The 527,428-nt window shown below is 44.8% G+C and overlaps 4 protein-coding genes and 1 long non-coding RNA gene across 12 annotated transcripts; 3 read left to right on the forward strand and 2 right to left on the reverse strand.

Annotated features, from left to right (window-relative positions):
* Nucleotides 1-37,367: 37,367 nt before the first annotated feature.
* MYL10 (myosin light chain 10) lies at nt 37,368-61,131 on the reverse strand. The gene is made up of 7 exons (XM_081843672.1): nt 61,000-61,131; nt 52,786-52,875; nt 51,461-51,536; nt 50,350-50,454; nt 44,959-45,037; nt 38,977-39,025; nt 37,368-37,698 (listed from the first exon to the last, which is right to left on the reverse strand). The coding sequence occupies exons 1-7, from the start codon at nt 61,000-61,002 to the stop codon at nt 37,600-37,602; spliced, it is 501 nt and encodes a 166-aa protein (XP_081699798.1). The 5' UTR covers nt 61,003-61,131; the 3' UTR covers nt 37,368-37,599.
* A 95,540-nt stretch (nt 61,132-156,671) lies between these two features.
* On the reverse strand, nt 156,672-165,992 carry LOC309331447. Its single transcript, XR_014151847.1, has 3 exons — nt 165,507-165,992; nt 158,192-158,462; nt 156,672-156,951 (listed from the first exon to the last, which is right to left on the reverse strand). It is a non-coding gene; the product is annotated as an uncharacterized lncRNA (long non-coding RNA).
* Nucleotides 165,993-166,836: 844 nt separating this feature from the next.
* Nucleotides 166,837-431,808, forward strand: CUX1 (cut like homeobox 1). Of its 7 annotated transcripts, none has more exons than XM_081843440.1 (25): nt 166,837-167,086; nt 223,774-223,884; nt 280,637-280,684; nt 287,895-287,973; nt 301,187-301,324; nt 304,424-304,547; nt 305,868-305,944; nt 307,036-307,102; nt 323,722-323,770; nt 324,996-325,100; nt 326,140-326,328; nt 328,272-328,330; nt 330,137-330,185; nt 333,233-333,332; nt 334,531-335,202; nt 339,829-339,894; nt 345,555-345,656; nt 347,325-348,154; nt 349,116-349,281; nt 352,141-352,197; nt 383,894-384,196; nt 387,080-387,142; nt 393,765-393,953; nt 396,422-396,686; nt 397,826-413,598. In XM_081843440.1, exons 1-25 carry the CDS (start codon nt 167,009-167,011, stop codon nt 398,535-398,537), a joined length of 4,698 nt encoding a protein of 1,565 aa, XP_081699566.1. In that variant the 5' UTR covers nt 166,837-167,008; the 3' UTR covers nt 398,538-413,598. The 7 variants fall into 7 exon arrangements, with proteins under 7 accessions (XP_081699566.1, XP_081699569.1, XP_081699568.1 ...); XM_081843441.1 differs by having other exon boundaries at nt 166,838-167,061; XM_081843443.1 differs by lacking the exon at nt 387,080-387,142.
* Nucleotides 431,809-457,634: 25,826 nt separating this feature from the next.
* On the forward strand, nt 457,635-507,683 carry SH2B2 (SH2B adaptor protein 2). Of its 2 annotated transcripts, XM_081843521.1 has the most exons (11): nt 457,635-457,727; nt 457,966-458,076; nt 459,674-459,766; nt 489,007-489,891; nt 495,642-495,743; nt 499,698-499,789; nt 500,708-500,802; nt 501,657-501,842; nt 502,856-503,049; nt 505,148-505,319; nt 506,206-507,683. In XM_081843521.1, the coding sequence occupies exons 4-11, from the start codon at nt 489,034-489,036 to the stop codon at nt 506,520-506,522; spliced, it is 2,016 nt and encodes a 671-aa protein (XP_081699647.1). In that variant the 5' UTR covers nt 457,635-457,727; nt 457,966-458,076; nt 459,674-459,766; nt 489,007-489,033; the 3' UTR covers nt 506,523-507,683. The 2 variants fall into 2 exon arrangements, with proteins under 2 accessions (XP_081699647.1, XP_081699646.1); XM_081843520.1 differs by lacking the exons at nt 457,635-457,727; nt 457,966-458,076; nt 459,674-459,766 and adding an exon at nt 462,178-462,388.
* Nucleotides 507,684-516,521: 8,838 nt separating this feature from the next.
* PRKRIP1 (PRKR interacting protein 1) lies at nt 516,522-526,546 on the forward strand. The gene is made up of 6 exons (XM_081843667.1): nt 516,522-516,709; nt 520,980-521,058; nt 522,811-522,911; nt 523,304-523,389; nt 524,788-524,855; nt 525,882-526,546. Exons 1-6 carry the CDS (start codon nt 516,593-516,595, stop codon nt 525,983-525,985), a joined length of 555 nt encoding a protein of 184 aa, XP_081699793.1. The 5' UTR covers nt 516,522-516,592; the 3' UTR covers nt 525,986-526,546.
* The last annotated feature ends 882 nt before the right edge of the window (nt 526,547-527,428 follow it).

The raw sequence follows: 527,428 nt of genomic DNA on the forward strand, positions 1-527,428 counted from the left end.
TTTCTCATTTTTTCCCGTAAGCTTTTTGATGTTTGTTATTTAGTTTAATTTTATAAGATAATATCTCTAGTCGATTACTTCTCGTTTCAGGGATTTTCACGGTATTTCATTTGTTTGGTGTTTTTACATGAGCAGAATGTGTGCTTTTATTTAAAATGCATCTCTGGGTTATTTGTGGGGCATAGGAATTCGTTCATTATTATTTTTTTCAAAATATAGTCCGGCCCCCTACATAGTCTAAGGGACGGTGGACCGGTCCACGGCTGAAAAAGGTTGCTGACCCCTGGTCTAGAATGCCTGGCTCTCACGCCAATGGACATTTTTCAAAGGAAAGAAAAGCACAGACACTGGCAGATACCGTTGAAGCTCCCTGAACTTTGGGAATTTTCAGCTTTGTGCTGTCAGAAACCAAAAACCGGGAACCGCTAGATGGCACTAACAAGCCCACTTGAACTACAGCAGACTCCACAGCCCCTCAGCTTTTCATAAACCCAAATGGGTTGTGTTTGGCGTTCCGTTACAATTCTTGCACCAAGAACCACAGCTTTCTCTGTTGTGCACTGCTGGTACCTTCTGTTTGCTTCTCTTTTTGCAAATGCATTTTTTTGTTTTAGGTAAGTATGAGAAAAACAAATACAGAACCGGAGTACAATGGTTGTTAATTACTCAAAGCAAAGTGTGCAAATACATTACAACATTTGTATTCTGAAATTGCTGAGAGTAAATATTTGAAAGACATTTAGTTCACAACATCTTATTTATTTTATTGCCTTGCATTTCTATCCCACCTTTCTTCCCCCAAAAGCTCAAGATGGCGTATGCTGCTCCCCCCCCCCTCATTTAATCCGCACAACAACCTTGTGGGGTAGGGTAGGCTGAGAGACAGTGAATGGCCCAAGGTCGCTGTCAGGAGCCAGAGTCAGGTGTAGATCAGCAATAAGCAAACAGTGTTTGCCGAAGTTAACTCCTTATTCAAAGAAACCAAAACAGCACAGGCCTAGTGATCACAACAATTCTTCCCCGTAGGTCTTGCTCTAATGAGGCAGTTGTGGGGACTGAAAGTTCCTGCCTTCCCAGAGATGCCTAAGTTCTCTTCAGGGTTTCCCCCCCCAAGCAACCAGAGACTGCCATCTGCATGTAACCAATCTCTCCTCTGCTCTTTTCACTTCTCTGTGTGTTCTGGGGGACTAGAGGTGAGGGGAGCTGGCTTCCTCAGCAGCCTGCCTCTCCTCTGCCTCTTGGCCCTTCTCTACTGCTGCCGCTGAGTCTGGACTGCTCTCTGCCACAGACTCTTCTTGCTCCCTAAACCCTGTTGCCTCTTCAGCTTCAGACACCTCCTCCTCCCAGTCTTCTCCATCTTCTCCTTCTGACCGCTCATCATCATCCCATACCCCTGGTTCTGACCTTTCTTCCCCTGGGGGTTCCCTTTGGGGTTCCCCAGCTGGCGCCTCCCACCTCTCCTCTGCATCCAGCCAATCCATGACAGTTGTTCCCAGTGAGCTTCATGGCCAAGTGGGGATTTGAACCCTTGTCTCTCAGGTTCTAGTCTGACACCCTAACCATTGTACCAGACTGGCCTTCTTACGGAACCTCTCCGTAAGGGGTTGAGTGATTGGGGGTGGGAGGGATGATAGCATTGATATAAGATAGCAAAAAGGGACGTGGGTGGCGCTGTGGGTTAAACCACAGAGCCTAGGACTTGCTGATAAGAAGGTCAGCGGTTCGAATCCCTGCGACGGGGTGAGCTCCCGTTGCTCGGTCCTGGCTCCTGCCAACCTAGCAGTATGAAAGCAAGTCAAAGTGCAAGTAGATAAATGGGTACCGCTCCGGCGGGAAGGTAAACGGCATTTCCGTGTGCTGCTCTGGTTTGCCAGAAGCGGCTTAGTCATGCTGGCCACATGACCTGGAAGCTGTACGCTGGCTCCCTTGGCCAATAAAGCGAGATGAGCGCTGCAACCCCAGAGTTGGCCACGACCGGACCTAATGGTCAGGGGTCCCTTTACCTTTAAAAGAGCGAAGGGAACCACACAAAATTGAAGTTACCGTATTTTTCGCCCTATAGGACACACCGTCCCATAAGGCGCACCTAGTCTTTCTGGAGGGAAATAAAGGGGAAAAAATTATTTCCCCCCCCAGGCGTGGGGCGGGGGCGGGGGCGGGGGAAACCCGAGCTTCCCCTGACCCCAGCCCCCAGAACAGGCAACTCTCTGCAAGCCTTGGGAGCCCGGAGCCCACGCGGGCTCCCACGGCTTGTGGAGAGCTGCGCGAAGCCTGGAGAGCGAGAGGGGTCGGTGCGCACCGACCCCTCTCGCTCTCCAGGCTTCAGCGAAAGCCTGCATTCGCCCCATAGGATGCACACACATTTCCCCTTCATTTTTGGAGGGGAAAAAGTGCGTCCTATAGGGCGAAAAATACGGTATCTCTTTTCAATACCCTTTGGATTACTCTGCTGCATTATTATTATTATTAGCTAAAGCAAGTTCTCAAATTCCAGCTGTCTACCTCTCCGGAGAGTGGTTCTCTACAGTTTTCCATTGGGATTTCCATGCAATGTCAGCTTTATGAAAGGTATACAAATAATTGAAGAAAAAAACCACACTAGCTAAGCTAATCCTATCCAGGAAAGGGTGTAATTGTTGTACCAACCAAAGTTGGTACTGGGCACTCTGAGCCACAGAGGGGGTCACTTGGGCTTCATATGACAAACATAGTCCCAGGAACCCCTCCAGGTTACTTAATTGTTCCTTCAGGAATCATGAATTGTGCAGGCTGTTTATGTTAGCCAGATTTTATATGTTTCCCTCAATGATAGTGAGAGGAAGCTATTTAGCTCTCCCAGAATCAGAGCATCTCTGCAAATGTAGTAAGCAGGAACCTGATACTTTGGAGCATATTTTCTTTTCTTGTGATTTTGGCATTTATGCCAGAAGACAATTATTAGAGGCCTTACAACTCAATAGGCTGATTTCTATGATACCAACGGTTCAGGACCTGCTTTCGGACAGGAATGATCAAATCACTTTAATAGTGGCTGATTTTTTGAGTGCTGTCCATGTAGAAAGACTGGGCCATTATAAAGAGATTTAGTGGTTCTTAATTGATCGGTGATGTGGTAGTGTTGTATTGTACTATTTATGCAAATTGATTTTCTCTGGAGTTAAAGATCTGATTGGGACAAACCTTGTTATGCTGAGCTTGCATTTTGCACAATTTGTATACGGTGTCTGTTTGATAATGTGTGGTTTGCTATGCCTAATAAAGGATATTTGATATCAATTGTTCCTTCAGATTGAATGCAACCCTGTTCAGAACAGGCAATTGCAAACTACTCGCCTACAAGGTCTTGGCTTGAGAACTGCCCTCTCCTGGGAGAAATTGTGACAGTCTTATCAAAATTCATCTTCCTGCCCTCAAGCAGGAACCCACAAATTGCCTTTAGTGTGATTCAATATTTTTTTGTCCAAATTTGTACTGATTGCTGAAACAATAGGTATGTCTTCCTTTACAACACATTCCTGCAAGCAACCATTTTTCGGCATGTGTCGCACACTTTGAGAAGCAGGCGAACTGCACTGCAGCCGCTCATCCTACAATACCGAACTTGCCCACCTGCTAATTTCTTCAAGATGGGTGGTAACAGGAAGCATTAGATGTAATCTCCGGGAACAATGGATGTGCCTGGATTTAACAGGGCTGCTTTCTCCCCACCCAGGCAGGCTCCAACTCAATCCAAACGGCAACGCCTTCTAATTATATTGACTTTGCTCCTTTAACTGCAGCTACTGCCTAAAGGACGAAGGAAAGAAACAATTATTTCACACTCTGGTATTAAGCAGGGAACCTAAATCAGGAGTGGCTTCTGGTGTTTCTATAGTTAATCTTCTAAAGAGTGACACTCTTCTACGTTTTTCATGGTGGTTCTTGAAAATGACAATTAAAAACGACTGTAAAAGGAAAGGAAATGTTTTCTCAAGTTTTTCACATATTACTCAAGCAATTATTATCACTCAAGCAATAGCATGAAACACAAACCTGTATATAACACTGTTAGTAATTTGAAGTGGCAGCGATTCAGGGATGCTGGTCGATATATCAATATAACAACCAAAACCGGTTTGAAGTCCATTTCGTGATATCAGTGTAGTAGTTTTTGATTCGGCAGTATATCGTGAATCATGGTTTGTGTTGGGGCTGAGTGATATATCGTCCAAAGCCAGTTTCAAGTCCATATCATGATATTGGTTTCATAATTTTTGACCTGGCAATATATTGCAAATCATGATGTGTGTGTGTATGTGTGCTATGCAAAAATCACAATGTGGGAAAAACTGTGAAGCCAGCCAGTGCCTCTACATTGCTCCATCCTTAATTCAGACACTGTGATTTATCAGTATATTGCGATGTTTAGCTGATGATGTATCACAAAGTTGAAAACCAGATATTGCCCAGCCCTGATGGACACCTCCCAAATCATCTTGACTATGGATTATTCAGTATAAGAGGTGTCTTAGCAACAGGTTTCTGGGGGTCTGGGGCAGTGTAGTCCACCACATGGCCCTCAAGGCCATTTTGGCAGCCCTTGGTAACATTTGATGCCCTGCCCCCCTGCTGCCTTCCCAAAGCCAGGTAGGAGAGATGCTGGGCTTTGGCAAGGAGGCATGAGGGCTCTGACAGGGTCTGAGAGTCCTACATCCTCCACCCCAAAGCCTAGTTATCTCTTTCCCAGCTTTGGGAAGGAGATGGGAGGGCTCTAGGACCCTGCCAGAGACTCGTGGCTCCTTCCCAAAGCCCAATGCCCACTTTGGGAGGCAGCATGAGAGCTGGGGACTGGGGGGCAGCAAATTTTGGCCTGCAAGTTGCGTGTCAAAGTACTCTTGCAGCCCTTTCCACCCAAGAATCATAGAATCATAGAATCATAGAGTTGGAAGAGACCACAAGGGCCATCGAGTCCAACCCCCTGCCAAGCAGGAAACACCATCAGAGCACTCCTGACATATGGTTGTCAAGCCTCTGCTTAAAGACCTCCAAAGAAGGAGACTCCACCACACTCCTTGGCAGCAAATTCCACTGTCGAACAGCTCTTACTGTTAAGAAGTTCTTCCTAATGTTTAGGTGGAATCTTTTTTCTTGTAGTTTGGAACCATTGCTCCGTGTCCGCTTCTCTGGAGCAGCAGAAAACAACCTTTCTCCCTCCTCTATGTGACATCCTTTTATATATTTGAACATGGCTATCATATCACCCCTTAACCTCCTCTTCTCCAGGCTAAACATGCCCAGCTCCCTTAGCCGTTCTTCATAAGGCATCGTTTCCAGGCCTTTGACCATTTTGGTTGCCCTCCTCTGGACACGTTCCAGTTTGTCAGTGTCCTTCTTGAACTGTGGTGCCCAGAACTGGACACAGTACTCCAGGTGAGGTCTGACCAGAGGAGAATGCAGTGGCACTATGACTTCCCTTGATCTAGATGCAATACTCCTGCAATACTCCATAAGTCTTCCTGCTGGGGATACTGGACAGTGAAATTCCAAAGAAAGCTTTAACTGTATTTATGTGTGGAACCACAATGGCAAGGAATATTTATGCACAGAAGCGGAAGGAGGGAAGAATATCCTCAAAGCAAGAATGGGGTGGTGAAGATAACGGAATATGCAGAGATGGCAAAACTGATGGTGCTGATAAGAGACACAAATTTAGAAACTTTCAAGGAGGACTGGAAACCTTTTCGAATTTATTTAAGAAATCATTTCCTATGTGCAAAGTCCACAGCGGGGTTTGAAGTTCAAGAAAAAATAGCAGCACATCTCAAGAAACCCGTTAAAGAGGATGAAATTGGGTATGATGGGCTTTGAAGATGCGATTGTATGTAATTGTGATCATAAAAACATTGAGGATGGGTGACCAGGAAGTTGTTAGTATTGTAGAGTAAGGATGATAACTGTTGAGTGTTAAAATGTAACTTCGAATCTTAAAAGAAAAAGAAATCTGAAAAAAGTACTATTGCGGACAACTTGGTATGAGAAGTTGGACTATCCTGGACTGGGTTTTTTTGCACTTCTCTTCTGCCCAACTAGAAGACATAGGAAAGGGTCCCAGGTAAGTATTCACTGAAAAAGGATCCAAACTTATCCACCAGATTCCACAGGGGTAGGAGACTAGTGTTGAGTCACAAGGGGGCAGGAATATGCCCCGACCAATGCTTAGTACAATGGTACCTCGGGTTAAGTCTTAATTTGTTCCGGAGGTCCGTTCTTAACCTGAAACTGTTCTTAACCTGAAGCACCACTTTAGCTAATGGGGCCTCCCACTGCCGCCGCACTGCTGGAGCACGATTTCTGTTCTCATCCTAAAGCAAAGTTCTTAACCTGAGGTACTATTTCTGGGTTAGCGGAGTCTGTAACCTGAAGCGTATGTAACCTGAAGTGTATGTAACCCGAGGTACCACTGTACAGGCATAGGCAAACTCGGCCCTCCAGATGTTTTGGGACTACATCTCCCATCATCCCTAGCTAGCAGGACCAGTGGTCAGGGATGATGGGAGTTGTAGTCCCCAAAAACATCTGGAGGGCCGAGTTTGCCTATGCCTGGCTTAGTACAATGAAGTCAGGGTCCACAACTGCTAGCACCAAGGCCAAGGAGAGAAGAAATATGTTGATACAGAAGTAAACCTAACAACAACAACAACAACAACTTATAGCCCATGTTAATCAGTGACACATTATTATACATTTAGTTCTACCATATATTTGGAGATATCTATGACTCTGTAGACCACAGGCCACAAATCTGCCACTGGCTCTGGTTGCACGTATCTGCTCATCTAACTAGACCCCCCTGCTTCCTTTCTGCACCTGAATGAACACAATTGTATTTAATGCATTGTGACTTCAATTAAATTGCCATTAAGAAAAGAAACCCAAACACTTTTAACTACAAAATTGGCCGCTTTGTATCCTTGGGGTATCGTATCCAAAGTTAATAAAAGCGCAAATGTCTCCCCACCAAAAGTCATTAACCCGTCAAAGTATTTCTTACTAGACATGGGCTTGGTGAATAATACATCCCCACAATCATTCATTGGCACAACTTGCCTAAAATAAGCCATTACTAAAAACACCGGGGATTTAAAATGGCACCTTAATTATGAAAGGAGTTAAAAGCCTGAACATTTTGCCTTGCCACCCTCCTCGTGTTGTGGGTGCAAATGTGTTAGCGTGGAATATTTGCCTCGGGAATAGAAAGAATGGAAAGGTCTTGCATATAATGGCACACTTTAAATATTTGTGTGTCACTGCAAGTTAGTGAAAGATTCACTATAGAAACACCAGGTCACCGAGAAATGCCAGGGAAGATTTGGGCCACAGCTGCACCATACATTTTAAGCAGTGCTGTGCCACTTTAAACATTTTTAACTGCTTCCCCCAAAGAATCCTGGGATGTTTGAATTGAATTGAATTTTATTACTATGGTCACAGACCAGTTCTGGCTTACTTACAGTATCAGGAAAATCATAAAATACAACAGGAATACATTTCTTAAGGGTGCTGAGAATTCTTAAGATACCCCTATATCTCCCAATTGCAGAGCTACAATTGCCAGAGTTCTATGGGAAAGAGGGATTGGTTGTTGAACCTCTCTGGAATTGTAGCTCTGTGAGGGGAATGGATAAACCTTGCAAAAAAGAGCTTTTAAGCTCTCTGCCATACTTGGGAAGCAAAGCTCTCTCCATGCTCCAGAAGTCTCAGGTTGCTTGTGGAGGGGCAGTTCCAAGGGTTTGAATATACACATTTTTTAGTATATGTGGATCCCTTGGAACCGAACCACTGGGTAAGATGCGATTGTATTGTATTATTATTTTCTTAAAGTCTTCCTTCATCATTTTGGTGTGAATACACACGTTTTGATGAAATTTTGCCAGATGCAAAGCAATTTTTGCAAGGCAATTTCCCTTGATATAATGGCATTTAGCATGTTGTTTTCACCAATATTGCTGTGCTCACCTTACATCATTAGAGTGCGCATTACTCAGCTGTAGAACTGCATTGCAAAATTCAGGAAAGTCTGGCTTTCAAAAGTGGGCTCTGTTTCAATTCTATTGTTTAATGCTGCATTGTGTTTTTAATATTCGATTGGGAGCCGCCCAGAGTGGCTGGGGAAACCCAGCCAGATGGGCGGGGTATAAATAATAAATTGTTGTTGTTCTTGTTGTTGAAAGTGCAGGAGTTCACCACTGAAAGCAAAGTGAGCTGAATTTCTTCCCCATCTCTAACCACGTGCAGGTCTTCGTCCGTCTCTCTCTCTCTCTCTCTCTCTCTCTCTCTCTCTCTCTCTCTCTCTCTCTCTCCGCTGATTCATTTTGGAAGCTTTGGTGCGTAATTTATACTTAATCATTCTAAGCATATAGCGTGTTCATTGTGGTTGGGTTTTATTGTATGGCTGTCAATTTGTGCGGATGGCATTCACAGCTTAGTCATCAGCACAGCACTGCTCCCCGGAGGGCTTGTTTGCTTCGTGCTGTGATTTCGTGCTGCTATAATATCGTTGTGGGTCAGTCTGGATGCTGCACTGAGTTGCTTCTAACTCTTAGGGTCTGGTACCCAGTGAGGGCTAGAATCTAAGAAAGGAGGAGGTTGTTGAACAGGTCAGAGGACTTTCTTTGCACGGCGATGACCTGAGCTGGCCACTTAAGTGTCCTCATCAGCACCCCAAAAGAACGAGCCAGGTTGCAACAAAGTGAGGGTGCCCTCTGCACTCATGGGCGGGCCTTTCCTCCACCCTCACACCCAGCTGCTAGAAAGGAGAGCAATAGCCTGTGGTGTGTTAGCAAGCTAAGCTGGAAGCAGCCTGGGAGCCGGAGACACAGAGATCTGCTTGCTCTGTGCTGGATCCAAAACTGTGACTAATGGAGAAGCAAGATTAGGGAAGCTTTTAATGTTTGATGTATTTTAATATTTGGTTGGAAGCCACCTGGAGTGGCTGGGGAAGCCCAGTCAGATGGACGGGGTATAAATATTATTATTATTATATGCTGTGAGCCCCTCCATCCTATGCTCAGGTTGTAAAAGGTAAAGGTAAAGGGACCCCTGACCATTAGGTCCAGTCGTGGCCAACTCTGGGGTTGTGGCACTCATCTTGCTTTATTGGCCGAGGCAGCCAGCATACAGCTTCCGGGTCATGTGGCCAGCATGACTAAGCCGCTTCTGGCGAACCAGAGCAGCGCACGGAAACGCTGTTTACCTTCCTGCCAGAGTGGTACCTATTTATCTACTTGCACTATGATGTGCTTTCGAACTGCTAGGTTGGCAGGACCTGGGACTGAACAACAGGAGCTCACCCCGTCGCGAGGATTCGAACCGCCGACTTTCTGATCGGCAGGTCCTAGGCTCTGTGGTTTAACCCACAGCGCTACCTGCGTCCCTTATGCTCAGGTTGTAGATATGTGTAAATGAAGCCATATATCCTTCATATATCACAGTCTCCACTGCCCTTCATCCCAAGGAAACTAAACCCTGGGTAAGTGCCTGGAACTCCTGAAGCCTCCACTTGAAGATTGGGGATGTGTCTAACACTAGCAACAATTTGGGGTGCTGCCAGTGGCATTTTACTCCACTGCTGCCCCGCTTCTCCTGTTAACTCTCACATCATCATCAAAATCCATCCTCTGCCGCCATATTAGTCATAGCCAGTGCTTAGGAACTCACTAGGAAGTTGTCACAGTAAGTTGCCAGGCGACTCAGGGCAGCCCAGATTTCGGTTGGACAACAGCTGCATTCACCGCCTGCAGAGGGAAAACTATGGCAAGCTGCCTCCCTATCTGGTTTGGGGGTTGCCCCTGGTTCTGGTATAGGTCACATAAACGCACCTCTGCCTTCCTCGTTCTCTTAGATCCAGGCAGATGGCTAGGGCAGCTTGGAAGGGCCCTCGCACAAATGTTCGTGCGTGTAACAGTAGAGACCTGGTTGGAAAGCTTAAAGGCCTCCATCGCTATATGGGAGATGGATTGAAGAAAATGAGTATTGGCCCGACTCTGGAGCTTGAACAATCGTGGCTAGGAGCTAGGTGTAGACATAGATCTTTTTTTAAAAGTGTAGACTTGCACACGTTGGCCAGCTTCCATTTTGACTTGAAATGTTTGTTTTGGGGCTTCTCGAAAGTACGTAGAGGCACGAAGCGGGCAAGGCGAGTGCTGGCCCACAATGGCGCCCACCTGAGAGGAGCCAGAACTGTGCTACGGTACGCTCAAGCTGAAAGCACACACAATATTAGAAGAAATTCCGACGAAAGAAGAATGGCAGACGAAAATAATGGACTTTGCAGAACTGGACAAAACGACAGGAAGGATTCGAAACCTGCGGGACCAGAGATATACAGAAGATTGAAAGAAGTATATGAACGATTTGAAAAGCAATTGTAACCAACAAATTATGCTGGTAGGACTGCAATAAGTTTTGTAAGGAGGAATATATGAAGTGCTACAAAGTAGATAAAGAACAGAGATATTGGTTATGAGTATTAAATGTAACAGGGAAAATAAGAAATGTATGCTGAGAGATTAGATTGGAAAATTTTCAGACAGGACTGATGGAAGTCAAAAAAATTGAATAAGATGTGAAAATATGTTTAATTACTGTTGAAAATGGCATGTTAAAAAAACTAATAAAAATTTATATATATATATAAAAGAAAACACACACAATATTAGTCTTGCTCATAGTAGATCCCTGGAAATTGATGGACCTAACTGACATGGGCCCATTCATCTGAGGGGGTTTAAGAACATGAGAATTGCTTGTTGGATCGGGCCAGGTTGCAGCGTGTCGGATATGTGAAGGTAGCGCTCCAAGACAGAAGTGGGGATGCAATGTGGAAACTTTGGGGAAAAGCTCAGGTTTTCTAGAGGCACCGGACTGGTCACTAAGAACAGGATGCAGGCCTGATCCAGCAGTTCTTACGTTCTTATTCAGAATGTGATTCTTGTCTTACTTAATATGCTTTTGTAGTTTTTCTGGTGATGGGAGGAAGTGGGGCATGAGGACATAATCTGACTTTGAGTTAAACACTTCTTACTCCTCCCCCAACCAATTCCTAAAGTTTTTTTTTTTACTACTGCACCAAGGAACCTCTGATTTAATCCCCATTGACTCCTTGCCATTCCTGGCAGTTACGCCAAAGACCCCAGGCGTTAAGTACAGAGCATCAAAAGGAATATTAACATCTTCTATCAGCAATTACAGGAAATTATGTAGATATAAATCTTGTTTTATACCTTCTCCTCTGTGTTTTTGTCAATCTTTCCCCTTTGATTTCCCCCCTCTTCTCTTTCTGGAAAAATAAAAAAAAGCTTTTAAGAACCCTGCTGTAAAAAAACCAGTGCCATAATTAGTGAAATGTTACACCTGGCATTTTATTCAGCTGGAGAATAACAGTTTCTTTAGCTTTCTTCTTTTTCGTACACCCCAATATAAGCCCTCAAGGGCTCAGATAATCTTCTCTTTTTCTCTCTTATCTAACTTCTAATGGGGTGTGTCTGTGAGGAACAATAAATAAATATAATGCACAGGTTTAAAACTATCCCAATGCACACATACACACCCTTGGTCTCTGTGTGCTCCATCATTTAACTGATGGAAATAAAGACACTTAAAAAAAAATTATATAGTATAGCAGTTACAGAAAAAGTTTGGATAGAAGAATATAGTCCTATCAAGATTTGCACAGTTTCAAACCCTCCAAGACATCAACGGCAAAATCCAGGACATAATCTGGGACGCCATTTCCCCATGTCTCTTGAGCGAAATCATGACAGCCATTCTGGACACCATTATCTCATGCAATTCTCCCTCAAAAAAGCATTTTTTCATGTGGAAGATGGAGCAAGTTTGTTTTCTACTGCTCCAGAGTGTTGGGCCCAAATGACCAAGTGGGGAGATTCTGACTAAACTTTGGGAAGAACTATATGGCCGCAACAGCTGATTGACAGTGGAAAGGACTCTCATGGAAAGTGGTGGGCTCTCCATTGGAGGCTGGAAGCTGGAGACACTAATGGCTGGGGTCTTTCCTCTATCCCTCCCACCTGTAGCTATTAGGTGCAAAAACAATACTGAGCAACGGCACCAACCTGGAGAAAATATTGGGGGTGGGGGCAGACAAGGATAGTGATATGGCAGGGAGGGAGAAGGGATGGCAGAAAAGAAACTTGAAAGTACAGTGGAACCTTGGTTCTCAAACGGCTTAGTTGATGAACAAATCGACTCCCGAATGGCGAAAACCCGGAAGTACAGTGGTACCTCGGGTTAAGTACTTAATTCGTTCTGGAGGTCTGTTCTTAACTTGAAACTGTTCTTAACCTGAAGCACTTCAGCTAATGGGGCCTCCTGCTGCCGCCATGCCGCCCGAGCATGATTTCTGTTCTCATCCTGATGCAAAGTTCTTAACCTGAGGTACTATTTCTGGGTTAGCGGAGTCTGTAACCTGAAGCGTATGTAACCTGAGGTACCACTGTAAGTGTTCCAGTTTTCAAACATTTTTCAGAAGCTGAATGTCTGATGCTGCTGTCGGCTATTGTTTCTGGGGCACTTGCGCCAATTGGAAGCCACGCCTTGGTTTTCGAATGTTTTGGAAGTCGAACGGACTTCTGGAATGGATTACATTTGAGAACCAAGGTACCAATGTAAATGACAAAGCTCTGGGCAATGTCCCTCCCCTTCTCCCACTCCAATTACAGTGCACCTTCTGTAGTTGCAGTTGCTAGTCTGGAAGGGATTTTGTTTAGAGGCGCCTGCAGCTGGGACTGACAATGGGAGCTTCTCTTGCTGTTGGAAGTACGTGTGGCCAGTGGACTTTGCAACCAACACACACACACACACGTTGCAGAAGTAGCCAGAGAATGCAAATCTCAGTTTCCTCTTTTTGTTTGGAACATTGAGGTGCCAGGATTTCTTCTGCCCCTTTGCTGCTATCCCTGTGCACACTTCTTGTTGTTGTTGTTGCTGCTGCTGCTGCTTATTGAATTTATATACAATTTATATAGTTCCAATTGCAAGGGCAGTAAGAAATGATGCCAGAGGTTTTTGTCCAATCCCAGCAACCCTTTTACAAGTTCCTTTACAGGGCCTGCTGGGAAATGAAGTCCAAATGTGGAAAAGAAAGGAAGGCAGCAACACCCATCCATTTGGGGGGGAGCCCAGCCTCCTCAAAAAAATATATTGGGGCCCCCGAAGTGACCTGGGGCCCCTAGGAGTTCGCACCCTATGATAGTGTGTTTGTGAGAGAGTGAGAGGTGAGCTAGAAACGGGCTGGGAGCTGGAGACACAGAGACCTGTGACTAATGGAGAAGCAAGATCGGTTGGGATGCTGATGCTGTGAGCCCCTTCGTCTTATGCTCAGGTTCCATATATGTGTAAATCAAACCATACATACTAAAGACACCACAGTCTCCGCTGATCATCGTTCCAAGAAAAACAAACCTGGCTAAGCGCTTGGAACCCCTGAGGTCTCTCCCCACTAAGAGATTGGGGTGGTGTTTAATAACAGGAACTGTCCTTGGTAAAGAGGTGGAGTGTTTTATTCCTGCTGATCTGACCAATCCTAGCTGCTTCTGGGCCCAGGAACCCCCCCCCCCCTTTTCATTAAACGTCTTTCTCTTGGCCTCCATCACGAAGCTGTGCTTGTAGCCTAATTGTAGCACGATAACATCAAACAGTCGTCCTGGATTCAGTACCTTGGCAGGCAGCCATTCTTATCTCAGACAGATCTGACAGCTCTAATGATTGATCAGATAATTAGCTGGTAATATAGGTGTGTTGCTCAGCAAGTGCCAAAATACTTGACGTGGCTCCTGTTTCCTTGACTAGGACCTGGGTTTCAAGGAACTTTTTTAGGGTGGGGGGGGGGACACTGGCGGCAGGGAGGGAGGGAGAGGGAAGCATCTCGCATGGAAGCCAGCTTGAAGAGCTGTTGCTCCTAATTTCATTTGCTCCGTAGCACACAGCTAAACCATGGAACTTGCTCCCACAGGAGGCCACCAACTTAGACGACTTCAAAAGAGGATTAGACACATTCATGGAGGAGGAGAAGGCTTTTGATGGCTGCTAGCCATGATGGCTGCCTCCACAGTCGGAGGCGGCAACGGGTCTGAATACCAGTTGCTGGAAACTACAGAAGGGAAGAGATGCTCTTGTGCTTGGAGAGTTTCCTGCGGGAGCTGTGAGAATAGGATGCTGGACTAGACAGGCCGTAGGTTTTTCTTAGGTTCAGCTTAAAGCTTAATGCTACTTCTTGGTTATAGCAAAAAATTCCCCCTATGGGTCACCTAAGACCAAATTCCTCTGCTGAAAGGATCCTGAATCAGGGCGGCGGGGGGGGGGGGAGAATATGCCTTGGGTATTTTATTTAAGGCTACAAAGACGATCAAGGAACGCGGGTGGTGCTGTGGGTTAAACCACTGAGCCTAGGGTTTGCCGATCAGAAGGTCGGCGGTTCAAATCCCTGCAACGGGGTGAGCCTCAGTCCCTGCTCCTGCCAACCTAGCAGTTCGAAAGCACGTCAAAGTGCAAGTAGATAAATAGGTACCGCTCCGGCAGGAAGGTAAACAGCGTTTTCATGCGCTGCTCTGCTTCGCCAGAAGTGGCTTAGTCATGCTGGCCACATGACCCGGAAGCTGCACACTGGCTCCCTCAGCCAATAAAGCGAGAGGAGTGCCGCAAACCCAGAGTCAGCCACGACTGGACCTAATGGTCAGGGGTCCCTTTACCTTTACCTTACCAAGATGATCAACGGGTTGGCGTGACTCCCCTGCGAATGAAGCTTGCCGTCCGGGGTGGGGACTTTATAAGTTTAGAGTGAAAAGGCATGTAAGGATAGATGACAGGATAGAAATTTACAAAACTACATACGGCATGGGTAAAGTGGATAGAGAAATGTTGAACTTGCTCCCACAGGCAGCAGCGATGGTAACCAAATTGGAGAGCTTTAAAATGGGATCGGACACATTTGTGGAAGGTGGAAATCTGCCCTTAAGGACACGGTTACCTATCTGGTCTGAGGCTATAAACGTGTGAGTCATTTGACAGGCACAACACTGAGCAGACTTTAGAGCTCAAGGTTCCTGCCTCTCAGTCTTGCTCCTGGGGAGTAATAATAATCCAATATGGCCACTGGCCAGTAGGCCTCAAACCCTGATTGTGGGATGCTCTTTTAATCAGCCCCCACATCACTCCTGTGCGCTTCTAATTTGTTTGAATTATACCACCAATGCCAAATCACACAGGTTATAGAGCTTGCCGCAGATTACAAGATAAGGCAAATGGGAAGGGGAGATTGCCTTAGGACTGTGCATAGGCTGGCCAGGTAAACCCAGTGTCCACCTGAAATCTTTGCGCTCAAGCTGCATGCATGTAGGAGTCCTATATCCGACGGGCGTTACTTCCATTCTCGATAGACTTAACGCAATGGCAAAAGCTGGTGCCATTCAATCCCTTGGTGCAATTCAGTCTTCCACCACCAGGGGGAGGCAGCGGTTCATTCTTCGGAGCAGGGGAACTCTTCAAGCAACGTTGCTCAATTGCTTGCACCTGATGGGCTGGACATGGTGTTTGATCTAAGGTGCTAATTCGCCACTTCTGTTCTGCTCCGTGATCACCAGCTTAGGGCGCTATGCATGCGGAAACTAAACACTGGATCAATGGGCAGTTTCAAAGATGGCTGACACTTTTCAATAAACATGGCACATCTATTGGGTACCCAAGCTCTGAGTTGGGGGTGGGAAAAGGTCAATCCATGCGCTGGTAAATCTCCAGACTAGGCTGCTGCGATGTGCTCTGTATGGCGCTGCCTACAGAAACAGCCGTTCGTACAGATTATGGCAGCTGATCTACTAACCGGCATTATGATAATAAATTATTTTCTGGCCCAAATGGAAGATGTTAATCTTGACTTTTGGGGGCCCTGAACTACCTAGGCCCCAAAAATCCAAAACAATGCCTCCCCCCTCTTGCCAATCTGCTCGGGTTTTAAAATCTACATTTAAAGCACCATGGTTCCACTTTAAACTAGGGCTGCCACGTGTCTGCATTTTCGCTGACAGTGCTGGGATTTGCCTGTCGAAAATGACATCTGGGCGGAAGTTTCGGAAAGCGGCCAGAATGTCCAGGAAAACCCGGGCATATGGCAGCCCATATCAGAAGTGTTGTTTTTGAGGCGATTTCCCTAAAAAAATAGGTTAAAAATGGGAAAGAGATTTTGCAGAAAAAACTCAACAACTTTGTGTCTGGATTGTCACTTTTTGAAATATGTCAACCTTACTTTAAACAGTCATCCCCCCCCCCCCCGAATTCTCTCCAGGATTTACTCCCGGGCGAGTCACAAGACCCACATCTTGCCTTTGCCCTGAAAAAAGCTATTTTTTGGAGCAAGATCTTGTGCTGTGCCCCCCAAAACACACGTTTTGGGGGGCTGCACAAGACTGAGAGCACAGTTTAAGATTGCGGCACAGAAAATGGCTGCTGCAATCTCGCACCCGATGTCTTGTTTTCCCCAGGGGCACTTGGTAGATGTAACAGTGCAGCTAGGCCAGAAGGGTAGGGTTGCCAGACCTCCAAGTCTGACCTGAAGTAACAACACAACAACAACAATAATAATGATAATATAAAAATATTAAGAAGACTGTGCGTGCAGCTTGCAAGCTTCAGCCTCCCAGGAGCTGGCTGCAAATTATAGCATAGAAATTCTGGGTTGGAGTCTGCCCTCCTTCACCCCCTCTCCTAATTAACCTCCGTCTCCAGGCCCTGCCTCCATGAAATCTCCAGGGGCTGCCCCACGTCTTCAATTTGGGCCCTGAAGACTCTGGAGCTGGGATGCTGCTGGCCTGGCAACCCTAGTATGAGGATCCATCCGTTTTGCTTAAATTAAGGCGAGGTGCAAAAATGGCCTTCAGATAGCTGAAGGGATGTCACCCAGACAATGGAGCAGAGTTGCTCTCTGTGGCTTCAGAAGGCTCCAAGACTAGAGCCAGTGGGTGGAATTTGCATGGGAGAAGATTTCAGCGAAGCCTCGGGAGGAACTTCACAATGGGAAGAGATGTACGATAGCAAAAGAGGCTGCCTCAGGTGGTGTTGGACTCTGCTTTCGCTGGAGGAAGTGTCTTGAGTGGCCATGTGCCAAGGATGCTGTAGGTGAGGGATTTCTGCATTTAGTCAGCAGCCAGACTAGATTCCAACTTTTTAAAACAAACAAACAATCAAAATGTACTATTCTCCTGAGCACGGCACAAAAATCCTTTCCGGCACATGTGCACACAAGAACCTGGAAAAGGCAGGTCCTCTCAACAAGGTTACACCATCGTTGGTTTTACAGTTGCTGCTGTACATATTTTATGATGCTGCCATCACTTTCAACTTGCCGTGACGCTCCGGAGGCTTGGGAAGAACAAGGGGAGCTATTCAAGAATTGTGCCGTTCCTGCAGAGTCTTTTCCAGGCGTTACCCGCATGGAAAAACAGGGCAGCTGCCCAAGCAGAGCCTTGTAAAACCCTTTGATGAGTGGATGTTTGGATAAGCGCAAATCATTCTCAGCGACGTTTTGGTCCAATGCTCAGAGGGGGGTTGGTGGAGATGTTGGCAGACAGTGTGCGTAAATCGATAATGAATGCAATCCGTAAGGGGGTCAGGCGAACCCTGCTGGATCGAGTCAATGGCCCATCCACTCCAACATCCTGCTTCTCACAAGGCAAGGTTTCCCAAACTTGGGTCTGCAGCAGTTTTGGGACGGCAATTCCCACCTTCCCCGACCATTGGTCCTGCTAGCTAGGGATCATAGGTGCCAACTCCCTGGGGCCCTGGGTGCCCAAGTACCCACTAAATTCCCCATGAACGGGCCAGGCACTCACATATTTTGGTGCTAGGGCACCCACAGTTGTGGGGCCAAGTTGGCACTCCTGCTAGGGATGATGGTAGTTGTAGTCCAAAAACAGCTGGAGACCAAAGTTTGGGAAACCAAATAAACTTTTATTTATTTGTGAAACCCTGGACTGGGGCCTCATTCACACCGTACACTGAAAGCACTGTGGCCCAAATGGAAGATGTTAATCTTAAGCAGCCATGCCTTCCTGCAAAGAATTCTGGGAGCTGTGGTTCGTTATGGGTCCTGAGAGTTGTGTGAGGAGACCCCTGTTCCCCTCAGAGAGCTACAATTCCCAGAGTTCCCTGCGAAGAGGAATTGATTGTTAAACCACTCTGGCAACTGCAGCTCAGTCGCGGCTCCTGCCCGAATGCCTGGAGTTCTGTTGGCAATCAGCATAGACAACCTTGAGCTAGATAGATGCTTTGATTTGGAATAAAGCAGTGTCTCCTCTTCCTAGTGCCAGTTTGCGGGGTGCAATGATTGCATGTGAAGGCTGGGCCGGGGGGTGAGGGGAAGGCCGTACGAAAAGGAGGAGGGCCAGGAAGGGAATACAGCGAGGGGGTGGAGATGAGGAACTTGACAAGAAGCAAACAGGTTTTCCAGAGTTGTGGTTTGGTAGTTGGCTGATCTGCCTGGTGCTTAAAAATGATTAAAGCCTCACTTCCCTCAACGCCCATTCGCTAGCAGGCAGGTAACTCAAGGCCAAATGAGCTCCAACTTCTCTGTCTCCGACGGGAGCCAGACAGGTTTTTTCAGGTTCTCTGGCGTCACTGCAGACTATGCCACGAGATAAGGTGGCATTTATGTCTGCGGGGTTAGTGGGAGCGTGGGCGAAGGCAGGGGGCCAATAACTCTGCAGCCTTGGAGATACGATGGATATGAACGGTACATTTTGTCTAGGGTGGTTTCTCAATAGGCTACCAAGCACTAATCCGGAGTTAATTCATTATCACACGCTCACACTCAAACACAAGCATATATGAAGAATGCATGCATGCAGGTCTATCGATGACTTTGCTCTGTCTCCACAGCTGGAGGCAGCAGTGCATCTGAATACCAGTTGTTGGAAACCACAGGAGGGGAGAGGGCTCTTGTGCTTGGATCCGGCTTGCAAGGTTTCCCAAGGCATCTGTGAGATGAGGATGCTGGACTAGGTGGGCCATTGGCCTGATCCAGCAAACTCTTCTTCTGTTCTTATTCCTGCCTCAGGAGTCCTCAGAACCACAGGTGGTCTCTTGTTCCCAGAGACTTCCCCTCCGAGTGAAGACTTTACTCAAAATGTTTGGTTACCTTCTTTCATCACTGGACATCACATTTGTTTTGTTTTATTTCGTGGCTTTTCCCCAGAAGTAGTTTGTAAGTTACATTTTTTTAAAATAAAAGTTGGGTTTGTCTCCTCTTTTTTAGAGTCTGCTTTCGATAGCAAAAGACTGCTCACCTCCCTGAATCAGAATCTGAAAGTTCAGGTGCTGGTGCTTGCAAAGTCTAATAGGCAGCTCCCAACTTAAGGAGAATCCTGCAGGATCAGACCAAGGGTTTAGCCAGCCAAGCATCCTGTTCCCAATGGCTAGCCTGATATTTTCAGGAAGCCCATGAGCAAGACAGGAAGTCCTACCCATATTCCAACTATTGATATTCAAAGATATCAGGTGAAGTGGGTGAGTGTGGAGGTTACATCTTAACTACCACGGTCCCTTGAGAGATCCACGAAACCATGTCTATGCTTCTCAGAGACTGGCTGGACAAAGAGGAATGCTGGGAGGCACCAGCAGGGGAACCCCCGAGGGAACACCCCCCCCCAGAGGAGGAAGCCTCAGAGCCAAGGGATTGGTGGTGGGACACTGAGGAGAGATCAGAGGGAGAAGATTGGGAGGAGGGGCTGGATGCTGAAGGGGCAGCAGGGCTTAGCGAGCAGGATGAGCAGGAACAGACTCTGAGGCTGAAGCAGAGGGGAGGGTCCAAAGGCTGCTGAAGAACCCAGGGAATCTCTCTCTCCTGCTGAGACAAGCTCCTCTCCCCCCAGTCCCCAAGAACGCAGGGAATAATGAGGAGGGCAGAGGAGAAACCAGCGGTGTGCAGATGCAGTTTGAGACTGCTGGGAAACATCTGGAAGAGGAGGAGACTGAAAAAGTGTGGAAGGCAGTGACCTTCATTCCTGGGGCAAGACCTGATGGGAAGTGTTGCTGTGTTGTATTCCATTTCCTTGAACAGAGTTAACTTCACTGTCGACGGAGCCCTGCATCTTTCGCACTGACCTGCGTTGACTCCAGCCCTGAAGATGCTGCTGGTGGCTGTCTTTAGTGATAATGGCGTTCCCCTCAATGCATACCAAAAGAGCTATGCTTGGTGTTACCCCATCCATGGAAGAGCAACACAAGAGCACTTTCACCCTGCCTGGGACTCTGCATCAGGATTGCATCTCGGGTAATCTTAATTAAATATCAAAGGCGAGCAAAGAGAATTGGTTATAGCTTCTGAGAAGAGTTAACTGGAGGGGGAGATTTCATCTTTCGCTATTCACACCTTGTGTTTTGTGTAAGCCTCCGTTTAATTGCTGGTGCATAATTACAGAGACGTCGTTGGCATTTGCCCGATGGAAAAAATGATCACAGCTTGGCAGGATTTTGCAACTATCCTGGGACTGGTTGGTCTTCCACAGCCACCGAACAACAGCTTATTGCTCAAGGTGGATTTTATTCATTGGCTGATTTTCTATGCTTCATAACCTGCTTTTCGGCCAAGTTTGGATCCCAGAGCAGCTTCCAGTTCAAAGTCACAAAAAGTCGTAATTTGTGAAAGCGATGTTTGCATAGCGAAGTATTCTGGGCCCTGGCAATTGGTGAAACAGTCTAGGTTCCAGTATGTTGGCCATATGTCCTACATTACAGAGGGCAGCTCTTTATTTGAAGTGTCAAAGGAGAACTTCTATCTGAAGTTGGGTTGCCAGGTCAGGAGCATCACAGCCTCTGAGATTTCAGAGCCCAAACTTGAGACCCAGGGACGGTCTCTGGTGATTCTTCTTCTGCGCTCCCATCACTAAGACCCGGAGATGGAGGTTAATTGGGAGACAGGAGGAGAGAGCAGTTCTATGCAATAATATACAGCTAGCTCCTTCTGGGCTGAAGGCTGCAAGCTGCCTGCATAGCCTTCTTAATTTTTTAAAGGCAGTTTTGTCAAGGTGGAAATTCTGAGGTGAACCAGGCAATCCTAGAGCCTTCAGGTCAGCCCTGGAGGTCTGGCAACCCTAATCCAAAGGGCTGTCCAGTCCAAGTCAGGTTTCAAGATAAAGAACCATCAAAAGAGATATCAAGAGACACCTTGAAGCCCATCCACACTTAGCATGTGAACTGTAGGCTCACAGTCTTCCCTGCAGTGTGAAGGGGGAAAGGGCCATAGGTCAGTGGTAGAGCTTCTTGCACGCAGAAGGCCTCAGGTTCATTCCCCAATGGTATATCCGGGAGACATTCCCTGTCTGGAGCATTGCAGGGGGTTGGACTGGATGACCCTTGGGGTCCCTTCCGATTTTGTGAAGCCCAGGTGAGGGGCTCTCCCAGCCTCACCTGGAGATGATGTTGGGGGTTGGACTTGAGACCTTCTGCTTCCAAAGAAGACCTTCTGCCACTGAGCTACGACCGCCTCTAGATCTGTCACTGCATTAAAAGCAAAGAATTTCATCAAAACAACGAAGCAAAAACCCCTGGAAGGATAACATTAACACAGGAGGGAGAGGGATGCTTTAAAAAAAATAAAAATGCACTCATTCCTACACACCAGTTCAGAAGCGGCAGGCCCCACCTGCGTGGCGCAGGCTACCCTACAGCCACATTGGGGGTGTACCCCCCTGATTCTGCTTCTCGAAGGCCTCTTGGATGATTAGGGTCAGGAAAACCAGCCGGAGCAAAGTCCTTTCCCTGGGACTCCTCTGACAGCCCTTCCCTCCCTGAGGTTTGTCTCGCGCTGATCAAGTTTGCACAGGCTCAGTAATTCCCCCTAAATTTTTACAAGCTTATTCATGTTTGCTGTCAAATGCATTAGTTACTTTTCTCCGGGCGATTCCAAGAGACAAACTATTAATTACGGCACTAAACGTCTCTTCTTGAGAGACGTATTTCAAAACATTTTCGACAATTACACGGCAGTGTCGGTAAACCAGGGAGCAGCCACTCTCCAATCCAACAATTTTCAAATTGAAGAAGGAAAGGGGGGAAAGGAAAAAAAACAAACCAGCGAGCTATTTCCCCAAAGGCTGGAATTTCACCAGGGCGCCATTGGTTAAGTGGGGTTCACCCCTTTCCTCCCAAATACCGGAACACAAGAAGCTGCCTTTTACAGAGTCAGACCATTGGTCCACCTGGCCCAAGGTTGTCCACACTGACTGGCTGCAGCTCTCCAGGGTTTTAGGCATGGAATATTTCTCAGTCCTATCTGGAGGTGCTGGGAATTGAATCTGGCATCTTCTGCATGCAAAACAGATTCTCTTCCCCTGAGCTGCAGCCTGTCCCCTATAGCTACCAGGACTAATAACTTCATTTATTACACTGGGGTCACATGGAGAGAAACTCATTTAGAGGGAAACTGTTAAACCTGGCATCCTGCGCGTTCTCGGTCCCAGACGGACTTACAGCTAAAAGGTAAAGGTAAAGGGACCCCTGACCATTAGATCCAGTTGTGTCCGACTCTGCGGTTGCGGCGCTCATCTCGCTTTATTGGCCAAGGGAGCCAGCGTACAGCTTCCAGGTCATGTGGCCAGCAGGACTAAGCTGCTTCTGGCGAACGAACGCTGTTTACCTTCCCGCCAGAGCGGTACCTATTTATCTACTTGCACTTTGACGTGCTTTCGAACTGCTAGGTTAGCAGGAGGGACTTACAGCTGCTCTTCCAAAATTTTAAACTAGACCTAGTGATTGCAATGATGCAATTAACACAAAGCATTGCGGGGAGGGGACGACGACTAAATGAGCCTGGGGTCCCTTCCAGCTCTGCAGTTCTGTGATTCTATGTCTAGTTTGGATCTAAGATAGGCTTAAATAAAGTCCCTGCAGACAGACTTTCTGCACTAGCTGAAAATTCTAAACAGTCTTCAAGGGCAGTCTCACAAAAGATGCATTGCCGTAATCAAAGCAGGAGGTAACCGGACTACTGGAAGAGGATACTGATTGAGAACGCGAATGTGTGAACCAGCCCCCCCCCCCGGGGGTTCAGTAATCAGATGAATCAACATCATGGATTACTTAGCAGAGGCCCTGATGTCGGCAGCCTCGCTCTCTCTGAAAGCTCTTTCCTATGTGATTTCCATTACGGTGAACAAATTCTATGCCATCTATAATTTCCTGGCACCACACTCTTTTCCACCCCACATACATGCACCTCTTTGTTTGAGGTCATTAATAAATACATTACAAGTGAACTGTTCCCATGGTGGGCCCCTTGGGGGCGCTGTTGCAAGATGGACACTGGCACCTGGATGAATAAGTAAAGAGCGTTCACAGCAGAACACGAAGTTCCCATTTTGCAAAATCAATAATGCACATACCTTTAAAAGCTTCGGATCTGGGCTCTCTGTGGGACACATCCATTTAGGGGCACCTCACAGCTCCGGTCTCTGAGAGCTGGCGCTCTGTGTTCCTGCACATCCCCCCAACATTTTGCAGGGGAAAGCAGGGACACTTGCATACCTGAAACATCCCCAATCACACATCAACTGATCTGCGCTGATCCCTCCTGTGTTGCTAAAAAAAAAAAGGTTAAAGATTCTCCCCTTCTTGCGAGCTTCTACATTCACTTCCTTTGCAATAACCTGTCCCTACTGATTTAAAAATTGAGAGCAAGCTTGTTCTTTAGGTTAAAACATTTACTTCTTTTAAAAACACCCAAACTAATAATAATGCTCCTGTTTTTGCATCCTGAACAACAAGAGATTCCAAGAGTGCCTGTGCTTATATCAGGGCTTTGGTTTCCTTAGAATGAAGGTTGGTGGAGACCATGGTGCCCTTAGGATGGATGGTTTCACTGACACATATTTACAACTTGAGCATAGGATAGAAGGGGCTTGAATCATCACCATTCTGATAGATTTTGTGTTCCATTGTGTTCCAGGGAAGCTCCAGGCTCACAGCTCTTGGGTGTCAGGGACTGGGCAGAGGAGAAATGGTGGAGGCCGTCTCCCAAGCCTGACCATTCCAGAGAAGAGGAAGACAGTTCAGAATTACAACAGGTGTTGCTCAGAGGCAGATGAGGGGAAAGTTGGGAAATAATGGGAGAGGAGGAGGAGGAAGAGGAAGCAGCGGGGGGGGGGAGCCACAGCTGATGGACACAATGTCTTTCGAAAGCATTCCAGATCCCCCTCTCCCAGGACCTGGCAAGACTTGAAAGTAGGAGAGCAAAGAGCTCAAAGGCCAAGAGCACTTATCAGTGCATGTAGAGGAGGTGGTGAAGATGACGAATGAGGAAATGGGAGAGACAGGAGTGGAGATTCACTTGAGACAACACCACTACACAAGAGGCTGGGTTCTATAGCCCCTCTCTGTAAATACTGAATAAAAAGCGGACGGTATGAACATTCCTTGTCTTTGTACGTTCCTGGGCAACCGGCCGTGAGTGTTGCTGGCAGCAGCCTGACATTGGGTCTGGCACTGAGCAAGACCAGCCTCTGTTTCTGGTGTAGTGGTTAAGAGCGGTGGACTCGTAATCTGGTGAACCGGGTTCGCGTCCCCGCTCCTCCACCTGCAGCTGCAGCTGCTGGGTGACCTTGGGCCAGTCACACTTCTCTGAAGTCTCTCAGCCCCACTCACCTCACAGAGTGTTTATTGTGGGAGAGAAAGGGAAAGGAGAATGTTAGCCGCTTTGAGACTCCTTCGGGTAGTGATAAAGCGGGATATCAAATCCACACTCTTCTTCCAGCATCAGCCAAACCTCATGTACAGTGGTACCTCAGGTTACAGACGCTTCAGGTTACAGACTCTTCAGGTTACAGACTCCGCTAACCCAGAAATAGTACCTGGGTTAAAAACTTTGCTTCAGGATGAGAACAGAAATCGTGCGGCAGCAGTGGGAGGCCCCATTAGCTAAAGTGATACCTCAGGTTAAGAACAGTTTCAGGTTAAGAACGGACCTCCAAAACGAATTAAGTTCTTAACCTGAGGTACCACTGTACAGCACCATATTTTCTGTTTTTCTTCCTCCTAGATGAAGCGGCATGCAGCCAGGTGAAGCGGGAAGAGCGAAAAGACCCATCTCTTTGCTTCTGTGGCTAACAGAGCTCACTCGTTCTTTGGGAAACCTGCAAGCAAGACTCCAGAAACAAGAGCAAGAGCACTCTCGCCTCCTGAGGTTTCCAGCAACTGGTTCCCAGAGCATAGACATCATGGCTAGGAGACCAGCCATGGACTGCCTTTGGGTAGACCAGGTATGTGCCTCCTTTGGAAGAGACTTGGAGCCACGGGGGAGGGGGAGCGCTTGTCCCTCACTCCCACCTGCCCTGCCCTGCCACGACAGAGGAACACCAGCCAGAGCCCCTGATATTGATCTCAGCATTTGGACAGGTTCATCAGGGAGAAGCCCATTCTGAAAGCACCCAGTCCTTACGCACTGTGCGGTGCAATCCTGTGAACATCTACTGGGCAGGAAGTCTCACTGTGGTTCCATAGGGTGTGTTGGAGAACAACACTGCAAAAGGGTGCATCTCCGTCAGTTTACAGGAGGGACATTCCTAAAACACATTGCCAGGAACTTCCATTAGGCGAAATTGTGCTATTCCAACAAAGAAATAATAATAATAATAATAATAATAATAATAATAATAATAATAATAATAATTTATTTATACCCCGCCCTCCCCAGCCAAGACCAGGCTCAGGGCGGCTAACACCAGATATAAAACAATTGATTGAAATACAACTTAAAAAAGAAGATTAAAATACAACATTAAAATGCAGCCTCATTTCAGCAGAAACACAAAAACTTTTTTGGGGATGAAAACGTCAAGTCTTCACCAAGGCTAACTATCCAGCCTGGTCCTACGTGGGCCAGAAAAAAGCCAGGGAAGTCCCCAAGTAGTAGTTCCACCACAGAAGGAAAAAGGAAAAAAAGAAAGAGGGGGAGGGGATAAAGTTAATTTCAAGCCAAAAGCCAGGCTGAACAACTCTGTCTTACAGGCCCTGCGGAAAGAAATCAGATCCTGCAGGGCCCTGGTCTCATGAGGCAGAGCGTTCCACCAGTGTTGAAATGAACATGTGTATGAACAGGCCCAAACTGCCCCTGGTATCAGCTGGACAGCTCAGTTGGTTAGAGCGCAGTGCTGATAATGCCAAGGTTGCAGGTTCGATCCCCGTAAGAGACAGCTGCATATTCCTGCATTTCAGGGAGTTGGACTAGATGATCCTCAGGGTCCCTTCCCACTCTGTGATTCTATTCTATTTTATTCTGTAAGGACGTTTGGACTGTATGCTTGCACTAGCGACTAAAGAGATCAACAGAGGGTGCCAAATACATGCTCTTCTGGACCGAGGAGGTAGAGGGGTGTTTGTGTGTGCCCAGGCTAGTGGAAGTACAGTCAGAACCTATGGGACGCATGACCTCATTATGAACATGCCAACTAGCTCTTTCCTGAAAGGTCAAATGCCCCAGAGCCGCTGTCACCTAAAGGTCAGGGACTACTTGTCAAATCATCTAAAGAAATTAAATGGTCCGTGATGAAGATGACAGCGATATTCCAGCAGAAGATCATTATTGAATACAAAAACCCCTCCGGATGGGCAATTTAATGGGATTTGAGAGGGAGGCATTTCCAGTATGTACATCGCAGCTGGTTAATTTCAAGAGAGGAACTATTTAATCATTTCCTCTCTTCAGCATTCCAGATGCTCGACAGGAGACAACGGTTGTGTGGTCCTTATGCAAAGGACTGGGCAGACTTTACATATGGAGGAAGACCATCAAGTATGGTGTTCTTGTCCCTGGCGCAGAAGATATCATTGTGAGCTTGGTCAGGGTGTCAGTCTACATGATGTCTGTGTCCCTTCTAATTCCTGGGGTCCTGGACCCAGAAATGTCTGATGGAGGATTCAATTGTTGAACTAGTGAGGCAAGTTTCTCTGTGTCCAGTATAGCTGAAGGAGCGTCTCCACCCCCATCATTCTGCCCGGACGCTGAGGTCCAGCGCCGAGGGCCTTCTGGCAGTTCCCTCATTGCGAGAAGCAAAGCTACAGGGAACCAGGCAGAGGGCCTTCTCGGTAGTGGCGCCCGCCCTGTGGAACGCCCTCCCATCAGATGTCAAAGCGATAAACAACTACCTGACATTCAGAAGACATCTGAAGGCAGCCCTGTTCAGGGAAGTTTTTAACGTGTGATATTTTACTGTATTTTTGCTTTTTATGGAAGCCGCCCAGAGTGGCTGGGGAGGCCCAGCCAGATGGGCGGGGTATAAATAATAAATTATTATTATTATTATTATTATTATTATTATTATTATTATTAGTGATAATGGCCATAGTTGCCACCTAAGTACCATAATTAGTGTAGCAAAAGAAGTTGCCCTGTGCCAGAGGGCAAATGGGTGGGTATTATTATTATTATTATTATTATTATTATTATTACAGTCATGTCTCGGGTTACGGACACTTCAAGTTGCACGATTTCGGGTTGCGCACTGCACCGAACCTGGAAGTACCGGAACGAGTTACCTCCGGGTTTTGGCACTTGCGCAGAAGCGCCGAATTGCAACCTGCGCATGCGCAGACGTGTTTTTGGTGGGTTGTGAATGCTGTAGGTTGCGAACGTGCCTCCTGCACTGATCACATTCCCAACCCGAGCGTCCACTATATTATTATTATTTCATATACTTTGGCCACCTCATGAGAAGAGAAGACTCCCTGGAAAAGACCCTGATGTTGGGAAAGATTGAGGGCACAAGGAGAAGGGGACGACAGAGGACAAGATGGTAGGACAGTGTTCTCAAAGCTACCAGCATGAGTTTGACCAGGCTGTGGAAGGCGGTGGAGGACAGGAGTGCCTGGCGTGCTCTGGTCCATGAGGTCACGAAGAGTCGGACACGACTAAACGACTAAACAACAACAACAACCTATACCTCCAGGGCTCAGGGCGATTACAACATAAAATCACAATATAAAAACACAAAATACATCATAATATTTTTTTAAAAAAACACTCAATAACCCTACCCCCACCACATTTAAAAAGAGTATTGGATGCCAATCAGCCAAAGGCCTGGTTAAAGAGGAAAGGCGTATAATGAAGGCACTAGCCAAACCTCCCTGGGAAGAGCGTTCCACAAACAGACAGCCACTGCAGAAAAGGCCCGTTCTTGTGTTGTCGTCAACCGGACCTCTCATGGAGGAAGCAGATAAGGAAGAAGACCTCAGAAGATGATCTCAGGGTAGGTTCATATGGAAAGAGGCGTTCCTTGAGTTATTGTGGACCTGAGCCATTTAAGGCTTTATAGGTCAAAACCAGCACTTTGAATTGGGCCCAGAAACTGATTGGTAGCCAGTGGTCGGACCAGGTTCAGTGTAATATGCTCAAACTGTCTTGCCCTGGTGAACAACCTGGCTGCTGAATTCTGCACTAGCTGAAGTTTCTGAACTGTCTTCAGAGGCAGCAGGCAGAAGCTGGGAGAGAGACGTGCTTGATTTCCGCTAGAAACCAAGGCAGCAACCAGTGGAGAAGCGGGGCCTTCTGGGGTGTTGATGCTGTGAGCTCCTCCATCCTAGGCTCAGGTTGTATATATGTGTAAATAAAGCATATATCCCAAGAAACGGCAGTCTCTGCTGTGCCTCTTTCCAAGGAAACTGAACCCTGTGTAAACTCCAGGGACCCTGGAATATCTCACCGCTCAGATTTGGGGTAGTGTGTAACAATATCTAGCCCTAAATACCTTGAGCCAAGACATGATAAAGGGAAATATTTATCAAGGTCAAGACACAACCCGTTAAACTAGCTACTCTGCAAAGGATATGGTGAGGACAACAAATCTGGCCAATCTGATATCTCACCAGTGGTCCATCTTGCTGAGATTACGACTCTTGGCCCGTAAACATTACTGGAACCGGTTGAAACCAGAAATAGCTCTTGCAAAACCAATTCTGGCACAATTCAAGAGGAAATAATTTGAGGACCGGTGATTTATGCTGATGATTTAGAAATCAGAGCTTGCCGGAAGCTTTGCATCAAAAGCGACTGTTTCAGCTGAGAGGCCAATTTTAAAGATTTATCCAACAGTTTCCTGAAAGCCAAAGGTCTTGTGTAGTCGATGGGGTGGGGTAGGTTAACCCTAGCCCCACCCAAACACTAGGGAGCATAACTGGTTGTCAGGGAAAAGTTCAGCTCTTTTACCTAAGATTGCATCTACTATAATCATATTAATGTGAGGGCTGATAACAATTGTCCATTGTATGGTATTATTTTGTAGATTTCTTCCTTTTCTTTGCAAAGCTTTTGTTTTATAGTATTGTGTGTGTTGCATGGACTTCACTGTATTACTTGGAAAACTTCAATAAAACTTCTATTTTTTATTTTTAAAAAGAGTGAAGACTACAGTGGCACCTCAGGTTACAGACGCTTCAGGTTACAGACTCCGCTAACCCAGAAATAGTACCTCGGGTTAAGAACTTTGCTTCAGGATGAGAACAGAAATCGTGCGGCGGCAGCGCAGTGGCAGCAGGAGGCCCCATTAGCTGGGGTGGTGCTTCAGGTTAAGAACATTTTTAGGTTAAGAATGGACCTCCAGAACGAATTAAGTTCTTAACCCGAGGTACCACTGTACAGCTGTGGGACTCTAACAGGAAACTGAAGACACCAACCACAGAAGCTGTCTTTTTTCATGTCTGAGAAAGTTTTCCCAAAATCACATTCTTCCCACTGTCTCACTGACCCACCGTTAACCCACGTCCAAGCCTTATTTGCGTGGCACTCAGCCACGGCATTCTAGTCTAGCCATGCCAAAAGAAGATCAGCCACACCTACAGAAATGCCTTGGCTGTAAATCACACGGAGATGGCTTAAGCTGGAAACAGAGATCTTGCCAGTTTTCTGCAAAAACTCAAACTGTGTATCTTTAGATGTGTGTCACAGATTCTGGGCGCAATGGCTAGGTGCAAAGCTTAAACAGCTCGATTGAGAACATTCTGATGTACTCATTTAGGTTTGATGAGGCCCTAAGCTACTGAAGGTAATGGGGCCCTTTATGTGTCCTTTATATGTCCAGCTGTCCTTTGTCAACAACAAATTGTCACTTTTTTGTGTTGAATATATGCTATATGGTAATTTATGGACCTAATAGGTATCTAAAGCTATTTGCATATAACAAAATATGTATTTTATCTAAGTAATTGTTGAACTGAAATACAATTAAGAAGAAGTATATTAATAGTGAATTTTTTTTGGTGGGGGGGCCAAGAGAGTGGGGCCCTAAGCTATAGCTTGTTTAGCTTATATGTGAATCCAGCACTGCATGTACTTGACCTTTAAATTCTTACAAGAGGGATCACCAACAAAACATTGCAGTGTATCCTCACACCCTAATGGGAGAGTTCTTGCCAGCCATACCCTCCTCTAACATGCCATTCCATCGTTCCCCAGTTTTCTGCTCTCGTTTCCCAACAGACAAGTCCATGGATGCTGAGCATGCTCTGTTATTACTGCCCCATTTTGGGTGGTAATTTCCACCCTGCCTTCACAGTCATGGTGGTTGGGGGTTTGACAAGTGGGAAAGATGATGATTGTTATGTACTGAAGTTCTCACCCTGGGCCAGCAGGGGGATACTGTAGATAGTTATAATGAAGGATCGAAAGTGACGTTTAGTGATTGGATAGTTTTGTATGCAAATGAAGGATCGAAAAGTGACGTTCAGTGATTGGATAGTTTTAGAACATTGCAACAGTTACAATTGTTCTGTAGCTCTATATAAGCAGGCTGACTGAGCTCCTCAGTTCAGTTCTGTTCCAGCTTACAAAATAAAGAGCTGCTTTGGAGAAATCGCTGTGTCGTCTGCTATGTCAACCCACAACTTAACAATGATGGTGTAAGGAAGGTTTATTAAAAAGCTCATTAAAAGCGAGAAGAGTGTGGCTAAAGTTATCACGCTCGCACAGAAACCCATCTCCTGTTTGCATGCAATAGCTTGCAAGCAGCCTTCACTACCAATCTTTTGATATGTTTCCCACCCCAAACATCTCGCTGGCGTTCTCGTAACTCTGCTCAGCTAACTGCCTGTGTGCTGTGCCTTGCGTTGGTATTACACAGCAAACCTACAGAAGACCTTTTCTTCTTTCCTTGTTCCTCACCAAGGCTGTCAGCTATTGGGAGCTTGCACTGCCAACAGTTCCTCACCAGGGCTGTCAGCTATTGGGAGCTTGCACTGCCAACAGCAGAGAAGATAGGAAATAAGCATTTATTATGTGGAGAGAGCTATCCCTTCTTGCAGTTTCTAGCAATCGGTATTCAGAACCAATACTGCCTCCAAACTGTGCAAGTGAGCTCCATAGTTTAGCCATGTGCTGTGTATGAATAGGTACCTTTTTAAATAATTTTTTAAAATTAATTTTCCAATTTTTTGACAATATTATCAAATCGTATCACCTTTTACAAATTTTCAGCTGTGTGTGAATAAGTACTTTATTTTCTCTGTTCTGAATCTCCCAACACTCAGTTTCATTGGATGTTACGAGAGTGGGAGAAAAGTATGGCAGCTTTCTATGTTCCAACCTCTGTGTGTATGTTTTTGGGGCTGTTTGTTTTTTCAAGGTTAAGACATACTTGGAAGGGGGGACACATCTGAGTGAATAGATTGTTTTCCCATCCCCAGGTTCCAATTGTATAAGTCGACCATCCATTCCTCCATCCAATACACACAGAAAGAGAGAACAAAATCCAGGAGGCTGCAGTATATTTTATTTCATTATCTTAATGCAGGAAAGCTTTGAAATGTATACTCTCTCCATCTATTCAGCTGGTTTTAAGAAGAAAAAAGGTGGACCAAGCAAATGATACCAAACTTGAGAAGTTAATTAAATTATCCTATTAAACAGAGGCAGGATATGGGGCAACAGAGGCCAAAGAAAATAGGGGGTGAACAAGACCCTCTCAATTTCTGCACTGCAGCATACTTTCCATGTCAGCATTTTGTTAAGAAAACTGCTCTCTCTGCTCCCCTGCTCCCTAGAAATATTACTTCAGGTCACTTTGTTTCACACTGTCTTCACCCTGTCTTCACTCTGTCCAGGTCACTCTGTCTTCACTTTGTTTGACTCTGTCTTCATTTTGTTTCACTCTGTTTTCACTGTGTTCAGGTCAGTCTTTTTCAGCATTTCATTACTGCTCTCTCTGCTTCCGCCTCCCCAAAAATATCACTCCGGTACCCTCTGGAAGGCTCTAAAGCAGAGATGGAAGAACTGCATCCCTCCACATGTCATTGGACTTCCACCTCTGCTGGCTGTGGCTGATGGAAGGCACCACTTTGGCTTCCCTTGGGCTACACCCTAAATGGACAAAAAGTCATTACGGTGCTGTCTATTTTCTTCTCAATCTCTTGCCTAATAATTGCCTATGCATTTTCTGCTTGCATTGATTTCTTAGGGGGAGAGCTGAGCATATGGGAGGTGCCGTCTGGATGGGCTGTCTCCTACCTAAAGTAGTCTTGATGCCAAAAAAATCTTTGTAAGTACCGCAAGGACGTGATGAAAAGGAATGTGGAGTTGCGAAGGCAGGAGACAAAGTCCTTTTAGGCTAATGAGTCTGCTTGTGTTGAGGGTTCATGTCAGCCCCACCTCTGTCCTTAGTCTGCTCTCCTTGCCTGTCTGCTAATGTCTCCTTGCATTTATTAATAACATTTGCTTTGATGGTTTCTAAACACTTGACGATTGGTTCCAGATGTGCAATGCTTTGATTGCAAAAAGTGTTTCTCTCTGGAAACTTCCTCTTTCATTTTAATTGGAGCATTTGCCTTTTTGCTGCGCTTAAAAAAAATAAATCAAAATCTTTGTAAGACAATGTACCCTCTTCCGATTCAAGTTTTGTTTATTCTCCATGGAGCATTGTTCAACCTTTGGAATGAATTAGTCCGTTCATTCATCCATTGGTCCCCTTGCATTTGGTATCCTTTTGGATGATGCAGTTTATCCGCTGCAGAGGAGAGAGGGGCACTTAACACCTTGGCCTCAATTCAGTTAAAGTTGAATAGGACAAATTCAAGGGGGGTGCGAAGGATATCCACACCTTTAGTTTATATGAATATGTAGATCCTGTTGTTAAACTCTTGTTTTGTGACAACCCAATGAGTAGATACGGATAAATAAATCTGAACGTGTGGCGAATCATGAAGTATTCTTCCTTTGCAGGTAGAACAACCAGACATGGACTAAGGCAGGGCTTCCCAATGGGAGCAGTAGCGCCCCCTGGGGGTGGGATTAGCTAGAGGGGCAATAAGAGGTAAGGGGGCAATAGGGGGCTGTTGGAGATGTAAATAACTATCAGGCTTTGAAAAGCTGGCATCACAGGATCAAGTTTGTCAATTTTGTTGAATTAATTAAACTCAATACAGTGGTACCTCGGGTTAAGAACTTAATTTGTTCTGGAGGTCAGTTCTTAAACTGAAACTGTTCTTAACCTGAAGCACCACTTTAGCTAATGGGGCCTCCCGCTGCCACCGTGCGATTTCTGTTCTCATCCTGAAGCAAAGTTCTTAACCCGAGGTACTATTTCTGGGTTAGCGGAGTCTGTAACCTGAAGCGTCTGTAACCTGAAGCATATGTAACCCAAGGTACCACTGTAGTTTTAACAGGGTTTTGAATAAATGTGCAATAAACTGCTATTGTCTCGAATGTTGTTGTCCTCCTTAGTGGGTTGTACAAACCACTGTTCTGAATAAAGCTGTTTATAGGGTTGGGAAAGGGGGCGCTGGGGATGAGTTTATGGAACAAAGGGGGGGGGGCGTGTCCAAAAAAAGTTTGGGAACCACTGAAGCATCTGAAACAGCACAGAATTCAGAGTATTTAGGTGGACCAAGGTGACTGATTCTGAAGCCTGTCTGGTGAACCTTTGAGTTAGCCAATTAAACCTAGGTACCTTATAATGTTTCACGTTCCAAAGAAAGCACTTTGCAGGCTACAACTGAATGACAGCCCACCCCTGTTACGGTAAGGTCTGATGTCAGCATTTCCATTATTGGTACTTAATTATTTCCCACCACCATCCAGCCAGTGTTTATGATAGCGATGTAGCAGTGTTTATGCACGCCCACTCCTGCAAAAGACTGGCTCCCTGCAACCTTAAAGGCAGAGGGGTGTATGCGTGTATGTTTCAAAAATCACTGCCGAGCAATCTGAGGCCGGGGTGGTTGAGATGGTGGCCCCCAGATCTTATCGGACTTTAGGGCCACATTCATATTTAAAGCACTATGATTCCATTCAAAGCACTATGGTAGTGCTTTAAACAGACATGGCTAACCCCAAAGCATTATGGGAGCTGTAGTTTGTTAAGGATGCTGAGAGTTGTTAGGATGCCCTGATTCCTTGCACAGAACTACACTTCTCAGAGGGGGCTTCAGCAAGTGAACTTTGTCATTGCTGAAATTCTCTCTTCCATCCAGCTATTAAAGTTTCAGAAGCCCTTTCCTCTCTTTCCATCAGGCCACTCTGATAATGAGCACTTTCACCAGATTTACCACAGTTCCCAATATTATTTGGGGGAAGCCATAAAAAAATGGATACAGGATTGTACTGCCTGTGTTTTTTAACTGCTGTATGGAAAAACACATGGATCTGACCTTTGAAGTGTTTGTAAGTAAACCATTTTTAAGTTGCCAAATGTGGTGTCTCTTTCTATGCTAAGGGAAAAGGGGAACTTTGAAAGCAACTTGGAAGGGGTATATTGTAAAAGTCTAACAGCCTATATTTCCATGATTTACTTTTCTGAATATTTTGTGATTTTAAATCTCTGCTGGGGTTCTCTCACCAAAGAGTACTTGCCCTAAACCTGGATCTTAGGCATCTAGGGAATTCTCTTTTTTATTTACCTATTGTTCTTTTAAATGAAAGCCAAATTAACCTTGGCCAGTGGCCCATCTAGTCCTGTTCTCACAGTGGCCAACCAGATGCTTGTAGGAAACCCGCAAGCTGGACCTGAGCAGAGGAGCCTTCTCCCCTCTTGCAGCTTCCAGAACTGGGATTCAGAAGCACTGCTGCCTCTGACGATGGTGGCATCAAACCCAGTATTCTCTGGAACTGCATGTAAGCACATGGCGTATTTATTTCTAGCTTTCACCACCAATGAAATGTGAACTGATGGTTTAAAAATACTATAAATAACCAAGTCACTAAAAAGAGTTTTGGAACAATATTTAAGTTGGCCAAGGTGTTCTCGTCTGAAAATGCAGAAACCAGCAATTTATGAGTGATGGCTATATCTCCCTTTTCATGTTGTTGTTATTATTATTATTTAATTTATGTGGCCATCTGAAATTGATTCATCAGACCTACAGAATATACCAGTTGCCAGTTTGTTTCTGGGCCTAATTCAAGGTGCTCACGTTTGTGTTTAAAGCCATAATTGATAGGCTCCAAATACCTGAAGGACCACCTCCTTCCCTACAGATTTTATTGGGTGCTAAGATTGGCACTGTGGTCTAAACCACAGAGACGAGGGCTTGCCAATCAGAAGGTTGGTGGTTCGAATCCCCGCGACGGGGTGAGCTCCCGTTGCTCGGTCCCTGCTCCGGCCCACCTAGAAGTTTGAAAGCACATCAAAGTGCAAGTAGATAAATAGGTACCACTCCAGCGGGAAGGTAAACGGCGTTTCCGTGTGCTGCTCTGGTTCACCAGAAATGGCTTAGTCATGCTGGCCACATGACCTGGAAGCTGTCTGTGGACAAACGCCTGCTCCCTCGGCCTATAGAGTGAGATGAGCGCAGCAACCCCCGAGTCGTTCGTGACTGGACCTAATGGTCAGGGGTACCGTTACATTTAAGATTGGCAGAGGGAGCCCTCTTGGTAATTCCTCTTCCCACAGAGACTCGGGGGTGGCAGCCCAGGAAAGGGCCCTCTCCATGGCATTCCCTAAATTGTGGAACCCCCTCCCCACAGAACTATGTCTGGCGTCTTCATTATACAGCATCCCTTTGACCTTTTGACACTGGGTGTATATTTTTAGGACCCACTTTATTTTTGCGATTGTAAGTTGTTGTAAACGGTAGTTTGTTAAAGGTGCTGCAACTGGTAGCTTTATAATGGGGAACTACAGTTCCCAGGATTCTTTGGGGGAAGTCATGCCCTATAAACGTCCATGGAATATACTATAAATGTATTGTATACTTCGGCCCTAAAGCAAGCGATTGGTACTAGTATTCTCCAAGAATCTCGATGTCAGGGACTGGTCCGAAAAGGAGGAATGGTGGAGTCTGCCCTCGCCCCTCCTCCTACACTTCCTGGAGAAGAGGAGGACAGTATAGATTTAGAACAGTGGTTTGCAGAAGGTCATAGTTCAGAGGGTGCAGAGGGGAGAAGCTGGGAAATTTTGGGAGAGGAGCAGCAGGAAGAAGAAGATGCACCAGGGGAGAGACAGCTGACAGACTCAGTGCCTCTTGAAAGAATTCCTGACCCTCCCTCTCCCAGGACCCAGCGTGCATTGAGAGTAGGAGAACAGAAAGCTCAGAGTCAGAAAGCACAGATCAGCTGGCACAAGGGTGACGTAGAATAGGAGAGACTGAGGGGGTGGGACTTTACTTGGAACAACGCCATTATCTAAGAGAGACTGCTTTCCTTCTCCTACCTCTGTGAATATTGAATAAACTACAGGGATACCTCGGGTTACAAACACCTCGGGTTACAAACACCTCGGGTTACAAACACCTCGGGTTACAGACTCCGCTAACCCGGAAGTAGTACTTCGGGTTAAGAACTTTACCTCAGGATGAGAACAGAAATTGTGCACCGGCGGCACAGCAGCAGCAAGAGGCCCCATTAGCTAAAGTGGTACTTCAGGTTAAGAACAGTTTCAGGTTAAGAACGGACCTACGGAATGAATTAAGTTTGTAACCAGAAGTACCACTGTACCTGGTAAGAACTCTTCTTGTTTTTCTGCTTCTTTGCATCCCACCATGGGAGGGATAGGATTCCCTGAAGCCTTCACACTTTATGTGGCCATTTTGAGCAGGGAACCAAAGACACCTTTGTGTTATTCCAACAAGCAGGTTCCTCGGTTGGGTCTTCAGATTTAAAACAGGTTCCAGTACTCATCTCCTGCTCACATTAAGCCAGATTGGAGGGTTATAAAAAGAACCCATCCCTGTTTCACAAAGATTCCCTCCATCCCTTGTCTTTTTCACATATCTCCTGGTGTTTAATAAAGGGAAGGGGAAGAGGTGGAGCTACATTACACTTCCCAACATCGAGAACATCCCGTTTCTACATTGCTGATGACAACAAAAAACAAGAATACACAGAAAACCAAACAGGGAGATAGATACAAAATGGTATCTTCTGCTTTTATTTATAAAAATGCCCAAGATTATCTAGCACGGCCTTCAACAATCTGCTGCTCCCCAGTTGTTTTCTACGTCTGATGGCAGTTGTACTCCAAAGCATGAGGAGGGCCCCAGGTTGTTGAAGCCTGGTGAAATATAATGGTTTTCGTCTCACTCGGCTTCTTCTGAGGCAACAGTGAATAGCCTTCTCTCAATGGATCATCTCAGCATCTTCTAGTCCTTCTCTTCACCATGAGTGATAACGTAAACAAGGTTCTTGTAGTCCAGGTTGCCGGCAGGATCTGGAGGGAATGCGGTGAACGTCTGTTTCATCTGAGAAACAGAAGAAGGAAATAAATATTGGAAAGGACAGGATGGGAATTGCATCTCAACTGTCACAGGAGCATGCTAGTCGGCAATCACACAGTTCAAAGACTGATTGCCTACCCCTGCTCTACCCGTTAGTTGGTACCATTGAAGAGAACCACTGTAATCATGCTGGAGCCATATTTCTCAGAGAGCTGGCTGCAGCTCAAGGTTCCACAAATGGACCACACTCCACTCTATGCTGATGTGGAACCTTCCATAGGGAGCTGGTGTCAAACAACAACATTGAGAGCTAGTGTGGTGTAGGGTTAAGAGTGTGGCACTGGGAGACCAGGATTTGGCAATGAAGCTCATTGGCTGACCTAGTCACAGTCTCTCAGCTTAACTTACCTGTCAGGATAAAATGGAGAAGGAGCAGAACTATGCATGGGGGAGCACAAGAATTATTGAAAAGCATTGAAAGTACTCAATAAAGAATATTGGAAAACGTTTATTGAATATATGGGAAATAATTGTGTACAGCTGAAAACACTGGCAGCATTAAGATAAATTCAACAGTGTAAAGTTTTGTTGGATGCAATAATGGAATACTGAACGGTATAGTTTTTGTAAAATATGCAGGGATTTATGATATGTAAAATGAACCACGGAAAGAGAAGAAGGGAAGTCATTTATATGTTAAGGATGTAAAATGAGTGTCTTTAATTGTAAAACACAAAACTTAATTTAAATTATGTACAAAAAAGAAAGTACTCAATAAACTGAGGTTATGCCTCCCCTAGCATCAGCCTGCCCCCCAACCAAAGCCTGCTCCCCCAAAAGTCCTGCTCTTGGGGGTATTTTTACTTTTTACCTGTGACTTCCCCAACTTTTGGGGGCAATCTCCTAAAAAGAGCTCAACAACTTTGGTGGATTTCCCAAAAAAAGCTGAACAACTTTGTCTGCCCCCCACAAACAAAAATCCATGGCTCCGCGCATGGAACCATTTGTGCCACCTTGAACTCCTTGGAGGGGAAATGGGATATAAAGGAAATAAATAGAGAAACTGGGAAGGTTAGAAGTTCCCCCTCTAAAGGACCATCAATCTATCCATCCCAGACCAGCTCTTTCCCCCATTTATCTCAAGATAACCAGACTCCCAAGGACTACCCCTGGCAATCTCATGATGCCATCTCAACCATCAAATCTGGAACGAAACAAAAAAATTGGAAATTGTTCTTATCAAATAGAAAAATCTTCACATTTTCAGGGAATAAAGGGAGTGCAGCATGTAAGGAATCTTACCTCCTCTTCAGTAAACCGGTCTGCCTGTGTCATGAGCATTTCCTTCATGCTGTTTGAAATAAAGCAAATCTATTTAAGGGCCACGGAGGAGGCCACATTTGCAACCTGCACTGTGCTCAAACCTAACAGGAGTACGTAGCAGGACGAATGCAGTGCTGGCGCCATTATGGCTGAAGGGGTGGAATCATAGAACTGTAGAGTTGGAAGGGATCCCATTCCAGCCTTCTACAATGCAGGAATCACAGATCCACTGTGTCCCATTGTATCCGCCTCGTGCTAGAGAAGCAACTGCACGTGAATAGAGCCAGGTCAGTATGTCTAAGGGTGTAACTGGCGGTGCTTGGAACAGATGGATTAATTCGGAATTAATTCGGAAAGCTCTGAGTCACATCTGAAAGTAGTTTCTGCAATGTCCGGGTGAACCGAACAGGAATTAAGTTACTTTTGTGCTGATTTTTTGGAGGCCGCTTTTTAATTCACACACACACACACACACACACACACACACACACACACTTCATTACATTCATTGTGTTTCATTGCAGTCATCATTCCTCCCCCCCCCCCTTATCTGTAAAAGGGATGTTCCTGTTTAAGCTTAGGAAATAGACAAAACAACTGTTCCTGTTGTATTGCATGTGCCTTTCGATGTTGCCTTAGTGTTCTTAAGTACATTTTATCCTTCAGGTGAGCAGCTAGTGAAACTCTGAAGACTGAAAAAAATCGCCATGGGAATGAATTTTGAATTGAACTGTGAAAATTGAACTGGAGCAGAAGTTGTTCCATTTTGGAGGGGGTGAACTCGCACTGGAACTAATCCTGTTTTGGAAGGGGAGAACTGGAACTGGAACTGATCCTCTTTGAAGACAGACTTCCCAAGCACCAATAATCTGGTTTGCCACCAAGAGAAATTGGATGCTGGACAAAATGGGCCACTTTTGGTCTCCCTGTTTCCACTGTTTCCATTTTTCCTCCTCTGTGTCCACCTGTCTGTATCTGGCAACTGTCCTAAATCTGTTGACTCCAGTCCATGAAATCTTATGCCGCAAGACTCTTCTATTGATTTGGTTTCCAAAGAGGCTCAGTCCTCTCTCTCTCTCTCTCTCTCTCTCTCTCTCTCTCTCTCTCTCTCTTTCAGAAAGCAACCAATGTCACTTGGCATCTTCTGTTCACATGCATCCAGTGTTTTTGGAAAGAATGTGAGGCCAGATTGAGGGTGGCGGGGGTGGCTGAGGTGGTGGTGGCGAAGGAGGAGGATCAAATACAATTTCGAGCTTCAGAAGCACAGCACGGCAGCCTCTGGCACCATTACACATAAGAAGGACTGAGTAAAGAACCCCACAGTTTCCATTATTTATTTTATAGAGAAACAAAGACTCAGATTTTCCTAACTAAGAAGCCGTCAGCTTCCCTGCAGTTGTTGTTTTCCATATTACTTGTTTCTTTGCGGGGAGGGAGGAGACAACAACCCCCAAAATCAGACACATAGAAACAAACAGGGTTTATAAAAACAGCGCCTGCCCTGGGGTCCTGATGGTATCTGTCGCGGCCAGTTTCAGCTCGTTCCAATATTTTCAGTCCCAATATTTGGTTTCCTAGTAAGTCACAGAGAGCTGCGCTTTCTTTCTTTTTTTTCCCCAAAAAAGAAATGGCACGGAACAAGTTGTGCGTTAATTGAGATAATCTGGCACACATTGTAGCCTCAAGAAGAGGTCGGTGGGGCTGTGGGCAGCACCAGTGATGTCTGGATGAAGATCCAAGAAGGATTTGATCCTTCTGTGGCTCCATCAGACTGTCTCCTGCAGTCTTGGGGAAGAAACAATTGAGACTCACAACTGGATCTTCCTACTCTTTGCACTTAAACAAAAGGAAAGTGTAAGTTCCTTAGGCACCTAATTCTGATCTTTCTAATCTAGTGGACTCAACGGCGGAGGAAGCCGATTGGGCGGCTGGGGCGGTGGGCGTGTCTTGTGCCCAGGGGCGGGGCCAGCCAGGGCAGGACGCTCCGCAGAGCCTCCAGGGAGTTTTCCTGCCTCCTCCTCCTCAGCCACCCTACAGCTGAGGGGGAGGCGCTGGGCGGACCACTTGGGGCAGCGCAGAGAGAGACACGTGACTCAGGCGCTGTAGGCCCTGCGGTGAGTGCCACTCGGCATTTTGTCACCCCCTCAGTGGTGACACCCGGGGCATGCCGCCCCCACCACACACCCCTTCCTCCGCCCCTGAGTGGACTCTGTAATTATGGAGAACAACCCTCTTCATTTGAAAAAGGGAGGAACAGAAAATTCTCTCTTGGGACAAAGAGTATCTGAAGGCCACTGCAACACAGAATTGAACTGAAAACTGGCCTATTACACCCTTAAGTTCACATGCTAGAAACCTCCTTTGATTGTTGGTTGAGGATTGACAAGTAAGTCGAAAGAGGAGAGGCAACTGAACTCCCAATCCCATATCCTCCAACATTTCTCTGATGAAAATAAGGATGTCCTATTATGACAAACCTAGACAGCATCTTAAAAAGCAGAGACATCACCTTGCCAACAAAGGTCCGTATAGTTAAAGCTATGGTTTTCCCAGTAGTGATGTATGGAAGTGAGAGTTGGACCGTAAAGAAGGCTGATCGCCAAAGAATTGATGCTTTTGAATTATGGTGCTGGAGGAGACTCTTGAGAGTCCCATGGACTGCAAGAAGATCAAACCTCTCCATTCTTAAGGAAATCAGCCCTGAGTGCTCACTGGAAGGACAGATCATGAAGTTGAGACTCCAATACTTTGGCCACCTCACGAGAAGAGAAGACTCTCTGGAAAAGACCCTGATGTTGGGAAAGATGGAGGGCACAAGGAGAAGGGGATGACAGAGGACGAGATGGTTGGACAGTGTTCTTGAAGCTACCAGCATGTGTTTGACCAAACTGCGGGAGGCAGTGGAAGACAGGAGGGCCTGGCGTGCTCTGGTCCATGGGGTCACAAAGAGTCAGACACGACTAAACGACTAAACAACAACAAATGCCATACCCTCTAACACTTCTCTGATGAAAAAGGGATGTTCTAAAGAAAAGTGGACATTCTTGGATCAAATCAGAAACTGGGATGGCTTCTGTAAATCCAGGACTGTCCCTGGGAAACAGGGACACTTGCAGTCCTAGAAGGGCATGCAATTGGAAGTGCCTGCCTTCTATTCCAGTCTGTGAGCTCACTTGTGGATGTGAGGTTGGATCCACAATGACTTCCTGCATTGCTCAGGAAACAGAGCGTTGTTTCTGCAAACAGGATATGGAAGGAAGGAGAGGGCTCTGGCGTCATGTATGCGCAGGTCTCTCACATACGCACATTCCTCGCAAACAAGCGGGGAGGGAAATGGGATATTCTGGGCTTTGAAAATGTGGACTTTGGAGAAGGTGGTTGGCCACACTTTAAATACAGCTAATTTCCGTCATGGTCTAAGTTGGTGCAAATTTGTGGAGTGCTGTTTGGTATCAACAAGACTGTTATTGGACAGCTGTGGGAAGCATAATCGCAACGCTGTGCTTTCTTGCTTGTGAGTAAACCTCATAAACGTCAAGGGAACTTTGCAACCTGAATCGCCAAACTTTTCCAAACGCCATGCCAGTTTTTGTTTTGTTTGCCCACCTTGGAAGGAGGCTGTTGCCTGTTGTTGAGCTTCAACATCGCAAAGGACGGTGTGCCCAATCTCTTTCTCATCTCTCTATCCCTCTGTGTGGTAAGAGTACGGTGTTTAAGGCAATATAGATATCACATATCTTTGCCATCACATTCAAAATCAGTTCCAAAACTCCCAAATGAGTCACGATTTTCCAAGTGAGAGGTGAAAACACGCAGTGGAAAAAATGAAATGCCCCAAAAGGATGTTAATTAGATGAAGGTTCTTATTAAAAGGTCAGTCACCGCCAATGGAGTGGGGGCGGGGAGGATTCTGCTGTTGTCTTTCCTTCTTCACATGGAGAAATGCTATTAATGAATAGCAACCATCGCCTTGAAAGCGGAAAGACTTTCAAAGGGATGTGTGAGCCACGCTAAAAAAATTATTAGAGTCAAATGTCTAAATGCTGGAATTATGTGAAATGAGGCTGAGCATCAAATGCAGCCATGGGATTGATTTAATGGTTTGTTATGTAATGATTGACATTACCCTTGGGTCTAATAAGAAAACAGTAAGTTCTGTTGTGTGGTGATGAGCTAATGAAATTGTCTTGTGACTTTGGCTAGGTTGGGCAGGGACCATTTTTGGTGGGGTGTTATGGGTGTCCTTTTCCAGCAAGAAAAACCCTGCAGCTATGTATTACGCATTTACCGTATTTTTCGTCCCATAGGACGCACCTAGTTTTTTGGGGGGGAAATAAAGGGGGAAAAATTTCCTTTATTTTCCCCCCAAAAGCAGGTCGGGGAAACCGAACCAGGTCGAGGAACGGCACTGCGCCTCCCTGCTGTCCCCCGAGCTTATGGGGCTGGCCGATGTCTGCCTCAGGCGGCAGGCTGCTATCCGCAGCGTGGGGAGCCCTGCGGGGAACTCCTGCAGGGCTCCCCACACTGCGGATGTCTGCCCGGCGCATGGGGCGCTCTGCTTCAGGGCGCTCCGCGCGCCGGGCAGCAGGCTGCTATCTGCAGCGTGGGGAGCCCTGCAGGGAACTCCTGCAGGGCTCCCCACACTGCGGATGTCTGTCCGGTGCGCGGGGCGCTCTGCTTCAGGGCGCCCGGCGCTCCGGGAAGCAGGCTGCTATCCGCAGCCTAGACATCCCTGCGGGAACTCCCGCAGGGCTGCCTAAGCTGCGGATGTCTTCCTGAAGCCTGGAGAGCAAGAGGGGTCGGTGTGCATCGACCACTCTTGCTCTCCAAGCTTCAGCGAAAGCCTGCATTCGCCCCATAGGACGCACCCAGATTTCCCCTTCATTTTTGGAGGGGAAAAAGTGCGTCCTATAGGGCGAAAAATACGGTATATTCCACTTTGTATTATGAAATTGTGGGTGCCAATTGATCCTCCTCTCCCAGGATAAGACTAGAGGTGGCATTAACTGTGTGGGTGCAGGTAAAGTAGGAGGGGGAGCATTGGGTAGTGGCTAGAGCCGCTTCAGCCCCTTCAACACTTTCCCTGATGTGCTAGTTCTCTACATGCAGGGACAGTTTTTGTTTTTGTTTGTTTTTGTTGTTGTTTAGTCGTTTAGTCGTGTCCGACTCTTCGTGACCCCATGGACCAGAGCACGTCCAACCATCTCGTCCTCTGTCGTCCCCTTCTCCTTGTGCCCTCCATCTTTCTCAACATCAGGGTCTTTTCCAGGGAGTCTTCTCTTCTCATGAGGTGGCCAAAGTATTGGAGCCTCAGCTTCAGGATCTGTCCTTCCAGTGAGCACTCAGGGCTGATTTCCTTCAGAATGGAGAGGTTTGATCTTCTTGCAGTCCATGGGACTCTCAAGAGTCTCCTCCAGCACCATAATTCAAAAGCATCAATTCTTCGGCGATCAGCTTTCTTTATGGTCCAGCTCTCACAAAAAGAAGGCTGATCGCCGAAGAATTGATGCTTTTGAATTATGGTGCTGGAGGAGACTCTTGTTTACATGGGGATTAATTTGTGTCTGCAGCACAGAGTAGCGTGCATGGGAGCAAATAGAGGCTGAAGCTGGGTTAAAACTGGCCCAGACCTTTATTGGTAACAGCAAACGGTCTCCCTTGGGAGGTGATGAACACTCCCTCCCTGGAGGTTTTTAAGCAGAGGTTGGATGGCTATCTGTCATGAATGCTTTAGCTGGGATTTCTGCATTGAAGGGGGTTGGACTAGATGACCGTTGGGGTCACTTCCAACTCTACCATTCCATGATTTGATGTTTCGATGACTGCTCACAGAATCTGGCATTCCACAGGGCAGGGATCCAGCCATTGGGCAGTGCAATACAACAGACTGGCAATGAGTCACAAACTTGACAGAAGCGAAATTAACATGGAGAAGAGATTCAAAATGAAGTGAAAACTTACTAATCTGCTTTCACATGACCTTTTCCTTCTCTGTCGAAAACCCTGAAAGCATTCAGAATGATCTCTTCCGGATCTGTGCCTATAAGGGGAACAAGCAGAGATTTATATTTCCAATACTTCTGTGCACGCATGTATCTGCTGGTTCACACCACAAATGAACATAATCTGATTTCACTCCACTCAGTGAACATACTCCAGTACAGAGCACTGCATTGTTGGTAGCCCAGACAACTCATGCAAGCCCAGCAAGTCACATGCTAACAGTAAACAAATGATCTCCATTTTCCAATCATCTGTGTAACTAAAGAGCCAACTTTTACCACTTATCACATTAGGGCTTCCCACGAATATTGTCACATACATGCGTGCACACATACATACGCAATCTATCACCCTCATCATACCGCAACCTCCTGTGCTGCTTACAGAAGAAGAAAAGACCGTTAATTTCTGCATTATCCTAGAAAATGATCCCTATATCAACATTCACAGTCGCCTATGGAGAACGTGGGTGGTGCTGTGGTCTAAACCACTGAGCCTAGGGCTTGCTGATCAGAAGGTTGGCTGTTCGAATCCCTGCGACGGGGTGAGCTCCCGTTGTTCAGTCCCTGCTCCTGCCCACCTAGTAGTTCGAAAGCATGTCAAAGTGCAAGTAGATAAATAGGTACCGCTCCGGCGGGAAGGTAAACGGCATTTCTGTGTGCTGCTCTGGTTTCACCAGAAGCGGCTTAGTCATGCTGGCCACATGACCCAGAAGCTGTACGCCGGCTCCCTCGGCCTATAGAGCGAGATGAGCGCCACAACCCCAGAGTCGGCCACGACTGGACCTAACGGCCAGGGGTACCTTTACCTTTACAGAGAACAGAACTAACACTTAAGCCAGCAACAGTCCCATCTCAGTCCTACAAAGAAACTGGGCAACCAAGAGAACAATAGCAACACAGGAGATGTAGAATATGTAGAATTAGCAAATTTATCTAATAGAATAATAGATCAGGAAGATGGAGTATTTAAGGAAGAGTGGGAAATGTTTGGAGAATAGCTGAAGAATCAGGTTAATCTGGTTAAAACTTTAGCAGGGTTAGTGTAAAGTTAGCAGTGTAAAGTATTAAATATATAGCGGGAAGGGAGAAATATGAATATATGGGGAAATCACTATAAGCAGTCTGTTCCACTGCTGAACAGCTCCTACTGCCAGAACGTTCTTCCTGATGCTTAGTCAGAATCTCCTTTCTTGTAACTTAAACCATTGGTTTGGCTCCTACGCCCTGGAGCAGCAGAAAACAAGGTTGCTCCATCTTCCATGGGACAGCCCTTCAGGTATTTGAAGATGGCTATCAAGTCACTTCTCTGTCTTCTCTTCTCCAGGCTAAACATCCCCAACTCCCTCAACCATTCTTCATAAGGCTAGGTTTCCAGGCTGCCCTCCTTTGCACACCTTCCACTTTGTCAGGTGCAAAGGAGAACAAAGATGCTGTCATAGCTGTCAACGTTTCCCCTTTTTTAAGGGAAATTCCCTTATTCCAAATAGGATTCCTTGCAAGTAAAGGGAAAAGTTGACAGCTATGGATCCCGTGCTTTTAATAAGTGTGGAGTAGAAGGAATCTCTAGCTGGAATTAAGATTGCCGGAAGAAATATCAACAACCTCAGATACGCAGATGACACAACCTTGATGGCAGAAAGTGAGGAGGAATTAAAGAACCTTTTATTGAGGGTGAAAGAGGAGAGCGCAAAATATGGTCTGAAGCTCAACATCAAAATAAAAACGAAGATCATGGCTACTGGTCCCATCACCTCCTGGCAAATAGAAGGGGAAGAAATGGAGGCACTGAGAGATTTTACTTTCTTGGGCTCCATGATCACTGCAGATGGTGACAGCAGCCACGAAATTAAAAGACGCCTGCCTCTTGGGAGAAAAGCAATGACAAACCTAGAAAGCATCTTAAAAAGTAGAGACATCACCTTGCCAACAAAGGTCCGTATAGTAAAAGCTATGGTTTTCCCAGTAGTGATGTATGGAAGTGAGAGCTGGACCATAAAGAAGGCTGATCGCCAAAGAATTGATGCTTTTGAATTATGGTGCTGGAGGAGACTCTTGAGAGTCCCATGGACTGCAAGAAGAACAAGCCTATCCATTCTTGAGGAAATCAGCCCTGAGTGCTCACTGGAAGGACAGATCCTGAAGCAGAGACTCCAATACTTTGGCTACCTCATGAGAAGAGAAGACTCCCTGGAAAAGACCCTGATGTTGAGAAAGATGGAGGGCACAAACAGAAGGGGATGACAGAGGACGAGATGGTTGGACAGTGTTCTCGAAGCTACAAACATGAGCCTGACCAAAGTGCAGGAGGCAGTGGAAGACAGGAGTGCCTGGTGTGCTCTGGTCCAGGGGGTCACAAAGAGTCGGACACGACTAAACGACTAAACAACAACAAATTTGAAACCCCGCAAATTAATTGCTTGCAAGGCAGAGAGCTTGAAAACTCCTTTGAGCCGGGTTCTCCTGCTGCAGAAAGAGCTTGTTAAGTTCTCATACTTGCTTATCAGGCTCTGGGAGGCTCTTGTGAGATATTGTGGGGACTCAAACGGTCCTCCAAGAGCCTGCACAAGAGCCTACCAGAGCCCAGTAAGCAACTCTTAAAAGCTCTCTGCCTTGCTTGAAAGCTAAGGATGGCCATACGAGGGTGGTTTGGCTATGTACATTTTTTTCAAATTCCTGGAACATAAGCCCAGCACAAGTCACTTTAGAATCATAGAATTGTAGAGTTGGATGGGACCCCAAAGGTCATCCAGTCCAACCCCCTGCAATGCAGGAATCTTTTGCCCAGCATGAGGCTAGAACCCATGACCCTAAGATTAAGAGCCTCATGCTTTACCGACTGAGCTATCCCAGGTCTGTAGACACGATGACACCGTAGGGATTGTAAATGGCTTTCAACTGTTTTTAATATTGTGTTTTAACATTGTAATGCATCCAAGGACCTTTGAGGGAAGGGCAGGTAATTACTGATGATGATGACAATGATTTATACAATTAGCTGTGCTAGAAATCTGTTAAAGCCATCAAAGCATTGTCAGTGCAGGAGCAAGGGGAGAGAGAGCTGGAACTCTAGGAAGAAGCTGGAAACTTTGGTTAGTGATATATATCCCACTGCCAGATGAGCAGCAAACACACCCACCCTCCCGAAAGCATTCTGTGTTAATGTCAGCCACATGGGCCTCTGCTCCACAAAGAGTTGGAGGAAATGCAATTTGTATACCACGCAGAGATGCCGCGCTGTCCTCAAAGAGACCACTTTGTGCACCAGCTAATCAATAGGGAATGCTTGCCGCAAAATTCCACTTCAAAGCTCAAGAGTCCAGTAGGATTACAGACTACAAACTGCTTCTTTTATTTTTTTTCACCCAAAGACAGTATGGGAGGGAAGACACCGCCACAACTCTGATTATTTTTTAAACAAATTTGAGAGATACCAAACTGGCTAGGCAGAGCAAAACAGGAGCAGAGGAAGTGGACTTCTACTGAGTCATACCATTGGTCCATCCTGTTCAGTACAGTACAATTGCGTCTTGCATTGGGGTTACGTTCCAGGGACGGCGCTTATATGCAAAAGTGTGTGCTGTCCCAAGCGAGCCAGCCACCAGTACAAAGTAAGTGGACTTAACTTTTTATTAGAAAAAAAACAGGATCTGCACTGGAGGGTCAGGCCTAAGGAGCACAGCAACTCTTATTTCATAGGTCTTGCCCCCATGAAGCAGTTGCAGAGACTGAAGATCCTCACCTCCAGGGTTTTCCCCAAGCAATCTGAGACCAAGCCTGCATGCCTGTCTTTGCTCTTCTCATTTCATACCACTTCTTGTCCTGGGAGACCATGGGGGAGGGGAGCTGGTCGCGGAAGGAGAGGGAGACACCCGTGCCTCTTCACTAGCCAGACTCATCTCTCCCTCTTGGCCTCCCTCCTCTCCAGCCTCTGCTTCTGCCTCCGCTTCTGGTCTTCTCTCTGCCACAGATTCTCCCCGCTCACTAAGCCCTGTTACCTCTTCAGCTTCTGACACCACTTCTCCCCAGTCTTCTCCCATTTCTCCCTCTGACCGCTAATTGTCGTCCCACCACCAATTCCCCAGCTCTGAGCCTTCTTCCCTTGGGGGGCTGCCCAGCAGGGGCAGAGGAAGGGAGGCGGGGGGGCGAGTCGCCCTGGGTGTCACCACTGAGGGGTGTGTGGCAAAATGCCTTGAGCACTCACCACAGGGCCTGCAGTGTGCCCAAGCTACAGGTCTCTCCTGGGAGTGACGCAGTGGCTTGGGCACCTGCAGGCTCCTCGCTGCCCCAAATGGTCTGCCCACTGCCTCCCTCACAGTTGTAGGGTGGCTGAGTGGGAGGAGGCAGCCAGACTCCTCGGAGGCCCTCCGGAGAGTCCTGCCCCGGCTCACCCCACGGGTGGCTGGCCCTGCCCCTGGGTGCAAGGCATGCGCACCGCCACAGGCGCCCGAACAGCTTGCTCCGCCACTGCTCCCCAGCTGACTCCTCCCACCATTCCTCTGAATTCAACCAGTCCATGACATTGGCATGTATACCTGAACCATCGCTCCATGAACAAAAAAATGCAGGTTGCAAAACTACACTTCAAGCATACCTCGGATTCATACCAACACCAGCAGCTGCCTTCTCTAGGGTCAGACTTTTTGTCCATCTATCCTGGTGCTCATTACTCTGTTGGTTCAAACAAGTCATTTTTGTTAGAATTCCTGCTCCGTGATTGCAGTCATGGGATTGTTGTCTATCACATGACGACGGTGTATGTTTTGACTCCACAGAGTGGGAAGTGACATAGACAGGATGTTTCTATTACTGTGTTCCGTGAAGTGGGACTAATGTCCTTTGTTCTTTTTTTCCTTTTTCTTTTTTGCTGTGTGATGCTAGAGAGAGAGGGAGCCATGTTGCAGTGCTCCATGTGTGTTTATATGTAAATAAAGTAGATTAGCCAAAATGCTGAGTTGCTGAGGTCTGTCACGCGACCTGCAAAGACTCTGTGGATCCCTAAGTGTGCCGAGGTCTGTTGGCATGGGTCACTGTGATGTTTGGGCTGAAGAAAGCTTTTGAAGCTCTTGAACGAATGACCAGGAGGGAGAGAACATGCCAGTCAGGCATGTGACTCTACCAGAGTCTTACTTGAGCGTAGGACGAGCTCTTGACAATTTTTCCATGTCACCTGCTATCGGGTCCTTCTGACTGGAGGGCCAAGGAATGAACCTAGGACCTCTGCATATGCAACATGTGCTCTGCCATTGAGCCAGTTAAACTGCCATGGCTCTGCCCCATGCAAAGGATTCTGGGAACTGTTTGTAAACAGAGATTCGCGCACACCATTTGACCACTGGTTTCTGCTTACCTTTGAGCTTCTCACCAAACATAGTAAGGAAGACGGTGAAGTTAATGGCCCCTGGAGCTTCCTTGATCATTTCTTCTAACTCTTCATTCTTGACATTCATGCGACCTATGATAGAACAACGTTCTTGTCATGTGACAGTAAATGGAAATGGTGGCAATCAGCCATGAAGAATTATATAGTTGTAGGTGTGTGACATCATCCAGGGATCTGCACATGCACCTGAATGAATGATACGCAAACCACCGCTCCAAAATCTCTAACCTAATATTGTCTTTTCTTCATATTTGAATAGAGCTTGCAGCAAAGTGTAAAAACCTTAAGAGAACAAAATCACTGCTCATATTTTGAACCTGGGGACACTGTGGAAAACTCAAGAATTGTCAGGACAAGAAGAAGGCCACAGGCTATAGAATGACTCCAAATTACAAGAGTTATGGGTGAAGGGAAAATCAGTTTATTGGCAGATGTTATTGCCTTCTAACTAATGATCCCAGAAGTGGCAGCACCTGAGGTTTTGGCAGAAATTTATTGGTTTGGTGGAGTGGCAGGTGTAAAAATAAATAAGCTGGAATTAGAAACAATGTTAAACCATTGGTGCAAAATTGCAGACCCAGGTTGGCTGGGTTTACCATATGGTGAAATAAACTGAAGTACTTGGGAGTGTTTATTCAACACTTCATGCACAAATCGTGCCATCCCATTTTCTGTGTCGTCTCTGATTGGCTAGGATAAACCAACTAACACAAGAAGGTTCAGTCTTCCATCTTGATTCAAAATGGTATCCAATTTGATCAAAACATAGATGAAAACCTATCTCAGGAACCATCGTGAATAATAATAATAATAATAATAATAATAATAATAATAATAATAATTTTTATTTATATCCCACCTTCCCCAGGCAGAATCGGGTTCAGGGTGGCTAACATCAAAATATATAATACATTAAGACATAAAATTCAGCAATTGGCTGAAATACAGCTTAAAATCGGATTAAAATCAAAATAATGTGGTTACCAATATCCTAAGAGACGTCCAAACGCACAGCAAACAAACAACTTTCCAAAATACATATTAGATGCCAGTACACAAAAAAGTTTGTGCTTTTTACCCAATGCAGCAAAGGTGTCTCTCAAGTCAGCCTTGTCAATGAAGCCATCTCGGTTCTGATCCATGATTGTGAAGGCCTATTGCAAAATACAAAGAGTGAGAGATTGGCGGTGGGGGATATTGCTTACAACGAGGCGAAAAACCCTCTGTAGCCTCCAGCATTTCGTAAACGGCTAACTTGGGTCCATTAATTTCAACACGTCTGCAGTAAGTAAAACGTGAATGGATTCAACAATTTGGGTATGCTTTCAAAACTAAAATACACATTTCATATGCACTTCGTTACTTTTTTTGAGCCAAGAACAATATGACGAAATTTGGAGAAGTGTCTGAGGCGGTTGGAGGATGGATGGCAGCTAACAGATTGAGGTTGAATCCTGACAAGGCAGAAGTACTCTTTTTGGGGGACAGGAGGCGGGCAAGTGTGGAGGACTCCCTGGTCCTGAATGGGGTAACTGTGCCCCTGAAGGACCAGGTGGGAGTCATTCTGGACTTACAGCTGTCCATGGAGGCGCAGGTCAATTCTGTGTCCAGGGCAGCTGTTTATTAGCTCCATCTGGTACGCAGGCTGAGACCCTACCTGCCCGCGGACTGTCTCACCAGAGTGGTGCATGCTCTGGTCATCTCCCGCTTGGACTACTGCAATGCACTCTATGTGGGGCTACCTTTGAAGGGGACCCGGAAACCACAATTAATCCAGAATGCGGCAGCTAGACTGGTGACTGGGAGCGGCCGCCGAAATCACATAAGACCTACACTGGCTCCCGGTACATTTCTGAGCACAATTCAAAGTGTTGGTGCTGACCTTGAAAGCCCTAAACGACCTCGGTCCAGTATACCTGAAGGAGCGTCTCCACCTCCATCGTTCTGCCCAGACACTGAGGTCCCGCACCGAGGACCTTCTGGCGGTTCCCTCACTGCGAGAAGCCAAGTTACAGGGAACCAGGCAGAGGGCCTTCTCGGTAGTGGTGCCCGCCCTGTGGAATGCGCTCCCACCAGATGTCAAAGAGAAAAACAACTACCGGACTTTCAGAAGACATCTGAAGGCAGCCCTGTTTAGGGAAGCTTTTAATGTTTGACAGACCATTGTATTTTAATATTTTGTTGGAAGCCGCCCAGAGTGGCTGGGGAAGTCCAGCCAGATGGGTGGGGTATAAATTATTATTATTATTATTATTATTATTATTATTAAAGGCTAACTTCATTGTGGTCCATGTATTAGTTGAGCAAGTGCAAATCAGGTTGCTTTGCTTAAAAACACAGACCAAATGAAATCCTCACACATCCCAAGGTCAAGTGTTTTGCACAGCCTTAGGGAGAACTTACCTCTTTAAATTCTTGGATTTGGCTTTGATCAAACATAGAGAATACATTGGAGCCACCTCCTTCCTTCTTGTGTCTGGCCATTTTGGGTGCCTGCAAATTAAGAATGAGAATATTATTATTATTATTATTATTATTATTATTATTATTATTTATTTAATTTATATACTGCCCTATACCCAAGGGTCTCAGGATGGTTCACAGAATAAAGTCAAGTTATAAAACCACAAAATACCTAATAAAAATAAAATCAACAACCCAATAGCCCCCCACCAAAAAAAACCCCACCACATTTTAAAAGGCTATAGGATGTAAATCAGATCAAACAAAGGCCTGGTTAAAAAGGAACGTTATTGCCTGGCACTTAAAGGTGTATAATGAAGGCACCAGGTGAACTTCCCTGGGGAGAGCATTCCACAGACGGGGAGCCACTGCAGAGAAGGCCCCGTTCTCGTGTTGCCACCCTCCAGACCTCTCGAGGAGGAGGCACACAAAGGAGGGCCTCAGAAGATGATATCGGTCCAGGTAGGTTCATATGGAAAGAGGCAGTCCTTGAGGTATTGTGGTCCTGAGAATAATCCTGGGAGGGGGACTATACCCAGGCACCCAGGCAGAGCGTGACTCTGGTCCTGATGAGAATTCAGAATGAAATGAATTCAACTTTGGAGTCCAGCAGCATTACAGACTACAATCCACCCCAGTGATTTCCCTTTCCCTTGGGCCAGGCCCCCCAGCAAGGGTAGACCAGCAAAAAATATTGACACAGGAAAAAAAATGAATACATGATCTCATTTTTACTTTAATAATAGAAATGATAATATTTGTACTTGTTGAGATATTAAGACCTTAATGACAAATATCAATAAGGTAAGCACCCACACAATCATAGCTGGACTAAATGTACACATTAAACTTGTATATGTAACGCAACACAATTTGTATCATGCAACAACTTTGTTGCATTCACATGGCATTCACTTACGACAACATACGAAACCCACAAATGTTTCTGCACATAAGATCTCCCAGTTTGCTCTGAATGCAGAGAATTTGTATGCGACGAGGAAGTGCTCCTTAAAAGGAGAAGGAACTTTGTGTGGATAGCGTCATTATATAGTTTAGACACTAGGTGGCGAGAGACCTAATCGGGGTGCCAGTTTAAATGTAATATTGGGGGGCCCAGGTAAGTCCTGACTATTGATGATGAGACACGGCTCACGCGCACCATTTGAATAGCAATGCCCATCAAATTTGGGGACACCCAGCCCCCTCAAATATTTTTTGGGGGGGCAAAGGGACATCAGCCCCTAGGAGCCAACTCCATCTAATTATAACAGGTGGAGTCAGGAGTTTCTTGTTGCTGCTTTTGTTTTGAGAGAGACGACAAAGTTCTTATCTAAATCCTTTTTCTGTTTCCTTTCCTTGGTTATCTGTCAGGGTGTTCAGAGGAGTTGTACCTGGGACCACAGTAAAAAGGGGGGCAAGGCTGGAGCTAGAGTGGGATAGGACCCTTCTTCCCTGCTCTTTTTCTGCCACACTTTCACCCCCCCCCCAAAAAAAGTTACAAGTGTCATAATAACGGATCTGGATTTTTGAGGATTCTGCAATGCTGTCATTTTTAAATTTAAGAAAAACAAAGAGTTAAAAAAAAAAAACCCACACTTTAAAATAAATACTTGAAAATAAATGAAACAGTGTGCAAAGATAAAACCAGAGGCTGATGCGAAGATGCATTATCCTCGCTAAAGATTTTCTCTGCAATACAGTGGTACCTCAGGTTAAGTATTTAATTTGTTCCGGAGGTCCGTTCTTAAACTGAAACTGTTCTTAACCTGAAGCACCACTTTAGCTAATGGGGCCTCCCGCTGCTGCCGCGCCACCGCTGCACGATTTCTGTTCTCATCCTGAAGCAAAGTTCTTAACCTGAAGCACTATTTCTGGGTTAGCGGAGTGTGTAACCTGAAGTGTATGTAACCTGAAGCGTATGTAACCCAAGGTACCACTGTAATTCTTTACATTTCTCCTGGCTGCCGGGGTTAGGAAGTGAGGAGAGAAATGAGAGCAATGGACTGACGCAGTTGAGCAGACTGTGTCAATCACCCTTGCCATCCAGGGACTGAGACAGGACAGAGACTGTGTGTGTGTGTGTGTGTGTGTGTGTGTGTGTGTCAGCAGAGAGGGGGCTAAACTAAGACCAGAACCAGAGGCAGAGTGGAGCAGTGGTTAGAGCGCTGAACTGGGACCTAGGAAACCGGGGTTCAAATCTTCACTTGGCCATGAAGCTTACTAGTCCCTGCCCCTCGGTCTGACCTACCTCACAGGGTCGTTGTGGGAATTAAATGAGGAGGGGGAGACGCATGTACGCCACCTTGAACTTCTGGGAGGAAAAGGTGGGATATAAAGGAAATAAACAAACAAACTTGCAGGCAGCCAATGAAGCTGCATGTCGGAAGATTCGGGGCGAGGGGGGGAAATAAAGGACTTCTTCATGCAGTACATAGTTAAACTATGGAACTCCCTACCACAGGAGGCAGGGATGGCCACAAACTTGGATGGCTTTATAAAAAGAGGGGGGCTGGAGAAATTTGTGGAGGACATCGCTGTCAGTGGCAGCATGGTGGAAGGCAGCAAAGCTTCTGAACAGCAGTGGCTGGAAACCTCAGGAGGGGAGAGGGCTCTTGTGTTCGAATCCTGCCTCTGGGCTTCCAATGGGGGCATCTTGTTGGCCACTGTGAGAACAGGACGCTGGACTAGATGGGACCCTGGTCTCGTAGAAAGAGCTGGAAGTCCCCTGGAGAGTCCTGCTGTCATCTCTGTTTCCCTCCCCCGGGATTCCATTTGGATCCGGTGTGCTGCGATCTTTTGATCCTCTCCTTTTATGGACGGCATTCCATACCTCTGATCATTATTATTTTTTTTATTCCTCCTTTTCCAGTTCTAGCTATAATTAGATGATAAATCTAATCCAGGCTTATGCCTCGGTTCACGGTGTCACGGCAGAGATGCCGGCGAGGTGACGTTTAGGGGGATCCAAGAATGGAAAAGAGAGTTTTGTGTTCCGATTTAAAAAAGAAAGAAAATAAATTCATAGGGACAGTGGGAGGAAAGGGGGATTCTTTGCACGCAATTTCAATTTCAACTTCAATTTCAGGCAGCAGGCAACTGCCTGCCAGGATAGAAGCTCAGAAAGTGGTGGGGATTACTTAGCCGTGATTCCTGCACTGCGGGGGGTGGGGGTGGACTAGATGGCCCTTGGGGATCCCTTCCAACTCCACAATTCAATCATGCTATGGCATGTACATTTCGTGAAATAAACAAGGAAGTTCATTATCTCCCCTGGAGGAAAGCGGACCGCAAGAGCCCATGGCAACAACTCTCCCACATCAGACATACTCTTCCCCACGGTGGCCAAATGGATGCCCACAAACAAGGCTTAAATCTGATGGCATCCCCCAGTTTTCTGTCCCCAGCACCTGGTGTCCAGAGATAGACTTCCTCTGAACAAGGAAGTTCCATTTAGCCATCCTGTCCTATAGGCATGACTACTGTATTTTAATAAGACTACTGTATTTTAATACTTTGTTGGAAGCTGCCCAGAGTGGCTGGGGAAACCCAGCCAGATGGGCAGGGTATAAATATATTATTATTATTATTATTATTATTATTACTACTATTATTAACCCAACCTCCCGATCCTCTTTGAATAAGAACATCCCTGACTGATAGGTCGCACAAACATACCCGTCAAGTGTCCCTATTTTCCTGGGACAATCGGGGAATTACAGAAGCTATCCAGGCTTCTGGTTTCATCCAGAAGTGTCCCGTTTTCCCCCTTCCAGCACTGCCCCCGAGCACGGGAGGAGGAGGAGGAGAAGCCGGTGCTTGCGCTTATCGATGGAAACCTCCTGAAGCTGAACCCTTGCACATGGGGGAAACATTTCCCCTCCGGAGCAGAGGTGGTGGATGTGCGCTCTTGCTCACACTGAGAGCCAGTGTGGTGTAGTGGTTAAGAGCGGTGCACTCGTAATCTGGTGAACCGGGTTCGCGTCTCCGCTCCTCCACATGCAGCTGCTGGGTGACCTTGGGCCAGTCACACTTCTCTGAAGTCTCTCAGCCCCACTCACCTCACAGAGTGTTTGTTGTGGGGGAGGAAGGGAAAGGAGAATGTTAGCCGCTTTGAGACTCCTTCGGGTAGTGATAAAGCGGGATATCAAATCCAAACTCCTCCTCCTCCTCCTCCTTTTCTTCTTCTTCTTCCTGGCTTCTCTCTGCTGCCACCAAAGCTGCCACCACTGTCATGGTGGCGTGAGGTTTGGCGTAGGCAGAGGAAGCGAGCAAGGAGGAGAGGGAGTGAGCATCTGCCAGGGAGAAGTTGTGGCAGGGGAGGCAGTCAACTAACTCAGGGGCAGGGGAGGCAGTCAGCTGAATTACGTGGCAGCGCAGCACCAAAAGACACACACCGCAATTTCCAGCTGGAAAATGTTGCAGAGTTTTACAAAAGGTTTGCCTAGTCCTGCATTCAGGTCATTCGGGAAAGCAGGGTTGGAAGGCAGTAGCCTTCTCCCAGGGAATAGGGAAATAACTTCCCCTATGAGGAAGGGTTATAACATTTCCCCCACAGGATTGCCATATTTCAAAAATTGAAAATCCGGACACAAAAAATATTTTTTGGCAAAATTGTTGAGCTTTTCCTGAGGTGGGGGGGGGGGTTCTGTCCAGATAACATTTCTGACAAACAATCCCAGATATGTCTGGGAAATCCTGGATGTATGGCAGCCCAGTTATATTTTATTAAATTTTCAAAACAATCCCATACGTACTCCAATACATAATGATTTTTTCCTTTGGTTTTGTCAACTTCCCACCCCATTTTCCATGGTGTTTTTTTTATTTCTCCCCCTTGCTGCACCCTATCTTCTCTCACCACAACGACAATACAACGCTCTCTCATTCCTCCTGTTCCTCATGGTTCAAATCCAGCTCGTGAATCCATCATACTATAGTATTTCTTTAAATAATCTGAAAAAGACTTCCCTTCATGGAAGGGTTATAACATTAGAGGCTTTTTAGTATGGGGGGAAAGGCGAGGGGGGGGGGGATAACAGAAATCTATAAAATTATGCATGGAGGCGGGGGAGAGGAAATGAAGTTTTTTTCTCTCTCTCATAGCACCACAACCCAGTGGGGTCATCCAAGGATGTTGATTAGCAGGAGAGGGAGAAAAGGCAGAGGGAAGATTTGTAGGGTCTGAAGAGAAACTAGCGCATGAAAGTAGACAGGGAGGAAGTTTGTCTCCTCCTCACAAGACTTGAACTTGGAGATCCTCCAAGCAAAGTGGATGATTCAGGACAGAGAACAGGGAGGCAGCTCCCTCTGCAACGAACCCACTGAGGAACCGGCTACCAAAAGATGAACTCCATGTTCACCCATTTAAAGTACTACGATAACCGCTGTAAACCGCTGTAAAGCCCTAAAAGGCCTCGGTCCAGTATACCTGAAGGAGCGTCTCCACCCCCATCGTTCTGCCCGGACACCACAGCGCCGAGGGCCTTCTGGCAGTTCCCTCCCTGCGAGAAGCCAAGTTACAGGGAACCAGGCAGAGGGCCTTCTCGGTAGTGGCACCTGCCCTGTGGAACGCCCTGCCACCAGATGTCAAAGAGAAAAATAACTACCAAACTTTTAGAAGACATCTGAAGGCAGCCCTGTTTAGGGAAGCTTTTAATGTTTAACAGGCTATTGTATTTTAGTGTTTTGTTGGAAGCCGCCCAGAGTGGCTGGGGAAACCCAGCCAGATGGGCGGGGTATAAATAATAAATTATTATTATTATTATTATTATTATTATTATTATTATTATTATTAAACAGTCATGGCGGATCCTGGGAACCGCAGTTCATTGAGGGTGCTAGAGTTGTTAAGAGAGCCTTTTTTCCCTCACAGCTACAGCTTCCATGGGAAGAAGGATTGCTTTTTAACCACAATGGGAACTGTTTCTAAATTTGCACAAATTGCATACTTCAGAATGAAGTGGTAGACACCGTGTGGCGACATGTTGGGCTAGGGCCCGTTCAGCCATGAAGCTTACTGGTTGATCTTGGGGCCAGCCCTTATCTCCCAACCTAATCTACCTCACAGGGATGTTGTGAGGAGAAAGTGAGAAGAGGGGAAGGACTGAATAGCTGCTATTCTAGGATTCCCCTTCCCCAACCCTTGAGATTCAGGGCCGCCGCAGTTCCCCGCCTTGCAGTGATTATTGTCTTACTTCTGACAACAGAGATTTGTCTCCCAGTAATCGTTTGAAAGTAGCATTACAGAAAGAGCTGAAACTTTACGATGCTATAAAACCCCAGTAATATTTATAAATCCTTTTAAGACATCGTAAAGTGTGAGAGGTGGGGAGGGGGCAGCGGGGGGTGGGGTGGGGGTGGGGGCGGAAAGCCTCCCTGCAGAGCTCATTTGGCATAATTACATGTACATTTCTCTCTGATTAATAAAAAATGATCGTTTCCTTATGTATAGACGTCCTCGGGTTGCTTTCATTAAGAATATTACCATCATTACTTGTGATAGGAATGGATTCCCCCCTCTACCCTTTTTGCCATTTTGAACATGTTTGATGCTTCCTTGAGACTCTGTGTGCTTCAGAAAGTATTTTTTAAAGCACAATTTTTATTTATTTATTATTATTATTATTATTATTAATCCCATCCCTCTTTCCATTTTAAAAAATGAACGCAAAGCTGCTTACAATGCAAAATAACCACAATGATAAGAAGGGGAACAGGCCTTCACAGGACTTGGAGACATAGCTGTCAACTTTTCCCTTTTCTTGCGAGGAATCCTATTCAGAATAAGGGAATTTCCCTTAAAAAAAGGGAAACGTGACAGCTATGCTTGGAGAGAATCATAGAATTGTAGAGTTGGAAGGGACCCCAGGGGTCATCCAATCCACCCCTAATGCAGAAAATGCAGCTAAAGAACCCCAGGCAGATGGTCATCCATCCTCTGCTTAAAAGCATCCAGTGAAGGGTAGAAGGCTGGAATAGTGCTGTACCCAAAACTTCCACTTCTCAAAACATTTCTTCTCCTGTGAAAGAGCCTCCCATTTTTTTCTTCCTCCAGAATTTTGGTGGGTTAACCCTTGAAGGTATCTTATCATAGAGAGGTGAGCATCTTGCAAAGCATCCAGAAGGCTCCCCCAGTTTTCTATTAAACATTAATCCAGCACCCTGCAGCCTCCCTAGCTGCCTGCACTTATTTATCTTTGTTTACTGAAAAACAGTTGCAGACGGCTTAGCATTTTAGACTATCTGTAAGCCTGTTTTGTGTTAATCTCCCTGATCTGAAAAATCCCCATGGGAGTAGTTACTTCCTAATATCTTCCCCTGAGCATTATTTTCAGGGGAAAGGCTATGGGTCAGTGATAGAGCATTTCCCTTAGGTCCCAAGTACAATCCTTAGTATCTCCAGATAGGGCTGGAAGAGAACCCTGCCTAAAACCCTGGAGAGCAGCTACCATTCAGTGTAGACAATACTGGGCTACATGGACCAATGCTCTGACTCAATATAAGGCAGTTCCATATGTTCCTTATTGAAGCTGGGGTGGCTGCCTTCTGAGCACCTGAGACTGGCACCGTCATGGATTTCTTCTTAAGGGAAATCTTTCCTTATAGCTAAAAAAAACCCCACCCCTTTCAGAACTGATTTCTTTAAAACTGACTTTTAAAAAACCCACTTCACTTTAAAAAAAGAATGGTAAACGACTGTCAGGCACAGAGCAGCCAGCCTCCCCACCTTCCAATAGAAAACCCAGCTGAGGATATCCATGAGGTTTTCAGGAAACCTGGGCACCCAAGGAGGCTGCAGAGCGCAGGCTGCCAGAACGATGATTTGCGGCATGAAATAAAAGCCTCCCCTGGCCACCTGGAAAGCAATGAAACCCCTGCCCCCCCCCACCCCCAAGAACATCACTAAAATGTTCTTTTCCCTTTGATAATTTTGAAATGCAATTTTTTTGTTTCTTAGTAATTGAAGGAGAATGGTTTTTTTAAAAAAAAAAAACAAAAAAAAACAGGACAAATTTTTGGCCACAGCACCAAGGAGGAAATAAAGAAGGAAGGAACTGATTGCACAAAGAAGACATGGGTTGCGCAAGATTAAATATAAGGATGAATTTGCTTTGCCTCCTAGGGAAGGGAAGGAGGGAGGAAGGAACCTACCATATTGGAGTTCTTCACCGCTGCTATCAATCCACCAGCCAAACGACACAATGACTATTGTCCCTCTATATATAGCAGCATTTGGGAGTAAAAATATGCTCAGCCCAAGTTTAGACAATAGATGTGAGACTGGAGAAGGGCAGCAACCAGACCACACTGCCATTCCAGACATTTCGTCCCAACTGGTAGCCTTGCTTCCATAGAATTAACACCTGGCAGATAACTCTTTCCGGAGAGAAGTGACAAGAGCAGTTGCAAAAGTGAAATTCCACATGGGCAAGATCTTTGGGAGAGAAAAGGATGGGGAGGGGTGTTTTCGTGTACAACACTGATCCTCTAGTGGATCAGAACCTGGTTAAGAAACAGGAAGAAGGGAGTAGGAATAAATGGACCATTATCCCAATGGAGAAAGTGGAGTTCCCCCAAGGACTCTATTCCGAACTTAAAAACGGTAATGCTGGTGGTCAACAAAAGAGGTTTAAAGACTGTCTCAAGGCAAATCTAAAAAAATGTAGTATAAATACTGACAACTGGGAAACACTGGCCTGCGAGCACTTCAGTTGGAGAACAGCCTTTACCAAAGGTGTCATGGGCTTTGAAGACACTCGAACTCAGGACGCAAAGGAGAAACGTGCTAAGAGGAAGGCACGCTTGGCAAATCCACACCATGATCAGCTCCCGCCCGGGAACCAATGTCCCCACTGTGGAAGCACGTGTGGATCCAGAATTGGCCCCCACAGTCACTTATGGACTCATTGTTAAAACCGTCTTTATGGAAGACAATCTTACTCGGCTACGAGTGATCGCCAAAGAAGAAGAAGAAGGTGTTGGGACCTGTGCTTTTTAACTTGCTCGTAAGCAATCTTGAGTTAGGGATGAGTGATGAAGGGGCCATGTTTGCTGACGAGACGAAATCGTTCAGGGCGGTTAAAACACAAAAGGGGTTGTGAAAAAGCTCCAAAGGGATCTCTCCAAATTGAGTCAATGGGCTGTAAAATGGCAATGCAATTCAGCACAAACAAGTGTAAAGTGATGCATATTGGGGCAAAAAAATAAAATAAACCCTAATTTCACATATACGGTCATGGAGTCTGAACTGGTGCTGACTGATCAGGAGCAGCACTTTCAGGTCGTAGTGGATAGTTAGATAACGTGTGTGGCAGCTGTGGAAAAGGCAAATCCCATTTAGGAAAGGAACTGACAATAAAAATGCCAGTAATCCTACAAATCTATGGTGTGGCTTCACTTGGAGTGCTGTGTCACCTTATCTCAAAAAAGGATATTGTAGAGTCGGAAAAGGTTCAGAAAAGGGCAAGTCAGATAATCAAAAGGATGGAGCAATTCCCGGAAAGATGGGGGCATTTGGGACTTTTTAGCTTAGATAAAAAGGCGAATAAGAAGTTCATAAAAATATGTGTGGCATGGAGGAAGTGGGTAGAGGAAAGCTCTCTCTCTCTCACACACACACACACACACACACACCCCTCTCATGAGACTAGAACTTGTGAACATCCCATGGAGCTGAACGTCTGAAGAGTCAGGGCAGAGAACAGAAGGAAATTCTTAATGTGGCGCATGGTTACTCTGTGGAACAGACTCCTGCAGGAAGCAGTGATGGATGGTCACCAGCGGGAATGACTTTCAAAGTGGATAAGACAAATTAAGTTCTATTTTGTTATTTGGGTTATATGGGTAAGATTTAATAAAACTACTGTCAGGGGCTCAGGAGCAGAGGCACAGGGAAGATGGGAGATGGAGAGTGAGGGCGAGGAATCAGAGGGCAGTGTAGGAGGAGACAGTGGTCCGAGGGATTCCATAAGCCTCTCCAGCGAATCGGAAGATTCACAGAAGGGAGCGCCAGTGGCCAGGGGTAGGGGGGTCCCAAGGGGAACGCCCCAGGAGCAAGGGGGGAGCAGGGACTCCCAGAGTAGTAGTTGGAGATCAGGACCAGCTTCCCCACCAGAGCAGAGTGGGGGGGAAGGGTCCCAGGCATCGGGACCAGTACTTCCCCCACCAGGGAGAGAAGACGAGGCAGAGCTGACCACGCCTTCCTCGGAGAGTCGTACAACGGAGGGGAGGTCAGATCCGGCCAGTGTCACGGAAGAGGGAAGCAGTGATAGAAGCAGTGTAACGGTTAGGAGAAAGGTCACTGGGTTGGCGCGAGAAGCAAGTTCAAATGTACAGGAGCGCGAGACAGCAGAGAGTGAGGATTGGGAACCGGGTCCTAAAGCACGCCGGAGGCAAGGGGAGGAGCTAAGCGACTCAGCGTCGGAAGAGTCCAGGAAGGGCAATGCCCCAGAGGGCAGGAGGACCCAGAGGAGGAGAGAGCAGCGCAGGAGGTGGAGCAGGGCTAGGATCTTAAACTGGTGCGGAAGGGGAAGTGATTCAGATAGGACTTCGCCGATCTAGAGTCTAGACGTAGGGTTGCACGCTCTGGCTTTAAAATGGAAACTATACTTCAATAAAGACTTTTGTACATAATATCAGCCTGGCGTTGGTTCTCTGTGAGCTGGGACCTAGAGGCAGCCCTGACAACTACATTTAAAAAAAAGTAGACGAGTCAAATTCATGAAGGATATGATATGATAATCTTTATTGTCATTGTCCCATACAGAACAACGAAATTGAAAAAATCTACATCAGACATTCAAAAACCAACAAGCCTGCTATCCCAGCTATCCCAGCCTGGTTAACCCCCTAAAAACTCTGATACCCCATAATTAAATACAATATACTCCCACAGAGACTACCTTAGGTAAAGGTAAAGGTACCCCTGCCCATACGGGCCAGTCTTGACAGACTCTAGGGTTGTGCGCTCATCTCACTCTAGAGGCCGGGAGCCAGCGCTGTCCGCAGACACTTCCGGGTCACGTGGCCAGCGTGACAAGCTGCATCTGGTGAGCCAGCGCAGCACACGGAACACCGTTTACCTTCCCGCTAGTAAGCGGTCCCTATTTATCTACTTGCACTTGTGGGTGCTTTCGAACTGCTAGGTTGGCAGGCGCTGGGACCGAACGACGGGAGCGCACCCCGCCGCGGGGATTCGAACCGCCAACCTTTCGATCGGCAAATCCTAGGCGCTGAGGCTTTTACCCACAGCGCCACCCGCGTCCTTACACTGCGTTTAAAACCAAAATCACATTTGGATAGAAACTGTTTCTCAGGCGGCTAGTCCTAGTCTTTATAACCCTGTACCTTCTTCCAGAAGGCAGAAGCTGAAAGAAATCATTTCCGGGGTGCGTAATATCCTGCGCTATCTCTGCAGCTTTCTTATGACACCAATTATTCTCTCTGCAGTCTTGACAACCCTGGACAGCATTGTTTTTTCCCTGACTGTGCAGCTCCCAAACCACACACAGAGACCGTAAGTTAATACACTCTCAACAGTACAATGGTAAAATGCCATCAACAGGTCCTTTGAGAGATTATATTTCCAGAGGATTCTGAGAAAATATAACCTCTGCTGTGCTCTCTTCATCAAACAGTAAAGACCTGATGAAGAGAGCACAGTAGAGGTTATGGGGATAGCGATGGCTTCCAACCCCAATGGTTATGCTCTGCTTCTGAATACCAGCTGCTGGAGCCAGCAGGAGGGGAGAGGAGGACTCTTGGGCTCAAGTCCTGCTTGGGGGTTTCCTGTAGACATTTGGTTGGCTGCTGTGGGACCAGCTTGCTGGACCAGGTGGCCCACTGGCCAGATCCAGCAGAGGTCCACTTATGAAAGTGTGGCTTCAAGTGTTTATATCCGTTTGTGGCAAGTCCCGGATGCTCCCCCCCCCCCATAACTACCGTCGTGACTTTTGGGTCGTGACTTACAATGGCGCAACAGCCAAGCGCAGGCTTGTGGCTGTCTCTTCCGCTGAGCCTGTAGAGTCAGTATCTAATCTGACAAATATGGTGCTCCCTTTCATCCTCCAAGGTCACTTTCTGTTACTTACAGCTTGTCGCACTGCGTCAAGAGGGATAATCTGTCATGAATGAGAAGCAGACTAATCCAAACAAGCGTGGGGGGCAGGTGACATAATCTGATGTGGCTGTGGAGGAATGCCTTGTTATGTCCACGATGTGCATTTCCATTTGGTATCTATTTTTCTACAATAAGCACAGAGCGTTGGCTACGGGGTGTGTGTGTTAGAAACGTAGGAAGCAAGACCGTCCAGTGCTGAGTGAAATGGGAAGCTGTCCTCATCCCGACTCAGACCGGTGGTCCATCTAGTTCAGTATCGTCTACACTGATTGGCAGCAGCTCTCTATGGTTTCAGGCAGCAGACATTCCCCCAGCCCTACCAGGAGATGCCGGGAATTGAACTCCTGAGTGCAAAGCAGTTACAGTGATACCTCGGGTTACATACTCTTCGGGTTACATACTCTTCAGCTTACAGACTCCGCTAACCCAGAAATAGTGCTTCAGGTTAAGAACTTTGCTTCAGGATGAGAACAAAAATCGTGCTCCAGCAGTGTGGCAGCAGCAGGAGGCCCCATTAGCTAAAGTAGTACCTCAGGTTAAGAACAGTTTCAGGTTAAGAACGGACCTCCGGAACGAATTAAGTACTTAACCTGAGGTACCACTGTACTCTACCACTAGGTTACAGTTTGTTCCCCCGCCTACCTTCTTCTTTTTGTGTCCATTCATGGACACAATGGCTGCTGCAGAGCTACCTTTCAAAAATATCCTCCATGTATCAAAGTGCTCCTGGTTTGCTCCTCACTTACTTATTGTCGGGGGCTTGGTGGGTCAGTCTAGATGATGCCCTGAGTCCCCACCAGTTCTTGAGATCTTGTCTCTGTGAAGGTAAAATGTACAGTGGTACCTCGGGTTAAGAACTTAATTCGTTCCGGAGGTCTGTTCTTAACCTGAAACTGTTCTTAACCTGAGGTACCACTTTAGGTAATGGTGCCTCCCGCTGGCGCCACGCCACCAGAGCACAATTTTTGTTCTCATCCTGAAGCAAAGTTCTTAACCCGAGGTACTATTTCTGGGTTAGCGGAGTCTGTAACCTGAAGCATCTGTAACCCGAGGTACCACTGTATAACAGCTAGCTTGCCAAACCCAGCCCCTTTGTCTAGATAATAGTTTTGGGGAGACTAGTTAAGTAACACAATTACCATAACCAAAGGTGTTGCTCTGTGCCATAGAACAAATTGGTGGGCCACCTCCCACCCTGCAAACCTTGCTGCTAGCTAGGAGTACAAGAGAGAGAGAGAGAGAGAGAGAGAGAGAGAGAGAGAGAGAGAGAGAGAGAGAGAAAGCTGGGCTGGAAGCAGGCTGGAAGCTGGAGACACAGAGGTCTGCTTGCTCTGTGCTGGACTGAAAGCTGCAACCAATCAAGAAGCAGAATCTGTTGGGTTGTTCACAGACCCATGCAGAGCTTGTCTGAGGCCTGGAGCAGGACTCTAGTAAGAATAATGTTATAAACGCAAACAAAAAAAGCAGCCAGTCCCTGGCAGGGATCCCCGGACGCTTAATGGTCTGAGGCCTGGGGCAAGTGTACCTGGCACACCCACCTCTCTGCCTGGGCCTGGGTGCTGCGAGATCTTCCATCTTATGCCCAGGTTGCGTGTGTTGTTGTTTAGTTTTTTAGTTGTGCCCGACTTCGTGACCCCCTGGACCTGAGCACGCCAGGCACTCCTGTCTTCCCCTGCCTCCCGCAGTTTGGTCATACTCATGCTGGTAGCTTCAAGAACACTATCCAACCATCTCGTCCTCTGTCGTCCCCTTCTCCTTGTGCCCTCCATCTTTCCCAACATCAGGGTCTTTTCCAGGGAGTCTTCTCTTCTCATGAGGTGGCCAAAGTATTGGAGCCTCAGCTTCAGGATCTGTCCTTCCAGTGAGCACTCAGGGCTGATTTCCTTAAGAATGGATTGTTCTGATCTTCTTGCAGTCCATGGGACTCTCAAGAGTCTCCTCCAGCACCATAATTCAAAAGCATCAATTCTTTGGCGATCAGCCTTCTTTACGGTCCAGCTCTCACTTCCATACATCGCAACTGGGGAAACCATAGCTTTAACTATACGGACCTTTGTTGGCAAGGTGATGTCTCTGCTTTTTAAGATGCTGTCTAGGTTGTGTATATGTGTAAATAAAGCCTTGTATCATAAAGACCCCACAGTCTCTGCTGGCCTCCATTCAAAGGAAACTGAACCCTGGGTAAGTGCCTGGAGTATCTCACTGCTCAGAATTGGGGTATAACAATAGTTTGTGCCCATTTTAGGCTGGTGCCCCAGCTACATATGGATAGACCGGGGTAGGAGTTAGGAACACCATATCCGTCTGCAGAAGTAAAGGCACAAGTATCTCCTTCCTTTAGGAATGTCTCGTGGACGACTTGATGCTCACTCTATGTCTTTGCCATAATCTTGTTCTGGATAGGATTCATGTCTGCCATGCTAATTAAAGTCAAGGAGCATTAGCAGGGCCATAATTCTTTTCTTTCTAAGATGGGATACACACACACACACACATTGCTGCACATCAGTTGGTGACAGATGAGATGGAGGGAGAGTGTCCTCAAGGATGCCTGAAATGAACAATTATGGTCTAGTCCAAAGGACAGAAGAGTCGGGAGCAATGATGTCCACAAGAAGAGGAAGGTAGCTCTAGCTGAGGGGTAGGCAACCTACGGCCCATGGGCCGGATCCAGCCCAACTGCCTTCTAAATCTGGCCTGCGGACGGTCCGGGAATCAGCGTGTTTTTACATAAGTAGAATGTGTGCTTTTATTTAAAATGCATCTCTGGGTTATTTGTGGGGCATAGGAATTTGTTCATATTTTTTTCCAAAAGACAGTGGTACCTCAGGTTACATACGCTTCAGGTTACAGACTCCGCTAACCCAGAAATAGTGCTTCAGGTTAAGAACTTTGCTTCAGGATGAGAACAGAAATCGTGCTCCGGTGGTGCGGCAGCAGCAGCAGGAGGCCCCATTAGCTAAAATGGTGCTTCAGGTTAAGAACAGTTTCAGGTTAAGAACAGACCTCCAGAACGAATTAAGTACTTAACCCGAGGTACCACTGTATAGCCCGGCCCACCACATGGTTTGAGGGATGGTGGACCGGCCCACGGCTGGAAAAGGTTGCTGACCCCTGCTCTAGCTTCTAGAAGCAGAGAATCATAGAGTTCTACGATTCAGCATGACTGAACACATGTGAGACTGATGTGGCATGGAAGAGAAGCTGATCTTTCCATCCCTTTGCAAGACACCTCCAAGGGAGGTAAGGATTGCTCAGGTCTCCATATTGATCGCTCCGTATTGATTGTCCAGTGGCAATGGCAGAGTCCAAATTAGCAGCTCACTGCACACACACATTGAGTGCTAATTGGTTTCACCCAGTGGGATAACAATCTCAGATGCCTCTGTTTTTTAACACAGAAGATCAATCAGCCACTGAAGGGAGCTTAAAGCAGCACCATCGCTTGATGAAAGCCATCAAAGCCCGTGCGCTCCAAATTTACTTATTTGTTTATTTATTTTATTGTATGTATTTCAGAATTTACAAACGGCTGTACGAGAGGACGCGCTAGCGGTGCGTGGGAACAGAATATAAAACGTCGTGCAGACGATAAATAAAACATTTGAGAAGCAAGAATTAAAAACCGCGGAAATAAAGCAGGCTAATTTGGGAAGGCGAAATGAAAAGCTTTCAATTAAATGTCTGGCAATTTGCTATCCCTGAGAAAATAACCCATAACTTAAAAGTGATGAAAGGAAAAGAAAAAATGGACAACTTTTTATGTAATTGAATCAATCAATCAATCAATCAATCAACTTGAATTGTTACAATCACAAATCAGCCACTAAATTACAATCAAACAATTGATGGGTCCAGGCTGCTCTTCCCCATCTCATGATGTTCTTCCTAGGAAGCAGAGGATGCAGGCTACTGGTGAGGGAGTCTTTCCTCCTCTGCTCCCTCCACCCTTCTCCCAATTAACTTCCATCTCCAGGGCTCAATAGTGGCAGGGAAGGCAGAGGAAGACTCACCAGGGACCTCCTCTTGTGACATCACCCAGGGCCAGCCCTAGGTCTCAGGTTTGGACCCTGAAATCAAAGTTTCTTGGATGCTCCTGAGCCGGCTGATGGAGGGTCCAAAGTGTGCTCCCCTGGCATATAGAGCCAAGACTTCTTCTACTTTTGTTGGCAGGAAAGAGGGAAGCAAGCTCCCTGCAGCTGCTCCCAGGAGGGAGCCAGCCTGGTCTTCCCTTTGCTAAGAGGGAGAGGGGATTCCAACCCTCCAGCAATAGGGCTGGCATACTTCCAGCGCTGACCTGAATCCAGGTTTGCCTGGCCCCTTCCAGGTGGCAGGGGGAGGACTTGACTATTACCATTCTTATGGCTATGCATACAACTATGCATGCAGCCAGCTGCAAATTCTTGCATAGGCTACCGGTGGGGGAGCCTTCTCTCCTCTGCACCCTCCTCCCTTCTCCCAATTAACTTCCATCTCCAGGGCTCAATGGTGGCAGGGAGGGCAGAGGAAGACTCACCAGGGACCTCCTCTTGTGACATCACCCAGGGCCGACCCTAGGTCTCAGGTTTGGACCCTCAAATCAAAGCTTCTTGGATGCTCCTGAGCTGGCAACCCTATCCAGAAATATAATAATAATAATAATAATAATAATAATAATAATAATAATAATAGCCCACCCATCTAGCAAAAGCTTGAGCTTCCTTCTCCTCTCTTCTTCAGGTAACGGCAACCTGTTCTACTAGCTCTGGTGGGCATCAATCGCTGTCTGCATACGAAAAAGCAGAATGAACTATGAAAAATCTAACAGATGTGTGCTTAGTCTGCATATAATGTATGCAGACTTACAAGGGCCACCTCATTTGGCTTTGCTTCCTTCAGAAGGTAACTTGGTGTAGATCCCGGTTGACTTATCCCAAGGGCAGTGCATCAGAGCCCAATCCATGGGTTAAATTCTTTTGCAAAAGTCCTGTTTCAAAGAACGGGATGGCCGGGCTCTTCCACAAATCCCATTCTCGTGCTTCTTTGAGGCATATGATGTGGGCGTGTCCAATGAAGTCCTCTTTCTGGTCAGAAATTATTATTCATATTAACTTTGTTTTGGAAAAAGCCCTTAATACTGCAGATGTGCAGGCAGTCTTAGATTATAACCCTGTGGTGTGGGGAAGAACAGATGGACAACGAAAGTGGACCCAGCAAAGATTTGTGGTTGCAAAGAGAATGGGAGGCTGGAAAACTACTCAGCAGTTGGAAGATCTCACAGCCTTTCTGCATTTGGACACATGGGCTGCCTATATTAATTTATTGATTTAGGTCCGGATCACTGGAATACAGTCATACCTTGGATCTTGAACGCCATGGCTCTCAAACAAATCAGCTCCCGAACGATCGAAACCCAGAAGTGACTGTTCCAGTTTTTGAACAATTTTTGGAAGCCGAATGTCCAACGGGGCTTCGACAGCTTCCGATTGGCTGCAGGAGCTTCCTGCAGCCAATCAAGAGCCGTGCTTTGGTTTTTGAACATTTAGAAAGTCAAACGGGCTTCTGGAACGGATTCCGTTCGACTTCCAAGGTATGACTGTACTTTAACTGTTACTGTCCGATGACAATATTTCTTTCTGTTTTCCTGTTACGTTTGAAGTGATTTTTTTTTAAAGTACCCATTCTTACATACATATGGATTAAACTTTTAGATTTTAGATCAATTTTATCTCACAAAAATGTATACACTGCTTGATTGTAAAAACACTCAAAGTGGTTTACATAAGTCAACAGTGTGGTGCTGCAGCAAAACCAAAAAAAGGCTAATGCAATTCTAGGCTGCTTCAACAGAAGTGTAGTGTCCAGATCAAAGGAAGTCATAGGACCGCTCTATTCTGCTTTGACCAAACCACACCTGGAATACTGTGTCCAGTTCTGGGCACCACAGTTTAAGAAGGATGTGGACAAGCTGGAACTTGTGCTGCAGAGGTTGGCCAAGATGATCAAGGGTCTGGAAGCCAAGCTTCTTCACAGGGCTGTGCCTTGGATGGTGGAGCAAACTTGTTTTCTCCTGCTGAGGACAGTAGGACCTGAACCAATGGATTCAAGTTACAAGCAAGTGGTGTGAAGTTGTGGGTGAACATATCAGACGACACAGCCATTCTTCAAACAGCTCTTGTTTATTCACAGGCCAGAACAGAACTGAAGGGTTCAGCCAACCTGCTTATATAGAGCTCCACTACAATGCAACAACTTTCTGTAACTATCCAATCACTGAACGTCACTTTCAATTCCTTATTTGCATATGTGGACCTGAGTGAAAACTACCTACAGTATCTCCCTGCTGGCCCAGGGTGAGAACTTCAGTACGTAACAAGTAGATTCCGACTAGACAGTAGGAAGATCTTTCAGATGTTAAGAGCTGTTCAACAGTGAAATGGACTCTCTTGGGAGGTTGTAGACCCTCCTTCCTTGAAGGTTTTAAAGCAGAGGTTGGTTGGCCATCTGCCATGGATGCTTCAGTTGCGATTCCTGCATTGCAGGGGGTGAGATTGAATGACCCACAGGAGCCCTTCCAACTCTACAATTCTTTGATTCCATGATTCTAATAAAATTATTGATGAAAAGAACTATTCAAAACATTTTAAAAGGAAAAGGAAAAAAAGAAGATCAGCTATAAACCAAAAACAGATGAAAGCAAAAGTCAACATTCTACATATCTGGATAAGCTTTTGTCTAAACAAAAAATGTTTTTAGCAGGCACTGAAAAGAGGACAGTGAAGGCACACACTCCAAAAAGAAATCTTAGTGGTTTCTTTTACCAACTGTATTCTAAGATGGCACGCAGGCATGCTTTGGGAGGGGGCACAAACCCATCAAAGCCAGCATATTGCCTTCTCTTACACCCACTAATCTTTAGCACAGATGTTGTGTTCCTGCTTTGATCCCAAAAAATGTTCCCGGCAGCCACACGTAACAGGATGCCAGTATTTAATATGGCTGAAATAACTACCAGCCCCCTTTTAAAAGTGTAGGAGGAAACAATGAAATCAGATCCCATTTTTATTTTAGTTCCTTTTTTTATTTTTTGCCAGACCACCACCCGAGAGAGCAAAGCAACTATTTGACAGCTGCTTGGTCTCTATTGTTCTTTGCCGATATAAAGCCCTTAGTCTTGTTTGACCTTAGAGGCAGCTGCATCTTCTGAAGGGCACCTTAACATAACACCGAACATGGTCACAGGGCATGGAGGCCAGCTATATATCACTCACACTGATTTAACCCAACTGCAAACTGCTACACAAATCTCGGAGCAAGATAGGCCTGGGATAGGCTTTAGTACATGGGTAGGCAAACTAAGGCCCATGGGCCGGATCCGGCCCAATCACCTTCTAAATCCGGCCCCCGGACAGTCCTGGAACCAGTGTGTTTTTACATGAGTAGAATGTGTCCTTTTATTTAAAATGCATCTCTTGGTTATTTGTGGGGCATAGTAATTTGTCCATTCCCCCCCCCAAAAAAAATATAGTCCGGCCCCCACAAGGTCTGCAGGATAGTGGACTGGCCCCCCTGCTGAAAAAGTTTGCTGACCCCTGCTTTAGTAGAATCTGATCTAGAGACAGAATAAAGGGCCATAGATTTAACAAGGGTATCCCTTCCAGCAACTTGGCAGGGATAAACAAATCCATCTGTTTCAGATTCTTGCATTTCCCCCACAATTAAGTGCAGTTCACCCCATTTCTGCAACTTTTTTTTTTAAAGTCTGCATGAAAACTCAAAGATAATTTTGCATGTAATTTCCCCTGAAACTCATTTTTGCAAGCATTCCTGCCCCTCCTTGATTTATTTAGGGACATATCCGCGCTCTCATTTCACTTCCCATGACAAGCCTGAGAAGCAGGTTAAGGCAAGAGGTATTCCAATTGGCCCAAAATCACCCAGTGAGTTTCTTGGCTGGGTAGGGCTTGAACTTTGCTCTCCATGCACCTAGTCTGACACTTAAAACTGTCATGGGGGCAGGGCCTTCTGCATTGTGGCCCCTGGAAGCAGAGGCTTACCTAGGGTCCTTTCCTTTATATATATAATTTTTTATTAATTTCCAAATAAAAAATACATATCACATCACATTTCAACTTTAACAAATTTTTCACTTTTGGACTTCCTTCAGCCTCTCTGATAATCATCCAAATTTAATTTTTAAATACACATTTCTTAAATTCACTATTGCCTTTCAATATACCCTTTGAAACCTGTTTTTCTTTTTTGCAATATTTCTTTGACTTTTACGGAGCTTCTTTAAATGCCACTAATGTTATTTCTCTATCACTTATGCCTTCCCAATAGTCCACCAACTTTCCCCAGTCCTCGATAAACTTTTGGTCTCGTAGATATCTAATCTTTCCTGTCAGTTTGTCCAGTTCTGCATAGTCCATCAGCTTTATTCTCCACTCCTCTAATGTTGGTACTTGTTCTTGTTTCCAATTCTGGGCCAGTAATATTCTCGCCGCTGTTACTGCATATTGAAAAAGTTTACAATCCTTTCTATTTATTTCATTTCCTATAATTCCTAAAAGGAAAGCCTCTGGTTTCTTAACAAATGTATATTTCAACATTTTCTTCAGTTCATTATAAATCAATTCCCAGAAGCTCTTCACTTTTTTACATTCCCACCACATATGATAGAAAGTACCATCCTTTTCTTTACATTTCCAACATTTCTTACATGTCTTATACATTTTTGCAAGTTTTACCGGGGTAATGTACCATCTATACATCAGTTTCATAATATTTTCTTTTAACGCTGTACATGCAGTAAATTTCATATTTTCATTCCATAATTTAATCCAATCGTCCATTTGTATATTATATCCGAAATCCCTGGCCCATTTTATCATAACCGATTTAACTTCCTCATCTTTTGTATGCCATTCCAGCAAAATTTTATACATTTTGGATAATATTTTATATTCGTTGTTTATTATTTCTGTTTGAAATTTTGACTCTTTCTCTGCGTAACCATATTCTTTAAAGTCCTTCTTAAACATTTCATTTGTTTGTAAGTAATGCAACCAATCATATACATACTCTTTTACCTCTTCATAAGGTTTCATTTTCCACCTCCCCCCTTCCTTAACAATTAACTCTCCATATGTAATCCAATTTTTCCTCATATTAGTTTTTTTAACACTCATAACCTCTAATGGAGACAACCAGTGTGGGTTTTTTGGCTCGAGTAGGTTTTTATACCTATCCCAAACTTCTTTCAACGATCTTCGGAAAATGTGGTTCTCAAAGCCTAAATGACCTTTCTTCTTTCCAGACCATAAATATGCGTGCCACCCAAATCTATTATCAAATCCTTCTAAATCAAACAACTCCGTATTATCTAATTTTATCCATTCCTTTAACCTAGGGTCCTTTCCAGCCTTGGTAAGAAGCTGTCTCTGCCCCTCAAAAGCAAATCACTTTACCACAATACCCACGTGATTTGTCTAAAAATTACTGCTAAAATGAATTTATTTAGTTGTGAATGCTTTAATTTTTCATTGATTAAATGTTCCATTTGGACATGAAGGTTTGATCAGGGCTGGTGTGTCCCCGTATGAGTATGGGGGTCACCCAACAGTGTTCAGGCAGTAGGTCCTATGGCATGGCATGCTTACTACTAGATTTTCCTGCCTTGTGGCTATGCAACATGCAACTTTGTGTGTGTGTGTGTGTGTGTGTGTGTGTGTGTGTGTGTGTGTAGGCATCCCAAGAATCTCTGTAGTTTATTGATTTTTATTTCATAAAATTTATACACATGCTTGACTGTAATAAAAACAACAGCATTAAAGAATAAAACAACAAAGTGATCAGCAAAAAAAGTTAAAACGGTGATTGATTTTTTTAAAAAAATTAAATTCATCAATAAACTAACTACTGATTAAAATCCACATCAAGGTTCTTCATAGCATCTAAATAAAAAAGGTGGGGGTTTTTTTGCAGGTGCTGGAAAGAGTTCCAAAGTATAGTTGCTGCTACACTAAAAGTCTGAGTTCTTGCAAATGCAGAATGGGTTAATTATGTGGCACCTGCAACAATTCCAGTTCTGCTGATCAAAGTGGTCAAGTGGACATTTATGGGATAAGGCGATCTCGTAGGTAAACTGGTCCCAAGTTGTCAAGGGCTTTATATACTAATATACTCAGTGCTTTTTTTCCTAAAAAAAAATGTTTAAGCATACTCTCATTTTCCTACTCATATTGAAATACTGCCTCTCAAAGAGGCCAAACTTAGAATCACAAAATGTTATGGGTATGTGTACCTCTGCATTCCCCCCAGAAAAAAAAGCACTGAATATACCAGGCTTCCTCAACCTCGGCCCTCCAGATGTTTTGAGACTACAGTTCCCATCATCCCTGACCACTGGTCCTGCTAGCTAGGGATAATGGGAGTTGTAGGCCAAAAACAGCTGGAGGGCTGAGTTTGAGGAAGCCTGGAATATACTAACACCTTGAACTTGGCCTGGTAGCAAATCGGCAACCGGTGAAGGTCTCTGAGCACAGGTGCTCTATGCTGACAATGCCCCACTCCTGTCAGCAATCGTGCTGCAGCATCTTGCGCTAACGGCAGTTTCCAGATCAAGCACAAGGGAAGCCCCACATAGAGAGCATCGCAGTAATCCAGTCTTGAAATAACCAATGCATGAACTACTGTGACCAGGCACCACCCTTCAGCTGAAGATCACAGGCCAGTTCACAACTTAATTGTTGTTTTTCCCCTGCCGATGTTCTTATTGTGTAATTGTGCCGAGATATTTTATGGGAAGAGATTCACAAATGGAAATAAATGAATAAATCTGTTGAAGTCCTTTAGAAGGGGAGAACAGAGAGGCAATTGGATCCATCTTCCACTGGTATCCTGCTATACGGAGGTGAGCATTGTTTAATTGCAATCCAATTTTCCTTAACCACCAAATATGCAGAAAAACGCTGCTCAGCCTTCACGTGGTTTTAATGCTCTGGTGCAGAACTTGGAGACCTCTGCATGAGAATGTTATCTTTCCAATTTTCCACTGTTAAGATTTCTTCGGTCCGCTGCTAGGTTTTCTCTTGCCATCTGTTCAGGGTGTAATCCTCGAGTGGCCAAAGCCTTCGCCCTGTTTCCAGCAGGCTGCGAAAATAGCTGGTGTCTGTGTGTGTGTGTGTGTGTGTGTGTGTGTGTGTGTACAAAATCAGACCATCATGTCATACCCCCTAAGCCTACTGGCTAAGACAGAAGGTTGCAGCTGTCATGGGGAAAATTGATGAGGAGGCCCCTGGAAGATAAATTCGCCCCGGTGACAAATACAGATTGGGAGAAGAATCTTAATGCAAAGCAGTGATTGCCGGTCAAACGGCTGGCCTGCGCTTCAATTAAACATGGATCTATAATACATTGACCTTTCACAATCAGATCCCTCCCAGTGTCAAATGAAGGCAACTGATCCCTAGGACTTTGCGAGAAAGCCGCTTGACAGCTTCGTACTCACAGATCATGACTCAACCAACGCCATAGCTTTGGTGAGCCAGAGTTGCCTGGATATAACGGGACCTCTCTATTCTCTGGCTGCAGATGGAGAACAGGTGGTTGCTATTTTCGGTCTCAAGAGGAATATGAAAGAGGCAGAGTTATCCCTACAGTGGGCCAGCAGCTCTTACCTGACCTCCGGCTACCTGCATCGCTGCTGCATCCTAGGAGAGGGGGCTGCGAGGTCGGCATGGTATCTGGTGCTCCTGCCAAAGCCTTTGCACCCTGCTGACCTCGCCAATGCCTCCCCTTCCATATCTCTAGCGACAAAAGCCACTGTGGGTCAGGGGAATGTCACCCCACCACCCCACCGTCTGCTATGACCTGATTGAGAACTAATTTTTATTCTTTTTTATTATTATTAACAATTTCAACATAACAAAATATCAAAACAAAACATCTTCATTATTTTCCCCCTTTTCCCCCTCCCCCATCCCCAAAGAACCCTCCCTCCCCTCCAAGACTTCCCTCAGCTCCTCTCTCTAATTTCTCAACTCATGTTATTCTCTACATACTGTAAAATTGTATACAGTGGTACCTCGGGTTACATACGCTTCAGGTTACATACGCTTCAGGTTACAGACTCCGCTAACCCAGAAATAGTGCTTCAGGTTAAGAACTTTGCTTCAGGATGAGAACAGAAATCGTGCTCCGGCGGCGCAGCAGCAGCAGGAGACCCCATTAGCTAAAGTGGTGCTTCAGGTTAAGAACAGTTTCAGGTTAAGAACGGACCTCCGGAACGAATTAAGTACTTAACCCGAGGTACCACTGTATATCCTTTTATTATCTGTCTACTATATTAACCCTCAATAAATTTGTGTATGTTTATTCAAAACCTGCCACGGAGTCCAGTTCATTTTGTTGTCTTTTTAAATAATTTGTAAAAAGTTCCCATTCTTCTTTAAAGTCACAGTTGTCCTTATCTCGCAATTTGTATGTCAGTTTCGCCAGTTCTGCATAGTTCATCAGTTTCTCTTGCCACTGTTCTTTTGTCGGGGTTTCTTCATTCTTCCATCCTTGTGCTATCAAGACTCTTGCCGCTTTTGTAGCATACATAAATAAGTTCTTTATTTTCCTTGGCAGGTCTGAGAACTAATTTTAAAGGGGGCTACATGTTAAATTAAGCAGGAGCAGAAGGGCCAATGAACGGGTGTAAAGTTTTAATTTTTATTCTACTGGGGGGAGGGGAATAGACCAGAGCTTTCCAAACTTTGCATGTTGGTGACACACTTTTTAGACATGCACCATTTCATGACACAGGTTGACTAGCAAACCAGAGGTTAAACTAACCCCTTTCCAGCCTCAGGAGGAGCATAGGGAGCATTTGCACAACATACCTGCCCACTGCTGCCGACACACTGATGTGTCACTACACAGGGTTTGGAAGGCTCTGGGTTAGACTGTCAGACTTGGGCCTGGGAGACCTGAGGATTTGAATCCACATTCAGACAGGAAGCTCACTGGGCAATCGCTAGTAGGGTTACAAGAAGCTTTGTAGGTTAAATTTATCATTTATTGCTAAAAGGAAATTTATAGCTTTTTTTTAAGGCTAGGATTTAAAAGTAATATCATTAAGAATAAAATGCATATTTGAGATTTATTTGGAAAACCATTAGCCGAGGAGGAGGTAAGTCTCAGGCTGTAATAGCCAAATGGTTTTATATTTTGTATATAAGATGGATGTTTTGATGGAAAATATCTGGAAAAACCAATAAAAATTATTATTGAAAAAAGTAAGCTCACTGGGCCACTGTGGGCCAGTCACTGCCTCTCAGCCTAACCTACCTCACAGGGTTGTTGTGAAGATAACATGGGGTGGAGGAAAACTGTGTAAGTCACCTTGAACTCCTTGGAGGAAAGGTAGGATAGGAATGCAAGTATGACATCCTCTGGATGCAGAGGAGTGGGGGGGGGCACCAGCTGGGGAACCCCAAAGGGAAACCCCAAGGGAAGAAGGCTCAGAGCCAGGGGACTGGTGGTAGGACAACCATGAGGGGTCAGAGGGAGAAGAGGGAGCAGACTGGGAGGAATAAGCCTGCTGTCAGGTTTCAGGGAATCGTATCCACCCCACAGTGAGATGTCAAGAAGCAGGTAAACAAGAAGAATTCTTACCAATTATTTTATTCAATTTTCACAGAGAGAGAATGTAGAAATGCTGTCTATCTCAGATAATGGCTTTGCTCTGAGTAAGCCCCACCCCCCTCAGTCCCTCCTATTCTACGTCACCCTTGCGCCTCTGAGCTTTCTGTTCTCCTATTCTCAATGCCTGCCGGGTCCTGGGAAAAGGAGGGTCAGGAATGCTTTCAAGAGACACTGAGTTTGTCACCCGTCTCTCCCCTGGTGCATCTTCTTCTTCCTGCTGCTCCTCTCCCAGTATTTCCCAGCTTCTCCCCTCTGCAGCCTCTGAATTATGCCCTTCTGCAAACCACTGTTCTAAATCTATACTGTCCTCCACTCCTTGGAAAGATTCAGGAGGAGGAGGCGGCTGTCCTCACCGTTCCTCCTCAGTCCAGCCCCTGACACCTGCTGAAGAAGCCAGTGAGTCCCCCCCTCCTGCTGCAACCAGCTCCTCTCCCTCTGGTCTCTCAGAACACACAGAGGATTGAAGAGAGCAGAGCCATGAGGAAAGCTGGAACCATTTGAGAATCCTTAGTTTAGAGAAAGAAGCAACAGGATAGAAAAAAGTGGGCAGAGAAAGGTTCCCCACTTCTCTCATTGCACTAGAACTTGTGCACATCCAACGAAGCTGAATGACGGAAGATTTGGGAAAGAGGAAAAGAAAGGGCCTATGGAACTCACTCCCACAGGGGCCCGTGATGACTACAAATCTTGATGACTTTAAAGGAGGATGAGATTCAAACAGGATATGGCTATCAATGGCTATTAGCCAGGATGGCCAGAGGCAGCAATGCTTCTGAATACCCATTGCTGGAAATTGCAGGAGGGCACGGGTCCCGCTTGCGGGTTTCCCACAGGCATCTGGGTGGCCGCCGTGAGAACAGGACGCTGGACTAGACGGACCCTGGGCCTGATCCAGCCATCTCTTCTTATGTTCTGCAGAATGGATGCCTGGGGGGTCCTCTGGCATGGCCTGCCCTTGACTTCTTCTTAAACTTGTTGCCTTGATATGACTCTGTGGACATAACAGCTGAAGGCACCCTATGAAATTGGCGGTGATAACCGTGTAACGATCGCTTCATGCAAGATCCAAGAAGAAAGATTTTGCAGCCACGCTTCCTACAAGGCTTCTGGCAAGTCCCGGGACTCAACTCCAGCCCCCTTCCCCCACCTCAAGGGAAGGCTCTGAAGACATCGAGAGAAGGAGGGCTCCTTTCAGAAGTCCTCTCAAGAGGCGGCTCCTGGGGAAAAACCAAAAAAAACAAGAGCACATGAAGTTGGATGGTCACCTGTCAGGGATTCTTCAGTTGTGGGAAACCAGTGGCATTGTTCCACCAAGGCTTCCTCTGATAATAGCCAGGGTCAACACCTTCCCTGCAAGAGTGAGATGGGCTGTTTTTGCCCCTGCACATATAAAAAGTAGCATGTACTGTACTGTTTTTACACAAATCTGTGTTTTCTTTTGTCCACTTGATTTGGTGGTGATGCTGTTCCTTTCAGTGCCACATCAAGGGGCATCGAAGCCCACTTCCCTGCCTGCTTGGAAAAATTCTCTTTTAAACATGGATAAAAGGTTGAAGTCATATCTCATGTTACGTTTTTTCAGCTTCCCACGGTGTCCCACGGTGACCCAGAAGTACCAGAAAGGGTTACTTCTGGGTTTTGCCACTCGCGCATGTGCAGAAGCACCAAATCATGCAGCGCATCTGCGCAGATATGGCGCTTCAGGTTGCGGCCTTTTCATGTTGCGAATGGGCCTCCAGAATGGATCCCGTTCGCAACCAGAGGTACCACTGTATTTTAAAAGCCCATGGGGCACCTCGTAAGTATAAGTGCAGGTAAGGTAAAAGGCAAAGGACCCCTGGATGGTTAAGTCCAGTCAAAGGTGGCTATGGGGTTGCGGTGCTCATCTCGCTTTCAGGCCGAGGGAGCCGGTGTTTGTCCGCAGACAGCTTTCCAGGTCATGTGGGCAGCATGACTAAACCGCTTCTGGAGCACGGAGGACCGGAACGAGTGCCAGAGTGCACAGAAACGCCATTTACCTTCCCGCCGCAGCAGTTCCTATTTATCTACTTGCACTGGCGTGCTTTTGAACTGCTAGGATAGCAGGAACTGGGACAGAGCAACAGGAGCTTACTCAGTTGTGGGGATTTGAACAGCTGACCTTCTGATCGGCAAGCCCAAGAGGCTCAGTGGTTTAGACCACAGCGCCACCCCTGTCCCTACGTATAAGTGCATTCCCCCATCAGGACATCCACTACACCTTCCTGCAGGAGGGTTTTTGCCCATCCCTGAAACCTCCAGAATTGGCGTGCAGACCATTTTGCATAATAACATTTGTAAATATAAAATGGGAGTCTTCCTAGTGCATTCATCCCTATTCAGTGACAGGTTGTCACCTGCTCTTCTGCAGCAGCAGCGCCCGGAGAGCAATTTGGATTGCGGTCAAGGAGACTTTTGGAAACATTGATTAATGTTAAAGTACAGGCAGGATCCTAACCATTCCATGACTGTTGCATAAAGTTCCACCACATCCCCCTTCCAAATCTTGTGCTTTAACTGAATTGGGTGCAGAATAAATAATAAAATAAAATAATATCAGGAGAAAGGCAAGAGGCTGTAAAGGAAACCTGGACACGGTTGTGTCAAATGGCGGGCAGCTTTGTCACTCCACAGCCTGACACCATAAAACTGTCCCTGCTCACCTCCGTAAAGGAAAATGACAAACGACACCAGTCAAAAGCTCACAGCCGGCTTCTAGATCTTTTCTCCCTTCTCCCACCCACCCCACCGCCCCTTCCTTATTCTTCAGAATTAGTTTTAGGCTCTCCGTCAGATAAATCAAACAACACGCTTGTTCCAATTGGGGAAACAGAGTGCCCCAGTTATTTGCAAACAAAAGTGGGGGGAACACAGCGCAGAGAAGAGAAGAAGGATGGGGAAGGAGGGAGACAAACATTTGTAAAGCCAGCAAGCAATGCTGAATAATCAATAGCAAAGTTGCACTAAACAGCTTTGGAGAGATATAGATATTATTAGGGGCTGCATCCCCTGCTTATCAACCACCTGCCATTCCCCTCATTGTTGTTGTTTTGTCGTTTAGTCGTGTCCGACTCTTCGTGACCCCATGGACCAGAGCATGCCAGGCCCTCCTGTCTTCCACTGCCTCCCACAGTTTGGTCAAACTCATGCTGGTAGCTTCGAGAACACTGTCCAACCATCTCATCCTCTGTCGTCCCCTTCTCCTTGTGCCCTCCATCTTTCCCAACATCAGAGTCTTCTCCAGGGAGTCTTCTCTTCTCATGAAGTGGCCAAAGTCTTGGAGCCTCACAAACAAAACGATCTGTCCTTCCAGTGAGCACTCAGGGCTGATTTCCTTAAGAATTTGATCTTCTTGCAGTCCGTGGGACTCTCAAGAGTCTCCTCCAGCACCATAATTCGAAAGCATAAATTCTTCGGCAATCAGCCTTCTTTATGGTCCAGCTCTCACTTCCATACATCACTACTGGGAAAACCATGGCTTTAACTATACGGACCTTTGTTGGCAAGGTGATGTCTCTGCTTTTTAAGATGCTGTCTAGGTTTGTCATCGCCTTTCTCCCAAGGAGCAGGCGTCTTTTAATTTCATGACTGCTGTCACCATCTGATCTCCTTCCCACCCCGTGCAGCTACTAAGCTCACTGTTCTTAACCTGTTGGGTTTTCCTTCATGGAAATCCAGGATTCTTATGCGCCTACACATTTTCTAATGGGGTCTGCATGACGACAGCCTTTATGTATATGTGAAGATATAAACTTAGAGGTTTCTAGTGGGTTTTGAAAGGAATCAGGATTCAATTAAAACTCTAGAGGCAAGAACTATTGGGCCAGGTTCGCAAATGAGCTGTTGGTCCACCTCTCATGAGAAGCAGGGTTTTTAATCCCTGGCTTCCTACACCCATACTGTCTCTGCCTCTTTCCCCATTCCAAAAAAAGCTGGCAGAATCAGTAAATACAGAGAGGACCCGTGAGGCCGAAAGGACACCGGAATCAGAGCCATGACTGAGCGAGCCGGTTGCGCTAGACCAAATGGCCCCATCACAGCCAGCATCCTCAGAACATGAGCCAGAACCCTAGACCAGGGAACACCCCAGGCCGCAACACACACGTAGGCAGCCAGCGTACCTTGAGGACTATGAATGCAACCTCCCAGGCAGGACTGGAACTTAGAGGGGAGGGGTGTTATGTACTGAGTTGAATAGGATCCAAAATGCAGCAGTCTGATTGGTCCTAGAACAATAGGATCCAAAATGCTGCAGTCTGAATCCTATTGTTCTAGGACCAATCAGACTGCTGCATTTTAGATCCTATTCAACTCGGTAAATAACACCTGTCTTTACCCGCCCCCAAAGAGGATGGCCAGTCATGCATTGCCAAAAAAACCACAAAATCGAAAACAGAAGAAATTTGCATATGGCAATTTATATGTATGAGTGTAAATTTAGAAATGATTTTAATAGAAATAAAATGTGGCAGGGGTTCCCGAAAGAGTGTTCTGAGGGCTGATACATAGCACCGTTTTTGCTTTAGGCTCTGCTTCTCTGTGTCTGCACCTCTACGTACATATTCCTCCTTCACTTTGCAAACAAAACAAGAACATAATCAGTGGCAACATTGCTCCCAGGCACTGTGTGTATATTGTTCTTCTGCAGTTGCCAGCCTCTTGTTTCTCAGTTGTTCCAGTCTGAGTCCTGAGTGGTCAGTTTGAGTCCACTTGTGCTCAGTACTAGGGTGTGTGTGATAGAGATAGATAAACTGAGCACAGGCTTTGTTAGGCTGGTAGAATCAGCGTTTCCTGGGAAGGAGATTCTCCGCAGCTCTGAACTGTGTTAAAAGTCCATCTGCAGTGTAAGCTTGAGCTAAGTAGCAGATGACATTCTCTCCCTGCAGGGCAGTCCTGTTACTCCAGCTAGTGACTCATATTATTAATGGCCACTTAGTTATTACCACACAGGTGGCTAGAAATAAATTTCACACTGCCAAAACAGCCTGCAGTGCCATGCCTCTCTTACTTGTATTTGGTGGCAGCACCCACAAAGCAAAAGGGTGGCGCTGTGGGTTAAACCACAGAGGCTAGGACTTGCTGATCAGAAGGTCAGCAGTTCGAATCACCGCGACGGGGTGAGCTCCCGTTGCTCGGTCCCTGCTCCTGCCAACCTAGCAGTTTGAAAGCACGTCAAAGTGCAAGTAGATAAATAGGTAGTGCTCCAGCGGGAAGGTAAACGGCGTTTCGGTGTGCTGCTCTGGTTCACCAGAAGCAGCTTAGTCATGCTGGCCACATGACCCAGAAGCTGTACACTGGCTCCCTCGTCCAATAAAGCGAGATGAGCGCCGCAACCCCAGAGCTGACCACGACTGGACCTAATGGTCAGGGGTCCCTTTACCTTTACCTTTACCCACAAAGCAGCAGCAGCACCAACTTCTGGAGGGATAGTGCTGAAATATCAAGAGACCTTGTGAGATTTCAATGAGATCTCACCAGATCTCACCAGAAACTGGTCCCACTGCCAGCGCTGCTTCTCCAGTGACAGTGGAGGTGATGTGGGTGTTCCCTCTTGGGCTTTGCGGCTCAAGGCGGATGCCTCACCTTGCCTGATCAGTGGGCCGGGAGTTGCTGTGTGTATCTGGCACTTGTGGCATCAGGATGCTAAAATGCCTGGTTTAATTTATGCCTCTATTCAGCCTTGTGTGACTATTGGCTATTAACAACGGCCATGAATAAGTCTTGCTTGTTTAAGCTCATCGGCTATAATCAGCAATGAATTAAAAAAAAACAACTGAAAACAAAAACTCCAGCAGGCATAAAACTAAGAACCGCAAGAATGTATGTGGAATAAAAGCGTTTATAAGAAGTGTAAAAACTACACAAAATTTAAAGCTATCATAAGATCTGCAGAGGAAGGATACACAAAAGGACTCTGATATGTTATGATAAGCTGAGCATTTTTATTCCTTAGTGGATGATTCAAAGTAGACTCCGGTGGACAGAAAGGCATCCACTGACAATTCATACCTTGGCAAAATTCAAAGGACGGCTTTGTTTCAGCTCATATATTGTTTTGGGGAAAGCTCTGTTGCACCCAAAGTCACCCAATGAGCTACACGACTGAGTGGGGATTTGAACCCTGGTTTCCCAGGTCCAACACTCTAACCACTACACCACGCTGCCTCTCTTGATGCCAGCAGCGTTTCTATATCTCCCCAGGACAAACGTTTCTATATCTCCAGGACAAAGCCCTCATTTTTGCAATTGATGTTGTCTGGTAGCTGTCTACTTCATTTCACCATTCATAAAACGTCTGCTGAAAGTGAAATTGTGACCTCTTTTCTTTTTCTTTCTTAGTTTCTCATCTTCCCCAGTTCTTAATAACTTACATTCCACACCAGTACTCAAGTTCAACACTAGGTGGCACCTCCCTGACAAAGAAAGTGTTTTGGTTGGGAGCTCAAAGTCTCAACAACTGGCCTTGGAACAGCATGGGAATACATTGAGTAACTCAAAACACCTAGAGTTGACCAATAAAAACTGATACCTTCCCTGCATGCTGGCGTGGAACGTTTTTTACAGTAATCAAGGACACCTTGTACCACCAAGCATCACACAGCGTCTAGTGGGAACAGTTCCTGCTCCCTTTATCTTCTGAATTTCACCAGATGTCCTATTCTGTGCTGAGAGTGTTTCTTTCAATAATATTTTCCTCTCCCTCGTTTGCCTGCATCTGCAGCTGAGCCCAGGAGAAGGCTCGAAATACAGGAGACAAGAGTCTGGGTTCAAGCTTCGCCAAGCGAAAATAAACCCACACCTTCGATTATTCATTTCTGTATTTATTAAATTTGCATCCAGCCCAGGGCAGCAGACAGCAACATGTTAAAAATAAAATAAACAATATGAAATCAAATAAAAAATGCATTCATTTAAAACCACCTGGAACTTAAAATAAAAATGAGAACATCTGGATGTATGTGGAAATAACAGACCCTCACAGTGTTCAATTTTACTGTTGCCACAGCCGGTATCTCTCAGCCATCAAATGCGTGGGTAAATAGGAATGTCTTTACATTTCTTCTGAAGATCAGTAATGAGGGAGACCGTCACATCTCACTAGGAACAGTGTTCCACAAATGGGGAGCCGTCACCAAAAAGGCTCTGTCACAGACCAGTGCCAAGTGGGCAGCAGCCAGAGCACCTCCTATGCCAGCCGTAGGGTCCAAGATGGCTGATATTGGGGGGAGTCCATGTGTGTCCCCAGAAAGTTGGGAACATGGGGCAGGAATATATACAGGGACAGTTCCAGGGAACCAGCTTGGCATACAAACAATCCCTGGCAACTCAGGTTAGAAGGAACAGGTTGCAGGGGATGGGAAAGACCTGTCTCTGCCTGAGACCACCCTGGTCAGCTGCTGCCAGTCTGAGCAGACAACACTAGGCTAGATGGACAAACGGTCTAAACTGGCATAAGGTAGTTTGAATACCCCATGCTCAATATATTACACGACCAGTTTTTTAGTTGTTTTAAAAGGATCTCAGCAGAATTGGAAATGGACCTGTTCGTAAGAGAGCTGCTGCCAGTCAGAGTAGGATATACTGCACTGGAGGTAGATCAGTGGCCTGATTCCGTGTGATCCCAGCAGTTCTGACTGGTGTTGTCTGCAAATCGTCTATCATAATTCTCCATCCTATCTGTGGTTGGGGAAAGGAAGTGGGGCACCATGGGGAAAAATACTCAGACCAAATTCACACCACACATTTAAAAGCAATATGATGTCACTTTAAACAGTTGCGGTTTCCCCCCAAGAATCTTGGGAGCTGTAGTTTATTAAGGGTGCTGAGAGGTATTAGGAGGACTCCTCAGAACTCCCCTCACACAGCGACAATTCCCACAGTTTGCTGGGGAAAGGCACTGATTGTTAAACCATTCTGGGAACTGTAGTTCTGTGAAGGGAATTTGGGAGAGAGGGTCTCCTAACAACTTTTATGTAGATAAATTCATGGAGGATAATGGCTACTAAGCTTCTGCTCTGAAAAAACCCCTAAATCCTTTTCACATGTACAGTGGTACCTCAGGTTAAGTACTTCATTCGTTCCGGAGGTCCGTTCTTAACCTGAAACTGTTCTTAACCTGAAGCACCACTTTAGCTAATGGGGCCTCCAGCTGCCGCTGCGCAGAATTTCTGTTCTCATCCTGAAGCAAAGTTCTTAACCTGAGGTAATATTTCTGGGTTAGCGGAGTCTGTAACCTGAAGCGTATGTAACCCGAGGTACCACTGTACTACTGTCAAGCTAAGTGTCATCCATCCTATTTTTGTGCACCTGGTCTCCAATCTGTTAAGGTCATCTTGAATCTTGATTCTGTCTTCTGAGATATTAGTTACCCCTCCTGGTTTGATGTCATATGCAAATCTGTGGAACATCCCCTCTATTCCAAGTCACCAGGCCCAAGGCAAAGCCCAAGGACACCCTCCGGGGAGCTGAGACCTGGGACCAACTTACTCATCACCCTGTGCAACTTCGACGGTGACTTGTGAAGCGGTTGATCAAGAGACTGAGAAAGAAAAGCCATCTGAAGATTTCTCCTCGTACCATAGGCCTTCCTGCGATCCCTAATCACCCAGGGTTGCATCAACTTTAGCCTGGAACGAGGTCCAGATCTAAGAAGAAATGTGGCAATCTTAAAAGCACTGAGAGAAGTTGAGAAGAAAGGAACTCAACACCCCGGGGGAGAAAGTCATCATTGTATTATGTGAGTAATCTTTTTTGATTTTCTCTGATGTGAAGTAAGGTGAAATAGATGATGAGATTTCTCCCCCTTCCCTGTCCTCTGCCTGCCCAACCATCTCTTAATTTATTGGAGTTTTCTGCTGACTCTCTTTCCCTCTCTCTGTTTTGGCCTTAGCAAATGTCCCATGAGCTCCCTGGAACTAAACTGAGAGATTGTTGGGATTCTGCTTCTTCAATAATTGTTTAATAAACAAAGACAATGGTAGACTGTGCAGTTGTCATTGCGGATCATAGAGCATGTATACGGTAGAAGATATGGAGTAAGGATGGTTTGCTCATTCATCACTTGATGGTAGCAACCCCCAAGTTCCATGGATGCAGAAAGCATCATCCACATCACTCCACAGGCAACACTGAGAGCCTGTGTGGTGCAGGGGTTGGAATGTCCAAATATAAGGCAGCCTGGAACAATGTTGTTCAGGACTTTGTAAATTAAAGACCTTGGATCTGGCTTGGTAGTTGGTGGGCAGCCAGGGAAAATGTTTCAACATTGGTGACACATGTTCTCAGCCAGATGCCCCTATCAACAGTCTGGCCGCTGCATTTGGCACCAGGTAAAGCTTCCACCAGATAGAGCTTCTTGAATTATGGTGCTGGAGGAGATCTTGAGAGTCCCATGGACTGCAAGAAGATCAAACCTCTCCATTCTGAAGGAAATCAGCCCTGAGTGCTCACTGGAAGGACAGATCGTGAAGCTGAGGCTACAATACTTTGGCCACCTCATGAGAAGAAAAGACTCCCTGGAAAAGACCCTGATGTTGGGAAAGATGGAGGGCACAAGGAGAAGGGGACGACAGAGGACGAGATGGTTGGATAGTGTTCTCGAAGCTATTAGCATGAGTTTGACTGAACTGCGGGAGGCAGTGGAAGACAGGAGTGCCTGGCCTGCTCTGGTCCATGGGGTCACAAAGAGTTGGACACGACTAAACGACTAAACAACAACAACAACAACAGAGCTTCCTGACCAAGCCCAAAGGCAGCCCCATATAATGTGCATTGCTTAAATCAGCTGTTTTTGGACTACAACTGCCATCATCCCTACCTATCCAATGGTCAAGGATGATGGGAACTGTAGTCTGAAAAACAGCCAGAATCCCAAGTTTGGGAAACACTGGGAAATATCCTGTTTACCTTCCCTTTCTCCATCTTGAAAGACCAGCCTCGGATGCATACGTTAATATGGGAAAGGTTTCACAACCACTTCCTTATTCTAATGTGCCAGCAGCATTGAGATCCAGGAACCTTGTGGGTGGTACCAGTTGAGCAGCACCTGAGCCAAAAACGTGTTTGGTTCCAGAACGTACCCATGCATATTGAAAAGTCCTGCTCAGCAGCCTCCCATCAGATACATCAGCACTGAACATGGACAGATCTGATGCAATTTTCTTCTCACTAGGCTGAGCAGAGATAATTATTTAACATACGAAGACATGCAAATTGATCACTAGCCTGTAAGGGCTAGGTGTGCCCGAACCCAGATTGATCTATGGGCCTTATTGACCTTGCTGGGTTGCATCTCATTTGCTTCCAGTTGATTGACACGGATGGTATCTCTTACTTCTGTATGTGCATAATCATGTTTTTAATCTTGTAAAACAGCCCTTCCACACCCTGTTCCAAAAAGCCTTGGCAGAGAGGGGAATGAACACATTCTACTCTGCTGCAACTGTGGAGTCTATACCAGCATCTAGATTCCACCTGGAGTACCATGTCCAGTTCTGGGCACCACAGTTTAAGAAGGACATTGACAAGCTGGAATGTGTGCAGAGGAGGGTGACCAAGACGATCAAGGGTCTGCAAACCAAGCCTGATGAGGAATGGTTGAAGGAGCTGGGTATGTTTAGCCTGCAGAACATAAGGCTGAGAGGTGATATGAGAGCCATCTTCAAATACTTGGAGGGCTGTCACAGGGAGCAAACGTGTTCTTCTACATGAGGGCAGGACCCGAACCAATGGATTCAAATGACAAGAAATGACATTCTAACTAAACACTAGAAAGAACTTTCTGATGGTAAGAGCTGCTTGGCAGTGGAATGGACTTCCTTGGAAGGTGGTGGGCTCTCCTTCCTTGGAGGTTTCTAAGCAGAGGTTGGGTGGGCCAGTATGTTTCCGAGCACAGTTCAGAGTGTTGGTGCTGACCTTTAAAGCCCTAAACGGCCTCGGCCCAGTATACCTGAAGGAGCATCTCCACCCCCATCGTTCTGCCCAGACACTGAGGTCCAGCTCCGAGGGCCTTCTGGTGGTTCCCTCACTGCGAGAAGCAAAGCTACAGGGAACCAGGCAGAGGGCCTTCTCGGTAGTGGCGCCCGCCCTGTGGAACGCCCTCCCACCAGATGTTAAAGAGATAAACAATTACCTGACATTTAGAAGACATCTGAAGGCAGCCCTGTTCAGGGAAATTTTTAATGTGTGACATTTTAATGTATTTTTAATCTTGTTGGAAGCCGCCCAGAGTGGCTGGGGAAACCCAGCCAGATGGGCAGGGTACAAATAAATTATTATTATTATTATTATTATTATTATTATTATTATTATTATCTTCTGTCAGAGATACTTTAGCTGTATTGCAGGGGGTTGGACTCGATTGTCCTTGAGGTCCCTTCCAACTCTGCAATTCTATGCTCCTATGATGGGTTGGGAGCCCTGGTGAGGTTTCCGAAAAGCGGACCTCCCCTTCTCCAAAATAAGGAACACACCAAATAGGTCTTCTGGCACCTTAAAGACTAACCAATTTGTTGTGGCGAAGAGCACAAAAAACAGGGTCAAGGAAGGGTTCCCTGCTCTCAAGTTTGACAGAACCCTCAGAACTGGCACAGATATATCCAGGTTTTCATCATGGGCCTACTACTTTGATCGCGGCTCTTAAGTGCTGAGAGACGGAATAAATTTCTCTCCTATATTTTTTTATTTTTTAAGAAAGTTGGCTGGCATGTGGTTAACTAAGCTCACAACCCTCCCAGTTCTTATTCCGTCTGTCCCTCCCAAGATCTTACAGCCCCATTATCCTGGCTCCCTCCCTACGGCAGCTTCAGGCTCCTCTGTTTTCTCTCAGGTATTTAAATGGATCCACACCCAGCTTCGCCCTTTTGCTAATAGCTGCACACATATACAATTAATCAAACCCATCCGGAGCCTGTAAACCTCTTTTCTTCTTCTCTTCTTCTTCTTCTGAGAAATGCTACGTCATCCCAAAGGACAGAATGTCACCCAGCTTCTGGCAGCCAAAAAAGTTACCCTAGAAAGGAAGAATTTTTTATATCCCCCCAGATGTGGCATAATATAATGGGTGTGGTGAGTTGGTATCCCAGGAGGTCTGAGTCCCAGGCTATCTTGCTTCATTTCCTTCCTTTTTTTAAAAAAGAAAGAAAGAAAGAAAAACCTTTAAAACCATTACATTTTTTTACTTATTTGTTTTACTTCCCTTTGCTTACAGGGCAGCAATGGTAGAGCATGAGACTCTTAATCTCAGGGTTGTGGAATAGATGAACTCTACAATTCTATGAGCCTAAAGTGCAGGGTTGCCAAGTCTGAAGCATCCCAGACCCTGAGATTTTCACATCCCTGGTGATATCACAAGGAACGGGCCCTGGAGGGTCTTCTTCCACCAACCACTAATGAGCCCTGGAGACGGAGGTTCATTGGGGAGCAGAGGAGGACAGGCAATGACCATTCCCACCCCCCACTCAACACAGAGCCTTATGCAACAATTTGCAGCCGTCTGCAGCTACTCTGAAGCCTGTAGGCTGCACACATAATCTTCTTGATTTCTCCCCTCTTAAAATTAAAGGCACTCTTGCCCACCTAGAGATTAAAGACCTCCCACTGCCATTTGGAGGGGCCAGGCAAATGTGGAAACTTCGACTCAGCCCCAGAGGTCTGGCAACCCCAGCAAAGTACCGGGCCCCAGCCACCCGTCGACTTGTTCAGGGTAGAGATGGGGGGGGGGGGAGAATGGGTTTTGTTTGCATTCTAACCCATGCTTCCCAACCTAGTAGACAAACCAAAACACGGCTATCCTTTGCCATTCAAGCTTTCCCAAATTTTGAGATGCAGCCAACCAAAGTGTACTTTCGCATTATCTTATAAAGATATTTTTAAATGTTGTGAGCCACTTTGAATCCCAGCTTGGGAGAAAGGAGGGGAAGATAGATAGATGATAGATAGATAGATAGATAGATAGATAGATAGATAGATAGATAGATAGATAGATATAGATAGACAGATGATAGATAGATGATAGATAGATAGATAGATAGATAGATAGATAGATAGACAGATAGATGATAGATAGATGATTGATTGATTGATTGATTGATAGATAGATGATAAATAGATAGATAGATAGATAGATAGATAGATAGATAGATAGATGATAGATAGATAGATATAGATAGTAAGTAGATTGGGGTAATCAACATGGTACCCGCCAGCTGTTGCTGGACTACAACTTCCATCAGCCCCGGCCAGGGTGGCCAATTGTCAGGGATGATGGGAGATGTAGTTCAGTGATGTCTGGCCAGCACAACTTAGCCTCTGCGGAGAGGCCCAGAGTTTCTGCCTGGTCCCTGCTGTGCATTGAAGAGGGCTTCGCACACCCAGCCAACCCCATCTGCCTCAGCCTAAGCTGCAGGTTTCAGTTTTGGGGTTCCTGTACCCAGCCCAGAGCTCCCAGCACCCACTTGCTGAATCAGCCGTGTGCCTTTTAGCAGATGAGGCACCAGCTCTGTATCCTCTTGGCCCTTATCGGATAAATAAAGGCCACCTCTTGTCTTGTTAAACTTTGCTAATACCACATGCTGAATTTTTATTGCCGCACTAGACTTCTTTGTTTGCCGAAGCCCCACCCAAGTGCCTGCACACACCTGCATAAGTCTATAATTTTTATTTGTGAATCATCCAGGCCCTAAGATCACGCCCGGGAGCTTTTAAGGAACTGAGAAACCTATTTAATCTACGCCATTATTATTATTATTATTATTATTATTATTATTATTATTATTATTTTATTAATGCCCTGCTGCTGCTGCTGCTTATTATTATTATTATTGCTTCGTTATTATTATTATTGCCATTTCAGCCTCCAGTGCCAACCACAACCGAACCTTTTCCTAGCAACCCAGCCTGCTAGGCTTGCTGAAGTTCCAGCAGGTTTCAGGTCCCCTGAAAGCTGCAAATTGTGATTATGGCACTTGGACTAGAGTGCTGCGAGCCCCCAGGGCTGGCCTGAAGCCTCAAGGATTGCATGACCTCCCACAGGTGGGGGGGGGGGGGCAGGGAGGGCCTAAATCTCCTGGTGGGCAAGAATGTCATCAAATATATTGTTATGAGTTTGCAGGGATTGGGGGTACACCGAGACCCTTCTAACCCCTGAATCCAGCAAGTGTTAAAATATTAGCCAGACTGATGAGGTGATCGCCTGGGCGATGGGCCATTAAGGGGAAGTGGATGTGTGGGACAGCAAATGAGGTCTCAAATGGCTGGTAGTTAGAAAAAGACAAAGGCAAGAGTTGAGCTTTTCTGTGATATGAACTAGAAGCAAAGTAGCAACAAGGCAGAGCAAGAGCAATGTTTGATTTCTGCTCGAACCCAAGGCTGTGAGAAAAATCTGGGGTGGTGATGTTGATGTGATCCCCTCTATTATAAGCTCAGATTGCATATACGTGTAAATAAACCATATATCCTAAAGACACCACAGTCTCCCCTGTGCCTCATTCCAAAAGTAAACAAGAACCCTGCAATCGCACACCACTCAGAGACAGAGGGTGGCATGCAACACTGTGTGTGTGTGTGTGTGTGTGTGTGTGTGTACACACACACATATGCAGGTCCCGTTATCCACCCACTTGTTATATGGCAATTCACTTATGCACACACAAAGAATTATACACAAACTTTGTTGCACACACAGATGGTTCACAAACCCGAACGGCTGGAGTTTGCAAGCTTCCTTCCTTGTTTATGCTTCGTTGGTCAACAACAGCCATTTTCAGGCAGAAACCGTGGAGAGAGGGAGAGAGAGAGGACAAATCAGGGTGCAAGTCAGGGCATTTTTTCAGCCGGAACTCTCCGGAACTCAGATATGGCACCTTTCTCAGGTGGGCAGCCTTTCCATTATAGAAGAACAAGTGAGGCGTTCATGGTAAGTCCCAGCACCTATTTTTCTAGAAAAATAACACTGGAGCAGATTTACTCTAACCTCCTCTTAAGCTTTACGGAAACAGCTCAGAATGAATGCTGAATAAATAGGTTGCCTGGATGTGCTTTTACTTGCCCAGGCAATAAAACAATGGTCTTGACAGGCAGACAGTATTGTGGTCTTGTGAGATACTGAACTCTGCCAAGAGTTCCCACTTGTGATCCACCTTTGTCTACCAAGCCGCACCCATGACCATCTTTGGTCCACCTCCAACTCGCCATATTTCATCCTGGTTGTGCCCCCTGATCCTGTCTGGTGGCAGGAGGGTGGGATATTTTGGACAGCCCAAGTTAGTAACCCCAAGCACCCTGGTAAACCTAAATCTTCCTCCCTTCATTTTAGATACATTCCGTCTTTCGTCCTGCCCTTATGATAAATAGAGAGCTTTCCTCATGATTTGTCAGATAGGTAATATATGAGTTTCTCCGACAACCCAGGGCTTGCCGTTTGAGCAGAGCGACTTTCTCATTCCCCGAAACAAGTTCCATCATCCCTTCACTTGAAGAATGCAAAGAAAAGTCAGCTTCGGTGCACCCCATCAATTAAACCATGACAGACACACGTTCCTCTCCCAAACAAAGAGAAGGCAAATGTTTTAAACAGGCAGAGTCCAAGTTCTAATTTTTACATGTGGATGGGAGGGGGGCCCAGAAGAGAAAATCCATTTTCTTTCTTTTTCGACATTTTTTCCAGTTCCTGTGTTATATACATTGGTACCTTGGTTCTCAAACTTAATCCGTTCCAGAAGTCCATTCTTAAACCAAAACCATTCTTAAACCGAGGCGTGCTTTCCCTAATGAGGCCTCCTGCCGCCAGAGCCCTTCCACCGTTCAGATTCCGTTCTTAGACCGAGGTAAAGTTATCAAACCAAGACACTATTTCTGGTTTTGTGGAGTTTGTAAACCAAATCATTCTTAAACCGGACTATTCTTAAACCGAGGTACCACTGTAGTGGAAAATGGTGCTATGGTACCACTTTAAACAGTCATGGCTTCCCCCAAAGAATTCTGGGAGTTGTCATTTGTTGAGGGTGGCTGAGAGCTGTTCGGAGGCCCCTATTCCCCACACGGGGCTACAGTTCCCAGAGTGCTTTATCGATCAATGCCTTTCCCCCAAGGAACTCTGCGAACACCTATCTCTCAGACCCTTGCTAAACTACAGCTCCCAGAATTCTCTGGGGGAAGGACATGGCTCTTTAAAGTGGTATCAGAGTGCTTTCAATGCATGGTGTGGCCTTTGCTAGACATATTCCAGCCAGGCAAAAATTCTCAAAGAGGGTGATAAGCAGGGGAAATGAGGGACATGTAGCCTGGGGAGAGGCCCCTGATGACCTCCAGGCAGTAGCGCAGTCAGCGTGGCAGGTACGGTTCTCGTTCTCTGCGTCTTTCGCTCCTTCCTCTCAGGAGAACATTTGCCACATGCTCCTCTGGAATCTCCTTCTCTGGCAAAAAATATGAGCGGAGAGGCCTCACAGACGAGATGGTGCCTGTGAGATAACGGCGGCCGCAGGAAATGGAGATTTGAACCGGCCTCAGCAAAAGCAGCCCCTGCAAGACGTGGCTTAATCACTCATTCCTTCCGTGACATCCAGTCAGCTGTGATTCCTGCGGCAGAAGTGCATTTCTCCAGCGTTTCCTGCGCGTGATTGAAGCACAGAAGAATCCAGACATGAAAACTCATTACCTGGGAATGGGATGAAGAGGCTGTGGAGAAGAAGGAGAAGGAGAAGGAGAAGGAGAAGGAGAAGGAGAAGGAGAAGGAGAAGAAGAAGAAGAAGAAGAAGAAGAAGAAGAAGAAGAAGCAGAAGCAGAAGAAGAAGCTCTTTTCATCTGCTCTAAAACAAGCTAGAGAGCTGGTGTAATTTCCTGCATTGAAAGGGGTTGGACTAGATGGCCCTTTTGGATCACTCCTAAATCTACAATACTGTGCTTCTGTGCCGCAGTATGATGACTATTAAAGCCATAAGCAGAGAAGTCCCTGTTTCAACTCTTGCTTCGGCCACGAGGCTTTAGGCAAGCTGTTGCTCTTTCAGCCTCAGTCTCCCATCTGCAAAATGGGTGTAATAATACTGTTCAATAAGTACATATCACCAGTGATGTGTTACAGAGTGGAGGACAGAAACATGAACAACTTAAGAACAGCACAACATGCAACGTAAGGAATATCGTTAAAAGACAGAAGAACAAATAATTGGATACAACAAAGTTAGAAAGTTGTGGATGTAGCGCAAAAGACCGCAAAGTTTAAATGGAGATATGCAGGGCATGCGGCAAGGTGGGACTCAGGCCACATAAAACAGTGTTAGTATGGAGACCCTACAGTTGCAAAAGACTTGTTTGATGGGTAGACCATCTAAAACTAGATTTTTAAAGCATTATTATTATTATTATTATTATTATTATTATTATTATTATTATTAACTGTAGGAGACCCTACAGTTGCAAAAGACTTGTTTGATGGGTAGACCATCTAAAACTAGATTTTTTAAGCATTATTATTATTATTATTATTATTATTATTATTATTAACCGCTGCTCTTTGGCTGGAAAGATTCCCAGATCCTGACTGGCAGAATCCGAGACCTGGGAGAAGAAAAGATGGAGGAAGACTGGGAGAAATTCAAGATGTATCTACAAAAACATTGTAATTTGTTTGAATGTTAAGAAGGATGCTAGATTATAAAAAACTGGCCACCACTAAACTAGATTTAAATTTGATGATAAGTGAGACTAAAGAAAATATAAAAATTTTATTTGGAAAAAGTGTTAAATCATATTGGAATGTGTGGACATGAGATTGTAAACAAGTTGATAATTTGTTTGGAAAAATTTTTTTTTAATGATGTAAATGGGAGAGGGGGACGTGAGGGAGTCCAAAGAAGTGAAGAATTTATTGTTATAAAAGTAAGTTTGTTTTATGTGTGCATTTATATTTTAAAAAGAAAGATTCCCAGATCAGCTTCCTTATGATCAATAGTGCATAAAAAAACCCCTGTCTGCATGGTTACAAACTAGAAGACATAGCACAAGAAGAAAAACGGATGAGGAGGGAAGAAGAAAAAATAAGTAAACTCAAAACTCTGTTCCTCGTGTTACAGAAGGCATGGTCAGGCATTCACCTGAACATGTGAACCCTGTATCCATGGAAAGGAGGCCAGAGTGCTCCAGGTTATGCCTGTCCTGATCCCAAAGTCCCTGTGCTCATTGCCCCATGATGTTCGGGCAGCATATACTGGCATGCAAGTTCATGTGATTGGGGGCCTTGAGGGACGCGGGTGGCACTGTGGATTAAACCACAGAGCCTAGGACTTGCCGGTCAGAAGGTCGGCGGTTCGAATCCCCGCGACGGGGTGAGCTCCCATTGCTTGGTCCCTGCTCCTGCCAACCCAGCAGTTCGAAAGCACATCAAAGTGCAAGTAGATAAATAGGTACCGCTCCAGCGGCAAGGTAAACAGCGTTTCCGTGCGCTGTGCTGGTTCGCCAGAAGCGGCTTAGTCATGACCCGGAAGCTGTACGCTGGCTCCCTCAGCCAATAAAGCAAGATGAGCGCCGCAACCCCAGAGCCGTCCGCGACTGGACCTAATGGTCAGGGGTTCCTTTACCTTTACCTTATGCACGTTTGAGCAAAAGCTCATTACTTAGCAGAACCGATGGAACGGTCCTGCTTCCCATTTTCCTCTCTGCTGTATCATGATAGAATGGCTGCTTCCAGTTGACCATTGAGGGAGAGAGAAGTGCGACGGAGTTGTTCTCCCTGTGAAGCCAATGGAAAGGGCCAGACTTCCCTTCTCTCCCTCTGTGGCAGTTGGATGGAATAACTGGCTATGAAGTCAGCACAGTGCCTTCATGTGCTCAAGGTCACTCAGGTAGTCCTGAGTTCAAATCCTTGCCCGGTCACTAGTGAACTAAAGCAAATCACCATCTCTCAGATTACACGCTGCTCCATGGAGGCAGAAGTTTTGTTTTTATAAACGATATAGACCGTGAAACCAGGGGTTGTGAATGGATTGCGAATGGGATAATTCATATAGAGGCCAGAACTGGTAACAATGCAATGTTTCCCTGATCCAGGAAATAAAATGCATCTTCTGTCAGTTAAGCAGTTCTGGAACCTGAAAATCCAGTAAACGTCAGATTCTACCCAATCCAAGGATGGTGTCTTCCTGTGCTTCTGAGTCACAAGATTCTATCCAGGCACTGCCTTGAATAAAGGTCAATCCTGTTCCAGCTCTACGTCCCGCCCCCTCAGCCCCACTTGGACAGGGACAGCATTTCTGCATAGAATCATACAGTTGGAAGGGACCCCAAGGGTCGTCTAGTCCAGCCCCCTGCAATGCAGGAATCTCAGCTGAAGCTTCCATGACAGATGGCCGTCCAACCTCTGCTTGAATCCACCACTTCCCGAGGGTGACCATTCCACTGTCAAACAGCTCTTCCTGCCAGAAAGTTCTTCCTGGTATTTAATCAGAATCTCCTTTTTTGTGACTCGAAGCCATGGGTTCGAGTTCTACCCTCCTGCAATCTAGGATTCATCAGTACAGTGGTACCTCAGGTTACATACGCTTCAGGTTACATATGCTTCAGGTTACAGATTCCACTAACCCAGAAATAGTGCTTCAGGTTAAGAACTTTGCTTCAGGATGAGAACAGAAATTGTGCTCTGGCGGCGCGGCAGCAGCAGGAGGCCCCATTAGCTAAAGTGGTGCTTTAGGTTAAGAACAGTTTCAGGTTAAGTACGGACCTCCGGAATGAATTAAGTACTTAACCCGAGGGACCACTATACAGTGGACCCTCGGGTTACGTTACTTTCGGGTAACGTAATCCTCGGGTTGCGAATGCGGAACTCCCGAAAGTGTATACTTCTGGGTTTTGCCATGCACGCATGTGCAGAAGCGCTCTGCGCACTACACGCATACGCAGAAAGCACTCAATCATGCCTCCGGTTACGAAGTTTTCGGGATGCAGCCAGGCCTCCAGAATGGATTTGTAAACGGAGGTATCACTGTATTTCTTTTTAAGCCATGCTTTTCCAGGAGCAGATCCACACTTTAAAACTGTGCGTCCAAGAAATTTGTTTGTTTGGCTCTTCAGTTTCTCTGGGATTTTAGTGCTGAATTAGAGCAGAAACGGCAAATGACTTTTCTGCAGATTGTCATTTGTTCTCATTCAGCAGTGAAACATAGGTTTTCCCAGGGAAAGTGCTGGGACCAAAAAATAATTTAAAAAAAACCAATGCTCGGACATGGACCTGTAAAGCGTGGACCACAAAAGGAAATCTGGATGAACCCTAAAAGCGTTGCAGCCACGTTGTTGTTTATTACAGTTTTTCATTATCTTTTTTTTGTGTTATTATTCTTTATTGAGTTTTACATTAATTATATACATTTTCCATTCCTTCCTCAAAATATGTTAACTTATACACAAATGTAAACTAAAATAAATCAATACTTCTTCGCATGTGACTCCCTGCCACCTCATTGTGGCTCCTTACTTCTTCCTTATCTTTTTAACTGTGTCGTTTTTCCTTATTTCACTTCTCTTCCATAGTATATGTTACCTATCTGTTATTTACTTTGCAAAATTTGATCGAAACACATCAGAGATGTTGTCTGAGAACAATGTTTTTTCCAGGTACTCTTTAAAGCAGTCCCACTCCTTTTTAAACCTTTGGTTTGGTTGAAACGGGAACTTGAGGTTTGGGGGGGACGACGACGTGGGTTTTTATTTATTTATTTATTTAATTGTTCGGCTAAAGCCATAGTTAAAGCTATGGTTTTCCCAGTAGTGATGTACGGAAGTGAGAGCTGGACCATAAACAAGGCTGATCGCTGAAGAATTGATGCTTTTGAATTATGGTGCTGGAGGAGACTCTTGAGAGTCCCATGGACTGCAAGAAGATCAAACCGATCCATTCTGAAGGAAATCAGCCCTGAGTGCTCACTGGAAGGACAGATCATGAAGCTGAGGCTCCAATACTTTGGCCACCTCATGAGAAGAGAAGACTCCCTGGAAAAGGCCCTGATGTTGGGAAAGATAGAGGGCACTAGGAGAAGGGGACGACAGAGAATGAGATGGCTGGACAGTGTTCTTGAAGATACCAGCATGAGTTTCACCAAACTGTGGGAGATAGTGGAAGACAGGAGTGCCTGGCGTGCTCTGGTCTATGGGGTCACGAAGAGTCGGACACGACTAAACGATTAAACAACAACAAAGCCTTTTATGATTTAGGATCAGGGCACATGAAGTATTTTCCATCTCTATGTGAACTTCTTTGTGTTCCTTCAGCAGAACGCCCCCCGCTGCTCCCCCCGTCTGACGTGAGATGGGTGGCTCTCAGACAAGGGGTCATCTAGGCAGAAGAGCCCCAGTTGCAGGAAATTCTCCTTAGAGATGCATCCAGCTGGTGAGAGGAAACAGAAGAACATTCTGGAATCCATTCTGAAGTTTGAATTTTCATGAAAATTTTGTTGGCGGCTTGTTGACCCATTACTCCCCCAAAACCCGGCAATGCATTACACACATACATACACAATCCAAAAAGAGGACACGGTGCTGCACAAAATGTGCATGTTCTAATTGATGTGTGCCTTTAGAAAAAATTACAGTAATTAAATAGAAATGCAATCTATCTGACCACTCTGGGAAAGACTGTGACCGGGGGAGCTATAAGCCTTCTAGGTCTGCTGTGCAGGTGCTCATTGCTGAGGTACAACTTCAAGGCCCGTTCTAAGAGCTATTTATGTTAAAACTAGGCTTGGAATGAACAGTCCTTAAAACAGAGGACACCTTCAAATAGAGAGCCAGTGTGGTGTAGTGGTTAAGAGCGGTTGTCTCGTAATCTGGTGAACCGGGTTCGCTTCCCCACTCCTCCACATACATCTACTGGGTAACCTTGGGCTAGTCACACTTCTCTGAAGTCTCTCAGCCTCACTCACCTCAGTGTGTTTGTTGTGGGGAAGGAAGGGAAAGGAGAATGTTAGCCGCTTTGAGAATCCTTAGGGTAGTGATAAAGCGGGATATCAAATCCAAACTCTTTTTCATCTTCTTGTAAAGACATGTGGCCACCCTTGATAGAAGTTTCCGGCTGGAGTTCGCTAGAACTGGGGTAGCTGGCAGCCTTGGGGTTTGGGAGGTTGCATAAATCTCTCCCTCTCAGAATCGGAGGCAGGTTTTGCTACCTGTTTGTGAAGTATGTTTGCCTCCATTATTGTCAGGGACTGGACTGAGGAGGAATGGTGGGGACAGCCGCCGCCGCCTCCTGAAACTTTCCGAGAAGCGGAGGACAGTATAGACTTAGAACAGTGGTTTGCAGAAGGGCATAGTTCAGAGGCTGCAGGGGGGAGAAGCTGGGAAATATTGGGAGACGAGCAGCAAGAAGAAGAAGCACCATTGGGGAGAGACAGCTGACAGACTCAGTGTCTCTTGAAAGCATTCCTGACCCTCCTTCTCCCAGGACTCGGCAGGCATTGAGAGTAGGAGAACAGAAAGTGTAGAGGCAGAAAGCACAGATCAGTCGCCGCAAGGGTGACATCGAATAGGAGACACTGAGGGGGTGGGACTTCACTCAGAGCAACGCCATTATCTAAGAGACGGTATTTCTATGTTCTCTCTCAGTGAATGTTGAATAAAAGAATTGGTGAGAAGTCTTCTTGTTATCTTCTTCTTGGCTGCCACCGTGGGAAGGATCAGAATCCCTGAAGCCTGTCAATATCTTATTTATTTATTGCATTTAAAATCATAGAATCATAGAGTTGGAAGGGACCCTGATGATCATCTAGTCCAACCCTGCTGGAATATGCCGCTGTCCCATAAAGGAATCGAACCTGCAACCTTGGCATTATCATCATCACACTCTAACCAACTGAGCTATCCAGGCTGTCCCTGGGTGTTTATATCCTACCTTTTTCTCCAAGGAGCTCAAGGCCAGTGTACATGGTTCTCCCCATCCTCATTTAATCTAAGGTTACCAGGTGTCCCCATTTCCCAGAAACAGTCCCCAGATTTACAAATCAGTCCCCTCACAAAATCCTATCATTCTGACTCATTTCAGTGAAGTGTCCCCGGATTCATTGAAAAAAATCTGGTAACCTTAATTTAATCCCCACAACAACCCTGTGAGGTAGGAATGCTTGGATGCTCTGTCATCTAATGCAGGCATAGGCAAACTCAGCCCTCCAGGTGCTTTGAGACTACAATTCCCATCATCCCTGACTACTGGTCTGTTAGCTAGGGATGATGGGAGTTGTAGTCCAAAACATCTGGAGGGCCAAGTTTGCCTATGCCTGATCTAATGTCACTGCCCTTGGAATACTCACTGAGCCAAAGCAGGAAACATTTAACTATAGATATCCTTAAATGAAAATCCTTTTGAGGGTGGGTGCAATGTGGACTACATGGGGGTTTATTTGCATATCTTGGTTTTGTTAAGCCCGCTGTACCTGTTAGCATGCTGCCAACTTTCTAGCTGGTGCCTTGTGCACACACACACACACACACACACACACAGAGAGAGAGAGAGAGAGAGAGAGAGAGAGAGAGAGAGAGAGAGAGAGTGTCATCGGCTGTACTATTTCAAAAGCAGTGTAACCACAGCTCAGCTTACCACTGCAAAAAAAGGAGAAGAAACTCTGAGCAAAATGTGGCTGGCACAAATATGGAACTTAGCTCTGGTGGACAAATCAACTCATAAAATGTGGGAACATAAAACCAACGAAAAGGCAAGACACCTTTCAGAAGCGATGGTTTGATTTTATTTCATATGTTGCAACAACAGAACACGGGTTGAGGATTCCTGCAACACATTTATGTAATGCTTGATATGAGACCCAATGCTATTTTTATAGGATTGCCGTACAGCCAGAATTTCCAGGATATAGTCAGGATTAGGCTGTCGCAAACAGTATCCAAGTGGAATGCCAGGGAAAATCCGGACGGATGGCAACCCATGTCGGAAGTTGGCCAACAACTTTGGGGAAAACTTTAAAAAGCTCAACAACATGTGTTTTTACTATTTTTTGTTGGGAGCCTCCCAGAGTGGCTGGGGCAACCCAGTCAGATGGGCAGCCTATAAATAATAAAGTATTATTATTATATATTATTTCTTTTTGCTGTAGATTCTTTTATAACTGTTGGGCAGGGGGTCACTTCCTTTTCCCCCTTCTCTCATTCTGTACTACTGGTAAAAGATAAACAAGCAGTTAAAAAAAATTAATGCAGTGCAAATTACCCCTTACTCTGCAGAAAAAATCCATCCTCGCACTCCTGCAGCTGGCTTGCTTTAGCCAAAACAACATGAAAGGTGCTAGCAAGAGGCAATTGGAGCCTTTAATAATCTCAGTGGCTAATGAGGAGCTCAACAGAAGGGACTTGCAGAAGTAGACATTACCTTCTTCAGGGGCAAGTTCTAGAAACCAACGAGACCAAACTGGCAGGCCCAAGGAAGGGAGTCCTCGCGGATCCCTAGGCGGTTGAAGAGTGGAGACAGATTGTCTGTCCTTCAGCAATTAAGTTGTCTTCTGTGATAACCTGGGAAAATGCTATTATCGGGCACATTTGCCAACATTTGTAGATCCAAAGAAAATAGATTTTGGCTGCTCTCTCGCAACCCATCCTTCAAGCAAAGCCAGGTAGTTGAATAACAGCATCCATCAATTTTTAAAAGGGCATTTTATTCCAAGAAAAAAAACAACCCTACATTTTTTAAAAAAGCATTATTTTCCAACGCCCCCATCATTATTTTTCTTTTTGTGGATGCTTTATGTCTTTGTACTTTCCATATTGCCCTGGGTGCATCAGAAAGCTGGAAGGGGAATTTGCAAATGTTATGTGTAAATCAAATAATGGACTGATTCAGTACGTGGCATATTCCTTAGAAAGAAGGCATTGCTCTGCATGCAGAATGCCATCCTTGGCACCTCTGGGCACCTGCTTGAAATGCCCTGCCTAAGACCCTGGAGAGACAGTGCTAGTCAGTCCAGACAATGCTGAGCTCGATGGGCCGATGGTCTGACAGTAAAAAGCAGCTTTCTACATTCCTATTTAATTTAGCCTTTCTTCCAAACCCCCAGATGTTGGACTTCAGCTCCCATCAAGCCCCAACCACTATGGGCAGCGATAATGGGGTTTGCAGTCCAGCAACTTCTGAAGGAACAGATGCTCCCTAGCCCTGAAACAAATATTATTCCCATTCCCCCCCCCTAAAAAAAGTGTACTTGTTGCAGGGGGGAGAGAGGAAAACCCTATGACCTTATTTGTAAGACATAGAAGAGAAACTAAAAAATGTGGTCATCCCTTTTGTTTGCAAAGGTGGTGATTGGTTTTGCAAAGGCGGCAATTACGAGCATCAAGAATTTTGCAAAAAAATAATAAATTTAAAATAAAATAAATGCTCATATGCATTCAGCGCAGATCCCTTTAATTCCATATTTTCTTGGTTGGCTTTCTTTTAAGCAAGCAGGCAGGAATTAACCCAGGGACTGTGAATACTTGGGGCAAGAGAGAGGCCCTCCAGAAATTGCTGGACTCCCAGCTGCCATCGTCGCTGACCATTGGTCATGCTGTCTGAAGAGACGCAGCTTTCCCTATTCCTGTTTGGGAGCCCAGTTCTTCTTGTTAATAAAGGCATCCCCAGCTTTCCCAATAAGCATGCAGGAAAGTTAAACCGCCAATTGTTGCTGAAAGCCAGAGATCAAAATAATGGGAGATTTCAAAACATTTTCCCATCGCCTCCATTCAAGATAGCAGGGGCGGGGAGGGAGCAAGTGGGGGAGGGCGGCTCCAATATATCTTGCAGGGGAAAAGGAAAACTGGTTTTCCTACCTTCCAGGGATGTTGGGAGACAGTCTGGTTACAAAGTACATCATGATCTTGGGATGCCAGCTCTGTTGAAATGCAGATTGCTATTATTAAGTCGGGAGGAGCAAACCCATTTAGATAAAAGTAAGATTCTGATCATAATAAACAGCAATTAAAAGCAATAATTAATGTCTGCAGTGCTTTCACCATCTATTATCAGGTACGAAAAGAGCTGTGCATTTGCTACAAGGTGTGTGCATTTTTATTTTTTTTTAAGTTCAATGAAATTATTTCACACTATCTGGGAGCCAAATTGTTCAATCTGTGTGGGTCAGGGAGCACAGGAATCCATGCGATTTCATGTGGGTGGCAAGGAGGAAGAATGGGGGTGGCAGAGAGAGGGGGGTGATTGAAAGAAAATAGAAGTAGTCAGAGAAAAGAGGTGGCCACACCAACTTTGGGCTTTGCTTGCTTTAGGGCTCCTGCCCCACACAGTCTGAGTAAAGAACATAAGAAGAGCCTGCTGGATCAGGCCAAGGCCTCGTCTAGTTCAACATCCCGTTCTCACAGTGGCCAGATGCCTGCGGGAAACCAGCAAGCAGGATTCGAACGCAAGACCCCTCTCCCCTCCTGTGGCTTCAAGCAACTCAGATTCAGAAGCATTGCTGCCTCCAACTGGCTAGTAAGCCACCGAAAGCCTTGTCTTCCATGAATCTGCCCAATCCTCTTTAAAAAACGGTGGCTATCTCTGCCTCCTTTGGCAGTGAGTTCCATGGTTTATGCTGCATGAACAAGTCCCTTCTTCCCATACCTACGATTCCCCTCCCAGAGCTACAATCCCCACAGATCCTTGTGAAGAGGGGTTGACTGGTAAACTACTTCAGGAATTATAGTTCTGGGAGCAGGATGTTGTTGTTGTTTAGTCGTTTAGTCGTGTCCGACTCTTCGTGACCCCATGGACCAGAGCACGCCAGGCACTCCTGTCTTCCACTGCCTCCCGCAGTTTGGTCAAACTCCATGCTGGTAGCTTCAAGAACACTGTCCAACCATCTCGTCCTCTGTCGTCCCCTTCTCCTTTGCCCTTAATCTTTCCCAACATCAGGGTCTTTTCCAAGGAGTCTTCTCTTCTCATGAGGGGTCCAAAGTACTGGAGCCTCACCTCCTTCCAGTGAGCAGGATAGGGAGCTCCTAACAATTCTCAGCACCTTGACTACAGTCATAGCTCATGTTATATTTGCTTCATGTTACGTTCTTTCAGGTTATATCCCGCGGTGACCTGGAAGTACTGGAAAGAGTTACTTCCGGGTTTCGCTGCTCACGCATGTGCAGAAGCACTAAATCACACCACGCACCCATGCAGATACGGCGCTTCAGGCTGCGCTCTTTTCATGTTGCAAACAGGCCTCCAGAACGGATCCCATTTGCAACCAGAGGTACCACTGTACAGATCCCAGAATGAGATGGATTGTATCTGTGTAAAACTCAGCGCACACAAATCTGTGTTTTCTTTTGTCACGAGTGTTAAGTGGGCATCAAAATGTCTCCTGTGTCAAAGAGTTCCGTGGCTTAACTTTACACTGCACGAAGAAGTCTCTTCTTCGAGCTGTTCCAACATTCAGCTTCATTGGAAGAGAAGGCAGATGGAAAGAACAGAGAGAAAAGAAAATGGGAAGACCAATGAAAATGTGGGGGGTGCGTGCTGATGAAAACAAAGCCCAAAATGGGGAAGTAAGGGGAGGCACCACCATGCTCCTGGGAACCCCAAGGAGACCAATGAGGCCACCATCTCTCTGAAGTTCAACTGTTCTGTTTCCTGCATTGATGGGCCGCCATCTGAAGACCACACCTGTCCTGCATTAGGTTAGTGGCATGGCTTCCTCTGAGCCCTCTGGCACTGACCATAAGGCACCGTCCACTTGATGAAGCCCTCTGCCCCACTGTCCCCAGACACACCTGGACCTGATGAGGTGGGAGACCCAGGGGCTGCCATCTTCTCAGCCTTTGGAGGATGGTGGGGGTTCAGGGACTCAGCCTGGTGTGGCTGAAAGAGTTCAGACGCAATAGACAGTCTTTATAGAATTCCTTCAAACCATAACAAGTACAAAATGAATTCTTTAGCCTCAAAGTCTCTGAAAATCTTTAAATGAAGCGAGGTACCAGACTTTGTACGATGAAAGAAAAGCTGTGAAGCTTTGTGCATTCGGCAAATAGGATGTCCAACACTGAACAGTGATTCCGGATATCGACTACTGTTTCGTAGAATTCTTTGTCAGCGTGGTGGGAGGATATAGGATTGCTTCATAAACTGAAAATAAAATTTTACAGACGATGACCTGCATGCACATATCACTTTACAAAAATTATAGTACACGCTGATGAATGAATTCTATCAAGATTGTCTGTTGCGTATGTACCGGTACATGGTCATCGTGTTGCCTAGACATTGCTGACGTTCTCTTTGCAACACAGAGGTTTGTTTGGTTACTGAAAGAGTTCAGAGGCAGAGACACACCTAGGGATGTCTCCCAGGGAGAAGTAAGGAAGCGAGAGGGACCCAACCGTGGGCATCTTACAAAGTCACTATCCATCTCTAGCGTGCAGAAATGGAACCAGCCTTTCTGCTCCTGGAATATGGAATGGTGTTTGGGGAAAGAGCTACCGTATTTTTCGCTCTATAAGACGTACTTTTTCCCTCCTAAAAAGTAAGGGGAAATGTGTGTGCGTCTTATGGAGCGAATGCAGGCTGTGCAGCTATCTCAGAAGCCAGAACAGCAAGAGGGATCGCTGTGCAGTGCGACCTCTCGCTGTTCTAGCTTCTGGCTTAGCCGCATGAAGCCTCCTCAGGGCAGTGGGAGCCTTCATCCCGCTGCCCTGAAGAGGCTTCGTGTGGCTTTTGGGATAGCTGTGCAGTGGCTCTTGCTGGCTTTTCTGGGAGGTGGGGGAAAGGACAGAGGGCAGCCCCTCAGTCCCTTCCCCCACCTTCCGGAAAAGCCCCCAATAGCCACACTCCCTGTAAAGAGCCGCGCGGAGTGTGTGTGTGGCTCTAGGGGGCTTTTCCCTGAGCAGGGAGAAGGGCAGCCCATCAGTAACGGGCAGTAAAAGGGCAGCCAATCAGCAAAGCCTGCAAGCGCCACACATGCTCCATGCAGCTCGTGAAAGGGAGCGATGAGCAGAGCCTGGGATGCATACAGGCTCTGCTCAGCACTCCTTTAAAGAATATTTTCTTTCTTGCATTTCCCCCTCTAAAAACTAAGTGTGTCTTATGGAGCGAAAAATACGGTACCTGCTCAATTTTTGGAGGCCGTGTAAGGGCAGAGGACACCTGTCCCCCTGCAAAAGAGGGCAGCAAGACTTCACACACCTGCTGCCACAGACTGGCTCCCTGGTGCGTACAGCCTGTGGGTCTGTAATGTGCAGTTCAGCTGCTCCGAAGTAATCCTTCCCCCGGAGGCATCTCCCAGGAGTCTGTGTCAGCCATGACCCTGTCCTACCACACCCCTCTTTCTCCTCCTCCTCCTCTTCCTCCTAATTGTGGTGGTGAATCACTTTCTTCAACGTCGCTTCCTTTTCCCTTCTTCGAGTCAAGGCCTGGGTGGCAAAATCCTTTAACACAGCTGTCTGTTTATGCTAGTAAAACAGAATGCATTTTTTGTTTATGGAAAAGGTCTATTTTTGGGTCGGCTCTCCCTCCCTCCCTCCCTCTCCCCCCCCTCTCTCTCCCCCCCTGACCCCTTAACTGACACCAGTGGAGAATTGCTCTTTACATTAAAGACAGGGGGGCAGGGGAACACACCTAACAACATTTACAAGCGAAAGATGAAAAGCTTAGCGATGGAAAGGAATTCCCGTAATATTCACTCCGTTTGCAGAACACTGAGGATTCTGAAAGCCAGTTCACTCCCTGCAATGCAGGAATCTCAGCAAAAATATTCCGTGACAGAAGGCCATCCCACCTCTGCTTAAAATTTTGTTATATGTTTGTTGTTTACGAACATAAGAAAAACCTGGTGAATCAGGCCACCTGGGAGGGCAGGGCCTGGACTGACTCCAGCTACAAAATCTGAGGCTGCTGAGCAAGACTCTTGGGCAGGGGTATTGTTTAGGGGGTTATGTTGTTGCTGTTACTGATGTTCATTTTTTGTATCATGGTTTTGGGTCTCGTCATGGTTCACATGGAAACTGTTCAGTTTACGTTCAGTCCGTTTATGACTGCTTTTGTTATGTTTGTAATAATGTACCTTTTCCATGTTGCAAGTCGCCTTGAGCATGGTTTTGGCTATGGAAAGACGGCATGCAAATAAAATTATGTACATAGCTCAGTTGGTTAAGACTGTGGTGCTCATAATGCCAAGGTTGCAGGTTTGATCCCCGTATGTGGCAACTGGATATTCCTGCATTGCAGGGAATTGGACTAGATGATTCTCTGGGACCCTTAAAACTCTATGATTCTTGGAATTTTATGGATACAGTGGTACCTCGGGTTAAGTACTTAATTCGTTCTGGAGGTCTGTACTTAACTTGGAATTGTTCTTAACCTGAAGCACCACTTTAGCTAATGGGGCCTCCTGCTGCCGCCACACTGCCAGAGCACGATTTCTGTTCTCATCCTGAAGCAAAGTTCTTAATGCGAGGTAATATTTTTTGGGTTAGCGGAGTCTGTAACCTGAAGCGTATGTAACCTGAAGCATACGTAACCTGAGGTACCACTGTATATGTATGTATGTGCCAGTCCCAGTGATATAGTGGTCCCGGATCACAGGAGCGGGGGGAGATGGAAGATCCACTGCTACTGTATATCTCCACAGGGCCTCAGTCTCTAGCATCCTAGAATCATCCAATCAGCATGAAAGGGGAGCTTTCTAGACACTGAGAAGTCTTGCCATCCTTTGTGCTGATTGTAGCCAATCAGAATGAAAGGAGGGAAATCAGCCAATAAGGATTGGCTCCTAGGGCCACTCTGGAGAAAGGAACGCCGGAAGAACACCAAGCAGTTGTTTTGTTTGCTCCCAAGCTGAGCATTTAGGAACACCGAAAACATAAGGCGCTTCCGTTTCAGGAGAACGGTTTGTGATTCCTGTTCTACAGAAAGGAACTTCAGGGAAAACACAACTTAAGTCGCTCTGAATGAAGTACTCCAAATCATTTGCCCATGTAGGTGCACAGACAACAGTGGCGCTGGCAGAAAGGCACCACACGGAGATCTGCATCGATCGTTGCAAAATTTTATATAATTACAAGGTTATTGCATAAACTTGGAAAGTTTCATAACCTTAGAAGGGGTGTGGCTGTGAATGGGTGTGACTGTGACTATCATGAAAGGGCCCTGCACTTCTGAATTTTGCACTACACTATTGACCAGTGCCAATGGGCACCAGTCTCCACTGACCAGCTTCTGATCTGAACAGAGGCACTGTCCGAATTTTGCACCTCTCTGACTCGGGAGCAATCTTCTTGTTTCCTAACAACCAGAAGATCTCTCCTGAGTTAATATTGTCATAGATCTAGGGCACCAGAGTCCATTAGTGAATGGAAGAAATTAATAAACCATAGTATTTATATAATATTTCAGATATGAGGAGGAACTACAAGCTGCAGAACCATGCCAGACAAGAAATTCCTGGGTTAGCGCATGCAAACCAATCTGGTTCGGCTAACCAAACCATTAAGTTTGTTATCTTGATTTCTTATTCTTCCGGTAAGAAAGAATATTCCATATTCCATAAGTTTTTGTATCCATTCTTCCTTTGCTGGGACTTCTGCTTCTTTCCACTTTGGGGCAAGTAGCATTCTTGCTGCTGCTGTAGTAGCATGCATAAATAAATTTCTATACAATTTAGGTAGTTCTGTCCCTATACAGTGGTACCTCGTGTTACATAGACTTCAGGTTACAGACGCTTCAGGTTACAGACTCTGCTAACCCAGAAATAGTACCTTGGGTTAAGAACATTGCTTCAGGATGAGAACAGAAATCGCGCGCCAGTGGGAGGCCCCATTAGCTAAAGTGGTGCTTCAGGTTAAGAACAGTTTCAGGTTAAGAACAGACCTCCAGAACAAATTAAGTACGTAACCAGAGGTACCACTGTAATTCCCAAAAGAAAGGCTTCTGGGGGTTTTTTTAATAAAAGTTATTTTGAACATTATTTTGATATGCAGTGAATTGAAAAGGATGTTCTTGGGGCATAATGTTCTGCACCCCGTCCATTGAAGACACCAAGCGTAATAAACCACGTTTCTTAAAGGCACTCTCCTCCACTGTGCCTCGATTTTCCCAACGTAAACACAACCCTGGAACCCCCCGGGATCTTGCTTCCACTCGGCAGAGACTCGAGGTGCTGTGCAACCTTCATAACACTACAATCCTCTGCCTGCTCAGTTATTGTGTCTCCAAATTGCTGCCTGCCTGTGCGGGTCGAGGATCACAAATTAAGCAAGCGAGGTGGAGGGGAGGAAGGGAGATAAAGTCCTGATCTGTGTAATACTTGCTTAGGTAACAAAGCTTTGAACCTCCATTTTTCGCTCTGGTTGTTTATCCTGGTATCCCTGCCTTCTCCTTTTGCAAATAAAAGATTCTGCGCAGTGTGTCTCAGGCCTGACCAGCCTTGGTATACACAGCAAGGCTGTTGTAGGGAGTTCACAATCCGGTTCCACGCTAGGAAGGAAGCCCCAGGTCCCCTGAAAGAGAGGATTTTAATCACAGCTACAAGGTGAACAGGGTGTGTAGACCATTTTATTGCATTGCACCGGAGGCCCTTTTTTTTCTTTAATTTTTATTTTCATTCATTACACTAGAGGGAATTCTATTTCAATTTTTCTTTCTTCATTCCTATCATTTGCTATATCTTCAACCCCCCATCCATCGGAAGGTTGGCCACATCTGAATTTGGCCCTAAATAAAATTGCTTAGTTTGAAATAAATACAGGTAATAACAGATACAAAAAGGAAAAGATGATGACTTCTGGCAAATGCTTCATTAAGGGTGAAAAATATGCAGTGCTTTTTTTTTCCTAGGAAAAATAGGTGTCGATACTCACCATGAAATTATTATAGTAAGTGCCACACTTTTTAACAACAAAAAAAGAGGTGCCGGTCCTGCGTACCCTGAAAAAAAAAGCACTGATAATATGGAGACGCAAAGACTATGTGTTTATAGAACTATAAAAACAAGCTTATACAGTGGTACCTTGGGTTACAGATGCTTCAGGTTACAGACTCCGCTAACCCAGAAATATTACCTCGGGTTAAGAACTTTGCTTCAGGATGAGAACAGAAATCGCACGGCAGCAGCTGGAGGCCCCATTAGCTAAAGTGGTGCTTCAGGTTAAGAACAGACCTCCAGAACAAATAAAGTTCTTAACCTGAGGTACCACTGTACGTCTTTCTAGTTACCTGACTGTGGGATCCTGCTGGCCCCTTCAAATTATCAAACTGTCAACTGTCAACAGTCAGTTCTTGTTGGGGTTTTTATTGTGTAGTCCTGTGAGTTCGGGTTTTGTTTTCCTATGAGTGAGCCATTGCCACTGACAATGGTGAATAAACGTAGTTGAGGAACTTATTCTGCCTTGGGCTTCTGACTTTTTTCAAACATTTAACACTGGAGTTAAATCCCAGTTGTTGAGCACTTGCTTTGCTCCAGAAAGTCTCAGGTTCAATCCTGGCATCTCCAGGTATGGCTGAGAAAGTCTTGTGCCTGAAAGGGTCTGGAAATGAAGCCTGGTGAGGCATGATTAGGAAACTGAGAGGAGATACAATAGCCACCTTCAAATCTCTGAAGGGCTGTCGCATGGAAGATGGAGCAAGCTTGTTTCCTCCTGCCCTGGAGGGTAGGACCCAAACCAATGGGTTCAAGTCACCATAAAGGAGATTCCAACTGTTGTTGTTTAGTCGTGTCCGACTCTTCGTGACCCCCTGGACCAGAGCACGCCAGGCACTCCTGTCTTCCACTACCTCCTGCACTTTGGTCAGGCTCATGTTTGAGGCTTCAAGAACACTGTCCAACCATCTCTTTCTCTGTTGTCCCCTTCTCCTTGTGCCCTCCATCTTTCCCAACATCAGGGTCTTTTCCAGGGAGTCTTCTCTTCTCATGAGGTGGCCAAAGTATTGGAGCCTCAGCTTCAGGATCTGTCCTTCCAGTGAGCACTCAGGGCTGATTTCCTTAAGAATGGATCGGTTTGATCTTCTTGCAGTCCATGGGACTCTCAAGAGTCTCCTCCAGCACCATAATTCAAAAGCATCAATTCTTCGGCGATCAGCCTTCTTGATGGTCCAGCTCTCACTTCCGTACATCACTACTGGGGAAACTATAAGAGCTGTTTGGCAGTGGAACGATCTCCCTCTGAAGGTGGTGGACTCTCCTTCCTTGGAGGTTTTTAAGCAGAGGTTGGAGGGCCATCAGTCATGGATGCTTTAGCTGAGATTCCTGAACTGCAGGGGGTTCAACTACATGACCCCTGGGGTCTCTTCTAGCTCTACAATTCTGTGAAACAGTGGAGAGTCCCCGCCAGTCAGTGTTGGCAACACCAAGCTAAAGCACCCAATGGTCTGACCGAATTAGAAACTACTTTCTATGTTCCTAAACGTCCCTCTTTAACAAGCCCCCTTGGAGAACTAAGGCACATCGTGGAAGAGGACGCACGTAGGCAGCGTGGAAGCTTGCCGGTCACTGTGCCAAAGAAGTTGGCGTTAATCCCTTTGCTATGATCAAAATGCCTATTGTTCATAATGAGAAAATAAAGACTCTGTCCTGTTATTGAACTCTGGCTATCTAAAACGTGGGCTCCTGAAAGAATGTTAACATTGATTTATACGATACAATTGAGGGAGTGAAGACCTGGTCCGGGTGATTTGTGCAAGAGCTTAGGAGATGCCGTTGGAGAAATTGCTTTGAGGATGCCTAGACAGATTTATGACTAGTTTAAAAAAGAAGAAAAAATGGGAAAGAATTAAGTTTGTTGTATTTTGAAAATGCATGCTCTGCATTTATTTGCGTATACGCTTTTTTTTTTAAATTTGCATTCACCTTGACTTCAGAACTTGCATTATATATATATATATATATATATATATATATATATATATTGTTGTTGTTGTTGTTGTTTAGTCCTTTAGTCGTGTCCGACTCATATATATATATACACACACACACACACAGTATATATACCGGTATATACAGAATATATATTACATACATTAGAGACTGACGTTTAGGTGCTCACTCAACATTGGTGAGAAAAGAACACACAGATTTGTGTGTGCTGAGTTTTACATAAATACAATCCATCTCATCCTGGGATCTGTAGTCAAGGGTGCTGAAAGTTGTTAGGAACTCCCTATCTTGCTCCCAGAACTATAATTCCCGAAGTAGTTTAACAGTCAACCCCTCTTCACAAGGAACTGTGGGGATTGTAGCTCTGGGAGGGGAATCGTAGATAATGGACGATGGGACTTGTTCATGCAGCGTAAACCATGGAACTCACTACCACAGGAGGCAGAGATGGTCACCAACTTGGAAGTTTTAAAAAGAGGATTGGACAGATTCACGGAAGACAAGGCTATCGGTGGCTTACTAACCAGGATGGCTCTGCTCTGCCTCCGCAGTTGGAGGCAGCAATGCTTCTGAATCCCAGTTGCTTGAAGCCACAGGAGGGGAGAGGGGTCTTGTGTTCGAATCCTGCTTGCATCTGGTTTGCATCTGGTGGGAACAGGATGCTGGACAAGATGGGCCTGATCCAGGAGCTACTCTTAGGTTGTTACGAGACCACCATCAGTCTATAGTTGGAACATTCTGAGCCAGTGCCTGCGGCAGCATCAGTCTGGCCAGTTAGAAGAAGTTGTGATCAGTTAAAGAGTGGGCGAGGAAGAAGAGGAAGCAGGAACAATTCTCTCTCTCTCCCCCCCCCCCCCGTGTGTGTGTGTGTGTGTGTGTGTGTGTGTGTGTGTGTTGGACGGGGCTCTGTCTCTCCCAACTCTGAGCGAGCGCACATGCCGGGAGTGATAACATGTGGGACTTCCGTGATTTATGCCCTTTTTAAAATCAATAAGCGAGGCTTCCTTTTTCATGTGAGCCTTTCATCTAAGTAAAGGGAGAGATTGCATATCAAAGGCCCGAGCAACGGCCACTTTAGATTTATTAGTAAATCCATTGAAAAAACATTTCCAGGGAAATAAATCTCAGCCGCCTGACTTCCTCCTATTCTTTACTTATCTCCCATATTGATTTTTGTCTCCGAGATTTAAACCTCTCAATTTGTTTTATGAGACGCTCATTGGACAGATGACAGGCAAAAGGGCGGGGGGAGAAAGGAGAAGGCCTGGTTCCTCGTTTTGCTGCTTCAAAGACGGAATAAAAGAGCATGGCAGTTTGTTTATTTATTTTTAAAAAGGGAAAGTGAGTCTTGGGCTCACAACACAGGAAGAAGCGGGGGGGGGGGGATCTTTCTGACAAGGTTTTTGGATCGATGTGCCAAAAGCCTGACATGGCCTTCCCTTCAAGGATGTTGCTGCTCGCTCAGGCTGCTCATCGACAAATCCAACAGGTAAACAAGATGTTGCTAGTATTTATTCACCCCTAAGACGCCGGGTAGGAAGGATTATTAATGGTAACAGAGTCCAGGTGGCCCAGTCACTTCTAAAGTCAAGATAGTCATGGGTGGGACTGCTGAGACTTGCAATTTGACCTGAATTTCCAAACTTTTAACTTCCTTTTCAGGATCTCTGTGGGAAGGAGTTCAGCCTAATTGCCTATAATTCTCATAACGTGACAACTCAACTCGCGGACATCCAATGAAGCTGAATGTTGGGAAATCCGGGAAAGAGAAAAGAAAGCACTTATTCATGCAATGTACCGTTAAACTGCGGAACTCCCTGCCACAGGAGGCAGCGATGGCTGTCAAACGGGATGGCTTTAAAAGAGGATTGGACGAATTCGTGGAGGAGGAGAAGGCTATAAATAGCTACTAACCACGACGGTAGTGCTCTGCCTTCATGGTTGGAGGCAGTACAGTGGTACCTCGGGTTACAGATGCTTCAGGTTACAGACTCCACTAACCCAGAAATAGTGCCTCGGGTTAAGAACTTTGCTTCAGGATGAGAACAGAAAACATGCTCTGGCGGCGCAGTGACAGCAGGAGGCCCCATTAGCTAAAGTGGTAGCTCAGATTAAGAACAGTTTCAGGTTAAGAACGGACCTCCGGAATGAATTAAGTTCTTAACCTGAGGTACCACTGTAGTGCTTCTGAACCCCAGTTGCTGGCAACTGCAGGAGGGGAGAGGTCCTCAGGTCCTGCTTGCTAGTTTCTGGTCAGCCCTTGTGAGAACAGGATGGTGAACCAGACGGGCCATTGACCTGCTCCTTATGATCTTCTTACCTTAACCTCAAGATGAAGAGTGATTTTTTTTGTTGCTACAGTGGTACCTCAGTTTAAGTACTTAATTCGTTCCGGAGGTCCGTTCTTAACCTGAAACCTTTTCTTGACCTGAAGCACCACTTTATTTATTTTTTTATAGTAATTTTTATTAAAGTTTCAACAAATTTTATAATAACACAGAAAACAAAACAACACAACAACAAACAATAAACAATAAAAAACAAAGATCAAACAAAATTAAAAAGTTCAATTCTTAGTTTCATACAGCTTTCTTTCTGGACTTCCTCACATCTCCCTTTTCTGTATTCAAATTTCCAATTTAGTTTCAGCAGATTTTTCCTCTATTTTAACTAATTTAGTGTATCTTAATTTCTTTTAAGTTAACCATTCCTACTACTATCCACTCATCTTCTAATCTCCCATCCTTAGGTTAACTAAACTGTAATTCTTTTACTTGTTACTTATAAAACATCTTTGCACATTCCTTTCAGCTTTGTCACTAATGCCACATTGTCTCAATATCCTGCAACACATTAACATTCATATAATTTACAATGTTTTTGCAGATAATCTTTGAATTTCTTCCATTCTTCTTCTATTTGTTCTTCTCCCGTATCTCGGATTCTGCCAGTCATTTCTGCTAGGTCCATATAGTCTATCAATTGTGTCTGCCATTCTTCCAGGGTGGGCAAATCTTATGACTTCCAATACTTTGCGATGAGTATTCTTGCTGCTGTTGTTGCATACATAAAAAAAGTTCTATCCTTCTTTAGCACCTTCTGACCGACAATGCCCAGAAGGAAGGCCTCTGGTTTCTTAAGGAAGGTATACCTAAATACCTTTTTCAACTCATTATAGATCATTTCCCAGAACGCCTTTACCCTTGGGCACGTCCACCAGAGGTGAAAGAATGTTCCCTCAGTTTCCTTACATTTCCAACATTTATTATCAGGCAAATGATATATCTTTGCAAGCTTGACTGGTGTCATGTACCACCTGTAAATCATTTTCATAATATTTTCTTTCAAGGCATTGCATGCCGTAAATTTCATACCAGTGGTCCATAACCGTTCCCAGTCAGCAAACATAATGTTATAACCAATGTCTTGTGCCCACTTAATCATAGCTGATTTAACCATTTCATCCTGAGTGTTCCATTTTAACAGCAAGTTATACATTCTTGACAGTGTCTTAGTTTTAGGTTCTAACAATTCCGTTTCTAATTTCGATTTTTCCACCTGGAAACCTATTTTCTTGTCCATGTTAAAAACCTCTCTGATTTGATAATAATGTAACCAGTCTCGCACTCTGTCTTTTAGCTTCTCAAAGCTCTGCAATCTCCATGTGTCTCCATCCTGTTGTATTATCTCCCAATATTTCGGCCATCTGAAGCACCACTTTAGCTAATGGGGCCTCCTGCTGCCGCTGCACGATTTCTGTTCTCATCCCGAAGCAAAGTTCTTAACCTGAAGCAGTATTTCTGGGTTAGCAGAATCTGTAACCTGAAGCGTATGTAACCTGAAGCGTATGTAACCCGAGGTACCACTGTAATTTCATTTGTTCTTGCTATTACCAGCCCAACTTGTCCATCTCTAACCCTTTGGGCTCTTCCCGCAAATGTTCCAGGTGCTACAACGCCTTGCCCTGTGACACCAAGCTCCACCCCTTAACTCCAGGGCTCCGCCTCTGAATCTCAGGACCTGTCAAGGCTAGGACATGGGCAGATCACAGTCAGAGCACAGGAGCAGTGTGGTTTTTTGCTCAATTAGCTGGCAACCCCCCAGTCCCTTGCCTCCAGTGTTTCCCTTCCATCGTATGACTCTAGAATCTTCCCATTATCTAGGACCGGGAAGGGGAACATCTGTGGCCCTCCAGATGTTGCCAGCTCCATCTCCCACAACAAGGGGTGGAGGAATCTCTCCATTTCACTTCCTTTCAGATTCTCATTTTTCCACTCTTTTAAGCGTTGCTCCCTGGCATCAGTTTGGAAAAAAAAAAAACCCTTTGAAAAAGTCCTCGCAGAAATTGGTCAGCATCTTGGTGTGCACATTTTTAAATGCAAAAAATAATTACTGGCTAGGGTAGCTGGAGCATGGTACCGAGAACATCAAGGTTGCAGGTTCCATCCCTGTAAGGGACAGCTGCATATTCCTGCATATTCTATGATTCTATGTACTAATATACACATTTTCCCTAATATAACACATTTTTGGTTTGCTATTCTCACTAATATATACACCTTAGGGTTGGAGGACTGCCCCTCAGAATTTGGATAATTTTGAAGGAAAGCAGGGCCTCACTGCATGTATTGTTTTGAGAGATGTGAATTAGCTAGATTGGCATTAAAATGGGAAGCAAACCCAATTCTCCCCCCTAGCCCTGGCTCGGGTGACGCTCAGGGATGCTGCAAGTTGCAGTCTGGCAACATCTTTGGGGGCCACACCTGCCCTCACCCCTGCTCTAGAAACTCTGCACTTACCTGTCTTCTTTCCCCCAGACTCCCTGGGGCCTTCCCCTCTGCTAGAACCTTGGTTCTGCAAGAACTTTGCGGGTACCAAGTCTTGGAAAGTAATTGCCAGAGACTTGCAGGGCGGTGGGGGGGGAGGGAGAGGAGCGAAACTGTTGCTTTTCTCAAGCCGAGCCTTGCCTCACAAATTAACGCCACCCATGTGGCACAGCTGGGAAAACAAATGCATCCCTGAGAAAATAAGTGTGCCATTCACGAAAATACAGCCTTGAGAAATAATTGCCATTACTCAATTTTCGTGAGGGGCTTGCGTGGCTCATATCACAAATCGGAGGGTGCCTGGGACTTTTTAAAAGATGCATGGCCTGAGACACCTGTCTTTTTGCACAAGCAGTGGTACGTGCTACAGTTTTGTGTATTTGGGAGAATGATGGATTTAGCCATCCAGGAGAGGGTTCCCCAAACCACAATGAGATGACTGTCTACCAGCGGAAAGGGGGGGGCTTGGCTCTGGGTTGAGGGAAAACATTCCCTAAAACTGGTTGGCAGGGCTGATGCTCTCATTAGGCCAACTAGGCAGCTGCCTGGGGCACAGACCTCAGAGGGGTGCAGTACAGTTGTACCTTGTAAGTCAAATGGAATCCATTCCAGAAGTCTGTTTGACTTCCAAAGCATTCGAAAACCAAAGCGCAGCTTCTGATTGGCTGCAGAAAGCTCCTGCAGCCAATTGGAAGCCCCACTGGACGTTTGGCCTCCAAAAGAACGTTCGAAAACCGTAACAGTCACTTCCGGGTTTCGATCGTTCGGGAGCCAAAACGTTCAAAAACTAGGCTGTTCGAAAACCAAGGTATGACTGTATCTTTGAGGTGCACAGTTTTATACAGATTAGTCTTATGTTATATCTTCTACATTTCCAATAATATTTTACTTTTATTTTATATTTTGAAGGATTTTATCATTTTTGAAGTATTAGAGTTGTTTTTTATGTATATATGAAATATATGATATGATAGCCATATGGTATGATAGCCACCTTCAAATATCTCCTGTAGGGTAGAACTCAAAGCAATGGCTTCCAGTTACAAGAAAGGAGATTCAGGAAAAATCTTTCTGAGGGTAAGAGCTGTTCGACAGTGAATGGTCACCTTCAGGAGGTTGTGGACTCTCCTTCCTTGGAGGTTTTTAAGCAGAGGTTGGATGGCCAACTGTCATGGATGCTTTTGTTGAGATTCCTGCATTGCAGGGGGTTGGAACTAGATGACTCTTCAAGTCCCTTCCAACTCTCCAATTCTATGATTCTATGAAACAGATAGACCAACGGTCCAGTGGTCAAGAAGGTCAGTGGTCAAGTTTCTGTACGTGCTATAGAGGGAAGTGAGGGGCAGATGGGGCTCATCAACCTGGGAAGGTAGCCCGTCTAGGAGAAGAAAAACTCTGATCCTAAACCTCCACAACCTTCTGGGACATCTTCAAAGGAAACAAACATATTGATGCTGAAGATCTGTGCTGTGAACTTATAGCAACAGCTTGAAGAATTCCAAAGTCTATGCCTCCTCAAAGGAGTACTTTTCTTCATACTACAGTCAAACCTCGGATCCCAAACACCTCCATTTTCGAACATTTTGGCTCCCGGACTCCGAAAACCCAGAAGTAAGTGTTCCTGTTTTTGAACGTTATACGGAAGCCGAACGTCTAACATGGCTTCCGCTTGAGTGCAGGAAGCTCCTGCAACCAATCAGAAGCCGCGCCTCAGTTGTCTAATATTTCGGAAGCCAAATGGGCTTCCTGAACGGATTACGTTTGATAAAGTGCCTAATGTTTCTGTTCCTCTAAGGATCCTTCCCACACACTCGGTGTCAGTGGCAAGTGCTGAAATCAGTTTCTGAAAGCTCAACCTTATAAAAACTTGCATACGCTCAACCATGTTGTAAAGAGACTAGTTGGCTTGGCAACTATATCAATTGAACATGCCCAAGCGTAAGCACTTGACCTGAAGGAACTTAAGACAAAATCTGCTGAGGAAAAGGCATGCAAAATGAGATGTTGATGTGCTTGATAATGAAACTTTTAAGAGGCTTAAATTTTAACCTCACCATTTGCAAGGTTATTCAAAATGATTTGGGTGCTAAAATGTTTTCTATTGCATTTGAGAAATATAATGAAAGGTTTTTGTACTCAAGTTTTGTGCTTTTCTTTTTCTACAGCACATCTGTTTTGGAAAACTGAAGTTAGCAGTATTTTTTGTGGGTGCAAGTAGTTAGTAGGTAATATTGCACTTTTGGTAAGCAGCATGCAGCTTATGAATTTGGCTGGAGAGTAGACTAGCATCACTCATAGGGAGACATTTGTAGAATAAAGATCAATCTGTATATAAATTGCATGTGCTGAATTCTGTACATTCGGTACCAGTTAAATCTTTATCTGAACCTTTCTTCCAGCTGTTTAGCAAGAGGGTGTGCTGTGGGCCATGTTCAATTTGGAAGAGGGTCAGAAGCAGTCTTGTGCAAACTGTGCACTTCTAAATGAAGGTGGGAAGGGCATGTTTCTTGGAGACCCTGCATACTGACTGGGGAATGTGCATATTGTCTGGAGAATGTACAAAATGCAATCAAGATACCCAGGTTCCTCAAAGCCCATTGGGGATTATGCATAATGGCCGGATTATACACAAATTCAGTTGATACTTGCAAATTTCCCAAGGCCTATTGACTGGGAAATGTGCAAAATTCTCTTTTCATGGCTGGATTATGTGCACATTCCCCATGAGGCCCTGGTGAATGTGCGCAATGACTGCTTATTGTGCGCATTAATCACTCATCTTACATTCCTTTTAATGCGTGTGCGTATGCAAACTGACAGCTCTGCCTACTGAAATGAGCACACCCTGCTTCTTGAGAAATCAGGTGAACGATGAATTATTTCCTTCCTTCCTCATCATTTACAGATCTGCGTCTATCATTTTGCAACACAAAATATGCCATTTACACTGAGCGCCGTTGCATTTTGTTTTCGTGCAAACAACCAAACAAACTAAAAGCATTCGTTGCCTTGACCTCCAGGGAATTGGTAGTTGAAAAATAACATGGAGGGAGTGCAATTGTGTAGCATTAAAATTGCCTTAAAGAAAATAATGAAATAAAATAAGGTACTTGCTTCTTGGAAAAGATGGCGAAGTTTTAACATAACGCAGTGCAGAGGTATTCTAAAGCAAAATGGTGATTCGTTGTCTCCCCCATGTTCCAGTATGGGTGGACCTCCAGCAGGAGCACACAAGGGCAAAATGGACTGAAACAAACATCCCTGATGCCTGTTTGACTTCCGATGCTTTCTCTTTTTTCAATGTCCCCTGGCTTCTCTCCTCCAAAGGACATTTCAGAAATTCCTCTGGTCTTTCGAAGAACCATAGAATCTTAGAACCGTTGGAAGGGACCCCAAGGCTCTTCTAGTCCAAACCCCTTGCCATGCAAGAATCACAGCTAAAGAAGAAGAAGAAGAAGAGGAGGAGGAGGAGGAGGAGTTTGGATTTGATATCCCGCTTTATCACTACCCTAAGAAGTCTCAAAGCGGCTAACATTCTCCTTTCCCTTCCTCCCCCACAACAAACACTCTGTGAGGTGAGTGGGGCTGAGAGACTTCAAAGAAGTGTGACTGGCCCAAGGTCACCCAGCAGCTGCATGTGGAGGAGTGGGGAAGCGAACCCGGTTCCCCAGATTATGAGTCCACTGCTCTTAACCACTACGAATCCCTGGCCATCCAACTTCTGTTTAAAAACCTCCAGTGAAGGAGAGTCCACTGCCTTCCAAGAGAGCCTGTCCCAGAGCCAAACAGCTCTTACCCTCAGAAACTTCTTCCTGATGTTCAGTTGGCATATCCTTCCTTGTCATTTGAATCCATTGGTTCAGAGCCTCCCCTCTGGAGCAGCAGAAAACAAGCTTCTCAGCCTTGTCTTCTCTTTCCACTAATTGTAGAAGAGAGGCATGCCCTCCAACATTTCTCTGATGAAAACAGGGACATCCTATTCAATAAGGATAATAATTGTATTATTTATGCCCTGCCCATCTGACTGGGTTGCCCCAGCCACTCTGGGCGGCTTCCAACATTTATAAAAACATTATAGAACATTAAACGTTTAAAAACTTCCCTATACAGGTCTGCCTTCAGATGTATTCGAAAGGTTGTACGGTGGTACCTCTGGTTACAAACACCTCGGGTTACAAACACTTTGGGATTCAGACTACGCTAATCCAGAAGTAGTACCTCAGGTGAAGAACTTTACCTCAGGAAGAGAACAGAAATCGTGCAGCGGCAGCAGCAGGAGGCCCCATTAGCTAAAGCAGTGTTTCCCAACCTTTGGTCGCTAGCTGTTTTTGGACTACACTTCCCATCATCCCTAACCACTGGTCTTGCTCGCTAAGTATGATGGGAGTTGTAGTCCAAAAACAGCTGGAGACCCAAGGTTGGGAAACACTGAGCTAAAGTGGTACCTCAGGTTAAGAATGGTTTCAGGTTAAGAACGGACCTCCAGAACGAATTAAGATCATAACCAGAGGTACCACTGTATAGTTACTATCGCATGGGCTCAGGGTTCCCATAATACCATAGGCTCCAACATTTCTCCGATGAAAATAGGGACGTCCTAAGGGAAAGCAGGACATTCTGGGATCAAATCAGAAACCAGGATGGCTTTTGTAAATCTGGGACTGTCCCTGGAAAATAGGGGAAATTGGAGGGTCTGAAGAGAGACTGTCCACACTAAGGAAGTCCTGATATGGGTCTTTTGCATCTTCCTCCATCTACCTGAAAAGGGACGTGGGTGGCGCTGTGGGTTAAACCACAGAGCCTAGGACTTGCTGATCAGAAGGTTGGCAGTTTGAATCCCCGCGACGGGGTGAGCTCCCGTTGTTCGGTCCCTGCTCCTGCCAACCTAGCAGTTCGAAAGCACATCAAAGGGCAGGTAAATGGCATTTCCATGCGCTGCTCTGGTTCGCCAGAAGTGGCTTAGTCATGCTGGCCACATGACCCGGAAGCTGTATTGCTCCCTTGGGCAATAAAGCGAGATGAGCGCCACAACCCCAGAGTCGGCCACGACTGGACCTAATGGTCAGGGATCCCTTTACCTTTACCATCTACCTGGGCTAATTGCACATAATGCAAGTTCCCTTGTTTCACTGCCCCATCAACCCAAATGAGGAGGCCCTCAGCAAATTGTTAGAAAGAGGGGGAAGTGTTCAAGTGTGAAATGAATTCCTTGAACATTAATAATTATTCCTCGGGCCTTGGTTTTCATAATTCGACAGCTCCACAGTTAATAAATCAAGGCGAGAGAAAGGCGTGATAACAGCAGTGCCCAAGGAGAAGTGGATCTATGAGGTGTGGTGGAAACGCAAATGAAAGAAGCAGGCCGTTGACCCAGACTTTATGTGGGGGTGGCGGGCGCGGGGCTGTACATTCTCCCACTTGGCACTGGGACTCCCAGCGAAAAAGGTTGCAACTTGGATTTAGCAGTGGTTCTAATGGATGGTGCATTTTTTAAACAACGGTCGCAGCCTGTTTTGTCAGCCTGTTGTCAGTTGGTTCATTTCTCTCCAAAATAAAAGAGGTGCTGAAGCGAAGATGGAGATGAAAGAAGCAAACGAACAGCTTGGCTTCAATTTGTGCTTTTGTTTTAAAGAGGTTGGAGGCAGCAGGATAGAGGCGTCATTTCCTGCGACGTGACACTCGCTCCTTTTGTTCCAACGTCCTTTGTGGTCAAGAGGGTACTTCGAGCACTAGAGAAGCCTGTCCAATATATAGTCTAGCCTTGGGAGATGAGAAGAATACCGAACATACAGTGCAGGGATGGGGAACATGTGGCCCTCCAGATGTTTTGGGGGACCTCATCTCCATCAGCCCCAGTCAGAGCAGCCAATGGCCAGGGATGATGGGAATTGTAGTCCAGCAATATTAGGAGAAGCACTGGTTTTGAAGTCCTGATATAAATATCACTCCCCTGTTAATGTGTGCAGATCAAGATGATGTTTTAAAAACATAGGTGTTGGGAGGAGAAGACTCGCAACACCTTGTTTGTAAGACATAGAAGAGGAATTTAAAATGTGGTAATCCTTATGTTTGCAAAGATGGTGATTAATTTTGCAAAAATGCCAATTGAAAGCACCAAGAATATTGGGGGGGGCGGCAAAATGCTCCTATGCCTTCAGCAAAGAACCCCTGCATTTTCCCATTTAGCTTTCTTTGCTTTGGTTCTCCTTATTTTATTTATCACATCTATACCCCACATTTCTCCCAATAAGCACATTTTTGCATGCAGTTTTGACCAACGTAACACATTTTCCCAAGCCATTTCTCCTAACACAATGCACCTTTGTGTGGTATTCCCACTAATGTGTTAATTTCAACACACACTTTTAGACAATATATCCATTTTTGTTAACACTGTTTGGATGGGAAACCATTTCGCAAAATTCAGCTGGATGCGAATTTTAAAGGATGGCTGTGTTTCAGTTTGCCTAGTGCTTCAGAAAGTTCGAATTGGGTAGATTCAGCTTTTAAAAGCATACGGAATCAAACTTCTCCACCTCTAGTTGGAAGCATGTCCCTAGTTTCTTTAGTGAATTGCTGCAGGGCATGGGATTGGTTCCTGACCTTCGTTGTTGCTGTATAAACTTCCTCTTCCTGCCCACAGATTTTTTGTTTATGCAACAGTGTTCATGGATTGACGGAAACATTCCCTGGCACAGGGAAATTTCATTAGAAGGACACAGAAGGAGGAATCTCTGAGGGGAATAGAAACCTCCGAAGAACTCTCAGCATCCTCAGCAAACTACAGCTCCCAGAATTCTTTGGGGCAAACCATGACTGTTCCAAGAGGGATCACAGAGCTTTAAATGCACAGTGCAAATATGGCCTCTCTCTCTCTTTCACCATCCAGTTTAATGGCAGCCATCCAGGAATGGACAAGATGAGGCACTAATTCTATTTGTTTATTGAGTGACTGCATTTGCGTAACTCCCATACAACTCCACGCAGATTACAGATCCACTAAAAATACAAAATGCAGCCCAGGATCTCAAGAATAAAAGAAATTATATCAAAGCAGCCTATCATGCTATCCAAGGGAAGAACTGTGTGGCAGGAGATGCTCTGCCTTCCTGACCCTAGCATTGCCGCCAAGCTCAACACTTAGATCAAACTAAGATACATCATAAAAACAGTCATAAAGGCAAGGAGTGTAAAAATACAAGATAAAAAATAGAACTTAAAAAAAAAAACCATAATATATATTCCATGGTGGAATACAAGGTTCATATATATACATTTATGAATACCTGATGTAGTTCATCCTGCTAGAATAGCTCAGTCAGTAGATCATAAGACTCTTAATCTCAGGGTCGTGGGTTTGAGCCCCATGTTGGGCAAAAGATTCCTGCATTGCAGGGGGTTGGATTAGATAACACTTGGGGTCCCTTGCATGCTTACAATTCTATGATTCTGTTGTGCATTATTATCATGAATTTCCAGAAATAAAACAAGCAATGAAACAAGCTGAGTGTGAGGGGGTGGCAAGAACTCTAGTTTTCGGTGCTATTCTTTGAAACAACAACAATTGGGGGTCTCGGAGCAAATCCTTGGCGCCCCCAGCAAGCTGGAAAGAAACTCCTGTTTCTTTCCCTGGTGACATTCAACCCGTCCCTCTGCTTCTCTCCACGCCTCCACTTCCCACGCATGTGCATCGCCCGATAGCCACCAGCCATCAATGCTCATTTAAGCATAGGCATCTTCTAGCCGCTGGCTTCCTATTTAGAAGAAAGATCCATCGCTGAGAACTAACCAAAAGCCTGGAGGTGGGTTCTATCTGCGCTTGACACGACAGAATAACATTTTAGTTTCCTTCGAACGTTAGCAGGGAAATGTTTTACGTTCCTCAGTTTTAGTTCTTTTCTTGGTCCTTAATCATCCCCTTTAGACCGTTTTCTGTCCCTCGTCGAGAAGTTACAAATATTCTCATGAGAACTGTGGCTCCAGAATGAAGGGGGAGTTGTAGTGCGTGAACCATTTGAAAGGCTAATGGGGAGGGGGGAGAGGCATCCACTTGACATGTTATTTATCATTCCAAAGGGTCTCGTGGGGGCATCTCTCCCTCTCCTTCCACTGCCCCCTCCTTGTCACAACCTCTCTGCCAATCTGAGTCTAAATATTCTCTGGCAGGATTCATCCTCTCGCATTAAGATCAAAGAGGGGCTTACAGGTAGGTGTCATCCTGCCACAGAGAGAATGGCAATTGCCCAGCCTTCGGATTTCGTTCCTTGTCTCTCCCGGCCACCTTCGCCATCCATAATCATTCATGTCCATTTAGATTACCCAGGAATGGCAGCCCTGGCTTAAAATGCATCCTCTGGTGGATCAGAATGCAAACCAATTTCCTGCAAAAAAAATAAAATGATCGTTTGAAGCCAAACAAACAGAACTTCCATCAGTTCCATTAAGAAATGTTCCTGCTTCCATATTGTTGCAGACCCCTGAATCTCAAAGCAGCAAGTGATTCCAGGGGTTCCAAGTGCTTTATCCGGGGTTTAGTTTCCTTGGAATGAAGGTGAACAGAGACTGTGGTGCCTTTAGGGTATAGCATTTTATTTACACATACAGTGGTACCTTGGTTTGCAACCGCTTTGGATTACAACCACGTCAAACCTGGAAGTGTGTGTCCCTTTTTTTGGATTATAACCCGTTTTTTTATTACAACCATTTTTTGGGGGGAGGCCCCATTAGCGAAAGCGTGCCTTTGGTTACAACCTGTTTTGGTTTACAACCGGACCTCCAGAATGGATTATGGTTGTAAACCAAGGTACCACTGTATATACAGCCTGAACACAGGGTGGAGGGCTTCACAATTCCTCCTCTAGGAAACACAGTCCCACTACGGACACCAGTGTTACATGCACCCAAGTCTCCAAACAGCAAGAGACTTCAGGGGTTCCAGTGCTTACTCGGGGTTCAGTTTCCTTAGAATGAAGATCAAGTGAGACTGTAGTGTCTTTAGGCTATAAGGCTTTATTTAAATATATATGCGTAACCTGAGCGTAGGATGGAGGGGCTCACAGCATCAACACTTCAGCAGATCTTGCCTTTCCATTAGGTTCTGTAATGGGATAAGGGGTTGCTTGTGCGTAAGCGCTAAAACGCTCCCAGTTTTTGTGGTCAGTTTTAAACTCTCCCTAACCGGACAGCCATAAGGCTGCCTTAATCACTGGCAGAATCCGTCAGTGGGCGTTTCCTGAATTTCTTCCAACATAAAAGTTCTTTGACAGAAAGTCTCCGCCTTGATTCTCTGCGCGACAGCTTTCTGCGCAGAGTGGGCGTCCCAAGGGGAGGTCCCGAGCTCTCACCACTGGTCTCGCTTGAAGCGTCTCTGCGCCTCACCTCCAACACTGTCTCCTCCTTCCCTCCTTCTTCAGTGGAAACTCTCCCTCTCCCCCTGCTGGTTCCCTCCTCAGCATCCGAGGGTCTCCCAGCATCCGAGAGCCTCTCCACCACCCTGAGCTCCGATGGCAGTTCCCTGACAGGTTCTAAGGGAGATCCCCAAGTCATAGCCTGGGGTCCAGCACAAAACAAGACAAGCCTTCATGTCTCCAGCTTCCTGCGACAGGAATCTGCTAGCAGTGTTAGATGTTCTAAGGGATGGCAGGAAGATTCAGGGGGGGTGAAAAAGGACAGCATTTCCCCCCACCTCCATGAAACTTTATTCCACAGTGCTATCAACTGCTAAAGAGCTGAAATTCAGGACTGGTTGTCAGCACAAAAACTGATCCAGTAGCACAACAACAAGAACAACAACAAAGAGAAAATCCATCACCCAAGAAAGGATAAAAGAGGAAACAGATCTGCATAAAATATGCATATACTCACTGATACGTATAGATAGGGTTATCATATGTATGGAATTTCCTGGACATATCTGGAATACTGCATTTGGCAGCAGTGTCCGGGTGGAAATTGAAAAAGTCCGGGAAAATCCAGATGTATACGGCAACCCATATTAGCAGTGCCGTTTTGGGTGATTTTCCATAAAAACAGCTCAAAAGCAGCAATTTATTTTGTGATTTTGACCCAAAAAAAACAGAACAGAGCAGAATAAAAGCTCAACAACTTTTCTATCTGGATTTTCACTGTTTGAAATATGCATAGATGTAAATTCAGAAAGAACGTGAATGAGCTTCAAGGATGCTATCTGTGGTTGATCAGCCTCAGGGATGCTAACCATGGATGGTCAACTTGAAGACCCCTGATCTCCCTTCTTATACATCGTCCTCTTTTAACAAGTCTTGGCAGAAGCCAAGAGTCAGGGCCAAAGAGTAATTAGCATCAGAGGGCAAGTCAGGAATTGGAGACAAAGCACAAGTCCAAAAACATGAAATCCAGAGTTCAGTTAGATCTTGCAAGTGGAGCACCACTTGGCCACGAAGCCTCCTTTTACTCCTTACTGCCCAGGAGGAACCAATGGCTGGTGTGATGGGCAGAGCCTGTGTACATCTAGAAGGTTCTTCCCTGAGAAGCAGCATTTATGTGTATCCCCACACAAGGCAGGGTCAGCAATTTCTAAGAGTATTAGACCTGTGAAGGGTTGTCCTTCCGTGAGCGTGCAGCTGCAAAGGATATAGCCAGAGGCCACATCTGCCTCAGAGGATGTGTCCAGCAAATGTGATTGTACCCACTTGTTGAGCATTTATACAAGATGTGACCGGAAAGTTCAGTGAATGGTCACAGAAATTGGACAGCGAGAAATATTTGAACATACATACCTTACAGGCCTTCAAAGTAGGCCCCCTCTCATACAGTGTACCACTGACAACGTTTGTAGAACTGTTGGAAACTTTTGGAGAAGTCCTTTTTCGTACTGCTTTCAGTTCCCTTGTTACAGCTTGGACGTGTGGAATGTTGGAAAATCTGTGCCCTTTCAGTGTAGATTTCAGTTTTAGAAAAGGAAAGAAATCCGCTGGGGCCAGACTGGGAGAATATGGAGGGTGGGACAACTCAGTAATGATTTCACGTGGAATATGCAATTCTTCCGCCATCATTCGGACGGACAGAAACTCTTAAATCACTCATACACTGTATTTCAAATTACAGCTTCATCTCTGTACACAATTGTGAGCATTTCATGGGTTTCCAATGCCGATTGTATGTTTGAATATTTCTCGCTGTCCGATTTTTGTGACCATTCACTGAACTTTCCAGTCACACCTTGTATAACACATGATATGAACAAAACTGAGGGCATATACATGGAACTTCCATGATACCTAACCCTACTTTTTGTGATAGTATAGAAAAGAGATTTACATCTTTATGAAGAACACAATTCCTCCACTCCTCTTGTTTCAAGCGGACTTGATTTTTCTGCTCCCTCTACACTGCAAAGAGCCACATCAAAGATGTGGCAAAGTGACTAATATTCAAGTTAGAGAGAGCTAAGCCCTAAGACATCCAGCATCAACAATGCTACGGCAAAAATAAAGATGGGCCCATGAGATTGGATACGTCCTATCTGCCAACCCTGGCGAATCTGGGAACATTTCAAGTGACAAAAAAGAAATTGCTCTCCAAATTCAAATCCTTGGGAAAGATATTTTGACTTGTGTTTGTATTAAGAATCACAAAAAGCCCATGAGATGAGAAAAACCATATCAGCTAAGGAAATCACTGGAACCTAGGAAGAGAAGCCGTGGAGAAGTCAATTGGTAGGAAACCAAGAAAACTGCAGATGGAAATTTTTAACTGCATGTTGCTGTCGAGGAAATGAAGTCACTTCTCCAGGTGTGAATAGATTGCACTGCTCATTAATCAAAATTGCAGGCTCTCCTAAACCGAGAGATGACTCACCTGTTTTTCTCTGGTGCGGCAAGCCCAAAGGGGTGCCATTTGAACTATGGAATCTGTTCCCACAAATTTAGGGGTGGCCACCAACTCGGATGGCTTTGAGAGAGGATTAAGAGAAGCCCATGGAGGATGAAGCTACTAACGGCTTCTAGCCACCGATAGCTAAGTTCTAACTCTACTGTCAGAAGCAACAGTGTCTCTGAATACCAGTTGCTAGGAATCACAAGTGGGGGAAACTGCTGTTGTGTTGAGGTCCTGAGTGCTGACTCAGGCTGGTGGGAATTGTAGTCCAAAACATCTTGAGAGCACTCAGTTGGCAAAGGCAGCTGCAGACCCTCCAAGTGTCTCTATTTTCCAGGGACAGCCCCAGATTTACAGAAGCCAACCGGGTTTCTGGTTTGATCCCGGAATGTCCCACCTTTCCTTAGGATGTTCCTATTTCCATTGGAGAATCATTGGAGGGTACAGAGTTATGCGACCCCCCGAGCCAAGGAGATAAGTAACCATACAACCTTTAGAAGACACCTGAAGCCAGCCCTGTAAAGGGATGTTTTTAATGGCTCCTGTTTTATTATGTTTTTATATATTTTGGTAGCTGCCCAGAATGGCTGGGGCAACCCAGTTAGATGGGTAGGGTATGAAGAAGAAGAAGAAGAAGAAGAAGAAGAAGAAGAAGAAGAAGAAGACTTGGACATCCCTATTTTCATCAGAGAAATGTCAGAGGGTATGTGGCTGTAGTCACTGCAGTAATGTGGCTTTCAGTTTCAGTCCCTATTTTCCCCTTTGGTTAGATGCCTTGCTAAAATCTGTTAGCATGGCTCTACCAGGGTTCAGCTTCCCATAGTCTTTTGGCGGGAACCTCTGGACTCCAGCACACATGGATGCCTATGAATGCTCAGCCACTATGCATTGTGCATGGGCTTCTAGCTCATGTGCTACAGAGATTTGTAATATACAGCACAGGATAACTGCCCTCTCCCCCTCCCATTGCTACTTAAACCCAAAGCACAAATGTGATCTTGACTTTTAAATCGGCGGAGGATCAGTCATTGCAGAGTAACAGTGTAATCCTAACTATGCCAGCTCAGGAGTGAGTTCGACAGGATTTGGCGGGGCTTATTGCCAGGTAAATGGGGTTAGAATTGCAGAGAAAGCAACTACGGCTCACAGGAGGCAGAGTAAACCTTGCCACAATGCCTAACAGGCCACAGACAATGTTACTTGCTATGAGAATCATGGTGTTCCAAGTGTCCCTGTGTCCCTGTGGCGTTCGTCTCTGGAATGTTAACCGATACACACTGATTAATCAACCGAAGCTCTTGTTGATTATCTCTCCGCTAAAGTTTTCAGCCTCATAGTTATCAGTTAGCCTGATGTGTCCATAGCTGTCAACTTTTCCCTCTTCTTGTAAGGAATCCTATTCGGAATAAGGGAATTTCCCTTAAAAAGGGGGGGGGAACGTTGACAGCTATGTGTGTACCACAAGAGAATTCTGCAAACAAGCTGAGAGCCCTTCTGGGTGACAACTCAGCCCCAGTTCCAGCAACTCCGAGGGGATTTTGGAGGGTTCATGTGAAACTGTCCTCAGGTTCAAATCAATAACTTAACAGGTACACAGCAATGGGCCTTTTCTTGCCTTCTTTCCATGAGAAATGGCTAATCCCTGTGTTCATATTAAACCCTAGCACAAGTAATTGTGACTTATAAACGTTGGATCTTTCTCAATGCATTCCAAGCACTTTGATAATCATTGCCATATAAAACAGTTGGCAATGCCTGGAGCACGAAGGTCTTTAATCTTCAAAGTATTTTAAGAGCACAAGATGAAGCGATGCCATCCTCACGACATCTCACGGCACTGGGCAAAGGGTTGCCCTCCTTCTGGGAAATATAAGCTTAGGAATACATTTTCTGCCTAGTCCCTGGAACGGTGGGAAGAGAACCATAAACCTGTGTGGCTATGAGGAGATTAAAGTCATAACAGACAAAAACAGATGCCTATGTCAGGAACCCAAATCCTTTGGGCTAGTTGTTGTTGTTTTAAAAGGACAAGTTGCTAGTCCTAGTTGTTCAAGGGCGACTGAAAAAAAACCCTTGAGAACATTAGTCAAGGATACATTTAGATGACTGGAAATGAGCAGGCAAAAGATTCTGGTTTCTGAACAAGCCTTGCCTGCATTTGCACAAATTGGGACGCTCCCATGGAGGAGAAGGCTTATGATGACTGCTTACCATGATGGCTAATAATAATAATAATAATAATAATAATAATAATAATAATTTTATTATTTGTACCCCGTCCATCTGACTGGGTTGCCCCAGCCACTCTGGGCAGCTTCCAACAGATATAAGAACACAATAAAAAACATTTAAAACTTCCCTATACAGTGCCTCGGGTTACATACGCTTCAGGTTACATACGCTTCAGGTTACAGACTCCACTAACCCAGAAATAGTGCTTCAGGTTAAGAACTTTGCTTCAGGATAAGAACAGAAATTGTGCTCCGGCGGCGTGGCGGCAGCAGGAGGCCCCATTAGCTAAAGTGGTGCTTCAGGTTAAGAACAGTTTCAGGTTAAAAACGGACCTCTGGAACGAATTAAGTACTTAACCCAAGGTACCACTGTACAGGGCTGCCTTCAGATGAAAGGTCAAATAATTGTTTATCTCTTATTTGCCAGGAGGGCATTCCACAGGGTGGGCGCCACCACCGAGAAGGCCCTCTGCCTGGTTCGATTCTCTCAGTGAGTTATCCACCAGAAGGCCCTCAGAGCTGGTCCTCAGGGCTATGCTCTGGCCCCACAGTTGGAGGCAGTAATCATCCTGAATATCAGTTGCTGGCATCGTTAATTCTTCTGTCAGAGGGAGATGACCCACAGCCCAAAGCTATGCTCCTCTGCCTGAGGCCGGGAGTCAAGATCAAAACCCACAAGTGCCTGGCTCCCATGTTGAGGCTCCATAACCCTTGGCCACACCCATCATTATAAGATCGCTGTTGTCTTGATTTTTCCCTTTGAAATCAAAGCCATTTAAATGCACAGAGCTATTAGCCACCCTTAATGCTCATTGCCAACTTTGGTACAAAACATCAGATCACTGGCCCATCTGGCAGAGGCGTAGGAAGGTCAGGTGGTACCCGGTCGAGGCTCCCCTGCTATGGTGGGATAGATCCAACTAGATTCTACTCATAATAGACCCCTTGGGGTTTATGTGCCTAGGTTACTCATGTCCTCTAGTTTCAATAGGTCTACTCTAAGTATGACTAATATTGGATACAACCCTGTATTCCATTTTAAATTATAGTAATTATTTCTAAAGTACTATATACAATTTAGCACATGTAAGTCTGTGTCCTCTTTTCTCTTTTCTTTTTGGTGATGCGTAAGAGTTCACCCTAAATGAGACTTAATCCCTAGACAGTGTGTTTGGGGTTGCAACCTGGGATTTGTTTTGGTTTTGATTCGATATTCATATTCCGGTTTTCCAACAACAAACGTTGAGCTCCAAAAGGCCAGGGCTAGGCTGTGCCACCCTCCAGAGCCAGCCCGGAGGGAATGACGGTGATGTTTACTTGAACAAAATGAAAGACAGTGTGGTGTAGTGGTTAGAGTGTCGGACTAGGACCTGGGGAACCAGGGTTCGAATCCTCCACTCAGCCATGAAGCTCATTAGGTTACCTTGAGCAGGCACTCACTCTCAGCCTAACCTCCTTCACAAGGTGGCTGTGAGGAGAAAATGCAGAGGGAGAGAACCATAGAATCATATTGTTGTGGAGTTGGAAGGGACCCCAAGGGTCATCCAGACCAACCCTCTGCAATGCAAGAATCTCAGCTAAAGCATCCATGGCAAATGTAGCATCTAGGCATGTCATCATCATAATAATAATAATAATAATAATAATTTATACCCCGCCCATCTGGCTGGGCTTCCCCAACCACCCTGGGTGGCCCCCAACAAAATATTAAAATACAGTAATGCATCAAACATTAAAAGCTTCCCTAAATAGGGCTGCCTTCAGATGTCTTCTAAAAGTCTGGTAGTTGTTCTTCTCTTTGACATCTGAAGGGAGGGCGTTCCACAGGGAGGGGGCCACTACCAAGAAGGCCCTCTGCCTGGTTCCCTGTAACTGCCATATTGAATGATTGTTATTTTTAATGCATCTGTCTCAGGCTCTATACATTTCTTCCTCCCAAACTGGCATTTGTTATGTCCCTAATTAATGCTGCTCCTGCTCCATTCAGTCTACAGCAGTTCCATCATTTTTTCCTTTCCCGCTTTTGATTTATCTTTTCCTGCGTGTTGCCACCCTAACTTTATCTTTTGTTGGATTTTGCCCCTTTGTTATCTTGCCCCACTTTCCCGATTTATCAAGGCAACGCTGCATTTTAAATGAAGATGCTATCCCTTCCCTTCGTAACCTTCGGCGTTAAGCAAACAGTTCTGAAAATATAGACGATCTGCCTCAGCACAAAATTGCCGCCCCACCCTGTTAAGTACGGTGATTAAAGGTAATTTTAAATACCTCATCAAACCTTATTAATTAATCAAGAAAGAGAGAGCCTCCCCGTTTAGGTTCTGTGGGACTTCTCTCCCCCCCCCACACCAACACCACAACCTTCAAGCATCTATTCAACTTAAATGCGTGTAGCAGGTGCCCCCAAGTAATGTTAAGATTAAAACAAAAATTTTGCTACATTTAACGTTTTGGCAAATCTTCAAATGTTTGATGTCAGCACTGTTGTATGTTCCCCTCTCCTTTTGTGAAATCAGATGAAAGCCAGGCAGAAATGCTCCCTGGATTTAAGTTGTCAGTTTGTAAGGAAAGGACGCCGTGAGGACAGTTAGAAATGGAGAGAACAAATGCTGGGTCAGAGAACGCAATCAGCTGCCCATCCTGCAAAGGTGCCAGATCCCAGTGGCCAGATCCCTTTTTCAGGCATCTGTGTGGAGTGATGGGGTGATGCAACAAAGGGATTTAGGATCTGTTTAACTTCTTTTTTATATAAATTTACATTTATTTGGTTTTTCAGATTAAAATTTTACAGTCACAACATAAAAAACAGGATTCCAAGGAATCTCCTGGACTTCCTTCCTGCCCTTTGTGGGTCCTATTGTTAATCACTTCCTCCTGCATCTTTTACAATAATCCAAATCTTTTACATCTCCAAAACTGTATCCAAAAGTCACAATTAAGCTACAAGTGATATTCCAATCCTACTAACCATTTTAACTGTTTACAGTGGTTTTTAAGATAAGTTGTAAATTTTCCCCATTATTAAAATTTTGGTCTTCCTGATTTCTGACTCTTCCAGTCGTTTTAGCCATTTCAGCAGAATCCATCAACTTGATCTCACCACCCTGTTTAACTTCTCGTCCTTCCTTCTAACACAGGACAGCTTCATGTGCTTCTCCCTTTCCATCCCTCAATCTCTGTTGCTTGTTATGTATGGACATAAGAAGAGGCTGCTGGATCAGGCCAATGGCCCACTTGGTCCAGCCTCCTGCTATCACAGTGGCCAACCAGATGCTTCCTATTATGGGAGTCCACAAGCAAGACCCCAGGACAACAACTACTGTTCAGAAGTATTTTTTGCTTCTGACTGTATTTGGCTCCCACTTGCAGGTTTCTTGCGGGCATTTGGTTGGCCACTGCGAGAACAGGATACTGGATTAGATGGGCCATTGGCCTGATCCAGCAGGCTCTTCTTCTGTTCTTAATGACATGCAAAACTGTGACCCTGTTTAAGGCTTTGGTATTGAGCCACAGAGCCCTAAACAACTTGGGACCAGGTTATCCAAGGGAACACCTTTTATTCTGCAGACCTGTCCGGTCACCAAGGTCATCTGCAACCAGGAACAGGGCCTTTTCTGTTGTGGCTCCCAATTTTTGAAATACTCCCTCCCTGCTCCATGCATGTGGTGATGGTGATGTAACTTTGGCACGTGGTGAAAATTCCTGATTCCAGACAAGTTAGATTTTGTACTGATTGTTAATTCTGCTAGATTTATTTTGTTCTTAATTTTGTTAATGGATTTTATTGCAAACCACCTTGAGGGTTCCATAACAGGAGACATAATTTATTTATTTTTTAATAAATAGATTGTAACACAGTAGATTGGGTCAATATTTTTTTTCCAAAAATGAAGTGTAGATAAAATTCTAGTGAGGTGGAATCTTCCTTTTCACTTCAGGCTGTGTTCAGGAGTGATGCTAACGTCTTTTCTTCTTTCTTAGGGCTGATCCACACCACACATTTAAAGCGCATGAGTTTCCCCCCAAGAATCCTGGGAACTGTAGTTTAACCCTCACAGAACTACAATTCCCAGCACCCTTAACAAACAAACAAAAAGACATCAATTTCCCCAAAGGGTTGTATTCAACATGCATCATGCTCTGGGCAGACCTACTGAAACTAATGGACATGGCTAAAATAAGTTCATTAATTTCAGTGCATGTTAATTGGTATGTTCGAATGCAAGTTTATAAATGGTTACTGTAATTTAAAAAGAAACACAACACACACAAACAAACAAACACACACACACACACATTGCAGAGAAGACTCTGGTGGAGCAAGCTCAGTGCCTGCCTGCTGAGTCTGCTGTCCAGATGTTCACTGTTATTGGGCAACTTCAAGACCCCTCCTGCTCCCCCTTGAAGAACTGCAGAGCTAGAAGAGACCCCAAGGATCATCTAGTCAAACCCCCTGCAATGCAGGAATCTAAGCTAAAGAATCACTGACAGATGGCCAACCAACCTCTGTTCTTGGGGATCTGGAGTTGGACCAGACAGAAGACTCATCCAAGGAAGATCTATCCTCTGTAAAATAGGACACATGCCACCCTAAACTGGTAGTCTCTCCATGGAAAACCTACCCCCCCCCCGCCTTTGGCATGGCAGCACCCAGGGGACAGACCTAAGGAGCGTTCCTAAGCTAGAAAAGCATTATCAACCATCTCATCTCAGTAGAAATTAACTGCTTGTTTGCTTCTTGCTGAAACCTTGTTTACAGGAATTAGTATTTGACACACTTCCTCCCCCCACCCCAATCCTCCTCCCAGCCATCTCAGAAAGCTTCCTCATTATCTAGAGTAGCATTCAAGCAAATGCCCACCTGCCCCTCCAGGTAAAAAGCAAGGATATGACGGCCGCGACATAAATAATGTGCACTAAAGATCTGTTCTAAATATTTAGGTGATTACTCTGAATCAGTTTGAGCCTCTCCCGTGTCTGGCAGGCCTGTTTGCCTCCTGCACCCTTAACGCTACTGCCTCCCCGCACCCCTTTTTGCCAATAGCAAAACAACCCCTGCTTAAACCACTTTTGGGCTACCACAAAGCCACCCTTTCACTTTCCTACCAGAAGTAGTGTTGTTCAGCAACATTCCGTGACCGACCTTTTGCTGCTAGCAGTCAACATGCTCCTCCTGGAGCTGGCAGGACTTGAACCTTGGCTTGCTTTGGTTTAAATTATTGCACTATACGTATCTGGCAGCCAGGGCACAATATTAAGCAACTATAGATTTTGCACACGGTTTAAAAACAGCTAAAAGCAGGAAGAGCAACAGATGCAACGCCGTACAGTAGGTCATGTTTCCACTGGGCAAACACACAAACCCCACAAGCAAGAGGCATTAGGACAGTTCGACAGATTCCAGCCGGGCAAAAAGCACTCAAGTAGTGTGTGGAACAGAGCTAGGAAAGGGTGTGAAGGCACTTACCCTACGGCTGGCCCTGCTAATAGCCTGATTCTAACATTTCCTGGACATTCCATGACATCACAGCAACTGGCAAAACACGCACCACGAGATTTACATGCAGATAAAATTAGGGCCTCTTCAGTCCCAACACTGGAGCTCCTGAGCAGGATCCTGCCGTTCTAGCCTACCTACAGTGCAATCCTATACTCAATTGAGGCTCATTTCCATGATCCAGTTTCCTAGGAACATGGGAAGCCAAGTTTGACCATGTGGTTCATTTGCAGCACTGGGCGGCTGCCATGCTGGTCTGGGCTCAGAGCCAGTTCTAAATATTTTTACACCTAGAAGCACAGGGGGCTGACTTATAATGAGTCAGATTCAGTCTATCTAGCTCAGTATGCAGAAGGCAGAACACACCCATGAGGACTCGTGGACACTGATAGCCTTATCATCCAGGAATTTGTCCATTCCTCTTTTAAAGCCATCCAAGTCCATGGCCATCACTGCCTCCTGTGGGAGGGGACTCCATAGTTTAACTAGTTTACCTTTCTTTTACCTGCCCTGAATCTTCCAACATTCAGCTTCATAGGATGTCCCTAAATTGTAGTACAGTGGTACCTCGGGTTACATACGCTTCAGATTACAGACGCTTCAGGTTACAGACTCCACTAACCCAGAAATAGTACCTCATGTGAAGAGCTTTACCTCAGGATGAGAACAGAAATCGTGTGGCGGCAGCAGCAGGAGGCCCCATTAGCTAAAGTGGTACCTCAGGTTAAGAACAGTTTCAAGTTAAGAACAGGCCTCCGGAATGAATTAAGTACTTAACCCGAGGTTACTGTATTATGAGAGGGAGAAAAGGTTTTCACTGTCTGTTTCTCCACACCAGGCATAATTGTCTCTACCTTCTGTATCTTCTGTTACTCACCTTTCCTCTAAATTAAAAACCCTCAAATGCTGTAATCTTTTCTCATTGGGGAGTTGTTCCATCCCTTGATCTTTTTCGGTTGCCCTTTTTCTTTTCTTTTCTTTTTTTGAAACTTTTCCAACTTGTGTTCTTCTTGAAGTGTGGCGGCCAGAACTGTACACAATATTCCAAGTGAGGTCGCACCCATATATTTGTTTAATGGCATCATCAAACAAATATATCAGCTTTTTTAGATTCAGTATCTTTCCTAATTATCTCTTGCATGGACTTTGCCTTTTTCACAGCTGCTGTGGTGACACCAAGATCTCATTCCTGGTAAGACTCCATAAGCATAGATGTGAAATTTGAAAATATTTGGCCCAACATGCATCACTTTGCACTTGTTTACATTAAATTGCATTTGCCATTTTACTCACCCAGTTTAGAGAGATCCTTTCAGAACTCTTCACAATACCTTTTTGTTTTAACCAGCCTGAACAATTTGGTAACGTCAGCAAACTTGGCTACCTCACAGTTTACCTCTAACTCTAATTTAGGAACAAGTTAAGAAGCACAGGTCCCAATACCATTGCTTGTGGCACTTCAATTTCTACATTCCTCCATTGGGAAAACTGTCAGTTTATTCCTACATTCTGCTTCTTGCTCCTTAACTATGTTACTTATCCACAAGGGGATCCTCCCCTCTGTTTCCATAACCCTTAAAACTTACTTAGAAGTCTTTGGTGAGGTACTTTGTCAAAGCCTTTTTGAAACTCTAAGCACACAATGTCAGCACTATCATTATTGACAATGATGAAAATTTCTTCGACTTCTTACTGGCCATTTACACTAAGGTTTATATGCTTGTTGACACTCTCCAAGAACCCTTAATAGGTTAGACAGTCAGGAATTAACCTTGCAGAAGAAATGCTGGTTCTGCTTCAGAAAGACTCCTATATGCTTTGCAATTCTATTGTTAACAAGGCTTTCCACCGGTTTTCTTGGAGCAGACGTTAAGCTAACCAGCCTGTTGTTTCCAGGATGACACGTGACCAGGGGCATATAAAGTGGGGGGCGGAGGGGGCTGTCCATCCCGGGTGCCACTATGGGGTGTGTGTGACAAGATGGCCCCTGCCTCCCCACAGCTGTAGAGCTTCCAAGGGCATGCACAGTCAGTATGGGCACCACTCGCATGGCGTCTGTATGGGCTGCCGCTCTCATGCGGCGTCCATACAGGCGTCTGTACAGGCTGCATCTCGCATGGTGACCATGGGCTGCTGCGCATGTGCACTCCATACGGGATGCCACATATGTGCACTCTATACGAGATGCTGAGCATGCACAGTCCGTACGGACATTGCGCGTGTGCCACTGGGTGGTTCACCCCGCCCCTCGGCAGTCTGCCCCAGGTGCCAGAGAGGGTTCCTCTGCCGCTGCACATGAAGAAGAAGAGGAGGAGGATTTTGGATTTGATATCCTGCTTTATCACTACCCGAAGAAGTCTCAAAGCGGCTAATGTTCTCCTTCCCCTTCCTCCCCCACAACAAACACTCTGTGAGGTGAGTGGGGCTGAGAGACTTCAGAGAAGTGTGACTAGCCCAAGGTCAGCCAGCAGCTGCATGTGGAGGAGCGGAGACGCGAACCCAGTTCATCAGATTACGAGTCTACCACTCTTAACCACTACACCACATTGGCTCTCCTTTGCACCAGGCAGGCAATTCACCTTGCAGTCCATGCACCCATAACCCCCAGACCCCCATATCCCCACCCCACTCCTATCTGTGTTCCTAATGATTGAATCACCCACTACAAAAATTCCCCCACCTGTAGAGGTGCGCCGATATGATAACTGCTCATTTTCCAAGCAATGCGTTCCACTCCAAGGGATCATTTCCCTTTTCCTCCAAGCAATGCCCTCCCTCCTCAAAACCCTCCTTCTCTGTGACAGCAGGGTAGCTGTCGTTCTGGGAATGGGACACAGCTACATCATCCCCCAAGGCCTTGTCCACCAATCTCTCTGGCCCTCTCCACATCTCCAGATCTTGGCCTTAAGAGAATCAACTTGTTTCTCACAGCCAGGAGCAAATCGTACCAAGGACACACAGCCGTGACTTTTATCCAGCAGCCCGATAATACTCAGACATACAACAAACTGTGCAACACACTGGAAAGCTGCTACACTTTTGCAAGGCAGTCTACCTGCATATCTGTCCTATGTTTTGTTCTGAGTCAGCATGCTTAGGACCACACTCTTTAGTCTCTCTGTGACCTGGGATATCCTGACATTTCACATCCTACAGGCCAGTCATCTTTTTCTTAAAGAATCTTTCTTTTCAGAGAACTGACACATTTCTAGTCCTGTAGAAGCTTAGGCAAATTTGGCTGCACAACCAAAAAATCCTGAATGGAGATTAAGCTTGCCCAATATGAGGCTGCCTTGACTGGGAAGATCAGAGCTACATCAGAAAGAAGTATAATTACATTTTCTTTCTTTTTATTAGCCTATGATACAGGTTACGCCCTTCCTCACTGCCAGCTTGCCCAGTCTTTCACAGATGATACACAGAGAGAGGGATATCCTAGAGGAAATCAGATATTTGGGACACAAATCTCTTGTGCGCCCCTTCTCTCCTGAGAATATGTGCCCGTTCTCAAAGGAAGATTATTTATTTTCTAAGCCTCCAGAGAAAAGCTTGCATTTTCAGTGTTAAAAACAATGTGCATGGAAGTTGAGGAGAACAGATTCAAGCCTGCAGGATCTCACGTAGATAAAGCACACTATGGAAAAGTGGGTAGCTTAGCAGAAGGCCTTTTCAAAAATAGTGAGGTTTGGTCAAGGTATGACAAGGTGCCAGCACCAAAGCTGAGACAAACAGTAAAACTGTCACTGTCCTTCCTCTGAGGCCTTTACTAGAATCAGAGTTCTGCAAAGTTTGAGGTCTGGACATTTCCCAGTTTGATGTCCCAGTAAGCTCCAGAACCATGCTGCCCAATTTGGCCAGCCAAAAGGACCTTGTGCCTAGCAAATCACCCAGTTTTATTTTTTAGCTGCAGGCAGGCAGGAGAAGCAAGTGGTTTTTCAGATCCTTGATGGGCTACCATCCATGGCTGGCATGCTGCGTTCAGCTTGGTGGGTTAAAAGCCAGTCCAGCACAGCTCAGTCAAGGAACCCACAGCTGTGCCTGGACTCATCCCAGTCTTCTTCCTGACCATGTGTGACAGACCCAAAGTTAGCAGGCAGGGAAGCCGTCTTCCCCTCCCCCGACCCTGGGAACTGGAGCAGGATCCAAAAGAAATGTGGGAGCAGCCTTACACCAAGCCAGACCATCAGTCCACCTAGCTCAATAGTGTCTACACTGACTGGCAGTGGCTTTCCAGGGTTTCAGGTAAGAGCTTTCCCCAGCTTTCCTGGTATCTCCAGGTATGGCACATAGGACTTTCTGCTCGCAAAGTATATATTCCCCGTGGAGGCTGATCCCATTCGGGCCAATGCGGCAATGTCCCACCAACCTCATTCTGTCCTCAGCTAGAGTCCTGGGGGTGACCCTGCCAATCGGCTTCCTCCTTATCTCCATGTTGCCCCTTGCAGAACTCAGCAGGGAAGAGCAGACTAACAACAAAGCTTGAATAAGTTAGCTCCGCCTCTCATTGTCTCCAGCTCCTCCTACTGATGGGCTCCCTGCTTTCTGCCCTACCAGTCTCAATGGGCACCAGCCCCACTGCTGTATAAAGCAATACTGAGTTACAGCCCTTCCACAGGGAAGAGCGATTTGTTCCATTCATAGCTATTTAGTGTGTCCCTGTGTTATATTTTCCAGTTCTCTGTTGGAAGGGCTGCCTGGACCAAGTCCAGCTTAAATCTAAAGAACCCAGGAAAGGAAGTAGGAGAGACCTTGATGTTGCCCAGCAACTCAGCAGGCTTTCAGGCCACCTGGTGAAACAGGCTCCCCATTAGGGTGAGAGGGACTGTTATCTTATTTAATTAAAGCAATTGCTTTTCTAAGTCTGCATCTGAGGGGAAGAAGCAACTTCCCTGTGAGGAAAGCTTGGGGTATTGTTTGAGTATTTTTTAGTTGTGGGTTGTTGCTGTCGTCAATGTTAATTTTTCATATCTTCATTTTGGATCTTATGATTTCTGTGGAACTTTTTCAGTTTGGTTGTATACTTTTAAAAATGTTTTGTTTATTGTTCATGACTGCTTTTGTTGCGTTTGCAGTTGTGCGATTTTTTTAAAAAAATATGTTGTAAGCCACCTTGCGCATGGCGTGAACTTCGGAAAGGCAGCTTACAAATAAATGATTGATTGATTGAAGGTTGCAGTGTTTGGGACTTTTTAGTTTAGAGAAAAGAGGTGTCAACACAACAGTTTTTTTTAAAAAATCGCATGGAGAAAGTGCGTAGAGAAAAGCTGTTCCCCCTGTCTCCTAACACGAGAACTCGCCTGCGAATCCCATGAAGCGGAATGCTGGAATATTGAGGGCAGCTAAAAGAAAAGTCTTCTTCACTCAGAACCTAGTTAAACGATGGAACTCGTTCCCATAGTAGGTGGCGATGGCCTCCAAATTGGATGGCTTTAAAAGAGATTGAGAGATATCCATGGAAGAGAAAGCTATCCATGGCTGCTTAGCCATGATGGCAGTTCTCTGCCTCCATAATCAGAGGCAGTTATGCTTCTGTTACCAGTTTCTGGAAGTCACAGGGCTGTTGTGCTCACATCCTGCTTCTGAGTTTCCCAGAGGTATCTTGTTGGCCACTGTGAGAGGCAGATGCTTGACTACATGGGCGATCAACAGGCCCCTCATATGCTCTTAAACAGGGGTCAGCAAACTTTTTCAGCAGGGGGCCGGTCCACTGTCCCTCAGACCTTGTGGGGGGCCGGACTATATTTTTTGGGGGGGGAAATGAATGAATTCCTATGCCCCACAAATAACCCAGAGATGCATTTAAAATAAAAGGACACATTCTACTCAGGTAAAAACACGCTAATTCCCTGATCATCCACGGGCCAGATTGAGAAGGTGATTGGGCCGGATCCAGGCCCCGGGCCTTAGTTTGCCTACTCATGCTCTTAAACATATTAAATAGCACGTGCAAATCTGGGTCTTCTTTTGTCCACATTTTCAGTGATGCATAAGTGGCCCATGCTTCCAGGGGTTTGCTTTCCCAATCCTACCTGGGGATTGAAACTGGGACTTTATTCATAGCTACAGCCTTAAAAAAGAAAAACGAAGCATTTGCCTCTAAAGAGACTGACCAGCTTTGTACTAAATCCAAGAGCTGGTGGCTGGTGTGTGTGTCCGTCTGTCCGTCCGTCCGTCCCCCCCAAAATTTGGTGTTTGATCTCTTCTCTGGATGCAGGGTTTAGTTTTTATTTTTCTTCACACATAACACCCTTCCAAGAGGCAGATTCAGATTACACTCTTGACAGTAGCCAGGCAACGTTTAAGCCACTTTCCTCCTCACCCACTGTCAGGATCCTGGCCAACAGGTTCTAACCCAACTGGCTGTGGGCCTGCCAATTACAGTCATGTGGTGCCAGTGGAGATTCTTCTTGTAAATCAGCTGTAGGGGCGAGGCAGTTACTGGAGCATATTGGCTAGCACAGAGGTATAATAGCCAAGGAAGAAATCTGCTTCCAAAAGCTGGTATAACCAAGTGGGAGGACAGGAGACCATTCCCTCCAACATCTGTCAGATTAAAAAAAGGGATGGGATATTCCGTAATAATAATAATTTATTATTTATACCCCACCCATCTTGACTGGGTTGCCCCAGCATTAAACATTAAAAAAAAAAACCTCCCCTATGCAGGGCTGCCTTCAGGTGTCTTCTAAAGGTTGCATAGGTACTTATTTCCTTGGCTGTGTGGGGGGGGGGCACATAACTCCATACCTTCTGATGAAAATAGGGACAGCCTACCATGCCCCTCAACATTTCTCTGATGAAAATAGGGACATCTTAAGGGAAAATGGGACATTCTGGGATCAAATCAGAAACTGGGACAGCTTCTGTATATCTGGGACTGTCCCTTGAAAACAGGGACACTTGGAGGGTCCGAGAGACACCAGGAGTTGGACCTAGGACATTTTGTGCGGAAAGCAAATCTTCCGCCACTGAGCTACAAACACAGCTGATGCAAACAGGAAGCTGCCTTAGAGAAGAAGAGTTTGGCTTTGATATCCCGCTTTATCACTACCCTAAGGAGTCTCGAAGCGGCTCACAATCTCCTTTCCCTTCCTCCCCAACAACAAACACTCTGTGAGGTGAGTGGGGCTGAGAGACTTCAGAGAAGTGTGACTAGCCCAAGGTCACCCAGCAGCTGCATATGGAGGAGCGGAGATGCGAACCTGGTTCACCAGATTACAAATCTACTCCTCTTAACCACTACACCACACGGAGTCAGTCTATTGGTCCAGCCTACTCAGTATTGCCTACACAGCCAACTCCTAGCGGCCAAGAGGTCTTCGGGGGCCCCCAGCAAAATATTTGAGGCGGCTGCCGCCCCCAAAAGTTGATGGACATTCTCATTCAAAGGTGTGTGTGCACAGCATCATGTGATTGATTATGCAGGGTGGGGCTTACCTGGGCCTCCAAATATTTTATTCAAGTTGGCTCCCATGTTCCCAGACCTTCCCGGGAACGCTGCCAGGGACTGAACCTGCAACTTTCTGCATGCAAAGTAGATGCCCTGCCGCTTGAGCTCTGGTCCTTTCTCATGGAGGTATTAGGGAGGGGCTCAAAGGGAGAGATACGCAAGCGGCAAAGCAGGTTAGGAAGGACATGAACCACAGGCACTGGGTTGTCCCCAAGCTTTAAGGGGCACGTGTGACATCGCACTGGCAACATGTGATGTCACGCACATCTCCTGACACCATGCAGGCCGGAGAAGCCTTCTGCTAGCTGCAGGAAGACCTGATGGGGCTCGGCAGACCATGGAATATTGATGAGGCCCTTGAAAAAAATTGGGGGGGCCCCCTTGGCCTCCCCCAGTTGGCACCCCTGACATGAACCCACTGGGAACACTTTGCCCTCCAGACCTGGAACCAGCTCATGTTGCATGCATAGACTGTAAGCATTTACAGAACGCAAGTCTTTTATGTTTTTCTGCAGATCCACACCATGCATTTAAAGAATATTTAGTGCACATTTAAAGCACCCCACCCCATGCAAATCTTGGGAACTGTAGTTTGTGAAAGGTGCTGGCAATGGCAGCTCTGTGGGGTGGGGGTGGGGGGACTACAGTCCCTGGGATTCTTTGGAGGAAATAACTCCAAATGTTTCAAATGTGGGCTGAATCTGCTTTGAAAATCCAGTGTAGATCTGTCTTTTGTCTTACGTGTTGTGGGGGGAAGCAGTGTTCTCTTGCCAGTTCATAAACCTCTGCTGAGGAGCATGCCACCCTTTTTGACATCATTCCCAAGCGTTTTGTTGTGATATGCCAGAGAGGAACATTTGAGGTGGGGATGAAGTTTTAAAATCCTGGTTACACCTTTTCTCCGGGCGGTTTGCCTTGCTGTCATTTTACAACATCACAGGGAGTCCCAGACAGCTTGTCTCCACCGTCTTTGGCTGGTTTGGGGCCGAGCAGCTAAATGCTGAACCATTAATAACAATCAATAGACGTTTTCTCCCTCCGAGTGACAGGTGTCCCTGCTCACAGCTGCATTTTGGCTGCCTTGTAGTTTGCTTAAGAATCCACCGGCATGTTTGGAGAGAAAGCAAATGGAATGATAATAACCTCTGATTTCCATTACTGGAGGATCAGAGAACTGGGGGTGGGAGCGGTGTTTTGAGCGTGTTATATAAGGAGCCAGAGTGGAGTAGTGGTTAAAATGTCAGACTAGGGCCTGGGAGACTAGGGTTCAAATCCCCACTCGACCACAAAGCTCACTTTGTGTGACCCTGGGCCGGTCACTGCCTCTCTCAGCCTAACCTACCTCACAGGGCTGTTGTGGGAATTAAATCATAGAATCGTATCCCAGCTAAAGCATCCATGACATATGACCATCCAACCTCTGCTTTAAAACCAATTATTATTATTATTATTATTATTATTATTATTATTATTATTATTATTATTAAACCCCTGCATCTGGCTGGGTTTCCCCAGCCCCAGCCACTCTGGGCAGCTCCCAACATAAGAAGAAGAAGAAGAAGAAGAAGAAGAAGAAGAAGAAGAAGAAGAAGAAGAAGAAGAAGAAGAAGACTTGACATCTTTCCGCAGGGCCTGCAAGACAGAGCTGTTCTGCCAAGACACAGTCTGACCCCCTCTTTCCTTCTGTAATCCTCATAAAACTCTAACCCGATGGTTGCCATTAATTTGAGTCTGAACTGATTCTAGAATGTATTTTAATTAATTGATTGTGCAATTTTATGTACACTGTGGTATTTTTACCTGTTGTTAGCTCTGAGCGCGGCTTTGGCAGGGGAAGGCAGGTTACAAATAAAATATTAGTAGTAGTAGTAGTAGCAGTAGTAGTAGATAAAATATCAAACATTAAAAACTTCCCTAAACAGGGCTGCCTTCAGATGTCTTCTAAAGTCAGGTAGTGGTTTATTTCCTTGATATTTGATGGGAGGGCGTTCCACAGGGCGGGCACCACTACTGAGAAGGCCCTCTGCCTGATTCCCTGTAGCTTCAATTTTCACAGTGAGGGAACCGCCAGAAGGCCCTTGGAGCTGGACCTCAGTGTCTGGGTAGAATGATGGGAATGGAGATGCTCCTTCTGGGCCTCCAAGGAAGGAGAGTCCACAGTCTCCCAAGGGAGACTGTCCCACTTTCTAACACCTGTTACTGCCAGAAGGTTTTTCCATACGTTTAGTCGGAATCTCCTTTCTTGTAACTTGAAGTCAACGGTTCGAGTCCTACCCTCTGGAGTAGGGGAAAATAATAATAATAATAATAATAATAATAATAATAATAATAATAATAATTTATTATTTGTACCCCGCCCATCTGGCTGGGTTTCCCCAGCCACTCTGGGCGGCTTCCATAAAAACCAAAAATACACTAAAATATCACAGATTAAAAACTTCCCTGAACAGGGCTGCCTTAAGATGTCTTCTGAATGTCAGGTAGTTATTTATCGCTTTGACATCTGATGGGAGGGCATTCCACATGGCAGGCGCCACTACCGAGAAGGTCCTCTGCCTGGTTCCCTGTAGCTTTGCTTCTCGCAATGAGGGAACCGCCAGAAGGCCCTCGGCGCTAGACCTCAGCGTCCGGGCAGAACGATGGGGGTGGAGACGCTCCTTCAGGTATACTGGGCCGGGGCCGTTTAGGGCTTTAAAGGTCAACACCAGCACTTTGAATTGTGCTCGGAAACGTACTGGGAGCTAATGTAGGTCTTTCAAGACCAGTGTTATGTGGTCTCGGCGGCCGCTCCCAGTCACCAGTCCAGCTGCCGCATTCTGGATTAGTTGTAGTTTCCGAGTCACCTTCAAAGGTAGCCCCACGTAGAGCGCATTGCAGTAGTCCAAGCGGGAGATAACCAGAGCATGCACCACTCTGGCGAGACAGTCCGCAGGCAGATAGGGTCTCAGCCTACGTACCAGGTGGAGTTGGTAGACAGCTGCCCTGGATACAGAATTGACCTGCGCCTCCATGGACAGCTGTGAGTCCAAAATGACTCCCAGGCTGCGCACCTGGTCCTTCGGGGCACAGTTACCCTATTCAGGACCAGGGAGTCCTCCACACCAGCCCGCCCCCTGTCCCCCAAAAACAGTACTTCTGTCTTGTCAGGATTCAACCTCAATCCATTAGCCGCCATCCATCCTCCAACCGCCTCCAGGCACTCATTCCCCACCTGCTTTACCTTGCGGGATGATCCATCATCCCAGGATGGAGAACAAGAAGTCAAGGGGCTTCTGTGTTTGTTGTGTGAGAGAGTGTTTTATCTGATGCTAGCTAAGGCCAGAAGCTGGAGACTCTGAGGCTTGCCTTGCTCTGTGCTGGATCCAAGAGCTGTGGCTTGGAGCTTCCCTGGAAACCTAATGAGGAAGAAAGATCTGTTGGTGTGTTGATGCTGAGAGTCTCTCCGTCCTGTGCTCAAGTTGTATAGATTAGTTCAGTCAGTGGAGCTTGAGACTCTTAATCTCAGGACCGTGAGTTTGAGCCCCATGTTGGGCAAAAGGATTTCAGCATTGCAAGGGCTTGGACCAGATGACCTCGTGGTCCCTTCTGCCTCTACATTTCTATGATTCTATATGTGTAAATATGTGGGGCGTGGGTGGCACTGTGGGTTAAACCACAGAGCCTAGGACTTGCTGATCAGAAGGTCGGCGGTTTGAATCCCCACAACGGGGAGAGCTCCCATTGCTCGGTCCCTGCTCCTGCCAACCTAGCAGTTCAAAAGCACGTCAAAGTGCAAGTAGATAAATAGGTACCGCTCTGGTGGGAAGATAAACGGCGTTTCCGTGCACTACTCTGGTTCACCAGAAGTGGCTTAGTCATGCTGGCCACATGACCCGGAAGCTGTACACCGGCTCCCTCGGCCAATAAAGCGAGATGAGTGCCGCAACTCCAGAGTCGGCCACGACTGGACCTAATGGTCAGGGGTCCCTTTACCTTTACCTTTATATGTGTAAATAAAACCATATACCCTAAGGACATCACTATCTCCACTGGCTTTCATTCCAGGAAAGAGAAGAAAACCCCAGAGTCTCTTGCTGCTCAGAGATTGGAGAGCCTGCAACAATATTTCTATTTAAATTACAGCAATGATTTCTAAATTTACATCTATACATTTAAACTAACATGTGCAAATAATTGGTTTTTTGTTTTGTTTTTACTATATGGAAGCCACCGTTCTACTTCCACAGGAGCTCAGAAATTCAGCTTATGTGAGAATCTAATAACTTTAACAGGAGAGCCAAGCCTTTCAGCCCTATGGCTGCTGAGATCTCAGAGAGGGTACTGATAGGACTGATGGGACTCATCACCTAAAACATCTGGAGAACATCGGGTTGGCCATAACTGGTTTGCTCATGGCCTTTGAAGAGATGAAAGAAGCTCCGTAGAAGTTGGCCAACTCTGATCAATACTTGCATTGCGACTTCGCCTTTCCACTCAGACCTCAGCATGTCGAAAGAATTCAGCCCAGCCAGGACAGTGTGGCAGAATCCTATGATGCAATGTGGGGTGAAGCTGTAAATTGTGAGAATAGAACAGCGAAATCCCGGAATGAGAGATTTATGAGCAGGGTGCAGTTGCCGTTCTTTACTCAGAACTTGAAATTCATCATTGCTGGATGAATAATCAAGAGGGTGCCATCCTCTGATCAGTTCTTATCCAGCTCCTTCCCTTCAATTTAGTTAGATGGTCATGTTCCTTCACAATTTGGGATTGGTGTAAACCACCCATGGAAAATCTGTGGCCCTCGTGGGTCTCTCAAGTGGCCCTCAAATGTCCCCCGTGGCTGATGGTGCTGTTCCTTATGAGGAGCAGTTGAATAAGTTGGGCATGTTTAGCCTAGAGAAGACTAAAAGGTGACATGATAGCCATCTTAAAAGGGCTGCTACATGGAAGATGGAGCAAGCTTGTTTTCTGGTTCTCTAGAAGGAAGGACCTGAACAGATGGATTCAAATCACAAGAAAGGAGATCTGGAAGAACTTTCTGATGGTAGAAGCTGCTCGACAGTGGAATGGACTACCTTGGAAGATGGTGGACTCTCCTTCCCTAGAGGTTTTTCAACAGAGGTTGGAAGGCCGTCCTTCAGAGATTCTTTAGCTGTGATTCCTGCATGGCACAGACCTAGACTAGAGGGCCATTTGGTCCCTTCCAACTACAATTCTATGATTCTATGGATTTAGCCCCCTTCATTCCCTGCACAGAGCTATAATTGCTCTCACAGAGCCACAATTCTCAGACTTCCCTGTGAAGAGGGACTGACCACGCAGGGAATTGCAGCTCTGCAAGGGGAATGAGAATCTCCTAGCAATAATATAATAATAACAATAATAATTTATTATTTATACCCTGCCCATCTGGCTGGGTTTCCCCAGGCACTCTGGGCGGCTCCCAACAGAATATTAAAAACATAATAAAACATCAAACATTAAAAACTTCCCTAAACAGGGCTCCCTTCAGATGTCTTCTAAAAGTCAGATTGTTGTTTATTCCCTTGGCATCTGATGGGGGGCATTCCACAGGGTGGGTGCCACCACTGAGAAGGCCCTCTGCCTGGTTCCTTGCAACCTCACTTCTCGCAGTGAGGAAAGTGCCAGAAGGCCCTTGGAGCTGGACCTCACTGTCTGGGCAGAATGATGGGGGTGGAGACGCTCCTTCAGGTACACTGTGCCGAGGCCATTTAGGGCTTTAAAGATCAGCACCAACACTTCGAATTGTGCTTGGAAACGTACTGGGAGCCAATGAAGGTCTTTCACGACCGGTGTTATGTGGTCTCGGCGGCCGCTCCCAGTCACCAGTCTACCTGCTGCATTCTGGATTAATTGTAGTTTCTGTGTCACCTTCAAAGGTAGCCCCACGTAGAGCGTATTGCTGTAATCACAGAACCCTTAACAAACTACCAGGGTGCTTTGGGGGACACCATGACTGTTAAAGTGGCATAACAGCATTTTAAAGGTATGGTGCGGATGTGACTTCAGGTAAGTTTTATAGCATGGGTGTCATGGGTGGCTCCTTCTAATCCTGTGAAACGTATTCTGGGAACTGTCTGTTTGACGCTCCTAGCCTTGCCTCCAAGCATTATAATTCCCAGGAGTCCCTGGGAAGGAGTGATTATCAAATCAGTTTTACATATGTAGCATGGCTGTGGTCAAAAGGATAAATTCAAGAAGCCCAATGCAAGTTCTCGCACCGCCCAGTTCTGATCTATCTGTGGGTCAATTTTAAGTGCTGACCAAGCTGCTAACTGGGGCTAGGGAACCACCCACCCCCCACTCCTCTAGGTAGTGCCCCATATTAAAAAAAATTAAAAGAAAGAATGAAAAGAAGGGGGGAGAAAAGAGCAGAGCAGCACAAAAAGAAGCAGGAAGGCAAGGCTTTATGACAAGTGTTTTATAGAGCACCTATAAAAAGAAAATGCGTTTCACATATTTCATTAGAAAAAATTATGTGTGAATTTTATATGAACGCTTTCCTTGTTAAACATTTGTATGATCCCTGAGTTCGACTATATAAAACAGGGTGCAGGGCAACTATGAACAAGTTTATTTAACCCTCTTGAGCTTCTATTGACATCAGCAGACAAGCCATACCTGGTTTCCCTCAGTTGCCAGCACACCGTAGCTTTAAGGCACACACACACCCCAAGAAGCCTGGGAACTGTGGCCTTCCCCTCACAGAACTACAATTCCCAGCACCCCCCCCTAACAAACTAGAGCTCCTGGGATTCTTGTGGGGGGAGTGCTTTGAATGTGCTGTGTACGTCAGCAGGACCCTGGTGGTGGTTAGTGCCTTGACGGGACATTGTGGAGAGGATGGTTGAACCAGGACGAGGAGCTAGAGGAGTTCCCACTTGACAACCCTAGGGAGGGTTAGGGTTAGGGTCAGGAACGAGTCTGCCCCTGCGGCTTGATGGAGGTAGAAACTGTCTCTCATGCCTTGTTACGGCTGCTGCTTCTATGGGGATATACGCTCAGTATTTATTACTCCTGCTATGCAAAAATCTCCAAATGAATCCAAACTTCAGTGTCTAAAATCCCTGGTAGAGGATAAGGATCCTGAGATCATATTAAGAGTAGCCAAATTCTGTGCGATTGCCATAAAACTTAGGGAACAAGCTGTGCTATCATAATGATTAAGGTCTTAAATGATAATTTTAGGTTATATGTTAGTGACTAAGTTTTAATTTATATATTTTTTAACTGTTGCTATATCTGTATTGTCCCTGTTATACCTAACTGCAAATCCAAATGTATCCCTATCATGTTTTATGACTTCCTTGATCTTGTATGTGGGCTGGAACTGGTCTGTGACTGAAATAATAAAATTCAACCCTAGGGAGGGGCCCGGAGGATTGGGACGGCCTGGATCAGGGCCTCGAGAACCAGAGGAGTCACCCTGGGAGGAGCCAGGGAAGGTCCCAGCTGCATAGCTCCACCATACTCTACTCTGTCCCATCTTGCATCATCTAGGAGCTCTGTGCCCACTGCATCCCTGGCTCCCATGCCACCCGGTTGCAGCATCCACTCCGGCGCTGCCACCGCCCACTCCAGCCCATCCTCACAGGAGGAGATTGCCACTCGGTCTGGTTTTGAGCCACCTCTGTCACCTAGGTCACAGAGCTCCCAGTGCAGACGCCAACAGACAGCTCAGGTCCAGCCCTCCAGAAGGAGTTCCCGTTTGCTTGCCCAGTCGAAAGGGCAGGCCCACTTGTCATGCTGGAGTTGTGCCGTCCCCATTCCCACAAAACAGACTCCAAGGGGGCATGTGGCTTCTTGGATCAACATCTTACCTTGCCTAGCCACGCACAGCCCCTCTTGTGCATTTGAACCCAGCTGTGCACCATACTGGGACACGGGTGGCACTGTGGGTTAAACCACAGAGCCTAGGACTTGCCGATAAGAAGGTCGGCGGTTCGAATCCCCGCGACGGGGTGAGCTCCCGTTGCTCAGTCCCTGCTCCCGCCAACCTAGCAGTTCAAAAGCACGTCAAAGTGCAAGTAGATAAATAGGTACCACTCCAGTGGGAAGGTAAACAGCGTTTTTGTGCGCTGCTCTGGTTTGCCAGAAGCGGCTTAGTCATGCTGGCCACACGACCCAGAAGCTGTATGCCGGCTCCCTCGGCCAATAAAGCGAATGAGTGCCGCAACCCCAGAGTTGGCCACGACTGGACCTAATGGTCAGGGGTCCCTTTACCTTTACCTTGTGCACCGTACTGATTTGACGATTAAAGCTCTTGATTGGATTTATTGCATTCGCATCCCACCTTTCCTGCAAGAAGTTCAAGGTGGAGTATGTAGTTCGCCCCCCCCCCCCCGTGTGTTTTATCCTCACACAACCATCATGTGAGACAGGCTAGGTGGAGAGGCTGGCAATGGTCACAACTAGTGAGCTTCATGGCCAAGTGGGGATTCAAACTCTGTTCTCCCAGGTCTTATTCCAGCGCTATAACCAACCACTGCACCAAACTGGTATTCCAAGTCTGAGTTCTTCATCCTCCAGTGAGAGCCAGGGCAGTGTGCCTTTTGCTGCAGGCTCACTGGCCACATTTGCACATCGCAGTAAGCCGTAAATCGAGCACGGGGAGCCTCTGGCTAGGGATGGGGAGGGATTTATTTCAGTTCTCGTTTAATTATGAACCCTCCCAATTTGTACTTTCCAAAACAATGCAAGAACTGAAACACAGCCAGCCTGCAAAATCTGTGCTTTTCTGAATTTTGCAATGCAATTCTCCAGCATGTACAAAAGTGTATATACTGTACTAAATGCATATATTAGTGAAAATAGCATATATGAGGGGAATAGTGCTTTCCAAATTTGTGAATATTGGGGGAAATTGCATGGAAACGTTCATTTCCAGGATAAATTTATACTACAATTCTTGTGAATTGTCAGGAGAATTTCTTCTTTAAAAATTGCACAGATGTGGAAACGCTGGAAACTGAACATAAAATTGGGGAAATGAGATTCGTCCATTGCTGTCTCAAGCCCAGGAGACAATGTGGCCCTTTGAGACTCTCTACTTGGCCCTTCAGAATCTTCCCAGGCCACAGGCCTCACCAACCCTACTTTGCACCCTCCTTGAGTGTTTTTGCTGAGCTGGAATAGGTGCCCGATAATGCTCCTTGTTTGCTTGGATAGAGGCTAGAGAGGGTGAAAAAACTAGCCTGCTATGCAAATGTAAAATTTACATTTGTTGCTCCGCCCACTTTCGCCTCTGGCCCCGCCCACCATTGGGAAGTGGCCCCCTGGAAGGCTGCTCAGAATGAGGCCCTCAGGCTGAAGAAGCTTCCTCACCCTTGAGTTAGGGAACAGCAAGATACTAACCTACCTTTACAAATTGTAGAACAGATCTAGCGTGGAACCAACTATCACCTTTCAAGGTTTTATTTCTCTCCTGCATATTCCTCTATATGTCAGGGCTTTTCAACTTTTTAAACAAAATGTTTGATTCTATTTTATTGAAGGTACAAACCAGCTTTCATCTGAGGATCACAGAGTGGCCTGGGGGGAAGAGGAATGTTTTTGCCTGGAGCCTAAATATATGTTAATGAAGGCTGCCGGGCGAACCTGCCTGGGGAGAGCATTCCACAAATGGGGAGCCACTACAGAAAATACCCTGTTCTTGTGTTGCCACCCTCCATACCTCTCATGGAAAGGGCTTGTGAAGAAGGGTCTCAAATGATGGCTGCAGGGTCTAGGATGCTTCCTGTGGACAGCAGTGGCCTTTGAGGTACTGCGGTCTGGAGCCATTTAAGGCTTTATAGGTCCAAACCAGCACTTTGAATTGAGCCCAGAAACTACCGTATTTTTTGCACCATAACACTCACTTTTTTCCTCCTAAAAAGTAAGGGGAAATGTCTGTGCGTCTTATGGAGGGAATGCCTACGGGTGGCATGCCTACGGATTTTCCTCCTCTAAAAACTATGTGCGTGTTATGGTCGGGTGCGTGTTATAGAGCGAAAAATACGGTAATTGGCAGCCAGTGCAGTCGGGCCAGGATTGGCGTAATATGCTCAAACCATCTTGCCCCCGTGAGCAACCCGGCTGGAGAATTCTGCACAGCTGAAGTCTTCAGAGGCAGCCCCACATAAAATGCATTGCAGTAATCCAGCCTGGAGGTTACCAGAGCCCAGACAGAAGTTGGACTATCCCTGTCCAGATAGGGGTATAGCTGGGCCACCAGCCGAAGCTGATGGAAGGTACTCTGTGGCATGGAAGCGAACCTTAGATTCAAGAGATTTAGTATCAGTCACTTCAGTTCGGTTTATTTGCTTAAAAGCCATTGTAGTCACAAAGTAATACAATGGGCTGACCATTGTGAAATGTTTGTGCTTCTGAGTAATTATGCGAAGGATCGGTCTGTTCGTTCCTGTCGCTCCCTTTCTCCCCTGTCAGTCCTTGATGACTTAAAGCCAGCAGCCTTTAGGCTGCTGCAGACAGCAAAACTAAGACGTTCGTTTCCCATCCAAGGGAACGAAAGCCACAGAGGTGAAAGAGGAAGTGTTGGGGAAAAGCTGTTCCATACATGCTGCCGCCATGTATGATATGCTTTATTTTTTATTATTATTTTGCTTAGCTATTTTACTTAGCAGTCAAAATTCAAATACTGCTTTTACCCCCTTGGATCTCCACCCCTGACCCAAGTCCAGTTTCAGGATAAAGAACCAAGATGAGAAGATTGGAAAACATTTATTGTATATATGTTGGGGGGGGGATCGTGTACACTTGAAAACGTTGGCAGCATTAAGATAAATTCAACAGTGTGATTAAGTTTTGATGGATGGAATGATGGAATACTGAATGGTTTGGTTTTTGTAAAATATGCAGGGATTTGTGAGATGCAAAATGAGCCATGGAAAGAGAAGAAGGGAAGTCACTGATATTTTAAGGATGTTTACATGCATATTCTAAATTATATCTGTCTGTCTGTCTGTCTGTCTGTCTGTCTGTCTGTCTCTGAAGAACCTGAAGAAGCCCATGAGACTGCCTTACTTTACAGACTTCTTGTTGCAGGGCTGCATAGGAACAGGGCCGGCCCGCCCATGAGGCAAGGTGAGGCGGTCACCTCAGGTGGCATATATGGGCCTCAGGAGTGCGCCACCCACTGCCGCCACACCCCTGCCACCATCTCTGCTATGGGCATGTCCTGCCACTGCCGCGGGTGGTTCCTCCTGCCTCTCTGCTACGGGCACGCTCACAGAAAAGAAGATGCTCTACCCCTGAGTTCCCTTAGGACAATAGAGGACAATCCTCTGTTGGAAGGGCTGTCCAGTCCAAAGGTAGTTTAACGATGAAGATGAAAACTCTTAAGAACTGTTGAGTTGAGAAGGAACCGAAGTCCAAACCCGTGCAGTGCAGGAGTCACAGCTAAGGAAGAGTGAAGGAGTTAGCAACTGGACAGCCAGCTGAGCAGGCAACAGAGCTCACATGGTTATGATCATTCCTGCAATGGTGAAATGGATTGTGTTCATATTTTAGTTGCGAATTTCCACCTATATGTATAAATTGAAACATGCAGATTTTCTGTGACTTCTTTGCTCCTCATTTTTAAGTGCTAATTCTATCAGCACAAACCATTTCTTAGCAGTGAAAAGCCTGAGAGACTTGAAAGACGAAAAATAAATAAGTTAGGGTATGCAAACAAGAAGAAACAACAACAACAAAAAAGGACTACAGAAGAACATATTTTCCCTAGAAAATATATTGTCTGTTTGCTTCTATCTCTCAGCATGGAATGAAATGTATTCCTTCTGACAACACATATCTTTATGACCTTAGCAGATGGTTTTCGACCTTAAGGTCAGGCTCAAGCAAAAAACAAGATGAAGTATTGCTTGGTAATTAATGATCTTCAGTCAATAAACAATATTTGTTGATATATTAACTTTGGACAGCTAAGTAAGGGGGAGAGAGGCCACAGAAGATGGGGAAGTAATTATAAAATAAATTCCTCATTAAGACATTTGTGGGGAAAGGTTTTGTTTTTAAACTATTAAAAGATGCCCCAGCGTCGTGTTTCTGTGTAGAACCCTGGAGAGAAGAGAAGCTGTTGGAATAAAATTGCTGCTTAAGACTGTCTAGCAAATTAGCATTGCTTAGTACATAATATGGCTTTGCTATTAATTAATAAGCCCAACGGAGCCTCGCTATCTGAGGTCATATTATCAGTAACTAATAGCAATGAAGGCTGGAAGCTGTACAGTGCAATCGTATACAGTGGTACCTTGGGTTACAAACGTTTTGGGTTACAAACTCCGCTAACCTGGAAGTAGTTGCTCCAGGTTGCGAACTTTGACCCAGGATGAGAATGGAAATCGTGCGCTGGCAGCACACCGGCAGTAGGAAGCCCCATTAACGAAAGTGCACCTCAGGTTAAGAACGGTTTTGGGTTAAGAACGGACCTCCGGAACGAATTAAGTTCGTAACCCAAGGTACCACTGTACAGTGGTACCTCGGTTTAAGAACAGCCCTGTTTATGAACTATTCGGTTTACGAACTCCACAAAACCGGAAGTAGTGTCCCGGTTTGCGAACTTTACCTTGGTCTAAGAACAGAAGCCGGTTGGTGGAAGGGCACCGGCGGCAGGAGGCCTCATTAGGGAAAGTGCACCTCAGTTTAAGAACAGTTTCAGTTGAAGAACGGACTTCCGGAACGGATTAAGTTCATAAACCGAGGTACCACTGTATATGTTTGCTCAGAGGTAAGGTGCACTGAAAGTGCATAGGATTGCAGCCTTAATTGATTATATAAATCATTTTTTAAAAAAAGTATTAATGAACTAAAAGGGTTTCTCTCTTCAGGCTAGGTGAAAAGAGCACATGTGGCATTCCACTACCCCTCAGTATTGACCGCCTGAGCCAGTCTCCTCACTCTGCCTAACAATAGGGCCAGACTCGGGTGTCTGTAAGTTGGAGGTGCAAAACAGGGGCTCCATTTTCCTATCTCGGCTAATAGACATCAATAGAGCTATCCTCCAGGAATGCAACATTGCTCATCTTCTCCTCAGAATATATGATCCATCTTCCGTTTGAGATTAAATTGCCGAGTGCTCACCACAATGAGGCCCTTCCGTTTCCTTCCCACGCTGAAGGTAGCACTTGAGGCTGCTGTAACAGAGGCACATAAAAACCCCTTCTTTTATTCTGAACAGGCAACGACTTGACAAAGACATAGCTCTTTTGAACAAGATTACAATAAAGTTTTTAAAAATACAATAAAATGTAATTTATATCCTCGGCCCATTTGTTAGGCCATATGACAATCATTCCTTTCTCTTGACAGATCTAAACCTCTGCTTAACACATTGCAATCGTAAATATTACCAGCTACAACATAGCAATTTAATACTTACCAAATGTATTTCTAAAATATTACTGCAGATTTAAAACCTTGAATTTTAACCAGATGTGTTTCCAGCAAGTTGGCTCAGGCTAGACAGACATCTTCTTCTGGTTTTTTTTAAATTTTTTCCTCCTTGTTCTCTCGCTGTTAAAATTGGAACATTGCCACACAATGTATTAGGCTTAAGACTGCGTGATCCCATTCTTAACAACCCGGATCCAACAGGCCTAACAGGGCAGGGGGGATGTTGGGAGAGGAAATCTACATCAAGGGTGCTCCAGTGATTTGCAGGCTCTCCAGGGGTACCTACCCTATGTCTAGATTGGTGGTGTGTACCAAACTTATACAGTCATACCTTGGTTTCGAACAGCTTAGTTCTCAAACGTTTTGCCTCCCAAACGCCGCAAACCTGGAAGTGACTGTTCTGGTTTGCAAACTATTTTTGGAAGCCAAATGCCCGACGGGGCTTCCATGGCTACCGCGCTTTGGTTTCCGAACGTTTTGGAAGTTGAATGGACTTCCAGAATGGATTCTGTTTGACTTCTAAGGTATGACTTATCTTGTATTGGAGAAGGCCTGTCAATCTGTGAACTGCAAAGCCTTCCCCGATATTTCCATTGATATCTCTGGCTCACTAAAGAAGCATCCCTAAACACTTTCATGTACTTTGGATAAGGCTATGATTTATTGGAAGTTTAATCTTTGCATCCTAGGATACGGGCTCCACTTATGCAGTGCCCCCCCCACAGAGCCAAATACCCCTTACTATTTCTGCAGCAGGGACCCAACCTCTGGCACCCTCGAGCTGTGAGATCAGCTACATCCCCTTGATCATTTTGGTTGCCCATTCCTGGGCCTTTCCCAATGACCTCCTTTTGGAAACACAGAAACACAGAATTGTAAAGTTGGAAGGGATCTCGAAGGGTCATCAAGTCCAACCACTGGAATGCAGGAATCTCAACGAAAGCATCCATGACAGATGGCCATCCAGCCTCTGCTTAAAAACCTCCAAGGAGGGAGAGTCCACCACCTCCCGAGGGAGTCTGTTCCACTGTTCAACAGCTCCTACTGTCAGAAAGTTCTTCCTGATGTTTAGTCGGAATCGCCTTCCTTATAATTTGAATCCATTTTGTCTTACCCTTCAGAGCAGGAGAAAACAAGCTTGCTCCATATTCCATGTGGCAGCCCTTTAGGTATCCTATCTCCTCTCAGTCTCCTCTTTTCCAGGCTAAACATACCCAGCTCCCTCAACCGTTCCTCATAAGGCTTGGTTTCCGGACCCTTGAACATCTTGGAGCTCTTTGCAATCCTCTTTTCATTTAAGTGCCCTGAACAATTTAGTATCATCAACAAACCTATCACTGCATATATACACACACACACACACACACACACACACACACACACATACACACACCTATGGCTGTGGTCCAGGGGTGGCCTACCTGTTTCCCTCCAGATGTTGTTAGCATTTAATTCCATCATCTCAGACCATTGGCCATGCTGGCTGTGAGTGATGGGAGTTGGAGTCTAACCGCATGGGGAAGGCCACGGGTTCCCCATCCCTGCTCTGTTTACTTAGCAGATTTAGCATGAAGGAAGCCGGCGATGGAGGCTGAACACAGTGCCTTAGTAATGGAGTTTGATATACAGCTGCAGAAACCTTTGCCATGATTTTAAACGCACTGATTCGGCGGAAAGGTTGGTATTGATTTCACTAGCAATGTGTATGAATAATCTCTTTTTGAAAGTTGCCTAAATAAAAAGCAGAGGGCTTGAATTTGCTGGAGTGCCTATTTATACATTTTCTTTGAGGCAAGGCTTAGAGCAAAGACCGGATGGGGTGGGAATGGGGGTGGTCCATACATTAAATATATATAAATATATATGAGGCTACTGCTCAATCCTCACTTCCCTGGAGTTTCCTTTACACAAATAAGTACAGTGGTGCCTCGCAAGACGAAAAGAATCCGTTCCACGATTCTCTTTGTCTAGCGTTTTTTTCGTCTTGCGAAGCAAGCCCATTGACAGCTTAGCGGATTAGCGCTATTAGCGGTCTAGCGGCTTTTAGCGATCAGCTGTTAAGCGGCTTATCAGCGGAACAGCTGATAAGCGGCTTAGCGGCTTAGGAAAGGGGGGGGGAGCGAAAAAACCCCGCGGGAAATCGCAAGATTTTTTCGTCTTGCGAAGCAACCCCATAGAGAAATTCGTTTAGCGAAGCGCCTCCAAAACGGAAAACCCTTTCGTCCAGCGGGTTTTCCGTCTTGCGAGGCATTCGTCTTGCGGGGCACCACTGTACATAAATTCTTCAGCACACAACACACTTCAAAATATAATCCTACAGAGTTTGTCCTGTGGAAGTCAATGAACCATATTTATTTCTCTTATAGCCCACCCAGTCCCAGGACCTCACAACAAATACAGTGGTACCTCAGGTTAAGTACTTAATTCGTTCCGGAGGTCCGTACTTAACCTGAAACTGTTCTTAACCTGAAGCACCACTTTAGCTAATGGGGCTTCCTGCTGCTGCCGCGCCACTGGAGCATGATTCTGTTCTTATCCTGAAGCAAAGTTCTTAACCTGAAGCACTATTTCTAGGTTAGCGGAGTCTGTAACCTGAAGCGTATGTAATCTGAAGCATATGTAACCTGAGGTACCACTGTATTTATTTTATTTACAGAGTGCCATCTGTTTACATCCAGATGTTGCTGGATTGCATCTCTCATTGTCCCCAATTATTGACCATGCTGACTGGGGTTGATGGAGGAAGTTGGAGTCCAAAACATCTGCAGAGCCACATCATCCCCAGTATAAATCAGGGAGGATGCTTGAATGCATGTGTTAAATATGCACATGTGTGGGTGGGTGTTAAGTGGTGTTGGGATGCTTGGGTGCCTTATTGCGTGTTAAGATTGTGTGATTGTCTGCAGTCTGGTTCTGGCCACTTTGGGGTGGGGTTTAGATGCTCTATCCACTACACCACACAACCCACACTTACAAAACATACACATTTTTCAGAACTGCAAATCATCAAAATCCTGTAACTTTCTTGTTCTTAGGGAAGAGGAGGGCAACCAAGGTGATCAAGAGCCTGGAAACCAAGCATTAGGAACGGCTGAGGAAGCTGGGCATGTTTCGCCTGGAAAAGAGGAGACTGAGAGGAGATATGATAGCCACCTTCAAATATCTCAAGGATGCAAAATGGAAGATGGAGCAAGTTTGTTTTCTCCTGCTCCGGAGGGTAGGACCTGAACCAATGGCTTCAAGTTACACGAAAGGAGAGTCCAACTAAACATCAAGAAGAACTTTCTGGTGGAGCTGTTCAACAGTGGACCAGACTCCCACAAAAGCTGGTGGACTCTCCTTCCATGGAGGTTTTTAAGCAGAGGTTGGATGGCCATCTGCCATGGATGCCTCAGTTAAGATTCCTGCATTCCAGGGGGTTGGACTGGATGACACTCAGGATCCCTTCTAAATCACAGTGCAGGCCCACAAACACTCAGTATATGTATAAAAGACTTCTGACATCTGTACATATTACCTTATTATCATTGTCCTAGACTTCCAGAAAAAAATTACTTTCCTGGTTCTGGGAAATTGATCGTGGAGTTCTTGTGGGGCTTTTAAAACTACCCTTGTCGGATAGAACACTGCTGTGTGCTGCCTTCCTGTGTGCTGATATTTTATGTTGTTCAAGGATTTTGTTCAAAATTGTCAAGAATATATTATTAGATTGTTGTTGTTTTAAAAAAGCACCGTTAAATGCAAAGTAATACAATAATGGCTTTAAAATGTTAATTCATTTTCAAACTGATTCTGCGCACTGTGACCCACAAGCAAGCCCCGATAAATTCACATGGTATATTACTCCCAGGAAAATGTGCATAAGATCGTGTTGTTTAGCATAAAACGCTGCACTTTAACTTGTTCTCCCTGCTCCTAACCTGTCACCCTACTCTGTGTGTTGCAGTCTCTTGTACTTTTAAGTGTTTCTTGATCTAGACTGAAGGTCTATCAGTTAGAAAAGAATCCTCGCCCAAATCTCAGACCCAGTTGCCTCTTTATAAATGCAGAGATGATAGTGGGGTGTTGTTGTTGTTGTTTTCCCCCAGGTTGCAATCAGATAACAACATCCTACTTCTGTCTTTAACTGATTTCTCTTCATTCCTTAGGTTTCATGACTTTCAGGTCTGAATCACATTGAGAGATCTCACTGCTTGCAATTAGATAATTCCCAGAATTTAGGAATATTTGATAGATGATCATCCTGTCTCATCTTAAAAGCCTCCAGGAAAACAGATCCTGCAATTTTTCCTGGATATGTTCCATTGCTCAACATCCTTATACAGCCCCAAAGCATTTCCCAGTATTGGTCATGGATCTATGCTGTTGCTTAATAAGGTAGAAGAATCCTGGGGCATAGCCCTCCTTTAGCACTCCTGAAATCTGCTGAACACTTGCATTGTAGGAGGCTCCCCATGTCAAAAAGGGAGGTGAATATGAGCTTAGCTTTAAGGCAGGGGTAGGTAACCTAAGGCCCAGATGTGGCCCATGCACCTTCTCAATCCGGCCCGTGGATGGTCCGGGAATCAGCGTGTTTTTACATGAGTAGAATGTGTCCTTTTATTTAAAATGCATCTCTGGGTTATTTGTGGGGCCTGCTTAGTGCTTTTACATGAGTAGAATATGTGCTTTTATTAAAATGCATTATTTGTGGGGCATAGGAATTCTTTCATTTATTTTCCAAAATATAGTCCGGTGCACCATGTGGTCTGAGGGACGGTGGACCGCCCCATGGCTGAAAAAGGTTGCTGACCCCTGCTTTAGGGGCATAGGGACACAGGAAACTGCCTTATACCGAGTCAGACCACTGATCTATCTAGCTCAGCATCATTGAACCTGACTGGCAGCAGCGATCCAGGATACCAGACCAAGATCTCTCCCACCCCTTGCTGCAGATGCCCAGGACTGAACGTGGGAGCTTCTGCATAGAAGGAAATTCCTGCACTGAGGAGGAATTTGGATTGAGAGCTGTGGCTCTCCAGTTTTTGTTGAGCTCCAACTCTCATCAGCTTCAGCTAGCAACTGCAAGGGCTGGTGGTCAAGGATGATGGGAGTTGTATCCAACATCTAGAGGTCCCTGGACCAGAGATGGAGTGGTCTGGGGTTGTGGGGAGCTGAAGACCTACTGCTATTTCTGCAGCAGGATCCCAATCTTCAGAGCCACCCAATCAGCATGGAAGGGGAGCATTTTAGCCACAGGAGGTCTTCTCACCCTTTGTGCTGACTGAAGCCAATCGGAATGAAAGGAGGTGAGGAGACAGGCTCCCAGGGTCACTCTGGAGAAGGAGTGCAGGAAGAGCACCAAGGAGATGTTCTGTATGCTCTAAAACTAAGCATTTAGGAACACAGAAAGCACAAGGAGCTTCAGTTTCAAGAGAATGGGGTGCAAGCTTTGTGGCGTACAATGGAACTTAAGGGAAAACATAACCTCAAGTGACTCAGAAATAAGATATCAGAGCTCTCCGAAACACTTGCACATGAACATGCCCAGAAAATGGTAGGTAAAGGTAAAAGGACCTCTGACCATTAGGTCCAGTCGTGACCGACTCTGGGGTTGCTGTGCTCATCTCACTTTATTGGCCGAGGGAGCCGGCGTACAGCTTCAGGGTCATGTGGCCAGCATGACTAAGCCACTTCTGGCGAACCAGAGCAGCATACGGAAACACTGTTTACCTTCCCACCAGAGTGGTACCTATTTATCTATTTGCACTTTGACATGCTTTCGAACTGCTAGGTTGGCAGGAGCAGGGACCGAGCAACGGGAGCTCACCCCGTTGCGGGCATTCGAACCGCCGACCTTCTTATCGGCAAGTCCTAGGCTCTGTGGTTTAACCCACAGCGCCACCCGCGTCCCAGAAAATGGTAGATCCAGCTAAAAGGCAAACACATGGCGATCTGCACTGATCCTTGCAATGCATCCTCAAATGTTATTATTGCATAATTCTAAGACTGTTGTATAGAAGGTTGCATAATTTTAGAAGGGGGTGTGATTGTGAGGGCCTGTGTCTATCATGAAGGGATCCTGAATTTGCCACAACACTACTGCCCTGAACTAAAGGACTTCCAAGTTTCCATCCAATTATAAAATGCTGTGATGCCATGTGATTTCTTACACACATTCTGAAGTGGTCCAGACCCTATGTGACCCTAGTTCCCTTGCCCCTTGTTTAGTTTGCCTTGCCATAACTTAATGAAAATATACATTCCTGGCTCATCATGGTCATTATATTCTATAACTTTTTCTCCTACCCACCATTATCAGAATATCGCTGGGAGGACTACTTCAAGGTTGCGTGTTAAGAGTAATAATCCTATACCTGCTTATATAGAAGCAAATCCCATCAAACTCAACAAGACTTAAGCTGCAGGCACACCTTACATTCAAAGCCCACCCCTTGCAAAGATGATTGGGAACTGTAGTTTAACTCCACTTCCAGGCACCCTTAACCAAATGTGCTTCCCAATATTTTTTGGGGGTGTGTGCTTTAAATATATGGCACGTATGTAGCCTTATCTGCAGGTATTTGGGAACAGGATTGCACAACCACGACTAAGGTAACTATAGCTCTTATCCATTATCAGACATAAAACTGAAGGTAGTGAATGTGGTTCTCCCCCTCTCCTCATCTATTCCCCACAACAATCCTGTGAGGTAAGTTAGGCTGAGAGCTTCATGGCTTAGCGGGGATTTGAACCCTGGTCTCCCAGGACTGAGGCTGACATACTACATATGCACAAACATTTACCTGGAAGTTATTGTTGCCATCTGTCTGTCTCAAGAGACAATGGAGTATGCTATCAGCCAAACCTTTGAAGAGTTGCAGCATCTGCTGTGGCTGTAGAGACCAATACAGGAGAGACATGTTTTACTGCAGCTGTGGCAGACGAAGGCGTCTGGTCATTATGGATCTGAGGAGAGGAGACATGTCTAGGACTGCGCTGATAAAAACATTACCTATTATTTTTGACTATAACCTTTATCTGGGCTGGCTGATAAGCTTGATAGTTTGATCGACACAACATTATTACCCGCATGTCACAGGCATTTTTCTCTCTGCATATTACTTGTATATTATCCACATGTGTATCTCTTTTTTTGCGTAAGATGCAAATAACAGCATTTAAAAGTCTACAGAAGAAGAAAAAAAGCCCAGAAGAAACTTTACCGTACAGAGCATGTACAAATACAGAGCATGCTGCAGCAGCTCTTCTGCAAAGGAAAAAAAATGGAAAGAAACTAGCCTACAACAAAATGTAAAAATAATATAAGTAGAACAAACCCCTGTGAATTCTAATGTGTCACTGTTATAATACCATTATTATTAAAATCACATAAATATAATAAAAATAAAAATAAATTGGTGTGTGCCTTTGTGGGGGGGTACTTCAGTTAAGTTTTGTTTTTCTGTGGCTTTATTAATCAAATAAAAAATATTTTCTTATAGTCCTAGTGAATCCTAATTTGCACCATTATGCTTAAAATCATATATATGTGTGTCTTCTAAGTTATCTAAGTTTCATTTTCTCTGCACGGTTATTATTAAAATCAAATACAGAAATATATACATTATATATATATATATACACACACACACACACACACACACACACACACACTCTTCCAACTTGTAAGTTTCGTTTTGCGTGCGCCGTTATTATTAAAATTAAATTATATCTACATATATGTCTTCCAACTTGTAAGTTTCGTTTTCTCTGCATCGTTATTATTAAAATCAAATAATATATACATTTAAAAAAAACCCAATCTATATCGTCGTAAACGCTCTTTTGTCACCAAGTTTCGTTTTCTCTGTACCGTTACCATTACAATGAAACCATATATATATATGAGTGTGTGCCTATTTTATCCTCTTCCCTTATGCCAGCCGCCGGGTCGGCCATTCCGCGAGCCTCGAGTGGCCGCTGCCGCTCCTGTCCGGGTTTTCCGCCCGCCCTCGCCTCGTTCCGCTTTGCTGCCGGCCTCCCTCCCTCCTTTTTTTTTCTCTCTCTCTCTCTCTGTGTGTATCGCTCCCTCCCTCCCCTCTTCTCTCCCCCTGCCTGCCTGCCTGCCTGCCTGTCTCTCTCTCCGGCTCCCTCCTCCTCCTCCTCCTCGTGCGCTCTCCAGCCCCCTCTCCCTCCCTCCCTCCCTCCCTCCCTCTCTCCCTCCCTCGCCTCTCTCTCTCCTCTCTCTCTCCCTCGCTCGATCCGCCGCTCACTTCTGTCTCAATATGTCTCAAGATGGCGGCCAATGTGGGATCGATGTTTCAATATTGGAAGCGCTTTGATTTACAGCAGCTGCAGGTCAGGCTCCGGGGTCCGCTCGCGGGTGGGTCTCTCCCGTCCGGGCCCCCCACCCCACCCTCGCCCCCCTCCATATCTCTGCCCCCCATCCGCCCCTTCCCCCGCTTTCCCCTTGGGGTGCGTGTGGTGTGTTTGCGTGTCCCCCTTTTTCTTCTTCTTCCCTCAGACACCCTCCCCCCCCCATTTCCCCTTTTTCCTTTAGAAGAAAAGGAAACCTGCCTCCCCCCCCCCTTTTAAAAAAATTGAAACCTAAATGTCCCGGCAAGAAGCGGCGTCGGCTTCTCCGTCTCCCCTGGGCTCCCCTTCTTTCCCCGCCGCCCCCCTCAGAGGAAGGCTGGTTCCCGCCCGGCCGCCCCTGCCCGCTTCCCCGCCGCCCGCCGCCCGCCGCCCGCCGCCTGCCGCCTCCCTCCCATCGATAAGCCCGGCGCCGCCGCCGCCGCCGCGATCGGAAATTGATCCTCTTTGTTCAATTCATCGATCCCAACAAGATGGCGCCGCCGCCGCCGCCTCCTCCTCCTCGGGGGGCGGCTTGTCCCGGGATGGGGGAGCCCCGGTCTTGGGCCGCCGGACCCCCCACCCCTCGCCGTCGCAGCCCCCTTGCCCTGTGGCACACGGACCCCCAACCCCAAAGGCCCCCCTCCTCGGAACAGAGCCGCGCTCTTCCTCTTTAGGGTCCTCTTTCCCCCCGTCTCTCTCTCTCTCTCGCCCCAGTTTTATAAACAAGAGTACAAAAAATGAGGATGGTGGGTTTTTTATTATAATTTGAGGGGTGGGTGGGAAGGCTTAGGGTTGCTTTGGACGCCGAAGGGGCTAGTTGTTTTCTAACCCTCTCCTTTCTAAAAAAGAAAGAAAAAAGCCCACACTTTTTTTTTTTTATAGAAAAAAAGAAAAACATCCCCCACTTTGGGCCACCACCTCTTTTTGAACAGTTTTGGAAACTGTAAGGAGGGATAACTCTCTTGTTTCTTAATTCGTTTTGCAACCTCCCCCCCCCCGCCAAAGAAAAATACCCCCCTCTACTTCCTAACACTTTCCCCACTTCTGTTGCTACTAAGTCTCTCTGTGACAAGCCTTCTACTTTTAGGAGAATGAGGACTAAATAACAGTAACTTGTATGTGCTCCTTTATTGATCCTTAATGATTTTTGCGCGCACCCCGCTCCGCAACCATACACCTCCAGCGGAACCCCCCCTCCGTGCCTGCCATTAGTCTCTTTGAACAGTCTCTTAGTTTTAGAAAGAGGAAAGATCATCGTAATAGGCTGGTGTATGTATGCGTGCCATTCTCCCCGGTTCTTAATTGTTTTTGCAACCCCCCCTCCGCTAACAACACTCTTCTTTAATTCTTCCTCCCTCTCTATCTTTTTGAACAGTTTCGAAAAGGGGGGAGAAGTGTTAGCTGGTTTAAGTTTTGTGTGTGGGCTCTCTTGTTTTGTTTTTAATCTCTCCCCTTCTTCCATACCTGCTTAACTGTTTTATAAAGAGTAAAGGAGAGGGAAATATGTGCGTTTGTGCATATGGATGTCTGCTGTTTATCATTTTAAAATCTTGCTCCCCACAAAAACAAAAATCCATCCCACGTTCAGTAATGCTCCCCCTCTACCAGCTCCTTAGTTTTATACAGAGGGACTGAGACATGCAAGAAATCATCAAAATAAGTGTGCATGCATGGAAATGTATGTGTGTCCCCTCCTGAGGTTTTTTATGCTTTTGTGTACCCCTCCACCATAAAACTCAACCAGCACTAATAATAAACCCCAACCTTTTTTGAGAGTTCCCCAGTTCTTTAAGGAGGGATGTAAAAATAACCCCAAAAATGGTGTGGATTTCCCTTGTTCCTCTCTCTTTCTGCACCAACACCCCCTCCTCCTTTTCTACCCCCCAATTCCCCCTCCTCCCTAGCCAGTCACCCAGTTTCATGGAGCCAGGGAGAATGTTGCAGAAAAGGACCGTGTCTGCATGTGTGTCCTGTGCTGTGTGTTTCTCGCCCCCCCCCCCGCAAAATATTTCTGCTTCTGTTCTGAATCTTTTTTGCCCTCTCCCCCCCCCCCCCACTGCATGTGCGCACAAAATTTGAAGCTAGTGGGAAACTTTGCAGGACTTTTGATCCTGGCTTGGGAAAGGAGGAAAATGAGGGGTGGAGGAAAAGAGCTCCCCCCCCCATATCAGTAACTGGGGGCTGCAGTGGGTGGGGAACCCCATTTCTCATTTGCCTCTATGGTTGAGACTGACCAACAACGTCCCTCCCCCACATCATCATTTTCTGATTATATTTAGGCTAGTGCGTGTGACTGGAAAGGAGTGAGGTTTATCTAATGATAGATTTAGCTACTTCACTCAGTCAATTTCTCTCTTCTCCCCCCCCCCCCATTATCAAATTGGGCTCTAGGATTTCATGTTTCTCCCTCCCCCCAATTCTTCCAGATGGGAGGGTACTGAGGCTGTGAATTAATTGGCTTCCTTCTTGAAGAAACTAGGCCTGTCTCTTACAAATTATGTAGGTTTTTAAAAGGGGTATACATTGCTTAATGCTAATTACTGTGTTTGTGAGGCTCCCTTTTCAGTCTTATCCCCCAGTTTTGTTTTAAAAGGGGGTTCACAAGCCTCATAGGGATGTCTGCTCTCGTTATTTGTTCCCACCCACATAGTTGGGGGAAGCTTTTTTTAAAAAAAGATAGGGTGGGTGGTAAAATTCTTCCTCCCTTGTTCTCATGTGAGGGAATGGAGAGCATCCAAGGTCAGGGGAAGACTTGTTTAATCCTGTCAGCTTCCTTAGGGGGATCCTTTGCTTCTTCCCTCCATACTTGATGGATCTGAATGAGGGTAGGACGGAAGAACTCTTATCCCATCAAACTCATCTAACTGGATCCCACCACCACCATCCTGAAGGTGATGGAGTGGGGATCCTTTCAGTCTCTCTTGAAGGAACCACCTTCCTGCTGCTATGTAGGTTGTCTTTGAGGATGGGGTGGCACCCCTTTTCAACCCCATTTATTTGCTGAGGCCTGAAGGGTTGATCTGGAAACCCACCCCCCATGCTTTTCTGTCATCTAAGGTTTTGCAGGGAGAAGGAGATGCTTGTGTCATCATGAGAGCTTCTTAGTCCCATACACTTCCTGTTGAGTCCTCCCGTTTTTGGGCCGGTGGTGCGCTGTTCCCATTTGCTTTCCATTTCCCTCAAATGTAGGGGTTGTTGATGTTGTGTGTGTGTTCTTGTGAATTGCTTTCCTCACACACAGGCTCCCCTTTCCATTTCTAAAGGGACTTGTACTGTCTTGGTGTTCCCTTTTGTAGTTTGGAGAAAGGGATTCTGTGTCACTCACACCTGGTCAGGCATGGCCTTCTTTTTTTCTTTCTTCCCCTTCAGACATTTTACATCTGTAAGTGTGTGTGTGTGTGTGTGTGTGTGTGTGTTTGCCCATTTCCCCATTTCCCCAAACTCTTCCTCCCCTTCGTTTACATCCCACCCCTCTTTCCCCATTCTTGTGGATTTGAACCTGATGCTGGGCATCCAGGGAGGATAGGGGGAGGTGCTCCTTTAAGTCTTGGTTGAGATGGGTGAGAGACCTGCTTTTGGTGTCAGTGATGGCAGTGGTGGGTATGTCAGGAAGTCCTTTGTCTTCCAGAAGACCTGTCTGGCTTGGGGAAGGTGTTTATGCAAAGTTCCAGTCTCTCTCTAGTTCTGGCTTTGTGTTTGCTTGGGGATATGACTTACTTTTATTTTACATGGGGTAGAAGCTCCTGGCTACCTGTAGTGTATTTAGGCAACCCCACACCTGAATGTATGGTAGTTACTCCTTTGTTTGCTGTCATCCTGCATGGAATTTGGGCTCCATGCTGATTTGTTTTGGGGGCTGTAAATGCTGATGTTACCTCCTTATCTCTTTGTAGTCCTTAGTGGTGTTGACAAGGCCTGGCTGACTGGCCATGGGAAGGCCATTTCCACAACAATATCCATCCTCACCCTTTCACCTCAAGACTTTTCAGTGTGTTAACTCTTGTTCTGCCTTTTTTAAAAAACATGCTCAGGAGTAATATTAGGAGAAGGGTGAGGGAGAGAATGAACAAACATGCTAAACATTTCTTGCCTTGTTTGGGTGTGTGTTTCCCTGATGAGATTGCAGATGCACTGTTCCATAAAGCAGCTCAGGTGTGCGTGTAATATTTATATATTTATATAAATAAATACGAACGGCAAAGGAGGAAGAGCACCAAATTAATAGGCGCCTTCCCTGTCGATCAAAGTTCTCTTGCAGTATGGATTGGCTGATCTGTACCAGGGAAATTGTGTCCAGCCTCTTTAAGTGCCTGACGTGAAAATTAATTTGGCTAGAAAGCTGGTCTTTACCCTCCCTTTCTTCTATCCCCTGCTGGGTAGTCTGCTCAGCCTATGTCCCTGTTGAAGCTGAGAGCTGAAGGAGCCGGAAGTAATGCTTACAGAGATGTTTGGCATAGCTGAAGTAGAGTTAAAGGTGGTGTGTGTGTGTGTGTTTGTGTGAAGGGCAGGGTGCTGGATTGAGGTGTATATTGCACTGAGAAATGATAGAAAAACTTTGGGCAGCTGTGTGTGGGGGGGTGATGATTGTGTTGCTCTACAAGAACTGAAGTGCTTAACCCTTGAAAAGTACTCTGGGGGTGACAAATGTAATGTGCTGTTTAACTACTGTCCATTGTCTGATGGAAAATACTAGTGCTATTTGATTTCCAGAAGGATTAGGACATAGGGTAAAATATCTCCTTGCTTTGCTCTTTTTCTTCCAATGTATCTTTTGAAAAGTTTTGGATTAAGGTAGACTTGGCTGAACTTTCTCTACTTGAAAGGGTTTGTAAGAGTGACCCAGAATACCTACAGGAATTCAGGAAATGAGATCCAGATGCAGGATTGTATAAAATAAAATGGATTAGATTAAGATGTAGTTAAACATGGTCTGACAACTATAATTGTAGCTGAGCTCACTTTTGCCTGTGTGCGTCGTAATTGTTCTGAATGGAAAAGTTTGCAAATCCCATGAGAATTATCCCAAAATGTTTTGTTTGCTACTGCAGAGGTAGTTATAGAAATATGGTTTTCATGGAGGGGGAAATCATGACGCTTGAACTACTATTAAAAATTAAAATGATCATCTCAAAGTTTAAACATATGGAAATTTTAGCAAAGAATGCAGCCAAATGGCAGATTGATAAATTGTTTTTGTTCTTGCTTTGTAAAAAATAGCTCAACTTAATTCCTGTGCCTACTGTAAAACTCGGTTTGACACATTTGTGTAAACTTCAATCTTGTTTTTGTCAAACTAAATGTGACCCTGTTCTCAGTAGTGCTGGGTTTTTCTTGAAACCTTCTGGCAATACTGGCGGAGAGTTCTGTTTGATTATTAAATTTGTACACAAAATGGTTCGTATTTATCTGTCTTAGGTGTTGTGTATCCAGGCTTTTTTCCATAATTGGCTGTCTCACTGGAAGATGGGATGCTACTGTCCTACCTGTAGAAATGACAGACAACTAAGTTTCCAACTTTGTTTTACTTAGAGTATACACTGAAATTACTGAACCTGACGGTTAGGACCACAAATTTCGTTCGTTCTGCTCTGAATAAAACTTTGTTGATTACCTTGTATAGAAAACAATTGCCACCCTCTGTACAAGTCACAGTATTCTCAGAAGCCTCTATGACCTTCTATTGGCTATTGGTTCTGAGAACCTCTTATGGTCTATCTCCTGGCTAGCTGCCTTCATCTCCTCTCCTTGCCCTGTGAAGGAGAGAATGCTGTTGCCCCCTACACACCTTTCTGGCAACACCTGTCTTTCTTGAGCAACCGAAGCAGGAGAAGAAAATAAATGCTGCCAGGCACTTTTCTTTCCTTGTTCTTTGGCTTGGCTGCTTCACCCTGATCTACTTCTGTCACTCACAACTCTTACCCCTCAGCAATGGGGTATATGTCTGCCCACACAAGTGAGGTGGTAGGTCTCTCATTGTTTGAATACAGTGAAACAGGATGGCTGAAATGAAGGGGCTCTTGCAATTGTGGTTAGAATTGGTAGCCACGATAGGCGTACGGAAGACTTTGCACATGTGGTGCCTCGGTTACAGGCTGGTGTATGACACAAACCATAGTTTGCTATTCTTATGCTGAGATAGTTCCACTGAAGTAAAAATCCAGTCAGTTCAGTGGCTTGAGTTATCAAGTTGTCTGGATTGGCATTCAGATTTCCTTTTAAGGGCTTAAAGAACTAGAAGGGAAAAACAATATCTGGTTGGGATTTAGATATTGGAGGATCTGATTTCAAATTTGGATGATTTTAATAAAACCATAGTTCATGCAGGAGGGAATCTTGCATAGAGGGAATCATTAGCAAGTCATTGTCCACTCTCTGTCTTTCCCCACTCCCCTTCTCTATTCCATTTGCAGAAGTTTGTGAAGTTTATAAGTAGCTGACTGCAACTTGTGCTCTGTCAGGTAGAAATTTTCCTGAGACTCTAGCCGCAGTTTGAAACTAACTAGAAGACTATATTCGTTCTAAACCACCACTCCACCCTTTTTTATATCCTGGGAAAACCTATAAGGAATTAATCTGAAACTTTTCTGTTGAGAGACTAGAATGGGTATGCAGGCTGCCTACTGGAAACTGCTCCTCCAGATACCTGGCAGCGAGAGGAAGGTGTGCAGCTCTTCAGTCTCCTTCTACATCGTAATATACAGCTCCAGGCTCCTACACTCAAGATCGTATCAGCGTGAATTTTTAAAAAGCCAAGAGCATAGTGTGGGACTGACACATCCTTGTTTGCTCTCCGTTTCATGAGCTCACCGTTGTTATGGGAGAGTCAGCCTGGCCAGGGCTATAAAACGGCAAAGGCTTACTCATGAGACAGCTATTCCAGACAAGCAGTTCTCAAACATTTTAGGGTCTTATCAGATGCTTCTCTGTTAGATTGGGGTGTAAGCTCTGTTGGTGTAGTGGCAGAAGCCCCCGTCAGCATAAAAAGCTTTGGAAGCTGCATAACTTTCCTTGTTGCTCCATAGATCTCTTGGGCTCTACCAGCTCCCGATTCAGGATAGCCCGGCCTGTGTAAGTCATGTCCCACCCAGCCTGATAGGGCTCACTAGCCAGCCAGGTTCTTTCACATGCCTCTCTCATTCCTCTTTTTTGCTATTCCAGGTTGCCAAGAAAACCAGGAAATTTATTGAATCCCTGGTGAACAGATGGATGGGCCTGAATTAGCCTCAGGCATGGTTGTTTTATGGGTAACCTGCTGCCATAGACTTTGGACTGTCCTTTTATTATCTGTGCTCCCCTCTCTGCTTGTTTCCAGTTGTTACAGAATGGCATCCTGTATATGGACTCACACCTTGCACTTGGCAATATGAGTGCCTTAGTGATGGAATGGATTCCCAAATTTAGCTCAGGTGTCACCTTTGAGACCATACTTAAGGAGATTGCTTGTCTGGATTCCTTACCCTTCTTGCAGCTATGATGATCTATAGCAAAAGTGGGCAACCTATGACCCTCTGGATGTTGGTAGACTACAGCATTCATCATCCCTGACCAGTGGCCATGATGGCTAGGAATGATGGGAGTTGAAGTCCAGCAGCATCTGGAGGGCCACATGTTGCCCATTCCTCATATGAAATAGCTTCTAAAAGTATGATTTTGTACACAAGCGCCTCTTCCTTTTGTCACAAATTTCACCTCTGGATTTGTTTAGTGCCACCTCCAGGCAACCCCCGGTGTTGGAGAGACACTGCTTCATAGTATGTAATCTCCCTCTTAACCTCATGTAAGTACTTGTGTATGTTGCATTTTCATCTGGGGATCTGGATGCTACCAAGAATGTGAATCGTGTCCTTGGTTCAGGGAAGAATCATGGCTTCTGTGGGAACTTTGTGGTTAACAGAACAGTTATATCCTGTTCTACGCACATAAATAGCTTTACGGCTTCCGTGCCTTCCCACAGTCCCACAGTGCTATAGGCTGAGCTAGGCTGAGAAGTTTGGCTTACCTAAGGCCTGTCCGTTAAGCTTTGTGACTTGAGTGGGAATTTGAACCTGGGTCCAAATAATATGTGCTTTCTCCATCAACACAGGTGGTCTTTCCTGGAGTTAAGTTATCCAATCTGAACTAATTTGAAGCAGAACTTTGTCTGATTTTATTTCTATTCTCAGGATGGGAGCTGGTAAACATTTATGCTGAAGCAGTGGATTGGTTGTTGCTTGCTCAGTTATGTGGGCTGCAAATGGCCCTGTGGATGGTGAGGGCCTTCCCGTTTTGCCTGTCTGATGCTCTTCAGCTAATTCATACCATCTTGTTGGGCCTGACATATTCAATGTTCCTTTTACTTTTGATCAAACCTTTCTTTACATGAGGAAGGTACTTTCAGCATCATTCTGGGACAGGAGTGGGAAACCTTTTCTTTTGGGGATATGCTTGTTGAAATAAAGGCCTTCAACAAGCCTTTCTGTACAGGCATTTTCTGTGGGGTTGGAAAGGAAGACTGAAGGGCCAAGGATGAGAAACATATCCCTTCTCTTGGAAACCAGAACTGTTCAGTGAGCAATAGCCAACCAGCTCTGCTCTAGGACAATTGCACTTTCTAAATTGGGTATTGAACACTGCTGACATAGTAACTGGTTGCCAAATTGTGTTTAATAACGGCTGGAGGGGGTAGTCATTGGATTAATAATAAACCTGGTAGTGCAGGCAGAACCCTGGAGGCACTTGAATGCCATGGTGATGAGCTTGGCTTTTAAATACTTAAGTGGACAGTTAAAATGCTGGGCCATGGCACTCAAGGATGTCTCTAGTTCCTGATGTTGCTGCAGTTGGAAAGAAGTCTACAGATTCCAGTTCTTCTTTCAATATAACAGAACTATCTTCCCCAAGAAAAGTAGGGTGTTTCATATGCAGAGAAATGGGGAATGTTTTGATATTTTTCCCCCTGGGATTTTTTTAAAGCAGTTTGCCCAGAATTGGATACAATTAAGTCTTGAAATTTATATAGTCCTTTCCCAGAATGTTCAAAGTGCTTTGTGTAGATTGCCTCAGTAATCCTTATAGCAACCCAGTATTACATTGCTGATAGGAGGGGCAGGCTTAGGCTGAGAGAACAGTGCATTGCTTAAGGCCATCTATAGCAAGTTCCTACCTGAGATGAAACTGGAACCAAGGACATCCTACCTCTTAGGGTAACTCTACACATGAAGATGTGCTGCAGGAGACTGCAGTCAGTTTTTGTTTTGTTTTCTTGCTCACAGCGAACCCATAAAGTGAGGGCATTGTACATGCTTTTATATATCTGTCTGGGGATCCTCATTAGCTTAGGTATGTCAGAAACATGTGCATGGGTGTTTAAAGATGCATGTGCACAGATGCAGCAAATGAGTAACAAGAAGACACTGGTCTCGCACTGTTACCTGCAGCAGTTGTCATGAGTGGAGTTGCCTTTGGCCATTCCTTTACATCAGCTCTCATTTTGCATAGATATATTATCATCTGCTGCAGAGGTTCTTGTTCGCTTTTTGATACAGGTGCTGAAATAAGGCATTAGTTGTCAAGAGTTAGAAAATGGTGGTGTTTCTCCTCCCAGGGAATTTACTTTCTAAAACAGGTAATTCTCAGTTCCTTCCGGGTAGTCAGATATTAACTTCATGCGATCTGTGTTTTTTTGTTTCTTCCTCTGTGCTCCATTTTTAACAAATTAATACCTTTAGTGGCAAACTCTAATTAACAAGATTAATAAGAGAACTTTGTGGGAGTGACTGTCAAGGCTTCCATCCCAAATAGTACAACAGAATCTCTTTAATGTCCGAGAAAGTAAGGAAGCTGTATTCAAGGCTTCAGTAGTACAGGTCAAGCCACACATCGCCAAAGGCATGGCTACATAGTTCAAGAATAGCATCAGGGGTTTGAGGTAGGATGAAAGCTATGAAGACCTCTTTACAAATGGTCACACCCCTCCTGCCAGCTTTTAAAAGTGAGACATGGCATGCTCACAAACAATGCAACTTCTCCCTACAAGACTGGTGCATGTGGATATGTGCTCTTCTCTGACGGGTGTGGGTCTGCTGCCAATAGCGGAGGTGGGACCGATGGGGCAGGGGAAGGAGCCAGTGGGACTGCTCCCCCCCCCCTCTGGCAAAGGAGGCAAAGGAGCCTCCTTTCTCTCCTTTCTGGCAAAGGAGGCAAAGGAGCAGGGCCAAGACCCTCCTTTCTCATCTGACAGCAGCTGCCACCCCAACCCTGAGCCAGTAGGAATTGCAGGGGTCCTGGAACAGAAGAATGTTTGCCCTTGTTCACACAACCATTTCCACCTTAACTGCTCTAGTGTACTTCTCTCCGAGTATATCTCATTACTGGAAAATAAGGGGACTTAAAGATGGCTGTATCCAGCAAAAGCAAGCCAGTTGGAAAACAAATCCAAAGGGAAAGGTTCATGAGGAGATGAGGTGGGTGGGGAAGGGCTGGGATGTTGTAGGTTCAGAATACTGCCAAAACCTAAAAGTGAAATATTTGAAGTTGACAAGAAAGCAGAAAAGCAGGTTGACAACCTTACCTGTGCAGTGAAAAACATTGTAACTTATTAAAATGCAGAATGAATATTTATTAGGTGTAAAAGAGAATCTCTTCTCACTTGCCCAATTTATGCTGTTTGACTACTTCCATGAGCAAAACAATGAAAGCATATCTACACAGGGAACCAGGGCAACTGCAATTCTGTGAGTGACTTGATAAGGTACTAACAGAATTCTTAGTACCCTCACATCTGAATACAGTCCCCAGGATTATCAGAGGAGAGACATGCTTTATATTCAATGTAAAAAACTCAAATAGATTTATAGTGTTGATAATACACTATGTAATATTCGCTCTTGGGGGCCATTTCTGTGACCAATAATACTGAGTTTGTAACCAATTAATTGCACCTACATCTAGCAGAGGTTAAAAGGTTGGTGCACAACAATATTTTTCACTTACTTGTGAGCAGTCCTGACTCCTGATTTGTTTTTGGCCACTAGTGTGCTTCTGTTCCCCTCGTGGAATACAATGTACAAAGTCCATGAAGATAGTCACTGGCAACTTTTTGGTATAACATTTTTTCCCAAGCAGCTACTATCTCAGGGACTACTCCTGCTTCTATTAACCAGTTCACATGCTGTGATGCTTCATGTGTCTGTGTGCAAGAAAAAAGGGATGTGTGATCCAGCCTAAAGTGATAGAAGAATAAAGGTATACTTTTAGTTGATTTTCACAGGGAACTCATGAAATGTGGTATTTGTGTAGTTATTCCTACATAGTATTTTTTAACTACTTTGATAGCAGGAGAATGCGTGTGCAGTCTTAGCTGTTTCTCCATAGGTTTTATTCTCTGATTTCAAGGTTCTTTCTTATGTATCTTCACTTTCTGTTTGTGGGCTTCTCAGAACTGTCTGGTTGGCCACCATGGAAAAAAAGGAGATTGAGCAGTTAGATGAACCATTGGTCTGATGCTTCGTTTGCTCTTGTTTTGTATTTAATTGATGATGTTGTGTTTCACCCTTTTTCTAAGGCGCTCTAGGTGATCTACATGCAATCCTTTCAGTTTATCTTCACCAAAATAGGCTGGGTGTGTGACTGGCCTAAGGCATTTGAACCCTGGCCTATGTATGGTGCCTTCTCTCTCTCATTCTCTTTTGAGTTAAAACGGCTGCAATGTTTTGGGTTTTAAATGTGGTAGAAGAACCGCGGTGTTTTATTCAAAGTCTAAAACTGGTATAAGTCATATAGTACAATAAAACTTTAACACAAATGGTGTTTCATTGAATACTAGTTTCTTAAATGGGGCTGGGTTCTAAATCAAGAGTCAGATGTGGTTATATTGGGAATGATCTGATGTGCAGTCTCCATTATCTCAATATAGTTCTCAAAAGAACATTAAGTCTACAGTTTTACGCACACTTAGTGGGAAGTAGATCTGATTGAATTCTGTGGGGCTTAATTCTAACCAGGCATGCATAGGATTACACTGTGAGCTTTTTGCATTGGCCCACCAGAGGTTCAAGAGATGAATTTCTCCCATGTCACCTTAGCACTGGATTCCACAGCTGGCCTGGAGTGATGTTTGGCTACCTCTAGTGCTTCAGAGGAAGCGTGGGAAGGGAGAATACCTTGGAGGAGAAAAGGGTATCTTTGTAATTTCTGCCAATAGTTTCCATGTTGTTAACAAATGACTGTTAGAAGATGTTGCAAGCAACTTGTTATCAGTGTTGACACTGAAGCACTATGACTAAAAATCAGGTGATGGCAGAATTTGCTGTTTTAGAGGATAGTATGTGAAGCTTCCTTTCTTTTTTCTTTTGATTCCTCCCTACCCCACCCACGGCATTGTTATAAGATGCATGTACAACTGCTTAAGTCTGGAATACAGTAATACTTAAGGGCACAACATTTAATGCTGCAAGCAGATATTGTTTCTTACTATCAAAACTGCCAGGCATGTATAAAAAATGGTTAATGCTCATGTTGCAACTTCTGAGGGCTAAACCAGGGTCTGTGGACCACCAGTGGTCTGTGAGCTTTGTTCAGATGGTCCTTAGCGTGTCTGTAAAATACAGTTTTAAACTATGCAGCATCCAGCATAGCATATTATAAGTGCTATAACAGGCAGAGCAATTATTAAGTGGTCCACCAAGACCCTCAGTAATTTTCAAGTGAGAGAAAAAGGTAGGGAAACACTGGCCTTAACTAAATGTGATATGGGTGATCCAGAGTTAGAATCTCCATTAAATTTAAATAAAACTGCCACTCTCATTCGATTACGACTCTGGCACTGGGGGCAGGATTTTCCTGTGTATCATGACCCCCCTCACATTACACTATTTGCCCTGGGGAAAACCTTAACAGATGTTGCATGATTTTAAATGGAAAGGGCACAGGATTTACCTTCCATTCCTAGCACTGTAGTCATGATCCCAATTTGCCTGGGCGGACTGCTGCTGTTAATTTAAACAAAGAAACACAGAAGATCATAATCTGGGACCTTCTGTTTTGCATCTAGTTGTTCCCTGAGCTGAGAGTCCATCCGATAGTAGGTCAAGCGGAGAACAACTGCTCCTCCTTGGGATAACTTAAAACAATATCTAGATTTCCTATCCCAGAGAATATAGTTTTACAGTATATCTGGCAAAGTATTGTTTGACCTTTTCTGAATAACTATGAAGGGCTTAGACACATCTGAAATTGGGTGTGCAGGGTAGGCAATATACTTAGTGGGTGTTGAACTCTTGTTGTGGATGGTGTTTAAGATTAATAAATTTGAATGTGTTAGCAGCTCCCCCCCTTTTTTTGAGAAAATGAATAGGGACTTAGGATACTGCCTAATACAGAGTCAGACCATTGGCCCCTTTGGTTCAGTGTTGTTTGCATTGAATGACAGCAGCTCTCCGGGGTTTCAGGCAGGAATGTACATGGTGTATCACAGAACTGTATACGCCAGTCCTCTTCCCCTAGACATGTCCCTGCCCTGAGGAACTTACCACTGGTAGTTTCTGTCTGTCTTATTTGTCCATTTTAATGTTTAACCCACCTGTTCCACAAAGGCTTGAGGCACTGTGTGCTAAAAGCTTCAGAATCAAAGAATAGCTTCATTATGCATGTAGGTGTTATGCTAGGATTTTAGACGCTTGAGGTAATAAGCAAACCAGTGATTTTCCCAGCCCTGTTTCTACCATCTTGCTGTCTGAATTATTACCATTGAGTTTTTGTGGATGGGGCACAATTTTACTATAGCTAGGTGGTCAGCTATTGTTGTCTCTATAGTAGATGGAGTGGTTTGAAAATCTTAATAAATAACACTTGAGGCCGGGGGGGGGGGATTGCTTTGAACTAATAATGGAGGTGCTAATTCAGGAAGTTTATGAAGCTTCTGTGGTTGAAAGTTAAGAGTCAAGTATTGGTTTTGCAAATATTTTCATCTGCAGGAGTCAGATGTTCAATTTGCAGTTAATAGGAAGTTCTTTTGGGAGTTATAGTACATAGCATAAGATACACAAATGTGAGGTTGCAATAATAGTGTCTGTAACTTTTTTTGGAGAGAAGATGTATGCAGGGCAAAAATCTGAAAGAATTTTCATTGTCATTCATATTAAGTCACTGTTCCTTTTCTGTGTTTGTGCACTTCTTAGGAAGTACAACAGATTCTCTTGCAAGTATTCTTCCCCTTTCTTAAGGTGGAAAGGGCACTCTGTTGCTACAGAATATGGCTCAGAATCAACTCAAAAGTCAGACAACATATAAGCTTTCTGTTTTTCTGACAGTTGATGGTGCTCTGGTAACAAGAGTGTCTTTTAAAGCCACCTATTTACCATGCTTGATGTGTTTTCTCACTTGATGAGGTGTGCATTTTTTTACACAGGAAAATCTGATTGCTATCAGGAAAATCTTACTGGATTTAGTGAGCAAGCCCTTTAGTCCTTTATTGAAGACAGAATTGCACTGTTCCATGCTAATTTTTTCATGTCCGCACTTTTCGCAGAACGTAGAAGGCAATTTGACAGGCTGTGGGAAATTGAGCACCAGAGCTGGAAAGGAACATATAAAATGGACTACACTATGATCTTGTAAAAGTAGCACTCTGCACAAATTCTAGCGGGGTGGCTATGTTGGTCTTTTGTAGCAAAAAGAACTGTCTTAAGGATGAACAGACTTACTGTGGTATATAAGCTTTTATTTATTAGAGCTCTTTTCATCAGATGTGAGGGATGTGCTGTAGCCCACAAAATCTTATACCACAATGTCTGTTTGTCTTTAAGGTGTCACAGTACCTTGCTCTCCCCCCCCCCATCCCTCCCAAATCTATATGCAAATTTTATTGACAATGGAATATTTGATGTTTGTTTGTTAAGAAAGGCAAACAGTAGACTTGGCAATCGATTAGTATGCCAATCATTTGTGAGTTGTTTTCATGCTATTGTGAACTCTGCAGAGTCCCTTACAGTGTACATTATGCTCTGTTTTGATCCGGTGAATGGACTTTGGGGTTAGAACGCTACTATAAACATGTAACTCTTGGTTCTAGCAGAAGTACAGACCGTGCTTTAGTGAGTTCTGTAATTAGGAATAACTCTGACGTCAAGTTTCCATACTCCTGTTCCTTAATTGGCTTGAAATGAATCTGAGTCTGGTAACCTTTCTATAGAAGATCCGACCATTTTGTGTACACTTGCTGCACACAACTATTTTTAAGCTGATGGGTTTTCTGCTGCTGTATTTAGATCGAACAAGGGCAGAAATTGAGGCAGTATATTGTGTATGCAATTGAAGGATTAGAATTGCACAGCATTCTACATTTGGTCAGCAAGTATCCAGGCAGTGACTTGTTATCTTGCTCTCCGTTAAAAGAAATTCTGGAATACTTTTGGAAGTTTAGTTCTGCCCAAATGTCAGGATAGAGAACCTTCTTCAGTTCGAGGGAACCCTTCCCTTATGGGCCCCCTTTCAGGTACCACATACTAGTGGTGGGTGAGGTGAGAGGCAAAAATGTGACACTTACCTTTGTAAAGTTGGTTACACCCCAGCCCATCTCTTCATCCAGGCGATTGAGGAACTATCTCAGTTCAGGGACACATTCCAGCTATCCAAAAGCACTTGCTGAGAACACAGAGCAAGCCTGGAAAGGGCTATAGCCTGGCAATAGGGAGTGTGGCCCAGGAAGAGATCCAGAAAGAGATAACCTGCTGTGTCCTTTAGCATGCTAACTAAAGCTTCATTAAGGTTTCTGGCCTCTTTTTTCCCTTCTTCTTGATGAAAACAAGAGGTGATGTTTTTGGTTTAATTCCCTCTAGTTAGCACAGTGTTAGTAGGGTGAACATATAATCCGTCACCAAGCTTGGGAAGTAGGGCAGTTAAGTACAGTGGTACCTCGGGTTACAGATGCTTCAGGTTACATATGCTTCAGGTTACAGACTCCGCTAACCCAGAAATAGTACCTCGGGTTAAGAACTTTGCTTCAGGATGAGAACAGAAATTGCGTGGTGGCAGCGGGAGGCCCCATTAGCTAAAGTGGTACCTCAGGTTAAGAATAGTTTCAGGTTAAGAACGGACCTCCGGAACGAATTAAGGTCTTAACCAGAGGTACCACAACACCTTCTGAATGCACTTGGTATGCATGCCACAAACACATGACCAAATCTGGGCAGTTACTTGCTTCCTTGTTTGCGCTGGAAAAAAATGTCCAAGGAAGAGTTTGGGGTCAATTGGGTAACCTTTGAGGGGTTGAGCACACATTTAGAGCTGATGTAGCACAGTGCCTCAGAGTTTGCTATCAGGCGGAGATCTCTGGAGTCAAATCTCAATTTAGCCATGAACTCACTAGATGGCCTTAGGCAAGCCATTCTCTCTCTCTTGGCCTCAGATCCTGCCTGCAATATATGGATAGTCATACTGGTAGTTAGCTCAGTAGTTAAGAGTGGATGGCTAGTCCTATAGTGTGGGGAGTTCTGGTTCTTCAGCTTTTGACAGGGAAAGGGTCATAATTCAGTGGTAGTGTACATGTTTTCCATGCTTTGGGCATCTCTGGGAGAGACCCCTGCCTAAAACCCAGGAGAGCCACCATGAGTTAGGGTGTAGACGATAACTGAGCTAGGTTCTGCCACACTATTAGGCAGCTTTCCGTGAACCTTGCAGAGCTGTTGCAAGCAGTATTGGGGGAATGTATGTGTAGCACTTTGGACCCTCTAAAATGCTGTAGGAACACCAAATCCTTCCTGACCTTCCCCACCCCTGGCTCCCTTCTAGAGTCGTTAGTGATAGTTCTTCATCTAATGGGATCTGTTGGAGTGAGAAATATCACTAGAGGCTCTCGGAGTATATGTCTTTTTGGGCTGTGATCATAAGCAACTTTTTATTATGCTCATTTTTCATTGCATATGTGAGCAGTGCTTATTTTATGACTATATTAAACTGAAGCTGGTGAGATAGCGAGCATATCTCAAAAGAAAATTGCTTCTGTTGTGTTAGAGCATTTACTCATAGCATATATTCATGCATGGATATTTTTTGTGTGTGTGGCAAAACCGACCTGTTCCTTAGTGTATTTGGCAATACCTAGGTAGGTTACTTATAGTGCCTAGTAAGCTTTGATGTGCAATAGTTTTTGCCCCTATTTGTCAGTACCAGGTGACTTGCTCCCTGTTCCACTTCGCCTTCTCTTCTCCACCCCCAGCTGCATCTCTCCACCTTTATAGAGCTATTGCAGGTACATCTGAAATAGAGAGCTTGCAGCTTTCAGGCTTGGATTGGAGAGCCTCTTGCACTCTTGCCAGGGCAGTTTTATGGAAACTGTGACTTGTGCATACAGTTCTGTCTGCAATCTTTGCATATTAAAGGTTTGAAAAATAGGTTTTTGTTGTGGACACATACAGGCCTTTTTCAAAAGTCACTGGGAGCAATAATTCTCTGATCATTTGAGCTTGGTATGGAGCCTTGGGACATTCACAAGGAACCAAGCCTTGAATATGGTGGGCCCTACTCTGTTGAACTCCCTACTAGTACAAAGAGTTCCCCCCATTCTTTTAGAAATCTTTTGCAAACTATTGTTTAGACAGGTGTTTACAATATAAACTTACTTTTTAAATCTTTCAGTATTTATAGATGTTTTAAATTATGTTTTCATGGTTATTTTCTTGATTTTATTCTTTTCTGTTGTATTCCACCTTGTTATATTTTGATGAAAGTATGGAGCATTTCTTTCTTTCTTTGGCAGTGGTAGCCCATGAGGGCTCTGGGTGGAGGGTTGATGTAAACTATGGTCTGCCAGTGAATTGGAAGTAATAAGTGGAATCAGAATGCATAAGGAAGGAGAAAGGATGTGTGGAAGTACAGGCTCATCCACATAATGCCAAACCATATCACTGTTGATTCAGAATGTCAGCTATCACCAGCTATGGCCAGTTGATCAGGCGCCATTACGTGTGTGCCAAGACTGAGATCAGATTTGAACTGGGCACTTTCCTGCTCAGCTATTTTTTCTGAATACAACATTGCTATAATTCACCATTGCTCTCAGCAGGTGGTTCCTGCTGACTTCCATCTGTCTATTAACCAAATGTGGAGACAGATGAAAAACTAATTTTTATTTTAGAGGAAAATCCTGATTCTTTTTTTAACGTGTCTTGAGTTTTCTTAGAACCGTAGGCACCACAGGCCCCTTCATCAGGAACAAGTCATTGTAGTTTCATGCAAGAAAGATCAAAGTTGGCTCTGGTCTCCACTGCACAAGTCACCCTAGCAGGTTCTTATGTTTCAAGCACCTTCCTTTTTTGTACAGCCCTCAGGATGTAGAATGATTATATCATCCTGGCGGACAGCCAAGCCTAAGGCAAAGGCTTTCTGACCAAGGATTGCTCCTGTGATTAAAAATATTTGAACTGAGATGGTTTGCCTTTGTGTGCGGCGGCGGAGAAGCAAACCATTTGGGTTCTTCTGGATCAGGCATGGTTGCTTGATCTTCTTTGCGGTGCTTCATTGCTCTGTAGTGGAATGGCTGTGTATGGCTGTGTAGTGGAATGACTATGTAATCATGCCTGGCTGGGAGCCAAAGAAATCGACCTAGGAAGCTTTGAGAAATTCTTATCAGGAGCTGAGCATTATCACAAGCCTGTTCAGCTCTAATTAGTCAATACAGCCTGCAGCGGACAATAGGGCAGCTTTTAGTAGGGTGTTCTAAACGGGTGTTGGGGGTGGCAGTTTGTTTGCAAATGGAGCTCAGGGGTGTCTTTATCACAAGCAGTAGTAGTGCCCTTTGCTATATGTACTGTGTGTGCTTTAGTAGCGGAGATCCTTGGGGTCGATAGCCATGGGCACTTGCCTTTTATAAGAGTGGGTTAAAAGAGTGTAATAGCATTAGAGGTCTCTTGCGTAGTTCTGTTTTGATTTTAGGGGGTGTTGCGGAGGAAGAAATCTGCTGGTCTTTGACAATTTTGTGGAGTGCTCTGATACAGATTGTTGTGGCTAGGATGTCCAACATAGCAGGACTAATCTGTTAGCAGTTTTTCTTTCAGTAGAGGGGACTGGATCACTTTTCTATTCCTTCTTGCCCTATGCAGGCACAACTTTGTACTGAAGTCTTCAGCTTATTAGGCTTAGCACTGGTTGAAGACCTAGGAAACAGGCTCTGATGACTTTCAGAGTTATTGAAGGCCTGTGGCAGAGCTGGGAAACTTAAAATCTGTGAAATTTGGGCAAGAATTCAAGCTGTGTTCAGACATAGCAATAAGCCAAGAACCATGGGTGAAGAATCAGGCATGCAGCTTAATCACTCCCACATCGTTCCTCTTGTCGTGCAAGTGGCTAAAAAAGCCAGGAAGGTGTTGTCTGAACTGGAATCATGGTTAGTTTCTCCCTAACAAGCTAGGAATCGTAATCCAACAACAAACCATGGTTTAAGGTTGGCTAGCTGTTGCGATTTGTTAGGGAAAAATAAGTAACAATTCTAGGTTCAGGCGAAAGGCTAAGCTCTCCTCTTCCTAGTTTGTTTACCCACCTCATAGCTGGTGCTTGCATAGTATTGGCTGGTGCATGCATAATATTGTTTATTTAATCAATGTTCCTGGTTTATCATTATGTGCAAACACAGGCTGTGTCTTAGTCTCAGCTCCCCATTTCTAGTATGGGAATAAGGGCTATTCTTCTCCATTAACCTGCCCAGGTGTTAAATCCTGCTTGATGCCTTTCTGTTCGTTCCTCCACCACTTGAACTATGACAAGTGGTGATTGGAGAAACTGTATTCTTTTTTATCACGTCTATAGAATGCTCTCCCCAGGAAGGCCTGCCTGGTGTTGGCTTTGTGACATGAAGAGCTTTTTGCTTATCCAGACAGTGTAATGCTAGTATTAGTCTCATATTAGCCCAACTCTTGTTTGCAAATGCACCTAGAATTCCGGGACAAAAAGTAATCTATGTGTGTGTTTTAATTGTAAGCCACTCAGAAAGTTTTGTTTGTTTTCTTTTTCCTTCGGCTTGGGATTGATTTTGCTTGCTGGTATTTTATTTTATTAAGTTGCTTTGAGACTTTTTTGAATGTGACAAACAAATGTAATGTGCTATGTACTGTTGTGTATTTAATATCTGTGAACGTCCTTGATTTTTTGAAAGGCCAGTGATAAATTTTAATATAAAGAAAAACTGACCCGATTTAGACATGGACACCTTGGATTCACAAGCCTTGGGTCTGTATGTTCTGTCCTTTTGCCACTCCTTCCCCTCCCACTGTGATTAACTCAGAAAGTCTTCAATTAATTGTAGTTTCCAGGATTTTGAAACAATGGTTTGAGGATGGAGTACACAACTACAAGACTCAAGCATATCTGTGCCTATTAACCAGTGATGTGGAGTGGAAAATTTTGCAGACAATTTTTCCACTGCTTTATTTTTCCACAGAAAATGTTCTGTTTCATAAACTCATTGGTAAAAATGAATGGATCACAATTGCAATTACAGTGTTAGGCAAGCTTGGCAGTTTAATTCTTTTTAAATACACCAGTAAACAGTATTGGGGGGGGGAATTAGATGACTTGCTAGGGCGTCAACAAATTTTTGAATGCAAACTTAGAATTTTCTGATTGAAACGATACTATGCATTTATTGTTGTCAGGATTACTTGGAAGATTCAGATATAGTTCTCTGAAATGGGACTTTCACCTTGTTCAAGAAATCTTAAGTCAGTTAGGCATGTGTTTTAGCCGGTTCAATATTTTTCTCCTTCTGTGTTGATGCCAATGATTCTTTAGTTACATTATTGGCTTTTTATGTGCCACTCTTAAGAATATCAGAGAATTTTTGAGACTGTATAAGGCTGAGTAGTTTCTGTATTCTGCTAGTATGCTTTCCTCCCACTTAATTACATTTTCGTTTATATTCTGTCTTTTTATTGACTTAAGTCAATCAATCTAACCTATTATGATCTACCAACCATTAAAGATGTACAAAATATATAAAAAAAATACAAAATCACAGCCTCAGAAAAATGAATGACTAGGAACTAACAATAATAGCAGGACTGAGAGATATTACAACATCCAGATATATTGCTACCTGTTTATTAATTAATAGAAACCTCCTTGAAGATACTCAGAATTAAGGACTGAACAGGACACTGCCTCATAAGAAAATAAATCATGTGTTCTCAAACTCCTACAGTTGAAAAACAAAAGGTGACAGTATCAAGCTCTAAATGACTGCAAGGACAGCATTGATCCTTGAAAGCAAGTTCAGCAAGTCTGCCATCTAGGATATTGAAGGCTAAAATGTTAAAACATGCCAACACAGCTGCTGTTCTGCACTTAGGTATTGTTAGAAAATATAGCTATGGTGAACAAGTCATGCCTAGTGAACATGGCCCATTAACTGATGCATGTACCTCTTGCACATCCATATCCTTTATTACCTGTTTAACCATAGATTTGACTTGCACTGAGTTTGAGGCTGGCAGATATAAAGGGGGACAAAATAGCAACACAAATATTTCCCATTAACTCTCATTTACACAGAGACAAAAAAGAACTGGGAATTGGGATATGCTGGAGACTGGGAGAGGCAGTGGAGCAGATTAGGAGCCAATAATGGCATATATCCATGATAAATGAACTAGGTTCAACTTCAAGATTAAAAGCAGTGCTAACAACATGTTTAGGTCTGCTCTGTATCAGTCTCACAGAGAAAATTTAAGCCCAGGGAACCAGATTGAAACTTTATATAAAATCTGATTCATAACTTTTGTAGTGTATGCTTGTATGGCTCCCGGAACATAAATTACTACATTTTGTGAAGAGAAATTAAGTACTGTAATGCTAAGTCCTAACCAGGTTTGTGAGATTAAGATGACATCCTCTGCATATAAGAAGATGTAAACTTGAGTGGTGCTTGGTTTAGGAGGATGGGGAGATACTGGGCTCAGATTTGTAGGTTAAATATAGTATAGGTTAAATAAGATTGGAGCCAAGTCTCCTTTAGCATTTCCAATTCTTATAAATGATCTGAATGCTTGGACTGGCAATTGAGCCCAAAACAGCCCTGAGTGTTATTCCAGGCTGAAGGCAGTATACTGTAGAGGAACTGGCTGGGTATTGTCGACAATCTAAAGATACTCATACTGTAATTTCACTGGGAAATGTGTGCTGAAATTTGCTAATCAAAATGGACCGTATATTTTAAATGTTTCGTGGATGGGGGATAAATGGCATGAGTTTATTTCTGTGAATGCGTTCAGACATACTCAAATTTCCAGTGACTTGAGCATTCTTGTCTTAAATTTTGAGATAGGAAAGCAAACTGACTGCGACCACCTCACCCTCAAGCTGACTCTGGTCTTGCCAAAGAAATCAAGATTAAATTCGTGCATTTACCATCTAAAATGTTTAGTGTCAGAGGGGATAATAAAATACTTAGGTGGTCTAATGCAACAGAGGATACCTTTCTCAAATTCACTGATTCTCCCCGGTCAATGGAATTGTATAGCCAAATAGTAGCTGAATATGGCATACTAAAGTTATGAATCAAACGTGTCAAAAACGTTTATATTTACAATCCTAAACATATCTGAAATGGTAATTTTCTAAAAGGTTTGCTGATTTTATATTATTAATATTGATCATGCTAGTCATAACCACCCTGGGATCTTGAGATGAAGGGCAGTATACAAATTTAATAAATAATAATAATGTTGTGAAACCTTAACTTGAAAGGTAGGATATGATGATGTTGATGATAATTTTATGTCCCACCTTCCTGCTAAGGAATCTGGGGCGGCAGCAGAAAAGTGATAACACGGTACAATTAAAAATAAAATCAAAACACACTTAAAAATAATCATCCTCACATCGAATTAGGATCAACGTTGGCAGGAACAGTATCTTTCAGCCATCAAATCACTAGGTAAACAGGAATGTTTCTGAAAGTTAATAATGATGGAGACAGACATACTTTGACAGTGAAGGCATTCCTCAAATGGAGAGCTGCCACTGAGAAGGCCCCGTCTCTGGGCAGCACCCAGCATTGGCACTGCCAACAGGTTATCTGCTGATTATAGGTTACAGTGATATAAATTCTTCAGATATTTTAAAAACAAGTCTACAATCTGTTCACTAGACTGCCTGTACGTGGATACAGTGGTACCTCGGTTTAAGAACAGTCTTGTTCGAAGAATGATTCGGTTTACAAACTCCTCAAAACCGGAAATAGTGTCTTGGTTTTAGAACTTTACCTCGGTCTAAGAACGGAAGCCAAACGGTGGAAGAGTACCGGTGGTGGGAGGCCTCATCAGGGAAAGTGCGCCTCAGTTTAAGAACAGTTTTGGTTTAAGAACGGACTTCCGGAACGGATTAAGTTCGTAAACCGAGATACCACTGTATCTCTGTTGATAATTTGTCACCTAAATGTAACAAATTTTGTGATGCTTCCCACTCTGGTTTTCAGGAGGCAATTCTTTATCAACACTGGTGATATGGCATGAGGCTGTGCAGCTTCCCTGTGTAGAAAGCATCAATATGAACCTCTAGCTAGTCTGATGCAGAAAGGCTGTGATTTAACAGAACAGAGAATCTAAAGTGAGGCAAAGCAAAGGGGAAATCTGTTGCGAAGAAGACAGATTTAAAGAGCTCTGGTCAGGCAGAGTTCTGTCTCATGTATGCATTTTGTTTCACAAGCTTTGCCAATTGCCGGACTGGATTAGGTCATTCATGTTCTAGTTAAATATATAATTAGAGACCTGTGTAAACTGAGCAAAGCTGACACAGGTGTTACAGACTGGTCATAACCATTTAAAAAAAAAAATAACCAGAAAAAACTTTGTGGTAATATAACAAAATTACCTCTTCCTTACAGATAAACTGGCAGCAAGTTAAACAAAAATAGGGCAATATTCAAAACATAGCTGAGCAGCTAATGATGAGATGTGGAGAATGCTTAAAATAACAATAGCCATCTAAATTGATGCTCCTTCCCCTGCTGCACTAGAACCCAAACCGAATATGACATTTTTCACTAGCTTACAGTTTAGGGCATTGTCAAAAATGGATTCACTTGTGCATTATTGGGAAAGTACTGCCAGCCAGATTTGGAGATCCTTCTGCATTTGGCTGGCAGTGTTTTTTATTTGCTTGTTTTACATAAAACAACTTTAATATACAGTGGGAGTGCACAGAGGTCGTGGGGCAACCAGCTTTCAGGGAGGGGGTGAGAAAATCACATGCAGGGAGCCCCCAGCCCAGAGGATGAACAAATGAGAAAGGGTGCATGGAATAAATCATTTTACACCAAGCAGAAGGAGCTGAAGTTGGTGGCAGGGAGAGAAAAAGAGGAATAAATACATATTTGCCGGAACGGGGAAAGGAAACATACAGTACTAACACTCTCCAGAGGCAGGGAGCGTCCAGAAAGTTGCATGCATTGTCTGGGATTTAACCCTAACACAGCCATAAACTGGAACATTTAAAAGGGAAAAGTATATGACTTTTCCGGCTTCCCCCAGTATGGAAAAGGAACTGCACAACAGCAAGAATGGAAGGATGGAGTGTATTGTTCAACTGAGAGACATCAACACAATAAGCAGCAATGAAAAAGCCACTTTTGTGATGCTGCCAAGGGGTGGGTGGAGGATCCAGCCCCGTACCTACATGCACACGGTCCCCTTGGATGGCAAGAGTGAGCCAAACCAAGAAAAAGTTATCTGAAATGTTCAAAGGGGGAGCTTGGACAGCTGCTCATGGTGGGCAGTGCTCTGAGAAGCTGCATTGGAGGAGAGTAGGCCGATTTAGGTTCTAAGGCAGCCAATGCAGCCGTTGCTAACCTGGTGCCCTGCAGCTGTTTTGGACTACAACTTCCATCAGCCCCACCCATCACAACTGGTCTAGAAAACATCTGACGGGCACCAAATTGGCAAAGGCTGTTCTGAGAAATGTGAAGGTTTGGCTCGGTGTTGGCAAAAGGTGGATAGAAGGGAAAGAGCAGAGACATCTCACAGGCAGAAAAAAAATTATTCAGGAGACAGTTGGATAAAAGAACACAAGGCAGGAGACAGTAAAAGGTGAGACGGGGTGGGGGGGATGTGGTAAGAAGAGAACATGTACGTTGAGGTTACTACATGTTCATGCTATTCTGGTTTCTTGTTTCCCTGGCTGAGCTCCCGTAGCTCCAAGGCCTTTGTCTGAGAGATTACGAAGGATACTTTTGGGGTTGTGTGTTGGAGGAGCAGGCAGTTGTATTTCTGGTTACTGTTGCCTGTTGGCATATAATGATGATAAGAGGCAAGTATTTTGAAACATTACGTGCTGTACTGGCAGGCACACTTCCCCCCTAATTGTAACCTCTGATTACTTAGAGCCAAAGAGCCTTACGGGAATTGGGCCCTGGTGTGCCTAACACCCTCCCCCCCAACTCCTGTTTTGATCAGTAGAAAATTCATGCATAATCTGGGATGCAGAATTGGGCCACATAATTGGTACGAGGAACTGCCTTGATTTACCTACTTTCCTAGCATAGTTTCAAATTTCGAATGGTGTATTTTATTCTTAATTGGGGATGCACTTAGCTCTTTTCATTATAGGAACATAGATACTGTTTCTGCCGCACCACAAAATCCTAGAGCATGTCTATTCAGAAGTAAGTCACACTGAGTTCATTAGCACTTACTATGGAGTCATCTGCATAGGATAGCAATCCTGTACTAATGAGCCTGTTTATTTAGACAGAGGGGATTTTATTTTACTTCTTAAAAGGTGAAGGAGCATACATTAAACACATCTGGCTCCTTATGGAAGAAGGGCAAGAGAAGAATAGGTTGCTGGATCAGGCCAATTGCCCTTCAAGTCCAGCATCCTGTTCTCACAGTGGCCCAGTTCCCTGTGGGAAAGCAGAGAGCAGAATATGAGCACAAGAGCACTTTCCCCTCCCATGGTTTTCAACAACTGGTTTTCAGAAGCATTACTGCCTCTAAATTGATTTGATTGATTGGTTAAATTGATTCAAAACAACAACAATAATAATAAGGATGAGAATATGAAAATGTAATTCCTATAAAATTTTTACCTGTGTGTTTAAAATGCTCCGCATTCTTTTATAATGTTTACAGTGACCTTGTAAAGTAGACCAGTATTATTATCCCTGTATTACCAAAGAGGGGCTGAGAGATAATAACTTGACTATGTCTGTACAGCATGTTCTGTACATGGTATTTCAGCCCAGACACGACTTGCTGCTTGAAGCACATGAAAATGCACTCCTTTCTTATGGAAACAAAAAACAGGTAGCCTGACCTGTCATATGATAGACATATGACTGATATATCATGGCGATGGTATGGGTAATCTGTCTGCTGCATTGCTCCACAAACAAATGAATAACGTTAATAAGAGGTATGGTGTTAACAGACATTTGTGTGCAGATGGAAAAATAATATTTTGTGCCAAACCTTGTCATCTGGATTTTGTTTCTCTGGAAGACTTGGTAATGAAAAACACCTAAGAGTTTAGGGAATTAATGTTTCCTTTCTTTACCTATGCTGATATAATCTGCGATTGAAGGTGGGGATTTATATATATCTGGCATGCCCCTTACATCTGAAATATGTGCTTGTCAGCTTTTGAACATGTCAGACTATACTGAGTTAGACCTTTGAACCCTCCAGCCCAGTATCACCCTCCCATGTCAACTCAGACACACAAACTACATTTGGATTTTACAGTAAAGCATGATTTATCACGAGAGGAAGAAGTCTAGCTTCCCCACAGTCTTGCACACTCCTCCTTCTCTGCCACGGCCATGAGGAGGAATTTGAAAGTTTTCACTTCAATTCTCAGTTTACTGCAGCTTATGTTGTTCAAACCCGACAAACTGTGGTTAATATTAACTATGGCTTATTTGCAATAAGGCAGTTTCAAACTGTGGCTTTTAAAATAGGCTTGCTTAAATAAACCACGGTTTAGGCTATGCTGGGAGAGTGTGTTGTGGTTTCTGAACACAATCACTGTCTAACTAGTAAGTTAACACCCGTACTTAAACGTGTATGGTTTTAGAATAATGGTGCCTAGCTGTGTCCTGCAGATTCCTGGAGAAAGCCACCAACCACCTTTTAGTGTGTATGTGGGAGAGAAAAGAAGGAAAAGGCATGGAGGGGAAATGATAGAGAGAGTAGCAGAGAGAGCAGATGAAGTAAAGGATATGGAGTAATATGTAATAAATAGCAAGACCGTTGTTGCAGTTTGGGATCAAGGCTCTGAATCTCAAAAGGCTGAAGACTGTTGACTTAGAATATCCCCAGACTTCTCCCAGACCAAATATTCTGTTGAGGTTACTGATACTGAAATCCCAGAACAGAGTTAATCATGTTGAATTCCTGCCGAAAGCAACAGGACTTAACTGCACTGGATTGCACCCGCAGGCTGGAACTGTAATGACCACTGCAGCTGTCAGTAATAGAACCCTGTTTGAAATAGCTTTCTTTCTCTTCATAAAGGATCTAGTGACTACCTTACTTTGAGGGGTGAGGAACGGCTTGGCTTGAGGCCAAGGTACCTTGTGCAGCATTCATCACAGCCTGTTGATTTGTTGCCAGCAGAAATTAATAGGTGGTGGATTTGTTTCTCCTGTTGCATCCAAGCAGTGGTATCAGTTGCTTGTTAGCAGTCCAGGGAGCAAATGTGAAATGGTCTGCATTCTGCATATCTAGTTCAGAATTTAACTTCCACTGAGTTCTAGCTTGCATATGTGCTCAAAACAGTCAAATCAGGTTTCAAGCTGCCCAATTCTGTTGGCGGTGGGGGAGTGTGGGTAGCATCTGTAGAAGGTTCAGAAAAGATAAGGTTCCCTGGGCAGTTTCTCCAATAATTGAGAATAGCACTTTAGCTTCGTAGATTTCTGGTTATCTTCTTTCTCTTATGTAGAGCCTTTTGGGATTCTTCTGCCATGCTGTACTGTGGTACCTTGGGGATTACAACTGTTTTGGATTACAACCACATCAAACCCTGAAGTGCGTGTCCCTTTTTTTGGACTACAATCCCCTTTTTTATTATTACAACCCTTTTTTGGGGGGGGGGAGGCCCCATTGGCGAAAGCGCGCCTTGGGTTACAACCTGTTTTGGTTTACAGCCGGACCTCTGGAACAGATTATGGTTGTAAACCAAGGTATCACTGTACTTTCATTTCTGAGATGAAGAGCAATATGTAGCAAGTGAAAGTTGGTGCCAAGACCTCATAATTTTGCAGCAATATTTTCCCTCCCGTGAATTGCAAGGTTACTAAATCATTTGCCCAGAGGTCGGCATCCATCACCTTAAACCTGGTTGCATCTAGTCCAGCATTCTGTTCCCACAGTTGCCAACCAGATGCCTGTGGGAAACCTGCAGGCAGGAACCTAGCACAAGAGCACTACACCCCCTGCCCCACCACTGTGGTTTCTAGCAAATGGTATTCAGAAGCATTACTGCCTCCAACCTCTATATGTACTTTTTAGCCCCCACTAAATATATATATCTAGGGACGTGGGTGGCGCTGTGGGTTAAACCACAGAGCCTAGGACTTACCGATCAGAAAGTCGGCGGTTCGAATCCCCATGATGAGGTGAGCTCCCATTGCTCAGTCCATGCTCCTGTCAACCTAGCAGTTCGAAAGCACGTCAAAGTGGAAGTAGATCAATAGGTACCGCTCCGGCGTTTCCGTGCGCTGCTCTGGTTCGCCAGAAGCGGCGTAGTCATGCTGGCCACATGACCCGGAAGCTGTATGCTGGCTCCCTCGGCCAATAAAGCGAGATGAGCGCTGCAACCCCAGAGTCGGCCACGACTGGACCTTACTAAATATATATATTCTTGAAGCTGGGGGTGTATTTGCACATGCCCTGCCCCTGTTACCAACGAGATTCTCTTTCCCAACAACTCATCAATGTATGCAATGTTGTCAACAGCTAGTTCTTAAGAATTTTGTGCTGCTAGCAATGTGTTTGTAAATCTCCTTTCTAGGGAATCTTAGTGCATTCACACTGAGCTTGGTTTGGTTTTAGCGCTGTACTTAGGTCAGAAATGTTTGTACATATCTGGGTTTACACAATTACTGATGGCTGAGTTAACGTTCGACAAAATCACGTAGTTGGAGGGTCTTTTTATGGATTGAAGCACGTCAAGCACTTGAATTACAGGTGCGGGCAGTGGATTACGCTTGTGGATGTTCCTCCCTGTAATCTTAACAGGTTGAGCTGGCCCCTAATTTTATCCCATCAGTCTTTCCCTATGTACTATCTTTTGTACAGCCAGGGAAGATTTGTATGTGGAGGAGCTTTTAAACATTGGCTTCCTCATTCTGCAGTACTTAAGTAATGCAGTCCACGAATGACTGTACCATGAGATTCTGTTGAAAAACATACCCTGCTTTTTAGTTCTTTCTTCCTCCATGGTGCTCAAGGATATGTTCATGGGGTTATCCCACTTTATCATCACAACAGCCCTATTGTGCAGTTTAGGATGAGAGAAAGCAAATGTGAGGGCTTAATTTGCACAAAGCAGCATTGATATTATTATTATTATTATTATTATTATTAATATCCCACCTTTGTCTCCAGGGAGCTCAAGGTGGCATACATGGTTCTCCCCGTTCCTCATATAATCTTCACAACAACCCTGTGAGGTGGGATTATGCTGAGAGGCGTTGACTGACCCAAAGTTAGCCAGTGAGCTTCATAGCCAAGTGGGGATTTGAACCCTGGTTTTTCAGGGTTTAAAATGCCACCAGAACTGACTTATGAAAGCTTGCTTTTCTTTGCAAAAGCAGGAACTGTAGGTAACACCATTAACACCTTATTGATCGCTACATAGCACAGCCATTCATGTGCTTGTATTAAGGGTTAATATTAGGTCAAGTCACAGTGGGCATTGCCCACCAATACCTGTGGGTGACCTTTTGCTTCTGTTTTATGCTTAATAAATACTTGTTCTCTGCAGCTGGCTGTCAGTATTATAAGTGAAAATATTTATAGCTCTGTCTACTAAAGAACATGTATTTGTCCAATAACTACTCCAGCCCTTGCTTATTGTTGAGTTTATTTTTGGCGGGGAGTGCAGAGTGCTGTTCTCATGATGTATGTGTGATATGTGAGATTATCATGAACATTATGTAGTGTATTATATAACATTTTTCTAAAATGGAAAACTACTAAGTTGAATATTTAAGAAATATAGTGTATCCCTTCGAGGTTTTATGAAAGCTTTATTCGGTTTTCAAGGAATGTATTCTTATAGCAAACATTTCTCTTTAAGGAAGTATTCAAATTTTTTGAAAGTACATGTGGCATGTAAATTTGCCCTTTTTTGGCAATGAATATAATAATTTAAAGCACTTTTTTATACAGGCTTGATTTTAAGTCAGTCCACCCTGGCATAATAAATACTTGTTGAAGAACTGTACCTGTGGATTTAATGAAACGAAAGGGATTTCACAATACAGTGCAATTAACGTAGCAGCAGAGCAGGATTTTGTCTGTTGCATTTTAAATGCCAGTTCAGATTGTACATTTTCGCATAGCTACAGGAAACTTGGCTGGACACCCAGAGGGAAAAAATAAAATGAAACCCTCACATAAACATAGTCATGTTCATATTTCTTGATATACCGTCTATTAATTGCGGAGCTTTTCTAGAGGTTCAGTCATATAATTGACAACAACCCAGCTCAGGGGATGTGTTTATACCTTTGATTATTTTGCTACAGGTGTGTTACTATATGCCTGTTGCCCCAAAGGCACTTTTGTGTTGGTCATGGGGTCTTTGCTAAAATCTTGAATGCCCCCATTTCTATTCTTTATTTAAAAAGTTAAACAAAGTTTGTAGTCAAGAAGGTTCTAGATAAACCTTTTGGAAAATTAAGTACAAAAAAAACCCTAGGATGCAAGAACAAAGTAGCAGTTATAAATCCATATGTAGCAGCTATAAATCCATATGTAGCAGTTATAAATCCACATGTTAAAAAAATTTAGAAGTTTATATTTGTAATACACACACACACACACACACACACACACACACACACACACATGAATGAAGTGCTCAGAAGAGAATATTGCATGAGTTTTCAGTGCACTGTGCCCTCTGTAGTTTGGTGTGTCCCACATTATTGGGAACAATAGGCAAATCATGTTAATTGCGTACTTGTAAGTATGCCAAGAGACAAGGGTGAGGTTTCTCTTGCAAGTGGCTGGACTAATGAAAGATGCATCCATCCCTGGTTTTTGGCAGGACCCTGGCCCACAACGCATTGCACAATTGCAGCATGAGCTGTGAGTGGAGTGACAGCAGTGTCTCCTTGCTACAACTGCTGGACACCATTTTATTTCCTTTTTGATAATATTGTTTTTCTTGATTTTTTAAAAAAACATAATGATAATTAACAGCCGCTTGGGTACAATAGCCCTTAAAGGGAGCTTCAGTATTTTGCCATCAGCAAAACTTTAAAATTATGAGACAACTTTAAAAGAAAAAGCCAGTTTCCACCCATTCAGGGTGCAAAGGGAAGGTGACCAATATTTGGTGCAATCCCAGATGGGATTCCCAGGGAGGACATAATTTTTGTGCCTTGTGTGGCTCCTTGCTCCCTTGCAGATGCAGACTGGTGTGACTTAAGCAGTGCTTAAGAAACCAAAGAAACCATAGTTTTAGCTTTCTAATTTGTTGATTCAGACTATATATTTTTTGCTAATGTGTAAAAGGATGGTTCTGAAGCAAAATCACACTTTTTTGTTCTTAGAATTGGAAGTTTTTCCTGTGCATAAGAAAATGGGGAATGCTTATTTTAAGATGGGGCCTGTCATTGGCAGCATTATAAGAACTAAGCAGCTAATTTGCCCACTTAATCGGGGGTACCTTTTAGTTGCTCTGTTGTTTTTTAAATCAGCCACTCTAACCAATCAATTGATTAGATGTTGCAGTCCTAAAAACAAGGAAACATAGGTGAATATATTTTATTTTTACAGGTTACAGAGTTAAGACTCTCCTGGGTCCAGAATTGTTATGTGCCTCAGCTCTGTATTGTTGCATCTTTGCAGGTTGAAGAATTTTTAGATTTTAAGCCCCCCTGATTAATTTGTCTTTGCATGAGGAGACAGAAGAGCCAAAAATGACATAAAAGGAAAATAATAATAATCTGTACTGAAGATCTGTTCTTCTGTAATTAATTATTCCCCCTATTCAGCCAGGCTGGTGTGCTTCTATAAAACAAGCACACAGCCTTAGGGTTAGGGTGGAGGACATATTCAAATTAAAGACATTATTCATAGTTCTGGAAAATGTGTGAATCCTTCCCTCACCCCACTCTTAACAACAAACAGAGGCATAAAAGTCAATTATCTGTAATCAGCACATTAATGTCAACTGTAGTCTTGTAAATACAAGTATAGAACACAGACATGTACTATAGGTAGTGATAAAATATATAGATACTATGGCTGCATTTTCACATTGGAGTTGTAGGAACCTGTTAAGTGTAGCCACTTTGCAAGATCTCTCATGCTTACTAAGAAATAGAACTCAGGATAGAGTTATGTGCATTGGAGTAGCCCCCACTGTTTCAATTCTGGTTTGGAGGGCTCGCTCAAATGATGGTTTGCTGATTCAGATGCAATGGTTTGCTGAAATTGGGAAGGAAATTTTTAAGTTGAGTGTGAGAGAAAAGGAGGGCGTGCATGGGGCTTGGAATGCAGCTGTTCTCTATGAAATTACATTTATTGCTTCGTGGTCAGAGAGCATACTTAGTAAAGGGGGCATTTGTAATTGGAATTTGTGACTTATGCTGCCTAGCACAAAGTTTTGAGAAGCTTAAAGAACAGGCCAGATTGAAAGACATCTCTAGGTCCAAAAACACTTTATAGTTCTGAAACGCTATATAACTTTCTGACGGTAAGAAATGTTCAACAGTGAAAAGGACTCTCTTGGGAGATTGTGGACTCCCCTTCATTGGAGGTTTTTAATCAGAGGTTGGATGGCCATCTGCCATGGATGCTTTAGTATAGATACCTGCATTGAAGAAGGTTGGACCAGATGACCATCGTGGTCCCTTCCAACTCTGCAGTTCTATGATCCTATGACTTGCCAGGGGTAGAGGACCTTCTATGGCCTAGGGGCTGTATTTCCACCTTCCTGGGTTGCTATGCAGAGATTCTCCCCTCCCCTTGCATGCAATATTAGTGCAATTTCCAGTTTTGAATACTGTGTTCAGCTGCTTTGTGATGTTGGCAAACTTTCTGCTCCGGTTTTGCACAATCCCAGCTTCCTGTCCTCCTGATTGCATGCTGTTACTTCAAAACTATGACCTGGAGCAATGTCCAGAATGGCGAGAAGGAACACATTTGGCAATCTAGCATACTGGAGGGCCTCTTTTTGAAATTGCAGCACCCATTTGCTATTACAAACATTAAAGGCTGGAAACAACAGACATGTATTAAGAGCTGCTTGCTGCCCCTGTTGGAGATGTCTAAGGGAAGCGTATGAACACCATGTCTAAGCAAAGCGTATGAACACCAGGTGAATCAGGTGGTAGACAGTTCTTCAAAAAGCTTCTCTGAATAAATAGGTATTCTGTTGGCAACAAAGTGTTAAAGAGCTCACTTCTATCTGCTGCCATGTGGAATTCTTGCTGTGGCAGTGCTTGATTGGGAATGCCCTCCCCTCTGTGGTGTGTTTGGCTTCGCCATTGTATACAGTTTGATGACTGATCAAGATGCATCTTTTTGTACAGATCTTTGTGAGTGGAGGACATTACATGGTTTAATTGTATTGACCTGTATGCACCGGGACTGCATGGTGAAGGGCAGGCTATAAATGTCCAACAATGCTTGCTTGCGTGCGTGCGTGCATACTGTGCCTTTGTGTGCTTGTGGCTGGATCCTTCAGTTGTCCTAGTGTCTAGTTGTCTATGTGATGTCTTGCCTGAGTCACTACTCTGCCAGCCTCCTCCTGCTCTGGAGGGTACATGCAGAACTCATGTAGACGTCCAGGAGTTGTGCTGCTCTGTATGTGGATAGTTTTTCTTTTTTACACAGTTGAGTGGAAATACAACTCTGCTATCAGACGTTTATGGTGATTGATTGTGGTGCATAAGTACCCTCCCACAAAATTCTGTTTTAGTTCCTAATCTGTTATAGTTCGTGTTACCCATGGGATGGGGAACCTGCGGGCCTTTCAGATGTTGTCAAACTTCAACTTTCATTATCCCTTATCATTGGATGTGCTGGCTGGGACTGATGGTGGTTGAAGTCCAACAATATCTAGACGGCCACAGGTCCCCCATCTTACTGCTTTTAGAAGAGGTTTTAGTTTTATGTTGTCTATTTGTAATACGGTGTGTTTAACCCATGTCTCAAAACACATTACAGTGGTACCTCTGGTTACATACGCTTCAGGTTACAGACTCCGCTAACCCAGAAATATTACCTCGGCTTACGAACTTTGCTTCAGGATGAGAACAGAAATCGCACGGCAGCAGTGGGAGGCCCCATTAGCTAAAGTGGTGCTTCAGGTTAAGAACAGTTTCAGGTTAAGAATGGACCTCCGGAATGAATTAAGTACGTAACCAGAGGTACCACTGTAGATTCCTTAGTAGACCAGTAGTATAAAATTAAGTAACTGCAAAACCTTCCTTGTTTGTTCACCTGGAAACAATTTTTACTTCTCACAAGTGACTAGGTGAAAGGCTTTTTTTCTTTTCTTTTTAAAAGCATTGTGCACATTGCTTCCCTATTGCACAGGGCAAGCACCATCTATGGTGCAGCTCTGAATGGCAGAGTTGTCTCCTGGATTCAGTTGGAAGAATATTTCAGGCTTTCAGACCTGCTTTCCTGCCTTGCTGTGAAAAAAAGTATTTCTGATCAGATGCCTGAGATTTTTTTTTTGGCCCTTCCTAAACTTTTCCTACATCTTCTCTGATCACACTCCCTTCTACAAGCTTCGGCAACCTAACCTCCCTTTATGGTAAAGGGGAGATTACAGCATATTTGTCACAAAACGTGGGTGGAAAGGTGGTGTGGGTAGAGATCCTGAGGTTGGAAAATCCACAAACAGGCCTGCAGAAAAGCCAGCAGCCCTCTTCTGCCTCCTGCAGGAAGCCACTTCAAGGGCAGCTGAGTGCAATTTTGTAGTTCTGGAGGCTAGTTTTTCTGCAGGCAGAACTTGATTACAAGGCAGTTGCTGTAGGCTTTTCCTTTAATGTTACAAATGAACTGTTAGCGCCTTTGTAGTTATGTTCTAGGTCTAATGGGGCCATTCTTAAACTTTGCTGTTTCAGCGAGGAAGCATGCTTGGAAAGTGGATACTGGCTGCTGTGCCAACACAGTACAGATGCTGGCATTATGAGAACATCCTGTCTCTCTTGCAGGCAGTACAAGTGCTGCATATATGTAAGATTGCAGGGTAAGGGAAACGTCTTGCGGCCATTTTCTTTAGCTAATTTAATTGATCTCCTCCCTAAGTTCTTCTGGTACAGACTATCACCGGAGTGCCCACAGTTCCTTATCCTGTGATTAGTTCCCTTGAAATCATAGCAATTTTTGCAGAATTCCTCATGCAGTTAAACCCCAAGCAATGCTAACTTTTTTTGTATTTATGTAAATTGTGGCTTAAATCTATAATCTGTAACAATGGGCTGAGCAATTGAGTTTTGTAGTATCAGGTGATAAGGAAACGTGTATCTGGTTCTAACAATAGCTTGCAATGACTAGAGTACGATGCCATGGTCAATGGAATCGGAAGCTGTGCTCTTTGCTTCTGGATGCTTGAGGAAGTGGATTCTTCCCAATTCCTTCCCATCTATGTCCATCATAGAGATGATGGTCTCCTTCCTCCCATGCACATTGACTTCCTTTAGCAGTTGCTTACACTGCATGGGAGCCATTAGATCATCCAAACTTTGCAAACAATAAAGGCTGGAGACACAAGAATGGAGAACTGTGGGGTGCCCACATGTGATTTTTGAAGAACATGACTTGCCTTTTGTTTGTTTAACAGAATGTTAAACTTGTGGTGGGGGTGGGGAGAGAAGCAAGACAGAGGCAGAGGTGGTCTCATGCTGCAGAGTTTAAAAACCGCTTTTATAGAAAGCAGTGATGATCACTGAAAACACCTGTTTTAGTCTGTTGGTTTTTAAGAGATGGGTTTCTCTGCAGTTCCTTCTTCTGTCCCCTCTGTGTGTGGTGTTGCATAGACAGATTCCCCACTGCATGTTCCACAGAACTCCAGTTCAGGAGGTGCTGCAGGCTCGGAGCATGATGGGTTGCAGGTCATATACTTAAAGCATGTGCAAGTATCCATTTACCCCTAAACTGACACTCCCCTTCCATTTGTATTCATGTGTACACAGTCAGAGGGAGCAATTCAGTGACTGTCGATTTAGCTTTGTGCAAGTTGTATTGAATTCATTTTCAATGCACTACAGCAGTGTGAAAAGTGAGTGAATCACCTATGGCAGAAGTGGCTGCTGGAAAAGCTTGCCTCTCTGTTGTATTTGGTGAATCACTGCCCATGGTCATCAGGGGAAAGCCAGTTCCCACATTCATAAACATTTCCTGGTTTTACCCTCATTGAACTGGGTTATGATGCAGAGACACGGCTGACAGGCAAATGCTTTGTCTCCATTTCCCTGTTAAACATCTTAAATTTCAGTGACACTTGGATGGGAAAAGTCTTTGAGGTTTTTTCTGCTAGATACATTCCAAGACTTATGACAAATTCCCATGAGTGTATTTTAGTCTTAATCATGTGGGCAGGCATGGAGGCAGCAGGAGAGGGTTGTATCCCACGAAGTTCTCCTTGGAGTAGACTTGCTGAAATTAATGGGCTTAAGTTATTCATGTCCATTAATTTCAGTAGGTCTGCTCTATATATGACTTATGGTGGATATAACCCAGAGCATGCATAAATGTGAATTCTGTCTGAATAGATGTGCTTGTTAAGATTTTCCTGGTCGTCCCCCCGGTAATGCTTTGAAATTCATAAGCCTTTCGGAGGAATATTTTGGGATTGCAACATACCTGTGTAAACCTTAGCCAGAAATGTTTTCTGATCTTTCATGTAGTAAAAAGTAACATCTCCTTATCATTAATGCTCTCTTCCTGACCACCTTGCTGGCCCTATAAAGGAAATGCTCTCAAGTGATATTAGCCCCTACTCTTAGGTATAAAGTGGGTACAGAGACTTTGGGGAGCATAGCCATTTGGGTGGGAGGACATTTGGTAAGGGAGAGAAGAGGAAAACAAACATTTGGAAGTCATAAACCAAGCTTTTAGGGACACATTCCTATTATCTTTGCATTAGACTTTAAATCTCATTTATTTAGAAATTCCAGCCAGGTCCAAGCATTCTGTGTTCCTCACAGTTCCCCTCAGAAGTGGAATGATTTAATCATACACTGTTTCAAACTCTCCTTGTTGGGAATAATTCTGAACAAGTAGAAGAAAAAGGATTTTCTGGCTAGATAAGACCAATAGTCTATCCTAGGGTGCTTTCCACATGTTGTTGGATTACACTTCCCCTATTCCTGACTATTTGCCATGCTGTGTAGGGCTGACAGATGTTGCTGTCTGGCAGTGTAGTTCCAATCAGATGTCTCTGAGAAGCCAGAGCGTGAAGGCAACTGCCCTCTTCTACTGTTATTTAGTCCATACAGCCTCTGAACATTGAATTTCCTGAGTGAACTATCAGAAACAATGGGTTATTGATTATAATCTTCTCCAAGAATTTGTCTAATTCTTTCAGAAAGCAAGGTAGGTCAGCAACCCTGCATATTTTGTGGCCGTGAGTTCCACAAGTTAAAAGCAAGAGGCAATTGGTCCCTGGACCTTTGCAGGCTGTAAGCACAGAAAAGAGAGCCCTGCAAATAGGGCACCTTGAGTGCTGCTTGATAAGATCCTTTGCAGCATTTGAAATACCTTCTGTGCTTCTGAGGGGCTTGGCTTTATCAGTTTTGTTTACACAAGAGTTGAAGGAGTTTTCCTTCACTGTCATTATTCCAGCAGGGTTGCATAAAGAGATTGGGGTAAGATTTAAGACAGGAGCCTAAGATTGGGGAGGGGAAAATGCTGGTAAGGTACATGTATCTGCTTGTGGAAATAACAACAGTAACAAACAACAACAAAAAACCAGGAGAGAATTGGGAGCTCTCATTGAAAAGGAAGTGTAAAGTTGAGTTGCCCAAGCTCTCATTCACTCTCTGTTTAGCTAACCATAATTAAAGAATGCCTGGATGATCTTAATAACACATGATTCAACTGACGAGCACTAATTGCTCTTTATCAGGCCAAGAGAAGATGAATGTTGTCAAGAAAACCACAAGTCAGACAAGCTGATTCTCTTTTAGTCTGACACCATGTTCCCATGTACAAACCAGTTTTTACTGGAGCCTTTCCAGCATCAAAAGCAAATCGTTGGCTTCCAATCTAATTTCTCCCTCCTTTTTTTCATTTGCTGGCAGGTTCTTGATCACAGTGAATCGTTTTCCTTACTACTGCTGGCCTGCTAATGTGCATGCTTTTGTAAAAACAAACATAGCAGCAGGTTTGATTTTCTCTGGGTTGTTTTTTTTTTTTAAAAAAAAAAAGATTCTCCATAAATGGGAAGGAGGAATAAGTGTAGGCATGCAAAAGGACTGTGAGTTCAGGTACAAGTTCTTGTCACTCAATAAACTTGAATAGTGGTGGCTTTGAGCACATTGAGTCGCTTAGGGCATCCTGAAAGCGGTCATTCCTGTTACAGACTCTTAATGCAGAGAAGGGAGCTTTGCCACTTATATAACATCCAGAAGCCAAGTTAAGCAATGAGGGATATGTGCTTACAGTTTTGGATCCATTTTATCACCTCCTGCAGGAGTGCATTCACGATGATTTGAAGAGCAGTTTCAAAAACCTGCAGAAGCCAACAGGCCTCCTGTAGAGGCCTCCGAATCCCATTCATAGGATAATTTGAATCACTCTTATTTCTCAGGCACACAAGGGAATTTTTGAATTGCATATGAAGATTTTGGTCTTGGCTTGCAAAGCACAACTTGTGGGTGCAGGCAAAAGGACTGTTTCCCACTAACAGAAGTCAATTCGGGTTTTCTGCAGGATGCCTTTTGCTCCAATTCATTGGTAAAGAGTGGGTTTTAGCACGGAACACCTGGGGTAATAATAATAATAATAATAATAATAATAATAATGGTGCTTGGACAGGGAGCTGTAAAGCCCGGATTGTGCCTAGAAATGCAGAGCAAAGGTAACTGTAGATGAGCCCTAAGTCTGGGTGGTGATACACTCCTTTCTCCCCACAGCCCTCTCCCCACCCTCTCACTTAAGAAGTGCAGATTGCCAGCAAGTTTGGAAGACCGCTTGCTTAGCAGTTTGAGTGAGGTTCAGCTACATAGCCTCACAGGATTTTGGTGCCTGCCTGGTATGACACAAAGGAAGAACTAGGTTGGGGGCAGGAAATTCTGCCAGGGTACTAGGATTGAGTGTGATTTTTATTTTGAGAATATTTTTGTAAACTGCATTAAGAACTTCTCCGGGCTATAAAGCAGGATATAAATGCTCTAGGGCAGAGGTTTCCAACCTTTTCAAGTGCACGGCTCTCTTGACCAACTATATTCTTTCTGTGACACCCTGTGGGGTTCAGGAGACCAGTTATGTCACCCTTTGCCTGCAGAGCTGGCAGCCTCTCACCCTTTTTCAAACACCCTTCCTTGTGGAGGGTTCCCTCAGCCTCCTCTCCTCTCCCCTCTCCTTGGGAGTCCTCTGGGCAGCTGCTTCTTCTGCCCCTGGTCTCTGAGCTGCCTCCTCACACTGCCCCACAGGGGCCTTGGAAGAAGATGCCCCCAGTCCTAGTGGCCTAACTGGCCAAAGATGAACATGAGGCTGGCACCTCACCTTGTGAGGCTGCAGTGGCAGCAGCGGGTGCTGCTGGGCCTGCATGGCGTAAAGGCTCCCCTTCAGCACTGGGCACTCAGCTTCCAGGCAAGCCCTGCACACAGCAAGCACAAGAAAGGCCAGCACAGCGCCCGCCTGCCTGCCTGCCCGGTCTCCCACTTATCTGTCCATTCCCAACAGCAAAGGCTGGTGGACTGGCTGGCTGGGCTTCCTCACCCATTTTTTTCTTTCTCTGAGGCCACCTCAGCATCTGGCAAGCAGCACCCCCTGGCCAGCCCCAGAGGCACCATTTGCCTGGAGGGCTTGTAGCCAGGGCTACTGCAACAAACAGCTGCACAAAACCTTTGGGAGGCAGAGACGCGAGAGGGCATCAGAGGAGGCAGGAAAAGAGAGACAGAGGCTGGTGTAGCCCACGGCACCCTTGGCCATTATTCAAGGCACCCCAGGGTGCCATGGCACATTGGTTGAAAACCACAGCTCTAGGTGAATTTGCTGCAGGAGGGAAAGGCAGTAGTGGTGAAGGATGTTTTTCCAAGGCTGACTCCTTCCTTTTCTAACCAGTTTTCAGGGAGCAAATGTGAAAGTCACATGGAAATGACTTCTGGTTGAAAGATGTCTCTGGAAAGGGTTATTCCAAGCAGCTTAAAGGCAGTGCTGGAGCCGAATGAGAGAGGAAGACGCAGACAGTTTTCTTATCTCTTTTGAAATAAACAAGCAGGGACATGGAGGATGTACTTATAATTTGATGGGCTTCCAATTCCTACAGGTAAAAAAACATGAGACACTGAAGCTTAATTACATTTACAAATGGAGGATGATTAAACAGACAAAATGCAATGATGTTGATCTGTAGTGCCACCTAGGGTAAAAGTTGTACTTCTTGGTGCTCTACGAATGCAAACACCAGCTAACCATTCCAACCAAAACCAACAGCCATCTACAATCACCGTAAGATTCTTAAACTGAAAACTTCCCATTTATCCATGAAAGACCAAGCGCTAAAGCGGAGGCTGCACTGTGGCAAAATGTGGTTCTCTGCCCCTGGAGTCCCTGCAGTGCGGGGTAGAGATTGCAGCCCGAAATGGGCAGGGCAGGTCTTGGCATCAAACTCTGCTTGCGTTGCAGAAATCTGATCATGCCGCATGGCCTCTGGTTTAGTCACCCATAGAATTCATTGCTTGCCTACTTGTCGTAACGCCTGGTGCACATTGCTTCCTGCTATAAGGCCAGGGCAGAGGAAGCATATGTGGAGTCTCTGCTGCCATAGATACATATGCTTGGTACCTTGGTTGCACCACGTGCGTGACATTGGGTTGCTTTATAAAGTTGGCTAATTAGCGTGCATTTGTGCCCTTGTGGAATGTTTTGAGAGTGCTTTGCTTGCACCACTCCAATTGGAGGGTGATGGTGTGTATAGAGTTGTTGGTTGTGATGGGGATGTGTGAGTGAATTGGACTACAGTGCTAGTAACCCGATTTATGATGGGCCAGATCATATTGTGTTCCTGGCTTGAGTCAAGCTCATCTGGGGCGGCATCCTTAAATCCTGCTTAGTGCATATGAGCAGTCTTAGGGTGGCTGTTTCCCCCCTTTTGTGAGTTGCTTTGAACGGGTGGGAAAGCTACATTTAAAGGCTTAAAATGACAGAATGCCATTTGGCTGTCTGGCAAACTGCTGAGTTGGAAGCATTCATTTTGCAAACTGTTGATTCATAGAAATGCATTGCACAGAGATGCATGGCTGGGCTTTTCTGACTGAAGAGTTTAATATTTTGCTAGAGATCTGTTTTGAGAAACAGCACTATTGTATCTCGGGGAATTGTGAGGCTTGTTGTAATACTTGGCAACAAAAACGCTCAGCACATGTTTCTTTTCATCCCCCTTTGATTCACCTCACATTCAGCAGATTCTCACTTGGTGAGTTAGATGAGGTCATCTTTGTCAGGCCATGATGCCCTGGAGCAGCTAGAATTACTTTTTTATTATTATTATTGAGAAGCCACAATTCCACGTTCCTCCCACTGCCCCCTACACCTTTTAAGTATCTTCAACTGAGTAAAATATTTTCCATGTGGGGAAATGCATAGGGAACATGCAAATACAAAAATGTGGTACCCATGAATTAAAGGGGGGGCGGGTTGTGATAGAATTTGACAGTTAATAGAGCTAGTTTATATAATCTGCAGAATCAAGTAGAAAAGCTCCCTGTCTGGTTTGTAAGCCTGTAGGAAGAAGGGGTTGTGTGTTTTAATGTTTGCTCACAATCTGCCCCTGCTCAAAAGGCCACCCCCCTGTATATCAAGAGGAAGGGTCCTAGCTTGGCTTTCTGCCTGATGTGCAGAAGATGCTTTCTTCAGTGGCAGAGAAGCATTTATTGATGCAGCTGCCACTATCCATGTACTAACTAGGAAAGTGATGAGAGACAAATGTTGTGTAATGGTTAGTGTTGGACTAGGACCCACTCAGCTATAAAGCTCACTGGGTTCTTATGAGGATAAAATTGGGGGGGGGGAATTATGTATGTCACCTTGCACTCCTTGGAGGAAAAGCGGGATATAAATGTATATTAATAATAAAAATGATCTCACTTTTTCTAGTTTGATTATTTCTGAGATACAATTTGAAATTATCACTGCTTCTGTAACACTTATTTTAGCAGCATCATGATGTTCAGAATATAGAAGCAACTTTATCTAGTCCTAGACAAAAGAGCATGGTCCTTCTACATTAACTTCTAACAGGGTTACAGTGATGATAAGGTAGACTAGCCATTCTCTTCCTTTGACTTATATCCCACCTTTGAAGAATGAAATTTCATCAGGGATAAAGCGGAATCGAGCAAAAAACACATCAAACTGAAATATATGAACAGTAAAAAGGTAAAGGGACCCTGGACCGATACGACTCTGGAGTTGCGGCGCTCATCTCGCTTTATTGGCAGAGGGAGCTGGCATACAGCTTCCGGGTCATGTGGCCAGCATGACTAAGCTGCTTCTGGCAAACCAGAGCAGTGTATGGAAATGCCGTTTACCTTCCCGCCGGAGTGGTACCTATTTATCTACTTGCACTTAGACACGCTTTCGAACTGCTAGGTTGGCAGAAGCTGGGACCAAGGAATGGGAGCTCACCTCATCGCGGGGATTCAAACTGCCAACCTTCCGATTGGCAAGCCCAAGAGGCTAAGTGGTTTAGACCACAGCTGCACCCACAATATGAGCAGTAGCATAACTTTACTCATAAAAAAGGTCTTCAGAACTCTTCTAAAGATGAGAAAGAAAGAGGACTTGTTGGGAAGAGAATTCTGCAACTGTGGAGCCTCCCTACCAGATCTTTGCTAAAGACAAGCCAGAGGGTGGAGCTTCTGGTGCTGATCATGGGACTTCATACGTGCCTTTCTTTGAGCTCCATTGGGAAAAGGTGGGATATAAGGAGAATAATTGGTGCAAGGGCATGTTACATTAGGTTAGGGTTATGCATTGATGACAACTGTGGCTTTTCTTATGCACCTTTCTTCTGTGACGCCTGTTCATCCCTTCCAGTAACACAGGAGCCTGTCCTCTGTTTTTAGGATGCCTTGGGGCAGATCTGCCTGACAGGCTTAAACTGGTTTAATGGCTTTTCCCTTTTCCACAGCATTCTGGGATCTCTAAAGGGAGCAGGTGGGGAGCAGGGAGCTAAGGATATATTGAGAATGCTTCATGCCTTCACCAAACTACCATTTTCAGGATTCGTTGGGGGAAGAAATGACAGTTCAACTATTATGGAAGTGACATGTTTTTGAATGTAGTTTTGGCTTTGAGCATTGTGGCTCTGCTTTGAGAGCGAAGCTGCTTCCCAGTCATTGTTCATTCTCTCAACATGGGTAATGCACATATCTACATAGATTTTAATCAGTCTTAAGTAGCACTTACTTCCTCTCCATCTCAGTCTCATTAAAACATTTCTTGGCACTGTGATAATTTATACTCTTAATGTTTGAGTAATTAATGCCCATAATAATAGTTTCTGAGGACTGAGTGATGACTATGGTAGGTATTTCAATGTGGAAGGAAGATAATCTGCCCGAAAATGGCAATGCTACTTGCAGCAAGCAGTTACCAAGCTTTTAAATACTGATATTTATAAACTGCAATCATAGTTTCATATTGACATAGTTCATGTATTTAGCTGCTTCCTTAGATGCTGGGAAGAAGGTGCTTATTTATACAAAATAGCTGTATAACTTGTTCTGTTTTATATTGCTCTCGATCCTGCTCTCCTATTTCGGCTGCTCAGTTTTGTTAGAAGAATGCGTTCCCTTCAGCTTGCACACACACTCCTTTTCCTGATTCACATGACGGGACAGAGAAACGTCTGCTTCTGGGCAGTGGCAAACCATAATTTGCCATTTGATCTGGATGAGGCTAACTATAGTTCATGCACATTATGACTTGTGCTTGTGCCAGGATTAAGTTGTGGTTTGGAAGACTTGTTTGAGGGAATACTCTGGTTTGTATAAATCATGGTTTGCCACATTTGGACAAAACAGAAGACTATGGTTTGCCACTAACTAGAAGCAGCATCTCCTTCCACTGTGTGCATGGAGAAAGGGGCAGAGTGAGAGTGTGAGCCAAGGGTTTGAGATATCAGTCATCTGAATGTGACCATTGTCTTCTGAGTCAGAGGTCAGCCTCCACTTTCCTTATGTTAGAAATCAAGTATTTTGTGGTAGGCTCTAGGGAAGTGTCCCCAGAGGGGATGTTTTCTGCCCCAGCAGTGGGTGCTATTAGGGTGCTAATATATGCCATCTTCTGTCTAAGGGGTTATCACCTAGTGCAGAAAAACAAATCGGTGCTTCATTATCCAGAGAAAATATTTTATTAACTTAAAATGAAGAGTTTTGTGGGAAACAATCTTATGGCATAAAATAAGAAGTGTGTGTTTGGAACTAGCGTGATTTGTAAATGACACAGTTACCTATTTCCTCTTTTGTACTAGCAAAAGTTTAAAAAGTGTTGAACTTCTGAAATGGATAACGCTCTACCGGTGGTGAAAAAGACAGCAAGCTCCCATTGGAGAGAGGAGCCCAATTTAGCCAGAGTGTTGATGTCTTTGGCTTTCAGTTTGGATTGGATCTGGCAGTTGCAAAGATTGGTAGCATTATGGAAATGAGATATAGGTACTAAAAAGTGCATCTTGGACAGATAATTTCTATGCAGATAATTTGCCATAAAAATTTATATCACAGTTCTTAAAAACGTCAGAGGTTTACTCTGTCTGGGGAAAAGTGATTTATGTGGTATTAAAACACTTTTTACGTTCCAGTCCTTTAGATTTAATGTTTATTGCCTATAAAAATGAAATCTTCCCATGGATATTCAAAAGTTTTGGTGCTTGTGTGAGTTATATTCTCAACTTAGGAGCTTGAATTGCTGTGGAGAACACAGCAAATAAATGGCAGAATGTTGTTACCTTGGATTCTCCTGCCTAGAAAATCTTGACTTGAAATGTTAAAACTGTTTGGCAGATAGACTATGGCTGACCTTGGGAGTGGGTGACGCAAAGTTAAAATGATCAGCTTTTTCAGGAGATTGTGACATACATACACATCACTTGTAAAGATAATTATTTCTAAGTATAATGCTAGTTGTCATGATGGTTGGTGATGGCAGTGCCATGAGAAGTATACCGCATAAGTTTTTTTTGGGGGGGTGAGGGGGTTATATACATATCTATTTGCTCTGTATACATACTCTATCCCCACCAAGACCTTGACGATTTCCCCTCACAACAGTACAGCTAGAACTGCAAAATAAGATTTTGTCCTTGCTACAAGAGCACTGTTTTGTTTTCCTCCCATAGGATTGAATGGCGACTTTTCCTTGAGTGGAGGAAATTCAAGTAGTACTTGGGGGCACTACTATAATGGAGCTAAATCTGCTTTCTGCCCTTGGTGTGATGGCAGTATTTCGAGTGAGGAGCATTGCAAGCCCTAAATAAGTGCTGTAAACTATCTTGATAGTGTCCCAGAGGGTAGGTTATTTTTTTGAATTTAACAGGGCCCTTTAATGATCACACTCATGCTAGTCTGCATAGTCTCATCCTGAGGTATATCTTAGAAACTGATGCGTGCATATGCCTAATGGTGCTTATAACTTTACTTTCATCATTTTTATTTCACAGACTGGCAGATGCAGACGATGATGTGGGTTGTCTTTCTGTACATATGCCCATTCCCCTTTATACTTAGACTGGATAGGTGGTCTGCAGGAAACCTGACATGCTGCATTCAGAGTTGCCAAACCTTCCCTCTCCTATACAGACTTTTTAATCAGTGTTTGAAATTAGCCAGGCGCCAGGCACATTTTGTGACTGGTTCGGGTCCAGCTGCAACCATGTGGAGATCTCTGGATGCTAGATTGGCGACTGTGGAAAGCACAATATCACTTAGAGAAGGATCTGAAATATTTTCCTTGAAGCTTGAATTAGTTTTATTATGGATTGTTTTGTTTGATGCTGTTGATTTGACTTCGTTAATTTTGTTGAAGCTTTCCCACTTTTTTTTTCCTGGGGAGAAGGTGAGCAATCTTGCTGCAAACATTGCTATGAAAACTTGATGGCATGGCTGCTTCCTGGGAGACCCGAAAGATGATGTGCAATATAAACTGATGTGTAAAGGAGGAGCTGGGAAATGAGAGCAGTTTTCAGTCTCTAAGAGACTGTGTACATGTGTGAGCGAAAACCAAGCATGAAAAGAATAGAAACAATTTGATTCTTCCTTTTAGCCTGGACCCAGAACAAAAGAAAAGCTTGGCAGAGTTCAGTGCAGATGGTTTGAAGGAGCAAGGCAAATGTGAACTTGAATGAGCTTGATTTTGTGTTCTCTTTTGCATTCAACAGAACTAGCGTGGAGCATAACTTGATGTGATGTTTTAAAATGTGTCGCCTTGATTCATGAAGAATATTTTACATTTAGGTGTTCTTCTTTGGCAAGACAAGGATCTCTTTAGTATGGGACTTATTCACACCTTTACTATAAATACTGCCCATGCCTCTTCAGATGATGTTCAGCTGGATTAAGAAATTGACATGTAGCTGTTATATTGGACAGGTTCAAAATCAATGAGAGATGGTATTTCCCCTTTTTTCTAATCAGTCAAGTGATAGACAGTATGTGTGTTTGGGGAAATGTGAAGAATGCTGAAATAAGCATTACTTGTGATGCCCACATGCACTTTCACACATCAGTCTTCCTTTGCTTCTGGTGGTACTCCTTATCTATTCTGCATCTTTCTTTTTCAAAAGGCTCTGACTTTGTCAGACAAGCCTGACTCCTCCCAATTAATTTTTGAGTTATAATTGTCAGCAGTGCAACTTGAAGTAAGCACATACACCCATACATTCTAGCCAGAAACATGTACTCAGAATTGACAAGAGTTTGGTTACTCCATTAAATATGTATTTATTGCCATATTTCATTTTGGGAGATACACCCTGCCATTCATTTCTAAACCCAATTCAAGCTTTAAATGTTCTGATTTTCAACTTGTTTTCCTCTCTTTGGCTCTGTGGTAGCCAGCTCCCAGTCACCCTGGGTCTGATGCCCTTCGAGGGGAGGGTGTTCCTGGTTAACAGAGTGTTTCCCCCTGCTCAGCCATACCCTTCTCCCTTAATTTGCCACCACTGGATATAATTTCTCTGCAAGGCTGCTTCTTTATCAGTCAGCATAATAACCTTCCTAAAGTCTCCTGAAGGCTCCCAAGGTAGCATAGGTTTTGACTTCCAGGCTTGAGGATGTTGAAATAAGTTTTTGAAACAAGTTCTAAAATTTACAAAGAGAAACATATGCATAAGTTACAGAAAACCAGTATATTCTCCTTTGGAGCAGAATGACAAAACAAAGTAAATTAAAATGCAATCCACTATCCCTGGGCTTCTACAATCCCTAACTCACCAGGTTCTCAGAAGAATCATCTCTTGAGTAGCAACCTTTGCTTATCATGCTGAGCCCTACCCTGAACTGCTCACCTCCCGGCTGCCCATCTGTCTATATAACTTCCCTTTGTCCATCATATATTCTTCCCATAGGCTCCAAGATCAAGGAGGTTGGGAGCTTTTAATTTTCTTGCCCCCAGACAAGAGATGTGTCATTCCTAACATCCAGAATGAAGGGCCTTGATATTTGAGCCTCAGGGCAATTGCTAGCTTTCTCAGTTAACCTTGTAATCCCCAATGAACAAACAGGTGTTTTTTTTTTATTTACACACACACACACACACACACACACACACACACACACACACTATACATCTCATCATATGCAGCAATCCATACAAGTATCCCAGGGAGATAAAGTCCAATTTCTTTACAGGCCTACCAGTATTTTTCCTCATGGATCCTTTACTTGCATGGTTTTAATGTTAAAGTACATTTTTTTTTTAAATGAAACTAATTGTGTTTTATTAATGCTGAAGACAGCTTTGAAGATTCCAGGAAAAAAAAGGTGGACATGAGTCTAACAAATAATATATAAAGATTTCAGGAAAGCACATATTTAAAGTTGCAAAGTGTGCCCTAGTACGGCTGCGATGAGCATCTGCAGATTGGGGAACAGGCTCCCCATGCACACTCAGCAGACAAACTGCACTCTGAGGCTTAATGCTTGCCTTGAAGCCAGCAAGGGGTGCTCAGAAAGCTAGCTTGATGTGTGTGCTTTGGAAGAGGAAAATTCCCTCCCCTGTTTGGTTAGCGCCCCTAGTCAAGAATTCACAAACTGTACCAGGGTATGCTGATGTGATGTGAAAGAAGTATGTGTCACAAGAAATAAAAATTTAAATAGGGTCTTGTGGAACCAAAGTACCCACCCACAGAGGAGGCTACCTTTCACATCTCTACACTAATCAAGGCTTGGACCAAATATCCTTCCAGTCAGGTGATATTCCCTAGACAGTGTCTCACACACAGAAACATTGAGGATGAGCTCTTCTGTATGCAAGGATATTTTCCTTTTATACACCGCAAACAAATCCATTTGGGGAGGTCCTGTCCTAGCGAAGTGTTCTTCTGTTGAACAAGGCCTATTTGAAGCCACAGATCTGATGCTAGGAGCTAAATCTGATGCAAAAACCTATTAAAATAAAGATGTTGCTTAGCTCTGGCTGTGCAGAGTTGTTCACACAACCTTTAACCCAGAACCTAGAAGCATGTGTGAGTTTTTCGTGGCAAACTGACCCTTGGGAGTTGCAGCATTTTCTGAGAACATGACCCCACGGTGCCCTGAGGAGCTGCAGGGAAAAAGAGCCCTTTGTGGAAAGACGGCTTGCCCCTACTCCTCCTGCCACAGTCCAGCCCTCTGCATATGGTAGGTGACTGCATCTGGTAGGAAGAATTATTCCGCCAGGGAGGGGGAGGGATGAAGTCATCTGTTCCATCAGCTTGTAAAACCGAACTAATTAACAGACAATCAGCATTGATTGAGACAGCTGCATGCTCTGGGGAGCAATTGGAAACACACACACACCCCAGCTTTGCAAAGCCGTTGTTTTGCTGCTCTTAAGACAAGGCACTGAATTTATGTCTTTGGGGTTGCTAGAGCTGGAACAAGAACTGGAAATTATTCCTGTCCTGAGAGTTCACACACTAAATGAAAGATAGAAGCAATGTAAACAGGTGCTGGAATGCCCCCCAGAGTGATAAGACGTCAGTGTGGGTTGTCCTTTAATGTTGGTAATGTAGTTGGTCCCATATGAATAAATTACTGGATTTGTCAATGGACATATCAATAATGTTTTAGGTAGCAATTTCAGTATGTAAAAGTGTCCCGTTTCTTGGCAATTTCCTCCACAGGTTGTTGTTATAACCTCTTGTTTTCAGATGAGGAATTCATTTTGAGAGACTTTTGACAAAAGCATCAAGTTGAATTAAACTGATTTGGGCCATTGGGCCATTTACTTCAGTGTTGCCTACTGTACTGTGCATCAGTCTTTGGGGCAGAGAGAAAGGCCTTTCTCAGTTCTGCTAATTGAGATCATGGCTACCCAATATGCTAATATGATGTAAAGCTCATTGGACTGGCGGGGATCCTGATTCAAACTCTCTTGGCCATGCAGCTCGCTAGGTGGTTTTGAGCCAGTTTCTCTTTCAACCTAGTTTGTCTTACAGGGTTGTTTTAAGGAGAAAATGAGGAGTGGAATTGCATACACTGCCTTGAGCTCCTTGGGGGAAAGCTGAGATATAAATGTGATTTAGGCATATAACCCATCAAGAGCCATGCAAATATTTTGGCAAAAATAATGTTGCAGGGGAGGGACAGGCCCTGACAGCTTCAGGTTGGACTGAGAAACACCCTTGTCTTGAAACACTGTTTGTCAGTGCAGCCCAACACAGGAAAATCAACATGGTGACCACCAGATGCTTTAGGAATACCACTTCCATCTGTCTCTTCCAGCATGACCAGTGATCAGGAATGATGGGAGCTGTAGTCCAAAACATCTGGAGGGCACCAGGTTGGTAAATGCTGGTATGTTTTTCTGCCTCTGGTGGAAGAGTGGACTAAAATGCAACAAGCTGTAAAAGGATAGCCCCTGATTCTTGTGTTTGTGCACAAGCGGAGCCGTAGCAAGTTCTCTCCTTGCCCCCGTTTGCCATCAGAGCCAACCCTTCCAAAGTTAAAAATAAAAACTCGATGTGTGGATATGACAACCTCCAGGATGACAGACAGGGTAAGGTAGCTGGGGGGGGGGGGGTTTCTTGCCTTTTGTAATGGCAAATGAAATCTTAAAAAGCATAAAAGATTTAAGTCTAATTTTAGTATGATTCCAGTAGAAATAGATATGTCTCATTAATCATATTTATGTTTTTGCTCGGTATTAATGCTCCTGCTGCAAACATTAAATTAACCTTATGTAGTTGTTTGGTGCACTGTTTGAAAAGATGAAACTAATGAAATCTGTACTTGTAGAAGTCTTGGGAGCAGCTGCTTGGCAGCTGTGCGCTTTAGTAGTATCTCTCTGAAGCTCCTGCTTCTGGATCTTTTAAAAATTTCTTCCATTTTGTCGTGGCAGCGGCATTAGATCTAGACAGAATGTGACCATCGTCTCAGATAAGTACAAAAAAAGTATTGACCAGGAAAGAAGTCTGCAGCTTAGTAGTAGTAGTAGTAGGCAGTCCCCAATATCCTGTATACATAAATATCCTGCCTTTTTATAATCATGAAACTCAACAGTTACCTGACAGGTACTGTGTAGAGGTTGTGGTTTCAGGTGCCTTTAAACCAAGGGTGAGGAACCTGTGGCCCTCCAGATGTTGCTGGGCTAAGCCCCCATAAGCTCTGACATTTAGTAGTAGTAGTAGTAGTAGTAGTAGTAGTAGTAGTAGTCGTCCATCTGACTGGGTTGCCCCAGCCACTTTGGTCAGCTTCCAACAGATTATAAAACACAATAGAACATAAAACATTAAAAACTTCCCTATATGGGGCTGCCTTATATTTTTAGGGGAGAAAAAAGTCTCAAGGGAGGGAGGTGAACCTCAAGTGATTTGAGGTTTGTGTATTCAGGTAGACTTCAGATGATCTTACAGTGATCATAACATTTGGGCAGGTTTGCGTGGGAGAATGTGATTCTTTGAATGCCTGGGTCCAAGCCAAAGTCAGGGTAATTGAGGAGCAAAAGTCTTACCTTCATCTCCTCAGAGTCTTGGCAGACAAACTCATTTGGGGAGATACTTCTATGCAAGCCCCACTGCAGTGATTCTAAACCATGCAGAATTGTGCTTAAATGCCCTTTCTGTTGAACATTTCCCCAAATGCCACAAGTGCAGGAAAATCTTAGTGGCTATAGCTTAGTTTCAGCCAAGAAACTAGATCCTTTCTTCACTTTGATGTTAATGCTTGATAGACATGAATAATCAGATACTTTGATTTGCTGATCTGTCTGTCTCCACCTTTACTGTCCCGAAAAGCCACTGTCTAGGCAAGCTGCTTGATCTTGCCTCATATAGATCACCTCTGACTGTTGCTCATGTTTCTGATTTCCTGTGTGAGTCTTGATGTTAGCGGTGGATATTTTCAACAACTGGCTCAAGGTATCTTGGGCAGCTAACAGGAATCAGGGTTGTGCCTGCCCCCCTTCTAGACCCACTTGATAGAAATGTGCTGTTCTCAAATGTTTCATAGGTCCCACGTACGTAACATACCCTTTAGAAATTTGCAGTTTGTCTTGTTTTATTTCAGTGTGTTTGTTATCTCTTTCTGCCTTTTTGTTTGAAAATAATTATTGCCTTGCACATATACTAGTTTTCTTCCTGATTAGCCCTCCTTTGGGGGGGGTATATTTTGAGCTCTTGCTTTTTAAACAGATTGCTAATATTCTTTTAAAGGCCTTCTGCTTAGCTGTTAGACACATTGGTTTCTGTTATGTGTACACACACACACACACACACTTTTTGGGCTCTTTACTCTGAAATGCATCCAAGGCTGGTTTGTCCAACTGTTAAGGATTTCCTTCTTTTTTATAGTGTTTCCCCATATGTTACAGAATTTCATCAAAGTCTGTTGACATTCTGCCTTACTTCCCCCTATATTCAGCACTGCGAACCAGGAAGCCAACCACACTGAGCCTAATAGGGTTTACTCTCAAGTAACTGTATACAGAAATGGAGCCTTAGGCTGTCAAAATAAAATGAATTTAAAAGGTGGGCACATCTTCTTTTATGGTGAGAGGAATATTTTAAATTTGAATCTCTGTAATCCTGGGACGGAAAGTATGTTATCCCCTGAGGCACCTTGTTATACAGCTGGCAGGGTTTTGATAGCTTCCAGGGCCTCTCTTTCTTTCTTTTTTCCCATTGCTCCAGCACTCATGTGGTGATAAAAAAAAGCTAAATATTGGAAAAACTAGAAAACGTATGAAATATATCAATTGCATTGCATTATTGGGAGGATTTGAATCAAGTTGTTCTAATCAGGAATGAGATTACAGAACACAAGATAAACATCCACTGACCTTTGATTGGCATCTGTGTGGTTCATAAATTGATAAATCATGCTAATTACATGTAGCTAAAGTAGGATACTGTCACTTGGAGTATGTCTTACATGTGCCCCCTTGTTTCTGGATGAGCAGCCCATGTGTGCTAGTTTCCCTTGAGTGGGTTTGAATCAGATCAAGGGAAGTAATAGCATCACTCTATTCTGTGTCCAGTTTGGGTGTCACAATTTAAGAAGGGTGTTGATAAGCTGGAACATGTGCAGAGGAGGGCGATCAAGATGCTTAAGGGTCTGGAAACCAAGACTTCTTAGGAGCAGTTGAAGGAGCTGGGTATGTTTAGCTTGGAAAAGAGGAGACTGAGAGGAGATATGATAGCCGTCTTCAAACATCTCTAGGGCTGTCACATGGAAGAGGGAGCAAGCTTGTTTTCTCCTGCTCTAGAGCGTAGGACTTGAACCAATGGATTTAAGTTACAAGGAAGGAGATTTTATTAAATGTCAAGAACTTTCTGACAGTAAGAGCTGTTTGGCAGTGGAACAGACTCCCTCGGATGGTGGCAGACCCTCCTTTACCAGAGGTTTTTAAGTAGATGTTAGATGGCCATCTGAGGGCAAGAGCTGTTCAACAGTGAAATGGACTCTCTTGGGAGATTGTGGACTCCCCTTCATTGGAGGTTTTCAATCAGAGGTTGGATGGTCATCTGTCATGGGTGCTTTAGTTGAGATTCCTGCATTGCAGTGGTTGGACTCATGACCCTTGGGGCTCCCTTCCAACTCTGTGATTCTATGAATGTCTGGGAACCATATGATTCCCATGTTGTAAACATTTATCTTGTGCACACATAGCTGTGTCAGGAGGCAGTTAGGTGTAGGTTCTGACCACATAGCTAAGCTCAACATTATGACATCACCACTTCTCTTGGTTTCCAAGAGGATTCAGAGGGGCGAGAAGATTGTTAAAACCACAAGAATCCTGATTGACTAAGTGTTTGATGGAGCCAGTGGCATTGATATTTTTTCCCCTGTAACCCTCCAAAAGTTAAGAATGCCATTCATATGTCAGTTTCTCTTAGAACAACTATATCCATTGAATTGGAACCAGATACAAGTGCTCCAAGTGTCCAGAAAATGTTATGTTGGTCTGTCTCTGCTATTTTAAACACTCAACCCCCCACCCTCACCGATTGTTTTTTCTTCCAAGTGATAGAGATGTTGTTTGTTGAGTTATTACGTAACCAAAATCTGTGCAGTAGGCATGGGGGCAACCTAATAATAATAATAATAATAATAATAATAATAATAATAATAATTGTTTGTTTGTTTGTTTGTTTATACCCCGCCCATCTGGCTGGGTTTCCCCAGCTACTCTGGGTGGCTTCCAACAAAATATTAAAACACAATAGTCTATTAAACATTAAAAGCTTCCCTAAACAGGGCTGCCTTCAGATGCACCCAAGATTTGCAAAAGTACAGAAACCCTTTAGGAACAAGCCCAAAATGACTCCAAAAATATATTATCAATCTGGTCACAGAATGCTAAATGATACTTGCATCATTTTCATTTCAGAAAATTGTAGCAATGTGGACAATGTATGTGTAACTGAGAGACAAATTTCTAAGCAGCATTTAAGAGACTGGCAGTGGGATGTGGGCTCATATGTGCCTTCTCTGGAGCAACACCCCCCCCCAAAAAAAAACTTGAATGTGGTTAATGGGCACATCAGCTATGGCTACAGACAACCAGGTTCCTTGCGTAACCAGGTCTATTAATAAGGTTTTGAAGTTGGTTCAGGATGCTGGGCATTCATAATGTTATTGCAGATGTATCCCACAGCTACTTAATGACTGCAGGGGGTTGGGGTGCAGATTTGCTCCGAGAAAGGGAAGAAAGTACACAATCCCATATAAATTATGTCTGCTTCAGCCAGCAGGTGAAGAGGAGGAGGGATTGCCAAAGAGTGTCTGAACTTGTTGGTTAAGGTCAGCTGTCAGAGACATGCCTTCTCCTTCTCAGGCATTCCCACTCTCTTTGACTGAAAAGGGGAAAGCTTTGAAGGCGCCACTCCGCCGCACACAAACAACATTTTGTTGCGAGGGAAGGGGCTCTCTTTTGTTCTGACTCACTAGTGAGCTGTTTTTCTCACTTCTCATGAACATCAGATTTGGAATGAAAGGAAATCGATTAAAGGTAAAGACAAATCTAGAGGCAAATCCTCCCACAAGGTACATAACACAACTTCTATTGACTTCATGGGAATGTGGTGCATATACTTGAATTTAGTGCTTAAATAAAATGGACAGAGATATGGGGGAAACATGGTAGTGCGACGCAGCAATGGATCTCAGCACAGCTGGGGCATTTCTGCCAATACACATCCCCTGCTATTTAGAGTGTGCAAAAAGTAAGGGAATCTCTTGGGTAGAGGTGGAAGATACGGTGAGGTGACTAGTGCATAGCAACATTGCAGAGTGACACAGTTCCTGGACTCGTTTTTGTCGTGCATGAAACCAGCAAACATGGAACAAGACAGTGGATGAATTAATCAGAGAATTTGATCAGCTGCCATCCATTGATCTTACGGCCAAACACTTTTAAACTAAGCAAGTTGCAGAATCGTCTTTTCCTTGGCAAGCTGCTGTCTGGTTTTGTGATCTGGAGTTCATGGGCTGGCTTGGTGGTGGTGCTTTCAAGAATCTCAAGTCTTTGCTAGTCCTACTTGCTGGGAGAGCCGTCACAAGGCAGAATACATAGTGCTGGGCTAGATACAACCAACTTTGTATTCAGCATGTATTCATGGGATGTATGAAGTATTCTAAAAAGAAAGGTGCTGGGGCTGAAACTCCCAAGAAACTGGAGTCTATGGCTCAAAATCTTTCTCCGCCCTCCACCCCTCAGTCATGGATCCTCAGACATCACTTCCTTGTTAACAAGCTTTACTGGTGATATAAAAACCATAGCAGTTAAATTTTGATATGTGATGTTTGGCCAGCTGTGGCTTTGAGAAGGAGCTAGCTTTTCAGATGAAGCACTGAAATTGGTTTTGTTGTGAAAAGCTGTATAGATGTAGCTACTTAAGAGGACAGGACGTAGGTACTTAAGAGGACAGGACGTTGTTGTTGTTGTTGTTGTTGTTGTTGTTGTTGTTACAGGGTGTGTCCAGCTTGTTTTCTACACTCTTGTAGTGGAGATATTATAAGGACCAGAAGATAGGCCTTCTCTACCCCATTGTACACCAGCCTGTTGCTCTCTTGATGTTTTGGAATACAACTCCCATCAGCTTTAGGATATCAGGCTGGCAAAGGCTGGGCCTAGTGGAATTGCCCCTGTTGTGGGTTTGGTTAAATTAGTTCATAAGAAAGGGAAAGCAACTCTGTGTCTTCTTGATTAGCTAAAAGGGAAGAAGTTGGCCAAAAGGGTCAAGTTCAGCAGAACAAGTTCCTATACAAATAAAATCCACATCTATTGTGTCTTGTCTCTAGAACCTGAAAACCCTGAAAGGTCAAAGAATGTATTAGTTGTGATATTCAGTAGTTATTCACAATGTCAAAAGTCATGCCAAAAAGGTAGATCTAATGCAATACTAGTGGAGGCATGCAGCCTTAAATTATCTTGCCTTACCCAAGGAAATAGGGGAATGTCATTTATGCAAGTTTGTATTGACCTGTGACTTCATGGAGAAGCTTGTAATAACTTTGCATGAGAGGTGGCAAGGAAAGAATGGTTCAGTTAAGGGATTTAAAACAATGAGGTCTATTTACTTTCACCACCTGAGTTTTCAAATTTCATCTTTTTTTGGGGGGGGGGAGGGGGTGAGAGAATCCAGGCATGGTTAAAATTATGGTCCCTCTTTCTTTTTCATTGATAGAGGGAGCTTGATGCCACAGCGACAGTGTTGGCAAACCGCCAAGATGAAAGTGAACAATCAAGAAAGAAGCTTATTGAACAAAGCCGTGAGTTCAAGAAAAACACTCCAGAGGTAAGCTGTGATGTTAATTCCTCAAATCTATACTTCCCAGAATATTAACAGACCCACAATTTTTTCCCCATTGAAACAAAGTTGTGTGTCTTGTACTTTCAGATTATTCATTGGAACTCATATTTTAAGCTTGGGGTATATATAACTCTGTGTGTGTGTGTGTGTGTGTGTGTGTGTGTGTGTTTCTGACTTGACTAGCAGCAGTCTAAACTATAACACTGCCTTTATTCACATTGTGGAATCAGCATGCATATGAGAGAGAAAAAAATTCTACTGCTTTTATGTTCCTGTAGAAAACATCCATAAAATTAATTAATAATATAATGTCACTCAAACTGAGCAGATTCAAAATTGTAATGACTTTTTTGTTGTACCTAGGAAAATAATAATATATTAATAGACAGCTCTTTGGGCATGTTAAAAGTAGCTTTTCTGTTATATGCATAATATTTAATGTTAGGGACATGTTTGCTATAGAGTTGTTGTATCTAAAAGCATATATTTATTAAAGCTTTGACTTGGTTTGAAAGTATAATTTAAAGTACAATAAGTGTGCTTTATTGACACACACCCCTCACCGCAACATAATTTCAGTTGACATGCCTTTGGCTATTGGAAAAAGCTCTGATATATTTATACAGCATATAAAATTAACATGGCATTTTAAAAGTTGCACTTACTAAATAATAGGTTAAATAAACATGCTAAAACAGATCTCAATCAATTTAGAATGTCAGAAAAATTCAAATAAAATTTGTCCAGAAAATTCACACCAATGAAATCACACAAGAGTTGGCAGGGGGCATTGCCCCACTCCACCCCCTTTTGGCCATATTTACCTTGCTTTCTGCATCCATTTGAAGTTAACTATTTCATCATTGGCTGCTGTTAAGAATCCATTAAGGCAGTGCTTAATGCTCTGGGGATGTTTTCACTCCGTTAATGTAAGTAATGATTATGTGCTATGTAGGTTAACAAACCATAGTGAATTCATCCATCAGCTGCAGCATTTCATAAAGTGATTTTTACTAAGGCCCTGTGACCTATTGAAAATGTGGAATATCTATGGCATGGTAAAAGTAACTCCTCTTGTTAGCTTTATTGCATCAGGTAAGATTACAATCTTTTCTGTATGGGCAGAAGGCACATTTGAAAGGTTCTTCCATGTAGTGGTGTTGAGATTGCAAAGATCAGCAAGTATAGAATGGGAAGTGTTTTGCTATCTTGGTTGAGTAAATGTGTTGTGCAAGCATGAGCATAGCCCACCGTTTTTCATTTTGGTACCTTTCAGAAAGTAGCTGAGCTGCAGCTCAGTGGAAGAGCATGTATTTTGCACATTGAAGGTCCTTGGTTCACTTTCCTGCATTTGCACTTCAACAAAACTTGCGTGGCGGGCTAGAGATATCCCTGTCTTGAATCCCTGGATAGCTGCTGCTAGTGAGGGTTGCTAATGCCGGACTAGACAGACCAGTGTCAGAATTCATGTGTTCCAAAGTCTGTTTGCCTAGCAAAGTGCTTGATTTTCAAGATGTAAATTCTGAAATTCCTTGACTTTAAAAATATTACTTTCTGGCTGCTGTTCTGAGTTGTGAGATGGACCACTTGATTTAACTGAGAGAATTGTAGAAGACAGCTTTGGTGACGAGGAGAAGAGTAAGGCACTTTAGTACTGGGAGTGGGGGGAATACTAAAATAAAAGAGTCTCTAACAGTGGCTAATTTGTGGCTTTCAAGGTATTGTCAGACTACAGCTTCTATTATCTCTGACCTTTGGCTGTACTGATTGTGACTGATGAGAGTTAGAGACCCAACAGCACTCAAAGGGCCACAGTCCCACCCCCTACCCCCCACTGCCCTAACACAATAGCAAAAACCAAACCAACTGTTTTGATACCATAATTCACAGCTAGTGAATTTGCGGTGAACTTTCACAATGATGACAGAGACAATGTCATCTAGACAAAGTTGGATGCAATGAGATAGAAGAAAGTATTTATATTTATCCTATACTTTTTGAGTGTTTGTGTTACACAGATCTGTTGTTTGGCACATGGAACAAATATTGATTTGTGTAGCTGAAGCTATTACAAAAACACAAACTATGTAAAGAGATTGCATGTAATGTGCCCACATGAGATTAAACAAAAAAACCTTTGTATATTACAGCTTCTGTCTGTTGTTCCTTAAATGAGCCTGCTGCGTGTTAGGATTCAGAAGGCCCAAAATAATAAAGTTGCACACATTTTGTGTTGTTGTTTTGGTGTGGAGTTGTTTGCAAATAATGTAATGGAGAACCTATTTGCTCTCTCTGCAAAGGGGTTTCACCCTTTTGACTTAACGAGTTTTGTTATTAATCTATATACCATATTATACACACTTCTTTTAAGAGCTAAACATTGAAGTGGGGCCAATTAAAGAATCAGAAGAGACCTGTCTCAGCTGCAGCATGCTTGATAATGTAGTTACTTCATGCAAAGACTGAGGACGCAACTCAGGCAGCAAGAACCGACAGGGCCATCTTGTGCTCCCTCAGGTGATTACAGGCACCAGTGGGTAGCAGCTCTCATTGCCACAGCCAGGGAAGGTATCAGAAGAACTGCTTAGGCCAACAGAAGCATTCACAAGGCCTGACACTTTGCTGTTGCCGAAACGGATGGCACTGCGAACTTTGGGTGTTCCAAACTAAATGTGAGTTCCTTGTCAAACTGAACTCGTGAACCACTGAGATGAATTATATTTCTAAGATTTTTATCCTGTTCCTTTATGGAACCAATTTAAACATAGTTAATGCATTTACAACATAATTCTGTGCATGTTTTCTCAGAAGAAAGCCTACTGTGTTCAATGGAGTTTCCTCCTTTGTAAGAAACGTTACCAGTGAGTTATGCCTCTTCCTCAAAGTAGATTATCTTAACTGCTGTATATAATGTTTCGATGAAAGTGAACCATTCCCTAAAAAGAATTTCTCTTTGCCTTTTACTCTAGCACACGAGAGTCAGCATATACTAGTAGGGCTTTAAAGCATGTATCTAAAGTGAAATAAAGGAAAATAGTGACATTAATTTTTTAAAATAGGCAGACTATGTGTAGGTTCTAGGGATGCGGGTGACGCTGTGGTCTAAACCACTGAGCCTAGGGCCTGCCAATCAGAAGGTCGCCGGTTCGAATCCCCGCGACGTGGTGAGCTCCCATTGCTTAGTCCCAGTTCCTGCCAACCTAGCAGTTCGAAAGCAAGTCAAAGTGCAAGTAGATAAATAGGTACCGCTCCGGCAGGAAGGTAAACGGTGTTTCCATGCGCTGCTCTGGTTTCTCCAGAAGCAGCTTAGTCATTCTGGCCACATGACCCGGAAAAACTGTCTGCAGACAAACGTCGGCTCCCTCGGCTAGTAAAGTGAGATGAGCACTGCAACCCGAGAGTCGTTTGCGACCGGACTTAACTGTCAGGGGTCCTTTACCTTTTTATGTGTAGGTTCTACTCTTGTTTCCAACAAGCAGGATGGAGTCCTAGCCATTTGACCATTTGTTTGTTTGTTTACTTAAATATTTATAGATCATACCTTTCTTTTAAAAAAAAAACCCAGAAAAGCAGTATACAGAATACATTAACTTTAATAGAACAAGTAAAAACTGGTTGGAAGAAACTGAGTTAATGAAAACTTGCATTCCTGTTTGCATATGCTTGAAGTTACAGTATATGCAGACTGGGAGGAGCTTTGCTATACTGCTAGATTTGCACCAGGGGAAATTATTTCCCAGTTTTGGCACTACTGTGAAGGTTAGTATCAATTCCTTGAATTGTCGGGGGTGGCGGATAGTAAACTTAAGTGAAATAGGACCCAAGCCCTATGGCCCAGTCAGCGGGCCCCATTCAGAAGCCTGGTGGGCCACATGTTGGAATTATAAATTAAATTACAGCGTGGTACACATGCACGAATGGAGGTAGGTTGCTGGTCTACCAGTCAGTAAAACTCCTCATTTCAAAATGTTTATTGATGTAAATGGTGTTGGCAACAAACATGGCCTTCAAGACAGTCCATTGGGCTATTTTATAGAGCCTACAAAGCTGTAGCCAAGTCTCTTTAATATCCTGGTTTATCCTGCTTGAATCTTGATGGCACACAATGGGTGGGGAGAGAGGAAAGGCGTTTCAGACAAGGTCATGACAGAGCTTTAATTTTTTTCAGCTGCCTTGTTGATTTCTATGCAGCAGACAGACAGTGACAGTCAGTGTTGGAGTATCTGGGTGAACTCCTTAGGATTGTTTCCCTCTCACATTTTTCCATGTCTTGTCACAGGTTTAGTAGTTTAAGCATCTCTCAGCTTTTAGCTTTCCACATACTGCTGTCCAGGATGCTCAAAGAACTTTCTCAGACTCCGTTGCAAATAAACTGGTATTTAGAAGAACCCTAGAGCAGAGCCTCACTCTTCTGAACTGTCAGTGGCAGTTACAACTCTGCAGTGTCTGCAGACTGGGCTCTTAGGATGTTCCAGAGATCAGAGAGACTCGATTAAGTATGTTCTTTTTGTAGCTCTTTTAGCAAAATCAAATCTTTTCTTCTGGGCTGCATGCTTTCCAACTGCAGAGAGATCAGGTGCCCTCAGGAACAGAATCTGCCTTACCAGCCACCTTCTGAGACTTTGCATGGGACCAGCTGCCATAGCAGCAGGAATGCAACATCTCCTAAGACTAAGCCCCTTCTGCAGAAATATTGCATATTTTTTACACCAGTGATTTGTTTCTGTGCTTCGGCTTATTTTTACTACAGTATTTTGGAGATGGATGCATTGTAATATGTGAAGCGGGTGCAGGTATTACTACCACTGAAGTTAGGAAAAAAGTTTTCTAAATCTTTAAATTCAAAGATTTATTCAGCCGATCCTCCCCTCCCTCTGGGTCTTATTACATTATCTTGGAAAACATCTGGTGCCATATGTCTGTGTTCCGGCTAATGTAGCATAGTTTGGGAGCAACAGCCAGAGGCTACATCCCTCAACAACTTGACGCAGAAGTTTGATACTGATTGCTACCAAAATGTATGTCTTGGTTGAAAAGACCCTGTGAAAGGAACTTCCAGTGACTTGGCCCCAGTTTTCTTCGAACTTCTTTTTGGCAGGTTTGTGTGAGGAATGCTTCAGGTTACTTCATTATGCATTCAGAATATTTAAGTTCATGTGTTGTGAAATGGCTTGTATATGAATTGCTTCAGCTGACAGGAATCTTGTTTCACTTCCAAATTGGTAATGTGAATTATATGGATATCTTGTGCCATCTCAATATGTCTCTAGGGAGCATGCAAAAATGCCCCAGTCACTTCTAGAATAACCAGCCCACTACCAGTTTAACTAGTCAGTAACTAAAGCACAACTGAACACTTTGATCAGTATTCCTTTGTGCGCCCCACTAAAATGAATGGGAGTTAGTCAATAATACGAGCAGATTATAATGTTGAAAGCACATGTAATGGAACAAACATGCTCAGTCTCCACTTGTGCTGGGAAACCCCCTCCCACAATACCACTGCTTTTTACCCTGTTTTAGATTAATTTTGCTTGGCCTTATTCCTAGTTAACCCAAATTTAGGGGGTGCTCCAAAACTGAGTTTTGGAACCCAAGCCCTGAACTTCATGTGAGCTTTTGTTAACATAAGCTATATCAAATGTGTGGGATTTGTTCACAAGAGGGAAAGGTCTGGATGGGGAGGGAGTGTGCTGTCCCATGACCCATCCCTGATTCTTTAACCCTTATTAAAGAGGGTCAGCTATTGCTGCATTTGTGCTGGGAGAATACTAGCTCCCTGTGAAACTGGCTGCAAAACTGAAGCGACTCCCTCCTTCATGTGCTCCCTTTTATATATCTGTTGAGAAAAAGCAGCTAGATTTTGAGCAAGCTCGGGAGAGAGCTTTGTTGCATTGTTAAAGCAATGGGCCCTCTGGGGAGTTAGTCTCTCATTGTAAATAAGCAGTGAATGCTCGGAGGTAAAATTTATGAGTTAACCTTGCTGTGAGAGTTTGAGTACAACTGACAAAAGGTGATATTTCTGGACAAGGCCTCAGTAGGACTGTACATTAGGTTCTGTTACATAATGGTGATATCATGCATTTGAATTTTCTGCAGTTAGTCACTTTAATAAAATAGTTAATTATAGGGTGTTCTGGCCATTTTAGGATTAAGACTGTCTGAAACATATACTGTGTTAAAATCAGGAGGTGGGGGGAAGAGGCTTTAATTAAAAACAGCCATTTTGTTTTGCCAGCTGTGCAGCTTCTTACAGGTCCTGCAGCTCATCATCTAAGCATCCCTTATTAATGTTTGAGAACGTGGTTGATCTTGATAATTTAGAATCTCCTCAAGTCACTCAGGAGCTCGAATTGACCACATAATTGCTAGTAGAAATATTTATTTTATAAATGGCTTTTAGCGGCTTTGTTCTGCATGCCCAGGAACTCATCAGAAGTGAGAGTTTGGAGGGTTAATGTGGATCAAAAAGCTAAAGGCATTTTTTATTTGTTCAAGCCTAGAACTGGGAGTATCGAAGGGAGAAACTGAGTTGGCTCCCGCTCAGTTTTGCAGTGCAATTCCACTGTAGCCACAAATAGTGTCTGAAGATGTTGGCTTCAAAAAATTAGCCATTTGCAGCTGCACCTGTTTAAAAGTCTGATTGGATGCAAGATTTAGGCCCTCTCTACACTATATTGCATTTAAAGCAGTATCATGCTACTTAAACTGTCATGGCCTCCCCCAAAGAATCCTAGTTTGTTAACATTGCTGAGAAGTGTTAAAACCTGGGCAGTATGTATGGAGGTACCCAGATGACAAGACCCCCCCCCCCTCGGTCTCGCTGATGTGGTCCTAAGCAAAGCAGCAAAGCAACTCTGTCTGACACTTTTCAGCACCCTTAACAAACTGACTCACCTGAAACCATGGAAGGGAGGGGGAGTTTTTCTGAGGGCGTGTAATGGTTGCTATTTGAAACTCCGAAGCTTTTTAGCCATTGGAGTGAAAGATGTCCCCATTCTGAAAACAAGGGGGCTCAGCTTCAAGAGGTTTTGTGAACTTAACACTAGTATGTCCAAATCCCCATTAGCCATGGAATGTGCTGACCTGCAGCTCTTGGCAATGGTCAGATGATTGTGCTAAAATGGATTGGGGAATATGTCCTTATAATTGTGAGTGGGGTCCGTGTGTCATGGTATTAGATGTTAGGGGTTTAACATCACTTCAGAAGCCTGGGTGATCCCCCTATCTGCCATTGCTGCTAATGATGTCTGAACGGACTCTGCCTGAAGTGACCTCTGCTCCCTTTCTGACTATTTTCCTTTGGGCAAAAGTGGACCTTGGAAGTTTGATTGCCGGCCTCATGGCCATTTCCTCTATCCGGCCTGCATATGTGCTCAGTGGTGAGGCATGGAAGTGAGAGAGTGGGCTTTTACTGCCCATCGGACATCTGTTTTCTAGACTCTGATGGTCAAATCCAGTTGGAATCTGAAATCGCACAGCAGAGCCTTTGAGCATAACCAGCAGTAGGTGTGCTCTGAGCATAAACAGCTTCTAACTGGCCTGGAAAAAGAGAATCTTGCACGCTGACAGAAAACTGAATAAATGAACTCTCAAACAGAGCACCTTAACACTTACAGAGTTGTGATGGCCCCCTGCTGACCCCCAAACTCTCTCCTAAGTAAATGGAAATTTTGAACCATGGGGAAGTTTTCTCCCGAAAAGCATATGATCTCACTCCCAGGGTCCTAGAACTGCCTAAGAGGCATCTGGTTAATTACACCATGGACTCTCTTTTTTTGGCTTTCCGAGTTTGCCCTAAAATATTTTGTGTGAGGTGGCAGTGATTTATTTCAATTGCTGTTTATTTCATTAGACTCTTCCCCCCACCCCGTGTTGTATGATAGCCAAATCAGATATTTTCTTCTGAAGCAATATACAGTGTTTTAAATATATTGCAAAACATGAACAAAGTGTCTATGATTGCCTTTTCTCTATGATATGGAGATAGACTTAGGTTTAAGGATTGGAATTAATTTTATGTGGTTTTATTTTTTAAAACACACACACAGAGAGAGATCAACTGCATTTTAATAGAATTGGGAGTGCTCTATCCCACCCTTGTAAAAAAACCAGACAGGACCTGGGTTGTCTGTCTAGTGTTTCGAATAATTCAGTGCCAGCATCTAACCTTTAGGTGACACCTATAAAAGACGACACAAACATGTATCAAATTCCTAGGCACTAGCTTCAATTCTTTTGTACTTTTGGGCCTGTGTTTGTTACAACTCTGGGCATATCCCAGCTAACACTAATCACAAAGTGCCTATACACATAGGAAGACTTCTTTTTTGTCCCATAGTTTTGCATTACAAACCATGCAGTTTAAAGTCCATATTCAACCATGTAATTTCATGGTTCCTGGGATTTTTTGTAAGCAGGGGTTATGTTCAGACATCTCTTTGCGCCCTTGTGTGTGTGGCAAGACTGGAAAGGAGCATAGAGTTCAGGCTTTTCTCACCTGCCCTTCCTTCCTTTTGAAACAGGTCGAGGGATATCACAAGTAACCACAGGATGTCCTGTGTCATGCTCTTGCTTTTCTGTGAGAGAGGAGCAGCCCCCAAGTATAAATTTGTAGGTTGATATCATGAGGTATGAAACTTCACATAGACTGCATTTTCCCCCCAACCACAGAGCTTACTGTGAGTGCAAATGAGCAATTTTTCAGTATTATGTGAATACTGACAACTCTGCATTTTTTTATCTACCTAAAATAACTGAATGTTTGATTTATAAGAGATCGAGTTGTACCATATATTCATGTGTAGAGGGAAATCGTTTGAACATCAGTTTTAAATATTAGGGTCTTGAACAGATTATATTTTAAATGGATTTCTAAAGAAGTAAGCAGGAATAAAGAGGAATAAATTCCCATAGAAAATAAAAATACATTATCAACTCTTGGGATTCTAATTTGGCAGTGATTTTGGGGACAAGGAATGGCAATCTAATTAGGAGTGCCCATGATTTTATTTGAAGGGGATTTTAGACCATTTTTAGAAAGAATGTGTTAGTTTTCTGACATTGTGATGGATAGCCTTGACTTGAAATAATTTGATCCCAGTGTAGTTCCAGATGATGGACTCAAGCTCCCACCAAACCAAGCCAGCATGACCCAGCGTTCAGGGATGATGGGAATTGTAGTCAATCAGCACCTGCAGGGTTCCCCCAACAGAGACTATGAGGGGACTGTGAATGAATATAGAGATCAGATGCAAATAACATTTTAAAGCGAGATCTATCTGATTTCTTTCTTTGAATGAGAACACTTTAGCACTTTCCAGCAAGTGCTAAAATGACTAATTGGGTCATGTAGTACGTTGCGAAAATTATTGCAATTATTGCACCCTGATCAGAGGAAGTCTCTGGCTCCTGTTGTTATTCTCCTTCTTAACTCCTCATTGGGAGGAGTTTTCAGTATTCTGTAGAATATTGTTAATGGCTGGTATATGTATACCCACCAGTCACTTGCATTTGAGAATTGCTGCTAAAAATGTGTCCCTATGGAAGGATCTGGGCTTGGAATAAATGGTACCTTTTTCTTTTCTGCCAGCCAATGGTGTTCCTCCCTTTTTTGTGGTTGGTAGGTAACTGGTTGACAGGAAAGCCTCCCCTGCAATTTCTCGCAAGTATCATGAGTGTGTTCTAAGTGTTTATGCAAGGTTAAGCGGTTACTCTTGAAACTACAATGTAGCGGAGCAATAATGTGTATACAGTGGTGCCCCGCAAGACGAACGCCTCGCAAGACGGAAAACCCGCTAGACGAAAGGGTTTTCTGTTTTGGAGGCGCTTCGCAAAACGTATTTCCCTATGGGCTTGCTTCGCAAGACGAAAATGTCTTGCGAGTTCCTGCGGGGTTCCCCCCCCCCCCTTTTCCTAAGCCCTAAGCCGCTTATCAGCTGATCCGCTAAAAGCCTCTAAACCGCTAATAGCGCTAATCCGCTAAGCTGTCAATGGGCTTGCTTCGCAAGACGAAAAAACCGCTATACGAAGAGCCTCACGGAACGGATTAATTTCGTCTTGCGAGGCACCACTGTATTTTACATTTTGTCTACATATTCTAAAACTCGATTGTTTGATTGGTTTACTGGCTGGGCAGAAGGTTTGCTTGCTTTAATAAAGAAGATTGATTTATAAATAGAAGTTTAAAAGTGGTTCAGTTTGAAGCTAACTGTAATCAGTAATTGCCAAGTTGAATGAGCAAATAGCTGGTGATGCAAAATCTAAATTGTTGTAAATTGTAACACATCTGTAATCTTCAAACTGGGAGAACAGAAAAGTTATATTAGCATGCTTTGCTAATAGGTCTCAACACCTATTAGGGCTTCTTTCTGACAATGGTATTTGAAAGAGGGAGAGGATTTGAGCTTTTATTATTTATTAAGGATTTTTTATTCTGTCTTTCAAATTTCCAGTATGTACTGCAATAACAAAGCTCAACAAGAATAACCACACCATTAAAAACTCTTAAAACAACAGAAACTAAGAAACTCCAATTCAAGCAGCAAATAAGGCAGATAATAATGCCTGAATGTTGCAGAACCAATTTATTGTGGCAAGACTTTTGTAGACAGGTGCTTGCTCCATGTTGAAGATGGAGGTGAAGAACATCTCCCCCCTTCAGTAATCCAGTCCCTGGACTGGTACTGTGACTCCCCTGTGATGATTGCTACTTCTTTTTGTATCTTGAATCATTGGCAATAGTCGTATCTGGAAATAAATTAAGAGAAAAATTATATTTGCTAAAAAAAGATTTCAGAAGACTTGAAGGAAGTAGAAGACCATCAAACCCAACCCAGCCACCCCAAGGAGGGAGCCTCCACCCCTAAGCCCCCTCTCCCCTGTTTGTGTCTAACAGGAAACTCACCCCTTGAGAGTTACTTATAAGCAAATTAAGAGACACGTGAAGTAAAGAAATGAATAGAGATTTTTTTTTTTAAAAAAAAATAACAACTGTTGGATTCTTTTTCAATTAATGCATTTTCAGTGTTGATGAATATATGGAAAAATGAAATTACACTGCTATCCTGCCGTGTCTCCAGTGTGACGATAAATCAATTTTTTTCCCTTTTAAAATGTCTGGCCCTGTAATTTATGTTTGCTTAAGCCATTACTAAATTCGTAGTAGGTGTTTTAGTTGGCAAGCGTCAGTCCAGGGACTTTGTGGACGTTTACTTTTTTATTTTTATAAATACTGTGCTTTTGTTCTTGGCCAAAATGAAGTGTGGAAAAACATATGTGTTTTTGTTAATTGCAAAAATTGACTTGTTTCTGTCTTCTTCTAAAGCAGTGGTTCTCAAACTTTTTTCTTTGGGCCACACTTTCAGAATAAAAATTTGCTCGTGCCACACCAACGTTTTTTATTGATAAGAAATACATTGCAACACAAAAAGAAATAACAACCAACAGTGCTTGATTTTGAACAGATATCTATCCATATTAAGCTGCAAATAAAATTATTTTGATACTATACTTTACCATGTTACTCTGAATTGTTTAGATGTTTATTTTATTGTCCTTGAATCTTCCTGCCACACTTGCCGTCCTCTCCTGCCACTGCAGGGTGTTATGCCACACCCTGATTGATTGATTGATTGTTGAATGTATATACCCAGAGGTATCGGGGTGGTTTACAGAACAAAAATTGAGAGCCACTGTTCTAAATGAATGTTTGCACTCAGGCCATTTTAAATCATTGTGGCTTGGATGCTGTAGAACCTTGATTGTGCTGTTTGTTAACTGACAAAACCTTTAAATGGGATGGACATCTGGTGTTTCTTCCCCAAACATGCTACTGATTTGTGCTGTATACTTCTGGAATGGGTTGGGATGCCTGAGCAATGAGAGGAAATTGGCCTGGAGCAAATTTTCAAGTCATTGTTGGAAGCAATTGCCATAAATTGTGTGCTGTTTGCATTAATGTTGCAAATGTCAAGCTATTATTAATAGATACGTTGAAGAGACTCCATCCCAGGTGAGGGCATGAAGAATTGGAAACACCTCCTGCTCTTGGCGATAAGCAACAGGAGCAGTCCTCTTTCCTCTGAGATGGTGGAAGGTTCCAAGTGGTCACATGACTTGACTGATGCCAACTTACCACTGATCTTCCCTTGCAATGTGCAGTTACAGGATTGGGTTGGGCATCTTGTATGATGCCGTCTCATGCTTCTGAGGGGCAATGACAGAACTTCAGAGGCCTAATGGTGGCTCAGGTAGAGAGAGTGCATGGTGATTCAGAAGAATCAGCAACACACATGGGGTCCCTGGCAAGCTAATCTAAAGTGAGGAAGGTTTGCATGATGGGAGAGCATTCAAAAGTAGCTGCTGTATCCAGAATGTTCTTATTCTAAAGCTGTTGGGCCCAAGGAAGATGAAATTATTTTATAACCAACCAGGAGTGTGCGCTCCTTCCTTGTACCTCATATTGTCTAGAATGCAAATTCCCTCTGCTATTTCTCTACAAGCCTTAAACTGTGGCTAACTGTGATGTTAATAGCAATTTTAACAGTGGATTAGGCTGGCCAAGGCTCCCACCTGGGCAGGATTTGAACTCATCTTGGTTACATGGTTTAAAACCTTGGTTAAGCAAGAGCTGGTTTTGATTGTGGCTAATGTCATTGCCAACATAGTGCTTAGATAGCTTTAAAAGAGGATCACAAACGTTCATGGAGGATAAAGCTATCAAAGGCTACTAATGATGGCAGGGTGTTATCTCCAGGATCAGTGGCAGGGTACCTCTGAATACCTGTTGCTTATGTCCTCCTTGTGAGCTTCTCAAAAGGCCATGGGTGTAGTCCACCAGCGCTCTACTTATGTTGTGGCCTTATGGTCTTGTGGAGAAGTAGAAATGTGTATGCTAGGATGGAGGCTGGGCAGGGCAGCCATTCATAGTTAAATATTTGTTTTTCTGTCTTTGGGAAATCTTTATTGAAAGATAAGGCTTAAAAATTCACATGGATTGAGAGAGGCTTTAGAAAACCTCATTTGCCATCAGTTCGTCATTTTCTCAGAGACGGGGGTTCAAAAAAAAGGATTTGTTTCTCAGGAGGCTGGAGGCTGCCCTGCCACTTGTGCTGCCGTAGTCTCTTATGCTCCAAGGGCTGATGAATATGCAGTCGCTGCATCTGAGGCATAGCTAGCACATCTCTCTCTCTCTCTCTCTCTCTCTCTCTCTCTCTCTGTGTGTGTGTGTGTGTGTGTGTTGCTTCTCCTAGAGTGGTGCATAATGATAGACTTTAAGCATTTCCCTTCCATCCTCTCCATGCTTCAACCTCCAAGCTATTTATGCCCTTTTAACCAAAATGAGTTTTCCCTAAACCAGGAATTACTCATTGCTGCTTCCACCTCCTTGTTAAAAAGAAGTAAAATTTAAATAGTACCTTACACCCCCCCTCCCAATATTCTTATCCCGTTTTAAGAATTCTCCTACTTCCCAGCTCTCTTCCACCTCCATGCCTAAGATAGCCTTTTAAAAACAAACAAAAATCCCAACTAACGATCATTGTGCCACGTCCTCCCAGGAAAACAACCTCTGACAAGAACCACTGTGGTATAGGGCCAGGCTAGAGACTGTTGCATCGGACTGAACAACCTAAATTCCCCCGCTGCTGAGGTTTGCCCAGGAAAGATCAGTAGCATTGGCTAAACTGTCCTTCAGGGAGGCTAGCCTGCCACTGCCGATCTTTTTATTGAATAACTTTTGATATGCTTTGAGGGGTTCCTTCAAAGCTGTTTTGAACACCCCTGTCAGAGCTGTGTTGTGGATGAACATTCTGCATGGAACACCAGGTTGGCTAGCGAAGAAGCACATCGTTGTTGGGTGCTGTGCAGTTTTTCCCCCCTGTGGGTGTGTTCGGAATATTTAGTGTTCCTGCCGAGAAAATAATCATGCTTTTTAAAAAAAAAAAAAATCTTAAGGCTTTATTTAGTTGATTTTGAAACCAATTAAAGGAAGATTGGCTGTGCTTCCTCTTGTAAACACTCATTTAGATTGCTTAAAATAGAAGGAACTTACTCAGCTGAGTGGAAGGATGCTGTCTGCTTTCCCCTGGCTGTGTACTAAGGTGGTTTAACAACATTTGCAGAAGTTCACAGCCAGGCTTGGGGGTGCAGTGTGGGTAAGAAAACTCAAATGCCTAAGTGCCAGCATCACATTTTTTAAAAGCCTGTGGGACCAGGCTCTTGTGACTTTCTTCTAGTCCTGCAAACTGAATAGTTACCTCATTTTTAATTGGGCAGGTTAACTGTATTAAAATGTATTTGGCCAGTATTCCAGAACAGCCAAACTCAGATACAGTCGTACCTTTGCTGACGAATGACTCACGAGTCGAACGTTTTGGCTCCCGGACGCCGCAAACCCAGAAGTGAGTCTTCCGGTTTGTGAACGTTCTTTAGAACCCAAACGTCCGGCGTGGCTTCCGATTGGTTTTGGAAATCGAACAGACTTTCGGAACGGATTTCGTTCAACTTCCGAGGTACGACTGTACTTTTTTTGTGGATAGAAGAAAGAGTACCTTGAATCCATGTCATCTTATAGCTTGAAACCATGTCATCTTGCTTCAGCGATGGAATCTTTCACAGTTGCTGTCTCTTCAGGTGTTCCTTAAGTGACACAAGAAGACCGTTTCTGTGTAAGCCCCCAACTTCCTCCAAACTTCCTGCTGTGGGAGATTCTTCTGGCTCCTTCACTGCATTTAGAAGGGCAGCAGAGATTTTTCTTTTTGAGCCCCCCTAGTTTGGCGGCTGCGGATTTGTTTGCTGTTTCTTGTTTTTGTTGCTTTACTCATTTTCGTGCACACTGCTCTGATCTCCTTGGGGAAGAAGAACAGGATATAAATTATTTTCAATAATAAATGCCACAGCCTTTCATTGACCTCAGAAGGCTGTAGGAAGCCAGGGTGGGGGTGGTGATGGAAGCAAACATTTAAACGGCATGTTGTTAAAGGTTTGTACCTCTTTGCACGTGTCATCTCACTAAGTCCTCTTACCACCCAATTTCACATGAGCACTGAGGCTGGGATATTTGGGTGGCCTCTTCCCTTTGGAATGCCTTTCCCAGGGAGGCCTGACGTTGCTGTCCTTTGAGTTCCAGGTGCAAGCATTTCTGTTTCCCTGGGATTTTAAGAATGACAAATGCTATCATTTTAAATTCAGAGCAGTTTTGATTTTTTCTGTTTGTTTGGAATGGACTACTTCTGCTTTATTGTACACCTTATCATTTATGGTACTTCTTTTGTTTCTTACTACTTGGTTTGCTACTCTTGTGATTGGGATATTAAGAAAGAAAGAAAGAAAGAAAGAAAGAAAGATCTCAACTGAAATGCTGAAGTTCACTAGAAGATAAAGACAGCAGAGACAAGGGGAGGATGCTCAAGACCAGGTGTGACAGGAAGTCCTCCTGGCTGGAGCAACATTCCCCTGTGAGTCCACTCTGGGCAAACAGGAAATGTAGTACAGGGTTACAGAGACACTTCAGGTTACAGACTCCGCTAACCCAGAAATAGTACCTCGGGTTAAGAACTTTGCTTCAGGATGAGAACAGAAATCGTGCTCCGGCGGTGCGGCGGCAGCAGGAAGCCCCATTAGCTAAAGTGGTGTTTCAGGTTAAGAACAGTTTCAGGTTAAGAACGGACCTCCGGAACAAATTAAGTACTTAACCCGAGGTACCACTGTATATTGTATTTATCAATGTAAAGAAATGGACTCACTAGTAGGGTTTGACTAAACACTTAGAATCAACAACACTAATATAGAAGTGATAGAGATGAGGTTGAAGTGATAAGAATACAACAACATCTGATGTAAAGAACATAATTTTGAAGTATAGTATTGCAAGGAGGACAAATTCATATGTAAGAAAACCCAGAGGGAGAAGTTGAGGGAAGGTGCGTGGGACGGACGGGCGTGGAATTATTTTTTATTATTATCTGTTTGATATGTTTGTAATCAAAATGTAAAACTCAATAAGAATTATTTAAAAAGAAAGAAAGAAAGGAATATAAATCTCAGTATAAGCCAGGCACCACACCTATTCAGTGATTTCATCCTTAAGAATGCAACATCGAAGAAGCTTGGGACAAAGTGAGCTGACAATTAATAAAGGCTTTAAAATATACAATTTTAGTTCAGCAAGCTGATTTTGGGAGTCTTGATGGAGGAGCATTCCACACCACAGTATTCAACAAACAAAAACCTGCCTGCCCCGTCTGTTAACATCAGGGTGTGCTTGTGTGTGTTGGGGTGGGGTAGGGTAGGGGGAGTGAGCAAGGGGGGTTAAAACATGATGAATTAGTGACTATATCAGGTATGTGAAAATATGACCTATTTGACAGGCAGAGGCACACGTTGGTACACCACAGCCCTCAAGCGAATCCCTTTCTGAATGCAATAAACATCTAACATTTCCCACCCTATTGTAAACAGGATAGAGGTGCCTGGAGCACCCTGGATTTATCAGTGCTATTAAAAGAAAAGAACACAGTGCTGCAAATGTAAGGACACGTGCTTAAGCGATCTTCTCTTGACTAGTAGCATTAAACAACGCCGCACTCCCATGTAGTGGGCTTATGAATTCAATGCATTTTTATTGCATGTTTGGACAGCAATGCCATATTAAGCAAAAGAGGAAATTCATGTAAAACGCTGGGCTCGACTGAAGGGGTAGGGAAATTTAGGCTCAGGTCATGGAAGTGGCTCCCTCCCCAGGCCACTCTTTCTGCCCCCAAATAAAGTCATGTGTGGCACATCACACGAAGGGTACCTAACTGCTTCCTTGGGTTATTTTTTGCTTGAAAACCCACCCAGGACATTTTTTGTATGCTGATATGTTAACATTGACTGGGGGGGGGGGGAGTCCCCAAAGGCAAAAGTCAGTAGAAATTGTGTGATGTTTGTAGTCCCAGGTGCTTTTCGCTGCAATTTGGGCATATTGAGTACTGGCAATGACCGCTTTGCACAGGGGTTGCATTCCTGACCCCCATGCATATCAGTGGAGCGCATGTAAGCCTGCTCTGCCTCCTTTGGCCTCCACTCCATGCTGCCCCTGTTTCCAGAGACACTTCCAGGGGTGGTGCGATGCACACATGCGCAGTTGCACATCACTTGGATGTGGTTAAATGGTCATTGCCTCTACTACCAAGAAGGAGGCAATCAGTGGGAATGATTATGTGTCAAATGCCTACCTCTGTGTAAATTCTGCGGTAGAAAAGTACATGCGAGGCAGATTTAATCCCTGTTTTTCTTCAAAATGAGTGTGACTTTAAATGGTATTCCAGCTACTGCAGTATGAAGTTTTTCTTTTTGTAAAACAAAATGTCAGAGAGCTCACTAATGTTTTGGTTACTTTTCACGAACGTGCTGCTTTCCTCCTAGCTTGCTGAAGATGAAAATAGTCAAAATATTATTCGGATAATCCAATCTTCAAGGTAGATTTTGCTTAATTCGCTGATTGTTCAAAGTGAGGTATTTATGTACCGTAATGTGTCTGTCTTTGATATTTCTGAACCTGGTCTTTTTAATTTCATGCCAAGGATCAGGGTTTTAACAACGTAATACATTAAAACCCAGAAGACTTCAAAGGCTAGATCTATTGACTCATTATGAAGTGATAACGTTGGGACTTTGTTATCTTAACAAGTCAACAAACTTAGCCTTTTAAAATATTCTGGTTCTTGATTCACACATTTTAATCATTGAATTCAGTTTAGTATAAAATGCCAGCAGATTGCGCATGTTCTTATATTTCCAGTGACAAATCCCATAACTTGAAAGGCAAACTTTAGAAACCTGATTGGCTATGGTAGCACTTGCTCAGCAAGGATTGAAATATATTTAAAAATGTTGTCATGGTTTGCATGTCACGGTTAGCCAAACTGTGGTTTATCGGGACCACCCAAATGTCCCAGCTCCCAGAGAGGAGCTTGCATCTAATTTGCTTCTTCCCAGCCCTTTTAGCTCAGTGCAGCTAGCAACTAAACCAAGTTTTGGCTTAAAATGTCATCCAAACCTGGGCTTATGGTTAAGCTCTTTCATCCTCAACCATGAGCTGTGTTCAGTATTTGTTATTGGGAGGAGCAAAGTGCCTTTTATCTGTTCCCCAAAAGCCCATGTGTTCACACTAAACCCTGGTTTACTTTGTTACACGTGAATGCAGCTGTTGCATACCTTATTATTACCAAGGGCCAGGTCGTGCCAACTAAATTCTGGCTTCTACGCTGAATTTTTGCTATCAGAACTTCCATTTATTCTACTTTTAAATTGTTTGTGAAAAGATAAAATAATTTCTGGATTTAGCTGAAAGGAGATTTGAGCATTTTTGTTGTTGTTAAACATTTCAATATTATGAATATAGTTTTGGTCTTGGAATTGCCTCCACGTAATCTTATTGGGAAGGAAAATTCTTATCAGTATGGGAAGCAGAAGAGAAAGATGTTCAGAATGTAAAAACAGGATGATATCTTCTTCAAAAGCAAGGTCTGGTAGGCCTTGATCTTTGGCTGGAGTTTATCCAAGTTCATTATGACAAAAAAAGGAATAAAAAACCCAGACTGGTACCATCAAATTCCCAGAAATGCAAGCTGCTTTCCCTTCAACTGAATTTCCTGGCATCTGTGATAACTCACTATCAAGATTTTTTAAAATAGAAAAAGCATATCTGTATTTTAAATAATCATCCCAAAGTATGTTTTTAAGACTGGCTCTGGGAGTAGGAATGTGCTTAGACAACACTGAGAGTAAGGCGAATGGGGGATATTTCACAGTTCAGTTCTGGCTTTTCATCGTGGTTGGCACCTTCTCCCTGGTAGGAGCATCTGACAGCCCTTAGCTTTCAGGTAGGAAGAGTAGTGAAGTGTGCACATATTTTATAGATTGCTATCCTGTAGGGCTTAGCGTCAAGAAACGGCACAGAAAACACACCCACCCCATTATTGTCACATTCCACATAGTTGGGTAGAAAAAAATCCAACTTGTTGCATCCTGACATTACTCCCAGCTGCCAAAAGTCAGTCCAAACATGTAGGTGGCACAGGCCACCTAGGATAATGTTCAGCAAAAAAATTTTTACTGCTTCTGTCCCATCAGTTAGAGATGGGAACACAAAAGTTAATTTTGTCCCAAAATATTCCAAATAAGACAGCTTTGTTTTGCAATAATTGAGAAGCTAGCTGTATCTGAATATATATTTTCCTCTTTTGAATGCTCTTGCAAGGCTTGGACGTGTTTTGAAATGTGCTTGAGCTTCTTACTTGTATAGTGCTTGTGTAACTTTTAGGTGCTTAATAAAAGCAGCCATTGTTCTCTGACTTGAGGTCTTGGAGGTTTAAACCAAAAAGTCTGTAAGTAGGCCATAAATAGTTTAAAAGAGTCTCAGTAACGTGCTTCTTATATTAGTTGCCGTATTGTTTAACTCTTGTACTCTGCCTGCTCAGCATTTAAACACTTGCATATTACATATTTCATCGTACAGTTCACTCTTTTTCTCTCATAAGAAAAATGTGACTCCCACCTACCTGCGAGTAAGTTCAGCTGAACTTTCTTTTGAGTAGACAGGATTAACCAATTGTGATCAACAAAATGAGCTGCATTCAACTCTCATCTGTGGTTGCAAGAAGCTGCCAGCGACAGCTGCCACACTCCAGGAACGGCTTTGACGGACTGGCTAAACCAGGGTAGCCTGTGGATTTCAAGCCCCTTGTGAGTTAGGGACTTCCCCAGCATGTGAAGACAGGCTCTGGCAGACTAAGAGGACGAGACCTATCGTGGGTCCTACGGTCAAGAAGGCGGTTTCTGCACGAGTTGTAGAGGGAAATGAGGGACAGATAGGACTTGTAAACCTGGGAAGATAGCCCATCGAGGAGATGGGAAATTCTGATTCTAAACCTTGCAGCTTTACTCATTCATGAGAAAGGCTTTGGGAGTAAACCCCCAAGGAACAATCTGTACCCACTGCTTTGTGGGATACCTTCTGGAGAAGAAAAGGCCAAGAAGTAAAAACCCTATACAACTCCACAGTGGAGTCCCTAAGATGGTTGGATGGCGTGTTGTATGCCTCCTTCCGGCAACTTCTTCAGCCAAGCTGGTGCCAAACATATTGCTCTGCTTTCCTTTGGACCACATCAGCAAGGCGTCTGGGCAGCCCAGGACCTCCATACACACTGCCCAGGCTTGCGCCTCAGAGAGGTCACTTGGGTGCTGCAAATGCAGCAAAAAATCTCCCTCAACTCTTCATGTTACACGCTTTCATCCATTCATTCTTTTTTTTAAGTGACCGTAGTATGTGCCCTTAAATATTATCCAAAGCTGGGTTATAGTTTGCAAATGTAGGTGGTAAAATACGTAGCTCAGTGCAAAGCGCAACAATCTTTGGTTCATTCCAAAATAGTGTCAAGTATTTTATTCCAGCCAGCTGAATCTAAAGGATGCTAATGGCAACTCCAATTGAATCAATGTGTTCTTGCTTTTATAGCTTTGTTTTTGTTGAATATGTGAACCAATGGTCAAGAAAACAGACACTTGTAGCACTGGCAAAATCTATCAGCTATGCAGGTCTGCCTTGTGAAATCTTCTGAACAAATTGTGTGTGCGCACACGCATATGCATGCTCTTCCTCGTCACTAACCATGACACACCAAGGTTGTTTTGTTAGAGTTCTTCGCTGCTCAATTATGTCTCTATAAAGTGTCCCCGCTCTGTTACGAGAGCTATAATTAACTCGCCAAGGCGCTAGTCAGCCAGATTTGGCCAGGCGCCATGAAATCAACCCCAATTACTATATTCGCATTGTCAGTAATGCCCACTTCACAGTTCCTGCTAATTTGAAATGGCAAGTCCCAACATCCCGTAAGTAAAATTACCATTTGTGTCCTATTCTATTTGTGATATTTGCTCCCATTATTTTGGCTACATGAAATTGGTTGATGAGAATTTTCTGAAAATGGTTGGTAATTGTAATGATTCTGAGGGAAGCGCAAGAGACCCCAAGGTTATGCTGTTTGTTCTTCCTCTCTAATTTTGCAATTGACACAAATGCTGCGCTCTCTCATTATTGCTTCTGCTGCTGCCGTAGCTGAAAGAATATTTAGAGTTAGGTCAACAGTGTTACTATTGTGTTATTATATTCATATAGGGCTGTCCCTATTCATGGCAGGAGACTTTGCAGAATAACAGAAAAAAACAAACAAACGGGCTACTGCTACAAGGAGATTAAAATCAAAATTTTGACGGTGGGAAAGATGACATGGAAAGAGGAGGAAAGAGAGACGCAATAGAATTAATGAGGGAGGGGGCAAGTGTCACTGCTGGTTTCCTTTGGGGGATAAAGACTAAGGGACTAAGCTATAGAGTTTATGGGGAACATGTTTCTTTTGGGGGGGATTTGAATGGAAAAAGAGAAGTGGAATTGCATTCATTCTCTGGGAGGACATCCCATGTTTAGGAGGAAGCAGGGGGGGGGGAGTATGGACTCATTTAAGAGTGCAGGAGACTTTAGCATGGCTGCTGCTGCTGGAGTTGGCACAGTGAAAGTAATAGGGAAGTTTATAATTGGGGAAAAGAGGGTGCGGCAAGACATTGGATAGCTTTGATTGGATGGACTAAGGAGCTTGTGCTTGGCATAGAAGGGATGATTCTCACTTCTGCGTTCTTAATTTCCATGCTTTAGGGTTTGCTTGTGAACCCCAGTTTGCCCAAAGTTCCTTATCCAGTTTTAAACACGAGCACTGTCCTGGCTTCCAAACGTGGTTAGAAAATTCTCCTACATGTCTGGGAGATTAATTAGGCAAGTAGCCTGCCAAGGTAGTTACTTGGGTTGTCAAGGTCCTTTAAGATCCTGCCAAGCTGGTCATGATTAACTTTTGCCCTTCACTATTCAAGAAGCAGCACAACAACATCAGCTTAGATTTTCTTCATTTCTGTATACCGAGTCCCTAATTGTCTTGCCTAATGATAATGTATCCCGGCTAGTTTTAAGTATGCTGTATTAACACAGTTAAAATTCAGCGTTCCGTCGCACTCCTCTTTTTGACTTAAATCAGCTTGCTGAATCGCTTGGACGAGAAGTATTATAGCTCAGCATTTACCACACAATAGTAGACCTGGCTCATTAGCAACCATTATGTTCTCTGCTAAGAGTCCCATTTTCACATTCAAGCTAGATCATGCGAAGCAAGTGCACAATAGGCGCTCCTCCAATATTCAAGTTTTTGAATCATTTGGCACTCACACAGGGGCCTTTCCCAGCTCTGTTTGGAGATGCTGGGGGTTGTCCCGGGGACCTTCAGTGTACACGGCAAGTGCTTTGCCACTGAGCTGCTGCTACAGTCCTGCCTCTGCCATGTCTAGGTTGGCATTTTGGATGTGGTTCATGAAACTGCCTGCAGAGCAGGCAGTACCAGATGATGTGAATGAGTCAAGTTCCACTGCCAAAGAAGGTGTGCTGACATTCTCTCCATCCAGTAACCAGTTTGACTTGGAAGTTCTGTATGGATAGGGAGACTGCCTAGTTATTTTTTTCTGAATCAGAGTATATAAAGGTGGCGCCTAGTGCTGTTGATTTCTTTGTTTTCCTTTTCCCCCATGTGAGTTGCCCTTCCTTTGTTGCAGCTCCTATTTCTGTTATTTATTTAATGGGCGGGGAAGAAATTGTCATATTTGGCATTTCATCACATACAAATTTGACATTCCAACAAGGTGTAACTTGTGGGCCATTTTTAGTATAACTACAGCCACGACTATTTATAGGGCAATAACCCGATTAGCAAATAATTTGGCACTAATTCCTTGAAGTGCCCATGACATGACATGTTTTCCTCCCTCACAACGCAAGTTCTGCAGATTTTCCTCAGAATAAATGCTGTTTTATAAACCAGAGGCAAAATGTAGTGGGCTGTAACTTAATTCTTTGGTCAGACTGGTTTTGGTACATTATAGCAATGTAGTCAGTGGATGGGCAGTCAACCCACAAGATTGCCTTCATGTGACTCTCACAATGGAGAAAATTTTGGTTAATAATATGTAGTTGAAGGACCAGGCCTAAGGTCTCTGGGAGCTGTTTCCTTAAGATGCATCTTTAAAATATTTCTTTTTGTATGCAAGTAATAAACATTTTCTCCCTGTTTTCTGTGATACTTGCACACAATCTATTTTAATACATTGTGGATTTTTTACAGTCCGTTTTTAGCTGCCCTGGGGCTCAGATTGGACAAAAAGTGTGAAAGTCATAGTGTCAGAAACTCTTGCACTGACTTAGGTACACAATCCTGTAGTCTGCTTATTTGTGTCCACCCTCACAGCAGCCCCTCCAAATTCATTCTGTCTGATTTTATAGTCTGATCTTATAGATAGGAAACAATGAGGAGAGTTATTAGTTCTCTTTTTTGTATCACTCACTACTGCATTCCTGAATTTCCTATCACTTACCTTCATTGGATGGCCCTGAGTTCTACATGACAGGAAGACGCACACACAACCCCCCCCCCCACACACACACCTCTAGCCACTTCTTCCATAATATGTGTAATTAGATGTGCCTTTATCATGCCTCAAAAGTCCCAAATCTCTTCTCAGAGTACAGTTTCTCCAATCCCTTGACCATTTTGGCTGTCCCCTTTAAACTTTTTCCAGCACTGCAATATCCTTTTTGAGGTGAGATGCCCAGAACTGTACACAGTATTTCCAGATTTGACTATACCATACATATGTATAAAGGTATAAATTTCCTCAATTACCACTGCATCTTGCATCCCTTTTAAAAGATTGGCTTCTATTAGCGGCTTTTCAGATCTCTATCTATTACAGAGATTGATCTAAGGGACAAGTTACGTGTTTTTGTTTAGAAGATAAGCATTTTCACATTTGAGATCTTGAAGAACTGTTGGGTGGATACCATCAGAGCACAGTGATTTGTTCATTTTCAGCTTGTCAACAAGGCCTCTGTAATTCGCTGTACGATTGCATGAGCCAGTGATTACGTCCATTTGGACTTAGTTTTTTCAGAAAGCCTGTTCTCTGTGGGCATCCTGAATTATTCATTCACCATGCACAAGAATTAAAATGTAGCTCTAGTGGGGTTTAAACAAACATGGTACTTGGCTCTCCCAAGTTGAAATCTGCCGCATTTGAGGTCAAGCAGCATGTCAGAGACACAAAAACAGAAAGGCGGACTTTAAATAAACAGACATGCTGCCCATCTTGTCCCCTGAGACACATATTGCACTCTGCAAAAGGAAAGATCTAGAACAGAGGAGACAGAATAACTGGGTTTAGTTAGAAAACGTACTTGCGGTTAAGAATCTGTTAAGGGATTCTCCAGCCTCTCCAATGCTGAATTCACAACCTACAAGAGATAATAACTTAACTATATGTTTATTTAAAATATTTATATACTTATTCTCATTAAAATATTAAGAGCATAAGAAGAGCCCTCCTGGATCAGACCAAAGACCCACACAGTCCCACATCCTGTTCTCACAGTGACCAACCAGCTGCCTATAGAAAGCCCCAAAGCCAGACTTGAGTACAATAGTACTCTCCCCACTTTTGATTCTCCGCAAACAAGCTGAACCTCCCAAATGCTGCTCTTGTGAGCTTTGAGATGAAAAGGAGCTGCAAGTTTTTGACAGTGTTGGACCTGGGTGCCTCTGATGAAAAGCTGAACAAATAGGTTGATACCAACTCATTTGTTCCATTTCTCACCAGAAAGCTGATGGGTGGTAAGGGTTGCGCAAGGCCGACTTTTGGCAACTGATTCTTTTGTGATAGCTGTTGTGTTGGCTTTGTATACCTTGACTACTATCACATAGTTCTTGGCCAATGGCAAGCTGTTTTTAATACCATTATTCATCTCCCCTGTGCCTGTAGCAAAAGGTGCAGACAGAAGAACGTGTGATAAGGAACCAGATTGGCAGCGTTCAAAGAGATTATAAAGCAGTTACCGGTAGCAGGATCCCAGTTTTCCCACAGAATACAGATTTAATTTTCTTCCCAGCTTTCAGGGGAATGCTCTCTAACCCATAATCTGTTTGCTTGGAATGATGGTATCAAAACCATGGTAGCTTCTTCAGGAACAGCAGCAGGCCTCAGTGAGTACTAGAAAAAGGAGCCAGATTGACACTTAAGAAGTTTCTTCATTCCTGCCCCCCACCATGCCTGTATGTTATATGGCAGAGGATCTTGTTGTCTTCCCTAATTCATGTCCATACATTTCTGAAACACTCCAGTCAGGTGAGTTTTTGGTTCCTGTGAATCAATCTTTTATTTATTTTTTTAGCTGACAAGTTTCTAGCTTCTGAGGTTTCAGAATTGCATCTTTAAAATGGCGGGTAGTCTTGCCCCAAGATTGGGGGAGCTATGGCACAAATGCAGGTTCATTTATCATGTTCCAGTATGCTGCAAACTCGGTTGCAGTTGGTTTGAGCATCTCCAGTTGCATGATTTGTTTTGAGTATAATTTTTGGGTTGCTGTGATTCTATGTTGGCTCTGTGCTGTGGTTCTAGTGTTGACCCCAATTGGGAATTGTTCTAGAAAGATAAGAAGAGCAGCTCCATGTTCGAGGAGGAGGAGTTTGTTGCTTGACTGTGGGGACAGGAGAGGTTGAGGAAAGATGTGCAGAGAATAGGGCCTTTTGTGTCTGTTGCACAGCTGATCGCATTTGAGAGAGCCTTGAGAGTGATAAACTAGATTGTATAGATTGTGGTGGTTCATTTCACCCAATAATAATAATAATAATAATAATAATAATAATAATAATAATTCCAAACTGATTTAGTTAGAGATGGTAGCAAGATGGAGCACTTCCACTACTGAACTTGATGGCTCTCTCATGTCACCTTCAGGACTCCCTATGGCTTTTGTCCGTGTTCAGCCAATCTCCAGAAGGCCAAGTGGTTTTCAGCCTCATTGGACCAGTGCTGGTGGGAGATCACAACAGGAATAGAGCTGGTTTTCCCTCTGCGGTAGAGTTCCTACCTGTGGACACAATTCCTTGAGAGTGATAAATCAAAGCAGCTCTTGTGGGGGCAGGAGAGTTAGTGAAGACACCTCCCTAAAACAATTAGAGCAGAAGCCTGCATCTTGCCCACACCTCAAAGCACCCAAGACTCCCTGAGGTGCTGGAATGTGTGGGAAGAAAGAACCACCGAAGCCTTTGAATGTTACTTTTGTAAAGTGCATTATTACATGAATAGAGGTTGAATTTGTCAGATGTTCCGATAATTCCCCTGCTCCTTTTTGATCATCCTTTGTAGAAAGTTCGTAATATTTCAGGACTCATCCCTTTTCGGACCCTGATCTAGATTCAGGTTTTTATGGGAGTTGATGCAAATTTGGTTCAACTAGTGAATAAATGAGGTCACTGCATGTCTAAAGGTTCACTTTCAATAAGTTGGGCAACATGGCTATAGCTGTAGTGCATGAGGCGTGCTGCCTTTCTCATGCCCCATGCACTCTGTCCATTATCTTTTCCTTAAGAATATTTTCTCTTCCTTTTGAAATGTTCCAGCATGGGGTCTTTAAGAGCGCTGTTATGGGTGGAAGGAAGTGCATTCATAATCAAAACAATGATTACTGATGCATTAATTGAAATGTGGAAAGCCGCTTGGAATGTGTGCTCCAACCCCGGGGGTGGGGTGGCGGGTGGGGGAGAGGAGATGTATAAATTCTTCCGTAATTCTAGCATTAGAAGTTATGGTTTCTTAATCTCCACAGGGGAAGATTAATTTCTCACTTTTCCTTTGTAATAATTTAAATTCACTTCTGTTTCTGTGATTAAAGGGATATGATGGAAATTTGAGGCGAGGGGGGCTTCATAGTGATGATCTTAAAAGACCTCATGCTGGTAAATGTAAAGGCAGCCAAATGATACAGGATTCCCCCCCCCCCCCGAAAAGGAGTGTATTATCTGCAAGACTAGGAGTAGCTCGGTTAGTCTATAGCAGCAAAATACGAAGGGAGGTAGTGTTTTAATCTATTAAGAAACATGCGTGAGCTTGTGAGTCCTGTTTATGAGCCTAGCCACTGACTCCCCCCCCCCACATCTGTTTGAGATGTGGTGAATGGCTTGGTGAGACTGTGCCTTTTTAGTGGTAACACCTAACTTGTGGATTTCTCTTACTTGGGAGACTCAGCCGTCTCGCTCATGAGTTAGGTTCTGATGGCAGGTTTTGAGTCAAGGACCCCAGAAAATGCTCTGTACCATGTGCCCCCTTAATTATATATTTGTATCACGTTCAGAAAGCCAGGATACCAAGTGCTCCCTTCTCCGTTGTGGACCTCCCCCCACGCCACCCTCATCAGAGCTTCTCACAATCCTTCATGTTGAGATGTGCTTTACCACCTTCAAATCTTGCTTCCATCAAGAATAACATTGATCTCTAGTTTATTTGAGGCCTGGGGGGTGGGCTTTGTATTGAGATAGCGGTCGTGATGATTTGAAAATCCTCCAAACGCTCTGTACATTCTTGTTACTCTTTATTTATTCACCTACTCCATTTCAGGACGAAGATTGTCTTATACCTGTAGGGCAGTATGGATGGCCTTTATTCTGAATTTCCCCGTTAGCTGCATTGAGGCATAGAGCAAAGGGTGAGGCTGTGCCCATTGTTGCTCTGTCCCCTGAATAGGAAGGTACATATATGTTAGTTGGCATCAATCTACCAGCAGCCTTATGCTGTTTCTATTAACTCTCCTCACCCCAAACCTTTGGGACAACCTTTTGATGGGACAAACCCCAACTGCATAAATACAGTCATACCTCGGGTTGAATGTGCTTCAGGTTGAGCGCTTTCGGGTTGCGCTCCGCGGCAATCCGGAAGTAACAGTGTGTGTTACTTTCAAGTTGAGCACTTTCGGGTTGTGCTCTGCGGCAATCCAGAAGTAACAGAGTGTGTTACTTCCAGGTTTTGCTGCTCATGCATGCGCAGACACTCAAAATGACGGCATGCGCGGAAGCGGCAAAACGTGACACGCGCAGATGTGCCGTCACATCTTACGTTCCATTCAGGATGTGAACGGGGCTCTGGAACGGATCCCGTTCGCATCCCGAGGTACCACTGTACCCTGTAAAGGCTGGGTTAAATATAGGCAGCTTTTTTTTACTCATGTGTTTGAAAGGAAGACTCCACCACTGGGTCCTCTCATCTTCCACCCCTCCAGCTGTGTTGCAGGAGAATCTCTGAAAAGAAAGGAGGAGGCTGAGTGACCACTCCTTTCTCTGTGACCAGCAGGTACATGAGCTGGCTGGAAGCCCCCAAGACGGCAGGTCAGGCCGATTGCTCAGTTTACAAGAACTACCCCCATTTAGCACCAGTTAAGTAAGCAGAGATCTGTGTTCTTGCATGTTATAAATGATGTATTATGACACTGGTGTTCATCGGCTGATGGAAGACTTTGACATAAAGTGTGCTGGATTTTGTTCTTATTTTTAAAATACATTTACTCAGCACCAAGCGTGGTAAAATGTTGAGTTGTTGAGGTACAATGAAATTGCAAATATGTTATAAATATTTAAAGTGCTTTTAGCCCGAGCATTATTTTTCCTTCCCTTCCCCCCTGCAGTAGTTTTGTAAAGAAAATAATGGATTTTAGTTATATGAAAGTTGCGGGGTGGGGGGGAGTCTTGAGAAATTGCAGCGTTGGTTGGGGTGGCTGTCAGTACACAGGGTAATGCTATTTATTAGGGTCCTGCTTTTATTTAATAGCCAGATGAATGGAACAGTTAATAAAAGAAATATTGCTTTATTCCCTGACATTTATGTCCTTGGTTTCCAATAAAGAATTGAAATTATGAATAGTTGATGGTTTAAATTGATGTTTTATGTTGAATGCTGGCTATAATTTGCCCTCTGAGGATTGTAATACCGAGAAACAGATGGTTTTTCACAGTAACAAATTGCCGTGTGTGTACAGTCTGCCTAAGAGCTGGCTTTCAGAGCTTTTCCCCTTCCATGCAGAGCAGTCTTGAATCAAGCCACAGCGAAAGGCAGGGAAGAGTAAAGGAAGTGTCTTTGCTTGTGGGGAGCAGGGAGGGGGCCTGAGTTGCCAGAAGATAAATCAGTGCGGAAGCACAGTCTTGCTTTCTAAAAAACCCCAAACATTTTAGTTTAAGGTACGGCAAAGGCACCACGGCTGCATTGAGCTAAAACATTCTACTGAAACTTAAGAACAGTGCATTGTGTTTAGAACATATGGCTGGGAGGAAAAGATCTCCAACAGGCATCCACATGGGTGTGCTTAGACTTAGCAGACCTTTGCCTCCCCCCCCCCAAAAAGCAGCCCACCATCTTACACACACACACACACACACACACACACACACACACACACACACACTGTTTCATTTCAGATTGCTTTTCCAAGCCTTCAGAAATGGTTCACCAATTTGACTGGAAGATGCAGAGACAATGCAGCACAAGGAGTGTCAGAAGCCTCCTTGTATTTTCTGGTCCTGGGGAGGGAGGTTTTCAAATGGAGCCCAACCCATGTTCAGGGGTTCTGAGGTCTTAAAGTCCTGCAACAAGAAGCTTCCCATCTTACCGCTTGCTTAATTTATTCCACTGAAATGCGTTGAAGGCAAACCATTGTACTGGCCGCCATGACTCTGGAGGAAAGCCAAAGCCCTTATGAGCCCTATACCACACAGCCCTGCAAATTCAGTTTCAGTTTGCATAACTTAGGCATTCTCGGGTAGGTTACTGCTAGCATTGCCCTTGGTGTTCTTCCTGGGATTTTGTTTCTCAACAGCTTGGGAAAGAAAGCTTTAACTGACAGAATAGAATAGATGCATAAAGTGCTGGCGCATGGGTGTCTATTTTGCATTCCTTTAGAAATTTATCCGCTGTCGTTTTCTGCATTGTGTTTAACAGTTTCTAAGCTATTTTTTTTATTGCATTTTGCACATCACCTTGAGATGTGTCTGGAGGGCAAGAAATAAATAAATAATAATAAAAGTGGAAGATCAAGAATTGGGAACCTCTTGTGGGGAGAGAGTGTGACTTTGGAATAAAGCAGACTCCTTTATTGGAATGCGCCAACCTAGACCACTTCCAGTTCCTAAACATTTAGCACACATGAACCACTTATTTCCAGGGCTTTCTGGAAATGTTCTTTTAAAACAAAGGTTGTTTTAAAAAAACAAATCTGAAGCATTTACTGCAATTATGTGTTTGGGACAGTATTTCACATTTCATGACTCCCCATATGCATTCTTATCTGGTGTGTGCTGGTGCTGCTTTAGATCTATGCTTTTGTGCCGGGGGGGGGGCATTGAAAAGTGCTGGGGCTCTTAATTTTTACAGTGCAGTCCATGAACAGAGATGTGATCTGTGCCTACCAATACCACAAGCACCAGGTGGTCATGCCAAGTAAATGGCAAATGGCCAACTGACTTCAGTGCCCGCCCCCACCCACCCCAATAACAAGTCCTACCTCCGAAGGGAGGAGTTAAAGGCAGAGGAGTCTGGCATCCAATCAGAACTGAATGGGTGAAAGCAGATATGTTCGGACTATGAGATGTCCATAAAAGATAGGTAGGGATGGGTCATTTTCGCGGGTAATTCTGCAGACCTTGTGCAGGCACCATAGAAAGCATCGGTGGATGCCCTGGTGTCTGTGGTTGCTGTGTTGGACACTCACACACCAAGTTAAATAAATGCCTAAATCCATGTTCTAAAAGTTTTGCAATGGAACCATGAAAGCTGTTGGTCTTTGTAAATCTTCACATCTATTCATGTTACTTAACTTGGCTCATGTTTTTTGATTCAGGTGGCTCCACCTTGGCTACTTTCATGTTTTAATGAGTTTGATCGTTGTTCCATATAAGTGTGGCATAAGCGGGAGGCAACAACTTTGAATTGTGCTTTGAACATACATACACTAAGTGAATTTGATGGAATATCTCTTTAAAGTGAGGTCCATTTATAATTCTGCTTCTCAGCCCTTCACCAAACAGTTTACATTGAAAGTGTGCTAGGCTGTGAAAAGTTAAAACAGGACCCCAAATTACCTTGTGGATGGATCCTATTTTAGAACTGTTTATTCAAATTCTTGCCATAATTTGTGCAATAGAAGAACAAATATAAGATCAGCTTGGTTTCTTTTCTTTTTTAAAGACTTTCTAATAATTTAACAGGATTTTACTACCTTCGCAGTTATATTCAGAATAACAAAAAAGTAAAAATTGTTCTAAGTTCAATACAATGGTACCTTGGATTATGAACTTAATTCGTTCCAGAGGTCCATTCTTAACCTGAGGTGCGCTTTCGCTAATGGTGCCTCCCACTGCCGCCGCGTGATTTCCGTTCTCATCCTGGAGCATAGTTCTCAACCTGAGGTACTACATCCGGGTTAGTGGAGTTTGTAACCCAAAGTGTTTGTAACCCATAGCGTTTGTAACCTGAGGTACCACTGTACCATGAAAAGCATATAGAAAAAACTATCCTGCAATAAAAGTGCTGAACAATCAACTTTTAAAATCCAACACGTTTGAAAATAAGCTCTACAAATACAAACTATATAAGTGATCCAACAATTTCATTGCACTTTTTTCAGATTTTTTAAAAAAGAATATATATATATGCACACATTTTTTACTCGCTCTGTGGCACATTTTACATAAACCACACACTTTCTCCCTGCTTTCCAGTGCATATGTAAAATATGCTTTTCTCACGTTTTTTTTTTTTAACGTAAAACGTTACTTTGATATGTACCCTTTCTGCCTTAAACTGCGTTGCAAAATCCAAATAAGTGCACAATTTGACTGGAAGTTTCAAGCAAGTATAGGAGTGTTGGAACATGTTGGTCTGCTGCAAAAAAAATGGACTGAAATAATTCCTCTTCCACCTCTAGTCCAGACTACAGTAGAAGCATGGATGCGTGGAAATTATCTCACTGAGCTGGGAAGGGATGTGTTGGAGAAGGTGATCTGTATGGATAGGCATGGAAGCCTCTACCCATTGCAGAATTCAGTCACTGTTTCAACAAGTTGGATGATCCTGGACCTATTCTTGCAACATATGATAGTGCAATAAATTTTTTTTTTTACCCCATCCTTTCCCCTTAAACATAGGCTGGGCTATAATTGATATTATTTGTAGCCTTGTTTGTCAGTTGCACCACCCATGATGAGCCCTTTTGTGGAAGAATGAAATGAACTAGAAAAAAGGAGACATATTGAGGGAAAGGGGTGACTTGTTCATATGATTTCTTGATCAGCATTCTGCAATAAAATATTTATTAATCCAAAAAGCATCCAGCTATTCCGAGCAAACAAAAAAGGCTTAGGGGTGGGTGGGAAGTTGGGCAAGAGGACCCCCCCCCCCGACTTTTTCAGGGCCTTCCCATCTCTAAAAAGAGCCCAGGACACTACAGGAGTTTGGGAAATGCTTGAGAAAAAGGCTCAAAAGAGTAGGCATTTTGGTTTGGGCTATGGCACCACTTCATTGCATATTTGCACATCCACCAATTGTCCTGACTGGACCGGGACATCACTGATTGACAGTAGCTCCCCTGGTTTCTTATGTCAATCTGTGATTTCCTCCTTCCTCCTCAGCTGCTTCTGCAAGGGCTCCATGGGGGTCTGTGCTGACGTGCTCCAGGAAGCTGAGTTGCAATTCCAGCAGTACACTTCTGGTGCAGTGTCGGCTTCCGTAACTATGTTAGCAGCCTTGGTGGGCCTGGTGGCGGCACTAGTCTCATAGTGTCAGTGGCAGCCTCATTGCGGCAGAGGAGGTGGAGAAAGAGAGCAGCCGGAGGAGGTCGGGGGGGGGGCTGAACGGGGGGGGGCAACATGGTGGGGGGATTTTGGTTAGAAGCAGTTGGAGGGTATGTGTTTGATATTAACTCTTAGTAGATGGCTGTAGGTGTCCTTGCGGGGTTTCCTACAGGGGGCTGCAGCTAAGTGATAGAGCAAAGGCTTTGGATATGAAAGACCCCAGCTTTAGTCCTTGCAGGATACCCCCCCCCAAAAAAACACCCTGGAGACCCTGGAGGGCTGCTGCCAGTCTGAATAGACAGTACTGGAGTGGAGAATACCTAGAGATCTCATTGCACACATGCCCAGCAAAACTATAGGTTAGGGCCTTGGATTAAGCTGCTTTGAGTTCTGGTCTGGGGGAAGGGTGGGAAACAACAACAACATTTAAAATCAGTAAATTTCAAGTTTTACATAATTAGTTTAAAAATAATACTTCAATGCACATCTTTCTGGTAGCATTATGGGGCCCTCTTAAAACTGAAATAGTTTAGGGTATCATCATATCTTAATCCAGCCCTGCAGGCTACTATAATACTGCCTTATGATTTTATGCGCTGTTTTCGTCAGCCATTTTCTGCCTATTAGGATAAGAAAAGAGGGGTGTCAACTGAGGACTGAAAGTGCAACATCTGTTGCACTCTGGGCAGCGCAGCTCCAGCACTCCTACAGTTGGAAATGGTTCTCAGCCAGCGGCAGCCCCTCTCCCTCTCCTTCTCCTTTGAGCCTCAGCTGATAATAGTCTCTTGCTGAATTGGTTTTTGCAATTACTTAACTCTGTGTCCCAAATAATGAACTCTGCCTGTTTCTTGTGTCTATAAAGGCACTTTTTCGCACAAGCAGATCTTTGCCTGTAGAGCGTTTATCCGGTTGCCTTGATGAGAACAGGAAATTGAGTCTTCAGTTCAGACTTCCAGAGTGCCAAAGACATATTCTTCAAAAAGATAATGCACAGAGTCAGTTTTGTTTTGAGTCAGGTCCAGTTCGTTTCTGGTCTTGCAAAATTCTCTTCACTCAGCAAATTAGTGAATTTTTTTAAGGTTTGTTTTTTGTTTTTAGCTCTCTTCCATTTCCAAATCAATAAATAAAAAGAATCTGTATCTTGCACTGGAGTCCTGACAACTTAGTGGCTTTATTTATTTAGTCTTGCATAGAGACAAATTCCTAAAGAGTAGCCACATTAGTCTGCAGTAACAACAAAAAAGACAAAATCCACAGTTCTCATTCCTTGTCTCTCTTTTAAATTGGCACTTCTTCAGAAAGGCACAGATAAAGTGGAAGGAATAGGACAAAGAACAAACAACTGGGGGAGGGGGGGCAGGAGAAATTCAGATTTTCATTAGCTCCAAAAGAGCAATTTCAGAGGTGACAAACTTTGCCTTTCTGATCTCATTTTACCTTTCCAACTCTCAACAAGATATGTCAGTTAAAAGAACAGAAGAAGATTCCATCCAGTCCAGCATCCTGTTCTCATAGTGGCCAACCAGATGCTCTGATGGGAAGTCTGCAAGCAGGAGAGTACTCCTCCCACTTGGGTCCCTGTCCGTCACTGGTAAAGAGTTTTCCCAAAATGCAACATGTCAAAACAAAGCTAGGACATTATCTTCTATTTCTGCAGCTGGGAAAGTGAAGGTGTGTGGTATCGTTGCAGGCTGTGCAGTTAATCAAGAGGTGGGACTTGAACCCATGCCTTCCAGATCATGCCCAACTTTCTAACATAGTAAAATACTGGCAGAATGGATAGTACAGAGACCCCTCCATGGGCATTTAAACTGACTGAACTTGCTAATTCTAATTCAAATCTTAATTGCTGGATGCCATTAGCATTCTGCTATGTTTACTTCAGATCTGCCTTTGTCATCAAGGTCTCTTGAATTTAGCTGTTCACCTCCTAGCCTCCAAAGCGGAACCAGTGCAGATCTGCTACTTTCCAAGCTGTTCATTCCTACACAAAAGAGCCAACTTTGCTGCTGGTTGCTTGCCATCTGATAAAATAACCCAGCATGCCCAAAATTCATAAGTCTGGTGTGTAGGAAGTTTGCTAGCAGCTGTCTAACTTCATTAGGCTTCCTTCCCCCACCTCCCTCCTTTCTCCCTGGTATGTTCAAAGTGCTTGCTGGTATTTCACAGGGCACTGGAAGAGGACATTGAATTGTCTCTCATCATGTGGTCATTTTGCAAAATTGTTGATGAAACGATCAGAGGGAGAAGGTGGTTTTTACTGGCAAAAAAATCAAAACCTTTCCTGGGTGTACCATGAGGTAGGAAACCCAGATTCTGCTTTTGGTTTTCAAATGTCTTGTCTTGGTCTTGGTGTTTCACTGCTCTGCCGTTTGGAGCTATGCAGGATTTGAAGCCCCCAAACTCCCAATACACTGCATAATAACAGGAAAATAACAGGAATAACAGGAAAAGAGGAAACTACAGTTGAACGGGTGACAAGGAGTCCATTCTGCAGGGGTGGCAATGTCAGAACAGTCTATGACTTCACAAAAATTACTAGCTCATCTTCCCAGACCTCATTTAGATATTTGTCACATACATTGATGGTCTTGTGGGAGTGTCATTCACTTCCACTTTACCAGGGCTTCCCTGCATAGTCAGCTGCAAGTTATTCTGTTTATGCTACATATGACCAGAGGGTCAGCTCTTTACAAGCCACTAGATGGAGAAGCAGGGGGAATAATTCATTGGGCTGTAACAGTAGCAAAGCACATGCTATCTGTGTGATCTATCCAGGTTCAGCCTCCTGTGAAGGGTAGGTGACAGGTTTGGAAAAGCCTTTTTTCTGCTTGAGTCCTTGGAGAGCTGAGGCCAAGCAGAGCAGACAACCCCTGGGCTAGATAGGATGGTGATCTCATAGAACTTGAAGCAGCTTCATTGTCAGAATGGATGCTTTGGATGTGGAATGTCTGATGTTCATCTCTTGGCATCTCCAGTTGAAAACATTTCAGATTGCTGAGTTGGGGAAGCTCTCTCTTTGTCCTTGGACCTTGAAGAGCTGTTGCCAGTCAAAACGGACAGTACTGGGCTTGATGAAGGGATGGTCTGACATATCTTGAGGCTGTCTCATATATCTATAACCACTGCTACCAAAATGGCACGCGCCTGGTTATAATCCAAACTTTGGTGAAAGCAGAAGTTCAGAGAGATTAGGTTTGAAAGCATAGTTGGTAGAGCATGAGACTCTTAATCCCAGGGTTGTGGGTTTGATGTCAGTTGATGGGTGGGAGGACTGGGTTTAATCTTGCCATGGTTGTGTACTCTGTTCCCCTCAGGGATAGGGTTGCCCAGCCAAGGAAGCAATATTTAATCCCTGCTCATCAACTGACAAGACCTTTGCAAAAGTGCCTTTTGAAGTGACTTGCACTTTTCCATTTAACCAGCAAGCTGGTGGCAGCAGTGTAAGGGAGAGGAGTCTTCCCCCACCCTGCTGCCACTGCCTGTCTGCTCACTTAAAGGAAAATAGTAAGCTGTTTCAAACAGCACTTTGGCAAATGCTTTAAGGCAGCCTCCCAAGCTAAAATGAGACCGTGATTCTGCTTGGTCTGGATGCTCGGGCACACTCTGCAGGGCGTTTTCTTGTACACCCAAATCCAGTGCTAAGCAGGATTCCCCCTTCCCTGTATCGGCTGAAGTGATGGGAAGGCAATCCTGCTTGATCCAGGTGTGCAAGAGAGCTCTCTGTAAAGAGCCCCTGCTCTGTCTGCAACCTGACTTCTCATTGAGATGCAGCCTTGCAGCCTTGCTTCCTGCCTCTGTGTACAGTCACAACATTGCCTCTGGCAGCTTGACTCATCCTTGTCCAAAGCACTTGTGAACTTTATTGACTCTTTGTTACAAAAGATTACTTATAATCCAAATACTCTGGGAGCGAGTAGACTTCGTAATGGAGCAGGTTTCTCCTTTTGATTTATGTGTGTGATATCCAGAAAACAGGACTTTGTGCAGCCACCATTCACAGACCTGTATGGAACAGGAGGCTCCGTCTGCATCATCATTGGGTGACAAATGGTGCTCAGAGAGTGGGTGACAGTTTATGATGTATTCATCTGGAACAAGAGTTCCAGTTGCTGCAGTTGCTTAAAAAATCTTCTCCAAAGACAAAGCTATTTTCAGTTTGTTTTGGTGTTCCTGTGTGCAGATTTCTGGGGTATTTTTGGCCACATCTTAAGTGGGTTCAGTGGAATAACTTACTGTCTAATGTCATTTTGTCACCTTTTGAAATAGGAGTTTTTGTTTGTGTGTCAACAGTACTAGGCTGGAATTGGAAACAAGCGGCTTCAGAGTAAGCAGCAAGATTTGGAGATGCTGATGAAAGTCTTGTGAAAGTGATGAAAGTGCTAATGAGTAAACTTAACCTAGAAGCCTCTAGAGCACCTTGAGTATATCCTCACCTGCTCAGGATTGCAGATGCTGTTGGCTTCCTTGCTGATGTGACTGTCTCCTTGCAGGTCCTGCTGTTGGCTAGAGCTGTGGTGCTGGTACATGACAAGTCTTAGGTTTAACAGTTTGAGAGGCACCGTGAGCTCAATTCCTTGATAGCTTCCTCCTAAGACAGGGAAACAAGAGCATTTGAAACCCTAGAGAGCTTGCAAAGGTTTGCCTTTCTGGCTAAGACGATTCTGAGACTCAGCAGTCCTAAGAATTCTCCATGGTAGGCATGTTATCAAAATCACATACAGGTCATGACAGTCATGGCTGCCCATTAAAATGTGGACTGGTAGCCAACATTAGTTGTAATCCGACAACATCTGGAGGGCATCATGTTAGCTATCTCTTTTGTAGCCGGACCCAAGTTCACAATTTGGCTATTTCTGTTCCATCTTGGTGGTGGTACTTGACACCTAAGTAGATGGCTTGATGGGCTTTTCATCCATCTTTGTCTCAGTGAAATACCACAGTGCTCACATCGTGATTAATCTCAGTGCTTACAGTTGCCATTCAAATTGCTTTAAAAAGGCAACTACAGTAGTGCCCCGCAAGACAAATGCCTCGCAAGACGGAAAACCCGCTAGACGAAAGGGTTTTCCGTTTTGGAGGTGCTTCGCAAAACGAATTTCCTATGGGCTTGCTTCGCAAGACGAAAACGTCTTGCGAGTTCCTGCGGGTTTTTTCCCCTTCCCCCCCTTTTTCTAAGCCGATAAGCCGCTAAAAGCCGCTAATAGCGCTAAGCCGTCAATGGGCTTGCTTTGCAAGACGAAAAAAACGCTAGACGAAGAGAATCGCGGAACGGATTCTTTTCGTCTTGCGAGGCACCACTGTATCGTGAGTTCATAAAGCACCTAAAATTTACCAACCGCTGCACAATGACAGTCCCTGTGTGTGCAGTTTTTTCAGTTTGTTAGACATAATGCAAGAGGGAAGAGGACAACAGGCAAACTCAGGCACCAGTTCAGCCTTACAGAACAGTTCTTTCAGTATACAGCCTGAAAAGAAACATGGCATTTGGCCTTTCTGTTACAGCCAGATGGAATGACCACTAATAGCTGACAGGAGAAGGAGCCGTTCAGTTTCAGCTGAGAAGAGTCCTGCTGGATCTGACCAAAGGACTATCAACTAACCTAGCGTCATTTTTCCTTTGCCCATGAGCCAAATGTTTTAGGGAAGCCCACAGGTAGGTCAGAAAGGCACCAGCCCCCTCCCACTGTTACCCTACCCCCGAGCAACCAGTATACAGGAATATCCTGCATCTGAGAATGGAAGTTCTATGAACTGGTCATGGCTATCATATCTTCTTGTGTTTGAAGGAACTTGACAAGAGGCATTGGTGTTTTTCAGAGCCAATGACATGGAAATGGGCTATTGATAATTCATAGATCTTTTTAAAAATTAACATTTGATCTAGATTGCAACTAAAAATGTGAAATATTCTTAGTGTTCCAAGTGCATTAGGTGCAAAATAAGTGCCTGTCCCTTTTCTCTCTTGAGAAACATGAAGTACTTTAGAAGTAAAATGTCACATGTCTAGAAATCCTGGCCCTGTTTTAAGGGCTTATGTGGATACCTGTATTCAGACGCACATAAAACGTGCAAAGATTCAGGGTACTAATGAGCAGATCTATCAACCTTCATTTGCTTCCAGTTGTCCTGAAATGCCTTGAACATAGATACTCCAAACATCTCACCTCACTGTTAAAGTTTCCATGTACATGTCAAGTTCTAGAAACATACAATTCCATCTTACAAAGGTGTAAGACACCATTGTTGTATACCAAACAATTCTGACTCAGATATTTCACCAAGAGCTATTTAATAGCGATTGTATATCACACTCAGCATCAACATCCTGAGTGTGCATTTACACAAGCTACGCTATAATGATGGTCCTTGCTGTTTGTCATATGTGCATTCCTCACTGTGAAATGGCCGGCCCCATAGAGCACACATACCTCTGTGCTCTTCCCTGTGAATATATGGCCATGCTCCTCACTGTTCTGTTAGCCAGACCAGGTTGAAGGAACAAAGGAGCTGCATTAGCCAACGGTTGCAGTGGGAGCATTGTGCCCTTCTTCTCTGGTGTAGTGATGCTCAACTGGGGTGTAGGACAAAGTGAGGTTTAGGTTGGACGCAAGGCAAGGCAGGGGTCAGGCTGAACGCAGGGTTTAGATGCAAGGCAGAATCCAGGTGATAAAGTTGGAGAGGCTCAGGTCTTCCAGGGTTTTCTGCAGTAGAGTCTGCAGAGTCAGAGGACAGGACCGCAGTCCAGCATTGTTGGGCAGAGGAATGGCCCCACAGGTTCGTCAGGTAGCAGTGTCTCTGAGGTGTGCTCTGCATGCCCGTCCCCTTCAGGTTCAGAATCTTTATCTCATCACCCGAGAAAGAGGAATCCAACTCTTCGTCCCTGACACATGTTATCAATGCTGTGGTGTAGGCTCCTTGAAATCAGTAAACTTCAGTTAGCCACTACTAGCCAGAGTCCATTGATTTCAGTTGGTTTACTACTATGACTTAGTCAGATACCACCCATTGTTGTTTGTACAATAAGTTTCGTTGATACTGTAATATGCAATACAGTGTTTTATGTTACTCTTCACTGTGTATCACAATTCTCATTAAGGTACTTTGAACTTTTTTTTTTAAAGGGGGAAAATCTCTGAAACTTCAGTAGACAATATTCAAGGATCTTACTTAGCTAAGTGTGATAGTTGGGCATACAATAACTCTTGACACTTTCATTGTGCTTTTGTGTGTACGGGATGGTTCATTTCTAGCAATAGAGAAGAGTCTTCTGTGAGCACCTGCCAAAACTGCATTGGCATGGGATTAAAAAACTGAATAATTATTGATTTGGTTGAAAGGGGGGGAGTATTAAAATAGTTTGCACACAAGACACACATAATCTTAAGATTTAATACTTTGGTGGAATGCATTTATTAATTAAAGAGATACACACTGTCAGATGCTATTGGAATAGCATTTTTTTATAATTTTATAATTCTTATTTTTGTAATGTATTTTTCCTTTTTTTGCAAGGGGAAAAATTAAAAGGGAAAAGGACTGTGGTTTTGTCCATGGCTTCCCAAGCACAAATCAATATACAGTGCACATGATGTTTTAATATCTTTAGCACTCCTTTCCTCTATCAGTTACATGTGAGAATCTGTATAGGTTTAGCAATTATTTTAAGGGTGGTGGTGTTTGGTAGATTCTTCTTGTGTTCTTCTGTAAAGTTTAAGGAAAATTTGTTTCCCTTTGGCTATTGTAAACCAAATTATTCCTTTCTATAATGTTAGTGTCTAATCTGAAAAAAAAAAAAGGATGAAGCAGTTGATTTCTTTCTGTGTACTTACCTCTCCCTTCCCTTAAGCATGTGGTCAGCTTTGTAAGTTCTCCAGGCTTATTGAGAAGTATGTTGGCTGTAACTTAATTTATTACATTTTCTCCATTCCAATTGTGTTTGGCACTTGTTTATGAAGCATCTCTGAATCATATTTTCCATTTAACTTTATGCATGCATGTAAGCATTTCAAGGTAAACAGTTTCAGATTTGGCTTCTGAAATAGTTAGAACGACATCTTAAACAGCATTGTCTGCCTTGATCGCTCCACTAGGCCGTTAAATCTTGTGGATCTTAAGGTCTCTTCCTTGCAGGCAGAAGGTGGTGCTTTCATCCAACTAGAAAGTTTCAGTTTATGGAGTTGAATACCCAAAAGATCCTCTAATAACATTTTCCTCTGTAAAGGAGGATTAGCATAATGCAAATGCTCCAACTGTTCACATTTACCCAGAACATCTTTTTGCTGCTCCCCATTCCTGTTTTGACCTTATATTTTTGCCCTACAGAGATGCCTTCATAAAACATTATTGATGTGACCCAAGAGAGTTCAGGATTCAGCCCATTCCCTAGAATTTTAGAAATGCCAGAGGAGTGGATACCTTTTGTCTCTGGCACCCGTAATTATGAATCCATGTGCATGTGCTGCACAGTTTGCTATTTTGCATGCTACAGCTGCTAAGGTTGCTAACAAAATATTGCAGGACAGTTACATGTTTATATTCAGTCTTTAATCCAATGTCTTGGCCTTGAGTGGACTAAAACCTAAAGTAGGCCTGGCAAGCCAATCCATTGACCAGTAAAATATTGCCAAATGTTCCATGAATCCCAGAATACTGCCATGTAGAATGGCAGGTTACCTTTCTATTTTATTTTGGTGTCATTTGTTAGCAAGGGCAGGAGTTTGCCCCCTAACCTTGCAATAGTCATGGGTAATCCTAGCAGCAAAGTGAAGTTTCTCTTACTGTTCACCTGATGACACCAAACGAGGGCAAGAGAGGAACAGAAGTTGTTGCCAGTGACGAAGGTCCCTGCCTAAGATCAACCATGACCATCTTGTTTGCTGAAGGAATCAGGGGGTGCACCATCTGTATAATCTGGCTGTACTTACAAAGTTTCTACTTCATATTATTTCTGTTCTTAAATCTGCACTTTCATTTTTAAAGCTGAAGAGAAGAACCATTCAAACCTCTTAATATTTTAAAAAGGCTTTATTGTATACAGATATTTGACCAGTATTAAGTTTGGTCAGATGAGGATATGATTCTTGAGTGGTCAGTCCCAGCAGGCAGAGAAGAACATCTAGTGACAATTAAAGAGGGCAAGAGTTTGGTCAGTGATCCTTTGTTTCACAATTGGGGTATTGCATGTAAGCTCCTATTTTCTTAAATTGAAGGGGATTGTAATGTGTCCCTCAGTCATAAGGGTTTTGAGTGTATGTACAAATGCATTTAGGTCATATGTCAACAAGCAAATGATGATTCCAGGTGTATAGAGCTAGCTGTGTGTTCCATAACTGGGGTGCCACTATAGAGAAGACCCATTCTCTGTTTCCATCCATAGCATCCAATCAGGTGGCAGCCCATGCAAGCAATGTGGTAAGTGGGCAGATTCGTTTGGGAACCACTGGCCCTCTATTACTCTATAGTTCCAAGTTATATAGGACTTTAAAAACCATAAGCATAATTTTTTCCAGATTTCTAAACTCTCTGCCATGGGTAGAACGTGGATTGCAGTTCAGCTTCCTTTGCTGAGTGCCTTTGAAGTTTGTGGTGTTTTTGCTAACAGTGACAAACCTGCAGCCAAGCTGGCTTGTGTGATTTACAAATAAAATTGATTTTTTTGCATTCTGATGATGATGATGATGATGATAAGAACTAGCACCAGCCCCTTGAATTGTGCTCTGAAACACAGGCAAATCAGTGGCCTGAAGAGAGCATTCAAAAGGCTTGCACATGTGCAGCAAAACATATACATGATAATATAGTTCTTCTTGCAGGGTTTGGGATAGTAACTTTTGAGCACCTAAGAAGGAACTGCACCTGGTATCAACAGAGTGTAGAAAATGGGGCTGATCAGCAGCTTCTTTAGCTGAGAAGCATAGTGTATTCAAGATTGCTGATATTGGTATCTCTGCTCTCCGTATATGGTTGCCTTAGGAATGTCTGTCCAAGTTGGCTAGACATTTATGGACTTTGCTGATTCATCCGCTTGAGCCAAGAGCCGTGGCCAAGACAGAGTGTTTGTTTGACTGTGTTAAGTTTCTGAATTGCTGCAGAGCCAAGAAGAAGGGAGGTTTTTTGCTATTATTGTGGTCGCAGAAAATAGCTCATTGAAACTTGAAAACTGAGCAAGCTGCTAAAGGCTTTGGATATATGGATGCCATTACAAGTGAAAGCTCTGTGCTCCATCCTGATAGGCACTGATGACTGTTGGGAACAGAATGTTCTTTAGTGACAATAAACCCAGTTTGCAGCAAAAATCAAAATGATATGCAGTTTTTCAGTTTTAAGCCACTAAAGATAAGTTTAATGCATTCTGTTGGCATAGGCAAGCACAACCTCTGTTTTAAATTTGCACTGGAAAGTGGTGTGATTGATTGTTGAGCAAGTATGCCTTGAAGTGACAGGAGGAGAAAATGGAGCTCAAGACTTGAGAGTTTCCTTTTTTGGTCTTTCTTCTGCAGTGTACTTGGATTACTTGTGAATTCAGAATTGTGTGTTAATGTGACTTGAGTTCCAGATTCCTTCTTATTGTTTTATCTCTTTGAAGCCCACTTATTCCCTATAGAGCACACTAGTTAGGGAGAGTATTTTTCGGTAAGCACTACTTGGAACTGCAGAACAACACTCTTCTAATCACAGTATGCACAGGACTCATTCGCACATTACAGAATGTCAAACCCAGATGCATTTTTGAGTGGGAGACCAAAGGTCGTTATGGCTTTCTTATAGGTATACATAACACATGTGTCTGGAAAAATAAGTTAGTCCCCACATATGTTACACTTGGAAATGTGCTGGTCATATCTGTAGAGCAGCAGTAGGAACCTGCAGCTCTCCAGATCTTGTTGAATTCCCAACTCGCACCAGCTCCAGCCAACTTGGCCGTTGGTCAAAGCTGATGGGAGTTTGAAGTCCAGGAGTGTGTGGAAGGCCACAGTTTCCCCACTCCACCTGTAGAGAAACACTACTTATTCTAAAAAAAAATTACACACATGCACACACATCATAAGCCCTCAACGTGATAATTGAAGGGCACATGCAGGTACCAACTAGCTTTCTTATGTGAAAGTAAGAAATACTTTGTGAGACTAGGACATTCCTTCTTTTTGCAGATCACATTTTGGACTTCTAAAGTGCCTGTTTGAACAGCCAGTTGCAGAATTCAGTTGCTGTTTTCAGTGCCAACCTGTGTCTTTAGAGCAGCTGGGTGGAGGGAAACTCTGTACAGTGGTACCTCGGGTCACAGACGCTTCAGGTTGCAGACTCTGCTAACCCAGAAATAGTACCTCGGGTTAAGAACTTTACTTCAGAATGAGAACAGAAATCGTGTGGCAGCGGTGCGGCGGCAGTGGGAGACCCCATTAGCTAAAGCGGTACCTCAGGTTAACAACAGTTTCAGGTTAAGAACGGACCTCTAGAACGAATTAAGTTCTTAACCCAAGGTACCACTATATGATGCATTAAGTTGGATTATTAGGGTTCTTGAAAGGCAACAATTGGCAGAAAGTAAACTGTCTTGGAAACCATTCCTGAGATGGATTTCTTCATCCCAAGAGCTGTATGTTTAAATCACTTTCTACCTTCAGTTGAGGTTATAAGGATCCTGGCAGCAAATTAACCGTTATTTGCTTAAAAAGGATACGCCTGTAGCTGGCTAAATCTTTTGTGACCTAGAGCTTGCATCTTGAGAGGCATAGATATTATAGAAAGGGGTTGGGATGGTGGGGGTGAGTGCAAACAGTGTGGCTCACCGTCAGCCTGTGCCATTAGGCTCTTTGTCTCATTTGGTGAGCCAGCTCTTCTAAATCTTCCCAGTAAGCCCCAGTAATGGCCATATTCTCTGGTGCTTGTGTGTACGTTTTAAGACCAAAACACTGCTTGTGTGAACGAATGTGGTGGTGGGTGCCCGAGGGTCCTTCCATAGTGTCATTCAAAACCAAGTTCTGTAGTTCAACAGGTATGTACTTTGCTCCGCACTGGGGAAGTCTCCAGTTAAATTAGTGTGTTCAACCCAGCACCATGAGAGGGCAGGTGGCTATACAGGTTAGTTTGTCCCAGAGTCTCCAGGCACATATCAGAGCAAGAAGAGTGCCAAGGGGAGGATAATCTTGACCTTTCCTACCCACTTGGGCTCTCTGGAGTTCTGTCGTGTTATTCAGGGTCGAAGTTTTGTAGAGGGCAGCCCTTGCAGGGCAGGAGTTTTAATTAAAGCAAACCTCATAGAGGAAACTATTGGGAGGTAGTTATGGCCGCTGAACTCCAGGGTAGGTCTGTCACTCAACACATTCTCTGACTACTCCACATTGACATGCTTCCAGCAGCTCCAAATGGGCACTCTCCAAATGGACAGTGGACAAAGAGAAGGAATATAGAACCCAAGTGTTTCAAAATTCATAGGAGTTTTTAGTAGGTTGTAGGAGACTATCTCTTGAAGTCTATTTCTGTGTTATTCTGTGAGTCACTAAGAAGCATTGTATGTAGGTAAAGGACCCCTGGACGGTTAAGTCCAATCAAAGGCGAATATGGGGTGTGGTGCTCATCTTGGTTTTCAGGCCGAGGGAGCTGGCGTTTATCTGCAGACCAGCATGACTAAACTGATTCTGGTGCAACGTGGCAAGTGCCAGAGTGCACAGAAACGCCGTCTACCTTCCTGCCACAGTGGTACCTGTTTATCTACTTGCATTGGTGTGCTTTCGAACTGCTAGGTTGGCAGAAGCTGGGACAGAGCAACAGAAGCTCACCCCATCACGCGGATTCGAACTTGCAGCCTTCTGATCAGCAAGCCCAAGTGGCTCAGTGGCTTAGACCACAGCACCACCTGTTCCCTTATATTGTTTGTTTGTTTGTTTGTTTGTTTGTTTGTTTGTTTGTTTGTATGTATTTTATTGGTAGACTGGGTTGTGGTGCTGATGGCCACTCTGAGTGCTGCTGAGGCCAGTGGTGGTAGGAAGGAGAGAGAAATTGCCAGGGGCTGATCTGAACATAGATAAGCTAGGAAAAGGCTGGTGCTTCAAATTCACTGATGAATCTGCTTAGGAGAGTGTCTTAAGAGCATGAGCTGTATGGTTGAAATGATGCCTTCTCTGTGGACTAATTTGGTAATACTATGAAAACCATTGTGTCTGTTCTCTCCCACTTGGGTCTGCAATATAGGAACACCCTGCAGGCTGTTGCAAGAATGTGAAGTCCTTTGAACATGTGTGATGCTCTACATAAATGTTGCTTGTGGTCTCTGTGTAGGTACAAAACACATTTTTCTCTTTTGCATTTTGTCTCTCACTCACTCTCTCTTCCTAATTTTGCATGGTTCTTTGTCTCAGTCACCCTTCTTCAGCTATGCGCCTTAGGAGGTTGCAGACTTCTTTGGGAAAGTGCAGGGGATTTGGAAGGGAGTTGCTGACTCCAGATGGCCATGATCGCTGTTTGTTCTGCTTGGGGGAAGAGCACATCCTGGACCCTTGTACTCATCGCCAACCGTTTTTTTAAAAGTTAAGAAAAAGAAAAATTTAGCACACAAACAAATTTATTTTGCAATATTTTTTGTTTGTTTGTTTTTGGGGTGCTTATATACAGTCGTACCATGGATCTCGAACGTCTTGGTACTCAACGACGCAAACCTAGAAGTGAGTGTTCCGGTTTGTGAATGTTCTTTGGAATCCAAACACCCATGGCTTTTGATTGGCTGCAGGAGTTTCCTGCAGCCAATCAGAAGCCGCTTTGGTTTCCGAATGTTTTGGAAGTCGAACGGACTTCTGGAACGGATTCCGTTCCACTTCCAAGGTACGACTGTACAGTGGTAACTCGGGTTAAGTACTTAATTCGTTCCGGAGGTCCGTTCTTAAGCTGAAACTGTTCTTAACCTGAAGCACCACTTTAGCTAATGGGGCCTCCTCCTGCCGCCGTGCCGTCAGAGCATGATTTCTGTTCTCATCATGAAGCAAAGTTCTTAACCTGAAGCACTATTACTGGGTTATCGGAGTCTGTAACCTGAAGCGTATGTAACACGAGGTACCACTGTACTATTTTTTCAGGTGGACCTTGCAAAGTTGTTTACATAAAATTTACAATAATAAGCATAATTTAAAACTTTAGAGTAGAACAGAAGAAACACTTGTTTGGAAGAATCTGTTTCTGTTTTCTTATCGGATCCCCTCAGGGCTCGTGGATTTTTCAGGATCCTTGTGGTGGCCGCTGTGAGAGGGAGAGGCCACTTTTGGGACTGGGAATAGTGGCAACTCCCAGCGGCTGGTGTTTCTTCTTCACATTCCTTAGAGCAGGAACGGGGAAGCGGTGTAACCACTTTACCCTCCCTTGAGCTGCTTTGCAAGAGTGTGCCCTCACCATGTCCAAATCTATAACTGATGCACTCCATGCTTCATTTTCTGTGACCAGCACCAAAACATCACCTGCCCTGTCACTTCCAGCTTTGCTGAACCCTATAAGTTCTGCTTCCTTAACACTGGCTACAGTATCTAATATGTCCACCAGCACAGAGGTAAAAAATATAGCCCCCAGGAAAAGGATTATGCGTCCCGTTCCTCCTCTTCCACTTTTCTTCCTTATAGCCTCCCAAGGCTGCTTTTCTTTGGAAAAAGAATAAACTAGTTGGGTCTTCATTACACTCATTTGCATATGTCTAATTTACTCCTCTGCAAGATAAAAATAGGTATAAAGAAAGTATGGTCGTGTCAGAATGGAATAATTCTATGACTTACTCGATAGAAGAAAGTGTGTTTATTGATCAGGTTTGAGTAGTCTCTCTTAAAAGCAATCTGTCCCCTGACATTTTCCATAAGTGATTGAGGGGGGAAATAGTTTCCCATTCTGTCATTTCTGGACAGCGCTAACTTACTGTTTCATAACTGATGGCACAATATTAGTGTGTTCTGAAATATGTGCAGTTTGAGAGATTGACTCATAAAGCTGTGTGAAAAGAATTGATTCTGACGTCTGTGGATTCAACAGCCTTTTCCAAGTGCAGCTTGCCCTGTAAACAATAGTGAAGGCAGCCCATCAGCATTCGCACACAGGAGCGGTGGTGGTTTCGTTTTTGTTTCAAGTCTGCCATAGTGAGCAGTAAGGCTTAAGAAAAGACCCGGGTACCTTAGGGGAAGTTAGTATATTGTGTCATCTTGCTACTGGAAGGAAACGTAGACTTAAAAGCATTAAAGGGGAGGAGATCTTTGCAAGTGTTGGAGGGGGGGGGGAGCACTCTCACCCTGTGAAAAGGATCTGTGATCACAGGCCAGAGAGCTTGCTAAGCCGGCTTGCGGGTTCTTTTCTGCCAGTATTTGGGCACTGTTGCATTTGGGTGGCCCTTGGACTGTAGTACGAAGGGAGGCACCTTCTGGTGCCATTCAGAGGGCCACCCTTACCCTGTGCCACCCAGGAAGAGCATCATTGCAAGGGGAGGACTTTCCCATCCCCACTCCTTGCCTGGAGAAGGAGCAGCTGTAGGAACACTTTGCTCCAAGTGCTGCTGTGGCCGTTGCAGTAATATCCTGTGCAGGAAGGCCATCGACATGGCCCCACCTGCCAGCAAACAACTCAATACTTTTGTTTTTTTTCATTGCCAAAATTGATATTATTTATTTATTTAATGATTTTCAGTGTTATGCATTTCAATAATTTTACAATCATTTAAACATTTCAAAACTCCACTTCCTTCCCCCTCTTTCTGTGGTTCCTTAAATTTATTTTTTATATTTTCTGCAAGTTCCAAATTAACTCAATTTACTCATTTATTCCTCTATTTTAAATATATACAGTCACACCTCTGGTTGTGAACGTGATCCGTGCGGGAGGCATGTTCGCAATCCGCAGCATTCGCAGCCTGAAGCGCCGCGTCTGCACACATGCATGACGCGATTCGGCGCTTCTGCACATGTGCGTGATGTCATTTTTGTGCTTCTGCGTGAGCGCCGAAACCCGGAAGTAACCCGTTCCAGTACTTCTGGGTTTGGCGCAGTCTGCAACCGAAAAACGCGCAACCCGCAGCGTTCGTGACCTGAGGTATGACTGTACTCTTTAAAACTGCAGGTTTATTACAATAATCCTGCTAATGTTCTTATCTGTTTGCAGCTTATTTGTAAATATTCAATGAACCATTTCCATTCTTTTATATAAAAAAAAGTTTGTTGTCTTGATTTCTTACTTTACCAGTAAGTTTCGCCATTTCTGCATATCCCGTAAGTTTTTGTATCCATTCTTCTTTCGCTGGGACTTCTTCATTCCATTGCCAAAATTTATATGTATCCTCTGCCTTTCCCCCTACCCTTCTGTGTCTTACACTTTTAGTTTATAAGCCTGAAGATGGGGCACGTGTATTATTATAATAATTATTATTACCGCTCCTACTAATGTGAGCTGCTTTAAGAGACAATATTTGTCTGAAAAGTATGGTAGTATGGCTGTATTATTTTTGGTAACATAAAATCATTCAATAAAAATTATTTATAAAAAAAAGAAAGAAAAAGAAAAGCAGGACAAAAAACATTTTTGAAGCAATTCTCTTACTTCAACGCATGCTCTTTGTGTCCCTCTCCCTCTCAAGCCCCTTTGCAAATCTATTTACATGCACTACAACCTGCATTTGTCCTTTTTTGACTCAGACTACAAGTCCCCCTGGACCAGAGCTTAGGTTACTTTTGTACATCCTTAGTACTGTGTTGGCACTGGGGGAACATGTAGTGACAGTAGCAACAGCAATCCTGGTGCCAGATAAGCACCTGAAACTCAGACCCACCCACCCCGTTATGTGTGTGTGAGTGTTTGGTGGGCAGCCAAGATGGTTACTTTTTAATTTTTAAAAATACATGAAAGTAAACAATAAATCTACCCATTCTTCCAAGTATCTGCATAGTGAAATCAACAACCTGCATTAAATTTCAAATCATATCTAAGCCATGTTCATTCTGAGTTGTGTAGGTCTCACTCAATTTCAGCATGACATAAAAGGGTCCAGTTCTGCCTAAATATATCTCCTGCATGAACTTTCCATCCACAAGCATGTTTGTTCATCAACATAATGTTCCAAAATTATAACCTTCAATAAATAAAATTGCCATCGAATTATATTTGAAACTCCTGGCAAATGCTGTTGGAGGTACTATCAGGATCTCATATACCTTGGGTTACAGCCGCTTCAGGTTGCGTTTTTTCAGGTTACGGACTGCCGAAACCCGGAAGTACCAGAATGGGTTACTTCCAGGTTTCGGCTTTCGCGCATGCGCAGAAGCGCCAAATCGCAACCCACGCTTGCACAGACGCGGGTTGCGAACACTGCGGGTTGCAAACGTGCATCCCGCACGGATCACGTTCACAACCCGAGCGTCCACTGTACTACAGTTTTGTTGATTTTTGCAAAACATCATTCAAATAGTTCTTTAACTACATTCACTCCGTATGTGGGCAAATGTACCCCGGTAGTTTCTCCACAGAGAACTGAAACATTCTGACTTGGAACACTCAAAACTTGGAGATTTTGGAGGAAGCACAAAGGAGGGAGTGCCCAGATGTGTCTGAGCAAACTTGACAATGCAGTTTTGATGTCAAAATACAAGGTTGGAACACTAACACCATACAGCTGTTCCAGAAGCAAGTGTATAGCATCTTGACACATGTTTCTTGTTTGATTCATACTTATAAAACCAGACTTGCTCAACCTCAGTAAGTTATTTGCAAATGCCATTCTCTTTGATTTCCTTGCTGGGCGGGCCTGTGCGCCAGAAAAAAATAGGTCAGGAACAGTAATCTAAATCTTCTTCTGATAAATAATTAAAGCTAATGGAATTTTCACAAGATCTGTGGCCTAAAATTCTTAAAGCACCAGTGTGCTCTTTTTCTGCTAATGTAAAAGTTAAGTTTGGGGTTTTTTAAGCCAGAAGAAGTAGCTAGCGACAGAGATGTAATTGAAAAATAGTGTAATTTTATTTTGCTGTAGCATGGAATAGATTTCTGGGGAGGGCAGTGTATATACTCATTGTTAGAAATAAGTATTTCAGTAAATGAATTGATCGTTGACTGGTTGGGCACATAATGAACGGCCCAGTGGTTCATTCTGCCTTGGGGGTAGTGCCGCCTGCTGCTTTTTCTTACTCTTCCCTTTCTTCTTGACCTGTAAATATGCAAATAGATGTTCTGGAAGATCCTATAGTTCTCCCAAGACGCACTCTTCACAAAGGCCTGCCCCATTTATGGGCAGCAAAACAATGTGTATTTATTGAGCAGCCAGGTTGTTTTAGCATGTGGTTTAATATTAATGGGAGCTTGTTGCCATTAAATACTTGGTGGTGAGTGCTGGGATTTCACTTAGTTGGCTATATAAAAGGGAAATATTCATGGGGGGAGGGAGGCCAGGATGACTGCCCTTCTGTCTGCTCCATGTATTCATTTATGTTTAAATTCTATCCCTTATTTTCACTACATTGGGCTGGCAAGGCAACTAACACCCTCCCTCTCTGGTTCTTTGGGACAGCCAGTCAGCTGCTGTCTCTATGGGTGGTTTTTTGGTTTTTTTTTAAGGTGCAATACGTGGAGGCTGTTTGCTCTATTCTTGTTATGAATTTATATGCAGGAAATGCTTCTCTGTTCTTCAACAACCTATGGCACTAATAAGCAAACTGTGTGTTCCATAGTAGGATGACAAGCACATCACAAGAATAAACAAACTTTGAAATATTCCTGAAAGTCCAAAATACCCATCCACGCAGAGGCTGCCCACTGTATCTCTCGGTGACTACCGTAGCTGCTCTGACCTCAGCTCCATAAATTCGGCCTCCTTTGATTCAATTGCTCTTGATGCAAAGACCCAGCAGAATCATGTGCTCTGAGAAGGAGTACCCGTCACCTCTCTGCTTGAGTTGTTTTCTGCCTCTGCCAAAAGAGTGACTCGTGCAGAGACCCACAAGGACAACTCTGTGGGTGAACATTTACTTCTCCATCCAGGCTTTAAATGCCTTGGGGAACATGTGCTTCTATGTCAAGCTATTAGAATTATGGGGAACTCTGGCTCACACCCTTTGTAAGCATTTTGTCTCCAAGAAATGGTGTGTTCCTGCCGTCCGTCCATCCCCCTCCGTTTTAAAGAGGTAGTGTATGCTCAGTACATGCTGGTTCTTCTCTTCATGTGGCCTGAGCGAGCAAAATACCTCCCCTCCTCGATAAGTTGCTCTCAAGTTCTTGTCAGAAAGCATCTGGAATCATAATGTTCAGCCTTGGCCAATTTTCAGTGTAGGGTCACTTGCTAGTTCCTTATTAAATGTCTCCTAACAAGGGAGGAAATGCAAAAGGGGTAGACAGTCAGAAAACTGGAGCGTCTCCTGCGTGATGAACCAGCTCCACAATTGGATGCGACAGCTGAACTAATGATGTCACTGACGCTGATGTGACCGGGCTGCTTCTCTCCACCCCCCTCCTCATCAGTACTCCAACTCTCTCCAGCCAGTGTGCAGGACGTTTGCAGAGAGAGAGAGAAATGAACCACGGCAGAGTCAGGGAATCCAGGAGCCTCTTCCTTCCAAATTCATTTTGCTTACAGATACAATACTTTACGGATGAGAACCCTGTCTAGGTCGTAGGATCCCCGGAGGGTCATTTTGTCAAATGAGGGCTGCAAATAGCTGGAGAATTCTGGAAGACAAACTAACTCTCTCTCTCTCTCTCTCTCTCTCTCTCTCTCTCTCTCTCTCTCTGTGTGTGTGTGTGTGTGTGTGTGTGTACACATACTGGGGAGGGGGACAACCATAGCAGGCAAGACCATTTAGGGATCAAAAGGTTTTCCACAGCTGTCGACAGAAAGCAAAAAGGTGAAGTTGTCCACCTGACCCATCATAGTGAAATTGAAACAGAAGGTGCAAAATCTGTATTTTTAGGTGGCTCTTGAATAATTTGCAACAGAATCAGCTGTATGGAATCAAGGCACCGTATCATTTTGTCAGTCCCTCTCTTCCAAACAGGAGGTCTTGTATCTACAGTGCCCCTAATATATGCATACAGTGGTACCTCTGGTTAAGAATTTAATTTGTTCCGGAGGCCCATTCTTAACCTGAAACTGTTCTTTACCTGAGGTACTACTTTAGCTAATGGGGCCTCCCACCGCCGCGCCGTCACACAATTTCTGTTCTCATCCTGAAGTAATGTTCTTAACCTGAGGTATTACTTCCGAGTTAGCGGAGTCTGTAACCTGAAGCGTTTGTAACCCTAGGTACCACTGTACTGACCTCTACAGCTAGAATGAATGAGCAGGCTATTCACCTCTTGGCAGGCTAGTAAAAAGTGTGCCTTCTACCAAGTGGGCTGGCTGAGAAATGACCGAGCCATTTGCTCCTCCTCCACTGGCCCGCTTGCTTGGTCATCAGCATGGAATTCCTGGTCACCTGTGGAAGCTAGGTGAATGGTTAAGCCAGGCTTCCCCAACTTCGGCCCTCCAGAAGTTTTGAGACTACAATTCTCATCATCCCTGACCACTCGTCCTGCTAGCTAGGGACCATCTGACTTGTAGGCCAAAAACATCTGGAGGGCCAAGGTTGAGGAAGCCTGGGTTAGGCAGAGTGGTACTGACTGATGAGTTTGGGAGGTGGAGGAGACTGGTTTCTTACATTTATTCCTTATAGCTTCCCCATCGTCTTCGATACCTCTCAGCTACTTACATTGAACATTTGCCTGCCTGCAGTCACAAGTTCAGTTTGGCAGCAGAGGCTGGCCTGTAACAACGTAAAACTTAAAAGACACACCTTTTGATGTCAACCTTGAGCGCCCCAGATTCAGTCCATAGCATCTCCATCTTAAAAGATTATGGTAGCAGGCTGGGAAAGCTTTCGAAGGACATATGCAAGTTAGAGTGCACAGCACTGGCTCAGATGGACTAACAATCCGACTAGGTAGAAAACTGCTTCCCATGTTTGGATGACTGGTTTTCAATCGGGATGATTGGATTCCCTCTGTTAATACTTTTTAAAAATTGGTTATTCTGATATCCCTTGACTTCCACTCAGTTTGGATTTCAGCAGGATTTCCTGATTTTTAAATGCTAGTAATGGATTGCACATGTATTATCTCAGTAGTGGAGGGTGTGTGTGTATTTGTGTGTGTGTGTGTGTGTGTGTGTGTGTTATTTACAGACTTGTGCAATTCTGTGGTGGGGAATTAAGTGCTTCTGTGAACTGAAAGGATGGCTGTTGGGAATGTCGAGATCACAGCAGTGGGGAAAAGTTAAACTCCTCCTCTCTCCCTGCCATAGTCTCAATTTCTAAAAACTGTGTGTTGTCACATTTCCTTTGACCAAGAAACTGAGATGGGAAGCCTGTGGTCCTTAAGATGGACTCCAGCTGCCGTCATCGGTGACCATTGAGCATGCTGGCTGGGACTGATGAGAGTCGGAGTAAAACAGCATGTTGAGGGCCACAGATTCTTCATCCGTGCCGTCAAACATCTCCATATATTATAATTTCCTTTTTGGGTGGAGAAGGGAGTGTGTGTGTGTGTGTGTGTGTGTGTGTGTGTGAACATTTGCTTTGTTAAAGAGAGAGACACAGAGAGAAACAGAGAGAGAGAGAGACTGACTTCAACCCACTGTAAAAAGCAAGCCTTCTTTTTTTTAGACCATGATGGTTCATTGATTTCTTGTGGCAAGCAGCAAGAGATATTTTTGAGGAACGATGTTACCAGTTTAATTTGCGAAGAAGTGCTTGGAACGTTTCAGTCGTTTGTGTTAACAAATACTTGTTTGTTCAAGTGTTCAGTGCCACATAGAGTTTCAGAGCTCTAATGTGTGATTAGTGACTTGCTACAGAAGGCTGGCCTTGGCTTCTCCTCCTCCTCCAGTTTTTGATTGCGACCCAAATCATCAGACAGCCTTCATTGTTCTCCCAACATTACAGATTTCTCATGCATCACGCCTTGCGGCTTCCTTCCTTTTTGGTTTGTCCAGTTTAGCCGAAAGAAAGGGGAAATTGCAGCTGACAGTGGTATAAAATTGAGGGATATGGTTGGATAAAGAATTTTCAAAAACAGCCAGCAATAAATCTAGAAGAATATTTCAGGTCAGCAGCAGAGAGAACCAACAATTATGTGCATGAGGGGTTTTCCCCACCTGTTCTCTCTTCTGCACCCCTTTCCCCTCCCCTACAACTTCCCACTACCAGCGAAGCCCCCAGCAGTGCATCATTTCCACAGTGGGAAGTGTTGAAGCCGCCCATTTGCTCCTGGGAGGCAAAGGGACATGGGGACGGAGGTAAAAGCAGTATGTTTTCAGTGAGAGTTAGGGCTCCGTCTTGCCCAAAATTTCTTGCAAGGGGACACAAGAAGACACACGCCCCAAACCAAACTAAGAGCCCATTTACGCCAGCCAACCAGTTATCTCCTCTGGGAAGCCCATAAGCAGAACTTAAAGGCATTGGCCTTCTCAACAGTAGCCAGGTAGACTCTTGGAGAAGCCCTCAAGTGAGGCATGAAGACAATAGCCCTTTTGTGCTATCCACATGTGCCCCTGTTGGTCATTGATAGGAGGAGAAGGGAGAGGTCGTCTCTTCCAGGATAAAATGGGAGTCTTTGCCTGGTCACCCAAAGGTAATTCTTCCTAGGCACAAGTGACCTGGAAAATGGCTACATGGATGCTGAATAATGTGGGCAGCCTGTTCCCCTGTCCCTTTAAGGGGACATGGGTCTATCCGTATAATTAAACTTATATCGTTGTTTTATTATTGCATTTTTAATTATTGTTGCAAGCTGCCTTGGGGCACAAAGTCAAGCTGAATGTATTTCAATAACTGAATAATATAATTTGACCAGGCCTGGTGTCTATGGGATGAAACCTCCAGCCTGTCTCGGCTCCTCACACCAACCTCCAGTAGGGGGCAGGCTTAGTCAGGAACTTCACATGCTCAGCCCCAGCGCTCCATGGGTAAATATCTCATTGAGCTCCAGTTTAAAGAACCTACTGATGGTTCCAGCATTGGTTGGGCTGCTGGCAACTGTGGTTGGGGCATTCTTTGTGTTGCTCTCCAGATAATGGAACCAGCTGCCCAGTGAGATCAGCTAAATTATTCAGGATCTGGACCCTTGAAACACTGGCCCGGTGCATGTTCTGATGTTCCTTTTTTATTTTAATGTTCTTCATCTCTGTAATTTACACCCCTGGCTTCTGCGCACAATGCATTCAAGGTGTCAGAGTTTAAGGCACCTAATCATTTTTATTATTATTATTAGCAGCAATTTGATCTCTTTGCCCACCATTCCTTTTGTGATTTTATTTGTGTTTTGCTTTGTTTCTTTGTTCTCTGCCTTGAGGATTTTCTATCGTAGATTCTCTTAATTACAATTATGAAGAGTGTCAACTTTGGGGGCTGGGCATTAAAAGGCCTTGCGCAAAGCTCAATGAAGGCCTGTCTCCTCTTGGAGGTGGGGATTTTGGAGAGAGGCAATTGGTTGCTAATGATGTGTGCTCCCTCTCCTTAAGCAGGGCTGTGTAAATCCCATGGAGCAGGCAAGGCTGTAAATCTAAATAAATGATGCCCAATTCCTGGCTCGTCAGGAGGAGGCTGTGCTTCAAACGGGGGTCTAGCTTGATCCCTTTCCATGTGGCTACACATGTTTTACATCCCATTAGTCATTCATTGCACTGTTTCAGTTGAGTTGTTAGACTGAAGGAGTTCACTGATTATCCAACATTACTACAGGCTTTTGTTAACTAATTCTCCTCCCTTGGGACAACCGTAATTGTGTATCAGGCTGGAATCATAAGCCAGTTAAAAATGGATTTCTGCTGAACTCCTTGCTCGTAGCAGTGTTTCGATTAAAAATGTAATCAGCCTTCAGCTAATATGATAAAATTGGTAGAAGTGCTGCAAGACTAACTGATGGAATTACATCAAATGCATTCAAACAGTTGCATTTTTTGCTGCTTTTTTAGTGATCTGTTTCTTAATGGGTGTGTTTTTGCTTTTATCTTCCAGGACCTGCGCAAACAGGTAGCTCCACTACTGAAAAGTTTCCAGGGCGAGGTAAGTGTTTGTGCTTTTTATTCTCATGTCCTTTATTTCAAGGTGGTGTGTGTTGCCTTTAAGGACTGGGATTCCCTCTTATGAGAGCATAATTTAATTTGTATTACATTAATGAGGATTACCTTTGAGCACAATCGTATTTTTTTCTTTGTATCTCTAAAGAAGTGATTGAAACACACAATCAGAAGTGGGCAACCTTTTTTCTCATTGGAAGGCCACAATGGGGTGGGAGTAGTTTGTCCCAGAGCCCGGATGTTGCTGGTGGGAGGAATCAGAGCTGTTGATTCCTAACTCATTAATTTGCTTCTATTTCAAGACTGCTTTTCAAGTTTATATTTCACAAACTGGCATATTGCTAGTAGTAGTAGTAGTAGTAGTAGTAGTAGTAGTAGTAGTAATAATAATAATAATAATAATAATAATAATAATAATAATAGGACAACTCCCCCACCAACTCATTAAACCAAATCAGCAATAAGAGTGAAATACATCAAAACCAGGAGGAGATGGTAAAACATTTTCCGTAAAAAAAATCTTCATAAACAGCTTAGCCTATTTTATTTTTATTTTTGAAATTGTACTGCTAAAAGAGCCAGAGTTGCAGATTTGATTAGTTTCCCTTTGAAGGGGGTGGTAGCTACACCCAGGATGGTCCACACTGTTCCCTGACATAGTGATCCCAACTTCCCCTAGCAGTGGATACCAAGAGCCAGCCCCATAGTGTATAATTTGACATTAGGGGCTGCTGTTCATAGGAAGTGGGTAAGGGGTCCAAAAATCACATAGGTGTGCCCTGTAAATAAGCAGCATCTGCTCTCATGCAGCACAATATTTGGTGTATTCTGCTCTCTTTAAGTTTAGAGTTAAGACAGGGAGACAAGCATCACACGTTTTCATTGAGGAGACATTTGGAAAATTGTGGAACTCTTTACAGATATGGCACACCTACCACCCGTTTCCCTTGAAGAAGAGCTCGATTGAAACACCCTGACTGCATGTTATTGTTGTCGTCTATTTATTGGTTGGTTGGTTGGTTGGTTGGTTTGCTTGCATGCTTTAAGTAATCCTACTGTTCCTCCAAGGAGCGCAGGGCATCATGTTCCCCACCCCCATGTTATCCTCACAACAGCCCTGTAAGGTAGGTTAGCCTTGGAACAATTCCCACAAGTTGTATTGACTATATGCTACCAATCACTGGGTGGCAAGGGCAGGAGGGGGCTATTACACTCATGTCCTGCACGTGGTCTTCCCAGTGGCATCGGATTGGCAAGTGAGGGAGTGAGAAATCTGGACCGACTGGGCCTAAGGTCTGATTTGAACCCAGCTCTTCTTATATTCACCTAGTGAACTTCATAGCTGTGTAGCGGTTTGAATTCATGACATCCTAGTCGCGCACTCTAACCACACCACCTTGGCTAGAGGGCTATCGTTGAATTTTATCCCTGCACTGTTCAATACGGTTAGCCTCTTTTTAATATCAAGATCTATACTTCCGCCAATTTCTGAAAACAAATAAGAGGGAAGCTCAACTCTCCATGCATACGATTGAATTTCACAGTTCAAAAGGAACGCAGTCGGAACACAATTCAGAAAGGTTTCCGGTGGGATTGGCCCTTTATATAAGCTGATGACTGCTGCTTTTTGAAGCTTCCTGGGCTAGACTGACTGTTCTGAGACAGAGAAAGAAATGTGAATATTAGAAAAGGGGGCATCTAAACCTGATTCTGTGATGTCACTAAGCAGCTATTTTTAAGACTGGGTAAGGATTTCCTGAGGTCATCCGTATTCTTTTCATGTGGCATAGCAGGGCTGTCCAAGAGCAACAGAGGAGTTCCTAATCCGGAGCCTGCTGGAGGGCAGATATTCTGAAATAACGTGGCCAGCTGTGCATTTTCTGTGCCGGCCGTTCTTGAGTTCTCATTTGATAAGGCAAGGGGATTTTAAAGGTAAACCCATTCAGTCATTTTTAATGTGGAGGCACAAAGTGAAAATGTTAGGACATGAATGGGTGGCACCCACTAATTAACTTAGTTTCTCTGAGTGGGTTCCATGGTGCCAAATCAGCCAGTAAGGCACACCAAAACAATAGGTGCTCATGGATGCAGCTGTGTATACTAAATTTTATATTTATATTTTATATATTTAGCCATTGTTAAATTGGGCTGGGGGCCAGGCAGAGAGGGAGCAGCCTCTGTTGTTTCAAAATATTTCAGCAGCAGATGGTGTAACAGTGTGTGCTCTTGCCTTCCTCTCTCCAGCCCTCCTTACAGGTTCTGAAAGTCCACAGTCTCGCATAATCCCAGTTACCAAGCATTAATGAGCACAGCCCTTTGTTTAAGTCCATTTCCTGCTTGTTACAGATCACACAGTTTACCCATTTAGAACCAGACTATGCTGGATTACCTGGTGAATGTCATTATTTATAGGGCATGAATGCTCTATCAAAAACCTACTTCTGGAAAAGAGTTCTGTGCAACCCAAAAGCTTGTTGAATGTCAAATACTCCAGCGAAAGCATCACCTCCCTTGCTTTCTTTCATAGCATTACCTGCTTTATTTAGTGCCCCCATCCCGCTGCCAAGATCCCTTGCGCTGAACTTTGCAAACCTAATTAATCCAATTTCTTTACTTTAGACTTGCTCCATGATGGCTCAATTAGAGCAGCATCTGAACTGTGGTTCAATATCCAGGCCAGCTTTTGTAATTGGAACCACATTTTCCTTCTGAGGAGCTGCAGCTGGTTTGGTTCTGCTCATGCAGAAAAAGGATATAACCTTGCATAACATAGGAAATGAACGGTTGAGAGAGAAGCCAAATTCAATTTCAGTCAGATATTTTGAGGATAAGTCCATGATCTATGGAAGCAGGGGAATGAAAAGTGTGTGTTCTGTGGAAAGCAGTGTCTTCAGCAGTCTATTAATCATGGCCAGTCTGGGCGCTTCTTGTTCTGTTGCATTAGCACCGATTTTCGAGGAGAGAGGCTGGCGAGCAGCCAGGTGCTCCAGAAGTTAACCTCTTCAAGACCCAAAGCTGCTTTGCTGTCGAATAAATGCAGTGTTGCGGTCAGAAACAATGTAATGGGGGGGGGGGACACACCAGATCGCTCCCAGAAGCGATCGTTGAGCAAAGCTATTACAAATTGCTCCAGATCGTGGAAGTCATGTGTCGAAATCTACAGCTTTTTGTTTCATTGATTGAGGCTCCGAAAGTTGCAGCCTTTTGATTAAAAGGTTTTACTCAGCCATTGTGATAAAACCCAAACAATCTGGAGCAAATCTAATATGTCCTCCAGGATAATTGATACCCTTTAATTTCCTCCCTGCGGCAGCAGCAACTTGTGTGTTGTGGATGGCCAGGGAAGGAGCCTCCCTCTTGTCTCTGGCATTGGATCAGCTGTAGGTTGTAAGGACTCTGCTCCAAGGAGGGAGGCAAAGTGAACAGGGGGATAAGGGGGCATGAGAAAAGCAAAGTGCCTTGATGAGATGGGAGGGGGAGGGTGGCAGTGGCAGTGATGGGCTTGGGCTACAGAAGATTTGATGGGTGCAACTTGGATTTTAGGGGTAGGAAAGGAGTACAGAGTGATTATTCTGGTTTTTCTGGTTTTTGGGGGGTCAGGCATTGATGTATAAAGAGTTCACATGATTTCATTTGGGTGAAAGGGTTGAAAAAAGCCAGTATTTTCCCTCATCCCCCCCCATCCCTTTTAAAAGAGACTTAAAGTCAAATTGCAGGTTACTGTGTCCTGAAAAGAACTTGTTTTCTTTGTGATTTTTCAAGCACACTGACTGGCAGTTTTGATGCATTTGGGGCATGTCAGAAGACTGCTGCCTAATCTGTTTCCCCAATCAGTTTGCGGGCGACACCTTCCACTCCAAAAACCTCTCTGTGAATTGACTGTTGGCTTCACAGAGAGGTCTCGGAAATACCCAGCTGACCTGGAGTTCTTCCTCTCGAAAGTATCTGACTGGTGCTGTGTGCAAAGGGTGGATAGCGTGCCCCTCTGCACCTTCTCTGCAGAATTGGTCTGCCCAGAGTGGACAGAGCCAAGGAGCTGCTTCACTCAAGCCAGCGGCGGCTGTGAGCCAGTGACATGGGTACCTCGTGCCATGCCAACCAAATCATTGTGGGCCATGTGATTCCCCTTTGAAGGCGGTGAGCAACTCTGAGGTGAAACTGACAGGAGTTACTCATATCCTGAAAGGAGGGCGAAGCTGGGCAGTGGCGGTAGAGTCAGCAAGTGTGAAAACCTTGAAGTTTGGTGGTGGAGTGCCAAAGAGGCTTGGCTGTCCTAGAGGTGGAAGAATGGCACGTTTCTCCTTTCCGTACCAGAGAGGAGGCATCCTGCCTCAGCCAACTGGCTCCCCTCTGAAACATAGCATTTGCAAAATGGTGTAGACCCGTGGTAGGTTGTTCTGGCAACAGTAGGCATGTGCCTACCTTGTAGACCCTAGGTACTGAATTTGGGGGGCGGGGGCTTCCAGAATGTTGCGAAGTGGCAGTGATGACAGCAAAAAGCAAATCCTTAAAATGAAAAAAGAAAAGAAAAGAATAACATGGATCTCCTTTAAAACTCCTTCTTTAAGCTTGCAAATGGTTAAGTGTTTGAGAAGACTGGAACTCTTTAGTCAGGTGCCTTGCAGATAGACAAATTGAAAGATTTGGCTAGTGCCAAGTACTGAGTTTTGATTGGGCTCAGGTTGGGGACCACATGGCTCCATTTTTATGCCAGTTTCACTGGACTCTGTTGTATTTCCAAACCCTAAATGGTTTAGGATCAGAATACCTAAATGACCCTCCCAGCCTACCCTTTTCTGTAATTAGGGGAGGACCTGCTCAGTTTCCAGTGCCATCTGTGGTTCATTTGGTGGGTATGCAGGATATGACCTTCTCTGTAGTGGTAGCCAACTTATAGCTTGCATCCCCCGTTTTTTAAAACTGCCTGGAAATTAGCTATAGTCTTTTGTGTGTTAATTTTCAATCCAGAGAAGACGATTTGGTAGAAAGTTGCTGTCTTTTTCCTTTTTGCTGAGATAAATAAAGCAAACGCTGCAGCCTATTAGTTCATGATGTAGGTTTCGCTGTTGGCATTAAAAGCAAAAAGGTGCATTTATTGATCTTGGCGCAGCCGATATTGTACCTGTCCAGTAAGTGCTACATAATGGTTTAGAGCATGCATTGTTTATCATGGGGCTGTTAGGATGTATCGCTTCCTAAGCTGACATGTTAATGGCTTGGTTGAGAGGCAGGCCTGGTTCTGAAGCAACAACTGTGTCACTGCTCTCTATTAATCTTGCTTCTTGGGCCACAGCTCCCGCATTGCTTGCTGGGTTTGCTTGCTCGATTGTGCAGGGTGGTGCAGGTTGAAAAAGATGGGCAAAGTGACCGCTTGGAGCTTCATGGGGTGCTACAGGGCAGTTTCACAACTGCTTGCAATTGCTGCTTTTATCAGTCAATCAATCAGTTGCCCACCCTTCACCCTAAGGTCCCAGTTTGCCGGGAAGGCACCTGTGTCATTTTGTCTGCCAGACCCAGAATAGGCAATGTGTGCTGTGAGGGCAATGTTAAGACATGGATATGCACAAAACACATCAGTCTCTAAAGGTCTTCTGGTCCACAGAGCACAAGAAGTTGAACCTGAGAAAGGATGAAGGGGCCAGGGACATGGGGAGGGTTTGAGTTGACTTGAGATAAGGCCTAAAGCTAGGAGACCAATCTGGGTTGGATGAGATTGAGAAGATGGTCAGCAGAGAGGCCTAGGAAGCAATTAGGTCTGTGGGATATTTTGGACTAGGGTGCTCTGCTTTTTCCTACATACTGATCCACCAGTCTCATGTGCAAAGCAATTTTTGAGAGGAATTACCCAACCTGGATAGTATATTGCAAATAGCCTTATTTCCTGTCAAGCCACTGCAAGTCATGATAAATGAGACTGTAAACAGAATAAAAATGACGTCTCTTAGAATTCTAGAGCAGAGTGAAATAAACCCTTAAACTGGTACATTGCATGGATTCTGTGCTTGCTGACACCTTTTAACCAGATGTGCTTTCTCTGTTAATGAGAGAATGAATGTTGAAATTACAAAAATGCTTCCGTGCCAACCACTTTGCTGTGGCTTCTTTGGAAAAAGCAGGAGGCATCAAGGTAGCCCATCTCCCCAAATATAGAAGGAAACAATGATTATGATAGCAATGGTGCTGATACTATTGACACCAATAGAATTATTATTAATAAATAATTCTTAGCATTGTATAGCATCTTCATGTGTTGAAAGCTCTTCACATTCATTATCATGCTGTGGTGTGAACTAAAGTCCTGTAAGCGAGGTCAGTATTATACCCATATTACATATGGGAGAGTTGAGATTGAGAAAGAGAGAGAGAGAGTAGCTTGCTTAAGACTACCTAGTAGTTTATGCCAGAGGGGAGATTCATTAGCAACAACAAAATTCGCACATAGGATAGCTATAGCAACGGATGTGTGCGCACGCAGAATAGTTATTTGTTCTATTGTTACTTGATGCATGGCATTCCTCAACCTCTGCCATAACTGTTGCTGGCTTAAAAATGACAAACATATGTACTACTGAAGATATTTTTTATTCTGTACCTAGATATTATTCTTGAAAATGAATAAAAAATATGCCCAAAAAAGGAATAGCCACAATAACGACGGTTTACCTGCACCTCTAAATCTAAGAAGTGCATTCAGCCTGCAAATGTCAGGACTTTCATCCCCAGTGGGTCTAGGACTGGTGACACAATGTTTGAGATGTCAGTGCATTGCTCTGGCCAAGGAGGAGGAACTGTAGGAGGAGCAGCCAAGCAAGTCACAGCAGCCACAGGCCACTCTGCAGGGTGTCTATGAGTCAGGCTTGCTGGACAGTCTGAGATACTAGGAATGCCTATTCCTTGCTGCCTCTTCTTGCTGCCTCCTCACTCTACCCTCCTCTTTGCAGGAACCAGATCTGGCTGTAAAAGGCTGGTAGTAAAAAATAAAAATCTGATGCCCACACTAAGGAACTGGAAATGTTTTTTCCAATCCTGCTGTTCTCATGTGGAGCTCTGACCTTCTAGCTTTAAAGGAGACATGAACTGGCATCCCCAGAAATGTTTATGAAGTCATAAATTTACCCTTGCTTGTGTAAGTGGTAGTATTTTCTTCCTCTATAACTGATCTGAAGATGCTTTCTTCTCCCCCTTTTATTTTCCAGATTGATGCTTTGGGCAAAAGAAGCAAAGAAGCCGAGGCAGCATTCTTGAATGTCTACAAGAGATTAATTGATGTTCCAGGTATGCAGACTTATTGTCCTGTTATGAAAAGCAAATGATGTCTGGAGTTTCATGTCCTGGCGGGCATTTTCTCCTTTGCCTGTCAGTTGGCTGTGTATTTGAGAAGTATTTCACCAATCAATACGCTGCAATACTTTCTAATGGGAAGAAATCGTAAGTGAGGTTTACTGGCTAGCATTTCAGGGAATGATCTGGGATTAACTGTTTATTTGTTTAGAGCACTTGTCTTCAGCTGCTGGATCAGGACAACCTAGTGTGTTGCAGCCTGATCCAAGGTGGGTCGCAACAAGACCCCTATGACCATACAAATAAATGGGTTAAAAAAAATAAGAAATGGGTCCCCAATGGCATGTTTTGGTTAAAAGTGGGTCCTTGGTGTGAAAATATTGAAGATAACCTGATTCAGAGAATTTATAGCCCACTCTTGATTACAAAATAACCCCAGGGCGGGTTACAATACAAAAAATAGATACACAATAAAGCTAGTTACATAAAACTCAAATTCATCGTTGCATAAAGTTGTTTGACAAGCCAGAAAGGGGAGACTGCTCAACTCCACAGCCAGTTCAGCCAAAGGCCTGGGTGAATAAATGGGTTCTTAAATGGTCCTAAAAACACATCACGTTTGGTGGCAGTAGAATCTGTGATAGCAATACATTCCACAGGTGGTTGCAGGTACTGAGTATGTTCTCACATGTTGCCAAATAGCACACACATGGCAAATTTCTAAGTCATTGTGTACATGGGAGCAGGCAGGCAGCCCCTCACATCTCAAAATTCTGGGTCTTGTATGGGAGGTGCTGCATTGGACACAGCAACTAGATACAGCTGTGTCCAAGGTGCTACAGAGCTGAGTGACTTTATCATCCAAGTGCCATTCAAACAGTGTGCAGCATGTTACCCGGTGCGCCAAGGCCCACTTCGGGTATGATTAGCTTCTGAACCACCTGGAATACACCCCCCCCATGGCTCATTGAAGATGCAATGTGGGTGCCAAAGTGCTGCTCCTTCATCATCTACAACTCCTTGGTAAACTAAAGGGCACTATGGACCGTGCAGCATTGGAGAGGACCCTTAGGAACAACTGTGTCTTCATCTTGCCATCCCATGGTGAGACCAGGACTGTTTCAATACCAGGCTGTTTCTGAAAGCTATGTTGGATGTGGATGGTCTGCTTGCATGGCCATGTTGCCTCTTATTTGTTTCATTTATTTTTATATACAGCAAAATATTTCAAAAACTTCTAAGTGGTGTACTGTCTTAAAAAAAACAACCCAAATGATATGTGATTAAAATAAAAACACAACCTAAAACAAATGGGACAGCAGTATAAAAAAAACCAGAAAAGCATCTAAAAGAGGAATAAATCATATTCAAACACATAAACATGGTCCAGTTTTATGGGTCAGGAAAAGCCTGGGCAAATATAAGGCAGACTGGAAACTTTGTCGGAAACGATGCACACCAAATGTATGCTGCAACCATCAGCCATGTGCTTCCTCTGAGCTTGCTCTCCAAGCTCAAAAATTGATATGATTGGGAAATGTATTGTGAGTAATGAGGACTGATTCTATTACATGGTTGTCTATAATTATAAAGCAAGATTTTCCCTCTCTGTGTGTGTGTTTGGCTTTTATTCCTAGCATTCTGATTTCCAGGCTCTCCTATTTTTTTTCTTTTTCTCTTTTCATTATCATACCCATAGTTTATAAAAGGCTTTTTAGGCCACTCTGTTTATTCTTGTAAATTCTGCTTATATCTATAGCTAAAATTAGTAGCGTAGCAATGTAAAAGAGCTGGTTCTTGGTATTCAGCAATCTACACTCCATGGTTTCAAAGCTTTGATTTGAATGCTGGGAGAATTCCTTAACCAGGAAGCAGTGGTTAGGGGCTTTTGCCTGGATGATGCTGAAGGGCATTCCTAAAATATGGGGCAGCACCTTCCTCTGGTTGGATTAGTCAGCTTCCTGCCAGTCTTTTGCCTCCTCACCAGCAGGAGGAGGCAAACTCGCTTTCTAGACTGACTGGTAGAGCAAGGACAGCTCCTCTATCCCATAATAAGGCTCAGGAAACAGCTGCAGCTAGAATATGCCCTACGTGAAAACTGATTGCAGTCTTGACAAACTGGGTTAACAGAGAAAACGCATCCAATGTACACAATCATAAACCAAAGAATTATATGTAATGAGCCTAAGCCCAGACTTTGGAGTGATTCTGGGCCTACACAGATTGAATTGTACACATGTGCACCTTTAGGAATGTTAGAACATGGAAGTCCGTCTCATGCCAAATCAGACTCATCTGGCCCGGTATTGTCTATTCTGACTGGCAGCAGCTCTCCAGGGTTTCAGAAAGTAACCCTTCCATATTTGGGGGATTATACCTAAAATTCATTGCATGCAAAACATGTGGTTTGCCACTGAGCTGTGGCTGCACTCGTGCACGGACACCCTATAGGGGTCAGGTCAAGGTGGAAGCTCTTATATGATCTGGCCTAGATGGTTTAGTAACTTAACTTTGAGCCCTTATTTACACTGATGAAAATGTACAGGACTTTTGTGTGAATCTTTACCTTCCATATTCTTATTGAAATAGGTGGCAGGAGTTCTTAATGGATTGAGCCTGTAATTCTTTGTTTAGTGTTAAAGGTCACTTTGTGCACAATGGACTTCCTTTTGTAGAGCAAGCCCTAGGAGTTTTGCTTTGTGTGACATTATTATTATTACTATCGGACAAGAAAGCTTAACATCTAACGTGATGATGCTGGGTAGTAATATATAGTCTACCTCTGTTCTTTTAAAAACCTAACTTCTTTCCTATATCTATTGTATCGTGCAGGGCCAGTTCTTTTCTGAAATTTATGGTATCCTTCAACAAAGATGCCGGTTGAATCATTTCAGCCTGTTCCCATAATTTTTGCAGTGTGTCTGTTTCTGAGGGAATTTGCTATTCTGAATTTTCACATATAACATTGTTGTGGTACTTTGATCGTATGCAGAGCCAGTATTTGTATCGTCACCGCCCCTCCCCCAAGGCTCTAAAGACAGCTCCAGTAAGCTGTTTATCGAAAACCATGTTTCTAGCTAAATTCTAGGGGATGGTCCAGAAGTGCTGAACCCTGGGACTTGTGTGCAGGGCTCTGGATCTCTTATCCCATTCCCTCCCCTCGATGTTTTTAAAGAATATTTAAATAAAAAAACAAAAATTGCAGAGTGCTCAGCTGCCTGTAAGCAAAGAACAGTGGCAGGGGAGACCCCAGCCACCCACTGTCTCAAATTAGCCCAAAGGAATGTATGCATATAAATTAGCATGTGCATTTTTATCTTTGCAGATTTGTGCCCTCGGTGGTTTAAAGTACCTACCAATACCCTGGATGAGTGACTTACTAGTTTAAAGAGTAGCCGCACCCCCACTTTTGAAAACACTTGCTGTTTAGCCAGCAGCTCTTGGCTTGTCATTATTTCCAGAAAACAAATCTTCGTTTGGATTCATTTATAACATTCACTAACTCTAGCAGTTCTGGCTGCCCTTGCAGCCCAAACTCTGTTACTCCAGATCTGTAAGAATGCTAACTTGTGGATCACGTAATAAAAAAACATGTTTTGTAGATAATATACTGTTATAAATTGTGGTGTATGTATGGGAATACAGGTTTTCATAATGTCTTTGCCGGGGGGAGGTGCCTCTGGGGAAATAAAACAAATAATGGGGGAGCTTGGGTTTTTTTAACTGGGAAAATGGTGCAAGGATAAAAATACTGAACCCCTGTCTTCATGCACCATGATCCCAGCCCAGAACAACCCTCCCTGTTAGCAAGAGAGAGGACGGACTATTTTGCAAACATTTAGTCTCTAGGGTGAGTCTCATTTTACAATAAAAATCAGCATATTAAAGGAAGCTTGGGTTGATTTAGAGGAGAGCCTGGTGCAGCCAGCGTTTGAAAGCATGCTCTCTATTGCGCTTCCTAAGAATTCCTGGGGGAGCTTGGGCCTTAGGGCCATCACTCTTCTGTCACCGGGCTGGCTGCGTCAGGAGGCGGGGTACAGCTTCCTTGCGAGAAAGCCCTAGGTGATGTGGGTTTATTAATTTTTCTGGGGAATAATTAATGAATTAATTATACCGGAAGGCATTTGAATATTCAGAAGCCACAGTGTAATTATTCTTATTTGGTCTGAGATGCAATTTCATTTGTGGATGGATATGCAAGGACTTGCTATGACAATTTGTTCTTGCTTCCTTTTGGCGTGCAAGTTGCTTCATTGTTCTTCTCGTTCTCTCCTCCCAATGAATCCTGCAAGGTTGGGTGAAGCCAAGGAATTGTAACTGCTCTGATGGCAGCTGGGTGTCTTCGGGTCCAAGGCTAGCATTCTGCCCTCTGCTCTGCACTGGCCTTGAGAAAAAGGTGCTGCTTTGATCCACACCAGTTGAGGCATTGCTCTGCTCTGGCATAAACGAGAGAGAGGGAGGGTGGCGAGTGTGTTCTTGAGGCCTCTCTGTGCTGTGAACATTGCTCAGAACGTCCTGGGGGCAAAATAAAGGGACACTTAAGAACTCCCTTTTGCTTTGTGGCACTGCTGATGGTGTGCAGTGGCCTTTAAAACCAAACAGTGCATTTTCAAAGGACTTGCCGGAGGACACTCGCTTTTCTATCTCCTCCTCTCTCTCCTCCACCCCCCACCCACCGACCGAACCGTTGTTCTCTGTGGGCGTTTTCTCGAAAGAAAACCCATCACTGAGCGCTTTTGCGTGGAGACCTGGTTTTGGAAGAGCAGATACAGCCGCTCCAAAAAGGAGTTGAAGCGTCAGGAATGAATTATTTTTAGAGCCAAACCTTCGGAAGCGCATTACCAGCTGTATAAAAAATTAATTGCCTCCGTGGTTCTGCTCGTGTTTCATAACTGGCTGTCTGGCTGTTGTCAGTGTTACCGGCCTGTAATGAAGTCCTTTTGTTTTAGTATTCTGGTTCTCTTCCCCCATCCCACCCCCCAACCCATTGTCGCAATCCCCTTCCACCACCAGGAGACGAATGAGTTACTGCGTGGCAAATGGGAATTTAATAGGATAAATAAAGATAGCCAGTCTCGTTGCATTGAAGTTGTGCCCATAGAGGGCATGCTTCAGTTCTGTGCAGATATTACACTGCTGATTATGGGGTTGCTAGCAGCTGCAAAGCTCTGGTTCAGAGACCTCTGTTTTAGTGCAGATGAACATTTTACACGTCATGTCTTTTTTTTTTTTAAGAAAAAACAGATTAGCTATGCTTTAATGCAAAATCTCTTCAAAGAGAGGCTTAGATGTGCCTCCTGATCCTGTTGAACAAATTCTGCTCCTGCGTTTCCACTGTGTTGCTCTCTCTTTCAGCAAAAGAGGAGGCAGTCCCTTTGGTGGAGTCCAGGGAGCCCTTTCTAACTCCTGGTGTGGTTTGGAGTTCACGTTTTCCAGAATGCCTTTCCGCCACTGCAAAACCTCCTCCATGTAGAGAAACCCTGCCTTTGCCAACGGTGGCACAGTGGTCTTCCAGGAGAGGACCATGGATGCTATGCTCTGTGTGCATGCAGACATTGTTCCAAAATCAGATGTACGCTCTTTGCAGGAAAGCTCCTATGTTGTGCAGAGCTCTGAAAGACAGACTAGAGCAGTCTTGCAGTTAGCCGCACACCTACTCAGATTTCAGAGAACTCTGGGTGAAATGCTCATTCACTTGCCCTTCCTCAAATCTGCACCACCTCCAAGAGGAAGAGGGCACAGTAAGCAGGAGTTTTCACCCACTCAGAGAGGACAGGTGAACAGGCAGCCGGGTTGAGGCCAGCTGTGGGTCTTGACTTTATTTTGTGTGTGCCTGTATACTTGCTTTCTGTAAAGAAATAAAGTGGCTTCATTGCAGTTTGCATTCAAACAAAAGAAGGAATCTTGAAAAGAAAGGAAAAACCAAGAATACTGTTAAAAAACACCCATTAAAGTAATAAAAATCAGTGTAAGACACAGAAGGAGTAGAAACTTTAAAAAGTAAAAATGAAATTAAACAAGATCTAAAAACTTTGGGGAGAGCAAGTAATTTTTCACTCTGCAGCAGAAAAACACCACTATCAAGCCCATCCACCCCTTCACAGGGAGAGAGGTCCACGGCTAGGCAGGTGTTTGAGGATGTTCTGCTGGCCTATGGAGAGGAAATGCCCCCAGTTCTCCACCATTGCCAAAAGAGACCCACATTTTTCTCTGCTCTCTCTCTCTCTCCTCCCTCCCCAGCTTTATATCGCTATGTGCAGCTCACCGGCCTTCTTCATATTGAGCTTCACTGACCCTTGCCACACTTCTCTAAAAACTGACCTCCACCAACCTCTTTGTCAGTCAGTTTGGTTCTGCCTTCTCGATCCAACCCTGCTAGGATGACACAGAGCCTTTCTGGCTCATGACACTCACCCCTTGCGTTCCTCTACCTTTCTCTGCTGGTGATTATAGGGCATTCTGTTGTGTGTGCACCCTCACCCTTCCTTTTTAAGCACGGTTGGCATTCTGCAAAACCTGCACTGGAGGTCTGGATCCAGATCTGGTCTTTCTTTTGCTCCCAGTCCTGTTCAGCCATGATGGGTTTTACTTTCTTTTTGGAAATGGCATGGGTGGTCCCCACACACTCCCCATCTAGAGGGATTTTCATCATTTTTGCTCATCAGCATGCTAATTGCTGTATGACTAATTATGCCCTGAATTCCAGTTGATTTTTTTAATGAGACAGCTGGGTTAATTATGTAATCATATGATTACATTAGCCTAGAGTGCCCCAGCGCAAAGTAATCCACGTGGGCACATGATGTCATTGTGGAAGCAAGGCTCACAAGGGGTGCATTGAGCCCTTCACCTAATAGTGAAGGGAAGAGGAGAAGGGCAGGGTCAGCCTCAATGTTCCCTTTGTAAACAGTTACATTGGAGAATAAAGGGTGTGTCCCTGGGTGGAGAGCATTTTTCTAAAATGCATCTGCCTTTCTATTAGTCCACTACCCTCTCTCTTTCTCAGGAACAAGGCTTGAGTTCAGAATAAAACAGGATTTTCCAGGTTAATGTTAGTGGCATATGCTAGTCTTAAAGGACAAAGAAAAATACATGCATGTTTATTTTTTAAAAATAAAATAAAATTGAAGCCTGTGCTTCCTCATATATTGTTTGGACAACTTACAAGAATAATAAAATACAATAAAAAGTAATACACAAAAAGAACAAACAATAAAAGCCATCAGTAAAGTGATTCAAAAACAGCTGCAGAAAGAATGAGTTGCAGTCCATTGAGAAGTTCGGTTCTGTTAATGTGGGTCTGGCGTGAGATGGTGACTTTCTATCCTACTGCCTGTGTTAGTTAGCTCAGCATTGGCAAGTTGTTTGTTTTAATAATTGTTATTAATTCCCCCCAAAAAAGGTTATATAGGATTCTGCAAAATACATTGTTATCAAATGGGATCTGATGGCAATATACATAGACCATATACAATTATAGATCATTGCCAAACAAATACAGACATAAAATAAAACCAAAATAAATAAACCACAAGTGTGTGAATGTGTGGAAGGTAGTGGCTAGAACCATTTATAGCGTAAACCTAATGGTTCAACAAGAAAAAGTTACAAAACATGGACCCTTTCTATTGCCTGTCACTGCTTGTTGTGAAGGGTCACTTGTTTGTATACAGTTCGGCCCTCAATGAATTGTCACAGTCTGTCCATGTTGCATTCCCTTCCCTTCTGACTTCAGAACTTTTAATTCCATCCCAAACTCCATGCCTGCATATATCTACATATATCTACAACTGTCGGTTATGCTTCAGGCAGAGGGCCTTCTCGGTAGTGGCACCCGCCGTGTAGAATGCCTTCCTATCAGATGTCAAGGAAATAAACAACTATCTGACCTTTAGAAGACACCTGTAGGCATCCCTGTTTAGGGAAGTTTTTAATGTTTGATGTTTTGTTGTATTTTCAATATTTTGTTGGAAGCCGCCCAGAGTGGCTGGGGAAACCCAGCCAGATGGAAATAATAATAATAATAATAATAATAATAATAATAATAATAATAATAATAATAATAAAATATTCATGTCTGCGAAAGCTTATGCCATAACTAGTTTCTTAGTCAGTCTTTAAGGTTCTTCAGGATTCTTTAACATGAATAACATGGCTACCCCTCTGGAAACGGGAAGAACATCATAGAACATAATTTTCAGAAACGGAGTGAAAACAGCAGCAGAGCAGCTCCCAGAACTCCTTGTACTGGCAGGTTGCCCAGTTAATGCTGCATCCCTGTTACCCACTCACATAGGGCTTAGGAATGGAATTCTGCTTTCTGGGCAGTGTTGATTCTTTGGGGACTCTTCCCAGTGAATTGGAGAAGACCAGGTCATCCTCACTCACAGTAGTGGGGCAACTACATATGCAGCACTCAGAAAGAGAACAAATTTGTGCTTGCAGCTTTTAATGTACAGATTTATATCTACAAATATGCAAATAATGCGAATCAAAATAAAATTGATATCACTGTCTTGGGGAAGACTGGGACCAGGTGGCTTGAGTGCCTACTCTGTCTGCTGCCCAGGTGATAAGTGTTAATGGGCCACCTTGCCAGTTCCCCTTCTTGATGGATCCTTAGGTTTAAACTGGACTTGGACCAGGCAGCACTTCAAATACAGATATGGTGGCTTGTTTCCAGGGTTTCCAGGGCTCACCTGTCTACTTTGCTACCGAGTTTAGGAACAGGTGGCGCTGTGGTCTAAACCACTGAGCCTCTTGGGCTTGCTGATCGGAAGGTCGGCGGTTCAAATCCCCGCGACGGGGTGAGCTCCCAGTGCTCTGTCCCAGCTCCTGCCAACCTAGCAGTTCGAAAGCACGCCAGTGCAAGTAGATAAATAGGTACCACTGTGGCAGGAAGGTGAACGGCATTTCCATGTGCTCTGGTTTCCGTCACGGTGTTCCATTGCACCAGAAGCGGTCTAGTCATGCTGGCCACATGTCCCAGAAAGCTATCTGTGGGCAAACACTAGCTCCCTTGGCCTGAAAGCAAGATGAGCACCGCAACCTCATAGTTGCCTTTGACTGGACTTAACCGTCCAAGGGTCCTTTATCTTTACCTTTCACTGCTCTAAAACTTTATTTGAGGAACCTGAGTATTCAGGCACAGAAATTCTTACCGCTAACCAGGGTCTTTCTGTTTACCGTTAAAGGCAAAATCTTTCAACATGTGTGATGATTGTCCCAGTGATGCAGCTGCAGATTTACATTCAGCCATGTTCTGTGGAACACAATAATTTCTTAGTAACATTTCCAGTGTTCACGGTCTTGTTCAGCAATTATAAAGTTGCCAACAGCCTTGTGAGGTAGACTTCTTGACATTCCGGCCATGTTAGAGGAGAAAGAAAAAGAGTACATTCACATCTCTGAATAGAGATTCGAACCCAGGTATCAACACAGGGAGCAATTGTTTCTCTTCTCAGTCCCCCAAATAATTTTACATGATTACACCCTCACATCTGGTTGGGATATTCTGCTCCCCACTGCTCCCCAGCAACTTGGAATATTTTTGTTCCCAGTTGAGAGATATTAAGTGCAAATTTCTGGCACTGAGTGGAATATGGGGGGGGGGGGGTTAAGTTATCTTCACAGCTATTTTCAAACATCGTGTCTCATTCTTCTTGTAAGAGAGTTAATAACCAAAGTGTAGTTTTTTAGTAGGTTTTCATTTTTATATGCTCTAGTGAAATCATTTTTGTTTTTTAAAATCATTTTTCCTTAACAGATACCACTGCAAGGTTTGTACGTACAATAATACTTAAAATGGCCCTCCTTGGGAATTTTTCTGAGTTCCCAAATACATACCTTTTGAAGCTTGTTACTTGTTTTAGGTTTGAAGCGTAGCAGTCGCTGGGCTGGCATGTAGCAGAATCATGGCCGAGTTTTTATAGCAGTGATTATTAAATTAGTTTTCTTTAATAGAAGCCATACGATTTAAAGTGGAGAAGTCTGTTCTGTGTGGCCTCTTTAGCATATCCCAAAACAATATTCAAAAGCTGCTGACATTTTAATCATTCACCTTGGCTTAAGCAAATTTTGGAGTTTAATGCAAGGAGATAGGCTTAACATTATGCTCATACTTTATTCCGCAACTGTTTTGCTTCTTTGACATTAACCTTTAATAAAGCTAAATTAAATATACATATCCTAATGAATAATTATGAGTGCCAACATTTTCATTTACGATATAATGTTTTCCAGGGATTTGGGAATTTATTGACTAAAGGTTTAGTCATTATTCATTTTATAATGTAGATGTTGGTGGGGTGGGTGAGTAATAGTTCATACAAGATGCCTGGCAGATTTTAGTCCAGAAAAGCCTTGTTAATTTGCAAGTCTTGGGGCCCTAAAAATTGTCATGGGCCTTGTGACTTAAGCCAGATAGGACTGGTAGGATCTGCTAGAGGAGGACCCTGAGGTAGAGGGTTGGCACAGTTCAGGGTTAGGGTTAGTTCAGGGGGTGATGGAGAAGAGTGTCTCGTGGCACGGCTGCCAGGTGCCTCTTTAAGAGATGGGGTGTTAATAGGCTTCACCTCTTGGGAACAAAATTCTCACTTGAGCAGAAACTGGCTGATGTCAGTGGAGCTGGTTGAGTTGGAGGCTGAGGGAAAGTGTGAAGTTTTGGATTCTGATCCCATTGCTAAGGATGTGCTCCTGCAAACTAATAATAATAATAATAATAATAATAATAATAATAATAATAATAATAGAAGAAGGGGAAGAAGAAGAAATACAAGAGATGGGCAAAATTTTGAGAGAATACAGTCATATCTTGGTTTTCGAACAGAATGCGTTCTGGAAGTCCATTCGACTTCCAAAATGTTCAGAAACCAAGGCGCGGCTTCCGATTGGCTGCAGGAGCATCCTGCAATATACTCCGAAATATGCTGTTTCTATTTCAGACAGTACTTGTAGTTAAAGATGTGGGTACACGTAGAAATACAGTTTGAATGGGTCCAACATGAATTCCTTGTCAGAGTGCTCTACTCCCACCCAGTACATGCAGACAGAGGCGCTTGCTTGGAAATATGAAAGCGATACTTATTCAGGCAGCCTCAGCAGCAGACCCAGTGCTCAGAAGTTAGGGAGCAGGGCAAGAAGTTTGTAACGGCGTAGAAGTGATGAAGATGCCCCAACAGGTTTTCCCGCCCTTCCCACCAAGCTTTCAAAGATGGGGCAGGATGTGCTTGTTCACAAGACTCATTTGTCTTGTGGGAATAGTGTGAACGCTAGTGCACACTCTGAACCCCTCTGTTCAGCCTCCCCTCTTAGCCAATCAAAGCCCTCTCCAGCCTCTACCGATGCTTCCAGCTCCATCGGAAGGTCAGAGGGGAGAGCTGGCATCCTCGCTGCCTCTTCCAAAGTGACTGAATTTGCAGTACAGATAGGATACTCCCCCCTCCCTCCAACCCAGGATTCCCCCAGTTCATCCCCCTTATTTCTCCCACCACCAGAGCCTGCCAGCTGAATCTCAACAGCACTGTGGAGGTCATGGCAAAGAGTCAGCATTGACCCTTCTGGTTACATCTCCCCTTAGGGGTGCTCCTCTACTCAGACGGCTGGAGTGAAAGCCTTGACTTGGCCTTGTTGGTTCAACGCCGGTCAAAGCTCTTCTCCTGCTTGGAGTGCGCAGATTCCTCCCATCGCTGCCTCTTCGAGCACCAGTGTTTCCAGTTCGCCACCCATGGAAGCTGGACCTGCTACACTCCAGGCTCTAGCTCCAGCCCACGAGGCCCGGGCGAAGCCTCTGGCTGATGCGAGACAGCAGGAGCACTAGTTGTTTCAAGTGCTTCCACCCTTCAGCCCAGCCCAGCCCCAGCAGAGGGCAGGAAATTGTGGCAGCAATTTGTGCACTACTTAATTGGACAGTCCTGTTGGGGCTTTACCTCCCCGAGCTGCCACTGAACTTAAATTTTATAATTGCTCTCAAATCCTCCCTGTGTTAAATAACTTTTTAAAAAAAGACCTAATGTGAGATGAATATTTTAACAGTGCTAATAATGAAGAAGAGAAAACAACCACCCTGGCCTAAAAACCACAAATGAGAAAGTGATGTAGTTATAAAGTATGCATGTGCTGTGAGGGCAAGTGATAAGCAGCCTCAGTTTTTCCCCTTGCATTATGGAGGTGGCAAGGCAGGAAGCCCTCTCTGAGCAGAGTTAACACAATGCAGCACACCCTGCCTCTCTTTCCTCAACATAACCCAGTGCTGTTCTTTTATAAACTCTGGTGCTGGACTGACACGTTGCAAAGTGCCCAGGCTTGCACTTAATGCGTTAAGAGAGGTACAATGGGCTTATTATGTGTTTCCAGCAACTGAGGGTGGTCTGTAAAATTAATGATTGTGGCGGCTGCAAATTAAGCGAGCTCCCTAATATGTACTGTTGTTGATCCTCCGAGATTGGTGTGTTTAACATTCCTCAGCGGGAGACTAAATCTTTGTAGCCATTTCACAAGTGATGCTGGCGCCCACCGCAGAAATGTATGCAGCGCTATTTTATGAGACCCTTTTTGGATTCCAGGATTCTTCTGCTCTGGCTGGCAAAGCTCCACGACCAGCCCAGCAGTCTCTGTGAAACGTGCTTGTCCAGCCATACGTGGCAGGTGTATTGTGGTGCCTTTCTAGGGATGCTTTGAACATTATTAGGCTGCCTGGATGTGCTAGCTAACTAGGGCTGGAGCGTCTCGCCCACTTGATCAGACCCTTTTGCCTGAGTCTTCTGGCAAAATGCTTGGTGGGGGAATCCTGGTGTGGTTTTTCAGTGTTTGTTTTGAATGTTTGAGCAACCTACTTCTTCCCTATCTTCACACACCATGCCAGTTCTCCTGTTTCCTCAAGGAAGGAAAGATCTAGATCTGAGAAATTATAAGCTTCCCCAAAGCTTAGAAATCTAGAACCCGCCCCCCAAAGAAATGTGAAATCAGCTGGGAAATCTAGGATTTCCTGAAGAAATGTGACCAAGATAACTTGACTTGTTGGAAAGGATTTGACCTGACGCCAAATACATAAATTGTGTGTTTTCGCATGTGCGTGTATATTTGCTTGCACGCATACAGACATGTTTGCCAAGCGATTGCAATGGAGCTTTTAATTGTATTGCTTTGAATTATAAACTTGCTTGTCTGGAAATGGAAATCAATCTGTCTTCATCTTTGTATTGTTCAGATCCTGTACCAGCTCTGGATCTGGGGCAGCAGCTCCAGCTGAAAGTCCAGCGCATGCACGATATTGAAACAGAGAACCAGAAACTTAGAGAAACGCTTGAGGAGTACAACAAAGAATTTGCAGAAGTGAAAAATCAAGGTAAACTGGGAAGGGTGAGGAATGCTCTTCCTACTTATGTGTGAACATAAATGTTTGGGGGATGATTTAGATAAGGAAATAATAATGATATTTAGAGAAGTAATGCCATCTGTAAAAGCCAGTTCTCCATAACCTTTTGCACTGTAGCATGACCAAGAAACAGAACTCTAGATGGGGCTTTGTAGATGAGCGGGTAAAGTAGATAGCAGCAGGCTTTATTCTCAGCCCCTGTGGTCACCAGGATTTCCAGGGGCAGGTTAAGATTCTCTTGTCCCTAGGCCTGCCTTTTTTGTGTTGGATCATGATCTCAGCTAGAATCTTCTTGATAAGCATCAAACATGCACAGCATCTCTGCCTCAATTAAATCTGTTGTTCTCATTTGCCTTTCAGGATTTAGCTGACCTGTTTTTAACTTCTTGCTGTTGCCATTTTTCAGTGTTTGAATATTAAGGCCCAGCTTAAATGTATTAATTTATATGTGAATCTTTTCCAGCCACTGCCTGTATGCTTCGTACACATTTACAGGGAATGCTTAGCACTGTGCCGTTTTCTGTCAGTTTAATATGTGATTCTACGTGGGTATTTGCTGCCTTCACTTTACTTTGTTTATCCCTAGGGTAGAGTGCTGATATTGAAGCAATGTAGGTTAGTTATTTAAGTGGACGGGCCAACTGTTAATGGTGTCCCTTGTAGATAGAAACACTGTAATTACAAGCAGCGAGTGCTCACCTCTTCAAATGCTTCAGGTTGTGTGTGCTCCCATTTGGACTTTGCAGCAAACATCGTCCTGAAATGGGAATGAGAAGTTGTTCTCTCTAAAACTGTTTTCCTTTTACACAACACCTGTGATTAAAATTGTAGAATCATAGAAGGGACCATGAGGGTGCTAGAGTCCAACCCCCTGCAATGCAGGAATCTTTTGCCCAACATGGGACTCGAACCCACGACCCTGAGATTAAGAGTCTCATGCTCTACTGACTGAGGATACTATGGCAGTGCCTAATTCTGGGCATTATGGCTTTGAGAGTTATGAGTTGTGAAGGTGGCCGCCATTTTTTATTCTTTATAAGGTAAAGGTAAAGGTACCCCTGCCCGTACGGGCCAGTCAGGTCCAACTCTAGGGTTGTGCGCCCATCTCACTTAAGAGACCGGGGGCCAGCGCTGTTCGAAGACACTTCTGGGTCATGTGGCCAGCGTGACAAGCTGCATCTGGCGAGCCAGCACAGCACACGGAAACGCCGTTTACCTTCCCGCTAGTAAGCGGTCCCTATTTATCTACTTGCACCCGGGGGTGCTTTCGAACTGCTAGGTTGGCAGGCGCTGGGACCGAGCAACGGGAGCGCACCCCGCCGCGGGGATTCGAACCGCCGACCTGACGATCAGCAAGTCCTAGGCGCTGAGGTTTTACCCACAGTGCCACCCGCGTCCCCTTATTCTTTTTACCTGCATCCTAATATTGAAGAGTGGATAATATGTTTTGTAGCTTTTCTGTACAGTATTGCTATATTGTTTTGCTCATAGGAAAGACTCACTGAAACTTTCTGCAATGTATGTGTTTGTATGTCTGTATAAAACAGGAAATTAGCAACATTTAGCTGAAAAGATATGCATGGGTCAAACGGTTTTTGTGCACTAATTGCTGCCTGACTGAACTTCCGCTGGTGATGAAGATGAGGGGTGGGGAGGATTATATCCCTTCTGTGGAGTTTCACATAATGGGGGGCTAGTACCAAAGAGACCCTGCCATTTATTCTGGCAGATGTCTCCATGAAAATAGAGAACGTAGAGAAAGCCTTCATTAGTTGTTCTTAATACTTAGAATGGTAAATAATTCTTTCTTTTTAAGGAGAAGGTGCTCTCTCAGGTTGCTATCGATGTTTATTGTGAGCCATAGCACATGCACACAATTGCCCAGCCCGCAGTTTCCCTGGTCAAAAGAATAAGAAAAATAACAACAAAAGTACCCTGAAATATAATGCAGGTACAAGCGTTGTTGGTTTACAATACCTGTGTTAGTCCCCAGCTTTGGAGTCAATCACACTAGCAGGAAAGACTGCTTGCTTCAGGGTGGCAGAAGAAATACACTTCGCATTTTATCCAATTAAGTTGTATGCAGAGTACAATGCCTGAAATTAATAGACCCAATTTATTCATGCCCTTTGTTTTCTACTCTGAGTTGGATCAGCCTTAGATGCAATCCTCTGGATATAGACTACATGGTCACCCCTTGTATCTCCTCCAAAACGAAGAAGCCTGCTGGTAGTCCATAGCATCCTAGGGAATCCCACATCACGTTTTGCTGCTACTTCTTGTGCTCCTTGCTGCCACGGCACAGTTCACACATATCTGCAGCCTGGCTTCCCCCTGCTCCCTGTGCCTCTCGCCCACTTCAGCCCTCTTGTATCAGCAGATACATCTTACACTTGGGCAGGGCAACATTCAGGGCTGCTGAGAAAAGCTTGCCAGCTTCTAATTCTGTATATTTTAAGCACTCTAGGGAGGAGGCTCTGTTTGAGTGGCCTTGGGCACATCTCGCCGTGAGCTGTTCAGGGACTCTCGTCCAATAGTTAAGCACATTCTTTGCATGGGGAAGGTTTCATGTTTTTGTCCCCAGAATTTCCAGCTAGGGTTGGGGGGGGGGATTCCTCTCTGAAATCCTAGAGATCCCTGTGGACAGGCCATGGTGTGACTGTTTCAGACAATTTCCTGATCCTCATCTCTGATCACCCTAGAGCTTAATGTAGGGCGATGAGGTGTCTTGCCGGCGATTCCGCCCTGCAGTCAGGTTAGAGAAACCTTCACTCCGCTTCCTGGCAGCGTCCATTGATCCTGCTTAACCTTAAACATTTAAAGTTCAATTTACCATTTAGGGAGTAAAAGGTATCCAAAGGGACTTGTGGCCATTGATTTTGTGTCAGGGCTGGAGAGCGAAAATTTAAGCCCTGCTGCTGCTGCTGCTGCTGCTGCTGCTGCTGCTGCTGCTGCACCACCTCCAAGATAGCCGCACTCTGCCACTGCGTGGTATCATTATTTACCTTGGCTCATTTTCTCCCCTCGCTTTCTTTCTTTCTTTCTTTCTCCCCTCCCCACTCAAAACAGAGGTGACAATAAAAGCACTTAAAGAGAAAATCCGGGAATATGAGCAGACCCTGAAGAACCAAGCGGAGAACATTGCTCTTGAGAAGGAACAAAAGTTGCAGAATGACTTTGCTGAGAAAGAAAGGTAAGTTAATGTGTGCGGGTGGGGCATTTCTGTATTCCCCGCCCCCCAGTCTTTCCCTTTTGAAAGAAGAGCATATTGGGTCTGGTTTCTAACCCCTCAAGCACCAAGGAATGGGCAGGATGGTGGTGAATGCAGTGGTGGTGCTTGTTTTAATATTGTATTTATCATTATAGACCATCCTTCATGTAAAAGGTAAAGCAACACAGCTAAAACTACAAATACAAATAACACACAGTACTGTAGTTAAGAAGACCATTGAGATCATGGGCAGCATAAAAACAGCCAGCAAATTTTTAAAAATCCTTTTTAAAAGCCCAGGAAAATAGAAGGACTGCTCTAATCATGTATGTGAAGCGCTTGAAAGTTCTTAAATGTGCTCCAGAAATAATAATAATAATAATAATAATAATAATAATAATTTATTATTTGTACCCCGCCCATCTGGCTGGGTTTCCCCAGCCACTCTGGGCGGCTTCCATAGAAACCAAAAATACATTAAAATATCACTCATTAAAAACTTCCCTCCAGAAATGTGAAGCATGCATATTATCTACATTAATAAGGCTGTCTAGTGATTAGGGGTTTTGATACCGACCCTGTACTGCTCACCCTTTGGTCCAAAGGTAGCACACTAGAGAGCATGCACATGAAAACAACCGTCCATGGTTGGGGAAGTGTTATTGTTTGGAAAGGAGCCATTTTTTTCATCTTTTGGGGCACAAACCTGTTCTGTGTTCGAGATCAGTCAGGTGCATGTATTTAAACCAAGGGTGGGGAACCTATGTCCCATAGGCCAATCTTGATCATTAAATGATTCATTGAATGCATTTATAATTGCTGATTTGCTCATAAGCTCCCAAATAAGTCTCTTCTGAAAAAGAAAGGGACTACCAAATGCCAAATGTGCAAGAATTTTTAAACTGTCTGGCACTTTTTCCACATTGACTTGTCTGCATTGGGTCTATGATGTCCATCACTGAACATCAGATTGATCCATTGATGAGTGGGGAGGGTTGATAATCCTTTCTGCAGCGATCAGCTGAATGGCTCACAGGGGGGAGGGTCTCACTTTTGGTCTCACCCATTGCTGGTATGCAGATCCCAGAGTATGCTGGCCAACAAGCCCTCAAACCAAAAAAGGTTAGCTATCCTTGTTTTAGAGAATGCACTCAGAGGAGCTTGCTTCTGTTGAAATTAGACCGTGGAAGAACTCATCAGTTCCAACCCTGTGTAAGATGCATTTTTATGTTTCTATTTTATGTTACATGGAGATGAATATATTTTAAGTTGCCTTTTGTTTCCTTGGCTTTCTCCTTACAGAATGTTGCAAGAGACGCAGGTTTCGACAGCCTCAAAGCTGGAGGAGGCTGAACACAAAGTGCAAGCGTTGCAAACAGGTTTGCTATTTGACTGATTCAAACGGAGAAGGGGGAGGTGCTTTGGGTTCATCAAAACATTGGCCACCTTCTCTCTTTGTACCGGAGCAGATGCAAGGCTACCAGTTTCCGAATCATAGTTAGGAGACCTCAAGCCTGCCATACATGAGCTCACTCCCACTCACCTCCACTACGTACATGGATTTCTGATGAGGATGAACTTTGGTTCACCATAGCATCCACACTGGTACTATGGGAATGGCTTAGAACCAAGCTTAGAACACAAGATGAGCCCAAAGGGGGGCACATCTATCCCAGCATCCAGTCCTCACAGTGGCCAATGATTTGCTCATGGGAAGCCATTCTCAGGCAGGATTTTCCCCTCCTACCAGACCAACTCTGCCTGTGGCCAGTTAAAGGTTGGGTCCTCAGCCCTCGACAAGCACCCTGGGATCTTTGTGGCCACCAATGGCCTTTGTCTTATACCCCCAGACCTGGGACCAGATCAGTCTGTTGCCTATGACTCAGCTGCATCTTGATTTCTGTGCCTGATGTTCTCAGAAAGATTTAGACATGGGAGTTACTTTCCTTCCTTTGGCCCCCACACTGAAGTTCAGTCACTTGAAGTTGTCCCTTCCTACCCTCTGTCTCTCCTTCCCCCTCTGCCAGTAGCTTGTTCTTGACTTACCTGCTCTTGCTTCCCTGCCTGAGCTTCAGCCTGCCTGGCTTCTTTCCCATCTGAAGCCAGAGCAGGTCCCCGTTTTAACTGGCACAAATGGTTTGTGTCACAGAAGCAGATCTATAAACGGAATATAATGTGCTTAGCTAGATTCAGCAGGACAGAATCTGGAAACTTTCACTGTTCCTGAAAGAGAGAGAGAGTGTATGTGTGTGTGTTTTCTAAAGGAAAGAATTTTGAAAAGCTTTTAAGCCTTGTTTTTCTGCAATGTGATTTTGTTTGGTCAGGGAGAAAGCTTAATGCAAGATGACTTTTCAGACAGAGAACAGTTTATAGTTCAATAGTAATTGAGTAGCCCTTTTTTATCATTACGTCGCTCTTAACATGTCAGTAATGCCTTGGCATGTTGCTTTCCCCCCTCTATCCCCTTCAGCCTTGGAAAAGACACGGACGGAGTTATTTGACCTGAAGACAAAATATGATGAGGAAACAACGGCAAAGTAAGACTTCTTGGCTCCTCTTTAGATATGCCGCGTGTTTTTAGTGCTCTGCCATCTTCATCTCATTGGGAAAAGCAAAATAGAAATTTTTAAAAACTGGGCCTGGTTCTTAGACCCGTGTACATGATGACTTCATCTACATATTTTTTTTTCTAATATAAATGGAAGTGCCTCTGCAGGGTGCAGCAGAAACACAATAATTCTATGGTTCTATATGCTTGGATTAGCATAGGAACAATAAAATTGGGGGGGGGGAGGCGCAGGTGCCCATGTAGTGGGTTTTAACATTTCAAGAGCACCATGGTTGTTCCCTATGGCCCCAAATCCACACAGGCATGAAAATAGCCAAGATGATCTTGATGCCAGCATATGAAGATGCTTTAAAGCAAGTCTGGCACTCTGACACTGAGAGGTTGCCACTGCCCAAGATTTAACCCATCTTCTTGATGGAACTAATGTTACACACTCACACCCCACTTTCCAACAAGATAGGTTTCTCTAAAATGAAAACCTTGTAGTGGTGGTGGTGATTTCTCCATCCAACACCATAGATTTATGGGCCCAGCAACACTAGATGCCCGTTGCTAACACAGCAAACAACTAACGGCATTCCTACAGATAACCTCAGTGAGAAAAGGGCTCAGGTTGCTCCCAAGGAGTTGGATTTGTGTATACCATTTGTCCAATGAGGAAGTATGCTCCCAAATATTCTTTATTGCCTTTCTCTGGGGCAGTGAAGGTGTTAATGACTAGAACAAAAATGGCTTTGCAGCACGTCAACTGGGATACTAGAATCTGAAATCGACAAGATGCCATCAGTAAAGTTTTCCATGTGTAGGCTTGAAATAAAATGCAATTAGGCCTTTATGTGCAGAACAAGGATCCATTGATGACTACAGCTGGTCTTTGTTTTCATCTGTCACTGAGTGTGGGAGGTAAAAAGTGCTCCTCTTCATGTTTATTAATGCAGGATTCCTGAGACAAATGGCAAGCACAGTTTAATGTTTGTTGGGACATGGTGGGGCTTGCCAAAACAGTTGTGTAAGAGGATTTCAAGGTTTTCAGATTGCGGCTCTTCCTAGGTTAAATAAATGGATGGCAGGCCTGCCTGTTTCTCTTCAAGAGGCAAGCCAAGCAGGAGAGGCCTGAGAGAAGCAGCAGCAATAAATGGGGAGCACTTGGAGGAACTGGGCAAGAGGAGACAAGACTTGGCAGTGAATGAAGGGTGAAGGAGGAGACAGGACAAGGAGAGACATGGTTGTTCTGCCAGGATGGTCGAAGGGAGGAACCCCAGCTCAGTGAGAGAGCCCCTGCTTTTGCATGTAGAAGATCCCAGGTCCAGTCCCCAGCACCTCTAGTTTTAAAAAGGGTCAGGGTGCTGGGAAAAGACCTGTTAACTCTGTCCAAGACCCTGGAAAGATGCTATCGAAGTAGACAGTATTGGAGTAGATAGGCAAATAGTCTGGCTTGATAGACAGCAGCTCCCTTTGTTCCTTTGAGGGCTGGTTCAGACCTGCATGTTGGAGACATGGCCCTGTATGTGCAAGTCCAAGGCTTGAGAAGATGCCATTCAGCCCTGCATTGTGTATGAGCCATATTGCAGTTTTCTGGAAGTCTGCATTTGTGTTTAACCACCAGGATGAATGTTTTACCCAGCCTCAGTGGAAGAATGAGACGCAATGGGTCTAGGTTGTATTGAAGCATGTTAGGTGCGATTTTGGGAAACTTCCTGTGCATTAGAAATGGTGGTTCAAGTTTCTTAGGGACTCTGACTCACTGTTCATGCAGTTTTTTTTAAAGGAGCTGCTTGGGCAGCACTGTCATCTATATGTGCATATTTTAAATTTCCGGTGGGATTTATGCAATAGCCACTTTACCTCACGAATTTGCACATGTCTCTTGAAATATAGGTGTTGTGGGACAGGGACTTAAAGGAAGTAGATAGATTGGGGTGGGGAACTTCTTCTATCCTCTGGGTGAGATCAGAATATTCTTATTTGAATGTGAACCAAATTTTATAAGTGGACAAAGTTGCACATCTGTCAGTCAACTGACACCACACTTTGAAGTCCCAATTGTTGGGACTTCAAAGTCAGTACAATGTTTGAACGCCCTTTTGCTGTTTGTGTAGAAGAGGGTGCTGAGAGTCATCCCCGTCCCCCGGACTGGTGAGTCATCCAAATCCAGCCCTGGAACCCTGATCATGACATGCTTTGTCTGTACAGTTGATATTGTAGGTGACTGTTTAGCTGCACTAGCTCAGGTTAGGCATCACAGCCATAGCATCATTTGACTATTGTTTGTGGACTTCAGGCTTGTGCAGTCCAGAATGTGAAACTGCAGTTTAAACTAGGTTTCCCAGACTGATCTGGAGGCAAGCTAGTTTGCACTAGACATGGCTTTCCCAATCTGCGCATCTTGGCAAACTCTAGTTGTTGCAGACTTGAAAGCGAGAAATGGAATTGGAGCGCATTAAGGGAAGAAAGAGCTTGGAAGCCCATCTGTGATAAGAAACCATTGCTTGGTGATGAGTCTGAAATGGGCACTGTGATTAAAATTAGGTAGGACAACATAGGGACAGATACTTTGGCTCTGTGGGATAAAGCAGGGTTCTCTACCATCTTTTTTGCTGCTTTTGTCTCACAGTCTTCACCAACAGCATGGCTATTGGCCAGGGATGATGCAGTCCAAAACATCTGGAGAGTACCAGGTTGGGGAAGGATGCTATACTGTAGTGGCTCTGTCTATAGCTGTGTTGTTAATGATGTAATCACACACCTGTTGTAAAGTTGACTGAGAGCCGGTGTTGGACTAGGACTTGGGAGACCAGGGTTCAAATCCCCACTAAGCCATGAAGCTCCTTGGGTGACTCATGGGCCGGTCACTGCCTCTCAGCCTGACCCACCTCCCAGTATTGCTATGAGGATAAAACGGGGGGGGGGGGACCCATGTATACCACCTTGAGCTCCTTGGAGGAAAGGTGGGATATAAATCTAATTAATTTTGTCATTCTTATAGTCCACCTTTCTAGCTGAATGGCCTGACAAGGTGGCTTTTTTTAAAAGCAGCATTGCACCTAAAATTTCATCAATAGTTTAAAAACCAATTTAGGTTCTTAAAAACCTAATATATAAGCATAATTAGGAGTAAAGCGCTCTGAGATAAAATGCAAGTCTGCAGAAGGAAATGCCCACCGTGATGCTCTGCCTATTTCTGACAGGCTGCCTTGCCCCCTGTGAATGTGATCCAAGCAGCATATGGCACCAAATGGGGCCTAGGTTTCTCCTAATAGAGGAGAGGCTGAAACCTCTAGCCAGAAGCTGATTAGCTTTAAGCACCTTCAGTCACATAACGTAACCTCTGTCTCTTTCTTCCCCTCACCTTACCAGTGCAGCCTTCAGCCCTTAATAAGGTGGCAATTCAAATTTATGATCAGCACAGCTGTGATGTCCTGGAAATGTACTTGCTGGCAGGGGAGCAGATGCCTTCTCGGAAATGAGGGAGTATAACAGGAGACTCTATGGGTGCTTTTCTTCCCTCTGCGCCCCTCTCTCCCCAGGCAAAAATATTAAAAGGTGGATTTTAGTAGAAGGTTCTTTCTAAGCTACGGGGTGTACGGCTTAGTTGGGTTGGGGATTTCTTTTATTTTCCCTGGTGGTGTTTTTGATTTCTTGGGAAGGAGTATGTTAGTGCTTTCTCATTAAATATTCATACTATTTCCCCCTGGGATTTGTTTCTTGTAATTAGTGAAATTGGAAGGGGCCTGGCATTGTTGGAGTGCATGTGAGAAGCTTGGGTGGAGTTTAGGAATGTAACTGGCCTCCCATGTTATCCCTCCTGCTCCCTAAAATCTGAGGGGAAGGCTCTTTTCTGTGTCCCGATGTGGCTGGGTTCCAAGTTGGCCTGGAGACACGAGAGGGCCCTTTTCTGTCGCCTCTCCCCAGTTGCAGAGCTTGATCCCATGGGAGGTTTATTTGGCCCTCTGCTTTTAGCTTCTCCTTCCAGTTGCACTTTTTGATCTTTTAATTCCTGTGTCAGAGACTTCTATACCCCAGTGTAGGGTTTTGTGGCTCCTAAAGGATGCCTTGCAAACAAACCCTCCCTACTTTGACCATCTTCCCAGTTGATTGGCAGTTGTGGCATGGAGAGCTCTATCTGGATGTCTGGAGCCACACAGCACGGTGGGTTTCAGGGAGACTTCCCCAGAATTCAGCCAGAGAGGGAATTTCAGTTTGCGGCCCTGTTTGAGAGAAGGCTTCGCGTTTCTCTTTTTTATCTGGCAGATTGTACTCAAATTGTCTCCTCTGTAACATTTCTAATCCCCACCCCACTGTGCATAATCAGGTGTGCCTTCCCTTGATATGAATATCTGAAATACTGTGGTAATGTTTCTATATTTAAGATCTTCAGAATCTTAAAACTCAGATTTTTAAGGACCAGTGTTGGATAGTGCGTGAATTTTTGTGCTGCCACCGTGTTTTACTTTGAGGCCCGTAATACTAAAACAAGTTTTTTCCTAAAGCGTAAATGCTGCATTAGCTACGCCTGAGCTCCCAGGTCCACAATGTTTTATGTGTCATGTTATGCGTATTAACTGTACCCCCACCCAGCCTTGTGATCAGTGTTTCTCTCTTCCCAAATAGGCCTACTATTGCTTTGTTGCTCCCATAGAAATGTAGACAAGTCGATCTGTGGCTCCAATAGCAAGCAAACATTTCACCAACAGCAGTATCATCTTACCTGCTTTGTTTCTCTCTAGATGCTGCTCACTGTGCAGTTTGACTGCTGCATTTGCAGGATGATGGTCTCGCTAAGGTTACATTTTGGTCCTTATCTGAGAGTAAATGTGGAGCAGGGGGGCAGCGGAAATGATATAATGGGAGTACAATTTGCTCCACAAAAGGGTTCCCACCTCTGCTCTGCTCTCCCCCTTCTCTCCAGCGTGGAAATCTCTCCTGTACCCTCCCATAAAGCAAATTTAATATGGCACCAAACAGCTGGCTGGCTTGGAAACTGAAAAGTTTCCTTTCCAAGAGAAAGGGAGGGAGATAATTGAACGCTTTGATTTGTTTCATGGTTTGTTTGCCCTTTCATTCCTTTCCCGAGGTGCTGTTTGTTGAGGAATGTCTCCAATTGCCAGGGAGATGGTGGGGTGTCTAATACTTTCCCGCCAGCACTCCTTTCAGCCAGAGCCGAGGACCATGGCAAGCCTGCGACATGCATTTTTAATGCAGAACTCTATACCCCGGCCCTTGCAGCACGGCGGCGCGGCCCTCTCTGGAGCTTTCAGATTTAACGCTCCGCTGAACAAAGCACAGGCTCAGGGCAGTCGGCATCAGCTGGCATTAACCCCTGCGCGGACCAGTTAATTTCCCCACGGAGCCAGCCAGGGAGACGGCGAAAGGCTTTTGTTCCGTTTATTTGATTATTTCCAACATTGCAACGTTGCCTTCAGATACAGATTTATTGTTGGTCTCGTTTGCTGATCCCGATTGCTGCAATCTATCAGCATGTAGGACCCTTCCTTACTTGTGGCTAACTCTTCGCAACAGCCTGCATAGATCCCTTTCCTCTCCTCTTGAAGAAGCATGGGGATTATGTGGAGTTGAACACATGTAGCTTCCTTGTACCAAATCAGAGCATTCGCCCACCTAAACTCAGGCTGTCCGCTTGTACTGGCAGCAACCTGCCATGGTCTCAGTTCTTTTGCAGCCATATTGCGTGATGATTCCTGGGTTCAGACCTGGGGACGGTTCTCCAATGAGTTATATGTAGCCTCTTCTGTGGTGCCATGTAGGCTGGCATGGAACTGATATTCTTATAGTCTCGTGACCTTCTTCTGACTGTACGGGAAAGTTTTCTGATGGATCAATAAATGATAAGAAATGGTTGAATAACATCTGCTTAGGGTTTCTCCCCCACTCCCGCTTCCTGTCTTTGCTGCTGTTCATGCATCAGTCTGTTTGGCAATGTTCAAGAACATCTAGATCAGGGTTTCTCAAACTTGGGTCTCCAGCTGTTTTTGGACTACAACTACTATTATCCCTAGGAATGGAAGGTATTCCAAGTCAGGTGTGATTCCCAAGGAGACTTCAGCACCTCTTAGTTTGAGAAATCAACCCCTGGTGTTCAGAACCCACCATCTCTCTCCCTTCTCCCACCCGGTCCCATTACACATTGCAGATAGATTCATGCCGTTGAAAACTTTCCTAGCCACAAACTTCACTCTGGGAGACACTCCCGTTTTTTAAAATATTTATATTTTATTAAGGTGATTTCAGTTAAAAGAAATAAAGTGATCCGGGGGGGAGGGAGGGAGAGGGAGAAAAACCTCAAAGATACATATAAAAGCAAAAATATGCAAAGAAAAGAAGAAGCAATATACAATATTCCCATACATTCTTGTATAAATTGGTATAGTGTTATTGTCCTGGTGCTTATGTAAATGTTAATCGCCTACTACACTTTGTATAAACTCATTCCAAATGCTATCATATTTATCCATACAGCGTCTGTGCCTGTAAGCAGTCCGTTCATAAATTGCCAGTGATGTCATATTGTCAGTCCATTGATTGAAGGGTATCATATTTTTATTTTTCCAATTAATAATAATAATAATACCTTTATTGTCATTGTACAACCTGTGTACAATGAAATTAAACGAGCATCCCCCCTCCCACAAACACTCAATCTCTTACCAAACAACACACCACCTCGCAAGTCAATTTCACTATGTTATTTTTCGTTCAACAGCCTAACAACCCATGGATAGAAGCTATTTTTTAGCCTGTTGGTACGGCTGAGTATACTTCTATATCTCCTACAGAAGGGTAGAAGATTAAAGAGGCGATGGCTGGGGTGTGAGTCATCCCTGAGAATTTTTCTTGCTCTCCTAAGGCAACGATCCCTTGCGATGTCATCTAACGGACTCAAGGGACAGCCCATGATATTATTCTAATTCCTCAATATCATCTTGGCCACCATTAGGGTGCAGAAAATCCATTTCCATTGTTCCGTTGATAATTCCCATACTGCAGATACATAGTTCAATAAAATATTCTAGGCTGAAAGCTTTAACTTTTTCTGCACAGTCATAGTTACAGAGTCCAGCACTTTCTCCCAAAACTTGTTAAGAACACTGTACAATCATGTGTTTCAGAGAGACGTTGTCCTTGCCACATCTCCAACACTGAGCTATCTCAACTAATCCTTTTTTATACAACTGTAACTCCAGACTCTGCCATGTGCACCTATCAGCATAGGTCATGAAGGCTCCACGAATACTGCAAGTTTTCTCCAGAAATAAGCCTGAGTGTTGCCTCTGATGACACTCATAACATTAACGTGTTAACAATTGCATTAGAGGAGAGAACTCTACGCCTACCATCCATAATGGGAGAAAGAGTCTTGCATGTTTAAAATGTGATAGAGGGAGATGTTAGCTGCAGAGAGTCAGACTGGATACAAAACAGGCAGAGGTGTTAATGGCACTCAGCAAAGGATTTACACTCAAGCAGTGTTTAAAGTGTTTGCCTTGAGCCCTTTTGAATTGCATGCACAACTTGACTTTAAAGTGATACCACAGAAATACATTTACACTTTTTAACAATAGTGGACGGGCTCGCGTTCTTCAGCCAAAAAGTTTGCCCGTTTTCCCTGTGGTATTGGAGAGGAAATATCAGCAGGGCAGAGAAATCTGAACAAAAGGCAAAAGGTTTATCGGGAGGAGAAAGATTTCCCAAAGCTCAACTGAGCCCCGTTGGGGTGAGGGACATTTTCTGTAAAGAGAGTTGGCAGGAACTGAGTCCTGCTTCCTGTCCCTGGGAGCAGCTGCTTCCCATTTGGGTCATGGGTTTCTTCCTGACCCAATGAGAACGGGAATCCATAGTAAGAAAACCCCTTCTTTTTTACTAAATAAAGCCAGTGTCAAGCAGACACTCTTCCATTGAGGGTCAGAACAGATGTGACACAGCAGAACTGTGATCAGCTCTCCCTGTGTTTTTCTAAAACTTTTTTTTTTAGCTGCTGGTGAGGACAGAGAGGTGGTCTGATTTTGATTGGAGCAATGACATGGTGGGGGTGAGGGGTACTTAATCTTTTTCTGCTACTCAGTTTCTCCAGCTGAGATCACACACAGCTGTTACTTGCCTCACAGGGTGGGGAGAGATTTGGTATATTTTGTCTTCTCCACTGAAGCCAACTGCAGCATTGAAAGTGGGGGTGCAATTTCAAGTAGGGACAAGGGAAGCATTAAAGCACCCAAACCTTTGATCTGATCAGAGTCTGAACTGGGGGATGGATCATACATTGGGACTAGATAATAGGAAGCTTGAATTTTATAGGTCTCTACAGTTAGTGTTCTCTCTCTCTCTCTCTCTCTCTCTCTCTCACACACACACACACACACACACACACAGTGTCTGACTTTGCCCCACTGCATGCTGGTTTGGCAGCATCCTTTACCTTAGCCTCACCACATATTCTAATACAGAAATGAAAATCAAAGCCGCCTGAGCAGAGCCGAGTGGGATAATGTGTACACCTGTGAAGGGCTAGAATGTCTGGCCCCTGCTTCATAACACTTCACAAGTGACAAGAGATGGCTCACCTGGACAGTTTGTGACTAAGCCCCATAATAGGAGGTCGTTGACATGGAGGTTAATACAGCACCTGGCATCTCAATGCTTACTCTTTCAGACTTGCCTCTTATGGCAAAAGCAGAAGGAAACTGCAGTTGCACTGTAAACTGTGTCTGCATGCTGGTACATCCGTGCCTAAGTACTGCATCAATAGAATCACATTGTTCTCTGGGGCGAAGTAAGTGCTCTTTTTTATTGCTGGAATGGAGCTTGGAGATAACAGAGACTTCGTGTTATGGCATCACAATTTGGCCCAATTACATTTGAGCATTAAAGGTGCTATTATTAAGGGTTTCCTTTAGCACATGCTTGCAGAGCCCTGGAGATGGATATAAGGGAGACCTTTTCTGGCTCTAGAAGCGACTTAGGGGTCCCAATCCTGCCATCAAATTAGCACAAGGGTATCCTTGCTCCTTACAAGTGAGCCATATAATAGTAAACGGTGCTTGGAGGACACACCTGGCTGACCTCCCTTGATTTCTTTGCAAATAGAAGGCTCTATTTTGGTGGTGCTTCTTAGATTCTTTGCAGCCTAGTGGAATACTTTAGTTTTCAGGAAGCACATATCTGGAAAAATGAGGGCCCTTCTAGATCAGATCAAAGGTCCATCTAGCCCAACTTCTTCCTTCCATCAGTGACCACCAAGTGTCATCAATTCAGATCAAACAGACTGTGTTTACACGCAACACCTAAGCTTAGCTCTCTAAGTGACATTTTGCAAGCCATTGGCAGCATACTTTCAAATCTTAAATTGCAACCTTATAGGCAGTGTTTATTACTGGGGTTCTCCCCCCCCCCTCGGAGGGTACAAAAGCCATCCATTACATTGTGACTGCGCAGGATTTACTCCCCTGCCGAGTGCTGAAGTGTCCAGCAGGTGCAGCAGAGTTTGACTTAAGCAGTGTCGCAGTCCCTAACCAGAATATTCTATAGAACATCTCGCTGCAACATTCAGCCAAGGGCAGCCTCACTGTTGGTACCAAATGCTCGTTCAACTTACAGGTGTCTCTGTTTTCTGCAAATGCTAGCAAGGAAGCAAATCTCTGTTTTCCTCTTTTAGTGGGATGCAGCCTTTTCCTTTACAGAGCTCTGTGCGCTGCAGGTGAATCATGGGCGAGGCTTAAGGAAGGGCTTCCAAAGAGTGACCAGTTCGCAGGTTAACAGGCATTAGATCAGCAGCTTTTAAATTTTGCATGAAAGGTCTCTGCTTATTACAAGAACGAGGTATGTTATTTCAGCAGGTTTATGGCGAATCATAAAAATAGTAAAGATTCCTCTGGCAGGCCTGATGCTGCTAGGGGCTGGAGCAGACATAATGGAGCTGCAGTTAAAAGAGCAGGGGCCGGAGACCATATTTCATGCCTTCTCCCCACACCCCCTCCCTGGCTCCAGTTGCCTACTGAGGAGTCTCCCTTCATATGAGCTGCCAAAAAGTCAGTTCCCCATGGTTCTCCTTTAAAGACCCATGAATTGATTGCAGCAGCATCTTTTGCGACTAGAACCCACTTCGTTGCATGAAGGTAACACTCACTGCATCTGAAGAAGAGGCCTCCAGTCCAAGTAAGCTTATGTCATGTCAGTCTCCTTGAAATGAATGCAGTCCATATATGGTCAGAAGGAATCTCCCTGGATATAACAGTTTTCACACACAGGGCAGACTAAAAATAATAGTTTGAGTTCCTCACTTGAAGCTTTATAAATTTATATATTGTACCATGACGAATGGAAATCATTAATTATGTAGCTGTTGACTAGGGGATTATTATTGCAACTGAAATGTAACTGACATTACTTAAGATTATGGAACACAGTGATATAAGATCGGAAATGCACCCAAACCATCATGCAGGGAGCCACTTTAACTAAAATGTATTAATTGAAAGATGATTGGCACTATGATAATTGTATAATTTGGGAATTAATCGATATTGTTATAATTTGGCTATTATTGGGAGTATATTGGAATAGAGAGAGAGAGAAAAGAATGCAGTTTTCATTGCCTGATTCAGGGGACTTCGTAGATTCAAAAATCCTTTCATTCCATCAGCAATAGTACTGCAATGTTTAATCAGTTAGGGAATAGTCTTCTTTTTAAAACATTGAACAACTAAAAAATATTACCTTGAATAACTGGGTAATAGACTTTTAAAAAGCAAATATTATTTGTAATTCAAGTATTTACAAAAATTATAGGTGGTAAGCACCATCTGTAAAGAGAGCTTACCCCCTTCTCTCTCACACACAAATGAAGGTATCTCTTCTAAAACAGTGTCTGCTAAATCTCATACCTAAAAACAAGGTAAATAAGAGTTTTGTTTCAGAACTATTGTTTGCTCATAGGAAACTAAAACTCATCCTATTAATTTACTCTTTAATTGAGTGGTCACCCTAGTTAGCATAATATCACCTAGGTCCTTTGGCCTAAACCTGCCTGAGTTTAACTGAGAAGTCCATCAAGGCAACACATAGGTACATTCCAATGTAACTCATTTTAAGCTGAATTTTGGACTGCCCTCTATATGAGAAGAACTCCTGAATCTTCTTACTTGGTTTAGAATTGCTTCATTTGTTACATGATCAAAGGCTTCTGACATGTATATGGCAGGCACCAAATGAATTGCGAAACACAGGGCTTAATTCTCTGAGCCATAATTTGGAGGTGATTGTTGTTGGTTATTGTGATTCTTTCCCTGCTGAAAATGAGAGCCTTGAACAACAGCTTTTGATCATTCTTTAGATCACATTCTTGAATATCACCTGTATTTTTTGCTGCTGTCTACATGCTGTTTTATTGAACATGGAAAATTAACACACTGCTGGGCTGCCCAAGGCCAAACTGAGGGTCATTCTCTCTATATATTTTTCCTGACTCACTCTGTGTTGAAAGTAAGGAGAAGGGGATTTGCTGTTTGTGGACCAGCAGTATTAAAACAGCAGTGTCAGGAGTGGAGAAGAGAACCTACTGAAAATGAAGTTGTAGATTTTGGTGAAAATCAGCTCTCATTTTTGTTGCCTTGTTGCATTCTAAAATATAATGGGGGCCTGAGAGGAGGAATACTGGATCACAGCTTTCCAGTTTGTTTTTCATCTTGGCAGGAATGGTTTTCAATTTATTTGCTTTTGTCACCCCATGAGAATTGAGTGTACCCAACTGTACACTTCAGTAGTGGTGGACAAGATAATTTTTAGTGAAACCTGTCCATGTCCTTCCTTCTCTGGGATATTTTGACAGCCAATTCTGTAGAGCAAGGTTGGCCAGCATTTGTTCTCAAGGGCCATTCAGTTCTCCAGATAGTGATCCAAAGGTCAGAAGTGTGGTTTGGTTGTTGCACGATCAGGCTTTGCATTAAATCTGGTGCCACCTGGCAGTGAGGGCTTCACGATTATGGAACACTGTGTGCTGGAGCAAAAGAGGGTATATTGCATACAAAATTCCAAGGTAGTGTAACATGGAAGTCCTCTGGGGGTTTGCATTATTCCTCTGGACTGTCAGTTGGTTCCCCTTTTCTGCTGGAGTGTATAAAGCCATTCAAGGGATGGATGGTTAGATAGATAGATAGATAGATAGATAGATAGATAGATAGATAGATAGATAGATAGATTTTCTACTATTTTATGTAAGGTTAACCCTGTCTCAAAGGGCGTTGCACATAGGTTACCTACAGTAATTGTTTTCACCTGTTACCACCTTGTCCAAGTTGACAACATTTTATGACAATGAGTTTTCAGAATGCAAATGAATGAAAGTGAACTGCAAGTGCCTAGCAAAATATATAAACATGTTCATTCCCATTTTTACACACTGGATTTGTTTGAAGAATGTGTACAGTGGTACCTTGGGTTACAAACGCTTCAGGTTACAAACTCTGCTAACCCAGAAATAGTACCTCGGGTTAAGAACTTTGTTTCAGGATGAGAACAGAAATTGCGCAGCGGCGGCAGCAGGAGGCCCCATTAGCTAAAGTGGTAACTCAGGTTAAGAACAGTTTCAGGTTAAGAACAGACCTCCAGAACGAATTAAGTTTTTAACCCAAGGTACCACTGTATTCTTTTCAGGTATCTTTAAAAACATGATTGACTTGGTTTTCCCTTTGCAACGGTGTCAAGATGCAAAATGTTTACATGTTGGATAGTGTTCATCCATTTTGTTGTCTTAATATTCCTGGGAAGAAAGAACTTGACTTAGTGTGGGACTTTATCATTACGATTTCTTGAACAGTAGCTTCTTAAGCCACACTTGACCATAATCCTAATGCACCGCTCCTGTAAAGTCTCTCAAACACCAAAAATTGTAGTTCTCCGATTCCTTCATTCTAAAGAAACGCCACCCCTGCTAAACACACACAAAAATATACTCATTCTCTCTTTCCCCCTCTCTGCACACACACACACTTCACAGAGTGAACAAGAGAATATCCCCACCCCCTTTGTTAAGGTCCTAAGTTTATGGTTTACTTTGTAACGTAGCTGGCTCTTGAAGGACACAGTTGCACAGAATTTTTGGAGCAGCCTAATAGCTTCCTGTCTGTTCCTTAATTATTTAAGGTTTATTGAAGGTTTTCCATAAAAGTCCAGCAGATAAATCTGTACCAGTTGGACATAAAAAGTTTCTCTTTCTAGTTTAACTCTTCCACCAGCCCCCATTAATAGCAAAGGAGAGAAAGTCAAATTGAAACACGAGAAATGAACTCTCCTTCACCTAAAAGATCTGCTATGGATATCAACTTTGCTTAACAATTTTGAGAACCTATGCAGTTGGACATCAGAGATGCTCATGTGAACCTTAATTTGTTCACCAGAGCTCATAATAATCTTAAAAAATGATTGGGTGTAAATTATTGTTATTATTAATATTAACAAAACAACACCCCCCCCCAAGATTTGCTCAAGCAGAAAAATGTTTTAACATTATCAACATAACAAAACAGATTGTTTCATTAGCATACCTGCTATTACTGGAATTAACTTTAAAAAGCGTAGTATTATTACTTTTAGCAAGGTTAGGTAAAATGCAAAGCATTCATAGAACTCGCTGTAGTCTCTGGCTTTTATCCCGGAATGGCAGGGTCAACCTCCATGTACTTTTTTATTTATTGGATGTAAACCAGAAACAAAGCAAAGTAACAGTAGCTATTAAAATGTGAGACTTTTTAGAAGGAGTTTTGCAAAATGGCTCATACTCTGATCATCACCATCCTTGTGATTCATTGAATATTTAAGCTGGATCATATAATTGATTGTCTTACGTGCCAGCCCTTCATTTAAGAGCTTGCTTGTGCCCTCTGGAATTTTCTCCCTCCCTCCTTTTGTATTCTTTAGACTCCTCTATGGCACGGTATCAGAAACTGCCTCCGAACCTCCCCTCTGTTGCAAAATCAGCTTACTGCGCAGCTGGCAGGGCTGGCCTGCCCATGAGGTGGCAGGCTCCAGACAGTGGGCAGGTGTGGCAGATCTGCTTCCTGCACTTGTAAGCCACTTCCTCCTCTGCTGTGAGCCCCACCCACCCTGTTCTTGGGCAGCAGTGGGCAAGCAGTGACAGGCAGGCATGCGGGGGGGGGGGCATTTTCCGCAAAATCTCCTGGGCGGCCCTAGCTGCGCCGGTCTGAGAAAGGAACATCTTGAGCCTCCTTGGGAGACCGGAACTAGCTATTGCACCCCAATCTTCTCTATCCCTTCCACTATTTTCTTTGCCATTGTTAAGTCAGGGATGCAATGCCGTTCTTTTATTTAAGTGAATTGTACAGTTCCCCAATATCAATGGGGGAACTGTAGGGGTTTTTTATTATTTGCAAGAGGTTGTAATAAAAAATTTAGCAGCGCATTTTAACGAGCCCTTGTGGCTTCATATTAACAGTTACTCAGTGCAATAAAAAGAAGAAAACAGCAACGGGGAAAATTTTACTTTTTTCCCCTTGCCAAAAAACGTTACCCTGTCCAGCTAATAAAACAGAAACGTTTGCCTCCCCAGTAAATTTCAAATATATATTCTCTGTGGGTTTTTGGTCCTCCCGCATGTGAAAAAGGAAGGTACAACAAGCCTTTCACGCCTAGGAAGTGCCACAAGCAGAACTGGCAGGTGACCAACATGTTGCATATGTTAAGTGAACTCTTTGTATGTAGGCTGGCAGTAAGTTCTGGACAGAGAAGATTCTGCCTAATAGAACTCCCTGGCTCAAGGTGTGTGATGTTTGGTACTTTAGATTATGTTAGAATAGGATTAAGAAGATCTCTGCAGATTGGACCAAAATTCTATCTAGTCCAGCATCTTCTTTCCACCAGCACCTAAGCTTATGCCTTCAAGATGCCCATAAGCTGAAGGCAATAGCCCACTGCTGCTATTGTTCCCTAGAAAATGGTACCCCGACTCATGTTGTTGTTGTTGATGATGATGGCCTCTAAACATGGAGAGACCATTTCACCATCATGACTAATAGCTATTGATAGACCTATATTCTTCCCCGTGTATTTATCACTAAATTGTCTTGTGTAGCATCTCAGCCCATGACCATTACTACATCACAATGAATTCTGCATTACACACATTCGTAACTGGCAGTCAATGGTTACAAGACAAGATCCCTAAATGGAACATCCGTGTTCAGAGCCAGCGTACCTCAATACTTGGCTGCTGGGAGCAAATAGTAATGGATGGCAATTACCTTTATTCACTTTTGTGGAATTGGGAATTCTGGGCTAGTTCTGTCTGGGTAGTCTTTTGTAAAGTTCTTCTGGAAGTGCGTGTTAGCAGAAGACTTCAGTAGTGCTTTTGCTTTGTTCAGTACTGGAAATGAAACAAGGTCCAGAGATGGTTCAGATGGTTGCTTTTCTGTAGGCTCAGCGGTTCAGCACCGTTTGAAAAGCTGTTACCATGCACCAATAAATTAGAGGTTTGTTGTTGGTTTAAATGCTTTAATTAAAATATTTATCACCTGCCTGAGTTCTTGAGATAGAAGCTGCAAGCCCAACAGAAAGTTTATAGCGTGAAAAGTCATTCCTCCCCTCAATTCCTCATCGAATTTCTGAGCAACTTTAAATAGGATTACGATGTCTTTGCAGTGCAGTTTACTCTAGGACCTACCATTTCAAAAGTGCTGTAGAATTAGCAGAGATATACATTTCCATGAACTATGTAGCCACAGAGAAACCCTTCCCACCACCATGAAGAAATGTGAAATTTTGAATGCGTGTGTGTACACACAACCTGTACAACCATTTATATATTTGATTGACTATGGCTGTCTATACCAAATTTGGGAATATTAAGTCAGTCACATAGAAGAGATGGAATCAAGAAGATATTTATGCTGTTACGGACACCAGACATTTATGGAGTCACATTAAGAGTATATTAAGGGTGTTGCACATAATTGGCTTTGTCTTTTTGATATAGCCTCCTTGCCCACTTTTGGGGGCAGGGGGATAACATAACCAGCCATGCCACAGTATATAAATTAGCACATAATCAAGAGTCACTCTTGCAGTTTTGAAGAGGCGACAAGAATACATTCTCCCCCATAGACTCACATTTGAAAGAGTAGTTTCTGAATGGGAGTTCCCAGTGTACTGTTTTATGTTCAAGTCTGTTTGGCCCATCTGATCACATGCTAGCAACTTGAAAACCCTTCCTTACCATTCATGGTGTTACCATGCTACAAGGAACCATCATGTCAAAATTCATGTTCTACATTGAGACGGGGTTTATTAAGGGTCTGAAACTGGAGAAAGTCTTATCTGTTAATATTCCATTGAAAACTGTGATGAGTTAGGATGATCAGGGGTATGGAGTGACTACCCTAAAAATCAGTTTGAAATCAGTGTGTTTGTACTTAACCCTGCTGTGTTACAAATATATTGCAGAGATGTAGCATACTGGGGGGGGGGGAGAGAAAAATCAAACACTGGAGTGCAAAGCTACCCACAGCTGACCATTAATTTGACTTGATCATTGATTAATGTATCCTATTTCTTGTTTTCTTCCAGGTCTGATGAAATTGAGATTATCATGACAGACCTTGAAAGGGCAAATCAGGTAAGGTTTTTTTTTAAGCCAGTATTGTCGGCTGGATTGTAAAGACAGCCTTGAAGTGTCATGATGCTTATCAGAGTTGTAGCACTGTAACTCCCATCAGCCTCAGCCTGCATGACCAAGGGCTAGGGATGATGGGAATTGTAGTCCTACCCATTCCACTTTACTATTTTGTCTGATTCAAAGCCTAGCAAGCAGAGTTTCACTTGCCTTGCACACATTCTGGTGAACATTCTGTTGTCTTAGCCAAACCTATGACACAACACTAATGTGAGGATGAAATGTGCCGCTGTGGTTTCCTTGGAGGAAAAGGAGAAATGTATTTGGCAGTAGTTCCTTAGGAGGAGGGGCAGGATAAAAATATAACATGGGATTTAATTTTGTATGTGTGTGTTTGTTCTTAATAACTATTGTTTCATTGTTCGTATTGTATTTTAATTGTAGCATCTGTTTTATGAGCTGCCTATTGTACATTTGTTATGGGGCACCTATATAACTACAGTTATGCTGGATGATCAATGTTTTCATTGACTAAAACAGGAATAGCCCTCCAAATCGTGTGCTACTTCTCATGTCATCCTGGCTGGGGCTGGTGCAGCTTGGACTCCAAATATCTCTAGAGCAGTGCATTGGCTTCCCCTGAATTAAACATCTTTCCCTAGCTTGCAAGCTTCACCCTGTCTGTGTGGGCAGGAGAGAGAAATAGCGATGGAGAAAAGAGGCTTGTCAAAAAAACATTGTGCTTGTTTCAGGCAAAGCAGGCCGAGGATCTCTTAATTCAGCATTTACTCGTGAGAATTATTCCCATGAGGAATCTTGCAGCACAGCCTGCTTTGGCTGGGAGTATAGAAGGCAATTGAATCAAAGGGTTCCATTTCCACTTGCATTCATCCAGCCTGGGAAATTCAGTGGGCCGCAGCATTTGTGTCAGCAGGGGATTCCTTGCTCCTAGCGTTAAATTGCTGTCATAATCGCTCAATTATTTCTTCCTTGTACTGTTTAAAATAAAAATCCATCACATTCTGAGGCTCTCCCTCCCCCCATCGTTTATTAGGTTGAGTGTTTAGGAAAATCAATTATACTCAGTCGGGCATGAATTGATGAATGTTCGTGCAATAATTGCCAGTTGTTAAATCAAATGTACATTCTCTTCTCCCCTACACCCTGTGGCCCCCCTCCCCCCAAAATATTTTTTACAAAAAATATTTACCCTTTTCATTTCTTTCAGAGAGCAGAGGTAGCTCAAAGAGAAGCCGAATCCCTGAGGGAGCAGCTCTCATCCGCTAACAAATCTCTCCAGCTAGCTACCCAGATCCAGAAAGCACCCGATGTGGTAAGAGGCAGTATATGTACACTGGGTTTTGCCCTTTTCTCAAACACCTCCAGCTCAGCTTCTTGCACTTTGCTGCCAGGCAGAGGTGAGGTTTTCAGCAGCCGCCAGAATTGTGTTTCTTGGGAATCACCTTTCTCTTGCGATGCCTTCAAGTACAGCTGCTTGTTGTGCCGGGTTTGGAGCAGGGACGTTGATGGGAGGATGGGGGGGCTTAGCAACCTTGCCTTTTTCATAGGGGAGCTGTAAGGTAGGGATTGCTCATTTGGAGCTTTGCTTTGTCTAGCCTGTAGATTTCAAAGCGGGAATAAACCAGGGACTGTGCCTGAACCAGGGACTGAAGACACTGAAGTTCTTTTAGTGCAACGTCTATCAGAATTATTTGCATTGTCGCAATGTGCTAGATGGTGTGCAAAGACGCAGCATGTTGCTTTTCTAGTCAGCTCTTCACTTTCTGTAGTTGTGAAAATTCATGCAAAAGCTGAATCTGCATGGTTGTATTTATTTATTTTTGAAAATTAAGTTCCTAGACCACGCCAACCTTAAACTTTGGGCAGATTCATACAGGTGAAGATGGTTCTTAAGGTATCTTGGTCCCATGATGTTTGGAGCTTTAAAAATCATTGCCAGCTCTTAAATCAAGCCCGGAAACAAATAGATAGCTGACAGAAATGGAAATATATTTCATTTTCCCAAGTTCTGGTCAGTGATTTTAGATCAGTAGAAGTTTTCAGACTTGTTTCAAGGGCAGCCCCATGTAGAGAACATTACAGTAATCTGACCTATTAAGTTGAAAATATTTTTGTCACCCCTTTCAACAGACATGTTTTCATACCTTTCAGAAGCAACCAAAGTTAAACCGGGGGGGGGGGGTGGATAGACTTTTCTGAGTTGCCTGTCTCTGATACCTGCCCTTTAATCTCTTGCCTCTGCCATCATTTCTGGATGAACTACAGGTGTTTTTAGGCCTGCTGTTTTGCCAGGGTGTGATTTCTCTCTATCTCTCTACCCCTTTCTCACTTCAACCCCCCTTGTCTTTTAGGAGCAGGCCATCGAGGTGCTGACAAGATCCAGCTTGGAAGTAGAACTGGCTGCAAAAGAGCGTGAAATTGCTCAGCTGGTAGAAGATGTGCAGAGACTCCAAGGCAGCCTCACCAAGCTCCGGGAAAACTCCACCAGCCAGATCTCTCAGCTGGAGCAGCAGCTGACCGCCAAGAACAGCACACTCAAAGTAAGGTCCCCCAGGGCTCTCTGCTCCATCTTTCTTTTGGGGTGGGACCAGAGGCACAGACAAGTTGCATCAGTCTAAGAGCCCTGGTGGATCAGCCCAAAGGCCTATCTCCTATTTCCCAAGGTGGCCAATCAGATGCCTGTGGGAAGACAGTAGCCATCTCCTACTTCTGGTTCACAGAGACATGGCACCTCTGATCCCATAGGTAGTATGTGGGCATCATGACTAGTGGTCAATGTATGCCTGTGGTGCTGTTGTAAGGGGCATTCTTTTCCCCTGGTGCTGTGTTACCAAGCTCCTTCCGGCCCTGCAATGTGTTTGTTTTTAACTTTTAACATCCTCCAACACAAATGACAATTTCTCAGTGGACTTGCCACAGTGATTCCTACTTACTCATGTCTGGCTGAAGCAAGAGAAAACAACATTTGGCATAAGAAGGAGCAAGCCTTTATTTCTATTACGTTTATATTCCTCCTCTCCTCCAGTGAGCTCAAGGCAGCACACACAGTTCTTGGTTCTCCCTCTTCCCATTATATCCTCACAACAACCCCATTGACATAGGATAGGTTGAGAGATAACAAGTGGCCAAAGTCACCCAGGAGGCTTCATGGCTTAGTAGGGATTTGAATCTTGGTGTCCCCCAGTCCTTGTCCACAACTGTTAAGCACTTCACCGCACCAGTTCATATGGATTCCATTCTCTCCCCTGTCCAGGAATTTGGGTGCTGCCCACAGGTTCGTATTCTGAGCATCACTGCTTTGCTCAGCAAACAAGTGTTGCCAGCTCTCAGGGTGCTCACTCTGGCCTCCTTGTCTCACCATCGCTGATTGGGAAGCAAAGCAAAAGTTATGGGTGGTGGTGTGCATTACGAAGCCCGTCTTTATGATTTGAAACTGGCCCTGTTATGATAATTGTGGTTGTTGCTTCTGAAAATGTCTGCAAACACAACACATGCTGCACCCCTGAGCTCTGGGTCCTGCCAGAGAGAACTGCCTTACAATAATCAAACCACTGATCTTTCTCACCCAGTGTTGTCAACCCTGTCTGGTAGTGGCACAGGATGGCAGAGGAGGGAGGGAGAAACTGAGCCTTTCCTGTCTGTGTATCTTTGGTTGTGCACTGTTAACGTGGCTGTCCTGGTTCAGTAGCAAGAATCAAAACCGGTACATTTATCTTGGGGGAAAGGGTTAAGAAGAAAGGGATGCAGCTTTCTGTTTTGAATGCAGGCCATCTGAAAATATTATATAATCATTTAATAAAGGCCTTAAGGGTAGGACCTGGAAGAGGAACCGTTTTTGCTTCTTGGCTGCTTTTTCTTGTTCATTCTTTGTACCCAGTGAGTAGGTTAATAAACTTAGATTGGCTTCTTGATAAGATGCCTTTTCCTGAGCTACTGCATGGGAGTCTCCCCCCCCCCCACCAACTCCACTCCTGTTAGTGCATCATTTTGCAAGCTCCCAGAGGGTGTATTTTTAGACCTTGCGTGACATTAGAAACATGCCTTTTATTTTGTCTGAAAATGAACCAAGTCGATAGTTGGAGCCAGATATTAGTTCCTCCAGATTGTCTCACAGCTTGAACCTTTTGTTCTGCTTTGCATTTTGCTGGGTTCTTCCAGACAATTGCTATGCTAATTTCTTCCCACAACTGTTGCAATGAGATGGGGGGCACTTGGCGCCTAAATGGCCTGATCACATCAGACTGTAGGTATCTCCTCTTTCTGCCTTGGTGGGCATCATTTTTGCTGGCTCATTCCTCTCATAGGGATAACACATCCCACAGGTGATGACAGGCAGGGTCCCAGACAGTCTTCTGCCTCCTCTCCAGAGAATGGGGCCATCCCACCCACCAATCTGATCCTGTCTGTCGTTTTTGTTGGGTCTGACTTGTCAGGTTGAAGAATTTTAATCTAATCAAAATAATGCTGCACTTTTTCTTTTAAGCAACTGGAAGAAAAATTGAAGGTGCAAGCTGACTATGACGAGGTTAAGAAAGAATTGAAGTAAGTATATATATAGTTGAAATCAGCAATACGTTTTTTTCTGGGTGGAAAAAATACAATGATTTCAAACTAAGAACCAACTCGCTAAAACTGAGAGAAGAATACATCTCATGCATGTTGGTTGTGGACATGTTTGTGGCTTCAAACATGTTGCTTCACTACCACCCAAAAAATCTAGGAGCTGTGAGTGCCCTGAACTTTGTCCAAGGTCTTTAATTCCTTTGTGGATTAATGGTTTTCATAAGATAAATCCTATTGAATCAGACCAAAGATATAGTTAGTTCAGCATCCTGTTTACTGCAATTCATGCACAGAAATTTAAATAAATGCAGCTTTCCCCACACCTTTATCTCTTTTCCGGAAATCATTTACCTCCTCAAAAACTTGTAAGTCAAGTGAGCCTCCTTGATGCTTATCCACCAACCCAAGAACATGTCCCAAGGCTAGGGATGAACAGATCAGTCTCTTTCCAGTCCAGTCCACTGTCCCATTTCCTCATCATTCTGTGATTGTTTTTTAAAGGCTTACAGATATTCACATTTTAAAAGTATTTTTGGTCACAAAATATGCATATTACTGTCTTTCTTGAAATGACTCTGGAGCACTTAAAGTGCCAAAACCAAAGAATAACTACCTTCCAATTGTGTGTTAGTTTGGGAAGTTTGCTTACGCACTGCAGAGACTACCACGTGTCCCAGAGGGGTGTCTAGTTTGTACTGGAAACGTCTAGTGTTACCGCTCCAGCCCTCTGGAATTAGTAACCAGCTGAAATTAAGCAGGTGCCCAGTGCCTTCTGAAGGCATTTTTGTGTAAGAACTCTTTCCCTGGGGTGTGACCCATTCATTTACAGATTGTTATTTATAGCTGTAGAAATTGTTTTGTTGTTTTTAGGGTTTGTAAGAATGCTTTTATTGTTTGTCGGACTTATATTTTATCTCATTTTTGCCTTCTTGTACAACGTTTCAAAGGCTTCGGGCAGTGAATCAGTTCATAAATTTGTAAAATAATAATAATGATAAATATGCAAACTAAATGGAGAGTTTTTTTCTGCAGTGGGCAGTTTTGAAAACCATTGGCCTAACTGCACAGTTTTGACTTTCCCAGCAGCCTTGACAGGCCAACACACCAGGCTGGCCAATTGAATGGTTTGCTTTTGTTGAGTCACTTATTGAGGACTTGGAGAGTAAAATACAAAGGGAATGTCTTTGTGATTTCCAGGCGCTTCATAGAGCTTAAGAAATACCAAGCAATTCTTGGGTTCTATCACTGTGGAATGCTTGATTATTAAAATGCAAAACAGAGTCTCCTCTGTTTTTTAAGCCTGTGTTGGGTCATGCAAATAATTTGTGCTCGTTTTCCTTGATATGTGAGCTGATAAATTTTGCATGTTTTCATTTTTCGCATTTCATGGGCATTATTATGACCATGATGACGATTCCCTGTTTTTGCTGCTTTGTTATAAGCCTCCCCCCATTTCCCTTCAAGCGTCACACACACATTTATATTGTTTCTGACAGTTTAAAATGTTATATCCTTATTAACCTTTAAATTTATGCTTGAAACGGGCCTGGTGGGACTGCGTTGTGCAGTGATTTAGAGGGCATTTGAGAAAATGTTCTTCTCTGATAACTAGTGTGAATAGTTATTCTATATTCATTATCAGATTATATTACTCCCAAGAAAAGTTGTTAAAGTTATCACTTAGGGTGTTCCTGGAGAGCTGAAAATTACAATGTTAATGCTTATTAGAGGAGCTGTTATGAAAGGACAGAAGAGAAAATAACTCTTTATTCTACCACTTTGCAGCATCTTGAAGTCCATGGAGTTTGCACCCTCTGATGGCTCCAGCACACAGGTAACAGGACTGCTTTTGGATTTCTGGGCAAGCAGAGCTGAGGGTGGGGAGGTCACTTCTGAATGCCAACGTGGTTTGAGAAACGTTGTGTCTGACACACTAAGAGTCCATGGGGCTTTTTTGGGTAAAGAACTTTGACGTGGAAGATCTGGGTTCAAACCTTGCTTAGTCAGGGAATTAACTGTGTGTGGTCTTGAGCATGCCTGCCAGTTTGCATTTCCAGCACTTAAACCCTCTAACTTTCAAGTTGATGGTGAGAAAAAATGAAATAACAGAACGAGCTAAAGAGAGCCAGCATTGCAAGCATGTGACACCAGCTCTTTTGTCTTTCAGAGGACAAGTTATACCTTTTTATCTTAGACCAGGGGTTTTAATGAGTGGTTCATGGCTGCTGTTCTTGTTTCACTTGTTCTTTTAACTGCCTCCTCTGTTTTATTAATCTGCTGTGCTTGTTATGGTGGCTGCTTTAATTATTCCATTGCTTGCTTTTTAAAATTATTTTTATTTCTATTGTAAACCACTTTTGATGTGATGATAGAGGTGATGAGCCGCTGCCTTATGAAGGAATTATAGTAATTCCTGAGTAAAAGGTCTGTGCGTATTGCTATATTTTAAAGTGAGCTGCAGATAGTGACAGATGATGAAGGTGTTCAATAATACAAACATTTAATAGTTCAGAAGGGAGAAAATGAACAGATATGATTTTATTCAGGGTGGAAAATGGGGACCATGACGTAGAGTTGAAAAATCTGGAAGCAAAGTGTCAATAGTCAGTTGTCAGGAAACTGCCATCAGAGCCAGAGGTGGAGGGAAGGCTCCAGAGCGATGCCGGAGAGGGTCCCAGCAGGGAGAGAGGCAGCCCAGCTGCTGGGGAAGGAAATCAACGTAACACCAGGAGAGAAGGGGGGCAGATGGGGGAATCGGAGAAAAGGCTCCAGGACTCTTCAACGGAGACTAGTGGGGAGAGCACGGGTCCTCCGCTGCCCACTCCCTCCCTGCGCAGAAGACTTCCGCGCAGGGAGAGTAGGAGGAGACTTGGCATCAAAGAACTTTTTTGCTGGAAGAAGTTTAAGAAACGCCCACTGACAGATTCTGCCAGCGACTGAGACAGCCACGAAGTGAAGGGCTGCCCAGACAGAAAGGGTTCAACCAGGCAACCAAGCCAAGAGTGGCGGCAACTTACGCATGAGCAACCCCCTAGAACCATTACATCAGTCAACAAAATCTACCAGGGCTGCAAGATGCACACATGCAATTCTCTTCTGTCTCCACAAGTGTGTGAAAATGCAGCTATCATATCCACTATGTGGGGATATAAACCCAGATCTGCCTGGTCTATGGCCAACACATTCCTCACTACACCATACTGATTCTTGAAGTGCCTATTGAAGTGGTAACTCAAATCCTAAATTTGCCAGATCCAAATGGAATACATACATTGCTCTTATGTGATATTGAAGCCTTTTCTTCCCTTCCCAGCAGAAGGAAGGAGAGCTGTCTGAGTAGGAGTGGGTAGCCCAGTCTTGCTCTAAATTATTTGCTGTTGAGTTTTTTTCCAGCAATTTTGGCTAAATCCCAAGGGGGTTCCAAAATGGCTGCTTGAGGAACTGCCTGTTCAAGTCCAAGCCTCTCCATCACTGGCTGCGGGGGCTAAGCAGCCTTTTCCTGTGTCTTCTGACAAGCCTTTCACTGCCTCTTTCCCATATGCCCTTGATGCAGTTTGGAAGGCTGAATGGGCCCACAATAATTAACCCAGAAATGTTCCCGCTTTGGCACAAAAGCCTTATGTCCTTGCAAAACCCATTATGGGTCAACTGCATTTACCTGCAGTGGATCCACTTGTGACTCCCAGAAGCTGATGACTGACCACCGTTGGGGGGGGGGTTACTGTGGCCCTGCCAGCGAGAAAAACAAAGCCAGACAAACCATCAAATCCACTCAAAATGGTGCTCCTGCTTGATCACGGTTCTTTGCAGGATGCGCCGAAGCGCCTCAAAAATACCCTCCCACACAGGAAGAGAGGACCCCAAATTCACTGACCCTCCTTCGATGCCAACCCCAACTGCCCCAAAAGGGAACCACACTGGGAATCACAGAAGGAGGGGGGTGCAGTGGGCAGGGGAAAGACCAAACATGTGCCCACAGCTCAGCTAATAAGCAACGGAACAAGAGAGGAGACAAAGAACAAGCCAATGTCACACAGCAGGAGCACAAGGAACGGGGGGGACGGGGGACAGAAGAGGCTTAAAGGAAGCAAGCCTGAGAGCTCAGCTTTCGCTGTCTACAGGCATAGTTGGTTTGGATCCTTCCCCCTGGACAGGAGGCATTGGCCTGGAAGGGGCCCCACCTGAACCTCCAGTTAGGAGGTGTCATCACATAGGAAGAATGTTTTCCATCTGGATCTTCAAAGAGAAATTCACAATAAGACAATTTTCCCGTTTTCAGACCTCCTTGAAATGCGCAATTGAACTACATTGAACAAAGAAACCTTTGGGTAGTGGGGGGTGGGGGTGGGAGGGAAGCATCCAAAGCCTGTGGTGTCGTCACATATTAATCTTGTAGGATCAAAGGTTACAAATTGGATTCTGGCATCTTTAGTGCAAAGTTGAAGCCGCTTCCCTGTGTGCCAGGCGTTTTATTATTTCCAGTGGGTTTCGATGATTGAGAGTTGCGTGTGGGGAAAGGGGAAGGGTCGGTGTTTGTGACTGATTTAATTTGTCCATTTTCTCCATAGCGCCGAGACGCAGTGTTTCAGGGAAGATACGCCGCGATAGTGCTGCGTCTGAAGGCAAACAGGTGTAAAAAAAAAAGAAAGGAAAATGATTAATGGAGCACTTAAAAATACATCTCTGGAGCTGATAAGCAGCCTGCACCAGAACACCAAGCAGTTTCGCGACCATAGACTAGGGAGTCATAGCAGATGTGCCAAAATGCAGATGACTAATTCTAGGTTGCTGGCCGAGCCACATCAGCGCCCTCGTGAACTCCACCCTGAGGTGCAATTCTCAGGCTCTCTGGCGCCTAACCCTTCTTCCGTCTCTCCATAGGATGCTGCATCCAAACCGCTGGAAGTCCTGCTGCTGGAAAAGAACCGCCTGCTACAATCGGAGAACGCCACGCTCCGTATCACAAACAGTGACCTGAGCGGTAAGTGGATTGGCGGGGGCGGAGGGTGGTGGTGGGGAAACAAATGTGTTTCTCAGGCTGCGAGTCTTTGTTTGCTGATTCGAGGGTGAGGATGGGGAAGGAGGCCTGAGCCCAAGCCTTGTGCTGCATGACAGAAAGAGTAATGGAGAGCAAGAACTTTGAATTGTGTTTCATCTCCCCGCCGCCGCCTCCCTGCACCCTTTATACTGTAGATAATAGAATAAGACTTCGAGACCTCAGAGACGGTCCAAAGGGTTAGGAAGGAGAAATGTTTCCGAATGTTGTGAGGAGCAGCGTCGGAGTCTGTCTTCCATTTCGGTCACAAACCTGACATTGGTGCTAATTTCCCCCACCCTTCCCCAAACATAAATCAAAGTGGATTCCAAAAGTGAGCCTGTCTCATATACTTAGCTAGCATGTCAGTTTGAATCCCTGTTCTTTTATTTCCAGAGGTGGTGCATTTCCTTTTCTTGTTTGCTTTTCTCAGAGGCAGGGGATGTTGTGCATGCCTATATATATATATATATATATATATATATATATATATATATATGGGTGGGCTCAGTGGACTTGTGGAATTTCCAGGTGCTTCTTTAGTTTGGGTTTTCGCAGCTGGCGACAACTGTATAAATTGGGCACCCAGGTGGTTGTTGCATTTTCCCAGTAGCGTCTCAACTATTCTTTGGCATTATTCGAGCAATGATTTCTCCAATCCGAGTTTCATCTGGCATTTATAAATGTTTGCTGCATTTGGGTTCAACAAAGGTCTGTTTTGGGGACAAGACAACTTGAATAGGAGAGGGCATACTAAGGGGAATATATTTTTTTTCCTGTGTCAATGAAATTACTATTATTTTTTAAAAAATTGTATAACTGCACTTCATGTCATTGTTCAAATGTTAATGTGTGAAAGGGGGATTCTCCAGGCTGCAACATACAAGAAAGGTGCAAACATGAAATGCATGTTGTTTGTCTTGGGGGCCTTGTTTGGCTTATTAAAATTTAAAGAAACAAAAAACAAACAAAAAACAAAAACCCAAACCACCTTCTTCATTGGCCCTTATTTAAAAAAAAATTAAAAAGCAAAACACAACCTGCACTTTTTTCCCTTTTGTGGGGCAAACTCTGCATTTTGGTCTTGGTTTTTCCCCCTCCTTTTTGATCCCCCATAATGCATTATGTTTGACCTTCCTTGTAGGGTCAGCCAGGAGAAAAGGGAAAGACCAGCCTGAGAGTCAGCGTCCTGCAACCTTGCCGGCCTCCCCTCCTCCTCAGTTGCCCCGCAATGCAGGGGAGCAGGCTTCCAATACTAATGGTACACATCAGTTCTCACCAACGGGTTTAAGTCAAGACTTTTTCAGCTCATCCTTGGCAAGCTCCGGCTTACCCCTGGCTTCTACAGGAAAATTTGCACTAAACTCTCTCCTCCAGCGCCAGCTTATGCAGTCCTTCTACTCCAAGGCAATGCAGGAAGCAGGAAGCACAAGCATGATTTTTTCAGCAGGTCCCTACAGCACAAACTCCATATCTTCCCAAAGCCCCTTGCAACAAAGCCCGGATGTCAACGGCATGGCCCCGTCCCCCAGCCAGTCCGAAAGCACTGGCAGCGCCTCGGAAGGCGAGGAGATTGACACGGCCGAAATTGCACGTCAGGTCAAAGAGCAGTTGATCAAGCACAATATTGGACAGCGGATCTTTGGACACTATGTCTTGGGGCTCTCGCAAGGCTCCGTCAGCGAGATCCTGGCTCGGCCCAAGCCTTGGAACAAGCTCACGGTGAGAGGCAAGGAACCATTCCACAAGATGAAGCAGTTCCTGTCAGACGAGCAGAACATCTTGGCGTTGCGCAGCATCCAGGGAAGGCAAAGAGGTGAGTGAGGCATTGGCCACTGGCTTTCCTTTCCATGTCTGTTCTTGGTAGATGGGAGGCCCTGTCAACAGGACTTCCTTCATCTGGTGGTTGAAGAGGTCCATTCAGCTTTCACCTCTTAAGCCAATTATTCTTTGAATGAACAGTGTCAGAGAAGTGGCAGAGTGGAAGTTGGGACAGTATGATCCAGTGGTTATGTTTGCCTGTGCTGGCCCCATACAATAAATGGTTCCCATTGCCATCTGTTTCCATGGGCCAACGCAGGAGAGCATCCCCATGAATTGCGCCCTGTGTTTATTAGTGTGTGGGATGGTCCATTTTGATGTTTTAACTCAGGCGCCCCAACCTTTGGGCCCACTCTGATTCATTGGGTATCAATGAAATAGGTTTTTGTTTCTTTAAGTATCTTAAGTGTGCAGAACTTGGAAAACATGGTGTTCCCGGCATAGCAGAAACAGCTATCTTTTGCTGTACCATCCTTGAGTGTGTATTTATCAAAGTGGTTCATTTTCATTGTAGTGATTCCATGACTCCGCACTCATTCGATAAAACCTGAATGAATGCGAGTGAGAAGTTTTGCCGCTTTCAAAACTCTGAATTCTCGGCAGAATTTATGGTCAAGGGAAATCTGGTCCAGCCCTCTCTGCAGGTTCCCCAAGTCAGACCCACAAGTATCCACCCCACTCTCAATACAGGCCTAATTGTGCCACAGTAAACTCTTGCCCTCTGCTTCCGGACCAAGCAGATTCATAGAATGTAAAATAATTAGAATTGTGTAACACATTTTAAGATGCCAAAGCACAAAGCAAAACTGTTGGGGATGGGGAAAGGATGGCTATTGATCTTCATTAACAGAAGGGTTGATGCAAAACTCTTCAGGAGCCCAAACAATACTGAGACAGTTATTGTCATCCTGTCTCCCTCAGCTACCAGGTTCTCTGTAAACTCCACTGAAATAACGCACCTTTGCTAAATGTTCTCTTTGTGCCGCTTCTCTGCAAATGGTTGCATTTGTTGAGAGAGAGATGCCACTATTTCACGTTTCTCTTGCTCACCCTCACCCCCTTCTTTTCCTGGTAATGGCTCCCGTACTCACAGTATGTGACACAAGGTGATGACATTGGGCTGAGCATTTCCCCACCCCTCCCATCTCCGGCTGTCAACAGGAGACGTGGGGGAAATGTACCGTGTGACATCATCACTATGTGGAGAGGGGCCAGATCCTATGGTAGATCACAGGCTGCGCATGCATGAAGTCCCAGGTTCAAAATGCACCTAGCTAAAAAGACTGAGCCGCTGGGCAGCCACTGCCCACCAAAGTAGAGCTAGATGGGGCAATTGCCTGGCTCACTCAAAGGCATTGATAAGGCATTAGATCTTTTAGCTAAAGGGATCTTTGGCAGCAGGGCTGGGAAAGATCCCAGAAAGCTAGTTGCGGGGTTGGGGGGGGGCTACTTTTCTCCAACCTTTTCAGGCTTGTGACTGTCAGCCCAAATCACGTCTATTCAAATGTGTGGGGGTGGAGCTAAGGTTTGTCAGAGGGAAAGGCCCAGGTAGTATGTGTGAGAAATCAAACAAATTATCTAAAATTCACAAACTCTGTTCCAATGGAAGATAAAATCTTCAAATTCATGACATCTTTTCTTCGAATGAACACATTTATTTCCTGGCTTTAGCTGCAACCAAGTTATGAATTATGTCATTCCTCCAAGGTGGGTCAAGGGGGTGCACATACATGGGTTTTCCTCCCCCCCCCCATCCAAAAAAAGAGAGGAAACGACCACTTCTCTAAAAGAAAGAGAAGGCTAAGAGAGAATGACTGGCCCAAGGACTCCCCCAATGAGCTCAACTGGGAAATTGGGGGGCTAAAAAAAGATAAGTGCCTAAAGCTATGCACTTGTTTATTTGATTTGATTTGATTTATAAGCCCTCCCTCGATTCTGAATGATCCCAGAGTGGATTATGGCATAAAACGAACATAAAGCAAATCACGCTATCCAGGTCAGACACACCAGTTACTATAAAAACAGTTTTAAAAGTCAAATGCAAATTGCAAACTCAGACATAATAATATAACAGACAGCAAACTCGGACAGCGAATAGTGCTGTTCCTCAAACTTCCCAAAAAGCTTGGGCAAAGAAGTGATGATGTGGCTCCACCATGACAAAGACCCTTTCCTGCTTCACTGTATCACATAGTTCACCTGCCAATGGGGCAAGATGAAGAACCTAACCTGATCTCCCTAACACACATGGTTAATTCAGCTGGCCCCCAAGGTGCATTATGGAACCCACTTCCTGATTTTTTATTCTATTTTTTAAAACACAAATCTAGACTTTAAGAAGCATTTCCTGATGCCAAAGCTTGGAAAAACTACAAGGGCATCAATGCTGGAAGCGAAATGACAGGAACATAGGACGCTGCCTTATCCCAAGTGAGACCATTGGTCCTTCTAGCTCAATATTGTGCACACTGATCTCCAGGTTTTCAAACAGAGATCCTTCCTGGCCCCAGCTGGAGATGCAAGAGGTTAAACTGGGACCTTCTGCAAGCAAAGCATGTGCTTTATTACTGAGGCAAATCTAATCTAAGGGTGTTGATCTGTACACTAGCCTGTACAAATAACAACTGTGGTTATAAGAATGACAAGCATCCTGTTACTGGGTGCAAGCTAAAATTTGATGGGAAGGGAAGGAGTGAAGAGCTGCCCTGCCCCAAAACAGGCTCTTGTTTTCAGGAAAAAGGAGTGTTGGAAGGAGAAGGGTCCACCTGTCAGTGGTGTTAGGGAATGGGGGGGAGGTCCCCCCCCCTTGCAGTGCCATCCCAACTGCAGGGCTTTGCTTTCCCCTGCAGGAATGAGACCTTTAAAAAAGCGCTTACCTGTGCAAGCTTTGTGCACATGCCCCGTCAGTTGCATTTAAGGATATGAGTGAAATCAGTCAACTCACAAAATTCCTGGTCCAGTGCAGTAAGTGTAGCTGAGTCAGCTTTATATGCACACCCAGTCATACTGTGGATTGGTATTCTAAGGCAAGCTCTCTCTCTGTTCCTGGAAGGGATATTGCCATCATGACTATTAGCCCTTGATAGCCTTATCTTGCATAAAACATGTAAATTGGCCAGTTCATGTGAAGGTGCATGTGCAGAAAATTTACGTGAGTAAGGGCCTTCCTTGTGTCTTGTCCTTGAAAATCAGACTTAAACCAGAGTCCTTTTTGTTGGGAATAACCCAGACAGAAATTCCCAGGTGCCAGACAAGTTTACTTATATATGCAACAACAGTGGCCCGCGTTCTCTTGGCCCCAAAACGGAAAGTGAGTGAGGTCCCTTGTAAAGAGGATTGGAGATGTTAGAATATGCAGAACTTGCAGGTGTGACACACAGATTAAGAGAGCAAGAAAAGCATATATTTAAAGAAGTGTGGAGGATATTTATTGAATATATAGAAAATAATTGTACACAGCTGAAAACAGTGGCAGCATTAAGATAAATTCATCAGAGTAAACAATATTTGGTTGATGTGAAAGTGGAAAATTGATTTGAATGGTTATAGTAAAATATGCAGGAAAGTATGGTATGTCATATGAACCATGGAAGGAGAAGAATGGAACTCAATAGATATTTTAAAGCAGGTACCCCCAACCTGTGGCCCTCCAGATGTTTTGGCCTACAACTCCCATGATCCCTAGCTAACAGGACCAGTGGTCAGGGATGATAGGAATTGTAGTCCAAAACATCTGGAGGGGCGAAGGTTGGGGATGCCTGTTAAAGTTTGGAATTCCAGTAGCTAAAGTGAGAAGTCAGGTTTCCTCCTTCTGAGCTCCCTCTCATGGCACATCCCAATTGTGATTTTGAATTTTTTTCATTTTTAGAGAAAATAAAGAGTATCAAAAAGCTGGCTGCTGGGAATGACTAGCTGTAAACCCAGGATAAAGATGAGGATGTTCTTCCACTCCTCTGCCAGCGCCTGTATTTCATTTGTTGCTTATGGTGCATCTGGTTTCCCCCTACTTAACATCATGTGCCAATCTGAAAACCCACCCACCCTTCAAGAGTATTTTGGGCAGAGGACCTCACTGGTGCTGCTACACAACAGTACAGTATTGCAAAATGAGCTTTCCCGCCCTTCCTAAAATGAAGCTGCATTCATTTCTGATTGGCGTGATTTCATTTGACAGAGGTTTTTGAGAAAAGGAGAGCGGAATGACAGCAAGTTGCAAAAGATCACTCAGAGCTTCCCTTTGTTGCCAGGGAGTGGTGTGGCACCTCGTACTGTGTTCTCCTCCTTTGGGCTCTTCCAAGGATTACTGACCCGTCTTCATCTTTTTGTACCTTTTTAGATGTTTATTTATATCTTTCTAATCTCCTTTCTGAGTGTAGCGGTAATCTTCATTAACCAACCAGCCTGCCTTGCTTCCTTTCCAAAGTAGCCAGCTGCTCTGAACAGACCTGGGGTTTTTGTTTTTTGTTTGAACTGCTTGATTTCACTTCTGCCCCCACTCCCCATCTCCTTCCTCCCGAGCCCCTGGTTAGCACAAGGCAGTTCTTGTTGCATCTCACAGCCACGATTGTCGGAACCACCCTCCCCTGATTGTTTTGTTCTTACCCAACTTGTTTTTCAACAGAGAATCCAGGCCAGAACCTGAACAGGCTATTTCAGGAAGTACCGAAACGAAGAAATGGGTCGGAAGGTACGTCACAGGCAGGTGTTTCTCTTCGCGGTCAATCTCTGGGAAGTGAAGTGTGCTTAGCTGTGTCTCGTCTTTGTTGTTGTTGCTCAAAATGCAAAGGGTGCAGTTTGATTCTGGCCTGGAATCTGAAAGAAAAACAGACGGTGGACCCATGCAGACACAACACTGGCTCCCTGGAAACCATGGTTTGCAGATTCAGGGCCAGCCTTCAAAATGCTACTTCCTCTCTCTGGAACAGTGCTCCCCACTTCCTTTTCCAGGATTAACATGATTTTGTGTTGCGTGTGGACCAAACCATGATGGAGCTTAATTATAATAAATACTCTCACAATCAGATCTTGATAGCATCGTTTGGAATGGATCTGCAAGTCCTCATTATAGGGACAAACCTGGTTAGCATCGTATCAGTGTACATGAAACATGGTATCATGTTAACATGGAAGAAAGGAATTCCTAACCTAAATTTAGGTGGGGGGAAAGAGAGTGAGAGAGAGAAATGTGCATTTCTGAGGTTGACTCCTGATTTGTGAACCATGGTTTTCAGGTAGCCAGTGTTTCATCTGCATTGGGGCAGTAAGTATAAAACAAACCATGGGTTAGCATCAAGAGCACTTGCTTCTCCCCCGCTCCCTTCTAATTCTACTGCTGTACTAATTTGTCTCCTTCAAATAGAACTCCTACCTCACAACAGAGCTAAACCTTATTATCATTTATGTTGATCTTATTGGTATTGGTATCTTGTCCTTTCTCCAAGGTTGGCAGCCATGGGAATTCCATTTTATCCCCACAAGGCTGGGAGTGAGTGACTGGGCCAAGGTTGCCCAATGAATTTCATGGCTGAGCAGGGATTTAAACCCTGATTTAATCCCGGTATACCACTCTAGCTTTTATAGCCACTAAAGTGATTGATTACTTTGGGGTTACTGGACACCCAGTTGTCAGTCATAAGCAATACTGGTGTGAAAGGTGTGGGTGTGGGTGTGTGGGTGTGTGGGTGTAAACTGATCCTTCTAGGGAGCATGTGTGATCCAAGCCATGTTCCCTTCTGCTCTGGTCTTGAACAGATGACAAGGGTGCTGCATGCTGTCGTCAAATGTGTAGATCTGCAGAGTGTGTCACAAAGCTGGAAAAAAATGAGAGTTTGGTAGAGGACAAGGGATTCCTATACCAGCTATGGGGGGGATTCAGAGGTTGTGAAGCCTTGTCTTCTGCGTCAAGCTGAGTCATCAATAGGAAATGCAGTGCTCAGGTGCTGCCAAAAATAATGGGCATGGGACGCTGCGAGCCGCTTTTAGTAAGACACAGAAACGGCACCATGCAGCTCTGAGCCATACCCACTTCCTTGTCACTTCCTTGTTCTCCAAGTCAAGAACTAGCAAAAGGTTAATATGGAAGATTGGTGTGGGGGTGAGCTTGGGCCCAGGAAGTTCTGAATTCAAATCACCCCTCAGCTGCAAACTCCCTCATGTTGCCTTAAGCAAGTTGTTAATGATAATAATAATAATAATAATAATAATAATAATAATAATAATAATAATAATAATAATAATTCCAATGCTAAAGGTGTCTTCCAAAGCAGTGTCAAATGCCAAACACTGCTAGATTAATACATTTCTTTTCTGGGTATCTGTTTTTAAAGAAACTGAATTGAGACATCTATCGTAAGCACACTCACATCATGAGTCCAATGGTCCTTACTTCTGAGCAAGCCTGTATAAGATTGAGGTGTAAAGCCTGTTTTAGAGAGTGGCAGATAGAGCTGGAACCAAATAAAAGCCAGCATTGTTGGTCAAAAGGCAACTCAAAGGATACTAACTTTGATGGGCTGCCTCCTGAGTCTTGGGCTTTTTCCAGTGTGCCCCCTAACCACTTTCTCTCACCCAGAGCTCTCTGAAATAAGGGCCTCTGTATCTCTCAGCCTCCCCTGTAGAAAACACCTTCTCCCATAGGACCCTGAGTATTAAGATCAGCTGCAGAGGACCTACTCTCTGCCCCGTCTTTGCTGTAATGTAGATGAGCAAATGTGATCGGCTGAAGTTGTTGTGGATTTTGTATTTGACCTGTTCTATTATGGCTTAATTTTATCAGTTGCCTTGGAAGGGCTAAAAAGGAATTGGTATACAATAGCTAAATAGAGAGTATAAATAGGCATTGCCTTTTTAGCAGTGGCACCATGACTGTAGGCTGCCCTCCCTGGAGAGATTTGATGCGCCCCTTACCTTTCTGTTTGCAGATGAGAAATTAAACCTTTTTAATGTTTTAATGATCATCTACTTTTAAGCTTTCCCTTTAAGCAGCATGGTACTTTTCATGCTGCTATATGTACCGTTTTTGTATTCTCACTGTTCTGACTTTTCTGGCGTTAGTTTTCCACTTTACCGCTGAATACCTTATTTTTAAAGGAAACAACAAAGAGTCTTGTGGCATCTTACATATTAACATACTTATTTTTATTTGTGTGCCACCTTTCCACATTTCAAGCCATGCTCAAGGCGGCTTACGAGATGAAAAGAATACGTAACTACAACATAACAAAAGTAGTTGTAAACAACAAATAAAACATTAAAAATACAGTTTCTGCCTAAATCAGAACATGATCTAAAATATAGATACAAAAACCCAACAGCAACTACCCCTACCCCCCAAAATCCCAAACAGAACCCTAACCCCAAAAAAACCTGTTCAGCAGTTCAATTTTTGTAGCTGGAGTCAGTCCGGGTCCTGCCCTGCCAGGCCAGGTGGAAAAGGCTTGCAAGGCAGGGAGCAGGTCCTGCAGGACTCACAGCCAAGAGGCTAATGAATTTATTACAGCACAAGCTTTTGTGGATGTTGTGGCGTGTCATGGATCTGGTGAAGCCCGTGAAAGTTTATTCCGTAATAAATTTGTTGTCCTAGGCTCTTTGCTGTTTGTGTTGCAAAAGATGACTCCTTTGGAAGTTATTTTTATAAGCTACTTCAGGTGTATTTTACAGAAAAAGTGGACTGGAAAAATAACATTTATTAGGAGAATAATACTGCTGTGACCAGCTTTAGAGGGTAGTACATCTAAGGATTATTGAGATGAAGTATATGATGCCCTTTGAACAGTAAAGAAAATATACACATATACATGCACACACATATATCTCAGTAATAGTAGTCTGAGGCATCTAGACATTTTATGCTTGTTGATTTTTCTCTTGGGAGGGTGGGAAGTCAGCTTTTAAATTTTTATTGAATTTGGTGACATTTTGTTAAAAAATATGGAAAATCAATAAAAATAATGGGCAAAAAAGTTGATTTTTCTCCACAGGCTTACACTTTAAAGTTTATTTATTTCATAGATTTCATGATTTGTTTCATAGATTTCTATACCGCCTTTCTCCAAAGTTGGGATTCAAGGTGGCTTACAGCATTTTAAAGCATCATTATAAAATACAAGGGATTATTCTGTGATTCTGAGCCCTTGAATAGGGCTTCTGTGTATTTCACAAAGCAGAGAACGTGCGCAGTGCTTAAAGGAGCCTGTGGAGCATCTCACTAAATATTATTTACGTAAGCCAAGCCATCAGTGGTGGCTGGTGCTCATTGGGACTGAGAGGGCAGAAGGCAGGAAGCCCACCAGTAGGTGGCGCCAGAGCCAATGACAGGCCGAGCCAACTACAGTGGAACCTCGGATTGCGGACGTAATCCATGACGGAGGCATGTCCACAACCCTCAGCGTTGCATCTGCGCACATGTGTGACGTGATTTGGTGCTTCTGCGCATGCACAAGCGGCGAAACCCAGAAGTAACCCTTTCCGGTACTTCCAGGTTTCCCGCAGTCCGCAACCTGAAAACTCGTAACCCGAAGTGTTTGTAACCCGAGGTAGCACTGTAATTCTAGTTTTGTCCCCATCTGCCTCCTCCCTCCCTGCTGAATTCTACAAGGGCAACACAGGAGGAAGCTGACAGGCAGGGTCACCCCTTGGACTGGTTGTAAGTCAGAAGATAGTGAGGGGCTAGCTAAGGACAGGCTGAGTGCCACACTTACCCTAATGAGCCACTCCCCACTGCAAGCCATGCCACGCATTTGTTCCCGATCCTAGATTCTGTGACCCTGAGAAGACCCCATTCATAGAGTCCTCCTAGGCTAGAGGAACTCTTCCCGTTTCAGCTCACATTATTACTCTTGCACTGCTCACCTATGAGTATATAAGACTGGTGTACAAAATAGAAAACGGATTGTAGCACAACAGAGAATAAAAACTGAATTGGTGTGAATCAACTACTGGGTTGCAAGCAGAGGCGTCTCTTCCATGAGGCAACAGATGGGCAACTGATGGGTGCCGTCAAGAGCAGCAGAAAAAAAAGACCGCACAGAACTGGTCCTGATGGGATTCACTTGCAGCTCCCATTCATTTTAATAAGGCTTTTGTGGGATAACTTTATTGTTTATGGGGGGGGGGGAGATGAATGCCAGTTGGATTTTTCCACCACGGATGCCAAAATACCTTGGGGTAACATAAGTTGCTGCCACTTACCACCCAAACTCTAGTAACAGTCCCTACTGCCCTCGAGACATAAGGGACAGGAGCCTAAAGTATTCTGCCTTAGGCACCCTCCTCATATCCACGTACAGCTTAAGTGCAGGAAGCATGATCCTGTAGCACCGAAAAGGAATACCATGGTACATTTTTTAATCAAGGGTGATGGCACAAAACAGCTTTCAAAATTTTAGGATTTTTCTGCCTCTAGTTTTCTAAAAAGAGAGAATTCATGCTTAAGGAAAAATTAGAATGATATTTTGTCATAATGCCAACTTGGAGAGTGACCAAGATATTTCAAGTGTTCCCTCCCCCTCCTTATGTCCGTTTCCTATTCCAGCCTGCAATACTGTGCTATATTCAGAATAATATTTTGCTTTTGAAATCTAGCAGATTTTTCTTTTTCTTTTTTTCAAGAAATGTGAGAAAGAACATGCCAATTTGTGCTTTTTAATAACTCTTTGCATTGCTGGTGGGTTGAAAGGAACCACATGTTTTTAAATAGGTCACAGAAATATTGTTATAAATCCTTGTTGCAAGATTACAGCGCTAGAAAACTTTGCCAAATTATCTCGAGATTCAGAGGAGTTTGAGAGGGCGAAGCACAATGGTGAGACACATGCTTCACGTGCAGAAAGTTTCAGATTTCATTCCTTGGCACCATAAGTTAAGACGATCTCACATGGGAGGTGATAGGGAAGCCTTTCCCCCACCGGAGACCTTGGAGAGCCTCTCCCAAATGTAGGAGACAGTGCTTGGCTAGATAGCATGGATCAGTATATTTCTTAGATGTGCACCCTACCTCTTGACCACAGTCCCTAAAGCAGCTCACATCACATCCATACATTACATTGTACCATTTTTAAAAAACCCAGATTGCGCAGGAAATATAGGATTCAAGGAAAGAGTGCAGACAGTATTAAAAAGCAGAACTGTAAAATTCTCAACTGGGGGTGGAGGGCGGCAGTTTGAACCTGCAAAGAAAATACTGCATTTTGCATATGCATAGGAGTACCAGATGTGACTGCAGCTCCTTGTTTTATTTATTATGTTCCTCTAGTTCTCTCAAAGTGCTTCGCTGACAACAGATTTTGAATGGAAATGCTGATCCCCAGAAAGCTGCTTAACAGCTGATCATTTCCCCCTTTCTTCCAGGTAACATCACCACAAGAATCCGAGCCACAGAGGCAGGCTCTGATGAAGCTATCAAATCCATCCTAGAGCAAGCAAAAAGGGAGCTGCAGGTACAGAAAACAGGTAGGAGCTTCCGGTTGGAGTGACCTCAGGATGCCCTGGAAACTATTGGCAAGAGACTTAAGAGTGTGCGAAAAACTTTAACCTGCCTGCTGTGTGCCACTAAAGGGTTAAGAAAACCCATTGCAGCATCAGGGACTTTTTAGTTTAGAGCAAAGGTGAGTAAGGGATGACTTGATGGAAGTGTCTAAAACTGAATGGCATGCAAAAAGTGGGTAGAGAAAAGTTTTTCTCCCTCTCTCATAATGAAGTGGAATGTTGGAAGTTTCAGGAAACTTCAACAGTTAAACTGGTGTGTATGCAGGTTTAGTTATGTACAGAAAGTTAATTAAAATATGACAATGAAATATATTTTTCATATTCCCACAATCTTCAGTGGGTTTTATTTTGCATTCAGTTTGGTCACAGAGAAAATGTGGGGGGGGGGGTTTACTACATCTCATGGAAAGCAGAATGCAGAGATGAGTGTTTGAAGAAGCCTAGGAACACAGTGGTTTCATTCAAACATCACACAAGGACTTAGTGCAAATGTGCAGACTCCCAGAGATGAGTTGGTGCCTGCTTTGCTCTTCCCCAGTCATTCTGTTGCACTGATCTAAAGCATAATGTCATCCAAACCTGGTCTAATGGTTTAGTTCACTGTAGACTTCCCACGAGCTGTAACCAAGGTTTGTCCCATGGTTTATGGCTTGTGGCTTGTCTAGAAGAGTTAAACCATGAGCCCAAGTTCAGATAAAATGCATAAGCCAAACACAGCTTGGCTCAGTGCAACAAAGCAGTAGAACAATTAGGGAGGAGTGAAGCAAACTCCTTTCTGCGAGTCCACACTCGTGGCGAAGCCGTAATTTTGCTTGGTGTGACATGCAAACTAGGCCAATGAAGTGAAGCAGGACAGAAAATATCCAAGACATGGGTGCAGTGGGTAGGAGAGATGCAGAGGAAAAAGCAAACTGCAACTCCATTGCAGGGGCAGGTTGCTGAGTGCTCTGTCTTCTTGGTCACAAATTATCACAGCTTTGCTTTCTTCATGGTCCCTTCAAGTGTGTGCCGCACTATATGAGCGGCCCAGTAGTTCAGAATGAGAACCGTTTCCTTCTATTCTTTTGATATTGCTTGTGATGTTGGTGACATCACAATCAGTGTCCAGGCGCAAGTCTGATGTCTGTATGTCAATAGCAATAGCAAATTGTTTGAAAGTCAAGGAATGCGTTGCTCTTTATTCTCTAATATAGAGAACTGGAATGATTAAAACATTGATAAGTAAGGTGATGTTCATGTAATCATAGACAACAGAGTGCTGAAAAGTCAAGGACTATTGACCATTCACCAGTAATTCTTGGTATTTTGTGGGGCATGAGAAAGTTAACGAAAATCTCACACTTACTGGTAGACCTCAGGGTTCCAGTCAAGTAATTTTGGGAAAGAGCCATCTCTCTCCTTTATCTCCATCAGTTTCTAGTAAAGGATTTCCACAGAGGTTGGCTTGCAAATTTCAGAAACAACCTTCTGAGACAAACATTGGAGATTAACCAGTAAATGACATTTTCTCTGGGCCTGCCTCTCTGGTTTGCACCATGGGGTTGGGCAGCAAGACTTTGATTCCAATGTGTTGGCAAAATCAGATACATGGGCCACAACATCTCACCATCCCTTCTTTGTTTATCCCCATAGCTGAGCCGGCTCAGCCACCTTCCACCTCGAGCACTGGTGGATCTGATGATGCCATCCGGTCCATTCTGCAGCAAGCCCGGCGAGAGATGGAAGCACAGCAGGCCGCCCTCGAACCTGCCTTAAAAGCAACCCCTCTGTCCCAAGCTGAGATCTCCATCTTGTCCCCAAAACTTGTCCCCACGCCCGCCATTTCTTCGGTCGCCAGTTATTCCCCCCTGGCCATGTCCTTGAAGAAGCACTCGGCATCTGTGGATTCCAGCATCTCCTCCCTGCAGACTCTCTCTGGTCTGAAGAAGGAGGCCCAAGAGGCCCCCATCCTGGACCTCCACGGGATGTCTGATTCAACACAAGGGGTGCTGAGGCACGTTAAAAATGAACTGGGGCGCAGCGGGGTGTGGAAGGACCACTGGTGGAACACTGTGCAGCCTGACAGAAGGAATGCCACCCCTCCAGATGACCCCAAAGTGGAGGAAACCACCAGCGGGAAGGAGAAGGCCAGCAGCCAATCTCGGTCGGACCGTAACCAGCAGCTTCAAGGGCCTTCCTCTTCGGACTACTGGAAAGAGTGGCCCAACGCGGAGTCACCCTATTCCCAGAGCTCTGAACTGAGTGTGACAGGAGCTAGCCGCAGTGAGACGCCGCAGAACAGCCCCCTCCCTTCCTCCCCCATTGTTTCTTTAGCAAAGCCATCTAAACCTTCCGTTCCTCCATTGACCCCCGAGCAGTATGAGATTTATATGTACCAGGAAGTGGATACAATAGAGCTAACCCGTCAGGTCAAAGAGAAGCTAGCGAAGAATGGCATCTGCCAAAGGATATTTGGGGAAAAGGTAAGCGCTTAGCTGGAGCTAGTTTGTTGGTTTGTGTGCATTGTGATGGTGGCCTTATGACCGTCTGGAACATTATCTGCAGAAGGGGAGAATGGCAAATTTATCTGATTTATTAATTTGCATATTTCATTCATCCTCTTGCAAGAACCTCTATTTGTCAAAGAATTGGGCTTTGAAGGAAAACCAGAAAGAGGGAGACTCTCCACCAACAGGCTTATTGGGAGTAAGAGCCACAGAATGGTGGAGGTGGAGGTGGTAGAGGAATGATGCCAAACATCTATCCCCTGCTTGCTGAGTGGCAGAAAACTGCTCAGTGTCTTCCAGCACAAGGGTGTTGTGTGAGTCTCCCGGGTCTTCTTCTTTGGCGATCACTCGTAGCCGAGTAAGATTGTCTTCCATAAACACGGTATTGACAATGAGTCCGTAAGTGACTGTGGAGGCCAATTCTGGATCCACACGTCCTTCCACAGTGGGGACATTGGTTTCAGGGCAGGAGTTGATCATGGTGTGGATTTGCCAAGCATGCCTTCCTCTTAGCACGTTTCTCCCTTTTGTCCTGACTTTGAGTGTCTTCAAAGCCCATGACACCTTTGTATCTGTTGGATAGCACATGGAACATGGACAGTAAACGCCCAGCTGCTTTTTCCACTTGTCTTCCTTCCATGTAGTCCCTTTGCTTCAATTCTCCCCCCTTGCCAGCTCGGAAGGGCAAACAACAGATAACCAGAGATTCAGCTGAAGGCATTCATAACAATAAGAATGGTTAAAAGTGCTGTTGTGGCACCCAGCACTCTTCCTGCCAGCAGGTTGAAGAAGGCAGAGTGTGGCACCACCTCTCCTCTAGCAGGTGTCTCTCTTGAGGAATAAGAGCTGCATGTGGCCTGCAGGCCACCCTCTGATCTTCCCAGTTCCAATCCAGGTCACTGTTAATCCCGTGTCCTCTGTGGTTGCTTCCCTCCAGGTGCTGGGCCTCTCCCAGGGCAGTGTCAGTGACATGCTGTCCCGGCCAAAGCCATGGAGCAAGTTGACGCAGAAAGGCCGCGAGCCATTCATCCGCATGCAGCTCTGGCTAAACGGTGAACTGGGGCAGGGAGTCTTGCCATCCCAAGGGCAGCCCCAAGGCCAGGGTAAGTAGACAGTTGGACTCTTTTGGTGTGCTTTTTTAATGCCATACAAAGGCTCGGCTTTCACAGTGTTTCCTTTGGTTTTGCACCCTTCCATTTAGACTGTAGTGCTAAATCTTTTTCAGCTGGTGGGCTGCCTTCCTTTCTAGAGAATGTTTCAAGGTGGGAGGGGGCAAGCACGTGCAGGTTGGGACCAAAGTCGCAAACACACCCCATTCACACTCAAACATCTCTTTCTCTCTCTCATACACACACAACACATGCATAAAGCATCAGTGGTTGTTGTCTTTATCCTTCATAGAATAGGTAACTGGGTGCCTCCAGAGCTGCCACTCACTGGTGTTGAGAAGGCAGCTGCTGTTTTGGTGTGTTTTCCGGCTCCTGGGCAGTGTCAGAAAGGGGAAATGCCCTGCAGTAGGGGGGGAAACGCAGCCTGATGTGTGTGTAACACTGGCCATGACCACAAACGCCCTTTCAGCAGAATCACCCCCTCCCTTACTGGTTTTGCATAAGATGACAGAGTGGACTGCAGCTGCCATCTTTCCCTTATCTTTGGGCCCGATAAGCTCCCCAGTGGGTGAGTGGTTGCCCTACTTTTGGAAACCACATTAAGGCAGGAGGCATTCCCACCCAAACCCCAAAAAACCCATAAGTTGGGCTTCCCTAAGGAAGAATTGAGCAATTCCAGGAAAAGGTGAAGCTGCACTCTCTTTCAATGCACTCATGCCTGCAACCTGTATGCCTCCGTAAATGTGCTGGATGGAGAGTACCTGCATCCTTTGGTGGTGTTTCTCAATGCTGGGGCTTCAGGAACTCAAGTTGCACCTGTTTTTCTGCCTCCTTTTCCTTTAGCATTCTTGCCTCAAGACGGAGGGCGCAAGTTAGCCTTGCAAAGTGGTCCACTTCACTGTGGAATTATGCAGGAGGCTTGAGTTATTCCTTTCTTTGCTTAGAGTCCTTTCTTTTACAGTTAAAGGGCATCGGGGACTAGAAGTGAGTTGGTCCACCCATCCTCCACCATCCTATTCAGAATGATTCCACATGAATCCGATTAACTTGGAGGACATTTGCCAAGTGTTGGAAAGTAATTTGAATTTAATTTGGATCCATTCTGAATCAGCAAAGCCACTAATCCTCCTTCTGACCCCCTGACCCCAGACATCTCTAAGAGTCTGATGGGGCTATCATACAGCCTGCACTTTCCCTACCCTTGACTTGCAAAAATTGGGGTGGGGGCTAGAAGTAGCTGCTTTATTAGGGCCAGGAATATTTGCAGCAACACATGGAAGCATGGAAACTGCATGCTGTGTGGTCCTGAGGCTTATCACAGTGCTTCCCAGGAGCTCTCCCAGTCATCCCACCAGCCTTGGGAAGTTTGCAGATAAAAACATCTACTTCAGATCAGCCCAAACTCTGGAGGGCTCTTGGATCCTATTTCAAATGGATCTAGAATGCAGATGCAAGAAATCCAGTACCTAGCGCCTCAATTTTAGGATTCCACCCCATCACCAAGCAGACTCAGTGCCTAAACTAATTAAGGTAATATTCAGGCTTTGCTTCTATGCAGAGAGAATGTTAAATGCCTTTCAAGGCGGAAATTTTAACAAATAGCAGATCAAAACTGGTGCATTTGGGCAGGATTTCATTGGATAGTTTTTATTTATGGTTGAAAGCACCAAGTGGGTGTGGAAGAAAGGCACAATTTCATTAGGATGAGACTTTAAAGGTCTTGGCAATGGCCTGCTAGAGAGGGCATTCCTCAATTATCTGAAAGAAACTTAAATATGATGCAGAGACTGTTGACCATCACAAGGGAAGGTCCCGTGCTTTCTGGCATTTGCATATTGGGTGAACAGCTGAAATCATGGAGGATGCTGACAAAGAGCTACTTGATAACTGTCCAGTTGATCTCTGGATTTTTCACACTTACTAGATTTTACAGAATTGTCCACTTCCTCTTGTGATTGTCAACACTGCATTTGGACACTTCTTGTAATATAAATGTTGACCCACACAAGCAGAAGTAAAACTGGCTGCTTATGAGGCACTTAACTGTGTGGAACCAACCTCAGTTGAGCAGCAGGAATCCCTTATTTGCCTCTTCTGTATGCATGGTAGGGGTGAGCGAGAGAGCCCTTCTTGTTCCATCAACCAGGCTTGCCTTGCGCACCCTGGAGCATCCATGCACGGGTATCACATTTTAATAGGGTGCATACCTAAATCACACAGTCTATTCCCCAGTCAGTCAGGGGTGGGGAAATGAATCAATCACACCATTTGGGCCTATAGGCATTGGATTTTACATATGTTGTGCCCTTTGCAAATGCAGTATTTGGGAGTGTTGCTCCATAGGCAAGTTCTTGCTCCTCTACCATATGTAGAGAGCAGATAACTGTGGGTATCCTCTATACCTGCCCTAGAGTCTCCTCCAAACCATCCCCTGGATCAGAGATGGGGAGCCTGTGGCTCTCTAGATACTGCTTACTACAAAATCTCAACATCCCAGACTGCTGGTTATGTTGGCTGGGGCTGAGGGGAGTGCAACAACATCTGGAGAGTTGCAGGTTCTCCACATCTGATCTAGGTTTAAAGTAGGGGTGTCTTAACTCCAGGCCCTCCAGAAGTTCCTGGAGTCCAGCTTCAGCCCCAGGCAGCATGGCCAGTGATCAGGAATGATGGGAGTTGTAGTTCAGCAGCAGGTTCCACTTTCCTGGTATAAAGGAATGGGAATTGAGCTGGTTTGATATTGTGCTGCTTTTCTCTGTTAGTCCTGGGCCATTTAATGACCCTCATTTTGCTGGCAAGTTGTAGGCTATGTTCCTCTCCTATCTCTTCCTGATAGTCCTCCTTTTCTTTCTCCAGTTCTTCACTCTGTGTCATCACTGCAAGATTCCCTTCAGCAGGGATGTGCAAGCTCAGGTAATCAGCTGCTTTCTTACAAAGTCTTTTGCTTGGTTGCGTTGTGTTTTGGCTTCTACATGGGGCGTGGGGGAGCAACCTTTGTTCCATTCTCTTCTGCTGTGTTGGAGTTGCACCTTCCATTTCCTGGTTTTTTTCCCCTTCAAAAAGTTAAAAGGTTTAATTCCTCATTTTCCCCCAGTCTATGTCTTTGGTTTTTGTTTTGTTTTGTTTTTACTTGTTAAAGTGCATAGCCTGCCTTATGATTCAGGAATTGCATTATGTTTAAAACCCACAGTGCAGCAACTAAAATCTAACTAATTGAGCAGCATCAGACAAATGACAAACATAGCTTCACACACACACACACACACACACACACACACACACCACTTTTAGTGAGATGCCTAGAGGTCAAAAAGGAGGGAGACAAACCTTTCTAAGAAGGGAGTTTCAAAGCTTGGGTGCCACCATCGAGAATGCCTCGTCCCAAGTAATACGCTACTGAGTTTCTGGAATTAATAGCTCCATGTGTGGGTCCTTTGGGTAGCAGAGGTGTTCAGTGGATTGTGTTCATTCGGCTTGGGGTGGAGTGGGGGAATTCCTTGCTTTTGTACTAGATGACAATTCAAATTAGAAAGATAGTCCTATGATTCACATTAAGTGCTACAGGATCATAGCAGTTGAGGGTGATGGATAAGCCAAGACGTCTCTTGTTCAGATTTTGCCTCTGCGATGAACTTCATAGGTAGGCTTTGTCAAACTACTCTCTCTCCCATTGGCTGTCTCTGTCCTTCCTCTATGTGAAGTATAGGGGTAGCTTGCCTTAATGGTCACTAGGGTGGTATTTCCCTGCCACTTCTGGTAGCCTCTGACCAGGGCAGAGGAAGGGGGATGTGGTTGGCACGGGCCACCCTGGGTGTCACCACTGGGGGGGGTGACAAAATGCCAGACGGCACTCACCATAGGGCCTGCAGCGCACCCGAGCCACACGTCTCTCCTGGGAGTGACGCAGTGGCTTGAGTGCCTGCAGACTCCGTGCTGCCCCAAACGGTCCGCCCACTGCCTCCCCCCAGCTGTAGGGCAGCTGAGTGGGAGGAGGCATGCAGACTCCTCAGAGGCCCCACGAAGCATCCTGCCTTGGCATGCCCCGCGCCATGGGCGGCTGGCCCCGCCCCTGGGCTCAGGGCACGCACACTGCCCCAGGCGCCCAATTGGCTTGCTCCGCCGCTGCCTGTGACACCCCAGTGTCAACCACCATGTTTTATTAGGAGACTGTGCACTTGTGAATTCTGTTTTAAGGCAACTTCACAGTACAGACTCTTCCCTGGAGTGGATCCACAGAAAGGTGTGCTAGAAGTGACTGGCTAGTCAGTTTGAACGGTGCTGCTTTATAAGAGAGTTTTTGTACAGCTCATTCACAAGGCATCTTCTTTTCCCATATACTGGTTCTAACTTTATAAAGACTTGAAGACACAAGCAGGGAAGCAGAACTGAACTCAGTGTGCTCATCTTCATGGCGTGTGTATCACCTTGGGTCTGCCCGTCTCCATTCTAAAATGGAACTCTTAATTTGCTGATACAGTCCAGGGTAATCCTGGGGGACTTTCAGATTTCTCGTTTTATTTGTCTTTCTTTTTGAGTCCCATTCATCATTCCAGGCTTCATGCTGCTCAGGGAATTGTGGTTGTTATGGAATGCAGTAAGAGGTGGGGGTTTTTCTAAAGTGAAAATCCTGAGATAATTTGTATTGTGACATGCACAAATCCATTTTGGTGAAACTTCTGGCAATGATACTTCTTTCTAACATAACAGGGAGGTGTGGTAGGCAAAAGAGCCGCTGGCTACCAGTGGCTGGGCTGTTCAAACCCTGGAAAGGGGAAAGGCAGGGTAAAAAGATGTAGGAACATGAGAAAGCTTGGTACCTTGTTGGACTCCAATTCCATCGGCCCCAGCCAGCGTGGTCAGGGATGATGGGAGTTGTAATCCACAGGTTTCCCTGCCTCTGCAGTATGCCAAGGAAGACGTGGAGATTAGGGAAGTATGTTGGGGCTTAGAAGAGGGAGTGATACAGCAGGAAGGGGCAGCAGAATCAAGAGGGGAAGGGAAGCTGGGTGAAGCTCTGGGCAGAGAGAAGAAGAGGTACATGGCCAGGATCTCAAAAGATGAAAAACCTCATAATTGATTTGAAGTAACAGGTCAAATTATCGACTGCAAGCCTGTAGCTGCTTATATGGCACTTTAAAGCTGCAAATCTTATAAAGAGACACTCTTCTTCCAAAGAAAACATTTCCTTGGGAAACTCTGGTTCTGCATCTGCAAAATGTGAATTGTGGCATCCTATTCTCACCGCCATGCTCTTTGGGGAACAAATGAAGCTGATTAAAACAAAAAAAAAACAAAAAAACCCATTGCATGTGAAAAGTGCAATCTGGAGGATAATTTGAATTGGCATTTGCTCTAAGGCTCCTTAGGAAGGAAGTAAATGTTGAAGCAGAGTTCCTACTTGAAGGCAGCATTTTGGAGAGGGTTTTGTGCAACTTGAGTTAAATGAATTATATGTGTGAGGACACTGAACTAGGTTCTACTTACAGTTTTCCATTAATAATTGGGCTGCCTTGAAACCTAACCTGGCAATTCTAAGATGGGAATATAAGTTCTGGGGACTGGTATAAGGGGTCTGCAAGATTAAATTTTATACCATTCTGCGAGGGGACAGGTTGATTTTGTTACCCATCCCAAAGCATAGATGTGTGGCTGTTTCTAATGATTTATTGCAAAGGTGGGCAGACTTCTCCCTTGTAGGATCTACACTTGGTTTTTACTAGAACTCTGAGATCTACCAACCAGAGCCGGATGTAAAAGACATCTAGTTAGAGAGCAGAGTGCCTCTGAACACATTTAGAACCTTAGGTGTTGGTTTACAGTAGCAGAACTCAACTGAGTTCACAGTCCTTTTGCACAGAAGTCTGCTTCTTTTTAGCTTTCTTCATTTCAGCAATGTACCTGAGGTGGAAAAAAGTAAGAGGAGGAGGGTGTTGTTGCTGCTGTTAAACTCTTGCCAATCTGCCGCCAATGACCCAGAGAATATCCTGTTGGTCCTAACCTAACTTCTGCATGCCCCTGTCTTATAGGCACAGTACTCAGAAATCTAGCTACTTTGCTTCCTGCCCCCTTTACCTTGGGCCTGTCCTTAAAGGTTCTTCCATCTGTTGTCTTTCAGGGCTTAATAGTTTTTGGATGGTCAGCATACAGGGTGGCCCAAAAGTAGGAATACTTTTAATTAATAAATAAAAGGATTGTTTTTCTTTACTGATGTAGTGAATGATGAGATCTTGAGTCAAGGACAAAGAAAGTGGATTCTAAAGCAGTATGCCTACTTTAATCTGAAACTGTTCTTAACCTGAAGCACCACTTTAGCTAATGGGGCCTCCTGCTGCTGCTGCGCCGCCAGAGCACGATTTCTGTTCTCATCCTGAAGCAAAGTTCTTAACCTGAAGCACTATTTCTGGGTTAGCGGAGTCTGTAACCTGAAGCATATGTAACCTGAAGCGTATGTAACCCCAGGTACCACTGTACTAAGTTCCTTTTCCACCCACAGCTCCCTTGCCTTCCTCTGCATCTTCTGCCCCTCACCTTCTCCTCCTTCAGCCTCTCTGGGATCTTTCCTATCAGCTCTTTCAAGCTAATGACTTTGGAGTTTCTGAAGAGTACAGAGCTTTGCTATGCAGGAGGGCTTGACATCTGCCCTCTGCTTGCTGGAAGAGCTGCTAGTTTACCATCACACAGCAAGAGGGTCACAGTTGGGGGGACAGCACCAGGCGCTCTGCACTTCCTTGGCAGCTGGTGGAAGCAGTTGGCAATGGCTCCTGACAGCCAGGTGGCATTTCCCGTTGGGTGCCACTGCAACTGGCAGGGGGTCGCCTTAGCACTGGGCCGCCTGAGGGAGCCTGCCTTCCTGAAGGAGCTGGAGAGGAAATGGCATTGAGGGCGTGTGAGGTGAAGGGTGCATGTCTGAGCATGAACTCCGGCACTTCCTTGGATGGGGTCCCAGAGCAAAGCATAAACAAACCTAGGTTTAGATCCCTGAAACAAAGAAAATTGTTTCCTTGCTAGGAAAGTGAGTGCCTTGCATCTTTTAGTGGTTTAGTGGTTTTAGTGTTCAGAACAGAACCTTTAAAATAAAATTTGAAAATAGCCTAGACAAACCATTGGTCTGTCTAGCCCCAGGCAATCTACTGTGGCTCGTCTTTCAGACATGCAATCTGAGCTATTTCCTGGGGATTGGCTGTGAGTTCTTCTGCTTGCAAAGCGTGTGCTGTGAGTCCTCCTCTGAAGCTCCCATCAGTCCACCTAGCCTGACACCAGCTGTATAAGGCCTCAGGTAGTGACTGTTCCTTAGACCTCCTAGAACCTGAGATCCTTTAGCTGGAGAAGTCAGGGGTGGAATTTGGAAGCTTTTGCATGCAGATCAGTTAGTCTAATACGAAGCACTCGGTCGCTTGGTCCATCTAGCCCAGCTTTGCCCCTGGATTGGCAGTGACTCTTCATAATCTCAGGCCGAGGCCTGCTGCCTAGCATCCTTTAAAAACAGCCTTTCCCCACCTCATTCCCTCCAGATTTTTTGAGCTACAACTCCCATAATACCAGCCAGCACAGCCTGGGATTGAACCCAGAGATCTTCTTTTCAAATAACAGTGTATTTAGAACCACTTCAGAGCTTTTGTAAGGGCTCATGGGATTTCTTGCTTCTCCATACAAGTTCCATCCATATAGAGAGCAGCTCTGCAAAAAAGAAGGGTCCGTCTCCTTGACACACTTGTTCTCTGCAAGGAATGCCCAGTCACATGGTCTGAAGTGGTGCAGTGAAGATGCATGTTAAGAATGACATTCTGACACACCAAAATTCCATCATTCCTCAGAATAACAAATTATTTCCATTACTAGAATTTTGTCACATAGTCTTGCACTGAAAGCAGGTAGCAGACGTCATCTCTGCTTTCCCTCTGTCCCCCTCCATATCTTCTCATACTATCCATTTATTTATTTATTACTTTTGTTGCATTTTTGATTATTTTCTCCCCTCCTTTTCCCCACCCCCAACTTCCCATTTAGGAACTCAGATCCTAAAATAGTGCCAATTTCAACTGGCAGATGTTTTGTGTGCCCTTTTGCAAAAGGGACTGAAATTAGCCTGTCAGTTGGTACCTAAATAAAGCAGCTTGAAACTGCCTTTTGTCCAAAAACTTCACAATTGCTACCCTCAGAGGTTGCAGTGTTTTGTTTTATCTGATGGGGGGGGGCAGAAAGAACATATTATGCAAGCAATAGCCTGGAAGCGTAGGCAGGAGAAGGAATAGCTGCAAATAAACGTCCCAGGCACGATCCAGCAGCAGCAAGCCCTATCAGGACCTTTGAATCTAGCTGTGATCTAGTCCCAGTGAAAGAAGATTGGCTTATGAAGATGACAGAACATGCTGAGTTGGGTAGATTAACTGTGAGAATTAAAGAACAGAATGCAGAAAAAAAATCTTAAAAAATGGAAATATTTTGTGGATTATTTGGGGGAAAAAACCCTATGGTTATGTTAAAACATATGCAGGATTTGAAGTATAGCAGCGGATGAGAATTGCAGTTTAATAATTTATAATCAGTGTTTATAATGGGTAAAATATAAGTAATATAGCAGCTTTATAAGGTAAGAAAATAACACCATGGGAAATCAACGGATCTGAGAGATTTATTCTTTGAAAAATTTGAAAAGTTAATTTAAAAAATGTTATTAAAAAAAAATCTACCTGTGATCTGGACATTGAGGAGGAGGTTGCAAGGGCCAGGTCAGGGTCAGGCTCAGAGCTAATTCCTGAAGATAGGAAGGCCATTATACCTGAGGCTGTTAGGCAGGAGGCCCCAGACAAACATCCCAGAACCTGTAGGGCCAAAGCCTTACAGGCTTTGAAGAACAAGATTCCTCCCAACACATATCACGAGTCCAGTAACACAAGGAGGCGTGTCAGGAGGGAGCCTATGGAACGGTGCCCATATTCAGGCCAGAGAGTTGACCCTTTCAGGCTCCAATGTTCTCCCCAGGGGGGTTAGGCTTGGAGGAGGCAATCTGGAGACAGAGGCTGAAAGGGCCCCAGTCTTATCCCAACCTTTGTCAAAGCAAGTTGCTCACTTAGAGCTGTCCGTGTTCACACAACCTGTTTCCAAACCTTGCTGCAGTCTCCATGGTATGCAGCATCGGACCAAAACATGACAAGTGCTCTCTTGCATAAGCCCCTTCCGTTTCAGTGAAGCTTGCACAGGATAAAATCTTGTTTGACTGGGCCCCAACCGCTGGGAAGGAGCCAGCATTACAATGCCTTAATATAAATCTTGCAGTGCAGCGATGTCTGAAATACTGTGTAAAGTCCCAGTCAGTTCTACTCAAAAATGGCACCGCAGAGCAGGAAAACAGGCCAGTCAGGTGGCTGGAGCGTTCTCTCTACCAGCAAAGGCTAAATCATTTGAGGTTTCTCCGTTCAGGAAAAAGACAACTAAGTGGGGCACAATCATGGGTTATAGACACAATGTGGAGAAAGTGGATAGAGATTTCCCCCCCCCCATACAATAACTTGAAATTCATTGGTCATGAGGATTCAGAAATGACACATCGTCGCAAAACAGGGTTTTCTCCCTCCTTCACGATACTGGAACCAACAAAGATGGAAGGCCTTCTTCACACCGTGCACAGAATTTGCTGCCATAAGATTTAGCGATGGCTGCCAACTTGAATGACTTTTAAAAGGGATTTGGTGAATTTAGGGTGGTCTGCCCATCCAATGGTGCCTGTGTGCTGCTCTCTCCAGGATCAGAGGCAGCATGGGGGACAGAAACAGCAGGAGAAGCCTATAGTCTTCATGTCCAGCTTACGGGTTTCCCAGAGGCATCTTGGTTGGCCACTGTGAGAAACAGGGTGCTGGGCTATAGACGTGAGTTTTCATCTGATCAGCCTGGGTCTGCTCTTACATTCTTAATATGTGATTAATTTATGGAATTTAGTGCTACAAGATGCGATGGTGGTTGCCAGCTTGCCGTAAGAGGAGACATTTTGTCAATTGCTGTTAGCGTGGTGGCCAACTGGGGCCTCCATATTCAGAGGCAGCATGGTTCTGAATGCCAATTGCCTTCATGCCGTGCTTCCAGCTGACCACCATAAGTAGCAGCCTTTAAGCTCTGCTGGGGAGCTTCCTGGAGGCATCTCTTTGGTCACTGTGGAAAATAAGAAGCTGGACTAGAGTACCTTCGTCCTCATCCCTTTAATGTTCTTTATGGTTGCCGTTTTCCTTTTCTTTCATGTTTATAATTAGACACAATTAAACACATGTAAGGCTGTGACAGACAGGGACTGCTTGTTTGTTTTTCGGCTTTGTGAAGCACGTACAAAAACGTAGGCGCTTTATAAATAACAGGAGGAGCAGCAACTCCTGGAGAAGTTCTCCTACGTAAGCCTCCTGTTTGTTTCAGCGAGGTTTGCCCAGGCCAGGAGAACTTCCCAGTGATCTTCTCTCTATATTTTTATCTTCTGTTCCGGCAGAATTGATTTCCTGCCACCTCTTCAACCTATGATTATTTAAAATGAGAAAAGTAACTTGAAAATGCACTAATTGCGACGGGGAGGGGAGGGAGCAGAAGAGAAGGGGAAACACTGAGCAAGGGGAGAGGGAGGGAAGGAGAGAGAGAGAGAGAGAGAGAGAGAGATATTTAGGCCCAGGGCTGGGTTAGCATTGGGACTCCCCAGGGGCAACAGAAAGATGTTATAATCAATTACCACATCATAACACTGATGTATGATAATTACTGAGTCTTCCTCCTGAGAGAGTACAGCATTTGGCTGGGATGCGGCTCGTTCATGGTCCACTGCCTGATTAATATGCAAATAATAGGCTGATTGCATGATGAATGCGGAAAATGAGTTGGCTGATAGCGCATCCACCGAAGCGGGAAGATGATAAATTACTTTTTACTGACTGTCCTACATTTAAGTACCCTCTCTCAACAATTTTTTTTAATCACAAATTAAGGAAAGCAGGATGGCGCAAATGTGAGGATGTGTAAAATAATGTACCTTAATAGCTTTTATTATAACTTCGGGGCGGTTTGCAGGAGCATTGTTCGCTCTTGGAAGCAGGGAGGCAAATATTCACAGAGTGAAAAAGGACCAGCCTAGTTGGCGGCAGTCAAGGGTTTGTGGTAAAGAATAACCTCCCAAAATAGAGGGAGGGGGTCTGAATGGGGGTGGGACTCCTTGTCCGCAGAAGTCCTCTAGTCCTCAGCATATCTAGTTGAAGGATCTTGGGATTCTGAGCTGGGGAAGGCCCCTGCTTGTGCCTGAGACCTTGGAAAGCTCCTGCCAGCTAGAGAAGACCCCACTTGGCTAGATGGATTTGTAGTGTGACCATGTAGAAGACAACAGTGGCCTTTGCTGGAGGAAAGTGGTCCATTCCTCTGAAGTACCATGGTTAAGTTCCAGGTGCCACATTGTAAAAAGTATCTAAGCAAATTGCTGTGGGTTGGGTGGATGGCAGTGAAAAGGGCCAGTGGTAAGGAAAATTGGTTCTGTGGGGAAAGGTTGAAGGAACCAGGTGTGTTATTTAGCATGGAGAAGGTTTTGTGGGGGGTTCTTAAAATACCCAAAGAGCAAAGACTTGGCTCTCTGTGCAGCTACCTCAGAGAGCAGGACTTCAATGTAATAGACTGAAGTTACAGGAGGGTATACTTCAATTAAGCATTGGAAGAAACTTTCTGACAGTAAGGAAGTTCAGGAATGGAACCAAAGACTGAGAGGTGTGGCGGGCTCCCTCTTTCTCAAGGCCTTCAAGCAGAAGCTGGAAAGCCGTCTGCTGGGGGATGCTGTGATTCTGGATTTCCTGCACTGAACAAAGGGTTGGACTTGATGGCCAAAATACCCTTTGAACTCTGATGCCTCAGTTCACCCATCGACCTGCCTAAAGAGCCTCAGCTCTGTTTTAGTATAGGGTGTGACGAGATCTGTGCATGGGTATGCTGTGATAATTACTTTAAGTTTAAAAATGGGAAGGAATAATGTTAGAACTCAGAATCACCCAATTAAACTGATGGGCATTTGAAAGTACCTTTATCTACTCCCTGGAGTGCAGTGTACATGGATCTCCTCCCAGTCTATCCTCACAACAATCCTGCGAGGTGGGTTAGGCTAAGAAGAGTCACCCAATGAACTTTAACAAGTTCAGCATTCAATCTATTACATCACAACGGCTGTCACAACTTATCAAAGTATGTAACATTTGGGGGAAGGGGCAGAATCTGTCACAAAGCATATCTAAAGTTCAAATAAAGCAAAAACAATTCAATAAACATAAGATGAATTCAATATTACAATGAAATAATATAAACTTAATATATAACAAGGAAAAAACCTTACTTACATAATAATATTATCCATAAAAAACTAATCCAGAATACTAGTTCAAGTCTTACTGCACTTCATGGGACCACAGCAGCTTGACTTAAGAGAGAAAGTGAAGTCCTCACAGTTTGCTAGATGGTTCATTGTGCCAAGGCGCATTACAAAGACCTCTGAGTTTAGATTACGTAAAAAGAGGATTAGACAAAATCATGGAGGAGGATTGATCTAACTTCTGTGTCACAAAACAGTGTACATCTGGAAACAGACAAGATGAGAACTACCTTCGTGCTCTGATTGAGGGCTTTCCAAAGGCATCAGGTTGTCCTCTATTTAAAAAAATTGGATGCTAGACTAGATTGCCTTTCAGTTTATTCAACAGGGCTGTTTTTACATCCTTAGGGAAAGTATCTCTTGGAAAGGATAAAAAGCAGTGGGTTTACGTTACCACAGAGCAGAATTAGGGTATCAAAAGCAAATCATTGACTCTTGTTTCATTACACACTACAGTGTTATGGAATCTGTTGCTCATTCATTCCATTTTTATTTTGTCCCCCTGTTATCCTTTGGGTTGGGTCAGGTCAATAATAAAACAGAACACCTTTATGGAAGAATGCCCATATTGTGAAAACCATTAGGGAAGGGAGGCATAGCTGCCAGTGCTTGGCCACAGTTGTTTTATAGCACCTTGTGTTAAGTGACACCTAAGACATAGAGCAGCAAAAGATGTACCCAAACAAATATACCTTAGCGTATCACATGGGAAAGTTACTGGTTGTGCTGGCCTCTGCACTTGGGTGAGTAGATTTGGGGATGGTCTGCCTGTGAATCCCGACTTAACAAGGGAAGGCAATATCCCTGACTGGATGTTGCTATTGTGTCTAGCAGTCTGACTCATCCTGATGACATCAAGAGTGCCATCACTGGCCCCTTTGAGCAGCTCGTGTCCCTCTTGTTCAGTTTTCAAGCTCAGTTGTGGGGGCTATGGATGTTCTTCAGTGAAAAGATCAATAGTGGCAGAGAAACTTCATTGAACAACACTTTGCCCTCAACTTCTGATCTTCCCCAACATTCTTTGTTCACACAGGGTGGCAGTGGGCCTAACCTGTGGCATGAGTGTGTGACTTAAAGTGTGTCCCCAAAATCCATGGCAGCCATGCAGGGGTCCCTTGATAGCCCAGCCTATATGGAAAAGGTTTTCTCAAGAGAAACTTGGAAAACCACTGCTGTGGCAATCCTCAGATTTCTCCCCCACCCCCTAAAGGTGTATCAAAAGGTAAAGAGAGGCCCTGAACTGCCCTTGGTAGACGTTCCACAGCCATGTGTTTCCGATTTCTTTTTGAAGCCATGGCCAGAGCAGGGAACCCTTCCCAGCAGAAGTTCACAGCAGCTTCCTGCCCTCTCTGGTTGGTCCTTTCCCGCCCCCCGGTATTAATTTATACATAACTTTTGGATTTGACTAGTTTGGCATGAACCTGAAGCCCAGGCCCTGGACTTAATGAGAAGTGGTACATCAGACCCAACCGCCAGGAAAATAATGTCTGGGTTTTGCTGGAATGTCACGGCATGGCCTGTCATTTTGCTTCAGCGGCTTGTCCTTCCAACTGCGCAGTCCGCCTTATGGCACGCCAGCAGTAAAAATGTCACTCCCGATAATTACTTTTTGGTGGAAATGCTTGCTGACTTCCTACCTTCAAGCTGTTTTTTACACAGTGGGGAGATAATAAGAAATGACTTTATCCTGACTGCTCAAATGAACACTAAATGGAATTTGGGTTATTATTACTGGAGATCGAGGGCCATGCACTGGAATTTAAATAGTGGATCAGATCAATGGTAGACATTTCTTGGCAGATCATAGTGAATCTGCTTTTCAGTCCACTCCAGTTTCCGATTGAACATGGCCTTTGTCTGCTTGCTATCTGGAGAGTGTAGTATTTATTTCTCATTTTCTTCCTTAGTAATTCCCCGCAGTTGTATGCTTATGGGTGGATTTTGCCTTTGCTGTTGTTTTCTGTCTTTCTTCCTTGGTCTCTTGTGCATGGGGTCTGCACTTGTTCCTACATGGTTATATACATGGGTTTAATACCTTGTCTCTGGCTGGCAGGCAAGGATGAGTTTTTAGACTCCTTCTGCTGCTTCTTGAGAAAAGCTGCCCCATACCAGAGTGAGACAGGCATTTCAGGTGGCCATGCCAGACCCTGAACTGAAAGCGGTGCCTTCCCCAGTTTAGGGACCCTTAAGGTTGTGGCACTGTGGTCTAAACCACAGAGCCTAGGTGTCAGGGTTTTAGGGAGAGAGGAGACAGAGAGCGAGGGCGAGGAGGAAGAGGACGACAACGAGCCGAGGTTGTCCCAAAGTCCGTCTAGCGAATCAGAGGATTCCCAGAAGGGAGCCCCCCTGGTCAGGCCAAGGGGCAATAGAGAGGGAAGCAGTCAGAAAGAGGGGAACGAAGAGGGAATCCCCAGTGGGAGTGGCAAAGCGGGACCAGCTCCCCCGTCGGAAAGGAGTGGAGGGGGGGGAGTTGCCAGTGTGTCAGAAAGAGCAGGACAGGAAGGAGGAAGGGGGAGGAGTTCGGAGCAAGACGTCCTGCCTGAAAGGGAGGAGTGTAGTACCGAGAGCAGCGTAACTGTAGAAAGGAAGGTCAGAGGCAACGTACGCGCGCCAAGTTCAAATATAGAGGCGCGCGGAAATGAGGAGAGCTCTGAGGAGGAGCCTGGTGCCAAAGCACGAAGGAGGGGGGAGCAGGCGGGAGAAGACTCAGCCTCTGGGGAGTCCCGGAAAGAGGGAAGACAGGGGGGCAGGAAGACCCTGCGGAAAAGGAAAGAGAGGAAAAGGTGGAGCAGTACAAGCCTCTTAAATTGGTGCAGGGGAGGGACGGACTCAGAGGGGACTTCTAACATCTAAGGGTAACAGATGCGGAGCCACGGAGTTTGGATGTAATGACGACAATGATCTTCAATAAAACCTTTTGTATATAGCTTGGACTGGACTTTGGTCTCTTGTGAGCTGGGACCCAGGGTGGCTCTGACAGAAAGTCCCCTCCAAAGAACGCAAAATTTTTTTTTTGCAAAGCTCACGAACGGTGACAGCCATGAGTGCGGAGGAGCAGTTGACAGCGCTGCGAACTACAGTTTCCGAACTCACTGCTGCAGTCCTTGCGTCTCAGAAGAAGCATGACGAAATGGAGAAGCGCTGCCAGGACCTGCAAACAAGGTGGGAACGTGCAAGCAGGGAAGGGTTCCCAGGGTCCAGATCAGAGGGGATTGGACTTGGACGGAGGGGGGGCAGCCTAGTCACCCACTTCGATGGGAACCTGAAGCACTACCCCAGTTTCAGAGCAGACGTTTTGTATGCATTGCACTTGCTTCGTCATGACTTTAAAGATGAGGAGGAGAAAGTGGGGTTTATTGTTTCTCACTTGCATGGGCCGGCCAGAGACTGGTTGCGCAATTTGTGGCGTGAAGATGGCCCTGCCCGCCGCGATGCAGATGAATTCATTAAAGCGATGGATGCCTGCTTCCAGTCAACTGTAGATGTGGATCTTGCACGCAGGGAAATTTTTGGATTGCGGCAAGGCAAAGCCACTGTGCGTCAGTACCATTCTAGATTTTTTGCTTTACTGACTGCGCTAAGCTGGGAGAAGGATTGTGCACCTGTGAGGGATTTGTTCTGGGAGGGGCTCAGCGGTCCCATTAAGGATGAACTTGCCAGGGGAGACAGACCCCAGACCCTGGAGGAGCTTGTGCAGAGGGCTTTGGCGATTGGGATACGGCACGAGGGACGTCCTTGGCACACTGAGGAAGAACGTCAGGTGCGTCCACCAGCGAGGACGTCTTCTTTCATCCCCAGGGAGTTCAGTCAGTCACATCCTTCGCCACTGGGAAGGCAGGGGGAGGAGCCCATGGAACTTGGTGGTGCTAAGGCTCAAGCAACAGCCAGAGCCCCAGCTTCCGGTGCAGTGAAGGCAAAGCCTCCTAGAGGGACCAGGAAGTGTTACATTTGCGACAGTGCACAGCACATGGCGAAAGAGTGTCCCCAGAGGCTGCAGAAACACACTGCAGCTTTAGCAACTGTTGCAGCAGAAATGATGCAAGCAGAGCAACCTCAGGGAAACGACAGTGCCTGGCTGGAAGCAGAGCTGCTGGGGCTCAGCCAGGCGAATCTGTAGAGCAGTCCCCAGCGCTTTTGCAACGCACAGACCCTTTACCACCCAAGCCAGCGGTGCAGCTCACTGCAACACTTCAGTTGCCGAATGGAACCACCCTGGAAGTCCCCATCACGATTGATTCTGGGAGCAACGCAGATTTTGTGGGGACGCACTTTGTCAAGCAGCATCGCATAGCGCTTCTGCCAGCGACAACACCTCTGAACGTAGTCACGGTGGATGGCAGGAAATTGCTAGGAGGACAAGTTGTGCAACAGACGCCTCCCATGGTGATGAGGATTGGAAATCATCGAGAAGTCATCAGCTTCAATGTCACCCGCCTTTCAGACACGCCTATAGTATTAGGCATGAGTTGGCTGGAGAGACACAGTCCTGCTGTAGCGTGGTACCAACGGCAGATCACCTTTTGCTCATCGTACTGTGCTCAACATTGCATCCAGTCCGGCCAGGAGGAGGGAGCTGAGCAGCAGTTGCAACTTGGCATGGTGCAGGCAGTACCCCGCAAGTACGAGGGGTTCCTGGAGGTTTTCTGCGAGAAGGAAGCTGACCAGTTGCCGCCCCACAGGCCTTATGATTGTGCCATCGACCTGGTGCCAGGGGCGCAGTTGCCGACTGCAAAGCTGTATTCCATGTCTGAGGACGAGATGCAAGAACTCAGGGAGTTCATAGAGCACAATTTGAAGCGCGGATTCATCCGAGAATCGAAAGCGGTGGGGGGCAGTCCTGTTTTCTTTGTAAAGAAAAAGGACACGCCCCAAAAAAGACTCATTGTGGACTATCGATTCATAAACAGTAAGACCAAACCCAAGGCCTTCCCCATGCCCAAGATAGATGATCTCCTGGCAACCGTAAGGAAGGGGAAGATCTTCACCAAATTGGATCTGCGTGGAGCGTATAACCTCATACGCATCCGGGAGGGCGATGAGTGGAAGACGGCCATGTTCACGCCTCTGGGCACGTACGAATACAGAGTTATGCCATTTGGTCTCCAAAATGGATCTCACGTCTTCCAAGCATTTATGCATCACGTGCTAGCGGGACTTCTCTACAAGAAATGCGTGTGTTTCCTCGACGACATCCTGATCTTTTCGGAAACGGAGGAGGCCCATGAGAAGGACGTAAAGGAAGTCCTGCAGAGACTACGGGAGAACAAGCTCTACGCCAAGTTAGAGAAGTGCCAGTTTGATGTGACGGACGTGGATTTCCTAGGCTACAAGCTGTCCGACAAGGGGCTGGCCATGGACAGCGCCAAGGTCCGCGCGGTGTTGGACTGGAAGAGCCCTCGCAATCGGAAGGAAGTCCAAAGATTCATCGGCTTCGCCAACTTCTACCGCAAATTCATCAGAGGTTTTGCAAAGGAGACGGCAGCGATCACGGACACTCTCAGTTCCAAGAAAAAGAGGTTCGTGTGGACGGAACAGGCGGAGCGCTCTTTTCAGAAGCTTAAAAGCCTTTTCGCCTCCGAGGAGCAGCTGCTGCACGTGAATCCAGGCAAGCCCATACGACTAGAGACCGACGCGTCAGACAGAGCGGTTGGAGCCGTACTCCTGCAAGAAGATCCACATGGAAACTGGAGACCCTGTGCCTTTTACTCCAGAAAGCTCAGCAAAGCGGAGCAAAACTACACCATATGGGACAGGGAGCTGTTAGCCATTCACGCAGCTTTCAAAGCGTGGCGACACTTCCTCATAGGAGCCAAGCACACAGTACAGGTCCGCACGGATCACAAGAACCTAGAGTATTGGCGCACGGCGAAGCTCCAAAGCCAGAGGCACATGCGCTGGGCGGAATTCTTCGCGGATTTCGACTTTCGGATAGAGTACGTCCCAGGAGATTCCAACGTTATAGCCGATGCGCTATCCAGGAAACCGCAATATCTCGATGAAGCGGCGCCTGTAGCAGCCAAGCACATTTTCGCACCGCAGGCGTGGTCGTGCGCTGCCGCCACAGTAGATCTGGACGCGGTGCGACGCGCGTTGCAAGTGGATCAGTTCGCACAGTCCAAGATGGAGGAATTGCGCAGAGGTGTGCAGAGTGGCGAAGAGTTCCAACTACGCGACGGGCTGCTAACTCGCAAAGGTGCCCTCTACGTGCCAAGCGACGAGCTTCGCGCAAAGGTTCTGCAGCAGTTGCACGACGCCCCCAGTGCGGGCCACTTCGGTAAGGAGAAGACAATAGAACTGGTGGCAAGAGACTTTTGGTGGCCCCGGATGCGTGGAGAGGTAGCGGATTACGTCGCCAGGTGTGACACTTGTCAGAGGTTCAAGCCAGTACACCAGAAGCCAGCGGGGCTGTTGGAACCGCTGGAAACGCCACAGCAACCGTGGGAGAGGGTAGCTCTGGACTTCGTTACTGACCTGCCCAGCTCCAGGGGGAAGACGGCGGTACTGGTGGTTGTGGACCTGTTCACCAAGATGGCGCACTTCATTCCATGCGCAAAGGTGGCGACGGCGGAACAAACTGCCAAACTCTTCATCGATCACGTGTTCAAGGTGCATGGGCTGCCGCAGTCCATCCTGTCCAACAGGGGGCGCCAGTTTGTTTCCAATTTTTGGCAGAAGCTTTTAGGTATCCTGAACGTCAAGATCAACCTCACGTCGGCGAGACACCCACAAACCAACGGCCAAGCTGAGAGGGTCAACGCGATCATGCAGCAGTACCTGAGATGTTACGCCAACCAGCGACCAGCAGGTTGGGTGGACTACCTGCCGATGGCAGAGTTTGCCTATAACAACACGAAGCACGCGTCCACGGGGGTGACGCCGTTTTTCGCGAACAATGGTCGTCATCCCAGAACCTTCCCGGGGTTCGTGGCACCGGGAGAGGGGGTGCCGCAAGGAGCCGACCAGTTTGCAGCGGAGCTGCAGGAGGTGCACGAAGAGTTGCGGAGACATTTAGAGCTGGCCAAGCAAGCATATAAGGTGCAGGCTGACAAAAACAGGAGAGAGGGAGAGGAGATCCAGGTGGGGGACTGGGTGTGGTTAGCGGCCCAAGCGATGCCAGCCAAGTCGTTGGCCAAGAAGAAGCTGGGGCACAGGCAGTTAGGGCCGTACTAGGTGGAGGCTAAAATCAACCCTGTAGCCTTTCGACTAGCCCTCCCCGAAGGTTCCAGAGTGCACCCGGTCTTTCATAGATCGGTGCTCACTCCCTACAAGGCACCGCACAGGTTTCAGGAGTCTGACACAGTCACGCAACAACACACTAAGTCACAGGAGAGGGAGAGGGCGCCTAGGGCCGAACCACTCAACGAGGTCACAGAGATCCTGGACTCGAGATGGGGGCAAGAGGGAGTAGAATATTTTCTAGTCAGAGAGGGTGCCCCAGTCAGTACCAATGGTTGGGTGCCGGGCTACGCCTTAGACGAACCTCTTTTAAAAGACGAGTTCCATGCCCTTTTCCCTCATAGACCCATGCCAGCCGAGTACTTTGATGACTGGCTCTTTACGCCCACATGTTCAGGCAGCACTTTCCACGGCTTTTCTTCAGCCGAAGAAAGGTCGCCGGACTCCAACTCGCCCAGGGGATCGTGTTCGGGGGTGGACACAGAACCCTCTTATTGGTGGGACGAGCAACCAGAGGAGGACTGGCGCAGGAAATGGCTGACGGGACCTTGGCAGGCAGCACCGGACCAGGTACCAATGGAGGAGGGAGAAGAGAACACCTTGGGTCAAGAACCCGAATTCGAACACTCGTACAACGAACTGCAAACAGAGGAGATGGAGGTGCAGAATCCGTATCCTGCGTCCGCCTCCGAAGAGCGGCAGCTTCCACAACCTGCACCCGATGAGCGGAAGGGGGGAAGGGGGGGCTTCGAGGGGGGGATGGATGTCAGGGTTTTAGGGAGAGAGGAGACAGAGAGCGAGGGCGAGGAGGAAGAGGACGACAACGAGCCGAGGTTGTCCCAAAGTCCGTCTAGCGAATCAGAGGATTCCCAGAAGGGAGCCCCCCTGGTCAGGCCAAGGGGCAATAGAGAGGGAAGCAGTCAGAAAGAGGGGAACGAAGAGGGAATCCCCAGTGGGAGTGGCAAAGCGGGACCAGCTCCCCCGTCGGAAAGGAGTGGAGGGGGGGGAGTTGCCAGTGTGTCAGAAAGAGCAGGACAGGAAGGAGGAAGGGGGAGGAGTTCGGAGCAAGACGTCCTGCCTGAAAGGGAGGAGTGTAGTACCGAGAGCAGCGTAACTGTAGAAAGGAAGGTCAGAGGCAACGTACGCGCGCCAAGTTCAAATATAGAGGCGCGCGGAAATGAGGAGAGCTCTGAGGAGGAGCCTGGTGCCAAAGCACGAAGGAGGGGGGAGCAGGCGGGAGAAGACTCAGCCTCTGGGGAGTCCCGGAAAGAGGGAAGACAGGGGGGCAGGAAGACCCTGCGGAAAAGGAAAGAGAGGAAAAGGTGGAGCAGTACAAGCCTCTTAAATTGGTGCAGGGGAGGGACGGACTCAGAGGGGACTTCTAACATCTAAGGGTAACAGATGCGGAGCCACGGAGTTTGGATGTAATGACGACAATGATCTTCAATAAAACCTTTTGTATATAGCTTGGACTGGACTTTGGTCTCTTGTGAGCTGGGACCCAGGGTGGCTCTGACACTAGGTCTTACCAATCAGAAGGTCGGTGGTTTGAATCCCCATGACAGGGTGAATTCCCATTGCTCGGTACCAGCACCTGCCAACCTAGCAGTTTGAGAGCGCGTCAAAGTGCAAGTAGATAAATAGGTACCACTCCGGCGGGAAGGTAAACGGCATTTCTGTGTGCTGCTCTAGTTTGCCAGAAGCGGCTTAGTCATGCTGGCCGCATGACCCGGAAGCTGTACGCCAGCTCCCTCGGCCAGTAAAGCAAGATGAGCGCTGCAACCCTCGAGTCAGCCATGACTGGACCTAACGGTCAGGGGTCCCTTTACCTTTAAGGTTAAGGCACCTGATCTGCAAGTGGGATCCTGAGGTGCAGCAGGTCCATTGACCAGACAAAGGTAGACAGCGAAGCTCTAAATGCTTATGCTAGGCCTGGCCAATGGCCTCGTGCTACCTGCCAATCCTCAGGAGCTGATGGCACAGACCTCTGCTCTCTTCTGAGGCCTGGGCGCACACCATCCACAGTAGTTCCCTTTTTAAGTACAGTGGTACCTCGGGTTACATACGCTTCAGGTTAAGAACTTTGCTTCAGGATGAGAACAGAAATCGTGCTCCGGTCGCACGGCAGCAGGAGCTAAAGTGGTGCTTCAGGTTAAGAACAGTTTCAGGTTAAGTATGGACCTCCAGAACGAATTAAGTACTTAACCTGAGGTACCACTGTACAGTGGTTATGAACCACTCTAGTTATGAACTTAAACCCGAAACTGTTCTTAACTAAAGGCATGCTTTCGCTAATGGGGCCTCTTGCTGCCGCTGCGCCGCCAGCACACGATTTCCATTCTCATCCTGGGTCAAAGTTCTCAACTCAAGGTAACTCTTCCAGGTTGGCGGAGTTTGTAACCTGAAGCATTTGTAAACTGAGGCGTTTGTAACTCAAGGTACCACTGTATTGGTTGGTTTAGAGCTGAAATGGAGAACCAGTAGCCCTCCAGGTATGGCTATTGGAACTCTGACTCCCTCCATTGTTTTTCATGCAGCCTCATTCTAAGGAATGCTCTACTGTGGTGCTAGTCTGCTTGGAAGTCTGCTTCCTCACTACTTCTAAACACAAACCTGCTTGGAACCCCTGTTTAGCGTAGGCAGGAAAAATGTCGCTTTAAGCTATGTTGCCTTCTTGCTAAAGGCTTGGATCAGGGAAGCTGCATTTGCACAAAGGAGCCCTCCATCGGACCTTCTCTGCTGCTGTTCTTTTTCAGCCACACCCCCCCCCCCTGGATTTGCCTCTTTGTCCTGTCAGAGAGCTGAGTGATACAGGTGCTGAGCAAATGTATCATGTAAAGCCTCTGTCATGCTTGCGCACTGCGGAATCAATCCTCCACACGCTGTTGAAAATGTCTTCTATTTGTTCACAAATATCATAGAATTTTCAGTGTCACTTTTCAAATTTTTGAACCTGGTGGTGTTGGATTTTTGAGGAAAGATGTGTGTTTCTGTGATTTGAGAAGCAGCGAGAGAATGAACGTGTCCACATGTGTTCCACTTCCTTTTCATCTTGTGCATTGTTCTACGCTCCCCGTTCCCCACATGGTGGGAAATCCAGGGTCACTTTTTATAGGACCAGTTCCTTTCGGAAGAAAGGCTCCTGGAAACTCCTGCTTTCCTTGCAGTGTTTTGTGTACAATATATTGGCTGGTCCCTTATCACAGGGATGCATAGTAAGTGTGCAGACAGTACTAGCCATTGGAATTTCAGCAGTCTTCCAAATCCAAAGCAGTTTCTGAGCCCTGTGAAATCCAAACCGCTAATAAAAATCTGAATGACTTCCATTAGGCCAGCTAAACTGGTTTTAGCCTACTACTTGCAGGTGGGTGCGACTTCCAGGTACATTCCAGGAGAGGAATCCAAAATGATCTCTTAGATCATTTTACGGTCATTTGTTTTAACCAGAGGTGGAACCAACCCCTGTTATGAAATTCAATAAAAGTTGTTTGAGAAATAGCTGTGAAAGGGATTCCTCAATTTACACCAAGGACATTCTATAAGCAAAGAAAGTTTTGCCTTTCTAGCTTGTCTAGAAAGAGGCCTTGTTAATAAGATCTCTTCTTTAATACAATGATTGGCTAATTTGCTGCATAGCCCCCGAGTCATCGTCTGACATCATAGAACATAGATGAGCCCCAGTCATTGAATGTTGGGATAGCTCACACAGTAGAGCATGAGATTCTTAATCTCAGAGTTGTGGGTTCAAGCGCCACGTTGGGCAAAAGATTCCTGCATTGCAGGGAGTTGGACTAGATGACCCCCATTGTCCCTTCCAACTCTACAATTGAAGCTCCTAGCATAATTTTGGATAGAATGGGGAAAGGTTGGGGTGTGCTTAGAAGAAAAGTAATTCAGCTGGGAACAGAGAACAAAGAAGCTTATACAGACTCCTTGGGAAGGAGAGCTTGCTTCAGCCGACTTGGGAGGCTATGTATCCATGAACCAGGGAGTCAAGATGTAGAAAAACATCTCACAGAACCCAGTAAACAGGTGCACTCCTGTGAGACAGAGGACAGAGTTGCAGTGGGGACAGAATTCATAGAGTGCATCAAATTAGCCAGTCAAATCTTTGATTCACGGGTTTGTGTGTACATGTTGGGATTTGTCATTTTGTCTGATTTACAGTTTGTCATTTTGTGTACCGCCTTCTTTGTTACAACCTTTAACCTAAACAAATAAATACTGATTATTCATGCTGCAAAGCAGCTTTATTTATGAGCCCGCTAAGAGGGCAGGCTGGCTGGTTCAGGTTTGCCCCTTCAGAGCAACAGATTTCTCTTTAGCAGTCAAACCCAAAGAAAGCCCGGCAGAGTGGAGTTCAGCAAGCAGCTCCACAAAAGTTAAGTTCAGACAAGCTCGTTTTTGAAAATGGTAGGCCAAAATGCCCTCCGCACCATTTGTGGATTGCGGATTGGGGGAGACGGATTTCAACTTTTGGAGAGCAAAATCATTCAACTCACTTTTTTAAAAGGGGGTGGGGGGAAAGGGGTAGTTAAGGACTGGAAGGTCTGCAGCATAATTCCATGCAGGCTGAGGCATTATGGGAAATGAATGGCCACCGCAGACACCAAACAGTCACACAAAGACCTCTTGCCCCCACAGTGAGTGTGTTTAAAAGGTGCAAAGCACAGAGAGACTTTGCTGCCCTAGCTACCCATAAATCCACAGCCTAAAAAACGAGGCAAAGCATTTCACTACCCCAAATAGCACCTCCTCCCAACACAGGCAAAAATAGTTACATTTGCCACCATGTTATTGTTTGTGTTCACTCTTGATGGGACTGTCTATTTATCTTTTTTATGCCCATAGATATATGTATATATATATACATATCTTTATGCCCCATCAAGAGGCCAAGGCAGGAGTTCAAGGCAGTTAGACTACCTGCAGGACCTTAGAGAGCTCCCAGGGTCCTTCAGAGACAACTGTTGTCTCTACAAGCTGGCTGGTTGTTAAAGGGCCCTAAACTTACTCTGCACCTTTTGGCTCCTGCAGGACAAGGGAGAAGGGGTACCATGGGAAAATCCTCTGAATCAAGAGGAAAGCAGCAGTTTGAAGATTTTTATTCTGGCAGGTATTTGGCCTGCTTGGAGTGTCTGGCCATCTTACTTTTGGTGCTTTTTATCTGCTGCTCTGGACTGTTTTTAACGTGTATTTTTGGGGTTGGGCTTTTTATTTTATTTTATTTAAAACTATTGTTTTAATTATTCAAATGAGCCACCTTGGGCTCATATTATAAATGGAAAGAGGGTTGAGCAACCCTTAACTGCTAGATAACACCATCCCTAGTGAGGAGCCTGACCATCTTTGAACAGCTTGGGGGTTTTGGAAGGGGGCAAAATAATACTTCCAGTCCTTTCTCTTACACCCTTCTCCCTTAATTTCCCTAGTCTGCTGTCCAGAACACATAGTGACCACTACAAATACAGGCTGTAGAAATCACATATTGAATATATGATATATTTTTTCTTGCGGTGGGGTGGAGAGACCTCATATCCCTTTGTGTGTTTCTGATTCATGAAAAACACAAAGCAAATGCAAGTGATATAACATTTCACCAGTAATCAAATGGTCAGGCTGACAGCAGATTTGGGTGCATGCAGGTCGGGAAAAGGTAGCTGTTAAGTGCAATACTTCCATTTAGTCCTGACTCGACTTTCTCCTCCTCCCCAAATTATTCTCCGTCATTTCTCCTTTTATTTCCATCCAACACCGGTATTATTTCTGTGTGGGGTTTGCATTGTGTGGTCCGAGATTTGCATGGAAAATTCACAGCTGCTGTAGTTTGCGATTTCTTTAAGCTGGCACCAGGGACAAAATTAGAGAGTGGGGGCTTGAACCAGCACCATGCAGTTTTATTAACCAGGCAGCCGTCATTTTGACCTTGCTGTGGGTTAAAGGACACAGATCTGAGGAGAAATCTGTTTATCATGTACGGAATTCATGCCATCCCTGACAGTGTACAGTGAACAAGATGGATGATCTGCCAAATTGGTCCCTCGCATGGGTGAATCAGGGCAAATTTACACTGCCATTCGTTCACTGCTTCAAATACAAAAATAACATTTGTTGGGCTTTGGATGCAGCTGCACAGCGACCTGAGGCTAGGCACAGAAAAGAAATTAGATCTCTAGCATTCTTATTGCCTTAAACATTACATATGGACTGCGGTGGCTTAAAGGAAAAGAGGGGTTTCTCCTTTGCATCTTTCATAAGCTGTTTTAAAAAAGAAGAAGTAAGAAATCCAATTACTTGAGTTGAAGAGGACCTTTATGGGAATGCCAAGGCACCTTTTTCTAAATACAATTTAATACTTTTTAAAAAAGCGATTCAGTAATTTTTATTAAATAGCTTTGATTTATTACAGTGCTACTCACTTTATCTAACTCAGTGTCATAATGTTTGGAAAGGGCTTTGCACCTCTTAGGAACAAGATGATCAGGGAAGGTTGCCCTGAAGAAAGTGCACGGGGTTTCCTTGGCAGACAAATCTTAGGCAGAAAGAGTTTAACTTCACAAGCGTGAGCTTCTTCAATAAGGAGGCCAGGGACAACCTTATAACACCCTGTGTCCTTTTTTATATTTGTTCTTATTTAACATCAAAAGCTTTGGTGTGCCTGTCTGTAAAATACCCAAGGTAGTATATTAGTTGCACACATCCCATTCTCTAAGGATCATTTCACACATTGGCATGGACATGTGTATTTAAATTCCTTCCTTCTTTCCTTCCTGAAGGTTGGGGAAGGGAGCAGATACCCTTCCCTTTTACTTATTTATTTCATTACAGTTTTTACCTTGCTCTTCTTCTACACCAAAGGTGTCTAGCAATCATTTTTTTAAAAAAGAAGTTCAGATATTCAGAAAAAAATTCCTTTAAAAACACAATGGATTAGTAATAATTGCATGTATCAGCCTTAATAGGCATTAAAGCTTTCGTATGCGGGGGGGAGAGAGACTCTTCCCAAAGCACAAAACAAATCAAACACAATGGCCCTCGCAGTCCTAGTGCTGGCCTCCTCAATTTCAACCACTGCAGCCATCATCCCAAGCTGCTGGCTATGTTAGCCGGTACTGATGGGTGTTGAGAGGCCAACAACATATGGAAGGCCACAGATTCCCATCCCAGATTACTGCTACTCCTTCCAAGAACAGGGCTCCTTTCTCCCGGCAAAGTGTCTTGCAGCACAGGAAAAAGCAGGCTGATTCAGCCATCTGCCTCTAGTGGTTGCTAGGAAAATCAGTCGGCTGTCTTCTCCATTGTAATGAAACAGAGAGCGTCTCAGACAGACCCTTCTTTGGGAGAGTGACATGTGAAACCACTGCAAGGGCCGCAGTATGTCATCAATTCTAAATATACTAATTTCACGAATTGTCCCTGCAGCTGAGGCAACAAGCCAAGCCCTATGAACGGGGGGAGTGGAAGGTGCCACGCACAGGTCAGTGGCTCCAAAGTGGACACACGTGGTTCCATTTTGGGGTCACATACCCACAGACCTTGCAAAAGGAACATGGAACTTGTACTTTTCCTTTCTAATGCCAGCATTTAGGTAAAGGAAAAGGGACCCCTGACCATTAGATCCAGTCGTGGCCGACTCTGGGGTTGCGGTGCTCATCTCTTTACTGGCCGAGGGAGCCGGCGTACAGCTTCTGGGTCATGTGCCAGCATGACTGAGCCGCTTCTGGTGAACCAGAGCAGTGCACGGAAACGCCGTTTACCTTCCTGCCGGAGCGGTACCTATTTATCTGCTTGCACTTTGACGTGCTTTCGAACTGCTAGGTTGGCAGGAGCAGGGACTGAGCAACGGGAGCTCACCCCGTCGCAGGGATTCGAACCGCCGACCTTCTGATCAGCAAGCCCTAGGCTCTGTGGTTTAACCCACAGCGCCACCCGCGTCCCTATAACTCCAGCATTTAGTGCGAAGCAAACAACGTCAGGGCATAGTTGCCAGTGCTGCAGTTGGCATGTGTACCAATTTCCTGATGTGTGCGTCCGGAGCTTCTCTGACATTCTTGTTTCTTTTCCCCAAAGCAAATAGTACTACTCGTGTTGGAAAAAGAAGGAAGCCAAGTGTAGTATTGGAAGAAGTTCTTATTTGAGCAAATATTTGGCTGAGGACAAGCAGAGGCTATTTTAGACATTTGTTTTGGAGTTTTGTATATTTTGTTACTTGCCCAGACCATGCAGCTGGGAATAAGCAGGCGTAGCAATACCTCTGCCTAGAGATCTCATTCATTTGAATCCAGAGGATGGACAAAGCAAAAGGAAACATGAGATTTAGGAGGGAGGCCACAGTCCTGCTTCTCATCCTGTTCCTCACTTTAAAATCTCTCTTAAACATCAACCCCAAACATCAATCGGAATGGAGTTTTGCTGGTCCTCAGGATTGTTACTACAAGTAGTCAGGCCAATGATTGCAAAGGGAATGGGCGGGCCCTTGTATCTCCTTGTCCAGTGAAGACTCAGCCAGAACTGGACTTGGAATAATTTGTGTCCTTTTCCTAACGCAGCCCTTCTCTCTCCGGTGCCAGCTTAGTGGTTCCTAAACCATTTTAAGCACCCCGGCAAGACAGAGCATAGCAGCGGTCACAATCAACAATTTTGGGGGAAACTAAAAATAAAAGCTCAACACCTTTGCCAAAAAACAGTTGCTCAACAACTTTTCTGTCTGGATTTTTTAAATATTGTACACAAAAGGAGGTGCTGTACGTTCTAACATAGAAATTCAGTTTCTTTGAATTCTGAGGCAAGCTCACCTAATCCACACCTCCCACAACTGTGTGTACTGGAGAATAATTGCCCTTAGAGTCTCACACGTCTTCAAATTTTGCAATACCGCTCTCTTCTCAAAACATGACCAAAATGTCTTTCTAAAATGCATAATTCACAGTGTATTTTTTAAAAAAGAATGTGCATTAAGATAATATGAATCTTGGTACTGTATATATATATATATATATATGCTTTCGTAGATTTTCACGGGTACAGGAATGCAGGTTTTGGTGTCCTCGGGTGTCTTCCCGTGTAAAAGTTGGGGTGTCTAGGCGACGTTTCTACGCCAACACCAATCAACCACACCAGACCCAAACCCAGACCCTCTCCACAGATGAATTACAGACACCATCCAGTAGCCAATCCATGGTGGCACCTCCGGATGCTGCACCCCCCTGCAATCCCTACACAGATCTGGCTGACACAAGCCACAAAACCACAGCTCGCCCCTATACACGAAGCCAAGCCAGAGCACAACTAAGTACAGTACAGCCATCTTCTCAGGAAAACTCTTCACAAAGTTCAAGAGGTCAAGACACAAAGACTTTAACAACTAATCCACACCTAATGACCCACCTAAGTGGTACTCAGGATATCACTCAAGAAATCACTCAAGATATCTCTCAAGTAATTAAGGAACAAAAGAAGAAAAGGCACACTAGCCTGGGAACTTCCTCTCTGCCCAGAACATTGGAGGCTATACACCACACCCCCTCTACAGTATTTATAGGAACTCAAACACTGAGATCCTGCTCTGTTCCAGTAACAAGAAGCCGAAAGCACCAGCCTGAAGATGACGAGTGAGACCTCGTCGAAACGTCGCCTAGACACCCCAACTTTTACACGGGAAGACACCCGAGGACACCAAAACCTGCATATATATATATATATATATATATATATGCTGAAATGGAACAGAACAGATGCAAGAATGAGCATTTTGTGAAACCGGCACAGATTAGAAATAATTATCTCCTCTGCCCCTACTCCAACAGCCCACGCTTTCTTGTACCTATCCCAGGTACAATATTCTCTATCTCCTATCCCTATTTTGTCTTTTCAGAAGATGTTGGAAATGTTTTTTAAACTTCTGCTAGTACACACAAAAGTAGCATTCATTTGATAGCTCTAAGTGCGGGGGGTGGGGGTGCATGCAGGCCAACTCTATATCAAGGAAGTTGGAAGTTGATGGAACATTTTTGTGAATTTGTGATGTATTGTTCTATTGTTGTTTTTGTAAGAGATGTATTGTGCTTTTTTTGTTTCTTTTTCTTTTTTTCTTTTTTCAAGCTTTTGTTGTGTTGATTTTAAACCAATAAAGATTAATTTTTTAAAAAAGAAAAGAATGCAGGCCGAGTCTAGTGCACGTGCATGTCAGTGCACACACGATCACAAAATGTCTGTGGGCAGCTTCCCTTCTGCCACCAGGACATTCAGCCAGACTCGTAGTGAAATTTAAATACTTAAAGAAAAACAAAAAACAGTAGTGGTCCATTTTAAAAGAAATGTAAATGGAGTTTGCAGTAATTTGGAATGAAGTGAAGCATTGATCATTTTGCTCTGAGAATAGGGTGGTTACAGGGACACACCATTTCTGCCCATGAAATATTGGAGAATGTGCAGCGTGCAGATTTATTAGGAGTACACTTCTGGAAGAGTACAGTTCTTGTGAAGCTCTTCACAAGAATGAGACAGACAGTATGTCCTGGCAGCTCTGTGTTCTTGAAAGAAATGTTAATACTCACTGTTGTTTTTTTTTTGTTTGCCATACAGGGACAAAAACAAAACCCAAAACAAAACCAAGACTGTTTGTCTGTACTACTTAATGAGACATTCCTTTGGCAATTACTTTCCCAACTCCTACGCCACTTTTCTTGCTACGCTGTCAGAAGTTAATATATCGACACCTCTTTTTGTTTATTGACGAAAGATCGTTCATTAAGAAGCAATGTAGAGTTTCATTTTAGCCCTGACCTTGATCTAAGGTCAAAAACTGGGCAGCAATAATAACAGAAATAAGAATAAAAATATAGAGTCATACCAGCGGATGGGGGCGGCGGAGCAGGGGACAGAAGCAAAGAATTCTGGGAGTTATTTCATCTTAGTTTTGGTAATACAGCACATGTGAGCAACCTGCAGGCTGTATGCAGCACTTAGGGGACTTCCATGTAGCCCCCATGGGTGTCTGAGCCCCTCCCTGCCCCAATGCCAAATTTCTCTGATTTCCTGCACTGAGCAAAAGCACTGTTCTGATGAAGAGGGAGGGAGACATGGGGAGAGAGTTATTTCCATATTCCTTCCTCCCCATATATATTGCTCTCACCAAGCACCCCTCCTCCCAGCATTGCTGATGGTGGCAAATAAATTATTAGCATTGTGGCAGCAGAGCCACAAATGGAGGTGTGCAGGATAACTACCATATTTTTCGCTCTATAAGACGCACCAGACCACAAGACGCACCTAGTTTTTGGAGGAGGAAAACAAGAAAAAATATATTCTGAATCTCAGAAGCCAGAACAGCAAGAGGGATTGCTGCGCAGCGAAAGCAGTGATCCCTCTTGCTGTTCTGGCTTCTGTGATAGCTGCGCAGCCTGCATTCGCTCCATAAGATGCACACACATTTCCCCTTACTTTTTAGGAGGGAAAAAGTGAGTCTTGTAGAGCAAAAAATACGGTAATTTTGCAACTTACAACTCCGTCTTTTCTGTATTATTTTTTATTCATCTTTCACATTTCTGTACTTCTGTTCCTGCCGAAGGAGCCCTGGGCAATAAACACTAAAGTGGCAAAACAATCCAATTAAAAATAAAAACCTGTTTAAAAGCAAATCTAAAACATTTTAAAAACATACATAACATGTTTAAAACAATCACAGATCCTTGCAGCTAACAATTTCAAGGTTGCCAGGAATGGTATATTTCGGCCATCAATGTCTGGGTAAGCAGGAATGTGTTCAAGTTCCTGCTCAAAGTTAATAGTAATAAAGGTTTATATTTGCCCCACCAACCCCTCCTGGTCATCCACAGCTTCCTCATATAGATCTGAGCAGAGAGGAGCATAATTAGTATCTTTGAGCCTCAGAAATAAAAGGCAAAACCATGTACAGAGTGCACCTTGCTTACCAGTGACGAACCTCTATTATTACTGAATAAGCTGGTTCCACAATACAACAGTAACTTATTTTAAGCCAGCTACATGGTGCATAGGATCGCTGCTGCTGCCAGGGCAGAAATAAATCCCATTAAAAAAAACCAGGCAGTTCCTTTACCAACAGGTTCAGATAATAATATTCCTTCAAGCATCACAGTATCGAGGGTACAATCCACTTCTTTACTTAGTATGCCAACATAAAAATGTGCAACAGCTATCACTGTACTTATCACATGTCAAATCAAATCAAGTCATAAGTAGCACATGCGCACACACACACACACACCAATTTTCAGAAAATGCAGGGCATCATAGAGGAAATGCAGAGATATGCATGGTTTGTCAAACAGCAAGGGCTCTCAGACGAAAAGCAGCATCAGAACTAAGCAGGCAAAATTGGGGCAAGCAACCAAGGGGGAGAGTTGCCAGGTCATATTAAACCATAATTAGCAACACACACACACATGCAGCCCTGCTTCCCCCTCCCTTATCCAGAACAACCTTTATCTTCTTAAGTTACGCTGGCCGGTCGGCCATTTTCTCCGGCCCCGCCCCCTGTTCCTCTTGAGCTGGTCAGGTAAGCAGGCAAAGCTATCACGAGGCCCATCAATTTCAGCCTGATGATTGCAGGGGGTTGCGGGGGGGGGGGGGGAGATAAGCCGGAGGGTTTTTTTAAAGGCTACTTTAATGTACTGCTGGTAGCAACAGCCATGTTGTTGTCGTTTAGTCGTTTAGTCGTGTCTGAATCTTTGTGACCCCATGGACCAGAGCACGCCAGGCACTTCTGTCCTCCACTGCCTCCCGCAGTTTGATCAAACTCATGCTGGTAGCTTCAAGAACACCATCCAACCATCTCATCCTCTGTCGTCCCCTTCTCCTTGTGCCCTCCATCTTTCCCAACATCAGGGTCTTTTCCAGGGAGTCTTCTCTTCTCATGAGGTGGCCAAAGTATTGGAGCCTCAGCTTCAGGATCTGTCCTTCCAGTGAGCACTCAGGGCTGATTTCCTTAAGAATGGAGAGGTTTCATCTTCTTGTAGTCCATGGGACTCTCAAGAGTCTCCTCCAGCACCATAATTCAAAAGCATCAATTCTTTGGCGATCAGCCTTCTTTATGGTCCAGCTCTCACTTCCATACATAATAATAATAATAATAATAATAATAATAATAATAATAATAATAATAATTTTTTATTTATACCCCGCCCTCCCTAGCCAAGGCCGGGCTCAGAGCGGCTTACAAACAATAATAAAAACAAGATGAATGATTACAACTTAAAAACAAAAATAAAATACAACATTAAAATAATGGAACATTAAAATATTAAAATGTAGCCTCATCGCAGGAGGAGAAGGAAAAGAAAAAAAAAGAAAGAGAGAGGGAGGGAGGGAATCAAATTGGCTCCAAGCTAAAGGCCAGGCGAAACAACTCTGTCTTACAGGCCCTGCGGAAAGAAATCAGATCCTGCAGGGCCCTGGTCTCATGAGGCAGAGCGTTCACTACTGGGAAAACCATAGCTTTTACTATACGGACCTTTGTTGGCAAGGTGATGTCTCTACTTTTTAAGATGCTGTCTAGGTTTGTCATTGCTTTTCTCCCAAGAAGCAGGCGTCTTTCAATTTCGTGACTGCTGTCACCATCTGAGCAACAGCCATAAGATCTGTGAAAAAGATAGAAATGGAGGGAATGATGCACAGGGAGCTTTTAAAAACCAGCTTGTGTTGCTTCTTGAGTCCTGTTCATTCCCCTTAGCTGGAACACCAACAATTAAGCCCATCACCTGCGGAGGTGGGAAGAGGTTTTTTAAAAAATAAAATAAAAATCTCCTTCCTTTGTGTGTTGCTTCTCGAGTCGCTTGCTCCTTAGTTGTAGCAAGCATAAGTTCTGTTGGCACGAAGAAGGTTGGAAGAAGCAGAAAAATCTCAAAACCTGCTGCTTTCCAGGCATTTCACAAGGTGGCAGCACCCGCATGATCTCCCTTTGCTTTAAAGTAAAAAGCCCACCCTCCCTTCTCCCCACCCACCCTGGTCTCCTTCATGCCCTAGGCATTCTCCTTCCTAAGACAGGGGTTTTCAACCTTTTTGGGGTCATAGACCCCTCTGAGAATCTGATGAAAGCCATGGAACCCCCTCCTCAGCAAAATGCACATAAATACATGCACACTAAGGGCAGCTGGTCTTCCGCCCTAGCCAGCTGAAGCCCCAGAAGTGAAGGTTCCTTCCATTTGCAAAGCCCAGCTGAACAGCAAAAAATAAGAGGTGCCATTTCTGGCTCAGTTTTGGCTAGTTTCATCACGAAAAGAAACACAAAAAACCCTCCTCTTTAACTAAGGCTAACTTGGGAAATGGCAGAAATGCCAGAGACAAATGGAATATATACACTTGAGGAGGAGTAAGGGAAATGTGGCATTGTTTTGGGGTTCCCCTGCATCCTTACATCAACTTTATGAAGACCGAAATGCCACGTTCTTGCACTGGTGCAAGCTTTTCGTTTGTATTGTTGGTTGTGTTTAGAATTTCGTAGAAAATGAAAGTCTGACTGTTCCACTCTTCCGACCCAGGTGTTAGTGTTCAGATAATACGGAAGCTAATAAGGGTTCTAGTAATATGGAGCGCCAGGCTCCTGGTATATTATGTAGGGCTGCTGACTTACATGGTGGGGACATACTTTGCATGCAAAAGGTCCCAGGTTCAGTCTCTGCTGGTAACTTTGGAAAGCTGCAGCCAGGCAGAGTTGGGGGGGGGGGTGAGTCCGTGGTTTGCCTTAGAATAAGATAGGCTTTGCATGTTAATTGCTACGTGTGTCTTTTTATAGCATTGAAATGTAGGTTTGATTACTTTTTGCATTGATGTACATGCAAGGATGGCTTCTCCAAATTGGTATTTAAATCATGGCACCGTAGACTGTGGGGTTGCAGGTTGCATGCAAGCAAGCCTAGGAATTTCTGAAAGTGGGAAATGAAGGGGTTACGGGTGAACTTAGAGAACATGAGGTCGTTGACTTTTCTTATAAGCAATAAGAAGTCTGGAAGGAAGACCTTGATGAAGTAGTCTTTTGCCTAACCCTGGTTTTCCCTATTTGTTTCCCCTGCTGATTTGCAGAAAGCACCCCAAAGACATCTGCCAGTTGCAGTCCTGCTCCCGAGTCCCCCATGAGCTCCAGCGAATCTGTGAAGAGCCTAACGGAACTGGTCCAGCAGCCGTGTCCTGCCATAGAGACAAGTAAGGAGGGCAAGCTGCAGGAGTCGAGTGAGGCGTCTGCTTCAGAGTCCCAGTCCACAACGCCATTGCCCCTCTCTGGCCATTCATCACTCAGCATTCAAGAATTGGTCGCTATGTCACCGGAACTGGATACCTACGGCATCACAAAGCGGGTCAAAGAGGTGCTCACAGACAACAACCTGGGTAAATATCTTTTTACTGCTTCTGATTGTTCAAAGAGAACAGTTCTTTTTTTAAAAAAAAATCTTTGTTTTTTATAAGTAATGTTGGAAACAGGAACCTTTTTAAAGCCAGCTCAGGTAACTGGGTCAGGAGCAAGTCAATTGGAAACTATTCCATGAACTAAATGAAGTTAATACGGTTCCTGCAAAATTTGCTTGTTACTTTATGTCATTATCCAAATGCCACATATCTCAGCATTCTTTATATGATGAGTGGCTTTGTTGCTGTGGACACTAAATCCAAGATTTGGGAAAAGCAAATCAAAAGCACCCAAGTATACAGAATCATTCTTTAAAATTTAAAAATAAAAAATGCTTCGGATCATTGCTCTTCAGTGGCTTGTGTGACCAAAACTGAGTCATGCTCCAGCTTCCTATGAGTTGCACCACTAGCACCATTGCCACTTCTTGTTCTTTTTTAAAAAAAGAAAGTAGGAGAAACAGGCAAAAAGTTTGGCATACAGAGTAAACATTTAAAATGGGCCCATTGCTGTAGTCAGTGAAAAGTGAGTTCCAGGTCTGAAACGGCTGAACTGACCAGATAGCTATTTTAGTTGTTGGAAGAAGGGAATTTCCTGGAGGTGGAAATCAAGAAGGTATGTATTTCCACCCATATGGCAAAGAACTCTATGTGAGGTGATTATGACATGTGAGCATGGAGCATGTTGCGTTCTATGTTGCTTCTAGCAAGGCCTCTCTTAGATACCCATCGATTAGGTGGCGGCGTTTGCATTATCAGAGGTAGTTCCTATTGTGGCACAGTAATAGAGGGTTTATTCATGGCTTGTGGTTCAGGGCAGATTTCCAGGAAGGATGTGGTTGGTGTCCTTCTCACAAATATCTTTCCTTTTAGTTGTGGCTACATCTCAACCACTACATTAAATGGCATGATTGTGATTTCCCTGGGACAGGATCCCATCATACTTAGATGACTGAATTTAGAGGGTTAGCCAGGATCACATAGGTACTGACCACTCCAGCCTCAGCTGGATTGTTTGCCTGCGACACTAGCATGGCAGTACCCACCTGATCCTAGCAATCCCAGCTGATTCCGTGATCCGCACATTACTGGAACAGCATGAGATCAAGCCGTTGGGCAGAAACAGGAAGCGACTGGCATGGATTCCTAACACTTTAGATCAGCCGTTCCCCACTGGTGGTCTGCGGACCTAACCCACCCAGGGGTTCTGTGGCACCATTCACATAACAAAAACTACCATAAAGCTATCAAAAGTAGGGGGTCCATGACTTGGTTTGAAAAACAGGAGTTCCCAGTACTTAGCTAATTGGGAAACACTGCTCTCAATTTCCCCAACCCAGAGGGGGGACCCGCTCTACAATTAGTTGGGTTGCAGGCTGGCAGCCGTCACCATCACAGTTCACACTGCTTTGCGGGATAAGACAAAAGAGCCAATACTCCATGACAAACATTCCTTACAATGAGATCTCATATTTGTAGGCATCCCTCTGTACTGGTTATGTCACGGTGAAGGGGGAAAACTGGTAACTTTGTAAAATTAAGATGTCAGGGAATTTTATTCATGTAGAGTGGGGCAGAGGCAGATTATCTTTGATCAGTTTCTTATTACTCCCAAGACTGGGGGAGTACAGAAACTAATTTGATATTACTAGCTATGGATATGCTGAAAAAATACATTTTTCTAAAACTGCAGAAATTGTGTATAATGTTTATCTACCCATATTTACACAACCAAGCTGTATTGGTTACAGAAATTCTGATAACGTAGCATAGTTGCTCTGATGGTACCAAAACCAGGTGTAAATTGGGTCCATTGAGTACATGTCATCAGAAAATGTACAGTTCTTGATGTAGAAATGCGGCTACCCTTTAGGTATCCTTTCTCTCTCTTAGATAATATGACCCTTTCAGAAGCTTAGCTTCTACTGTTTCCAAATGGCAGCCTTCCGTAATACTGGCTTCCCAGTTCTTAGCCAATTGCAGAATAACTTGACTGCCATCTTAGATTAAAATGTGCTATCTACTCAATGCTATTAAAATTTGTGGGACTGTACTCCAGTCATGCCAGGACCTGTAGCTTAAACTGCTCAAACTTAACATGATGGGTTTCCCATTCTGTTGGGGTGAAGTCACATCCTGCCAGTCTGAAAGGGTGATGCAGACGAGGGCCTGTAGGGTTTTGGATGCATTGTCGTTGCATGCTATATATGCAGGGACGCTGGTTTACTGTAAGTCATTCTGCAACCAGAAAAGCCAAAAGCAGCAGGTTTACTATGAGCAGAATCAATTGTGCAGGTAGAAACAATTGACTGTGGGTGCACAGATTATGGATGCAAACTCAGCAAAATCTAAGGTGGGTCCTTAGCAATTTAAGGCACTGCCACCTGCTCTAGAAGATGTACTCCAAATTGCAAACTAGTACAGCGACAAAGTCTGTAAAGGGGAAGGAGGTGCTTGGGTACTCTGGGTGAATTGGTGGGCTGCAGTTAGGATCAGGGAGCTGTAAAATCATCCCTTCCCCCCTTCCACCCACCCAGACCCCTTCTAGTTTCAGGAACTTTAACAGATTAATACATTTTTTTCAGTTTTTTTCCCCCTATCATTGAGAGCTAGAAGCTTGCTCACTTTTAAAAATAAAATTAAAATTAAACTGGGGCTTCTCCAGAGTAGGTTGGCTCCTCTGGATTCTACACCGGAAGCCAAATTCTCAGCGTGTTTCAGAGTGTGCAGAAAACCAGGGTCCCTGATTCTGTGTCCTCTTGTGCTGCAGGAGGAACATTTTTAAAAGTGCTTTTATTAACTATTGTTCTGATGTCACTTTACATAAATCTTTTTTCCCCCTCCATGATTTTTGTTTTTCTACAGCGTGGCTGACAAGCCTAAAACGCAGCAGAAGAGGCAAGAAATGTACCCCAAACCTTGCATTAGGTGTGGAACAATATTTCAATGTTTCCTTTTTGCCCTCTGTTTGCCTAAATCTCTAGATTAGCTAAGGGCGGAAGCACCTCTGTTTTGGGGCCCCTGGTTGTCTGTATCTGTCTCAGCCAAGGTCGCTAGCGGCTCTCCTTTGTTTTCTTTTTCTAGTTTAAGACCACTGTGATCACCTGGCTTAGTAAGCAAGGCTGTGATTAGGAGGAGGTGGGGTGGGGGGAAAACTGGCTTCTTCTAATCCCGCGGCAGACACATGTCCTCTAGATCCAACCCATTCTGTCTACATTTCTAAAACTCCACACAAACACTCGCACCTTAACAACATTGTGGAAATTATATGCAACGATAAAAAAGATCAAACCACATAATTGTACAGTTGAACAGAACAGCACATCACAGTATATCATAGCAGTAGCAAGGCAGAATCCGACTTTCCAAATTTTTAAAACGTTTCCTGAAAGACAGCACGGAGGAGGCTGCATGGCAGGGGTGGCTAACCTGCAGCCCTCCCAGTTGTCAGGCTGGCTGAGCTGATGGGAGTTTGTAGGCCAGCAGCATCTGAAAGGCTACAGGTTTAGCCAACTCCTATTGGAAGGGAATTCCAGGGCATCAGGGCTTTTAGAGCCAAGCGGTATATCAGTGTTGTGAAATAAAATAAAAATTACTTTTCATGGAATCAGAGTATTGTAAAGCTGGAAGGAAGCCCCAGGGTAATCCGCTCCGACCCCCTGCAATGCAGGAATATCAATTAAGCATCAATGACGGATGGCCTCTGCTTAAAAACCTCCTAGGAAGAAGAGTCCGCAACTTCCAGAGGGAGTCCGTTCCACTTTTAGAGGGTGTTTTTTTTTTTTTTCAGTTGCTGTACACTGCCCTGATGTTCTGTGAGATGGCAGCAAATAAATACACTTATTTATTTTAAAAATCTTAAGTATTAGGAGGGCCTCTTCCTGGTGAAGTTAGCTTCCCCGTAAGTTGGATTTTGGAGCAGGCTCTCATTGGAAGACCTTAAGTACAGGGCTGACAGGGACAGAGTGTCAGCTTTATAGTCACGGGAAGCCAAGAGCCCAGGAGCAGGATCTCACCAGTGAGCTTTGTACAAAAAAAGGCAATCCCTAAGCCCACTTAGAGGGTTTCATACAATCGAGTAGTATGTACATTTTTATAAAGTAAAATAAGATACTCCCTACCAGTAGACCTGGGAATGACCTTTAGCCCAAACGTATTAATTTTTAAACTAAAATTGCAATATGGGATCCACTGTTTACCATATGTGGTACTAGTCAAGCAGCAATGTGGCCAAGGGATCTGTTCCTACAGGCAGAAGACCTCTGCTCTAGACCAGACCATTTAAGTCAGGGGTGGGGAGCTCTCCAGATTTGGTTGAACTCAAACTCCCAACAGCCCCAACTAGGGGCTTACAGGAGTTGTATTCCAGCAACATCTGGAGAGTCCCAAGTTCCCCACCCATGGTTTTGAGCTCTTTTCTGGGCACAGAATCACATTGTATTGTAGCTGGAAGCTAACCGGATGCCAGCAATGACATAGTTAGCAGGTACTGTGTGAATCTGCACTAGCAGGATTTCCTATATTTAAGTAAGGTGTCCTTTCAGATGTCTCACAGGCATGATTTATAATTAGTTATGTTTATGTTAACATGCTCCTGTTGCTGAGGTCTGCTCCATAAAAGCATGAATAGATAGATAGATAGATAGATAGATAGATAGATAGATAGACAGACAGACAGACAGACAGACAGACAGACAGACAGACAGACAGAGTACAGCAAGGGTGTAAGAGCAAAAATATGTAGAAAGCAACAACAACAAAAGATACACTGAGTGAAAACATCAGTATCTTTTTAGAAGTACCTGTGGGGTGCAGAGCTTATTTGAAGGGACACAGCAGGGGTGGGGAACCTGAGTGGCCCTCCAGAAATGGTTGGCCTCTGGTGTCAGGGATGGATGGGAGTTGTACTCCTGCAACTTCTGGAGGGCAACATCCTCCCCACTCCTGGGATAGAGGGAGGAATATAAAAAAAATATTTGGAAGGAGCAGCAAACTCCTGGTCAGCTGCTACTTTAAAGTATGGTGGCAGGATTCACAGCGCCTCCAGAACCATTATCTGAAATGTAGGAGATCCCTAATTTTAGATTCTTACAGTAGTAGCCCTGTCTTAACTTCAGTCGTTCAACTGCCTGGCAAGGGACTGGAGGCGGACAGCGCAGAGCAGGTGTTGTGTGGTCATTCTTGCCTTGTATCGTTAAGCAGCCACAAGGTCACATTCTGATTACCGGTAACTACTGCATAGGGGCTGAGTTTGCTCTGTTTCCTGGGTTGAGTTACCAAACTCTGCATCGAGAAAAGCCAAGTGATCAGCCTGTCTAAATTACACAAATTGAACACATTTTGCCCAATTTCACTTAAATTTTGTGTAATTTATTCTGCACTATTCTCACTTAGCTACTCATTGAAAGGGGCACTCCAGCCACAAAGTTCTTATATCCACCATCAGCTTCTGAGTTTTCACCAGGTTTTGCCCACACACACTTAACTATATATTTGTAGACTCCTTTTTAATGAGAGCTTAAGATATTCAAGAAGATGATGTTACTTTCAGCAGTTCCGCAGAATTATAACATATACATGTAGCCACATCTCTAAGCAATGGAGATGTGCTGGTAAATACCAATATAGACTGCATTTGCACCATAAACTATGGCTTATTGTGACGTGCAAAAGCTGCAGCCAGCCTCAGGGTCCTTTGCTTCTTCCTCTCCCATGGTTGAGATAGACTTCAGAAGCTTTTCCTTTCAGTTTTTGTGAACCACAGCTACCTCCTTCATTGAGACTGTAGATCATACATTGCACTTGCTATGACTAATTTAAAGAAGCAAGTCCCATGCTTTGAAGTCAGTTTTTTTTCTTCTTCTTTCTTCTTTGGTGATCATTCGTAGCCGAGTAAAACTGTCTTCCATAAACACGATTTTAACAGTGAGTCCATAAGTGACTGTGGAGGCCAATTCTGGATCCACACATCCTTCCACAGTGGGGACATAGGTTTCCGGGTGGGAGTTGATCACGGTGAGGGTTTGCTAAGCATGCCTTCCTCTTAGCACGTTTCTCCCTTTTGTCCTGAGTTTGAGAGTCTTCAAAGCCCACCTTTGGTCAAGGCTGTTCTCCAGTGTGTCCCAGTTGTCGGTGTTTATACTACACCAATTTGTTTTTAAGCTGAAACTGGCCATAGTTAGGGTTGAACCATTATCCCCCAGTTCAAATGAAATGGAAATGGAAAGCCCTGGTCTAGTAAACTTAGAGCTTCCAAAGTTGTCATCCTGGCAGCATGTGAGGGGATAGGAGAGTGTGGTCTTATGACCATTGTGGCTTATGCACATCATAATAGGTTTATCTTTGTATGTGAATGTGGTCTCAAGAATAGACACTGGAGATCACTTGATGAAATTGCTTGGCAGGAGATCCAGGACAGTCTAAAGTTCTTCACACAGCACATAATGATATTTTGAATGTCGCTGGTGCAGCGATGATGTCTGACTCAGATAACTTTGAAAGGGGCTTGTTTGTTTAGGACATTTTATAATCAGCTTCATGGGGGAAAAGTTGTGTGTAGATTATACCAACTCATGGATGGATAAGGGAAAAGACCATCCATACAGAAACATCTCCAGGTAGAGCCAGGGAAGACTCCTGTCTGAAACAGCTGCTGTCAATCAGTGCAGGGGATGATGAGAGGTGGACCAATGGTCTAGCAGTATATGCCAACTTCCTATTAGGCCAATTTACAGCAGTTGACTATGATGGTTAAATTTCAGAGGGAGAGCACCACTGAATATTGGTTGCCGCAGAACAGTAGCAGGAGAAGACTATTGCCTTTGTGCCCTGCTTATGGGCTTCTCCAAGGTCACTGTAGGAAACAGGGTGACAGGCTGGATAGGCCTTTGGTCTGATTCAGCTAAAGGGCTATTTGTAGTTACTATTGGGTTTGAAAAGCAAGCCTTGTGATCAATAAGGCATAGGTTGCTGAAACAGCCAGCCTGGGGTACATATTCCAAGTGGAAATATCACTGTTTTTTCCCCATGTAAAAAAGATTGCTGCACAAATTACATCTATGGGATGGGATGGGCAATTGAAGAGGAGGTGCTTCTATCTCTGCTGTGCCTTGTAATCTCTGTCCGCTTTCGAGACTCTTGCCTGGGATCACCAACAAGGGTAGATGGAAGCATCCCAGTAATTATGAAATGAAGAGCCTGTATAATTAGCATGTTGCCAAAAGGGCAGAGGTGGTTGCCATTGTTCCCAGGCATTGGAGCTAAGCCTTGAGCTTAAAGCAGGGTTATAAGGGAGAACTGTTCACTAGGAATCTTTCCTAAAGGAAGATGCATACTAAATTCCACATGGCCAGTAGCAGAAGTCCACCTGCACTAAGAGTTTAAAAACACTTGCAAGAGAAATTATTAGCAGATTCTTTGGAAGGCTCCAAGGTGAGCATCACTAGGGTCATTGATTGAATGGTTTCGATTAGCTTAATGGAATGGAGCTGTTATGGAGTCCAGCTGCAGTACAGTTTGAGCATCTGCTGTTCTCTGAGTGGCAGGAGCCAGTGATGGAAACACGGGGCGGAAATCGTTTCAATCTGCTTCTGCTCCCTGTTTCCATTATCTCCATTGTAGGGTCCTCACCTTAAACAGTGGGAAGTGTTCCCAGCCAGGGGAATCAATCCTTTAATTTTCCCAGCTGAAAACCGAAACCCGGTAGCTTTGAAGGGGAAGCCAAGACCACCCAGATTAATTAGAAACTCGTGAAAATTTGGTTGTTCTTTTACATCCGCTTGTGGCCTTGGAAGTTTTGTTTGGATGTAGCTCTTTTGAATAACATTTTATTCAGATACCCTGGAGTTTGAAGCAGGAAGCTCATGCCTGTGAGGCTGTGTCTTAGCTATTTAGAGTTTATGGGGACTGCCACAGCTCAGGCCTCAGAGTTCAGGTGTAGAAAGAAATAAGATCAACCCCTCCAATTGGCAGGCAGTATTAAACCTCTCACTTGCCCAGGCAAGGTCTAAATATTTGGAGCCTGGCCATTCAGTGGATTTCTATACTACTTTTTGATAGGAGTCCTCAGAGCTGCTCACAATACTCTAAGTTTTAAGCACCCCAGATATGGATTTTGGTACCCTTTGTCCTGACCCCGACACACTTTCGCATATGCAATCATGGAGATGCGTGAGCAGAAAAAAGAAATGTCATTATCAGACTTCCATAGCCATGTAGGGATGCAGATGGGGAAAGCATGGGGAGAAGACATGCATTCATGTAACTAAGGTTGATTAAAAAGCACCATGTACATAGAATCATAGAATTGTAGATCTGGAGGTACCACAAGTGTCATCTAGTCCAACCCCTTGCAATACAGGAATCTTCTGCCCAACATGGGACTCGAACCCACGACCCCAAGATTAAGAGTTTCATGCTGTACCAACTGAGCTACCCTGAAGAGCACTATATAAGTGATAAATAATAATAATACCAAAAATAACATTGTCTTGGTTCATACAAAACACTAGACCAAACTGTCTTAGTTCTCCTGTTGCTGCACTGCCATGGTTTGGCCTGGCATTGTATGTGAACTCAGGCCTATGGTCTGCCTTCCCCAAACAAGCCACTAGCAATAAACCAAGGACACACCTTGTTTGCAGCCCATAGCTGTTCAGATCAAGGCAAACCATGAACTTGCGTTCACACACACTGAACTCTTAGCCAAACTACAGCTTAGCTCTCCGTAGAGTAACTACATGCTTGCTCGATCTCACTAAGCTATAGTTTGGCTTAGCATTAAGTAAAAATTAGGCCTGTACATGTTATCTGTATGCCAGCCCATTATTCTCAGGAGTGTCAGGTGTTCAATCAGTGGGCAGAAGTTCAAATGCACCCAGACTGAGAATCCTAAGGGCAGAAAGGATTTGAGGCATGCTCGCTTCGGCAGCACATCTACCAAAATTGGAACAATACGGAGAAGATTATCAGAAAGGATTTCAGGCATCACCAAGTTTGGTGGTGAAGTCATTGGATCCTCTGGCTTTTATTTTATGTGTTCAAGAACCGAATCAATCTGAAATGAGTCAAAAGCAGAGGCTCTGACAAAAACAAATTATTCTTTCTGTATCATGACATGGGAGTCAGAAAGAACACTCCCTTAATGTAGAAAACAAGCACACCAGGGCAAGACATTTATTGCAGGCTACACCCTGATGTGCTGGCTCAGTAAATTCCAGGAATTCTACGTGGAATATAAAATGTGGCCAGCTCCCACCTTCAATGTGACATGGTTCAGTTGGGATTTTTTAAAATTGTAGAACAGCTTTCGGTGGGTTGAAGGAGTTGCGGATTCCCCCTACAAACTGCCTGCACCTCCCTAAAGGTGGTCCTGTGCCACTTCTCTTTTTAGGAGAAGCCCAAACGGCTTAACTGGCATGGTGTTCTGTTCCTTAATGACATTGGGCCCCTTTTGCTTTCATGTATGTGTGTGTCTGTGTTTGCCTTCTCCTATCGCATTGTCTTCTCTCTCCATGGCACAAATACAACTTGATGTTTGGCTTCTTTGCAGGTCAGCGTCTGTTTGGGGAGACAATCCTGGGGCTAACACAAGGTTCAGTCTCAGATCTGCTGGCACGTCCCAAGCCCTGGCACAAGCTGAGCTTGAAGGGCCGGGAGCCGTTTGTTCGCATGCAGCTATGGCTCAACGACCCCAACAACGTGGAGAAGTTGATGGACATGAAACGCATGGAAAAAAAAGGTAATTTCCATCACACCTGCAGCTATGCCCATCTTTCTTACCTTACATGCTCTTGGGGTCTGAACTTGCAATGACGGATGAGGCACAATTATCACCACCAGTACAGACTCCATGACTATATTTGTGAAATTATTGCCCTGACATGCATCAATTATTTTAATACTTGTTTACATTGAATTGCACTTTCCATTTTACCATCCATTCACAAAGTTTGGAGAGGTCCTTTTGGAACTCTTACAAAATCTATTTTTTAAAATGACCCTGAACAATCTAGTATCATCAGCAGACTTGGCCACCTGAACACTTAAATCCTAACTCTAGATCATTTATGAACAAGTTAAAATACCAATCCTGGGGGGCGGGGTCTGCTTCTACATAATACAGTGGTACCTTGGGTTAAGTATTTAATTCATTCTGGAGGTCCGTTCTTAACCTGAAACTGTTCTTAACCTGAAGCACCACTTTAGCTAATGGGGCCTCCTGCTGCCGCCACGCCACCACCACGCGATTTCTGTTCTCATCCTGAAGCAAAGTTCTTAACCTGAGGTACTATTTCTGGGTTAGCGGAGTCTGTAGCCTGAAGCATATGTAACCCAAGGTACCACTGTATTCAAGAGAACTGTCCATTTATTCCTACTTTTTGCTTCCTGCAACTTAAATGAGCCCCTGATCCACAAGAGAACCTCTCTTCTTACTCCTTAACTTCTAAGCTTCCTTAGGAGTCTTTGGTGAGGCACATTGCCAAAAGCTTTTCAAGTGTTTTTGGCACTTCTGTTTCGACCTGCAGTGCTTTGGCCTCTCTGCTATTCTGTGCCCAGGCACACTCACAGTACCTAATTCCCCGCCACCCCTATTTAAATTTTCATTCAGTGGGGGAGATTCATTCTGAACCAGGCCCTCCTCAGCTCCTGTCTGCTCCCCCCCCCAAAAAAAAACTAAATCATTAGTTGGGAATGCTTATCCTGACTTACCAAAAGATTAGCATACAATTTATTTACCCCACTGGCTTAGAGATTGGACACAAAGCCCCTGGTTCATGTCTTACCTTTGCCGTAAACACCGGGACTTGAAAATAAGCCTGGGGTAGACAGTGTGGTCCACAGCATCTGAAGGGTACCGCATTAGCTACCCTTGGAATAACCTACAGTACAGGTTATTGAGCAGGTGGGAGACTCAACACGGACAGGCTGCATTGCCAACTGTACCCATCTGTAAAATGGCTATAATGAGTTACCTTACACCACATTAGGACCATTGCTCCATCTAGCTGTCAACCCTTACTGACACCAGATCTACGGAGCTCTGGGGCAAGTCTGCAACCTGACATCCCTTAAGCATAAATTGAAAACTGGTGTAGCAAAGGATCTATGAATCCTAAGGTATAAGGTGCAAAATTGTACCTCTGCCAAGAACTCACCAGGTGACCTGGGGGCAAAACCTCAACACACCTACCTCCAAAGTAGAGATATCAATACTTGCTGCATTTCTGTAAAGATTATGAGAAAATATACGTGAAGCACTGCACATGTTGTTGTTACTTAAAGGTAAACGGACCCCTGACCATTAGGTCCAGTCGTAACCGACTCTGGAGTTGCGGTGCTCATCTCACTTTATTGGCCGAGGGAGCTGACGTAAAGCTTCCGGGTCATGTGGCCAGCATGACTAAGCCGCTTCTGGCGAACCAAAGCAGCGCACGGAAACGCTGTTTACCTTCCCACCAGAGCGGTACCTATTTATCTACTTGCACTTTGACGTGCTTTCGAACTGCTAGGTTGGCAGGAGCAGGGACCGAGCAACGGGAGCTCACCCCATCGCAGGGATTCAAACCGCCAACCTTCTGATCGGCAAGTCCTAGGCTCTGTGGTTTAACCCACAGCGCCACCCGCGTCCCACTGTTGTTACTTAGTAATTTAATAAATATAGCTGTGATTTCTGTTGCCTCCTCCCTTTCTCTCTTCATTCCCTGGCTGGCAGACAGGCAGTCGAGGGCAATGTTGCCAATTGGCACATGCTACAAAGCAAAGGGCAGTGCCACCCAGAGGCCCCAAGTGCCCACCATTTTAATCTCAAAAATGGGTAGAGCCAGGGCAAGAGTGGCCATGAGCTCTGCCAATCTGATCCTGGCTTTGGTTTATGATGGTTAATAATACATTTATATCCCACTTTTCCTCCAAGGAGCTCAAAGTGTCATACATGGTTCTCTGCCCCAACCCCACTCCAGTTTCAGTCCATTTCAACCCAGTGAGGTATGTTAGGCTGAAAGACGGTGGCTGGCCCAAGGTCGCCCAGTGTGCGCTATGGCTGAGTGGAGATTTGAACCCTGGCTCCCCAGGTCCTAGCCTAGCACTCTAACCACTGCACCCACACTGCCATATGCTTACCAGTCCATCCTTTCATACATGCCAGCTCTCCCAGTTCCATGGCTTTGTGCCTGAAATGATCCCTGTGGTTTCCTTTTTGTCTTTCAGCGTACATGAAGCGAAGGCACAGCTCGGTCAGCGACAGCCAGCCTTCAGAGTCTTCTTCGGCGGGCATCGATTACAGCCAGGGGGCCAGTCCACAGCCGCAGCATCAGCTAAAGAAGCCGCGAGTCGTGTTGGCCCCAGAAGAGAAAGAAGCTCTGAAGCGAGCCTATCAGCAAAAGCCATACCCATCACCAAAAACCATTGAGGAGCTTGCCACACAGCTCAACTTGAAGACCAGCACCGTCATTAATTGGTTCCACAATTACAGGTAAAGTGATAGTTGATTGTTCTGTCACTGAGTGAAGCTTGGGGGTCTGTGACTGCACCAGAGGGTCTTCTCAGAAATGGCATCCCAATTATGAAATGTGCCCCACAGTGGCAGAGCTTCATGCTCCGGCACCAGAGGGCAGGGAGCAGGTGGGGGCGTGGCTGGCACACGTTCCGGGGGTGTGGCTCACGTCCTCCTGTTTGCAAGAGTGCTTGTGCTTGGCTTCTGCTTGGGGGGTTCCCTTGGGGGCATCAGGTTGGCCACTGTGAGAACAGGATGCTGGACTAGATGGGCCATTGGCCTGATCCACCAGGCTCTTCTTGAATTCTTAGTTGCTTGAGGAGTGGGAAATGTTATAAAGATAATTAGTGTTGTATCAAGACCTACATTGGCTCCCAGTACATTTCTGAGCACAATTCAAAGTGTTGGTGCTGACCTTTTAAAGGCCTAAGTGGTCTCAGCCCTGTATTCATGAAGGAGCGTCTCCACCCCCATCGTTCTGTCCAGACACTGAGGTCCAGCGCCGAGGGCCTTCTGGTGGTTCCCTCCCTGCGAGAAGTGAGGTTACAGGGAACCACGCAGAGGGCCTTCTCGGTAGTGGCTCCCATCAGATGTCAAGGAAATAAACCACTACCTGACTTTTAGAAGGCATCTGAAGGCAGCCCTGTTCAGGGAAGTTTTTAATATTTGATGTTTTGTTATATTTTTAATATTCTGTTGGGAGCTGCCCAGAGTGGCTGGGGAAGCCCAGTCAGATGGGCGGGGTATGAATAATAAATTATTATTACAGTGGTACCTCGGGTTACAGACGCTTCAGGTTACAGACCAGAAATAGTACCTCAGGTTAAGAACTTTGCTTCAGGATGAGAACAGAAATCGTGCAGCGGCAGCGAGTGGCCCCATTAGCTAAAGTGGTGCTTCAGGTTAAGAACAGTTTCATGTTAAGAACAGATCTCCAGAACGAATTAAGTTCTTAACCTGAGGTACCACTGTAGTAGTAGTAGTAGTAGTAGTAGCAGTAGTAGTAGTATTATCATCATTATCATTATCATTATCACCTGAACTTACATTACTGACATATCAGTGACTGTCTTACACCGTCTTCCCCTCTCGCCTACACTTTCTCTCTCCCCGCCCAGGTCTCGCATTCGCCGAGAGCTCTTTATCGAAGAGATCCAAGCGGGAGGCCAGAGCCAGGCTGGGTCCAGCGACTCTCCTTCGGCCAGAAGCAGCCGGGCAGTTCACAGCTCCGAAGGAGACAGTTGTGATGGGGTGGACACGGAGGGCCCGCCCGACGGGAAGCCGGGAAGCCGCCTGGAAGCCGACGAGTACAGCAGCAACACAACCACAAAGTCTCAGGGAGGGCGAGCAGCGTCAGCTTTCGATGCAGGGGAAGAGGCACTGCGAGACGCCGGATCTTTGGAGAAAACGGAGACATTCCACTTGGGGGCGGAGAGCCTGGACGACACTGACGACGAGGGGAGGCTCCGAGCGCCGCGTCCGAGTTCTCCGCCGGGCTCCCTACATTCAGGAGAAACTCTGGAGACGACGCCAAACTCTGCTCCAGAAGAGGATGCCTCTACCTCAGCTGCCTCCACCTCGCTCCTTACAGGGGAGAGCTCCTGCAAGGCCGCAGGGGAACGTGTGGAGAAAATTCCCATTGTGCCAAGTACCAGCTCCACGCCAGCCACCAACTCCCTCCAGACCCTGTTCGGCTTCTCCGAGGCGGTTTGCTCGAAGAACACGCGGGACAACACCTTGAGGAAAAAGAAGGCAGCGAATTTGAACAGCATAATCCACCGCCTAGAGAAGGCCGCAAGTCGAGAGGAGCCCGTGGAGTGGGAGTTTTGAGATTAAGCTCACCCAACTCTGAGGAGCTGGGGAAGTGAAACACAAAAAACACACACACAAAAAAAAAACACTTGGACCTCTTCTGGTTTTAATTGTGTCCCGCACTTACAGCCCTGCAGGCCACGGGGCAAAAATGCCATAGGCCAAGGTGCATATAGAAAACGAAAGGAGCGTTTCAGCCCAGTTTTATGTTTGTGTTTTCAAGGACGAAAACTGAAAATGTGTAGTCGAGCTTTTTGTACCCCGAAGTGTTTCTATTAATTGCCCTAAAGTGATTTTCCACAGTTTCTGGGGAAGAAAAAAAAACTCATACAGCTTTTGCCTTCTGCCCTCCTCTTTGGTGTGGGCTTTAAAACTAAAAAAAAAAAAATTATATACAAACAAGAAGAAGAAAAAAAATTAAACCCACATATTTAAAAGGGGGGCTTTTTATCCGCCATCTAATGGCTAAACAGAGCGATAACAATACACTATTATCTTCTTTAAGCAGGAAAACCGAAAAAAGATGGAAGGGGAGATTTTTTGAGAAAAAGAAAAAAAAGGTTTTTTGTAGCTGTTCAGTTGCCACTAAGAGATTGCACAGTCAACCCGACTCTAAACACACTAGTTTGAATTCCTAAATATTTTCAAGAAAAGAATATTGTTTAAAACTTGGGATTTAAAAAAAAATACACATTTACTCCTCGTATTTTTTAAACAAAAGAGAAAAGTCACATCAGGAAAATATCTTAATTTGTGGTAGCTGACTTCAGTGTTTTTCTTGTAAAGTGGAATAGAAAATTGACTTGTAGTGCACATCGTTTCATAGCTTTAACCAATTCTGGTCTCTTTATGGGCTGGGATTTGTTTAATACACTCCATTTTAGGCCAAATCAGGACAGAAAAAGGAAGAAATCTGGAAAAAAAAATCTGAAATCTAGGTATTTTATAATCTGCTTTTTAACCTCTAACCACAGAGCACGCAGATCAGACCTCATTTCTAGGAGGTGTGGGAGACAGCTTGGAATGGGTACTTGATCGGATCAGTTTGAATTGCGTCATGCCAGCCTTGCAAATCAGTTACAAGTCTTCAGCCTGCCTAGTCACACATGCCTACATTAGTCATTTGTGCCCTATGGGAAAAGAACCACCAGCTTTTGAAAGAAATTAGCTCACTTGGTTGCAGACAGGTGGGTGTCATAATGAGCCTACGTTATACGTAGGACATGGCAGGGTGGTGGTGTTGACTAGAAGGATGGAAGCGTTTGGCTGATACCACTTTGGGAAGAGTGGAGGTGCATCTTGCAGTGAGAAGCACTTAGAACATGAGTGGGGAGCCTGTGGCCCCTGAGTTGATGTTTGACTACAACTCCCACCAACCTTGTCCATTGACCATGCCAGCTGGGGCTGATGGGAGTCGGAGTCCAGCAACATCTGAAGGGCGATGGGTTCCCCACTCCTGACTGACAGTGAGCTGTCTTGATGGCAGGCAGTGAGATCAGTCACTGGGCACTTTCTTGTTCTCACATCCCACTAAGATAGAAAAGGACCTTTCAGCACCCTTAACTAATTGGTTAATCACTGGCTGTGGTCCCACAGCAAGCACTGATTTCTCTCTTAAGTTTCAGTTGTGGGATTATCATTATTATTATTATCACCATCCTTTTATGGCGGGGGGTGTCCTCATTAACAAAAAGAGGAAAGGCTTGCAGGAGGAGCCCGTGGCATTCGGTAATCGCAACATAAACCACGGAACACCTAACCAAAACATGCGCAGAAGCATGGCGCCCATCGCAATTGTCAGCTCTTCCACTTTGTTTTGCAAAAGCTGCAAGGCTGATCAAAGTACAAAATCAAATTTCCAAATTGTCTCTGACGCCTCCTGTTGTCTATGTGTATATGCGTGAGCATAGAGCCGTGTGGAAAGCCGAGTGTGTGCGTGAGTGTGTGTGCAATTTTATACGTCTGTATTTTCTTACGTACTTCTTGCACGCATAGAGTGCATTACTGCCACCTTTTTTCAATAAGCTGTTTTATCAGTTACGGCTTCTACAAGTTTGCTGATTTAGACTCCTTTATTGCCATATCTTTAAAACTAACGATAGAACGATTTCGGTATATATATATTATTTTTGCTTATTTATAGGTGCTGTATTTTATTATCTGATTGTTAGGGATGAAAGGGGGCAAATATTCTTTAGAGGGATAGACTGCCGGCAGTATTGGGTATAATTTACAAGATGTAGTTGTCATACTGTATATTATTGACAGACTTTTTCTTTTCTTTTCTTTCATTTTTTGGGGTCCGTATTGTGTATCATGGAAAACTTTGTCTTAGGTCAACATCTTTTGATGACACTTTAATGGTGCATTCATTGCTTCTTAAGTTCTAATTGATATTTTTTTCTTTGTGATATGGGGAGGGGGGCAGGGGGAAAGGTATTCTGAGTTTTAAAAATGTGTTCCCAACATTACACCTCAACATGCTTGAAGTTCATTAGTAATTGATATGGGGGGAGGGGCTACAAGACGTGAAACCACCTTCCTTGCATGTGTTTTTTTTTTTTTTTTTAAAGGCAATTGTGTATTTTGCAGTCTCTTTACAAGGATTGACAGCAGCACTTAGTTCAGATCTTCACAAATTTAAATGTTTGGTAGCTTTAAAAGAAAAAAATGCCTTTTCATGGCCCAGGACGAAGGCTCTAGGAGGCTGCAAGGCAGGCTTGCTTTGACCACTTCTTGCTGTTAATTTTATAATTTCATAACTGTTTTGAGGGTCTGAATGTTGGAGCTTGAGGTCCACCGACAGCTCTTGGTTTGTTCCATGATGATCTGAGGAGACGTATTTGCAAAAATTGTGGCTGATACGAGAATCTGGGCAGCAGAGAAAGCCCAGCTGTTCCAGAAGAAAATCTGGAGAAGTAAATAAGCGCTGGTGATTCTTGACGTAGGCATAATCACCCTTTCCTAGCAGATAAACCTTCTGCTCTTGGCACATACATGAAGGCCGTGGTACAGCAGCTCTTAACATATGCATGGAATTTTGCGTGAGCATATCAGAGTGGGACTCGTGACTAAGGGGTTGCTCAGTATCTGCCATGAGAATTCTCCACTTGCTTCTCCAAACAGGATCTGCCTCTCTTTTTCAAATCTTCCTGTCAGCTTACCCATCTTCACTTTTATCAGGGCCAAGCGTCTGAGTCGATGAAGGAATCAGTTCTTGCCTTCAGATGTTTGTATCTTTTCTTACAGCAATAGATCTCTCGTTCTGATGTTTCCTCCCCTCCCAGATAGATATGAGGATGCTTGCCGCCGTCAGGGCCCCATGATTTGATGTCTCCCCATGTAAACCTGCATCCCATAACGTTGTTACTTGTGTGGTTTAGAGCATGCCCTAGCCGAGCAGTCAGAGTTCTGCCACCCATCCTGATAAGCAATATTGAAGTGCCTTGAAATAACAGAATTCTGGTTGTCTTTCATGTGCTGTGCTTCTCCTCCCCTCCCCACCCTGGTGCCTGTGGAGCATATCGTAAATATTGTGTAACCTTCTCTTTCCTTTTTTCCTCCCTAGGCCCAAGCAGATCTGTCTCGTGTAAAATCTAGAAGCAAAGCTTGCTTTAGGGCAGGTGGTTCATTGCAGGGACCCTTATTCACAGAACTGAAGCACTCTTAGGCCAAATCAAAGAAGATGTTGCCGCTCTGCCAGTAGCTGCAAATTTGAAGCAGGAAAGCGCTTGAGATTTCAGTATATATTTGGCACTGTATTGTCATTTTGGTTCCTTCCATCATTTCTGTTTTGGCTTTGAAGGGAAAGGCTGGCATGGACTCACAGAATCATCTGTGCAAGGCCTTCTCCATCCAAAATCTGATTCTTGTGTCATTGGGAAGAAGGTTTTGGCTGGCTTTTCCAATTAGTTCTCAACTAGGCTTGGTTGGATTTGGATCCTGGCGAGGTGTGCCATTTGCAATCCGGTTTTCAGTCTTGGGAAATCTAGCATAACGGCCCCGCTCCTGGCTGGCAAGTTCATTGCAACGCAAAGGATTACAAACCAGCAGTTGTTAGTTACGGTGGTGAAAAACTACATTAAGAGGTCACATTTCAGCAAGTGTAGTTCTGTATTGTACAGCACCTCATGCATAGGCGCTTTCCCCAATACTTTCTTTTACAGCAAACTCCTGGCAATGTTTTTTTATGGCTGAAGCCTCCTACCATGCAGTAGTACCCTGCCAGCCCCCCCCCCCCAAAAAAAAAAACCATGGGAAAATATTCTAGAGAATTTTAACAGAAGGGCCATAGCTCAGTGAGGAAGCACATTTCCAACCTGTGCTACAGAAAACCCTGCCCTTGGGGGAATCTACGTTGAGAATACCAATTATAGCAGGCAAGTTTCCTTGAAAAGGCAGCACTATTCATGCAAGTCTGCAGCCTTGGCTAATGCCCCACATGAACTAAGGCCATGCCCAGAGCCCATCCAGAATCGTTGACACGATTCGTCTGGCATTGCATGGATTATTGTGCAATGCCCCAAAGGTGAAGACAGCAGCTCATGCTACTTAGTAAGCCACACTCGCACTACTGAGAATAATTCCAGTTTGCCAACAAGGCATTGTACAGTCCTAGAAGGCGTCCAGCAGGGAGAATGAAGACCCACCACTGCCTTCATGGCCCTTTATTTCCAAGTGGGTGAAATTCACCTAAAAGGAAGGCTTTTTCAGGTGCTGTTTTTCTGAAAAAATGTATTTTTTTCTCACCCCTGTAGGGGGGGAAAGGCCAAATGAAGCCCTCTTTGCAAATGCTTTTTGGAGAAATAGAGCTGTCTATAACTGGCCTCATGAAATTCTTCACAGCTCTACTTCTGCAAAAAGCATTGGCTTCCAAATTCTCTGTTCATTCCCACAAGCGACTCCCCTGTGTGCCTAGACAACTTTTAATAACATGCATGTGGTGGAGCACTTAGCAGTCCCGGTGAGAGAGGGCAGAGCAGCTTTAGGTTCTGAGTTTGTGGAAATGAGCTGATCCTATGAATGCTTTATCAAAAGTAAGTGCTGCTGACATCAGTGTGACTTGGCCCAGAGCCGGCCCTACCATTAGACAGAGTGTGGCAACTACCTTGGGCAGCGGAAGCTGGGAGATGGAGAGCAGCAGCAGCAAGTTTTGTCTACCATGCAACCTGACCTGTGTCTCCAAAGCTGCCTCCTTCCAACTCTATGATTCTATGAGAGGGTGCCGCCCCATTGCCAGTGTTGAAGAAAGATGCAGCTGACTGGGCAAAACTTCTGTGCTTGGAAAGGTTGGGAGGTGCACCACCTTGTCCTTCCCACACCACACAATGTATTGAGCCGGGCCTGGACTTGCTCCCAAGGAAGTGTGCATTGGACTGTAGCTTTAATCACAGCACCAAAGGGGGACGGATTCCGCACCCAGAGCCCTTTACACTATTTGTCAACTGTCGTATTGACCCACGTTTCCAAAGCATGCTGACACTGACTTGCAAGTAAATTTATCTCAGAGGAGGAGCACTAACCTGCAGACCTGAAAGATCAAGCTAACTTGCAGGTAGGCAGGTAGCACACTCCCAAGGTAGTTTTCCGGGCTTCTTCAGTGGTCTAATCTCAAAGTCTTGATACGTATATTGATATTCAATTTCATAGAGAATCAGTCTCTATAAAAGAAGTGAGTAAACCTCCCAGAGGACTATACATTTTCGTTAAAAGCCACTCCCTACCTTTAGATCGAAGGAGCTCCAACATAAGAAAGGTGGTCCTTAGAGTTGCACTCCTATCTTTTGTGTGTGTGGCTGTTGAGAGAATAATATGCTTCAAAAAATAAGCAATAGATGCCCTTGCGATTTAAAAGCATTCCCCCGCTCCTTTCTAACAGCAAAGAAATCTCACTCTCAGCTTCAGTGTTAATCAAATCAGATAAAGAAAAAGAAAAAAATATTAGCACAATACTTAGCTGCTTCTTTTTTAAATGTATTCTCTACTAGCATTGCAGCAGTCAGAGGACACTCAGCAGTTCTGTCTCTCATGCTCCATTTCAAAAGCCCCCAGTACTCTGGCAGTTCAGAGTTGGGGAACTCCTTAGAAAGGACCCATGGAAGTTGTTTTGTTTCAGAGTCTTGGGCTGCAGTTGAGAACCTTTCTGAGCACTAGGGAGTGATGGCTGGTGGAATGGTGTTCACACCTCCTTGATGATATCCCTTAAGACACCTCCATGACCACTTAGATGCCCTTGGAAACCTGTTGAAGCCGGTTAGCTGGTGCCACACCGCTGCTGAGAACTAAAATATTTCTGTACTCTACTCCCTTGCTTTCCAAGAAATGTATTGGATTGTGTGAGGCTCTGCCTGGAGCAGAATCACCTTGAATTCAGATACTTTCTGAGCAAATGCAAGAAATTGTCAACATCAGCAATGCATGCTTTTATTCTTTTTATTAGGACCTATCATTTGGCCTCCTCATCCTATTCATGGTTATATAACCTTGAAGACAGTGAGGGAGGCTCCTTAGGGTGGGAGGGTGCTAGGTGCCACTGCCAACCATACTGGGTTGAATCTGATGGGTGTCATGCCCTGTAGGTGCCCCCAGCTCAAAGAATGATTCCTGGAGCAAGAAAGGCAAAGCAGTGCAGAACCAGCTTTGCACACAAGCAAGGGACTCAGGAACCGCTGTGGACACTATCACAGCACTTGCTTAAACAGTCAGAACAGGTTTGTGGACCAGCGCTAGCTACTCTCCCTCCTCCTGCTCACAGTTCTATGCATCCAACCCCTTGTATGCTGGATAGTGCTAAATGTGCCCCAGGCCAGCTGCATTGTGAACACTGGCCAGGCCTGTACCAGGAGAACAGCTCTCCTAGTCGGTCTCCTGTGGACTAGAACTTCCTATGGGGTACATCCAGGAGGTCTTCTATCTCCAAGGTTAGTTATGAGAGGAGGAGGAGGAGCCTAACACCAATGGACAAAGCTACCTCTATTCCCTCCACAGGACTAGCAGATTGCTGGTGCCTTATGTTTCAGGCACCAGTAAGCACTTAATTATATCGCGTGGAAACAATCCGTTGAAATAAATTAGTGGGGTGAAGTTTTTAAGCCCCACACCCAGTTGTTGGGACTTTTAAAGAAATTAGGTTCTTTATAACTCAGTTGGGACTTTTTAATGCAATTAACTTGCTGGTGCATTGATCTAGTAGCGTTTTGCCACCATTTGTAGTGAAACCAAAATTCCTTCCATCATACGCAGAATGCTAAATATTTTAGTTGCCACCTTACATGTTTGCTTCCGTTTTCTGAGGTGTTATTGCTTTCCATGGCACGTTAAGCAATCCCTCTGCGCAAATGTCAGCCTCGGAAGGGGTGACATGCTCATCATTGCATGTTTGCTTTCCTTTCTTGTCCTTTCTCTAATGGAGGCTGCCAGTTAAGTAAACTCCACTCCCAGGTCTATATAATCCTATATGCCCAGAGGCTGGGAGTGAGTCCCACTGGACCCAGGAGTGCCGGCTTCTGAGCAGAAATACATAGGGTGCTTCCAGTCTGGTCCAATGAGTCACTTCTTTTCGTGACTTGGGATCTGAATGCATAGTCTAGCATTCCACTGAAAAAAAATCCCAAGGCTCTCTGTGAGCCCAACAAGTGACATTGCAGCCCACTGTAAAGATTAATTGTGGACCTTTGCATCTTAGAAAAGTATTGCACAAGCACACTTAAAAGTGGCTAGCACCTAGGGCTAAAATTGTTGAAGTAATAAGTTTCATAATGGAAGAAATTAATTAGTTTAATTCATTTAAAAACTAGACACACACACACACCCCACACAAAAATATCAATTTTTTAGTCCTTGAAGGGAAACCTGTACTCCTGGATCTGCTACAAACTCTCTGAGTACCATGCAGTTCATAGTCTTCACAACTGCAAGGAACAGGATATTGGGAGTCCCATACATGAGGGCTCCATGTGCTCAAGGGCATCTCTCATTTATGTATGAAGATTTCCACAAAGGCCCTTGATAAGCATGCATGGAAGCCAGCAGCAGGAGCACATACGCTTCAAATAGTTTTCGAAGCAATAGCGTGTCTTTCTTTAGTCAACAGTCATTACCAAAATACTCAAGACATCCTGTTTTAATTGGAAATTAATTGGTTAAATTCAAAAATATTCATTTACTTAAACCTATTAATTAGTTTGCTATCCTTGTTACTCTGGTGAAAACATAATGTATTTAGTTGCATGGATCATTTCTGAGTGCATGTAGAATGAGTTTCCTAACTCGTGTCATTCTTGCAGGGTTCATCCATTTACTTACCTTTTAAGAAACAGATTCATTATACAACCTACTTCCTCAAACAATTCCAGATGAACATGGCTGGGATCAACACAACTTGCCCAAAATGTAGGTCTTTGAACAGCCTTGAATGGCCAGCAGTTAGACCTGGTCAATGCACAAACTGTTCCACTTCTTGGGCACACCGCCTGAATAAGAATCTTCAATGGCTTGAAAACATGCAGTGCTTTTTATCAAACAAGAGAGGCTTTTGCATAACCTGTGCATAGCAAAATCTGGATATAGTTGTGAAGAACAGGGCATATATATTTGATAACGGCCAGCCCACTTCCTGTCAGGACTGCCCATCTTCATTTTCCACTCTGTTATGAAACTGCTGAAATAAACACAAGTGCTTGGGGGCACCTTTAATTTGCAGCGTGGTGGCATGCATTTTCTTATATGAGCATGTGAAGTTGCCTGCCGCCTGCCAGCCACTTGTGGCACCATCTTTTAAGGTACCTTGTCCTTTGCAGTCACTCTGCAATTTCTAGGGCTATCAGAGGTGGGGAGCCTGCGAGATAGTGCTGGACTCTCAACTCCCATCACCACTGCCCATGCTACCTGGGGCGGATATCAGCTGGAGTCCAAGAACATCTGCATGGCCACTGGTCCCATACCCATATGCTAGATTAACCACCTGCCTTTTTAATCAGTTACATCAATTTGCATGTTACAGGTGCTTTTTGGAGATAACACAATTAAACGAAAGCTGCCACTAATATCAGAACAAAACCCTTTTAGTGCTGTGCATGCTTACTCAGAAATCATAGTATCATAGAGTTAAAAGGGGTCCCGAGGGTCATTTTGTCCAACCCCCTGTATGCAGGAATCTCAACTAAAGCATCCATGACAGGTGGCCACCCAATCTCTGCTTAAAAACTTCCAAGGAATCCAACACCTTCAGTCTTCCACTATTAAACAGCTCTTACCTTCAGAAAGTTGCTACTGTTGTTCAGCCAAACATGTCTAGTGAGCCTTGCTTCCAATGAAATCTGCCTTAAGCTGCATTTACCTGGTAGAAAGCCCTGTTCAAGTCAGCATGGTTTACTTATGAGTAGACTTGCATAGGATTGTACTGTTCAATAACATAATCGTTAAAGCTTGCAGTTAAATTTTGCTGCATTAGCAATGATGCAGTGAAGATTCAAATGCATTTGCCTGCTTACCCATTGTCTTTGTAGCCACACGTGCGGAATAAGCATTATGGGGTTTGGTTTTCGAAGTATATTCTGCAGAAGTTACTATGTATGTAGGACGTCTGTACCTCTGGCATTGGCAGCATCCAACGGGATAATGTCAGAGCACGGACAGGAGGCCAAGCTTTAAAATGTCACCAACGGACACTGGAACGCTTAGGGTGCTGATTCCTTCTGCAATAACCAGCAGCCATGCAGGGTTTGTAACCACAAAGGGGAAAAGGTTGCATATTTTAAGGCCTCAGTTGTTGAAGCTGACCTTTCCCTCCCTGCCTTAGCATGTCACCATGCTGCTTGTAGCTGTGCATGCATCACCTGTGTGCAGGATAGCAGTCTTTCCCCCATCATTTTAACACCCCATCACCCTGATCCAGTTATTCCTCACAGTTGCACACACCAAGTACTCATGCCTGCAAGGGATTCATTGTGCACTGGGGCGCACACACAAGTCATGCTTGAACCAGCTCCCCTGGTCTCTTCGGTGAGGGAGACAGCTTCACATACACAAAATGTGTGTGTGTGTGTGTGTGTGTGTGTGTGTGTGTGTGTGTGTGTGTATGGATGCCCCTCTGTTGGAATTGTGCACATGAGGAGTCCATGCTGGACATCTTGCTGAACAAAGAGGGAATCTCCTGTGAGTTTCTGCTCTCCAGAGATTTGGAAGGTGGAGGCAAGCATGGTCTTACAAAATACGGAGCCTGCATACAGCAAGCTGTTCAAGGTGTCTCCTCGATTCCAGTAGGGCTGAGATAAGCTTTAAAATTCATGGCTTTAAGAAAGCAAATCATCATCATGCACTTCGTTCCGTGGTCTATTATGATGGAGAAAAATAAGAGCGTGCCCCCTCAAAAAATAAATTAGGGTTGTGTATTTCCCATTTTTAAAGTTGTTTGCTATATTTAAGTAACCAAGTTTACTAGAGAAGGGCAATGGTTATTCACACACACTGTTTTATAATTCTCAGATATATTGAGTTTTATTTAGGAGATTTAGATGAAAGTTTGTGTTTTGCTTTGCAGTTTGCTTCCTTTGTCCAAAGTCCTAAATTCTGCTGTCATTTACATCTTTCACAAACTTGCATTTGTGAGCTTCTTCTAATCTGAAATTAACCAGTGATTTGGATTTCCTTTCCTTTCCTTTTTTATTATATTACCCCACCCCACCCCCAGTTTTTAACAATTTAACAAGCATAACTCTTACACATTCTCAGTCTAGATTATACAGATTTGGATTTCAGCACATATCAGAGAATACCTATCTATTCAGGATCCATTAAGAAAAATGCAGAAATCTGGGTTGTTGGGGCACTAATTTTCTAAAGCACTTAATAGCATGCATTAAATCTTTGTGCAATAAGAAATACTTTGTTTGCAGGGAGCTAACCTGTATGGAATGTGTTAAGTTAGCAAATAGGAGCTCCTCTGTCTTTGAAGTGTCTGGCAGTGGCCTCTTTGATGGAATTGTGGCATCCATAATTGGTGAAATTTCAGGTGGAATTGTGGCACCGTATTAGGAACACTGAGTATATGACCGTTTACCAAGTGGTTACAAAAAGGCTGGTACTCTCATTAGGCCAACTACTCAGAGGGACACAGTACTGACCTTTGAGGAGCACAGTTTTATACAGATTAGTTTATGTGATATCTTAAAATTTCTGATAATCTTTCAAGAATGTCATTTCTACAAGACACCTGCTTTTGAAAATTGCAAGTTAATTTTGGGACGGCAATGCAAATAGTTTACGTTGCCTATGGCACAAAATAACCTTGCCTACAGTGCGAAATAGCCAGGCACCAGCACTAGTTATGTCCCACAGTTTGCAATGTAACCACTTAGTAAGACATTGTCCTACCAAGCAACAAGGGAGAATTTTTTGCACTCCGCTTTTTAAATTATTATTATTAGGCATTTACAGGTGTGGATAGATTTGCCTCGTTCCTTGGCACAATGATACACAGGAAAGGTTTGCCACGTGGTTGCTTGCATGCCACGATCTTGTTCTCCTTTGGTAAAGCGTCGTAATCATCTGTCCTCTTGTGTTTGTGACTGCAAAACACTCCTCCAAGCTGGTCATCAATGGATTTGAAGACCAGTAACTACAATCTGTTGAAGTGGTAATTACCAAATTTCAATTTTACATAACTCTGCCTCCATTTGGGGAGCAGACATGTGTTGTGGACATCCCCTGCCAAATTGTACTTCTGCGGTGGCCCTTTTGCACAGCCTAGCTATGACAGGACAGACAAAGTTACGACTTTGCAGGGGGTTGGACTAGATGGCCCTCAGGGTCCCTTCCAACTGTGCAATCCTATTATTCTGCCTGATAGACACAATCATGCAAGTTATCTGCTAGGCACTTAGTGGCTCAAACATCCCACCCCACCCACTTTGATACTCGCCCTGTCTTATGCAACCTTTAAAGGCACTGAAGCATCTCGTTCTTAGTCTCTTGGGGAAAGGGACTTAACAATAAGTTCATTCCAGTTTAACTGGGACTTGTTAAAAACAAATGGAAAACATCTGCTTTTCTGCCTCTTTAGTCATCAGCAGCAGCACTTATCCGTGAAGTGGTTCTGTTAATCAACTGTACCACGAGCATATCATATCTTTTGTTTTATCCCGAAAACTCGCACAAACATTGAGCCTTTCCTACATGTAATGAGATTATTATTATTATTATTATTTCCCAAAGTGCTTTCCAGAGCTTCCTGCATAAAACTGCAACGGCCATGCTCACATATCTGTCCCAAGTGTACCCAGTTACATGACTCGTGCGTGCAACGCTGCCCGAAGCGAGTGGCTGCGTGGTTTGACTTGCACCTCAGGTGGTCAGCCAAGACTCATATCATTCCTTTGTATATTCTGGATACTTTGTAAATGTGTATAAAATCGTTTTTAATTTAAAGATCTTCCGCTTTGAGAGTTTAGAAGGACACAGCTTGGGGCGGGGAGGGCAAGGAAAGAAGCAAATGCACAAAGCTCTCTGAGCCTCCTTGAGTCTGTGGAATGGGTCCGTGAAGAGGCATTTTTTTGCTGTTCCCAAAGTTCATTGCCATTTCTAGCAAAGTATTTTCAGCCGAGAGACTGCTTTCCTCAAGGTTCCTCTTTCACCTGAGTGCGTCTTTTCCAAATTTAAAATGGCAAGGTCTGTTTCTGCTATGTGAGAATACCCATCGCATGCTAACATCTGGCAGCGCGGAGCGTGTTGACTTTGGTGATGCTGTGAGTGACGTCTCACCCTAGGGGTGTGGTTTTGTTTTTTTGGAGGGGGGAGTGTTTAAAGGAAACTTCTGCTCCTTCCATTGCCTCTGCACCAGGCCCCATGTGCCATAGTAACTCTCCAGAAGTAGACTAAAAAGCAGCTTGGCGTGGAATATGACTATACACGTGCTCCGTTTGAAAACTTTCAGGCGAGGGTTAAGGATGGCGTGAGCCATGCAGCTGTCAACCTTGCATCTCACCCTGCTTTTGGGTTTGTCTAGAAATTGATTCTCTGGGCTGTTCAGGTAAGGGAGTGGGGATGAGGAGACCCCACCCACAGAGGCCGGAAAGGCCCAATAAGTTTTGGAGCCTGAGGCAAAAATCAAAATGTTGCTTCTCCTCTTCTCTCACTCCCCCACCTCCCTCACTTGATGGTGGTCAAAATACAAGGAGACAGTAAATAATTGTACATTTTGTGGTGTTGCACCACCCTGCCTAATTGGTCCAGGTCTGAGGGGGTTTCTTTCATAGCTGTCAACGTTTCCCTTTTTTTAAGGGAAATTCCCTTATTCCGAATAGGATTCCTTGCAAGAAAAGGGAAAAGTTGACAGGTATGGATTCTTTCTCTGCCCATTTGTAATGATGAACACAGTTGAGTGGTATGGCGTGCAACTGTTCTTTGAGGAGGTAATACGAGAGGCAGCAGCTTATGCAGAAACAAAGAAAATGAATGGGGGACAGTTGCCTTTTTTGTTTTTAAAAAGCCCCGTTACTGTGCAGAAGAAGGCTTGCCACTCATTTAGCAAACCCGTGAGGTGATTCCAGGGAGCCCCGGGGTTGTTTTCAACTAGGTCCTGTTCCGAGTAGACCCTTTGAGCTTGCCAAACGATAGTTACTCACATCCATTCACTTCAGTGGGTCTACTTTGAGTAGGACTAGCCCTGAATGCCACCCCTGCCCTTCCTCAGTCTCCGAAGCAAATTGGTGCATCCCCTCTCTGGGAGCAAGCAGCCCCCTTGAAGGGTCTCTGGGCATGAGCCAACTGCACAGGATCAAAATGAACAGGAGTCGTGTGGGAACATGTCTGGTAAACTTCTGGAGAGCAAGGAGGAGGTCCTGGTGGATCGTGCCCCCAGCCAAACCCAACCACTTCCCCCTTCCTTTTTTATATTTTATTTTCTTGCGCTAGTTTGGACTGGTGATGGGTGGGGTAAGGAAGGTCTACTTTTAAAATAATGAGCTTTTGGTAAAGGTGTTTCTTTCCCCCCCCCCTTAAATTGTTATTCTTTCTTCTCCAAATAGTCTATGCATTTCCAATGTCGAAAGCCGTTTTCTGCCGCGCTCCCCCCACCCCACCCCTCCCTGCCCAAAAGGCACTGTGTGTTCTGCTCTGTGGACAACACTCTGAGAATGTCATGTGTGCGAATTTGGACGTTTTAAATCCAAAGTAAATGGCAACCTAATTTTTTGTTTGTTTGTTTGCTTCCCCGAAGTCCCTTTTCACATATATATATATATAATTTTAAGTCAAGGCCACGATCCGCCTCAAGAGGCTTGTGTGCACGTCCCATTGAAACCTGGGGACTTGCACAGGAGACCTTCCCAGCGGGTCATGCGCTCTGAAGATTTTATTTTTTGTTTTTATTTTTATTTTTTTGCATTTGTGCAATAACTACTTGCCATTTTATCGGGCTAACCTTTGGACTTGCCCTGACTACTAACACAGCACAAAATGAACTCGAAACAAAAAAAAAGGTGTATTTTTTTTCCTGAGAATATTTTCTTTTTTTAAAAAAAAAATTGATGATAAGCTCCATTTTACCCCCGTGTACTTGTGGTGTCCGACATTTTTAGCAGTATTTTATATATATATATATAAATATTATATTATTATTATTATTATTTTCCTGTAACGCACTAAGTCTTAGATGTTTTTAGACGCTCATTTCTTATATTCACAATCACAGATTTTAATGAAATATCCTCACAAAGACCCAATTGACCAAAAAAAGTGTCTTTTTTTTTTTTTGTACAAGTAGCTTTGAGAAGCCCCACGTTGTGTTGCTGTGATTTCATCTTTTGTAACATTTTATTTCTTGTTCAGAAGTTTATTAAAGAAAAAAAAAGTTTTATATGGCCGGCTGTGACGGAGTGGGGGGGCCTCCCTCCGTTGGGGGGGCGGCATTTCCTTCCTGTCTTGGGCCCGCCATACAATGTTCTGTTCTCAGCACTGTACAACAGTCCCTATATGATATGGAGAAGCAATATCACTGTACGAAACTCACATGATGTATTATTATAATTCACTAGCACCCTAGGTGTGATAATTGAAGTAAATATCTTTTATACAAACATAACGACGTGTAGGTTGTCTTTCTTCAGGCAGACTGGACTCAAAAGCAGCAAACATTTTGACAGGGGTTCCGTTTTCGCTCGTCTGGTTGTTAAATACGTTGGACGTGACGATGGCGTGTTTATTGTGAGAAGACGGCAGCCTTTTCACCGCAAGATCTATCTATCCATCATTCACATTTGCTCATTTTTAAATAGAAAGGGGGGGGTGGAATCTGTGTTTTTCCGTAGGTGGGGAAACACTTGATTCTCCCAGCGTTGCAGAACTACAGCTCTTTTGTGTGCCTCCTCCGCCAGAGGTATGGAGGGTGGCAACACGAGAACAGGGCCTTTTCTGCAGTGGCTCCCCATTTGTGGAATGCTCTCCCCAGGGAGGCTCACAAGGCACCTTCATTATACACCTTCAGGCGTCAGGCGAAAGCGTCCTTTTTAACCAGATGTTTGGCTGATTGACATGCAGTGCCCTTTTAAAATGTATGGGGGGGTTATTGGGTTGTTTACATTTCTATCATGAATTTTGTGTTTTTATATTGCGGTTTTGTGTTGTAACCGGCCTGAGACCTGCAGGTATAGGATGGTATACAAATTGAATCATTATTTTTTATTATTATTAACAACAACAACAACTCCCATCAGCACCAGCAAGTGTGGTCTGGGGTGACAGAAGTTGTAGTTCGGCAGCATCTGGGTGGGGGGAAGGTTCCCCCTACCTGGTGTGCGCGCACACACACACACACACAAAGATAGCAGGTTGGATCCGTAGATGCCCCTCCGCTGGGAGAAAGCCTCTTGCACTCAACAGAAGAGATGTTTACAACTTGGTGGAAGAGCGCTGTGTGTGAGAAAACTGGCTCCCAAATTCCAGCCTCTTCTTCCATTTGAACAAACTCTATCTCTCTGCCCTTCTTGGGGGGGGGGGTCCACTGCAGTATATTTGCTATTGTCTGTATCTTCCGTATCCACTCTTCCTTATATTGTACCGCATCCCATTTTGCCCTCCCCTTGCCCTCCGCAAATAAATTTGCAAATGTGCCAAAAATCAAAGAAGGCAGCAAAAATTCATCTCCCCAGTGTGCCCACCACCATTCAACCACCCTAGTGATTAATTCCAAAAGGTATTAAGTATACATTTATTCATTCATTCATAAATATAAATTCATTTATTTCCTCAGTATACCCACTGAAAACCCAATTAATCAAAAAAGGTATGAAAGATAAAAAATTATTTATTTATAAATTCATTCCTTTATCCCCCCCAGTATAACCAATGATCAACAACCCAGCTAATCAATCACTAAACTAAATACAATGTTTGTTTTATTTCAAAGTGCATGCCATTGAAATCATTCCCAAGAGAACTGAAATCCAAGTTTTAATTGCCACTAATATATTCCTACACATAGAATTAGTACTATCAATTGTATACTTGAGTGGAGTTTACTTGCAGAAATTTAAGTAAAGCTATTTGTATATCAATTCATCTGATTCTATTTTATTTATAATTTCTTAAAATTTTCTATTTTATAAACTAGCGAGCATAAGCAGTGAGCATAAGCAGCTGATTCTACTCTGAGCAACAAACAGCCCCCAAAGCTCTTCCCCAGCCCAAGCCCCACAAAAACAACCTAAACCAGGGGAAAAGGAATAACCAAAGAATAAGGCAACCCCATCCACACAATTTGTCCCAATAGAGAACCAGAAGTAATTTCCAATAATGCCAAAACTAAGGAACCTGAACACAACCAGTTTGGAGTAGTGATTAAGAGTAGGAGACTAGGGTTCAAATCCCCACTAGGCCATGCCCACAAGTTTATTGTGGAGAGGGAGAACCACCTTGAACTCCATTAAGAAAAAGGTAGATGATAAAAAGGCAATAAAATAAAAAGAAAGTCTGCCAACAGTCCTTGGCATAGAGCCGGCTAAAATCCATCAGAAGATTCCAGATGGGTAAAAGAAAGTGCAACCAAAGTTAAAACATGGACCTCCTTCCCTCAGGAGGCAGCGATGGCCTCCAATTTGGATGGCTTTAAAAGAGAATTGGACAAATTCATGAAGGAGGGGGCTACTGATGGCTGTGCTCATCCTCTGAAGTTGGAGGCAGCTGTGCTTGTGAATTGCCAGAAACCACAGGAGGGGAGAGGGCTTTTGTGCTTGAATCCTGCTTGCTGGTTTCCCACAGGTTTAATAATAATAATAATACCCCACCCATCTGACTTGCCCCAGCCACTCTTGGCGGCTTCCAAAATACATTAAAACAATAAAACATTAAACTTTTTTTTATAAAAAAACCCTTCCCCATACAGGGGTGCCTTCAGGTGTCTTTTAAAGGTTATGTAGTTAGTTATCTCCTTGACATCTGATGGGAGGAATTTTAAATGGGAGGTTGGCCACTGAGAGATCAGGATGTTAGACCAGATGGGCCATGGGCCTTAAATCAAAAGAAGCCACCATGCTGTGTATTCCGCCTCCTACCAATAATCCCTATGTATTGTGCCACATAAAAAACACCACAAGCAAAGGAGACACCCAAAAGCGACTCTGTTCCCTCCAGGCTCTGCTAAGGCCCCAAGGAGGAAAGCAGGGAAGGCCAAGCCCAACCACTGAGCTGCACTCCCCTGCTTTCAAGCGCTTGCCATCACCTCAGCACTAAGACAGAGGAGGGCAGCAGATGAAATCCCTTCAAGTGCCGGTTGGAGGAGAGCTACGAACCCCATGGGATAACTCGGCGGGGGGCCCAGCTTGAGATCTAGTGGTCCAACTCCGTAAAGCAGCTTCCTATGTTCCTAAGTTATATTATTCTAGGGGCAGACAGAAAAAAGGAGGGCTAGACCTGCTCAGAGGACAGTTGGGGGGGATTAGAAATGGATATATTATGTCCGACCCTTTGGAGGGAGGTGGGAGAGGAAATGAGGCTGCAGTCCTATGCACTTTTATCCAGGACCCACTGAATATGTAACAGGTGGGGCTCCTGAATAAGCATGCACAGAAGTGCCTGTCCCCACATCAGCAACTAGCATAACCGGCATTTAAAATACGTACAGATGCACATACAATAAACAGTTAAAGCACACACACAGAGTCAGTGACGGGGGGTGGGAAAGGGGAACACAACTGGGCAGACTGTGGGTCAGGAGCTGGAGTCTGGGACAGGTCAGCAATAAAACACCTAATGTCAGTGAATAATAGTAATAATTTTTTATTTATACCCCGCCCATCTGGCTGAGTTTCCCCAGCAGCTCTGGGTGGCTCCCAATCGAGTGTTAAAAACAATACAGCATTAAATATTAAAAACTTCCCTAAACAGGGCTGCCTTCAGATGTCTTTTAAAGATAAGATAGCTGCTTATTTCCTTCACATCTGAAGGGAGGGCGTTCCACAGGGTGGGTGCCACTACCGAGAAGGCCCTCTGTCTGAAGATAACACTTTATTCAAAGAAACCCAAACAGCGCAGGCCTAGTGATCCCAGCAACTCTTCCCAGTAGGTCTTGCCCCAATGAGGCAGTTGCGAAGACAGAAGGTCCCTGCCTTCCCGCCACTCTCTAAGGGTCCTGCTCCCTCAGGTCCTTCTCCAGCAGCCTAAGACTCCATTGTCTTGTCTCTCTTTGCTTTGCCCTCATCACCCCCCTCTTCTAAGCTCTGGGAGGCCAGCAGGAGAGGGAAGCTGGTAGCAGCAGGAGGGGGAGACGCCCTGGCTTCTTCAGCAGCCTGCCTCCCCTCTGCCTCTTGGCCTTCGCTTCTACCCCTGAGTCTCTGCCCCAGACGCTTCCTGCTCACTAAACCCTCTTCCCCCTTCAGCTTCAGACACCTCCTCCTTCCAGTCTTCTCCCTCTGGCCACTCATCATCGTCCCACCACCAGCCCCCCAGCTCTGAGCCTTCTTCCCAGTTCCCCAGCTGTGCCTCCCACCATTCCTCTGTCTCCAGCCAGTCTGTGACTCTGCAACAAGCAGATTCGGCCTCAGATATCCCAAAACAAAACTGCTTTAACTTGGGGTCAAAAATCATAGCTGAGCCAAATTTTCTCTAAAGCTATTAGGGTTTCTTTTGTGGGGGGTAGTCTATGGGGCTTCTGTGGGAAGGAATGGCAGCTGCCATGAGCACTGCTGCTGGTAAATTCACAAAAATACCACCCTCACCCCCATTTCACCACTTGCAGATAGGATGACCATGTTGCAGAGGGTGAAGGCATTTCCACTCAGTCCAGTCAAAAATCTCAACAAAAAGAGGGCAGAGCTGGTGCCAAAGGAAGGCTATTTGATCTGTTGATGGTTGATGTTGGTGGTGGTGATTGTTGTTGTTGTTGTTGTTATCTCCACTTCACCAGCAGGTCCTAGAGCAGGTTATGGCAATTTAAAACTGAGTTTTAAAAATAGTTATATCAGTCACAAGACTCAAGTGGGTCATAAAACCACACGTTTTATTTAATTATTCTATTCATAAAATTTATACACCACTTGATTGTTTTTTTATAAAAACAACAACCCTCAAAGCAGTTTATAAAAAGAACAAAACAATAAAATTACAGGTTAAAAACTGTTGAAAGCAACTATTTTTAAAAAATTAAAATCAGCAATAAACTAAAAACACACATCAGCATTCTACATGTCTGGGTAAGCTTTTGTCTAAACAAAAATGTTTTTAGTAAGCCCCAAAAAGAGTGCAGCGAAAGTGCCCACTTGATGTCGAATCAAAGCCGTCGAGTGGGATAAGGCAATCTCATGCTTGGAAACTTCTTGGGTGTCAAAAGCCAGGGGAAAGAGATACACAAGGATAGAGGCATACAGCCGCTTGGTGCCATCAGTATATGCAAATATCTGGCTCGTTTAAGACTATATGGAACCTTTATTCTCAAGTATGATGGAAGTCATAGATGGAGAGTACTTTTTTATTTTTAAAAATTATTATTTGTAAAGGAAGTCTTTGTATAAAACTTTCTTATCCCTTGGGAGCTGTACTGTATCTTTGTACTTTTGTCCCAGCAGGCTGTGATGCTTTTTTTGGGGGGGGGGGGTGGAATCTGGAGCCTGCATGGCTTAGCCTGTCTCCTTAAGAAGAGAGATCCTATGCAGAGCTTGGAAACGAGCAACACAGAAAATAAGTTGATCAATTGCGCAAGGCAAGTGAACGATGCTCCTCTGTCTTGCCACACCTCACCTGCCCAGCGGGGGCAAGGGAGCACCTAACAGCTCCAGCAAGGAGGCAGAGGAGCAGGGACCGGGGTCAACAAGGGCCCTCCTGCAGGGATGTGGGTCTCAGCAGGTGCCGAACATTGCCAACCCCTTGGCGCCACTTCTCATGCTCGGTACAGGCAGATGAGCATTGCCCACTGTCACCAGGCTGCCCTGGCAGTGCTCAGCCACAGGAAGGGCATGTTCTAAGAATCTAAGAGGTGTGCTCAGATTGTGACAGGAAGGGCCAGGAGACTGCTGGTGCCCCACCTGTGGTGAGCGCAGACACTTAGAACATGTCCTAGAACCCTGTGCAGCTTGCAGGGGGGTTGTGGCAGCTGAGTCCACATGGAAAAAGAGTGAGGTTAAGGCTCCCAAGAGTCTTCTGGTTCTCAAGATTCCATACTTGAAAATCTGAAAGCCACTGTGGTGGTGGTGGTGTTTTTTTTAAAAAAAGGTTGTATACCAGTATTTCTTATGAAACTGTGACCTCTAGTGGCTTGGTTCTGTACTAGGCAATCCTATTTATAATGTGGATCGTTGCAATATCTGTCATCTATCAATCTATCTGTCTCCATGGATCTGGGGAGTCTTTGCCCTCTGAAGATGTGGAGCAAAACTATTTAGCAGTAAGGAGAGGCATGCCTGAAAAATTAGCTCTCTATTGTTTGCAATATCCCACCCAGAATGGTGCTTTAGCTGTTTAAGTATAGCTCATTGTGCACCTGCATGAACACACTACTGAATTTTTATTTTTAAAAAGGTTTTGTTTTGTTTGCTGCATCTCAAATATGTCTGAAAGCCAGACCATCTGAAGTGTGTGGTTGTCCACTGGGATCCCAAGAAGTCCATGTTACCACTTATATTTACTGTAGTTTGCCCCTATTTTTGTTATTGTTGCTGTTAATTACATTTATATCCCAATTTTTCTCCAAGGAGCTCAAGGTAGCATATATGATTCTCCCTCCTCTCAGTTAATCCCCACAACAGCCCTTTGAGGTAGGTCAGGTTGAGAGGCAGTGACTGGCACTCAAGGTCATGGCCAAATGTAGATTTGAAACCTAGTCAGTCAGATCTTAGTCCGACACTAACCGCTACAACCGCACTGGCTCTCAACATCTATTATGCATCTATTAAATCTTGCCCTCCCGTTTCTTGTCTTCCTTCGTATTTATGGAAATAACCTTCCAAAAATAATAACAACACGGACTTGCCACCACAAGGTTTGAGAGATCCCAATTATTTTTCTATTGTTACTTGTCCCTATTTAATGCACCATGCCTTGTCCCCCAACCCCACAGGTCGCTGTGCTGACTTGCAGATCCAATTCACCGAAGCCGTCTCCACAGTTGCCGACCAGAAAGAACTGATTGCAAAACTGGAGCATGACCTCAGCACCATTCAGTCCATGTCTGCAATGCGCCGCCCCGACGCAGAGGTGAGTCCCCTTTAACCATTTGCTGCCCCCCACTTGCAACAAAGTCAGCCACCAGGGGCCAAGCCGGATGAGATCCGTTCATACCATTAGTCGTCTTCTCTGTGGAGAACTCCCCGTTGCTATGAATGGCTACTGGCCCCCATGGCTAGCTGCTGGGAATCACAAGTGGAAAGAGTGCCTCTGAAGAGCTGCGGTGAGTGAACTAGACTGGGAACCAGGGTAGAGAGAGGTGCTGTAAATATTTGCATCCCCCTGTGTTTCCTATCCTATCAGCAGCTCCGTATACCTCCTGTTTGTATTGGAAGAAAAGCTTCCAGTAATGCAAATGAGAGATTTACTTCCTATGCATAGAACAGGGGGCGGGAGCGGGGGGCATTCCAGAAAGGGACCTCAGTAGGGTGCAAAGTTTTAAAGCCCCTCTGCACCTTGGGCCTTGATTTGGACTGGGCAGGTGGACTCCTGCTGTTTTCCTTCCTGTGAAACATCCTTCTCAGGACTCAGCTACGTTAGTACAGTGGTACCTCGGGTTAAGTACTTAATTCGTTCTGGAGGCCCGTTCTTAACCTGAAACTGTTCTTAACCTGAAGCACCACTTTAGCTAATGGGGCCTGCTGCTGCTGCTGCTGCTGCTGCTGCTGCTGCCGCGCCACCGGAGCACGATTTCTGTTCTCATCCTGAAGCAAAGTTCTTAACCTGAAGCACTATTTCTGGGTTAGCGGAGTCTGTAACCTGAAGCGTATGTAACCTGAAGCATATGTAACCCGAGGTACCACTGTATAGATCTGAGTAGAGAGGAGCATAATTAGGATCTTTGAACCTCAGAAATAAAAGGCAAAACCATGTACATAGTGCACCTTGCTCACTGGTGACGAACCTCTATTAGTACTGAATAAGATGGTTCCACAGTACAACAGTAACTTATTTTAAGCACTATTTCTGGGTTAGCAGAGTCTGTAACCTGAAGCATATGTAACCTGAAGCTTATGTAACCTGAGGTACCACTGTAAAGAAAAAGTGTTTTATATGCATTATAATAACAGCGCGACGCCAGCTACTGCTGTGCGGTCCCATCTCTTGCCAACGTGATTTCCCATAATAAAGTTTACAGTGCGTTTTCCTGAAATGCTTTTTCAACCCAGCCTTGCCGTTCCCAGCTGACTTGTCTTGTTTGGCTTTCAGCTAGTTCCCAACCTGCCCTGTTGTTTCGTTCTGCATAATAATTCATTACACATAAATTTAATGCATAATGGATGTAATACACACACACACACACACACACACACACACACACACAAAGATGGCATACTGTATGGCAAAACTACCCATTTCAAATACAAACCATTCTATGCAAAATTATCCTATGCTTCCTGAAACCTGGTTGTTCAAAGCAAGGCATAGGACGTCTTCAGGACTTGTCTTACTCGAACCCACAGGTGGCCCAGCGGGGGCCAGGTTCAAAATGGCAGGCAGTGGGAGGAGCCAGATGCAAAATGGTGGCCAGGAGAGTGGAGTTAGTTACCTTCTGCACCCAATGAAGCCATGTCCCAGGATGAGCTGCGTATACAAGTTCAAATCCACACTTTAGTTATTACACATCAGGGATGCTAATTTCGTTCTTGCTGTTAAATCAGGAGGTGTAAATAATCCACCAGGAGATCCCAATCGGTTGAGGCACTATAATATCAGCAATAGCATCTCAGCTCCTACGAGTATCTTGTTGTGAATGGAAAGAAGAGCAAATTCTCCCATGTCGTTCCTGCATCCATGTTCTCCTTTTCTCTTTCCTTCCCAAAGGGTGCCGCCATTCAAAACCTTGAGAACATCCCTGAGCCCATCAAAGAGGCAACAGCGCTTTTCTATGGTAAGCAATTAGCCAGCAGATGGAGACTCTGTTTGCCCAGGCCGTGGGTGAGATTGCTCTTCTGTAGGAAGCATTTTGCTGCCTGGCTCAGCCTCCAACTACCAGAGTCCTTTTGGTGACCTCAACAGGAGGCAGTGATGCTTTCTTATGTTTTAATCAGGTGAGGTAGGAGAGCAGAAACCCTCGTAGGTTCTCTAAGGGCTGTTTCTTCCCCCCCCCCCAAAAAAAAAGCAGGGGGAGGGGAAAGCCAGTAGGGAATGGCCAGCTAAGTTATGATGAAAAATGGCAGAGTTGGGGGGGGGGGAATCATTGTTGGTGAAAAGCAAAGAATAAAAGAAAGCAAGAGAGTTCAAAGAGATGTAGATAGCCATTTACTGACTGCAGTGAATGACCTTGGTATAAGCCCACAGGAGTGCTGTGGGTTTCAACGTTTTTCCTGTAATCCGACCTGTTTCCTAGGCTACCCACCATCAGCAAGCACCCCGATTCCAGAGGGCCAGATGGACTCCCTCCTCTCCATCATCTCCAGCCAGAGGGAGCGCTTCCGAGCACGCAACCACGAGTTAGAAGCGGTAAGGATCCCTGGAGGGCAGCAGGGGCTTGGGTTGGCCCCGCAGGCCCTGCCGGTTCTTGGGCCGTGCAACCAGGGGTCATCGCAGCTGGGCCACCATCTTGAAAAGGCTACTCTGGCCAAGCACAAGGCAGTGGAAATGAAAATGGACATCTGGTCAAGCGAGTCTCTCTGGGACCCTGCCGTGGGGAAGTATCCATCGGACCGCGTCTCTTGAAAACCTTCTGCCGCCGGTCATTCTGATGATCGTTCTGCACTGCTTTTGATGTTTTCATATTGCTGTGCGCTGCCCGGATAGTTCATGAGAGGGCAGTATATGAATACTTTTCTGAATATAAGCAAATGCATTCATAGCGAGTTTTCAGAGAGTGGGACTTGCGTATTTCCAGAAACACAGGCCTGCCTTTGAACAGGGCAGGTAGTTGATACTATTATTATTATTATTATTATTATTATTATTATTATTATTATTAGGCTATGTTTGCTGCCCTTGGCTCCTTTTGGGAAGGAGGGGGCAGGACATAAATTTAATAAATAAATGAAGAAGAGCTATGCAAAAAGTGAGCGCTCACATTGTTACTATGGAAGCTTCCATCTCCGTAGAGAGCTTGTGCCTTTTATCAGGAGCTCAGGCGGGCCTGATTCTGACCCTTTTCTTCCTCTGTCTGTTCTGGCAGGAGAACCGGATGATGCAGCATACGATGCAGGCCCTCCAAAGCGAGCTGGACAACCTGAGAGCCGACAACATCAAGCTGTATGAGAAGATTAAATTCCTGCAAAGCTATCCCGGACGGGTCAGTGGGCTGCCCTGTCGAGAACGGCATTACGCTTGTTTATGAAAGGGCTGTCTTAAGTCATCTAGCCGCTGGAGATGTAATAGGGACAATGCTTCTTTAAAACATATGGTCTTACAATGTCCTACACTGGTAAATTTTTGGCAGAGAGTAATAGAAATGATCAATGCAACTGTACGAAATAATCTTATATTTGCAGGGAAATATCCTTTTCAGTTATATACCCAATACACGGGGGTACCAGCTACCTCCTTCCGCACTAGGGTAAGACGTATTGTTTTTCTATTTAGATTACAGGAATTATTTCTGCACTTGCACCTGTATGTATAAATTTGCATATGCAAATCTACACACACACACCCTTTTCTCTTTTTTGGTGATGTCTAAGTTAATCTCCTTGGGAAAGGTTCCAGGGAAGAGGTGGCCTCACTCGGATGGTTTGCAAAGCTGGTTTTTCACGATTATTTTGACAGCTGGCTTCAGTGCAGCAGCAATTCACACAGGGCCTGTCCTTGCGCCACTGATTCAGCACACCTTGGCTGGCAGTGCATTAATGTGTTGAATGAACTGGCCCCCAACTGGAGAATGGCAGGATCCGGTCATGGAATCCTGTGGAGCCATTTTGCACCCCCCGGGAAACATTGGGTGCTTTTCATTCTCTAGATCAGCTTCCACTGCACCCAGTGCTGATACCAAGGTGAAGAAGGCAGGTGGAGGAATTTTCTTTTGGTTAGGTTTCCCTTTTTTTCTATCATAGCTGTCAACGTTTCCCTTTTATTAAGGGAAATTCCCTTATTCCAAATAGGATTCCTTGCAAGAAAAGGGAAAAGTTGACAGCTATGTTTGCTATGGTGCCAGCGGGTTCCCACATGCACGACCTTTTCAGAGACAGGGTAGTATATAATCACAAATTAAAGTAATTTAGTTGGCTTGGAGAATACTTTCCCAGCTCCAACCCATTTGCACAACCTTTTAACATTTTGCAAGAGCAAAGTTCTTTGGCTTTCATCATGCAGCGCTGGTCCTCCACACGTCCAGGAGAGAGAGCTCTTCCCCTTCCCAAGTAACCCAGTGGCTTCAGGGAATCCGCTTGCTGAGAGAGCATGTGCCAACTTGAGAAGAGAAGGGAGGAAAGCGCTTTGCTTCAGTGTTTTCCAGCACAAGCCTGTTTATTGCATGACGTCTCTTGCCATTGGCTCTGCTCCAGGTGTGCTTCTCAGCATCCCACCCATCAAAAGGAGGGTGGCCCAAAACTCATCTCATATCACACACACACACACACACACACACACACACACACACACAGGAGAGCATCACCACAGAAAGGGCAAACATATGCATAAAGATCACATAGGCTAATTGATATAAATAGGTGTGGAATTACAAATAATTTAATTTAAACAGAAATACAGTGCATTCACCCTAGTGGGGAGGAATGTGCTGCACCAGATGAGCTGTGTGTTTTCTCCGTCTGCTGCCCAGCAACTTCAAGGCCCCTCCTTCCGGTACTCCCTTCTTACGGCTCTTTAAATCGGATTCTGAACTGGGAGCCAATGGCCCTCCGGACATTCTTGGACTCCCAACTCACATCAGCCCCAGCCTGCCTGGACCAGCGGTCAGGGGCAGTGTGGGTTGTAGTCCAACAACATCGGGGGGGCACAGGTTGCCCATCCCTGAAACACAGGATGCCTTCAAATAGAGTGCTTTCCTCTGACAGCCCTTGAAATAGAGAACTGTAAAGGTAGCCTAGTTAGCAGGATCCACACTAGTTTCTTGGTGGCACACTGGGGAAAGTTTGCTTGCCCTTTGGGGACTGGAGGCCCTAGATCAGGGGTCAGCAAACTTTTTCAGCAGGGGGCTGGTCCACTGTCCCTCAGACCTTATGGGGGACTGGACAATATTTTTTGGGGGGGGAATGAATGATTTCCTATGCCCCACAAATAACCCAGAGATGCATTTTAAATAAAAGGACACATTCTACTCATGTAAAAACACCAGGCAGGCCCCACAAATAACCCAGAGATGCATTTTAAATAAAGGGACACATTCTACTCATGTAAAAACACGCTGATTCCTGGACCATCCGCGGGCCAGATTTAGAAGGTGATTGAGCTGGATCTGGCCCCTGGGCCTAGGTGCTTTGATTTGGGGCAGGCAGTGAAGCTTGAATCTCTCTCCCACTCTGTCATACACAAAGACATGCACCTACCTGCTCGCTTAGGTTGCTAAATGTCCCCCCCTCCCCAATCTGCACTAACTTTCTGCTTCCCCCAGAGAAGGATTGAGCCTGGGACTTTTTCTGCATGCAGAGTAGCTGCTCTACCGCTGAGCTACAGCTCTGGAAGAACCATGACATTCAAAGTGAGGCAGTAGCTTTGTGACGACTGCTTCCACACATCCGGGAGCAAACACGCATCCGCAACCTCACCCTGACTTCCGTGTTTGGGTCTCTTCTAGGGCAGTGGCAGTGACGACACTGAGCTCCGCTACTCCACCCAGTATGAAGAGCGCCTGGACCCCTTCGCCTCCTTCAGCAGGAAGGTAAGAGAGGCTCTCGTATGGAGCTGCGGGAGGGAAGGGAAAGAAGGGCTTAGAAATACAGACGTACCTTGGAAGTCGAACGGAATCCGTTCCGGAAGTCCGTTCAACTTCCAAAACGTTTGACCTCCAAGGTGCGGCTTCTGATTGGCTGCAGGAAGCGCCTGCAGCCAATCGGAAGCTGCGGAAGCCCCACCGGGCGTTTGGCTTCCAAAAGAACGTTCAAAAACCAGAACAATCACTTCCGGTTTTCAGTCGTTCGGGAGCCAAAACGTTTGGCAACTAAGTCGTTCAAATTCCAAGGTACGACTGTACTACATTTCCTAAATGATGGTGATGGCTATCAGCCACCTTCAACCAGTGCTCCACCACTGTTTTATTCCTCTCCCCCCCCCCCCAATTACATCTTGTTTAGCTACATCTTGTTTATCTGGGACAACCCTGCCAGATGGGTGGGTTGTAAATAATAAAATTGTTGTGTTGTTGTTGTTACTATTGTTATTACTAACTTTAATTACTGCAAGAGCACTTCTAGGGGTATGCGGTGTTCCTACAGCAGCAATCTCAGCCACCCTGGCGATGCCCCTATGCCTGGCTGGCAGGCAGGCATTAGTGAGCCCATTTTACAGACAGCAAACTAAGCTTGGAGGATAACATCTTGACCTCGAGTCTGTTCACATTTAAGCACTGGGTAAATTTAAGTGGGGTTGTTAGATCATGGCATTGCAGGTGAGGCATGGCCGATTTCAGTTTTGCCTTTCACTTTTCCATCTCTGCTTTGTGTTCATTTGTACTCAGGAGCGCCAGAGGAAGTACCTGAGTCTCAGCCCGTGGGATAAGGCCACTCTTAGCATGGTAAGACAAGCACTGATGCTCTGTCCTCTCCCATCTGATGTGGAGGAACACTGACCTAGGCCACATTCACACCAGACATTGAAAGCAGTGTGATACCGCTTTAAACAGTTATGGCTTCCCCCCAAAGAATGATGGGAGCTGTAGTTTGTTAGGGATGCTGAGAGTTGTTAGGAGACCCCTCTATTCCCCTCACAGAGCTACAATTCTCAAAAGTTCCCAGGGAAGAGGAATATGTCCCTTGTTAAGGAGAATAGGGGTCGAGTGTGGCGCTGTGGTCTAAACCACAAAGCCTAGGGCTTGCCGATCAGAAGGCCGGCGGTTCGAATCCCCGTGATGGGGTGAGCTCCCGTTGTTCAGTCCCAGCTCCTGCCCACCTAGCAGTTTGAAAGCACGTCAAAGTGCAAGTAGATAAATAGGTACCACTCCAGTGGGAAGGTAAACAGCGTTTCCATGCGCTTCTGTGGTTCGCCAGAAGCGGCTTAGTCATGCTGGCCACATGACCCGGAAGCTGTCTGAGGACAAATGCCGGCTCCCTCGGCCTATAGAGCGAGATGAGCGCTGCAACCCCAGAATCATCCGCAACTGGACCTAACGGTCAGGGGTACCTTTACCTTAAGGGGAATAGGTAGGGTCTCCTGACAACTTTCAGACGAGGCAACCAGAATGGGACATGGTTTTCCAGAGGCAGCTACATCACTGGTTTATATAAAGTCAATTTGATCCCGGTTGTTAGCAAGTCTGCATTCCTCATGCATGGAGAAGGCCGTGGGTCACTGGGATCAGCCTGGCCTGGCCAAGAACGACAAGCCCTTGTTTCACAGCTGATGTCTGTGTGTCTGTACTGAAACGTGAGGCCCAGCAGGTGTGCGCCGTCACCAGTTGCCCTGCCGTCCTTGTGTACTGATGTCACCAGGCCTGGCATGCCAGAAAGATCATATTTGCCTCTGAAGGTAATTCTGTCCCACAGTTTGGACAGAACTGGCAGCCCATGTTGCGTTGGAAATACCCAGAGGAGGGAAACAGATGTTCGGAGAGGTCTGGGCTGGTTGCCAGCAGAGTTTGCACCAGCTGCGACCTGCTTCATACATGGATACACAAAGCCGCTTTTCCCTGAGTCAGCCCACTGGTCCACTTAGCTTACTGCCGCCTGCTCTGACTGGCAGCACCTCTCCACAGCCTGCAATCCCTTTCTTAATAACTTGGTGTGAACCTATAGTGTGCAGCCATGCTTGGAATGCTGTGTGCAGTCCTGGTCACTTCGCTTCAAAAAGAGTTGGGAGAAAGGTTCAGAAAAGGGCAAGCAAAATGATCAAGGGTGGTGGAACAACTCCCTTATGTGGAAAAAAAAACAAAATTTGAGGTTTTTCCGCCTAAAAAATAGGCTAGTAAGTTGGGGAGGCGACATGTTTGAGGTATAGGCAGCAGTTATGCATGGTGCAGAGAAAGTAGAGATGTTTTCTCTGCCTCATAATACTAGAACCCAGCAGTGCTAGCCAAGGATCTGAGCAAGGGAGAGTCAGGACAGACAAAAGAATAGGCCTTTTCAGTGGTGGCTCCGCACTTGTGGAATGCTCTCCCCAGGGAAGCTCGCCTGGCACCTTCATTACATAACTTCAGGTGCCAGGCAGAAACATTCCTCTTCTCCCAGGCCTCTGGCTAATTCAACAGTCTATGGTATGGTAGGAGGGGGCATTGTTTTCGTTTGGTACGATGGTATGTATTGTTATATTTTAAACCACCCTGTGATATTCAGATGAAGGGCGGTATAAAATTTTAATAAATATGAATAAGAATAATATATGAACTTGCCTAATTTGTACAGGGTGGCATACATTTTTGTTTTTCATCGGCAGAATTCTGTATTTATTGGTTTTTCTGAAGAGAGTATTTATGCCAAACCCTGTCTTCTTTTGGTGCACCTGCAGGGAAGAATCATCCTCTCCAACAAGACGGCCCGCACAATTGCCTTTTTCTACACTCTCTTCTTGCATTGCCTTGTTTTCCTGGTAAGTCTGTGGCTTGTTCTCTCTCTCTGATATCCTCCTGTCTTTGGAAATAAGGAGTCTGCAGTTCAGCCTTGACAAACCTGGTGCCCTTAAGTTGCTTTATTTGTTTTAGAGAATTTGTACCCCGCTCTCAGGCCAGAAAGGGCTCTCGGAGTGGCTTGCGTACCATTGGTTGACTGGGAACCCAAAACCCCCAGGCACCCACCCACTTGATTGGACCTCAAAGCCTGAATCTCTGTTGACGCAGGAAGGATGTTGCAGGGGGAACCTGAGCAAAGAGGGTCATTGCGGGGTGGGGGTCCCCACTCTCAGTTGAACAATTAACAGACTGCCTTTACTTTCTCAGGTTCTCTACAAAACGGCTTGGAGCGAGAGCGTGGGCAGAGACTGTGCCGCCTTCTGTGCAAAGAAGTAGGTATCGGAGGAGCTGCCTTCCCAGTTCTCTCCTTCAATCTACCACGTAGATGCTTCTTCAGCTTCTGCAAACATGCCTTTCACTCTGCAAATGTGAAAATCAGGGCTGCAGGTGTCAAGTCAGTTGAGCCAATCCGTCGCTTGCGGTTTGAAGCAGGTCCGGGGGCGGGCACGCTTCCTGTCCCACGTCTCGGTGCTCCCCCCACCAACCCACATCCATATGTTGAACTTTGGTCATCTACATATGAACAACCCCCTAGGGCAGGGCCGGTTCAAGACATTTTGGCACCTGAGGCGAACCACAAAATGCTGCCCCCTCTCCTCCCTGCCAGGGAAGAAGGGGCAAATTCCCAGAGTGATTTAGAAGCAACTCCTCTTGCCAGGGAACTTTTGGAGCTGTAGCTCTGCGAGAGGAAGAGAAGGGTCTCCTATTCACTCTCAGTACCCTTAAACAACACTTCCCAAAATTATTTAAAGTGATATGATTCTGCTCTCCCTGTGTGGGGCAGAAGGGGCCTGGTGCTGGATGCTGTCGTCCTTGAGAAGGCTTGACCTTGCACTGCTCCCCCTGCCATCATCTCCTGGCGTTGCCCCTCATATGGCCAACCTGTCAGGGTCAGGGGCTTGGCTTTTTGTCACTCTGCATTTTATGGGGCACAATATAGATTCACCACACCAAGGTGTGCTGATCCAGTTGCTTCCATCTCTTTCAGATATGCCGACCACCTGCACAAGTTCCACGAGAATGGCGAGAACGGGGATATGTGGCAATGAAGGCCCTGACTGGAAACCGCTGTGCCCCCCCCCCCTTACTGGAGCCAATTCCATTTCCAGCCCAGAAAGGTTTAATCCCAGTGCTGCTCTGCCCCCATATTCCTTCTCCCTCAAGGACAACATTGTTCACAGGCTCAGGCTTGAGGCAAAAAAATATCTAGAGAGTGATACAACAGTTTCACAAAGCTGACTCAAGCTGATGCACTTGATTTCTCCTTGGTTGTCTCCAGCGGTAACTATCTGTCAAAAATGCTTATAAATTCAGCAGATTTAGGGCTGGTTCAGACATTCCCCAGCTCAATAGGATATGCCTTGCCTGTTCTTGGGGACTCATCAATTCACACAGAAATTATAAACTTGATTCAAGCTGTCCGCAGAAACAGCTGCAGGCACTCCAGTCTGAGAATTACGTCTCAGAAGCTGCAGTTCCATCCATGGGTAGCCTTCTCTTTGCAGATTTGTCCAGCTACACCCCACAGATGTGGTTTTTGAACATCTGAACCAGGCTCCCAGACATTTTACATTTAAGTCTGCCTTAGCACTGGGAGTTAATTCACAGAGGGGTTTTTATACAACCTTTTAAGCCAGCAGCAAGCCAGTGGTTTCATTCAGATGCAACACTCCCCGATTCTTCAAACCATAGTTTGGGAATGTGTGTGCCTGGCTTGTTAGAAAACTTCCTGGTTTCTCCAAACCAGACCTCCAAGCCAGGCTTGCAAACCACAGTCTAATCCTGATTTGCATCCTCGTTTGGGGGATTGCACAAACCATAGTTTCTAGTTCTTATGCCATGGCAAACTGTGATTTTTGACAAATCAGGAAGTGCTATATTAAGCCGGGGAATGGGACGGGGAGAGGTTTGAAGGACTGGAGCACCCATGAAGTCTGAATGCAGTGAGCGAGTCTTAATGCACTTCAGCAGACTGGCCAGCTCCTTCGATGCCAGAGGTTCCTCCTGTGCTTTTCGACAAAAGAAATTTAACAGCTCTGGGACATGGAAAAAGCTGCATTGGTTGAGCAAGAGAAGGAACCAGTACACACCTGACAGTACTGGAAATGCTTCTCATGCAACAAAAATTTCCCCCTTGGCAGAGTGTGCTGCAAACCACAAGGGCTGGTTTGTGTTGGTTTTACATATTCCTGAAATGGGCCCACAGTCGGAAGCCACAGCTCCTTGCTGCAATCCATCTGCAGGGCAGGTTTCCCCACGGAATTTTTTGTGAAGCAGCAGTTAATCCTGCTGCAAAAAAAGGGGACCCAAATAATGTTACATAGAGGGATTTAAGGATAGTTTTGCTGGAGGCTTTAGCAAACTTGGGAAAACAAACATGGGAGAAAGGTGGCTTATCTGCTTTGGAACTGCTGCAGTAAACATTCTTCCTTTTGCGTGGTAGGCAGGAACTTTCTGTTGCAGAATTCCCTTCCTGTTTTTTGTTATTATTGAATTAAGAGGTTGTTCAATCCTGTTGTTTAATCGAGTAATGCAGTTGAGGGAAGAAGTGGTGGTCAAATGGATTGTGGCTTTTGAAAGCCTCTCGGAGCGGTTTCTTCGCTTTCAAATGTACCAGCGTTCTCAACTGCCTCCGAAAATCCCCCAAATTGAGTTTTCATAGTAAAGGTTTGATTTTGTAGTTGAAGGTGGGTGATGCAGATTGGGAAACCGATTACCCCCCCTTTTCCCTCTTCCTGCGATTATTTAAACTGCTTCTGGTGTGCGTAAATTGGTCTTTCCCCCCCTTCCTCCCTCTGCCTGCAAAGCAAAATCCTTTCCAGTAGAAATAAATGCTTGGAAGATGAATTGGACTCCCTGTGTACTCTGTTGGGTGTCAGGGTTGGAGGCCTGGAAAAAAATGGCAGGCAGTTGAGCCAATTGGCTTGGGAGCCGAGAGACCGACCCCAGATGGCATGAAACTGAATGGAAGAGATCATGAAATTGCAGAGTTGTTAAGGACACGGAGGGTCATCTTCTAGTCCAGGGGTCAGCAACCTTTTTTAGCCATGGGCCAGTCCACCGTCCCTCCGACCTTGTGGGGGGCTGGGCTATATTTTGGGGGGGGGAATGAATGAATTCCTATGCCCCACAAATAACCCAGAGATGCCTTTTAAATAAAAGGACACATTCTACTGATGTAAAAATACGCTGATTCCCAGACCATCCACGGGCTAGATTGAGAAGCCAATTGGGCCACATCCGGCCCCTGGGCCTTAGGTTGCCTACCCCTGTTCTAGTCCTTTCCCCCATGAATGGGATGCAGAACATAGAAGTAGCAGAAATGCTTAACCCTCTATTCACCACTACCACTTTACAGCTGCCCCACTCCCAACCTATAAGCAGTGCTTTTGGAAACCACAAGATCTGAGAAAGCACACCGACTCCTCAAGCAAAGTCAATCCTCTGTCAGCCTCAGCAAAACAGAGGGGATTCATTGCCCTGAACCCCTGGCCTACCTGGCAGCAAGTCAGTATTGCCAAGTCCACAGTTCAGGGTCAATCTAAGAATGTAGCCAAGTCCAAAGTCCAGCAGTCAGAATACAGGCCAGAGTCAAACCCAAAGGACAGTCCCATAGAGGTCCAGGAGCATCCAAGGTCCCTCAATGTGGGCAGTTGAACAGATACAGCACCTCATCTCTGCTTCCCTTTTGTACTTTGCATGCTGATTGCATGCTCATCTAGGATTGATGAGGCAGGTGACCCTCACCTGTGCTGCCCTGAGCCTACTCCAGCTGAGGAATCGCACCCCTCCTTCCAGAACTAGTGAGCCTCACCTGGGCTGTGGGCACTTGTCTGTCTCAGCCTCCTAGAGTGTCCCTTCCACTGCTCCCTATGCCTCAGAGGCCACCGTGTTCATAGAGACAGGAGCCCCTCTGGTTCTGGTGATGGGTCCTGCTGTCTGGTTCCTGTGCACTGACCTCAATCCCCTCAACAACTTAAAGCCAAAAATAAAAATAAAAGTAGCAGGGAATGTCTAGAATTAAACATAGGTACAAACTTCAATACCCAAATCAAACATACTAAATTACTATCACAAAGTTCCAGGTAATATCATAAAAAAGACTCCATTTCTCAATGAAGACTTTTATTGTTGTCTGCCCTCTCTGGTTCTCCCCAGAAATGTAAACTTAAGCATGCTGTGTCCCAGATTTTACTTACCCATTCGCTCCTGGATGTTGTTCTCATTCAACCCCCCCCCCCCAACTGACAAATCATTACTATTCTGGCAGCAGTTAAGAGCTGTTGCATCCATTCCCTATCTTATTGGTACAGTTTCATTAACATATCCATGCAGTAAATGGAAAGGATCCCTGGGCAAAGTATGGCCAGTTAATACCTCAGTGTCCATTGCTATATATTCCAATAATTTTCTAAATTTGGTACATGTCCAGAATATGTGCCATATTGCAGCATTTGCAGCTTTCATTTTATTATTTTTCTCTGTCTTCCTTATGCGACTTGTTGCTGTAAACCCAAACTTAATACAGTTAGGAAATCTGCTCTAAGGAAGGACTTGCGTCTTGTAAACAGGACTGATGCAAAGCAGCCTCAGAGAAAAGTGAGGAATGGAAACTGGAAGCACCATGCGGCTATTTACTGGGCAGGATCTCCCTTCCTCTTAGCTGCAGCATCTTATCATCCCATTTCCTCTTTCTAAATAACTTTGCAACAAGTGACTCTGCTCCGAGATGTCTGGCATCAACAGCGTCTGTTTTCCTTGGCAAACCTTCACCATCCTTAGACCTGCAGAGCGGGGAGATCAGTTGCCTAGCAAGGGACTGTCCGATTGGGTGATGTTCAAGGTACTTTGTAAAATTAGTTTTCGAAAAACAGGTGCGAAATCTCCAAGGCTGCGTCCACACTATAACCTAGAGCTGAGCTAAAAAATTATAGAATCTATTTCTGAGATTTAGACACACACACACACACACACACACACCATTTATCACCCACCCCTAGCAAAATTAGACCACTTTGCAAAATGTTCTCCATATAGTCTCCTCTCCACCTTTTTCATTTTTAAATGTGGCAGCCACAATTCTCCACGCACCCACAATATCCTGGAATGCACATTCATGCCATATTTTTGAAGCACTATGGTACCACTTTAAACAGGCACAGCTTCCCCAATGAATTCTGGGAACTATAGTTTGTTAAGGCTGCTGAAAGTTGTTAGGAGACCCCCCTAGTCCCCTTTCAGAGCTAAAATTCCCAGAGTAGCTGAACAATCAGTCCCTCTTCCCAGGGGACTCTGGGAACTGTAGTTTTGGGAATTTGTATTCTTTGGAAGAGGCCATAACTGTTTAAAATGGTATGATAGTGATCTATCATGGGAAATGGTGGCTAGACTGCAGCAGCAGCAGTATTCAAAAATAGGAAAGGAAAGGGGAAAGGAGGCTACTCATGGTGACCCCGCTCCCAAGAAACTGTTGGAGAATTTCTCCTCCTCCTGGTAAAATTCCATTAAATGCCACCACCGGGTGGGGGGGGGAGGGAATCCGACCACAAATCTGATCACAATGCAGTCAAGTCATTGCTTTTCCACAGCAAGCTGAAAGCAGAGTTCCTACATATTCATATAGTTCATATAGTTCTACATTATCCAAGAGCGTTCTTCTCCATGGCCAAGATCCTGCTATAATGCTTGCTCACAAGCAAGCCCTGTTCAGCAAAAATCCCTTCCAGTGTTCATTAAACGATTCCTGGTTGAGGATCCTTATTTTTAGAGATTTCTTTTTGTTGATTGCAGCTGTGTGATTTCACACATGCAGCCTTTCTTAATTGCTACACTATCAGTTAATTGACCCACTTAATTGCTCCTGCCAGGTGAAGAAAAGACTTTGTTTTGCTTAAAAAAGAAATGAAAGCAAAATAATTATTATTCCACTACTTATTTTATAAATCTTTTATAGGCCACCTATATCTGGGCAGCAGCATTTTGAGCCAGTGGAAGTTTCCAAACGGTCTTCAAAGGTTCCATGCAGATGAATTACAGTAGTCAAACCTAGATTTGACTAAGTGCATGTATAATCTCTCTGAATCATGGATTACCTGGGTGACAGATTATCTCTCTAGTTAGAGTCCCAGCTGGTAGACCAACCTTGGCTAGTAAAAGGTACTCCTACCGACAGACACAACCTGCACTTCCAAAGAAGGGCCACTTCCACTGGCAAATTGAATGGATGAGACCAGGAGTGGGTCCCACAGTCCAGAAGGCAGTTCCTACACATGCCATAGAGGGAAGTGAGGGCAGATGGGGCTCGTCAACCTGGGAAGGTAGCCCATCTAGGAGAAGGAAAACACTGATCCTAAATGGGAGAAGAAAAGGCTAAGGAATAAACCCTACCCAAATCTAGAGGGGAGCCCCTAAATGGTTGGATGGTATCTCATACGCCTCTTTCTGGCAACTCCTGCAGCCAAACTGGTGCCAAATGTATTGCTCTGCTTTCATTTGGACTACATCAGCAAGGCCAAGAGGGGGGTCTTGTTGTTTGGGCAAAGCAGGACCTCCATACACACTGCCCAGGCTTGCACCCCAGAAGGGTCACTTCACTGCTGCTAACACAGCTGTTTGACTTTACCCCCGGAGGCTCACTCTGTTGCTTCTGGAGACAGCAAAAGGAAGCAATAAAAGCAGTTGGCGCCTGCAAACAAGAAACTTTTAATTAAAGGTACAAGAATGCTGATACGTTTTGATAGCTCTTTGTAGGTTTCCACTGGATGGGTTGGTGTGGCAATATATTTTACTGCAGAAAACTGCTGTGGATTTTGTTACAGTGCACTGAAACAATCTGGCAACCCATAAAAATGTGTGAAGGTAAGATGGCAATTCCAAGAAAAAGAAGAGCCTAGAAGCAACCCAAGGCTAGCAAAATTGTACCATTTGGAGAGGGGAAAGGGATAGGGTCCTCCCATCCCATATCAAGCTAAATGTGATTATTTTGCAGGAACACCAGGGTGAACAGCCGGGTAAAACTTTCCCTGGGGAAGCCATCAACAATATGCTGTGTCCACAAACTATGTGAAGAAGTCAGCATTGCAACATCAGTCTTCATCACGATCTCACATTAATAGATTGCTCTCTGTCTCTTAAACTGACGCATGGTCATAAAAATAGCAGGAGGAATCAGTTGCCTTTGCAGGGGATTCGTTTTGAGACTATCCGGAAGTCATGGCTGTTACGAGAGGACGAGCTGGGAAGCTAATTTTAGCCCTCCTTTCTATGGGCTAACATGTAATGTAACAGTAGGAAACCCAAGAGCTGTTGTCAGAAGTTAACCCTCACTGCCCCACCCTCGGAAAGGGAAGCAGACTGACAGTGCAAGGATAAATCTGCAGGGGGGAAGCTCATCAATGAGGGGTCTCTGACGTCCACAAGCAATATAGGGACATATGGAGCTGCCTTAGGGTCTATCTAGCTCCGTATTGTCCATGCTGTCTGGCCATGGCTCCCAATGGTTTCAGGCAGGGGTCATGGGCCCTCCATATAGAATTGGCTTAGGCCAGGAGTAGGCAACCTAAGGCCCGTGGGCCGGATGCAGCCCAATCACCACCTAAATCCGGCCCACGGACAGTTTGGGAATCAGTGTGTTTTTACATGAGTAGAATGTGTCCTTTTATTTAAAATGCTTTTCTGGGTTATTTGTGGGGCCTGCCTACTGTTTTTACATGAGTAGAATGTGTGCTTTTATTTAAAATGCATCTCTGGGTTATTTGTGGGGCATAGAAATTCGTTCATATTTTTTTTCAAAATATAGTCCGGCCCACCACATGGTCTGAGGAACGGTGGACCGGCCCCCTGCTGAAAAAGTTTGCTGACCCCTGGCTTAGGCAGAGTCCACCCACTGAGCCCCTGATTGCGACCTGCTCCGATTAGGAGCAGGTGGATATTTATCTGCAGTTCAGCTACCTGGGTTTCTCTTAATCAGATAGGAACCTGCCTAGAACTGCTTGCATAGGAAGCATCATTTATTTCCACTGAAGTTCAGCCCCGCCTGCCCCCCGCCCCCATCCACTGACCAGCCTTTATGGGAAGCGGTCCACAGTCAAAATATGAGTTGATGCCACTGTGGGCCACGGGCACTTGTGGCCACTCCTCTCAGCACCTGCAAGTAGAGTGGTCAGGTGTTAGAGACCTTGGGCTCCTGCGCCTTTAATTAGTTCCACAGAAGAGATCTCAGCAGGTGTTCCTCCAGCAGGGCCTTGGGCAAGGAGTCATAGTTCATCCTCCACTCCACACTCCTGGCACCCCTCCTGAGGGCAAGGCTGGCTGGAGCCCTGACCAAGACCCAACTCCTCAGTGGGGCGATGCCAAGTTCTGTTGCAGGAACCACGTGTCCACTGAAATCCTGCAAAGGCACACGTTGGCTCCATCGAAGCCAACATATTGCAAAATGCACACGGTTAGGTCTGCTTCCTGGGCCAAATCTTTCCTTAAAGCAGTCTTTGCCAACCTAGCACCTACTTGGACTACCTGGCAGATGGGAGTTGTAGCCCAAAACATCTGCCTCAAACCATCTGAGCTTCCAGCTTCCTATCGCACCCCCATTTCTCTCTCAAGAATCGACGCCTGGCTTCTCAGCCCAAAAAAGCAGGTCAAAAACAGCTCTTCAAACGCTACAGTTCCACGTGCACAGTTGCACACATTTTGCCCAACATGCACAGTCAGTCTTTTTTTTCTTTTCCATTTCCTTGGTTTACCCAGCACAAAACACGCCCTTAACTGGGTGGGGGACCCTGCTCCCCTGGGGCATCAGTGCTGCTGCCTCCATTGATGCGCAAGGAAAGTGCTCTCCCTAGTCTGCTGTTGTTCTGGAAGTGACTTTGCCCTCCTCCCGTAAGTGCTGTGCTGGTTTCATTCAGCTATATTTGAACTCGGCCATCGATCGGTTCAGTTCCCTGGGCCCGGCGGATGCATCCATTTGTGACTCTGGGAACCCATTTGAAACCATGAACTGACTGTGCAGGGAGGGGCAGACACCTTGCTTGCACAGCCAGTTTATTTTAATCACTGCACACAGACACACACAGTCAGTGGGGAAAGGGAGCCTCTTTTATGAAAGCAGCGTTGGGTGAATGAGCATCGCACCCACCCGTCTTTTCCTGAAGCAGCTGCCGGCTTCTTGCTTTCCATGACTTAAGTATTTCCCGGCAATGAAGGATGTTTGTGCAGCTCAAAACATGCGCTGCGTTTCAGACTGGAATTTTAAAATCCCGGGGCCAGCGTTAGGGATTAGCCTGCTAACTGAAACAAGCAGGCAAAACCAGGAATTGGGATTTATCCTGGGGACAGCAAGCATGAGATGATACTCGCAACAACCCTAAGCTAAAAGAGTGGCAGGTCCAAGGTCACTCGGAGGAAGCTTAGTGGCTGCGCAGGGATGTAAGGGACCAGCTCTGCCTTAAAAAATGGTTAAACACAGGCTTTCCATGCAAATGGTTTGTACCCAAATAAGCCTGGGAATGTCCCCTGCTGGATATTATTGGAGATTCCCCAAATCCTCGCCGTCCCCAAATCTGCTTTGGTGGGTCAAGGGAAGCCCAAAACAGATTGGGGTGAGGCGAGAGAAGGGCGGAGTGTGTTGTTGCTCAAGAAATCATAGACTTGTAGAGTTGGAAGGGACTCCCACGGGTCATCTAGCCTGACCCTAGCAAACCAGGAATCAAACTTCCGTTTGAAAACCTCCAATGAAAGAAGGAGGTAGAAATACTTGCGCTGGTAGAACATTCTCCTCAGTGCTATGTGGAATACAGCCCTTAAAAAAAAATAAAAACCACCCACCCATGCAGGATACATTAGTGCGCACATCCACACTATTGATAACTTCACATCCTCTCATACTGACAGGCTGCCAAGAAAGTGCCATTTGAGTCAGTTGCCCATCGTACATTACAGGCCTCTCTGGGCCACGCACAGAAATCGGGTCTCCCTCTGAGTCTTTCTTGCCTTGAGCAGCTCAGAGTTGTGCACCTCACCATTTTTCTTTCCCTCCCCCTTTCCATCCGTGACAAAGAGCAGATTTTGCATTTGCACACAAAACCTAATCATTTATTTGCACCGAAGAGATGCAGAGAAGCCTCTGGCCTGCTCATGCAGAGGGTCCGGGTGGGCAGGGACTCCTCAGAAGAAGGACCAGCGTCCTGTTCTGTGGCTCTGTTGCCGTGGGCTGGAAAGCTCAGGAGCAAGACATAGGCAAGCAGGCACAGGCAAACTCGGCCCTCCAGATGTTTTGGGACTACAACTCCCATCATCCCTAGCTAACAGGACCAGTGGTCAGGGATGATGGGAGTTGTAGTCCCAAAACATCTGGAGGGCCAAGTTTGCCAGTGCCTGGTCAACGGGGACAAGAGAGGTTAAGATGCCGCTTCTCTCCATGCTCATTTTGGTGGCATTTTGGCATTACCCCTAATCCCTCTTCCTGGTTTTCATAGAACCCTAGAGTTGTAGAGTTGGAAGGGACCCTGACTGCCATCTAGCCCAACTCTCTGCAATGCAGGAATCTCAGCTAAAGCATCCCTGACAGATGGCCATCCTACTTCTGCTGAAAAACCTTCAGTGAAAGAGAGAGGCCACCACCTTCTGAGGAAATCCAGAAGCTTGGAGAGAATTAATTTTGCTGAATGTATTTGGGGGGAGGCAGTAATCTCCAGAGAGTGCCTCAAAGCGGCGGGTGGGGGGGTGTCCTCCTGCATGTCAGCATTTCCCAATTTGATTATTGTTCATTTGTAATTAGTATTGACAAATTATGTGGCAGGGAGCAGGGAGGAGAAAGATGTGCTTTTCCAGTCTGCTCCCTGCCGCCACCAGCTCCCCTTCTTATCAGGTGGCTCCAGACTCAGCTGGAAATCTTCCAGCATTAGCAAGAATAATACATTAGTGACACTTGTTTTTTTATACCAAGAATCAATTAACAAATTATGGACTTTCTATATAGAAGGAATTCCATGCAGGAGCTAACATGATTCCCCTGTCCAGAGTGATGTATATTATGCACTTCTGGAGGAAGTGGAGGCTCTGACAGTGCCTGATAAATGTGTTAGATTCCAATATTATAGAGTGGGAAGGGTCCAAAGGGTCATCTAGTCTAACTCCCTGCAATGCAGGATTGTTCAGAGTCTTTACAAGAGGGCAGTGCACCAGATCTGGGAGTCTGTGTGGTGCAGTGGTTAGAGTGTCGAACTAGGACCTGGGAGAGACCGGAGTTCAAATCCCCAATCAGCCATGAAGTTCACTGGGTGATCCTTGGTAGTTACCGTAATTGCCTCCCAACCTAACCAACCTCACAGGGTTGTTGTGGGGCTTGAACAAGGAGCAGGAAAACCTTGCAAACCACCTTGAGCTGCTTGGAGAAAAAGGTGGGATATCAATGGGATATCAGACAAATTCCCAGATTTAGAACCGAATCGGACCAATTAGGGTGAAACCCAGAATTTATCATCCAGATCAGGTTGAGGCAGGCCTGTATGTCTATGAGTATGAGTCAACCCTCTAAAACTCCTCAGCTTTTTATAAAATCTTCTCTGGAACTACTGGTGAACTGGAACACATAATTCATTGACCTAAACATTGAAGTGATTACTCTTTCTGGCTGCTAGACTCACTTGCTTCTGGTTAGCCTTTCCCCCGCTGCTCGGCATTTTTCCTTCCCTTGTAAAAGTTGTATCAGTGATTCTATGCACCCCATTCAGTGGTATCTCAGGTTACATACGCTTCACGTTACATACGCTTCAGGTTACACACTCCGCTAACCCAGAAATAGTGCTTCAGGTTAAGAACTTTGCTACAGGATGAGAACAGAAATCGTGCTCGGTGGCGCAGCGGCAGCAGGAGGCCCCATTAGCTAAAGTGGTGCTTCAGGTTAAGAACAGTTTCAGGTTAAGTACAGACCTCCGGCATGAATTAAGTACTTAAACCGAGGTACCACTGTACTTGGATGATAATAATGGTTATTAAATACAAACATCCTCTCACTGGTGAGACAGGGGCACTTTGAAGGCTCATGCTATTTATTTATGAGACTCATGATTCCTAACTGTGCCTCCACCTATGAGGCACAATAAGCCAATTGCCTCAGGTAGCGGATCCTCATGCCGCCATGCCGTGTGTCGACTCTGTAAACAATGAGTGAACAAAGTGTGGCAATTCCAGAGTAAAGGATTTGTGTGGAAGCAACTCAACACTCCCGTTATTCGTCACTCATGTAAGGCGACTTACAAAGTTTGCTAAATTTTGAGATGTGTGTGCTTATATGACATAATTGTCAGCTCAGTTAGCCTGTTCTGACCTCAGGCACTTTTGCACCTGAAAGTAGAGTTCAGAATGGCACCCAGTTGCTCTGAATAGAATGAGCTATGCAGGCACCGCAGAGAAGAGGCAGGGAAATTCCCTTCTGGAATCCGTTTCCTGAAGCAGTTGCTTCACCTCTCAGCTCCCTCTGACTGGCTTCTCCATGAACTGTAAGGCAGGGAAATACGCCTGGAACCGTTCCCTTACCACAAATGGTAGTTGGCCAAGGATTTGGGACCTACAAGAAGGGTTTAGAGCTACCGTCTTGGAAGGGACCAGTTGGCAGCTCTCTGCCTTCAAAAATGATTCCTTCCCTGTTGGATTCGCTGTTGGACTATGGGCAGACAGCAACAAAAGCTGCCAAGGCCATATGGAAAGACTTGTCTGCGCCTTTGCTGTTTATGGCGTTTCCTGGGAGACGGGCCTCACGGGCTTTTCTTCCGCTCAACACTGAAATATTTACTCCTCCCCAGCAAAAAAAGAAAGAGAGAGAGAAATAAATCTGTTCTCATTAAGGCGGTTAAGAGTAAACGAACCACATAATGTGGAAACTGAAGTCCTTGTAGTTCCCATAAACACACTCTTCAGTGAAACTGTCAACAGGCCGCAGAGAGATGGGGAAGCCTGTGTAGCCATGGAGCAAAGCAGCTCTTGATGGCTGAGCCCTGCAGCCCCTGAGAGCCAGAGGCCGTGCTGTGATCAGTCCAGAAGAAGCCCCCTGGGGCCAAATCTCTTTTTCCAGAAAGCACTCTCTCTTCCTAGGGCAGGGGTGCCCAAACTTTTTTCAAAAAGGGCCAGATTTGATGAAGTGAACATGTGTGAGGGCAACATTGTTGAGCTTTTTTTAGGATTTTGCCCCAGGACATATACTGCCACGGGGCCAGATTAAATCGACCAGCGGGCCGGATTAGGCCCCCTATATGGACTTTGGACATGCCTGTCCCTAGGGTTCTTTATCTTCAAATTGGACTTGTTTGCTGTCCATTAAATCCTAGGCCCATTGGTGGCTTAAAGGTTGCTGTTGTTTAGTCATTTAGTTGTGTCTGACTCATCGTGACCCCATGGACCAGAGCACGCCAGGCACTTCTGTCTTCCACTGCCTCCCGCAGTTTGGTCAAACTCATGCTGGTAGCTTTGAGAACACTGTCCAACCATCTTGTCCTCTGTTGTCCCCTTCTCCTTGTGCCCTCCATCTTTCCCAACATCAGGGTCTTTTCCAGGAAGTCTTCTCTTCTCATGAGGTAGCCAAAGTATTGGAGCCTCAGCTTCAGGATCTGTTCTTCCAGTGAGCACTCAGGGCTGATTTCCTTAAGAATGGATAGATTTGATCTTCTTGCAGTCCATGGGACTCTCAAGAGTCTCCTCCAGCACCATAATTCAAAAGCATCAATTCTTTGGCAATCAGCCTTCTTTATGGTCCGGCTCTCACTTCCATACATCACTACTGGGAAAACCATAGCTTTTACTATACGGACCTTTGTTGACAAGGTGATGTCTCTGCTTTTTAAGATGCTGTCTAGGTTTGTCATTGCTTTTCTCCCAAGAAACAGGCGTCTTTTAATTTCGTGGCTGCTGTCACCATCTGCAGTGATCATGGAGCCCAAGAAAGTAAAATCTCTCACTGCCTTCATTTCTTCCCCTTCTATTTGCCAGGAGGTGATGGGACCAGTGGCTTAAAGGTACCCATGGCCATTAATTTAGGTGGGTCTACTCTTGAGTTTGACTTAGGCCACCAGACATTTAAAACATTCTAATACCACATTTTTTTAAAAAAAAGTAGGGAGTGTAGTTTGCAAAGCATGCCGGGGGCTGTTAGGAGACCCCTGTTCCCTTCACAGAGCAACATTCCCAGAGTTTGCTGGGGAAAGGGACCGGTTGTTAAACCACTCTGGGAATTAGCACTGTGAGGCTATAAGGGGGTGGCCTAACATCTTTCAAGTCCAAACTGATATAGAAAAAATAGGGGTGGTTGGCTTTTGCTACCCAACTTTCCAAGGGACTGAGTCCCCTAAGTCCATGATTGGTCAGAGATGAATGGATGGAGGCAGGAGGCAGTGGAAAGCAAGGCAGATCTTTATTTTTCTGTGGCAACTGAGTTCCCTCCCCTCCTAGCAAGGAGGCAAGAGAGACCCCAAACCAAGAATCAACATCTCTTTTAAGGGTTTGCATTTTGGTGTGGAGGAGGACATCCCCTCTACAAACCATCAGAAATTACATCACACATAAGATCACACATTACATCACACATACTGTGGCTCAGGCAAGCCAAGGTGTGATAATCCTGAGGATTTAGCAAAGTTTTACATAGTTCCAGACACAGTTTACACAAAACGTTAGCATTTGATAAGACAATCAGGATGCCCATTAGAGACATCCCTCAGTGCAGAGCATCTGGGCAAACAATGACAATTAATACAAAGGAGGTTCATGACAATTAATACAAAGGAGAGGAATCCCTTCAGGAACTTCCCCGACTGCTATCTGCCTATGTGTTCTCAGGCAAGGAGAATTAAGGAAGCAGAGGAACGCAACTGTAACAACGTTCTGTAACTATCCAATCATTGAACGTCACTTTCAATCCCTTATTTGCATATGTGGACCTGAGTGGAAACTATCTACAGTATCCCCCTGCTGGCCCAGGGTGAGAACCTCAGTACATAACAGCGTACGTCATCAGCATCATCATAATTTTGTTATCTGCCCATCTGACTGGGTTGCCCTTCTCCTCCCTATAGTCCCCCTCCTCCCCATTTTATACTCACAACAACCCTGTGAGGGAGGCTAGGCTGAAAGTGAGTGATTGGCCCCAGACCACCTGATGGGCTTCGTGGCTGAGTAGGGATTTGAACCCTGGTCCTAGTCAGGGGTCTCAGCATTACTGGCAATGGATAAGTGCCCACTTCAGCAGGGTGTCGTGTGCTCTTCTCAATTCACAATCACCATCATCAGGAAACTGCTCTGGCTACTCAACTTTTAAAGAAGGGTTTTGCGCACTCCCCACCCACCAAAAAATTAAAATTATCTAGTGAAATAGAGGTAAGGGGAAGAAGACTACACATTTATAGATTTGCAGAGTGTCGCTGGAGGTTGTTACGAATCCTGCCTGCCCCTCTGTGTCCCCCCCCCCCATTCTCTCACTCTGTCTACGTGGCTCATTCCCCAGTGCTCCATTAGCACTGCTAGGTGATTCTGCGACGGGCGCTTGCGAGCGACCCTTTTAAATAAGGGAACACATCCAAGTCTGCCCAGAGAACAGCTCTCTACGGGGTTTTACACCTCCTGCTTCGGTGCCACGACAGGGCCGTGTGCACGAGAGGAGCTGTTTTATTCCTTTTGAATCTGTTTTACTCTTCACAGAATTCCACCCTGGGGATACAAGCGAAAGGCAGTGCGCACGGCAACCATCAGCAGGTGGCACTTTTCATAGGGTGGAAAGGAGCATAATCACCTGCACTCAGGTGGTCCAGCCCTATCATTAGATAGACAGAGGAAACTGCTCTGGCAAAGGGGGTATGCCGGGGCCTGAAGCAGGCACACACCCCACCTTCCAGCTCTTGCTCCTGAGTCTCCTGCCCATTTCTCTCTGGTGGTGATCAAAGCTATGTGTGCCACAGTGGGCCCCTAAATTACACTCCTGACCTTGGCTGCCCTGGATGTTGAACTAAGACTCCATTGTCAGCCTCTGGAGGGAGAGGGGCAACTTGTTATTTGCCTCAGGCAGCAAAACAACTTGGGGCGGCGGCTGGGCCTGCACATTTCTGCTGTCAAAGTTGCAGCAATGATGATTTAACCCATAGTGACCATAGTGAGCTCATGTGTCCAAACCTCTCATTGCCCAACCTTGGAACCTTATTATGTTGGACAGCCCAGTCGATGTGCATGGTACAAAATTGTTGTTGTTGTTGTTGCCTTTGTGTAGGAATGTATAAAGAGCAGAGCTAATAATTGCTGATCTTTGGGTTACCCCCAACTAGAGCTGGGCGATATCTGGTTTTCAACATTTCCCCGTCATTATTTTTGCACAGCACACACACAAACATACACCGTTATTCGCAATATATTGCCAGATCAAAGATTATGAAACAGATATCAAAATATGGAATTCAAACTGGTTTTGGATGATATATTGCCCAGCCCAACCCCCAACCATGCTGATCTTGCACAAAATAACTCCAGTTATATGCATACACAACGCTAAAGAGGCATATTTCTCTCTGTGTTTACAGATGGATTTGGCTGTGAGATAGTATGGTTCTGCCCAGTACAATGATCCTGCACCTTACATGGTGGTTTGGTTCCAAGGTTTGCACAAAAATTGTGCATACTCAACCCCTTGGAGCCGCCCCACAGGTAGCAGGTGAGGGAGAGACAGAATCCCCTTGAGTTGGTGTGCCAAGAGAGCCCTTGCCTAGCAGGCAAGTTTAAAAGCTCTTTTTGTGCCATGTAACCCAAGTGGACCCAGCACGGAAATAGCTTTCAAGCTCTCTGCCTTGGGTGGAGCAAGGCCTGCTGCATCTGGAAGGCTAGGGATGTTCACGTGAGATGTGGTGGGAAGTCAGATTGCCTTGTGAGAGCATCCCAGAACCAGCCTAGCCTCCCAAACCTCCACATCCAAGCCAAGGGGAGAGCTTCAAAGCTAGTTTTGCCCTGGGTCTTGGGCTACCAGCTGCATAAAGCGCTTTTAAGCTCACAGCCTCGTTTGCCAAGCATGGCCCTCTCAGCATGCCAGCTCTGGAAGCCTACGGATTTTCACACAAGATGTTGCAGGAATTCAGTAAGCTCTCGCAAGAGCATCCCAGAGCTGGCACTCTGAGCTGGCCTTGTCCCGCCCCAGCAAGGCAGAGAGCTTAAAAGCTTGGGGTTTTCCCCTTCGAAAAGAGCTTTTAAGTTCTCCGTCTCACTTGCGATTTGACTTGGCTGAAATCGTACAAGTCAAATGCATAGAAGATGTGGGGTTACTTTTATTATCACACAACTGATGAGGCAGGTTGCTAGAAAGGGACGCTTAAAAATGCTGAGATTCAAAAATTGGAATAGAACAGGGAATGCATTTGTGCTTCCAAATCATATACAGTAGCATTGGGAAATAATACATTTTGTGAACAAAACAACCGCAAGATCATCCTAGTTCTTTCAGCTGACTCCTGTTGTTATGGGAACCGCTTGCTGAGAGCGGCAGACCTTGTGTTATGCTTATTTATCCATGTGCCTCACTTTAGAGACAGCAACCAAACATCTACAAGAAAAGCACCGTACCTCTCAGTTGAAGCCAAAAGCATTCCACACCATTAAGGTCTGAAATGGAGGGTGGCCGACATGAAATCTGCGCAGAAGCCCAGTACCCATGTGCTCTGCACCACATTGATGCATATTTGTGACAATTGTGTAGTGTGAGAAACCTGTTCATAAACACCAAGCCACACAGAGCTTTAAAGCAAACTACACTGAAAATTCTACATTTTAAAGCAGCACAACTGACAGCGACACAAAACACCCCCTAAAACACAACTTAAACCACAACTAAAAATGTGTTCTATACTCAGTTGTGTAAGTGACACTCACAACCACCAAACATGTAAATGCTGCAAAACAATGCTCTAGCCACCTGAGTTTTACTCAGAGTAGACCCACTGAAAATAATGCTTAGTCCTGTCCATTAATTTCAATAGGTACCGTATACCTTGAGTAGGAATAACATTGGTGATAACCCCAATATATTCAGACTTCACTTTCCCAGCACTCCCATAATTCAGTCTCACCTGCTCAATCAACAGTCCACACACGATACGGGAAATGTATTAAATTTACTCATTTTGCTACACTTGATTGCAACTAAATTTCTAAATTATTGTAATATTCTATAAAATGTTTTCTCTCTGGGTTCCTGTTACCCAGCTTCTTTACTTATAGTCTCTTAAAACAATAATAGATGATAGATAGATAGATAGATAGATAGATAGATAGATAGATAGATATAAAAAGATAGATAGATAGATAGATAGATAGATAGATGATAGATAGATAGATAGATAGATAGATAGATGATAGATAGATAGATAGATAGATAGATAGATAGATAGATAGATAGATAGATAGAAAACAATTCATAAACAAGACCCAGACAAACCTAGATAGATACTGACAAAAGGGGTGTTTACATGTTACTATTTGAATGGATGTCCAATCTGCATACGTACCTCCATACACAAATAGTTGATCTGTACACTTGTACAGTTATTCATATGTAACATTCAACGAGTGTACATTCTGTGTGCGCAACAGGTGAGCTGTTCACACTCTTCATACCCTTTCACACAAACAATTTGAATCAGAGAATAATAGAATTGTAGAGCTGAAATGAACCCCCCAGGGTCATCCAGTCCAACCCCCTGCAATATGGTAATCTATTGCCCAACATGGGGCTTGTACCTATGTAGATACAGCTTATGCCTCTGTTTAGCGTGTAATGTTTGAACCAGTCTACACGAAGCAAGCAATTACAGTGGTACCTTGGTTCTCAAACTTAATCCATTCTGAAAGTCCGTTCCAAAACCAAAACGTTCCAAAACCAAGGCATGCTTTCCCACAGAAAGTGATGCAAAATGGATTAATCTGTTCTAGACTTTTAAAAACCCCTAAAATAGCAATTTAACATGAATTTTACTATCTAACAAGGCCATTGATCCATAATATGAAAGCAATAAACAATGTGCTGCAGTCACACAATCAATCAATCAGTTGCTGAACTGGGTTCCACACAGTCACAAAAACAAAAAACAAAAGAGCCACAAAAACGCAAAATAAAGAGCAGAAACACAGACCTCAGCGTAACACTCCAAATGGAAGCGTGGCATTCAAATCGGAAGCGTAACACTCAAATCAGAAGCATAACACTCAAAATGGAGCACGTTTGGCTTCCAAAAACAGTTCGTAAACCAAAACACTTATTTCCACGTTTGCAGTGTTTGGGTTCTAAGTTGTTTGAGTACCAAGGCGTTTGAGAACCAAGGTACCACTGTATGTACAAGTGCACACACCCAGATCAAACATTCATACAAAGCATTCCCACCTTTGCCTCTCACTTGGGTGGGTGTTACAGAACCATAGCTGTCAAGCTTCCCCTTTTTTGCGGGAAATTCCCTTATTCCAGCACCGTTTCCCGCTGCTTCCCGCTGCTATCCCGGATTGTTAGATATCCCGTAGACTGTCCCCGGGACAAGTGAGGCTGCTGATCCCTTATTTTCGAGGCTGCTGATCCCTTATTTTGAATCTGAAAGTTGACAGCTATGTACAGAACTTGCCCCCCAAAGCAGGCTCTCATCTTAGGGATGATACCACTTTTTCCAAGAAAAAAGAAAACTACAGTAAAAAAAAAAATAATACCACCCACTTCCCCTGGTCTTACCTGAGAGGACTGCATTGAGCAAAAGAGAATTACAGGTTATCGAGAATATCAGTTCTATCACTGGTCTGGCTTGAATCAAGTTAACAGATTTTTATCCTGCTGTGGAAGATAATGAGTTACAGCAGTGTCAGCAATGGGCTGTATATGTTTTGCATCCATTTAGGTTTTGGTGAAGTTATATGCATTTTTATTTATTCTTATTTTGCATTCCACTTCCCTCCAGTTTCACTGTTCACAATGTTGTGGTTGCATGTATGTCTGCCCAATGAAGATAATTCTCCACGCATCTGATGAAGTGGACTCTGGTCCAGGACTACTGGAAGTCATGGTCCACAGACGGGTGCTGGTCTGCAAGGCATCAGCTGTCAGTCTGTGACAATCTCACACACACAGCCCAGGTTGGGTAGAGCCCTTCAGAGGCCAGCCATAGTATCAGTTCTTGGCACATATTGAGGGGTATACTGCCAACTCACCACATCACATAGTTTGATAAGCACTGTTCTGGTCCACAAAAACTTATTACACCATTGATAAATCTTGCCACTAAACTCTTTGTTGGCTTTTGATGTAACCAGCATGATTTTTGTTTGTTTAAAAGCCAAATGCAACTTCTTTTCTCTTGCATTTAATATTGAAAGGCTGTTAAAAATAATAATACACCGGTCTAAAAATGCAAGGAGACATGGCTGACAGAGCCGCAAGCTTGAAAAGGAAGGGCATTATATTTGCATGAAACATTTCTGTTTATATGGAGGTGAATTGTACACACTGATGCCACATTTTCATAAGCTTCTCCCATCGAAGTGAAAATAACAGTCATCATGTGAGAGAAAGGGCCTAGGAATTGATTGAGAGAGAATAACTACTAGTCCCATAATTCATTGGGAGAAGCCATGACAATTAAACTTGCACAAAACTAATAAGACATTTGCGGTAGATGTGTAGTTTTCCTGCACAACAGTCCTACGAGGTAGGTTATTAAATTTGTTCTCACAGGAGGCTGTGATGGCCACAACTTGGATGGCTTTAACAAAGGATTGGAGAAGAAGGCTGTCAACAGCCTACCAGCCACAATGGCTATGCTCTGCCTCCACGGCCAGTCACAATTCATGGTTGGTTTACTCAGTGCTTTTTTTCTTAAAAAATGTTGAGGGGTGCTCTCATTTTGACTCAAGAAAATCTCCATTTTATAGTTCAAATTGGGAAAAATAAATACAGTAAATGGACAAAAGTACAAAGATTCACAAAATGTTTAGGGGTATGCGTCCCCCTCCGTCCCCCTAGAAAAAAAGCACTGGGCTTACTTACAAACTTTCCAAAGGTCAGATTCATGTGCTTTTTCATGCAGCATTCAGAAAAAGTTGCACAGGCAGTAAAAGTTTGTTTAGTTCCAAAGTGGTGAAAGTTCCTAACTTATTGGTATAGGAACTCAAGAGCACCTTGTAAGAGCCATGCGTTCTGAACTTGGAGCAACCAGCTCAGCCCTCCTCACATGATGAGCTTCTCCTGTAAACAGGGGGAACAAAGCTTGATTGCCTCCTCCCTCCCAAGGTAAGCTTAACCTAGCAAGACAGCTTACTCTATGGTTGTAACCCCTTCATGCATTAATTAGACTTAAGCATGTTGGTTATATGAGGCTGGTTATCCCCAACTAATACCTCCAATCAAAAGTCAGTGACTGGCCTGTCAAAGTCCTGCTAAATTAAACACTTTCCAACTTTGACAACAGTGATGTGCAGAGATGGTCAGGTGGTGATGCTTATCTCAAAGGAATGAAAGCAGCTAATTATGGCATTTGAAGATGCTGTTCCAAACAGAAGAGCCAGCCAAGTTGTATTTTCTTTTCCTCCTGATCGGTTGAAGAGACTCCCTTATTTCAGAAGCTCTTTTCAGAGTGCCCACCTTTTGAAATAATTATCCCAACGATGTGCGCCAGAATTTATGGGGAAAGAGGGCAAGGGCACTGAATTGTTTATGTTGCAAACGGAAATGGAGATTACACAACACACCCTCCTCTTTCTCGTGCAGTTCTGTGGCTTTCCTTGAATCTGTGGGCGAGTCCGGTGGTTTGGAAGCAGCCCGGAACCCCAGAACGCTGACAGCAGCTAATTTCCCCCAGTCTGGGAATGTACCAGGCTCTGGCCGTAGATGTTTTCCCATCGATTGTTAAGCATCGAGTCAGCTGCTTTCATTTGTAATAAACAAAACTGCAAAACTTCAGTTTCGCCCAGATTAATGAGAACCTTTCATAACTATATGCAGGACCTAGATATAAGGCCCTGATTTTGTGGTCTTTGCTGAATGACTGTCCCTCGGGGGGGGGGGGGCTTTTAGGAATTCCTTGTTACAAATGAGTTGCTAGTGTTTGTAATTATTCAGAATTTGGTTCCTTCCATAGAAAACCCCTATAGTCAGGGTGGGGAACCTCCAGCTTTCCTAAGGTTGCTGGACTACAACTCCCATCATCCCTGGCCACTGGCCTTGCTGGCTGGGGCTGATAGGCTACAAAGTACATCCAGAGGCCCTTGGTTTCCATTTTTTGCACAAGGGCATGATGATGGAGGCAAGCTAAGGAGCTGACAGCAGTGCCACTCCCTGGGCTGGAAGTTGTTGGTAAGGAGGCAGCAGGGAAAGAGGGTGGAGGCACTCTGAGTCCCGTTGGGCAGCTCTCCATTCTCCCTAATGGACCAAACTTCACTGACAAGTGACAACAAAATGTTGCAGCGTGCCCTAGTTCAGGGTTCCAGCCATGCCATTCTTCCTCTTCCTCCCTGAATTTGCAGTTACAATTTCCCAATAGTCAGCCAACATCTTCTCAGCCCTCGTCGGGCTGTTTTTTTGGAGGGGATCCTTGCCCCCAACATTTTTTGTCACTAGGTATTTTTTGGGGGTACAGCTACTAATGCGGTCACTATGAGCATATATAACTGATCAAACGGGAAAACATTTTCATCAAGCTGAAAAAGGTTCCCTTAAGGAAGCAGATTTTTTATTTTTGTGTTAGAAAATGTACGGTAAGTGCTTATAGAAACTGTGGACAGCAGGTGCTTAATTAGAAGAGGTGCCCCCTCTTCTCTCTCTCAACGGAGGGAATGTCTCTTTGAGATTATGCTTGGTGAAGCATATGTGTTTCTAACTACAAAGGAATTATATTATTCTTTTTAGAACTATCACTCCCTCTAATATCGAGTTCAGGTGGGGTGTGACAACAGAAAATCAGCCACTGGGAAGGAACAAGAGGGGCATATCAGCGTGCTCAGAGATACACTCTCAGAGTGTGAGAGTCAATGTGGTGTAGTGGTTAGAGTGTTGGCCTAAGACTTGGGAGACTAGGGTTCAAATCCCCACTTGGTCACAAAGCTCACTGAGTGACCTTGGGCCAATTGATGTCTCTCAGCCTAAACTCCCTCACAGAGTTGTTGTGAGGATTAAAGGAGAGACACATGTACACCACCTTGGAGAAAAAAGTGGGATATAAGTGAGCAATAAAAACAAATAAAATAATATTATAACTAAGAGTTGCAGAAATGCAAAAAAAACCCCACTCTGTCCTGTAGGGGTGTGCCAACTTAAATAAAATATTGTGGGGGGGGGGAGTAAGCCCCGCTCTGCATAATTGATCACACAGTGTGGTGCAAACACACCATTTGAATGGAAATGCCCATCAATTTTGGGGTGCCCCGCCCCTCAATTGTTTTATTGGGGAGGGGCAAAGGGACCTCGGCCCCCAGGAGTTGGCTCCTATTCTGTCCCTCCTCAAAAAAAAGCCCATTGAATAAAGACTGAGCATGCTCAGTAGGCACAGAAAGTTGAGTGGTAGTTGAAAAAGAAAAACAGAAAACCAGGTGATGGATGGATGAATGGATAGAATCCTGAACAGGAGCACTCCTATTAGGAAGGAGGATATGCTGCAACATTTTATTACGGGTCCCCTGTGTTGTTTCCCCCAAATGCACTTTTAATCGATGAATTAACTAAAATTCATAGGAGCAATCAGCTGAGATTTCTTTAACAGGGTGGCATCAATTAATGTTATCCCCAAGTTTGATTTTGCTTGTCTTGAAGGGCACCTCTGAGCACTTATTTTGGGCCAAGCATCACCTGCCTTTACTTTGCTGCCTGGCCATTGATCACATCTTCCCCTCCTCACCCGCTCAGCCACCCACACACCAAAGTTCCTTTCCCATTCATATACATTTTTAAAGAAAAGAGCTGAACGGATCAATAGGCTCTTAGCTTGAGATTTCATTAAGGGTTTCTCTGCAACTCAGGCATTGATCGCCTGCCCAAGCGATGCCAAAGGCAGCTGTGCTGTGGAGAGGAGCACAGAGTTCCTATAAATGCAGGAAGTGAATACTTCTAAATCTGTTGTTTGCTTGCTGTCTGGACAGGTGGGTATAGATCTGCTGGTCTATGGGTTCTTGAACCAAGGGGCAGAGCAGCAGTGATGTGGAAGAGATTTGATTCATTTCGCATTTAAAGTTGAACTTACCTATTTCACACTTTCTGAAAGAACGCAATACATTAATCTACACATAGCCATCCTTCAAAAGTCACCATTCTCAAGTTATGTAGTTCAGTAAAGGTTCTTGCTGTTATCACTGTGTCTTGCCTTGTGGGTACCCACCTACACTTCACTGGCGACGAAGGTGGGATGGTAGGCTAGATTAAAAAAAACACAAAATCACCATTCTCCACTTTTTTCGCAGTTCTCAAGCCAGGTAATGTGTACAGAAATGCATATAAAATGTGCATTAAGATGCTTATTTTAGTGAAAGTAACATTAAAAAGGCATTATATTAGGGGAAATTGCTCTGCAAAAATTGCATGCCTAATTGCATGCTAACGTGCATGTTAGAAGAAAATTGCACCCAAATGCTGATGAACTTTCATGGGGGCTTTTTGTGTGTGTGTGTGAGAGAGAGAGGGGGGGGTAAAACACCAACTGATGTTGAAACATAGAGAATTGAAGAATGGCAAAATGAGAAACTGAGAAAACCCCAAATTGACAGATTCACCCATTCACCCATCTACTGTATATATCCCTGTATCCTATCCACATGGAGTTATATTGCATATTGCATGAACCCAGTCTGTTGAACCGAGGCAACTTGTCTGCTCTCTAATTACAAGCCAACTCTTGTTCCTGCCGATCTGTCCCATCCAAAATGTTTGCCCGTGTTTAACATTGGCACTTGTTGTAATATACTGAAATCCCTGAGAGCTGCTGTGTGGCTGCTGACTAATGGCCCATCCTAGCACTTTCAAGGTGTCCTTGGTGCTCAGGGAGAGCAGGATGCTGCGATTTTGTTCCCTGAGTCGGGCTTCATAGCTCAGCTACAGAGCTCCTACTGTACATACAAAAGGTTCCGGATCCAATCCCTGACATTTCCTGTTAAATGGATCAGGTAGCAAGTGATGGGAAATACCTTTGCGGGAGACTCTGGAGAGCTGTCATGTCTCAGAGCAGGCAGTACCAGGCTCGCCCAGTGAGACCTGCAACAAAATGTTGCAGCACGGAATGCTCCTGCCAAAAGTTCAGGAGTCCCAAGATTAGCTGCAAGAGTTGCAGGACTTCACGGGAGCTGTGAAGTTGTTCCAACAACATTCCCTGCCTACCCACCAAGATTTTAAGCAGGTGCAGAGAAAACTTTGCTACTTGTGAGAGTCCCTGTCTCTGGGAATTTCTGACCTCCCTCAATTCCAAGTCTTTAGCCTCAAGTGCCTCCAATTCCTGGTTTGAATCAGTGCAGTGCAACGTGATTATGTTGCCACGTATGATTATGTGATGTTGCCATGCATGCGAGCTCTTGAAGGGGGCTGCACAGAAGATTGAGGATGCCCAGGCTGAGCTCCAGGAGGGCAGAACGCCACACATCCTTGCACCTGGCCTCAGGTGATTTGCTGTGCTCAGATCTCTCTGCTATCTGTTACTTGCTACCATGGTTGACTACGGAGGAATGCAGGCAATCTCCTAGATAGGCAAGTCTCTCTAATTTGCCCATTTCAGTTGACTGATCGCCCAGGCTTAATTTACAAGTTATTATTTTCCATTATTTATTTGATTTATATCCCACCCTTTCTCCTGTCATAGTACTCTCTCTCGCCCTGACCTAGCCACTGTGATCCACGCGACGGTCACCTCCAGACTGGATTATTGTAACTCGCTCTACGTGGGGCTGCCCTTGAGACTGACCCAGAAACTCCAGCGGGTGCAGAATGCCGCGGCAAGACTCCTTATGGGGTCTTCACTGCGAGATCACATTCATCCGGTGCTATACCAGCTGCACTGGCTCCCGGTGGAGTACAGGATCAGGTTTAAGGTGCTGGTTTTAACCTTTAAAGCCCTATACGGCCTAGGACCCTCGTACCTTCGGGACTGCCTCTCCTGGTATGCCCCACAGAGGAACCTACGGTCTGCAAATAAAAACATCCTGAAGGTCCCAGGCCACAGAGAGGTTAGGCTGGCCTCAACTAGAGCCAGGGCTTTCTCAGCTGTGGCTCCAATCTGGTGGAACGCTCTGTCACAAGAGACAAGGGCCCTGCGGGACTTGACATCTTTCCGCAGGGCCTGCAAGACAGAGCTGTTCCACCAGGCCTTTGGTCAGGGCGCAGCCTGACTCCCTCCTCTGGCAACCTGCACAGAATTTTGCTTAACGGTTGCCATTAATTTGATTTTAATTAATTTTTATAATGAAATGTTTTTAGAATGTTGGATTATTTGATTGTTTGATTATTTGATTGTTGTTAGCCGCCCTGAGCCCGGCTTCGGCTGGGGAGGGCGGGATATATAAAAAAAAATATTATTATTGCTATTATTACTCCAGAGGGCGGCCCTCAGGTGTGGGGTGGGGTGGACGTCTGCACTGTTTGGGGTCAGAAAAGTAGCCCACAACTTTATGGCTGCTAGCATGAATAAAACCACCCTATAGGTAAGAGGTTTTTGACTTTTTCAGTCCAAGTCTCCCTTGACCAACTACATTCTTTCTGCAGGACTCAGGAGCCCAGGTGTGTCACCCTTTGCCTGCAGAGCTGGCAGCCTCTTACCCTTTTTCGAACACCCTCCCTTGTGGAGTGTTCCCTCAGCCTCCTCTCCTCTCCCCTCTTCTTGGGAGTCCTCTGGGCAGCCGCTGCTACAGCCCCTGGTCTCTGAGCTGCCTCCTCACACTGCCCCACAGGGGCCTGGGTGGCCTGGCTGGCTGGGCTTCCTCACCCACTAGCATGCTTACTCCAAGGCTGCCTTAGCTCCTGGCAACCAGCACCCCCTGGCCAACCCCAGAGGCACCATTCACCTGGGGGGCTTGTAGCTAGGGCTGCTGCAACAAACAGCCGTGCAAGCCTTTGGGAGGCACAGATGCGAGAGGGCATCCAAGGAGGGAGGAAAGGAAAGAGGGACTCAGGTCAGTGTCGCCCACGGCACCCCTGACCACCATTCAAGGCACCCCAGGGTGCCATGGCACACTGGTTGAAAGCCATGGCTTATAGGTAGTAAACGTCTCTCTGCTGGCTGACAACCACCTTAATTTTAAAACTGACTGGTCAGTTGTTAATTTCAGAATGTTCTAGAACATGGGTGAGGATCCAGTGCCCTCCAGATAAGGTTGAAACCACAGCTCCCAGCACGCCTGACTGGGGCAGATGAGAGTTGGAGTTCAACAACCTATGGAGAGATGCAGGTTCCTCACCCCTGTTCTGGAACATTCTGAAAAGAAGAAATGAATCTGTTCTCGGGCGAGTTATATAAAGATACATGTGGTGCACCACTAGTGACCATCTCTCTGAGGAATGAAAGGATCCTCTCATAAGGATTCCGAGTACAGTGGTACCTTGGGTTACAGACACTTCAGGTCACAGACTCCACTAACCCAGAAATAGTACCTCAGGTTAAGAACTTTGCTTCAGGATGAGAACAGAAATCTCATCCTGGCGGCAGCAGCGGGAGGCCCCATTAGCTAAAGTGGTACCTCAGGTTAAGAACAGTTTCAGGTTAAGAACGGACCTCCAGAACGAATTAAGTTCTTAACCTGAGGTACCACTGTAATCCCATGAGGCAGTTGATAACACATTTCCTCAGTAATGCCTTCTAGGACTGCAATCTTACAACCCAATCCTATACATATGAGCATGTGGAGGAATGGTTCATACCTGGGAGACAAGGATTCAAACCCCCACAGCCCTGAAGCTCACTGGGTGACCTTGGGCCTGTGACTGTCTGTCAGCCTAACCTACCTCACAGGGTTGTTGTGAGATTGAAATGGGGAGGAGACAAACCATGTATGCCACTTTGAGCACCATGGAGGAGAAGTGGGATATAAATGCAGTTAATGGTAAATAAATAAATGTGCACAGAGATCTAAAGGAAAGAATCTTTAATAACCTGAATACAATTAAACCAGCCTCCCTGTTTAAATTGCCAACTTGTTTTAAAAGGGTTGTTTTTATTGAGTGTTTTAATTATGAAGGTTTATCTATATTTTGGAAAGCTGTTTGTTCTCCATTTGCAGCTCAGTTTCAAGCAGAGCGCTATGGGCCTCACGCAATTAAAACCAAAGGTTTTAAGACACCTTTAATTTTTTTCTTAGGGACACGGGTGGCGCTGTGGGTAAAAGCCTCAGCGCCTAGGGCTTGCCGATCGAAAGGTCGGCGGTCGAATCCCCATGCCGGGGTGTGCTCCCAGCGCCTGCCAACCTAGCAGTTCGAAAGCACCCCCGGGTGCAAGTAGATAAATAGGGACCGCTTACTGGCGGGAAGGCAAACGGCGTTTCCGTGTGCTGCGGTGGCTCGCCAGATGCAGCTTTGTCACGCTGGCCACGTGACCCGGAAGTGTCTCCGGACAGCGCTGGCGCCCGGCCTCTTAAGTGAGATGGGCGCACAACCCTAGAGTCTGTCAAGACTGGCCCGTACAGGCAGGGGTACCTTTACCTTTTTAATTTTTTTCTTAAGGTTAGGCTGCAAATGAGCAGGGAGTTTATATCCTTCTGACTTGACCTCAGAGTTCCTCAGACGCATTCCTGTCAACAGCTCTCTTGATCATGTGAGGAAAATCTACAACACATCCCACCCCCCTCAAACCAGTGTTACCCCAGTTTCCTGGAGGGTATGGGTATTTGGGGGGGGGTGATGCTTGAATATTGCGTAAACCTGAGTTTAACTTAGTGTTGGGAAAAGAAGCACCAGCCTCAGGATGTCACTGGACCTTGCTTGGAGAGAACAGATGCATGGTGGGGAGAGGTAAATTGTCTGCTGTGTAAGATTTTACTTCCTCTTCATAGACAAGGACGGTGGATCGAGTTTCCTTGATTCGTCAGCAAGGACGCGGCGTGGACTCATCAGAAACAACAATCGATATGAAATGGAAACATTGGCGGGAAGAGAGAGTGAAAGTTGGAGCCTTCTCTGAGTCAATGGTACAAGAGGCTTCTTGACCTCTTTCCCCTCAGCCTCAGGACTGCAGTGAATAAAGTGGATAAACAGTCACAAGTCCAAGCAGGGTGGGTAGAAATTGTAACTCAAGAAGAAGGTAGCCCACCATGAGGCACCCAGCCACTAGGGTCAAATTTGCACCATACATTTACAGCAACTGCTTTGAACAATCATGGCTTCCTGCAAAGAATTCTGGGAGCCGTTGTTTGTCAAAGGTGGCTGAGGGGTGTTAGGAGACCCCTATTGCAATTCTCGGGGTTGTTGAACCATCAAGCCCTCTTCACAAAAGGACTGATGTATGGTGGCCTAGGTCAAATTGTCGCTTCTTGCCAGCCATGGGACTGGGGAGGCTAGGGTTCAAACAGCCCCAAACATCTGGAGAGTCTGGAAATGGGTGCTCTAGGGAGCAAAATAACAAAAGACATAGGAACATAAGAAGCTGCCTCATACAAATCATATCGTTGGCCCATCTAGCTCAGTAGAAGGTGCCCTCTAGGTGTTGTTGAACTGCAACTCCCATCAGACCCAGCCAGCATAGCTAACGGTAAGGAATGATGGGAGCTGTTGTCCAGCAACACCTGGAAGACACCGTATTGGCTATCCTTGGTCTGTACTAGCAGTGTCTCCAGCAGTTTTTGGACTACAGCTCCCATCATCCCTAGCTAGCAGGACCAGTGGTCAGGAATGATGGGAATCATAGTCCAAAACCACCCGAAACCCAAGTTTGGGAAACCCTACTCCAGGGTTTCAGAGTGGACTCAGTGGAGACCCTGGCAGACCTACTTGGGAGATGCTGAGGACCCAACCAGGGACCTTTTCTGTGCAAAATAGGTGCTTGTCCACTGAGTTACAGCCCTACCCCACAAAAAGGGAGACTTGAACACCTAGACAGGAGACTGAAGGGGCATAAGGGTCTCCAGATCACAGTCTCACCCACTGGGGCGAGATATTCTGCATCTCTATTTAAACTACAGCAATTATTTCTAAATGTGCACACGTGCCTATAAATCAGTAAGCCCAAATGTTATGCAAATCTGTGTCCTCTCCTGACTGCTATTTTGATGATGCATTTCCTTTCTGGGTGATGTGTAAGTAGCTACCCTTTTGTGAGTGTACAAGGAGGTCTGTGGTTTGGGCAATGAAGCCTGGCATGAGAATTGGGGGTTTTCCAAGCGCATGCCACTTTTCTGTTGTGAAACCTTGGAAGTTCTTAATATTTCTGTCATCTGTGCCATCCTGTAAGGCAGGGCTGGGAACCTGCAGTCCTCCAGATGGCCAGGATGTTGGGAGCTGGAGACTAGCCACATCCAGAGAGCCACATGTTCCCCTACCCCTGCTGCAAGGCAGGCTTCGCCAACCTGGTGCCCTCCCGATGTCCTGGAAGACAACTTGGTTTTATGGGAGTTGTAGTCCAAAACACCAGGTTGGAAAAGGCTGATGTATTGATAATTTACCAAGTATAGGTGTGTAGGATACGTCATTCTCTGGCACTTAGAAGAAAAGTTTGGAGTGACTTTGGATACTAAACTGACATTCTATTCCATCAGGCTGTCTCAGTGGAAGAGATGGGAAGGAGGACTCCCTCTATATGCTTTGCTGAAAGACCAGCCTCACTAGACACCTACCCTGGGATTATTACTATGCCAACTGGTCAGTATAAGAACGACTACTTGAGAATTGGCACCTGAGTTTGCTTCTCCACCTCCCTCTTCCCAGCCTGTCCCCTTTCCCTTGTCTGTTGGATTTCTTAGATTATAAACCTGCAGGTGGTTTTAATTTATTGGATGTGCAAGCCGCTCTGGGGAGGTGCTTTTTTTGCTGAAGAGCAAGGCACAAATGATCTAAATAAATAAATAAAGCAAGCTCAGGTTCAGGGTCTGGCCCTTCCATCAGGCAAAGTGATATGGCAGCTGCCTCAGGCGGCAGGTGCTGTAAGGTTTCGGGCTGTGAGGTTTTGGAAAGCAGAACTGTTTGTGCCATATGGCCGGGAATATAGGTGCCAACTCCCTGGGTACCTGAGCACCCACAAAATTCCCCAGAAAGGGGCCGGGCACCAACAAATTTCGGTGTCAGGGCCATGGCACTCATGGCCTCGGGCACCTAGTCACGGGGACCAAACTGGCATTCCTGTGGCCTGGCCGTCACCCCGTAAACTAACATGCTGCTCCCCAAGTGTGTGTGTGTGTGTGTGTGTGTGTCAGAGAGAGAGAGAGAGAGAGAGAACGAACACTGTCCCATTGCTGATGATGATGTAAGATTGAGCTGCCAGATCAAATTCTTTGGCTGTCAACCAAAGAATGGGGTGTGTAGATGCCATTTCATACTTCACCCCAACAGAGATGGCTGATGACCACTGGACCCAGGGAGGCAGCTAAGGGTGCCCCTTAGCTGGAGGTGGTCAGTTTGTTCTGGTTTTCTCCTTGTCCTCCCCACTTGCAAATATTTATTTATTTATTTTCATATAATTTCCATACCGCTTGATTGTAAAAGAAACCCCCACAAAAAACCCTCAAACGGATTAAAAGAATAAAATGATCCAAAAACAGTTAAAACCAGCTATTTAAATCATTCAAATAATGAAAACCAGCAATAAGCAAAACACAGATTAAAACACGGGAATGTTCTACATATCTGGACAGGCTAGCCTAAACAAACACCTTTTTAGTAGTCGCCAGAAAGACTACAGTGAAGATCAATTTCTTTACAAATGCAGAACGAGTATTATGTGGCACTTAAAATGCAGCCGTACAATTGCTTAGCATCTATCTGAACTCAACCCTGTGAGGTAGGCTAGGCTGAGAGGCCCCTTTCTCCAGCTCCCTTCCTCCCACCATCAGACAAAGTTGAAGGGTGAGACCAGGTGCCCATAACAATATTTGTGATTGGCTGTGCTGTTCACAGCTGTGATTGGCCAGCAGAGGAGATGGGCAGAAAAGACTCTGGGCAGTCTCTGAATGATTGGAAAGTTATGAATGGGGTAGGCGGATGGAATACAAGACAGCCTTGGATTTTGAAGTGAACCACCTTGCCCTAGCGGTCAGTCCCCTCTGCGCCTCAGGCAGCAAAATGTCTTTTCTCCCATTTCCCCCTCCCTTGCCTTTTATTGCCATGTCTTAGCATCAGGCTGTGCTTGAGGCAGGCAGGCACTCTGCACATTCTCAGTGGCACCCTGTTTATCCTTTCTTTAAAGCAGGACTATTCCTCCACCAAGGGTGGCATTTGCTGTGGCGCTTACTTACTTGGAGGGATGGAAAGGCATTCTCTGTGTACACAAAGACCTTTTAAAAATCACTTCATGTATAATATATTAAAGCAGATGGGTGGCTCTTAGCTGAGGAAAGAATGTGCTGCCCCAACTCAATTTTTCCCTTCCTTTAAATTGTGGCTACTTTAAGTGCCATGCTCACTCAGTGTGGCGAGAATGCACTCTGCACATGCTCAAGTTCACAGAATCCACTTTTTATATTTAAAAACTCCCTGAATATCACGTCTGAAGGTTTCATTCAACATGCTCGAATCAACTCTGTTACTTAAAAGTAACCCCCTGTGTATCCGAGCTGTATCTGGTTATACTTAAACAAGGAAAGGAAAGCCCTCTGTTCATGCTTAAGCCCCAGTTGTCTGCCTGTGTGTATGTTTCAGAAAGCCCAACTTCATGTATGATAGCTGGATAGCTCAGTTGGTGGAGCATGAGACTCAGGGCCGCAGGTTCGAAGTCCACGTTAGGCAAAAGATTCCTGCATTGCAGGGGGTTGGACTAGATGCCCCTTGGGGTCCCTTCCAATTCTGTGATTCCAAATCAGACCTGGTCATTCATTGGGGTGGGGACACGCCCCCTGTACGTGCTTGACAACGTGGAAAAAATAACCACGTCTTCACACGGAGCAGAGCTGTCCCTGCCTAGTTAGGTACGCGCTCTGCACATGCTCAGGGGCGTCTTTTTTGCTCTTTGTTTTGAAGACAACCCCTGCCTACCGCGGGTGTGTGACGGGGGGGCGGTGAGCGAGAGCCGGCTCGTCACATGACCTCTCCTTCTCCGCCTGCCGGGCCCTTTAAACCCTTCTCCGCCGAGCCAGTGGGAGGAGACCGGGGCCGGCTCGGAGGCACCGGCGGGGGCCCCTCTTCCTCGCAGCGGGAGCTGCTGCGCGCCGGTAGCGGCTCGCCTGCCCGCCCCAGCGCTTCCCTTCCGTCCCTGCACCCTGGTACCGACGCCGCCGGGCGAGGACCGAGCCCGGGCGGACCCGACGCCCCTTCCATGCCTCTCCAAGCCCGGTAAGCGCTGCGCCCTCGCCGCCTCCCCCTTCGCCCTCTCCTCCTCCTCCGAGGAAAAGAAGCAGCAAAATCCGCCGCCTCCTGCTGCTGCTTTTCCGCGGTCCTTTCCTCCTGCTCTTAATCCCAAGATTTTGCTCTTTGCACGAGCGGGAAGGTTTGCTGGGGGTGGCTCGAAGGAGGGCCGCGATTTCAAGGAATGGTGCTTTCCACCGATCGTCTCGTTTTGCAGTTTTTAAAAATTATTTTAATTGTGGCTTTCCCATTAAGCATCGCTTGTTTTGCGTGTGTGTGCTTTTATAGGCTGTGCGGGGACGCTCCTCCACCCTCCGGATCAGTTTGGTTTGTAACGTTGTGGGGGTTTTAAAAACGCAAGCGCGAATGGGTGGTCTGCTGGGGAAGCAAAGCAGCCCCCTGCGGGGTTTGCTTCCTGCTGGGTGTGTTGCGAGCGCTGCCACCTTAAAATGACAGGAGGTGCACATCTGGATTGTGCAGCTGTGTGGGGGCTCCCCCCCCCGCCGCCGCCGCCACTTACACACGCATGCACATACACACACGCCACCACCTTCTGGGGTGCAAATTGGTCCTGAAGAATTTGGCCCTTCTGTGTGTTTTGCACGTGCGTGCGTGACAGCTATGGGGGGGGGGAGATCCACACAAACCCCTCTTGTAAATTTGCACTGCCTCTTGGAGAATCGTTAGGTGTTGCCTCTCTCTGTGTGTGTTTTTGTGTGCATGTGCATGCATAGGCGAAATATTTAGGGAGAAATATGTTTCCTCCTCCTCCCTCCTTTTCGCTATGCCTGTTTTGTTTGCAATTTATCGGTGCTTTTCTCTGTCGGGTGGTGATCGTGTGTGTGTGAGAGAGAGAGATTCCCTCCCACTCCCTCCTTTCTCTTGCATATTACAATGCCGTACACACACACACACACACACACACACACACGGCCAGATCGACGTGGTTTTTGTTTTTTTGCATCCTGAGTGGTGTTGCGTGAAGCGAGGACGGCGATCTCTTGGGAATAATCCATATTCTATGAACCTGCCAATCCTTCCTTCCTTCCCTTAATGAGATCTGGGAGACGCAGCACGACGGCTGCCCCCTCCACCCCGACTTGCAATTATTTTGCAAGGAGACCCGTGAAGGGAGGAGGCCTTTCTGCAGGGGAGGGGGCCGGTGGGTTGCCTGCGTGCTTTCCTCTCTTTCCACCTACACCTGCGTGGGCAGACATCAGGTGCGATTAACCAGATAACCACAGGTTCGGCTGCAGAAATCCGTATCTGGGACTTCCCAGTCTCCCCACTGAATGACCACATGTAGTGTGATAATTGGGTCAGAGTGGCTGTAGGGTCCTCTCCTGCCTTCTTCCTCATCAGTGGGTCCTGGGCTGTTGTTTTTCCCCTGCAAATGACTCAGGGGAGCAAGGAGATTATTCTCTGTGAGGTGGATGTATGCTCCAGATGTGGGGCAGGCAGGCTCCTTGAGCAACCCCCTGACCCTTCCCTTTGCCCCCTGCACCTCTTTGCTTCCCAGTCTACAGCTCCGTGCATGAATACTTGCCATTATGGTGGGCTGGATGTGCAGAAGGTGCAATGGCAAGGCGTGTGTGTGTGTGTGTGTGTGTGTCTCCGTCTCCGTGTGCTCTGCATGCAAAACATTTCATCTGTGTCAAAGGTGGAGGACGCTTCTGTCTTCGCTGCCAAGGCGGAAACCCCACCGAAGAATTTAGGGCTAATGGCTAATGGCAACCCTTCACCTGGGGGGGGGGGGAGCTTTGTTTGGGAAGGATGGGAATGTTGTGAGGAGACTGAATTTGCCCCTTGATCATTTCTATCACTGCATCTCTTATTCTCTGGCTTTCGTTTGTCGGTCACACTAGTTGGAAGCGGGCTTCTATATGGAGTGAGCTTTTGGTTTCTGGCCCTAACCAAATGGGGTTGGGCCCTTGTCGGGGTTTTTTGGGTTGTGTGTGTGGTACATGCTCTTGAATACATCCTTCAAGTGTGAGGAGGCAGTGAATTGAGGAAGGGCTTGCCCTTGTCTAATAATAATAATAATAATAATAATAATAATAATAATAATAAATTTTTATTTATACCCCACCCTCCCCGGCCAGAGCCAGGCTCAGGGCGGCTAACACCAGTAAAATTACAGTAAAAACATAATAGAGGGAAAAAACCAATTTAAAATACAGGTTAAAATGCAATTTAAAATGCAGCCTCATTTTAAAAGTGGCCCATAGATCAAAACCATAAGGGGAGGGAAACATAAGGGTCAGACTGAGTCTAGACCAAAGGCCAGGCGGAACAACTCTGTCTTGCAGGCCCTGCGGAAAGATAGCAAGTCCCGCAGCGCCCTAGTCTATTGTGACAGAGCATCCCACCAAGTCGGGGCCAGTACTGAAAAGGCCCTGGCCCTAGTTGAGACCAATCTAACCACCATGCGACTTGGGACCTCCGAAATGTTGTCGTTTGTGGACCTTAAGGTCCTCCGCGGGGCATACCAGGATAGGCGGTCCCGTAGGTACGTGGATCCTAGTCCATTAAGGGTAGTGGTTGCCTAGTGAAAAGGAATCCTAGAACTGTAGAATTGGACAGAGGGACCCCCATGGGTCATCTAGTCCAACCCCCTGCAATGCAGAAAGCATCCATGGCAGGTGGCCACATATAATGGGACAAAACCAAGTGCTGCTTCCTGGTGGGGGGCTCCTACCATTGGCAGGACATTAGCAACAAGAAAACTAGCGTTCAATAATGATGTTGACTGGCTGCGGGTTGTGTAGGGATGCTTAATTCTCCTTGTGTCTCCCCCACTCCACACACAAACCACCACCAGTTGAGAATGTATTGCTCCTGTCAAAAGGAGCTTGTACATGTGTTGGTTGATCTCAGAAATGAATTCCTGAGTGGCAGCCCAGCCATTCTAGCAGATAAGCCCTTTCCTAGCTTCTTGTAATAATTTAGAAGATGGGACCAAGATTTGGGAAGGTTGGGTAGGCAGCTGAAGGATTTGCTCACCTCCCAAGCGCATTACAATTTATATGGATGCATTTGTGATTCCTTTTTCCAAGGAGCTTAGGGGTGGGGGGGTGCATGTATTTCCCTCAATCCCCCCCCCCGACCTCCAATCTAACAACAACCCTGTGAGGTTGGCAGGAATAGCGACTGGCTCAAAGTTACCTGAGTTGGTCTTTGTGGCTCTGTGGGGATTTGAACCTGGTTGCCATGGGCCTAATCCAGCACTCTAAGCCAGGCTTCTCCAAGCTAGTGCCTGCCAGGTATTGTGGACATGGGCTCTCACCAGCGCAAGATCATTTTTGTGAACGCAGCAGGCCACATTCTCAGCGTACATTTAAAAGCACTACAAAACCACTTTAAATAGCCATGGCTTTCCCCATTGGGCCATGGCACTCACAGTAGTAAGCTAGTCAGTCATTTTCTGAACCTAACTTGCCTCGGAGGGGGTTCGTGGCACGGATAAAATGCAGGCAGGCCATGCTTGAGCTCTGAGGAAAGGCATGATAAAAAATAATCAAAATAACATTAAAAACTGAAAAAATGCATGTTATCAACAGTTCAGACTATACCTCAGCAGTTGCAGTGTGTTTGCAGGTTTAGTGTTTGTGGATTCTAGATGCATCTTGTCTCTAGCACATGGGTTGGATTAATGCCTGGGAGAGACCAGGGTTCAAACCCCCACTCAGCCATGGAGCTTCCTGGGTGACCTTGGGCCAGGGTCGTTGTGAGGATAAAGGGAATTATAGAATCTTAACAATTGTAGAGTTGGAAGGGACCCCTTAGGGCCATCTAGTCCAATCCCCTGCAATACAGGGAGAACCATGTGTGCTACCATGTGCTCCTTTAGAGAAGAGGTGGGATATAAATGTGACATATAAGTAAATATGTGTGTACTTCCTGCTCTGAGACTTAAGTGTCCCAGGATGCCTTGGGAGGGGAGGCTAAATCCCAAAGAAGGATGGAAGTTTTAAGAAGGTATTTCCCAATCCAGGCAAATTCTGGGACAAGGGTTGCCAGGAATATTGCCCAGAGAGTAGAGACCACCGGCTTAAATGTAGCTGCTGTTTCTGGTAGGTAATGTTACTTGTTATCAGGGCAACAGTTCCACATAGCTGAAATCAATTCATTAAAATGTTCAGTTCTGTTACCGTTGGCTTTAATATAGAGCTGCCATACATCCGGATTTTCCAAGACATTACTGGGATTTCAAAGGTGGAATTGATGTCTGGGATGCTCAACAGTTTTGGGATGTCCTGGTTTTTATTTTTTGAAATTCGGCAACGCTACTTTAATAGTGATTAAGGGTGGCAGTCAGCTGTATACTTGGAGCACATCAGTTGGAATGAATGAACAGGACTAAGCTAGGCCTTTTAATTTCAATGGATCTACTCTGAGTAAAACTTACCACCCAGAGCTCTCTTTTTTTCCTCATCACAATACATGTGTTAATTAGATCACCAAATGCCAGGATGCCTGTGCTTATCGCTAACAACTGTTTTGCGAATGTTAATTATAACTGTTAACTCCGGCTGCTATTAAAATATAGCCTATATAACTCGGGGTAATGCTGCATGCATCTCAAAAAGTGGACCACCATCAGTGAAACCTTGTTCCAGGGATGCGGCTCCTTCATGGCCTCCAGATGTTGTTGGGACTCCAAGTCCCATCAGCCTCAGCCAATACGGCTGTCAGGAATGATGGGATTTGGAGTTCAACTATTGCTTGAGCAGCACAGGGGTCCCCCCCACCTCTCCTTTTGTCATGATACCTTTGATGCGTCTTTTAAGCTTTGTGGAAAGGACCAGGAAGCTGCCTCAGGCTTGAGTCAGACCGTTAGTCCATCTAACTCAGTACTGTCTGCACTGACTGGCAGCAGCTCTCCAGGATTTCACGGGGGAGTCCTCTCCAGGCCTACTTGGAAATGTCAGAGATTGGACCTGGAAATCTGTGTGCAAGGCAGATGATGCTGTTACTGAGCTGTGAAAATGAAGAATGGAACAAGTCTTTCCAGAGGCTGGGACCTGAACCAATGTATTCAAGTTACAAGGGGACTCCGACTAAACATCAGGAAGAACTTTTCTGGCAGTAAGAGCAGTGAGACAGTGGAACAGACTCCCACAAGATGTGGTGGACTCTCCTTCCTTGGAGGTTTTTAAGCAGAGGTGGGGTGGCCACCTGTCTTGGACGCTTTAGCTGAGATTCCTGCATTGCAGGGGGTTGGACTAGATGACCCTGGGGTCCCTTCTTTCAAACATGGCCGAGACGGCGCCCCCACTGGAAATGGGTACAATTGATGGTAGATCAAATCCCTTTCAGCCTGGCAGTGGGGGGTTGTTGGGGCGGGGTGGGCTCACCAGGTGAGCCTAGCAGGAACCTGTTTCAGCTGCTGCCAAGCCCAGTATGGGTCAAAGCCATGTCTGCTGGAGACACCTTCTGCCTAGTTGTGATGATTAAATAAGGAGGGAGTGAACCATGTGCACCACCTGGACCTCCTAGGATAAAATGGCGGTATATACATTGTTGTTGCTGTTAAATTAAAATATAACACATAAAAAGTGACTTTAAAACCGTGAAGAAAGAAAACAAAGAATAGTATACCACTTCCTAGATATACAGTCATACCTCGAGTTACAGACACTTAATGTTGCGCGATTTCGGTGTGCGCACCGCACCAAACCCATAAGTACTGGAACGGGTTACTTCTGGGTTTCAACGCTTGCGCATGTGCAGAAGCGCTAAATTGTAGTTTGCACATGTGCAGAAATGCTGCAATGGTGGTATAGACATGCAACCAAGAAATGAAACAAATGAGCAAGCTGCTCATGTCCCATCCATTTCAGTAGGTCTACTCTGAGTGTAGGACTTAAAACTGGACACAACCTGGAGTGTCCAGTCACACCCAGCGGGGGAGTGTTTGAGATTATATTGGAAGGATTGGATGGTGAAGCTGTACCGCGATACCCGTGGCAGAGAGGACCACTTTGCATGGGAAGGCATTTCTGTGCAGGCTGCCGGGGATTGCGGGAATTCCTGCAAGGTGTCTTGTTTAGTTTGCACCGTTGAAAGTAATTAGCAGCAAGTGTAGCAATACTGCAGCTCACATGCTGCATGTAATTGAATTTCCCAGCTCGGATTTGTGTTAGATGGCAGTGCTGTTAATATGGTATAGATTTGCATTTCCCATAATTCCTCAGCCAATTTAGGACACTTGGCTGTTGTTCCAAAACAGGGATGGGGAACCTCTGGCTCCAAGGGCCAAATGGGGGTGGGATCTTCTGAGCGCTCCATGCCAATAGTGGGTGGGGTCAGGGACAAAAATGGGTGGAGCAATGGACATAGATAAAACTTAGGCTAGTTTGTGCGCGCGCGCGCGCACACACACACACACACCCGCTCTTATCCTCCATTCAGGCAAGCAGGTGCCTTTGTCAAAATTCAAGGACACATCCCAGAAAGTACCGTATTTTTCGCTCTATAAGATGCACCAGACCACAAGACGCACCTAGTTTTTGGAGGAGGAAAACAAGGGGGGGATTCTGAATCCCAGAAGCCAGAACACCAAGAAGGATTGCTGCGCAGTGAAAGCAGCAATCCCTCTTGCTGTTCTGGCTTCTGGGATATCTGCGCAGCCTGCATTCGCTCCATAGGACGCACACACATTTCCCCTTACTTTTTAGGAGGGAAAAAGTGAGTCTTATAGAGCAAAAAAATTGGTAGATCCCACAAGCTTGAAGTCTGCCTGCCCCTGATTTAGGCCGCCTGGCTTGTCTAGGTAATTTGCACACACTCGTGCAAACATCGGGTGATGCTGGCTCTATGCACAAGATGCAAATTTCTGTTCTGTTTCCTTGCTTTTATCAGAAGAAGGAAACGGAATGGATTGCCGAGCCAAGGGCTACGCTTGCTTACTCTGTCGCTGGACGAATTCCTAATAGGGCAGCGGATAAAGAATCCAAGAAGGTTTTATTGCCTCCTCGGACAAATGTTTCCTAAGCCTTGAGTGACAGACGGAGCCTTCAGCCAGTCTGGGCAGGAAGTCAAAGCTTGCATTTAAGGGAAGGCGGCGTTGACTGTTCAGCAGGGAGGGGTGAAACACCACTATTTAGTTGGCATTAAGAAAGAAAAGAAACAAAACCAAACCAGGAGCTTCCTGACTGGCTCAAACAGGAGTCGACAGAGACAGCCAGTCTGATGTGCTATTTATATTATATTCTATAGATCCCCATTATGCTTCTTAAAGAAAAAGAAAAAGTTTGTTCCCATCTCAGGGAGGTGGGGAAGGAATGCTGCTCACCCAGAGACAAAACATTGCTAGTATTTCATCCTCCTCAAGCTGCGTCTCTGAAGTGTCCATGCTTGGAAATAAAAGTCATTGGCAGGCTGTCATCCAAATAAACTTGTACTGATGGCTAGGGGAAGCAGAAGCTTATGGGAAGAGGCTGCTTTTGAAATTTGCCACTTCGGTTGGTGGAAACTCAGATCTAGAAGCTAGGCGCCCAAATGGCTCCTTAAACCAAGATTACAGCCACCAAAACAGAATGCCTAGTTGCCATTTGGGGACCAGGCAGCTAGAAAGCCGTATTTTTCAATAAGACGTTTTGGTTCCTGAAACTCATTCTGATTGTGCGATACAGATAGAATTCTACAGGGTGTGTTGCTAGTGTGTGAAAACAGTCAAAATCCAAGGATCTTTCAGGCACGCACCCCCAGATGGTGGTGACGTCAGGCGCCATCCTGGGACCCAGGCATCTTCACTTGGTTGCAGGTGGCTCATAGCCAGGTGCAAAACGCGCCTGTCATATTCCTAACACTTGCACAGTGGATAGCGGGACCAAGGCCTGGATCTCTGTGAAGGGTCAAGCAGGTTGTTAAGAAAATGGCTCACCTGCAAGTCATCAAATACCCCTGGCCTAACACCTCCCCACCTGTTGAACTGTCTCAGTTGCCTTCCAGTCAGTGAAGAACCATCCCCTTCTGGAAAGATGCTTGGGGATAAGTCTGAGGGCAAGATGGCTCCGAAAACTCCTCCAAGGACATGGAGGCAACAAGACCAGCACAAACAAAATCTTGCATGCCAAGCCTCTAAAGGACACCAGCTATGCAAATAGCTATGCCTGCCCTGCTTTTCAAAAGGAGAGAGCAGCTTACACCTGGTGACATATTACAGATCTCTGCTGTGCCTTATGAATTTGAAGCCCCGTAAACCCATGCTGGAACGTTGCACTGACTTCTTATATAAAACCTTAAAAACTTCCCACCATGCTGAGATTCTGATTTTGCCAAGAGACAGCCAGGACTCCTGGAATCTTCTGCATGCAAAGCATATGCATTTCGACTTGAGCTTCTCAGAGAGCCATGTTGTAGGAAACCAAGGTTCAAAAGCAATTCCCCACTCTGCCATGAAGCCCATCTTGGGCCACCCACTGCCACTTGGCCTGACCTACCTCACAGGGTTGTTGTGGGGATAAACGAGGGGTTGAATAATGTCAGCTGCCTTGAGCTCCTTGCAGAAAAAGGTGAGATACAAATGCAACAAATAAATTGCAGCCTACAGTGGTTGTGATATAAGAATTGTCTTATACTAAGTCTATCTAAGGGGACGCGGGTAAAACCTCAGCGCCTAGGACTTGCCAATCGCATGGTTGGCGGTTCGAATCCCCGCGGCGGGGTGCGCTCCCGTCGTTCGGTCCCAGCGCCTGCCAACCTAGCAGTTCGAAAGCACCCCTGGGTGCAAGTAGATAAATAGGGACCGCTTACCAGCGGGAAGGTAAACGGCGTTCCATGTGCTGCGCTGGCTCACCAGATGCAGCTTGTCACGCTGGCCACGTGACCCGGAAGTGTCTGCGGACAGCGCTGGCTCCCGGCCTATAGAGTGAGATGAGCACACAACCCTAGAGTCTGTCAAGACTGGCCCGTATGGGCAGGGGTACCTTTACCTTTACCTAAGTCTATCTAGTGCAGTACTGTCTGCCCTGACAGGCTCCCATGGTCTCAGGTGACAAAAACTGAACCTGGGGCCTTCTATGTGCTAAACCAGTATTGGAGGCGATATGCCTTTGAATCCCAGTTACTGTGGGAATCACGAGTGGGCATGGCAATTGTCCTCCTGTCCTGTTTTATGCTTTCTAGAGATATCTGGTTGTTGGCTGTGAGAACAGCTGGCCTGAAAGAAAAAAGAGGCAGAAGAAGAAGAGGGCAGCAGGCAGGTGGAAAAGGGGCAGTCATACAGTCAGAATGTTGTTGTTGTTGTTTAGTCGTTCAGTCGTGTCCGACTCTTCGTGACCCCATGGGCCAGAGCACGCCAGGCACTTCTGTCTTCCACTGCCTCCTGCACTTTGGTCAGGCTCATGTTTGTAGCTTCGAGAACACTGTCCAGCCATCTCGTCCTCTGTCGTCCCCTTCTCCTTGTGCCCTCCATCTTTCCCAACATCAGGGTCTTTTCCAGGGAGTCTTCTCTTCTCATGAGGTGGCCAAAGTATTGGAGCCTCAGCTTCAGGATCTGTCCTTCCAGTGAGCACTCAGGGTGGTTTCCTTAAGAATGGAGAGGTTTGATCTTCTTGCAGTCCATGGGACTCTCAAGAGTCTCCTCCAGCACCATAATTCAGAATGTGGCCCCCAACAAATTGCCCCTGAAGGAATGTGTGGCCCTGGAAAGGGGAAGAAACATTGCCTACTCCTATTTTTAAGGGATACAGCCTGGCGTCTCTGTTGCTGGTCTGGGAGGAAGTGAGGTTTCTTGCCACACCAGTGTGGTGGTGTTATTAGAGGTGAAAAGGCACCGCTCTCCAAGTTCTGCTCCCTCCACCATCAATGAGGCAGAGCTGGAGCGAGTGGAAACTCTCTCAGTGCTGCAATATCCTGTCATGAATCCTGTTCAGGAGGTGATTGGAGAGGGGTAACATTTATAATAAATTCGGAAAATGTCACCCAAAATGATCAAGGGGACAGAGCGACTCCCCCTTTTAAAAAAATTGTTCATTTGTTAGTCACTTTATCTTGCCTACGGCAACCCAAAAGTAACATGCAGTCTTTCCCCTACGAGGAAAGTTTGCAACATTTGGGACTTCTTGGTTTAGAGAAAAGGTGAGCAAGCGGCGACATGATCGAAGTTTGTAAAATTACACATTGCATGGAGAAATGTTTGTCTCCCCATAACGCTAGAACTCGTGGATGTCCAATGAAGCTGAAAGCTGGAAGATTCAGGGCAGAGAAAAGCAAGGGCTTTGTCACTCAGTGGATAGTTAAACTATGGAACTCCCTCCCACAGGAGGCAGTGATGATGGCCATCAGCTTGGATGACTTTAAAAGAGGACTGTAGCAATGCACAGAGAACAAGGCTATTGAAGGCTATTAGGCATGATGGCCTGGGACGTGGGTGGCGCTGTGGGTTAAACCACAGAGCCTAGGGCTTGCCGATCAGAAGGTCGGCGGTTTGAATCCCCGCGATGGGGTGAGCTCCTGTTGCTTGGTCCCTGCTCCTGCCAACCTAGCAGTTCGAAAGGACATCAAAGTGCAAGTAGATAAATAGGTACCACTCCGGCGGGAAGGTAAACGGCGTTTCCGTGTACTGCTCTGGTTCGCCAGAAGCAGCTTAGTCATGCTGGCCACATGACCTGGAAGCTGTACGCCGGTCCCCTCGGCCAATAAAGCGAGATGAGCGCCGCAACCCCAGAGTCTGCCACGACTGGACCTAGTGGTCAGGGGTCCCTTTACCTTTAGGCATGATGGCTGTGCTCTGGCTCCACGGTCGGAGACAGCAATGCTTCTGAATATTAGTTGCTGGAAGCCATGGGAGGGGGGAGGGCTCTTGTGCTTAAATCCTGCTTGCCCACAGGCATGTGGTTGGTCTCTGTGAGAACAGGGTGCTGGGCTAGATGGACCATTGGCCTGAACCACCTGGCTCTTCTTAGGATCTTAAATTGGACAATTTTTAATCTTCAGATGTAGTAATCTTTTGGTTGATCTCCCTAAGTTCAATGTGGCATAGACCCACTGAAATGAATGAACCCATGTTAATCATCTCCATTAACTTCAGTGGGTCTTCTTTGAGTAGGACAAGCATTGGAAACAACCCCCAGTGTATGATATTATTTATTTTATGTGTTGTAAACGATTGTCGTTTTTTCTTGTTTCCTGCTGGGCAATGTTTACATGCAAGTTGGGCTAGAAAATATGTTAAATAAGGAAATTTATTCCTGACCTGGATTCTCTCATTCCTCAGGCTTGTTTGTGTGCACCAGCAGTGTTAGGAAAAAGTAGGCAGGCCTGATTTGTTTAGTTATTTAACTGTATTTACATCCCACGGTTTTCTCCATGCAGCTCAGGAGAGCATACATTGATTTGTTCCTCCCCAATTGCATCCTCACAACAACCCTGTGAGGTAGGCTGGGCTAAGAGAGATAACACAGGAGGAGGAACCATGCAAGATCTGGCAGACAGTCCACCAAACCAGCATCCAGTGGCTAGCTGGCTTTCTCTGGGAAGCCCACAAGCAGGGTATAAAGCTGCCATACTTGTTTCCATTGATGCTTCCAGCATCAGGTATTCATTGCTAGACTATTCCTAAGCACAGAGGTTCCATTATGGCTAGTAGGCCATCGATAGCATTTTCCTCCCATTTGGAAGCACAGCTTGTAACTACTAGAAGCCGTTCATTCAGTTTAGTGGGCCCAAGCCTGTGGAACTCCCTCCCACCTGAGATTAGACAAGCAACCTCCTTTCTGAACTTTGGTTGCATGACTGAAACTTGCTCCAAAATAAGCATTTTGAGCTGATTATTAGCTTATTATGAAAATAAAAGTTTAAAAAATATATTTATGTTTATTCATTTAATCAAGAACATATAATTTCTTGACATATACAAAAGTAAAGGGGAGGGGAAACCATGCAACTGTATGAAAATTAAACACCCCCTACCTGCATACAAATTTGGGTCATTTCATTCACAATTCCTGGGGGGAGTGATGATGTTGGAGGTAGTAGCAATTTTTTAAAGAGGGGAATTCTGTGAGCTGTAGTGTGTTAAGTGTGCTGAGTGTTGTTAGGCACCCTATTCTCCCTCAGAGCTACAATTCCCAGAGTTCCCTGTGCAGAACGATGTGTTTTTAAACCAGTCCCAAGAATTGCAGTTCTATGAGGGGAATGGGGGTCTGCCAACAACTCTCAGCAACATGAGCAAACTTCAGTTCCCAGAATTCCTTGGGGGAAGCCATGTCTAAGCAGACATGGTGTCATAGTTCTTCAAATGCATGGTGTCAATGTAAAGGTGACTGGGGTTGTGGCGCTCATCTCGCTTTCAGGCCAAGGGAGCTGGTGTTTTTCCACAGACAGTTCTCTGGGTCATGTGGCCAGCATGACTAAACCGCTTCTGGTGCGACGGGACACCGTGGCGGAAACCAGAGCACATGAAAACACCGTTTACCCTCCCACCGCAGCGGTACGTATTTATCTACTTGCACTGGTGTGCTTTCGAACTCCTAGGTTGGCAGAAGCTGGGGCAGAGCAACAGGAGCTCACCCCATCATGGGGATTCAAACTGCGGACCTTCTGATCGGCAAGCCCAAGAGGCTCAGTGGTTTAGGCCACAGTGCCACCCCGGTCCCCAGGTGTCAATGTAGCCCAGGGTGGCTGCCTCTGTCTTAATCCAAAGGCAATTTCCAGGGTGAGGGAAGCCGAGTTAGGTCATATTCACACCATACAGTTAAAACATTCTTATACTGCTTTAACATGAGAACTATAGTTTATTAAGGGTTGTGAAAGTTGTTAGGAGACACCCCCCCCACACACACAGAGCTACAATTTCTAGCAGTATTTTTCTTAGGAGTGAGTCTGTGGGGGTGCCTCTATCCACACCTTGAACAAAACTGGCGACGATCAAATTGCCCTGGGAGGGAGCCGGCTCACAACCCAATTGCTGGCCACCTTTTTCTCTATCTCTTCAGGGAATCATGGCCATTTAGCCATTGGGGTCTTCTTCCTCTTTTTCTCCCACCACTCTGCCTCCATTCTTGCTAATGAAAATGTCAGTCGATGGCTGGGATTATTATATACTGTTGTTGCATTAGCCCAGTAAGTGGTTGACATGAACGGCGCATTTCTTCCCCTCCCCCAACTGGCTGGACAATCCATAATTCGCTGAGCTAAAAAACACATCAACTGCACCACATCTCTGGTTGCTAATAACACTTCAGTTGTGTGTTTTCCAATTTCCTCCCGAAGGGGGAATGTTTGCTGCTCTGATACTTTGCAACAAAGTTGGGAAACCTCATGTCAAGGGGGCAAATGTGGACCTCCAGTTCTCTCCAAATGGCCCTCGGAACTCTTCCTAGACAGCACCCATCACTGGAGCCTGCTTTGAACTTTGGGTGATTTTACTTGCCTGGAAAGTGTCCTCCAGCTCTGAGAGGTGTGTTTGTGTAGAAAGCGGCCTACTGTACAAAGGTAAAATTTGCATAAGTTGCTCCACCCCTAGCACGTGGCCCTCAGAAGGTCACCCAACTGGGTGAGCGGCCCTCTAGCTGAGAAAGGTTTCCTCAGCCCCGCTGTAGAGAGACGGCTCTTTGTGAGTTGAAATTTTCTGAAAAACAAAATGACAGTTTCTGTGCCTTGTTGTACAGGTGGGTGGAGGTGGTGGTGGTTTCAAAAAATCCCCCAACTTTAGGAAGTTGTTCCATGAAAGGGAGGCTTGCACAGCAAAGTTATTATCAATCAGAGCTTGGGACACCCAGCCCTGGGGTGGGGGTGGGGGGGTGCTTGCCTGGCCAGCTTGGTACGAAACAGAGAGATGACTGTTTGCTTGACTGAAGACAGATTGCAGATGGCAGTGTGAAAAGGCAGCCTTGCAAGTTTCAGCCAAAGGCCTCAAGAGCTATAGCAACGGGGTCATTTTGCCCGGGGCCTTGCTTCAGCAGAAGGGGCTTCTCAGAAAGACCCTTTTGGCTTACTTTCTCTTCATTTCTCTCTGTTTGCCCTCCCCTCTTTGCACGTCTAAAATCTTGCTTTTATTCTTCATGCCATCCTTATTTGGCTTGGCAAATGGGGGGATGGAGAATGGTAACAAGAGGATCCCCGATTTGATCTGGGGTTGCCAGACTTTTAAGCTGACCTGAAGACTCCAGATATGCTTGGCCCCCTTCTGGTGGCAGGGAAAGGGGTTGAATCTCCAGGTGAGCCTGAGTTACCTCTAAAGATTTTATATATATATATATGAATATGCATGGAACTTGCAAGCTTTAGCCTGGCAGAAGCCGGCTGCAAATTATTGCATAGTCTTTCTGGGCGGTCTGCCCTCCTCTGCTCCCTCCTCCCCTCTCCCAATTAACCTCCGTCTCCTGGGCTCAGTAGTGGGAGGGAGCGCAGAAGAACAACCACAAGGGCCCTCCCCCGTGACATCACCAGGGGTCACCCCAAAGTCTCAAGTTTGGGCCCTCAAATCTCAGGATGTGAGATGCTCCTGACCTGGCAACCCTCGCTGCATCCCTTGCAAGAGGGATCATCCCTGACCTTTGGCTGTGCTGACTTCTATGGCTGATGGAAGTTGGGGTTCAACGTCTGTGGGGAGGACACAGGCTTCCCTCCCCTGGCCCTATGATGGAAACTTAAACAGCCCTTCTTTAAACGCATAGATAGTCCCTGTGTCATGATTTGCAGAAACTCACAGGAGGGAGGGGCTTTAAATTACAACCCATGATTATCTCTCCTTCTGGTTCATTAACCATCTCAGTGTAAAGCTTGCATCTTATTTCATTGAGGAAAGAGGTGCTTTCAACAACAACACCCCCTTGCCATTAAATGGTGCAATCCTAATTGCCGTTGTCTGGATTTAAAAGCCCTCTGGGGCATCAACAGCCCCCTTTTTTCTGCAGGCGGTCACAGCTTCTCTTTCACTCCCCCCAAACCCTTCTTTCCCAAAAGGGCTGCCTCCCCCCTTGATGCTTTCATGTCAGAGGCTGATGAAAGAAAGCGCATTTTCACTAATGATCAAGATCTGCTTCTCCAAGTGTCTCTTTCAAGTTTGATTCCAGTGAGGGCCTTTGAACAGTTGTTGGCCTCATAAGGATGAAAGGGATGTATGTGTGATGCCATAGCGGGAGTTTTTCTCCTCTCTGTCTACATGCCAAGGGTGGGTTATCATCCTCCCTTATCTGTGGATGTTTCCAGGCTGCCAGCATTTTGTGAGATGCAGCTCAGCCACATTCTGGAAATGTAGGTTTGTGAGGTTAAAGTGGATTAAAAGCACGATGTTTGCCCCCACGCAATGAACCCATTCCCCCCCCCTTTTTTTTTCTTTCAAAATGACTTTTCCCAATGGGGAAATGTACTGAAAAACGTGGAATAAACTAACGGTGAATTGGAAGAAACACCCCACAAACAAGCTAGGACGGATGCTTGTTGCCATCTGACCTCCCCACAAGCAAATTGGAACAAATGCTCAATAAAGGATATGTGCAGGCTATCCTTCGTTATAATAATTTTAAGGACTCAAATATAGAATAAATATTCATAAATGCACACCTATCTAAATATATGAAACATGTGTCTGAAATAGTACGGGAGAACAATCCTGAAGTCATTTTGACTCTCCCAATGACCTCAAATTTTCCTCTGCAGTAAGGGAGGCAAATGGGGAAAGCCTTCATATTACCTTTTTGCTTACAAATCCTGTCTTAAGGGCTTATTTGTGCATGAATAGGGTGAACCTGTGACCTGGATTCAGGAACTAAAGTATTATTAACCATCACAAAAGAAAGACCAGATTACCCAGGGAATGCAATCAGTAACCATTATCAGATATCTTGGCAAACAGGATTTCTGCTATAGACCGCCTCCTTCTGTGATGTATGCATGATGTTTTGGGGTGGTGGTCTTGAGTACAGGGTGGGCAATTTCAAAAGACTGTACAGGTATAAGGGCTTGTGCACCATTGTTCAGGGTTCTCCTCCTTCCTGCGTGTGGTGAGTGGGGACCCTGTTGCAACAGTTCCTTGAGTAAAGACCAGGCTTACTAGCCACTTTGCTTCTCAATATACAGTGGTACCTCAGGTTACAGACACTTTAGGTTACAGACGCTTCAGGTTACAGACTCCGCTAACCCAGAAATAGTACCTCGGGTTAAGAACTTTGCTTCAGGATGAGAACAGAAATTGTGCGGCGGCAACGTGGCGGCAGCGGGAGGCCCCATTAGCTAAAGTGGTGCTTCAGGTTAAGAACAGACCTCCGGAACGAATTAAGTTCTTAACCCGAAGTACTCTGGCTGGCCTCTGTTATTTTCTCCTATTGATAGCGAACCCACTTATACAGTCTCCGGAATACCCCATAAGGGAAAAGGAGCAGTTTTCCTTATAACACTATGTGCAAGCAAATCGGGGTGAATGCTCAGTAAACCGGTTGTCTGAAGGAACCCTGTGTTCCTTCCCCTAGGTTGTTGGTTGTATCTTGGCTTCTCATCTCTGTTTTCTGAAGGCTTCTCCTATAATGATTGTCATTTGAGCACTCTTTCTGGGTGCACTCTGACTTGGGGGAATATTGCAATAGTTTGCTAATTATAGTGCTGCCGCTTCTAATGCACTTTTCATACTGCAGTACCTGTTGAATTATGGAACCCTGGCTTGTTGACTGATGCCTATCCATATATCATGCTAACATTTGACTACATCAGTAGGCGTGGTATGACACCACAATGAACATCACTGTAAAATGTCAGTACTTCTCCCCCGCCTTACGCACATGTGTGTTTCCCCGCTCCCCCTAAAAACAGCAGGAAAGAACTGTATGCAGGTCTGCCACTCCAGATTTCATCACTTTAATCGCATGACTTTCCAAATTAAGTGGGCTGCAAACAGATCCCCCCCCCCCCCGGAATCAAATAACATGGAAATGACCAGTGCTGTTTTCCTAGGAAAAGAGGTGCTGGAACTCACTATGAACACCTCCCTTGTTCTCTTATAATGGGAATGGCGCCCACCTGAGAGGTGCGGGGGGGGGGAGCCCAGGAAATGAGCACTAAACTGGTGCCATATTACATTAGTTTTCTCAAAGGGCTTTTAGGTCATGGGAAATCTCAAATATAATGTAAAAATCAACAGTTGGGGAAATGGAGTAAACTGCTATGTGAATGCAACCTCTCTCCTTCTGTAGATTGGATAGATGAGGGGGGGGGGTGTTTTTCTAGCTCTCTGAATGAGTCACTGGTGGAATTTGTGGCATTGGTAGAGAGCAAGCAGTCCCCTAAGGCCTGGTTTTGGGGTATAAAATCCTATGCAGTTTAGGATCAGGATACCTGAAAGATCATCTCACCACCACAACCAGTCGATCACTGCACTCAGCAGGTGAGGGCCCCCTGTGTATAGCAATTTTTCAGGAAGCTTGTTCCACATAATGTAGGAATTGGGCCTATTGTTCTGCACCACTTCCCCTTGGGAATCCCCTCCCCTTGAATATAAGACAGGCACTGTCCTTTGTTGTATTTTGGGTGCCAACTCAAGATGTTCCTGTTTCAACAAGCCTTTTATGTAGAGATCTTTCCCAGTCTGCATCTGTACTGGGATTATTTTAAAAATGTCTTTATTGTCTTATTGCCTGTTCTTTGCCACTCTGGGCTCCATTGGGGGGGGGGCAGGGTATACATCATAATAAAGTGGTCATAATAAAGCCTAAGGCTTTATTTTTTTATATAATGCAATCAATGTGCGTGGTGCTTTAGAGTAACAACCAGAATGCTTGTTCTCTGCTCCAAGGTGCTTACAATCTAAAATATGGCATAGAGAAGAGCGGAGGAAGATGAAGGCAAGAGTGAACCAGGTGGGAGAGGGGAGATGCTTTTGGTTCAGTTACACATACCAGGGCTTAGTTTCAGGAGGAATAGAGGACTACACAGTTGTTCCAAAGGCTTCATAGGGGAAATTCTTGGTTACATGGAGGGGAAAGAGCAAACAAAGGATTTGAGGAAGTGGTTTGAGAGAGAGGTGACGCTTCCCGTAATTTACTCCAGACTTAGATATAGCTAGTCTACTGGGGTGGCCAAATCTTCACCCCTCCCTTGGCCCCCATGAACTGGATGCACTGTATTGAAGGTAAAAGCATCTTTTACAGATTATGGTTGGCTTCTTTAGGCTAGGCTTTAAAAGTTGCTTTAATTTTTTAAAATTTAATTTTTTAAGTCTTTTTTTTTTTTTAAAGCTTCGTACATTGCCTTGAGTGTCCTTTTAAAAATAAAAGTACTGAATAAAACAAAGCATGCTTGATGCAGGAAATATAACTGTGACATCTGTGATTGTTGCTGTATGTATGAGGCTGGTTTTTTTTTAGTAATTTCCAGCCACTTAGGCTTCGATTAAAAAGGCAAAAGGGGACAGGTTTGCATATAATTTGTGCTAGGCTAATTTTATGTATAGGCGTGAATTTAGAAATAATTCTTGTAACAATTGGAGATACAGGATACATTATTTGTGTGGATATAAGCCCAATGTGCTTGCTGTGACTGGTTTGCTGTCTGCTGTCTAGGTGCAAATTGCTGTCAGTCTTAAAAGCTTCTCCTGCTCTCCCTTCCTAGGGTTCTGTACCTTTAAACCAGACTTGGAGCGGGCAGCTCTCCAAACAGGGCAGCTTTACTCTGCAAAATAGGGTGCATGGCCCCCCTATAGGTCGACCAATCCATGTTGGAACTGGGGCAGCACCCTTCATCTCTAGCAAATAGTCACCAGGGCAGCCCTGTGTGAGGCATACAACAGTAGTGCAGCTTTGAGGTTACAAAGGTGCTAACATTTGCTCTTTTTATTTTTTTGACCCGAAAGGCTCACCCTTGGTTAAAATACAGTCATACCTTGGTTCTCGAATGGCTTAATTCTCGACCGTTTTGGCTCCCGAACGCCGCAAACGAGGAATTCACTATTCCGGTTTGTGAACTATTTTGGGAAGCCGGACATCCAATGGGGCTTCCGATTGGCTGCGGGAGGTTCCTGCAGCCAATCACAAGCCGCGCTTTGGTTTCTGAACATTTTGGAAGTTGAACGGGCTTCCAGAACAGATTCCGTTTGACTACCAAGGTACGACTGTACACCTGAAGTTTCTTAGTTCGCTGAAAAACATCAGTAAGGAAAGGGTGTGTGTTATGTGTTGGGTGTTTTCGCTCTGTTGCCCTGGGGTCAACCAGCTGAGCTTCTCATGGATGAGTGAATCCCATCCATCACGTCAGCAATATCTGAAGGGGAGGAATCGGGGAACGATGGGAAGACCTTCTGTGTATTAATGTAGAAGGAAGAGCTGATCTCTCAACGCCTTGTGACCTGGTTGGCTAGCTGTGTCTTGTCTGATGGAAAATCTGCCTGACAAGGAAGAGTTCAGCTGTCACTCTCGCTTAGTTCCAGGAGTAGAAAGAGGTGTGGAACAGCAATTGGGTGGGAGTATGCAGAGCTGAAACCTGCTGTTAATTGTTACCAAGGGGTCTCCTAGGAAAAGGGTGGCTTGCTTTTTTCCAGCTGAGGGCTGCATTGACCCACAGTTGACTCTCTGAGGGCCATGTGTCAGAGTGGGTGTGGCCAACTTTATTATTATTATTATCATTATTTAATTATAGTTGGGGGGGTTGTTTTGAAGTGGTCAAGAAATATCTTTTCACATCATAGCAGGGGCCTATGGGAGTGGTCAGTTATTACAGTGGTACCTCAGGTTAAGAACTTAATTTGTTCCAGAGGTCCGTTCTTAACTTGAAACTGTTCTGAACCTGAAGCACCACTAATGGGGCCTCCCGCTGCTGCTGCACGATTTCTGTTCTCATCCTGAAGCAAAGTTCTTAACCCAAGGTACTATTTCTGGGTTAGCAGAGTCTGTAACCTGAAGCGTATGTAATCCAAGGTACCACTGTATTTTTAAATGATTTCAACTTTCTCTTTTTTTTTTTTAAGATAAATGGGGGAGGTTGGGTATTGTCAGGTGCTGTTGCGGTTGCTCGAGAGTAAGCAGGCCTGTGCTTAACAGGCTTTATTTTGGTGCAAACTATTTACAGTGAAGAGCTCCAAGGCTCATGTCTGGCTCAATCGCTAGCAGAATCCGGGAGTGGTCTTTTTTTGTACCTCTCCCAACCTTTTCCGCCCCTCCCTGCGCCTCAGACTACTGCGCATGATGGGCAATGGCAAGGAGCGGCGTTAAGGCTCTCACTAGCATCCTCTGGTCCTTGCACCTCTTCTCCATTGGAGGTGGGGCTTTCATCCTCTCCGGAAGAGGAACTGCTTCACAAGACTTTTGGAGGCTCCCTGTAACACAACTGCCCTTCTATTTCTCGCCTCTGAGCTGATGGCAGTTCCCTGACAAGTATTGACCAGTAAGTCAATGAAAACCAATAACAACAATAATAACAATAAACAGTTTACAGTTATACCCAAATTAAAATAACCACCAACCCCAACTAAACATTTAACCAACACCAACTCGCCAAAAACATAACAGAGGAACCAAAATTTTAGCAATTTAAAACACTGTAAAACATTTTAGCCAGTTGCCCCAGCCCACGAGTTGTTCCAGCAATGTCCCTCTGGCCTCTCAGGAGCCTCTTTTAGCTGTTCAAGGTGAGTCTGGGCTCTGCCCCCTAGGCCAGGTGGAAATGGGCCTTCAGCAGGAAGCGGTCTTCCTTCTAACACTCACAGTGGTAGGTGTGTGGAAGGCTCCTTAGGTTTCATCCAGACTGACCCCCCCTTCCCCCCAAAATGCATTTGAGTCAGCCGAGCTACATCTCCCATCATCCCTGGCCATTGGCTGTGCTGGCTGGGCTTGATGAGAGTTGCAATTGAGCAGTATTCACAGTTGTATTGGGTAACTTGTCAAAACACATCCATATCTGTACGATGGTGGAAGCAGGTAGAAAAGGCAGCGAAGGAGCCCTGGAGGTTGCTTCTGCTTTGCATCAGCAAAATGTCAATGCCACTCTGAATTCCCTTCCCCACTAGGCTCTTTGTAAATTTGTTAGCCGAACCTTGAATGGACCTCCTCCTTCCTCCCCTCACTACACGCTTTTACCTAGATTTTTGTCTCGTGGGCTTCAGTGCCTGCTTTTTGCCCAGTCAGCTCGAAAGGTTATCCCCGGTCAAAGTAGATGTGTGTGTGTGTGTGTGTGTGTGTGTGTGTGTGTGTGTGTTCATGCCCCCCCCCCCAATTGCTGATGCTTCAATCTTTGCATTTGGGAAAAAAAAAGGTTTCTGGAGAGCTCTGTGCATTAATGATGATGACATTTGAAAGCATTTTTTGTTCCAGCACTTAAGTTAGCATTGACCCCTGGAAAAAGGAATGAGCATGTTTACGTACAACTCTAATGTCATGTGTACAGGCAAATTGTCTCCTCCCTCAATTAAATCTAAATTGTTCATGGAAGCTCTTTGCAGGCAAGGAGACTGCACATGAAACATGGTTGACCCAGTGCAGGGCAGCTGTGAAGAAGGCAAATTCCATGCTACAGATCATTAGGAAAGGAATCGAAAACTGCTGATATCATAATGCCATTATACAAATCTATGGTCTGACTACTTGGCATACTGTGTATAGTTCTGGAAAGGTTTAAAACAAAAGCAAAATGACCCAAGGGGTTAATGCTGACTCCCCTGTGAGGAAGGATGGCAGCATTTTGGACTTCTTGGTTTGGAGAAAATGGTGACATTATAGAGATGTGTAAAATTATTCATGGCATGGAGAGAGTGAATAGAGCAAGGGTCATCAAACTTTTTCAGCAGGGGGCTGGTCCACTGTCCCTCAGACTTTGTGGGGGGCTGGACTATATTTTGAAAGAAAGAAAAAACGAACAAATTCCTATGCCCCACAAATAACCTAGAGATGCATTTTAAATAAAAGGACACATTCTACTCATGTAAAACACGCTGATTCCCGGACCGTCCGCGGGCTGGATTTAGAAAGCGATTGGGACAGATCCGGCCCCTGGGCCTTAGTTTGCCTACCCATGGAATAGAGGAAAGCTTTTCTTCCCCTCTGCTAACGCTAGAACCCATGGACATTCAATGCAGCTAAACACTGGAAGGTTCAGGATCGATAAAAGGAAGGGCTTCTTCCTGCATCACAGAGTTAAACTGTGGAACTCCCTCCCACATGAAGCACTGATGGCCACCAACTTAGATGCCTTTAAAAGAGGATTAGACGAATTAATGGAGGAGGAGGCGGCTATCAATACTGACTAGCCGCGGTGGCTGTGCACTGTCTCCGGAGTTGGAGGCAGCAAAAACAAGCCTTCTAAGGAACACCAGTTGCTAGAAACCGCAGGACAGGAACGTGCTCTGTTTGCAGGCTTCCAACAGGCATCTGGTTGGCCACTGTAAGAACAGGAGGCTGGACTAGATGGGTTGTTGGCGTCATCCAGCAGGCTCTTCTTATGTGGTCAAGGGCCATGCACTTCGGTGGTGCTACATAAATGAGGTTTGCAAAGTTGCCCCTGAAAGATCCATGCAACTACGTTCAGATCTGCCCTTTGATGCCTCTCGCAACTTCTGACTTTCTGAGGACTCTCCTCTCTGGAGTCACTGACATAGTTGGGGCTTGAATTTGTGTGCTCTGCGTTACTTATCGTTTGCCACATCTTGGAATACTCAAGCGTCTCTTTATTAAAAATAGTTTCTGGCAAGGACAGCTGGGAATTTGAAACAGCCTGACTCAACCTGTGGAACTTGAAAAGGCTTTAAAAAACCAAAAAACCCACACCTCTGTCAATATGATTAGTTGTCTGACAATTATGAGGAGAGGCACTGTTACCTTTTCACCAGTGGGGGCGTACATCACATGAGATTCTCCAACATAATACAGTGGTACCTCGGGTTAAGTACTTAATTCATTCCGGAGGTCCGTTCTTAACCTGAAACTGTTCTTAACCTGAAGCACCAGTTTAGCTAATGGGGCCTCCTGCTGCCGCTGCACCGCCGGAGCACAATTTCTGTTCTCATCCTGAAGCAAAGTTCTTAACCCAAGGTACTATTTCTGGGTTAGCGGAGTCTGTAACCTGAAGCGTATGTAACCCAAGGTACCACTATATTTTGTTGGATTTCTTAAAAAATAGCTGCCTTGATTTGCCTAACAGGGATAAGCTGACAGGTCATAATGCACCATAAAGCAACAAACAAGCAAGGATGGTAAGTAGCCAGGGAGAATGGGAGTTGTAGTTCAGCAATACTTGGAGGGCCTTCGGTTCCCCACACCAGATTTGGAAAGCTAGAGGCATATTCCAGGCATAATAATATTTTTTTTATTATTTATACCCCGCCCATCTGGTTGGGTTTCCCCAGCCACTCTGGGCCGCTTACAGGACATATAAAACATAATGCAACTTCAAACATTAAAAATCTCCCTGCCTTCAGACGTCTTCTAAAAGCCAGATAGTTGTTTATTTCCTTGACATCTGGTGGGAGGGCGTTCCACGGGGAGGGTGCCACTACCGAGAAGGCCCTCTACCTGGTTCCCTGTAACTTCACTTCTTGCAGTGGGGGAGCCTCCAGAAGACCATTTGAGCTGGACGTCAGTGTCTGGGCTGAGTGATGCGGGTGGAGACGCTCCTCAAAGCCATGCTGGGGGAGGGTGGCTTGGGGAGAGTCCCAGGGGACAGAGAGAGACTTGAAGACCACAGCGCCTGTGCCTGAAGTTCCCCAGCCCGTTTGCTATTCTTGCCCTCTTCACACACGTCATGCACCGATAAAGTTTTCGTTTATTGCTTTGATAGTGTGCCTTTCCTCCAAAGAGCTACGGGTGGTGGTGTACATGACTCGCTTGCTCACCATATTATCCTCACAACAACCCTTTGAGGGATGTTAAGCTGAGAGCTGGTGGCTGCCTAAGGGTCACCCAGTGAACTTCATGGCTGAGGTGGGCAGGTGGGATTTGAACCCTGATCTTCAAGGTCCTAGTCCAACACTCTAACTGTTACACTGGCTTAATGCTCATTTTTGTGCATTCACACAAGGGATGTATTCCCCCTCACCTCTCAGAGCTTTTGTAACCGAAGGTTACCTGAGGGGTTACCTTTCCTCATATGAACCTGTCCAGTTGCTGTCCACCTCTGCCCCAGTGGATAACCTCTTCCGCTCACCTAAGAGTTGCTTTCTGGCTTAGCGAATTAGCATTTGCGAGAGGAAAGTGACCCCCAAATTCAGCGCCGTTCTTCGGTTTGAACAATGTCTTTTAACATGGCCTTATAGTGTTTATTTGATACAGCATGTATCTTCCTCAATCATGCTTTTTATTTTTTAATTTTATATTGTGAACTGCCCTGAGATCTATGAATGAATTGATGTAATTAATAATAATAATAAATAATATCAGCCTCTGTAATCCAGCTCTCAGTTCTACCAGTGTATGTGAGGCGGGTGGAACCAGAGGTTAGCCCTCTTCTGCTGTTCCCCTCTATCTTGGGAATACCTTCTCCCCCGAAACATCTACTCATTCCATTTTTGGTTTAGGTGCCAGGTGAAAACGTTTTCTTTCATTTCCTTTTTGCTCAGGCTGTTTTATGCGCTTGAGGGTTCATGCTGGCACTCTGATCTTACTTTATTGCTCTGCTTTGTCTTGTTTTATTGTAAATCCGTTGACTTGTTTTTAAACTGTGACTTTTATTGTTTTGTCATGAGCTGCTCCAAGAACATTTGCTGAAGAGCATCCTGTAAATATTTCAAGTGAGCGAAACAGAGATGCAGAGGCAGGGGGAGAGAGGCGGCCAGAACCCCTGAAGGGAAATTGAATGTAGCAAGCCCAGCCAACCAAATTGATTAATAAGGCATTTCCAAAAGGCGAGAACAGGGGTGTTGTTGCAGAAAACAGGAACAGATTGCGCAAAATAGAGGCTGTTCCTGGTAAACAGTGACAGTTGGGAGCCTGTGTGACTCACACATGCCTGCCTTCCCCTTCCAGCATTGTGGAGAGGTGAATGTGTGTTTGAAGCCTCAGCACTGAACCAAGAGGTCTCCGTTGTCTGTTCCAGCATACAACAGATATTTCTGGACATCTTTAGCCCAGAGTCCTTCTCAGTGCCGACTAGTTACTCCTAATTCTTTATGTCTGGCACTTACTGGTTCTTCCAAGGCACTCCAAGCCACAATAAAATGTTTGGGGTTTCTCTGTTGCTTTACGGTGGATCAACCTCAAACCGATACCAACCAGTGGCTTTCCTGATCACTGCCAAGAGTTTCCCACTAGGCAGGAGATTCTGTCCGTCCCATGGCCCATTAGCAAAGCTGTCCACAAACCTTCCTTTCCAGAGTCTCTTTAGCCAAACTGAGTTAACCACTTCCCAAGGAAGAGTAGGCTTTGTGATGCTGATTTATTTCTGATCTTGGGAGAGCTACATCAAAAGTTACCGTGGCCTGGAAACTCTCTTGAAATTCTGAGTGTATGTTCTGACCATCAGACAGCAAAGGACGGGTGACGAGAGAGTTTCCCCATGTGCGTTGAGTTGCCTGCTCACTGTGTAACCACGTTGTACTCATCTAGGGTGTCCATGAGTCAAGGCCGGACTACTGTGGCTGTCGTTCCCAAAATAGGGCCCCACTTCTCCCCAAAAGGAACACATGAAATAAAGTACCGCAAAGTAAGTCGTACGGTATCTTAGCAAATTTATTATGGGACAATTTTTTGTGGACTGGAGACAATACTAGGGATGGGGACAGCACCCACCCAACCCATGGCCTCAATTCCATGGGTCCTGAATCAGGTTGGCTTGCCTTGGGCCGACCTAGGGATCACTCACTGTGCCCTGGATCCAGTCCCAAAGGAATCTCTTAAATATACAGCTGGGACGGGGGTCAATTCTACACCACCTAGAAAGGAGAGTTGGGCACTGGCTCCTACCTTCTTTTGGAAGATGAAGCCAGAGGTCAGGGTAGGTTTTGATTTAAAAGTGCTTATATTGATGTTTAGAGCCCTATACAGCTCTGGACTGCATTATGTCAAAGACTGCCTTTCCCCATACGAACCAACCCTTGTGATCTTCATCAGATGTCCTTCTCTGTGCGTTCCACCTGAGAGAGTGTGAAGGAAATGGGCCTTTTCAGTGGTGGCCCCCTCATTTGTAGAAGGCTCTCCCAAGGGATAAATGCCTGGTGCCATCCTTGTCCACCTTTAGGGGCCTGGCTAAATAATGTTGTCTCTTACAGTGATTCTCACCTCTTGGTGGAGTGGGCCACACTTGTTCATATTAATAAGTTGCTGTATGAGCATTTTATATGTTCTATATTGTTCGTCGCTCTGATTCCCCACCCAGCCACCGGTTTTAAATAGCTTTTTACGTGTTGCATTTTACCTTGTCAAGTTGCTTTGAGAATTTTTACTGTATAAAGCGACTGATAAATGCAGGTAACAATAATACTCTTTGCATGCTTGGGTGGGGGATGAAGAGGGATGCATCACGGTGACGAAGCTAGCCTACTGCACAAAAGATAACATTCATAATCATTCTTCTTCCAGTTTTTGCCACGCGAATGCCATCTGGCTCTTGGAAGGCAGTCCAGAAGGCAATGTGGCCCTCGGGCTAAAAAAAAGGTTCTGCCTCCCTGCAATAGCTCTAACCGGGTGGTTGTGTGGTGTCGAACAGGACTGCCTATCTCTCACTGTCTCTTTCTTGCCTTTGGGCAGTTTGCCAGCAGGTGGAATGGACCAGTCATGAATGGTGATGCCTTTTGTCAAGATCCTCCCTCCCAGCTTCCCGACTGGAGGGAATTCTGTGAGCTGCACGCCCAGGCCGCTGCAGTGGACTTTGCCCAAAAGTTCTGCCAGTTCCTGAAGGAGAATCCACACTACGACACCCCCGGGGCAGAGACCTCCTTCTCCCACCACTTTGCCGCCAACTTCTTGGACATCTTCAGCTTGGAAGTCAACAGGGTGTTCGTTTCCAATTCCCCCACCAAATACAACATCGTGCCATTTGTCGGGCTTCAGAACTGCCACATGCCTTACGGGCAGGACCTCCTGCCGAGGAAGGAGCAGGCCTCCACAGAGTCCCTCGACAGCATGGACAACCCCGTCTCCTCCGGCAGGTATCTGAGCCAATCACAGCAGGTCCAGGCCCGGAAGGTCTCCTCCTACGGCCAATCCCGGAGTTCGGAGGATGTCTCTGTCCACGCCACCTCCAAGCCGAAGTTCAAGAAAGGCTTTTCCCTGAGGAATATGAGCTTGTGCGTGGTGGATGGCATGAAGGAGATGTGGCACAGGAGGTCTTCCCCGGAGCCCGGTGCAGAAGCCACACAAAGCAGGCGGTCCGACAGGGAACACTGCCCTCCCGGGAACAAGGAGCATGGCGATTCCAGGGAGAAATGGACCCACAAGCTGCGCCTTTCGAAGGGGCAGTCTTCCAAGGTGGATCTGGTGGACATTCAGAGGGAAGGGACCCTCCGCTACATGGTCGCTGACGATACGAACTGTGTGGGGAGTTCTCAGTGGCAAAAGTGTCGGTTGTTGCTAAGGAAAGCTGTGAAGATGGAGGGAGAAAAGTTCCTTCTCGAGTTTTACGTTCCTCCCAAGGTAAGGACTTCCGTAGCTAAAACCTGCCTTTCATATGTGTGTATTGGCTTTGTTTGTTTGCTTTTATTTCAGTGGGGTGAGCGTCGGATTGCAGGTGCAGAGAAGCCAACTAACCAGAGGACAGAGATCGGGAAGCCGAATGCTTCTCTGCACTCAAAGTGAACTTTCACCCTAAGAAGGGTGAAAGGAATCATCATTCTGCAGTCTACCTCCAGTTGAAATGGCTTGTATCTGAGTCTTCTTCTTTGGCGATCACTCAGGGATGCGGGTGGCGCTGTGGGTTAAATGACAGAGCCTAGGACTTGCCGATCAGAAGGTCGGCGGTTCGAACCCCTGCGACAGGGCAAGCTCCCGTTGCTCGGTCCCTCCTCCTGCCAACCTAGCAGTTCAAAAGCACATCAAAGTGCAAGTATATAAATAGGTACCGCTCCGGCGGGAAGGTAAACGGCGTTTCTGTGCACTGCTCTGGTTCACCAGAAGCAGCTTAGTCATGCTGGCCACATGACCCGGAAGCTGTATGCCAGCTCCCTCGGCCAATAAAGCGAGTTGAGCACCGCAACCCCAGAGTCAGCCACGACTGGACCTAATGGTCAGGGGTCCCTTTACCTTTACCATAGTTGAGTAAGATTGACTTCCATGAACCTGATCTTAACAGTGAGTCCGTAAGTGACTGCGGCGGCCAATTCTGGATCCACACATCCTTCCACAGTGGGGACATAGGTTTCTGGGCGGGAGTTGGTCACGGTGAGGGTTTGCCAAGCATGCCTTCCTCTTAGCATGTTTCTCCCTTTCGTTCTGAGTTTGTCCATGACACCTTTGGTAAAGGCTGTTCTCCACTTGGAGCACTCACAGGCCAGTGTTTCCCAATTGTCAGTGTTTATACTACATTTTTAAAGATTTGCCTTGAGAGAGTCTTTAAACCTCTTTTGTTGACCACCAGCATTATGCTTTCCATTTTTAAGTTTGGAATAGAGTAGTTGCTTTGGAAGACAATAATTAGGCATCCAAGCAACATGACCAGTCCAAATAAGTTGATGTCAAAGAATCATTACTTCAACATTGGTGATCTTTGTTTCTTCCAGTACACTGACGTTAGATCACCTGTCTTCCCAAGTGATGTGTAAAATTTTTCGAAGACACTGTTGATGGAATTTTTCAAGGAGTTGGAGATGGCACTTACAAGGAGTTTTAGGCAATTTTTCAAGGAGTTGGAGATGGTCCATGTTTCACAACATACAGTAAGGTTACTTGGGTGCCAATTTTAAATAGTAGTTCTTACAATGACCAGCTGGCATAGAAACAGCTCGGGGACAGGAGGTGCCTGATAGAGCTGGCTTTTCAGCTGAGCTCATGGAACAAGCCCCTTTTGTCATCTCTCCCACAGCCCGATGGAATGACTGGGTGCTGCCAGGTGGCAATTGCGACTGACCATGAAGGCAGAGCATAGCCATTGTGGCTAGCAGGCCGTCGACAGCCTTCTCCTCCATGAATTTCTCCAATCCTTGTTTTTAAAGCTATCCAGGTTGGTGGCCATCACTGCCTGCTGTGGGACTGATTTCCATAATTTAACTAAGCGCTGCATAGTTTTCTATTATTTTTTGTTCGCATTGTATTGTTTTGCTGATGCTCTTTGCCACTCTGGGCTCCTTTTGGGAGGAAGGATGGAACGGAACCCTAATGAAATCGATAAATATACATAATCCTGTATACTGAGTCAGGCCCTTGGCCAGTGTTGTTGGCTCAGAAGGCCGTGGTTCTGCAAGGTCCCAGGCCAAAGTCTCTTCCAGTGCTGGAGATCCTTTTACTGGAGTATTGAGCCAGCTTGCTCCCTTGAGTACCCGGGGGCCCATTTCCTTCCTAAAAGGCTGCATGTAAAAGCAAAAGGAATTACTGCCAGCCAGGCTGGTGCTTTGTCTTTTGTTGAATCCTTTCCTGTCTTATTTTTTCCACATCTTGTGTGTGTGCGCTCGTGCTTTATTATCCTTAATCGATTGTCTCTCTAAAAGTCTGGGAAGTGGCAGTAGATAAGAAGCTTGTTCATGCCTCCCCCCCCCCCGCCCTTTGTAGCTTGTTTCCAGATGTCATTTTCTCTCACAATTGCTCCGTTATATATGCCTAAAAGTTTCCCCTTCCGCCTACACAACAACCTGGTGCCTTCCAGTTTTGGACTACAACTCCCATGAGTCTCAGTCAGCACAGTCATGCTAAGTGACTTGTGAGAGGGGGTCCAGTTTCTTGTAGCGCTACAAGCTAAGCAGGTCTGGATCTAGTCTGGCACCCATGGGCACCATGTTGCGTAAGGATGCCTTCCTTGGGTGTCCTCAGGCAGGAGGCCCTTGGACCTTGCGGAAATTTTGTTTGGCCACTCCCTCTGGCTTCTGTGGTTTCAGTAGGCATCTGTTGCCCACAGGTTCAAATATATATTTTTAGCCAGAGAGGCTGAGCTGCGCAGGGAATTCCAGTGCGGCCTTAAACATGTGGGAGGCAAATCCAAGCAGTGATAAAAATAACAGAAACAATGGGGGCTATCAGCTTGCTTTTTTAAAAAAAGGAAAATACAAGTTAGGATTTTCAGGGGAGCTGAATTCTATTATCGTTGGGGAAGGGTTACAGCTCAGTAATGGAGTGATGCTTTGCATGCAGAAAGGACCCAAGTTAAATCACCAATGACATCTCCCAAGTGGGGAGAGCTGCTGTGTGAGAGATCCCTGTCTGGAAACATTGGAGTAGACCAGGGCTATGCAATGCAGAGCTAGACAGACCCTTGATCTAATTCTGTATAAGGAAGCTTCCTATGTCCCTATAGCCTTCCGGTGTCTTTCCACACACCCTGCAGTTTCTCTTGGTATCGAGAAACCGCTCTGTGACCGCAGCGGCTTATTTGCTGCTGATTTGTGGAGCGTGTTTCCTTTTTGGCCATTCTCTGGATTTCTTGCTAGACCAGCTGTTGTGACAGCTGGGTGTGAAACAGACAGCAGCCGTACGCGGTTTCATGCCTACAGCCTGTGTGCCTGCTCCGGGTTCAAGCATAGCCTTGCACGAAACCTTCCCTCGCTCATCACGGCGTCTCTGTAAATTGAGCCGAAGGGAATTTGTCACTCTGCAGGGGGGGACCGGACAAGGGCGCATGGAAAATCCCATTTCGGTGAAACCCTTTTATGGTGCCTGCTCTCTGGCTGTTGCCAAACAAGCAAGAGATCTTCTTTCCATTCATTCCCTTCTAACCTTTCTCCCATCCCCAAGGAGGAGGTCGTGGACCGGTTGCTTAAAGCAGCTCTCTGGGCCAGTGCTTAATTTATCCCTAGGAAAAGAGAAGTGTGGACTGAAGCCCCCTCCCCTCTTTCACACACCCCTCCACACACACAAACTTTGCTAAACTGGAAGCTCTTCTCCCTAAAAACTCTGTTACTTTTGTTTTCCTACTACTTTGGTGCTTATGCTGAGACCCTACCTACCCACCAGAGTGGTGCATGCTCTAATTATCTCCTGCTTGGACTACTGCAATGCACTCTATGTGGGGCTACCTTTGAAGGTGACCTGGAAACTACAACTAATGCAGAAGGCGGCAGCTAGACTGGTGACTGAGAGTAGCCGTCGAGACCACATCACACCGGTCCTGAAAGACCTGCGTTGGCTCCCAGTACGTTTCCGAGCACAATTCCAAGTGTTGGTGCTGACCTTTAAAGCCCTAAATGGCTTTGGCCCAGTATACCTGAAGGAGCGTCTCCCCACCACCACCATTCAGGTCAAGCTCCAAGGGCCTTCTGGCAGTTCCCTCACTGCGAGAAGTAAGGTTACAGGGAACCAGGCAGAGGGCCTTCTTGGTAGTGGCTCCTGCCCTGTGGAACGCCCTCCTATCAGATGTCAAGGAAATAAATCATTACCTGACTTTTAGAAGACCTCTGAAGGCAACCCTGTTTAGGGAAGTTTTTAATATTTGATGTTTTATCGTGTTTTTAATACTCTGTTGGAAGCTGCCCAGAGTGGCTGGGGAAACCCAGCCAGATGGGTGGGGTATAAATAATAGATGGTGATGATGATGCTACACTCAAGCAGTTCACAAGAAAGCATGGGGGTGGGAAACAACCAAAAGTATAAATACATTGATCAAAGTGTTTTATACTCGGGGCTTCTACTTTTCCTTGCGGTACTCGTCGACTCTGCCTAACCCTATCAACCCCTCCACCCGCCACTGCGTCCTGGCTTCTTGCAGATCCAGGATTGTGATGCTGCTCCTATGGAGACTGTGCGATGACAGCCTTACACTTCTATGTATATAGAACGACATACTACCACCCTATAAAAGACATTTCAAAACAGTTTCACAATATTTTCATACTAAATGAGTGACTTCCTCTGAACTAGCAGGTGAAGATGTAGTAGATTGTTCAGTGGCATCGGTGTAGAACATTTTTCTGTTCTAGGTGGCAAGTGGCAAAAGCCTTCCTCTGGCAACTTGGTCAAAGTGTCCCATGGGGGCTCTTGTTACTTGCCGATGAGGAGATTGGTGTGCACCTGATTAAGAGGAATCACAGAATCCCAAAATTGTAGAGTTGGAAGATATCTATTTCATATTGTCCAAGGTTCTAGGTTCTCTATTTCCCGGCTGCTGTTGCACATAATTGACAGTGAACCAGTTTGGCCAGGGGAGATGCAAAATGTCCTGGCATTATAACACAGGTAAGTTCCACTTGACATTGCAAAGAGAAAAGGAGTGACATGTCTGGTTGCTGTTTTCGGTAGCAGCGCTGCATTTCTTGTGGTCACCCACTGAACGTTGCTGGATAGGCAGTTTATACATGCTCAGAGACATTGCCCTCTTCAGCTAGCAGGTGCTATAAAAGAAATTAAAGATAGTACTCCTGTTGGGCATTTGGAAATAGAATATACAAAACAAAACAAAAACCACCAACCCACTCATATTTCATTTATGTTACCATGGAGGATACGATTTCAGGGCTGAAAATGTGAGTCCTGGATGTGAATATTTATTTATTTATTTGTTGTCACACTCCATTATATTATCACTGTCCATCATCAACAACAGAGTTCAGAATAAAAAATACATTAAAAAACGAAAAACAACAACAGAGCTCAGTTTTCTATGAATACAATTTACTGGGCGTAAGCCACATTGAATGAATGGGATTGGGGAAAAATAGCTGCCTCCAGCAGATCACTCATTCTGATCAGACTGCTCAGGAGAACACCTTCCTGGGGGGGTGAAGTCCATCTTAGCTTATCTGTACCAGCGCACCTCTCTCTCTCTCTCTCTCTCTCTCTCTCTCTCTCTGTGTGTGTGTGTGTGTGTGTGTGTGTAAAAAGCCTTTTATATTTCCTCTTACAATCTTTTGCCCTTCCTTAGCTCTTTGTGGCTGCTTTTACCTTTTTTATTAATGGGAGTTTTTGAATAGTTAATTTCTGTTTAAAGACTTTAAAAAAAAAAGAAGAAGTTTAGAAATGTAAAATTATTGCTGATGTTGGAACACAGCCGTGTGTGAAAATATGTAAATGAAATGTTCCCTGTTCCTCCTCCTATTTCCCAGTGGGTGCTGTACTTTTAATTAAAAGATTCTGGCATCGCTGGAGAAGATTAGGGAAATCGCATTTTTAATAACGTTGCCTTCATGTGAACAGCCTTCCTTCCTGTGAACAAGCCTCTGCTATCTCCTGAGGAAAACTATTATTTCTAAAACAATTGTCATATACTTTTTTTGTTTTTTTAACTCCCTTTCTCTTTTGGCCTCCAGGCTTCCAAAGCGAAGGTCAGCATCCCTCTGTCGGCCATTATCGAGGTGCGCACGACTATGCCCTTGGAGATGCCAGACAAGGACAACACCTTTGTGCTTAAGGTAAGGCACCTTAGGTAGAGAAGCCCCCTGTCGTAGCCTTGTGTTTGCCACATCAGCCACTGGTGCCTACTTTCTTTATTTGCAGTCAGCAGTCCATTAAACTAAGGTTACCAGATTTTTTCTTTTTTTAAAAAAAAAATATTTTTTATTGATTTTAACATCTAAATTATAAAATGTACCACAAAATTTATCACTTATACAATCTTTTTAGACTTCCATCAGCACCTCTGATGATCCACCGTTTTAACCACTTCTTATGCATTTCTTAACTTTCTATTGCCTTTACATCTCTTAACAATTACAGATAGGTAGCCGTGTTGGTCTGCCATAGTCAAAACAAAATAAAAAAATTCCTTCCAGTAGCACCTTAAAGACCAACTAAGTTAGTTCTTGGTATGAGCTTTCGTGTGCATGCATGCACACGAAAGCTCATACCAAGAACTAACTTAGTTGGTCTTTAAGGTGCTACTGGAAGGAATTTTTTAATTTTGTTTTGATCTCTTAACAAATCATCCTTCCCCTTCTCCATTTTTGCAATTCTTCCAATAATACTCCTCGCAAAACTTCTTGCAAACCTACAAACGTTGTCTGATCTTCACAGATACTTTTCAAATAGTCCGTAAATTTACTCCAGTCTTCCATGAATTTCTGGTCCCACCGGTTTCGAATCCTTCCTCTTAGTTTATCTAGTTCTGCATAGTCCATTAACTTCATCCTCCATTCTTCAATCATCAGTAATTCTTCTTGCTTCCATTTTTGGGCCAATAATATTTTTGCTGCTGTTATTGCATATAAAAAGAGCTTACATTCCTTTCTATTTATATCACTCCCAACAATGCCCAGTAAAAATGCTTCTGGTTTCTTTATAAATGTATATTTCAACATTTTTTTCATCTCATTATATATCATCTCCCAGAAGCATTTCACCTTTTTACATTGCCACCAAGGTTACCAGATTTTTTTCAATGAATCTGGGGAAACTTTTCAACTTCAATGGATTTTGTATGGGGACTGATTTGCAAATCCAGGCACCATCCCCGGGAAACGGGGACGTCTGGTAACCTTACATTAAACATGATTCAAACCCAGATCTCCAAGTCTGTCTCACACACCTCCATTTTTGAAAGCCTGTTGCAAAAGGAAGAGGCAGATGCACTGTTTCAAAGCGTTGTCCAGTTTTCGCCCTTCTACCTTCCTTGTGTGATGAGCGCTCCTTTTTTTTTTTTTACCCTTTCATTAAAATTGCACCGCCTGCCTCCCTGTAAGCGCTGAGCTCCCTTTTTTGAAGAGCCAACTCAGGGATGAAACGATGCCCTACGGGCAGACCGGGTTGTCATGGAAACCGGCCTAGCTGCTGCATGAGCAGTTCCTTGGCAAATCAAACTTATGCAAACTTCCATCCAAGCACTCTGTCAGGGTGGACAAAAGGCACTTTTGTGATGAACGAAAACGTTGACATTTGCTTTGTGTTTGCACAAATGGATTTGGGGGAATGGATTTCGTTTGTTTCTGGTTTTTGGAGGTCCTCCCCCCCCCCCCCAAATCCAAATTAATTTTCCAGCTTCCTGAATTTATAGAGAGCATGCATGGGGTGAGGATAAGATGCAGAGAGGCCTGGAGATGAGAGATGAGGTGGGGCATCTTACTGGCTAAATTTACTTTTCTCAATCTTCCTGCCCCAGTCCAGCAACAATCATTGGTGAATTATTGCCTTTGCATCAGTTGAAATTCGAAGCCAAAACGAGACGTGACGTGGTTGGCCTTTGCATTGTTATTCTTTTTAACGGTTTATAAAAAGATTTATATACCACGAAATGGACAAAAACCTCAAAGCAGTTTACAGAGAACAATATAAAATATTCATTAAAAATACCAGTAAACACCTTTAATTCCCTTAACACAGCATTCCTGTTTTAAAGATTCTGATAAATGTGCACAATTTAGGGGCTGGGAATCCAAGGGTATTTTTAGACCATCAAGCGCACCCCAGCTTTTAGAAAAACTGGAGGATGTGACACCTTCATGGTTCCTGCTAGTTCAAATTCACTTGTCTGCTAGACATATAGTTCATACAGGGGATTCAGTGAGATAGTTGGCATTCTTTGAAAACTTACATATTTCTGGGGGAAATCTCAAGAGTGGAATCGTATCATTTATAAAGGTTTGCGGTCATGTTCCATGAAATCTAATGTGAGTTTAAAAGCTTTTGGGGAAGATTACTTGGGACTATCAGTGATAAGTCTTTGCAAAGTGGTATGGCAGAAACCCCTATTAAGGTTTTTTTTTTTTTTTCAAAGTTAAGGGATCTATGATAAAAGTGGTGCTGAGGTGCTATTCTACTCATGTGAAATTGGTTCACATGGACCCAGGGTCTTCCAACAAGTGTTGGAGAGGTCGTCTAGGGTTGGGTACTTCCTTTCACATGTGGTGGAGTTGCTCCATGGTACACTCTTTTTGGATGAGGGTTGTTTTTTAAAAAATATTTTTTATTGATTTACAACACAAATATACAATTTTATCCAATCTTTGACAAACAAATTCTCTTTTTTGGACTTCCCTCAGCTTCTCTGTCAATCATCCATCTCTGCCTCTTGGTTACGCATTCCTTTCTTAGCATTGTCATTAATCTTCCCTCCCACTACTCTTATTTCTTTTTAACAATACATCTCAGCTTTCACAGTGCTTCTTGAAATTCCACTAACGTTGTTTGAACATCACATGTGCTTTTTGGATGAGGGTTTTGCCTCGCCCCCAATTCTTCTGTTGCCTCTCAGGTTATTCCTTAAAACCCCAGTCTCAACTCTGTTTTCTGTTTTTCCTGAGGACATGAATCAAGTAATTTTGTTGCTTTTAGCAGCAGCCAAAATAGAACCACTCCTCTATTTTTACATTAGAAGGTTGTTGGTGGTGTAAAGTTTGGAAATTGGCTGTGCAAGAGAAATTGACCCAAAAGAACAAGCTTAGCCGGAGCAAAAAAAGAGGATAAATTTGAGGAAACTTGGTCTCTTTTAACCTTTCTAACCCAACCTGTACTAGCCATCCACTAAATGACCATCTTCCTTTGGCGGGGTCAGACCATATTTCCAGATATTAAGATTTTATTATCCTCATAAATCTCATCCTACCACTGTATTTTCTTGTCTAGTGGATTTTTTCTTTCCGTTTTGCTTTTGCTGTCAGATATAATCCCTATGTTTGCACATACTGTGCTTAAAATATCTATTGTCTCTTTCCTTGTTTATTTCTTTTTATGGTTAGTATTATGTTAATATTGAAAATTAATTTAAAAATGCATTAAAAAAACCAGTAACACCAAACCTTACACACACACACACACACACACACACACACACAGAGTCCTGGAACCGTTTGAAAATTAAGGCGCAGCTTCTGATTGGCTGCAGGAAGCCATTTATCTGTACAGCTTCTAGGCTAGGATGGAGGAAGTTGGGGAGTCAAACCAAGTTTGCCTCACCACACTTTAAACTCCCTAGGCAGACCCCGACCCCTTCCGTCTCCTACCCAGGTTTCAACCTGTCATTTAGGTGAGGGAACGTCATCCCTTCCCTCACCTCACATGTATTTCTCTTTGGGGGGCATGTTGCTCCCCTCAAAACAAAGCCTCCCTTCTGGACCACACACCTGAACATCTACCTTTCTCTCAGCCGTATAGTAGAGAAATCTACACAATGAAATTGTGTGTTAGAATTGCATGATGCAGACATGTACCTTCAATAATAAGGGACATGTGAGACTCCAGGTGCTAGCTGGTGGGAGAAACACACTCTTTTCTTGATCTGAGGAATCATTTTATTCCTTCACACTTTTCTAAGGGTGAATCCTGGATCCCGTCGAGTCTTTGCACATGTGTGTGGGAATGTGGAGAGATGAAGGATATCTTTTTGTTTTAAGATACCACAAAGAATGGCTTTCTCTTGTGTTTTTTTCATCCAGGTAGAAAACGGTGCTGAGTATATCTTGGAAACGATTGATTCGTTGCAGAAACACTCCTGGGTGGCAGATATACAAGACTGCATAGATCCTGGGTAAGATGGCAGGGGGCGCTGAGATTGGGTTTGCTGAATGAGTGCCCTTGAAGTTCAGAAAAGCTTGTTGTGTAAATGGCGATAGGCATATGGCAGTACGGCGCTTGTACTGCTCCACAGGGATTTTATTCAGAATATTTTTCAAGATCCTGATTTTCATTAGCCTCTAAATGGTACCCCCCCCCCCAATTAGTGGTAAACATATAGGCATTTTTTTCAGTTTTAAGTATTTTATTCAATGTTGAATCTTCCATACATATCAACACAAAAAAGACAGATTAAACAAACAAAAAAATCTGCAGTTCTCATCCTCCTCCTCAGAACATTGAGAACCAGTAACAAACACTTAGAAATACTCAGTAAAACCTACAATAATCCACATATTTATTCCAACTTAACATGCAAATATTTTGTCTATAACTGTATTCCTTAAACCTTGTATAATAAGCTAACTTTGCCATTATTGTATAGCCGCTCATTTTATTGTGCCATTCTTTGACCATTGGGACTGTTGCCATTCTCCATTTGCCAGCATATAAAATTTTGGCAACTGCTAACAGATTGAGAGATCATTTCCTTATGTACTTTCCATATTGATCCTTCTACATAATTCAGTAGAAATGTTACCGATGAAGAGGAACCACATCACCTAGGCCCTTCATTCCAGCTAGGGCCCTTCTTGAAGCCATGGAGGCTTCTGCTGGAGTCTCCACTCACCTGAGACAGAAGGAGAGATGTTAGCAATATGGGGTTTGTTTATGGTACATGGTCTGGTGCGTCTAAAACAGCTGTTCTTTCATTTGAGAGATCAGTGAATCCAGAACACTGACACTTTTTAAAAAAGAAGATGTATGCATATACTTGCAGAGAGTCACTGGTGCAATATCTTGTATCCAACTGCTTGCTCGTTTCTTCCAGAGACAGTGGGGACGACATCGAACTCTCCTCCTGCACCCAGGGGGCCTGCCTGCCAAGCAGAGTGTCCTCTTGTAGCTGCGAGTTCCTGGCTGGTGGTAACAAGACTTTTACATCAGATTTTAAAATCAGATTTATTTACTTTTTAAAGTGTACACTCTGGCCCCAATAACCCATGCATACTACAAAAAAGAGGCTTTTCTATGATTGGAGAAGTACATTTGGGTGTGTGTTACAAGTTCAAGTTTGTAAGTTTATTGTCCTAGCCAAAGGCCATGACAAACTTGCAGCAATAGTATTAATAAAATAGTACAGAACATACATCCATAATATAGGAGAGAGGATACCAGAGACACAAACAAGCTTAAATCTTACTTGATTTTGGATTAAACCTCCAAATCACCAAAACAACTTACAGCAGTTTTATTTAACTCCCTTTTCCTGGTAGTTTGATAGAGTCTATGTTGCTTGGGGTACACACGCCCATTTCTTATGTCCTGCTATAATCTCCGCTCAAACAGATATCTTAGGATTTAATGAAGCTTTACTCCCTCCCTCCCCCCCCCCAAAAATTCAATAAACGCAGAATGTATACCCATTGGTGACATGATAATACTTGTAACTAAGAATCTGAGCTTGAGCTTGATGTTTTCCTGCTCCCTCCTACTTCCTTTTCCTTTTGTATTGTGTCTCTTACAATGCGAAGCTGAAGGCAGGGACTATATTATCAATGATATTTGTAAGTTGCTCTGGGAACCTTTTCTGGCTGAAGAGTGGGATATAAATGCTAATGACAACATGTGAATTGGAATCATAGCATTGTAGAGTTGGGAGACACCCCTAGGGCCATGTGGTCCAATGCAGGAATTACTTTGCAGAAAAAGAGAGAAGTTGTTTAAAGCCTTGAGAATGGATTTTGGGGTTTTTTTTAAGAGCAGAATTCTTTTTCCAGATACCTCCCGGTTTCAGGACAGATGTGCAGGCTCTGCTGCCCCAGACACTATGCCAAATCCTGCCACTGTTGTCACAGCACCACATGGTCGGATCAGGGACTCTGCAGGAGAATACAGAGCTCATGTCCCATTGGATAACTTCCTACAGACATTGGAGTCATCAGCTACTGGTAGCCATACTGCAGGTACCGTGTTTCCTGGAAGAAATGTGAACAGCTCTCCCTGCTCCCCATAACACTTTTTCCCCCTGTTATTTGGAATTGTGTACTTTGTACTCTGTTGGCCCACTGTTGATACAGGTGGTTCAGTTTTGCTCATTTTCCAGACAGAGTGCTAATTTCATTTCTGGAGCTCTCCCTCCCGGGACAACCCTCAGCTATGGCAAGTTTGGTGTGGCTTCCAATTTGGTTGAACAGGGGAGGTCTAGTGGGGCAGCTGAGTGAGGCAGGTCTTTAATACTGGGCTGGACAAATGAACAGTCTGACCTGGTATCAGGCAACTTGCTATGTCAAATCAAAGCTCTGTCCATGTGTGTGCTGTGCCCAGATCAGTTACACAAGGTTTGCAGTTAAATGGAATAGCATGCATCCTTCCAACAGTTCAGATGGTTTGCTGGTGTGTGTGGGTGCGGGTGTTTGTGTTCTGGCCAATGTTCCTAATTATTTATATTCCACACTTGTACCAATTTTCAGAACTGAAGGTAATCCCAAAGCAAGATCACATGGTTCTGACTCATAGGTTACATTCACCTAAAAATGTGATCTGTGAATTTGGCAAAACACATCTGCCATACAAATACGACTTTCCTCACTGGAGAGCCTGCGCTGTGAAAGTACACCCTCCTGCAGATGTTTTAGGGTGGCCACACTGCTTCATTTCCAATCAGTGCATATCCTGTAAGTTCCTGGTGAAATCCCTTAACTTTTTATAGCTCAGAGGTTCTGGTTTTAGTTTAGTTAGGCTATAGCCCCTCCAAACAGCAATAATGTGTTAGCATTTGGAAAGCACTGCAAAACAAACTACAAGCAGAATAAATCCACCACTGGTGCCTTGCTACTATGTCAAGAACATGCTGCAGAACACACCTTCAATGAAACATCTACCTGCAGGGTCCCGTATCTCACTTCCTTGCAGTAGAATTTGGAGCATAATATTCCAGCATTTGACTTCCTCCTCCTTCTTCTCTCAACTGGGACAGGGGAGGAAAGCGAGACAGAAGCGGAGCTCAACCTTCTGGACTTCCCTTGGTTCCATGGGACGCTATCACGGGTCAAAGCTGCTCAGCTAGTCCTGTTCGGTGGAGCCAGAAGCCATGGGCTGTTTGTCATTCGACAGAGTGAAACACGGCCAGGCGAATATGTGCTGACCTTTAACTTCCAGGGGAAAGCCAAGGCAGGTGACCATTATTCATGAATGGATGGATCTTTGTAACAGAATTTATAACAATATACTCTCAACTGTGGCCCTTCTTCCATGGGAGGTCTGGAGGGTGGCAACATGAGAAGAGACTTTCTATGGCAGCTCCCTGCTTATGGAATTCTCTCCCCAGGAAGGCTCACCTGACACCATCATTGCATAGCTTTAGGTACCAGGCAATAATATGCATTTCCCACCAGGCATGAGTTTGTATGGCTTTTAATCGTCTGGATTGTCTTTTAGATTTTAATGTGGTTTTAATGTATGCATTTTTAAATATATTCTAAGTCACTTTGAGTTACCTTGGTAGAAAAGTGATCAATACATTTAATAAATAAAGCAAAAGTGCTGCTTGATTGTATGCAAAACCTCTAAGCAGTTTACAGACATAAATATAAAACAAACATTAAAATCAGTAATTATTATTAATATTTGAAATAGAATTAAAATTGGCAATAGCCCAAAGCAGACTAAAATACACCCGCGTATCGGGATAGGCTTGCCTGAACAAAAATGTTTTTAGCTGGCTCCGAAAAGAGAACAATGAAAGTGTCTGTCTGGGGTCTATGGGGGGAATTCCAAAGTGTAGATGCTGCCAAGCTAAAAGTTCAGTTTCTTACAAGTGCAGAATTAATATTATGTGGCACCTGAAATGGTGGGCTTCTAAGGGGCAAGGCAATCCTTTAAGGAAGTTGGTCCCAAGTTTTCAAGGGACCGTTTTGGTTTTATCCTGGAGCTACAACAGTTGTGTTTCCCTGAGCTGTTAGCCTGCCTTGAGCATTTAAAGTTAAGATTTGATGACTTCTTGGTTCACAAGAACCTGCCTTTATACTGCTGGCCCATCTAGCTCAGTATTGCCTACCCTGATTGGCAGCAGCTCTCCATCTCCAAGCTGATCTGCATTGCCGCTGAAGGGTTTTGGTTGCAAATATTGTTTCGGGGGCTGGGAATAAACCTTCCGGTTGAAAGGAGTCACTGGAACTTGGCAACATGCCTGTACATAAGCATAAAATAGTAAAACAGCCAGAGGCTTAGAAACCACCAACCAAAACCACGATGACTACTTTGGCTTGTTAATTGCCTGGTGTCTGGCATGGAGAGCTTCATGAGTGCCCGGTAGAGGAAAGCAGCCAAAATCTAAAGACACGGCTGCCTTGCCTGCTCCCAATAACAGGGGGAGGCAGTGGGAATGCTGCAACGTGTCTTGCAGGCACAACAGCCCTTGATTCTTTGCCACTACTTGGGGTAGTTGAGTGAGGGATATGTGTTCATTTGCATGCATCAAGCAGATGCAAAGCTGGCAGATCAATGGAAGCCCCATGTTCTCCCATCCTGTTCTGTTGGCGCCACCTGAAATTTAGCTTACTGAAATTAAAATGAATTGTTAGTATGCTCACTCTACTTCTCTGAGCAGTGAGAAGTTCCAAGACAGCAGTGATCCCCCCCGGGTTTGGTCTGTTTTGCATCAGCACCATCTTACTTCCGTTCCTGATGCTCCACTTGAATGTGTCTGTATTGTGTCAACCTTTCAAAAGCCGATTTAAGAACTTTGGGGGAATATAAAATTGGGATATAAGTATTCTAAATCTTTAAAGTTCCAGCCCAGAGCTTTCTTGGAAATAACAGCTCTTTCTGAAATACGCACAAATAAGATTTAAAAAGACATTGGAAACACAGATCAAAACACAACAATATGATGCAAGTGGTCTTTAAGTATCTGAACGGCTGCCACACAGAACAAGCTTGTGTTCTGCTGCTCCATTGATTAGGACCTGAACCCAATGGATTCAAATTGCAAGAAAGGAGATTCTGACTAAATATTAGGAAGAACTATCTGATGGTAAGAGTTGTTAGACAGTGGAACAGACTGCTTTGGAACGTGGCAGACTCTCCTTCATTGGAGGTTTTTAAGCAGAGGTTGGATGGCCATCTCTCAGGATCCTTTAGCTGTGATTCCTGCATTGCAGGGGGTTGGACTAGATGACCATTGGTCTCCCTTCCTACAATATTATTTTACGATTCTGTGGTAGCTGGTTAAAAATCATTCATTCATTCACCTTCTAATCTCTTACAGCACCTGCGCCTGTCCTTGAATGAAAACGGCCAGTGCCACGTCCAACATCTCTGGTTCCAGACTATATTTGATATGCTGAGGCATTTTCACATGCACCCCATACCCCTGGAGTCAGGCGGTTCCGCTGATATAACACTCCGCAGCTACGTGGTAGCCCAGAGTCCCTTGCCAGGTAGGTTAAATCCCCATTCTTTCTGTCTCAACCCCAGCTGAGGCCTGCCTGAACAAAGAATGAAAACCACAGATAATTCGTCTGTGGTCAGCTGTCTTCATGGGGTTAGTCCCATGCAACAAAAGCTAGAGTCTCGTGGCACCTAGAAGACTTTAACCAGTGTTGTTATGGCTTAAACCTTTGTGGGCCTACAGTTCACTTCATCAAATGTATGAAATATTATCTTGCCACACATGCAAACACGCACTGTGCGTATCCATGGAAGTATGGATAACACTTTATCCCATCTGATGAAGTGAACTAGGCCAGTCCTCAGTGTTTAAAAAACATTAATGACCCATAATCAAAATACAGTAGCTGGCCCAATGTAGCAGAAAAGATTATTTATGTATGTGACCACAGCTGTGCGGATGTTATTGGCCCAGAGATGGAAAGAAGATAAAGTCCTGACCAGAGAAGAATGGCAGATCAAGTTGATGGATTATGCCAAAGTGGCAAAAATGACTGGAAGAATCAGAAATCAGGGAGACCAAATTTTTAAAAAGAAATGGGGAAAATTTATAATTTATCTTAAAAATCATTGTAAACAGTTAAAATCGTTAGTAGGATTGGAATAACACTTGTAGTTTAATGGTGAATTCTGGATATAATGGAGATGTAAAAGATGTGGATTATTATAAAAGATGCAGGAGGAAATGATTAACAGTAGGACCCACAAAGGGGAGGAGGGAAGTCTAGGAGATTCTTTAGAATCTTGTTTTTATTATGTATGTTGGATATGTGATTGTAAAACTTCAGTTTGAAAAACCAGGGGTCTGCATAGGTCAGGCCCACCGCTGTGTGGCTACTGGTGTCTGTGACAACTTCCTTCCTTTTCCTGTTTCAGAGGTCAGCCCATCCCCCGCTGTGGCCTCTCAACAGCCCACTTGCAGAAACGACCTGCAGTCGCAACACTACTTCTCCAGCTTTGTCCCTGTCACCTTCCAGCCAGCCTCCCCTTCTGAGGGCACCACTTCCTCTTCTTCCTCCTCAGCCAGCCACTCGCTGTACCATCGGATGGAGGGGACCTTGAGCACCCGAAGCCGAAGCAACAGCACCGAGCGCCTGTTCGATTCTGCTGCCATTGGGGCAGAGGATTACCACGAAAGCGAAGGCTCGCGCAACAGAACCAGAGCCGTGGAGAACCAATATTCATTCTACTGATCCTTCTGATGGGGAATGGTTGGTTTTCAGTGTGGCCCGGTGTCTCTCTTTTCCCTCCCTCCTGGGTGGGGAGATCTAATAAGCCTGTTGAGGTTTCTGCCTCTTTGCTGGTTTACTGCTTATCGTAACAGTTTTGGCATTCTCCTGGCTGCTGTGTGTGTGTTTCCATCTCTTTGGCCTACAAAGGGTTTCCTTCCCTGTCTTCTTCCCATACTACGAACTAAAGGTGGCCCTTCCTATTCCTGTCTGGGCCAGAAGGATAGCCAGTGATAGCAAGCTCTTGAAGCTAAAGGACAGAGTGAAAAACACACACACCTTCCTGATGGTTGCCACCTGGATATCAGGAGCATGATCCAGAAATAGGGATGCTCTTTCCTGCATCTCTATGGAGCCAGACCTCTTTACCTGTTATTTGTTCCCACCCTAATGGTCTCATTCAGATGGAAACAGGAAGTGTTTGTAAAACTTTAACTGCATTGGGACTGAGCCCCCTAGTAGCTAACTCATCACCAGGACCCAAGGGTTTTAGAGGGAAAGCTAACAAAGGAACTGTTTCTTGGATTGCTGCTGTCTTGTGTGGTGTGGGTTCTGTGGTCCTCTTCATCTTCACTGTAAATAGTTGGGCTCATGATAGTCTTCGTCTCCTCCTCTTGAAGAACTCCACATTTGGTGCTGGAGTACAGTTGTGCGCAAAGGATGTATGGTGCTGCCTGACATTGATGCAAACCAGAGGCACAGGCTGCCCAAGGAACAGGTACCAGTTGCTCCCTTTTGGTGTGGACTAGATGGACCCAGAAATCTGACTTCATAAGGGCTTCCACTCTGAGCAATCACTGTGGAGGAATGGCCACACCATGTTCACCTACTTTTATGGTGTATCCGCATGATGACATGCTCCTCCCATGTGTTTTTTCCCTGTTCAGTTTCCATTTTTGTGTGTGAAGATAATCCAACTCTTAAAAGAAACCCCACAGAAAGCCCCACAATGGAACAGTTATCTAGTTTCCCCAGGAGCAGCTGGCCTATTGTGCTGCTATTTAGTAGCTTCCTTGGCTGGATATGGCCTGTATTGATTGCTGCAGACTTTTATTTCTCTATATAGTCCACCTCTCTTCTCTAGGAATCAACTCTGTCACTTGTACCTCTTCCCTTTCCAAACAGTGTTCATTTATTTCTGTTTCTTTTCTCTCCCTGCCCACCCTGCCCCACTCCAAAAAAATAATTAAAAAATAGAGAAGGAATTGGGAGTGCAGTGAGGATGGGGAAAAGCAGTATTTAACCCCTTCCCCACAAAATGTTTAATTTTAAACTACCTTTCAGAGTACATTGCCCTCAAAAGATGGTATATAAAAAAAAATCTAACAATATATAAAAACAACAAGGTATAAATCACTATACACCCCTGTAAAAATGAGCACGGGCAATTGCTGAAAGCCCAACAATCAATCATATGCAGATTGAAATTTATACACACACACACACACACACACACATATATATATATATATATATATCTTTAGAGCTCTCTCAAAAACCAACAAAGATAGGCTGGACTTATTTGCTAGGGAAGGTTCCATAAAAGCAGGGATAGCTCCGTTGGCAGAGCATGAGAATCTTAATCTCAGGGTTATGGGTTTGAGCCCCACATTGGGCCAAAGATTCCTGCTTTGCAGGGGGTGAACTAGATTACCCCCATGGTCCCTTCCAACTCTGCAATTTTATGATTGTAAGAAGGACCTGAGTCTGAAAGCAGATTTGTTGTTCCAATTCCAGGCAGAAGAGCAAAGATTTGGTGCGGCTAAATTGTCCATGTCTAGAAGCACTCCCATCAGGCAGTTCCATATATTCTTAATTTGCCTAACTGTACTCCAGACGCACAACATGGAATTGTCTCCACGTTTTGCACCACTTTCCAACAAAGAAACATGCATCAGGTTCTAAGAATCCCAACTCAATCAGTGTTGCAAATGTTATGTCTGGGCTTTCAGTGATCAGTATTTGGGGAGGCGGGGTTGGCACAACAGAAGCCACACATGACTGGATAATGGTTTATAACAGGGGGCCTGTTGGACTACAGCTCCCATCAGCCTCAACCAGCATAACCAGGGACTGTGGATGATGGGAACTGTCATACAAGAGAATCTGGAGGGTGCCAGGTTCTCAGTCCCTAGTTCATAGGTTTCAGCTGGCAGATAGCAACGGACCAGTTGGTGCATTGCATCCTGATTGCAGTTATGTCTGCTGTGGCCTGAAAGCATTGGTTGCATCTTAATTCCAGCAGCCTTTCAAGACTGGATTCCTGCATCTCATGTCCCCTGAAAGAAATGAACATGAAGAAAGGCTCTGATGCTGTTAGGTGCAGAACGCTGTCTTTTAATGTTTCGTTACCAACACATCTCTCAATGAAATGGTCTTACTGCTATCAAAGGGAAATCCCACACATCCTATGAATGAGATAAATCTCAGATCAAGTGCAAAATTCTACTACTCCATAAAAGTATATTTTCGGGTTCACAGGGTGTATACTTCCCTCCATGGCCTGCTTTTCCTTAGAACCTCAAGTGCAAAGTGGTGTTGAAATATATGCATGTACCCTATGAGTCATACAATGGGTGACTAGCCTATACAAAGCTATACCTGAGCTACTACAGAGCAGAGATTTCAACCCCCCCCCCCAAAAAAAAAGATTTCTGGTTTACTCACAAGCTACATTGACTTCAGCAGCCTAATTGAGGGAAGGGGAAAATACCGCCCCCCAATTATTACACAAGAGGAAGTCAGAGTCCCATGTCAATCTTTTTCAAATTATCTGGCGCTCTGCTAGTAGGTTTGATCTACCTACTGCCCACCCTTGTTCTAATACATGCTTGTGATGGGATAGAGCCACTAGAATCCTGTAAACTGAGCTATAACAGATTATGGCTTAATCTTCAAGGAATCTCAGGTTTCTGACCCACTGTATACAGTTACTTAATGAAGCCTGCCCGGAGCAGAGACAGGAAGCTGCAAACTCGACATCATAAACCTGTCCTTGTCTAGCTTGCAGAAATTCCTGTTCAGCGTTAATATGTATAAATCAAACAACTTCAACCAAGCAGCCTCGGAACTCAAATTAACTGAAGAGTCTTAAGCTAAAGGCAAAGAAATCTAGCCCCAAACAATGCCCATTAACTCCTTTGTAAGAGCATAAGGAAAGAAGAGCCTCTGGGAATGAGACGAAAGGCTTCTGTAGTCCAGCACCCTTTTCTCACAGTGGCCAACCAGATGGCCGCAGGAAGCCTGTAAGCAGGGCTCAAGTACAACAGCAACTGCAAGTGGTACTGAGACATGCTGCCTGTGATGTTGGAAGCAATGTAGCCAGCATGATAGCCTTATCCTCCGCAAATACATATTTCAAAGCTATTCAAATTGGTGGCCACTACTGCATCTCACAGCAGCAAATTCCTTGGCTTAACTGCACTGTGTAAAGAACTCCTTCCTTTTCTCTGTCCTCAATCTTCCACCCTTCAGTTTCATGGATGGCCCTGGTGGTTAGGCAAGAGAGACAAAAACCTTCCTCTATCCACTTTCTCCCTGCCATATATAATTTTATACACCTCTGTCATCTCTCCCTTGCTCTCCCCCCCCCCTAAACTACTAACTAAGCTACACATCAACCCAGAATCAAAATCAAGTGGGATGTTGGAGATAAAGGGGGGGGGTGGTCCCTGCACTGTTGCAGCACCTGTGTGTAAATACTGAAACTGAAGAAACTACTGTGTTGGGTTTGCAACACAACTCTAGTGCAATCCTGTTTATGTTTACTTGAAAAGAAGCCTTGCTATGTTCATTTGACCCTTGCTTCCACCGAGTCTGTTTGGGATTGCAGTCTAAACCAGGGAGATTGGAGAGATGTGTCACTTAGCAGCCACTCTTAAAGAAGTGTTTGCTCTTATTAGCCTGTCACATTGTCACTCACCTATCAGATCAGCTTGGCAATGTAACAGCAGTACTGCGGTTTCAAAACATTCCCAACTGATAATTGTGTACGAAAGCAGTAATTCCAGGTGTGAGGTATTCGTTCCTTTGACTAAAAAAAAAAGTTCCTGTTAGAAGGAAGGAAGGAAGGAAGGAAGGAAGGAAGGAAGGAAGGGACATAGTTATAATAGGGTCAAATTAGAAGATGGACTTCAAATATTAATATTAGTTTAAATATAAACCTAAATAATTCCTATCAATATTACATGAGCACGTGCAGTAAAGATGTTGCACCAAAGGGAGTTTCCAGATGAGTAATTTGTGTTAAATTGACCAAAGTTGTCCTTAATTTGTAGGTGATCTTACATTTGTCCCACGTTGAAGAACAACTACTTGTCCCATCAGTGTTTCTTAGGCCAAACACCACAACTATGAGAGCTTTGAATGCAGAATGCAAAACCACCTTGCCTGTTTGTTTTCTTGGGACCGGTTCTCAGTTGGTAGCCTTACCACCTACCTGTTTCCATGGTTTTCTTTAAGATTTCTGGGAAACTCTTGACGGAAGTGGTGCCTTTCCATTCTTCACCAGGAACAGTTGTCATAGGCAGCTGCTGATTGCACCTCTTCCTTTAAAGAAAGTTCTGAATCGTGGCATTTGATCAGTAGCACCTTTTAGAGCACCTTTTAGAGCAGCAACCTTTTAGAGCAGCAAGTCAAGAGATAAATGCCTCTTGACTTTCAAATCCAGAACCTGTCTTTATGTCTATAAATGAAGGCATTGCAGCCTTATTGTGCGGGGATGTAACATACTGGGAAATTTTTTTGCAACAGGAACACGTGGTACAATGTCATACAAAAGCAAGGAGGGAACCTTTGTAGATAACCTCATACCTGCTCCTCCACCACCCCTCAAGAAAGGGATTAATGATGTTCAGAAGAGCTATAGTCCACTGCTGGGCCCTTCTTCATGGAGAATTATGGCTGGAATTGCACCTTTGTCCATATTGATTTCTTCTGTGCCAATCAGAACGAAGGAAGAAAATGAGGACCGAAGGAGCCGCAATTACAAAATGAAATGTTAATTTGTAAATACGATTTTTTTAAATGTGAAAAAAAGTTTTAATGTGCTGTAGAATAAATTAATTTTATTTACAAAACCAACTTGTAAAAGAACTGGAAAAAATAATGGTGTTCTGATCTTTCTTTGAGGGGTGCAGGGAATAAAACAAGCTTTGAACAAGCTAGAACATTGGAAGTACTATACGTAATATTTTATTGGTGTTGCTAAATATTATTTATTCTATTAATATGCTGCCCTTTATCAGAAGTTTCCAGGGCTGTGTACAACTTTAAAACCACATTACAGAACATCAATGATAAAAACATAGTGGGAGACAGCCTAATAATAAAATAACCATCGTAATGACAGTCTGCTTTCCCTACACTTTCACGGGCCATAGATTATTTAATAGCCATTGGCCTGGGTGAAGATGAATGTTTTTGGCTGGTAATTGATGTAAAAATTGGGCTTGGGCTTGGGCTTGGGCTGCCCAACTCCCCATCGGACTCTTGAGTCCCCTAAGTCCATGATCAGTCAGAGAAAAATGGGTGGAGGCAGGATCCAGTGGAATGCAAGGCAGATATTAATTTTTCTGTTGCAACACGAGTTTCTTCCAAGGAGGGAGAGACATTGAACAAAAGTGTGCAGGAACCTTTAAAGACTTTTGACATTGCCCAACCCCCTTAGCCAAAGACCACCCCCCTATCATCATGCGTACATCACAGGAGGCTGTCTACAGCAGAAATCCTGTTTGCCAGGATACTTGATAATGGTCTCTGATTGCATTTACCTGGGCAGTCTGGCCATTCTTTTGTGATGGTTAATACTTTGGTTCCTGAATCCAGGTCACAGGCTCTCCCTATTCATACACAAACGCACCCTTAAGACAGGATTTGTAAGTGAAAAGACTTTCCCCATTTACCTTCCTTACTGCAGAGGAATATTTGAGGACATTGGGAGGGTCAAAATGGCTTCAGGATTGCTCTCCTGTACTATTTCAGACATATAGCTTATATATGTTGATGGTGCCAGACGAGCCTCTTTGAAGAGAGCATTCCACAATTGGGAAGCCACCCCAGAAAAGGCCTATTCTCTTGTTGCCATTCTCTGAACCTCTCTGGGATGGGGGACATAGAGGAAGGCCTCAGATGGCAAGTGCAGGGTCTAGGTCGGTTCATACAGGGAGAGGAGCACATATATGGAGGATTTTGACAAGAGGAGTGTCAGTCTTACCAAAAGATAATTGGTTTTGCAACAATTCTCCTAGGATAGGAAAGGAAAGAGTCAATATGTTACTTCCTTTCAGGCAAGATTTAAAGATCAGATTGAGAAACTGCATACATAACAAGAGTGGCCATGACGCATAAAGACTTCAGTGGGGATTAAACTTCTAAGTGTTCCTCTGTTTCATCCCCATGCTGAGAATATAGTAGCAATCTCTTACACTTTAATACTGATTAAAAGAAGCCTATTGCCTTTGGAAAAGGATGGTTTTCAGTCTAGCATTGTGGTGCTTGAAAAAATGGCCAGCCATCATGTTCCATGGGTCTAAAATAAAGGCAAATATGGGAATCTCTTTTTAAAAGCTGTTCATCCTAATAAATACTTTTAAACAATCATTTTAAAGCATGTGCTAGTGCCATCTGATGGCCAAAAATATGATTGCTTTAACAATTGCTAGTCATTTTACCATATTTGTTGTTGTTGTTTAGTCGTTTAGTCGTGTCCGACTCTTCGTGACCCCATGGACCAGAGCACGCCAGGCACTCCTGTCTTCCACTGCCTCCCGCAGTTTGGTCAGACTCATGTTTGTAGCTTCGAGAACACTGTCCAACCATCTTGTCCTCTGTCGTCCCCTTCTCCTTGTGCCCTCCATCTTTCCCAACATCAGGGTCTTTTCCAGGGAGTCTTCTCTTCTCATGAGGTGGCCAAAGTATTGAAGCCTCAGCTTCACGATCTGTCCTTCCAGTGAGCACTCAGGGCTGATTTCCTTAAGAATGGATACGTTTGATCTTCTTGCAGTCCATGGGACTCTCAAGAGTCTCCTCCAGCACCATAATTCAAAAGCATCAATTCTTTTGGGAGGGAAGCAGGTCTGTTGTGCAAGAGCACCAAATCCACTTTAATTGTGTAGCCTGAATTTGGTGATGTGTGATTGAAGTACACTTGCCAATACTTACAGTCTATTTACCATTGTATTTATATCCCACCTTTCCTTCCAGGAGCTCAAAGTGGCATGCACAGTTTTCCCTCGCCCCGTTTTATCCTCACTACAACCCTGAGAAACAATGACTGGTGCAATGTTACCCTGTGAACTTCGTGACAGAGTAGGGATTTGAACCTTTATCTCCCAGGTCCTAATCGTAGAATCGTAGAGTTGAAAGGGACCCTAAAGGTCATCCAGTCCAACCCCCTGCAATGCAGGCATCTCAAACCAAATAATCTGACAGATGGGCATCCAACCTCTGCTTTAAAACCTCCAAGGAAGGAGAGTCCACAGCCTCCCGAGGGAGACTATTCCACTGTCAAACAGCTCTTACTGTCAGACAGTTTTTCCATATGTATAGTCAAAATCTTCTTTCTCGTAACTTGAAGCCATTGGTTCGAGTCCTAATCCATTTTGGCCAGATAAAGCCACACTGAATGACCTTCCTCCCAATCTTTATAATTTGCTCCTTGCATTGTGAGTGGCCAGGTAATAGCATTGGACAACAGTGGGCCTCTCACTTAATACACCTCAGTAATAATGAAAACGCCACTACAGGTATCGCAATAACCCATGAAGAAAAATGTTATAATAGTAACAGCTTGCAAGCTATCAATGAAATAGTAACTCTTGTAAAGAACAAAAAAGGAATAAAAGGACAGGTCTACACAAATAGGGTGTCCATAAATCCTGCTTTACAGAGGACTGTTCTCTGTTTGAAAGCATCTAATTTCTGTTTCACGATAAAGAATCCCAATAAGGGAGACGAAGGGCCTAGAAGTTACCCATCAGGAATCATAATGCTGAGATAAATTGTACTTCTACTTAACCTATTGTATTTCCCCCGCCCCAATATTATTATTATTTTTTGCACCTATTAGTGTGCATTAGCAAATGCAAACATTATGCAAACTGGTATCTTTCCCCCTTGTCTTTTTTGGTGACACATAAGTGGCCGCTCTATGCAAAACATTAGTAAAAGGCAATGTGAGAATAGACCTCAACCTTCAATTTCGCAGGGCTGAGTCAAAACATTTAATTGATGGGTTCCGCCCCAAAGCTGTGAAAAGGTCACAGGCTGCTGTGTGGAGGATGTAGCATCTGGCCTGATCACTATCTGGTCCATGGGCACTTCTGCCACTTCCTGGTTTGCATGCAGATCATGTTGCATCTTTCAGTTGCCAGGAAGCAGCGGTTGCTGCTGCACTCATGGCAGGCCAAGCACGACTTCCTCCATCTGCTGCTAATATCCCCAGGGGTTTCGCTTGCCCTGCATGTAGCAATTTGTAAGTGGAGCCCCCTGGAGGCTGTTGCATTGCTCATTTTGCTAACCCTGAGTGCAAAAAGAGCAATCATTCTCACAATGTTTCACACATATCGTTTCCTTCTCCCAGATAATTTCCTACATAATTTTTAAACCAAAAGAAACCCGATACAAAATTTTCAATTCAAAATAGGATATTGCTGCCCAAATTGTGTGTATGGTGGATTCACTTAAAGTCTAATCTACAGCAACAGTATTGTGCAGAATAATTCTCTTATTAGAAAGCCACCCAGCATTGGCCCGATTCTGGTTTTTAGAAAGTTAAGATTTCATCCAGTGTGGCTATAGCAGTTAGTGTGTAGGACTAGGAAACACAGGAGACCAGGGCTCAAAATCCCACTTGGCCATGAACTATGTATGCCACCTTGAGCTCTTTGGAGAAAAATGTGGTATCTAAATGCTACAAATAAATACCCCTGCCCCAGGGTTTGTTCGGGTTTTTTTGGACTAGTAGGCTAGGTGGTTGCTGTTTACTGTTGTAGTTGCCATATCTTGCTGTGATTTCAGCAAATTTTGTTGCCTTTAGGGTAGATTTTTCAACTGCTTTGTACCCACATGGACATTTGTACTGTAGATGTTTGAGAGCCCTGCCAAGGGCTATAAAGTGGTTGATTGGGTAGGTAGTTCAGGAGGGAAAGATCATGAATTAATCTATTTAAAATATCACTTAACTCAGCCTCCTTAAAAAAAAATTCACACACCACAAGCTCTGCTTTCCTAGGTTATAAAGGTTAGGCTGTTGCTGTAAGCGAAGAGACTCCACTGAAAGCTCCTGCTGGCAGTGCAGATCAAAACCAGCTAAAATCTGTGCTAGTATATCTATGATAGAGTGCAAGGTCACCACTTAAAAGTGCAATAGGTAACTGGTATTTTTTTAAAGTTGCCAGGCAATATGTTCATCAAAAGCGTGAATAGGAATTGTAGGGTTGGAAGGGACCCTGAGGATCATCTGCCTCAACCCTCTGCAAATGCAGCAATATGAAGCTTTAACGTTTGAACAATAAAGTTCCTAGAAGCAGCTGGCAACTAACAGTGACACCATTGGTATAATGCTGTGGTGCATTTTTTATTTTTAAAAAATTATCACTAGCTGCCAAGCCCTGAGAATAAAAGAAACAAAACTAATCCTTACATTGTGTGAAGGATAATTAAATTTGGCATATAAAAAAAAAACAGAATGCAAAAAAACAAAACAAAACAAGACCGCGAAGCATTCTGGGAACTCCCCCCTCCCCCCTCCCCCCTCGCCTCAGTAGCGACGCTAACACGCATTTCGAAAGAAAAACCAACCGCCGTTTCTGGCCTGTTTTTCGCGCCTTCATTAATATGTAACAGACCTCATGAATATTGCCGGAAAGGGGGCGGAGCAAAGGGGAAGGCGCGGGACAAGGAAAGGAAGGGAGCCCCGCCCCGCCCCTTTCGCAAGATGCCTCTATGACCGTCGCCCTCCGTGACGTCATCGGTCGGGGCCGCGGCCTTTTGCGCAGGAGAAGGCGGAGGGGAAACCAAAAGGGGGGGGCAGGATGGCGGCGGGGCCGACGCGGCCCTCCCGGCCCCGCAAGGAACCGCAGCCGCTGGTCATCCCCCGGAGCGCAGCGGACGAGCAGCGTCTGAAGCTGGAGAGGCTCATGAGGAATCCGGTGAGGGGGCGGGGCATAAGTGTTGGTGGGCGTGGCTACTTCTCCCCGCTCCCACCCCTGCAGTGTAGGCACCAGGGCCTCCAGTTGGGGATAGGTGAGGTGGAAACCCCCCCCCCCCATTTCTCCCCTCAATAACTACCCTCTTACTCAGTTTGCTTCAATGAAGAGGTAGAGGCCCCCCTTTTATTTCCTCTTTTCTCTTATATTTGGCAGTCCTGATCTGCTCTCACCAGGCTTGTCCACTAATATATTTTTCCCTCCCCCGATTCCTAGTTAACTTGTATAAAGAAGGGAGTACAGTGGTACCTCGGGTTACATACGCTTCAGGTTACAGACTCCGCTAACCCAGAAATAGTACCTCGGGTTAAGAACTTTGCTTCAGGATAAGAACAGAAATCGTGCTCCAGCGGCGCGGCAGCAGCAGGAGGCCCCATTAGCTAAAGTGGTACCTCAGGTTAAGAACAGTTTCAGGTTAAGAACAAACCTCCAGAACGAATTAAGTTCTTAACCAGAGGTACCACTGTATTTGCTTACTCACAAGGGGAATCAAGTGCACGTAAGGGGGAAATTCCACGCGCGCGCGCCCCGCTCCGCCCATAATACTGAAACCTGAGTTTATGTGATGAAGCTGGTTGGTGGTAGATTCAGGACAGACGAAAGGAAGTACTTCTTCACACAGTATGGAACCTGTGGAACTCACTGTCACAGGACGTGGCAGTGGACACCAACTTAGAAGGCTTTAAAAGGAAATGGGGAAGCTGATGGAGGATAAAGGCTGCATTATGGCTATATTCTACCTCTAGCGTGAAAGAAAGGCAGAGTGTCTCGGAAGACCAGTTGCTAGGGAACAACAGCAGAAAAGTGCTATTGTGCTCATGCTGTGATCATGGGTGTCTCAGGGGTATTCTGTTAGCCACTGCGGGGAAAGAGGATTCTTGGCTTCTAGTCTTATTCAGCAGGGCTCTCCTTATGTTCCTTTGCCACAATCCTATTGATCCCTATCCTTCCCCTATGCATTTGCATTATTAGGTCATGCTAGACCACTCATCAAAAATGATGGCAAAAACAAAAATGAAGGGTTGAATGGGAACTTTAGAGGTCTGGGAGAATAGAACAGAGTTTGCCTGGTGCCCCAAAAGTGAAACAAGTAGAGTGGGAGTTTCTTAGATCGGGTGGCACAACACAATATGAGTCTATACTCTGAGAGTGTCCATCTGCAGATAAGCTTAATACCTGGGTAGGTTTATATGATACGAAGTTGAAGGTGTTGGTGCCCTCATCCCATCCTGTTTAACCGGGCCCTTTGGCAGTGAGTGTCTCCTTCCGCCTTTGTCTTTCTTGGCTTGCATGTATGCATTTATTGAACAAATTTACCGTATTTTTCGTCCCATAGGACGCTCTATCCCATAGGACGCACCTGGGTTTTGGGGGGGGAAATAAAGGAATTCCCCCCCCTTTGTTTCCCCCCCAAAACCAGGTCGGGGAAACCGAACCAGGTCGATGAACAGCGGGATGGCGGCGCTGCGCCTCCTTGCTGTCCCCCGAGCTTGTGGGGCTGGCCAATGTCTGGCGGGCGGACGGGGCGCTCTGCTTTAGGGCGCCCCTCGCGCCGGGCGGCAGGCTGCTATCCGCAGCATGTGGAGCCCTGTGGGGAACTCCTGCAGGGCTCCAACACGCTGCGGATGTCTGTCCGGCGGATGGGGCGCTCTGCTTCAGGGCGTGTCTCGCGCCGGGCGGTAGGCTGCTATCCGCAGCCTAGACAGCCCTGCGGGAACTCCCACAGGGTTGCTTAGGCTGCGGATGTGTTCCTGAAGCCTGGAGAGCGAGAGGGGTCGGTGCACACCGACCCCTCTCGCTCTCCAAGCTTCAGCGAAAGCCTGCATTCACCCCATAGGACGCACCCAGATTTCCCCTTCATTTTTGGAGGGGAAAAAGTGCGTCCTATAGGGCGAAAAATACGGTATGTGCTGCCTTTCTCCTATTTAGGTCTTTGAGGCAAATTACAAGTGTAGTTTGAATCTCATTGGTTTTGTACTTGGTGGGAGTGGGCATCTGCCTATAGACCTTACAGTCTAGAGCACTCCAACAGACTCCTGTTACTTTGTGCTTGCCTACTCTGCAACAGAACAGAGCTCCCTAGGGTAGCTCTCCATTGATGCCTCTATGGCAGCATAAAAAGAGAAGGCATATATTTAAATGGGCATCCATTAAAATGTGTGTGTGTGTGTGTGTGTGTGTGTGTGTGTGTGTGTGTATGGCTGCTTTTCTGTGCAGATGCCTTTTCAAACTGGTGTACAATCAAAATCAACAAAAAGATACAAGAAACAGCAATGCAAAGTTTTAAAACTACAACTCAGCATTAAATTTCTTTTTAACAGAGCCAGATAAAAACTTCTTCACCCAGGCCATCTCTCAGCTAATAAACATCATGCCTGAAAGGTCAATTGAAGATTATAGGCCTTTTCAAAAAGCCTGCAATTTGGAAATATCCGAGGGAAGGAAATTCCATAGCTGTGAGGCTACCATAGAGAAGGGCCTCTCCCACATGGCCACCCACCTTACCAGGGAGTTGGGACACTTGGAGAGCCTCTGAAGCGGATCTTTAAAATTGTGGTCAGCCCAACAAGTAAAAGTTACTTATTCTTACAACATAGTGCATGTTGACTGTGAAGTAAAGGTGCTTCCAGGCTGTCAGTGTTTTCAGGTGGGATTCAGCCATATCCTGGCAAGCTCAGGCTACACAAAGAAAGCTGATGTGAAGCTTTTGTGCAACAAAACTGCTTCCGTGAAAGATTGGAATTAACTGCTACAGAAAGTGACGGGAAGATGCATTGAAAAGTCTGGGATAACACTTGCTTTGATGCAATGTGGTCTAGTCCCCCACGCAACATCTGGAGGTGACTTGAGTCTCCACTTAATGAGGCTTACTGCCAGAAGGGGACTGCAGTCCTGTGTAGAACATGCTTTTAAATGTGCATTGCCCTGAACACTTTGTGTGTGTAGATTCTTAAATGCAATTAAATGCATAAATTCCAGTTATTGCAGTGAGTGCTTGTGGAGAAGGGCAGGGGAGAGCTTAGTGTCCTATTCTTCACTTCCTATCTCATTTTAGTGCCTTTACTCATAAGTAACTTTAATCCTGCAGTTCCCTTCTGAACACACATCTATATATGTGGGGACAGCTACCTGACCCTACTCTCCTAAGCACATTCAGCAGAGATCTTACCAATTCTGTCCATTGCTCTGAGCTGCTGTGTGTGTGTGTGTGTGTGTGTGTGTGTGTGTGTGTGTATGCATGTGTGCGCGTGCGCATCCATGCATATATGTATGTTCATAGCATGGGATTGTATTCAACAAGAAAACCTGTTACTTCATTATATTCTCACACATACAGATAATAGGTTAGAATCATAGAATCATAGAGTTGGAAGAGACCACAAGGGCCATCGAGTCCAACCCCCTGCCAAGCAGGAAATACCATCAGAGCACTCCTGACATATGGTTGTCAAGCCTCTGCTTAAAGACCTCCAAAGAAGGAGACTCCACCACACTCCTTGGCAGCAAATTCCACTGTCAAACAGCTCTTACTGTCAGGAAGTTCTTCCTAATGTTTAGGTGGAAGCTTCTTTCTTGTAGTTTGGATCCATTGCTCCGTGTCCGCTTCTCTGGAGCAGCAGAAAACAACCTTTCTCCCTCCTCTATGTGACATTAGGGTTAGGGTGGTTAATCCCCATTCTGAGAGCCTGAGCCAACATTTGACTGGTTTTTCTGGCAGCAGGAGAAGAAAGAAAAAAATAGATAAGCTGCAACACTGGGGCAGGCAGAGAAGTGCAAACTTCCCAATCCAGCACTCTGATGGGGACGCAAGTCATCCCCTCCCCAGTCATCAGATTGATCATTTGATACATGGGGTAATAAGAGTAGAGAGATGAGTTGAGGAGAGGGGAGGTCTGTGTGACCTATATGTACATGTGTGTGTTCTTTGTGTAAATGTGTGTGAGAAGGCCACACCCACCCTGGCATGTGATCCCCAGAGGGTGGCCAAGAGTGAATATAGCCCTCAGATCAAAAGGATTTATCACCCATGATATAGCTAGTGTGACACTGTATTGTCTGCAGCCAAATGCCCAATAAATTCTCGGGCAAAAAGATCAGTTCTGTTTTCCTTAATGTTCCCACTTCTGTTTAGATCCGTGCTCTAATAGCTTTGAAGAATTGCTCTCTCCTCCTAGAGAAACAGTGTCACAGTATTGCTCATTTCTTGTTGCAGGATAAGACAGTTCCAATTCCTGAAAAGCTCAATGAATGGGCGCCCCGTCCGCCTCCAGAATTTGTCAGAGATGTTATGGGTAAGTAGCTATTTTTAGGTGGCTTCTTAGCTTAAGCACTGTGGTTCTAGAGGAATGTGCTTAATAGGGAAGGGAAATAGATGAGGATTGAGTAGTCATAAGATAAGGGGCTTGAAAGATAAGGGGATGAGGGGGTGTTCTTGCAGCCATCTTGCCCTTGCCATATTACCAATTATTTTTCACTCGCATTTGAGTGATTATTGATATGAGTCACACTTCTGAATCCCCACGGTTTGAAATCATGTGTGACGTTTGTGACCATAAACACAGAGAATCAGAAGAGTGAATGATTCAGGCTCTGAGATGTGTGCACACTTAAAAAAGTAATGTTTACACTGATGAGAAGCAGCCTAGACAAATGGGGTTCCAAATCTGGGTCTTCTGTAGCCAGGGCTCTGTGTATCTGTCATGATCCTACAGGAGTGTTGCTTTCTGAGAACCCTGGTCTTCACTCTAGACGAAAAGCAGGTTTCTAGCCTGCATGGCTGAAAGGATATCCTTCAAAATGGTCTATTGAGATCTAAGAAACCAGAGGAGTTGCTGGATTAATTTTCAGGTGCCTGTAGCCAAGATCTCTGTGTCCATCATAGCTTCTTAACCCTCACTGTGACTAATAAAGCTAGAATAAATATGCAAAATACTAACATTTGGAAATTTTTTTCAATTCAGCATAATTTATGCTAGCATATAGAGTTTGTGTGTAACAGCAGAAGTTACCTTTAGTGAAATGAATCCTTACTTGGAGCACACCTTTAAATGGAAGGCACTCAGAATGAGACTTAGTATAAAATAAGAAAGTTTAAGTTTATTAAGGGAAGTTCATTATTTTAAAGAGAGAATTCTTTTGTCCTAGCTAACTAAGTAGTTGGTGAAACAAAGAAGCCATGCTTGCCTCTTTGTTCTCAGAAGATACTTCCGAAATAAATTTGCCACTTGAGTTCCGGAGAAAGTTTGAGAGGAGAGACAGAAATGAAAGAGGATGCAGCTTTGACTTCCAAGGACAGAATCACAGAATTGTAGAGTTGCAAGGGATCCCAAGGGCCATCTAGTCCAACTGTCTGCAATACAGGAATCACAACTAAAGATTCTCTGACAGGTCAGCACAGAGATCAAAGGGAGAGAGGCGGCTTGGAGGTTTTTAACCACATGCAGACCCTTCTAAGCAAACTGAGCTGCACCGCAACGTCCAGCAATGAATAAACATGCAAATTTGTGCTTTGTCTTTATAGCATGGTTTATACACAATCCCATTCCCACAGGTAAATCATAAGCTTTCCCACTGTGCTAGGGAGCATTACGAGCCTGTATCTAGACAACTAATATTTGCCTGGCGTGCTCTGGTCCATGGGGTCACGAAGAGTCGGACACGACTAAACGACTAAACAACAACACATCTACAGTGGTACCTCAGGTTAAGTACTTAATTCGTTCTGGAGGTCCGTACTTAACCTGAAACTGTTCTTAACCTGAAGCACCACTTTAGCTAATGGGGCCTCCTGCTGCTGCTGCGCCGCCGGAGCACGATTTCTGTTCTCATCCTGAAGCAAAGTTCTTAACCTTTGGTACTATTTCTGGGTTAGAGGAGTCTGTAACTTGAAGCGTATGTAACCCGAGGTACCACTGTATTGTCTCCTCTGACTGGCAGCAGCTTTCCCATCGCCTGCTACCTGAGATCCTAGGAGGCACCAGGGTCGCCGCCTGCACTTGTAATGCACCTGCTCTGTCAATAAGCTGTGACCCCTTCCTTGGCAGGTTCCAGTGCTGGGGCTGGCAGTGGGGAATTCCACGTCTACCGACACCTTCGCCGGCGAGAATACCAGAGGCAAGATTTTATGGATGCCATGGCTGAAAAGGTTGGGTGATTCCTTTGGCTTACCGTTTCTGAGTTGCTGTACTGCCTCCTTCCCTACAGACCCTATCAGGTGTTAAAATCAGTGGAGAATTACCTCTTGGTAGTTGTGCCATCCTCTGATGTTTGGGGGTGGCAGCCTGGGAGAGGGCATTCCCTGCAGCAGCTCCTCGGTTGTTGAATTGCTTCCCCGGAGAGGTGTGTCTGCCACTTTCACTCTACAGTTTTCATGGAATGCTGAAAATGCACCTCTTCGCTCTGACCTTTGCACCTGAAAAAGTTGTTTTCAAAACCCACCCTATTCCCCTGACTGTAATTTGTTTCAGCTTTCTAAATAATAAATGGTTGCAGCCCGCCCTGGGATTGTAATGACATGTTCCCTGTGATTTGTCGCAGCAAAAACTGGATGAGGAATATCAGAAGAAGCTAGAAAAGAACAAGATTGTTGCGGAAGAACAGACAGCCAAGCGCAGAAGGAAACGGTGAGGTCAAAGCTGTACAGGAAGCCTAGGGAAACAGGATCCAGAATGAGGGGAGGCAGGAAGGGTCAAGGGCAATAGTTCAATATTTGTTTACAGTCCAAAATGACTTAAGGGCCAGACTAGAGGTTCTTCCTTAATATGTAGCATGGAGCTACCTATCTTGTTTTCCCTTAAATAATTGCAGGCGCAGGGTGAGGAGAAGTTCTTGCCATGGGAAGTCAGCAGGTTTGATCTCAACACTGTCCTGCTGGGATTGGCATAGTGGTCTGATTTTCCATGTGGCTATGAGCCTTAGCAGGGACGCGGGTGGTTCTGTGGGTTAAACCACTGAGCCTAGGACTTGCCGATCAGAAGGTTGGCGGTTCGAACCCCTGCGACGGGGTGAGCTCCCGTTGCTCGGTCCCTGCTTCTGCCAACCTAGCAGTTCGAAAGCACGTCAAAGTGCAAGTAGATAAATAGGTACCGCTCCAGCGGGAAGGTAAACAGCGTTTCTGTGCGCTGCTCTGGTTTGCCAGAAGCGGCTTAGTCATGCTGGCCACATGACCCGGAAGCTGTACGCCGGCTCCCTCGGCCAATAAAGCGAGATGAGTGCCGCAACCCCAGAGTCGGCCATGACTCGACCTAATGGTCAGGGGTCCCTTTACCTTTACCTTTAGGAGCCTTAGTGGGGAAAATCTCCATTGACAGAAAACAGGATACAGTGGTGCCTCGCAAGACGAAATTAATCCGTTCCGTGAGGCTCTTCGTATAGCGGTTTTTTCGTCTTGCGAAGCAAGCCCATTGACAGCTTAGCGGATTCGCGCTATTAGCGGTTTAGCAGCTTTTAGCGATCAGCTGTTAAGCGGCTTATCAGCGGATCAGCTGATAAGCGGCTTAGCGGCTTAGGAAAAGGAAAAACCCTCAGGAACTCGCAAGACATTTTCGTCTTGCGAAGCAAGCCCATAGGGAAATTCGTTTTGCGAAGCGCCTCCAAAACGGAAAACCTTTTCGTCTAGCGGGTTTTCCGTCTTGCGAGGCGTTCGTCTTGCGGGGCACCACTGTATGTAGCTGCCAGTCCTATGAAGGAATAATTCCAGTTTTTACCTCTAGGTGGCTGCAAGTCCACCTCTCTGCAGTTCCTGGAAACAGTTTCCTAGAGAGGCAAATTTCATCCTACCGCTAGGATAATTTGGGAACAGATAGCAGTTCCCTCCTGCTAAACAAGGCAAACATGTTTCAAAGCTGTTCACATGCTCTTCCATCAGCATTGAAATAAGTTGGGTTCCAGAGCATTAAGAATTGGCCTTTGAACAACTGCACAGCTCAGTTCTCTTTTTGCTAGCATCAGGGTTGGAATCTGCAAAATGTTGGGGCAAAGGGCAGCTTGTTCATTTGGAGCATTTAATTCTTGATTTACAGGCAGAAGTTGAAAGAGAAGAAAATGCTGGCGAAGAAGAGTAAGCTTGAACAAAAGAGCGAACATGCAGGTAATGTGAAAACACATCTTCTGGATTTCAGTTCACCAGGAAACTTCTTCTGCTCTCAAGTCCCCACTGAAATGAGTTGAGCTTCTGCAGCTTCTGCCTGCATCCAGATGTGGGTATCTTCCAGGGAAGTCCTTTGGGATTCTGTCAGGGTAGTCAGACCAAACGACAGCACAGCTCCTGATGAGAAAGAAAGAGGTTGCATAGAGCAGCCTTCCCCAACCCAATCTGCTTTTGAACTACAATTCCTATCAGTCCCAACCAGCACTGATGGGAATTGTAGTCTAAAACATGTGGAGGGCACCATTGGAGGATCAGAAGGTCCATGGACTCGGATGAGTGTAGGCAAAGCAGCCACCCCTGCGGCAGGGACAAATAACTCTCAAATATCTGCAAAACCAAGGAAGGAGGAGCTGTTCCGTATAGTAATCCTAATCCTGGGTGCCTGAGGCAATGGGAGGACTGTTGCTTCCAAGTTTTTGTTGGGGTTCACCTAAGTGCAGCAATGTCTGTAGGAAGGGGAGGCTGTAGAGTTCGCAGCCCAGTGGGGAACATGACCTTGATTCTTGAAATGAGGAAGAGTTGCCGAATGTTGTCCCTACCAGTCTGAGTTGGAGAATTAGGAGGATTTTTCCTCCCTGAAACAGGCCTGCCAGAATTTGTTGGACACCAACTCCTATCATCCCTACCCAGCATGCCCAATGGTCAGGGATGGGAGTTGTACTCTGGCATCTGGAGGACCACAGGTTTTAGGCCACATCCCTGGCCTAAAATGTACCTCGCCATTTTGGGGAAGGCAGGGAGAAAAGAATTGCCTTGCCTTTGCTGGGGGAGACCAAAAAACCTCAACTGTAAGTGGCCAGCCATACCTCTGGAAGCTCACAAGTAGGCCAGAAATGCATTTTATCTCCACCATCTGATCCACAGAGCTCTGAATTTGATGGTTCCATTTACCTATCAATCCATAATATTCAGTTCTTTCTTCCCTCAAGCAAGTAGCCTGATCATCATGTCTTTTACCGGCTACAGATTCCGACCATTCCCCAAAGCAGCAGACCAGTGAAGAGGAAGACGAAGGTACTTCTGAGGAAGAGGATGATGCTGAAAAGCCCAGCTTCAGGATGAGAAGATGATGGCGCTGACTCTGTGGCTGGTATCCAGGTGCTGTTGAAGAGCCTGGCATCTCAGTTGAGCAGGCTCTTCTGAGCTGTTTCAGACCTCCATCACGGCAGAGGTGTTGCCATAAGGACCCCGCAGGGGTATCGACATCGGAGCCATGTGAAACGAGAACCTCTTCCAAGCTTGCTTCTGTAACTGCTGTGCAGTCTGCTTACAGGGTTTCTGGGGCAAGATGCCAGCATCCTGCCTCTGTGGGCCTTCTTGTTCTTCCTAGCGTTGCTCCAAAGTGGTGTCTCTCTGAAAGCTAATGCTTTATCCATCTGTGTTTTCAGGCAGACCCTTTCCCCCTGAGAGACCCAAGTACACAAATGGGTTTGCGTGGCCTTTGCTCTCGGGCAGAGAGTGATCTGGCTTTTTCTATAACGGAACTTGACACAAACTTATTCAGGAATTTCGGTTGGGGTTGTCTTCACATTTGCTGCTGCAACACTGCGAGGAGATCGCTCTCTTTGTTTCAAAAATGTGATGTAAAACTTCTGCCCTAAAAGTTAATAAAAGGGGGACATCTGAGTGTTTTCTTGCCTGTTCATGATGGCTGTTTATATTGGGCAAATTAACGGTGAAAGAGAGAGAAGTGAGCAGAGAGGGATTGCGCCTGTCACTTAAAAATCTAAATAGACCCACTGAGCCTAAAAAGCTTGGCAACCACTGCAGTGTGGTATGGAGACTCCCAGGATGGTGCAGAGATCTCACAGAAAAGCTGAGTTTTGAGAAGGGACTTCAAGGATGTAGGTGCAAGGATAAAATAAGTATAAAAGGAGAATTCCTGGATGCCATGATCCAAGTTTGGGGCTAGACCTCTTTGGCGAGAGAACGTCAGCAGAGATTTAAAATCACAAAATATTCAGCAAAGTAAAGCATGGAAATATAGGCTGTTAGTCCTTTAAAATATGCTCTTTTGAGTTCCTTCCAAAGTCGCCCTTTCCCCCCAGCATAGAAGAAGACTACATGTTTGGCAAGTTGTGAACTTGCGAACACTCCAAAGGTCAGATTCATGTGCTTCAGAAAATCGAGAAGGGCATAAAACTTGGTTTAGTTGCAAAGTGGTGAAAATTCCTAAATTATTGGTATAGGAACTTGAGAGGCTTGTTATAGAGTCATGCAGCTAAACTGGAGCAACCAACTTAGACATCTACACACTGAGCTCAGGTAGACTAGGAAGGCGAACAAAGACTTGATCACCTAGTCCCTCCCCAGGTGAACTAAGCCTGGTTTTAACCCCTTTGTGCATTAATTAGATTTGAGTATGTTGGTTATATGAGGCTGGTTCTCCCACAAAGGAAAGAAGGAAGGTGGCCGGACTGAGGTGTTTCAGGAGGCAGTTCAAGGCACAAGGAAGGACAGGGAGAAGCCTTTGGACAGCTGAAGGCAGTAAAGCGAAGGTCACAGGAAGTGAT

This window comes from Podarcis erhardii (genome assembly GCF_964252035.2).
Source record: "Podarcis erhardii genome assembly, chromosome: 16".
In the NCBI taxonomy this organism is placed as follows: Eukaryota; Metazoa; Chordata; class Lepidosauria; order Squamata; family Lacertidae; genus Podarcis; species Podarcis erhardii.

Coding starts and splice junctions, on each gene's coding strand:
- MYL10 (XM_081843672.1), bottom strand. Junction 51,537..52,785: donor AAATCCAAGAATTTAAAGAG/GTAAGTTCTCCC, acceptor ATTTTGCAATAG/GCCTTCACAATCATGGATCA. Junction 50,455..51,460: donor AGACACCTTTGCTGCATTGG/GTAAAAAGCACA, acceptor GTTCTATCATAG/GTCGCATGAATGTCAAGAAT.
- CUX1 (XM_081843440.1), top strand. CDS start 167,009: ATGTGGGATCGATGTTTCAATATTGGAAGCGCTTTGATTTACAGCAGC. Junction 349,282..352,140: donor AGGGCAGCCCCAAGGCCAGG/GTAAGTAGACAG, acceptor TTCTTTCTCCAG/TTCTTCACTCTGTGTCATCA. Junction 384,197..387,079: donor GCTCACAGACAACAACCTGG/GTAAATATCTTT, acceptor GTTTTTCTACAG/CGTGGCTGACAAGCCTAAAA.
- SH2B2 (XM_081843521.1), top strand. CDS start 489,034: ATGAATGGTGATGCCTTTTGTCAAGATCCTCCCTCCCAGCTTCCCGAC. Junction 500,803..501,656: donor CTGCGAGTTCCTGGCTGGTG/GTAACAAGACTT, acceptor TTCTTTTTCCAG/ATACCTCCCGGTTTCAGGAC. Junction 501,843..502,855: donor TACTGGTAGCCATACTGCAG/GTACCGTGTTTC, acceptor CAACTGGGACAG/GGGAGGAAAGCGAGACAGAA.
- PRKRIP1 (XM_081843667.1), top strand. CDS start 516,593: ATGGCGGCGGGGCCGACGCGGCCCTCCCGGCCCCGCAAGGAACCGCAG. Junction 516,710..520,979: donor AGAGGCTCATGAGGAATCCG/GTGAGGGGGCGG, acceptor TTCTTGTTGCAG/GATAAGACAGTTCCAATTCC. Junction 523,390..524,787: donor GCCAAGCGCAGAAGGAAACG/GTGAGGTCAAAG, acceptor CTTGATTTACAG/GCAGAAGTTGAAAGAGAAGA.